At 40.1% G+C, this 509,478-nt stretch overlaps 11 protein-coding genes across 17 annotated transcripts; 4 read left to right on the plus strand and 7 right to left on the minus strand.

Moving 5' to 3' along the window:
* Positions 1-20,329: 20,329 nt before the first annotated feature.
* Positions 20,330-128,232, minus strand: LOC115798084 (calcium-activated potassium channel subunit alpha-1-like). 3 transcript variants are annotated; one of them, XM_030754782.1, is made up of 31 exons: positions 127,329-127,582; positions 108,870-109,013; positions 78,456-78,517; positions 73,704-73,797; positions 73,454-73,565; positions 68,141-68,216; positions 67,158-67,233; positions 66,861-67,031; positions 65,301-65,392; positions 60,096-60,206; positions 59,869-59,974; positions 59,681-59,763; positions 57,885-57,954; positions 57,556-57,711; positions 57,251-57,360; positions 56,777-56,845; positions 56,216-56,302; positions 55,135-55,211; positions 54,257-54,265; positions 50,490-50,522; positions 47,119-47,212; positions 40,304-40,427; positions 39,719-39,943; positions 38,482-38,674; positions 37,471-37,584; positions 37,170-37,262; positions 36,082-36,212; positions 34,725-34,919; positions 29,105-29,223; positions 28,757-28,978; positions 20,330-22,536 (listed from the first exon to the last, which is right to left on the minus strand). In XM_030754782.1, exons 1-31 carry the CDS (start codon positions 127,560-127,562, stop codon positions 22,515-22,517), a joined length of 3,504 nt encoding a protein of 1,167 aa, XP_030610642.1. In that variant the 5' UTR covers positions 127,563-127,582; the 3' UTR covers positions 20,330-22,514. The 3 variants fall into 3 exon arrangements, with proteins under 3 accessions (XP_030610642.1, XP_030610641.1, XP_030610640.1); XM_030754781.1 differs by lacking the exons at positions 37,170-37,262; positions 50,490-50,522; positions 54,257-54,265; positions 65,301-65,392 and adding an exon at positions 65,124-65,215 and having other exon boundaries at positions 127,329-128,232; XM_030754780.1 differs by lacking the exons at positions 37,170-37,262; positions 50,490-50,522; positions 54,257-54,265 and having other exon boundaries at positions 127,329-128,232.
* Positions 128,233-129,369: 1,137 nt separating this feature from the next.
* On the minus strand, positions 129,370-167,297 carry LOC115798513 (disks large homolog 5-like). Of its 3 annotated transcripts, XM_030755379.1 has the most exons (34): positions 166,558-166,855; positions 158,318-158,386; positions 157,531-157,699; positions 157,061-157,204; positions 151,508-151,691; positions 149,699-149,955; positions 149,048-149,360; positions 148,132-148,362; positions 146,720-146,904; positions 146,491-146,616; positions 146,120-146,252; positions 145,905-146,029; positions 145,489-145,664; positions 145,219-145,322; positions 144,432-144,524; positions 143,116-144,063; positions 142,904-143,027; positions 142,669-142,813; positions 141,468-141,589; positions 140,396-140,479; positions 140,134-140,293; positions 139,806-139,874; positions 138,801-138,963; positions 138,591-138,724; positions 138,213-138,377; positions 137,961-138,144; positions 137,449-137,597; positions 136,990-137,160; positions 136,566-136,762; positions 135,527-135,670; positions 133,636-133,763; positions 133,128-133,237; positions 131,058-131,167; positions 129,370-129,935 (listed from the first exon to the last, which is right to left on the minus strand). In XM_030755379.1, the coding sequence occupies exons 1-34, from the start codon at positions 166,853-166,855 to the stop codon at positions 129,832-129,834; spliced, it is 6,018 nt and encodes a 2,005-aa protein (XP_030611239.1). In that variant the 3' UTR covers positions 129,370-129,831. The 3 variants fall into 3 exon arrangements, with proteins under 3 accessions (XP_030611239.1, XP_030611241.1, XP_030611240.1); XM_030755381.1 differs by lacking the exon at positions 139,806-139,874 and having other exon boundaries at positions 166,558-167,297; XM_030755380.1 differs by lacking the exon at positions 139,806-139,874 and having other exon boundaries at positions 157,061-157,207.
* Positions 167,298-171,255: 3,958 nt separating this feature from the next.
* On the minus strand, positions 171,256-178,637 carry LOC115798033 (annexin A4-like). Its single transcript, XM_030754690.1, has 15 exons — positions 178,449-178,637; positions 176,678-177,044; positions 176,555-176,592; positions 176,249-176,392; positions 176,068-176,155; positions 175,841-175,935; positions 175,624-175,737; positions 175,368-175,458; positions 174,970-175,049; positions 174,783-174,839; positions 174,606-174,699; positions 174,403-174,498; positions 172,692-172,750; positions 172,447-172,569; positions 171,256-172,360 (listed from the first exon to the last, which is right to left on the minus strand). Exons 2-15 carry the CDS (start codon positions 177,033-177,035, stop codon positions 172,301-172,303), a joined length of 1,497 nt encoding a protein of 498 aa, XP_030610550.1. The 5' UTR covers positions 177,036-177,044; positions 178,449-178,637; the 3' UTR covers positions 171,256-172,300.
* Positions 178,638-179,629: 992 nt separating this feature from the next.
* LOC115798450 (zinc finger CCHC domain-containing protein 24-like) lies at positions 179,630-192,856 on the plus strand. The gene is made up of 4 exons (XM_030755296.1): positions 179,630-180,106; positions 181,430-181,630; positions 191,190-191,354; positions 191,816-192,856. The coding sequence occupies exons 1-4, from the start codon at positions 179,900-179,902 to the stop codon at positions 191,927-191,929; spliced, it is 687 nt and encodes a 228-aa protein (XP_030611156.1). The 5' UTR covers positions 179,630-179,899; the 3' UTR covers positions 191,930-192,856.
* Positions 192,857-194,152: 1,296 nt separating this feature from the next.
* Positions 194,153-197,160, minus strand: ppifb (peptidylprolyl isomerase Fb). The gene is made up of 6 exons (XM_030755085.1): positions 196,929-197,160; positions 196,616-196,646; positions 195,929-196,017; positions 195,750-195,846; positions 195,036-195,111; positions 194,153-194,569 (listed from the first exon to the last, which is right to left on the minus strand). Exons 1-6 carry the CDS (start codon positions 197,079-197,081, stop codon positions 194,437-194,439), a joined length of 579 nt encoding a protein of 192 aa, XP_030610945.1. The 5' UTR covers positions 197,082-197,160; the 3' UTR covers positions 194,153-194,436.
* A 6,939-nt stretch (positions 197,161-204,099) lies between these two features.
* LOC115798417 (zinc finger MIZ domain-containing protein 1-like) lies at positions 204,100-311,035 on the minus strand. 3 transcript variants are annotated; one of them, XM_030755266.1, is made up of 24 exons: positions 310,906-311,035; positions 283,302-283,400; positions 242,374-242,493; positions 237,245-237,358; positions 233,290-233,395; positions 222,666-222,701; positions 211,780-211,915; positions 211,278-211,392; positions 210,902-211,119; positions 210,562-210,763; positions 209,884-210,159; positions 209,620-209,802; positions 209,393-209,470; positions 209,116-209,284; positions 208,880-209,021; positions 208,324-208,534; positions 207,972-208,077; positions 207,718-207,878; positions 207,541-207,608; positions 207,382-207,450; positions 207,050-207,294; positions 206,757-206,920; positions 206,098-206,382; positions 204,100-205,997 (listed from the first exon to the last, which is right to left on the minus strand). In XM_030755266.1, exons 3-24 carry the CDS (start codon positions 242,440-242,442, stop codon positions 205,890-205,892), a joined length of 3,261 nt encoding a protein of 1,086 aa, XP_030611126.1. In that variant the 5' UTR covers positions 242,443-242,493; positions 283,302-283,400; positions 310,906-311,035; the 3' UTR covers positions 204,100-205,889. The 3 variants fall into 3 exon arrangements, with proteins under 3 accessions (XP_030611126.1, XP_030611128.1, XP_030611129.1); XM_030755268.1 differs by lacking the exon at positions 222,666-222,701; XM_030755269.1 differs by lacking the exons at positions 204,100-205,997; positions 206,098-206,382 and adding an exon at positions 206,439-206,658.
* A 52,027-nt stretch (positions 311,036-363,062) lies between these two features.
* On the plus strand, positions 363,063-386,353 carry polr3a (polymerase (RNA) III (DNA directed) polypeptide A). The gene is made up of 31 exons (XM_030754935.1): positions 363,063-363,236; positions 364,520-364,655; positions 365,237-365,374; positions 365,896-366,067; positions 366,162-366,316; positions 366,601-366,840; positions 367,041-367,203; positions 367,333-367,469; positions 367,554-367,657; positions 368,174-368,315; positions 370,432-370,572; positions 370,739-370,808; positions 371,085-371,212; positions 371,290-371,428; positions 371,827-371,991; positions 372,143-372,315; positions 373,331-373,442; positions 374,722-374,840; positions 375,240-375,377; positions 375,961-376,131; positions 378,175-378,288; positions 380,383-380,469; positions 380,571-380,653; positions 381,912-382,082; positions 382,504-382,597; positions 382,739-382,831; positions 383,431-383,595; positions 384,267-384,431; positions 385,282-385,413; positions 385,493-385,625; positions 385,709-386,353. Exons 1-31 carry the CDS (start codon positions 363,193-363,195, stop codon positions 385,855-385,857), a joined length of 4,173 nt encoding a protein of 1,390 aa, XP_030610795.1. The 5' UTR covers positions 363,063-363,192; the 3' UTR covers positions 385,858-386,353.
* A 6,633-nt stretch (positions 386,354-392,986) lies between these two features.
* Positions 392,987-399,181, minus strand: qrfprb (pyroglutamylated RFamide peptide receptor b). The gene is made up of 6 exons (XM_030755823.1): positions 398,791-399,181; positions 397,325-397,483; positions 395,415-395,476; positions 394,868-395,103; positions 393,472-393,569; positions 392,987-393,384 (listed from the first exon to the last, which is right to left on the minus strand). Exons 1-6 carry the CDS (start codon positions 399,155-399,157, stop codon positions 392,987-392,989), a joined length of 1,320 nt encoding a protein of 439 aa, XP_030611683.1. The 5' UTR covers positions 399,158-399,181.
* A 14,128-nt stretch (positions 399,182-413,309) lies between these two features.
* On the plus strand, positions 413,310-422,036 carry tbata (thymus, brain and testes associated). The gene is made up of 9 exons (XM_030755821.1): positions 413,310-413,419; positions 413,552-413,770; positions 417,941-418,105; positions 418,232-418,320; positions 418,794-418,943; positions 419,219-419,300; positions 421,025-421,187; positions 421,279-421,319; positions 421,911-422,036. Exons 2-9 carry the CDS (start codon positions 413,578-413,580, stop codon positions 421,997-421,999), a joined length of 972 nt encoding a protein of 323 aa, XP_030611681.1. The 5' UTR covers positions 413,310-413,419; positions 413,552-413,577; the 3' UTR covers positions 422,000-422,036.
* Positions 422,037-437,692: 15,656 nt separating this feature from the next.
* Positions 437,693-440,926, plus strand: star2 (steroidogenic acute regulatory protein 2). Its single transcript, XM_030755270.1, has 7 exons — positions 437,693-437,774; positions 437,883-437,990; positions 438,064-438,194; positions 438,315-438,473; positions 438,686-438,870; positions 440,078-440,171; positions 440,834-440,926. Exons 1-7 carry the CDS (start codon positions 437,711-437,713, stop codon positions 440,924-440,926), a joined length of 834 nt encoding a protein of 277 aa, XP_030611130.1. The 5' UTR covers positions 437,693-437,710.
* Positions 440,927-441,365: 439 nt separating this feature from the next.
* On the minus strand, positions 441,366-504,473 carry adamts14 (ADAM metallopeptidase with thrombospondin type 1 motif, 14). Its single transcript, XM_030754710.1, has 22 exons — positions 504,051-504,473; positions 503,292-503,713; positions 487,803-487,959; positions 481,097-481,293; positions 467,575-467,658; positions 464,399-464,546; positions 462,020-462,125; positions 456,548-456,691; positions 456,315-456,447; positions 455,915-456,028; positions 455,556-455,704; positions 452,836-453,008; positions 452,502-452,635; positions 451,575-451,698; positions 451,228-451,308; positions 449,573-449,736; positions 449,318-449,483; positions 446,941-447,073; positions 446,597-446,804; positions 446,238-446,367; positions 445,277-445,384; positions 441,366-445,167 (listed from the first exon to the last, which is right to left on the minus strand). The coding sequence occupies exons 1-22, from the start codon at positions 504,127-504,129 to the stop codon at positions 444,602-444,604; spliced, it is 3,720 nt and encodes a 1,239-aa protein (XP_030610570.1). The 5' UTR covers positions 504,130-504,473; the 3' UTR covers positions 441,366-444,601.
* Positions 504,474-509,478: the final 5,005 nt, after the last annotated feature.

Below are 509,478 nucleotides of genomic sequence, written 5' to 3' on the forward strand. Positions count from 1 at the left end.
TGCAATCGCAAAAAGGTTCTGGTGCAGCACCTTGTTGGTAACAGCCTCCAGCAACCACTGGCCAACCGGTTTGGGAACACGCATTTTTCCCTACTGACCAGAGGTTGCAACACATTTTATTAATAATTAAGTTTTCTGCGCAGAAAAATAGATTCATGTTTTCCAACACTGTGGTGTGTGTGGACTATATCTCAAAACATGCACATAAACCTTTAGAGTGGAATTAAAGAAAAAAAGGTATAACTTACTGGACATCTCTCCGATTCATATGAGTTACATTGAGCATAATAAATTATTCAGATTTAACTAATAAAAATCAACCTAAAAGTCATCTCTTTGAAATAATCACCATTTTTTTCCATTCCAGTACATTTCCATTAGTGCCGAGACGACAGCTATTTAAGTAGTGGGAAGTTAAATTGTGCTTTTACTACAGTAATGGACTTCAGCAGTTGTAAAAAAAAAAAAAAAGTCATATGCATGGGAATAAGTGAATACATATTACATTAACAGAGCTTTGAAGCTATGAATCCCTACAGATGAGTAAGAAAAACTAGCTAAAGTTCAAATCTGACCTGTGGGTCTGCTCACAAAACAAAGCTCGTCGATCATGAACCCAGTGATGAGATTATGACGTTGCTGGACGGAAGCTAAAAGAGAGCAGATGTACGCTATCAGCTGACTTTTTTTTTTTGTCTGTTTTTCCTTGAGTATGATTTGATTTTTCAATTACTGTTTGAAGTTTAAGTGAGCCAGCTTCAAAAATAATGCTGCACTGTTTGGAGGTAAATGGCTGCTTCCAAGGAGGCAGCACAAAGATTTAGTCATTTAGGAAGAAAAACAGGAGCAGTTGTTTATGCTCCACAATACTGAAATAACCTTGGGAGCGAAGATAAGAAGCCAAGGGGCCGCTTCTGTTGTCACTAACAAAATGTGACATTTGGGCATTGGAGCTGTTTCAAGTCAGCGTGCATAAGAAATTTGGATTTGAACAACTGGCTCTTTCCATCCCGTGCCTCGTGAACAAGCAGAAACAGGTTTGGCCTGGTGCTTATAGTAGTTGTATCCATAAATTATCATCAGAGAGCGAGCTGCTGCTATTGTACAGCTTCACCCTCTTCTCATTGAGTTTCAGATCATGTTCCCCTCTTCTCTCCCCTCATATCTCAGCTGTGACTTTGTCATGCAGCCAAGCACGTAATATGCTCTGAGCTCTGTATCATGTCCAATTATAATTAGCTTTGTCAGGCCTGAGCCCTACAACCCTCATGCAGATAATATGATAATATGTCTTCATAACCAAGTGACCTTACATGTGCAATATTTCTCTCCTTCTTAAGATTGTGTGTCAATAAAGTAATGGAGTCTGGGAGGTAGTGGCAGAGGAAGATTTAGATGATTGGGCTCTCAGGTGCACTGATGTATAACCGTTATTATTCTACCTGTCGGCGTAGTATACACAGCTGGGCGCTGCATGGCGGCGGCCAGGGAGAGAACTGGGCTTTCAAGGGAGGCCTTTGTTAATAAGCCTTTAATCCTTCGTTAAAGCCTGCCGCCAAGGGACACGTTCTCATTTTCATTCTGTACGTAGACGTTTGGAGCTGAAGAAAGAAGTTTTACTATCAAAGTGCTGCACTGTCAACGGTGGGCTTTTATAGTAAATCAAGTACCGTATTTTCCGGACTATAGAGCGCACCATACTATAAGCCGCACCTACAAATTTTTTGGAAAAAACTGGAAACGTACATATATAAGCCGCACCGGGCTATAAGCCGCTGGTATCTCCGCCGCTCTCGGTTTTCCACAATTACTCGGCACTCAGCAGAGGGGGACAGACAACCCCAAATTTGAGTTATAACAAGTCAATTCACCATTGATTCGTTCACGCCGAGCTTACGTGCAGCGGCTCTATTTCCCTCCTGTAGTGCCAGGTCGATAGCCCTCAACTTAAAAGCGGCATCATAGGAAGTTCTTTTTGTGGTTTCCATGATGAGGGAGTTTGAAAAAAATCTCTTTTGTGCCTGCTGCTAGCACTTGTTGGCGCTTTCTTCTTTGATTTCCAACTTTGACGTCCCATGATTCATATCCTGCTAAAGAGCCCCCTGGTGGTTAAAGAAAAATCCACAGAAACGCCGCACCGGGCTATAAGCCGCATGGTTCAAAACGTGGGAAAAAAGTAGCGGCTTATAGTCCGAAAAATACGGTAATCATTTAACTGAAAATGATAGAACAACATCTGTTTATGTTTTTTTTTTTTAATTCATTTATTTATTTTTGGTGCTTTTTAAAAATCTGACCAGGTTGCTTCTTTGACTTCCACTTGCCAGATATCACAAGTTTCAGCTGCTATTTAGCTATTTTAGCTATTATATTGAGTTTTTGGTCTGCTTAAGAATAGTAATAATAATAATGATAACAAGCAATTTCAAGACCTTGACACTTTTTTTTTACATTTTGATGCAGTGCAGTCAATAATGAATCATTTTGTTGCAACCATCAAGCTTTTGCTAGAACACTGACATTTCTTTGTCATGAGTAATTTGTGCAGACTGAAGGCTCGCCCATGGGCACAGATGTGTGCAGCCATGCAGACGCTTTGCATTTCGGGTAGTACCAGAGGTCAGCTGAAACACCAAACACATTGACAAATATGTAATAGCTGTAAAATTCCCATGCACTGTTGATTCTCACCCTGCCCCTCGCGTTCTGAGGTTGATAGAAAGAACTGGACAAGAGAGGCTCTTTTAAAGGACTGAATTCCTGACAGGCTGAGGTTTCACTAACACTGACGCAGTGTAATGAGGAAGCCAGAGGTGAGGCCTATCTTGGCACGTCTGTGTGAATTTCCCTGAGTGATTGATGTGTTCCAGTCAAATGAAGCATTGCGCTGAGTGATATGACACTTGTCTCGCTGCGACACACGTGTTCACGGCTAACGGTTATTGGTGTTGATGGGCCCTACTCCACTCAGCCAGCCCAGGCACAGTTATTTTGATCTCTTGTTCTTTTATTTCTGTCCCCCCTCTTCCCTGTTTTCTGTCTCCTTGCCACATCAAATCAGAGTTTAGAGATGGAGACAGAACCCTCAGGTAGTAGTTTATTAAGCATCAAGAGCTGAGATGAGATGAAAGTAATAATGGAGGCTAGACAGCCGGGTGGGCAGCAAGCATTTCAGGTAGTAAGTGACATTCTGGTTTTTCCTGGTAGAAGAAATCCATGTTAGAGCCTTTGTGGCGTCAAAATGCATCTCCATTGTCAACTTGTCAGACAGAGGTTTCTGTGCAGCAATGGGCTTTCTCTCAAGACAGCTCTTAGTGTTTGGGAAAGCTATGTTTTCAGGGTTTAGTATTTTGAACCCTAGTATGCTAAAAACAGGAAATGTGACAAATGTGATGCAACATGCAAACCGAGATGAAGTCCCTAAATTTAACATTTTTACATTACGTTTCCCAGAATTTTAAGAACAGATTTTATTTAGTAACCTATAAATTTTTAACTTGACCATTTCCAGTTGTGTCTATTTTTTGAATTATTATGTTTTAATAACTATGCAAACAGTCACTTATAGCACATTCATAAATCATTAAGCTTCTGATAATAGCGCCACTGGATTTACAAGAAACCGTCAATCGATCACGCACAGTGTTATCATCGCAGGCTAAAGACAGAAACGTCTCCAGCATCACCAGGAGGGCAAATTTGGCCGGTTGACACTCCTAGGCATGTGTGGTTGTGCTGAGTGGCATCTAAGCATAGCTGAGAGGTTTGCCAGACAAGGACTTGGGGCAAAAATAGTACATTGTTTGTGTGCAATTTATGCATCAGAAACTTACATACTTTTGAGAGTTATTTGATGACAGTGAAGTTAAGATAAACACTGGAAACATCAGAAAGTCCAGTTGCTCTTGCTTAAGTCATTGCTCAGCTGTTTTGGTGCACAGCTGGGATTCTCCATCTGCATCTTTGGTTGGCTTTTCCTGTGCTGAATGGGTGGGTGAATGGGTGAATGAGGGTTGTAGTAGAAAAGCACTTTCAGTACTCAGAGTAGAAAAGCACTAGATTAGTATTAGTTAATTTACCTTTAGCTAGCAGTGTGCCATCCCCTTTGGAATGGCAGTAACCGCTGCTGATCGCTCTGAGTCCAACAGTTAAAAATGTGTCAACAATTATCAGCAGATTGCTATAGCATTCATTGTTCCCTCCCTTGACCATTAATGCAGCACCATGAGCAGGCAGATTTTCACTTATGCATTAAAACGTCTGTAAAACTACAAGATGGGTGGGAAAATATTGTACATTCAAGTTCTGTAACTTTTACCTTTTTTTTTTAACCTTTTACTATATATTATGAACCCATACCAGGAAAACTAATGACATTCCTATGGGCCTCAGCTCTGCTTGATGAGTAGGGCTAATTACCAAATGATCATGTGTACCAGAAAAGTAACCATAATAAACATTACCTGATAAACATCAGGCCCTGTCCACACATACACCTCTATTTTGGAAAATTCAGGTCACAGCAAACTGAAAATGAAAAACTCCTTCCAGGGTGAAGATTTACAGAAACTCTCTTTCTGCATTTGTATGGTTAGGGTTATATTGCCTTCTGTTGCTTTGGTATGCTTTTAAAGATAGATATTTTTCAAAACAGTGTACATGTGGGCATGATTTTTTTTTTAAGTGGAAAATACCTGTTTTTTTTAAAAAAAACATGCCTGTGTACTCAACTCAGTATCATTATCATTAATAACATCTTTGCATGCTGAATTTAGCAAAAGAATCAAATACTAGTGACTTTTTTATCAGCTTCAAATGTGCTGTTTATTGCTAAGTAAATGTTTGCTGGCACATGTCAAACTAACATGAACACAATGGTAAACATCAGGGATGTGCTCGACTACCCGACTAGATGACTAATGGTCGCAATTGTTACTAGTCGGTACCAGACGTACTAGTTGGTTAGCCTGATTATTAAGGTTTTAATTAACCCAGTGCTGGTAAATCTTTGTCCTAAATGTTATGCAGCCATCTGCCACCAGATGGAGCTGCAGCCCTCATATCGTTATAGAAAAATACCACAACGTAACCTGAAGCCAACCTCCCAAGAAACACCCTTCCCTGCATTTCCAGCTACTTCCTCCAAGTTTGTACAAAGAAGAGAAAAAACTAGAGGGAAAAATGTGTTTGTGCCTTTAAAAAAAACACAGCCAAGAGTAGGACCCAGGAGGAAAAAAAGTGCCAGCATTTTATGTTTCTGTCCACTGCATGTAAAACACAGGGACACAACCGATAGATAATTAACACACCCAATGCACCTGCACAGGTATAAATACGACAACAATATCGGTCACTTAAAAAAAACAAAAAAAAACATCGGATGGATGTTTGTCTTGTATTGTTTTGATGCGTGTCATGAGTTGTAGAGTAACAAGCTTTGTTGATAATGCGCAGCACAATGCGCCACACTTTTAAGTCGCAATTTATTAGTTTTTCGGATGTTATTATCTCCTATTCAGTGATGCGTGAACATCGTTTGCAGTAACGCGTTGGAGTATAACGTGCAGTGTTCATAATGCGCGATGTTCGGTGCTGCACAGTTAAGCATTTAAAAGTGTGAAATCGCACTTTTAAATAATCACATTCAGCAAATAATCGCAATCTTCTATAATGAATCTTCATTATAGAAGAATGCGATTAATGGTTTCATATACCTTTGTTTAGACAGCTTTTGACATTGTCCATTAAACAGGCTTAAACTTTAATTTGATATCTGAGTGTTTCTTAGTTTTAGACTAGTTGGTTAGTCTATTTTTTTTTTTCCTTGTTTAGTCGACTAAGAAATTAGTCGCCAGGAACATCCCCAGGTAACATTATACAAAGTGTAAAAAAAAGGTCTGGCCATAAAAAGTCACTGTCCCCTTCAAGATCACCTCCTGGTGCAGTGCTAGACCACTTTCAGCACTTCTTCTGTTTTAGTTCCCTAGAATAAGTCCTGCTCTGAACACTTGAAGTGGATGATGACTAAATTTAAATTTTGCTTTTTATTGAAACAATACTGGAATCCTACTTCTAAATTCAGGCAAAACTGAGGTTATTGTACTCAGTCCTAAAAATCTTAGAAACATGGTGTCAAACCAGACACTTACATTAGATGTCATCACATTGGCTTTGGAGTCATTTGTAATCAGAATATCTCCTTTAGCTGCACATAAACAAATATGTAGGACTGCCTAAATTTGTTTGTGGAATATCACTAAAATTAGTGATATTCAGTAGGCTTAGACTGCTGGGGGCTTCCCATGATGCACTGAGCCTTATTTAATTATTAGCAGTGGTTGAAATCAGCCTCTCTCTCTCTCATAGTTTGCCTCTCCTCTCTTCTCTTTCCCCTCACCCCCCCAACTGGTTGCAACAGATGGCTGCCCCTCCCTGAGCCTGTTAAAAGGAAGTTTTCCCTTACCACTGTCGCCGAGTGCTCACTCATAGAGGGTCGTGTGCTTGTTGGGGGTTTCTTTCTAATATTGTAAGCTCTTTAACTTACAATACAAAGCCCCTTGAGGTAACTGTTGTGAACTGGCACTATATAAATAAAATTGAATTGGATGAATATAAGAATCTTTACACTGTTGCAGTGAAATGCACATTACTTTGTTAACCTTTTTGCTCTTATGTGCTATAAATACAACACTAATCATTAACAGCAAATAAGAGCCAGTGTCCTGAAGTTTCGATGGTGGTATCTTCACTCCTGTGCATTGATTGTTAGCTGAAAGCCACCTCACCTCAGGATGTCCATATGCTCAGGCCTCTTTTTTATTGTTTTTTTTTTCACATTTGGTTTTACAATTTTTAATTAAAGAAAAAAAAAAACTGACCAGCCATTTCAGCATTTTCAACATTTTTATTAGTTTAACCCTTTAGTCACAAATTGATAATATTCTTTAAATTCTTATAAACCTAACCATTCGATAGTTTTATCAGTTTTCTGATTTATTGCATAATTCTGTGTTGTGAAAATTAAACTAATCTTTCCCAACAGCTGTTATCTCAGAGTCACGACTCAAAACATTTCCGACATCAGGCGGCCTAAAGTCCAACACTTCTATGGCCAAGTGATCAGTGATCGGCTCATCTTCAGCTCATTCTGAAGTTGATGTTCTATTAATGAGAGCTGGAAAATCTGTGGACTCTCAAGTGTTTTTTTTTTGTTTAATGCCTGCAAGACGTGGCGACAGTTTCAGTGGTCACAAGATGGTCGCCATCAAATACTATCTGCTGCTGGTCCGTGACAGCTCTCATTATTGGAGGCCACCGAATAGTTACCAACTGATAAAAGCATATCACACTGTGGAGGAAATTGAATTCTGGAGGACATAAATTCTGACTGGGAGAGATCATAGTCAGAAGCTAATTTAAGGAAGATTAAATTAATTTCAATGACATCCATTCTATCTTGACGAAGTCGGTACATAACATAATGTAGCTCTGTTGCCTTGAGATAAGAGGATAGTCATTTTAGACTGGGCACAGCAGTAGCTGAGGATCAAGCCCTAATCCCATTGCTGCAACCTTTTTTGCAGAACATCATGGAGGATCATGGAGTGTCTGACAACCATTATTCAGTAAGGGGATTTTACAAGTCTTTCAGTTTGGTGTGATAATTTAATTGACTGCTGACCCAAAGCCTCAGGACACAACTTGCCGTCACACACAGCCAGCTCAGTTTTAATGTTCACAGTTCTATTTATTATTTTTCATTTAGTGTCACATCAAAAGTGAATGGCAATATGTTGTTTTTTTGAAGAAACAAGTCATGCAGTATCTTGCCAGCTGAAGCTCTAACTTTCAGTTGTATAACACAAATATCTGCTCTTTGTGCTCTAAATTTTACATATACACATGAGGGACAGAAACAGAACACAACAGGCTGGCAGGCACAAAGCCTTCAAATTTTACTACCTTGTTTTCACCTTCAGGCATGAAGGTGAAAGGCCTAAAGCCTTTGTCCAATTTTCTTTCTTTAATCTGTTTCTGAAAAGGATTTAAAGCTTTTCCGATACTATAATGCTTCCTTCTAGAGCCAATTGTCCAACTGTTTAGCATTAGAAAAAGTCATTTTGCATTCAAGTTAGTCTGTTTCCTGCTAGCATAGGCGTAGGAACCGGGGGGGATGGGGGGACATGTCCCCCCCCAATATTGGAGACAGGCGCTTAATCCTGGGATGGTCACTCATCCACTATTTATATTTTTGTGTGCTCCGGCACCTGTTTGGCCAATTATTCAATGCAGGGCTGTAAAGTACAACAGTGTGTTGCTTGTCTATTAAATGTGAGAGGTATCACTTTTATTTATTTATGTTGGTTATTATTATTTTTATTGATATTTATTTTTATTTATTAGTTTTTGTTGGCCAAACAAACAGAGTTTCAAACTGAATAGGCATATTTTAATAGCTGTTTTTTTTTTTTTTTTTTTCACTTAAGGTTGATATTAAGAAGTGAATAATTTGTTCATTACATTATCTGTGAGGGTTCTTTCCTGTCAGAACGTTGTTTAATTAAAGAACCAGTTCTATTGCCAGTCAACTCTCATAAATGCATTTTTGACCAGTATTAAATGTTTTTGACCAATAAAACGTATCAAACTTTGCACTTGTGTGCGCTACTAAATTATTTTTGTGCTACTGAAATATTTAGCTTGCTAGTACCAGTGCGGCCACCTGATAAAGTAAGCGTACAGCCCTGGAATGACATGGTCATTATGTCAATAGTAAACTCATTCCTATGCCCTTGCCTGCTAGATTCAATAATTTGGTAAAATCTTTGATTTAGCTCGTCTTTCATCTGTCATCATGAAACAATAGTGTGTGTTATCAGGAATTTATTTCCCTATTTTACAGCAAATCAACATCCAGTACAAAACTATCTGGCATTCTGATTGTGGGTCACCAATAAGCTGTACACACTTCTGCTCGGTATTCATTTTATGTATTTATAAGCTGATCAGTGTGGCCGTCCACAACAGTCCCAGTTTCTCTTGTGGCCCCTTGGGGAAATTAACTACCCACCCCTGATTTAGGGTATTCAACCTAGATGTGCTCGCTTGCAGTCCTCCAAAAACAAACAAACAAAAAAAAATGTATCGTGGTGTTAATGGGTCTACATCTGAGCTCAAAATAAAAAAGGAGAATGAGAAGCATGGACAGTAGCTGCAGGATGGTTGTCATTATTTCTAACATTTGGTTTCATGTCATCGCTTTGTGGTGTCACAACTTTGATCTTCTCTAAAGCTGCCTGAAGGACCAACATCAGCACAAACAAGAGCAGCCCACAGGTTAATTGTTCCACATATTTTTAGCAGTGCCCCCTGTTGATAGTTAACAGCAACACCATGTACACAGCTGTCTGCAAAGCCGTGCACAAGCTCTGCGAAGGACCAATGCTCAGTTGCTTAGCAACTAGTTTGCTTAGAGCAATTTTAGCATTAACTTGCAGTGGTGTTACTGCCAACATTACTGACAAATTTAAGTGCAATACTGACATTCTATTCATAGCAGCTCCATTTTAGTATGGAAGCTTGATTCTGCCACTGAACTTTTATTTATTTATTTGCCATCCATAAATGATCTTTTCAGGTTATCTCAAAATTTTGAGTTAGGTATTTCTACATTTTGACTTAACTCAAAATTTTCAGATGATAACTCGAAACTCAAAATTTTGAGATAATAACCTGAAATTATGACTTAGTTCTGCCTGGCACATTTATTTGTTTGCTTGTTTGTTTGTTTGGGCAGAAACAACCTGCCATAAGTTTGGTCACCAGTGTGCAAAAACTATATATGTAGATCTTAAGTTGCTAGTCATTAACTAAGCTTTCAACATGTGTAAATTTACATCTGCATTAAGGTAAAAACAAGATCTTTTATCCCTTTAGAAATCTTTTTTTCCCAACTTCAAACGCAGTCATTTCCACTTTTGTACTCAATCTTCTAAACATGAAATCCTGTGTACAACATTAAACACATTGTATGTTAGCATTATTTAGTTTGGCTTCATACTTCTACTGTTTGAAAAATAGCCTTTTCTCCCAAGACAGCGTCCTTGTGGTTGAGCTGTCTAAATGTCTAATGAATTACAGATGAACATTAACGCAAATTAATCTCCCAGAAGTCCCTGGGTAATATGGCAACCATTTAAAACTTTAATCAATAACCCTGAAGTTGAAAGCGTGCGGGCGCTGCACTTGTTTGGTCACAATAAACAGAATGCAGTCTGCAGCCTCCTTTAAATCATGGTGACAGGCACAGTCACGCTAAATCATTATAAGTGAAAAATAAATGTCTGCATAACTTTTATCAGCTGCGACTCCACGTTTCCTTTGGGAGGATATCTGCAAAAATAACAGCGGAAATGAATGATTTATTATCTAAACTACCACTCAAGTCCTTTCATATTGGATTGTTTGTGTTAACGGTGTACCTACTGGTGAAGTGTGCGCTGTATATACTGCAAATATTGAGCAGGGCAGAGTAACATTTAATTAAAAACAACATGTCCAAAAACATCCAAATGTCAGTTTGGATTTGAACTTGCCTTAATGTACTCTGCTGTGACATTTTAATTATATTTCAGCTAATCAAACATGCATGCCATTATGAATCATTATTTTGGAAACAGTACAAATCTTTTAAAATAAGAGCTGTATAAGATAAAGGTGGCCTGAACAGTATAATCTCTGTCATCATTCTAGCTAAGCCAACTCCACATTTTGAAGCTTCAAATGATTAGGAAAGTGTAACTGTTATTACACAGTAATACAACATTTTTGACTGCTGAAAAGCCTCCAGAAATTTCAGACTCATTTTTGCTGTGTCATCCTTTGACACGACGACGACCCCTGCAAATGTGTTCACTGCTGGCAATTATTTGCATTCTGAGACATCAGCAAGGCTTGTTTGGAGGGGGGTCTGTGATGTTTCTTCCATGAGGTCATGGATAATCTGTCCCACCTGTGCACAGGTGTATATTCTGATGCACTGATGACAAACTGTGTTCTTGGGTGCCAACATACTCTGTGTACAGTATGTGTCGTTGCCAAGTTGCTTTCATGCTGATGCCTCTTTGATTGTATGGAGACGCATGTCCCACAAATGCACTTTTCTTTTCTTACACTGACACAATAACATTTTATTACCTTCCCCTCATTTTCCACATTATGATAGATTCAGCCCTGATTCTTCCCCTCCACCTCAGAGAGATGATACGTGGATGCAAGCTCTGCGATTCCCCCATCCATCTCTTCCTCCCACTATCCCTTTCCTGCACTCCATCTTTCGGAACTGTAACCTACGGTCGCCAGCTGTGCAGCGAGCCCCAGAGTGTGTTTACGCTGAGCTGCACTTTATCACACACAGTCGCACAGCTGCCAACTTTACTCCGAACATGCTCCAGCCTCCCTGCCTCTAGCCATATTTTTTTTTTTTTTTTTGTGATGATCCCACACCGCTGCTACATACTTCTTTCTCTCCAGCTGCTGCCCTGCTGGTGGAGGTATGGTGAACTGTTAATGGCCTGTGGAGTACAAACAGTGGTGCCCACCACTGCCACTGGGCAGGCTTGCAGCACACCCTCCAGTAAAAACACCACACTAAAACAAACACCACCTTTCACAGTTGTACTGGCTGCATAGTTCCTGTCATGCAGAGTTTAACAGTGATCTTTTTGTCTTCCAAAATTTTGCAAAAGGAATGATGCATATTGTTGGTGCTTCTCTCTGCTGGCCTCTTGTTGATATTTTGATATGGCATTAAAATAAGTCCTCCATGCCTGGCCCGGTAACAGCATAAATCTGTCCTGAGAGTGCGGGGGGCTCGGTGATGAGCTGCCTCCTTTCCTGCCGACCTCTTGTCCCCAGGCGCACGGAGTTGAATACATTCCCCTCTTCTCTCTTATAGGGTCCCCAGTGTCCTTACAGCCTATCAGGACAGAGAGATCTCCACCCCCTCCCCCTCATACCATATCAGGATCCGCTGGTGCAGAGTTTTATGCAAGGCGACAGCTCCTCACACTTCAGTGTTCGGATCACCTCAAGTAGCTCAGATATCGGAAAAAATGAGCACACTTCCCACCACGGTGACCAAATGTAGATTGACTCAGGGTATCCGCAGGCCGCAGCGCCCCTATCCTCCTGTCCTGACAGAACAGGCCTGCTGGTAAGTCTCTACACAAGAGAGCGGAGTGTGGAGACACATCAGAGGGGAAAGCTGGCTGCAGACAGAAGTGTGTGTGTGGGGGGGGGAACACTTTGAAGCCATTGGAGGTGATGTCAAGTTGCTTAGACTCAAGGATGGTGTTTGAATATGCTGGCCACTAATATGGCACCAGTATCTCTGTCCTCATCTCTGTTTTCTGTCACTATGTACAATCTGGGCTCGTCTCCTCGGCTCCTGACAATGTCCTTTCACATCATGTTATTGCACACTTGGAGCTGCAGTCAGCAAGCCGCCACTCAGCTTCTTTATCTGAAAGTCAGGCCCAATTTTGCCGTTAATGCACTTGGTGCCTGCATAAAAGTGATGGGAAATTTGCTTTTTTCCCTGTCAGAAAATTACTGATGGTCCAACTAGAATATCACGTATTACTTTCCTTATTTACACCAGGATGTACGTGCGTTCTCTGTGACCTGACAAGTGGTGTTTTGCCTGCAGAGATTTTTTTCAACATGACGCTCTAACCTGCTGCTCAGGAGGTCTCTTTTTATCCAAGAACCCAGGTTTTTTTTTATTTTTCCCCAATTATCTATAATGTATACATCAGCACAAAAGAGCCATATAACGTTCCTGCCCTGAGCAAAAATGCATTCCTCTACCAATTTTTTGGGAGAAACTAAATGTATTTAATTCCCCTTGGATTTGTTGTTTTTAGTTTGTTTTTCTAATGTCAGCTCACCCAGAAATGCTGCTGGAGAGAAGCCAGAAAAAAATAAAATAAAGCATTTTATATTTCTTCTAATTGCAAAGATCATGGCTCAGCAGTGCGATACTCTGTTCAGCCAATAATCTCTTTAAAAAGTGCACAATCTGTCTGGCTAGACACTGTCCTGAGGCAGAAACATATTTTGAAGGTCAGACTCAGAAAAATGTTCATATACTGCTTTTTTTTTTTTGGGGGGTAATATTAAACAGGGCAGCTTTAGATCACTGTAATGCATTTCTTTGTGTATAGGCCAGAAAAAGAGTGTATTGCTGTTCCTTCATCTCAAAAGCAAAGCAGGGCAAAAAGAATTGATAGTTTAACAGAGCGGTTGGATATTCATTGGATGAATTTCCTACATTTTTGAATTTATTCAGTCAGTTGTTCGGAGGATAAAATCAGCCATCATTTTTTGGCCATGGAGCAGTCAGACACAGCCCTCCAGTGTCTTCAGCTGACTCTTGTGGCCCTGTCAAGTCCTCCTTCAATCTGGGAGTCTGAGCAGTCGCGTGGAGGTTGACATGATTGCCTTTAAGCAGCCCCTCTTAGCCAGTGACACACAGCTGCAGCCAGGCACCTCTTCTGACAGTAAGAGCACCATGATGGATTGCCTTGCCAAAACTGCTGATCAAAGGAGGTCAAAGTTCAGATCTGTGTCTGGCTGCACTAGGCATGAGAAATTACAAGCGATGGCTTTTCCTATCAAAATATCCAAGCATAAGGCTGAATTTTTATTTCACTAATAGCCGTCTGATGGAGCTGGAGAGGAATTATGCCATTAATTATTTGGAGTTTAACAAATATAAACAAGACAAAAAGCTTATGTGTCAAGAGCCATAGCATCATGTATCATGTGTTTAATACAAGCTTCATATGTGACACTATGTCAATATAACAGCAAATGCTGCTTGCTGTTTTTCATACACATATTACCACACATAAAATGCCATCTTTTGGATGCTGAAGCACTGTGCTGAAAAGAGCAGACACTTAAAAGTTTCTGACATGTGTCGCACTAGTATTGAGACACCGCCACTGATGTAGGTGGAGCTGACAGCATCCCAGCCATTGAAGATGGCTCTGGGACATACCAAGTTTGGTATGTGTCAGCTCTCATTGTTGTCAGGATACATTCAATGTGAAGTCGGAATATGTAAACAGCATCATTAAAGAGGGAATTATACGAAACGGTTTGACTGGCATGACAGGAAGATGTGTTTGATGTTTCCCCTTGTTCTTCTCCAATAAGTCTTCTGTCTGTGACCTTCTCTAGGATCTCTAGGATCCAGTGTGGGGATCGAGACTATTAATCTGGGTATTTTACACTTGGAGGGGTTAAAGGTCAGCTCTATGAACTCCATCCCTACCTTCGTCTTCCTCGTCACTATCTACATCTTCATCATGGTGTCCAACATCAACACTTAGAGATTAACTGGGTGAATTATTCAAAACTATTTCAACAATAGAATATATTTAAACCAGTACATAGTGGTAATTTTGAGTGAATTAACCCTTAATTTATTTGATTGATGGAGTTTAGATTACCTTATGCAATTATTTTGAAGCCCTTATCTAAATGAATGGTGATAGAGCCATAGCTTTTGCTTCAGCATAAAACTACATGTGTTGGGTCACCAGTAAAATCAGATTATTTTTTAAAGATTTTGACCCAAAATAATCTTTGAAAATAATCAATTTGCAAAATAATGATAGGTTTCATTAAGTTGCACTGATTGAGACAGAGAGTGGTACCGTGCAAGAAAATACACTGTTAAATAATTTGACACCGTTAACATATTTTACAATGTAACCACTGTAATATGTATATATATATATATATATATATATATATATATATATATATATATATATATATATATATATATATATATATATATATATATATATATATATATATATATATATATGACTTTACAAGCTTTACAGTAAAATACTGTCCGTGCCTTAGTTGCCATTATACTGTTATTCAGTGATCCCACTGTAATCGCCATACACAGCTTATCTTACTATAATAAACAAACTCTTTCTGTGTCTGTGTGTTTGTTTGTTTGTTTGACTGCAAACTCTTCCTCAACCATCAGGAGTTCAGCAACCAAACTTGGCACACAGGTACATCTCAGGCCCCTGAAGGTTATTGTCTGTATCAGATGTTGTGACATCATTATATTGTCTAGCAACCACCTAGCAAGGGGCTAAAATGACACCCCCCCACCCACCCACCCATCCCCCTTTGTAATATCACTTGCCGGCAACATGAAAAGGCCAAACAATACTGTAGCATGGACATGTACTAGTTACTATAAAATATAACTGCTATCATGTTTTTTGTTTATGTACACTTAATTCAGTTCCTTGTCTTTCTTGAACTATAATAATTCAATTTTATTTATATAGCGCCAAATCACAACACACATTTGCCTCAAGGCGCTTTATATTGTAAGGTAAAGACCCTACAATAATCTATGTAGTTTTTTTTATATTGCGGTCATCTACAATGGGGCTCATTTCTCCCTTCAGTACAGCTGCCCAGTGAATTTACAGAAATTGTAGGATGCAGCTCTTGAATTCTGATGTCTGAATGGGCATGGTTGGTACAGTAGCTCTTTCTGAAGCTTTATGATGATGCTTAAATACAGTGTATAATCAAGTCTGTTTGAAAACTAAGAAGAAGTGACCTAAGAAGGACAAGATTGCAATTTGGGACATGAATTCTTTAAGATACCTGATTCAGGAGGAAATGAAGCAGAGTAAAGTATCCCTATCTCAGGATCCTGGCTGGAGTGAGAGACTATTGTAGTTGAGGTGACTAAGGAGTCTTATTTCTAGGCCAGATTCACATTAGTGACATTTATCATTGAGAGGAAAGATGGTATAATTAGCTTGTCAGTCTACTTTAGGCTGAGCTGGCGCTCTTTGTGAAGAAGAATGGACCACGGGCCCAAGGAGCTGACAGCAAGTCGATAATGTGGCAATTAATGTTATAAATAATTCTAAAGCCAATTATATTAAAATGGACCTCGTACTCTAAAACAGCACTTTATTTCCTATCATTTCACGATGTGTTTTGTATCCAGCAGCAGGAGCAGAGTTCTTCTTCATTTCAACATATGGCCAACATACGGCAAAGCCAAAACACGAGGCACAAAAATCAGAAGGGCTTTGTAGAAGATTTATTTGTTGATTTAGTTTGCCTTTGACTTATGAATGTCCTCCTTATTGCTGAAGCATCACCCACAGTAAAAGGCAAATACAAAGTGTAAAACCAGTTTTAATCAAAATGATACTGCCTTCATGTTGCCGGCAGTATAAAATGGACTCAGCTTATAAAGAATGTGAGTAATTTAATGGCTGTAGTGGTTAAATATATCAAATGCTCCTTCTGGCCTTGGGAGGGTCAAGCCCAGTGTGATATATGGAGAAGACTGTGATGGCTGAAGGTCGTGCTTCTTCTGCATAATGCATGAATCCTGTAACTCTCTCTGACTCCAATCTTCTGAACCTGAACCTTGAGATGAAAATTTTACTAAGTAAATCAGCAAGCTTGCTGGCATTTCTATTAACCTCCAGTGTGGAACTGACAGAAACATGAATCACAGTAAATAATATCGTGCAAATTGTAAATCATGTTTACAACTTGGGCTGAGTAGTGATGTTATGGGATTTGCCATCTGTTTGCTGTTTGTTATTGCTAATTTCTTTGCACAGACGCGAAAGAGAAGGTGATTTAAGTGTGCAAAAGTATAATTTAGCACAGTAAATATGGGAAACGTTGATTGCTAATGTGGAAACAAATTAAATTTACAACAACTATTTACAACTATTTTGCAAATCGAGCAACATGCATATAAGAGTATGCGGAGATCCTGCCTATGTGTGTGTCTCATAAAGCTTGGCTAGACTGAAACATTGTAATTTAATGTACAGTGTACAGAAGATCCATTCAGCTGATTTACAAAGTATTTTCCTCTGACACACATTTCACTCAGTTATGCAGGGATTTTGTGCAAGATATCAGACTGACTAACAAAATTCATTTAATGTGTCATTTATACTTAAAATAGCCAGATGGTGTTTTCTTTTGCCTTTCATTAAAGCTGTAATATTATAGAATTATATAGGTTTTTTTTTTTTTTTTTTGCTTTTATTGAGTGATATATCCTACTTCAAAACATAAAAAAAGTAGCCAAGAGCTTTGATTTATGCATGCATGGAGTAAAACAAAAGAAAGGAAATGTTGACCTTTAGAGGAAACATAAAGGGTCAGTGTTACAACTGTGCCTCACAGGCAAATAGCCTCCCAGTGCTGTTGATCTATCTTTGCAACAGGGATGAAATTCTTATCTTTTGCTATTTGTTTTCAGTTTTTGCAAGAGAAACGTGGAAAGGCATGTTGCTTCTCTGTGTACAGGCCACATCAAAGCAGCTATATATATATATATATATATATATATATATATATATATATATATATATATATATATATATAAAGGAACAGATGAATACATGGCACCTATAATATTAAAAGCAAGGTTTATTTCATTTTTTCATTTAAATCCAATTCAGCACAGAGAATCTTTACTTTGTTTCTGGCTCTGCATGCAAGTCTGCAAGCTCCCCTGCCCGCCTTCATTTCTGTATCAAGGGGTAAACTAATGCAAAATGTATATGTCCCTTGGCACAAAAGATGGTGGTGAGGCTCAGAACAGGAAGATCTGTGTGCTAAAAGCTTGAAACATCTGTGTAAACACATGGCCTTTTTCCAACCATGTAGACAATGTTCTCATAGCCTTAAGATAGATGTCCAAGGCAATATACCGTGCCCTAGGGCCATGCTGGAATGGCTTTGAACATCTGAAAAACCTTGAGCTTCAAGCAATATCCACTTTCAATATTCCAGCTTGACAGCAAAACATAGATGAATTCAGTCTATGGCATTTATTTGACTTTCTGTTGTTCTAAGCTTTGGTTCAATTGTGCCTTTGCAGAGAGGAAATACTTTATAAAAAAAAAAACAACCCTACAAATTTTAAAAGTGTTTCAAAACCTTGATTTTTTTTTCCCTCTTTTTTTTTTTTTTTTAATTTAGGGGATTTGAGGTTTTTTAAAAGTCAGAGGTAAAGAGAACAAAAAAAAAAAAAAAAAAGAGTGAACCTTCTGCCTTTGTTGTTCTTTAATTCTGTTAATAGCCCAAGGTAAAGATTTATCTGTTCTTGTCAATTTACCTCAGTCTCAATATAAAGCACCAAGGTCACTTTTTCCTTGCCTGGCCCACAGGATTAAATTGTCATGTCCCTCTAATAGGCAGCACAGGGAATCATTAGTCCAGCTCAGCTGCCTGACTGATAGGCATTTCAGTCCAATCATGGGAGTGTGCCGCCACAGGCCAGCCAATATTGACACTGTGTCAGGACTGAGAGGGGACGCCTTAATCAGGCAGGACACTCTCAACATTGATTTGACAAGCTGCCGTAATGACCCCCTTGTTTTGGTAAAGGATCACTGTTTATCCAGGCTGGCATTGATGCACTTGGAGTGCTGCATTGTCATGGAAACTATTATCACCCGTACAGCGCCAGATTGTGTCTCCTCTGAAGTGTTGTCTTCACAGGGGACAGTGGATTTCTGTGTTGCTCTGTGTGTATGGGTATAGGCCTATACGTTCAAGGCTCAGCAAAGTTCCAGTCACAGTATTTCTTTGATGCTAATAGAAATTCATTGGCTACATTTAGAACATGCAGTATATATATCATTAGGTCTGACTTAAAAAATTGTAATTAACCAGTTTTTTGTTTTCGAACAAGACTTCTACATTTGTCAGCATCTCTTTTTTCTTTTCTTTTTTTTGAGTTTTAAGTGTTGCTCATACAAATTCTCAGTATCTAACTGATCATTCGCTTTTGTGATAGCTAATACATTTTCATGTTTTTACCTTACTAGTATGGTGGTTTACACATTCACCTTCCCGATCCCCGGTTTGCTTCCAGGAGGAGACACAGATCCCTTTGGGGTTGCGTCAGGAAGGACATCCAAACACGTGGAATTACTCACTGTGGCAACCCCTTTTTGAGTAAGGGAACAGCCGAAAGTAGTGTTTAACCTTACTTTCCCACAGTCTCAGCTGAGGACTGAGGATGACCGGGATTTTTCTGTTAGGACACCCGCTCTCTGGAACAGCCTCCCCTGAGGATGTCAGATTGGCACGCTCCCTAGCGTCCTTTAAATCTGTCTTAAAGACATGTTTTTGTAAACAGGTTTTCTCTGTGCTTCCAGTTGGAGCTACTTTTACATTGTCTCCTTGTATGTTTCATCATCTCTTCTTAGTGATTATTTTAAATTAATTATTTTAATTTTGTCTTATGCTGCTAGTTTTTCCCTCCCAATGCTATATAACTTTTAAACTTGTTTTTCAGTTATTACTGTCTATTTCATCACTGTCTTGTAACTTTGTTTTGAAAGGTGCTATAAAGAAAGTTTATCATTATTATTGTTGTTGTTATTATGTATTTCATGTCTGGATTTTTCCGATTAACGTTATACTTTTTATGCCAACAGATTAATAGGGATGGGCATGCTGTTCTTTTTTTATACTGAAAAGACACAGATACATTCATTAAATGTATCTGTGCTGTAACTCATAACCCAAAAGTAACCACATTCTGTAATGATATATTTTATCAATATTTTTAGTAAAAGATTTGGTGCTTAGGCTATACTTTGAGTAATGAAGTATCAATGCTTCTGTAATTATTCATTCATCCCAAACACATACAGTAGCTATGATTGACTATATATATATATATATATATATATATATATATATATATATATATATATATATATATATATATATATATATAGTAGTAAGACTGTTTTTAGTTTGATAGTTAGGCGTGTTTGTTTACTAAGAAGAGGTGACACTGCTGCTGGCAGGAGGATAAGAGAAATCAGCGGCCTCTCTGCGAGGTGTTAGACTGTAAATATTATTGGCATGCTGACAGTCTCCCACAGTGCTGTGGTGTGTAAAATCGTTAACAAGCAAGATGATGGGCTCTCTCTCCATCCCTCAGGTGAGGATGTGGAGTGTGTTTTTATATCAGCCATTATCCAAGGGTGTACCAGTGAGGTGTTCTGCGTCACGTGATCAGTCTGGCAATCAAAAACGGGCTGGTGTTATCAAAGCAGAACTGTGTAATGTTTTTTTCTTTTTTTTCTATCTTTTTTGTTGTTGGGGGGGGGGGCACAGGTCAAAACAAAACCAATAAGCTACCGTAGCATCCTGTTCAAATCTGAGAAATTAAAAAGACAAGACATTTTATAGAACACAATACATCTGCTTTTAATTTGTGAAAATACAAAATGAAATCATGTACAATTTATATACAAGCCTATTTGTACAAGACAAGTATTTATTATTGTGTATTATGACATAGTCAGAAATATCAACTTAGCACTGGCATTGTCAATGTGCTAAAAAGAAATGCACAAAATAATACAGACTAGACTGCAATGCTGAATGTCTCTCAACCCCACAGGTACTGTCAAACAAGAAAAACACACTAGAAAAAAATATACTTCACATTAAGCTTTACAGATTTACATATAACTGAACTGCTTTCACGCTGTGCTCTTGATGATCGATGCATTTACAAAAAAAAAAAGTTTTAAGACTTTTCAGATTGTTTACAACAGTAACAGTTTAGAAAGCTAAACTAGAAGCCTCTTTTCGCAGCAGTGGGTCTTCCTAGAGTCCTCCATTGGCTTCAGCACTGCCTGGCACATTACTGGCACTGAGGGATGGACAGCTTGGGTTTCCTCCGTGCCAGTAAAAATGTCACAACCTCTCTCATTTTACATCCAACATGAATCCTAGACTGGACTGTCATGTGTCATATATGGATTGAGAAATTCATAGAGTAATGTGTGCTTTTCTGTTCTTTTTAATATATATATATATATATATATATATACCTTTCCTTCCCCCTCATTGATCCTAAAGTAAAGTGACAACAGTGCCAGTATAGCTGTGATTCATTATTTAAATAAGACGTGATTAATAACGCCACACTCTGCATTCTGTGCTTCCAAGCAGAAACAAATGATTGCTGCTTTATTAGACGTAAATGGATATATAAGATATATAATCAGTCATTGAGGTGGTTAACCAGCAGAAAGTAATCCAAAAAAGCAAATAGCCAAAATCTTTTATGATAGAGCTGTTCTTCATGCATAAAAAACAAACAAACAAAAAAAATGTCTGATTTATGGCATTAAGATTGGTCATGGAGAACATACAAGTTACTTAATGGCCTCCAAGACAATCCTGTGTCAGGCAGTGCTTACAGCCAAAGGAGGACTTAAAAGATGCCCACTTTATGCGATATGTGGCTTTTATGCTCAACTCACCTACAGATATATCAGATATGGTCATAGCATTTGGCTTAGGTGTCTATAGTGTTGTAAGTAAATGAACAGATCTGAAATTATATTGGAAACTTTAAGATTTTTGGTTGTTTTATAATGTCGCCAACAAAACAGCTCTATCATATTTGGCTATTGAAAACAAAAAGAAAAGGGAAAAGAAACATCCTAATATCCTTGGAGAAATTTTGCAGATGCAGATACTTGTTAACACTTCTGGGGTTTTGGACAACTCGAAATAGCAACATGACAACATTTATAACAACTTAAAAAAAAAAAAAAAAGAAAAAAAAAGGCAAAAATAAGACAAACAATAATGGATTCAGATAAGGCTGGACCCAAATGCCATTTACATATGGACACTGGCCATCATAACCGTCACAAATGTTGTGAATTAGCTCCAAATGGCAAAGGAATGACTGAGAGTCAGTCACTAACAATGCCATTGTGGTGGGGTTGCAGCTGGGTGTAAAATACACATTTTAACATTCTGTACAGACTAACTCTGCAACATTGGTTAAAGTAAATGCAGAAGTAGTAGTTGTTGTTCATACACAGCTAAGAAGGCAACTTTTACAATTGTAAAACTTGATCCAGTAATCCTAATAAACACCCTTTTTAGCAGTATTAGTAGTAGTTATTTTTTTACATTGCTTTTCTTCTTGATATGACCATCATTCCCCAAAATAAAACAAAAAGTCATGGAGTCTGGCCACTGCTAAAGGTTAGCTGTGCAAACTAACAGCTGAATGACTGTGATGTTTGACTATGATTGTCTTTAATGTAGATTACATAAATTAAACTTTCTGCAGAGGTGAATGAAGAAAGCAGTGTATGTGTGTTCGCCTTATATGATGAAAAAAAAATGATGATTTGTGTTTGCAGATGATGAGATATCTCAAATCCCAGACAGACACCAACACGATGAGTCTTCTAGGAGTCCAGTGATCAGCACGGGTCCAGAACTCAGCACTCGTGCTCTGCTTCTCTGATGGGTGGAATCAAGCTGCTTGTGGATATGCAGTATATCGACTGACGTGATTGACGATGAGAGTATTCACAGGCTTGATCTGTATGGTCCTCTGGTGGGTATTCTCTTGCTCATCTGTAAACCATGTCTTTTCTGGGAAAGAGTCAAAATCATACAGAGACAAAAAAGAAGGGACATCAGACAGTTAATGCTACAAGGTAGTCAATTTTGATTGCATTATTTTATGCACTGGTTTGCTTGCGTTTTATATACGCTAATGACATTTTATTTGTATTTTTTTCAATTTTTTTGCCTAAATTATTGCTTCAGAGAGGAATTCCAACATGGAAATGAATAAGCACAAGGCAAGTTTTTAGGTAAATATCACTCAGTGTCTGTCAACATTTTTACCTCTCTCTAATATTTCAATCACACTAGTAAAATAAATAAGACAGCAACAACTTGTGACTAGGAGAAATTGGCAGTTGCCCAGTGATTGCATTGTATTTTTTTTGCTGTCAAAGATGGTGGCCAACTGATTGTCCAGCAGTTGCGCATGAAACACCCTCAAGCTCTGGGTGACCACTTTTGATCTCAATGCGATTGCACAGATTGCCTGATGGGTGGCAACCTGTCTCCAAATGATTGCAGTCTGATTCAGATCAACTGCAATCACTCTCAGACAGATTGGCAAAGGTTTGCACTTAACTGCTGTCTGATTTATAAATGCAGAAAGATTGCTAGCACACTGCAATGAGTCTTGGTCAGTCTGATGAGCACAACTCATCTGCAATGCATCTCTTCACAATAGGGGACTTGACTCAATTAGTTGCCAAACGGCTGTATTCTGGTTATTTCTATCGTCCCCATAGAAAAACAAGGTTGCAGAGCCCCCATGTCATTTTGCAGCAATTATGTCACTATTTGTGGAGGAATTTCTGTTTTAGGAAGATCTATCTAGACTCTAAATGTAAGTAGTTAATGTAAACTTTTGTTCAATGTGAATTTCTGTGTATGCCGCCAGCAACAGATTTGTGATTTTAACCAATTTATCCCATATAATCGCCTTATTATCACAAACAGATTGCATGTGATCACAACCCCATTCGACCCCATTCAGTTGTAAACTGAGAGCAGACTCATAGCAGACTGACTCTGTCTTAATGCCGTCTTGATGCACTAAAGTCACTCTGAAGACATGAACTGACTGCGAGTCATCACAGACCTCGTCCCATCTTCAAAGCAACCATTTGAAGGGAATGGGATCGCAAGTTCATTTGGTTGTATTGCAGTCTCCAACTTTTTTCCCTCAAGTGACTGTAGCATAATGCCACTATATATATATATATATATATATATATATATATATATATATATATATATATATATATATATATATATATATATATATATATATATATATATATATATGACCAATTCCAATGAAACAAACTCTCTTTTCATACTTTACTCTTTAGAAGTTCAGAATGCAGAATTTCCACCATCATGGTCATGACCTAAGGCTGTCATACTATAGTGCATTACCATATGTGCCAGTAGATGCATGATGCCAGTAACAAAACATTAAACAACAGTAAAATGCATTATGATCACAAATTCTACAGTTAAACCTACTGAGCTTCTGTGCTGCTTAGCTCACAGCCATGCTGTCTTGAAGCCGTCACTTGGAAATGCTGAACTACTTGGCTTTCATTCATGTCAGTAAGAACATGACTGTGTTCAGTGCAAGTATTTAACATCATGCATAATCATTCACTTCCATACCTTGGCCCACTCTATTTATCCTTGTTGCAGTTTGAAAAAAGAAAGTAGTACACTACATGTAAGCTAAGTGGGAAAATACTAATGTGACCATTAATAACAGAAAAGGCACAGCATGAAGACAGGAGGCGTAAAAACAGCAGATGATCTCATTGCGATTGGATTTAGAGTAGGTTAGCAGGTTGCCACAAATAAAAAATAAAAAAGATAAAGAAAAACAGCATCAATCATGTAAAAAAAAAAAAAAAACTCTTTAAGTACCATTATTATGCATCCAGCATAATAATGCATGCAATAATGTATGTCAGGCAGCCATACTTTATCCATGCCTATTGTTAAAGCAGTAAAAAATGATGTCCAAGTTTCAGATGGAATTCAAAACCTACTAAGCAGCACGGAGCTGCTCAGATGTACTTGAATCAAACTAATACACTGGCTTATTAAACGCATCTTTGTACTGAGAATGAGCAGTATTGCTAATATAGAAGGCTTGTAGTGTTCATTCAGACGCTGTGATACATGAGCATTTTTGAAATTAATGTTAATATCAATTTTACATTACTAATACTTGTAGAATGTATACCTTTGAGTGTATTATAAAATATTGATGAAGGCAAAAATTTACTGTACATTGCTGTTAAAAAGTGAAGTTCCTTCTTCTGTGACATATATTCAATAATTGGAAATGTGCCCATGTGCTCCATAAAACTGCAAGCATCTGAAGTTTCATCAGGACTCATGGGAACAGGCCTGATTAATGACATGCAGTAATTAATGCAAATACCAAAAAAAAACAAGCTTAGGTGATTCAAACACGTCTATACTTTATAACCAACCATACATTAACAAAGATATTAAATGAGATATTAAATGAAGCATATAGGCATACTTATAGACAGTATAAAAGATGGATATGGCTCCTGGGTCTGACAAGTGGAGCGAATGCAGAAGTGCCTTAAAACTGCATTCTCTATGGCCAGCTGGTTACAAATAGACTTCCTGTTGTATAGCACATGAAAAAAATAGCCAACAGCTTCCTTGGTCTGTGACCTCAGTAGACATATTCCTGGTCTAATAATTATGGCTATTATTAGACTCATAAAAAAGGAGGATTTACAGGCAACGCAGACTGAATAAAGACTTGTAATAGCCAATGAGCATGCAGTCTCCCCGGTTTCACAGTGAGATCCAGCTCTCATTCATCTTCTCTGCCTTCAGAGCTCCTAGAAATCAACAATGAAGCTGATCAGCTCAAGGCTCATTAACATCTTTTATACTGTCTATGCATTTATCACTCTTTACAGTCTTTGATTAAATCAGGCTTGTCCAAAGTGCGGCTCGCGGGACGTTTTGTCTAAAAATGTGTTATTTTTGGACCGCTGACTGAGTGGAAGTTAAACACAGATGTAATTCACTCAGATGTTATTTAATGGGTGATGTTTCGTTTATTTCAGGGATTCATTTATTCCTGAGCAAATCAGTTTGGCTGCAATTACAGTTGCGCTTCAAAACTGGATAGTTTTATTTAACTTTATCTCTTTTCCCTGTTCGAGAAATGTGCTATACTTGTTTTAACAGCTTATTTTGAATCTCGTGCCTTTTTTTTTACCGGTGCTGTGCCAAAAAGTCATTTCCAATATTACCAAAAAAAAAAATGACTGCTGTGTGAAAACATGTGTCGAATGTATCTTTCATGAATGATATCAAGTTCTTTTGAGACAGAAACAGCATTCCTGTCACAGGGCAGAAGCTGCAATCAGTTTTTGGCAAAGTCACTTTTAAAATATTTTTAATGTCACCGACATTAAGAAAGGCTTTTCTGGCCAAGAGGGCGCAGAAATTGCAACAAACATCACAGTTCTTCAAAGGTTTTTGAAGTGGCCAGAAAGGACTGGATTGATGATAACATAAGTACTATAACAGACTCATAAAGATACTCGCAAAACAGGTCATTTTTTTATTTATAAGCCCTTCATAAATCCTGCTGACTACAGTCTATTTACCAATATAAGCAAAGGTATTGCACATTACAAATATACAGAAACAGCAGAAATCACTCTTTGGCAGACGATCACTTTTTGGCACAACACCAGCAGCTGGATAAGCTTAAGTTTCCAGAGTTGCAAACATTTGCAAAGAAAATGTAAAGCCCATTTGGCTCCACATATTTGTGCGCGCAGACTTTCTCTGTTCTGAACTTAAACAAGAACCTCTTGAGATCAAGATTAAGTGATTTCCACCTAGTGATATTTTACACGTCTACCACTGATCTCAAACCAGACCTGCCCTGTGTACCTATGAGCCCTTCACATTAGTGTCAGTAGCTTACCTGTTGCCCTATTATCAGAATTGGAGTTGTACTTGAGAGTTTCTGTATGTTTAACATTGCTGCTGGAAATTCAGATAGCTTTTATACTCTGTGTTCATCTTAATAGTTATATTTGCTTGCTTCATTTGTTTCCTGCATAAAAATGTTCAAAATAATGTCATCAGGGACTGTTGGGCCTTGGGCACTTTCACATTATCAAAATGTGAAAAAAGTTTGGACACCCCTGGATTAAATGATTCACCTTTAATCTTATCTGTCACATTATGCACACTTACTGGCACTCTGTAACAAACACCTGCCCTGAATATGGTGCAGAAGTGAAGTGTTGGATGTGCTCGGCTCCAGACACTATTGCATAGTTGTATTAGGGTAAATAGCACTAAAAGTGCAGGTTAAGTATACTTTGTGGCATTATGTCAAAATGGGACACAATACCTGCTGGTAACGTGGGCACAGGGGTTACGACTGTGAAGAATTATCTGTACAATCTAAACTTTGTGCCTCTGGACTTCTGTGCATGTGGTCACTCTGTAAAAAAACAGCCGAGTGTTTAACATATTTAAACTCTGGGTTGTAGGTATTTGTGGTATTGTATCAAACACTGATGACTGATTGAAGTGGTATCGTCCAGTTGGCTGCTTGTGCCTTGAATACACAATGGGTGGAGCTGACAGCTGATCAAACACTTGAAGTGGATGTGGAGGAGGTAGTTAGACCTGGTAAACCCAAACATGAAGCGATGTTGACCCAGGAACATCTGGCTAGAATCTCCTTTGAATAATTATCCCTGCATCCAGCTGACAGTTGGATGCCATGTCCAAAGCCTCCACAGCAGAAATGCCTTCCTTTAGTTATGGCCAAAATGCCATTCATGCCAGCTACAGTGTTAACCGAGGAGTCCAAAGGTGTAGTAAGGCACCAACTGAAGGAAGCTTTTTCATGTTGGCAACTGAAAATCAAGCCTGAAAAAGTACAACACACTTTGCAGAGAAAAAAAATGCTAACTATTGCTGTCATATGGTGACAGTGTAGTTCTGTCTGCTTCATTGAACCTTGACTTTCAGCAGATAACAGGCCAATTTGCAGAAGTTTACCAGTGTAATTACTGGTAATAAAAGTGATAATCTTAATACATGAAAATGTCGCTTTACAGAGTTTAATAATTGTAGAATAAAACTGAAGTGTGACATTCACATCATGCAGGTGAATCTTTATTAACAACTGTAACATTTTATGCTTTCAAAATGTCTCGACATAATTAATAGTTCATGGCTGCAAGTAACATTTAACTAAAAGTATACCTTTTTAACGCAAATCAAAAGGCAATGAGAGGACATGATGTGCAAGATTTCATTGACATGACATGAACTTTTAAAACATGTAATTTAAAAGTGCAGTCCAGTACAATAAGGTTCACCTTTCATTTGAAATTAAACAAATGCGAGTTTCAGCAGAGCAAAACTTGGAATGCTACAAGTGGAAAGAGACTCGGTGACCGTGCTCACAGAGGTGCAGGATATTAACACAACACAAAGTAAAGATGGAGTTTGTAAAATGCTTATCATTTCTTACCCTGAGGGCAATTACTTTGCCATGCTGTATAAAGTGTTTTCTAGTGTCACATCTGTATTAATCACCTTTTCTTCCACTTTTTAAACTAAGTGAGGATCCTTCACATTAGAAGAACTGGACCAAATTAGTTGTACAAACCCTGATCTACATTTGCACTTGACTCAAAGTGTACTAATAAGGATGTTATCCATTTATTCCAAACTAAAACTTATGCAAAATTGTCTGAAAAAAAAAAACATTCACATGAAGACAAAATATTGTGTAAAGAAAATACCATTTCTCTGCTGTGCAAGAATAACAAAAAATATTCAGTTATTCTGGTAAATGTTTACTGTTGGCTTGGCTTCAAAATGTACAAGAGTGGAAAAAAAACAGCTAATGGATGGAAAGAAACTTTGGTGAAATGCTCAGTCCGGGGGGGGGGCTCCAGGTAAGGAAGAATTTTTTGGTGGTTTCGTACTCTGACCTGAAATATTAGCCAATCCTGCTAAAGAGGAAAACTAATCTGTACTAAAACCTTTTGTTAAATGCAAACTAAGACATACAAGTGGCACATACATACACATTCAGACAAACATACACACATTGACACACAGACGTGTTAAGGTCTGTCTGGGCAAACAAGACAAACACTGTTGGTAGGCACTGTTCACGGACATAGACAGTCAGAGCTTTTAGATGGGCACATACTTTTGTTTGTCTCGCGAGTCCCTGCTTTTGGCTCGGTTGGTGCGGTTGGTGGCGGGGATAGAGTGGACAGAGGAGCTCTTTTTGCTTGAAGAATGGGACGAATGAGAGGAGTGGGAGAGGCTGGTTCGAGACTGGCCGGCGTTGTGGTCAAACTGCATCAGGCAAAATATCAGGTCTGAGGGCACCAGCTCAAATGCATACGGTGGATTGGTTATGACATATCTAGAAGAACAAGAAACCAGATGCGAGGCCAGTTATAAATAAAGTGGAGACAGAAGTGGTTTGTATTAACAATATTTTTTTTTAACCTGGATTTTAATTTCAGTATCTAAATGCAAGAACACATACCGTTTGGTACACTGGCTTTGTGTGTTTAGATGTGCGTCTCGTAACCGATAGATGCCAAAACACAACATGTTATATGTTTTCAGGGCTTTACAAAACAGGTCACCATAACAACCACCATCCTGGAAGACAGCAACACAAAACCAATTAATACACAATCCAACACTAAAGTTTTCTATTATGTTAATATGTATTTTGAGTTTGTGTTACACCGCATAGTCCTTTTTCTGCCTTGCATCTTGTCTGCTTTATTTACTGGCCGTAAATGAAGGCAAAATCTGCCCTCTGACTACACTCAAATAAAATTACTAAATAGATCTCCGGCCTCAAAAGTGAGTCTTTATCTGATATAGACGGATAATAAAGCAGAGTCATGTGGAACTTAGGCAGATTACCCAACAAGCTCGGCCACACCAGCATTCAATAACATTTTTACAGTGCAAATCGACTGTAACTCATTCCATTTGAAGTGGAACAGGCACAATTTGAGGAGTCTGTCACAATGGTGCAGCAAATGTACCGAACACAATGATGAGCCATATTTGATGGCATATTAGAGAGCTATAGCCCAAAATGGAAGAGAACACTATAGCGCATTAGCTTTGTCGTGCCATCTATGGTACTGTGTGAAAGTCTTGAGACACCCCTCCTTTAATTATATTTTGCTTACAAGGAGCTAGACTTGCTTATAATTTTCTAAAGTGGTCTTGAGCAATAGTTCTCCAGGCTTTCTCAAGGTTTTACAAAGTTTTTCTTAGGACATTGGCTGCTTTAGCACTCATTACTGGTCCTTGTACCTGATCGTTTTCAAAGGAGTTTTAAAAAAAAAAACAAAAAAAAAAAAACACTGACCTATCATTCAAGCATACACAAAGGCACCAAACTCAAGGGAATAATCAGTGTTGTGTCTACACACAACAGGCAACTTATCAAAGAACTGATTTTATATAGTATTTTTATAGTATCTTGTTAATGGCAGGCCTAAAAAATGATATCCATTAGAATCTGAAAGTCATCTTCTTAAGAAATGGGAAAGAAATCAAGTAAAAACTTGACCCAGAACCTGAGAGATGCATCTGATCTTTCAGTCGATCCATGCACTGAGGGGGCAGCAATTAGTCATTATTGAAGCAGTGTAGGATCATTTTAACAGAGAACGGAACAAAATGGAGCCAACATCCAAAGAAGAGCTTTCGAATGTCCGTCAAGAAATCTGCAGCGCTATTCCTAAAGACTATTTAAAGAAATTCCAAGAAAGCGTGCCTGAGAGACTTCAGGCTACATGTATGCTGAAGAATAAAGGTGGTTGATATACAAGGGTGGGCTGAAAAGTTCATAGGCTGACCATGATGCAATGGTTGAACTTGACCAAATGTGTTTTATTTTTTGACAGTCTCCCCTGCGGTCCACGCGCTTCTTCCGTGTTGCAGCACTTGGATTCCCGTGGTATAGAAGCTCTCATCCTGACCCTCAAAAAAGTCCTCAACAGCAGAAATAACCTTATCATCGGTCCAATACTGCTTCCCAGCCAAGTGTTTTTTCAAGTTGGGGAACGGGACCCCCTTTGTCAGTTTTCCAGGCCGTTTTGACTTGATTGCCTTTTGCAGCTGATTCGGCAAGTTGGCATAGTATTCTCCATTGATAGTATGGCCTTTTTGAAGGTAGTCAATGAACACAACTCCCTTTGTACCCCAGAAGATGAAGACCATCACCTGGCTCAAAGTGGTGAACCCAACATTCATCTTGGTTGAGGAAATGTTCAAGAAAACCAGCTGGATTTGCTTCAAAAAGCGCCAAGTTCACCTGCAACATGACCGGCTTGGTGCGCTTTTGATCAGGCATCAAAATTCATGGCACCCACCGAGCAGAAACCTTTGACATGCTAAGTTCATTATGCAGAATGTTCTCAACTCATTCACAGGAGATGCCTACAGCATTAGCTATCTGATTAGCAGTTAAACGTCTGTCATCCATCACCGTGTGGCGAACACGGTCAATGTTTTCTTGGGTGGTGGCTGTGGCAAGACGTCCGGACCTTGGGTCATCTCCCTACCCCTCTTGAATTCAGCTGCCCACTTTTGCGCAGTTGATAAAGCTGGAGCATCATCCCCTAATGTAGCAACCATGGCAGCATTAATGTCCTTGGGGGCTAACCCCTTTTTCTGCAGATATTTAATAACACCACAGTGCCAAATTTGATCCACATTCACAAAATGTCTCTAGTACTACTTTTCCAAGTCCTCAATTCTGTATACAATGTGGATTTATCTGGAAAGAAAACCTGCAGTTAGCATCAGTAAAGGCTGAATTTAAGGCACGTCAATTTTAATAACTGTATGATAGCTCCTTCTTAGTCAGCCTATGAACTTTTCAGCCCACCCTTATAAGGTGGTTATATCAAATACTGACTTTCTAGCTCTCTACTTCTATGTACATTTGCACATGTTTCAATAAAGTGCTACACCTATTTTCCATGTTCCTAGCAATAAAGAAAATACTTTAGGTTTAACAGACCTTTCAAACTGCCCCAGAAGGGCTTGAAGTTAAATAGTTATGAGGCAGGAGTTGATGGTTGGTGTTAGTTTTCCATAAAGAAAATTAAAATCCAATTACAGCTCACCTACATCAGATGGGAGGAAAATCTTGCACAGCTATCTATTGATTCCTTGTTATTTCTGTCTTCTTAGATGGCCTATTTTAACCCTAACAGATAAAACAAGGGACAGCTAGCATTTTCACTATAACCTTGCTTATTACATTTTTTTATCATATTATTATGTTGCTGTGCCACTTTTGAGAATGACAGGGCCTTATGATCTTTGCTTTTCAAAAGATCTGCAACATTGGTTGTATTCTGGCCTGGCTATATTTACTGATTTAGGAAGCGCAGAACTTTGTTTTGTTTTTGATGACAAAAAGTCGTTTTTTTTGTTTGTTTGTTTTTTTATGTACCAAGACATAAAGTACCAGTCAAAAGTTTGGACACACATTCAGTGTTTTAAAGGAATCATGTAGTAAACATAAAAGTGTTAAACCAGAATATGTTTTAAATTTTAGATTCTTCAAAGTGGGCACCTTTTGCTTTGTTGACAGCTTTGAACACTCTTGGCATTCTCTCAATCAGCTTCATGAGGTAATCACCTGAAATGGTTTTCCAACAGTCTTGAAGGAGTTCCCAGAGGTGCTGAGCACTTGTTGGCTACTTTGCCTTCACTCTGTGGTCCAGTTCATCCCAAACCATCTCAGTTGGGCTTTGATCAGGTGATTGTGGAGGTCAGGTCATCTGATGCAGCACTCCATCACCCTCTTTCTTGGTTAAATTGCCCTTACATAGCCTGGAGGTGTGTTTGGGGTCATTGTCCTGTTGAAAAACAAATGATTGGGCCCACTAAGCGCAAGCCAGATGGGATTGCATGTCACTGCAGAATGCTGTGGTAGCCATGCTGGTTAAGTGTGCCTTGGATTTTGAATAAATCGCCAACAGTGTCACCAGCAAAGCACCCCCGTACCATCACACTTCCTCCTCCATACTTCACAGTGGGAACTACACATATAGGAACCATCCGTTCACCTTTTCTGCATCTTACAAAGATGGCATTTGGAACCAAAAAAATCTCAAATTTGGACTCATCACACCAAAGGACAGATTTCCTCTGGTCTAATGTCCATTCCTTGTGTTCCTTGGCCCAAGCCATTCTCTTCCTCTTGTTGTTCTTCCTCAGGCTGGTAACTCTGATGAACTTATCCTGTGCAACAGAGATAACTCTTGATCTGCCTTTCCTGTGGCGGTCCTGATGAGAGCCAGTTTCATCATAACCTTTGATGGTCTTTGCGACTGCAGGATACTTTCAAGATTCTTGAAATTTTTCAGATTAACTGACCTTCATTTCTTAAAGTACTACTGATGGACTGTGGTATTTCTTTACTTAGTTGAGTCATTCTTGCCATAATAGGGATTAGAACATTACTCAAATAGGGCTATTCACTGTATACCATCTCTACCTGTTTACAACACAACTGATGGTCTCAAACACATTAAGAGGGCAAGAAATTCAAGAAATTAACTCTTGACAAGGTACAGCTGTTAACTGAAAGACATTCCAGGTGACTACCTCTTAAAGCTGACTGAGAAAATGCCAAGATGTGCAAAGATGTCATCTAAGCAAGAGGCGCCTACTTTGAAGGATTGAAAATATAAAACATATTCTGGTTTGTTTAACACTTTTTTATTTACTAAATAATTCCATATCTCTTTCTCCATAGTTTCAATGACTTTAGCATTAATCTACAATGCAGACAATTTTTAAATAATGAAAAGCCACTGAACGAGAAGGTGTGTCCAAACTTTTGACTGGTACTGTATATCAGAGCATCCATTTGTAAGTAAATGTACTTTGTTTCATGCATTTATTACTTCTAGGGTGGACTATTGTAATTCATTATTATCAGGCTGTCCTAAAAGCTCCCTGAAAAGCCTTCAGCTGATCCAAAATGCTGCAGCTAGAGTACTGACAGGGACTAGAAAGAGAGAGCATATTTCTCCCATATTGGCTTCTCTTCATTGGCTCCCTGTTAAATCTAGAATAGAATTTAAAATTCTTCTCCTCACATACAAGGTCTTGAATAATCAGGCACCATCTTATCTCAAAGACCTCATAGTATCATATCACCCCAATAGAGCACTTCGCTCTCAGACTGCTGGCTTACTTGTGGTTCCTAGGATACTTAAGAGTAGAATGGGAGGCAGAGCCTTCAGCTTTCAGGCGCCTCTTCTGTGGAACCAGCTTCCAGCTTGGATTCGGGAGACAGACACCCTCTCTATTTTTAAGATTAGGCTTAAAACTTTCCTTTATGATAAAGCTTATAGTTAGGGCTGGATCAGGTGACCCTGAACCATCCCTTAGTTATGCTGCTATAGGCCTAGTCTGCTGGGGGGTTCACATAATGCACTGTTTCTTCTCATTCACCTTATTTACTTTGTTTATACTCCACTCTGCATTTAATCATTAATTGATATTAATCTCTGGCTCTCTTCCACAGCATGTCTTTCTCTCCCCTCAGCCCAACCGGTCGCGGCAGATGACTGCCCCTCCCTGAGCCTGGTTCTGCTGGAGGTTTCTTCCTGTTAAAAGGGAGTTTTTCCTTTCCACTGTTGCCAAGTGCTTGCTCATAGGGGGTCGTTTTGACTGTTGGGTTTTCTCTGTATTATTGTAGGGTCTTTACCCATAATACAAAGCGCCTTGAGGCGACAGTTTGTTGTGATTTGGCGCTATATAAATAAAATCGAATTGAATTGAATTGAATTGTTTCATGGGATTTTTTTTTTTAATTCTGATTTTCTTTAGATTTAAATTGGATGTTTATGGCTAGAGACTACAGTTTTTACGGTCCATAAATGATAGCTATTAAAACTATTTTCAATAAATGCCTTTAGTTGCAAAAAAATTAATTTCTTTCTCCATAATAGCATCTCAGCTATGTCTAGACACGCAATCTGTGTTACTCATCTCAGTCATATTTTACAGCCATTCCTATTACTCAGTATCCTTCAGTAACAGCAGTTTTCACAATGCAAACTGACAGAGATGTCCTTAGCCCTCAGGTGACAAGACCAATCACTTACCCCGAGGTCGGCAAAGGGCCCGTCGTACAAGGCCAGCTGTGCCACGCGACACCTGTCCCTGTTTGCCAGGGTCTGTGGTGTGCTGTAGCCGCCCCGTAATGCATTCTCCTCTGCCAGCAGCCCCTCCAGCTCCGGTGTCGCCCCGCCTGTTACCAGCGTCCGGATCAAGGTGAGGATATTATCATTGAAGTATGTCTGATGGAATGAAGTTAGAGGGGCGTGAGTCCTTAAGCAAACGCTACCAAAGTCACAACTGAACCTTCTCAACGTGCCACCCAGATTGAATGGTGCTATCTAAGCCTGTTCTGTCGCATCACATTGCCCTGCACACTGAGTGAAAAGACAGCAGACTTCAGTTACTGCAGGTTACACCTACTTCCATCAGAGCAACGAGTCTATGTTCACACTTGTCTAGGCATTTATTATTTAGCTTTATATAAGCCACAAAAAAAGGTTTGTAAACCACACATTGAACCTGAAGATTGACTTGTTTCTATAATTGTTATCTTTCTAATCGCCCCTCAGTTATTGCTTTGCTGATTTTTAACAAGGGCGAATGTCTCCCCTTTTCTTTACACTGCAGTCGCTTGTCTCCCCCTGCTTGTACAGCATGGTGACATCTCCCTTGGCTGCTGACAGCACTATTGACTCAGATGATGGATGAGGGCTGTCCATTAGGTAGCATTACCTTTGTCTACACTGGAGCACACTTGAAGGCAGCTTTGTTCTAACCTCACTCAAACTGAAAGGCAGACAAATGAAGCCATCATGCCTCATACAAGTTCCAGTCTTGTCATTCATTCTTTTAACAGAGAAGCAGAGTGTGCCTACTTTATTATTTGTTTCATATTTAGTTGTAGAGCCATAGGCCAGCCAATAGGATTTTTAAGAGCGAAACTGATACCAATATTTGGTGATATGCAAATTCGATATATCAGCCAATATTTTTCCTTCTTTGAGACACAGGACACATGAACAGATTTCCCTAACATTTGTTATGAGTCCTTACTAAGATAATATAACAGTGCTGTTTAATAATAATCTTGTTTTATTGTCACATCAAGTTGTGGATTACTCATTTACTCAGGGAAGTTGGAGAGTGCCCCCTGGTGGAGGGTGTTTCTCCTGTATCGTCTTTACATTTTAAATTTCCGTTTATCAGCCATTATAAATGCCAACACTGATATATCAGTAAATAGCTAATATCGGCCGATATATCAGCAGGGGTCTATTTAGTTGAGGTATTCTGCTACGTGTCCTGATATTAAAGCATAACATTTACTTGTCTACTGATGATTAGAAATTCCACAAAAAATATAACTTCATCATATCTATAGGCTAACCACTTTTGACTTACCGCACTCATTAAGGAATCCAGCACACTGACTGCGAATGCTGTCCCACAGGCAAAAGGCTGAGTGAGGTACAACTCTGTGTCTGGGTCGTCGTCATCATCTTGGTCCAGGAACTGAACATTTGAGTCGTTCACTATGGGGTAAGCATGTACATTTTATTAGCTATTTAAATTCTGCTTGTTTTTTGTGTCTTTTTTTTTTTTAACTGCACAATAAAACCAGCATGGCAAATACTTGATTCACGTGAATAGGAGGACACAAAAGTAAAGCGGCTGTGCACAACAGTCAGTAGCAGCAGATATGGACTGTATTAGAAATTGATGAATAGTTCCACATGTTCTCCTTAATTACTTAGTTCCAAATTTGGGCAAAATGTTTGTTTCTTTAAAGGGACTAAAATGACAAATGTGTCTGGTGTTTGTATTCAGCCTTGTGGCCAACTTGCCTCTGCCACATTCCATATCCAGGCCATTCATGCACACTCATGACACCATGCATATTGTCAAAGTTCCAGGCCTCAACTTAAAGTCCTCCTGAGGTCAATATCAGTAACACCATTATGCCATTGTTTGTCTTGTAAATCCAAGACAGAACTTCCAATTACTTGTACTTGCATGTCAAGTCAAATGAAAGTATTTCATTGCCCCAGAACCTTCTTTAAAGATGTCTCTGAGCACAAAAACACATGCAGTAGCTGGAAGAAAGTAATGATGTAAAATTTAGTTGGAGAACTGCTTCTTCTGTGAGGACAGAAATAAATGTCAGTCATATCGACAGGGCTGAGATGAAAGAAGGGCACGGGCCAGAGAATGTGATCCGACAGAAGATGCTATGAAAACAGCCACAAGGACTTCTGAGGGATCAAAGACCCTGTAATTCTTAGAAAAATAAAAGGGAGAAATTTTGCTTTGAGATAGGGAGCCAAAACAAGACAGGCAATTTCAACCAGAACCAAGGGTAAAATGTGCTCAAAGTGATGCCATGGGAATGGACTGAGCCTCTTGTGCAGCAAGAGAAATCAAAAGAAAGCTGATATGGAGGCAGCAGCAGTTACGACACTGCAGTACAGGACAGAGGCACTGCTTCTTACCCAGCTCAGTTATCATTTGTATGCTGGTCCCACTGCTTTTATCCTGACTGAATGAAATCACAGGCAGTTTTTTGCCTGGCTTTGCTAATGGTGCTAGACAAGTGTTAAGGAAAAACAGTTACTGGTACATGTCAACAAAACAAAAACATTAAAAACTCCACTTTTAGTACAGTTAATCAAGCGATGACAGCCTCTAATTGCATAATTTGTGTTTCCTCAGATTTGTTTACGACTACTTCACTGAAAAGAACATGCAACAACAGAGCTAGCGTGTCAATCAATATGTAGCAGCAAACCATACCTAGTTCTGTTATGATGGGAATATTTGCTCCAGTTGTGACAGAGGTCTGCCTCACTAATCCATGGACTGGACTGTTCTCAGGAGATGATCGATCCATTCCTGGTGGCGTGAAGCCTTAACGGACGCACGCAGAACATAAAGCACATCACTTAATACTAGTTCAAAGGTTACAATAAGGCATATCAGCAGAAATAATACATTGGGGCTATTTCATCTATTTGTAGCCATGTGAGGCATAAAGTGCAGATTTTCCATATTTTTGACAAGGGCCAATATTGGTTTATATATATATATATATATATATACAAACTCCTCATTTTGTTTCCCTTTGATTGTGTGTGCATGGAGACAGAAACATTTTACAAACATATGCAAAAACAAGCATGTGCAGGATGGAGTCATGAAATAGAAAATCAGTGAGGCAAAATTGAATCCAAATTGACTTGGCATTTCTTGCTTTCCTCAGACTGACAAGTAAGCACATTAAATCAGTGATGCTGTATGTATTATACATAGGCTATGTTGTGATATCCATCACTTACTGCTGACTAAACACCATGTGAGGTCATATATGTATTAGAGGAATAATGAAATTGGTGGATTTCTTTTTCTTCCAGTCCTCTGGTCAAAAGGTTTCTAAAAGGATTTCTCTCAGTGCCAAATAATGACGCCCACTGAAATCTGAAGCTAACTGAGTGCTTCAAGTGTCATTTAGAAAACGATAACATGCGATATTAATAAATTATACATGTTATATAAAGTAGTCCCAGATATTGAAAACTAGCAACGTGCAAGCCAGGTAAAACTGTTGTGCCAGCACTGTGCTTGTTGCCACCAATTAGGTTTGTGAAGAAACCAGTTGTTACAGTAACCTGAGGAATAGTCAGCTGGGTTTACTGTCAAACGTAGTGACACCAGGTCAGCCAAGCAGCACCCAGTGAGGAATATTCTCCGTGCCAGGGCCCTGTCCCTTCCAGGCAGTGCAGCGAACTATGATAGGGCGCTCCTTACCTTGAGAATTAGCCTGCAAGACCCCAATGCTGTCATCAAACTGCATAGATTTGATGTTGAGTGACGCCAAGATGCATTCTTTGTCCTGCAGTGAAGCATCGTCAATATTGTTCTGATTGGCTGACAGAATGACACACATGTCGCAGAGGTTGATGTTGACAGCCCTCAGATCTGCCCTACTCAATGGTGTGCCCTTTGAGAACAAGTGAAGGAGAGAATTTGTTATCACACCTATAAGATCCAGTTCTCATATAGAAACTATAGAAATATGTCAGCTTCATTCTGCAAATTACACTATACACTGCTACCATGTTCTTCCAAATGCAGCTACTACTATTAACTTAATTTGGTAAAAGCTTTTCCAATCTAGCTGTGTTTGTAGTTGATGATTAAACAAAAAGAACTCAGGGCTGTGACACTGGAAATCACCAGTCATATACTATCACAGGTTGAGACTTGAAGTGGCTTTGAAGTGGACCTGTTGTGCATTTCATTGTATTCTTTCAAATGCTCAGATGGCCAAAGTTTTGAATAATGAGGTCAGTGAATGTGCAAGTAATCCCTATGTGCCATAAGCTCAGGCTTAAGACTTTTAGTGCTCAGCTTCTTGAATTTTCTTCTACTTTTGGCTCAGTATGATGTCAGAGAGAGGGGATATCCTTAATATAGTCAATTCATGTACAGAGCTGTGGCAGTAAGCCACCTGCTGTCCTTTGCAAGTTGGAGCCAATCAGAAGAAAGCTGGCTTAAAGGGATGAGGAACAGTGCTAAAGCTTGTTTCAGACATGGTTGAATTGGCAAGCTACACCAAAGTGCAATATAAGATAAATAAGCATTCCTTATTCTGGAAGTCATGCAAAGCTTCCCTAATAGAGTCTAAGAATTAAAAAATATGCAGCCAGAAATGAGCATAATCAAATCCATACTATTCCCCTAACCTTAGCCAAATCCTTAGCAAGCATAACCATATAAATCTTAATCATTATATAATTTCCAGTAGTTGATATTCTACAGAAAATCACAAAGTGTTGATGGTTTTAAGATGTGTTAACTATGAACATTTTGCAGTGACGGCTTGCAAAATAATGTCCTCTTTATACTGATGAACTGATGATCATGTTTCTGACAAAATATGTCTGTTAATGAGCAGTGTATGCATGCCATTTTAGTAAGACAAAGTCATGACTTTGAAGTGATCGAGATAAGCATTTGAAATTAGTGATCTTTCTCTACTCACAGGCAGAATGGAGACTTTTGGGAAATTATGAAGAGTTTCCCATTCCCGCTTCAGATACTCGAGGGAGCCGACAAACACAATGTGCTTCAGCTCATGGTAGTGAAAGTTGCTTGCTCTCAGAGGCATCACAAAGTTTCTGAGACCGATCAACGCTGATTTCACATCTCCAAATATGCACACAACCACATGACCGCTCAGAACAGTCATGGCTGCCTCACTCCTTGTCTGAGAGGGAAAGAAGGGGATAAGGGATAAATACGTTCCTGGCTTGAATTTGCATAAATAGTCATTTCTAACAAATGTTAGTGCTTTCTCTTTTTTCAGTGAGCCTGCTCACCCTGTAAAATATATCATGAGGTTCAGGACTGCAATGAAAGTAATTTGAAAAATGGCATATGTATTAGTACAAGAAATGTTCTATAGTACAGGGCCCTCTTGTAGCAAATGACATGTCAAACACCTCATTACAGAGTGTTTAAGTGCCCTGTCAACCTCTGATAGTGCTTTGTGACATGACACATCTGTCACTGGGGAGAAGAGTGTCAGGGACAAATGACGTGTACCGAGTGAAGGAGCAGGACCCACCAAGATGACCTTCTCAATGTCTTTGGACGGGCACCAGTGAAACATCCCTGTGGAGTCGTATTTCTTTACGTTCTCATCCATGCTCTCAATCTGCTCATTTCCCGGGATGAGGAGTGGGTCATGTCTAATTAAACAAAAAGATGGGAGGGAGAGAGTGAAAGAATATCATCAGACTCACTTTGAAAAAAATGAACCTTTCAGAGCCACAAGTCTTTTTTTTTTTCTCATACATTTCATAAATTAACCATGAGAATATTTGGCAATCTCCAAATAAGGTGCTTGTTCTCAAAAAAAAAAAAAAAAAGTCGCTTTCTTCCCTTTTCCCCCCCTCTTTGCTTTTTCCTGTCAGAGGCCATCTGCGGAAATGCCAACAAAACTGCCATGTCATCAAGCAGAGTGACATCAGCAGCGGCAGCCAGGCGGAAGAAGATGGCAGCAACACACTGCGTTGACTGGCATGAGCACGGAGATGCAATTACGCCCCCTTACTGCATACAGCTTTTGACGTAGTGGTAAAAGCTTTAACAGACCAGACTTTAAATATTTCAGCAATTTGCCCAACCATATTTGCTTGCCAAAGTGAAGGGTATTAATGTTTAAACAGACCATCAGAACTATATCAAATAATTTCACTGGTGAACATTAACACTGACCACTAAAGTGGTCTCCCAACATGAGTACCTGCTTTTGTATCATGCTCGTTCTGGTCAGAGTGATATGATCTTTTAGGATCATACAGTTAATTAAAAAAAATATATAAAATCAGTATAGTATAAATTTCTTTCAAACAGTATGTCCATGCAAAATCATTAGTCTCACTTTTTCAGTGTTGACGCATTTTCACAACAGTGTATCATGTAAATATACTCGAAAAAATTAAAAGAACACTTTGAAAACGCATTATATCTCAATGGGGAAAAAAAAAATCATTCTGGATATCTATATTGATATGGACTAGGTAATGTCTTAGGAATGAAAGGATGCTGCATCTTTTGATGGAAATGGAAATGAAATGAAAATGATAAGCCTACATGGGGCTGAATTCAAAGACACCTTGAAAAGCAAAGTTAAAAAAAAAAAAAATTATGCTAGCCCACTTTGCAGAAATTTCACTGCAGTAACTCAAAATGATACTTGGTAGTTTTTATGGCCCCCACGTGTTTGTATGCATGCCTGACAGCATCGGCGGACGCTCCCAGTGAGGTGATGGACGGTGTCCTGAGGGATCTCCTTCCAGATCTGGACCAGGGCACCACTGAGCGTCTAGACAGTCTGAGGTGCAACCTCATCGGATGAACAGAAACATAATATCTCAGAGGTGGTCTATTGGATGTAGGCCAGGCAAGGGTGGGGCCAGTCAGTAGTATCTATTCCTTCATCCAATCAGGAACTGCCTGCAAGCTCTCACCACATGAGGCCGGGCATTGTCGTGCACTGGGAGTAACCCAGGACCCACTGCACCAGTGAAGTGTCTGACACTGGGTCCAAGGATTTCATCCTGATATCTAATGGCAGTCAGGGTGCTTGTAGAGGTCTGTGTGTCCCTCCATGGATATGCCTCCCCAGATCATCGCTGACCCACCACCAAACCAGTAATGCTGAATAATATTACAGGCAGCATAACGTTCTCCATGGCTTCTCCAGACCCTTTCACATCATTCACATGTGCTCAGGGTGAAACTGCTTTCATCTGTGAAAATCACAGGGTGTCAGTGGTGGAGCTGCCAATTCTGGTGTTCTGTGGCAAATGTCAATCGAACACCACAGTGCCGGGCAGTGAGCACACTGCCCCTCCCTGAGCCTGGTTCTGACGGAGGTATCTTCCTGTTAAAAGGGAGTTTTTCCTTCCGCTTGCTTGTAGGGGGTCGTTTTGACTGGGTTTTCTGTGTAATTATTGTAGGGTCTTTACCTTACAATATAAAGCACCTTGAGGTGACTGTTTGTTGTGATTTGGCACTGTATATATATAAAACTGAATTGAATTGAATTGAACTGAACTGAATTAAATTGAATTGAATAGAGGACGTCAGGCCCTCTGGCCAACCTCATGAAGTCTGTTTCTGATTGTCTGGTTGGAGACATGTGGCCTGCTGGAGGTCATTTTGTAGGACTCTGGCAGTGTTTATTCTCTTCCTTCTTGCACAAAAGAGCAGATACGATCCTACTGATAGGTTAAGGACCTTCTACGCCCTTTTTCAGCTCTCCTAGAGTAACTGCCTGTCGCCAGGCATTTCCTCCATGCTCCTGAGACGATGCAGCAAATCTTCTGGCAATGGCATGTATTGATGTGCCATTCTAGTGGAGTTGGACTACCTGTGCAAGCTCCAGGTATGGCCTCATGCTACCAGTAGTGACACTGACCCTAGCCAAATGCAGAACTAGTGAAAGACCAGTCAGAAAAGATGAGGATGGAAAAAATGTCAGTGACCTGGAAAACCATTCCTGTCTTAGGGGTTGCCTCATTGTTGCCTCTCTAGTCTACCTGCTGTTAATTTCATTAACACCAAAGCAGCTGAAACTGATTAACAGCCACCTCTACTACTTAACTGACCAGATCAATAGTCTAATGGTTTAATTGACTTGATGCTACACTCTCATTCAAAAGTGTTCCTTTAATTTTTGGAGTATAATAATCAAATACATGATATATAGTGTAAATTATTCTACTATCATTAATTTAGACAATGGAATTTTGTAAAATACTACAATTTTAACATTTCATCAAGCTATAATTCAAACAAAAAATACTCTGTTCTATGATGACGTTTTTAGCGCACATCTTTTATCTGAGGAAAGATCGCCCCAGCCACGTTGATAATACTGCCCAATACAATTCCCTTTGCCCTAAACTGACTTTTTCAGATTCACATCAAAGTTTAAAAATCGTATCTTTTGAAAATCCAGACAACAGTCTTCTGTCACTGTCCAAAACCTTTTCAATTGTTCTTCTCCTCGTAAGACGAGCATCTCTTTAATCCATGCAAGTATGTGCCTTAAAAGAATGGGTACCTTAAGTAACATGTTAAGTATGTATGAAAGTGTCAGCTGAAACTACCATCCCTCAGGCTCTAAGAGAATCAAGCCAAAAAAAAAAAAAAAAAGCCTTTGGGCTCATATACCCCTAGGCAAGACCTGGATGTCCTTTCAAGAATATAAGTAGCGGGAGAGGGAAACATCTTTTCTAGCTCTTTGTCGATGCAGTTTCACTTTGAAAAGTGTGTGTACAATAAATTCTCTCTGTAAAAGTATGTACATTATTAACTTTTAAAAGTACATTGCTAACAAAAATGTGAAAGAAAAAAAAGCAGAAAGCAATAATTCTCCAACAAATTGAAAGTGGGTTCCCAAAAAAACAATTAGACTAACTCACATGAAATGGTTGGCTGCTTTTCTTTGTCATATCTTCTGGACTGATGGCTGCATGAAATCAGACATTACCACAGACTTTTTTTTTTTTTTTGGTCTAATCAAAAGAAATGGAAGTGGCATCTTTGACAAACCTTAGGTCTACAGATTCAGCCAAGACAATCATAAATTATCATAAATAACTTGAATTAGAGTATTTAAATTCTGCGTGTGAACGAAATTCAAGTTCTAAAACGAGTGGAAGCATTTAGTGGTTTTACACCTTGGCTAAATATTTCATCAAAAGTCAAATGTTTCACCACTCACTCAGTGGAGCCACTGTCACTTCAGTTTGTCCTTGTGAAGATGACTGGTGAGGCAGAGCTCTGCCAGGATAGCTATCGCTCACTGTCAGCCATGACGGCCTGTCACTACCCTGCACTGCCAATTGCCTCAGCAGTGCTGTAACAGACATGACGTGTATGTCACTGCGCTCCGATGTGACCAAATGCGTTATGACATCCCGCAGTTAGATGTGTCTTATGACCCATCAAGGAGCCTGTGGAAATGGTGTTAATTTCAGAGAGGTCGTCATTGCTAAGTTCTAGACAGGTCATGTTAGTTTGCTGGAACTAGAAGCGAACTGTCTCGTGGAAACGTGATCGCTTTTTTTCCTCTCGCGCGGTTTGTTTCATCAGACAGAAGCAGAAGTGTCCGCTGAGTGACACTTCTGTGTACTTTTAAAGATTCAAACTGATCAGCGGCGTAATTCGCTGCTTTATGATGACACGTTTGACAAGACTTCACACATCATTACCTCAAAGCATAGGGCCAGGTGTTTTCTGGAGGAGCGTAATGACAGCTGAGAGAGCCATAAAGAAGGCAGACATGCACATTATGTAGATCTTCTAATTCAGCATCACTGCACTAGCTTTCTGTAACACAAGCAACCGAGAGCAGGCAAAGTCTTTGAAAACCCTCCACATCATGAAAACTGACAAAGGCCTGCTCTTCAAAACCCACAGCCAATCTGTTGATCATTATTTATTTACAAAGGCCTTGAGGCCGCAGGTCCTGTAAAAACACATTTGATATAGTATACACCCAGATGTTTTTTTCTCTGCTTGTTGCAATGAAGTATCCCTTAGGCTACCACGGCGAATCCCTCTCTAGCGTGTAGGCAGCAGACGCTGCATGAAATATCACATCCACCTGTACTGAACAGTATAAGCATGGCAAGTAGATGGATTGTTTTGGTGTGTTGATTTTTCGCTGATGGCTATAGCATTGGAAAAGCCTGGTTTTGTTACCCAAGAGCCTGGAAGTCACCTGGAGCGATTCAACTTTGAAACCACTTTGAACCAAATCAAACAAGGGCAAACGCCCACCTGGAAAAATAAATAAATAAATAACAGAGGCCAGACATCAAAGGAAACGGTAATGTATGCATACAAACAATTTTAGTTATAAAACAAAGCAATTTTCTTCAGTGAACAATACAGACATATGTGGGTTTGATTTCCAAATGTGAAGCATGTCACAGCCATATTAGCAGTGGGAACCTAAAGTCATCTGTCAGGTTTAATTAAATTCCATTTGTTCTGTTGCACTTTGTATACATCAGGCTGCAGGTCTTCCCTGCTGCCTGGCTTCCTTATAACACTGCACTTAATGACAGTGACTACTATTATTATCGTCCCTGTAATGGGTTCTTGTTGAATAACAGTGTTATCTCCAGTCAAGATCAATACACTCCGATTTAATTTCACGAGACAAGATAAAAGCAAGGTAGCATTTGAATTCGCCTTTCATTGTGATGATACATATCATCTGTGGCCTTACGTGCTGAAAAGACCTCAGAGGGATCCGACAATAGATGAATAGCCTTGGGCTATCTATCCTTTAGAGCCTCTCTGACTGCCTGGTGCTGTCATTAGTGCCAGGCCTGTTTAAGAACTGTAGTCTGTGGGTGTCACATGAAACCTTGTGGCATAGAGCTCATCTCAAAGGCTGACATACTTGCCATGAAAACAGGAGCACAGAACAATGTTCTTTAAGATGCTCTCCATAATGCATTGGTGAGTCCAACCAGTGCTGCGTTTCTTCTTTAAAGCAATATGCAGGTATTTCTACTTTTTTCATCAAAGCTACATTACTGGCTACATTTATATCAGCAAGAGGTCAAATAACCATGTGTAACATGAAAGAGAGGTCCTTCTAGTTTATGATCATCATTCTTTTGCTGAATAGGAAGCTAGTCTGGATGTTACCTGTACAACACTATACAAAAGACAAAGTTAGCAGCTATATTGGAATATTTTGCTGCAAAACAGCCTGAAGATTTCCCTCCCCTAGAGACCAAAGTACAGCTAAAAGGGGAGTAACTATAGGAGTCATCAAATGAACATGAACTGTTTCTCTGTATTTACTGGTTGTGTATACAGGCAATTGTTTTCCCACTCCTTAATCATAACCAGGCTATTCTGATTCCCATGGTGTCAGAGCTTCTTGTGTCTCACGGATGCAGACAAGGTGGCCTTTGGCATTTCAGGCCAGATTCAGGCCATCAGTGATACCAAGGTTGAAGGAGATCTGAGTGATGGGGGAGGGCGAGGTCATGGAGAGCTTCAAACATGAGGAACAGAATCTTGTATTTAGTAAAGATCTGGGAGCCACTGAAGCTGGATGAGCAGAGGTGTAATATGATTGGTGGACTTGGTGCAGGTGATGATCCTTGCAGCTGAACTTTGTGCCATTTGGAGCTGACTAAGATGTACGTTGGGGGAAACCAGAGAGAATGGCATTACAATAATCTAGCTGAAAGGTGACCAGGGCATGAACAAGAACCTTGAGAAAGAAAAAGGTGTAGTCTTGAAATGTCACATAGGTGGAAGTATGCTGAATGTGAGACATTATTGATGGGGGGTGGTAAAATAGAGAGTATTATCCCAAATGACACCAAGACTTTTAACACTGGGCGAGGTGTGAACTGAAGAAGCATCTGTGGAGGCAGCAAAAGAGTGTACTTTGGACCATGTTCTCTGAACCAATGAGGATGACTTTTAGTGCCATTTAATTTGAGGTCATTTGTCATCCAGGCAGTGATGGCCTGGAGGCAAAGCTAAAGAACCCTTTGGTGTCAAATTTAAAGGCACTGGGTTAGCATAATTTTTCAACATGCAGAGTTAATGTTGTGATAAGGCATAGTTTAGCCCAAGCCTAAACCTAACCAAGTGGAGTTTTTGTGTATAAAACTAAGCAGTCAGTGTAAACTTGTGACTTTCTGTAGTATTTGAATATATAACAACTTTATAAGTGAATAATATGCCAATATTGAGCTTAGAGTTTGTTGATTTTTTGTGCAGTTTAAAGTTTGGTTATTAAAGAAGCTATATGCATTTTTAAAATGAGGGAAAATCTTTGTAGATCATTAATATACAGAAACACAGATGTCTCTGTGTGGCACCTACCTCATTATCTTAGGTGAGGAATTTGGAGAATTCCTCATGCCTCCATTACGTTGCTTTTTTTTGGGCGATAGCGCTGACTGTTGGTCCTCTTGAACTGCAACAAAATACCAAACAAACAGTATGATGGCAGGAAATTACCAGAAGTCAAGTAAAAATCCACACAGCAGGGACAACAAAAGAATAGCACAGCACAATCTGAGGTCAGTGAATTCAAATAGATAATATACATACAGGGACAGAGTGGAAAAGAGGTTGGGTGAACAAGATGGAGTGGACAGGACAATTTAACTAGTGGGTAGCACGAAACAGTCCAGTGTTTGCATAATGCAGACAGGATACATTAGCACATCATTTGCATGGTTGTGTATGGAGATGCAAACATGCAGTAGTGCCATTATCAACCATCATGCCATTTGCTAAAGTCTAATCTGGGAGGTTTTATTTACCATAAACACTAATCCATTGAACTGGTGTAATCCACCTGTCAACAGTTTTATCATTGAGATAATGTAGTACCACAAATATCTTAAAGGCTGTTAAGATGTTGTAATCCTGTGTTAGTTAAAGTTAGATCTAGACTTGTATCACTTTTGCTCCTACTAATCACTTATGTTCTCATTTAATTTAGGTAATAACCTTTAAATATTAAGCATCTAATCCTACAAATAAGGGTGCTTTTGAGTCAGAATTGAATGCTGGATTACTGGTCTTTGTTCATCTTGGGAGTGGTGCCCTTGGCTTATACAATTAGAATAGTTCTTGTGCCAGAGTGATTTATGTACAGCTGAGGTGCCCTTTGGACATTGTCTTTATCACTTCAGCAAACTGCACTGAGCTCTTCATAGGGAACGAATTATAAGTTTTACCCCTGAGTAAAGTAATCGGGCAAATATTTTTACAAGCTAATATCACAGCTGAAGAAAACAACTCTACTCTGTGGCAGTTGCTGGTACAATAAATACAAGCAGCAAGAAAAGTGTTTTACTAATAGCGCTTTAACAGCCATCGTTCATTGGGAATAGCTTGTTACAGGTCACGGAAAAGACACTTGGGTACCTTTTTAACTGACGGTTCAAGCCGTGAACTGTTTTTTCAGCCTTTTCTGCCTTTCTTTCTTTTTTTTAAACAAAAGCGGGTCAATGGTTTTCATTAAAATGAATAAAGTCACAAAGATCTTGCTCCTCTGCCGATGAACGCATGATTTCAAACACTTCTAGCATGTCGAAGACTGACACCATAATGGAAAACGTTGAAAAACAGGGGGCTTTCCAGTTGAGAGAGATGCTCCAACACACTGGCCCTTCACATCTTGCTCGGCCTGTTCAATATTTAATGTTTCACAGCTGACAGCTGCACACACTGGGTCATTAGTAAGGAATGCTACACATGCAACCACTCCAGACTGGCAAGCACATGCTTTGGTTGTGCTGTTGTTGAGTCCAGCCTGCCAAACACGCAAAGGGTAGGAAGGATGTGGGGGGGATGTGGCCCTTACACTGTTTCTGACTGAGTGTGGTGTTACTGAAGTGACTGGGGTGGTATCTGTATTTCACCGGCAGGCTACGGGCCCGCTGAAGCCGGCTGACCTCTTCCGCCACCCCCGGTGGCCGGCCTACCTGGGTCAAGTCCTCGGAGCCCACGAAGCTCAGTCTCAGAGCGGAGAGCTCAGTGGGGGGCAGCAGGCTTCCCTTGCGGTTGTTTACCAAAGGGACTGACAAAGCAGCAACTCCACTATAGGGTCCCTTACAGACCTCACTGGCTGAGTTGTGGTTCGGTTTAGCTGACTTGTACCGATAAGCTGATGGCTGGATTAAGGGACTGTTGTTTACTGCTAAATGAAGAGGAGTCAAAGTCAGCAGCTATACAATGCAATATTCTTTGTTTGTTTTTTTGTAAAGTGTTAGTTCACTCAAAGCACAGAAAACATATTTCCCCCATTAACTCTTCGGGTATCCAACCTGATGGATTTGTAGTATTTGGAGAGGTTTTGAAGAGACAATGCAAAAGAGGGGAGTAAGATTTCATTTGTGATACTCAGAAACACTGAAAAACAAACTGACAATTGATGTGCTAATCTTTATATCATACTGAAGAATGAAAAGAGCTCACAGTACATTCTGTAGAAACAGAGCTGTTGTTGCAAATACATGTTGCTGGATTTTTTGTTATGCTGTGAGAACCACAGTGTATTCTGTGGAGGCACATTTATTGTTAAAAAAAAAAAAAAAGCTAATATATCTCAATGAGAGGAGAAAGTAGTGCTTTTGTTATGATTTCAGTGAACTAATCCTTTAATTCTCTAAGCTAAACACAAGGTAGGATTTGATTTAAACCGACATCAGTAAGACCAGCAGTGTGTATGTTAATAAAACATCTTGTGACTCTTATCATAATTAAAGGACAGTCACTGGTTTTGGGGGGTAATTCTTTCTGGCACAAGAATGCTAATGGCTGAATAATTAAAAAAAACCTCATTTTTATTTAACACCACTTAACCACTTCCTGTAACCACCGATGAAATGTTGGATTTGACACTTACTTTGATATTTATAATAAAGATGAATTAATAAATATGCTTTCAGGTGTTTTAGCCATTGTTATGCTACCAGAACGAGGAGGTGACAGTGTGAATCAGCAGCCACTAGCTGCTGTATGCAGTTTATCCCTGATGAAGGAGGGAGGAATGAATTCAATATACACTTTAATACTAGCAATATAATAGAGGTAAAGCTGGTGAAGATAAAAGAGACAGAAGAGCTGTGTTTTTCCCGAGTTCAAAAATGTCTGGGAGCTAAAACCAGAGAAGAGAGATGATTATTTCAACAGTCAGCTGTCTAGCAGATTATCCTTCCTGCTCCAGACCTCCACTATTCATCTGCCCCACGTCAAACATGCACAGCACTTCTCCAGGACAACGCAATGTGGCAGATTTGCTGCCTATCACAGATCCTGTTAAAGTGAACTGCCCACTAGTTTCACACTCCTTTAAGTGCTGGACGAATGCTGAGAATGCTTAAAATCAGCTCTTTGCATTTTAACATGTTTTAGTCAATTTTGCAAAGATGAAATGCCTTTGTATTCTATAATTAGAATGTTTTAAAGTTATTTTTGTGCAGATTTAGTTTATGCACACTCACAGTGAAGCAGTAGCGACATCTGCTGCTGAGCTTTAACTGATACCTAGCACAAAGAAGCAACTCAAACTGTTTCCTAATGCTCTGCATATGACATACAGTCATGGATGGTGATAGACTGGACAGTGAAATACAGCAGGTCAGGGACAGTTCAAATATTAATAACTGAGAATGCACAAGTGGAAGGGTTAGACACAAGTGAGTAAAGAGAGAGAGAGAATGGAAATCAAAACTTACTTGATTTGATATATCCATTATAGCTATTTTTAGCTGAGAAAAATGCAGAGACGGATGAGAGGTTACAGAGAAGAACAGGTCGTAATGAAAGCAAATTATAAGTGACAACTGTAAACAGAAAGCTGAGGGATTTCTCTTGAAGGCACTTGGAGAAAAAAAAAAATTGAGGCCGTGAAGACAATGCGGACAAAGCAATGAGAAATAAAACAGGTCAGTTAGAAATATGATTTTCAGAGATGTGGTCAGTAATCTTTGTCAGTGGCTTGCTCGCTACATTTGTAGTCATCTGCTAAATAGGCAGAGTCACTGTAAGCAGTGATTTGGCTATTTGCTAATCAAAAGAGGACTAAAGGTGTTGCTTAAAAACTGAGCTGCATTTAGATGAAAATTGTAGAAAATCTATTAAAATTTAACTTCCTGAAGTCCAAGTTGGTGTCTGAAAAGCTTATTTAGTCCTATTAAGAGTCTCAAACTCAAATATTACCACGTTTCTATGACAGAGAATTATTTATTATTATCTGTTATTTAGTATCAGTTATTAAGCTGCTCATATTTACCCTCCAGTGAAGGTTAAATGTAAGTTAAGTAGTCATTTAATGTTGCTAAATCATGAAGCAGGTTTTTATTTATTCCAAAGTGGGGAAAAAAGTCATTAAAATGTTTGTTTTTTTTCAGCCTGACATGTGCAATCAAAAACAGCACACATTCACCAATGCACAGCATAAACCCGGACTTACGACGCGTTACTATCCTATTTTTTCTTGCCTTTTTCAAAAGCTGTTTTTCCTATGCCCTCCCATGCCTGAGACGACCTGCACAGATGTACGTAACTTTCGGTGAGTCCCACACACGCTCATTAGTAACTTATTTCAACCCCTTGCTTACATTAAAGGTCATGCATTGAGCTTAAGGCAGGACAGTGACAGCAATGTTCAAACAGGGACCGTGCTGGTCCTGGCATCTGTCGCCTGCAATCGAATGGCGCGAGCAGAGTCACAGGACTAACAGGCTAGCATCTGTCCCACAACGAGAGAAAAGGAGAGGGGCGGGGGCACTCGGCTGCCTGGTGGTTAGGAACTGTCAGGCTGAGTTTCATGACAACCGGTAGCACTCCAAAAATGAAAATGCAAACATAATTTCCATGTCAGGCCACATAAGGCCTCGCTCCACGCGTCTCCCGCACCGTGTCGACAGCAACTCTGGAGCTCTGCTTGAGCGTTGCTAGCCAGGCCATGCTCAAAGCACACAACCCTGGAAAACACATTGAGGGGTAAAAATGCCCAGACATGTTCAACTATACACAGAATGGTTTTTGATCAAGAGTCGTTCACTAAAAATGTATGACAGCCTACAATGTTTTCCAGCAAACTGTATCAACGCTCTGCAACCTCAGACACATTCTTCATGCCTCCTGCGATACATCAGCACGATTTAACATGCCCTGTGGCTTTAAAAGGGAAATCACACTTGAATTAAGATTTCATATGCAGCTCAATTCGGTTAAAGTCAGTTTGTTAAAATCCAATACGATCCAGCACTGTTCATCTTGTCTTTTGTTCCTCTTACAATCCAACAATATTGCATTGTGTTCTCAATTCAGTCACAATTCAACTTAAAAGCATCCCAAAACTTCTCCAATTAATGGAGTATTGGTTTGTCTGCTGAAGGTTTGGGAGATTTTACCCCCAGTTCTTGTTCAAGTTGTCAATATTAATTTAATAAATCCAGTAGACTAACCTCAATATATACTGTAGTCGCAACAAAATCCCCCTCAGCTGCTCTCATGATCATGTGAGGGTCATTATTTAAAAAAAAAAAATGCACATACAGATACCTCAAATCCTATCCTGTTCACCCATTTCTCCAATGTACAATAGTGAAATATTTGGATTAAATTGATGTTGCTTAAGTTATCTTGGAAAGATAAAGTTACCATCTCCAGTGACATCATTATAAGATTTATGCGCTCCTATCAAAACTAATTATTTGGGGAAATGCACAGCTGTACATTGTTCATGGCCTCAGCCTTGATTTTTTGCAATATATTGGTGAGGTCACTGGAGGGAGAAATACTGCTACGCACTATTTTGCATCAGTGACTGCTGGCTGATCTAATTTTACACTACAGGTCAATTTGAATTCACGTTCTCTTGACAAAACACGAGCAAAACAGTAGACCAGCATGCTTCACCTCAAAACGTAGCAACAGACAGAGAAGAGCACCAAAATCATAAAGCTAAAACACTAAAGCAACATCTACATCCATGACAGCGACAAGGCTGCTTCAATTTGACAGCACACAGAACTAAAGACACACGGTGCATGTTACAACACTGAAGAGCACATGTCATGGCGACAACTTACAGGCACGTAAAGTGGCTGAGCAATCATTAACAGAGACAGCAGAGAGTGGGATGTCCCGTCGAGGGGAGTCCATGTTACAACGCACATTAACCGGCATGCAAGTGCAGTCCCGCTCTGAGCGACCGCAATCAAAACAACATGCCAGTTTCATTTTCTTGTAGGCAGGCGTCTTGGCTACAGTCAAAGGTTCATATGAGAGGAGAGGAAGAGCAGGTTAATGTAGAGGGTCATTCTGAAGGAACAGTGGACAAAGGAAGAACAGGGCATGGAGGACGGCTGGCTGCTGGGATGTACAAGACGAACTTTCGTTGTGCCACTGTGCATTTTTTTTTCTTAGTTATTTAGTTCAATTAAATTCTTAACCAGCCTGAGTGTTGTGAAGAACTACACCCTTTCCCCTCACTTAATCATGACCCTTTGACCTCATGTTTGCTAGGGCTCCTCTAGATTTTTGAGGCCATACTCTGTTTATAAGGAGGAATATTTTCCAAATCAAATATTAATAATACTAACACATATGTAGCTGGTTTGGGTTTAGTGTCGCTTCACTATGAACTCAATGAAATATTTTTCCATGCTTGCTAGTCAACTTCTAATAAACCAAGCATGAACATCATGATAGATTGTATTACAATCTTATAAAGGCCCAAAAATCTTAAATGTTTACTTTTTTTTTTGTTACTAATTCTAATTAAGAACAGAAAACTGGAGACAGCAGAAATCTCCCAAACAAAGGTTAAAGGTTAGCTTCTAGAAAAAAATCAATGCGTGCCTCCAGAAAAAATAAAAAAAACACTTGCAAGAATTTATAGTGCATAAAAGCACACGTAGTTTTAAGTGACCCATAGTGCACGACAAATTTGCTATTTTTCCTGAAATATTCCCTTTATCAAAAATGCTGGAAGTAATTATGCAGCCATCTCTGTGGATTACTCCATTTGAGTATTTCATTTTCATTTTATCAAACAATAAAAATGAAAAATGTTTTCCATTTTTCACCCCAGTCTGTTTCTGGCTGAGGTCGTTTTGCCAGGATGCTGCATTTGTTAAAGGACAGCAGGTCCATCTGGTGGTGATTTGGAGAATTACTAACTCAAGCAGGCACGCATGAATGCTGCAATGTTTGCATTTTAGCAAAAAAAAGGGTATTCTTGTGCTCTGGAAATTTTGTATAAAATTGTTATTGTTGCTCCTTTCTTTTGAAAGCTGTAAAAATCAGATTTAAATTAAAAAAAAGAAAGAAAGAAAAAAACAAAACAACGTGCACATGACAACAACGAGAGATCCAGGCAGCGTCGACCATTGTACATGCAACATTTAGAGTACATTCAAACAGGTCACTTTAATCAGAGGTACAGTAGCAGGCTGTGTTTTTGAAGCGGAAACAAATCCACATTACTCACAATATATCACTATTAAGTGGATTTTAAAAGAAATGTGTGCCAAGTTCCCAAGCAGCAGGAAAAGAATATATCACATGTCAAGGTTAGGTGTTAGCTTTAATACTACAAACTGTGCGGTATATCCAAGCAGAAGAACATGTAGCACGTGGTACTTTTAAGGTTTTAGAAACACATGATCCATCCAGGTACCCTTGGTGTTAACAGTCTCTCTGAATGCCTGTTAACATCACAAAGTTATCAACAGTGAACACAACCACTGTACAGGAAATATATAGCAAACATTCACACAGGCAAACAAACAAAATGCACATTTAGACTGAACCCAGAGACATCTAAGTGGTGTACTCTGTGTATTTAATATAATATGCTATAAACACTATATATGTGTGTAATAGAAGGGATATCTATCTGAGCAACCCATAAGGAATCAGTTCATCCAAATCCACAAAAAGAGGAAGATTTGAAGGATATCTGAAACCTCAGTATGAAAAACAAAAACTAGTTGCATGGTGAGAAAGCTCAAAAGCATTTTTCCATGTAATTTGAGTGAACTGACCCTTAAATGAGAGCAGGCATTCATCTCATACAGAGATCCAAACGTGTAGTTCTGCATGGGGGAAACTTGGAACGCTCCAGTTTGTTTTGGCCGCAGGAAGAAATCTGATGACCTTTTTTCATGCACAACTTACAAGGCTTCATTTCAATGAATAATTAATGCAAGAAATAAATGGTTGAGACAAATGGCTATGTAGGTCACGTAAATACACCTTCACCCTGCTAGTCTACTGCTAACTCATTCTATTTCACTTTAGTCAGAGCGAGGAAATGAATGGGCTCAATCTAACTTAGATAATGTGTTTACATGTAATCACACTTACATTTCTTGCATCCACATTTCTTTATCCTTTTGGGATCAGTTATGTCATCGTGGCAGGCCTTACAATAAAACAGCGCCCTGTGGAAGACAAACGAGAACGGCATGAGCGTTCAGTAAATTGTTTACAGACATTTTATCTTCACTATGGCTGCACAACATCTGCAGCAAGTAATTTTAATTTGTGTGCAATCAGTTTATTAGCAAAAAATTAATGAAGCATCCAATGTATTTGTCAATACTTTTGATGTGCCAACAGTTGAGCAAAGAGTGTGCAATTCAATGGAAGTTCAGTACCAATGTTAAATTAAGCTTCGATCTTTCATTAGTGCTTTGCAGTTTGTCTCGCGCTGCGCCCTCATAAATCTTCTGAGCCCCTGTGGCAGGTAACATCATCATCCAGCCTTGACCACATGCACCTTTAATCTGTCTTTGAATGTCATCCTTGTCCAAGCAAACAGCAGATACAAGCTAACAGCTAGCGTTTCTTGTCACCTCTTCAGCTTCATTGGGTACACTGGCTCAACTGCTCATTAACGCAAATATCTAATCACGTGGCAGCAACTCAATCATCTAATCAGCCAATCGCTACATGCTCACTCCAGGTATGTAGTACATAAGCACATGTTGAGCATTTTCATTGTTGAAATTACAATATAGGCTGCACTGATGCATCGCTTTAATGAAACAATTCATGTTTGTAGGCTGGACTGACTATAAAGATAAATGATACATAGCTTTTGCTAGTTTGTGGTAATTAGCAAGCACCAAAGCATGCACATGTCTATGCTAGCATCTTCCAAACAACAATCAGGCCACAACATATTAAGCATATTGTAAGCACTGGCAACATGTATGCCATACCAATAAAACAAGCATTTAAGCTATGTTAAAAAGGAACTCTCAGGGAACATTATACAGTCATACAATGAATTGTTTACCCTAAGATTATTATCTTTGCAATTTTCTTACACATAATAGCTCAAGATACAGAACCTGTATGACATGCAGCAGCCCAACAGAGCCTCTATTACAGAAAATATTTTACTTTTAGCCACAGTTTAATCTCAGGTCTTATTCATTACCTCTTTACTTCTTTGGCATCACTGGCAATAAAGAAGCCCAAGGTCCCCTCCTGCATTTTCACGTGGTTTCCAGGGTTTATCAGGGTGCTGTGAGGATTTGTAGACCAAAGATGTCAAAGCAGAAAGTTATATCAGAGAATTTGCAAGGCTTTGCACTAATCACTGCTACTGGCACACACAGCAGGGATTAGTTTTCACAACTCATTTGGCAGGATGGCCCCTGTTTATTTAATTAAGTTGATGAAAGCGGATAGCACTTCAAAGAGTATAAATGAGCATCAGTGTGTTAAAGAAACTACTAAAACAAAGCTTCTGCTGTGCTCAAAGAAACCCAACTGCCACCTTCCCCACTCATTTGTCATGATGTTATCAGAGAGCCCTGTGATGTGTGTGAGTAAACCCATTTAGACATCAATTTAGACACATTGTGTAAAGCACTTGTGTTTGCAGTCAACCGGGGAAGCTGATTCAGAGTAGCTTCATCGCTGAAAGCAAATACTGACAGCAAACACACCTGCGTATTAAAGTTTTTGCATGCATGAATGTTAATGCCTGCCTCACCTGCTTTCCCCTTGATCAGACTTGTACTCTATAGCTATCAGCAGCAGCTTTAGCTTCACATAGCAGAGCCTGTAAAAGAGAATAACAATATAATTAGGCATATTAAGTATTTTTAGTTGGAAACCTTCTTAGCTTAGAGTGCCACTTTCTGTTTATCCCCAAATAACTTACATTTAGACTTAAGTTTACACTTTTTAATATTTAAATATGGGGTAAATATGGGATTTGTCAGGCTCTAAATGCATGGAGGCCATACAGTGTCAGTAGTTTTTGTGGTTGTAGTTTTTATATTCTTAGTAAACTATAAACAAACATTAATGTCATTGTCATGTTTCCTTAAAATTAACACAGCAAAAAAGGCCTTCTCTCTATAATTGATTTAACCTGCTATCTCAAGAAAGCGGCTTAATTATTTCAAGCTTACATAATAATTATCTTAGGAGCTTTAAATGCTAATGACTACAATTTACGTACTCGCAAATTGCTGGGAAGGACAAACCCACAAAGGCACTCGACAGATACTCCGTGTACATTTCATTGGCCACTCCTTCAAGGTAATACTTCTGCCATGTGTCCTCCTCAATCTACAACAAAGAGAAAAGTTTATACAAAAATACAACATAAAGACATGCAAGTTTATCACCACCCACTCACCAGATGCTGCATACAGGTCTCATCTGGGATAACCATTATTATTTATTCAGACTTAGTTTCGTGGCCAACTTTACTTTTGAACTTAATCCAGTGAGCACAGATGGACCAGTGTTGGTTGCAGCTACCTTGATGAAGGACCTCATGGAGAAAAGGTTGGCCAGCATGGTGGAGAGGCCCTGAGCCAGGCAGCTCTGGGCGATGAACCCAAGCTTGAGCTCTGCAAGGCAAATGGCGTCATCTCCTTCCTTCCAGTTCCAGCTCGGGATGTTCAGAAGGTGGGCCTGAGGGGAAGAGGGGGAAAAAAAAGTTAGGTTAGATGGTGCAAGCTGTTACAAACTAAGACAAATGATTAAATAATGAAATCTTTTGAACTTATACTGAAACTAAGGTAACTATACAGGAGTAACAAACTAACTGATGACTCCAGCAGCCTTCATAGTTGATAAGCACAAACCTTGTTGTGGTACTGCAACATCTGAGTAATTATTCGGATCTTTGGATGGTAGTTCTTGATAGATATCACCCTGAAGGACAGACAGAAGGCAATGTAAGAACATCTGCAACACTTGCAAAAGTGCACAGATAAAAACCCCTCTGATTTACTCTTGTTCTAGAAATGAAAAAATAACCATGTGACACTATACAGTATGTCTGTAACACGATTTACGCAATTTACTTTTTAATTTATGTTCTGATATTTTAAACTGAAGGCTGAAGAATTTATGGTATCTTCTATGAAGCTGTATATGCAACATTTATCTATTGTATCTCTCAGCTCTTGATCATTTTCCCAAAAGGAATGTGAGCACCAGGAGTTTGTTCATGCTGAAAGTCCGACTGCTTGTAGTGAGAGCCAGCTCTGAATTGTTCACTTCCAGGATGAAGCAGAACTTGATCACAAACTTGGCCATTACCTTTTTTCTGTTCTCTGAATTTATAAACCGATAGCTTCTACCAAAATAAATAAATAAATAACATCCTGAAAAAACCAAGAAGGAATTCAGGAATTAAGGAGTTTGTTGAAATTAAACTTGGGTTAAGACTGGTCAAATGCATTATTAAAAGCTGGAAAGATAATGATGAACCATCATCCTTAAGAAAACCACTTATCAGTGAGGCTAACAAGGGCGTGGGGTGGGGTGGGGGTGTTATATATCAGTATCAGTGCTATGATCTGGGGTTGGTTCACTTGGTTATATCAAAATTTCCAAAAAAAACCATGAGGTCAGCTGAATACCTGAATATGTTGAATGATCAGGTTTTTCCATCAGTGGATTTTTTTTTCTCCCCTGATGGCACGGGCATATTCCAACATGACAATGTCAGTATTCATTGGACACAAATTGTGAAAGAGTGGTTCAAGGAGCACTGGACATCACTGGATTGGCCATCCCCAGAATCTAGATCTTAACCCCACTGAAAATCTTTGGGATGTGCTGGAGATGACTTTACACAGAGGTTTGACTCTTAGTGAAAATAAATGCAACTCTGGATAGAAATAAATGTTCTGACATTGCGTAACCTTATTGAATTGATTGTGTTAAATTTTTTTCAGACAGTGTATCATAATTAGCGAGTTATTAAGCAATGGGTTTTTGAGGAGACTGTGACCTTTGACTGTTTGACCGCAAAATGCAAATCCTTTCATCCTTGAGTACTAGTTGACATTTGTGCCAGATACAATCAAATTCTCTCCCTTGCTGACATATCATGTCCGGGAGAACGCATTAGAGAGATGCATGGCCAGACAGGTCGATAAGAAAATGCCTCCAGCATAATGAGTATGTATTAATTTGCAGAGCGTTTGGATTAGAATTAAGTTTTAATGATTTCTGCAGCACATTTTAAAGTTAACATTTTTTAAAAATTAAAAAAAAAAAAGTCTCAATGAATCTCCAACTTTTTATACCCGAGAATTTTAACCTTCAATAGAAAACTTCCAGTCCTGAGATTGCACTAACAAATAGTATCATTAAGAATACATTTTTTATTAACCAAATTTAATTGCCCTTTCCTGAAACAGACAGTTTCCATCTTTTTTGGACTATGTTGTAATCTCACATATTATCCACTTGATAATCCCTTAAACCCATTAAAATAAGTGCAGCTTCTATATTCAAAAGAATGACTTAATCCACCACAAAAATGTCTTTTTTTGTCTCAGCACACAGCTGAATGTGATTGGTCACAAAACAAACTGAATAAACAATAAAACCAGGAAAAAAAAAACCTGATTTGGTCATGCAGTACCTCATGATGTTGGATGCATCCTCAGCATCGGGGTCAGCGCAGTATTTGTTGGCTAAGATCAAGCAAGCATCAGCTGATTCAATCTAAAACAAGATTGCATACAGCAAACACAAAAATATACAATCAGATCAAGTAATCAGGTGGTAAACTACTGTATTACAGAGGAATAAGTATTGACTGTCAGGTACCTTGACTCTGGCCAGGTCGTGTGGGTTTAGGACAGATCCTTGGTAAAACTCTACCTGGGTGAAGTGGCGTTTGAACAAGGCTTCCAGCTCAAGATTAGGGGAAATACTGAGCGACAAAAAACAGACACTCTTAAATCAGAGAACTTTCTAATCGACTAAAGTTTTTTTTTTTCCTAGCGCAATGAAATTTGCTGTCTTTTTCAGGGACACGAAGTCTTTGTACTTACTTATGGAGAAAAACAATTTCTACATTGACATCATCCCTGTCCTTGTGTAGGAAGTCTTTTAGAAAGTTGGATACACTTTCAAGTGTTATATGACCACAGACCACGATGTGCCTAGAAAAGGAGGTGCAGAACCATAATGAAACTAAGAATTAAAGCAGAAAAACATCTTTCATCTGTTCCATCTTCATCTTTGTGCTGAAATCAAAAGGTAAATGTGAGATGAGGAGGCTGTAATGGACATTTAGGCCAGTGATTTAAAATCTGTGATAAAAACTACGTTACAGGAGGGATGAAATCCAGAGAGCACTCTGGAATCCAGTATGAGATTATAAAGGATCAGTTTACTTAGATGAAGATTATGAAATCAGCGCAGGGTCTATTTCTATCCCTGCATATCATAGACACTTTATATAAGGAACCCAGTTTAGATTTTCTTTTTTTTTATCTGTGTTCATCATAACTTTATTTATAAAATTATTCTATATAAATGATTTTGTCTTTTGTATTGCTTTGCAAGAATAGTCACAGCTGGAAATACTGCAGTGGTTCTTTGTGGTTTTAAAGTACAAAATATACATCAGAATCACTTTTATTTGTAACCCACTTGTTTTCTAACAAAGAAGCGTAACAATAGGCACTCAAAGAAAAACCTAAATGCCGACAATTCTATCCAGCTTTTAAAATTCCCATGATAAGAGTGAACATGCATTTACACTTAGATGTTGCAATGTAAAAAAAAAAAAAAAAAGCCTGCAAATACAATTTATCTACTGTGCTCGCACTAAAAATGTAAATTTCATCAACAATATTATAAAAACCTACAACACAAACAAAATTGTAATAAACACATAACGTGAAGTCTTGGAAATAGAAATAAAAGCAATGTAATGAATCTTTTCCCTCAATTTATAAACAAGAAGCATATACTTGGTTTAGGAAAACTTCCCAAACCAAGTCTGATTTTTTTTAAAACAAAATGAACATACAAGTTCCAGAAGTACCAAAAGCATGCTACCAGAATCCCCAATTTTCATGTTCAAAACTCCGAGGCGGCTAGCCGAATCTCCCTGTCTTTAGACTAGCTGTAGAAGTTATGGCTAAAATGATCTACAGTACCAGTCAATAGTTTGGACACTCTCAGTGTGACTGGTACTGTATGTGTTAAAGACATAGTTTGGCATTTTGGAGAATAAGCTTATTCACTTTCATATCAAACGAGCATTACCACCTTATAATTAGCTTGGCTTTGCTTAGCATGAAGACTGGGAGCAGGGGGAAAGGGTAATCCCGACTCTACTGTAGCTCAGGGTGAAGAAATCAGCACATCTCAAACTGCTCAAAGGAGAAAAAAAAAAAGCAACATGCTGAGCTAATTTAATTGCATCCTGGCTGTAGTTTGGGGATTTATTTTGCCCCTTCTTTTTTCAAATTTTTAAACTTGAAATAACAATAAATAATCAGCAAATGTAGAATTTGGTGAGGAAGAATAAGCTCTCAGGATCATAAATGAAGCACAGGGTATTTGGTCCAGTTTAAAGCCGACCTTACGCCCTCCTACTCTGCATTGACTGCTGGATTGTCTCTTAATTAGGGGGAGAGTAGAAACACAGCAGTGAGCCTCAGCACGCCTTCACCTTTCTCCAGTGGAAACAGGAACTTCTGATCTCCATCTGCACTGATTTATACTGCTGTCAGATGGAGTGATGTATTAGATCATATTAGCAAAAGTAGAGTGGGTGCCTCATGAAGAGCAGAACTGCCTGATCTCTCACAGAATTGCAAGGGAAAGCCAACATTAAAATAGTTGGCTCAAAGGGAAGGGGCTAAAACAGTTAACAGATGAACTGAGGGGCTGCACCAGTGACCAGCATAACATAAATAAGAATTTGAACTATGAATCATGCAAAACGTCCAAGAATTAAAAACATGGGACTAGAAATGAACATAATAGGTCCCCTTTAACTTCAGGCAAGAAAGCTAATCAGAGTATTCCCCAAACTGCCAAAGCATATCCTTTAAACTCAAGATTTTATTTTGCCTTCAGGGTGTAGGTCAGACTGAAGATTAAGGCCAAGACTGTTCAAAAAACGAAGCGTGGAAACATCACAAGTGGAGCAGGGCAATCAAAGTGTACATAGAGGCACACAAAAACTGAAAATCACCATGAAGCAAGCCGTGGCACATGATGAAATGTATGATTTCAGCATTTTCTTCAGTGCTGAAAATGCAGGTAAGCTGATTATATCATTTTCCCAGCTTTACTCATTGAGGCCTAAATGGCTGTCCTTCAGCTGAATTATTACATATATATTATTACTGTAAGTTAACATATAATTACAACACTTTAAAAAATCATAATAATTATTTCTCACTCTGTGTTGATATCCATATTGGTATTACTATGACTTTTTGTCAATCTTTCAGTTTGCTTTGGATCCGACTTGTTTTATTTTTATTTTATCAGGACAGTTTGTCTGGCATGAATTGGAGTTTGAGTGATGAAGGAGAAGATGGGTGAACAAAATAAAAATGTGAATTAATGGAAACGCTTGATTAACAAACACAAATTTGGCACACGCACACTAACAAGGTGCAGCCTAATTACATCAAAAGCAACGGGGATCTCACAATAAAATAATAAACCATGATAAAACTGTGAACTTTGGAAGGAAGGAAATTGTTCCCACTGTTTTGTTTCAAAATAACTTTTTTAAAAAATGCTTCTGTCATCTGGATTGCACATGTATTATTTAGTTTATCCTTTAATGACCTCTACTGTAACTAAATCTTTGTATTGGGGAGGGGAGTCTGCACACAGCAATACTGGAAAAACCTTCAGTCTAGTGAAACAACAATGCTAATCAAAATAAAGCTTAACTTACATAATGTTTGATAGTGAGTTATTTATTACTCTTTATTCCATAGCTATGGATACGACTAACTTCTGACCGGCTGCAGATGTCTATTAAAAATAATTGACCAAGGTGTCAAAAATTGGATGTAACCATTTTCATTAGTCTTTGACTAAGACTGTATGTTTTTATACTTTGTCCTGCCTGGAAATTTTTATTTAAATTTGATCATAGTTCATGATAATGTAATTCACACTTTTGTCTTTAAAGTCACAAATGATAACTAAGCTACGTCACCATTTGAATCAGCGGTGCGGAGTCTGCACAGCCTCCCCTCATTTTCTTTAAGTGTTTGTGTTTCACATCCAGATCAATGAAACAATTTCCAACCGGATCATCACAGTTTATAACACAGTGAGAGAATCCTACAGATGCCACAGTTAAGCATAACAACAGAGCATTGATAATAATTACACTGAAAAATATCTGCCTTTTTAAGATATTTGTGGATGTTTCTTGAGTTCCTAAAGTCGTATTTTCTTAAAATAACTGAGAAATTTTACCCAAAGTAACATCAAAAGGTCCTTCTAATATACAGTCATGGTGAAAAAGAAAGTACACCCTCGGTTCAATTTACATATCAGGGCATAATAAAAAATGGTCTCCTCCTTACCAGGTCTTAGAATCAGGTAAATGCTGAAATGAAGAGCATCATAACACAGTGACATGCCATTATTTATTTAACTAAAACTAAACCAAAATGCAGAAGTACACCCCATGATTCAGTATCTTGTAGAACCACCTTTAGCGGGAAGAACTTGAAGTAATAATTTTCTGGATGACTTTATCAGTCTTGATTCTTTTCTTTTTCAGCCATCCTGTTGTAGATTTGCTGCTGTGCTTGGGTTCGTCCTCTTGCATGACTCAATTTGGGCCAAGCTTTAGCCGTCAGACAGCTGACTCTAGAATACTTTGGTACACAGAGGAGTTCATGGTCAGCCAAAAGACTGCAAAGTGCCCAAATCATCAACCCTCCACCAGTGTTTTTGAGAGCTGGTATGAGGTGTTAGTGCTGATATGCTGGAGTGCTGTGCATTACGGCCACTCTGGTCTTGTCTTTCCAAAGGACAGAAGTCTTGTGGTTTGTTCAGATGCAACTTTGAAAACTTAAGCCATGCTGCTTTCTCGCTAAAGCCCTTCTAACAAGCCATTCTTGTTCAGTCTTTTTCTAACCGTACTGTCGTGAACTTTAACATTTAACATGTTAACTGAGGCCTGTAGAAGTAGCTCTTTGGTTTTTTGCAGAGCATTGTGCACAGTGTGACTTGGGGGTGAATTTGCTGGGACATCCACACCTGGACAGATTGTCAGTTGCCTTGAATGTTGTCCCCTTGTGAATATCTTCCTCACTGCAGAATAATAAACTTCAGTTTGTTTGCAGATGCTTTATAACCCTCTCCAAACTGATGCACAGCAGCAAGATCATTAGCGTGGTCCTTCCTCCTTGGTATTGTGCCAGCACACACCTGAATACTTCAAACCTCCGAACTGTCAAAACTTCTGCATTTATAGAGATGCTCACACTTGATGACAATCAATTAATCAAGTTAATTTGATTATCAGAGCCTGGCTGCTACTTACCCTGCTTAACCTCTTAATACCTACTGAATCCATGTCAACAATGTCATGTTTTATTGTTCATCTCAGGTTGCATTCACCTCATTTTAAGACCTGCTAAGAGCCAGATTATTTTTGTTATTATTATTATTATTTCCTTTTTACCATAACTGTAAATACTTACCAAAGACAGGTCACTTGTTTTATAAAAATATGACTTTCAGGACTCGGTAACAGACAAACATCACTTTGTGAAATGGAAACATTTTTTTCCAGTGTAAAAACCATTCATTCATCAAGCAGCAACGACAGCTTGTACACATGTAAGCAGTAGCATTAAATATACATTCATCATGGCCAAGTTCTTCAGTCACAGTGTGACTTGAGTGTTCATTGAAATCATTACATTTCAAATCAAAATTTTATGTTGTATTCTGTTTAACCATAAATCAAAAGTATATCACCTCTTTATGAGAGGGCCACTTGAGTCACACAAAACCACACCATTACAAGTCTGCTGTTTTTGTTTTTTTCTTTTTTATTTATTTGTTTGACTTACTTTCTGCCTCTGGTCGAGTTATAACTCCCTCCATATTTCTTCCGATTAAGGATGAGAGCAGCAATTTCTGGCACGTAGCGAGCAAACATGGCCTACATGCATGGAAAAGAAAAAGAAAAGGGCATGCAGAGAAGGTTCTACTGCGGCGGAGGCAGTAGAGCCTCCTTGAATACTTACTTTCTCCCATTAACCGCACTATAGGAACCACCATATTTCTTGCGGTTTCCTATTAACTCTATGATTTCAGGGACGTAGCTTGCAAACATGGCCTAAGGAGAAGATAGGAGACAGAAGAAGAGACTAAAAAAATAGACAAGCAAAGAAGAGCAGGTCCTCTATTTTAACTTTAAAGAAATCTGTGAAGACTGAAAGAGGAACGCTACTCTACGCACTGGAGTAGTTTTAATATTTATGTGTTAAGAGGAAAAGGGTGAAAAGAAAAAAAAAAGATGTGTGTAATCATTCAGATTAACTGAAGAAAGCCATGTGAATGTAAGCTGGAATTACATCACAGTTACATTCACAATAGAGAAAAAGTGTGACAAAGGAATTTAGATAAAAGGCTAATATTTGTCCATACTGAAAGAATAAAGGAGAAAAAAATGAAAGCAGATGAGCGATATGTCAAAGAAAAAGAAAAATCAAGGAAAAAAACCTTACGTGCCATGTTTTGCCCAACAAACACACATGTCGGGTTGATTTCAATAGCACAGCTCAATGGATGGCAAACAACTTAAGGCTGTACACAGCTGCCCATCTGCCTGACCTACCACAATATTTCTTATTGTTTCCTATTGCTACTGCTGGAGTGCAGGAGATGCAGAAGTGCCACTTTACAGTAGATCAAATGATGTCTGCATAAATAAAGTGAAGTATAAAATCTTGCAAAGGTGTAAATGAGAAGAACAGGTTATTCCTGTTTGGTTTTTGTCTTTACCAATATGCAAATGGCATGGAAGGAATAGACGAATTTGTACAGAAGTGTTCTTTTTACCTCAGCATTTCCCCTTTAAGCTTAGTCAGCATTAAATATATTTTACATTATGTTGTTCTGGCTCTTAATTTAGGCTATTTCAAGAGAAATTAGAAATATTTACATTTGTTGATTATAAAGTCTGCGGCTCTTACCATTTCGCTTTAATATACTTGACTCTTACTTCAGCTACTCACAGATATATGTTTTTTATCATATTAAAGTACTGTATGTCCACTCTGAATAATACTTTATAATCCGGTTAACTGTGCCCTCTAAATTGTCGGCTATTTTCTTTATCAGGTAACTCAGATCCGTGTTAAATCCCTGAAAATATATTTTCTGCCAGACTATTTTGAAGAAGAGTAGGAAAGAGGACAGCAATGTTGCTACATCCATAAAGCTGCGCTGTCATAAATCAACTCTGTCTCACTGTGTTTGTTGGAAAGAGGGAGGGAAAGCAGGAGGGTGGAGCCACCTGAAACCGTAGTATCTTTACAGTTAATAACAGATGTAAAAATTCCCAAATATTCTACGTCATATAAAACAAAACTTCAGCATTATACCCTGAATAAATGCTGCAGCACTGTGCACAACTCATACAGTACATGACATGCAACATACTGTGGTGAAGTGGTGAGGCACAAATACACTTCGGTGTAAACAACAGGTGAATGACATCTTGACTTGAATCCCAGCATTTGTGTGATGACTGGTTGCATGGAGGATTTTAAGCAGGGGTAAATAATGAGAGGGATTTTTACCAAACCACCAAGGATGAAGAAGACCATGAACAGGCGGCCCAGGGTGGTTTTTGCATATACGTCTCCATAGCCAACAGTGGACATTGTAACCATGAGCAAGTAGACACATTCCCAGTAGGAAAGTGTCTGGGAATTTTGGAAGTTTTCCCAAGGATCCCCTGAGTTTTCCACCTGGAACAAAGGTCAAAATTTATACACCAGCCACAGAAACAAACAGCTCCTTGACAAAGCTAATGAGCACCCACTTGATACACAGCACCACCAAACTTTGTCCTTAAATAGTTTCCACTAACTTACCAAATGTATGAAACCTGCTGCGGTTAGCCATGTGCTTATGAAGATTGAACACAGGTTCACCAGCTTAATCGAGTTGCTATGTTAAAAAGAGCCAGAGAACAGAGGATGAGATATTAACTATAGCTGAGAAGGACATGTGGAGCTAAGCTAGAAGTCGTAGCTCTCACAAACATTCAGTCCATGCTCTAAAACACATTACACACTCCTTATATGATAATGGTCAGGCATATTGCATGTGTATTGGCTGTTCAATATAAACAAAATTAGTATTGCAATTCAATCTGAATTATTAAAATAGGCAACATGAGAGACTTAATCTCTTAAAACTGCAACTCCAACCTGGATTTATAGCGCATTCTTTGCTTGTGTTGCAGCTAGTCATGCTATGCTAGTGACATATGGCTTTACAAAAAAATTCCACTCAGGTCCCATTTGTTTTTCAAAGATGCTTCTATCAAAAATAACCCTAATGTGCCTGTAAACAAATGCATTTTGTGAGAGACTGTTATCTTAAATATATGTGCTGTAATCAGGATTTTTTCAGTACTGCAGTGTATATGTTATTGCAGTACTGTCCCTGTTTGACTTCTATTCACTTCTTTGTGTGTTCTGTCAAGTAAGGGGATTATTCTAAAGCATGTCATTATACTGGAAGCTCTTCCTGACATGACATCTGTGCAAAATGCTTTAGTTCTAAGCAGAAGGGACACAACAGCAATCTGTTTCTTTCACGGCTGCATGATATAGCACAGTGATATGGCTCACTGTGCACAAACCAGTGCAGAGAAATAAACTGGATCTTAATGTTTGCCAAGTCAAATGAAACCTCCATACTTGTTTTGTTTCATGCAGCACAATGTAAAAAATAAATAAAATCATATTCATCCTTTTTTCCACTCAGGACCCCTTTACATGCATCATAAGGCAGGTGAAAAACAACACAAACTGTCTGCAAAAAGGAATAAAAATATCAGTGCACTTACCTCGTCTTTAGTATATTCAAAAACTGTAAAATTTCTGAGAACTGTATCAATCTTAAGGCCCTTAAAAACCTCAAACCTGTGAGAAAATAAACATAAAATATTGATTAGCAACAAGTCGGGTAGCATCAGTGACATCTGATCGTGATTTAACACCGTACCTTTCATACTTTCATCCATGTTTACGAGCTTCATTGGATTCATATTGATAAAAAGTAAAGTCCAACTAATCAAGAGGTACTAAGCACTTACTATATTAAAAGAAAACATTTTGAATATTTGGGGAAAAAAATAATAATAAAAAATACAAGCTCAGCATCCCAGATCTCTCCTCATCAACTCATACCACTCAGTTTTAATCTCAGGAGCCCCACAGTGCACCGGCATCTACCTGATACATGCTCATTCCCAATGGATAAAACTGAACGTGGACGAGATGAAAACCTGGATTAGAGTGAAGACAGGTGGACGCTGTCACGGCAAATTGAATGAGTAAACAGATGTGACGTCAAATCCTAAATTTGAGGGTATTTATTGAGGGGGGAAAAAATGGAGCCAGTGCATGTTGCCAGCGGTCCAAGGACGACAGAAAAGCAACAAAATCAGCAACACCAGCCTGAGCTCCGGCACATAATCAGTGCTTGGCTGCATTCACATATAGGTTAAATCGCAGCCGTGTCATTACATGTTTAATGCCCTTTCTGTCAATAAGCTCAGATGATCTCCTACAAAAATCACATTTGATAAAGACAAATATGTGTCTTCATCACTGCGCTGCAGTAAACAGCCTGCTAAAGGGCACCTCACATCTAAGTTTGAGATCGAAATGATTCATAGAACTTTTGGAAAGAAACAAAAAAAAAAAAGCTGCACCATTCACAGCGTTTGAGCTGCATAAACAATTAAAAGCCACCTCAGCCAAGAGACAGTAATCACGTTAAATCTGTATCCCCGCGCATTAATTGGGATGATAAATTCTCCTGCTGGAATGGATTTGTGAGAATGCCAACTGACACAAATCAAAGACATTACGGGCAATTATTCAGATAAAGAAAATAAAAATAAATAGTCTTTTTTTTTTTGAATGATGGGAACTGTGTTATGCTTTGCCAAGTGAATGTTTGCCAGATGGAGAGCGCAAATTTTGAAGCTGATCCAGCTGACCCACAGCATCCAAAGAGTTCTGGACACGCCAGCACAGAATTTTAGAAAGAGATTCCCCTCGTTCTCACATCCTGAAGGTCTTACCCCAGTAGGAGATTACATGGAAGCATGCGCCAAGGCTGTAGCAGAGGCTGTCCTGGTCCTCTTTGTCGATCACCTGTCCGTGGCCCATCCTGACCCTGTAGCCCTTCTGGAAGAGCTCCCCAGTTGATTTTTTCCGTCTTCTCGTATTAGAAACCTTCTGAGAGTGTGTGTCTTCATCAGGCCCCCTGTACACCAGCATTTTAGTAGGAATCATGTCTAAAAATTATTTTCAGTGGGTAAAAATTGTCAAGCGGCAAATCCAAAATCTGCTTCACATCCACGTCTTCACTGTTCTGGGTCTGGCCTACCAAATATTTCAGAGAAAAAAAAATCTCCTCCAGAAAAAAAAATTAAAGAAAATAGTCCTCAAAAACAGCCAGGTGCTTTCATATTTCATATTTGCACCCATCAAGCTGGCGTCAGAAACGGCTCTTTTTCGAAGAAGCATTTGGATCTGATTTACCTCAGACCTTCGCAGTATCCTCATGGCGAGCTTAAAGCAAACCCTTTTCCCATCAGGATATTAGAGTGTAAGCTCCTTTAGGAATCATCCAGGGAAAGGAAGAGGCCAGACAGCAACTCCATCAGCTGGCTTCAGACTGCAACCTACATCTCATCCCAATAACGCAGCAACTGCTGCTGACAGACCAAATTTCATTCTCTAATCTTGGAAGGGCACAGCATGTATTGTAGTCTCCCATTTAGAGCAGGAAACAGGATGTCATGTGAACAGTAAAGCTGTGTAAGGAAAAATGAAAAGCTCTGGCAATCATGTTGTGTTTTACTATGGCTTTAGTGCTTCAACAATAATCCCTAAATTCATCACAGCTGATGTAATAACTGTTATTGTAGTTACACACACAAAAAAAGTCACTGTAAAGAGAAGATAAAACAGCTGAAATCCACATTATTGGTAAGTTCATTCATTCATCCTTTAAGTGCATTTTAGAAGACTGAGCAGTTCAGTTAGAGGAGAATTCTGAAGAGACATAACTGAGAAAAGAGTAATAAATAAATAAAAATAAATCATAGCAATGCAGTTTGATGGGTAAGTAACAGAATAACAGAGCTGGAAAAAAATCATTTGGGCTTATTTTACTGCTGCAGGAGTCATTATTAGCGATTCCTGACTCTCAGACATCCGGCTACAAAGACGTGTCACAAAGAGACATGACGGAAGAGGCCAAAAGCCAAAAATACTGGACTACTGGAGGATGAGAAGAGAGAGAATGGCCAGATTGCTTTGAGCTGATATGAAGGAAGCAGTAACTAAAATATCCACTCATTACGAACAAGGTATGCAGACAAGCATCTCTGAATGAACCTTGAAGCAGATGGGCTGCAGCAGCAGAAGACCACATGAGGTGTCACTCCTGTCAGCTAAGTCGGTATTGTCCTGGTGTGGGGGATATTATCTTGGCACACTTTGGGCCAATGCAACAGACCTGAGTATTGTTCCTTTCCATTCCTTTATGACCACATGTACCCATCTTGTGATGGCTGCTTCCAGCAGCATAAAGCAGCATGCAACAGTGAGTTCACTGTTCACAGTCACCAGATCTCAATCCAAAAGAGCCGGGCAGGAGAAGACGGGAGGAAAGAGTTGCAAAATGCAGCTGCCTCAAAGACATCCTAGCTGGAATAATTGTTTTCATTTTCAGGCGATGTTTATATTTCACTTGGAGAAGGTCAGAATTTCAGCTTTTAAGACCCACAACCCGAAACTATTGTTTTCTTTTTAAGATGCTGTCGTTTCTGAGGGCATATTTCCCGCAACATCCAAAATGTGTGTCATGTTCGCACCCTGAAGCCTGTCATGCATCAGTGAGCTTGTTATTGTGAGATAATATTAGTGCAAACTGGATGTATTTGTGTCAAAATGTTCAGGCAGCAGGAGTGGCAGATTGGCAGTTCAGCTAAGCACATGGTGAACTGTGGACTTTCGAAGGGAAAAGAGAATTCGACAGCAGCTGAGCCGGACGCGACCTCATCACTTCTTTGACCTCAGTTTAGCCACATGCTAAATCCTCCATGACCAACTGCACCGAGATTACGATGTTTTTCCATTGGGGTAAAAAAGAAAAACAAAAACAAAAAAACACACACACAAGATATGCAATGCATTTTCATGCTAAGATTGGAGCAAAAAAAAAATCTTTTTTTTTTTAACTGTAGATTTAAATAGGCGACTCCATTCAAGACATCTCAGTGAGCCAGCATGGGCAGGATGGGGACCTTGAAACTAAAGCAGGTAAATGGAATCATTTATTATTAATTACCATTAGTGTTATTATTTACACCTCGGCTTTTCATTGGCAAATCATGCCCAAATGTCTTTTGTGGAAAAAGTCTTTAAAAGCCTTGACAGTAGCCTACAAACACAATATTAAAATACTACTATCCAGTACACAGAAGGTGCACGTATCCTTTAATTGTATATACATGCTTCTATCTCCTGTCCACGCACCTGATGTGTGACAGGAAGCTCTGTGTTTTGGCTTGTGTGAAACACAGTGAAATGAGTCACGCAGGGCTGAGCGAACAACAAAAGCAACAACACCTACACAGACAGTAACAGCGCAACAACAGGGCGCTACCAGCAATAACAGAATCTCAGTGGTGCTCAACACTGTTTGAGAATTTAGCAAATGCAGCCATAACTAACCAAAACTAACTATGTCTACAAGTGTTTTTGGTGTTAGAGTCTCAGAAGGCTACTGTTGCCTGTACAAGTACTGACAGGAGAAATATTGTCATATAATGTGAACTACTGGATGTAACTAATCTGCAAGTATTTGATATTGTAATATGCTAGTATGAGCTTGAGTATACTTAAACTTGCATCTAATACATCTACTGCAGGAGTTAGGGTTTTGATGACAAAGTGCCAATGCAGGGAGCCAACACAAGAAAAAAACACTGATCACATCATATCGGCATTAAAAGTAGAAAAACAGGCTTAATAAAAAGGCAAAATTAGTGCCAAACACTGTGGAGAAATCTATGAATAACACAATAACTATATGTAAATGATTTTAACACTGTAAATGACACTCTCTACTGTCAACCAAGTCAACAATGTGCATGACAAAATATCAATCCAGAAGGACATTGATCAGCCGAAACTATACTCCCATGTGTCCACCAGATGGCAGGAGCAACCAGCATTTCCCCATTCTGCTTTTCACGCCACAAGTCACAACTCCACTCTGCTCTGTGAAAATGCACGAGCATACTAATCAAGTATACTAATCACTCCTGCTCTCAATTGACTTAAGAGAGCAGGAGTGTTTCATTGCTGTAAGCGGGCCTGGTGTTGGCGACATGGCAGGTTTGTTCCTCAACTACTCAACTTAATCCCCTAATTCCTCACAGACCTCACCGAGTGATGAGCTTCAGACATTTAGCAGATTGAGTTGTATTCTCGCGCTCAAGCCCCGAACAAAGCCCGTTACCTTTTGTATTCTTTCATACACTTTTCAATCACACTCTGATTTCATTTGAGTGTTATTAAAGGTGTGGCAGAGAGCTCTGCTGGAGAGGTGAAGGGTATGTGAATGGCAACTGCAGTATAAAGTCCACAGCCCACAAGATTGGGCCAAAAACATGGAATCCAATGGCACACCTTTGTCAGCCATATAATATTTGATACTATTTTAAAACAAGCCAGCATGAGCTCAGTGAATAAAGTTAACAAAGCTTTGGAGTCATCATGCTAATCAACTGTCATGCTGTGCTGCAGCAGGAGTTTTTAAAACAATGCACTAATTTCACCGCGACACTGAGAATCTTATTTTTCATGCACATCATGCAACATGTCAATATGAAGTTAATTTCATGACAAAGTATCAAACTTATATGGCTAACAATATAGGTGAATCCATCTATAGTGCAACAAAACAAAACAAAACAAGAAAACCATGGCTGTCTCAGCTTTAGTGATGTGCAGAGATTATCTAGTATGCAAATTACAGCTGTTAAACCTGTTAAAGCCACTGGGTGGCACCGCAGGCCACTGCTAAATAAATGCTCGCTGATTCACTGTGTGGGTGAAGAGAGCTTTCTTACCAAGCCAGCTTCTGTTCAGGTACACTGATACAAACACTGGAGGAACAGTGAAGAAGTCCACCACAGAGTTCACCTCCAGCCAGAACCACAGCTTGTCATTGGCAGCAATAAACTGTGAAAACAAAGGGTTTAAAAAAAACAATCAATCAAATAAATAGGATTTGCTACTTTAAATACAAACAGAAGAGGGAAAATCATCCATTCTGAATTTTTTCTTTAACCCATATTGGTCAGTTTGAGTTTAGCTTACACGGAGGCCGAAATACAGCAAGAAGAACACGTTGAATGCCATGTCAATCTGCAACGTGAAGTCTTTGTAGAAGTACTGACAGGACTCGATAGGACTATTAGACAGAGACAAAAACAAAGGATGCTCATGTCCAGGGGCGGGTACGGACACTGGAGTGAGAAAATGCATACATTATAATGTTTCGTGAAAAATAAAACGTAAAATAAAACATAAAAGATGCATTCTTCTTTTCCTGAAAATGCATTTTTAAGATTTCCAAAAAGAAGAGAAACATAAGTGCTCAAAAAGTGCAATAGTAGGTGTTTTCCAATTGCTTTTTTTTTCTGTTGAGAAAGGGCATGCATTTATTGTCACACAAGCAATAACTTGTTGATATACCTAATTAACCCTTAAATAACTGCAAAACAATCTGTCTGAAGAATATGTTGAATGCTAAGCGCAATATTTCACATTGAAATGGTGCCCCTTTCCCATGAGTCTTGCATTTCCCATCTCAGATACAAACATTTCACATAAATATTCGGTCAAACATGATGGAAATGCAGAGCCAAAGCAGTACTTTAAGGGTTAAATGCATGCAGGGTTCATGTCTCTTTTTATGAAATCAGGCAGCCATAGCAAATGCTAGCAATGCAGTGAAATCTCACCCTTAAAAAGCTTGTATCTGGCACAAAGAATTCAAATAAAGAGAAATAACCAAGTAAATGTAAATGTAATAGGTTAGTATGATTGTGTTCCAATATACATGACCTGGAAGTTTTTTAAAAAAAGCCTTAATTATTATTGCTACTGTAGCACCTAAAATGAAAATACAGGCTTAATGCACATTTAAAATATAACAAGACTGAAAAACAGTAAGCAGTTAAGCATAAACTGATTAATAGATGATTTTAATGAGCAGCTGATAGTTTATGTTAGTTGTGTTAAAGAGAAAATCTGCAATGTACTAATCAAACAATTAGTTTATGAATTGATTAGTCAATCCAGGGTATTTTTTCCCCCATTTTATACACAAATGAACACCTTTGATTTTCAGGACCATTCATCACACAAAAAAAGCAATTTGACAATGTTTATCTGGCTTCGAGGAACTTGTGATTTTTCATCAGTTTTGATTTTATCCACAAAACGATTAATTGTTCAAACGTACTTGCTGCTGTTCCATAAGCTTTTTTTTTTTTTTTTTTACTGCAAATAGATACTGCACACAGCTTGCACGGGTTGTTTTGAATCACGTTAGCCCCAAGCAGGTATCTCTCATGAATTTAGTTTTAGTTTTCTACCTGCAGGGCCCCTACACTTAAATTCACAAGCTTCCCTAATGCACACCACTCAGCAGCTGCAGTCCTCCCCTGTGCTGTTTAATACCACTCGGATTAAAGCAAATTGCTTTTGTTATGTGAAAAAACTCTAATAGCCTCCCTGTGATAAAACACTGTCCCCGTGGAGTACATAAAGTGACATTAAAGTACCTGGAGGATTATTTTTTGAACCAATCTGATGAAGAGCAGTGAAGCTTGTTTGTTCATCAGCTCGATGGTAAAGAAACCAGTGATATGATGAAGACTCGTAGTCATCATGCTTCTTCCCAGTTCTATTTGAGGCTGCATTATCTGAATCCTCATCTCTAAACTTCAGCTATCCGTGGTAGTTTTTTTGTAAACAATGTTAAAACCAAAAATCAGAGCATACAAATTAAAATAAAACTGAATAAACCTGCAATTCGGTGCATATCATGCTCATGGAAAAGTATATAAATTTATTTATGCATTCAAAAAACCAGGAAGGCAAGGGGAAAATAAAATCCGAATTCATCTTCTCCGTGGCACCTCTAAGAATAGCCCTCACATGCTGGATGGTTCTGCCCTCATTCACTGTAATGACACATCGGCCCAGCAAATCACCATCATTGCAGGGTGACAGACCACATACAGTAGTGGAGGCAGATCTGCAGAGCTAAATAATTGAGTTCCAGCAGGCCTGGATTGGAAGAGGTCTAAGAGTGTTATGGATCACGAAACCCTCCCTGCCCACAGCAGCTCTGGTCTCTCTCTCCTTCATTCAATTCAGGCTCAAATCAATCAGGATGGACCAGCTCACATGTAGAAGGGCTTAATGCTTTCTGATGATACTGTATGTGCATATATTTGGCAAAGAAAACTCCTCAAATGAAATGGGATAAAAATCATTTTCACGCAAGTTCAGAGAATGTTTGAGACCTTCGTGGTTTCTGCCCCCTAAAAAAGACAGATAGTTTGATCAGGAATTGGAGATCATTGGAGTAAAAGGAGACGTAAAAGGAGTGCTCACTAACTGTCCACCAATCTCACGTGAAACTTGAAAAAGTGTGACACAAACCTAAAAGTTGTGTCCTACCACCGAAACCAACATGTTTCAAAAGGCACAACTTTTACTTTGAAAGTTTTTTTCTCTTTCCGGTTTGTGTTGCGTTCTTCAGTTTCAGAACCACTTAGTGAGTAGTTGGCAAGCGTTTGCAGGTAAGTCTGTGTCTTCTACACAAACTACATGTGACTTTAGCAATCTGCTAGCAACCAAAGCAATCACAAGGAGGTTTTCGGTGCAGCACCCTATACCTCTTTGTTATTCAGTTTCACCTAGTGACAGCAAGCAACCACTCGCAAACCAGTTGGGAAATACACATTTTCCCTAGCAACTGGTGGTTACCACGGGGTCACTGACTTGTCTCTTGGCATGTGTGACTGGGGCTTTAGTAGTTGATATCACAGCAACTGCAAGCAATCACTTGCAACTAGTTGGGGAATACTCAACTCAGGTGGTTGCCAACCGGTCTCTAAGTGTCTGTGAGCAGGGCCTTAAACCTGCACCAACAGAGGACAACCCATCAGTAAACACCTGACTGATGAGTTTAGAGTCTCAACTGAATACAAAATGAGGTTCATTTAGTAAATTATGGTCACAATGGAGGAAAAAGCTGGATATTATTTGACATCAGCTTCTATATACAGTCCCAGTTTGTTAGTTTTATTATGCAGTCTAGAATACCTAAGCATTCAAAATAATTAGTGAAATAAACCAATAAATTACTTAAAACTAACAAAGAAAAAAAACTGCAGTTTGTTCAGTAACTAGGGTTGAGGTTTGACAGAACCATGGGGTCTGCAGTAAGACATCACTAAACATTTATTAATTAAAACTCCATCTAAAGACCTAACGTTTGTGTGTGTTGCTCATAGTTTGAGCTCATCTCTGAATCTAAGTGGGTCTGCTATGTTGACATCTCTCTCTATGCCACTTCAAGTTAGGTCAGCCTGTCCATCATATAACAGCCTCAGCAAGGCTTGAACTAATTACAGGAAGGGCTGTATCTGTTACACTCTGCTGCTACTTGTGAGGGAGCAGCTAACTGGCTCCTCTTTGCCTTCAAGTAGTGAAAAAACAGTGTCTGAACAGAAAGTCCTGGATGAGACTGAGTGAAAACGCAGACAAAGAGCCTCATCAGGCAAAGGTGGGTGAGCAGGTGCTGCGGCATCATTCCTTTAACATTTAACAATGCCCTTTCTTATGCGTGAAGAGTTTAAAGAGAGAGGTCGAACGTCATCCTTCATCAGGTAAAAAGGTACTGGGAGCCGCTACAGGCAAGTTCTGAGAACAGGAGGCCACAGATGGCATCGGTGAGGATGTAACTCTACCTGAGCTTGTCCAGATAATGAAATGAGATCATGCTTGCAAACCACATCAGAGCAAGCCAAGCCCTCAGCTGTACGTCTTCTTATGCAATAACAAATAAGATGAACGTGTGCCTGCGGGAGCCTGATTATACGAGTTTACAGCTCATTTTCTCTTCTCTGCCTTAACATTACTCCCAGTGCAGACTCACTCAGGACTCGATAGAAGCTTTTATCCTGGTGTATTTTTGCCCTGCTTCTTAATGACACTTTGTGCCCAAACACCACAAGGCCGACGTAACAGTATACTGCCTCACGAAAAGGGCCTTCCGCTTCCTCTAGACTGATTACCGATGCTGATTGTTTTGAGCAGGAAACTTTGGACTTTCCTGCCTCTTTGAAAGTCTGATCCATTTCACTACAGAGATTAAGCAAATTTGTGAAATCTGTGAAGTCTAGCTGCTCGTCAGCAGGGAGCGCCACTAGGATCAGAGCACCTGGAAGGAGATTGGATTAAACAACAAACAAGCAAAAAACAGCAAATATGGTTCTAAGCACCATATACCTAACACAAAACTCATTATTAAGCCTACATTATATGCAGCTTACATGTATGAGGATCAGACATTAAACAGTCATTAACTTGCTCCAAAGTCTATGAGATGTCTGCATTGATGTGCGAGTGGTGCAGGTATTCCTCAGATGAATTCACAGCTGGTGGGTGAGTGGCTGTCACACATGCTGCCTTCTGCACACGCCACTCAGACAGCACCCTTGTCTAAACCACATGGAGTACTTTCAGTAGTGAGGATGAGGCTGACACAAGACAACTTCAGACAATGACCTGAAAATTTTCCACAGCTCATGTCTGAAAACAGCTTTTGAGGCCAAGGACGGCAGAACTGAAGAACAAACTTCTGATATCGGTTTCATTATTCCGTTTTCAGACATGCTCTGACTGATATTACGTTCCCATGAAGACTGTGAGGTTACATGAAGTAGATCTGATCTTAAAGTGAGGAATATCAGTTAATTACTCTTTTAAAACAGGGAATAGCAAAAAAAAAAAGAGTTACATTCAACAAGTTAAAAGCAAAATACTTACTCAGAGGAGTCTATGAAGTATATTACAAGGGCTCCGATGCTGAGTGCAAACACGAGAACCACCTAGAAAAAAAGAGGGGAAAAAAAAGATGATTTTACTTGAAGTGATGCTAGCAAATGAATCAGTATTTTTTTATTATTTAAAATGATTTGATTAACACATTATTACCATTTTACACTGATTTTTATAAAACTAGAAAAAGAAATGGATTAGGGTGAAATACCATGACATACTGCCAAACTTAAATTACACCACAAAAATAAAATAAAATAAATCCCCAAACTTATCTGGGTTTCAAAATGATGTCAAAACAAAATAAGAATTTTACCTCAGGAAAACATGCAAATTTCTGTTATTGTTTTAAAACTAACTGACAATTACAGATAAATAAATAGTGAAAATATCTCTTAATTGTTTTATTCTGCAACAGGCAACCCTGAAACGCAGCACGTACAGAGAAACAAATGCAATAACATAACAAATGTTTCACATAGCAAATGTTAGATGGCTATTAATGAGCAGACCTTGATGAATCTTGTCAGCCTGTTATTATTGTGTTATATAAACCAAAAAGAAAGAGTCACGGTGTCACAAACAGACTCTGTGTTACTGTATACCTGACAGCATAAATAAATACGCAAGAGCTTGCCTCATGTAAATTGGCAGTGGAGGTGTGGGCGAGGTGACAGAATGTGGCTTCAGCTTTCGGAGACGGAGCTGAGCCTGAAGCGTCGGTGCTGACAGTGAAGCAGCACCACAATAAAAACCAGGGTGTCACTTTTACTCTGTTCACTTTGCCTTTTTCTGCTGGGAGAAGACACTGTTGAATAAATTGAAGCCTGAAAGTGGCCAATAGACTCCCAGACAGAGAGACGGGTTGCGGGGCAATAAATATGAGGGTCAGTGATGGTGAACAACCCCAGAAATTCAGCTACCAGCTCTGACACTGTGTGAGCTTAGGTGAAACTTAATCACTACTGCCAATCCCACAGGAGATCAGACTGCGCTTTAAATATAAAAAATTAAATGGAGAATACGCGAAGTGAAAGACGGTGCAGCTATTGAAGGAGAAGCAGAGATTGAGGTGATGCTGCTCCGTTTCAGTCAAACCGTCTTCTCACCTGACAAAACTACTAACAGTGAAAAACAGAGATTAAAATTTAAGTGACTGCTATCATGATTCATTTGTCCATCCAAAAAAAAAAAAAAAAAAAGCAGCAGATTATCAGAAATGGAAGCCAGAAGATAAAATCACTAAAATGTCTAACTACAGCATACTTTTTTTTTTTTTTTTTAAAGAAAGTAGGCTAAAAAGCAGCTAAACCAGTTTATACATTTTACATTTTGCAATGCAGCTGTTGCACAACCAGTTTTCTGCCCTTTGGGGCGGTTAAGACCTAGATTGTTAATCCTTTAGACATAATGCTAATACTACAGCATCATCAATTGACATTTAGAAGTCAAAAAGTACAGGAGCTTATTAAAACCGTTGTGAAACTGTGTCCTAATTTTTCTTTTTTTAAAGTCGGCAATAATGTAGACGAGGGCTCGACCCCGAGAGACGCAAATAAGAACAGAAAGGTTTCTGCCAGACAGCGGAACAAATGTTCTACATCCCGAAATACACTACCAGGTTATCTGCGAGCCTACCTGGCTTTCATCTATTTAGAAATGACACAATGGCCATCCTGAACAAGAAACCAATGGGCATGCATAATGAATGAGCCCAGCTTAATTCATTTCCATGATGTGAAATTGTATTGTCAACCTGCAACCACCGATGGCTCTGTAATGACAAAAAGCACCCGCATGCATTTTTAATCATCCCCTTCTCTTTCAAAGCCAGGAAATCTCTTTATGCCTCTGACTGTCCCAGTTTAGAAACTGGAAACAATGTTGCTGCAACCCTAGAAATGCTAATGCCACCAGCAGACGACGATTCAGCAATGGCAGTAAATAACACACTCGGGCTGTCACAGACTGGGCAGTCATGGCTCAGTTTGTCAATGAAATGACATCAGGCAGTGGCAACGTTCATCATTCATCTCTGTCATCTGATAATGATGCATCACATCTGTATATTCAGCCTCCCTCAGCTATTTGCTGGCAGATGGCTCCACCCACAAGGGGGCACAGTGGGCTCACAATGAGGACGACCACACCTGCATGATAACCAAAAGAGCTGCCAAGATATACTCAACTCAAATCTGCATTTATTTTTTGACAACATGCTCTTACTTAATGCCAACGCAGATCACAAGTCAAGAAGAAATTTGCATTATTATTTTTTTTTCTAGAAACTTAAACAATTGTTCACTGCCAGGAAGAAAAACTCATATTCAAGTTGTAAGGCAATGAAAAGAGCGCCTGATTACTGTTTTTACTGCCGTGGGATTGTTGAGCTGAGACTTGATGTTGCACATGATCATGCACAGATATGCTGACTGAACATCTGTATTGCCCTTGGTGACCAATATCAGCCTATACTCAAATGAGATGACGTTCACTAATGTCACTGGTCGATTATTTATCCACCGACTCACATCAGTTCAAAATGGTTAAACTTTCAAAGATAGCACAGCGGTGCAGTGGTTAGCACTATCCTGGGTTCGAATGCACCGAGCAGCTGGAGCCTTTCTCTGTGAAGTTTGCATGTTCTCCCCGTGCTTCAGTGGGTTCTTTCAGGGTGCAGTATAAAGAAATGAGTGGGTTAGGTCAATTGACAATTCCAAGGTGCAAATGTGAGCGTGAATGGTTGTGTGTGTCTCTCTCTGTGTTACCCCTGCAACAGACTGATAGACCTTTCGCTCTATGACAACTGGGATGGGCTCCACCTCAGCCTGGCATACATCAAAAATAAAAAACAAATTAAAATTTTCACAGTTGACTTTAATATCACCAATGGTGTTTTCTGTGGTGTGCAGGGCTGCAGAGTGCACAAGCAGATCTCAAGCCTTCAGAAGGCAACCTGCAAACATCAAAGAACCCACTCATTCTCCTCCACTCTTCCTGAAGTGTGACTCACCGACATGTATGTAGCTGGCATTTCAAACAAAAACTCATTTATTTATTTTATTACTATTATTATTACTGTGTAGTGGCTTAGGCAGGGCCTCATTATACAATACCAATCAAAGTTTGGACACACTTGAGTGTGTTGTAGTGTAACAGTACAGATGCTGTAGGTTTCAATACCTCATCAATAGTTAATCAATGTAAAATTAGTAAAAGAAACTGTAAAAGGTAAAGAAGTATTTTTCATCTCTGAACATCTCCAACTGCAAGGAAAGTTGACTAGTCTATTAAATTCATGTAGCACTTATAAAACAGATAATCTTATATCAATATAAAGTAGGCCATGTGAAAACTTTCTGGAGAGGCCTACAGTGGGAAAGATTGACTTGAAAGTCCATGTAGAAGCTTTTTTTTTTTTTTTTTGTCTTGTGTGCTAAGGGAGCAATTAAATTTTTTCCCCATCTTTTAGTTCACTTTCATCCGTGAGGTAAATACAGTCACGTCCAGTTTATGCATCTCTAATCTAATTTAAGTGTTCATGGGAGCAGAAGTCTCTGACCTAATGTTCCTCATGGATGACTGTCCCACAACAGCTTCATCCACCACAAGGTGCTGCTTTCCAAAATAAAATGACCTGAGGACTACCCTGGTGAATTTCAGCCAGCCCATCTGTCTGACCTCAAATGCCACATTGATTCATGAGGTGCATAATTTAATGGGAAAAATACCGAAATGAACTTTGACTTACAGAATCATTGTTTGCTTGTACCCCATACCATCATATTTTGCAGAGATCAACTTAAAGAATGGGTTAACAAAATAAATGTGTGTCTACCGTGGGTACCGTGTAATCTGTGTAAACAGTGTGTATATGTGCTCATGCAGGTGCCCCAATTATCTTATAGCTAAAAGAACTGTCTGTAGAGCTTAGTTCTTAGGTCTGCTGTTTGGCAGACAGAACTCTGTTAAATTTATGCTTTTTTTTTTTTTTTTTTTACTCCACTGAAAACAGTCTTATAAAATCTATGTGTCGTGGGAAAATGCATAGTTCCAGTAGATTTAAAGCAGCTATAAATATCAGTGAGATGGGTCTTCGTCTGTGAGAGATACATTGGTCATTATGACTGTTCTCACTAACTAGGCTTTGTTTACAGGGATCCTGCACAGTTCATCCTTCGCCCAGGGTGATAACAGCAAATTAGCGTGTTTACAACAACAGCGGTAAACGTGATCGAGTGCAGCCTTGACAAACACGGACAAAGAATGGACATCTTAGACATTTAGAGGCTCCTACTGACACACTGACACTGTCTGTGGCGGGACAATCCTCTAAGACATCTGTAATTCTGTCAGACATATGAGATTCAACCTTAACTCTGTAATCTGAAGCTATAGTTGGTTTTGTCTCAAAACCCCAGATTAGAGAGATGTTATTACTGTCCACCTGATTGACAGCCCTATCATTGTGTTGTAAACTAAACCCAACTCCAAGCTATAAATGATTTCTCAGGAATGTTTATATGCACAGCAATAGTTCTGAAAGAATGACCATATCAGCAGCTATTTTCATTCCAGCCAGTAGCTGATGTGTTCTGATATCATACCTAATTTTGTGGAAAGGCACGGTTTAGGTGAACTTCTGTTTAGCCACCTTTTATTCAGGAAAAATCTTTATTATTGCTGTAAAAAAAAAATTTGAGAAACGCATTCATTCGTGCATTTGGATGAACTGGCCCTTTAAATAGTCTAGAGGTGCCACTTTGCATTAAAGAAGTGAAAATAAAGTCCCACAACCCAAATAATTTCTTAGTTGTTATCTGCCTAAATCTGCTGATTGTATTGATCACTAATACACTAATAAAAATTTTTATTAGTAGTTTATGATAAACACTGAGAATTCTGTCATGAGTAAAGATAATTGGCCCAACTTCAGCAAACACAACGACACTGTTGCTAGCCAGTTTACTGCCATGTTATTTTTTAGGGACTGACACACAGTGCATAATGTGCAACAATCTTAATCTTTAATTCCTTTGAAGGTAAAGAATTTAAATTCTAATGGTTACAGGTGCAGTTTAGCTAACTATCCATGTGTACAATACAATAAACACTACTGCAAATAGCAAGCTTCTTTTGGCCACACCCTGACTGACACTGGGTCAGCACACTAGATGGATCTGCATATCTGATTTTGCAGGTTTTTACACCAGACGCCCTTCCTTTGTGCCTCCTCCTCCTCCTACTGCAAATATTGTCTTTGAAAAGAAATAGAAAGATTCTTGACTTCAATAAACAGATCATACTTAGGCTCAGTAAGAGTAAAATTACAATTTTTAAAGAGTCTGACAGCTGTGTGGAGCTCAGGACTTCTGAACCTGTGTAGCAAACAATTAGTAACGGGGGATTCATGCTCCTGTGTTAAATCTATGCTGTAGGAACATTGTAACCACAAACCCCTCTGAAATCCTATGCCACAGCCTGCGCCCTAACATTGTGTGCACCTTCCTGGAAATGTAACTACACATTGCATTAATGCAGCTCCCAACTAAAGTGATTGGCCTGTTCAGACCAATCTTTTTGTTCCCCAGGTTTTGAATTTATCAGCGAGAGAATAGCAAACACTGCCTCAATATAAGCAACAATAATCACAGCCTCAATATAGGGACTCACAGAGGTCAGCACATTCCTGGATGGATACTGCCAAAATTATCAGAATGATGTGAGGTAATGTGCAAAGATGGGAAAAATATGTTTGCCTCCGGGAAAAAAAAAAAAAAACTGACCATAGTAAAGAGTGGGGATGGAGGAGGGAGAAAAAAGTTCTAGCATTTTATTTGTTTCTATCATGGCAGGCACCACATATAAAACACTGGGACATGACCACAGGGTAATTAAAATGTAATGCACCACGAGCACAAATGCTGGAATGGCATCAGCCACTTGCATAGGTCACATCATAGGCTCTGCGAAGATTCACCACTGATGTCTAAATCAGCCATTAACCTGTGACCACTGGCAGATCAGCTGTCTCAGTTTTACAAAGTTAGATTGTTATTTACCGTTAGGTCCTGGCCGATGCTCTGTCTCTGTTTCGTGAACAACTAAAGAGAAAAATGTATATTTCCAGTACATGTAGTCACCACTGCAATGCCATGTGCATAAATGTGCACAATTCTCACTTTGGAGATGCATATTATGGCTCCTATGAATAAAGTCTCATTAATAACATTAATGAAGCAAACCATGGACTTAGAGAATGTTTAAACCTATTCACAACAAGTATAATCTGCTCACAAAACATCACTTAACCAAAATAGCTCCTGAACAAGAACAAGTAGCCCCTACCTGTAAATTACATGTATAAAAGGATTACAAATAGGGGTTTCAAGAGAAATCTGTATTCTTGTTCAGTTTAGACCCGTATACACTGGCTATGTCTGCATGTGCCCCATGCTTGTGGTGACAGACAAAAACACAACATCCATACTAATGTGGTCTTGGATAGTGCTCCTGAAGCCCAGCACCCTCCTCAAGCATGATCTTAATATAACCTATCCAGCATGTGTTTCATAAACAGTCCACTGCCCCATCTGCCTGAAAAAGAAATTATGATGAAACTGTCTAAATTACGGGATCAATGGAAAGGTGCTCTCCTGTGTTGTGTGTCCCTCAAGCAGGAAACCTGCATTTAGACTGTAACATTTTGACAGTACCCTAATCATTAATGGCATCAGACTCTACAATCTTTCATTATTGTGCAATATTTGCATATGGCTAAACATTTCTTCTTTTTTTTCAGATTTTCTCTAAAATATTAAGAACTTGACTAGATTCAGTTTTCAATTAGAGGGAATAATGAAGAGAAAGTGAGGCCTGAGTGGGCCGCCTTCATCAGCATCAAAAAAGTCGGTCACTTCATTTACAGTAATGCACTGAGATATGCACGCATCAGATCTAATTGAAAAGCTGGGGGGAAAAAAATTGCGTTCAACGCAAAGCGTTACGAGATAACAATCAGATTTATATAATGGGCTGCAGTCACTGACGACAGCAGCAGAAGGATGATAAGCACTGCACAGACGATCCCCAGACGCGTGTGTGGGGTAAGAAATTCGCTCATCATGTGTCATTCTAGTCATGCCTCGAGCTTTGTCACTATAGTGATTCATGACTGAGGCAAAGCTCAAAGACACAGAGCTGAATGGGTTCAGTGGCCCAAGTTCAGCAGTTCTGCCAAAGGTACCCCTCCCCCCTCTGGGCTGGTTTGTGAAGGACTGATCAGTAGGAGCAGAATGACTAAAACATGTGGTTTTTGATTCATAGGTGTCATATAAATGAGAAAGGACAGTACATAAAACCTCCATGCTTGGTCTTTAGCTTAAAAATTAAATGCATTACAGTTTTGTTAGTAGCATCAACAACCATTTTTAAAATTTGTTAAATAAGATTCTAATAACCCTTCAGTGCAGTTTGTCTTCTCCCTCCCATAGAGTATGTTTTCTTCTGTCTCCCTATGCTCTCTTTTCTTCCCTTTCTCTCTCCCCTCCCCTAATAGTTCTTTGGAAATCACCTTGTGCAAAAATACTATTTTATGCCTGTCAAACTTTTTATCGTTGGCATTTTTCACAAATTCAACTACAGAAATTGAAACAAATTTATGTGTTTTTGTAGCAATGCCTAAAGATACAATTCTTTGCTGTGCATTAATGACTGACAGGTCAGTGCTAATAGTGTAAACATTTCTCTGAAAGTGGACAGGTACAAGAACTGGACTGAACTGAATGACTAGAAAAAAATAAGAAAGAGGGGATAAAGAAATTCCCCAAGAGAAATTATTATGTCATATTATTGCACTGGCAAATCCGATACATGCAAGCACACATTCTTGCTTACTATATGCTGTGAAATTGTAAATTTACTATATTGGCCTAGACTAGATTTAGCACCTTGCTGTTGTTCTGTATGCCTCTGCCCACAAATTGCAGTTTATATCCACACCTGTTCCGCCTAATAACATAAGTAGTGAAGATGCTGACAGATTAGGCGGCCACCACAAATAAATAGTCAGCACTTATATAGTGTCTTTGATTTGTCGCATGAGTTTTAGCTCCACCCATTCTAACACAGTCATACACCAACTGGAGCTGAGCTGCCATGAAAGGTGCTCATCTGCCATTTGGAGAAACTTGAGGTCCAGTGTCTTGCCTAAGAACACTTGGCATGTGGAGTGGCCAGGGATTAAACCAGTAACCCTGCAATTTGTAGACAGCACACTCCAAGATTAGTGTCACCAATTCGGTATCTGACTAAATGTGAAATATGGTCACATATGTCCCCTTTTCTTCCTGAGTTATGGTACTGAATAGGAGCAGTGCATTTGACCTTTGAGGTACAAAAACACTTGAGAATTTTAAGACTTTCAATATGTGTGAGATTTTTTTTTTTTTCATAGTTAGCATATGAATTCTTCAGTTATGGTGAGAAACATGTTTTGTGTGGTCACTGTGACCTTTACCTTTGCCAAAATCCGGACACTTCGTGTTGGATCTCCTCCAGTGTGTCAAAAAGGCAATCGGCTTGATTTTCCATTCTGGGACGTGTAGAAATTTGCAAAGAGCCAAATCTGGTAAGAGGTCAAGCTAGTAAGTGAAGATTCTGTTTAATTAGCCAAGAAATGTCTGTCTGTGCTTTCAGTGTGCTTTGAGTTGGCACGATAACAGTTCAGATGGTTCCCTATGAATAATCTCCCTCAGTTCCTCGGGACAGTAGAACCAAGTCTGCACTGACAGTCTCACGGTCTGTAGCAGCTCACAGTGCACAACCCAATGAATACTGACAAAATGACAAGCATGCTCCAGGTCTCACTCCTGAACCTGACACGTTGTCTTTGGGCTTGAAATCAGGGGACTGCAACTGAAAACTGCTTGCATCACCAGTAATCTGCCATTGAGGCTCATTGCCTTGCCAACAATGCTTTTCATGCGGAGGGCTCAGTAATTGGGCCACCAATCGCGCAATTTGTGGCCAATGCACTCTAAGATTACTATCCTCAATTCAGTACCTGACTGAATGTGAAATATGGTCACAATGTCCCCTTCTGTTCCTGAGCTATGGTGTAAACTGCTCGCATCACAAGTGATGATCCCCCACACAAAACATGGGTGGGTTTGAAAGAGAAGTTGATGTTTGCACTCGCCACGTGTTTGGGAAGTTGTAGAGCGCACTGTGCAAGGGGTCAGAACAGGACTTCCAGGAAGTGATCTAAAGCCAGCAGCTATGCTGGAAGCTGTTTGGATATGCGCGAGAAAATGACCTTGAATGCAAAACTGTCCAGATCTAAGTTAGGTAAGGCTTTTGACTATTATGAATCTGTTGTCGTTGTAGCAGTTTAACAAAAATAATGAGTTCCCCCTTAAGCACTGAACTGTTTATTGGTTACACTGTACATGCAGGCATGTTAAAGGGCAGTTCAGTATGAACAGAATAGTAATGTAAAACTTGAAATTTGACAATTGATTTTACTGGGAATCCCTGGAAACTCTTCCAGTGGGTGTCTGGAGTGGCTGAATGTAATACTCAGATTTGTACTGCATCACTCAGAAACATTTCCCAGCATGAGTACATGCTGCAGACAGTACAGTATTCAGAGCAGGGTTTCATCACTTTCTTTTGTGCCTGCGATTTTCACACTCATGAGTAAAACCAGAGGGTTTAAGGGATTTCTCTCTCATCTTGTCAATAAAAGCAGATTATGCCTTTGTCCTCTAGGCTTCCTGCGGTGCTGCATTCAGCTGCTTCCACATCAGGGATCACTACCCACATTACAGCAGATCCTGAGGGATAGACCTGCTGTTATTATTATTATAACATAATCTTTGCCAAATCCGAATGTGCCCACTACACTGAAAAGCAGCAGCAGAGCTCACAGGTTACTGAGCACAACTTTGCAACTGTATCATCAAACAATGTGTACAAAACATCTGTATACAAAGTATTTTACTTTTGGCTTGTCTGAGTTTTCCGCATTGATGAATGAATGCCTTCTGTCAATTCAGATACACTTACTGATAAGGCATAAATGCATACTAAATCAATCTTTTCATTTGACTTATTTATGGATCTAAGATGCTGAATCCAAAGGTCATCCACTGAAAGTGTGAAGGCTTATTCCCAACCTAATCCGAGCCTTTTAGAACTATAAGTTGCAGATTTTGTGGACCATTCAAATCTCATGTAACCCCATTCTGCAGCATTTCATCAACAACAAAATTAGCCACTACAACCACTCCTTCACCCAGAAGCTGTCATCAGCTTCCAGCTCCACCTACGCATTTTAGGGCATGTTTTTGAATTACCATTTCTGGTGTGACACACTTACACATGCTGGCATTGTAGAAACTCATAAGGCCTCTTACCTATACAAGAATATGGGTTGCTTGTCTGTGTAGTTGCTGACCTTGTGGTTACATATGACATATCCCCTGATTTTCACAGTCAATATAAACAACTTTACACTGCCCGAAGAATTAGAAAATTACAGGAGGCACAAGACAGAAGTTCCTGGTACAGGAATTCTTGGTAGCTCATTAGAAGTTTTCATCCCTGCCGGGAAACAAAGAACCTGAAGGCGCCGCGACGCACTGCAGCTTCAGCTAGAATTTGCAGAGGGACAAAGCCGAGGGATATTAACAGCCACTCATGGTGATGACAGCAGGAGAGACCAACTTAGCACAAGAGGGAGTGGGCCAGTGCCAGGATGGAAAATTTCAAAAGTCTTTTCAGATTCAACACCTGCTCGCTACTTGCTTTTACTATTTCTTTTGATCCGAACATACTAAACTATGTACATTTCTCTTTATCCAAAACACGTTTGATGTAACTAATGCTGCACTTTTAGAGACGTGACTCAGAGCCACAGGAAGTGTGTCCAGCAGCTGTGTCATCAACCACAACAGCTTACAGCATTGCTCTGAGTCTTATTTGGACTCATTTCTGCATCATAACCTGTTAACGCTGAACCCACAGAAACAAAACACATATTTTTAGATTTACACATGAAATTATTCACAATGTCTTTAACAAATGAGAAAAAAATTGAAACCCTTTTTATGATCACGTGTCAGTAATAGTGTGTCATATTTGCCACACACACACATATGCACACAAATAGTAATAGTGTGTATTATGATGGCATTATAATTATTAACACCATGTTAGCGAACACTCTCTGGCGTTGAAAACAGCAGGTCAAAAATAACCAGTGAACTTTCACACCAGCTGCTGTCCAAATTACAGTCTGTGGCAGCTCAATTCCCACTGATTTATGTTCTAATATAAATAATACATGCATTAAACAAAACTGCAATTGTGGGAACAGAAATAAAATAAGATCTTAAAAATGATCAGACTTTTCTTTATTTTTTTGTGTAGAAACATAAAATCAAAGGAAGTATTTTTCCCTGTGCAGGGAACGCCAGAGAGGAAAATGATTGTTCTTGTTGTTGTCGGCAATAAGCAATATACTCCAGAGAATTGAGGTTTACCTCGGGAAGAGCCTGTGGGGTTTCTACAGTCTCCAACACTTCCCGATTCACTCCACACCCTAGCATCAACACACATCAGCACGACTCTGTGCTGCTCAGTGAACTCCAAAACACAGTGTCCAAAAAATGAAACCAAAGAGAGAGGCTGGAAAATAGGTTCAAAGGTTTGTAAGGGTATTATTAGATTTAAAAAAAAAAACAGAAAAAGAAATTTTAAGCTCCTCAGCCAGGTGTAATAAGTCAAACACAGTCTGCAGTGCTGATAAAATGTGTTGGTTATTTTCTAAAAACTAAATGGACATGACCAGCAGCAGCAGGGGAAATGCGCGGTAAGCCATGAAAGCAGTGAGTCACAGAGTTCTCCTGAGGAGGCCTAAACAGCGTTGCACTTAAAATGAGTGGATAAATTGATCATTTTTTTATCCATCTCTTAGATCACCTCTACATACACTATGTGAAATTGGTGATGAATAACCATTTTCTGTTTGAATGAAAAATTCATGACACCAAATATTTTTCCGTCCTCCCACAGAAAAATCACCCAGCAGCACGAAAGGTTACAAAAGGCACTCGACGGGCACTAACTGAGTAACTTCTCAAAGCATTTTAAGTGGTTTATTGCTTTATTTCTTCTGAAAAACATCCTGCAGACAGGAAATATTTTTGATAGAGGGAATATTTACTGAGACTCCTGCAATTTATCCTCAGAGGTGGAGAATTTGTGCTAAAATGCTGTATGTTTTTTGTAGCGTTCAGGGATGAAGTTAATGCATTTGCTGCAATTTTCCTTTATGCTGTTACTTAGTGTTTCCAGTGGTTCGTCTATTGGGAAAACTTAATATTTCAATCTGCAGACACTTTTCGCACCTTTTCTGAGATTCCGTTCTTGCTGCCACAGTTGTGAGTCTGTGGTGATAAAAAAAAAAAAAAAGGTGCAACAATTTAGTCTAACAGTCTAAAATTTTTCTTTTGGAGTCACATGGTGACTTGAATTTCACATGAACGACTCAGCATCAAGATGCTGTAAATGAGCCCAGTATATAAATCTGCACCAAACAGGTTGATTTTCAGCATAATAAAAGCCTTTTTTTTCTGTGTTTTGCCTTAATTTAGCTTTTAATTTAGTATTTAAGCACAAAAGGTTTAAGCACCCATCCATTAGTTTGAAGAGTCATGATACGTTTTATTTAAAAGTGATTTATTTTCCCCACAATATGAAACAAAGCATTAAACTGATCAAAGTATCAGAATCAGAAATTAACAAAAAAAAAAAAAACAGAAGCAACTTTAAATAGTTCTTGAAGGAGAAGAGGGGCAGAAGCCATTATTATGGGCAATGAATTGTTACATTACAAATGGGAGGCGTGTCACTTTTTTGATGATTAAAATGTATACTCCACAGACTGTATTTAAAGATGGACGTAGCCACTGTGATGTCATCTATCAGTTTGCATACTGCCATTTTAAAGTTAGAATCATGGGTGTTGTCATTTTTGTGCTCGAGCAAGAAGTGATCTGTGGCTGTAGAACACAAAACTAACACATTATTTAGCTTGTGTATGTGTATGCCTGGCTTCAATTTATCATTGAGCCAGTATTAGCTATTTGCTGATCTATCTGTATTGGTATTTATAAAAATCTGTGAATGAAAATTAAGAGAGTACGGAGAAGCATGCTTCAATCATGTTTTATGCTTTGCCTACCAGAGGGCATTCTGCAACTTCCCTGCCAGCAACAAACATGTCTGGAACACCACAAACACAACAACCAGCTGATCTGAGCAGAGTTGGGCAGAGCCTGTAACAATAAATAAATGGCTACACATAACAAATGTTAGGTCAATCTGTTTATGTTTCATGTGACTGAAAAAAGCAAAAATATACCAGAATATCAGCTTTTTAGAAATTATCCGATATTGGTATCGGTCTTAAAAATCCTGGATCAGTCAAGTTCTACTACTAATGTTCCATATTCATAACTTTAGGCCTAAATACAATTAAACAAGTTATATAAAAATTCACCCCATACATTTGTTGATAAATTAGTACATTTTTGAACTCATTCTAAAAAATTTTATCTGCGGGGGACTGACTTATAACTTGTAAAGTAAGTTAAAAACAGAAACATTAAGCTACAGCTTGTATTATATTTGTAGTATTGGTGATGGTAGCAATAATACAGTAAAAAAAAAAAAAAATAGCCGTTTTAGCAGTAGCGTGTTTTCCAGTAGCGATTAAAGATCACATGTTACAAAACATAGGTCACAATATCCTTAAACCTATAGGACAGAAACTCAATTTTTTGGCTTCTAACCGTAGTCACATTGCACAGATGTTGAAATAATCATGGAGGTTAAAGCATGTAGAAACTGGATCTTCTCCTAAACCCTTGGCAGCTAGACGCAGCAGCTCAGTTTGTGTTTCATGTTGTATACATTGCCCTGTAACTACCAGTGGCATGAAACCTGATCCTCTGTTTGTTTGACACCGGTCACTCTATATAGGGAGTGCATCTGATCTATGCGCACTGAAAATGTCCTCTCTGAGCTGTGAAAACAGTGCTTCTATCCAACATTTTGCACCAAGTGATTTCAAACCTCTCGCTCTGCTATCCTGTTTGGTTGATATCTATTTGTGATTCTTTGAAGTGACAAAAATTGATCCACTCTCATTAGATGGAAACAGTATGTTCTGCCCTGTAATGAATAAGAGATTTTTGCACCATTATTCAGTTGTTAAATACCCACAATCAAAACATGCAGTGTGGAACCCCAAATCCCACAGTGGCTTAGCCATGATTTAAGCCATCCTGGAAGCAGCCCAACCACTTTCACAGTGAGGCGTAAAGAGCTTAGGATGGGAATGGATGGATGTGCCCCCCCACCCCCAGCCTCTTGCTGTCTGTCTCAGCTGAAACATTAGTTTGTTGCTTTAGAATATTTAAAATTGTGAGAAGATGACAAGGAAGGAAAAATGGCAACAAAAAAAAAAAGATGTCATCTTTGCTGTCTGTCAGTGTAAGAGAAAAAAAAACCTTGTTGCTGAGTACAAGTGATGACTCACCTCTCAGGCAGCACTTCAGAGAGGAGGGGGTTCTTACTGAGAAACTTCACCGTGTGCTAACAATGGAAATGGACATTCCTTTCATGCGTTAAAATGTAAATCGAGTTGTAGGAGCGGATCTTAAAGTGAACCTGTTGTGAGACCAGTATGCAACTCCCACATACTAATTTTCTTTAAGTGGCTGTGTTAGTAAATTAAACTGAACTTGCCAAGGAACAACCTACTTGAAATATCAATCAAGAGTTTCGTGCCTTCTTTACACCTGGCTTTCCAGAGAGAAGAAAGAGGACTGCGATTAGTCACGGAGACGCTGTGAGCTCAACAAGCAGCTGCTTAGTCATTGTGTGGCTAATGATTTTTAATGGAATCTGCCGGCCAAATTGAGAATTTCTCATCATAAAACCGCTCGCTGAATGGATTCTGGGGATTGGGGGAAGAATGTTATCATAAAAACCCTTCTCCGCTGTTTTAAATATCATGCTACTTCACTAAACTCATTATACTTGACTAATGTTTGTCCCTAATGAGAGTCTGCTGAAAATGTGGTGGCCAAACATAGACAGGTTCCAAATTAGAAACGCCTGCTCCCCACCCCCCGCCCTCGAGGAATGGTAATTATCACACCTGATACTTGCTGGTGTCCAAACCTAATGGCGTGATTGCTGCAAGAATTTGGCCCCACGATTGCAGAGAGTTAAAGATCAAGCAACTCTCAGTCTGTAAACTCTGCAGGCACAGATGGCCACAGGTCAGGATGACCTCAAATAAGCATGTCAAAGGAACACTCAGATCTGTCTGTGTGCTACACTGAAGGCAAATATTAATGACATTATTATCTAGACAGACATTCAGTGCAAATCCATGAAGACAATAATAAATCTGTATAAATATAGCTAATTTTCCAGACTCAATGTGTGAATTCATAATGCATAAGGTTCACTGCTTTTTTTTTTTTTTAAATAGGCAGTCTGACAAAACCAACTATCAGCATCCAAAGAGTTTGTTTCTGTTGTGTGAGAACACTGAAAGCTGCAGTTAACAGAAAATGGTATTTATAAAATTAATAGTGTTTTTATTATATCTAATCAGCCAATCACATGGCAGGAACTCATGCATGTATGTAGGAATGTAGACATAGTCAAGATGACCTGCTTAAGTTCAAACCGAGCTCTTTATGGTCACAGTGTACCCGTCTTCTGATGGCTGCATCCAGCAGATAACACTCCATAGCTCACAAAATTCAAATCACCTCAAACTGATACCTTTTCCGTTTGGACTTTTCTGTACTCATACGGCCTCCACAGTCACCAGATCTCAATCCAGTAGAGCATCTTTGGGATGTGGAGGAACAGGAGATTGACATCATGAATGTGCAGCCAACAACTGTGTGATGCTATCATGTCAATACGGATCAAAATCTCTGAGGAATGTTTCCAGCAGTTTGTTGCCTCAATGAATTAAGGCAAATCTAAAGGTAAAAGGGGGTCCAAGCCAGTACTAGCAAGGTTTACCTAAGAAAGTGGCCAGTTAGTATAGCCCATAATTTCTAAGAATTTCTTGAGAAAATTAAGATTTTATTGGAATGAATGATGTTAGTGCACTGACAGATTTTATTCCGGCTAATAGACAGTAATGACTTGCCAGGATGTTCTTGGTTTTGACTAGGAACCACGAATGAAACAAAATAACTCACATGGCATTGTTTCCTTCTGTAGGGCTCTGACAAAACAGGCCTGGCAGCTGCTGTCACCCGAAAATAGCGGCAGGCTTAGAGACGGGTAGAGAGCCGAGTGACGCTGCCACGTTGTTCACTCTGTTATACTGGGTGCGGTGAAAGTCACACATGATCCCACTGGCAGCAGAGTCCACAGGTGGCAAACAGCGTCCTGCCTTTGCTACAAGGCCATGGGCGTGTTGAAAGAATATCTGTTACATGCAACAACACCAACATCCTAACCTGAAGACGAGAGTCAACTGGGAATGTCAAGAAACGGGCACAAAGAGTAAATGTTGAGTCCTTTCATGCCGAGCTGAACACTGGACAATGTGTAATGATAAAGCAGCACTAACAATGAATTGTCAGTCATGTAAAGGATAAGTGCACCTGTGACTTTTGAAAGGCACTCTGAGCATTTCTGCTGGAGCAGTATCATAATTGGCACTGAGAGAAAAGAGCAAGTCCCCCACAAAAGTGTTTAGTCTTTCTCTCTCTCTCTCTCTTTCCCCTTTTTAATTCTCATCAGACAAAAAGCTTTTCCATGTAGCGGCTCAATTGCTGCTGCTCACGACCCTCTCAGAGGAGGAGGAGGTAAGTGTCTGCCTGATGAAAATGCCCTTCTGGCCCACCTATAATTTCGTTCGGTGCTGCCTTCTCCCCCTGCGGCGGCTACTAGGTGATATCAAATCTAGGCGATGGCGGTCGAGCCAGAAAATGACTCTTTTGCCCCGTCACCCAATAGGACTAACTCCGCACACTGACCCCAGAAAACCTAGACCACTCTAAATTGTGAGAACTTTTTGTCTGACAGCTGGTGATGGTAAAATTAGAAGTGACCTAACTGAAGCTAACACCTTTTGCTCACTGTTTAACCTGGAGAGGGTTAAGATTGGCCATCACAGACTTCTGCTTGCCAGCTACAACTCAGATATCTGAGAGGGGTGGATCTGACTGAGGAACCCTGGCAGGTCTAAGGCATTTCCACACTGGCTACACCTTTTAGACATGGAAATTTTTTATATACACTCTATGCCAGTGTAACCCATGTTAAAATCTGACATAAAAAAGAATAAACAGTTGATTAAAAGTCTGCAGACAGAAAATAACGTCACTGCCCCTTTAAGGAACCAGCGTTACAGACGCAGCACCTGAGTGACGCTGCAGTACACAGACCGGAGGGAGAGAGCAGAGGAGGAGTCGGAGAGAAGAGCGGTGATTAATTAACAGGAAAAAGTTAATATTATGGTGAAAAAAACATAATCTACCTGGTCGGGAACTGACAGGGATTTTATGAGAACTAAGCTACATCGGGTTTGGTGAGTTTTATGTTTATTTTCCTGCATTTTCACCGTGTCGTACTTTTTCTTTTGGCGGAGGGCTAATGCTAAAAAATGTAGCCGTTACAAAGAAATGCTCTGTCATAAACTGTTACCTGATTAATATATTGGGTTTATGAAGAAGAGTTTATTTGTATAATTTGAGGATTTAAAAGGAGTTTTATTGTGTTTGTGACCTGTTACACAGGTCAGGTTTTTTGCTTGGTTGGAAGCTCGGTCGGAGCGAGGATTGGTTTGCCGTGTGCGGCGTGCACATTCACAGACAGGATTCAAGATGGCGAGCCAGACCCAGATCTTCAATTCATCTTCTCCATCGCATTAGGGAGGGATTCTCCTGCGTGTGGTAATTCGCTGCCGGAGCGGTAGGAATATCAGGAACTAGTTCGAACTGAACTGACCAGAACTGAGAACTGATTGAATTATTATCCTTTTTGGACTGAGTCAAACTGAAGCTTTTCACTGAACTGAGTACCTGAATTTACATTTTGACTTGAACTTGAATTTAAAGTGCCATACTCTGATTTTCATATGTTTATGTGTCTGAATGTGATTTGAATAGTTGTGGTCCACTTTGATTTAATTGTGTTTGAAGGTATTTTTCTTACCTCTAAAAGAAAGGAGATTGAGTTAACTCAGGAAGAAAAATAGGAATCTTAAAATAGATGCAACCTAGGAAAAAAAGACTGGTTTAACTAACTCAAATTAGTCTTATTAAAATAAGCCAGGTAAACTAAAGAGCAAAAAGAAAGAGTGACATACTCTTTATTTTTTTTTCCTTTTCAATTATATTTGCCTCCTTATTAAGAACCTGCAGGGTAATTTTTGTTTTATGTATTGTATTTTATGTGTGTGTTTTTGCATTCAGTAAATTGCCGGCCTGTTCCACTTAAAGCAGCGGTCTCTGGTGGTGTTATTCTTGCTCCCCACTCCTTAGAGCCTAGAACTGGTCCAGTGGCGCAGTTAGCGGTGTGACACCGGTGCTACAAACGTGGCGAGCCAGCCAGGAGTGGCTTAAAGCATTTAAACTAGAAACCAGAGACCGTATAATATTGTTATCAGAAAAAAAAAAAGAAAAAAATGGATGTCGTTCAAACCAGTAGTGTAAAAATCCCTAACTCAGTCATAGTTAGCGGCATGACCGATACAGAAACTGATGACGAACTAAGTGACTTCCTGAAACAATATGGTTCCGTTCAAAGAGTAATCCCAGTTGATCTCACTGAACCAGATTCAGCCAAACAGGTTATCGTAGAGTATGTGTGTGGTACAGCTGTGCAATCTCTCTTACCTTCATTGCCATACAGGCTTAACAGTAAGACTAAGACTGACGTCACCTACCACATCAGAGCCCTAGCTAATGTTTACACACCTGTAGCTAGCAAGACAGCTACACAGACTTACCTTTCAGAGTTAAAGGACATTGCAAAACAGACTGGTAAAGACTTTGCAGCTGTCCTCAGAGAGGAGCTCTCCCTCATCAGTGAGACTGTCGATCTAGATCACTCACCTGATACCCCAGAGCAACATGCTCCTGAAAATGCTGCGCAGGTAAGCTCCCTGCCCAGTATGACCCCACAGCAGCATGTTCAACATCATTGGTCCCCACCGTCGACATCATCTAAGGAAAAGACACTGCCTGCTCTGAAACTTTCTGACGTCAATCCACCTGACATACAAAAAGTAGTTGTTGAGCACATAGTGAGAAATGAAGACTCTGCTCTGCAGGTGCACACTTCCTTGAGTCTCAGACCCTTCTCTGGGCGTGTCCCACGTCCCAACAGTGAAGTGGATTATGAGACATGGCGCTCCAATGTGGAACTTCTTCTTAAAGACACAACACAGTCTGATATTTACAAGTCACGAAAGCTTCTTGAAAGTCTCTTATCACCCGCCATTGATATTGTGAAGCACCTGACACCTGATTCTCCTCTTAGTGTGTACTTAGAGATCTTAGACTCTGCTTTCAGCACAGTCGAAGATGGAGACGACCTCTTTGCAAAGTATCTCAACACGATGCAGGATAATGGTGAGAAACCCTCAGCTTATCTACAACGGCTGCAGGTGATGCTGAGCACCACCCTCAGAAGGGGAGGTGTAACTGCAAGCGACCTTGACCGGCATCTTCTTAAGCAGTTTGTCAGGGGCTGCTGGGATAACATCTTGATAGCTGAACTCCAGCTAGAACAGAAGAAGCAGGATCCACCTACCTTTGCTGAACTTCTCCTGTTACTCCGCACAGCAGAAGATAAACGTTCTTCCAAAGCTTCACGCATGAAACAGCACTTCAATGTTTCAAAGCCAAGAGTGTCTTCTCATTATCAAGGTGTTTATGTGCAGGGTGAAGAAGACTGCAGCTCATCTCAGCCAGCTCCTGATCACAGGTCTGAAATCCAAGACTTAAAGAAGCAAATAGCTGATCTACAGTCTCAGCTCACACGTATCACACAGAAAGACAGTAGAAAAGCTAAATCAGCTACCAGACCACTAGCTCCCCCAACAGCTAACACACATTCCCCAGCTATCACTCACACATCTCAAAGGCTGCAGCCCCACAGCCGAGGTGCAAACAACAGCACAAGCAATAGACCAAGGCCCTGGTATTGCTTTAGATGTGGAGAGGATGGGCACATTAAGCCTCAGTGTGAAAGTGAGCCAAACCCATCTCTTGTGGCTGAGAAGAGGAAGCTGCTAAAAGAAAAGCAGTTAGCATGGGACAGTCAACATGGCACTTCAAAGCCTGATCCTTTAAACTAGACCCAGTTCCGGTTGTGGGACAAACGGGGACTGGAGCACAGGCAAAGTGTCCCAGAAAGGAGTTTTACAGAGCCCATGTGTACTCTCACACACAAAGACAGTCAGTGACTTTGCCAAAAGGTCTGATTGGAGCCAAGTGCACCACACAAGTGACCATAGCTGACAAAGACTGTAGTTGCTTGTTGGATTCAGGATCCCAAGTAACAACGATCCCCAACTCTTTCTATCTAGAGAACCTGTCTCACTTGCCTCTCAATTCCTTGAACGACTTGCTTGAAGTGGAAGGAGCCAACGGTCAAAGCGTCCCTTACCTTGGCTATGTTGAGGCCACCATCAGATTCCCAAAGAGCTTGCTTGGAGTCGACATCGAGGTACCTACGCTGGTCTTGGTTGTACCTGACATGCGCTCCACATTGTCATCAGTGCTTATAGGCACAAATACTTTGGATGTTCTCTATGAAAAGTGTGCAGAGATCGCACCTCAGAACTTTGAGTCTCTTCCTTATGGCTACAAAGTCGTCTTAAAGACCCTTGAAATCCGGAAAAAACAGTCTGTTGATTCCAGCCTGGGAGTGGTGAGGCTTCATAGTAGGGACCTCAAGACCATTTCAGCTGGACAGACTAAGGTCCTTCAAGGATCAGTGAGCTGCACAACATCTGGTGTTGGAAAGTGGGTGATGGTGGAGTCACCAAAATCATCGTCCCTACCTGGTGGCATCCTGGTGACAGATAGCCTGGTAAGTCTACCACCAAAGCCCTCACGCTGCATACCAGTCATACTCAGAAATGAGTCACAGCATGACATCACCCTGCCCCCAAAAGCTGTGATAGCAGAGATACACGCTGTCAAGAATGTTCAACCTGTCAAGACCCCTGACTCAGACTCTCCTACAAAATCTGACAAAAAACCAAATCTCGACTTTGACTTTACTGATTCTCCTGTACCCAACGAGTGGAAGGAGAGGATAAAAGAGAAGTTGAATTCCATGCCAGAGGTGTTTGCAATGCACGAGCTTGACTTTGGCCGTACTGACAAAATCAAACACCATATAACTCTCGGTGACGAGACACCATTCAAACACAGGCCAAGACCTATACATCCGCAGGACATAGAAGCTGTGCGTACCCATCTCCAGCAACTCCTCGATGCAGAAGTCATCCGTGAATCAGAGTCACCTTTCTCCTCGCCGATCGTAGTCGTCAGGAAAAGGAATGGCGATGTCAGACTCTGCATAGATTACAGAAAATTGAATGCACAAACAGTAAAGGATTCATATGCCTTACCTAATCTGGAAGAGTCCTTCTCAGCATTGACCGGGTCCAGGTGGTTCTCGGTGCTCGATCTCAAATCGGGCTTCTATCAAATAGAGATGGAGGAGGCAGACAAACACAAAACCGCATTCGTCTGCCCTCTAGGATTCTTCGAGTTCAACAGAATGCCTCAGGGGATAACCAACGCCCCTAGCACGTTCCAGAGACTCATGGAGCGTTGTATGGGAGAGTTGAACTTGAAGCAAGTCCTAGTTTTTCTGGATGACCTCATCGTCTTCTCCTCTACATTGGAGGAGCACGAGGAGAGGTTGATGCACGTGCTCAACCGATTGAAAGAGTTTGGCTTGAAACTGTCACCAGGGAAATGCAAGTTCTACCAAACTTCTGTAAAGTACCTCGGGCACATTGTGTCTCAAAAGGGCATTGAGACCGATCCTGACAAATTAGCAGCACTAAAAACCTGGCCAAAACCAAACAACTTGAAGGAGCTAAGAATCTTCCTGGGTTTCTGCGGTTACTACCGCCGGTTCATTAAAGACTATTCTAAGATCGTGAAGCCACTTAACGAGCTCACTGCTGGCTATCCACCACTAAGAAAGCACGCTAAAACCACAGTGAACCCTGAGAAGTATTTCAATCCAAAGGACGTCTTTGGTAACAGATGGACACCTGCTTGCCAAACAGCGTTCGACACTATAATCGAAAAGCTGACAACCGCACCCATTCTCGGGTTTGCTGACCCTAAGCTCTCCTACATTTTACATACAGATGCAAGCACGTCGGGCCTCGGTGCTGCTCTCTACCAGGAGCAACAGGGACAGAAGCGCGTCATTGCTTATGCGAGCCGAGGTCTGTCGAGGTGTGAGTCCAGGTATCCCGCTCACAAATTAGAATTTCTTGCCCTTAAGTGGGCAGTAACAGAGAAATTCCAGGATTACCTGTACGGAAACACATTCCTTGCTGTCACAGATAGCAATCCATTAACATACATTCTTACCTCAGCTAAGCTCGACGCCACGAGCTACAGATGGTTGGCCGCTCTGTCAACGTTCGATTTCCAGCTACAGTACAGAGCCGGTAAGCAGAACCAGGACGCGGACGGACTGTCCAGACGTCCTCACGGCAGAGTACCTGATGACACATCATCACAAAAAGAGTTGGAGAGAATACAACAATTCACAAAAAGACACTTGTCAGAAGCTGATTATGCACACCTGAATGAAAGCACCATCAAAGCCATCTGTGAGAAGCATTTGGTCCATGAAGTAATCAACAATCACCCTGGGGAAACATCACCCAGCACCACCTTGGTTGTGTCACTTGCCCACCACCCAAAGGCTCTCCCTCAAAGCTTTGAAGAGGAGGATCAGCTTGGTGGCTTACCTGTCATTCCACCATTAGCACCAGCTGAACTAAGAGACAAACAAAATGCTGATCCCTGCATTGGTGAAGTCATCAGGCAAGTGGAGTCAGGAGAGAAACCTCCACCCTCCTTGAGGAAAGAACTTCCTGAGCTTGGTCTCTTATTGAGGGAGTGGAACAAACTGGAGGTCTCAAATGGTGTTTTGTATCGCAGGCGACAAGAGGGTGCTCAGACTCACTACCAGCTTGTACTCCCTGAAGCCCTGAGATCCGTAGTCCTCGAGAGCCTCCACGACGACATGGGCCATATGGGCACAGAGCGCACGCTAGATCTTGTCCGGAAGCGATTCTATTGGCCCAAAATGTCAACTGAGGTGGAAAATAAAGTCAGAACCTGCAACCGTTGCATACGACGTAAGACCATGCCCGAGAAAGCGGCACCACTCATCAACATCGTGGCTACAAGACCACTTGAACTCGTGTGCATGGATTTTCTCAGTGTGGAGCCGGACTCAAGTAACACAAAAGACATTTTGGTCATTACCGACCATTTTACGAAATATGCAGTGGCAGTCCCCACCCCAAATCAGAAAGCCAGGACAGTGGCCAAGACCCTGTGGGACCACTTTTTCGTTCATTATGGCATTCCTGAAAGACTCCACAGTGACCAAGGTCCTGACTTTGAGTCTCAAACAATAAAAGAACTGTGTGAGCTCATTGGCACTCAAAAGATAAGAACCACGCCTTACCATCCGAGAGGGAATCCTGTAGAACGCTTCAACAGGACCCTGCTCAACATGTTGGGCACCCTTGAAAACCAGAAGAAGAGTCACTGGCGTGATTATGTCAGGCCGTTAGTACACGCTTATAATTGTACTAAGAACGAGACAACCGGCTTTACCCCCTACGAGTTAATGTTCGGGCGTCAGCCGAGACTGCCAGTTGACCTAGCCTTTGGCCTACCAGTCAATCATCAGCCAGGCTCTCACTCGCAATATGTCCGCAACCTGAAATCTCAACTTGAAGACAGTTACAGAGTAGCAACTGAGAATGCTAAAAAGACAGCCAATCGCAACAAAGCAAGGTTTGACAAGCATGTTGTTGACTCCACCTTGAAAGAAGGCGACAGAGTCTTGGTTCGAAATGTCCGTCTCAGAGGCAAGCACAAGTTAGCTGACAGGTGGGAGTCCGACGTGTATGTTGTCCTGAGACAGTCCGGAGACATCCCAGTGTATGTTGTGAAACCTGAGACAAGAGACGGTCCGCAAAGAACTCTTCATCGTGACCTCCTGCTGCCATGTGGTTTCCTTCCTGCGACCCCGGTCGAAAGCAAAACTAACCCACCAAAAGCAGTAAGGCGACCAAGAACTCGACAAGATTCTAAAAATGACACATCAAATGGAGCTGATGGGGATGAATCCCAGTCTGATTCTGAGGGATATCACTATCGCAGAAACCTAAGAGTGGAAACACTAGGTTTCAACCTGACTTCAGAACCTACGGAATACTTACCTGAAAGGAATGAACCAGAACCTGACTTGACTGCTGTTGAGCAAGATCCTTCAGACGTAGCCAAAGCTTTCCCTGAAGATCCTCCAGTAGAAACTTATGATTTAGGCTTACCTGATACTGAAGAGAAAGACCTACCTGATCCTGAAGAGAGAAACTCAATCGCTGAACAGGAAATTGGAAGCCTACCTGAGAAAGACCTGGATAATGTCCATCCTTCTACTCAACCTGCTCAGGAGAGCAAAGAAAACACAAGCGATCTGGGTCAAACGGACAACCAAAATGAAAGTGACTGTTCGGGAAGACCTGTCAGAGACAGAAAACCGACTAAAAGACTGACTTATCCTGAGCTAGGAAACCCGTTGGTTACAATAGTTCAGTCCTTATTTCAAACCTTGAGTGATGTGTTTACAGATTCTCTTGAAGAACCTAGCTTTCCAAAAACTCCTAGAGTTATGACAGTATAAATTCAAAATGCACAGGGACGTGCATTAGGTAAAGAGGGGAGGATGTAACCCATGTTAAAATCTGACATAAAAAAGAATAAACAGTTGATTAAAAGTCTGCAGACAGAAAATAACGTCACTGCCCCTTTAAGGAACCAGCGTTACAGACGCAGCACCTGAGTGACGCTGCAGTACACAGACCGGAGGGAGAGAGCAGAGGAGGAGTCGGAGAGAAGAGCGGTGATTAATTAACAGGAAAAAGTTAATATTATGGTGAAAAAAACATAATCTACCTGGTCGGGAACTGACAGGGATTTTATGAGAACTAAGCTACATCGGGTTTGGTGAGTTTTATGTTTATTTTCCTGCATTTTCACCGTGTCGTACTTTTTCTTTTGGCGGAGGGCTAATGCTAAAAAATGTAGCCGTTACAAAGAAATGCTCTGTCATAAACTGTTACCTGATTAATATATTGGGTTTATGAAGAAGAGTTTATTTGTATAATTTGAGGATTTAAAAGGAGTTTTATTGTGTTTGTGACCTGTTACACAGGTCAGGTTTTTTGCTTGGTTGGAAGCTCGGTCGGAGCGAGGATTGGTTTGCCGTGTGCGGCGTGCACATTCACAGACAGGATTCAAGATGGCGAGCCAGACCCAGATCTTCAATTCATCTTCTCCATCGCATTAGGGAGGGATTCTCCTGCGTGTGGTAATTCGCTGCCGGAGCGGTAGGAATATCAGGAACTAGTTCGAACTGAACTGACCAGAACTGAGAACTGATTGAATTATTATCCTTTTTGGACTGAGTCAAACTGAAGCTTTTCACTGAACTGAGTACCTGAATTTACATTTTGACTTGAACTTGAATTTAAAGTGCCATACTCTGATTTTCATATGTTTATGTGTCTGAATGTGATTTGAATAGTTGTGGTCCACTTTGATTTAATTGTGTTTGAAGGTATTTTTCTTACCTCTAAAAGAAAGGAGATTGAGTTAACTCAGGAAGAAAAATAGGAATCTTAAAATAGATGCAACCTAGGAAAAAAAGACTGGTTTAACTAACTCAAATTAGTCTTATTAAAATAAGCCAGGTAAACTAAAGAGCAAAAAGAAAGAGTGACATACTCTTTATTTTTTTTTCCTTTTCAATTATATTTGCCTCCTTATTAAGAACCTGCAGGGTAATTTTTGTTTTATGTATTGTATTTTATGTGTGTGTTTTTGCATTCAGTAAATTGCCGGCCTGTTCCACTTAAAGCAGCGGTCTCTGGTGGTGTTATTCTTGCTCCCCACTCCTTAGAGCCTAGAACTGGTCCAGTGGCGCAGTTAGCGGTGTGACACCGGTGCTACACCAGCACACTTGATTTAGCTAATACCCCATTAGTCTCCTGACGTCCTGCTCACCTCTTAGCTCACCAAGCTCCACCCTTTGTCAACAGGATACAGACGTGCTCAATAAAATGAAAAACAAGGTGGAGCTCAAACATGATTTGCAATCATGAGCTTTAAACTTTATGAGTTTGTGTGTGTTTTCTTTTTATAACCATGCAAAAGTGCAGCAGGACTCACTTGCCACATGTTGGCATTTCTTGGCAGCTCGGCTTATTGACACTGTAGCAACATATGGCGTGCCTAGCAGAGACGTGTTGATACTGTATGTAAGAACCTTTGCCAAAAAAGAAGTTAAACTAAGCAAAAACAGCTTGGTTTCTACTAGCAGTGCCACAATCAGAGAATTCATCCAAGTCTAACTTCACTGCCCATGACTCTGTTCAACCTGTGACTGGGGTTAAAGCGCAAAGACCAAAAACTTGAAAGCACCAGAGGGCAGCTCTGGGCTTCTAATAATAGAAAGCCTCTCTCTGGCAAGAATAATAGCTTTACGACATCCAAGCCCCCCTGTGGACTTCTAGAGGCTAGCACACATGGGCTAAATGTCACTCAGCGGGGTCCTATCATTTAAGAAAAATCACATTTTCCTTCAGAACACACAAACTTAAGCCTAGGTACCGCACATACTTTCCATTTGAACTTTCTTGACAACTGTATTCTCAAGGAAAATACAAACAGGAACTAGACCTATGACCTGCTGAGGTTTTTTTTGTTTTTTTCCAGAACAGGTATGACAGCTACCTGTTCAGGCCCTGAACTGTGTTTGTTCTGACGTTTACAAACAGCAACACGATGACATTTGCAGTGAACAGGGAGGGCGGTCTTGTATGATGCAAAAGTGGATGGGGTGGGGTGGGGGGATGCAATAATATGTAAACCGACAGATGGGATCTGTGTCCCCAATCTGGGGGAATCCCGTGTCTTTACATATAGCATGCTGTTGACCTGAAATTTGAAATTAAACACGAGAGCTCGCTTTTCCTGTTTTATTTGAGTGCTTAAAGATCAGAGTGTTCATCTCCTGCAGATAAAACTTTAGAGGCTAAAAGGTCATCAGGAAGTGTCCTCCCTGCTAATCAAACAGCCCTAAAGGAAAGGTTTGAGCATTTACAATCTGCTGAATTGGGGCGTCCACAGGGCAGCTTGCACCTGTCTGTCACTCAGCATTCACAGTCAGAGGTAAACATTCAGGTCGGTCTACAGTGATCACCTCCTCTCTGTGTAATGTGTTACATTTAGCTAAAAGGAGTCATGCTGCAGAAGTTGAGTTCAAGATTCCTTATTTGAAATGCCCAATTACAGGAAGTGAGGAAAAAAACATGAGCCTCAAGCTCAGTCAGTCAGAAGACCAACTGAGGCAGCAAAGCAACTAGCTTTGCAGGCTTTGTCCCATGTGTTTGTACTGTAGAGCTAACTGAACAGAAGCCTTCAACAGAAATGTATGATATATGTATTTATTTTTCTCCTTAAGCTTATCAAATGTGATTCAACAATCAATTGTCTTTGATTTGTATTTTTGCTAACTGTTTTTGTGTCCTTCTTTTTGATTTTTGTGCTTCCTTGTTTGTCTTTTATTTCTTCTTTTTGTCCCTTTGTACTGCTGAATATGGCAAAAGTAACTGAATCTACATGCAGTAGATATCAATCTGCCAAACTGAGATTCAGAAGCTTAAATTAAAATTGCAAAATGCTGCAGGCATCCTGCAGCTGAGCCTCGTTTTTTTTTTTTTTTGCATAATCCATGTCTCAATTGTCTCAATTTATTCTCTTCAACTTCAACCACATTTACACTTAATCATGTAGTCAAGTTTAATTACTAACATTAATTAGAAGAAGCACACTTGATTGTTCATTTGGATTCATATCCACCAACACTAATTGATTTTTTTTTTTTTTTTTTTTTTTTTTTTTGGAGAGGTACAAGTTTAACACTGGCTGATTCAGTCTTTGTTGGCTTCTATCACTGAAGACTGCAAGTATGAAACAGCTGGGAATAGCAGCTCAAGAAATATAGACACAGGTGCATAAAATATAGTACTTATAAAACAAACACATTTGCTTTTATTTAAACTATTGCTTGCCCTTACTCCCCAGTAAAACTCCTCTCTGAAGGCCTGGAAATAGGCTTTAATGCCCTCCCTGAAAAGGCTGAAATAGAAAACACACATCTGCCCTGTTTAGGTAAGCTGCAGTTGCCATGGTTACAGACGAGCACTTGCTAAACAGTTGTGTCAAGCCATCATTGAGACAGAGCACTTGAGCTGCACGCACACACACACACACACACACACACACACACACACACACACAAACACACAGGCAAATTGAGGGAAGCGTTGGTGTTTGAAAGTGAAAAACAAGGAAACACAGAATGGGCCGCAGAGATGATTTTAGCAATATGTTGCTGTCAATATAACCCACCACTAGTGTCTGCACTCAGTCTCCTGTAGGGACAATTTGAGTTTCATAACATTGGGAGGACGATGAACAAAATGTGCCCTTTTTTTCCCCCCAAGTTGGGAGAAAAAAATATTTGATTTTATTTCCAATCTTAATCATCAACTTACAAATACTAACATAGACTGTATATAAAAGAAGTATGAAGCCAGCGTGACATCACCTCTTGGTTTGTGAAGTCCCACTTTGATGACTGTAATGTTGGATGTTGGACATGCTCCTAATAATGCATAACTTTATGTTTTAAGGCATGTAATAGGCATGTATACAGAGTATTTTCAAGGCTGTAGTTGTGTATATTAACAGGGAGTCTATGGGAATAACTAGCCTTTGGAGCAAGACTCAAGTGGCCATTCAAGGTATTTCTTCTTCAAGGTTGCCACCTGACAGATACACACATCAACTCAAATCAACAGCTAATATTTTTATTAGAGTTTAAATGTCTAATCTAACAATAGAAGGAACATTTTCATGTAAACATGACTCATTTTAAGTGCATTTTATAACCAAAAGACTTGACATAAATTGTTCTGAAATCATTCTTAGCCTTTCAACTTGATCAGTGGCTTATTTTTTGCCTGACAAATATAAACTACGTGGATTATTAATATTCTACATCCCATTATAACAGTTGAGTGTAGCACTTGCCCGGCATTCAAGATTAACAACCTCCATACGCTGAGCCAACTAGAGATGCCGCACCACATTTAAGGGGGTAGTTGAAAGTGGGATCAAGCCCCAAGCACTGCGGCAAGCTTTGGCACAATGCTCCCACTCATATCATCTCATTTCATCACTCCGCAGTTGCAGTACTTGAAATGCTGAACACTCACAGGAAAATCATCATACAGTCTTGAGAAATAATAAGAATACGAATAATTTAACAAACATCATAACAAAAGTGTCCCTGATTAGATATCTGGCATCTTATGATGTCAGACAGGTAAGAGCTAAAAAAAAAAAAAGAGGATCTAATCTGATACAAAGCATGTGTTCACCATGTAACACTGTGAACAGACACACCAGGCACCATTGCATGACCAAATGCAATTGACAAAATGTACGTGTCCCTCCCTCCATCCTTTCTTTGGCATCTGTTTCTCTCTGCTGCCTGAGGTTATTATGGGGTGTATGACCTTAATACATGCCTTAAATCTCTCTGCTTTGTTGCCCAGGCTTTGTTTTGATGTGTAAGCCTTGCTGTCTGAGAGATAACCTACCAGGAGATGAACTTCACGATGATGCATTCATGAGTCTGACAAGCAAAAATAAATGCAAGGAATATTCAAGCATGCCCAGTTTGTGCCTGGTCGGATACAAGCTCCTCTGGCTTGTCCTATAATAACAAATATTTTTCACAAGACAAATATACTACAAGGGAGTTCAACCAAGTGAACTGCTGTCATGAGTACGTTTCGGGATGATTATGATGGGCTGTCACGCTTCATCTCACCAACATTTTAACCAGCAGCCTGCTACGTGTAAGTCTAAGTAGCTGAAGATGTCAATCAAAGACTAAACAAAGGATGAGGACTGAGAATGAGCTTACCAGGACTCTTCCTGTCAGCGTCTGTGCAGATATCATGACTCCGGCCCAATCTTTGACCGAGGTCATCCAGCCGACCTCGCTGGCTGCCGCATCATCCTTGTCTGCGCGCTTAATACCATCACCTGTGGTGATCCGATGGACCTCCTGGGGGGGAAAAAAAGGCACTATTAGTTATCAGTTGCTACATTACAATAATTATGCTGTTTTAAGATGAGACGAATCTAGCAGCATAGTCATTTTCTTGCAAATAAACATCTTTTTTTGCAACCAGAGGGGTCACCCCCTGCTGGCCTTTAGAATACTTGGAGGCTACATCCAACTTTTAAAAACAGTTTCGAGTTGCTGCTCACATTAAATGACCCTACCATTCAACTGTGTGATTAATTGGACTAACAATCTGTCCAGAAGGTCTGTACTTCAGTGTTAGTGCATTTTATTTGTACGTTAACAGCAGTTTAGGTTTGTCTGTCTGTGCGATTTCAGGCAAGCTTGGTGATGCAAGGACTCCACCATGTCATTCAAATATGGTTACTTCTATGGCAGCAGCCAAAATGTCAAAATTGAGTCTTTAACAAACCAATGGGGTGAGAACTGTGTTGGCAAAAGATAATACTAAAAATGTTGCAGAGATGTGACAGGAACTGCAGAATCTTTTATGGGTTTTCACAATATACACTGACTGTTAACAGGACAACATTAAACATTACTTTAACATTCACTGTTACCACCTACAGAACTCTCAGATTTATTAGCAGAATTTGGTCAACAAAAACTTAAATACATCATTCTTAATATAGTGGACAGGCGCGCAAGGCCTTCAAAATAAACCCATGCACATGCTTGTACACATGCATACAGTAAACATACACAGACAGCAGTAAAGAGACTCCAGGAGTGTATCCATGGCAGCCAGTGAGCTCCTGGTGTTTCTGCTTCACTGAGTGGGCTTCACTGCCTGCCTGCCTGCCTGCCTGCCTGTCTTTCTGCCTGCCTGTCCATCTGTCTGTTTGTCTGCTGGGACTGGCATGATTCACAGAGCAGGAAATCGAGACAGGATGCAGAGGTTAGCCATGCTCCCTGATGAAACACCCCACAGCCTTGAGGCCAACACAATTCAGACTCTTTACCTTGTGACATCCTACTCATCGTTTACCTTAATAGTGTGACACATCGCACTTTCTGAGGCCTGTCCCCTTCTGCTGTTCTCATCAAATACGATTTGCTGATGCCTGTCATGTACAAGGGTTTTTTTTTTTTTGTTTTTTGTTTTTTTGGAGGGGGGGGGTCACACGTTTTCTGTTAACGTGCCATTCATACATGAAAGCAGCACTGGGGTTTTTTTTTTGATGCCCATGATCTTAGCATGCTGCATTCTCCGGAAGCTGAATGGACTCTCGTGTGTGATGTGGAGCTGGCCTCAAAGAACTCCTGCTATGCGACATGTGTTGTGATTCCACTCCACCATAAATCTTTTTTAAAGATGGAGGGCAGTGCAGCACTGCTGAAATGAATGAATGTATGAATGTTGTTCACATAACATGCATCACACAGTTTGTCTGTTTGGAAGAAGCCAGGTTTGGTAAGAAGGAATGTGCAAAATCTACTTATTCTGAAGAGCAAAGGACTGACTGACCACCCAGACTTGCCCAACCCAGACCGCGCTGTCACCTTCTGAAGATGTGTACCAAAAACACAGCACATGTTTAGATTACAGTTAGTATAAAATAAAAGCACACTGTCAGCTTTTATTTTAGTCTTCACATCCAAACTGAAACAAGTGCTTAGAATAGCACCTGCTTTCTTAAGGGACCAAATGTAAGTCGGGGATTGGCTCAAAACTGCTCTGTGGACAGGTGTGGGCTATTCATTTGTCATTTCTTCAGTTTTATCAGATTAAAGGCCAGGAGTTTAATCCAAGTAAAAGGCTTCATTTGCAGGCAGTGTGAAAAAGATAAAGACATCTGAAAGTGGCGAATAAATGCTTTATTTGTTAAGGACTCACTTCAGAAGTTCAGTTCTAATGGCTCTCTAGCTGTGTGGTAGCATTCATTCTGCCTTCATTGCATAAACTTACAGCTACACACTTCTCAAATCAGCAACAGGGTACATCCATTAAAGGTCTTTTTATGCAAGTTTTTAATCGTGACCACAACGTACCTGTTCAGTGCACTGATGGAACATGTCTGTTTAGAGGATAAATTCACTGACATTTTTTAAATTGGCCACATATCCCAGTTAAAAACCAAAACTAACAATGAGCTAATTCCATTAACAAGTATACTGTGTACCTTCCTGATATCAAGCTTCACTGGTGGTCCAGAAACACAGAAAAGGAGGTACACACACACACTAAGAAATAGAGGGACAGGAATGGACCAAAAAAGGTACAAAGGCTTTGTCACTCCATCTGTACCCTAGTGGAGTACAACATTGTACCTCTAAACCTCGGAATAATCTTGTATCTTATTGTCTGTACCTTCAAAACAACATTTCTGTACCTGTAGTGACAAATATGTACCTTTATATACAGGTACAAAACTGTACCCATAAAAAGGTACAAATTATGTACCTAATAAGGTACATCTGGAGCGACAAGCCTTTGTACCTTTTTAGGTCCATTCCTGTCCCTCTATTTCTTAGTGTGCAGGAGAAGTGAGTGCCCCCACCACCGCCACCACCTCCATTATGATCACCGATGCACTGCTGCCATAAATACTCAGAGGAGCACGGATGTATATTAATCAGTGACTGGAAATAGTCCCAAACAGCCATTCTGTAAATTCAATTTGAGTAATGTTGCCTGGGGGGGGAAAAAAAATGCTGAACTGCAATTACTGAGCCCTTTTTAAAAACTTGTGCCTTATTATACTTGTTAAAGATTTACATGAAAATGTAGAAAAATGACTTATCCCGACTCATTCTTTAACAGTTTTTGGACAACAGTGGAGGTCCTCAGCACAGACGCAGGCTGTATCAGGCTTTGGGTTCGCAGGAAACACTTAGTGTCCTTGTTGCAACTTTTTAATGCAATGTGTGGCTGGCATCAAAGTAACAGAGCGTATATTTTTCTAAAAACGACCTTTCTCACATTAAATATTTAAAGTCCTGTCTCTATTATTTTTTGTAATAATCAATTATTCAGCAAATTATTAGCAAATCACTGTATTCTGTTCTAAACACCTACAAAAGAAGTGAAAACAGCCTATGTGATAGTTCCTGCTATAAGAGGTGTCATCAGGCCCACATAACTGTGAAATACTGAAGAAAAGGGAGAAATAAGTACCAGAAGCGGCCCAGAAATATATCTCATGGAAGTTAAGTCCTAAAAATGCTCAAAAGTCACATACTAATATTTCAAACTTCTGCAGTGTATTTGCTTGTGTAACATGTTTAAGTAATTTCTGCCCATCTGTAGACCACACATTTCCATCATCCCTGTCATCGTACCTAAATGCATGACTCAACAGAGAAATTCAATCATGTACACAGCCATTAGCCAGAGATAAGCAGACCACTGTCAGACCATGTTGGACTTTCTACAGCCTGTACAGAGCCCTGCAGCTAACCCGATAGCACCATGACAACATGTCCACTTCACTTAGCAGTTAATGCAGCCAACAATCTATTCTGTGAAACTCCAGTTTAAAAATGTCACGCAACAGGTATCAATTGCTTTCAGACAGACACGGTGTCTTTTCTGCTTTACTTGTGAACAGTTTATTACACAGGCGCTTGTACGGCAGCAGTTTTATGTTGTGGACTAAGCTTCCGACACTTTCCAAGGTTACATCATTTATTTAAAAAAAATCTTATCAGACTGGTCTTGAAACAGAGCCTTTAGGGGAATTTAAGTCAAATCTCGCTTCTGAATCGCCTTAAGGAGATCACGGTGAGCAGATAAGACTTTGGGTTAGAGACTGAAAGGGAAAAGAACAAGCTGTTTCGCTTGTCAGTCACAGCCTTTTGAATTAGCGTTATGGTAAACTGTTAAATAATAAAGCTATGGACCTCTAGTTTCATGGCAATAAACTGACAATGTTGTGTCTTCATGACAGTATAAACAAAATGAAGGCTTGGAAAAGCTAAAACCTCCAAGTATCCCTGGCTGCAGCCTGTGATTGAATTAGTTTGATTAGTTTAATTTACAAATCTGGGAAGCATATATCTTATTGGTTTGGGGACGATTAAAGACTGACTTTGACTGGATGCAAGCTATGAGCACCGAGTGTCACCAGAGCCCGACTTTCACTCGAGAGCTCCGAATGTCACGGTAGCTGAGGATGTATGAAAAACAATGTGTCACATTCTTGTTGCTGTCTTTTGTTATAGCTAAATTACACCTTTAGATTAAGGAGTTAAATAAGGATCACTACTTCCAGAAATAGCAGTTACATCACTTTTGAAAGGAAAAATTACTTTATTCTGCTCTACTGTTGCAGCTAAGGCAAATCTGACTAAAAGACTAGGCAGTTTACTTGTTTTTAGATACATTACGTCCGAGCCACAACACGTACTAGCAGCCTATTACTATTTAGCACCCTAGTCTGCTGGTTAGAGACAAGCATGTTTAAAAAGATGAAATATGTATATTAAATTTACACCTACACTGCCTGGCCAAAAAAAAAAAGTTGCCTTCTGGATTTAACTAAACAAAATAGGTAAGGGCCTTCCTTGGATAATTACTGCAGTGACATGTTTCAGGTGGCAACTGGTTATTTAATAATTAATTGCAGTGAGTAGCTTCTCATTTCTTAAACAACCACATTGGAAGACACACCACATTGTCATGGAAAAGGGTTGAGCTAGGATTGGCCTATATCAAGCAAAGAAAACAACTCAAGATTGCTGAAAACTACTAAAATTTGGCTAAGAACTCTCCGGTGAATTATTAAAATCTGTAAGGATAATCACTCAATCAATCTCGAGTGACTGTAATCAGAGATCACTTAAATGTTTGGTGAAATCAAATCACAAAAAACAAAACAAAAAACCCAAACAATAAATAAATGGTTAGAACTCAGGGTTTGGTTTAATTGTGGAAGTAGGAGCATTTCCACACAAACAATGTGAAGAGAACTCAGGGGATTGGGACTAAACAGTTGTGTAGCTTTAAGAAAACCATTTATTGGTGAGGCTAATCGGAGGAAATAACACTTAGACCAGAAAGGGGCATAAAATTGGACTCTGGAGCAATGAAAGAAGTTGTGTGGTCTGATGAGTCCAGATTTACCCTGGTCCAGAGAGGGCCACATCAGGGTAAGAAGATGGGCAGATAAAACAATGCACCCATCATGCCTAATGCTTACCTTTACAAGCCTGTGGGGGCACTGTTATGAACTGAGGTTGCTTCAGTTGGCCAGGTCTAGGCTCAGCAATGTTATGTGCCCAAAAATTGAAGTCAGCTGACTACCTTAATATACTAAATGGTTGGGTTTTTCCATCACTGCCTTTTTCTTCTCTAGTGGCACGGGCATATTACAAGATGATAATGCCAGGAATTACTGGGCTCAAATTGTGAAAGAGTGCTTCAGGGAGCATGAGACATCATTTTCACACATGGATTGGCCACCACAGAATCCAGACCTTAAGCCTATTGCGAATCTCTCGAATGTGCTGTTTAATACTTTATGTAAGGGTCTGACTCTGCCATCATCGATACAAGATCTTGGAAAAAAGTTAATGCAGCTCTGGACATAAATAATTGTGACACTGATATAGCAAATGCATGCTATCATCAAAGCTAAAGGCGGTCCAAAAAAATATTAAGAATGTGTGGCTTTTACTGGCCAAGCAGTGAACACAGATAAATATATACACTGATCAAGCATAACATTATGATCAGCTGCCTAATATTGTGTTGGTCCCCCTTTTGCTGCCACAACAGCCCTGACCCATTGAAGCATGTACACCACTAGACCCTGAAGGTGTGCTGTGGTATCTGGCACCAAGATGGTAGCATCAGATCCTTTAAGTCCTGTAAGTTGCAATGTTGGGTCTCCATCAGACTTGTTTGCCCAGGACATCCCACAGATGCTTGACTGGACTGAGATCTGGGGAATTTGGAGGCCAAGTCACCACCTCAAACTTGCTGTGTTCCTCAAACCATTTGTGACCCATTTTTGCTTTGTGGCAGGCCGCATTTTCCACTGAAAGAGGCCACAGTCATCAGGTAATATAATTTCGATGGAAGGGTGTACATGGTCTGCAACAATGCTTAGGTAGGTGGTTTATGTCAAAGTAACATCCACATGGATGGCAGGACCCAAGGTTTCCAAGCAGAACATTGCCCAAAGCATCACACTGCCTCTGCCAGCTTGCCTTCTTCACATAGTGCATCCTGGTGTCAGGTGCCTGAACCCAACAGCAGTGCCAACAGAGGATCTCTTTGGTAAATCCCACATTTGATGGTGACTTTTGGACCTGTTGATCTAGAGTTCTAGGCATTCCAGGATCCATGTGTGTGGAATTGAGTCATAGGCTTTCTTGTTATGAATCCAGGTGGTGCACAGGTTGGTCAGTCTGGTCTTTATCTACCAGTAGCTGGTGTTTTGCCCCAGTGGTGTTGCTGCCTATTTCTTTCTGGGCTCCACTCATGTATTGAACCATGTGCCCATTTATCTTAGCTGCTATGACGCTTGACAGGAGCTTCCATGTTGTGTTAAGGCAGGTTATGGCCAGTAGTTGGGGTCGGTCCTTTCTGGGGATCCTTAGGGATCAGGACTGTCTGACCTCCGACCATTCCACGTGTGTCTCATCCATTAGCAGCTGTTCATTTGTGCTGCCAGATTCTCATGGAGTGTAGTTAGCTTCTTTGGCCAGTTGGTGCAAATCAACAATATATTAAACATGTCATTTGACTATAACAAATGACTATGACATATGTCCGTTTATGTTTTGTTCCCCTTTCCGCTGTTTTCCTCCACAGTACATTCTCTGGAAAACTGTATATGAAAGATGGATGTAGCCACCATTGGAAAAAAAATGCTTTATATGAAAAGGGCACATTGTTATGGAAACTAATGCTCAGCCTGTAAAAATGGCTTTATAACTGAATGCATCTGGAGAAGTCTGAGAAAAAAAAAATCTCCTGATGAATCTCTGTAACTTCATCTTGATTTAACCGTAAGACTAATAATTTAAATTTTATCCATTTAAGTTTGGGAATCCTGAATTTCTAGAGCTTGGCCAACCTTAGCAACAAGGCTTGCAACAGGGCTTAATTTTGTCTATCTACTGAAACTGTTCAAACTCTCAAACTTTAAGGAAATACAATTATGTATTAATACAAAAAAAATCAAGAAAAAAACTCTAGAAAATCACAGAGAGCACTGTCCTCTACCATTATTATACTATTAAGACATGCAGTATATCAACAGATGCTTTCTCCTCTGATAAGTGTAATCAAAAGGTCAGTAAAGCATCCTAATGTTGAATGGCTGAACTGGGATAAAATAATTTGCAATTGGGTTTAGATTCGCTTGGCTTTAAAATGATGTGTTTAGTTTATTCCACAGCACTGAACTGTAAAAGCAAATATGGCACACAATATTTTTACTGTTTCAAATGCTGCCAATGCTTCTCTTTTAACCAGTCTTTGGCTTTATTTTTGTAGTTCTTAAGAACTTCAGCTAAGATGTGTCAAATATGACTTTTCCCCATATTGTTATGTTCTTCTGACAGTGAGTAGGACCTGATCCATATTCTCTGTGTTCTGTAAACAAGACAAGTGTTACAGTTTCTTACAATAAGTAAAATAGAGGTTCACATGACGTGACAGTCATATGTACAGTATACAAAGGTTATTGCAGCCAATACAGCATTTTTATACGGCATTTGCCAGAAATCCAATTCAAAGTACTTTACACGATGCATTAAAATGTTCAAAGTTATCATTAAGACAGTTCTTCCTTGACAGTCTCTATGCATAGCTCTAACTGTAACAAGCACGCAGTACTAACCTATACTCAATATTAATACTAGTGGTTCTGAACTGGGTTCTTTGCACTGGTTCCCAGTATGTCTTACCATAGATTTATTGGATTTCTATACTGGACATTGCATCAGCATAATTAAAGGTGGATTTTCAGTTCACTTGTTTGTCAGCAATCCTAGACACCATAACTTATATTTTTTAGACCTGATGTTTTTATGATGTGTTTGATTTTCTGCCCTTTGCAGGGGGAATTTTGAAAAGTGCTCAATAAATGATTATTATTATATTTATTATAATGATTCTATTTTTTAGGATTATAAAAGCATACTTTTATAAACATTACTGATTACATATATCTTCATTTCCCCCTGTAATGTTGGACCTAAAAGTATTTAGTGTTTGTTTCAATCTAAACACTTATCACCATCTGCAGGGTTTATCTTGATGTTAGCTGAGAGCAGAAATGTTCAGGATTAGTCACTAAGCTAACATTAATGATACCCTGCTGTTATCAGAAAATGGTAAAATTAACATCAGTGTTATTTCACATTACCTGTATTATATCTGTATTCAAAATATGCAGAATAGTTAGTATATACTCACTCTAGAGGATAATCCACAGGGATCTGCAACAATGGTATTCCCTCATCTGCAGCTGAGTGCTGACTGACTTTTCCCAGCATAAGAACATTCAGCATGTAGCAGCAGCTTATTTCAATTCAATTCAATTTTATTTATATAGTGCCGAATCACAACAGTCGCCTCAAGATGCTTTATATTGTAAGGTAAAGACCTTACTATAATTACAGAGGAAACACAAGAGTCAAAATGGCCCCCTATGAGCAAGCATTTGGCGACAGTGGGAAGGAAAAACTAACTTTTTACCAGAAGAAACCTCCGGCAGAACCAGGCTCAGGGATCTGCCGCAACTGTTTGGGGCTGAGCGGAGGGAGACAGGACAAAGAGAGCCAGAGATTAATAATAACTCATGATTAAATGCAAAGTGGTAGTACAGAGAAAAAGAGGTCAATGAAAAGAAACGGTGCAACATGGGAACCCCCCAGCAGCCTACGTCTATAGCAGCATAACTAAGGGATGGTTCAGGGTCACCTGATCCAGTCCTAACTATAAGCTTGATCAAAAAGGAAAGTTTTAAGCCTAATCTTAAAAATAGAGAGAGTGTCTGTCTACCTAATCCAAACCGGGAGCTGGTTCTACAGAAGAGGGGCCTGAAAGCTGAAGGCTCTGCCTCCCATTCTACTCTTCAGTATGCTAGGAACCACAAGAAGGCCAGCAGTCTGAGAGCGAAGTGCTCTATTTGAGTGATATTGTACTATGAGGTCTTTAGAATAAGACGGGGCCTGTTTTTTCAAGACCTTGTATGTGAGGAGAAACATTTTAAATTCTATTCTGGATTTAACAGGGAGCCAATGAAAAGAAGCCAATATGATAGAAATCTGCTCTCTCTTTCTAGTCCCTGTCAGTACTCTAGCTGCAGCATTTTGGATCAGCTGAAGGCTTTCAGAGAGCTTTTAGGACAGCCTGATGATATTTAATTACATTAGCCCAGCCTAGAATTAATAAATGCATGAATTAACTTTTCACCATCACTCTGAGACATGGTATTTCTAATTTTGAAAATAGTGTGGAAATTTCAAAAAAGCAGTCTTACATATTTGCTTAATATGTGCATTGAAGGACATATCCCGGTCAAAAGTGACTCCAAGATTCTTCACAATATTATTAGAGGCCAAGGTAATGCCATCCAGAGTAAGTATCTGGTTAGACACCATGTTTCTAAGGTTTGTAGGGCCGAGTACAATAACTTAAGTTTTATTTAAATTTAGAAGTAGGAAATTAGAGGTCATCCAGGCCTTTATATCTTCCTGACATTGCTGCAGTTTAACTAATTGATGTGTGTCATCTGGCTTCATGGATAAATAAAGCTGTGTATCATCTGCATAACAATGAAAATGTATGCAATGCTTTCTAATAACACTCCCTGAGGGAAGCATGTATAATGTAAATAAAATTGGTCCTTGCACAGAACCCTGTGGAACTCCATAATTAACCTTAGTGTGTGAAGAAGACTCCCCATTTATATGAACAAATTGGAGTCTATTAGATAAATATGATTCAAACCACTGCAGCACAGTAACTTTAATACCTATGGCATGCTCTAATCTCTGTAATAACATATTACGGTCAACAGTATCAAAAGCTGCACTGAGGTCTAGTAGGATGAGCACAGAGATGAGTCCACTGTCAGAGGCTGTAAGAAGATCATTTGTAACCTTCACTGATGCTGTTTCTGTGCTGTGATGAATTCTGAAACCTGACTGAAACTCTTCAAATAAACCGTTCCTCTGCAGATGATCAGTTAGCTGTTTTACAACTACTCTTTCAAAAACTTTGGAGAGAAAAGGAAGGTTGGAGATTAGCCTGTAATTAGCTAAGACAGCTGGCTCAAGTGATGGCTTTTTAAGTAATGGTTTAATTACTGCCACCTTAAAAGCCTGTGGTACATAGCCAACTAATAAAGACAGATTGATCATATTTAAGAATGAAATATGTAGGAATCGGGTCTAATAGACATGTTGATGGTTTGGAAGATGTAACTATTGAATGTAACTCAGAAAAATCAATCAGAGAGAAAGTCTAAATAAATACCAGCAGCACTGATAGAAAGATGTCTTTGAGATGGTCATGAATAATTTTTTTTCTCTAATTTTATTTGTGAAGAAATTCATGAAGTTATTACCAGTTAAAATTACAGGAATATTTGGCTCAACAGCGCTCTGACTCTTTGTCAGCCTGGCTACAGTGCTGAAAAGAAACCTGGGATTGTTCTTATTTTCTTCAATTAGCGATAAATAGTAAGACAACCTAGCTTTACGGAGGGCTTTTTTTTAATAGAGCAACAAACTCTTTTTCCAGGCTAAATGAAGATCTTCCAAATTAGTGAGATGCCATTTCCTTTCCAGCTTACAGGTTATCTGCTTTAAGCTGCGCATTTGTGAGTTACACCAGGGAGTCAGGCACTTCTGATTTGAGGCTTTTCTTTTCAGAGGAGCCACAGTATCCAGAGTCGAGGCTATTTAAACCATATGTTATCCTTTATAGGCTACTGTGTGGTGTCTGTAATTGGTAATTGGTCTATAATTTAATTGGTAAATCTGTTTTCTAGCAGAGGGGTGACAAGCTGTTCTGCTTACTTAGAAGAAGAAAGTCTGCTTCACTTGAAAAAACAAAACAATGTCCTAATTTTCCACTAGCACTTGAACACAGCGTACATTTCTGCCTGTGTGGAAAGCATTATGAAATTTGTCTCAGCACGTATTTGTGAGTCCTCAAAAGTTACACAAAAATCACACTATACATTTGTAAATCGTAGTTTACACTTCGATCATATATTCATTTGTAAGACTTTTGAGGCATATTTCTCTCCATAAGGCTGAGATGGTTTGGACATGTGCAGAGAAGGGTTAGGGGTTAGGGGATATGTTTAAGCCCGCTTAGTCCTGTTGTGGATGGGAACCCTGTACAAACAAAGTGTTTCTTTTCAAAGTGAGTTCAAGTGCAAGTGAGTACAAGTAATGGATAGTGCACACTTTTTTCTTTCCAGAACTCTTTGGAATAATGACACAGTTCATATAGAGGTTTATTTCTTTTTCACAAAGACAACGTAATGAAACATTTCATCTGATGCATTTACCTAACACTACTTTTCTGTTTTAATGAATAAAGTAGCACAGGCTGTGATGGGGAAAGTGATAGCCGTTAAGTAGGTTTAATTGGCATCACGCTGTTATTCCCTACTACTTTAATGACCAAATCTAAAAATGTAAGCTGAAAACATGTCGGCCATGACACTAAAAGCAGAGTTCAAAGATTAATGATTTGTGATTCATGACTGTCCAATTATTCTTTAAAACGGTCAAATGCCTGACTTAATCTTAAGGTCACACACAGGAAGATACCTTCAATAAGAAACTAAAGCATGGAGTTTTTGACATTTAAATCCTTCCGGCATGAAAAACACAGATTAAGCAGGCCTTATGTTTATTTTTTTATTTTTTTCTTGAGAATCGCACAGCTATCTAAACATCAGAGGGTTAAACAATCAGTCACCAGACTTCACTTTCATGAAATGAAAATAGATTAGATACATTTTTAATGGCAGCAGAAAAGCACATGCAGTCATTATAGCTACTCAGGCAGCACAGCTCCTCTTTGTCACTTTGATCAGTAATCAGAGCCTCCAAATTTAGGTTTCACTCTCTCACCTAAATCTAGTCTTCCTGACACCGAGAGTCATTGATCAAAACCGCTGGCCTATTCTCAGGATGCACCGTGATCATTTCTCAAAGTGAGAATGTTAAACTAGAATAGACTCTGACTCGGGACACGATTTCTCCAAAAAACGAATAAATTATTTAAACTTGTATTAATTTAAATCATGTTAATAATGAACTAAGTCTTCCTCAGAGGGGGGGAAAAAAACTTCCTGAAATATCTGGGTAATGAAAGATTATCTGTAGACCAGTGTTCTTCCAAACAGTGAATCACTGACTGGATGCAATTAGAACCCCAATTCCAATGATTTTCACAGCTCATAAACCCACATTTTAGTCACAACAGAACATGCAGAAAAATGTTTACACTGATAAAATGCACCATTTTAAGGAAAAAAAATGTCCCTGTGAATTTGATGGCAGCAACACATCTCAAAAAAAAATTGGGACAGTTCTTTTAACAGTATGCAAACATCCAGGAACTGAGACGACCAGTTCCTGGCTCTCTGGGAGAGGAATGACGTCCCATTCTTGTCTTAGGTAGGACTCTAGCTGCTCATCAGTAATAGCCACAGTATGCTGTGTAGCATTGTCTTGCTGAAATAAGCAAGACCTTCCCTGAAAAAGACATCATCTGGATGGGCTCCCCTAAAATGCTATATTTCAGCATTGATGGTGCCTTTCCAGATGTGCAGATGTGCTGCCAGTTCCACGGGTACTAATGCACCCCCACACTGTCAGATACACGCTTTTGAAATGAGCGCTGATAAGTCAGATACTCCCTCTCCTCTTTAGACCGGAGGATGAGGGGTCCCGGTTTTCTAAAAAGAATTTCAAATTCCGATTTGTCTGACCACAGAACAGTTTGCCTCAGTCCATTTTACACAAACTTTGGCCCAGAGAATTATGTTCACACATGGCTTCTTTGCATGATAGATCTTTAGATCAGAGGCTAAAAATGGGACTCTTGGTGCATCTGTTATTTAACAGAAAGTACAGTATTTAAAATAGATAAAGCAGCAGCAAAATGCAGCATTCAGTTCAAATCCTTAAGAAAATAGTTTTGATCAGGAGACCAACTTTCTATTTGATATACAAAAATAACACGTATGGAGTCCAAATGCTTTCTACTGTCTTGCTGACTGAAAAAAAGCAGCAGGCTACGGGACAGCTGAGATGTTTAACAACTGTGTTCATCTGAGACCTGTTGGATCCCAGATGGTGCAGTGACAGCCAAGCTCCAGCATGCTGCGTATATTATGCAATGTGAGCAAGCCAATACTTACCCAACTAATTACACGGCCAATTAAACAGACATTTTAAGGAATACATTTCCTTTAGTTAAAAACATGGGCGACAAGCTAAATTGCAGAGAACATTGTCAAAGGATTTAAGGTCTAGTTGTTAAATTATGCTGCCATTAGGCGCTTCTTCTTCATCATCTTCTTAATGCTGGTGTGTGTGTGATGTGCTCAAGACTTCTTAGCCAAGGAAAAAATGAAATGGACACTAACCAAATCAGACACTTGTATTTTTTTCATTTAATCCTGCCAAAAACAAGGATTGTAATTCAGGCGACAGAAAGCAAAGACTGGTTATTTTCAAAATAATTTATGAACTCTGATACTGACAGTGTTGTGTTGCATTATCTGGTTGACCTGCTAGCATTTTGTGTGCGCACATTCATGCCTTCAGTTATTTGCGTGTGAAAAAGACAACAGAAAATTGCCACTCGGCTGTTCCGACTTACTGCCTTATAATTACCACTGTTCGATCAGGAGCGTTCATCTTATAATTACAATATTTCAGACCGTACTTAAATGCGCCATGAGTGAGAATCTTTACCAGAGTCTGCCACTCAACACCCCCGCAACCATACCCCTCCCCACCTGACCCATCTAAGGTGAGATGTAAAACTGGCTGTGGATGACCTGCTTTAAGAAGAACTAAAAAAAAATGTTGGTTAATGGTTAATGTTATTTAACCAATAAAACATCACAAATTAAATAAAGGCTGAAAAGGTGTCCTGCTACCAAGACAGCCCACTTTCACATTAACCATTCACACATTAAACATATGAGCAGATATCTGATTTTAATAAATGCATTTAAATATAATCAAATAGTAACAGATGAAACCCATTCATTTTATTCTTTTTTTTTTTATTTGCAGATACTCCAGATTTAATGCTTAAGTGCTCACAGTGACAGCACCAGCATGCTGATGTTCAGTGTCCTTCTGTAGCCTGCTAGGATTAAGTATTAAAATCACAATGAACCCCTTAAGCCCGAGGCTGTTGTTTGGCATTTCAACCTCAGTAAACTCTAATGATTTTTGTCACTAACAGCTGCAAAACTGTATCAACAAGATGACAATATTCGGGCTTTATGAATAAGAGACAAGTGTCCATATCAACAGTCCATAGGCGGGGTATGCCTGGACAGGTGGCCAGTCTATTGCAGGGCTAACAGAGAGAGAGAGAGACTACCATTCACACTCACAAGCACACCTACGGTCAATTTAGAATCACCAGTTAACCTAATATGCATCTCTGTGGACTGTGGGAGGAAGCCGGAGTACCTGGAGAGAACCCACGCAGCCGCAGAGGGAACACGCAAAAATCCACATAGAAAGGCCCCAGCTGGCTGCTGGATTTGAAACCAGGAGCTTCTTACCTGATCAAAACTGTCAGTTTCATAGTTAATAACACCCTTAACACCATGAGTCAGTGACATTGATGTTATTGAACCCGTTCTGAAAAATCTGATGCAACAGAAATGATTCACAGCGAATTTAAGATCTTTAGCAGAAGCGTTGCACGTTGGCTTACTCGCCAGTAACCTGTATGACAAAAGGGTACAGAGACCTGATTTGATTCTGGACCATTTCCTGCATGTTGTTTTCCTTTGCCAGTGTCATACTTTCTTGTCTTAGCTCTTACTGTCAAAAAATAATTTAAAAAAATGTTGTGCTTTGAAACTTTTGAAATCTGGTATCAGCTGTGTTTTACAAATACACAGTAGGGGGACCTAAAAAAAAAAAAAAAGAAGTATCATTTAACCTAATGATGACACTTACAAAAAATGGGATCAATCATATTATTGTAACAAATGCCACAGCGGTCCTTCAGTTAAAAAACTGTAAATTTCACATTGGTGTTAAAGGAAAAGTCACGCTAAGAAGTGATTTGGAAATTTTTGTGGGACCAGGTTTCAATTTATGCAAGAACACCACAGAAGTGACATTTATTGCATCATCAGAGCAAAAATGACCAGACCTACATGCCAGAGAGATTTAGAGTCACCTAGTTTTGAAGTTTTATCATTTAAAGTTTTAGTGCTCATTTGTATGTCTAGTCTTTGCTCCAGATAAGAGTCCTCTACATTCTCTCAAATTATTAATTAAAAAAAAAAAAAAATTCAGGCTGGCCATAAGGCCTCCACAGATACGAAAGAGAAGACACATTAGCAGAGACCCTGACATGAGGTCATCATGCTCCAAAAAGTCTCCACTGAGGATGACCTCACCTAACGTAAAACGGGAAACATGAATGAAATTTCATCACAGTCCATCCAAGAGATTTTTTTTTTTTCTTCCTGGATCAAAAATAACCAGAATACTGCTGCAATAAACTTCTGAGCACTTACGGCCATCAGGAACTCTTTTTGGCCAATGATACATTACCTCTAAGGACTAGTCCACTCTTGGATATGTGGTCTCTCAAACCTCAACACGAGCTGATAAACAGTTCAACACTTTCTGTCTGAAACTTGCACACACTGAGTCTGCACCATGACAGAGGAGCTGCCACAACTTGTCATCCTCCCATTGTGAGTACAGTGCCATTTACAATGAAAACAATTTCTTCCTTGCTCCTAGACGGATAATAGCAGTCATTCATCAGAACCTCGCAAATGACGTGTTCATTGATTTCCATCAGTCTGGGAGGGCAGAGCCACAGAGATGGAGGCTCGGAGACACGAGAGCTGTCAGAGCAGAGCAAAGCTGGGCAGTGAAAGCCCCGCAGAGGGTGAAAACAAACTTTCCAAAAAAAAAAAGAAAGAAAATCAGAATAGGAGGAAACAGATTATCAACTCCCATCTATGAACAATGCACTTAACGCCCCATGTTTGGGCTGCTAATGACATGCACAGACTGGGAGGGGGTGGGGAGGTGTTCCTCCAACACAACCTGCCACATCTCACAGCCACTGCATAACAGAGAGATTTACTCGTCTAATGAAACCCTTTGCTTGCCAGTTGCTTAGCAACAAAAGTACTGATTCATATGGCACATACGGTATGCGCCTGACACTGCATTTCTGACACTTTGGAGGAAGGTTGTTTCTTGGATGAGGAAGAGAGGGTGAGAAGAAAGCAGGGCAGGAGTTACGAAATGAATGCCAGGAGAGCAAAAGGCAGAGAGGGAGAGATTGGAAGTGAAAGGATGACCCATCTCTGGCTGACTCCCACAGAGTAGCACAACAGGTTGGTGGAGCTCAGCAGCTCCACAAAAAACACCAGAAAAAAAAAAAAAAAAAGACTGCTCTGTTATATACACACATGAACAGTGTTCAGCTGTGGACCCTGAAATGAAAAACCTCAGCATGATCCATCTTTAGGAAAGTATTTGTGTTCCAATTTCCTACATCTATAAATAAAACTTAGAAAGCAGATGGATCCTTTTAAATATTGTATCTGGCTTAGCAAATGGTCAGAAACTGAATCAATCCTTCAGCTTGAGTCATTTGAAACATTTGTTAGTTGCTGTTTTTTCCTCCTGGGCGCATGTATTTTTTATGTTTTAAAGATAGGAAAGATGCACCGACTGAATCTAATTATTGGGTGCAGCCTTAATTGTAACCAGCTTCAGCCAAACCATGGAACCGATACAGACGTCTCCCTTCAAAAGGTCAGCACCACCCTGCACGCAGCCTTTAGCAATTCTCTTCCACCCTGTCTGAGAAACGAATGCACACGCATTAAGACAAACTGCCCCATCTCTTGCACTTTTAATCAGCCAAGTCCATCTTTGTCCTTAAGCATGTGTGTAATGATGGAAAAGCTCTTATTTCTGTTGAAGGTCAACACAACAGATAGATTTTTATTTTCCTAACACATGCCTGGCCTCATGCAGATGATGTCATAACAACTGCGAGGCAGAAAATCTAGTAGCAATTTCCCTTAAATGTTATGTGAATTCTCTCTGGAAATTACAGACAGGCATTCAAATACACGCATGTTTGACCCATGAAGCAGCACCTGATAGCTTCCTGCGGGTCCTCAACAGGTCAGACTATTCCTGACTTTTGGGAATACATCAAAAATCTTGTAAACTATGTTAAGGATGCCCTTTTTCTTAACACTACTAGGTAAGGAGTAAATAATTCACATGCTTCTTTAATTTTTCCAGAAAAAAAAGCCTTGACCCAATTGAAATGCCACTGAATGGATTTTTGTTTGATGCACTCAAAAAAAAAAAAAAAAAAAAGAAAAAAAATCAGATTCACCAGCACTTTTTCTCCCCGTTACTCTGGATAATCTACAAAACAAATATTGACACATTCTTCAGCAGAATGTAGCTCCTATGCAAAATATCCTGCGCTTGAGGCCTGTGGATTATCCACATTAAGCAGGACATTGCATCTGGAAACACCAGGTGGATTGTTTCCCCCACTATTTTCAGCAGCACAACTGAACTTCCACTCACTTCCAGTGTATGGCAACAGGTACTGCAAAATCTGACTGAATGAAAGTCAGACTATCTACGTAACATTCCCACAAGCCATTTTCTAATTATGTGAGAAATAAGTTCCTTAACATGTTAAATACATACGTATAATATAAAATCATTTTACAATCCTTGTGGCTTACTTGCGCCCTGGATCATCTTCATATCAGCCTAGAACAAACAGAATGTGGTGCACCAACAAGTGTCAGGTGTAGCTATAACTGCAAACCTGCCCAAAGACCAACTTCCCTCGTTAATAGCCTGCAGTCCGAGACCAAAGTGGTTTTATTATAACAGGATCGCACTGTATGTGACATTAAGCCAAGAATAGCAGTGTTTATTATTCAGTCATGCACTGTGCTGGGACCCACCATAGATTTAATTACAAGCCCATATCAAATCAAATTGGCTGAACACACTGTTGTCACCCACTGGCTGTTATACAAAACCTCTGTGCTGATTTCATGGAGGAGCGCTGCGTTATGAAATGACCTAGCGTACCTTCTTTTTGGCGTTACAGTGGCAGCATACGGTCCACAGGTATTTGAGAGTTCTCCACAGCAGGATTATGAAAAGACCCCCAAAGAAAGTGACCATGGAGGAGGCGAGGAAAGCCCACCACATCCGCTGGCCGTTGTTGTCACAGGGAACATCTGGTGAGAACGGGATGATTACATTCATCTTGGATATGTGAATGGATGGGTCCAGGTTCAGTTTCTCCCTGTTTTTCGGCATTATCGACTTCTCGTCACCTCCCAGCCCCTAAAACAAACAAACTCAACTGGGATTCAGGGCCTTTGGGGAGCTCCAGCCAGCGCCCCCTGATGCCACAACGGCTCAGGCATGTTCAGCCAACCACCTTCCGCTTCTCTTCCATCGCATCTGGCTTCACTCTAGGCGAGGATGTAAAAGTTAAGTCCACAAGAGCCACACTCGCAATAAAAAAAAATTTAAAAAACAAACTTCTTGTTGAAATTAAGATTTCCGTCGTGCGCCTCACGATGCGCGGTCGTGGCTGGAATTGCGCGTCATCCGTCAGATCTGTGCGTAAAAATCACATTTCTTGTGCAAACTCCTCAAAACTCACGGTCTCCCCCTCACAGTCCCAGATAGATAAAACATCAGCGGCGTTATTATTACACAGAAGAGGCGTGCTGTCGTCGCCCGTCGATTCACTCACTCCTCCACCTTGTTTTACAGCGCAGCCTTCAGCAGGTCCGCTACTTGAGATCAGCACCGCGCACTGTTGAATGCGCTCCTCACACTGAAGGCCTCGAATTGTCGTATGTTTTACGGATATATCGTTTTTGGGGAAAAAGACGCTTTCTTGTATGTAATTCTCGCTCTCCGGCTCCGTCTGTCACATCCATTTGTTGGAAGATGGCATCGCAGATTTACAGGTAGCGGGGGAGGAGCCATCAATAGCAGACGTCGATGCTTATCTGGATGTCTGGTTATTTATAGTGACCGCTTCATCAATTTTTTATGATTGTAACTTTATGGTTACAGCCACCGTGCTTTGGAACCCTTAATTTTGAGGAGACATGTTTTGTAGATTGAATTTTTATTACTAAACTACATTTCCATATTTAGGTGGCCAAACTGATGAAAACTAAATTATCTTCTCTTAATGGTATTCTGACATCTCTATATAAAGTTTTATCAATTTTGGCGCTTTCTGGTTGCTCTAAATGACCAGATTTACATTTTAGCAAATAACTCGTTTTCATGGAAATATGAGCATTTAAAAAAAAAAAAAAAACCTGTCCCAGCAGGAAACGCTTTACATTTTTATTGTTTTCATAACGTCTGTATGCATTGAGTTTAATTTTTTTTTAATCCCCCCTGAAAGAATTACAAAGCATCGCCTCCATATTCCAGCTCTTACAGTAAAAAAAAGGGTCTAATTTTTATAATAAGGCGTAATTATATAGGCAGTTATGGTAACGTGGTAAAGAAAAGTGATAAAAGGACATCTTGCCTTTTCCTCGCCCACAGTGAAGTGCTCCCCCTGGAGGACAAACAGTGCACTGACTGAGGTCCAACTTGCGTCCAGTTTTTCTTGAAAAATAACCAGCCTGCTATTTGTGAGCTGAGGTAATTAATTATTCAGATTAACACAACCTGCATGTGTAAAGAAAACAGACAACTTACATTCCGTTAACTGAACGTTTTTAATATTTTATAGAAATATTAACCTTCACTTGGAAAAAGCCTGACCTAAAGTGTTTTATCTGGCTTCAAGATGAAATGCTCTCAACATGATTTACTGAAAATTCAAGAAGGTACATGAACATGTTTAGTGAAGAGCAAAAAGGAAAAAAATCCCTTTAAAAAAATAAAATAAAAAATAATCACTTGACAAAGAATATTGGTAATAAAGCAGTAAAATGCACAAAATGGAAATACATGGAGAACCTAGCAAACCTGCTGCATGATATATAAGAAAAACTGCAGTGTTAATAAGTGTGGTGTATTGAATATATTTAGCTTGGCACAATATTATATATGAGCAGTAAAACAATCAAAATAAAGACTGACATAATGTGAAGGAAGCAATTTCTCCTCTATAAATAAGAACATTCTCTAGAGAGCTACATTTGTATAACAAAGGATCATAACCAACATTGTTGCCTTGATTAGATAAATTAAATGGCAGGAGGAGACATAAATATAAAGGAGGGAACACAGTGGTCCATCTTCAGCTTGGAGTTGATGCAGACTTCCTGTGGTCTGATAATTCACTGGACTAAGAGTGTGCTACTAAATATGAGGGAAAATAAAACATTCAAGTATTGAACACTAGTGTAAACAAATCTACCGGTACTGCATCATTACTGTAGTAGGAATATTGCAAAATTTTCATCAGTGCCACTATTGCTATAAGTGAAAAGGTACTGGATGTTAACCCCTGTGTCTACTGTGAACTGATGTTTTGAAAATCTTTGCTACATCCTGTCTAATGTTTCTGGGTGACATGTAATATCAGTGAGAGGAGAGATTTCTATGGTGCTCCATCTGGAATCCACAGTACTTTACTCTGTTCTCGCTCCACGATGGTCATGATCTGAGTGCAAATGTAGGAGACGCTGCCTCCCTGGACAATGCCTGCAACACATTGAGGGTGGAGAGGAATATTTACATGGTGAGTGTCAAGCATGTGGGTCAGACATGGACTCACATGGGCTAATTTTATTTTTTAGTAACTGATGAATTGTCTATAAAACCACAGAAAATTATGAAGACAGAGACAACTAATGATTATTGTGTCAAATGCATCCCATTTTCCACGTTCTACAAATGTTTTTCCCGCTAATGAGCAGTCAAAAAAAACCCCCAAAAAACAAAAAACAAAACAAAAACAAACAAACAAAAATAAACAGATGATTACTACCACATACAAGAATCCTCAATGTCAAATCATGCACTGGGCATTCAAATTAATTGGCAGTTAAATTTCTTTGCGTGCTCATTCACATCCCTGTAAAACTGCATATTCATACACCTCCCAGACCAACACAACTTTATTATGTCTGCACTGTCTGATCTGCACGATCAAAGTCCTATCAATTTACAATCACTGAGATAAAGCATCTAATAACACTAATGTTAACACCAACCAGCAGGTTTGTGGAAAAACTGTTTCAGTTGTAGACTCTGAAGATAAACTGGTACAAGGATATGATCTACTCCACTTAAAGCTGTCTGCCACTAGATACTTTTATTAAAACTGTTGATAAATATAGTCATCATCATAATTATGGCAAGCGTGTAAAAGTTGGCCAGCAAACGCTCCCTAATAGAAGGGATCAGTGGTGGTATGTGTTCATTGCGAAAGCCCTTGTGCATAAGTCACCTCCTTTTCTATAGTCATTAATCAGCCAGGCAGTTGGGTGTCAGACTGTCTGCTGCTCCAGATACCTAAATTTTAGCACCGATTACTCAAAGAACACACATACTGTGCTCCAAAAAAATCTCCTGTTTTAAGACTGTAAACTAAAATGGAATAAAAGGTCTCCGCCCCTGATTTAAAAGTTTCAGCAAATATATCAAACACACTGTAAGAGATGCCATTTTGTGTGATTACTAATGAACTTATTTTTAGGCCTGAGATGACAAAATGGTTACAAAAATAAACATTTATTTGCAAACTGACATTCAGATCACAATGGCACAAGTAATTCATGCTTTTCATTTCTGTGTCGTAGGCTTAAAGCCTACGCCACCAACCTGTGAAGAAGCGGCTGTAGTCCTGCTCTATTTTCTGTGCCGCCTCAAACTGCTCCTTGGAATGTTTCTGAGAGAGTTTATCCCGCAGGTACAAAGGGTCCTTCTGCTCTCTGAGGAAACATCAGACCTGTCAGCTTACTACAAAACCTCATTTCTCTCCCACACACACACACACACACACACACACACACACACCCCAAGTCAAGAGTTTTATTTTTAAAAATCAGATTCTTAAAATCACACTGCCTGTCAAAATGTCACTAAAACAGTTATGATTTCCATATATTTATTGCTTAAAAGCTGTAGATATGTTGATAAGCTTTCAACAGTGCTAATATTGCCTGAATGTTTTTGGTCATTTTGAAACTCGCAAATATCAAATTTGAAATTAATTTCTTTTACCTTAACATGTGAATACATTTATCCTGATTCAACTGCATATTAAATCATGCATGATCCAGGGCTTTTACTGTTAATATTACATTAAATGGAAACAGTTTTTTTTTTTTGGCATTTTTGGCCACAGCAGCTTTTATCAGTGGAGGGAGACAGGAAATGGAGGAAAGATACAGGGGAAGACACACGGGCAAACTGGCGACAGGACGGGACTCGAACCCGCGCCGCCTGCACCGCAACGTGGCATATGTATGTGGTTGCCAGCTTCACCACTAAGCCACCCAGGCGCCCTTAAATAAACAGTTTTCCTGGCACTAATAGACAGGGAAGTCTTTTTGGATAAAGTCTGTAAAAATATACAATGATTAAATACCAAGAGTAATTATTTTATTGAAATAAAATAAAATAAAATTTCTATTTGCAATATTCTCAAAAAGTGACAAACTTTTATAGTTACAGTGTAAAGGAAATTTCTGCTAGTTATGGCAAAATGTATCATTTCTGCCAACAAGTCTAACAGCTTTGTTTCAGTGAAACATCTACTTTAAACCCATCTAACCCACTCAGTACCCCTGTCTGCACAGAGCCTTGAGAAGTCATGTGATTACCAGTCTTCATCTTTTACTGAGAACCTCTGACTTAACCTAGAACAACACTCTCTCTCTCTCTCCTTTGACTCATTATGCAGTCAACATATTGCTCTGCTGATGCTTCTCAGATGATAGAAACCCATGGAAAACTTTGGGTTTCTGTCAGTTGCTGCAGCAGGCAGTGGGAGGTGTGTTTTTGTGCATGTGGAAGCTGAGGCCGGCGGGGGCAGCGTGTGCTTTTAACCACCCACGCCATGAAGCGGAGTCACAGGCCCTGTGAGCCCCTCCCTGGACAGCTGGCACTCAGCTGATGACAGCGAAGGCTTAGCAGGAATCAGTCTCAACCATGTTTGCCTGCTGCACCGTTTCATAGATTTATGGACGCGTGTGTGTACGTGTGTGCTGGAAAAAGTCTGTTCCTGCCCGACCTGAGTTTGCCCTGATTTGTGAGTGTGTGTGTGTGTGTGTGTGTGTGTGTGTACATGTGCATAAAGTACCACGCCGAAGGTTCAGCAGATTTAATCTTCCCACGGATTACAAATAAAAAGCAGAGGATCTGTGAGACATCACCATCAGTCGGCGAAAAACAGGTGGTGGAAGAGAGCACGTGTCTTCAGAGCTAATGATGCTGATCAAATTTGGGTTGATCTATTAGTTATAGATAGAGGGTGAATGTGATTATAAAAACCAACCAGCCTTATGCAGACGCCAATTTCCTGAGCAACTGTCTCAAGCCAGCTTTTTAAAAAATCTTTAAGGTATTCTAAAATAATTTGATGACCAAACATTTTTTGATTATTCATTTAAAGGCTAATCAGTTACCTGCAAAATAGGAACATTAACTGTTTAAGACATTACAGAATATAATGAGGACTTTTGCTCATGAATGCTGCTTTATTTGAAAATGCTGTGCCCTATATTTTCTCTTTCTTCCCATAAACAGCCTCCAGAGGCAAAAGCTTTGGATTAGTCTTCTCTGTCTGTTGTTGAAGGGTTGGGGGCTTGAAAAATAACTGGGTAAACAAAACTGGTACCAAAACACAAAGCATACTTAACATGTCAAAGCAGGCATGGAGTTACTCACTTTATCTGTTTGGCATTTTTGTACCGGATGAATATGACAATTGGATAGATGTGAACGCTGTGAAGACGTTCGATGGCGTGAGGGGCAATGTCAAGTAAACAGTGACAGTCCTATGAAAGAATGACAAGACAGCATGAGAAATGGGGGACGTTTCAAAGCATCTGCATGTCCTTGTCTTCACACTTTGATAAACACTGAACAAACTTTTTGATTTATTCAGCTCAGGTCATGTGTTTAAAGACTTCCAGCAGGTTATGGGGTATGTACATAAAAACATTCAAAAGGTTCCTTTGGAATATGCAGCCAATCTGTAAGTTATTTTATTAGTTTGGATGTTTTAGGCATATTGCATTATTTGGATTACAGCTGTATGCATGTGAGTTTAAGGTTTTAAAGACAGTGGTGCATAAACTTGGCAGCTGTAAATCTCTTGGTATAGAGCCATCAATATATCATCTTTCAGCCTGTAAATCAAATATAATCTAGAGTGAGGTTCCTTTAAATGTACCTTTTCTGCCATTTCTTTTATTGAGGCAACAGTTGTCACATCAAAATGGCCACTCCTCCGTTTGTAGTCAATGAACACACAATCCTTTACTCCACGCTCTATTGCCTGCTGAGAGGCCTTCATGATTTCTAAAAGTAAAACAAAAAACAACATTTTTCAGAGGAATATACAGATCAAGTTTTCTCTACTTGTCACTTCTGTTTTATCCTCTGATCTTTAGGTCTCATGTTAGGCAGCTCTCAGTGAAACCTCTCTTGTACAATATATGAACAAGACCAACATATCCTCCCACCCTTAATGAAAATCTAAAGTAAATTTAGAAGTCAGGATAACATTACAGCCCCATTTCTTAACAGAAAACCCTTCAGTGGACATATTACCTCCTGCAAAACTATCTTGCCCCAATTTGGAGGCCTTGCCCTATACTTTTATGCACATACTTTTACTCACCCCTGGGTTCTATCTATCTGTTCCACTTTGTCCCATGGGGAGCATAGGGCATCTACAGTGGGTCTCCATCTGACTCTGTTCTTAGATATGGCCTTAATCCCTCTCCAGGACAGCCCAACAGATCTCAGCTGGGCTTCTAGGTCTTGTCTGGTTTTTAGCCATAAATCATCATTGGTTATTTTCTCGAGCCATCTTATTACTAAAATTTGTCTCAGGCATCTATTTACAAATAACTGGATGACATTCAGGGAGGTGGATGTTTCTCTCCAGGTTTCAGATCCGTATAGCAGTACTTTACGTTGATATTAAATATCCTGAGTTTGGTGCTTAATCTCAGTGCCTTGCTCTTCCATATAGATCTTAATATTGCAAATGCCTGCTGCGCTTTCTGTTTCTTGGCTTTGATGTCTTCATCCTTCCTCCAGATATGCTAACTATACTGCCTAGGTAAGTAAACTGTTGGACATCTTCAATTTCTTTGTCTCTAATAATGATTGTTTTGGTTTCTGGTGTTTATATGCATAGTCTTTGTTTTGGATGGATTGATGCGGAGTCCCACTCTTTTAGTACAAGCATGTATAGTACATAATATCTTTCTATTTATATAGTCTAACAATAAGCCAGATAATGCATACTTACAAGATATTTACATCATATACTCATGTGTACAGGAATGTGGCTGTACACATGAGTATATATGTACCCATACTACATAATCTCCTGATATGGCAACCATGTACAAAACATAATGGAACCATGTTGTTTACATTTGAGCAATATTGCTGAGCAGTAGGTATGGCTTTGATATTGCTCAATGATAGTCATAGTCTGCCCCATTTCTGACCAACACATTAGACAATGTTCAGCCAATCAGAGGCTGACATCACAGGTTTGTCAATAAGGCTGCAGCCTAGAACTGGCGTTACTATACAGACTATACAGACTGGCTCTTTACTTAGAAACTTAGAATTCCCAAATTTCTACCTAGCAACGTGCCAGTTGTTCACTGACCTTGGTCAGTTACTAGATATGGGGAATCCCCACTTTCTCCATTTCAGTCAATGGTCAAGTAGGTATAGCCAATCACACAGCACAATATGCTCACATGATTAGGCTAAGCCAATCAGGCATGAGAAAGAGGCTGCATATCATTATCATATATTATCATAGCATTAGCAGCCTGAAATCCTCCATGTTGTTTACGCTACACTTCAGATAAATACAGCCAAAACTTATACTAAACATCCAAGAATATGAATATCATGTTGTGCATCTTTGAAGAGTAAAGAACTCGTACCAAATTTCACAGCTCAACTCCTTGTGGTTTTGGAGTCTATAGAAAGGTAAAACCTCACGGACAGACCAACAGTATGACAACAACATCCTCCCTTTTTAGAGGATTATTTAAAAATTTTTAAAAAAATGCAAATCAAAAGCTCACCAGGCAAACAGCGGCAGAACTTGGTAGGAGCCTCCTTCTCTAACAGGTCCTTACAGGCCTCCACTAATGGACCCATGATCAGCACTGGTCGAGGGAAAGAGCAGTCCACCTTCTGAACCCGCTGGTACATGAGGCTCACTCCATCTGTGCAGGAAATGTAGAAATGAAATTTAATCCAAAATACACAACAGGAGAGAGACAACTGCTATTATTAACCATGGTTATGAATTTCTGTATCATGGGAAAGATTTTGTCATGCTAAAGGCTAAAGAAAAATGAGGAAGCTGATGAACTTAAAATCTAACACACGGGTGGGAAAAGGAAAACTCAATTACCATTAGTTTTAGCTTAATCAACAACGAATTTTCCAAGCTAAAGAATACTGGAATAGGTTTAATTGGGAAGAGTCTTTAAAAAAAAAAATGCACTCCTTTTAATGATAAGAGTGAGGAATTTTACATGGAAACTTGGCCATATGCATACTTTCCTCATCTGCTTAAAATCAGGTTTTAAACAATTCTGAAAGGACATTAAACACTTAAAAGGGAGCGCCTGTGATTTCCAACACCAAAGGCTGCTGAAATAGTAGTACTGCTGCATATGTTAAAATATTATTACATTCTTGCACTTCCAGGAGCAGCTATGTGAAGTCTGATAAATTGACTCAAGTGAAGACTATATTATGTAAATTCAATCTTGGAGTGTAGATTTAGAAAGAAGTGAGCAGGCCTCTGCAGCGTGCTACACATCCAAACCTGACAAAATTGTCTGTGGTTGAACTGATTTGTGGGTAATTTAGGGTGCAACTCAAGAATGTGTGGAATTCAATAATCTGATTCTGCCATACTGACTGTGACCTCTTATTTCAAACTGTCCATTGTAAGTTTAAACAATGTGATGGCATTGTAATGCAAAGCCAGTCAGGGACGACTCATAAGTAAATACTTGCTTGTTACAGAATACACCTTTTTCATTACACCATTATGTTGCTTGCCTTTTGCATTTCAAATGAAGCTGACTTTAGAAGATGATTTCTCACCCTCTGTGATGGGTAAAGAATCTGTGCTAATGGCATCCAAAGCCGTCACGTCCTTTCCATCCTTGGAGCCACTGCGTTTGTGCTTTAACCTTCGGCGAAAGAATGACCTCCGAGCAGCAGCAGACAGAGTCTTGCTAGTGGCATTATCATCTTTCATATCAGTCATGCTGTGCCTTCTGTAGAATTCCTGGTCCATCCTTGTGAAGATAGCAACATGTTCATGTTCAGATTTGAATTATATAGCACCAAATCACAACAGTCACATAAAGGCATGAATTGAAACATGATCAAACTAATACTAGTACTTTAACATTTAAACCTGATGAATGCAAAATTTCTCATTCAAATGTATTAACCCGAATGAGAACAAGAGGTCTAGAAATTATGTAATTAAAAACCAAAGTAAATTATAGGTTGTACTTACATGTATTTACTTGGAATCTGTCCTTTCTCCAGTTTCTGTGCATTCTCATCAAGCTGCCAGGCCATCCAGAAGCCAAAATTACCATTTGGTAATGTGTCTTCAACATACAGGATGTCATCTTTCTTAAAGCTTAGTTCCTGTTCTACTTCTGCCACTCTGTCATAAAGTGCTCTGCCAACAGACAAACAACAAAACAATTAGGGGGGAAAAAAAGGCAATAATGGCATACTAAACAGAACTTTAAGAGCATTCAGGGCCTTTGTCTTACATGATAAATACTAAAATGTAATACTCTGAGTTATCAACCTAAAACACAAAATCACCAAAACCTGGTTTATGTCTATTTTGTCAGCCTAATATTCCCAACACCATTTCCAGTGTCAGGTCGCATATTTAATTTTAAATAAAAAAAGCATAATTTTTGCATAATCTCAGGAGTTTGATAAAAATTAATTGTACCTTATGAAAAATCCATCTCCAGGAGACTCTTTTATTGCTGCAAGGTTGTCTGCATAGTTCTGTGCTTTGACCGTGATGGTTTCGGCTGGTTTCAACATTTCCAGGTAAGCATCCTCTTTAGTTTTGGTCTTCATGCTGATGCCATTGTACTATATGACAAGAGAAAAGAAAGCAAACAAAAAAAAAGGACACAAAGCTTGTCTGTGAACAAAGAAGGATTCATTTCCAGTAAAAGCAAGTCAAAACAAGACAATGTATAGAAAAAGACAGCCAACTACATGGCAGAAGTCAGACAGAGGTGCGATGCCTATGAGTGGAAAATCACCTGACAGTATTCTAGGGTTCAGTGTGCTTTTTCTTTTTAGCCTCAGCACATCTAATACCGTACAACAGGTACACAAATCCTCAAATTATGCCCAATATTGTGTTGACGACAACTATTATATCTTATTCATTTTTATTGTACACAACAACTTTGGTGAGGTAAAGTTATTGATAAATACTAAACATACCTCCAGGATCAAGTCACCAGGCAGTAGGCCATCAGGACCCTTAGCAGGGCTGTCATCTTCCAAACCTTCCACAAAGATGCCATAAAGGTTTCCTCCACAGATCTGAACTCCCAGTTCCATGTGGATCTTCTTCAGCCTCACCAACCGAGGCTCTGGAACCCTTTGTGGATTTGAACCAGGAAACCTGGGGGGGGGGTGTAAACATTCAAAGACTATTTTTGATGGCTGCATTTAAATACAGTAAGCTACTACCTGAAGGAGATGTGTGGACTAGTGGTAGGAGTTGTTTCTTTAGATGGAGGAGTAATGGTGCCTTCATCCTGCTCACTCAGTAAATCTACAGTGGAGTGATCGTCTGGTGTCGTGGCTCCGCTGTCATGGGGTGTCAGCTGGTTGCTGATAGATTCCATCCGAGAACTGAGGACACAAGAAACAAAGTCAAAATCTTTTCTAATTCTAATTCTCCCCATTTCTTATTTCAGTGCTACAGTATGAAGCCTTTTTGGTTGCGTACTCGTGTTGTTTGATTTGCACGTAGTTTTTATTTGTGTGCCAATTCTAACATTAAAACTTAGTACAAAAGAAACAAAAAAAAAGGCACTGCTGTGTTTTTCCTCTTCTCCCTCTTACCCTGAATGAGAGTGATTCCCCAGCTGAAACATGTGAGGATTATACTGAGCTAAAATGGTGACTGTGTCACACTGCTGCCCGATCACCAGCCGTGCCTGCTGCTCATTGGCATTGCGAAGGTTGATTCCATTAAACTGAAAACAGAAGGGATTCATTAGAGACGGAAAGAAAAGATAAATCATGGATATGTAAGTCAGATGGCTGCTGTACCTCAAGGAGTTGGTCTCCGTACTCTAACCGAGCTTGATGAGCAATGCTACCTGCTGTCACTTTGGAAACAAATACGCCGCCATTCTCTCCACTCACAATGGAGATGCCGAGGGGTTCTGCTCCCTTCTGTACTGTCACATTTCGTGGCTCCCCCAAGTATGGCCTTCAGGGGAAAAAGCAAAACAAAAAACATCCATGTCTTTTGACATTTTACAGAAAGGACTGCTGCTTAGATGAAGCCTGCGACTTTAAATTATTCAGAATAAACTGCTGCCTGCAATCTGAGGTTTTATTGCACAAGTAGTGTTTGTATGCCATCATGCATGTGATGATGCTTTTTAATACAAATGTGCACTGTTCAAAATAATATGCACAAATCAACAACATTAAAAAAAAAACTACTTGAAGGTAACATAAATAACGCTTATCAAGGTCCTAGCATGTGGCTGATACCACCCACAAACATTGTTACCCACCTGCCTCATAGCAACAGCACCCCCCCCAGGGCACTGACAGCCCCCAGCAGGACAATGTTTGGGGGCCTTCAACCTCCCGATATCCCAATCTGATCAAGCATGTGCAGACTGAGTCAAACAAGCTCAATTTAAAAGGAGGCCCCAGCTTATACTTTCATGCCAGACAAACCTGGACACCCCCAGAGGTTTTATGCCTTTGCCCCTATGAGTCAAAGCTGTTTTTGCAGCACACTGTATTAAACAGGTGGTTTTAATGTTGTGGCTGATATGCCAAATGTGCATTTTCAAATCCCACTTTATTTCATGCAATCATACAAAATTTAACAGCGTTCTGAATAAATAACGAGCAGAGAAGATGACGACCTAAAGGAATACACATCCATTTAATTACTGGCATTATTAAACATTCAAAAGAATCTAGCACCACGGCTGCAAAGTGGGCCTATGTAAGAGAGTGTAGACAGAATGATAGGACTGACAGTCCTGCAGACAGCGCATATATTGTATGTGCTACTGGCACAAGACAAACCTCAAGCTTCTTAAAGAGAAGAACTTGGGCTTAATTCCAAGTGGAGGTCTAACAGAAGAAGAAACAAATCTGAGAAGCAGATTGAGAGGGGAAGAAGAAAAAAAGATAATGATCACCCAGAGAAGAGAGAAACATGTCAGGTAATAAGTATCAGCAGCAGAGAAGAAAGTGAAGATAATAAAATAATAACTGTGTTAGTGGGAGGCTCACTGCTTTGTTTACTGCTTTGCAAGCATTTAATTACAATGAACCACACAAAAAGTACAGATAAATGTTGTGTTTTACTGAATGACGACAGGATAAAGACCCAGACACGGGGCTGGCCTACCCATCCTTCCGCCTGTCACCAACTGAAGCAGGGCTGACTGATATCCTAGGCTGGGTGGAAATGGAGCTTTGTGATTGGCTGCTGGTGAAAGACGATGTCTCCAGGTTGACAGGGGACATTGGAGGTGTGGGGCTGCTACCCTCCGAATGTGACAGTGAGCCTGGAGTGACGGAGGGTTTAATTTAAAAAATAAAAAAGTATGAAAGCTTTTACAGCAGTAACATTTACAACCAGAAGAAAATGCTGATAGACTCAACAGTACCTTTGTCAGATCCAGTGGCGCGAGGATAACGAATTGGATGGATCTTAATGCGTTCTGCTCTAAACTGCAGAGTACCAGAGGTGCCTAAGAAAAAGCAGGAAATTTATTAAAAAGGGTCAGTTCACCCATACTGGGGAAAAAAAAAAGAAAATCTTATAACTCTAAGAGCATCTGACCATGTGGATATGGGAATTCCCCAGGAAATATCTGAGTGATTGTGATAAGAAGCCTGTTTGCCTGACATTATTATTCTAAATATTTACCACAAAGCAAATGTTTGATGTAGACAATCAATCACCATCCTCTCCTGAGCTGAACTGGGCAGTTTGTAATGCTTGTCGTCAATTAAGCCGCTACACGATTTTCTAAACACTTATTAAAAAAAAAAAACCAAAAAAAAAACCAAAACAACAACAGGAACCTCTTCTGTGTAACTTATTGTACCCATCTCTTTTTAACAGATATTTCATAAATAAATAAAACTCTTTATAATCCAATTTAATGAGTGTTAACTGAAGATAGTCTTTAAAAGAGTAAAAGTGATGCAACAAACATCTTCCCTCAAAACAAAAAAACAAAAAAAAAAAAACAAACCTTCAACACTTTGTTAACACTTGCTGCCTACTTTAACAATGCAGCCCAACTGCAGTCAGTTGTGTGTTATGCAATTAGCACTGAATGTAGCTTTGAGGCGCTAGCCTCACTGATAAAGATACGGCTATGTAAGTATATAAGTTATTGATATCCATGCAGTACTCCCTCTGAAAATCTGCGGAGTTCTACCTTCCACATTATATCTACTATGTAAAGTGGGGAAACCCAAAGATATTAATTTTTGTGGATCAGAGTCTGCCACAGTCCTAAACTCTAAAAATCATCTCCATTTAGAGTGAGGTCTGCATCCAGAAAAACTTTGCAAACTATGTAAATATCCAAACATCACTAGAAGTAACAGGAAAATATGCTTTTACAATTTTGTTGGACTGGTCATTTAAAGTTTTTAAACAACAGATCATTTACAGGACATTTTAAACAAGTCATGATTGGCATAAAACCAGGACACCATACATACTCAGTCTGGTGCTGGAGGGCAAGGAGTTAGTACTGTGTGGTGGTTGGCTGCAGCTTGTCTCACTCAAGTTTCCAGCACGCTTGTGGCTGAGGTCCAGACTGAGGCGACCCTGATGCTGGGGGCTAAAAGTGGAGGTGGGGGGAAAAAAAGTCCCCTGGCGGTCAATTATTCAACCCAGGGCAAGATATAATTTGTTACATGCCATCTGTCCATGAGATCTGGGGCAGGCTACACACAGTTGTTTTGCTGCTATAAATATACCATTCAGGATTCAGCAAGTCTGTGGCTACAACGAAGAAACAACAACAATGCTAGAAGTAATGACTACTTTCCAATCAATTGGCCTAAAACTGACCTGTTAATTTTATAGAAACATGTAAAAAAAATTTTAAGTAAAAATCATTACAGTCTGAAATTGCCTCTTTTGTATAACTAATGCACCACAAACCAGAGGTATGCAGAATAAAACCACATTAAAACCAGAAAACAGCAGCAAAATTGTTAATTAATCCATTTTTCTTGAAAAGAGACACAGTCTACATAAATGAGCCTTTATAACAAGATATTTTGAGATGTCACAACAGGAAAATTAGTAAACCTAAAGAGCATTTGAAGAACACATTTCTCCAATGAGGCCGATGACCTAGCTCACAATTTTTAAGGAAGCGACCTGGATCAGCACCAACATGTGGTGGCTTCTTCCTTTGTCCCTGCTCCACATTTCCACCAAGTTATATTTGGCTCGTGTTTTGCATAATCTGTCCAGCGGACAAAAACAGAACTGAAAACATGTCTACACTCAGGCTCTCTGTCTTTGGAATAATTAAATTAATGATTGGTGAATTCCATTAAGTCACTTCAGAGTCCTGGAATTGTGAGAGTGGGCTCACCAGCAAAGTGTAGTGTTTTAGTAGACTTAACTACCTGGTTCCTATTAAACGTCTGCATATAGTAGCAAGTAAAATGTTGAGTTTGAATGACACCTCCACTGCAAAGGCCACATACACAAATGGATGTTAAGAACATAAAAAAAAAAAAAAAAAAACATGTTACTTTCTTTCACATCAAAATAAAAACTTCATGTTTTGTTCTCACATATTAACTGTAAATGACAAGAACATTATATTTTAAGATTCACAACAGTCAAAGGCATGTGAACAAAGAATTAGACTCTTGGATATTGAAAAGATTGACAGAACACCTTGTGTGTGTATGAGGGTGATTGCCTGAGCTGGGTGCTGGCGGAGGGTTGTTGTTCTGGACCTCATGGCTCCAGGCTGTGTAGACTTGGTTCCTCATGACAGCCGTCACAGCAGGACAAGGGGCAAAACTTCGCTGTGCTGGGTCTGGAGATGAAAAACAGTGCAGATAAACTCATACTCGAAAACAACTCGCTATTAAAAAACAAACAAACAACTGAACACATAATGACTTACGTGCTGTGATGTTACTGTAGCTTGGGGGTGCATATTGCATGCTGTACCGGTTACTTCGCATAGGAGAGAACCGTAACAAGTCCACTGGCTCTGGGGAATGATCATCATTAGAGAAACTCTGGACCTGCAATCAAACAGCTAGTAAGCTTTGACAACTTAGTGCTGTTTTTTTCTGAATTAAACCATGCCATATTTTCTTTAAATACGGTTACCTGAATTGGAACAGGAATGTGTAATGGAGTCACATTTCGCCGTAGTGCTGGTGCTGATTTTGGCCGGTACCTCTTCTTTTCCTGTGCTTCACTCCTGTACCGATTCTCCTCGTCTTCCTTAGCAGGTTTCTTGGAGCTGCCCATGGCCTCTCCCGGAGGAGCATCAGTGTAATAGCACTGGTTCCCCACCTCTCCCTTGTCTTGAGGGCTAGTAGCTTGGGCAGGAGAGGCTGGTGGTGTGTCAGTGGTGATGGTGGAGTCTGATGCAGAGCTGTTCTGTTGCCGATGTTTGAACCTAAATGAGTCGCTCCTTGCTGGTGGGGTGGGGGGTGTCTGAGCAGATTCAGACACCGAGCTCTGTGGCAAGTGGGACAGAGACATGTAGTCCAGTTTTGGGGCCGCATCAGGTCTCCTGAAAGCATTCACGTCAAAGATAGACTTCCTCTGTTTGGGCTTTTTATAGATGGACAATTGGGTGCACTCTGAAACGGAAGCTCCCACTATGACTTTAGGCCACGTGCCTCCACTGAGCTTCACTGGGGAGCTCTGCACTTGTTCCACAGCAGCCTGTGGTGAGCTGCAGTCTGAGAGAACAGGGGTGAGGATGAAGGGGCGATGGTGGAGGTCCTGCCTCCTGTAGCAGAACTCCGGGTGGGGTTCCGAAGGACTATGTGAGGCGGAAAAGGAACGGGAGTGTGGGGACCCATTGGAAAATGGTTTGTAGTGGGAATGAGTGCTGCTGCCATTCAGGGAGCCACCTGTATCCTTGCATGCTTCCTCCCCTCTGATGCCAAAGTCACAGCTGCACATGTCAGTTTGTGTGGAGCAATTGTGCTTAGAGTTTCTGCAGTTTCTCCTGTTGTCCTCACAGGGCTGGAGTCGAGAAATCTTTTCAAAGTCTCTCAAAGTTTCATATAAACTTTGGCCAGAACAGCTTTGTGGAAGGAACTGTCCAGGAAGAAAGGTTGATGAACACTTTTTTTTTTTTTTTTAAAGCAGGCAAAATATTCTCAGTGATTCACCATTTTGTACAAAACTTTATCCAATAATTTGAAATATCATTTACAAAGTTAAAGTTATTCATCACATTTATGGTTTTAACAGACTTTTCAAAAAGGAAAATGTATCATCTATTAACCCACTGAACACTTGCATGAAATAAAACACCATACAACTAACACAGAGGCTACTAGATTACTGGGAGACTATTAAAACTAACAGCAGTGTGTGATGTTACAATTGTTATTTTAACAGGGGTAGCGGGAAGTAGAACAGTGAGGAGAATCTGTATATGTTTGGGTTATAGAGCCATTTACCTTGATGAGGGACAGGCTCAGAGAATTTCGACAGTTCCTCAACAGAGACTCACACTCAGAGAGCGACTTGTCATCAAGTGCAATCCCATTGATCTGTGTGCAACAAAATAAAGTCCCAGAAATGACAAATTTCTCACCTTGACATCATGATACCTCATCTTGAAATGTGCATGAGAATCAGAAAAATTCACCAGTTATAGTGAGAATTTAGATTGTCTGAGGTGGGTGCTTCGTAATATTGTCTTGTAATATGAAATTAATTAAGAATACATGATAGCTGAAATTCACTTAGGGTACCAAAATGGTGGCCACCTCCCCTAAAAACCTATTTCTTAATTAGGATTATACAGGCACTTTATTTTTATGGATGACAGATTTCTGTAAATGGTGCAAGCTATCATTATTTTTAGGACAAAGGCATTCAATATGCACTTTCTCAGAAATTTAGGTTGGACATCACGACAATTCACGAGTTTAAATGAGATAAGCAAATTCAGCACAGTTATTGATAGTAATGTTAGTTTAACTTTAGACACATCGTATAGGAAACGTGTGGTGAAACCTATCACAAGACTATATTGTGAAGACAAGTAGATAGTTTGTTCTTCAAAATGTAGGTTTAGGACATGGCTGCAGCATATTCGTTCATTTAAAGAAAAAAAAGAAAGAAAAAACTTGCCTGTGGTCAGTAGAGGGCACTAGAGACCAGAGTCTGTGCTTTACAGCCATCTCTTGATATTAAAGGCTCTTATCATACAAATAAAAATGTTTCAGTGGTCATACTCACAGCTAACAGTCTGTCACCAACAGCAAGACTGCAGTCTTTAGCAGCTGGGCTGCCAGCAGCCAAAGTGGCAACAAAAACTCCACTTTCCAAACCTATTCCACTGTCTGCAAGGTAAGACAAATGGGAAAATAAAAAACCTAAATTTCCATCACATGTACAGAGAATTAAACATGAATACATGTCACAATGTTTTGTACTTTAATGTCATTACTAGCTTATCAAGGCAGTGATTTTAATTGTGAAGTTTATTAATTAGAAATTGAAGCTGACCTTTGTGTCCAGCTAGGTTTATCTGAATAGGAGTGATAATCCGTCCTCCTAGTGACTTTCTTCTGCGAACCACCATATTGATCACACCATCTCCACTCAGCACAGCTTTGATCACCTGCTTCCTATCTTTATTGGTCAGGTCCACATCATTTATTTTCAGCAACCAGTCATTTACCCTGAACAGAAAGAAGATATATGATAATCAAAGAGACAGCAACTGTAATGCGTCAGCAGTATTATGTAACGCAAAGTGACAAGCATCAAAAATCTGAATTTCCAAAACCACGTGTAGTGTTGCATAATAAATGTTATAAGTAGAAATGTGAAAATTTGTTTCTATTGTCCAAAAAAAGTTTATCAGAACCAAAACTCAGGTGTCAAATGATACAATCAAAACATTGCAAAGGCACATTTACCTTAATCTTCCTTCAGCAATACTTCCTTTATCCACCTTAGTTACAAATACACCACAGTCTCCTGGTAAATAGGGATCATTTACTCCTTCAGCAACATCAAACCCAAGTGCTTTCAAATCCATGTCCTGCGAAAATGAAAAATCCTGAGGAATATCATGACTTTGATTCCATTTAGTGCAGCTCTCTAAAGATAATAACTATAAGGTAGGTCTTACTCTGTGCTTCTCAAATTCTACAACTTCTGTCTCCCACTCCATTGAGTCCGTGTCTATGGCTGAATCATGTGAACTGTGAGCCATTAGCTGACGATATCTCGCTTCCTTTTCCAGCTCGTCTTCCAACTTTTCTCTGCAGGAAACATGAAATGTGTAGCTCTTCAACAGGTACAGTCATTTTTGGAGTATTGTGAATTTTGCTTAGTTAGTAATATAATTCCTCCACTGGGTGGCACAGAAGATCCTTAAACAAGAGGAGCGCTTTCAACAAAATATAATTAGATGAATAATACTCCAGTTAAACATCTAAAATGGAACAGGAGATAGCATTTGTCTGTCAAAAAAAAAAAAGTTTTGGAGGAATAACGCACTTTAGTTCTTTGAGTTCCCGCGTAGCATCATTCTTCTGCTTTCTCATGTCATCCAGATTCCTCAGAGCATCTGCCAGATCACTCACAGCTCGGTCCCTCTCTCGTCTCAGGTTGTCACACAGTGTACTGAGAGATGCACACGCTGTCATTAGATGTCACAGAAAATATACACTACAGTGTATTTGTAATGATATGGATACGCAGGCTAAATTTTTAACCAATTCCTTACCGAATGCTCTCCCTTTCTGCTACGATCTTGTCCCTCTCCTGAAAGGCCCAGTCCCGCCGACACTTGGCTACCTCAGCTTCCTGCAAGGCCTCCTTCAGCTCCTGAGAGATGGCTTCATACTGCTTCCTCAGCATCTCAATCTCCTTGTTGGCTCGTTCCACGTTCATAGTGGCAGAATCTTGCTCCTGGAGGAGTGGATAAAATTGACAGGTGATAAATTTCACTGTAGAAGTGTATAAAGAATGTACACAGCTAGGTGCATTTAGTCTAATATGCTGTTTGACTGCATGCCACAATTTCCGTTAAATGTGTGGCATAAAGAAGAATTTTTCCCCTTTCACCCACTCTGTACAGTAACTTTGCAGCAATATCCTGACTTAAGTCATGTTTTTAAATAATCAGCTTTACATAATTTTGGCATGCATTAAGCCTTCAAAGCTCATTGATATAAATACCTTTTTCATAGCAGCCATTTTGACTCGACATGACCCAAACACACAGATGTTACAAATTAAATTAATGAAGCTTCTATTGAGAGGAAGCCTCAATGTGATTTGTGTCATCTGTGTTTACCTCTACCACATCACATCTCACAGAGTCTGCTGGCAAAACTCATCATGGGGCAGCTGGCAGTTAATCAATATGTGGTCACATGACTGAAATGGTGTTCTGATCGGTCAATCCGTTTGTTGTTACCCGCCATGAATTTTCAACTGTTTTCAACCAGTCATGTTTTAATTGAAACTATTATATACTGGAATAAGAAAGTTAAAGCAAGCACGGTGAATCATACAAAATGGTCCATTTCTGGATAACTACGTCTATTGTTTTACCAGTTCAATTCAATTTTATTTACATAGCGGCCAAAGAAGCGCTATATAAATAAAATAAAATGTTTTGCATGTGAAAACATCCTTTAAATTTTGGTCCTATGAAGTTGATCTTGGCTTCACTGAGAAAGATTTTTTTTCAAGAGCTTTCCAGTGGTTCCACTTGAGTTTAATTTTTTTTTTGTCACATACCCAATAGGTGTCCTGAGAGCATGAATTAGTTCTGCTGCTGAATTAATTCCATTAACCTCTGTTTGACTCAATCAATTTCTGATGCAGTGCAGATTTCTGGTATTCTTCAAAGTGAGGATGAGGCTTGTCACTGTAACTACTGGTAATTTCCTAATGTAGGTATCCCTGACTTTTATTGTAATTAAAATAACACTGCAAACAAAATGATGGGTGATGCACACATTTCTCAACAGAAATCAATATGTAGAAACCACCCCGCTGATAAAAAAAAAAACAAAACAAAAAACAGACATTTACTACTACTATGTGAGATGGGATGAAGGGATTACTGTCAGAGAACTAAACCAGCCCCTCCATTTGTGATGATAAATCATCTGTCTGTCTGGCTACCTGTCTGGCCTGGTAATACTCTTGCAACAGCTGGTCCCTCTGGATGATGGCCTCTGTCCTCTCCTTCCGAGCCACATCCCTTTCCTCACGCACAGTCTCAATGTCCTTGCAGGCCTGGTTCAGCTCCTTTTTAGCCTCAGCTTTGTCCTTTACCTCATGGCAGTATTTCTCCAGCAGCTCATTCTTTTCACAGATTGCTCGGTCCCTGTCCACCAGTGCTGAAGCCAGCTCCTTCATCATAAAAAAACATTAGTAGTGATAGAAATAAAGTAAATAAACACAACTTTCTCTACTTCTGTGTCAATCATTATTTTTCATTTGTTTTGATGAGAATTTTGGAAATTTTTTTAATATAATTTTAGTGCAGATTGTTGTATACTTCCTATTACATCAGCTTGTTTCTTGTATAGCTGTGACCCTAGAATTTCCTCTTTGGGGAGGAATAAATTCTTATCTCAGAACAAAGATGTGTTACCAGACAAGCGTCCTATTAGATGAAGAACTAAAGATTATAAAATATTTTGTTACTCTTAATTTGGGGAGCTCCTCAAATTCACTAGCAAGTTAAAAAAAATGTTATCTTGTAAATTTCACTTCCTGAACTGCAGGGTTTTAATAGCAGTGATAACACATGATTACTTTTTGGCCATCCTAAACCCTTGAGTGTTGCCCAAAAGAATGACTACAGCAGCTTAACTACAGAAGATGCATGAGAGATATTATGCAACTGGTCATCACAGTTTTACTTAAATTAAAAACAGTCCTGTAAATCTGAAGTAATTAATTTCTTTATAGCGCATGTATAATTCAAAATGTGCTTATCACAACAGTTATCCCTCATGTGTTTTCTAAACCTTTCCATGAAATAATTAACCTTTTTCAGTTCTTACTAACGATCCCTTATTCCAGCTTTTACCTGCCGGAAAGCCTCCAGCTCCTCATTGGCTACCCGTCTCTCTGAAGAAGTGCTCTTTAGCTTCGCCTCTGCCATTTCCAGTCCTGTCTGGAGCCTGTCTACCTCTTTGATCACCTGGTCCCTCTCGCTCATGATCAAGCGGTATTCGCTGATCACAGAGTCCCGCTCTTCCTTGTAGTTCTCGCAGTCCTTTGCTGCCTTGAGCTGCTGGGTCTTGAGCCGTGTCACTTCAGACTGCAGCCGTTCCATCTCTCGCTGCAGCTCCTTATTATGGGCTGTGGTCTTGAACAGTTCTTGCTGAGTGTTGTCAAACCTGCATCAGACAGGGAAGGAATGTAAGAGATTCAATGCCCCTCTAGAAATGTTCCCCCTTTGCAAATTAATACTAAAAAAAACACAAACATTAAAATCATAACCAATAAGACAAGAGACTGATCCAATTTGCAGTCTGAGCATCATAAAAGAAAACCAAGTGAGAGGGCATCTGCAAAGCTTCATCTGCCTTGGATTAAGCGTGTTTTAAACACTGTGCAGATCTAAATTTGGCACTATACTCAAGTGCTCAGTTTGTAGCGTAATTTGCTGCAACTGCTGCTCAGTTTCTGCGTGCAGCTTATAGTGCTGCTGTTTAGTTAATATTTAAAGCTTTACCTTCTTATTGAAGAGGAGTACTGTTGTTGATAGAGGATGGCAGCATCTCTTTGTTTCAGCAGCATATCCAGCTGCTTCTGCAGCCGGTGGTTCTCCTCCTCAGCCTCATCCAGACGACTCAAGTCCACATTATGACTGGCAGTCTTCTCGTTGTAACGTTTCCTCAGAGTCTCATAGTCACTCTTAATGGCCTCCAATTTGTCCACAGCTGTGTCATAGAGCTTGTTAAGGACATCAGAGGAGCCCTCTCTCATTGCCTGTAAATGCCGAAATTCAGCTTCTTTAATTAATCAGAGGGCAACAATGGGACTGCTTGTTTACGTAAAATTATACCAAGATAAGAGCTGACACCTAATTCAGTTTAATTAATATCTAATATTCTGGTTAGTTCCAATTGCTTCACTTCTTTTGGTCTCCTGTAATCCCGTGCTGACTGAAGGATGTTGTCATGTTTGATACAAATATAAAGTGAAGTGCCTAAATCATTTACGTAGTGCTGTATGCAATGACTTGCAGAACATTGACAGTTCTTCCACTCCCCACCTGTTTGGTGGAGATTAGACAAACTGTTAATTTATACTGTGATGAAATGTCAATTGAATTGTAGTGCGAAACAGATGATACTCCTGTGCCGTATGCTTCTGATTCAAACGCCAACTGGGGGATGCAAAACAGATGCATGCTTTGTGACATGAATTGATAAGCTCTACCACCATTAAACTGTACCATTTCTGGCTGTGGGAACTGTCCAGGAAGTGATCGAGAGATTGCAGTGAGATCAGTGATTAATGTTACCACATTTTCACCAACTAAAATCCAGTCAAGAGGGAAACTTAGCAACTATACTTAAAAGATGAATACACTCAAATGCACAATTAGTACAGATGACTTGCTATCAAGTCAGCTGAATAAATATTTGGACTTGCTCCCAGTAGGTTAATGCATCACTGATGACATGCAATGAACCCCAATGAACTTAATATGGCTTCATGTTTATAAATATTTTGTTTGTAATGATTTAGCAGAAACACAAAACAGTGTCAAACCTACAGGTAATAATCCATTACTTGTTCCAGGCTCGGTTGTTGGACCATCTCTAATAAAAATCCTCCTATGCACACGTAACTTTCCTTTTTATTTTAAATTACTATTGAACTCAATGCAAATCATGAACAAAGCACTAGAAGGGACAAACCAGGACACATTAAAAAAAAAAAATTATATTATATTATATATATATATATAATGTACTATGACACTGGCATCCAACAACTGCACAATAAATGTCTTCTCTGGACTGACATCACTTAAAACTAATTTGATTCCTAATTTGACTGAGGCTGAACAGCAGTTTATGTAATGATGAAATGAGCTTGGGGGACAATGGGGAATGTATCCTTGCTATCAAATACCCCTGTCATACATTCTCCATGGTTATATAAGGCATTGCAAACATTTAATGATCTGGTCTTGTGACTGCAGTGAGGGTAAATATGTCAGATTGAGTAACTTGAGAGACGCAGGTCAAGTCATTTTTCTAATCTAAAAGAATGTTTTGATGGATGAGGCAGAGAGAGTACAGAGCTTGTCTGACCCCATTTGTCTGAACAATGTTGTCCTTTGACATAATGGTCACAGAGACAAGAATAAATCAATTTCCATCTCAAATGTCAAGATCCAACTTACTGGCCATCCAGAGATGGAAAGGGGTTTCTACAAGTGTAGAGATGCTATACACCTGTTTATGTTTGTGTCTGTCTGCACTTTTAGAAGCATGAATGGTGACTGAATTGCCAGTTGCACAGGCACCTGCTGGTGTAGCATCTTCATATCAGCCACTTCCCTCTGGTCATCGTCATGTAGCCTCCTCAGCTCCTCGCAGGCCTGCTTCACATGGTTGTGCTCCCTGACCAGCTGGATGTTGTCCTGTCTCAGTGCCTCCAGCTCCTCTTTCAGCTGGGTGTGCTCATTCACCAGACGGCTATGCAGCGTACTGTGGAGATAGCAGAATCGGTACAATCGAACCATGGGTGCTGCCAGCCATGTTTAAAAATCAGCATTACGGCACTAAATATATAGCTATGTCTAATATGCCTCCAGGCAACATATGCTCAACTAATGATTCATAAATCAAATATATACAGCATTTGGCTTAATTTATACAACTCCCCAGAACCCTCTTAATGTCTTCAAATTGGCATACTGAGAGATAATATTTGCCATCTCAGCTAGAAACGGTACTTACAGCTGCAAGAACAAAAAAAAAAAAAAAAAAATGAAATCTTTAAAAGGTACCAAGATTTCTGCAGTGTTTACTCATTAGAAGTGGTCTGGGGCCTATTCCAAGAATCAGGTTCAACAAACTCTGAGTTTAAAAACATACCCTGAATTGACCAACTCTGAGATCGGCAACTCTGAGTTTCCCGTTCCAGAACAGCTGATCAGAGTTAGTTCAATCAGCTCTGAGTATGTTCACCCTGATTTAGCGCGTGCGTAAGAAAAGAAAGCCATCATCAATGGAGTGCTGATACCAGGATTCACCATGGCAATGGGTAAATAAAGAGCGGAGCCTCCATTTTATTCCGATGGATGGAGGATCACACGTGTCAGTGTGGAGCATGACGAGTCACTTTAATCAGCCTGACCCACTCTGACATCATTATAAACAGGATATATTTTAGAATAAAAGTTTATTCTAAAATATATCCTCTCTTTTATAATGTCTGCTCTCATCATTTACACAACTTGAATCTCCATCAGATGAAGCTGAATCTTAATTTCACATTTGATTTATAAAATCTAATTATTCAGCCTGAGGGACAAACTGCAGGAGACACAAAGTGAAGATTAAAATGTGGAGAAACAGCTCAGACTGAGTTTACTGACCGACCTGTGTGTTAGAGACTGAGACAGCAGCAGACCCCGGGGGGAGCTGACCTCAGGCCAGTTTGTTACTTAACAAAATCCTTTTATGCTGCAGTTTATGACAGTTCATGTTATGGTTATTTGCTTAAATAATTGTACAGTAAAAATGGAATCTATTGATGGAATAGCAACCTCACTTTATTTTAATTTCTGCCATTACTGGATAAAAATGAGATTGCTTCAATGTTTCCAGTTTAACCAATCTGATCTAGGATCAGCTGAAGTTGATCAAAGATCAGCTATAAGCGCTCTGACGGCCACAGCACAGATGTTTCACTGAGTTACTGTTAAAGGTCAGAGTTCAGTCATAGTTTCATATTTAGCTGAAAGCATTCTGAGCAGCTTTCCAAGTCTGCAGTGAATGTAAAGTTTCACCAGTAAAGGCAAACATGCTATGATAAATGCCTCAGCTTTATACGTTTTAAATATTTCGGTACACTTTGGGAGGATGAGGCATTTCAATTAAAGAATGCAGATCGTATCGGGAAAATTAATCTATTATGAACAGATCCAGACTGGATGAGCTGGGAAATAACTGAACCCTGAACCGGATCTGGGCCTTATCCGGTCTGAATCCGTGTATCTTGATCCATTTGGATCCTCCTGCTGCGCGGGTGGACTCAGACACGGTTTGTGGATCCATTATAGAGCCTATGATCACCGATTTTGGTGATTGTCAGTGGAAATTCATACTTTCAATTTCAGACACCGTAACTTTCATAATGACATCATTTAAGTCACTTTAAACCCATTTAGTTCAGTTTTCAAGTCTTCAAATATTTCAACCTCATCTTCACTCAAACATTCACATCATCTCTAAGAGCCGGACATTTTTCCATCCACAGTGTGTTCTGTGTCTAAAGCTTCATCCAGATCAGTGTGATGTAACAGTGATGCTATAGTAACTACAGAAAATGTTTCAGAGGAACTGACAGTCTGACAGCTGCCTCATTATAAATCCGCGACATCATCGCTGTCTCCGTCCTTACAGCCTGTTGACGAGTGAACGACTCTAAAAGCTTCATGTTACATACAAAAATAACAAACTAACATTTAACTGGGATTTCAGTGCTTGTAGAAACATAAACGTCTGCCGATGAATTCGCTCCTCTGATCGCTTTGCAGCGTCTTTATGAATGAGGAAATGAATGGGAGTGTCAGACAGGTGGTTCAGGTGCAGCAGGAGTCAGAGAGACACTCAGAGTTTGATGGATAAAACCTGACAGCGAGCAGGTTAGGGTCACAGAGTGTTACCATGGTAATTGACTCAGAGTTGCAGTTAGCGCTCTTTCTGGAACTAAAAATCCGAGTTTCCCTCATTTTAGGGTTAACAAACCCAGAGTTATTAGAAAAATCTGCTTTTTGGAATAGGCCCCTGGAGCTCATTTAAGTTGCCATAATAGACAAAACAATTTATCAAAAACACACACACAAACAGGTATATTGTGTCTTTTAGATCACACCATGTAGTCACAGTGTAGGTTAATTCTTGAATTTAGCAGCTCAAAAAAAAGTTGTGAAAATTGCACAAAATGAGCAAGAGTTTTTGATGATCTCCATACACAAACATTTCAGCTTAAAACTTCAGGGAAACCTTGATTAAACGCCCCTCTTAAGGTTGTGCCACTGCAGCTCAAGTGAGTTAAGGTCAGGACTAACGTGGGAATTCCAGTACATGATTTACTTTAGGGTGCTGTTGAGTTGCTTTAAAAGGTCATTGTCTTTCTGAATCACCCACACTCTTAGAAGCTTCAGGTTATAAACTGCTACCCTGACATTCTCCTGGAAATGTTCCCCAGTGCAGTTTCAAAGGAAACTGACTAAGTGAATGACTGCAAGGTGTCTGGGTCCTTACGTAGTGCAGCAGCCCCAAACCGAGATGCTTCTTCCACCATGCCTTAAAGCTGGAATGAAGTTTTGTTGTTTGTGTGCAGTGCCCTTTTCCTTCAGGTGAGATGCACTGTAGCTGAAAAGTTAAAAAGTTTCCCCCACATCTGTCCTACAGAACATTGTCCCAGAAGTGTTGTGAAACATCAGCACTGTCTTTTAGAAACTTGAAATTATTTTATTTTTATTATTCTTTTTTTTTTTTTAATTAATTTTTGAAAGCATTTTAGTCTCCTTCCATTTATACATCAAGTTATAGAGATTTCTATAGGTGCTTTTCCTTGGGTCCTTTGTCCACCTCTTTCAGGATTATATATTGTGCTGCTGGCGTCATCTTTCCAGGATGATCACTCCAGTTTCATCTCGGGAATCAACTCCTAGCAGAAGTTTACATATTTTTTCCAGCCTACAATGAGTGTAATTACATGATAAATACAACTGTGAGATTGTGTTTCATTTCTCCAGGCTTCACAAATCTTTTCTTTCAATTGTAAATGATTAACTGATTGCTGTAGTTTTCTGTCAATCAACTAATCATTTCAGCACTACCCAGAAATAAAACTGCACAGGGTGCATGAAGTAAAAATGACATAACTTCACATTCACACACATTGCCTTATTACCCCTGCCAAAGAGGAAAGGTTTTTGGTAGAGTTTGTGTGTCATTCTGACTATAAGCACAATATCTTGAAAAGTTCTGAAAGAATTCTGATAAACTTTGTAGGGGTGCAGAGTGGGGTCATGTTAATAAACCATTAAAATTTGGCTTACATGCACCAAAGTCTTCAATGTAACTTAATGATACATAGGTCCAAAATTGACAAAAAGATCTTATACCTTAGAAACTATGACTCTTACAAGTGATTGTAAGTGTCTGGCCTTGTAGTGTATTGTCAACATATAGAAAGTACCGTATAAAGATTTAAAATATGACACGTTGACCGCTGACCTCACTTTTACATTTGCCTCTCTTTCAAGTTGACCTCAAATTATGTTATATCTTAAAAGAAAGCACTGTCAAGAAAAAGAATGAGCTGCCTAGTCTGTTAGAAATATGCTGTAGAATATTACATAATAAAGCTCAAGTTATTCATTTCCAGTTATTTACAAATCAATACCTATTATCCATCACCTACTCCTACATAATGTTTGTAATCAAAGTAAACATCTATCATGCTACGCAATCCGATTTTTACTGCACTACAAACTTCTTAAAAAAACTTAAAAGAAAATAAAATGAATATATACAAAATACAACACTTTACCCTTAAAAATAAATACTGCCCAGAGAGTGAGCTGCCTTAGTGGAGGTTTGCGCTCTGAGTGCTTCTTGTTTTTAGATACAATCTTATATGTAGATGCCACCAACATTTTTTACTCTCTAGGATGCTTTTCATGTGTTCTGCAGAGCTAGTCCAGTATGTCCACTTACCACTTTATTTCCTACCATAAAATTTATCATGCAGATAAGCCATTTTTAGTTTTCAGTGCTGCATAATAAAATAATTAGATTATAACATTGTGAGTATTGTCTCAATGTCACACTCAAGCCTGTAAGTGGCTTTCCACTCACTGGTCTTCATGTCACTTCAAAGATGGTAATGTGTTTTTTTTATTATTAATTAATATTAACAGTAAAAAAAAAAAAAAAAAAAAAAAAAAAAAACACCCTCTTATGTAATACAGCTTTAACCCTTAATTTTATAAACATGAATCACTAAGAGGACTAATAAAAATCCTCCATAATTACTGAATGCTATTGCCAGTCTATGTGAATTATTAATCTAAGTACAATATAAGAACTGTTAGACATGAATGTGATTTCTTATTGACAGAGCATGCTGCTTAGAATGAACAGCTAAGTGCAGAGGCAGACAGGACATTGATAAAGGCTTTGCAATGTGGATGGATGTGCAAACAGGACGCAAAAGTACAGGCAAACCTCACAGATATAATCCTTCATCGGGGGCCCAGATGTTGGTTCCCTACACTTTGGAGGCTGTATGGCATCATTAAAAATCATACAAATGGACTAGCCTTCATTTCATGTCAACTCGGTAAAGCTTATTTCACCAGACACCAAATGCTCGATTCGCAGCATTATCCTCACAGCACAGATGCTGTGCCACAGACACAGGACTCTCATACTGATTACAGGGCATGCTTACGATGAACTCTTTACTAAAGGGCATTACTTATAGAGTATTTTAGTCTCTTCTCTCAACCTTTGGCCAGAAATGTATGATTTACCCTGCTATGAAAATAATAAAAAGTCTTTTTTTTTTTGCCTAAAACAATCCCAAAGATTAAATTAAATTGATGAAGGCCTACTAGGATTTTTGTAGCTTAAGTCAGCTTTTGAACTGATATAAAGGCTTCATCCCTATCACTCTTGCAAAAATAAAATCTGTTCTATGCAATCTGCTGTGAATGTGTGAGGAAGAATAGAATACTAGCTAAAAACACTGCAGGCTGAGCATGAATGCATACAGCACAAATGCACCAGCTGTTAAAAAATTTACAAAGTCTCTGAGTAGGCTTTCCACTTACTGGTAGAAGTCTGCTTTCTTCACAGCCTCCTCGCACCTCTTCAGGGTGGTGCTATGCTGGTTCTGCAGGGATTGCAGGTCTGCCATTGCCTTCATGCACTGCAGCTTCAGACGTTCATAGTCATGACCTGCTTTTGCATTTGGTCTACTTCACAGAGGGAAGCAGGGAAACAAAATTGTAATGCATCAAAACCAAGTTCTAAGATGCCACATGGGAGAATGTGAGCGCTATAAGTGAGATAAACAAGCAAACTTTGTGCTTATGGGAGAGTAAGGACAGAGAGGCATACTTAAACTATATCCTCATGTCTTGTTTTAGAGTTGAGCATAAAAACAAGCACAACCTTACATCAAACAGCTCTTGCTTTGGTAGGTTTTAAATGCTTAACAAGGCAAAACACAGGCAAGATTACTCTGCTTTTGTGCAAAGGTTTTGGAAAACAGGGATATAGGTAGAGAACAGAATGTGACCTGCAGTCATCAAAGGTGGTTCCAGGTGAAGAGAGGGCCAGACGTTTGCGGAGTTCGTCCCTTTCGCGGATCACATGTCTCAGCTGGAACAGAACTGTCTCCATTTTCTCATTCACTTGGTGGCTGTCCATGTGGGCAGGCGGAGGGGAGGAGGCTTGAGCAGGAGTACCTGTGTGAGTCAGCATGTCACTGGTGGCTTGTGCCGATCACAAAGCTCAAATCATGGGAATGGGGGGGGGGGGGTTTAGTGTACATTCATTTATTCATTTCAACCAAAGTGTATAGTTATAGCTATAGCTAGAAAGATAAATTACAAACACAGACGTTTATGATTATGTTATGGATCAAGACTTTGAACACTGTTTCATTTAATCTTTATAATCAGGCTTGCATTTTTGAAGCCAAAGTCAGTTAAATATTGTCCTTCATTATTGATCTACTGCCATGCTATATTCATTAACCCAAACAGTTTTGAATATGCCACAGAAGGAAATACTGATACAGATTTTGTTTCACTTTCAATTGCATGGACCAATCCTCTCTCCCTAAGAGAATCAAACAGATCTGTATGTGTGTGTGTGTGTGTGTGTGTGTGTGTGTGGGGGGGGGGGGGGGGGTAGTGCATTTCTAAATCCTTCTCACATCTGTGTAATCACTTGCATGTGCTTAGAGTCTAAACAGTCAAGAGCCGGTTGGTTCCTCAGAACAACTAGGTTTTTTCAAAGAAGAAAATATTTTGACATTTCTTTGCCTTAAATCTGTAGAACATTATGAGTACCACACTCACCTAAGCTGCTGAGAGAGCTGCTGCTTTCTGAGTCCGATGGCATGGTGGACAAGATGCTGTAAGTGGACCCTGCAACGTGAATAGAAACATTAAAGTCAGGTCTAAGCGTATTCGACCATGTCTGCTTTATGGTCAAATGATCATCTCCAGCATTGTACGGTACATCAAGGTACTGCAGCTTGGGTTACATTCAGGAGCCTTTACTGAAAAAAGCCAGCTGGAGGAATAATAAGGTGGGACTTTCCCCAACTTGGGATGACGGGCCTGTGGGCTGACAGAGTGTAGCTAATTACCAGTTGGGCAGGGAGCTTGAATACATACTAGCCAGGGCCCCAAAGAGGCTGCAGCCTTAGAGCTTCTCCTTTTATCTCCTCTGACAACATCACACAGTCCCCCTTGTGAAAGCCTCTCTTTTATAGCCTACAGTGATTCATAATTAACATTACAGAAAGGAAGCTTTATGTACAACACTGAACAATATGAAGGAGATGCTGTTATTTCAGAAACCAATGTAAAAGTAATTCTTCAGTAGAATCTGAAAAGGGGGGGGGGGGGGGGTTATGTGAAAAAAAAGTAAATAACTGATGCAATCTCGGGGTGTAATACCATCTGCCATAGCGTGTCTTTTTTAATACTAGTAGTAGCCAAATTCAGAAATACAGCAGAGCAACAACTAATGGTGATAAGGTGTTACTAAGTTACTGTCACTATTGGTTCATCATTTGTCCATAAAGCAAACAAAACAAGATGTACCAATATATTGGCCATGTTGACTGCCTTCAGCTTATTGCCAGATAAGATGTCATTTATGAGTGGGATGGCTAATATTTATCTGTTACCAGTACATCTGTTTTTTTTTGTTTTTTTTTTACTATCAACAGTTCAAATAACAGTGAGATGAATAACCGATAGACTTTAAAACATTTAAACTTTTTTGGTAAATCAAAAATGTATTTTTTTGTGTGCGCGCATTGGCATAAGCCAAATTGTTATTTTAAGCATTGATGTCAGCCCAAAATTGCGCAATATGTGTAGCCCTACAAACAAAAAGGGCCCATCATCATTTCCTAAATTTTGGGGTGATTTCATCAAATCTGTTTTGTCCCACCAACAGCCCAACATCCAAAAGTTCCCCAAAGGAGAAAAAAAAAAAAAACACAAATCAGTGCAAATTGGAATAAAAAAGAATTAATAAGCTTATGGTGTGTAATTGTTTCACCTGCAAAACACATCCTGATTACATAGTTTGTTCACTGGAAGAGCATGAGTCATTCCCAGTCAGTATGTCATGGATATAATTATTACATGATCTCCATTAGCATCTTAAAGTTGATGACAGTATAATTGAATACAGACTGAAAAAGCATGATGAAAGGGGTCCATATTAAAATGTAAATGTTACATAAAGATCAGCACACTCTCTCGACAGTCAAATATTAGTCTTCAGCCAGAAAATTTCAAATCCTTCACAAAACATTTTTTGATACAATGTCAGTTAAAAAAAAGTCACAAGATACTGATGAATTACAGTCAACAAAATAAAACAAGAAACTGTTTAGCATCACGTTTTCATTGACTATAAAACTTAATGTTCTGTTGGTTGAGTTGCTTCAAGCCTACTCAGTTATTTATTCTTTTCAATGAATGTAAATCTAATAAGTTCCTCTACAAAAAGGATTTCAGAAAATTGGAATTTTATTGATGCCTGAGAGGTTTAAAAGACTGTGCACTGCTTGATCAAACCGCCAGCAGTGCACATTTACTGAGATCTTACTTGGCTGTGGAGTGAGCAGCTTATAGTTCAGTTAAATCAGCAACTTCCATTCCTGATGTAAAGTCTAGTGTAGATTTGGAGCAGAAGCATGACAAACGATTCTATTTACACACATCCCATTACTCTAAATCAATCCCTGACTGGCCATGTTCCCACTAACTAAAGAAGACTATAAGTTGAGACTATGAGGAGCCCAGCTAACATGGCTTACCCCTCTTTTTCCCAGTGAAAGACAAAAAAAAAAAAAAAAAAAAAAGAGCGAGAGAGAGAGAGAAAGAGACTGATCTCTCTTTGAGCCCTCTTTGTTCTCACTCTAGCTTAAGTTTCCCATGACTCTGAGCAGAGAGTGCCTCAATAGGCAAGGTGCACAATGTCATAACTCACTTTTCTGATCTGTGGAAGTCATATGACCTGGACCTCACTGTAGTCAGACCCTGACCACTTAAGTATTTCATTTAGGTTCATCTCTTAGTTACAGTCACAGCAACTTGACGATCTGTAGACAGTTTTATGGTGTGCCAAGACCATTTCACAAGAACAAAAACACAAAGTGGGGAAACTGTTCGAAGACAGTTTCCCCACTTCTCTTAGAAGTGAGAGCAGGTGCTCCAACACAAAGTGCTGATATGATCTTAAATTAAATCTGGTACTATGCTCCACTGGCAACAAATTAAATATGCTTTTTCTTGAAAAATGGTACATTTTTCTATTCAGATCTGACATCTCTACAATAACTTAAATATCATTGTATGTGGGTGTAAAGAATCATGAAGATCATTTTTCTTCTGTAGTTAATTGAACAAGAGGAAATATTAATTGCTAAGCCACAGATTAGAGTGTTGTCCATTAAGCATTGAGTTGCTGGATGTCATAAAATACAGCTTTCAATGAGTGAAAGAATCCAAGAACCTACTGTTAAGTTTCTACAGTTATGTCAACTGCTGCAGGCTTCCCATGATGCACTGAGTGTTTCTTCTTCACTCACCTCTTTTCACCCCGTATGTGTTTATATACCACTCTGCATTTAATCAGTATTAAATGCTGGCTCTCTTCCACAGGATGTCTTTTCTCTTGTCTCCCTCCCCTCACCCCCAACCCACTGCAGTTAGGGGTGAGGGGAGGGAGAGAGCCTGGTTCTGCCGGAGGGTTTTTTCTTGTTAAAAGAGAGTTTTTCCTTCCCACTGTCGCCACGTGCGTGCTCATAGGGGATCGTCTGATTGTTGCGGTTTTCTCTTGTTGTAGGGTCTTTACCTGAATATGAAGTGCCTTGAGGTGATTGAATTAGGTTTATTTATATAGCCCAGTATCATAGCTATGCTAAAATGGTTAACAGTCTTAGTATATTATATAAACAGAACAGCAGAAAACCACTGGTTTTAGTAACAGTAACCACTACTAAAGTATCCCAGCAAGGTCACCAAGTCTCTGACTTAAAACAGCTTGGTAAATGTACAATATTTAGCATTTTACCAAATTCAATCACATCCACATAATACCAAATATATCAATGAAGTTCATATTAAGCTTTTAATCTAAATTCTCTCCATGCAAGAGGTTTTCTCATAACTGAATTGTTCACACAATTACCCACTCTATTTTCACATGTACATTAAACTTACCATATGGAAGCTGATTGGGTAAAGACCATTTCATGTGCAGATATTTGCAGTCTTACGTACAGCTCCACCATGAAAATTCAGACCTCATCTGCATGCATATAAACAGATTATTTGAACTCAACATTTCAGTTGCTCTAATAAATAAACCCTTAACTGGACAGATAACCCAATCAGTACTCAAACTCAAAAAGTTCCTGTCGGTAGCAAAGACACAACAGCAGCTTCAATCTATCCCACTTAACCCAATTTCTAGTGATGCATGTGAAATACCAAACTATGCATTTTTGATGGTACAGCAACAATGACACACCCTTGTGTGGAAGCTATTCCAATTAAAAAAGAAGTATGTTATGTGAGATGGGTGTTAGAGGACTGAAAAATATGCCTAACACAGACATCAATCTTACTTCCTTCTATAAATATATACCCTCTGATATGCAGTGAGATATCAAGTTAATGAGTCACTGATTCTGCAATAACCACCATCTGAGGCAACAGTTCAAAACCACTGGAGACAACTGGATTCTCTTCTTTCCCCTTGTTAAAATCTAGAATGAAAAAGAAATACAGATACCCAACATTTGCTAATCTATGTCTGCAAAACACCAGGTCTAATTTTGCAGTGACACAGCAAAGTGAACACAACTGCCAGGATACACACCCTTATAATGTGCAGCTATTCTGTTATTCTTCCTTAAGAAAAGAACAATCTAAACTAAAAAGGTCTCCACTGACATGCCCTAGAGCTATAGTTATATGAAACTACAAAGTATTTTTATTTAAAAAAAAAACAAAAAAAACACACACACACACACACACACACACACACTAAATAAGCCCTTGGCAATGTACACCCTGTTCAGTACTATAGGCATCGTATTTATAAATATAGGGAACTTTCTGTAGCTCAGTGATAAAGGATATATTTAGCATTTCTGTTATTAACATTTGAACAGGCAGGGTTTACTAACAAAGCTGTGACTCATTAATATGACATCAAAGGGTCATCTGGCTCACACGTTTTTTTTTTTTTTTGGTTTATTAGGTCTGGCTGCTGATGGTGCATACTTTTTAAAAACATAGGTTGCTTTCCTCTGGAAAGGCCCGTCTTTTGGTTGTGCAGTGGATGAACCTGTCTGCCCAGTAGCAAAAGACAGCTCAGCCCATTTGTGTCCCATGTGACTACCAACAGGGATTTGCACACTACTATGACTAGCCCAGAACATGTTCAGGTACAAACCTCTTTGGAAGCAAAGAGCCTATCAGTACTCTGTTTTAGACCAAGTGCACAATTGTTAAATGCAGCGCAAAAATGAAAAGGCTCAGAAAACTGAACAAAGTCTCCAGCTTCAGTTCTCTTATGAATTATGCCAAAATAATGCATAATTAACACCTGGTAGTTCACAGAGTATGACACAATAACAAACAGTGAACAAAGAAACTGGATGTTTTGGGAGGTTTTTTGTTTTGTTTTTTTAAGTGCAGCAGAGGTGAGGAGCGAGGACCATGTGACTGTGTGTGTGTGTGTGTGTGTGTGTGTGTGTGTGTGTGTGTGTGTGTGTGTGTATACACATTATGCCACTGGATATAACATATATAGAGTATGACAGATAAATTCCAGAGCCATAAATCATTACTGTTTAAGCATACAAAGAATTTAATAAGCAATTTATGATCAGCATTAAAAAAAAAAAAAAAGTTTTCTAGGTGGAGAACACTGATATTATTTCCCTCATCTTTTCTGACTGTTTTTTCACCACTTTTGCATATGGCTATGATCAGTGTCACTACTGATAGCATGAGGCGATACCTGGACCCACAGGTAGCACAGGTTGCACAGGTAGTCCAACCCCTCCAGGATGGCACTTCAATACATGCCATTACCAGAAGGCTTGCTGTGTTTCCCAGCACAGTCTCAAGAGCATGGAGGAGATTCCAGGAGACAGGCAGTTACTCTAGAAGAGCTGGACAAGGCTGCAGAAGGTCCTTAACCCATTAGCAGGACCTATATCTGCACCTTTGAGCAAGGATGAACAGGATGAGCACTGCCAGAGCCCTTTGCTCACTGCCCGGCACCATGGAGCCCAACTGGCATTTGCCATAGAATACCAGAAGGTCCACCACTGGCACCTTGTGCTTTTCACAGATGAGAGGTTCACCCTGAGCACTTGTGACAGACATGAAAGAGTCTGGAGAAGCCATAGAGAACATTATGCTGCCTGTAACATCTTTCAGCATGACCAGTTTGATGGTGGGTCAGAGATGGTTTGGGGAGGAACATCTATGGAGGGACACACAGACCGCTACAAGCTAGAGGTCCTTATGCTGGTGCAGTGGGTCCTGGGTTCCTCCTGGTGCACGACAATGCCTGACCTGCCGAGAGTATACAGCCAGTTCCTGGAGGATGAAGGAATTGATACCTCTGACTGGCCCCCACACTCGCCTGACTTAAATCCAACAGAACACTTCTGGGACATAATGTTTCTGTCCATCCGATGCTGCCAGGTTGCACCTCAGGCTGTCCAGGAGCTCAGTGATGCCCTGGTCCAGATCTGGGAGGAGATCCCCCAGGACACCATCTGTCGTCTCATTAGGAGCATGTGCCGACATTGTCAGGCATGCATACAAACACATGGGGGCCATATAATCTGCTGAGTACCATTTTGAGTTGCTGCAATGAAATTTCAGCAAAATGAACTAGCCTGCTACATAATTTTTTCACTTAGATTTTTGGGAAGTCTTTGAATCCAGCCCTTTGTAGGCTGATAATTTTTCATTCGTCAAACAACGTGGCATCCTTTGTTTCCTAACACATTACTCAGTCAATATCAGTACAGATATCAGAATTACTTTTTCCCCCATTGAAATCTGATGTGTTTTCACAGTGTTGCTATAATTTTTTTGAGCAGCGTACGTAGGAGTGGGCGCCGATTTGTGAAAGCTGCTTAACCATCTTCACTACAGTGGCCAAGATGGGCATCACCGTTCTGCCTTATCACATTTTATATGTGACTAGAGACTGGCCACACACATAGTATGCCGTATATGTTACTTTTAACAGTGGACTGACAGCTTACACTCACTACAGATGAACGTCAGCCACCATAGCTAGGATTATGCACTTGAATTGGGAGGGGTAAGAAAACAGAATTCAGTTGACTGTAATCTGCACTCTACTAACATCTAGCCGTGAGAGTTTACACACTGTACCTTTAAGACTTTATCTGTGAGGAAGAACAACATACATGTACTTATCACTTGGTTGGAAAAGGTGATTATTATAAAACCATCCAAAATATTACAAAGTAATCTGTGATTTCTGCCATTGTATCACTGAATCATGTCAAATGTTTATTCTTATTTGAAGATATATTTGGTATCCATTAGAAAAACTTAAAAGGTGAAATAATAAGGGTTTGAAGGTGGAATCGGCAACACCTTAGAACATTAAATCTGTGTGAAATCCATAACATTGCCACTTTTAAGTTCATCTCTTAACACAAACCAATGGTACATAAGTTAGTAGACCCTGAGCAGGCAATGTGTATCCGCTCACATTAAATACAAGAGCTTTCCGAGACCATATGCCTCCACCAAGGCTAAAGATTCCCTCTATCAACCAACTCATTCAGATCCAGAAGAATACCCAGATTTAGTTTTTGATATTTCTTAAGAATATCAAGACAGTGTCTCCCATTTTTTTTAAGTCTCAATTTGACATGCTTTTGTGAAGATATGGTGTGAAAGATCTGATGTTAGGTATCTTGCAATGATAAAGAATCTTTCTTTAAAAAAAAAAAAAAAAAAAAACAAACTGGTTTTATATCTGGATCAAATCCAAAAGTTAAACACTTTTGGAACATGCCCTAGCCATGATAAAGATAAGGTAAAGACAAATTCAAACAAATCCCTCCATAACTTTTAAATAAACCTGCTAATAAACAGAAAAACTAAAAGAAAAATCAAATCAGAAACACCTTGGCCAAGGTCGTACTTTTGAAATAATTTTAACCCCACAAGCACTATACTGTTGAAGTTAGTTGCAATTACTCTATAGATTTGTCTTTTTTGTGCATTTGCTTTGAACTGGACAAAAGCAATCTGAAGACATCACCTTATGGTTCTGGGAAATGGTAATGAGCATCTTTCAATATTCTGACATTTCATGGATGACTTGAGCAACTAGACCACCTTTAGCTTTGGGAGTTGTAACATTTTACAGACCAAACAGTTTTTAAATTATTCAAAAGGTAATTTACATACTGATGTTGAAATAGGTCTGAGTTGCAGTTAGTTTCATACTAAAAACACAAATCAAACTGAATATGAATTCTCAGATTCACGTTCATTGCACAGTGTGCATTAAAACGCATCTGATTCTTCTCTCATTCATTTGACTTTGACGGTGGGTTATTGATTCCCACACACAGTCACTCCCTATATTGATTGAGTCTCTTTAGGTCCATTAAATGCTTTCACAACAAGCTAGCAGGCTGTACTTTTGGTGACATGGTAAATGAAACGAGCACAGTAGTGAGAGTGTAAATAGGCATCAAGTCACATGATTGTACACTGCAGCCCTCTCTCCCTATACTTGCCCAAAGGAAAAGTCATGCCCTTCATCAAGTTGTCATATGGTCAATAGCCCTAATGTTAGTTAGCTCGTGCTCAGGAGAGGATCGAAAACAGGTTGGATCATAAGCATTACAAAAGCAATGGCCTTCCAAACACACTGTAGGCCATTTAAAATAAAGCTATAACTTCTGAAATGCTCTCTCTTTCTGAGAAATACTACATTCTTATAACAATTTAATTTGGAGGTTGCTAATATTATAATTGTGTCTCACCACTTGTATGATCCACTGGTCCGATGCCATCCAGCAGCAAAGCCTGCAGGTGAGGGTGCGTCGTCTCCAGAGCCGTGCAGAACTCTGCGAAATAGTCCCTGTCTTTACTCAATAGTATCTTCAGGAGAAGGTCCACTTTTTCCGAGTTGGAGGTGCAGTTGTGCTCCAGCTCGTAGCGCTCTGGCTGGCTGAGGGTCCCGCAGTGAGCCAAAACATCCACAACTCGGTCCGCATCTGTTAGTGACTCTACCAAGTTCTGGTAACATTTCTCCAACAACTCTTTATGCTTGGGCTCCATCTCCTCTCGCTCTGCGCTTCGCTCCTCTGCTGTTTACCTAACCAGTTCGGGACGAACCCAGCCCTTTAATCTTTCTGGTAGTCAACTTAACTTCGGACTATTGCCGTGACTCCGCGAAACTATCCCACTCGACCCAGTCGGGACGGTTTTCAACCCGAATTGAAGGATACACAAGAAGTAGCCATATTTGTTGCCCAAGGCTGTTGACTGCATGAAGATGACAAGACATTTTCCCAACCGCCGCTCTCTGTCCTTCTCGGGAAAATGACGCCTCTGCCTCTTTAAGCTCCGCTTTGCCTACGCTACAGAGACAATGTCGCCCTCAAATCAAGTTCTTTAGGCATGTTTAAAAGTGTGAAAACTCCTCAGGAGCGCTCTCAGTCAGACCATAAACTCCGCCATATCTCACCGTTCAAGCAGCTGTAACCCTGTGCCAATCATATTTCCGTGCAATGGACATTTAACGTTAACGTAGGCGGGACTTTCTTTTTTAGACGCACCTGGCTTCCCGCCGCTATAATTACGGCTGTAATTATTACCACAACTTATGTAATACTGGTTGTGGTCTTTTTGTGTGTGTGTGTGTGTGTGTGTGAGTTGGTTTTCTGAGAAGTATGGAGGAATCCTGAAGAAAAAAATATTTATTAAAATAATGAGTTTCATGATATTGGATCAGTCATGTATTTTATTTAGCTGGGGAGGAAGTAATTTTCCGTATTATGTCCAGTTTTAGGAAGTTTAATTTACAACCATCCAAAAAAGTCAGAATAATACAAATCATATAAACCCTATATTTAACTTGTGGGGGGGGGGGCATTAACAGCATATAAAATGTTAAGCCTTTTCTTTTAATATGCTCAGTTTGAATGTCTGGGGCATGTTTCCTCCTGTGTTAAAACACTCCCAAGTATGTGAAAACACTTGCTTATTTTAAAGAAAAAATCTTGCCTCATATACAGTTTGGGGCCTGACTTGTTGCACGATAGTTTCCCAATGTGCCAAATGTCCTCAGTGGTTGTAGTACCGGCGTATGAGCTGGTTTAGACTTTCACTTGCACAACGCCTGTACAATGTCGCGGAATAAGCAAGGGCTTCCCTGAACAAGACCATAACGGCAGCAAGGCAGCAAAACCTGTATGTATCATTAAGCATTAATGATGCCTACACAGATTTGCAAGTAACTCACACCCAAACACACCAAAGATGCTGGCTTTTGTTTTACCTCGCTTTTCTCTTTATCCCATCCATAGTGGTTAAAATAATTTAAAATCAGTTTTCCTCTTTGCCTCTGGTTTATATGTTTTTGGGGTTTTTTTTACCTGTAAGAAACTATTCTCACTAAGAATGATTTTCGTAAGTATTCCTGAACCAGTGAAGTGCTTTCTGTCTTTTCTTAATGCGGTGCTGTTAAAGAGCCATTCAGTGTTGGCTTTTGCCCTTTTTCTAGCTCATTATGTAATGCAGAGTGTGCCACCAGTGTGGTAAATAAATGACCTTTTATAAGCTAAAAAATTATAATATCAGGCATTTTCTGCTACAGAGAGATCTAAATAGCAGTGATTGCCGTACATTATGAAATTATTAACTGAGCCCTAGATATTTAAGCTTTTCTAACATTAGGTAAAGTATCACCTTATCCACCCAGTGACTTAATGAATTTTAATGTCTAGAAAAGAATTTCATCAGCCTTAAATATGCCCAGTGTGCAGTCCTATTAAGTGGAGAGAGAGCGAGACAGAGAGAGCAAAAATGTGACTTTTCAATTTCTTTTCTTTTTCTTTTTTCTGGTGTCTGCTGCTTCTGGCCTACAGTTTGACTTTCACTCAAATGCTGAAGTCATGCCTGCTGATGAAAGTTTAAAAGACTGGGCACTGCTCTAAAATCCCAAAGGTATCAGATGATCTATTTCTCCTAATAGTTGCAATGATCACATTATTATTTATTCTAGTGATAATGACTGGCTGACTGCAGGTTTTATTCTTAGATAAATGTATGCCAGTAGTCACATTGTATTAGATACAGTACATATCAGTTATTGTGACTTTGTTGTACCCTAATAACATTTTACCTTCTTTAACTTGTATGTCTTGGAAATAATTAATATATATGATCCTTTTAATATCCTGTCATACCAAGTCCTGCAGTAGTCCTTTCTCAAAATTCCAGCTAGTGATTTTATGCATGCAAAGTTAAACAGATTTAACACTTAAGCAGTTGTAAATGTAAATATTATTACCTTACAAATCAGACACTGCTTGACTTGCTTCTTAAAGCCCACTCTGCTCAGTAAATCCCACACATACATTCTGTGTTTTTGAATAGGCTATTATTTGATTACAAGGGAAATCCAGCAGCTCCTATTTCATGATTTGATCTCTCTCTCTCTCTCTTTTTTTTTAGGAGATTAGACCTCCAGATTGTAGTTGCCTGTTTCTCATCTGGATTGTCCCCTGACACAACTGCCCTGCTCTGCGTGCTTTATTCCGCTCCACATAATCCATCATATCTCAAAGGAAAGCAGACGTCACCAAAGATGAAATCCTTACAAAAATAAATTGTTTAGAATCAGACTGCAAAATTACATGTAAGGCCTTCTATATGTGTTGATCGCAGCAGCAGTATCAACACAGCTGAACTGGAGACGTGTGGAAATCTACATAAAGTTTATCATAATTGCTTGTACTCTGTAATATAGAGCTAGAGTGTATTGCCTTTATGAGGATTTTGACTCTTAGCAAGAGCTTAATAAAGCACATAAGGCCTGGGTTTAAAGCTCAACATGGTACATGGTGTGCCTATAGATTTCCTCACTTGAATTTGAAATAGCTTTAACAATTATGTAACAACTGCACTAATTTATTTTCCCTACAGGGAAATCCATACGCAACTCACTGAGAAAACAAGTTGCAGTGTGTAGGAATTATGTAAATTTCTAAAAACATCAAACAGATTAAAAACTGTAAACGCACGCATTTATTTATAACAGTAAATGGGAGGAATTTATAGATTTATATGCCATCTTCTGGTATCTCCTCATACACAAATAAAAGCATAAGGTTTGGACAGGTTTTGCTTTTTTACTCTGTCAAATATCAGAGGAAAAGCCTCAAGCCCCAGAGCCTGCCGCTCTGCAGGCTGGATAGTGATATCTGCTGCTACATCTCATTATGTGTTGTTCATCTAATCCTCGGGTTTGTAATTTGCTTATATGCACTTATGAAGTTTAAAGCAGGATTAGGTCCCTGGCAACCAAATGTCACTTAGCTGCACAATCCTCACTGGACGGCCGGAGAAAATCCACTGCAAATCAAAAATGTGGTCAATACTTTGTATGACAGTATTAAGAGTGATGAGGTGCAGGAAGTGTAGATTTACTGTGTATGAAACAAACCACTGTTGAGAAGGAGTGGTGGCCGTATAAAAAGGAGCTCTTTCAGAATTGCCTTTTTGTGATATTACAAGTCTTAAGAAATCTTAAATTTCATTAAAAGAAATTTCAGAAACAAGGCCCCAGGCTAAGGCCTAATTAAGGCTGCTCTTCGTAGCTATAGCACCTGCCACTCAGCCCAGTGATGTGGACAGACACTACTGACATGATACCATGACTTCACTAAGATAATATAGCTCTGCTTATGTGTGCCCAAGTTCCAGAGAGCGTGCATCATCCATTATGCCATCATGTCCGCATGTTAATAATTAAAGTACTTTATCTAGAAATCAGGATCAGGGAAGTGTTCTCTCTTAAAAGTAAAAGCAAGCCAAATGGGAGCCCTCCTCTCCCCTCCATGTGATTTCACTTTGACCTATATACTTCAGGAGACTTCAGTGCAAATAGTCTTAGCTAGAGAGAAAATACACAAATACCAACATCAAATATTTATCATTCTTTGTCTTCGGGCTGGCGGAGTCTTTTCATTTTAAGTGTATATGGAAAGTTAGAAAGTGTACAAGAAGCGAGGTTTGCAATAGTCATTTGTCTCACAAAAAACATTCCCTCTGAGGCTGCACTTCGAGGCCACTGAACACAACAGAAAGACGGCTTTAGGACACAGTATATGGACACTATTTATAGCCTTGAGAAAAGCTCTTTGCCATATCACTCAAGCTTCAAAGCACACCTGAACAGTTTTCTCTCCCCTTCTCAGATTATCCAGCAAAAGCACATGCACAAACACAACTTATGTAAGGCACATTATTCACACCTTATAACAAGAGGATGCTGCTCACGATGCTCAGGATGCTCAGGAGGAGGAGGGGGGCTAACTCGCTCGCTGGAATACAGACCAAGGTGGTACAAATGAGACTGGCTTTGACATGCAAATCGCTCATTGTGCAGCAAATCCACGGGCAGAAAATTTTCATGCAAAACACATGATCCCATTTCACAAAGAAAATCCAGATATGCCAAATGGTTTTTATTGAATGAGAATTGGTTCTTTTTTCTTTTCTTTTTTTAAAGGCATCCACTGAATTTTGATGACAATTCTGTTACATGGCAAATAGTTAGTGCAGGAAATACCCAATTCAAAGCAAAACTCTAAATGTGCAGGCAAAACAATTCTATAAAAAAGGTAAGAAACCCCATGTGACTCAAGAGCCCTCTACTGGCAGTAAAACATACAAACCAGTAAAATATTGGGAAACAGAAAATGTATAACTTACATTCTTGTAGCCATAAAAATAAGATTGTAAGATAAAAGTAAATAATCATGTATCTCCACCAGCTTACACAGCAGCTAACACAAAAGGCACAATATGATCTGTCTATAGAATTTGGCATTCAGCACTGAGTGAAAGGTAATGTAAATATTGATTGATGATAAGCTCATTTGCATAGACTTGCAAGCAATAGTTAAATTGTAGTTAAAAAAATTAGAGAAGAGATGCTTTTTTTTTTTTTTTTTTAACTGGAGCTGGAAATGATTATATGTATTTTGTGAGCGAATTTCCTATAGCTTTGTAAATAGGTGCACACAGTTGGCAATGTATTTATAAAGCACTGTACTAAATATTTTTTCATATATGGGCTTTATAAGTTAATTAAATGTATCTTAATTTCTTTTTACTTATGGTTACCCAAAATTAGCTTTCCTACAATCCTTTTTTTTTTGGTGGTGGTGTTGGGGGTGTAGCACATTCTAAATATTATATACTATATAGTCACTGCAGTATATTATATTTTAATAGGACATTTTCAGGCACACATACTTTTTGTTGGCTATGACTCCACCTTTTATATAATAAGAATAAAGGTTTCTGTTAAAATCTGATTAAATGTAATACAGTAGCAAAAATTATGTCAACTAAGAGAATATAAAATTAATATTGGTTTAAAATAAGAAAAATGGCACTAACTGCATGCATCACAAGTGACATAAGGTCGTATAACATTGTTTCAACGTGCACATATATGATGTCCTGTCGAGAGGTTTTCTTCCTTCCTTTTCAGTCGCTACCGCCACACAGCTTCAACAGCAGCTTCTGGTAATCCCCAGAGGTATCACCCTGAGAAACAGAGAACAATGCATCACACGATAAGCACACAGCGATGACGCTTTGACTGTCAAAATGGCATGAATAGTGGGACTTACTGAGATGTGAGTGTACAGTGATTTTCCGTAGGCCTTCAAATACTCCTGTCTGATATCCAACATATCTACCTCGGAGCGGGACACCATGATACGGATGAGGGTTCTGTCCTTGGTCCCTAATCCCTGTCAGCACAGTGTAATACCTTGTTTATTTCTTCTCCCTTTCCCCTCCACAAAAATCAAAGCAGTAAACAAATTATTTGACATAACTAAAAATCAATGGAATGATAGTCAGACAGACGTACCTGCATGGCCTTGTGGAGCCTTTCGGCAAAGTAGGCAGGGGTGTTCTTGATGCATTTCACTAAAAAGATAAAATACAAAACAAATAAAGGAGCAGAGAATGATGTGACTCAATATATGAATCAGGAAGATACAGCAAACTTGAAAAGACAATCTAAAGTAGACTGAATGGAACAGCATTAGATATTTCTGTACATATTTAGTTCATGTGGTGTCTGCCAATAAAATTATGCAACTGACCCAAATTGTGGCTTTGCTGGTTCTGCTTTTAAATGAACGCAGCAACTATTTTTACAAACTTACTTTTACATTCAGAATATAACATATTTCCAAAATGTATTTAATGATATTTTGGTTAGGAACCAAATTAATTATGCAATCATAACCAAACATACAACACCTCACAGTTTTTTGCCAAAGGATCACACTACAGCACAAAGATGAGCTGAAACGGCTCTAACTCTGTAGCTTTGAGTAAACCACTTACTACACGCTCACCAGGCACTTAATTAGGTTCATTTGTTCATTATTGCAAATATCTAAACAGCCAATCACATGACAGCAACTCAGTAGACATGGTCAGGATGACCTGTTGAAGTGCAAACCAAAAAGGTCCTTCAAGTGACTCTGAACATAGCATGGCTGTTGGTGCGGGCTGGTCTGAGTATTTCAGAAACTGGTGACTTACTACAATTTTTACCACTATAGAGAATGGCCCGAAAGAGAGAAAATATCCAGTCAGCAACAGTTCTCTGGGTGAAAATGCCTTGATATTGCCAGAGGTCATAGGAGAATGGCCAGACTGCTTCCAGCTGATAGGAAAGCAGTAACTGGAATAAGCACTTGTTACAACCAAGGAATACAGAAGAGCATCTCTGAAGGCACATCATGAGATGGTCTACAGCAACAGAAGACCACTCCTGTCAGCTAAGAACAGGATACTAAGGCTACAATTAGCATAGGCTCACCATAACTGGACAACAGAAGGTTAAAAAAAATGCCTGTCTGAGTCTCAATTTCAGCAGCATTCGGATGGTAGGCTCAGAATTTGGTGTAAATAACGTGAAAGCATGGATCCATCTTGCCTTATATTAATGATTCAGGCTGCTACTCGTGGTGGTGTGATGGTGTGGGGGAAGACTTTGGCAGACTTTGGGTCCCTTAGTACCAACTGAGTATTGATTTAATGCTGCAGTATGACAAGTTCAGCTGCAAAGATATCTATGAGAAAACGACCCTACATCATAACCGCAGACCCTTCTGAAACTGTGGTGTAACCTGGCGTACACCTCTCAAGAAGTGTAAATAAACATTGCATCGATGCAGCCCACACAGGTATAAGTGCTGGAAATAGTGTCGGCCACTTGTGTACTTGATCTGTGATTTTAGTAAACACTTTCTTGATGAGCTTATGGTCTCGATCAACACTTTCACCCTGATATTTGGTTTAAAATTGTCTGCAAAAATGTGTCTGCATGTGTGTTGGGTTAAATGCAGAGACTGAATTTCACTGCATGCCTATGTGATTTGTGTATGTAGCATGTTTTCAATCAGGTATTTAGGTCTTTATTGCACCTGGGCAGTATTTTTAGTCTTTCCAAGAAAACCTTACAAAACAAATTCAACCAGTTGCTTTTATAAAGCTTTTGTATGTTTTTGAAGAGTTGCTTCAGTTCGGTCTGGGTTTGGAAAAATGAGTTCAAAAGATCGTACCCACAGCCACCATGCCAGACTCAAGATTGCCAGACATTTCCCTGCAGATGCTTTTCTCAATGTCTCTCCCACACATGTGCTGGTACTCCTGAAAGACTAATAAAGAGAAGAAACACAAGCATAAAAGTCTTTGTATTAAAGCGTTTCTAGTTACGACACTGGGAAACAAAATGGAAAACTTCAATTATATTGAAATTACACACCTGCTCTGAGGTGAGGCTTGCTGCGAGCACACAGGATGGCATTAAACTGAGACTCATCAGTTCCCACTTTATTTTCTCCAGCAGCATAGAGTTTCTGAGAAAAAGAAGGAGGATCATTAGGGCTTCCATTTCCTTTATGAGAACTATTAAAACACTAAGCCACCACTAAACAAGTACCTGAGCATCCTGCTTGGCCAAAGCGATGTCAACATTCTCCCGTTCATCGCGATTTCCCTAGAGAGAATGGAAGGAAGTGATATCGTCAATAAGAAAACCATTATGTGGCACAGTACAGAAGTAAAGTCAGTACCTGACTTTATGTAAAAGCTCATTGTAAGTCCAGAGAAAAATATGCTGAAACTACCTGAGCGAGAGACACCAGAAGTCTGCGAAAGTGGCCAGAGGTGTCGTTGCTGATGGAATCCTCCAGGCTCTTCCCATACTCTGAAAGGGAGGAGGGGCTTTTTAGGAAAATATATTCATTTGCATAATATTTACATTTTGTTCAGACACCGACTTTTTACAATCCATCATCCAACTGTCGATAAAAGACAGCAGCTCTACTTAAAGCAAACCCTAACATCTACACAACCTTTTCACCTGTTCCACAGAAAGTAGTCAGCACAAAGACACATAAGTAACAGATTTATTTATCCTGATTAAGTTTTATTTGATCTGCTCTGTATACGGCGTGAGCAAATGCAAAATCTTTTTCAACAAGAATTTGAATAAAAAAGCAGAAATTCCAACATCAGAACTCACCAGCTTTGTAGATTCTGGAGATCTCCTGAATTTCTTGATTGGAGCGTGATGACAAAATCTCAATGAGACAAGCTTCATCAGTTCCCGCACCCTAAAACATTTACAGAAAAGCTTTAGAAAGTGTGATCAACGTTAATTTGGAGCCAGCCATTTCCTTTCCACTTATTTTCAAAATACATGATGAGTGATATAATGTGGTTTGGGCAACAAAACCAAAATTGAAGCATTTGCTGAGACAACAATGTGAGCTTCCAACCTTAATAGCTTCTCTGAGCTCAAATGCATCTAACTGCGCGGGGGTCTTCAACATGCAAACAACCAGATCTTCAAAGTTTCCAGTTAGCTCAGACTTCAGGTCCTTGATTAAATCCTAAGCAGAAAAACAGAACCCCTGAGTGCAAAGTCAGCCAAGATAAATCTGCAGTTATTAAAACAAAGAAACTAATGAGCATTATTATTATTTAAGAACGTACCTTCCCATAAGTAGTCTTATAAGCTGCAACCAGTGGGAATCTCTGCTTGTTTGAACGATTTCCCAAAAGTTCAATAATGGCCTTTTCATCAGTGCCTGTTCAAGATGTTATTTTGTTACAATTAATTTATGATGTATAAATTGAGAAGGAGCAAATGAACTGCTAATGGATGTGGAACAACATTACAGTTAATGGGTTTAACATACTCAAATGCAGTGTTTACTGACCAAAACCCTTCATAGCTTTTCGAAGAACTTCAACATCCCTCAGTGGATCAGCCCCTGGAAAGTCTTTAATAGAACCCCTGTATCCTCTCTAAAATGCACAGGAAATAAAGTATGTGACATATGATTAAAAAAACGCAACACAGTTACAAAGCTTTTGCAGTTTGCTACGTGTGCATCTTACAAAACCGGCAGGGCCCTGAGGGTGGGAGGGACCCCCACCCCCATATCCAGGCATTGAGGGGTTAGTGGCAGGTGCTCCTGGGTAACTTGGCATGGGTTGGCCTGGGGAAGGGGCACCTGGGTATCCCTGCTGAGGTCCTCCTGGCTGCAAATGAAAAACAGCTGGTGACAAATGCATATTAAACAAATAAGGTTCAGATAGGAGTGGCAAAGATAAGGACACATAAGCAAATGAGATTTAGCCTAAGTATATAGTATCAGTGAACTGGCATGTAAGAAGTAAAGAATGAGATAAGAATTTATATACCGCTCCATAGCCACCTGGTGCTGCACCCCAGCCTCCACCTGCAAAGAAAACATTGGCTTAATGAATGAATCTCAATTGGTTCTTCACATAATAATCTTTTACGCTTTATTCTTGCAGCCTCACCTGCTGGAGGCATGGAAGGATAGCCCCCTGCTCCAGGCTGTGCTGGGTATCCACCAGCCTGGGGAGGGAAGCCTCCAGCTGGAGCAGGGTAACCACCCCCCTGGCCTGGGTAGCCCCCTGCTGCCGGTGGGTAACCGCCAGCCTGTGGTGGATATCCACCTGCCTGTGGAGGGTAGCCTCCTCCCGCTGGAGGGTAGCCACCTGCTGCGGGTGGGTAGCCACCTGCTTGGGGTGGGTAGCCACCCGCTTGGGGTGGATAGCCACCCGCTTGGGGTGGATAGCCACCTGCCTGTGGTGGGTAGCCACCCGCCTGTGGTGGGTAGCCTCCAGACTGAGGAGGGTATCCTGGGTAGCTCATCGTCAGAACCTGGAGGTGAAATAAGGTTGCAGACTGTCATTGTGCTGCACACGTTTCCCCTTCATGTGGAACTTTTTCCAGGAGCTCAAGAATTTGTATTTTTGTCTAAAGAATGTTTACTGAATGGCCTCATTAAATCTCACACAGAGCAAAAACAAAACACTTTCCCCGAGACAATACGAAATTGTTTAAATGCGAATGCCATTGGCCCATAACCCTGTCATAAGATGATGACAACACTGGAATGTGTTCATTGGTTTTGAAATAGCACAGGTTTTCCTTCCCCATTCTCAGAACCCACAATAATAAATACTAAATAATGCAAACAAGCAAGAGATTTCAAATTATTCTAATCATTTAAGTGGTTTTTGCACTTCAATATTGGTTATGCATGTAAATTCCAGGTAAATACTAGTATCTTCCGTTAAGTACGACCACAGAGTGGCAGATAATGTAACAAATATCATGTATAATTGTATATGTGTTTTATTGTATTGTTGTAGAACTGCACACACAGCAAGGCCTAGAGGTTATGCTGTGTGGAAGCTGAAGCACTCAGTGAAACAGGAAATAAACTTACTGAAGGCTTTACCTTTACTCTATATACTGTTAACATATTTGAAATAAATTGAAGACAAAACAAAATTACTGTGACACACACACACACAAAAAAGAGGATAGGTCGAGGGTGTGTTAAAGGTGACTTCCTAGAGAAACCTCGATGACACTCCTTGTTGCTTTTCAGGTTTTTTTTCCCCCTCCGCATTCTTACAACAGTGGCACTGTTTAAACTTGTAGGACTTATAGTAAATAAAACCACTCCCGGAACATAAAGTATAAATATAAGCAGGAAAATCCCTTTGACTACAGCCATTGAACACAACTAACTGCTGTATTAGTTCAAGTGTGGTCCTGTGACAGCTGGACTTTGAAATTTGAAATGCAGTAACCCCCACCACCAAAGTCCTTCTTGGGCTCACTCGTCTGCGTCGGGGAGGTTTGAACCGCGGATAAAGAAGCCTCAAGTGAGTTCGCTCTGTGCAGGAGCAGAAACGGCCCGGCTGTTACATAATACTCCCAGTCGGAGACACTGCTTTAGCATGTAGCATCCAGTCTGAGCGACAGATAACGCATTTATATTAGTTCCCTTCATTCATTTTAAAGCATCAGCGAGCCGTTGGAACTTCCATAACGCATAAGATCCATAAGGTCCGATGCTAGTTGCTACCAAGTGACGCTCTCGTTAAACGATTGTTGCCTCAAACGAGGCTAAACGGAACAAAATAAGCTAACAGGCGCCGTAAAATTCCTGCAAGTATGTCGTTAAAGTTTGCAACGTAAAGAGTGAGATTTAAAAAGAAAAAAAGATTTTACAGTACAGAAAAAAAAAGAGAAAAGATTACGGCTACTTACTTAGCAGCTGCGATCGTCAGATCCAGGAAGAGCCAGGGACAGGGAACAAGCTGAATGTGGGTGGGTCATGGGCATTGTTTCCGTTGTACCGCACTAATAACAACTTGCTCTGCTAGTTATTAACGCTCGAGATGGAACTCATTGGTGACGCAGAGGGTGTGGTATGTCATTATCCCCACATTAAACGCGGAAGTGTTGCGGCTTTAATTGATTAATTCTCCTGTGAAAAGTTTGGAACGTGTGTAAAATGTTTTACAGTCCATCCCGTCTACATCACAGGAAAAAAACAAACGAAACAAAACAAAACACACACACACACACACGCACGCACACAGAGTAGGCCTACCTGTTTATGCAAACAGCGGGAGAGGTTTCTGTGTATGTAAATACTCCAAACTTTCACATCAGACTTTTCTGTTTTCTCATTAAAAACAATAAATGGTTTCTACAACTGTGATAACACTTCACATTAAACTCAGATTTAAGGAAAGCTATTTTTCTCTTTTTTTTTTTTTTTTGATCTTTTTACTGAGTCTGTGGGCCACGTGACCTCTTATATAATACGAATGGTCATTTAAAAAAACCCCAACATGAATCATAGTGGGTGGGACACCCTCAAAACTTTGATTTCGATCGTAACTTTTATTATTTTTTTTGGTCCCCACATTCTCCAAAGATGAACAGTCAAACACATCATAAAAGCCATGAACCAACACTATTTTAGAATTCATGGGATTTTATATGTCTTAGTAGGCCCTCTTCTTAAAATATAGTCATTTTTGCTTTCTAACTGAATTGAATTACTCAGTATTAACAGAAAACACTAGATGGCAGCAGTCTACTTCCCCACTGCGGGATATATATGCAACCTCTCGGCCAGTTTAATTTCCCCTATGTATTTAACCCATTTAACATGCATTTTATATTACGGATTGATTATATTCAATAAACATTTCAGCAGTCTCATGACTGAAAGAACTGACGCAAGAGGTTTAGATATTTAAACGAGCAAAAGCTGCAAGTAAATAAATCATATGTCATATGGGAAGTGCAGTATGTGTTTGGTGGTTTTTCTTTATATCATTTTCAATGAAAAAGCACAGAGAAAGTCCCTTTTAGATACAGATGTCAGAGGAAGTAAGCAGAATGAGATGCAAACTCATGTTGGACCTCCTATTCGCTGTGACGCAACGCAGAGTCCTTGTCGGAGCGCTGCTCCAGTCCTCCAACTGCCATTCAGGCTTTACATTTCAAACTTTCACTGTGCCCCCCACCCCCGGTGACTTCTGTCCCGTTAGTGGAGTCCTCCTTCCGGGGCTCCCCAGGTGAATACACAGGGATAACGCCCAGTCGGCCGCTCCAGGGGGATGACTGGAAGAAGCTGGGTGCTCCAGAGAAACCGGCGGTTCTGACGGTGCTGTTTTAAGAGGTGCAGCCCTCCATAAAACACTATGATGTCTGCTGTAGAGACTGGTGTGTACCAGCCCGCGCAGCTTCTCAGCTGGGTCTATATGTCTTTACAAGACACGCCGAGCAGCGCTTTCGACGGCTTCAAAGTCGAGTCGGACTCCTCTCCTCAGGACGTGAACAGCTCCAAGCGCGGCGCTGCTGATCTGAGCTCCAACTGTCTCAACAACTTCTTCCATCTGAGCAGTGAGGTAGAATGCATGTGATGCTGTCACGACGCGCTAATCATTAACACGCTGCATGGCAGTTTATTATCTCCGTATTTGGATTAAATCTTTATCCACTGATGAATCTTGCTGCATGCCCCCCCTCCCCCCCCTTCCTCCCTGAATATTATACTCCCAGATTTCACTTTTGGTTACTCTGCTGCCCATAATGTAAACCTCACCTGCATGCCTTCATTGGGTTGCGCTGTGGTGACTGGGTAGCATATGAATATGTGTTTTGTACCCTGATATAGTGCTTGAGTGTGTTCAAACTGTTCTGGTGTCAGTGTGCAGCCAGAGGGGGAATGGCAGGTTAAGAAAGACCCCTCACAAAGTTTTAAAAATGTTTGAGTCAGCTCTGGTTGGTCTCTGCTGGTTAGAGGAGTATAGCTTTAACTTAGTGTTGCTTAAAAAAAAAAAAAAAACCACTGAGCTATTGAAGAAAGGGATTAAAATGGAACTTTGTGTTGATTTTGTTTAAACATTGGCATCTAAGTCACTTAGTTTTTACTTTAAAAATCAGACAATTCCACATGACTGGCATGCGTGGTTTAACTTCACACATGCCAAATATGTAGTGGTTTGGTGTCTCTTGCACAAGATCTCTGCTCTGAAGCGCATGTGCATCTGATCACAATTCATTATTGTGTGATGCCTTCAGAGTAAACAGTGTCTGCAGGCTGTTCTTCATGTTGGCCCTGCAGTGCCATAGCACCCATCTCCTCTGGAAGCACAATGATGCTGATTATGTCGTGCCAGAAGAACCATTTGGAAGAATGCATGACAAAGGCATTCTGTTCTAACAAGGAAATGGACACTATTGGTTCGCACAGTGAGGACTGCACATCTGCAGAAATCAAATAAGGTTGGCCACTGTCAGGGCGACAAACAGGAGAATCAATCACAGTGATGGACTGACAGGCCCTTTGAAATGCTCTTTTATAGCAGAGTCACAACAATAACCTTCTTCAACCTTTTGTGTGTTCTGTGAAATGAGAAACTCTTTTGTGTAGAGCTGAAACTAACTGATTAAATGATTAATATCAAAACACCATTCTGTTTTTTGAAAAAACAAACATTTGCTACTACAAAGTGAAAATATTACTGTTTTTCTATCCTTTTTACCCCTGGAAGTTTAATATTTCTGGGTTTTGAGTGATTTTGAAGCCATTTGAGTACACTATCTTGGCCTTTTGGAAATCATGTTTGGCATTAATTATGAGTTTATGACATTTTGTCGATTACATAAACAGTTAATAATTGTGATTTCTTTTGGGTGTGGGGGGTGGGGCTGTTTTTCTCTGGCAGGCCTTGAATAATAATTTCTACAAGAGGTCCTCGCCTTATGGATCCCTCACCAATATTGTGGATGGCCTGAGCTCATTGGCGGACCATTTCTCAGACCTCTCCCTATCTCCAGAGACACGCAAGCCCAGCAAAAGGCCGCCACCTAACTACTTGTGCCACCTTTGTTTCAACAAAGGACACTACATCAAAGACTGCCCTCAGGTGAGACACTCTGTGAAGCTGCACATCAAAAAATCTGTGCAGTATGTGGATTACTTGAGCTGTCCATCAAATAAATGTGAAGTGCTGTATGAATAACATAAATTTGTAAAGTAAATGGGATGACAAATCCACATTCTTCCTCATAATTCTAGGAATTCTTTCACAAACATATTGAACTACATTTAAACTCTACATTCCAAGTTAAAGTATTGCGTTTGTATTATTCTTTTTTTTTTTTTTTTTTTTTAAGTGTGAAACATAGTCCTCAGCACATATTTGAATTAGGTGTACCACCACGGGCTGGTAATGAGCAGCAGATGCCAGATTGGATCTCGGCGCTGGCCTTAATGAAAGATGATAGGTTTCTCTGTGGAACTAGGCACGACCTCCACTCCAAACATAAAAGAAATATTACCAGTGCTTTATGTGCAGCTGTGGTTCCCCATTGATCGCGTTCTGAAGGAAATGCCTGACATTTGTTAGGTGTAATGGAAATAATTAAATGACTGATGGACAGGATGTGTCCAAGAAACCAAGAAGCAAAAACTAGAATTTAAAATAGTGGGTCAACTCTTACTGATCAAATGTATATTAAAAAAAAAAAAATTGCTTTCTTTTGCACAATCTGAAAGCAGCAACCTTCTCTTACAATACCACAGATTATAATGGTGAGTTATCAGTTTCACTCTTTTTCAGTTTTTTGTCAAGTCTCATATGTCAGAAAAGCCAAGTTAAACAGCATTTTTAAGAAAATCTATCTCCTTTGTTGGGGGAGTGAAATCTAACAATGCTAGTTTGCTCAGAACAATTTAAGTCAAAAGAAGATTGCTTTCCAATATGCAGTAATTCATATTTGGCTGTGTTCTGGGACTTTCCCACCTTTCCCATGTGCATGGAAAGTCCAATGAAGGGAGAACAACAACACACCCTCAAGCACAGAACAGAGCAGGCATCAATCAGGGAAGTGTGAAACAGCATGAAAAGGAGGATGGAGTGGAGGTGGGTTGCAAATTGGCTTGCATAGGCAGCAGCAACTGTAAACAGGCTAAAGCAATTTAAATAGCGAGCCCAATGTGATCACCTTTTATTAGCTGGTGTATCAAGATGGTACAATGGTATGTTCCCAAGAAATCAGTTAATCCACTTTCTGCCTTTCCGGGTTGTGCAGGCAGCAGTCTAAGGTGCCCTGACCTTCCTCTCCCCAGCTACCTCTTCCAGCTCTTCTGGGAAGACACCAAGGTGTTTTTATAAGATAGCAGAGAGATATAATCTCTCCAGTGTGTCCTGAGTTTGCCCCAGGGTCTTCTCCTGGTGGGACATGCCTGGAACACCTCATCTAGGAGGTGCCCAGGAGGCATTCTGCACCACCTCAACTGGCTCCTTTTTGATATGGAGGAATAGCGGCTCTACTCCGAGCCCCTCCTGAATGGCTGAGCCCAGCCACCCTTTGGAAGAAGCTCATTTCAGCCACTTGTATCTGCAGTCTCATTCTTTTGGTCACTACCCAGATCTCACCATAGGTGAGGATAGGAACATAGATTGACCAGTAAATTGTCCGCCTCACTTTCACACTCAGCTCTTTCTTCACTACAACAGACTGGGACCCTCATAGAACAGACAACATCAGACCATGTAACCATGCCAGGATTGGGGTTACTGGGGCTACACCCTGGAGCCAGGCACAGGGGAGGGGCTTAGCCTATGGGGCCTAGCCTGGCTCAGCCCAAAGGATAAACCTACCACAGGAGAGACCCACCACAGGAACAATGTGGTTTTCATCCTGGTTATGGAACACTGGATCAGCTCTTTATTCTCTCGAGGATATTGGAGTGTGTGGGAGTTTGCTCAACCAGTCTACATTGGTTTTATGGACTTAGTGCAGGCATATGACCACGCCCCTCGGGGTATCCTATTGGGGAATGCTTCGGGAGCATGGGATATGAGGCCCGTTGTTGCAGGCTATCCAGTCCTGTTTAACCGTTGCAAGAGCTTGGTCTGCCAGCAATAAGTCAGACTCATTCTCAGTGGGTGTTGGACTCCGCCAGGGGCTGCCCTTTGTCACCAGCACTGGTCATAATATTTATGGACAGAATTTATAGGCGCAGCCAAGTAGCACAGGGTGTCTCATGCAGTGGCCTCAGGATCTCGTCTCTGCTTATTGCAGACTGTTAGCCAATTTTAGCATAAAGCCCATAAATGGGGACAGCGAGTTTGGCTCTATCAAAAGGAACACAACTGCTTGTAATTATTGATTTTATGCTTCCAATTTTTTGCAAAAGTCTTAAAAATTCAGTCTTTTTTTTATGCTAATCTATAAGCTATATAGCTACAGTTGGCCTGCATTTTTCTGATGTGAAGTTCTTGGTACATCTTCTTTTTCTTTCTTTTTTTTTTTTTTTGCTTTAGAACTTGATCCACATTTCAATAATTGGCTCCTATGGTCTTGTCTCTGCCAACATATGGGAGATTAGTGCAGTGCCGCATAGAACACAGCCTGTATAGGAATGCAAGGAATGCTGACATGTGTGCAGTGAGCATATAGCACTTCAGATGTTCACGTCAGTGAACACCTGCCAGTTGTTATGAAAAGTAGGTATATCCTTTGGTTCATCATTGTCAGAAATACACCTTCACCCAAGTATATGAAAGAAGGTCCTAATCACACTCTGTAACTACTGTCACTGACACTGGGCAAAAAATATTGCCAACTCTGCCTAATATGCTGTTGGTCTTCCACAAGCTACCAAAACAGCTCTAAACCCTTTAGGCATAGACTACACAGGTGCCCTACTGTATCTGCCATCAGGACACTTGAATTATTTCCTTTAAGTCCTATAAGTTGCTTGCTGAAAAACAGTTGCTCCTTTGTGGTGGACATTCATTGCTGGTTTTGTACCTCTTCTGACTACTGTTGGTATTTACTTATCACGACTAACTCAAGCACTGATCTTTGTAAAATGCTCTCTATGGTCATAACAACTTGGCACTTGAGAATTTATCCAACATCAAGTTTAAACCGTTATTTCTGTTCTTGGCATTTCAGTGGTTAACATCCTGCTGACAGCACTGCGGAGAGTTGGGTTGCTTTCTTCATAAGACGACTGAAACGTCAAAGGAGCTGTCAGAGATATTTACGATTCTGCTTTATAGCTATACTCTTTAAATTATGCAAAATCTGGAAGCCATTTCTGCTCCTGGCTCTTTGCCACTCTCGCTGCGCTTTAGAAGGATGATGTCAGATTTTTATCATGTGTTGCTAATATTTCTGACCCAAAGCGATGATTGCGGAGCTGTCGTCGTGACAAAAGATCTCTTCAGTTGAAGTTGTGATGAACGTTCTTCTGAAGCTGTAACTAATGAACAAACTGCTTTTTGTTCTCGCTGGCTAGAATCTGAGGCATTTTTAGCCAACTGAAGATGCTTTGAATGTCTTAGGATAGCAGAAAAATAACTTGTTGTCAAACTTGCACCTCAATAGGAGTGCTAAGTTAAAAATAGCCTTTCCTTCATCCTGTATTGCCTTTTATATTTTCACGCAAACAACAAGCGCTCGTTGCAGGTTTTCCCCCGTAACAAAGGGTCACGTTTAATGACCTCATGCCAGTTAAGAAGCTTGACCTGCTTACTGTAAAGAAAGTACACAAGTGACAGAGTGCTGAGAGTAAATGGGTGCATGGTGGGAAGGGTTTCTGATAAATAAGGACAGCATTGTTTCTGCAGAGGGGCTGTGTAACCAAAGGTCAGGAAGTCAGGCTGTATTGTTCGCACAGAGCTGCTTGGCTGGAGTCATCTCTGGCTCTCTCCCTGTTTTGTCAGTGCAGAACAGTGGCTATCTGACCCTCATTAAAAAAAACAAAACAAAAAAAAACGCAGTGAGACGCTACCCAGAGATGACTGCATCCGTTTTTTGGAAACAGTGGGTAGCATAGGAAGTAGTTATAGTTTAATCATGTTTGAATGGAGGGGAAAAGTCTGCTTTGAAAATTAGCTGCAGAGATTACAAAGGGAATTTTTTGAGCTGATCTTTGGCCTTTGAAAGTTAACAGATATTTTTAGTATGCAGTATTTTTAAAATGTGCTGTGTTGCTTGTAATTAAAGGACAATTTTAACATTTAATTAAGAAACCCTATAACACTTTCACCCCATCATGTTAATTTGTTGTGTTTTCACTTCTTATTTTTATATAAAAGACGAGATACAAAGTATTAATTATGAGCATGCAAGGTGATGATAGGCAGATGTTTTTATTTTTGGACAGGCCAGCTGTTTGCTCCTGTTTAGTCTTTGTCTATTAGCCAGATGAAGCTACATATTTTGTATACAGGCATGAAAGGCATGCTAGTCAGCAGTCTGATCTTACCGATAGCAATAATCGATTTACCAAAAATCTAAGTTTAAACTTAAAACAAAATTCAACTGTATTCAGCACTTCTGAGAAACCTAATTTTATTATAAGGTTGAAAAACCACAATAAATGAATGTAATTCAATATGGGATCAATGCTACAGATTCTTTTTTCAATTAACTTTGGCTCATTATTTAGGATGATCTCAGTATTTACAAAGTTTTAAAGCTACTGAAAGCGAGATAGCGATATCAGAGCTGTTTTGGGCTGGACACTGTACCTCCATTCAGGTGGAACATTGTGTATCACAGCTGAGCTGGAGAATCTCATGTAACCCTGTCTGATTACTGTTGCTTTGGTCCTTTTGTTTTCTCTGATGATAACCGTCTTATCTACACACAATATCCTGGATGCCGCTTCCGGTTAAACATCTGCTGAAGAGGATGCGTAAGATAGAGGAAACTCTTGAATTTAGAATAGACTCCTACTGATAAAGTGTCATCTGCTCAAAGCTGATAAACATGTAGTTAAAAAAAATACTGCAGGCCATACAGCTTTCGTATGGTTGCATATTTTCATCATTTGATCATTTTAGATGATAGTTCCTTGATTTAAGTGACATATGAGAAGAGGGAAAGGGGAATGGCCTACAGTTGCCTGTTTTTCTTTTACTTGTAGATGTATTCAGTCTTTTCAGAGACATAATGCCTATAGTTCTGTGGAGTAAATTATCCGCATGAATGTCTGAGTGATAAAGGCTCTGCGTGCTTTCAGCACGGGGCCTGATTGATTAAAACCTATCAGCTGCTCGTTGGCCTCCAGATGTTTGTATCTAATCATATTCATTTTGGATTAAAGAAAAGTTAATCCCTTCAGTGTTTCAAATGTGCAACATTTGCAGAAAAGCTGCGTAGAAAGATTACAGCTTCAGGCTGTATCTGCATAAAGGAATCTTTTGACATCTTGATGTTTCCATAAGTGGAACATTTGGCCCTGATTTGCTCTGGAAAAGAGGAAGCACCATTGTGTAAGACATAAGTTAGCGTCTACTGGCCGGGAAGAGTCTGATATCTTATTTCCTAGAATCACTGCTCTGTGGTTTGAGCCTATGGTTGTGGTGAAGCTGGTAGAAAAACTTAATTAAACTTGGGATATGAAAGAAATGTTGAGTTAAGGACTTATGACACAGGAAGAGCAGCCGTGCAAGAACCAAACAGATTCATATATTGATAACGAGTAAAAGTAATTCTTCAGACAATCGTGCAGAAGTTGATGTCCCATATTTTAAGGCAGATATGGTTTACTGGTCCTAGCGCCAGGAAGCCTGCAGAAGAATGTGGCATACTTTCTTACTATATAGAATTTTCCAGTTTTTATTCTCTTGGAATACAGTTGATGTGTAAGATATTAAATCATTCTTACTTTTGTTCTTGATAGCAGCTCAGCACATCTTACATGTGCAGAGTAATCATGAAAAAGAGAGCCTTGTGAGTTGCTAAGGTTTAAAAGTCAACACATTAGAATCTTATTTGTTCGCTTTTATAATAAGCAGTTGCTCAATAAACTAGAATTCAGCCTAATCTGAAGTCTTCTAGTTAGTTTGGTCTGAAGAACTCTGCTAAAACCCAAGATATTTATTTGATAATGATATAAAACAAAATGTTTAGCACATCCTCACATTTAAGAAACTGTAACCAGATGATTTTTGGTATACTGTTGCCATCAAATGTGCCCTCTTAAAAAAATGTAGCTGTTTTAATAGTCTCTCTTTGGGGCTCATGGGAATGGAGGCATTTGTTGTTTTAAACCCTCCTGGAGAGTTGATTTCACAAGATAATGAAAACTATCTCTTAAATCAGAACAGGAGTCTTTAAAACACAGCAGACCTTTCGCTGTGGTGGTCAGGCTAGGCATGATTGTGTTGTTTTGCTTTGCTTAACAGCTGGACTTCTCCAATGATGCCGTGGGGGTCTGACACAAATTAAACCCAGCGAGGGCTAGAGAGAGAGAGAGAGAGAGAGAGTGCGTGGTGGGTTTGTTAGTGTGGAGTAATTGGCCACATGGTATCCAGTAGGCTTTGCTGTGCTGAGTTCTCCGGGATGAATGTCTCATGGGGGTATGGGAGTAGGGGAGAGAGTGAGTGAGGGATGGGAGAATGGAGATTTTCTTTGGGGGGGGTTGGAGTAGTCCATTGTTTATCCTGATGGTTTCCAGATGATGGCAGAGGGAGGCAGCCACCTCCTGGGCCTCTCTCACCAGGCTACAAGGATCTGGGCCAAGCTTATCTGCTGCAGCCTACAAATCTGGCATTACATCCCTCTATGTACTCTGGGACTGATTTAAATTAGACAACATAAGTACTGGCTGTTGAATGGAATATGTTGTAATACACATAATAAATGAATTTTATACCTATTTATCTTAAAAGAGTTTTTCATGTGTTTCAGGCTGAAATGATCATCAAACACCTTATGGGAAATTGGGGTTTAGGCCTTCTGTCTGTGCCTATTCAGTTTTATTCTCTGTATGACAAAGAAATTTGAATCAAATGTAAATTGTACTCAAAAACACCCTTTGACCAAGTTAAAAAAAATACAAGTGAAGCTCTAAGGATGGTCAGGTGATCCTTCACTTCTAGTCCAAACTGAATTAAGTTTACAGTGCAGTACCTACAGAATGCCACAAAACGATACATGTCCCTCTCATTGATTAAATGTGTTAACAAACAACCTCTCAGCTACTCCTCTTACTCCATCATCAAATGCAACACGGGTTTTTAATTCAGTATCTGCAAAACAAATAAAAATCCCAGCTGCCTCAGTTAATACCTCAATAGGTGACTCTCAAAGAGCCATTAGCTGATAGCTCAGCATATTTCGACATGGTGTGCAGAGTGTCCTTAAAAAGTTTTAAGGAAACCAGACAAGTGGAGGACAGACAAAGAAGTGTCAGGGCTAAAAACTATCTACACCAGTATCTGAAAGGCATGTCCTTAAGAAATTAAGAAAATATTTATATCCAGCAAAGACCTGACACAGAACCTGAGGGATGTATCTGGCTCTTCAGGCGATTCATCTACTGATCATTGAAGCCTCAATAGAAATGTTCTCAAGAAGCCATTCTTAAAGAAGGGAAACTGGGAGAAAAGGCTGAGGTATGCCAAATTAGAACTGGACTGAAAATCAGTTGCAAAAGGTCTTATGGAGTGAGGAATCCAAATGTGAAATTTTTGGTTCAAAACATCATCAGCATGTACAGAGGAGGTCAGGAGAGACCCACAACAGTGAGTGTCTACAGCCATCTGTAAAACATGGTGAAAGCTCTGGTTTGGGGGCTGCATTTTAGCCAGTGGCGTTGGGGATCTTGTCAAAACTGATGGAATTATGAATGCAGAAAAGTAACATCGGATTTTGATCGACCATGTAATGCCATCTGGAAAGCGTTTCACTAGAAATACCTTCATTTTTTAAGCATTACAATGATCCAAAACACACTGCTAATGCAGTAAAAGCATACCTGGATAGAAAAACATCCAATTGAACACTAAATTATTAACACAGTGTGTGTGATTATCCTAACAACGTAACAAAAGGCAGCCAACATCCAAAGAAAGGAAAGTCCTTTGAGAAGCCTGGAGAACTATTCCTGAAGCAATGACAAGGTGGCTTCATAGTGGACTGGTTAACAAATTTGCTTAGCAAGCAGAGGGTTGCTAGTTTGATTCCAGCTGGAGACACAAATCCCCCTATGGGGTTGCATCAAGAAGAGCATCCAGTGTAAAGCTGCCAAATCAAACATGTGGTGCTGTGTGACCCCACTGGAGTAGCTGAAAGTAGTGTTTACTTAAAGAAATAAGAAGAAAGTTTGTCTAAGAGTTCAGCTTGTTATATATACATATGCGCACACACACGGCTTACTGATAGATTTATACATTTATCTCCCTTCAGTCAATCTTTCCTTCTTTCCCTGAGAGTGTCCATCCACCACCAGGTCAAAAGTGTGATTTTCATTTGTTGGCTGTCGGTGTAATATATGATGAGAACAGTGGAAACTAAAGAGTGTGCAATGCCCCTTGCTGCCCTGTGAGCTCCAGACTTTAGGTGGTTTGTTTTGCTTGTTCTGAAGAGTGAAAGCTGCTTCCTCCCTCTGGAAAATGATAATCTGTCTGCTCTCCCTGTAGGCTTGAGAACGAGGGCAGCCATCAAAAGCAACCTCCCACAGTGCCCCGCGGTGGCTGAATGATGCAAACACAGGCCTCAAAATGCTTCACAGTGGATTTAGCAGTTAGAGATTTGGCCGATGGAACTTCACAACATGTTTTGTTTAACAGATCAAGTACTGGAACTGAATAAAATGATCAGTTAGAAGCTTTGAACCTGACATATGTTCCTGCTGTGAAATCAAAACAAAGCAAAGATGTGAACTTCTCTGGTTTTCTGGATTCAGTCTTAATTTTGACTTGCCCTACTTTTGATCCAAGGTGCTTCTAATTCAAACCAGTCTTGAAGAGATGATGGTTTGGTTTTTTTTTTTTGGTGATGGGTTGAGGATTTTGTCACGTTACACCAGTACAGTGATCATCTGGGTTTTATTTCCTCCCTGCTAGGATCTTTGTGTTCTGATTGGTGGGTTGCAGCCAGCTGGGAGGGATGACTGATAGCCTAAGGCATTTGTCCTGTAGAAGTAAGGCCTCTCCCATTGGTCCCCCCACAGGCCAGGGCCTCCTTTATGGTCTCCTGGGAACACAGCTGGAGGGAGGGAGTTCATTTCTAGTGGGAAAGCTGAGACTCCTTTTCTGTCCAACAAATAAATTACAACACACAATATCTTCCAACAACTTTGGAATTAACCACTGAAACTTTTCTGTTTGCTTTTATGGTACCAAGAGTCTTCTAATTTCCTACACTATCCCTCTAAAACAAGATTCGTAAGAAAGATTACTTTGTAATATAAAGTATTTCTTTAAGGATTGTTAGAGCACCAAAGTAAATGATTTGTCAAGCCACAATCATTCCATTCCTGAGACAAACCCTTTCAATAAACTCTCCCGCCCACCAACGGGGCTGCTATCGGGATGTGCTCCAATTACACCAATCTTTGAACCGACTGGCATCCAAAGAAATGTAATAGGTCAGTGAGGAGGGCTTCCTCAGTTAAAAGACAGGCGAAAGACAAGCTGTTGAGGTTTACACATGAATTTTTCTCCTTCTCAGGCTCGGCCCAAAGGTGAGGGCCTGACCCCATATCAGGGAAAAAAGAGGTGTTTTGGAGAATATAAATGTCCAAAATGCAAGAGGAAGTGGATGAGCGGGAACTCCTGGGCCAACATGGGACAAGAATGTATCAAGTGCCACATTAATGTTTACCCTCACAAGCAGGTAATGCATCAGAACACTGGGGCATCAGAACACTGGGGTAGCTCCTTGGCCTTCCAGATCAAATCTTCATATGTATTCAACCCATGTAGTCAAATCATCACAGGAAAACATGCCTTCACTCCTGTATACTTTATGGCTACATGCTGTTATAAAAATCTTTTTGTAGGTAAAGGATTGAAGCCGGGAGCTACTTTAAAGGACGAGTTCACCCAAAAATTCACTTTTTTTTTTTTTAGCCTGTCTTGCTGTGAGTTGCCCAGTTTTGGAGATATCAGCTGTAGATATATCTGTCTTGTCATGATAAGACAAAATGGCACAGCTGTCTGTTGTGCATAATGTGTTTTCATCCTTGGACTTAGGAACAATTGTTTAGTTTTTACACACCTCATTAAACACTTAATTATGTAGAAACCGTGCCTACAAGATAAGCCCGTCAGTAATTTCCTGTTTCTTTGCTGCAGAGACCTCTGGAGAAGCCGGACGGCTTGGACGTGTCCGACCAGAGTAAGGAGCATCCACAACACCTGTGTGAAAAATGCAAAGTCCTCGGCTACTACTGCCGTCGAGTGCAATAACACACTCAGCTCGCCCTGCATACTCCTCCAAAGCTTTATCAGATACACACACAGCTACTACAGCTATATATTACTTACTAAAAATACAACAATTGTACAGTAATGCATCTCATCGTTTATACTCATGAAATACCCTCTGACTCAGTGGGTTCATTAATATTTCTCAGTGGAGATGAGTACTTTGTGTTTGCTGGGTTCTTGTAAGCTACTCAGTTTTCATTATTATGTGAATATTCAGTGCAAGTCTGAACTTTGAGCCAACTGTGAATTAAGAAACTTCTGCTCTTTCTTCACTCGTGAGTGACGTCTTGGAACGGCTTTCAGATAAAGATTCTCTTTTACATGTGTGTATATTTCAGAAATAACAAATGTTTTTGTATAAAATATGCAAGTCTTTACCAAGATGGTTATGCAGTATTAATGTATATCTGCCTTGTTCTCTGTATTATTAGTACTGGTGGGTACATCACTTTTTTTAATATATGTTTTAAGCCATACTATTTTGTTGAATATTACTCTTTGTTAAGGAATATATCAGCCAACTAACATTAAGTCCTTTTGTACTATGTGCTACAATTTATGGTGAAAACAGTCATCAGGTAGTTTGTCAGTCCAAAGTTTGAAACAAATATTCAGTACTGTAGAAACATTTTATATTCTAACAGTAATCAGCAGCACCCAGTGCTAAAAGCCTCACCAAAGTGCTTATGGTCATGATGTATTATATAATATGTGACAAAAAAAAAAGTATGAATGTAACAAAGGTCATAAAGGTTTAAGTGAAGGGTTGCATGCAAGTGTTGCTTTTCAGGGTATTTTTCACTGGACTCGTTGCTAATAAATGAATATGGAACAGAAATACCCTTTACCTTCTAAAGTGCTTAAGATGTAGGAAATGCAATTTCATGTGCCTTAATTTGTATAACCCATGAGATGGATGCTTCTATCCTCAAATGTTTGCATTAAAATGTATTTAAATATCACCAGTTTCTGATTTCATCTCAAGTTACAAGCACATAATATCATAATTGGTGGGTGGTAACATTAAAGATTTTTATGTTTACATTTTTACATCCACACTATGTGAATAGCTCATGATAATACTTCTCTGTGGTCTTCCTCCCTCTCTCCCTCCTGCCTGACAGCTCCACCTCCCTTCTCTGCACATCTACAAACATCTCGGCATTGCCTCTAACTTTTTCTCCAAACTGCTCAGCTTAAACTGTCCTTCCCATACACTAGTGGTCCTCAAATCCAGGCCTCGTGTCCCAGTGTCCTGCAGGTTTTAGATGTGTCCCTGATCCAACACACCTGAATCAAATGGCTGAATTACCTCCTCAGTATGCAGTCAAGTTCTCCAGAGTCCTGCTAATGACTTCTATATTTGACTCAGGTGTGCTGAAGCAGAGACACATCTAAAACCTGCAGGACATCGGGCCACAAGGCCTGGATTTGAGAACCACTGCCATACACTGACTTCTAATCCTGTCCCTCCTTGTTAGTGCAACCGTCTCCAAACCATACATCATAGCAGGTCTCACTACCATCTTGTAAAACTTCCTTTTCACTCTTGCTGCTTTCCTTCCATAACAAATCACCACTGACACTGCACTCTTTTTCGCTGTCTGTTGCTTTGGATGGTATTTAACCTCATCTACCACTACTCCTTGCACGTTCACCTTTCTACCCGTCTCGCTTTCATTCACAGACATGCATTCTGTCCAGAGTATATCTCCACCCACTCCCTACTCTTACTAAAGATTATACTGTCTTTGAACATCAGTCCACAGAGACTCCTATCTGACATCATTTGTCAGCCTGTCCATCACCACTGTGAACAAGAAGGGGCTCAGAGCTGGTCCCCGATCCACCTCCACCTCAAACCCATGTGTCACTCCCACCGTACTTCACTCATCTTGCTGTCCTCATGTGTCCCACACAACCCTCCCTCCCTCCCTCTGCCACTTCTGATTTCCTCATACAAGACCACAGTTCCTCTCTTGGTACACTATCACATGCTTTTTGTAGATATACAAACAGGAAGTATAATGGACTGATCTTTTCCAGCCGAGGCAGGAAGAACGAGAGTTTTCCAACGTCTCCAATATAAGGCAGACACCATTGCTACAAACAGCTTTATTTCAGCCAGTTTCAGCACAAAACTTCCCTTTTAAGAATGATTTTTGTAATGGTTTGACATCTTGGTTCATAAAATAATAATAATTCACATCTTCAGGAAAGTTTATTGTTTGCAAATGAGTGCCCCTTTTGCCAAAAGAGGTTTAAGTCTATACTGAGGAATTTTCTACAACATAATAGAATCATTCATTATTGCCTATGCATCAAGTTCACATTTTTACAGCAAACACACAGCTGTGTTAGCCTCTACCTTTTTGCAGGAAATAGAGGTAGTACTCTGTTCCATGACTGAAGAAAGACTCTTTCACTCTCACTCTCTATTGAAATTACAGCAGGAGATGACTGTGACCACGTCCACATGGAGTCTACTAGAGCTCTCCACAGCCTGTGATAGTGATCGTCTTGGAGGGTCGCCCGAGCCGTGAACCGAAAGACTCCATTTTCTTGACTACGTCCAGTCCCTCCTTCACGCTGCCAAAGACAACATGCTTGCCATCCAACCTAAATAAAGAAGACGCTTATTTTAATGAAGCTGCCCTGGATGGACATGATCCACGGTGCACCCAGTTGAGTCTGAAACACATTTTATTGAGTGAAGCCACCATCTCTGCTCCGATTCTGCTATTTTAGGCTACCAATAGGTCTATACATTATATTGCTTCAACTGAGAGAATTCACTGCTTTCATTAAAATGATCATTCTCAGCAAAGGGAGGCAAAAGACAGTGAAACATTATTTTATTAATACTAAGACACTGCTGAAACACTTTAAAAAAACATTACCCACAACTAAAGCCTTTCAAAAAAATAAAAAAGGTAGATATTAACTCTTTCCCCATAAAGATGACATTTGACTACCTCCCCAGCACCCTTCATACACCTCAGTATGTATCAAAAAAATGTGGTATGATGACCATTAGAATAGTTTCTCTAGGTTAATTTCACATATGATGTTTATTGGTACGTACCATTCTGTTTTAACAGTGCAGATGAAGAACTGCGATCCATTGGTGTTGGGTCCGGCATTGGCCATAGACAAGATACCTTACAATTGAACAAATTCACATTCAGTCAGATTAAAATAAGAACACTTGAATGTAGTGTTTTCACTTGAGTCACACATCTGCACAACAGCTTATAAGACATTCAAATATCAATCTTAGAAAAGCCCCTATTTCAAATGTCAAAATGTTGCCACCTGGTGGCAGAAGACAAGCATGACAGTACTATGTTACAGTGAAGGACAGCATTGGGTAATTTCCCAGTAAATGTATAATAAGAACCATAGTACCCATGATGTTTAATTGTTAATATTTAAGTTGAGATAAATATATAATTAAGCCGGTCACGGTCTGTTTAATTTTTGCCCAGTAAAATTACAAACTGTATATCTGTAGTTTCCTACAGTTATTTTACTGTACAGACACTGTGCTGTGTATGCAGCTATGGCACATTAAATCAAAGTATAATTTGTAATGATGTATTAGGTTTGGTGCAGGCCAACCCTCTTTTTGGTACAAAAGGGAAAAAAATAATTCTGAGTTTGGACAAGAAACAAATTCATACAGTCATCAAAATTCTTGTCATACAATATACTTATATTCCCGGACAGGCTAAGAAAACATCTTATCCTTATCCTGTGTGGACTGTACTGACAATCACTGAGAAGCAGAAATTCTAACCTGGTCCAGTGTGCTTCAGTGTGAAGTTCTCATCTGGAAACATCCGTCCATAGATGGATTTTCCTCCAGTTCCATTGTGGCTAGTGAAGTCTCCACCCTGAAAACCCAAAATGTGTCACTGCAAGTGTACCACAACAGCATACTGGAAAAATAATGGTAGAGAAACAGGAAAAACTTACCTGGCACATAAACTGAGGGATCACCCTGTGGAAAATTGACCCCTTGTAACCAAAGCCATGCTCTCCTGTGCACAGTGCTCGGAAATTTTCTGCAGGAGAGACTTCGTGTAAGTTTGTTTCTGACATTTGAATCAACACAGTGTCAGATGGAACGGTGAGGCTTGATGCAGCAAAAGTATACTTCGCTTGTTCGGCTGGCTGTTCCAACATTTTCATTTACGTTTTAACAACAACAAAAACAAACAAAAAAACTACTGGACACGACATATATTTTTTAAAGCTGTCAAAAATATTATTTTGTGTCTTCAGTGCGCAGAGTAAAAATGCCACAGATTAATTGCTCAATTATCAACACAATATCTGCTGCTATTTTGATAGTCTCAGCTTTTAAAGCACAAATTCAGAGTTCCAGCATCTTAAATATGACTATTTCCTACTTTTCGTGTTTCAACATTAAAATAAAGTGAACAATAATCTTTAGTACTTTGTCTAGACAGAAATATCCCCTTAGAATGTTTTATTTTTTCTGATGCTGTGCCATTGTCAACAGTAACAGCCTTTTATTCAAATGCACATTTGCTATGTCAGTAGCAAATGGTCAACTCAGTGAAGCAATCTCTGCTTTTAAGATCAGCTGCTCGTTCCAGCTTGCCTGGTGCTTGATGGAAGATGAAGAAAACACTTTACCTGCGGTTTTTGGCACAACTTCTGCGTTCAGCTGCAAAAGAAAAATAAAAAGCCTGAAGGCGAAAAACCTCTGAGCACACTGAACTGACACACACCTAATTAAAATGCAAACACAAACTTAAAGTAAAGGCTATATATATATATATGTATATATATATATATATATATGTATATATATATATATATATATGTATATATATATATATATATGTATATATATATATATATATATATATATATATATATATATATATATATATATATATATATATATATATATATATATATATTAGACACTTCCTGACCTACTTACCTCAAAGGTAACTCTGCCGAGCGGCTCGTTGTCTGCAGCAATGTCAAAAAAAACCACCGGGTTTTTGTTCGCGGCTGCTGGGCCGCTGCTGTACAAACGCGCGGCGGTAAACGCCAGAGAACAAAGCTTTATCCTGTTCGATAACAGCAACATCTTAACACTCAACACAGGTGGACCTGCAATGACCTACAGTAGTCACGCTTACAGACGGGACATAAGGAAGTTCTCTTACACAAGCGGAAGTTATGCTGCAGTTCTCGCGAGATTACACGCGATTTGTTTTTTGTTGTTTTTTTTTGCTATGTGCTAGTCACGTCATTAACGTCATGTTGAAAAATACAAAACAAATGACTTTTATATTGACTTTAACGCCCCCCCCCCCCCCCCCCACACACACACACACAAGTATTTAATGGGCTATTACTTTAGAATATAAACTGCATTCATACAACTTATTAGTCAAAACAGCTTGAAATGAATGGGTCCCCAAATAATTTTAACAATTGAAGTGGCACGACAGTGCCTGCTGACTAGTTCTGAACGGTCTTGTTTTACTACATTATAAACTTTATCCTAGATGGCCTTTTGTCTTTTAATTAAATGTTGCGGTCTTTCTGCTGCATTCTGTGTTAACAGTGCACGCACATACTCAGTAGTTAGCCTGTATGACAGAGAAGTACAGAAAGCTGTATGGGCAGTGTTCCATGTTTTTTGCAGCAACCAAGCAGGTATACTGAAAGAAAAGTACAGTCAAATACAATTAAATGCAGTTTTAAGTTAGCTTACTGGGTTGACACACTTTGCAGGTTATTTTCAGATTTAATAAAAATGGGTGCAGGCACATGCTGTCTTGTATCATTCAAACACCTGTCTTATCAGCATCCATCTCTGAGACTTGTATATCTGCTGGCCTAAATTTGTAGTAGTTTTACACAGTCTGGCAGTTCAACCAGCAGTCTTGCCATATTGGATGGACCCGCAGACGGTTCGCATGGACACAGCTGTGCGATGTTGGCTGGTACGGCACACAGGTTGGCAGGAGAACTGGCGTTGCCTATATCCATTTTTCCATTTTATTTAGACTCTGAATGCTGCCTTCTTTAACTACACTGGGCTTCAGAATCTGCAGTGTGCCTACTCGCCTTTAATTTGTTTAACAATAAAACAAACTTTATGTACATGCTTAGCATAATTTAACTTAAAGTAACAGATGGTACTTGATAGTAATTTTTTATCAGAAATAAATAAAATGTGTGCAGTTGGGGGTTAATTGGATTAAAGATGGCTTTATTAAATTAAGTATGGTAAAAACTCAACTTGGACTGCACTTACAAGGGAGGAAAGAGAAAAATAAATAAATAAAAATGAGTACAGGCCTAATGTAGCCTGGTTAGTCCTGCAAACACAGTTTCAGATGTCCTGTATATGATATTTAGCAAATGAATCTAACATTACAGGGAGAAAAAACTTTACTCTGACTTTTAAATGAACTTGCAACCCCAGAGATCAGAGATTTATTCATTCACTGGATCCTTGGATTGGGAACCAGTGAGCTAAATTATCCACACAACATACAGGAAGAATTACTTTAATGAGTGTCTCTTTTACAAACCAATTAATGTTAATACTCTTAATAGAACAGATTAAAGTTTTATAACATACATAGATGTGTTAGTTATTATGATCAATGGGCTTTTTACATGGAAAACAATCTCCTGTCTCCAATGTGTCAGTTGTCATGTGTTTTTTAACCTCTAACGTAACCTGACATTACCAAAGAAACAAGTGTAATAAAGCTGGTCATTTTATAGCGTGGTAGATAAAAAGCTTCTCTCAGCTGCTCCCTTACTCACAAGGGGCTGCCACAGTGGCAATATTTGATTTGGCAGATTTTTTAATCACCAGATGCCCTTCCTGATGCAACCGTTCCACAGTGTGTGTCTCCTCTCGGTCTCAAACCAGGGCCTGGCTGGATACACCTCGCAAATTGACTGGGATGCGAGTGCATTCAGTTTTAATGCCCATGCAAATTTTAATTCGCACATTAGACCCGCAAGTAATCTCCCACTGGCAAAAATGACATTTTGACCCGATCTCATCACATCAAAACAGGATCTAGTTTTAGTCCATGATGCAAGCACAGAACTTAATTTTCCTCAGGACAGCACTTATTCACTGAAAATGAAATGCTAGCAATATACCTTCCCATGTGAAACGCCCTTAAAACAGCATTGAAATGCACACACACACAAAAAGAGAAGTTATCTACACTAAAATGATCTCCCCTCAGCAAAAAGAGGAAGCACTCTGGGCCATGACTGAAAACACCACTTTCACTTTGGCTCTGCTATTAAAGAAGAAATCTGCTTGAGCTCAACACAGTCTGTGATATGTGAGCTTCTTTGATGTGTGCACCCATCCTGTGAACAAAAAACACTCCATTTTCTTGGCCACGTCCATTCCCTCCTTTACTCTCCCAAAGACAACATGCTTGCCATCCAACCTAAAAGAAGAGGCTTGTGATTATTCAGTTCAAAAATACAAAGAGAGGGATTTAAAAAGTGTTTTCAGTTGAGCTGGAAAGACGTGAACTCACAGTGAACAGGCATGCCTCATTCTGATCCAGAGCTCCCAGAGGGATGGGAGCAAGAGCAGTACTGTACATAGAGTTCACTAAGTATGTTTCGGGGAGGAAACTAAAAACCTGAAATACCAGTTCTAAATGACCAAGCCACTAATTATGAGCAATGAGGGGAACTGAAGCATGATGTTCACTGTTGTGTGTCAGAGAGACATCTTGTGCCGTGGCCAAGATGGTAGATATTTTTCAAGTTTAATTAAAAATAAATGATGACGATCTGAAGGCCAAGACTTCAGACTGTGGAATACACACCAAATGAATATTTGGCTAAAGGCTGAAATCTTAAAACAGGAAAATGCCAAACAGTCTGCAAAATGTAAAGCAATGTGGTTGCAAAAAAAGGAAGACAGTGAATGTTACAGTGAAGGACTGTAAGCATTATGCCATTTAAAAAAAAAGAAGGATTTACATATACAGTATTTAACCCCCTTACAAAAAATGTGCAATAAACTCAAAACATTCCCAGTATTTAAGTGAAAATGCACAAAATACTTGATTGGTTTGATGTTTGATTTTGAGTTAGGGAAATTTCTTTCATATTGGCATGCTTTCTGGTACTTCAGTATGGAAAAAAAACACACAAATATTGCCTGTATGTGCACTCTTCTTATGGTGTTGTGTCATGCGCTATGCTGCACATTTTAAAGCTAATCATATTCTGCAATAATATAAGAAGTCTGCTGCAGTTTGCACAGCCCAGGCCTGCTGGTGGCACCCACGTTAAAACTGCATTTGGACAAAGTGACTTGCACTATAGAGCTGAAAATTTCTGAAACTCAATAAGCAGCACCACATTGCCTTCACCCTCATTTGCAGCAGATGGGGATAATCACCTGGTCCAGTGTGCTTCAGCTTGAAGTTCTCATCTGGAAAACTCCTTCCACAGATAGACTTGTCACCACCTCCGAATTTAGAAATAATATCTGAGTCCTAAAAAAAAACACAAAATGCATCACTATAATGATACTGTAACAGTGCACAGGGAAAATAATTTATAACCAAAAAACCTTCCTGCCATAAAAACTGAAGGATCACCCTAAAGAAAACGGGTTCCTTGTGACCAAAGCCACGCTCTCCTGCAGACAGGACGTTTTCTGCAGGGGAGACTTCATGTTAATTTTTCCTTTCTCACGGGTGAATAAACAGCTTTGAAGGAGCCAAAATGAATACTGAAACATGAGGCCGCCACCCACAAGGCTGATTATTCTACCCGGTCTCACGGCGGTGTGCTGTTTTCAGGGAGAGAACATTTGTGAAAACTGAGCTTGTTTTGGTTAGTAGGCCTGCCGCTCTCTCCCTCATGCTCCCTCCTTGGGTCTGCTGATTTTTGAGCCATTAATTTGCGCCGCTCTTGGCAGAATGCTGGTTATTACTGACTCCATCTTTGAAAAGAAATGATAGCGCACTGTTAGTAGATCATCCTGCGGTTGCAGCATCACAATAATTTTCCCCGCTTTATGAATGATAGCTCTTATATACTCCTGTTGGACAGTGATCCAGTGACTCATTTCTCCTCCTTGTTTAGGATTTGTGTGACTGAAATAAAATTCCCTCCATCCATCACTTATCCCAGCTGACTTGAAGTAAATGGACGAGAAGCAGATTTTCTTCCAGCAGTGTGATGTCCAGCTGTGTGTTTAACAGCATGTTGTTGAAAATTAAAAATATTTCAGTAGGTTATGGCATGAAATGGAAAACGCACGTTTAATTAACATTTACATGATCTGCTCCACTTTCTCTCTACTTTCATAAAGGATGGCCCCATGCATCCAATGCTAAAGGAGGCAATAAAGGAAGTATTTCAGCTCCTTTCCTCAGTATTTGGAGCATTTGAACAGTTCTTATTATGGCTGTCAAAATGACAAAAAAGTCATGTGACTGCTGTACTGGGTATGAGTGGCTCTAGAATATCCCCGGAGAACTGACTCATTAGAAACTTTAGGTCACTTTGAAACTGGTCTGTTGAGTTTGAGTAAAATCTTGCTGACTTTCTGCTTATCTAGCCTGTGCAGCATTGTTGTTATGCACACTCTGGATGCATAACCAGGTTATAAATCCCATACATATTTGCTGCAGTCACAAAAGTGATTCAAACTAGTTTAGGATGTACTGCACTTCAGCAGTTTTGAGTTAGCTTATATATATGATGAGCTTTTAAAATAAAACACACTGGGTTACCAACAAATTGTTGCATCTGGTGTAGCCGTTGGTTTTTATCAGTAATTTGCTTTTAAAACTCCCATGCATTTTTATTTAAATATCTCTTCAGCTTATCCTTCACTTGGTTTTATTGCATTATTGGTTTATTTGCCTCATGATTTATTGATATGTTATATAATGATATATAGGCTACCCCAAGAAGGATCGTTAGTATCTTATCGGATCCAAATAAATAAATGTAATTTAACAAATTAATTTTAAAGAATAATTTCTCCTAATTATTCATATCATGTTCCCCCAGATTTATCTTGTGACCTGCTGAGGTGCTGCATGCCTGGATTGGGAACCTAAATACTATCAGTAAGTTTCTACTCAGATATGAATTTATCAGTATTAGTAATACAATTTATTATATACAGTGTTTTTAGATTTGAAAGGCTCACCTTTACTCCTCCAAACATACCTCGTCACTGTGGCCAAATAGCTCCCCCATGTTGGGAGCTGCAAATTTCAGTAGATTGTTGATGGCTACCAACCTTAATTTAATGTAATTAATGAGTAATTATTAGTGTGGTAATTTTCCCCTTAAAGGTGAGCCGACCTTGAGCCAAATCAATGAAAATTTGAGTAAAACCCATCATTTGCACCTCGTTCTTCAGTAAACAGCGTGCGAGTCGGGCAGGTCTCTCTGTCAGACTGTGACACAGGTGCACAAAAGACAAAATCACAGTGACATACAGGTATCATCTGAATACATATTTATTAGATAAATATTAGGTTGTCACATCATCTAACTACATACAGTTCTGCAAGACTAAAAATCACAATTAGTTCCTTTATTTTCTGACCAGTTTAGAATATGAAATGATTGTACATACAATGTACAAACAGAGAGACAATGGCCACATTGCATGAATCACCTTAGATTGTATAGTTTTTCCAACTGTTCATGATATCAAAAAATTGTACAAACTATGGATTTGGTTACAATCTTCTGGACCCGTCCCTCCCACCGTGCTTCTCCCTCGCCTCCAAGCAATTTTATCTTTGTAACTTTTTTTTTTTTTTTTGTATGTTTTTTCAACTTTTTTTTTTTTAGTTTTAGCACCTCAGAATATGCAGGTGACAGACTAGAACACTTAGGCTAAATATTACATGTAAAACATTGCTGTCCCAGTTCCCCTAACAAAAGAGGTGAAAGTATAATACAGAGTGGGAACAAAATGCTGAGCGATACCCACAGACGTTAACTAACAAGTTTCATTTTCCATATTCAGCCACTTCCAGTAGAGGGGTTGCAAGCTTTTTATTATTCTGAAGAAACAATGCACATTCCCAGGGAAAATGAATACATTTCTGTTCACATGTCTTTTATATTAAATTACATATATACAGGCATCCTTGGGATGTTTGACCTGGTCTTAACGTCCTTTTCACAGGTCAAACTTGTGAACGTGCCCTTCCTCTCTCTTGCTCTTTTTTTTTTTTTTTTTTTTGTTTTTTTAAATTAATTTTTTTTTTCTTTTTTTTTTTTTTTCTCTTTGAACAACAGCCCCCAGAGAAATGGCCTTTTATTGTGATTGTGCAACTACAAATTTGGGGTGCTGCCTTTTTCACCAAATTGAAAAGAAAAAAAAAAAGAAAAAAAGAAATGATAACGACTTCCGTGGGATTGCTTAAAAGTTTCAATTCAGATTGCAAAGAAGAATGAAAACATGCCAGTGGACTGTTAAAAACACAGACTTTTGATTTCATGTTTCCTTGTGACTAAAGTATGAAACATGTTAGGGCTCTGAATAGGAAAAAATATTCCTTTCATCAAATTTAAAACAATGCTTACATAAAATCAGGATGGTTGATTCAGCACAATGCTACAATTGAAAGAAATTGGATTTCTAGCCTTACAGATTAATAAGAAAACCAGTACAAAATAATTTACCAAGAACAAAAAGGGGATAAAAATGTATATGGTCTCATGCTTTTAAAAAAAGCCACTTTTTTTTTTCTATAACAAAAATATAAACAATATCATGAATTTCTTTAAAATATGGTTGTGATATATCTTTAAAATACCACTGACAATTAGCAACAATTATGATATTCACATAGCTCACTAATTACACTGAAAGCCAGCTGACACCACATCATTTTTAAACCCATCACTGTTCAGCATCACCGACGAATGTCAACATAAATTCATGAGCAGACAACATTGATCATTTTCAATCAATACATCTTAGCGTGAACCAAAGTATTGCGTCGAACTGAGTGCGACATCTGAAAACTGAAAAGATGCTACACAATCACTTTGAGCAGATGCAAGGTGGTAGGACATGAACAGGTGGGAAAGTGACTGGGGGGGGGGGGGGGGGCAGTTGAGGTGGGGATAGTTGGGGGGGGGTGTGACTTGCAGGCAATAGCTTATGAAACGGTTGGACCGGCTACGCCTCGGCGAAAGAGGCGAGACAGCCATATGCTGGTTTGGGAGCACATGTGGTTAAGTTGGACGACTAATGAGCAAAGGACAAACATTATCAAGATGATACAAAAATATTCACAATGATATTTACAGTACAATAGCATTTCTTAAAAAATAATACATTTGCATACTGAACAGCACTCTTTTTTTTTTTTTTTTTTGTTTAAACATGAAAATGAAAACAAATGTGGCAAAAAGAAATCTGCACCAATACTGCTTGAGAAACCACTTCTTGAACAGCAGTGATGGATAAACTGTCCCTGTCTCTATCTTTAAAACCAATATTACATACACACACAAACACACACACACACGCACGCACACACACACACACACACATACAGGACCACAGAAGCACAAACATTTCCATTCTCATCCCTCTAACTTTGGTGATGTTGAGCAGTTTCCCCAAAAGGTTTATGTATAGTTTAATTGTGCAGCAACAATCGAAAGCATAACAAACATAACACAGTATGTTCAGCAAATACATGATAAATGTACTGCTGATATCAACATCATCCCTTCAATGTTAGTGTTAAATAAAATCATACTAAATATGACAGAAAATCAAACAAGCGACCGAAAGATCTGTGGAGACAGCAACTGATAAAAACCACACTATCTTTTTTTTTTTTTTCCACCACTTGGAACAGCACTAGACAAGGGCTTGGCACACATGCACTTTGCAGATTACTTAAACAGCACATCATTTAACTGGGAAGAGAGATGAGCAACACGATGGCTCATGCAGAGCTGACGGAAGGATCTGTAGCAGGAAGCGACAAAGCGGGATCGTCACAGGAACTGAAACCTCTCCGTTGTACCTTTTGTTTCCAATGAAATCCCTTCTGTGTGCAGGAGGACCATAACTATATAATATGTAGATGGACAGATATGCTACTCTTTTTTTTTTTCTTTTTTTTTTCATTTTCAGCTGTCAAAATGAAAAGGAGTGTTTAAAAAATTGCACAATTGTAGACAAAGTGGATGCCGATCAGTCCTAAAAATACTTTTTTTTTTAAAATGTTGGCAGAGGACCAAAAAATTGGATTTAAAAAACATTTTTGTCAAAGACAGACACTGATTGACTTGATCTTTTTTTTTTTTTTCCCCTTTTGGAAAAAGGCTGATTTTTTGTGTTTTTGCATTGCCAGAATCTCTTGTGCTTATAAATGATGTGTGGTGAACAAAACAGTGCGACTAACCAGACCTGTCAGGGAATTGAGCTGTGACACCAGGAAGCTGTGGCCTCTCAGATTGGAATAAGATAACAAGCACTGGCCGGATAGCACAGGTTCTTTTTTTTTTTCAGTTATTTTTCTGTTTTATACAGTGAATTCCTTTTTCTTCTGAAAAGGAAACAAAAAACAAATAAACAATGCTACAACACGTTTCTAATGAGCACACATACACGTGTGTGGCATTTAAAAAAAAAAAAAAAAAAATCAACTGAGTATAGCTGCACAGTTTAAAGTTATCACCTCTGGGTGAGAGGGCGGGGAGAACCCCTGCTATGTCTTTGAGTTGTAACCTCTTTCAGTCAATCTGCGCTGGCGAATGAAAGTTGTACAAGAGGAAGAAGACAAAGGGAGTGCATCTTTGTGTTTATCAAGTACTGAGCGACCGCCTTGGGTTCTCAGGGAAACTGCAGCAGTCAGTGATTACGTGTTTCTGAATTGCCTCAGTTGTTTTCGAAGAGTGATAGAAGGTCATCGTTGCTATTGCTGGGGAGGTCTGGGGGATCCAGGTAGGACAACAGTTCATCTGGGTTAGCGAGCTCTGGAAGGAGCTGTATGGTAGAAGGAATGATAAGAATCAGGGAATCTCCTTGCAATAATTATAACACGTGACAGATTCCATATTTGAATAATCTATTTTAGAGGACTTACGTCTAAAGACGGCTCAGGCATGTCTGACCCTGCTTGACTGTCCAAACTGCTGGATGGGTTGAAGGGCAGGTCACTGTGAGGATGGCTGTTGGGGCCAGGCTGTTGCTGCTGTTGCTGCTGCTGCTGTTGTTGTTGTTGTTGTTGAGGGGGTGGAGCTTGTCGCGAGGGCTGAGGAGGCCCGCTGTGGTGTAGCTGCTGCCCTGATTGGCTCCCAGGGTGTGGAGATGCATGTAAACTCTGCTGCAATGGACCATGCGACTGGTCATTGCCGACAGAATGAGGTATCTGTAGAGAAAGAGACGGAGGAATATATTCAGAACAGAACACTTACCTATGGTTGTTTTAATTATTGAATAATTGGTTTTGGATAAACGCTTTCTGAAAATTTAGAAGACATCATCAGCCTGTTGATTTTGTAAACAAACAAACAAGTGATAGTTTTTTTTATGCTAAGCCAGGCTCATCAGCTGCTGCCTGCAGATTGGTGTTTTCTGTACAGATACGCCAGCTTCTCGTCTCACTGGAAAACAAGGTTTATATTTTCCCATTTTTATAGACTGCCTATAAACAAAGTAAAGCAGAAAAATACATAATGCAATAAAAGGACAAAGAGACTGGAAAACAGAGTCAGTATATTAGGAATTGTTGGGAAAACTCACTGTGTCAGGCATATTGTGGGACAGTGGCTTGTCTTGTGCCATCAGGTTGTTGGGCATGTCAGGTGGGTGAGACAACTGGGGACCATGCATGAAGTCATTCATTGACGTCCCACCAGGGGTGCCGTGAGGGAAATCAAAGTTCCCGTGGCTCTGATAACTGTTGCCTAGACGCAGACAAAAATGTTTTTAAATACGCGTGTTATGTATCATTTTAAACTTTCTGTAAATTTTCTTTGCTTTGCGTATACTTTGCTACTTTAGTTTGTAATAAGAAGTATTTTTTTTTGAGCTACCTTGGCTTCCATATTCGCTGCTGTTGCCTCCTTGTCCAGAAGGTAGCGATGGGTATGGTGAGGGTCCAGGGCCAAGCTGAGCTATCATCTCCATCACATTAGGCATAATCATCTGGCTGGGACTCATTGTCTTAAACCTCTTTGCCAGTGGTCCATCTGGATCCTCCTTTATGTGGATATCTGATTTTATAGCCACTGGCCGCCAACTACACGTCGGGTCAATTGTGACCTCCTCAAACTCAGAGCTGGTGAAATCCAGATGAAATCAAATGGTTAAGTTAAACGAAAAATACACATGCATACCAAACTGTTGTTGCTGTGTTGCAGCTTACTTTTGAATGGCATTCAGGATTCCCCACATGTACTGGTCCACTTCAAGTCCTTCTAACAATGCTGTTTTACTGAGAAAAGATGAGAAATGGTGCTTAGGAATAAGTCACCCAAAAACGAGAATGCAAGTACTGCTAGGCAGCTAAACTCCATAAACTTACTTGCATACAGGACATCGCCATGTTCCCCGCTCACAGTTCAGTTGTAAATATGATTCCAAATCAAAACACTGCAAGGACAAGAAATATAAATACTCATTATCCAGTAAATAAATAAATAAAAAATTCTAACTATGTGTCACTGTTGCTGTGATGATGATGTATGCCTGAAAGTCTTACCTGAACATGTTTGCAGTCATGGCCTCTCGCTGGAAGCTGTATTCGCCGGAAGGTGATCGGACACTTGAGGGAAACCTTGATGGCTGTCTGCTCCACGCCATCCTCCCCATTTAGAGTGGTGTTGCCCGAAGACGCTGCCACGCTACTGAAGTTCCTCTTAACTTTGAGGCAGGAGAAGAAGCACAGTGAGCGAACAAGGATAGAGGAATTAAGACATTACGGTGCAAAATATGAGTACGTTCTCATGTGAATACCTTTGGTGATGCAGTGCTCTGCAGGCAGAAGCCTCTTCTTCAGTAAGCCTTGCAGCACAGAACGAACCGAGGGCCGGTGGACCAGTTGCAGTACAAACAAGTGCGACTGTGAGAGCAAACATCAGAGTGACTATCACAGACATCCTCCTAACGTGTATTTGTTTTATCCTTTCTTTACTGCTCCATCATTTGTAAAAAAAAGGAACAGAGGCATGACAGATCCCTTTTGTATTTTCTTGTAAGCTTTCAGCATTAAATATCTGATGGGAGGTGTTTTGCATTTGACTGATTTACTTGGGCGGGATTTGTGTGAACCTTTTCTTTAATTACTTCTGGAGATTTGTGCACTCACACAGCAGCAGGCAGTGACTGTGATCTGGATCGTGTTCCTTCCAGGCTGGCATACGTGTTTCAAGTGCAGGGGTTTGTGGGAGGTCTTGTTATCGCCCCGCTCAATTGTGAGGGGCGTGGCGTTGACGCTGACTTGGACAGATGCCGGCCAATTCGTGTTCATCTGTCGGTCTTCGTGGTGGTAACACTTAAACTGTAGTTCCAGGTCTGACCTGCACATACAAGCAAAGAAAAAATATAAAGTGTTATAAATGGTTATGAAGGGTTATTGTATGTGGCACGTGAATTTTTGAAGTGAAAGTCCTCCTATTAGGACTTTTACTTTTACTTGAAAGAAGAAAAAAGGGAATTGCAATACTCTTGCAATACAGTTCTGAAAATTAATTGGTTAATGATCCTTTCTTGTCAGGTGCCTGGGAATAGGGTGAGGTAATTTTTTTAATCTGATGTCCTTGGGAAATAATTAAAATTAATTAAAGAATATCTAAAACCTAAAAGATTCATATAACTGGTAAAAGGACAGGAAAAGAAAATCAGTATTACATAATGTGTATTACCTCCACATGAGTGTCTGGTGTACAGAGGGCCGTAAATGGAAGACGTGGTTGCTGACAGCCAGGTTATGTTCTAGCCTGAAGGGCTCTAGGACGACTCCATCCCGCACTGGGAACGTCAGGCGCAGTTCCTCGTTGTGGGTGGCTATTTTTCAGGGACAAGAACCAACCTTAAATCAAAGACATTTTTAAAAAAGTTTAAAAAGCTTGGATTCACTGTGCGTTTAGAAGTTACTGACCTGGAGGGGGAGGGAGAGTGGTGATATTTGGTTTAATGTCAGGAGGGAAGGGTGGCTTCACATCCTGGTTTGGCGACAGGTACGGAGGGATGTTACTTCCTGGTGTCATTGGAGGAGTAGGATTTCCTGGCACTGGGGAGTGAGGGTAGTTCCCCACTGGCCTTGGAGGCTATATAGAAGACAAACTGACTAGTAAATCAGTGATTTAAGGGACTAAACAGTACATTCAAGTATATAATTTTGTACTGAAACAAAACTGGTAGAAAAGTAGACTTACCCCATTCATATTGCCCTGGTTGTACTGATATCCACTCCCAGAGAAGTTATTTGTTTGGCCATTGAAAGGTGGCTCTTGCTGTAATTTAATAAAAAAATCTCAAATTTATATGGTTATTAGTTATAAAAAATTGCCTCTGAGACCTTGATAAAAGTGCATATACCGTTAAGTTATGATACTACTAAAATATACCATCACAATTCTACTGAACAGCTTTCATATTGCACCTTATAGTACTGGCCCATAGCACCACTGGGTGGTGGGTATTGGCCTTGCAGCTGCTGTCCTGGCATCCTTGGGCCAGGGTAGTTGGGGGATGGCAGCGGCCTGGAGGCATTTGGTGTGGGGTATTGCCCCTGCTGGTTAGGGAACTGGTTGTTTGGTCCATACTGCTGCCCACCATAGTTTGGCTGTGGAAGCATTCATGACAACATACATTCAGCTTATAGCAATGGAGCTAAATATTTAAGGTGACTGTTGAATCCACTCACCTCCCCTGGGTACGGTCTTTTCATGCCCTGCATACCCATGCCCTGAGCCCGGGGACCTGCATAGCCTTGCTGAGGCATCCTTTGGCCATGTGCCCCAAAAGGCCCCATGCCTTGGCCCCTGGGTTGGTTCATTCCCATTGGAGGCCCGCTCATGTTAGCGGCATTCATGCTTGTGCCCATGTTTCCAGGAAGGGATGGAGGGCCGCGGGGCCCTGGCTGGTTCATGAACTGGCTGTTGTATGCCTGATTTGGTCCCATCTGGAAAGAGGAACTCATCTGGAAGACAAAATGGATTCAATCAACCATCTCAGACTTGACTGTCAATATTACACAATTTCTGGTGAATCAAATCTTTTATAGATCACAAAGACAAAAAAGAAAAACTAACTAAAAATAAACAAAATGATATCATCTGAAAAACAGTTTATTTGCTTCTGTCGCACCTACAACTCGCTTGCTTCTGTGCTTCTCCATTACTACTTTGACTAATTATTTACCCGTAACACTGATTGTTCAACAATAAGCGTAAATCTACTGGTCTCAGCTTGCTATTGTTAACATTAAAAGGATAGAGCCTAAAGGCAAAGTCAATGAGCCTGAAACAGAAGCCTAAGCAGTGTGTGACATGCACAAAATGTAACAGTTTCCTTTATGCTATGAGTTTGTGCTTTAGCCTACCGGTCCATATTGGTTTATGTCCTTGTTCTGGGTTTCCTGCAGGGCAGCCACAGTTGCTGTTGCAGTGGCAGTTGCGGTGGCGGCAGCAGCAGCGACTGCAGCTGCGGCGGCAGCAGCGGCAGGCTGGGTGAAGTCTGAGGGAGGCCGGGAGTGTGGAGGGATGCCCATTCCACCAGGTCCAGCATTCGGCCCTCCAGGGTAACTATAACAATAAGCAAAAAAAATATAAGAAGCTACTTCACAACATCGTGCTAGAAGAGAGAATTATTAAAATCATTTGTACTTTAAGCAGTTTTAATCACTCCAATGACCATCAGCAATCCATCTACTGTCTACTTACTTGCCACCAAAGCCTCCTCCTCCAGGGTAGTTGGATCGACCGTACATCCCCTGCTGCATATAGCCCTGGTTGGCGTTGCCTTTGTTGGGGAACTGCTGCTGTGGACCGGGGAACTGAGGAGAGTTCATACCTGGAGTGTTACCAGACATACCCGATCCCATGGGGTTACCACCAGGGTTCATGGGATTGTTGCTGTTGGCCATTGGATTCCCCAACACCTGTTACACAGTAGATGGAGGAAAAAACACAGGTAAACTTTTTGATACTTTGAGATGACATTCAATTCAGAATACTAACTAAAAATGTGGAGCTGCTATTATTATAGATATTAAATATAAAGACTTGAAACAGCACATAGACAAATAGAGGAGCTCACCTGGCTCTGTGACGTGTTGGTCACGCCCCACACGGTGGTCACCACGGACACTGAACCGGGAGGCTGATTGGTGTTTTGCTGCCAGGGGACTGAGTCATAGGGAAAAGACCCATCTCTACAGGGAACGGAAAAACACATTTCACATAAGCAAAACAAAATAGTTTGTGAAGCAGCACAAATATTGTCTATGTGTAACACTGTAGTTCTATTAAGTATATTTGCACTGAATGACAAGAACAGACAAGTTATGTGGTTAGGCTTAAAAAATATTAAAGTTTGTTCTTCCTCCTGTAAGGCGAATGGATGAAGTACTGTTTGCCACTATTGACTGTGCTACATGCAGTTTGTCTGGCAGTTTGTCTAGCCACTGATCCATAAGGAACACCGGGCTTCACACGGAGAGGAAGGGCTTTCCCCGAGGGCCCGGTCTGTCTGTTTACACACCCAACACACACAAACACACGTCACACACAAGCCAAAAAGCACAGCAGTGAACACTGACCCGTGTGAGAGGCTGGGCTTCATGGAACTCATGGGGGGCTGCATGGGCACTTTTCCCGGAGGCTCGTTCTGCCTGTTCTTCTGGTGACGGAGGAGGAGGAGGCGTCCAAGCTCCTCACACCACGAGGACAGTAGGGCTGGAAAAACAGCAGAGTACATAAGTACTGTTGGACACCTGTGAGAAATAACACTAAAGGTAACAGCCCTCTAATGCAAACACTTAAGAAAACCGAAAAGCAGGAAGCTTCTGAGCAAAAGTTTGAAAATTGAAAATCGATGCCCTGGCTAGAAAAAAAAAAAAAAAAAAAAAAAGTGCACAAAAATAACAAGTGGTGCTGGGCAAAACAAACCCCGCCCCCGGGAGACGTTTTAGCTGATTTGAAACATATCACTTTCCAAACACTGAATCACTGAGATAACACATAGATCCTATTGTCCATGAACATAATTTTCCAAGTTTAAACACATTGAAATAAAATAACTTTAATTTTATGGTTATTTTCATTTTTTGTAAAAGCTTTATCTCTTTTAAAGAGAAAATATGTGATTTGTCATGTGGGCTATAACTGAGGAATTCAGTGATCAGACTGAGAGTCAAATGTCATATATTCATTTATCCGGATCACATCCCAATCAAATGTTATATGTCCATGGACAATAGTGATATGCTTCTTACTGTAACAAATGAGGATGATGTGTGTTTTGTTTTGGGTTTTTTTTCAGCTGAGATGTGGCCAAAAATATGCATTAAATTGACTTTCCCATTTTAAATTCAAGTAGCCTCCAAATCCAGAATATGGATGGTGTTCAGTTTGGCACTAGTTCTTGGCCCTCCACAGTTGTGTACTGAATATTAGATGAATCCGATTTGAGTGAGATATGATTTTTTTTATTTTTATTTTGCCCTATGAGGAGTCTAGGCTATTATAAATTTTGTTTTTACCTTTATATTTCATTTAAAAAATTGTTTACCTTGCCTTGTTTGGTGTTATTCTTTTCAGAACAACCTCACATGCGTGACTGTACAGTTATTTTTTCATTTTGACATACTGTATTAACACATTGGACCTAAAATCACACAAAAAACTTCCTAAAATCAAAAAAAAAAAAAATGTTTTTACTGTAAAAACCACAAACATTTGAAACTATTTTTATAACTTAAAACAAATATAAGTTGCAATTTTCAAAAAACGGATGTACAAATTTAGCAAACAACAAAGTTTTATACAACTATTTACATTAAAATGCCTCGGGCGTTTTTGTACAACTATTTGTAGAACAATCAGGTGTCAAAATAAGATGCCACACATTTTATTTGTGCCACTCCAAAAAACAGTTCCTGTCCACCACAAGACAGAGGAGCACACCACAAGGCCAAAGATAGGGTTTTTCTGGATTTCTTTTTTTTTTTTAACCTTGACCCAATTATGGCAAAAAAAAAAGGAAAAAAAAAAGAATAATGTGATACAGGGGGTCACTGGCATCTTTTGTGCAAATCTGGCATGAATCGGACCTGTAGTTTTGCTGTGATATTGTTAACAAACAAACAAACAGACAGATAGACAAATATACCCAAAACAGTACCCTATTCCCCCCTCTTGGAGAGGGGTAAAAATGCACTGCACCCTATAGCAAACTGTGGAGCCCTATTCTGTGCAACATACTTCCAAAACAAAACAGGCAAACAGTATGCAACAGTGCAACAACATTAAACACAAAGACATCCTAACATCCATGAGATGTGGGGAAAAAATGTTTGTTCAAAAGTGAAACATTTACAGGTTTTTATGATTTTATTTATTTATTTACTGAATAAAAGACTTATTCTACAATTAGGGTGGTTTATTTTCTTGGACTTGTAGCTGGTGAATAAGCATATTTCATGTACTGTGAGGAAGAACAAGAGTTTGTAGGGGAAAAACACTGAACAGCTTATATTCATACCTTGCACAGGTGCACATGGGGCCACTGATTCAAATCACCTGTGCTTATATTGGCACTAATACTCATATAACTACACATATATCATTGCATACATAGTCATGTACAGCCCACATGACACCTGAATATTTTATCTCTCCTACATTAGGAGAAAAAAGGCTGTACCTTTGTGCTAAAGGATCAACCTAAATCCAGCATGTCACTGTTTATCATGGCCACTAGGGTTCACTCTGGGCCTGCAAATGGATTCCAGTCCTTCCCTTCTCCCCACCTACCTACCACTTGGTTAGGTAGCTACCACAGAGTGCGTTTGATCGAATCATATGCTTTTCATCTGCAGTGCATGTGTTTGTACTGTGCCAACTACAAAAGACTCACTTTTCCCTTTTCTCTTCCTCTCACTTCCTCTGCCTCCTTCTAACCTCTCTCTGTGGCTGTCTGAGGAGAAAGGGAATGTGGATTCAATCAAAGAGCAGGGCAGCCACCTCCTCTTATGATTCACAGCACTTCTAGGCTGAGTAAGGAGCGGGAGGGGTGGGTGTGTGGGTGAATCACAGCACTTGGTGATTTCAGCTGCGGTTCGCGCAAAAAAAGCCACGTCAATATGACAGCAGACAGTGCACGCTGTCCTCGCAGGCAGATACACCCTGCTGCCACATGCAAGGATGGACTCCCACATATTACACACACACACAGATGCAGAACGCACAAGAGAGGAGCAACTGAGATAAAAAAAAAGAAAAAAAAGAAGACTGAATGAATCAGTGAGAGCGGAGACATCAGTCTAATGGGGCTGATAGGATGGAGGAACAAACAAAAGCGTCTGACTCCCATCACAAACATGGCAACCCAGACATCTGACCACACATGGCTGCTTGCAAACAGTACGAGCTCACCGGCACACTCAGACAAGGAAAGACACCGCACGGGCTCATAATAACATACACGCAAATAAATAGGACACAAGATGTCCTCTGAGTGTGGCGAATTTTCCGAGGACAAAACTGAGTTTCTGCGTCGACACACAAATGCACACCTTCTCCTCTCAAAGCACTGCACCCCCAAAAGGCACCTCCTATCCTTTCATTTGAACACTGAGCACACCAGCCTCACTCTGTGTAAAGATGAGGGCTGGAATACAAAAGACATGTACAGATGGTGCCAGCAGTCTCGCTGCCTCTCCCTCTCCCTCCCACTCCTTTAAAAGCAGCACGGGGCTCAGGCACAGAGGCAGCTGGGTTTTTCCTCTTTCCCACCCGCTCATGCTCCCTCTCTTTTTCTCTCCTGCTCCTCCTCTCCTGCACCCCCCCTGTTCTTGGCAAGGCAGGTGCCAGGAGACAGACTGTGCTGTTCCTCCAGAGAATTGATCTGACTTTACCACGGCTGTGCTCTAGTTGACAGAAAAGGCCGCTCAGGTGCACTTTCTACTAAAAGCATCACACTCAAAGGTGAACGCGCAGATTTCTGAGTTACTTTTAATTTGATAAAAACCGGATCCAAGTGTGGCTAACAGCTTTATGATTTTCACATCTATGCTAGAAGGTCCTGCAGTGTCTTTAACAGCACCCTTTCCCTTTCCTCAGACCCCCTTCTGATGGAGAGAGTTTTCAATTCAAGGGCCTGGCGACCAGCCAGCATGTTACAGCTCAATTAGGGCCCATTATTCTCTTCCAACAAGGGGTAACTTGCACTTCTTCTATGTTGATAAACATGTCTCCACAATTTATCCCATAGCTGTGCCACTGTGGGGCCGTCTGGGTAAGCAGGCAGCATCCTTGTTTCACGCCGAGGCCGACATCAACAGCCGCAGGACATAAACAACAACCGTGTAGAGCACAGCAGAAAGATGACAATATGTCGGCTATCTGAGAAAAACACAGGAAAAAAAAAAAAGAGAGAGAAGGAATCACATGCGCTGCCACTTAAAGAATTATTCTACCCCACCATTAGATACAGGGCTTATCGCTGCACAAAATTACCACCTCCACTAAGCACCAACCGGTTTAAAGGAGAGGCCCTGTTATTGACTCAGAGGATAAACTTCAGGTTTCAGATGACGGGAGGAGGAACAGCCAACCCATTTCTCTTCAGTCTCTCCCTCCTACTCTTCCTATACCCAAAGACGACTGAGGACAGTGCAGATGATGAACACAAAAGGATTACTGTTTCTCTTCTCTTCTCCTCCCACAGAAGGCCCTTCAATAGATTCATCTCCCTCCCTCCCCAAGAAGAGCCCAAACTGGAGATAATTGTCTCAGGTGTAGTACTTCCAAATCGCCGACCATTCTGGAGTGAATCAAACTGGCATTTTCTGCTAGAGAGCATCCTTCTGCCATGTTTACATTGGTCTCCCTGGCGGCAATGAGTCTCTACCTTCCATAAGGAGAGAAGGCTATCCTGTTTGCCTTGCAGATAGTCCCAGGGGCCCGGCTGAGTCTGAGCCATATTGATATTCTGGTGCTCAGCTGCCCAGCCTGATGGTCAACCATGGCAAAGTGTGGTAAGCGCATCTGCTGGGACTAGATGGGTGGTTCAGTGATTGGGCCAGCAGCTTCCAGCTTCACTTGCTGTCATAAAGCCCCAGGGAGACATGACAAATGACATGGACTGCTTTCCTGACAGTTGTTCAATGCTCTTTCCAATGATAGCCTAATGCTCCCCCAACCCACCATTCACGGCCCATACAGACAGGAGGCTGTGTGATAAACTGTGCTTATTAAATACTTTAATTCGGTCTCTGCTGTGCTTTCCTGAAAACAAAGGATCTTTAATAAAGAGTCAGTTAATCCAGATTAGAACAGTCATATTTTTTTCACTTAATTGCAATTTTAGATGTTGATATTTTCTGATATCTGTTTGGTTTGGAGGTTAAAAATACATATCCCGTAAAGTGTCTTGCAATTTTGTTCATTTTTATTTACCAGTTTTTAATGAAGCTGCTGGCAACAAGGCAGTTTTATAGTTACATGTTGAAAAGATTACAGTGACTACAATCAGATGCAATGTAGGCCAAGTAGCTGTGTTGTATCTAATATACAGCCCCTGAAAATGTGACTATCAGGGCTAGAGAGATCCATCCATCCATTTATTTCCACTTATCCAATTCAGGACTGCAGGGGGCTAGAGCCTATCCCAGCTGCCATAGGGCAAAGGTGGGGTACACCCTGGATTAATCTAACCTTAATCAACCTAACCCCACTGACTTAATGTCTTTGGACTATGGGAGGAAGCCGGAGTACCTGGAGAGAACCCACGCAGACACAGGGAGAACATGCAAACTCCACGCAGATGGTGGATTTGGACCCAGGACCTTGCTGCTCAATAGAGCTCACTTAGAATTGCACTGAAAGATTTTATGTAATATTATTTATTTATTTGGGGGTGGGGGCTATTTATTATGGTCTAGTTTCCTTCTGCAAAAACAAAGTGATTTAAAAAAGAAAAAAAGCATACTCTGAGTTGAGAAGCTAGTGGAACAAAAGCAAGCCAGCCTGATTCTTATCAAGGAGCAACTTCTGAGGCTAAAAAAATCAAGCCAACAAGAGTCAATTATTCAGTGAGTTAAATTCTAGCATTATTTTACTTGTATGTTAGCAGTAATTAGCTGGCGTGTGGTACCCCAATACAGTCTATGGTTGCACCTTGCTAACCAAACTAGCCAGCATTAGCTGATAACTTAGCACTCCATCTTCTCATCTCAAATTAGGAAATTGTATTGCTTTTACACTACAAGTCATTTACCCATTCACACACACACACACACACACACACACACACACACACACACACACACACACACACACACACACACACACACACACACACACACACACACACACACACACATTTATACAGCACAGCATTATTACAGTATTATTGTATGCATCAGGAGCAATTTGGAGCTTAGCATCTTGCTCACAAGATTGACATGCAGACTGGAGGATTCCCAGACTGAAGCACCAACTTTTCACTTGCTCTACTGCCCAAGCCACAGCCGCCCCATTGTAACCACCACACGTCCTACAGCCTACGTCCACGCCTCATATACGGTCTGCTGATCTATGTTGGGATCTTTTAAAAATCTAGAAATTAACTCAGCAGACATTCCTGTTTCAACAATATTCATCTAGTAAAGTCATCCCCAGTGCAAACCTTCTGCCTGCCAGACAGCCCCAACCTAACAACGGTTCACAAAGTGAGTCAAAGAATGCAAAAACAAATACTGTGATGAATAAATGCAAAAAAGAGATCTTTTTACTGTTGCAGTGGGTGCTAAATGGCAAAAAAAAAAAAAAAAAAACCCATGCAGACCTAATGTGTGCTATAGATAAACACTATTATGAACCCATTGCAAATATAACTTACTAAAGGAATAGTGTCTCTTAACAGTGCTCTGTATATTATAGCATTTTTAAGAAAGCAGAGACTGCATTTTAAAAACTTTGAGCACCACACTGAATAAGGACCCCGTGGGAGAACATATTCCTAAAAACATGAATAGCTGCCATTAAAAAGGTCACCCCTACATTTGCTGCCACTCAAGAATATTTTCCTCTACTCCTTATCCTTTTTGTTTTCTACCTCCCTCCTTTTTCTTCATTTACTGGCAGGGCACTGCAAGGGAGGCAGCAGGTAACGCAGATGCCAAGAGTTTCTATGATCCTCATCCGCACCCGTTCTCTGCCTCCCCCTCCCTCTGTTCTGTATGCAATAGACACCTGCTCCCTTGTCAACCCTGGACTCCCACCTGGCCTCGTCCCACATGGCTTGGTCACTAACTTCCCCAGAAACACACAGCACATATCCTGTCATCACATCACAGTCACATTATCGGCAGCACTTTCTCACTTATTCCCTTACTGACCATAAGAGTGAAGTCCAATTTTTGCAGTAAACCTGTCATAGAGAATCATGACCCCTAAATGGCTTGTTTGAAGACGTTTAGCCAGAAGGGCTGAAAGGAGAACAAAGACCATGAGCAAACTAACAAGAGCAGCTCTAGTGGGGTGCACTCTTTGGTTTCTGAGAGAGCTCTATTCACGTTTGATTCCGCCCATCCTCCCTCCTCTCTGTCTCTGCCCAGAAAGGATTGAATGGACACAAGCCTCCTGCAGGCCAAAGTCAATTAAAATAAGACAGACTCTAGGGAGCCCAGTATCCCTGGTTACTGAAAGCACCTAAGAGGCCATGCAAAACAACCACCTTTAGTTTAAGCCAGAGAATTCCTCACTTATATGTCACATGTAGGTTTCCCAGGACTGTAAAACCCTGGGATTTCCCTTAATATATATATATATATATATATATATATATATATATATATATATATATATATATATATATATATATATATATATATATATATATATATGTGGAAACCTACATAAATAAGTAGTTGCTATGACATTCTTTATGAAGGCCCAGTCACTGCTGAGCTTTCCTGCATAAACGACAAGCTGCATCGTAAATCATCTCCCGCTCTGCCTGACATGCACACAGTAACCACAGAGCCATGGATGCCAGCCTGGCAGCCATCAAACCTCTCTTTGTCTTCACACAGATGCCACGAATTATTCATTGATGCCAATTTGATAATGAAATGGAAGCGACATGTCCGTCATGCAGGCTTTTTTACCCAGTAAGGCGAGGGTATAACAGGTTACGGACCTGTCACCCCATGACAGCCCAGAATTGTGCTACTTCTTCATCCATGTCTGGATAATTAGGTGGAAGCTCACAGGTGTACCACCTTAAATACACGGTGCACATTCTACTCCCTTAAACTCTTGACATTAAAAGCAAATTCAAAAATGGGTGCTGTCAAACTAATTCTGTAGGTTGAGATTTAAAGTTGGGTGGCCATGTGACATATTTTAGGGTTTCCAAAAAGCTGATGAAGTGGGGATGATGTATAAAGTGGGAACATATGGGTGTCATGGCTGCTACATGGCATCAAAGTTAAGGAGCCCATTTCACTGACTGACATGCATCTTTTGTTGAAAGACAAAAAAAAATTATAATGACAGTTAGTGTTAGCCATGCAAGATCAGCTTTGTTGTGGATTGAAAGTATTAGTGCTAACAGTTAGTTATAAAACAGCATCTATGTAGGCCAGACAACTGCCTCCTGTCTGCACCTCATCTTTGTCTGCATTTTTTTTTTCTTACATTATTTCCTCTGCCACTCTCCCCCTCGCTCTCTGGGAAGTCGGTAATATTGGAGTCTTGTCAATGAGTACTTAGGCCCGTTGCCTCACGGGGAGCCAGACTTGCTGGCTAGGTTTTATGGCCCATTTCAGAGCTGCCCTGGCTTAAATACAGCCTCCTGCTGGCCACATGGCCACAATGTCGTGCCATGTCCATCCGGCGAAGTGAAGAGGGGGGACGCTTGGACTCCCGCCAAAAAGGTTTTACTGAATCCACAAGCATATGTGGCCATGTGGAGGCAGGAAGACAAGGAGGTTGCTGTTTTAACATCCTGTGTTCTTTAACTTCCCACCAATGGTGCTGTAGGAAACTAAAAAAAAGAAGTTTATAATAAAAATATCTAGCTAACCACTCTGTCATGCAAATGTATATCTATTTATATAGAAAATGCATTTATCTTCAAATAAAATCAGTGCTCCCAGATTTCAGATAAGGATTTTCAGATAGGATTATAATTTTTGGACTAAGCGAATGCCAGCTGGAATGAGATACAATATATGCCACAATCTCAAGATGATTAATGGTAAAACAGAAACCAACCTGTGCCTAAGCAGGCCAGTGTTTTAAAAGATAATCTCCCTTGGCACATGCAACAAATCTCTTCCATTTAAAACAGGGCTGCCATTCAATGTCTCTGTTAAGCACGAAGGTGGGAATCTAGAATTGCACCCCCTGCTGAGGATTAGCCAAATATCTCCCCAGCCTCAGTATTGAGTCTGTTACAATATACATTAAGCTGATTGGGAGCAAAACTCCTTCCAAACCTACATCTTTACATCCTAATGTAGGAGTTAAGATCTGGCAACACTGTATCAAAGCGCCTGAGGTCAACTTAAGTAGCTTTTTTTGAAGAACTATTCATATGGTTTTCTGTCACAGCTGACCATTTTGAAAAACCCTTCTTCTTTTTTTTTTTTTAGGATGCTCATCCAGAAATGACTACATCAACAGTGTTTTTTTTTTTCTTAACTGTACACTTCTCCAACCAGATTATCAGTTGAGCAGACCTGCAAGGAAGCTGCTTACAGGAGCCAGACTGTTTCCCCAAGCAACAGGCTGCTATTAACAAAGGCCCAGCCTTAAGCCCTTGTCTACAATGATACTAATTAGCAATGGAGCAGATGTGCCTGGACTTGTGCCCACCTCAGGGTGCTGGGCAGGACCGGGAGTGTAACGGCTGCATTCGCTGGTGGCTGATTCACCTGTGACCTTTTCACAGTAGGCCTGGGGTCAAAGCCTGTTTAGAAATACAGTAGAAGCTGACACCAGAGGAACCTGGGTCTGGTCCTGGCACCCCTCTAGGCTCATTAGAGGCATCCATATGTGCAACAGATCAGGATTTGAATAAAAAGCTTTCTCATGATAAACATTCAAGCCAAATGGAAACAATGAAACTTAACCCTGATCCAAGCCGACATTATTCTGACACTGAATGTTTCTTGGCTTGTTTTTTTTTTTTTTTTAATACATTACTATGCGAAAGCCTTGAGCCACCCCCCCCCCCCCCCCCCATTTGTTTATATTTTCATATTAAAAAAAAAAAAAAAAATCAGGAAATGGGTGCAGTGATTTATAGAAAAATGTGGCAACATACATGGAAAGACAGTATATAAGACAACAAAAAGTTTTTACAGTACTAGCGAGCTTGAAAATCATTTTTTAGTATAACCACCTTTATTCTTCAACACAGCCTGAACTAATTTCTTAAAGAAGTCTTCAGGATTAGCTCTCCAGGACATTCCAAAGCTCTTCTTTAGATGCTGGCTGTCTTTTGTTCCGTTCTCTGTCAAGATGATCCCAGTTATGCTTTTACTACATTGGCAGATGGTATTTCACGGTGGATCAAAATCAGATGGCACTTTTCTGCATCTATAATTCCATCAATTTTGACAAGATTCCCAAAACCACTGACTGAAGCCCCAAACCATGACAGAGCCTCCACCGTGTTTTACAGAGCTCCTCTGTTCATCTTGAGGACAATTTGAAGAAAATCTGGATTTATAAGACCCACTGCCACTGATTTTCAGCCCAGTTCTTGTGTAACGTGGCACACATCACTCTTTCCTCCCTGTTCCCCTTCCTTAAGAATGGCTTCTTGACAGCCACCCTTCCACTGAGACTATTTTGTTGGTGCCAAAATACTATTTTATGTCTGTTACCTTTGGCATTTTTCAACTAAATAAACAGGAACAAATTATAAGCAAAATATGAAGAAATGGCGGGTGGCTCAATACTTTTGCAAGTATTGTACAATTTACTTTTAGTGTGGATTTTTCTTTTTTAAGAACTCATCTCATTGCTTCAAATTGGATTCCTGCAACAACTGTAATTATATTTTCACCTATACTTTCATTATTTCATGTCCCTACTGTCTTTTTTCTTTTAATTTTACCATTATTTGTATTTAAACTTCAGTACGCTTGTTTCCAATCAATAAAGTTTCACTACATAAGTCTATAAACTCAGTTTACCCAACTCTTACTAACTTGTTTAGAAAAGAGGGAATGAGGATTATAATGATTTTGGGAACAGCTGATAATGGTTTGGATAAACCGCTGAGAACATAAACGTGAACTGTGGCACAGGCAAGATGGTAATACATGTGCGACATGCTTCATACTGTAAAACTCTGACAGACAACACAACACCAGCTACGACATGATGCAAAGACTGTAATGAGCATGTTCGATTGGACTGAGCCAATGGGTTTCTGTGCAGCACTTTAATACACAGCAAGTACCTGAGTCAGACTGACACCTCCTGCAGCAGTTGGTTTCTGTAGGGTTCAAATTTTACATTTTACTTGACAAGATATTCATTACATGACACACATTTGATTGCGATTTGCTCCCTTTTTCAAAAACAAACACATGGCGGTGACCGGATGGTAAAACATATCTTGTACTCCAGAGATTCCCAGAAATTCAACTATTACTGAATATAATACTGTAAGGAAAATTATGGGCATTTCTGGCTGTTACATCATGTCATTCCTGCCTGAACGAGGCATTTCCCTAATTCCTTCAGCAGATGAAGATGAAGTGCTTTCCACCTTCGCACAGCTCACAAAAAAAAAGGACCACGCATACGATTACTCTGAGGGACTAATCAAAAATTAAGATAAAATTAGCTGCTGCAGTCTGCTCTCGGTTGCTCTTGTTTGTTCTGTCAGATAAAGAATAGCACGTAGGCGGAGGCCCTCGCGTCCCTCTTTGACACGAGGAGGAGAATCCACCTACAGTTACACCTGGCAACTCAATGCAAATGTAAAACTACAACTATCTGAATTTTCAGGTTCACACCACATCAGAAAATAAGCTTTGGTTTTAGTTTGTCAAACGTCTGTGAAGCAGATTTCATGTCTTTGCCAAATTGTATTTGTGTTTTCAAACTAACCTCAGCTCAAATGAGCTACTTGGGAGTTGCTGCTAATGCTGTTCCTTCCTCATTGTAATGCTTAAACACCAGTTTTGCATCCTTCAACGGCACTATTAATATCACAAACTGTAAATACCACTAGAAAATTTGACAATCTTTTTCTCATCCTGTCTTCAGTCACAGTTTAACATCTGTTATTTGGAGGATTCAATATCAAATGTGATCAAAGTCCCATTTGAGGTTGCACAATATAAACACACTGCAGCCTGTAATTACTTACGGTTCATTTTCTTTGATTAAAGTAGAGCAAAAAAAAAAAAAAAAAGGGGGGGGGGGGGCTGCAAGTATACAAATGGCATCAGCAATCACCGTGCTCCAGCGTGCTCTTATTTTGATTTGGAACTCGAAAAGACTTGAAAGGAAAAGGTCAATGCAATTTCACAACTTGGTGCGACAAAAAAAAAAAAAAATCATGTTCAATACGGAGAACAAGAGATTTATTGAAGCCGACAAAGCAACAGTAAAGAACAGTTGGAAGTGTGGACGGCTGCACAGCTAGCCAGACTAATCTGTACACTGCAAAACCTCATTTTTGTCTTACCATGTTGGTAATTGTCCCAAAGACACTTTTTTTTTTTAGCAAAGAATTATTTGAATAATTGCCCAGATGGGGAGTTTGCTGCATTGCTAAACAGACACCATCTCAGTGGAGAGAAAGCCAACAATAAACAACCCAAACTCCCAGACTGAGATGTTCAAATGAGGTCAGTGGGAGAAAATAATTACACCTGCTGACTTTCTATCTTAAGAAAAACTGAATTTTGTAGTTTGCTCTACATATGCGACCCTGAATTTGACTGGTGACACACAGAAAATGCTATAAAATGGATCTCAAAGTTATCAGAACATCACTTAATCACCAAATACATCAAGAAACCTATGACATCAAGAAACCTTGAGTGTTTAGAACTGGATGAATGGATCAACTAGGAAAATGGGAAATCTGGATAGCTTTGAGATGTGATACCCACTCTGAGTGCTGTAAATGAAGGGACAGCTAAGATGATTTTGTATATGTTTCGCATAAACAAAACACATGCTTACTGGTGTGTCACTGCAGTAAACATTTTAAACTGAAACCTGTTGCTCCCGTTTAAAAACTCGGACCGTGACAGAGCAGTGATCTTAACCCAGTGAATTCCTTCATGTGCCTCAGCAGTGAGCTTAGCTGGCTGCACTGTGTGGCACTGAGGGGAGTGGGTGTGATAAACTGCCAAGAGTCTCGTGGAAAACGCTGCCTCAAGTAGGTCAGAGCAACTCGGAGAGATAATCAAGGCCATTTTGACCCCCTCTGTGTGAGCTGTAAGTGGGTCAAATGCAGCAGTCAGCTGTTGCAACTCTATCACGCGGAGCGCTGTGAGGCACTCGTCATACTGTCAAAGCCCATTCCTTTAGTTTAAGACATGGCAGGGTGCTCGCCTGCACCCACCAATGCAGGAGTCAGCCTTCTATCTGCCCCCCTAGGGGTGAAATAATGTGAAGTTCCTCTGAGTAGCAGCAGCAGTAGCGGCAGATCCACCTTCCCTCTTGTCACTGAGTGCACCCTCTACAAACACAACACTCTTTATCTGTTGTCTCCTCCTTTTGACAGCTCACAGCTTTGCAACCCTGTCCTCTTCACAGTGGCAAAGACTCTTCCCCAGTCCCCCTCTCCATGTCTAAAATGCCACCCACATTTCAACCAGACTAACTCCAGCAATGTCCCCGGTTATTTCTCACTCTTCACTGAACAGAAAAAAAAAACTCATGTGTCTAGAAACATTTCTGAGCACAAACCTGCAACAGCAGAACAAAGGCGATACAGGGCAGCCTAATCTTTGCACTACTGAGGAGCTATTTTAAAGCTCTTGCTCTGTGTTTCTCTCCATCCCTCCCACCTTTCTCTCTTCTCTATAACATTCTTCCTCTCTCCCCCCTCCCTCCCTCGTTCTTTCCCCCTTGTTTCCCTCGGTGTCTCAGGGCAGCAGCTTCTGTTTTCCTCTCCTCTCTCCCTGCGTGTCCAGTGACTGACTGCACAATACACATCAATTATTCATGGCTGCTCTCTCTGTTTCGCAGGCAAAACCAATCACAGATGGAGTCACTGCTAATGGGCTCCTGCTGTACTTGCCACCGGCTTCTTTGCACTCAAGCAACAAATACCCCAGAGACAATGAGAGGAAAAACAGGGATAAGCTGTTAAAAAAAAAAGGAAAAAAAAAGGCAACTTCACACAACACTAACAGCAACAAGGAGAAGAGGACACGCGTTTTGTGGTCAGGGGAGAATGCAGGTATGTATCGTGACCAAAAAAAAAAAAAAAAAAGAAAAAAATCACCAAAATTAGGAACCGGCTTCTGCAGCAGGAAAGGGTTAAAGACGGAGAGGGGGTGGGGGAAGGGGTGGGGTGGGGGTGGGGGGGTGGGAGGACAGGCATAGAGGGAGAGAGAGAACCAAATGCTTATCTCCTCACCTCGGATGTATGCAGCTGTTATTGATGTATCTTCTTTTTCTGTCTAGTGATCCATTGCTTGCTCTCCCAATACACACATCACACAGAAGCAGCCACAGCCACTTCGCCAGAAGGGAGAGAGAGAGAGAGAGAGAGAGGGAGGGGAGGGAGGGCAGGGGAGGAGAGGAGAGGAGAGGAGAGGAGAGGAGGGGGGGGGGGAAATGCAGGCAGCTCACATTTCAAACTTGCAAAGGGGGGTGGTGCCTAATGTGCTAGACAGCCTGTATCTTGGCCTGAGTCCAGAGCAACGAGTAAAAGAAGCCTCAATCAATTCATTTAAAGCAACATTTGTTACAGTGGGGAAGCACTGCGAGCCCTGTCAGAAATGGTTCAGGCAGGTACACGAATCTGTGGTTTGAGCCCTCAAACCTTGTCTTTACAATACAGTCGACTTAATCCATCAAACTACTCATTGTAATTAAGGGGCATGGAAGCGGAGGGGGGTGGAGAGGCTGGGTGTTGTGGCTTCCTGATGCGCTGAGGGTTGGTATCAGAGAGGGAGGGGCCAATTAGACCACATTTGTCTTTCAGCACACATGAGCCCGGGTGAGCTTTTGGATAAATAATTACACACTTATAAAACATGTAAACTGTGGGTAGACAAGCCACCTGAGGCAGTGCATGGCTTCTATTGTCATCTGCAAATAAAAGTACTTGCACTCACCAGACGTGAGTCAATTCGGGTGTCAAATTAATGAAACGGATCTCTTGCTAAAAACCAACAATAAGCATTTAATTAGAGACATAAGGTAAAATGTAAACCAATTTTAATATGCAAACAACCGGTTTTGTTGTACAGTAAATTACCGAGCCATATGGAGAGTAGCTGAAGATGCTACACCTCCTGCTGCCGCAGACGTAATAACTGCAACAACTACAAGGGAGGAAGGACAGACAAGCTCAGCAGCTCTTATCTCTAGTTTCTCCTGTCTGTATTTGCTCTCCTGGTATTTACTATCAGCTAAGTGCACAGTAGGTGACTTACAACCCTGCACCCCAGCTGCAAGTTAACACATCAATCATGGTTGGCTGAAAGACTTTCACGTCTAAGTGATTACAAAGTGCAAAAAAAAAAAAAAAACACAAATTGCCCAAAGTGGATACAGTGTAGATTTACTGATTCTGTGACCAGGCCTTTAAACTCACATGTTTATAAAAAATACCACAAAAAGTGGAGCCAAAGTCTATTTTCATATCCATTTCCCTTATTTTACAACCCAAAAGTTTCTCAAATGTACTGCACCGAATGTGTATTTGGGTTTGAAGATTTGAATGATGACTAGAGATGGTCATGAAATTAAATATAACAGTTTTTCTAGAATCAAAATGTATCTTCCACCTTGTTTTTACACTCCCTGGTAGAACTCTGGCTTCTTGAGAACTAAATTCTCAAGAACCTCAAATCCCTGGATATCCAGTTTCATACTGCATGCTTGTGAGACTGTCTAGAATGAATGGGGGGCCCCACAGAGCTGCAGCCCATGTGACCCTTCTTCTGCACAAAATGATCCCTATGAGTACTGCCTCCTCCAATCAGAGATATTATTAGATGATGATGGTTAAATGGTGCCAAAAAAATAAAAAATAAAAATCATGAAGAACACAAAATATATAACAGTAAAATGCAATTCTGTTGCAAATAAGAAAAGAGATTAGTGCAGCAGAAAGTCATTAATTGGGGGATTCAGCACACAGAGTGCTAAAATAAACATTTTAATTATGGTTAATGTATTTATTTTAACGCTCAGTGGTGCCGCTGTTCATTTCTAATGTGACGGCTGCACATTAAAGCTCTGAAATTTTAAACTGGACACATTTCTGGACGCACATATTTAAATATTAAAAATGGTTATGTCCCATAGGCTGATAAAGGAGATATGGAAATCTCATTAGTTTGTCATCAGATCAATGTGAAATTAATTTTACTGATTGAACAGATATTCCTGGTGATAAATAGCCTGATCAATTTTCTAATCTGTATTCTTGTAGCTGCAATTCCAGCAGTGTGAAAGAGAATTAGCAGCAGATTAAAATCAAGTACAGCGCTCAAAAACAATAAAGGAACACTTTTTAATCAGAGTTTAGCATCAAGTTATTTAAACATCTGGGATATTGATCTGGTCAGTTACGTAGCAGAGGGGGTTGTTAATCACTTTCAGCTGCTTTGGTGTTAGTAAAATTAACAACAAGTACACTAGAGAGGAAACAATGAGGCAACCCTCAAAACAGGAATGTTTTTATAGATGGAGACCACTGACATTGTTTCCATTCTCATCTTTTCTGATTGCTTTTTCACTACTTTTGCATTTGCCTAGGGTCAGTGTCACTGCTGGTAGCATGAGGTGATATCTGGACCCTACAGAGGTTGCACAGGTAGTCCAACTCCTCCAGGATGGCACATCAATACATGTCATTGCCAAAGGGTTTGCTGTGTCTCCCAGCACAGTCTCAAAAGCATAGAAGAGATTCCAGGAGACAGGCTGTTACTAAAGGAGAGCTGGACATGGCTGCAGAAGGTCCTTAACCCATCAGAAGGACTGGTATCTGCTCCTTTGTGCAAGGACGAGCAGGATGAGCACTGCCAGAGCCCTACAAAACGACCTCTAGCAGGCCACTGGTGTGAATGCCTCTGACCTGCCTGTTACAACGTTCAGCACGACTGGTGGGTCAGTGATGGCCCAGTGTCAGTGGGTCCTGGGTTCCTCCTGGTGCCTCATGTGGCGAGAGCATGAAGGCAGTTCTTAGGGGAAGATGGAGTTGTGTTGTCTCTACCTTGCTAGGGAGCAAAACAAAGCCCATTTTCCGACTGCTATTATTAGCACGAGGTTAACTTGTGGTTTGAAAATTGGTGCCATCAGAGCAGAATCCTACCATTTTAAGGGCAATATCAGATTTCTTTACAGAAAAACTAAAGAAAAAATAATTATTATTTCAATTCATATATTCATATATTATCAATACTTTATTTATAGCTAAACTTATTTTTTTTATTTAATATGTTTTGTTTTTTGCAGAAGCTCCTTTAAACAGCTATTCAGCTCCATCTAGACACAGAAAGACTCAAATCCTACAAAGAGAAAAGTTCGACTGTGAAACTCCAATGTGAAAGCAGTACTGTTGTACAGCTGTTGTACAGTTGCAAAGCTGGAGGGTGACAAAGTCCAGCTCCAAATGCATCCAGGTCTTCATCAATAAATGCCTTAGACTGCTCCTCCACCTGAAGTGGTTCGACAAAGTGCCAAATGAAGTCCTTTGGACACAAACAAAACAACAGCTGATGGACATCCAGATTTGAAGGCTAAAATGGTGATGGCTCGGGGATACTCTGTGGAAAGAGCCTTCCAGCATCACCAGACAAGTACCTGAATGGAACCCCGAAGGGAATTGCAAGCAAGGAAGACCTGGAGATGCAGTCTGACGAAGGAACTGGGGGCATCGGGACTGACCTGAGAGGTAGTCAAAAGGACGGCCACGGACCTCAAGAGGTTAAAGACAACAGTGGAGGCCCTATGCTCCACAAGGGGCGAAGCAGAATAACATAACACATAATAGACACTCAAATAAACCACAAATTCTGTCTTAAATCTATTTAATTAACCAATGCTTGTTTATTTCTTATGTTTTTATGTGGATGAATGGATGGATGGATTTTATCCAACTATCACTGAGTCAAACAAGGTCACCAACAATGTTTTTAGCCTTCTGTGTTATTCTCCATTTAGGAAAAGCCACAGCTAAACTATATGTTGAGGCGCATCGAGCGAGGAGAGACAAACAAAGGAATATTTTGGTGTGGAAAGCTCCAAGAGTAGAAATTACAGCCCTGAAGGCCAGCGTGTGTCTATTCAACTTCTGTATTATGTGTAGAACCAGAGACCTTTCCACAGCTCACTGACAAAATATCTGACCTCCTCATCTTAAGCACCACTTCACTGGAAGGCACCGCATAAGCTGCTGCATGATCAGCACTAAAAACTACAGTTTAAAGGAAATTTACACATGCACCTGAGCATACAAAGGAATTCAACTGAGACAATATCGAGAATAAAAGTCTCACCACACACTCAGACCTGTTCATCTTAACCTTAACTGACTTTGTTCTTTGACATGAATATCCTATTCAGGGGAATTTCCATTTTTGAAAAAATGCTCTCTTGAAATAAGTTGCATTCCTTGCATCAGTATTATCCTCCTCTTTTCATTTAACTCTAGACACGTTGACACTTTATCCAAACTTTTGAACTCATTTCACTTGAAAGTTTTTGCTTTTTAAGCCAAGCTTGCATTATTTTCTATAAAAGTGACTTGACCTGGCAAATTGCAAATGGACATTGTAAACAGAGCTTTCAGTTTTCTTCAGTGTTAACCACGTGGCCACATTTCCCATCTTTATCTACAATAGCAAACCCCCCCCCCCCCAGGCTCCTGCTTCTTTATGCTTGAACTGACTAGAAAACTGGGAAACCACCTTTTGATTTTAAACAATCTGAAACAAAAGCACACAAACCTATTTATTTTTCTTTTTTTAATCAAGGTGACACTATTAACATGTGTAAAAATGAGTGTAATGACAACCAAGGCTGACAAGAGCGAGAGCCCAAGCCCAACTAATTATCTGCTGAATAGCTGGTTCGCCAAACGTTTGTTACACGAGAGACTGAACGGCTTCAGGAGCTGAACAACTTCAGCTCGCCCTCCCTCTTATGAGTCGGTGCCTCCTTTCACTCTTTAGAGCTGAGGAATTCCGAGAGTTTGCTGAAGCGCGAACGATTGGGAATGTGCCACTCTGTCCCTCTTGCAGGAGAAATTGTGATTAAGCGTTTTGCCGAGTTGCTCTCGAACTGGAATGAACCGCTGATGAAACAGGCCTAACAGGGCTTGTAATGTACCCTGTGGATGGAGAAGGGGAGAGGGGAGGCCCTGATGAGTTTATCCACACTGAGCAAGCGATGTCTTTGCTTTGAAGTCCTCACAGCTCCACGTGCATCGCTTTGCCCTGCGGTAAGACAGTCCGAGTAATCACAGATTAATAGAGCAGGCTAATCCCATTGACAAAGAGGTCACTACTAGCAGACAGACGCCCCTCCCCCAGCTCTGTTCCAACATTGTGGGCCACAAAAGCAAAAGAACTACAGCTGGACAACCCCCCTGAGTACATCTATTATAGAGATCAGCTCACAAAAATCACACTGTGTGTGTTTTGTTTCCTAATTGCAGTCTGCAGGATAGATTTAAAATATCTAACAAACATTGTCTAAACTTCTTATATAGGAGCTAAATGATAAAATCAATATGACACTATAGCTAAGTTTTGCTTAGGTGTCATAAGAAAAAGGTCTTTTTCTTTGGTGTTTTGCCTTCCTAAGCTTTTTTTTTTCTAAGGAAAAAATAAAAAAAGAACAAACTAATGCCTTAAATTGTTGGAGGCATTTCATGATTAATCAATTTGTCAAAGCTACAACCTATTTCAGCTGTAAGCTCACTGTGAACATTGATTTCCTACTGCTGAAATCAGCTCAGCCTTCCCCTCAGCTCAATTTTCGAGCATGTTCAGGAGAGGAATTTAGATGACATAACAGAAATGTAATAGCTTGACCACACCGTGTGTCAGAGCCAAGACAAGTTAGGTCTGGTTAAAATGGGATGCCAAATCTGATTTACTTATTAGCACTCATCCGCTGACCTGATGTTTTCTGAGGCAGAGAGCCCGGCTCATAACCACCAAAAATCTTGCTTTTCGCCCACTTTTAACAGAGATTTTTCAGAGCAGATTACAAAATCCACGACGCGACTGAGCAGGCCAGCAGTTATAGGATGTTCTTTGAAAGCTCTCGGGGCTTGGTCTAGACAGGTTGTTTTGTAGGGGGGAAAAAAAAAAAATGTCACGTCATTTGTATGACAGTGTGGAGAATTCAGAAAAGCACCGTCGGCTTTGAGCGCAAAATGAACAACAGTCTGGTTCACACTGAGGAAAACTATTCTGCAAAAACACAGGAGACAACAGTTACTTCCACTCTTCCCATTTCCTCTCAACACAGATAAAATCTTTTCACATTTGTTCTCAGCTCTTTAAGGCTTCCCAAAGTCTCCTTTGCATACACCGACTTGTCTGTCTTTGGTCTTGGATGGCTGACCGTCCTGCTGCCTTTCTGGCCCCTGTCACGTGACTCACTCCCTTCGTCCATTGCTCAGCAACACTGATGCAGGATGTTGGGGAGCAGGTCCTCCCCTTGGGGCCCTGTGGGAGTGTCTTTTAAGAGCTATCTCTCCTGCCTGCCAGAGAGGGAATTCTCTCCACTTTAACAACCTCCTTGACTCAGAGGGCCTGGGAGCTTTGCAGGAGAATGCCTCTGCACTGGTTTCCATTGCTCTCTCTAGCTCTCTACAGGCCTCTCCAGTAGAAATATTCATACATTTACAGGTACATAATTGTCCATGAAATGTACTTTGGGACGCTGCCTAGACTCGAGAACTTGCCACTTTCCAAATGACTACTGTTGCAGGAAATTATTCAGACAGAGAATCAATTGGCAATTTTATCTAAGCTCATAAAGTAGGCCCTGAGATTTGATTTAGCATTAAGTAGAATTAGAACATTTGGCGATGCGAGTTAACTGCAGAGAGAGAAGGATTCCCCACCCGTGCTGACATAACAGTGACATCGCATGATTTGAAGCCTCTTATAACCACGTAATCAAAAAAAGGCAAACATGCGTGAAAATTCAAACAATATGTGTCTCTGACTTTCATCTCCTAGCAGACTTAAGAAGGCTCAGTGGAGCGGCCGAGCACACAGAAGCAATTGCACAACCCAGCTTTCCTCTTAACCCAAGACAGGTGGAAACCACAAATCACAAACTGTAAAATAGCACAAAAAAATATTTCCGTTATCTCTTCTGAGCTGCTGACAGCCTATGCATCTTCATTCTCATTGTGCTCCAGCATGCTTTTTGCCAACTTGATAACAACATTTAGCAGCCTGCATGTGCTCCAATAATCCATCACAGGACCGAGATGCTAGAGGTGTATGAAAACAGGAACTCATCATCACTGATACAGTAGTTCTTGTCGCATGTGACAAATGGAATATTCTGCTGTACACACTTTATCTAAAACCCCCGATTAGGAAACAAATGGCGTTGTGGTTCCCCATGTTGAAGAAGAGAGAGGTCATGCAGACATCACAGGGTAACGTTCAACTGAACTTGGACTAAAACATTTGATTACTTGAGTGTTATTTATATGAATACTGAACTGTTGGATGAATTAAATGAATGAATAAAAAAAAGCCAGTGACCATACCTTTGTGAGATTATCTAGCCTAGGAGCAATTGGTGGGTATTGAGGAAAAGCAGCAAAGAATGCAGAAATAAACTTGAACGGGCCAGCATGACCAGATGGCCTGAGACGGCGGTTGAGAAAACTCCGGTCTTACCTGCTGATTTTGGAGTGAACTTGTCCCTGTTGGCAGCGCAAACAGCCAGGAGCCGATAGCCCAGGTCCAAGTCGAAGCCCTGCTGTGCTGCTACCCGGCTAACCACCTGAAAACAACAACAGAGTCAGGAAAATGTCATACAGCTTAGTATGGCCTGAGGTTTATTTTCTCTGAAGAAACAACTGAATGACACCAAGTCTAAACCACCTACAGTGCTGTGAAGAAGTACTGGCCCACCTTCCTAATTTTTTTCCTTGCATGTTTCAGATCAGCTAACAAATTTTAATACTAGGCAAAGATAACCTGAGTAGATGCAAAATATGTTTTAAATTATGATTTCATTTATCAAAAGAAGCCATTCAGAAGTCTGCAAAGAAGAATGAGCCAAAATTCCTCCACAGCGACGTGAACGACTCGTTGCCAGCTATCGCAAACACTTGATTGCAGTTCTTGCTCCCAAGGGTGGCACAACCAGTTATTAGGTTTAAGGGTAATTATTTGTTCAAACAGGGCCAGGTAGGTTTGGATAGGTTTTTTTCCCCCCCCTTAATAAATGAAATCATCATTTAAAAACTGCATTTTGTATTTATTTGGGTTATTTTTGTCTTCATCTATCATTAAAATGTGTTTGATGATCAAACATGTAAGTGACAAACATGCAAAAAAAAAAAAGAGAGAAAGAAATCAGAAAAAAAAGGCGAATACTTTTTCACAGTACTGTAATTTATTCCTAAAAGGGCCAGCTAAACAATGAGGGCAACTACTAGAAATTTCCTCACTTGTTCCAAGCCTGCACAAACATTTTAATGTGCTTATTTTCCAAACAGAAAATGTTTACATTTTTGATTTACCATCTGCAGCACCATTTGCTTTGACAGACACATACAGAGAGAGCATCACGACATCATGCTCATGCCTCCTTTTATTCACTCCAGTGCAGCAGCTGATGGAAACAAGCTTTGTTTTCATGATAAATAGTTTTAAATCGCCATCATAATCTCCTCAGTTCTTTCTCTCCTTTTCTTAAAATTTCCACAAAATGTTACTGAGATCTAATCTTTAAAATCCTACAAACTAATGACAGACAACAAAGCTATGTATATGATTGCATCTGTAATCTGCTGAATACAGCTGTGTTGGATAGCTAAAACCACCACAGGACTGCTTTTCCCAGAATCTGACTGTTAAAGGATAACCTCACTACAAGTTTATCAGTTCCATATGAGTCAGTGGACAGCAAGATGAGGAGAAAATACTGCCTCCAGTCCAGGGATGCGTACTGAGAGGAAACATTAAGGGAAGCATCAACATGCCACAGCAGGTCATGTAAATCACCCTCACATCCCACATGTTGCTTTGATTTGCTGTCATCATTATCAGCTCACAAAGAGCCTCTCAAATCATTTAGACCTTTAGGACATACTAAGGTCTGTGTGGACCAATAAGCCCCACTAGATCCCCCTCCCTGCCTGCATGACTTTTCATAGCAGCGATCCTGCTGTCACACTCCAAACTTTCAGCACAAGCCCTGAGGTAGCGCCGCTTCTGGTACCATATCATTATCTTCTGTAAGTATAGTCTGGACGTGACACCAAAACAGATTATGTATATCTGGCCTTTATTTATGGGAATCCCCCATTAAGGAGAAGAAATATAGAGTGCACACTGCCTAATTAGAATCTAAACTTGCGAGGGACATTTAAATGGTATTTTTAGTGTAAGAAGTTACAGTTCTAATTTCAGGACTTTAATTGTACACAGCCAGTGGAGTTGTGGTGAATTGTCTACCATAAGGCAATCATCTGAGCAGGCACTGCAAGGCTTGAAAGCAGTAAACTGTTACTAAGCTGTACATTTTTCTGTGATTCCAAACTGCAAAAATATATGTTTTTGTTACATTAGCTCTTAAATATTTTGGAGATTAATGTTATTAACTACTTCAAGTAGACTGTTTTTTTTTTGTGTTTTTTTTTTTAAATCAGTTCTACTGAAAAAACTTGAAAACTTTATAAAAAAAAAGACAAAAAGACAGCAAGACCTTGAAACAAGCTTACAAATCTAATACTACATGGTACTTGAATATTATTTGTCCTCAAATCATTAAAAAATAGAATTTTATCATTATAAAATGATGGTTTAAATGATTTGCCCTTTCTTTTACAGTGTGTGTATGTATTACATTTCAAGAAAAGGCAATTCAACTGAAGCTCCAGGCATAATAAAACATAAAAAAGCCTTATTAACTCCTATATTGAGATAAATTAAAAGACTACTCTGAGTGCCCATTTCCTATTTGAATACTGTACTACCTTATAAAGTCTTTTTTAAAATATAATTTGGTTATATGGTTTAATTTCTTTAAACATTTTACTGCTTTCAGAAGACGATCCTTTGCAGTGCTGCCACGTGCGCGACATCACCAAATGCCAGTGTTTAAGTACAAACATGCAGGCAACAGGGTGAAGTGTTTACCATTAAAGCCTGAGACCAGGTAATTTCACAATCACATCAGATCCTCTGTGCTCTCTCCAAGTGTGGTTCACGCTAAGGTTTACACAACCCATAAACTAAAAGGAAAAGCTTTGAGATTTTCACGGCGGGAAACAAATTGAACTGGTGAAATGGAGGAAAAGGCACCTGCTGCTGCACATTAAAGCAGGCACACAATCACTTGAATGGGGGGATGTGTCACAGTAGTTTCACTGGGGTCCACAAGCACAAACCTCTCGAGCTTCTTCACCTGCTGCAGCCAAGCTCGCTTGACGGGGATACAACTTGCACCTAACAGGGGCGTCTCTTATGTAATACTGGAGGCAGTAAGCTAAAGCATGGTCAGGCCCAGTGTGACAGGTGACTGACACACCTATGGTCTATTCAGCGTTCTTCTGACCATTCTTTCTCGTGCTCCTTCATTAGGTAAGTCTGGAGTCAGTGCATCAGCTCTGAGCGTTGCAGAAACGGTTGCTCGTTATTGAATGTCGCTAACTTGCTGCTAGCTACAGCTAAAGTTACACTGGTTTTAAATGTGGCCAAATGTCATAGAAAAGCAAACAAAAACTGTCAAGAAAACTTTCTCAAAGCTGGTATGTTTAATATATACAGTGTTTGACAAAATATGACTAAATGAAGTGCCATTTTCTTTTTAGAAAATGTTAGTTACTTCTTATACATCTAAGCTAGTGCCACAAATAACAGATAACTGATCTAGTACAAGAGAAATTAGGCAATTATAAGTTTACCATCATCATATACACCTACATAGCTATATTTACTAACTGGTTAAGGGTTATAAGGCTAAACACGTATGACACATAAACACGCTAAAACACAACGCAGAGGTTGAAGTAGTGTATTAAAAATGGCTTGAATAGTTTGGATATTTTGTCATTTTCCACAAAGAAACAAGCTAACATTTCAGAGCTAACTTTCAGTCCTACAGAAATTTGTGTGTACTCACAGTCAAGAAATTGGCTCTTGGCAACTCGGTATAAAACTGCAGACAGCACTGCCTTCTGTGTCTGATTAAATTTAGTCAAAAATTTATAAACCCTCACCATTTTGGGCCAAACCTTTTCGTCAGAAGCCTTAATTTCAGATGTCATTGGATGGTAATTATTCAATCAATCAAAAACCCATAGGCATTTGGCTAAAGACACTGAAGACAGATTGAAAACTGATTGCTTTGTGGTTTGAGAATGTTACTGACTTTGTGTTTTATTGGGTGGATTTTATAGCACAGGTTGTAACTAAAGTCACAGAAAGGTGGCTAAATGTGTCCAGTTTCTGCAAGGTTAAATGGATTTTATATATTTTTTTTTTTGTGACCTCACTGATGATCAGTGATCTTGCAACCCTAAAAAGGTTATGGAAAGAGCCAGTACAGCAGTTGCTTGTGCCTTGTCCTTGAACCTCTGAGCATAAGATTATGGAAGGATGCTTGTGACTGGTGACTTACCGTTAGGCATCCCATCAGGCTTTGCTCAAAGGGCCGCTGGAAGGCTCTGGGGTCACCACACCAGTCCAGCAGCTCTGTTGCTGCTGTTTGGAAATTTGCTGGATTTTGTAAGTGCTGCGCAGAAGAGGAGAAAGATTGGAAATAATTTGAGTCCAGTGATATTCAAATACAGATAACAGGTAATTGCTGTGAGTAATAAGAATTCAACGAAACAATGAAAGAAATGAAGGCATGATAACAAAAACAGGATTAATTTGTGCTGTTCTCTACATTGACTTAGTCCTTATTAAAAATGTATTATTTTATTAGAATTAAGCAAATGTTTTTCCACCTGTTCTGAAAAAAAATTCTATCTAGCTTTTAATATGCAACTTTTAATTATACGCTCATGGGGTGGCTTAAGAGAGAACACCATTTTTACTACCAAATTTTCTGAAATTTTGCTTATGATGCTTTGGATTAATTATGTTAAATAGTTTAAAATATTAACGCTCTGGGCTGACAGTATGTCCCAGTTACACTCAACCACAAACTCAGGTTTCTGTAGCACCTTCTTGCAAAAAATCTCTGTGTATGGCTGCATGAATACACAAGGAAGCCCGTAATTCACCAGCCAACCCCGGGCTGTTCTGTGACTTTATCTGACAACAGGCTCCTTGACCTACAGGCACCCCTCTATGGCTTTCATTCCCCTCCCGGAGCCAGCACTAACCTGCGTTGTCTGTACTGCTGTAGAGCTGCAAAGGAAACTGAAAAAAGGACCTCTCTGACCATCAGACTCACTGTTGGTCATCTCTAAAAGCTTTCGAACCTCAATACAAATCACTTTATACATAGAAGAGCAGATGCACCACCACCACTCTGCAGTAATCTGTTGCCTTTAGAAAGATTATGCACACAAGCCTTTGTAGTGCACTTGTACAAAACAGGAACAAATGGACTCCCACTCCATGACATCAAAGGTAAATAGAGTGGTTTGTCAGCTTAAAGTGAATGGCTGCCTTCCTAATACGTCGGCGTGCTTTGATTTCACTGTCAGAGAGAGAAGAAGAAGAGGAAGTGACAGGGGTACAGTCACTGCTTTGCAGTCCTTTTTTCTTGCTTGCTCTTTAGGGGGCAGCAGAGGTTAGGATTTGATAAGGCTGCTTTCATATCAATTTAAAAAGCTGGTGTTTGACAAGGAGTGGATGAAACCAGCCTTGTTTATTTCATACTCTGTCCAAGACTGTTCCCTACTCCTCCGATATGTCTTTGTTGGGGGAGACTAGAATGAGATGTGGTGGGGTAGTAGAGCATTTAAATTCTACTGGTGGATAAATGTCTCCCGGAGAAACGCACACATCCCCAGATGCTAAATTTAGATGAGTCTGGAAGCTAGACAACACACGCAATCAGTGCACCAAGGATGGAAAGAGGGAGGAAAAGGGGAGGGAGGGAGAGTATGTAGAAGGAAGGAAAAAAAAAAAAAACATACACGCCACCACTTGGGCTTGAAGTGATTACTGTTCTTTGCACTCAGAACAATTGGTCCCACCAGTGTGGCTGTCACACGGAGAGCTTGGCACTACCACGCCACAGATGTTCCCCCTTCTCTGGCCAAAACCCACCAATCAAACCTAAACTAGTGGCCAAGAGACCCTCTCACACTCTCCTATCCCTGTCCCCTGGGTAAGAATGATCATCCAACATGTACACTCTAGTTAAAGCTTGGTTCAGTTCAATGGAAACAAAGACAGACAGCACTTGCAGAGTCCGGAGAATATAGCTTTTTCTCCAGACACTGTCCTATGTAGTCGCATCTAGAAATAACTTGATGTATGGATCTGTAGCTGAACTAACAGCACACGTGATCCGGGAAAGACTCTTTCCATTCAGAGTCGCAGTTCTTAGTTTGCTGTTGTTGTTCTACATTCACTGACACCCCAGAGCACTGAAAACACATTAATGGAGACAATTAACACTGGAAAGAACACAGCGGCAGACAGAAACAGCTGCACAAGCAGCGTAGGAGCAATGCAGAGAGGACTGTCCTCCAGTTTGTCTTGAAATATTGACGCTAAGAGTCTGAGGAAGTGCTCCTGCAGCGAGAGGACAGTTCATAGTTTCCGGCAAACTCCTATGTATCAGTGAGAGGAGAGTCTGACAGCAAACTGGCTTCCCCACCGCGAGAGGAAAATACTGTCTCTGAAATAGATACTAACATTATCAGGCGAGCCATCTTCCCCAAAGTGTTCACAACGGTGCAATTCTGAGATACAAGAGGAAAACAAAAAGTCTCAGAGAAACTATGTGTTGGGGAGGAATCAGATAACAGTTTTTATGCATCTCTTTTTAAGCGTACTTCCCTGTATGAAGGTTAAACAAGTGAACATTTATTTTTCTGTATCACTTCAAAATAAAATGCAAATATATGTATGTATATTCTAGGGTTATTTTGTACCACCATCTCAACTATTTTGCTTTTGTCTTTGTAACCATCCAAAAAGCTGGCAAATTCTCACATACGGAAGCTCCTTTCCTACATTTTTCTTAATAAATAACCAAAACAATTATTCAGCCTTGTTGAGTAAATTTCTGTCTGCCAACTTATTAATTAGTCCCTTATCTTTCTCATTGTTGTGTAAACCGAAAACAAAACAAAGTCACTCGTTTTAGAAGTCAGATTTAGTGTGTTGTGAAAACAAACAAAAAAAAAAAAAAACATGTGTTTGGTCAAATTTGTTTGAAAATCATATTATTGCAATTTTACAACAAGACAGTAATTTAAAAATTACCACAGTAATGATTTTCTGATTTAACTTTCAACCCGTGATTCAATCAGGTTGACAGATTCCAATTTCCTCCACTTTATCATCGCGCTCAGCAGTAATTTATCATTTGAGCAACAAAATCAATTTGTTCCCCTGTCCGCTGCACTGGCTGGGAGTATTCAGAGAGACATGTCACATCTCCCAGAAAACAACAACACAATGGAGGAGGCTTCATTTATATTCCTGCTCCAAGTCGGCACTGCCTCCGAGATGCCAAATTTCAGCATGTGCACACTTTCAATTAAAGCAAACAGCTGGATTGGTTTACAATATTTCCTTAATTATTTTAATAGCTTGGATATTGGACAATGGGGAGCAGGGGGAGAAGATAGTGAGTTAATTGTTCTGATCTCCCCTGATGATCATCTTTGTGTGCGGGGAGGAGAATAGACGGTTGGCTGAATGGGCTCACTGCTAGTCTAATTGGCAGGACATAAATGGTATTTATTATGCGGGCCTTCCAAACCCTGATTGTCTGCGGCACAAAGCTGCCTCTATTAGCAGGGTGCTGGCTCTTACTGGTTGGTTTGAAATGACCCAGTGCTTAACCATTTATTAGTTGGACTGAAGGCCTCCTTGTATGCCATGGATATCTCTAATTGGCATGTTTACCCATGTGCTGCTTTCCTGGGTGCTAACATTGGGATGTGTTTGTTTAAATTTTTTTGACTCGAGGGGTCAATACATTTAACCCCACAACATGTGGATTGTGTAAACTATTCTCAGGCAAACACAAGTTCCTTTTCAAGTTCTGTGAACTTCCTTTACAGACCAATCCACCAGCTATTAGTAATATGGTGCTTTAATAGAATCAATTTTCACCTCCCTTACAAGGAAAGGAGGGGATATTGAATTATTTAAAAGCCTGCTGTGAAGAAGGTAAGCAGGCTGAAGACAGAGAGTGTTTACCTCTCTCTCTCTCTACCTTATTACTTAAGAACAAAAAGCCTGTCTCTACACATAGAGAGGCTTTGCTCTGTTTGCTCCCCAAATACTCGCCCCGTCTCTCTATCTGCCTCACCTCGCCTTATTGTCGGATAGCCGGGAACTCCCCGCTCCGGGTAAAACACTTTACCACATCCACACATTTGTGTTTAAGTGCAAAGCCCCGATACATTGTCCCAAAGGCGCTTCTGACATACTTCTCGAGGAGGTGGACCTCAGCAGCACAGAGCCCAGAAACCAAAAGGACCAGCAGTTAAGAGAAGAGATCAAAGTGAGATCCCTGTAGCCTGAGGTTACACGAGTATGCCTGCCTAATTCTGCCAAAGCTTCGTCCTGCAGTAAACGGCACTGAGAGAAGAACAAAAGGACACGCTGGGAGTCAGCAGCAGTGGAGGGAGAAAGCAGGGCGATGCCCGGGGATGGGGGGGGGGCTCTGCTCTTTGACCCCAGTCAGTAACCTGAGTCACACCAGAGTCCTGATAATAGGGGCTGAACAGATTAGTCACTTAACTGTGGCCAAACAGGAAGATAGAGAGGCAGTCTCACTGTGGTTGTGAATCACCACATGTGTGTACTTGGAAAGGTGAACTGTGGTGTTTTTTTCCTACTTTTTTCCACTGGTGGCAGCAAAAATCTGATACATAAGAAATCGAAACAGCAGCCTAATACATTGTTAGTTTCCTGAATATGCTTTAGCCTGAAGGGCTGTATATATTTGAATTTACTCACAGGGTATAAAACTTTATAATCATTGTTAATAACTGGCAAATTGACAGTGGATTAATCAAAACTAAGAGCTATGTTACTGTTAACAAACCACAAAAAAACATAATCAAAAGGTTTATTGACTTATTGACTAATAATTATGTTTATGTAATTTATCTGCATGGTTATTGTAAAACAGCAGCTAATGTTTATAATATAACGCCGCAGTGTATTTATAAAGTTTTCACAGATGTTTATAATACTTGATTTTAAAAGCCTATAAACAGACTGTGAACTTGGGAGGCTGCTGTTTGTGTGCTGCTTCACCCACCGTATACTTTCATTTTCACTAGCAGTTTGTTGGATTTAGGCAATAAAAGCTACGTAGTTACCTTTAGCAAAGGGTTGGATTAAAATACATCACATTTGATCTAAGTTTTTTTATATAAAATTTGAACACAGAGTATGCACAAGCATTTCAACAAATATTTCTCACTCAAATGTATAAATGTTTGAGTAAAAGTAAGACCTTTCCCAGAATGGAACTATTTTACATCCAATACAAAGCAGAGTTTTGCCTTGTGTGTCAAAACGCAACATAATATTAATGTGTATCGCCTTGTAAATTTAAGAACAGTAAAAACCGACTGAGAACCAACACCCTCTGACCTGTTTGATACACTGCAGACGGTCATTGGTCTGCTGTATGTGTCTGTCCATCGACGGAATCGAGTTCATGTTGATTGTCCCTCTTTGGCCTCTACCTGCCAGCCATTAAACTGGAGAGTTCTGCAACAGAAACACAGACAAATGTTAAGGCTCACTTCTTCCAAGGGAAGCTGCCAGTTCCATCACCAACCAGGATATTGCTGTTATGGTACATTTGTGTGTGTGTGTGTGTGCTGGGCGCTGTGAGCTGAGCAGGGAGATATTGATTTGGCAGGTGACAAGCACCTCAGAGAGCCCAAAGGATGACATTGCTCTCAGCTCCTGTGACACCCTTAACAAGCCCTGGCGGTTGCCCCGAACGCTGCCATACACCTTTGGAAATGACACACTGGACGTAGACAGGATGTCTGACTGTGTTTAAAGCACCTTGGGGTGAAAATGAACAGAGGCAGAGGGACACACACACACACACACACACACACACACACACACACACACACACACACACACACACACACACACACTGTGTAGCACCTCAGTCTGTCAGCATTACCTCAGAAAACTGCATGAAATCCTTCCATCCTGGCCTGTGAGAACATTAACTTGGCATGTGGTTCCCTGTTTACATTACTTAGCCATTATGTAATCTTTGGTTAACAATTATCTGTACCCTGGGCCCAGACTTGCTCTACCACCCCCCTCCTTCACTCTCCAGCTACACAAGAGTTCCTCCAACAAAACCCCTTACAGCGCACTATTGATTTTGGAGTAGCAGCTTGTGGAAAACCTTCTCTCTTTTATTTTTTTTAATCTGAGAGAATCATTTTTCATGGAAGGCAAACAATGGGGCTGTGATCTGACATACTACATACTATTATCACAAGGTAAAAAGTATCACAAGCTACATTAAAGGTTATCAATTTCGCCTCAGGGGTCTGATTTAATGTTGCATTCAGTGTCAAATAAATATTACACACGGCTGTCAGCTATAACTCGTAGTGACCTGCAGCTTGAAGTAGAAGGTTTAGTGAATTAATAAGCACGTTTATGGGTGGTGAAAAGTGTTACCTCCATATTCTCCCCCGCCTCACTCCCCCCCACTTTATCTCATCCTCTCTCAATCTTTCCTTCTCGCTACTGCAGGGGCATCTCGTCCTGTGGTGCATCATCTCTCACTCAAACACTCACTCAGACCCCTCCCTCTCTACGCCATCCTTCTCCATTACCATCACACAGTGAGAAATTTCACCGTACAAAGTACCTGAGAGATGAGGGAGTGAGGGGAAAAAAAAGAGAGCGAGAGAGAGGAGGCAGCATGCTGCACCATACTGATAATGCTCACTTAGGGGTCTCTAGCTGGATTTAACGGCGGGGCCAGTAATCTACTCCACTAGACAGCTAAAGAGCTTTTATGCTACCTATTGGAGCTGCTCATGCCTGTACTTGAGAGGAGAGAAGGGCACACTAGTGCATTCCTCTCCATAAATTAGAAAGCTCATAAAGAAAAAAAAAAAAAAGATGTCTGAGTATTATTTTTTTTTTCAACTCCTCTTCTCTTTGCAAATGGAAAGTGTTTGTGGTATGTTGACATTTCTGATGTCTCGCAGGGCTCTGAGACTTATGAAAAGACTCATCAGTTGAAACATTAGTAGTGGGGGGTGGCTGAGTTTTTATTAAATTTTTAAAAATTTGTTAATTTAACAAAAAAAAAGGGCAAACTTTCAGATATTAAAAAGGTTAATCAAAAAACATTCATAATTTTATAACATACAGCCACTAATATTCCTGTCACACAGCAGAACAGCTTCCTTAGTGTTATAATACCCCCTCTCAGTCCTCTCTTTCTGCCAGCAGATACTGAGCTGATCCTTGGCAAGGGTGTCCCCGGACCATTGTGCCCATCAGCCACCAGCAGGTGTCTCCCTGGCCCTTCAAAGGTCTGGCTAGTGGTACAAAGAAGGCGGAGCAGTGTTGCTTTAAGCCTTTACAAGCTCTACAAATCCTCAGCTGCTGCTTCCTAACAGGGCCCACTCAGCCCGGCACTGCCTGTCTGACCTTGTGGTTATTGATGAGCGAGTCGACCTGCTCCCTCCGTCTCTCTCTCTCTCTTCCCTCCTGCCCTTCCCCTCGCTCTAACTCGTACTCTCTCTGTCATCCCTCTTACCTCCAACAGTGAGTTAAAACGAGGGGAAAGAAAGGTTGGGCTGCCATTCACCTCCTCTGTTTTTTAACCGGTTAAACACACATTGTAGCTATCATTCCAATCTTTCCACCCTGTAAAGCCTGTGTGCACATATTTACATGTATTTTCTTCCTAAGATAAATATAAAAAAAAAAAATTGGCATGATGGTGTTGAGGTGTAATTTAATTTTCAGATATTCACTTGTTCTAATTAAACACTAGTCCTTTGTTATATCTTTGATGACTAACAAGAGGCAATTTACAGATTAAACCCATGATGCTATGGAGATATGACAACAGTGGCAATTATGAGCCTGCCTCTATTTACAAGCTCTCCTCTATCTTACAGATGTTAGCGCTTATTATTTTCTCGGTGCTGCTACCTTTATGTGACGTTATTTGCCTTGATTCAGTTAGTAACTCCAGGAATCCTGCCTGACGCTTTTGAGCGCGTGAAGGGAAATCGGTGCAGATATGAGCCTTACTTGAGCTTAATTTACTGCAAATTGCACAGCAGGCATTACACAACAAGTTGAGAGCTGTGGATTCCTGCACAACAAAAGACTCATGGGGGGGTTGGAGTGTGGGATGGGGGGAGGGAGACCCGCTTTCCTCTCCTATTCAAGGGGGAGCTAAAATATATGTATTGAGTGGGAACTGTAATAAAACGAAACGGGTGAGGAGATGCAGGCTGGGAACAAATATGAAAGGCAGTGGAGTATGGCGGCAAGGCGATGGAGCACCACCGGAGGATTGGATGAAATTATCTCTTTATAATCAGGGGGCTTCTGCATGGCTGCCTCCTCCATTGCCCAGTGACAGATGAGGCCTACCTCTTCAGATGGGCTTTTCACAGTGCTATCAGCCCACCTCTAGGGTAAAACAATGTTTTTCTTCCCCCTGTAACACTACTTTAAAGCTTTGTCTCCACACGGCACCCTGCGGAGAAAAGGATTGTCTCCTGTCAGACAGGGTCCATGTTTGTCTCATTACGTGATCATGTTACGTAAGTGTACCTTGAAAAGGGATGCGGATTTAATTTGATGACAAAACTGTGCCGTGGCAAGGGCTGGAAGATGGTGACGCTGAACAATGTTGAATGCAGACACTAAAGCGCAACATTATCTGCAGGAAGAGGGGATTGCTTTTTGGATTGTCACAACTGCACTGTTTGGAATCTAAACATTATTTCAGACAACCAAAAGCCTAACCCTGCATCTTCAAAGAGAGTTTCTGGCTTGTTAATATAACGTAGATGAGTTGTGCATCTCTGCTCTGCAGGATAAAAACAGTTGGAGAGGGAGAAAAGTAGACAATGATTAGCTTTATCCCGCCATCACAGCAGAACAAATGGATCACGAACCCGCTCCGCTTTACACAGTCTCTCAACTGAGCTGTTGAGGTGCAGGGAAGTGGTAAACAGATTTAATTTATTCATATAAATGGCTTGTGAACCAAAACAGTCAGGCCACTCTGGGAGCGAGCACAGCCTTGTTAAAGGATATTTCCAGTTTATTACATTTCTTATTTCCGTAGTTTTGGCCATTGCTTGTGATAATATTGTGCTCGCCAAGTAATTGCTAAGATCTGGAACATAGTGACAATGCAACCACAGAGAGCAACGGGGCAAGAAATAAGATGTCAGACAAGCAGACAGGCTATCAATTTAGAAAGATTATTTGAAGGTAATAAAGTGTGCATACCTATGATATGGATAAGAATTTTTATACTTCACCGGAAAACAGCACATATAACGCAAGTACAGTCAATCAAAGCTGAACTGGGACATTAGTCACTAAAGCATGATAGATGCTGATAACACACAGGCGGGTAATAATTTAGTTTTTCCCTCCAAATATTGGAGCTCACCTGGAAGTTTGTTTAAAATCTGCACAATCACCTGACAGCCTTTTCTTTCTTCCCCTCCTGACACCCGTACCCCGCATTTGAATGGAGACATTTTCCGAAGCATATCTCCTGAGGGCACTCAAGAGTATTCAGGACATGAAAAAGGGAGAGAGTGAGTGCGGCTACAGGTGTAGAAAGACAGCAAACCGTGCTGGCTACCATCCCGACCGCACGCACGCACGCACGCACACACGCACACAGACACACAGATCTTCTCACTTCCCCTGAGTGCTGGACCGGCATCATGATACCATAACAACACCCTCAGTCACTCATAATGTGCTTTACAACAACACTACAGGCAGGGTGTTACACCTCCGCAGAGCAGTGTGAAACACTCCCCTCCTAAATACACACACACACACCGCTCTCTAATCGAAAGCTACTAAGCTAAGCACTGCTGACACTATTAAACAGAACAAGGTGGCCTCAGTGAAGAAATCAGCATCATTCTCATACCTTAATGGGGACATGTCAAGACTCAAGGTGATCACGTCCCCATGAGTCATCTGCTGTAGGTGAATTAGGCTATAAAGACTAATCTGTGCCATCATCCACTGGGGTCTGCTGTTTGCAACACTTGCTTAAGGGTGATAAAGATGAGGCAGGTAGGAGGATGGAAGGAAGAGGAGGGGGAAGCATCTCTTCACCCTCATGATTTAATGAGCTTTGATTTCGAGATATGTCTTGTTTTCTTCCGACTGTTGGCCAAGGCCGGTGTGAAAGCTCCCCTTTAATTATCTCAACATTGTAGAGCACACCGTTTTTGTTTTGGTTTTTTTTGCACTGAGGGATGGGTGTTTAGTTTAGAGAGGGCACCTCTAGGACTCCAGGTGTCTGCCTGGTAAGTGGCCAGGCAGCCAGTGAGGACAAAGCTGTGTTTGTTCGATGGAGGAAAAAGCAGAGAGGATGGAAATGTGTACGTAACAGTGCCTCTTCCATTGTTGCCTTACAGAATGTGCCATAATCCCCGGCAGGCTCCATCCAGAGCTGGCACGGAGGATAATATGAGCTGCCTCCTGCCTGTCCCACCTCCCTGCTCTACCTCCCTCCCCTCAGCCATTCTCCAGCACCTCCTCCTCCCTTCCCCCATTTCTCTGCTGCACACACATATGGACACGCAGCCACTTGAGTGCACACACACGCTCACACCTTCCCCACATGGCTCCTTAACAGGCTTGGAATGGATTTCTTTTATTTAATGTGGGTTGGTCTGCAGCTCCAGAGGCAACCGTGAGCAAGGGCGGGCTCGGAGTTGTGCCACTCACCTCTCGGCGCTGCGCGCGCACACACACACACACACACACACACACACACACAATCCAAAAGAGCCTGCTGCGTTGGTCGCTTTTCACTGATCTCTCCCCTCTTTCCCTCTGTCTTTCTCCATCTCCCATTCTCCCTCTAACTCACTCCACTCCCTCTCTCTGTCTTTCACGCAGATCCACATTCACTCTCTCCCTCCTTTTTTGCCCTCTCGCTTTTCTTTTTTTTTTTCATGACAGCTCACATAAGCAAGCCTCCTGGATTCCTGCGGGAGCCCCACGTTCAGTACACAGAGATTGTTCAGCCATCAGGCACATCTGCAGCATGATTAGAAAAGCAAAGGGAGCATGGTATTGGAGGCAGGAGGCTGGAGTGGTAGAGACACCCCCCCACCTACCCCCCTTTCATTGCCACCAGCAGAAGCAGAAGACGAAAACAGAGGGTCGGGATCATAGAGGGGCCTTAGCAATATCTCCTCTCTAACCAAGTGTAACATTTCACCAAGTCTCAGAGGCCAATCTCTGTCTACGATTAAAAAAAAAAGAGAAAACGGGACAAGGCACACGAGAGCCAGTCTCTCTTCATTGCCAAGCCCCCATCCACACTCCAGGCCACCTCTCTCCTGGAGCAGGCAAAAAAAAAAAAAGGGAGAACCTGCAAACACGAGGAGCATCATTGTTTCTCCTCCTTCTCTTGTTTGCCTTGCACGGCCTCTTCCAAAGAGCTACTCTTTAATTTCCTTCCAACCTTACACTAATAGCAAGACAAGGGGCGGGGAGGGGGTGTCAATTCCCCTGGGGTGCTAGAGGCAGCACAGATGAGCCACGACTGTGTGTGAGCCCCACCAAATGCAGAGCAGTGCAAGGCTAAATGTTAGCCAGCTATCCTTACTCTGTCTCTCTGTGCCTGCCTGTGGTGCTCTATCAGCCTCACTGCTCGCTGCCAGCTCCTTTCTCCTCTAAAATCCTCCTGGATTTCGGAGGCATGTGATGATGATGATGATGATGATGAAACCAGTGAGCCAAAGTGTAAACCTGCAGCCATTGTGAGATACGAGGTGAATTCACACACTCACAAAAGAAAGCCATCACTACCACCCTCAGCCCCTGAAACACTTTGTCTTAAAATTGCCTGTGATTGCGAGCATAGAGGAGAAGTCAAAGAGGCATTTTATTTCCAATTTCTGTGAATGATATTGTTGCCATGTAGGTGCCGACACGGCTTCAGACAACTTCTGAGTGCCCCCCTTCCTTTCTCTGTTTTTTTCCTGCCAGTCTCCTGGTTTATTATGCATTCAGCTCATGTGTCCCTCCTGTGAGTGGCTGTTCATTTTCCACATACCATGCTTAATCCGGCCAGCTAAAACTTTGAAATAGCGAGAGCCGCAGACGCAGCCGCTACCCAAGAGGAGCCATTATGAGGTCTGGGAGAGAGAGGCTGATAGCGCTGGGGGGGAGAAGGAGTGACAGGCGAGCTGCAAGATACATGGGAAGGAATTCAAAGAAGGCTGAGAGCAGAACACGAGGCGTGTGCATGTTTGTGTGTTCACTGCTTTACAAGCATATACCGTCTGAGAGTAGTTGTGATAAGTTAGAGGCAGTTGTGAATGTGTGTGTGTGTGTTTGAAGGAGCTGTTGGTGTGGGCAGGGGGATGGAGGACCTCCTTGTCTCCATTGTGCCAGTGACCTTTGGCCTTTTGTGACTCTGAATGAATGGGAGGAGAGAAACAGAGAGAATCAGAGGGAGTGAGGGATTTTAAATAGTGCATGAGCTCAACCTGCCTAGACACTGATGGACAGCAGCAACATGAGCTTTCTCTGTTTCACCAAAGGAGTCTGTGAAGACATACCATCAAACTGCCAGACCTTATAATGACCTCGCTAACATCTCCATTTGGAAATTTCATCAGAAGGAATATCTGTTTTTCTTTTTCAGCACTTTAAAGTTCCAATTACAAGTCCCAAAAAGCCATAGATGTCTTCAAATTGCTGCAAAAGTCCAAAACTTAGAGATGTGACAATAAAAAGAGAGCGTTTCATAGTTAAAGAAAAATATATTAAGCTTCTGAAAGAAGGAATACCACAACCTACCATAACCCATAAATAAAAATAGAATTAATAATCAATAAAATATAAATAATTAAGCAATAATTTACTTGACAAACCTTTTTTTTTTTTTTTTACGTTTTTAATCGAATACTGAAAACCATCTGAGATGTTACTTTCTAATCTTTTTGTGTCTAATTTTCCCAGAAATGATGATTCTCTCCTACACCCCACAGGCCGGAATTAGAACGCTCTAACTGGCATGGCTCATAAAAATATATTTTTTTCATATTTGCAGATTGTTTGATAACCTTGCTGAGCGGACTGATCCCGTGTTAACAGCTTGCTAGTATCTACAGCCATTGGTCCCTCCAGGGAGAAGCCTCTCATTCCACAAATGTGCTCAATTAAAAAGAGCAGAGTGCTTAGAGAGGGGCAGTGAGAGGCCATTCCCTGCGCCCGTTTGATCTGGATTTCCTAATTGGTCAATGACAACACATTACCAGACAGGCAGATGCTTGATGTGCAGAGAGGAGGCTTTTGACTATGGCAGTTCGACCTCTCTTCCTTTCCCTTTCGCCCCCTGCACCTTCGACGTCCTACCCACCCCCTCCGTGACCAGGCAGAGTTTGTCTGTGTCCGAGTGGTGTTTGTATATAAAGGGGAGTACGGGTCTGATGTGTAGGAGGGGGCTGATTAGAGGTTACATAGCACAGGCTGCAGTAAATCTGTGTCACAAATCTTCCTTATGGAGCCGTGGGGGGACACACACGAGCATGTGATGAATCCCATGCAACATGCAGACCTCCCCGCCTCAGCCTCTTCTGGAGCTCACGCCACACTGCTTGCACTGCACTAATTTGCCAGATATTGTGGGCCGTTATGTTTTGATTGCCTTTGTGCAAATGAATTGGGAACCTTCTCATTTCACGTGCAGCTGTGAAGAATGCCAATGTGTCAGGAAAGAAAAAAAAAGGAGATTCTCCCAGGAGAAAAAGAGTGGAGTCTCAATCAAGCACTGAAGACATTTATTCATTTATTCATCTTCCTTTCTTTACCCAGGCATCCTTGGATCATTTCACTCAGTGTATATTATTTCAGCCGCCCTATAGTGTGCGGCCCTCTTTGGGGAGTCACTACAGCATAAAACACTAAAGGCAAGCCGTATCGCGCGCGAGGAGTCTCAGTGACGCAGATCACGTTTGCACAACAGCATGGTCTCATTTTATAATCTTACTGCAAGTTAAAAATAGCATCAAATTAATATTGAATTCTACTGTAGGACAGAGGAGGCAGATTTCCAACATAACAGTCCATCTTTTAACACACTGATGTGGAAAAAGAAATAACTTTCTATGAATTTACCTCCTGTAGGGAATGTTTATGTTTCATAGCTGGGATAGGCTGGCTGGGTGGATATAGCTCATACTTGTGAAGTGGCTGCTTTTTACAACAATAATGTTTACTGATACACACGTAATTTTTAAAGTCACGTTTTATGAGAAAAAAATGCAAAAGAGGCCCTTTTCATAAATAACTCATAGTCTTATAGGACATAAAATGCGTATGAAGCATGAAAATAGCTTCTCAAATTTTTGGCTCTTCCATATTGATACCTTTATGCCTGTATCTACAGACACACACAAAGATCCAGACAGTACATATATAATCTATTTCATCCAAACCACTAACAAAAATGCAATCAGTTAACAAACATTAAAAAAATGTCAGGAACTATATAAGTACTTAAAGCTTATGCCTACATCTAAACTCTATAAATAAGGCAATGGGTCAATCTGAAAATCAGCCACTCTGCTGATTTAGCCTCTTGGGGCGAGAGCCAATTTTTTGGTGCTTCCGCTGTAGCCAGCGGATATCCAGGCTAAGAGTTCCTGTTCCGGTCATTGTTTATGAATCCAGATACATTAAAAAAAAGCTAATAAAAGGTTTAAATGGTCATCAGATGAGAGCCAGTGGTACTGACAGTGCATTTTGGCAAGTGGAATCCCTTTTTTTACTCTCTACACAGACGTGTGTTTTCTACATGATAATATCACATTTGAAAATACAGGTGCAACTGCTGATTACTTCATTTTTTTTCATTAACTGACATTTGGGAACTTTTGCAACAATGAATACAGTTTTGGTTGAAAGACTAATCAATTAATCAATATCCCAGTAGCAGTTAGCCTTACTTTTGTAGACAGCCATGTTGTTCAGGGGTATAATTTAGCAACAACTTGTCTCTAGCTGTTGGCAAACAACAAGCTCCACATCATCCATCAGAGAAGTTGAGGTAGCTTGACAGGTGAACATAAACAAAGCTGCCTGCAGTAGCATTTCTAGAAGTGTACGGGAAACACACACGCGCGCACGTAGCTAAAGACAAACATGCACAAACAGACACAGAGGGAAGGTCTGAGAGGCAGCAGCACGCTGAGGGGGAGAAAGGGAGATGCGCTGGATCAGAAAGGCTGAGGAAATGAGTGCTGCAAGAAGAGGGAAAAAAGGGAGAAATTCTTTATCCTCCTGTTTCAGCCCCTGAAAACTGCTGAACCATCAGCAATTACAGTCTGGCTGGGTCATGAATCTCTCTCTGCAGTGGTCTGCTCTCTCTCTCTGCTGGGTGATACTGCAGAGGTGTGTGGCCCCTGTCACCTGGCCAGCAACAAACACGCAGATACAAAGCTACACGAAGCCGCAGCTCTTGCGTGATGGACGACCATTAAGACTGTGCATATTGCGCTGACACTTTGCATCTCCTTTTCCATGGCTGCAAAGGTTGCCCTGTTGGCAGCGGGGGCCGACATGCAAAGCGGATGCTTTTTCGGGCACACAGGTGAGCGCGATCCACGCGTGGCAAACCGTACAGTGCAAGCAGGCGCGGGAGACAGGCGAGGGGGGCACATGCGCACACGTCAGGACACAAGTAAAAAAGTGCTGAACATATAATTAGCTGCTCCAGTAGAAATCCCAGATAGGCAGTCACTTAATTAAAATGACTAATTACGGGCAATAAAAACTTCTTTCCAAACTGCTGTCTATAATTACAAGTCACTCTTTTCTCTGTGGCAGTGTGCTTCAATATGTGTGCGTGTCAGTTTGCAGCTGAATGTGTTTGTGTGTGTGTGCGCACGTGATTGTCACATCTCAATGAGTCAGTTTCTGCTGCTCATTCAGCGTTAGGATCCTCAGCTAATGAGATTAGTCAATAATGGTTTCAAAGCAAGCAGCCTCCCCTCCCTGACACAATGGCCAGAGAGGCTGTCCTGTCAGGGACACATCGATATTCACGCGCACACAACCCCCCGCACACACATATACACAAACCCACTCACACTTAGAAACATATCTAAACAACAGGGGCCTCCTTTTTAACATACAAATTGCGTTATAATATCGAGCGGCGCCTTTTTGAGACAGTGCTACGTGCCTTGCAGACCACAGACAATTCCCTAGGATTTAAATTTAAATTGGGAGTATATCTAGTCTTGATCTACGGAAAAATGGATATTCTGGACGTCATGTCGGGCCCTCGAAAGCCCCGGATCTCTTTCATCACATTAATGAAAGCTCCGTAGAGAACACTGAGAGAAAACAGTTCTACTAGATCTACGACTGCTGAGTGTCTGAGCCCAGGAAGGACAAACAAAGTCTTGAGAGCTGAGAACTCTTCTCTTCTCGGATAAACAAAGACATGAAACAAGCTTTAAGGCCAGCCACAGCACAAACAGAGCCTTTCAAACGTGTGAACAACCTGTTCGCAAGGGTAAAATAAACCTTGCACAAACAAGACGCAGCGAGCTGCCGCCACTGCGCAGAACCCTCATACATTTACAAAAGAGAGACTTACAGAAAAAGGAGCTTGAAAGTGCGACTCAACTGCTTGCGTTTTTCATGTTGACAATCACAAATCTGTTGTTGCATCTATTCAAAGTTCCTCTGAATGGCACCAAGCAGTCAATAACCACAGGCGTAATTTAGATTCAGAGGACGGATCCTTTTTTTGTTGGCCCTTAACTTTTATAGTTCCAGTCCAATTTACTCAGTAAAATCACTTACTGTCCTGCAGTTATACAGTAATCCCATTGACAAGTGGCTGAGTTGACAAAAATGCTAATTCACTCATCTTTTTTTTTCTTTCTTTTACAATTGGCTCACACAATAAGCTTTACAAGCAGCAGAAACTGCTCTTTTGGCACATTTTATTACATCCCAACTGACACTGGCTTTTTTGGGCCCAAAATCGATATTAAAATTATGTTATCCATATGCCAGCGGTTATTACTGACCTTTGTATGCATGCATACATACATGAATTGTACATACAGTACACTAGAGTTAACTTAGCAACTTAACATAAACACACAGCTTGAATCCGCACCACCATCTGCTTAGCTGTGAAGTATGGAAGCTTCTTTTTTTTTTTTTTTTGGTGCTGAAAGTTTAAATTTTGAGGTACCTAATATGAAATTTCTACTATTTTGGCTACTAACCTGAAATTTTGACTTATGGATAGAAATGTCTTTCTTTTTCAGTGGCACAAACAAACTAGTGATGGTACTCTGCTACATGTGCTGCGACAGAGCTGAGAGGGTAAGCCCCTCTAGTGGATAAACTCTGTCATTACACATATTTAAAATGAGTTCAAATTTGTTTTGGTTTTTTTGTAAATAAAAGGTTTTCATATTGGCAACAATACTGGCTGATTACCAACAAATTTCTCTATAAACAAACATTGAGCATTAAGCAGAGTTAAAACAATAAGAAGTAAGTGTAAAAAAAAATTGTAGAGTAATTTGCTAGGCTGACACAAATGTATGTAAATATAGGAGAAAGTATATTAACTAAACCTACACCAGTGTGCGTAAGACCCTGGTTTATGTGGTACTGCTGTGTGTTAGTGTTCCTGTCAGGCAGCCTCCCTGCCTGGGGTCAGCACGGCGCTACAAAAGGTCAACCCCCTAGTAATTTGTTTCGCTGCCGCCCCATCACTAACCAAACACGGGGCATCGTATCAGGTAAACCAATTATTATCTGACATGAATTGGAGAGCACAGAGGTCCCACACGACTACTTCCTCTATTATTAGCAAAATGTCTCTTTCTTTCAGCAAAACAGGCACCTTGTCTCTGATTCCCAGCATGTCTTTGCTGCTACTTATCAGCTGCCAAGTGAATCATTTACCTGCAACGTGCAATTCTGTGTGAGATTTAAAGGTAATTTAACCTACATTCAGACGGGAAAATAAATTAAGCGGTGCCATTTCTCTCTCCCTCTCGTTTTACCTCCCTCTCGCTGTCTCCAAAGCATAAACAGCAGTCAAAACTGAGAGCTTTCTCCTGCTTAGTATTCAGCTATAATTCTCCTGGGTGGACACCCCACTGTGTAGACAATCTGCATTTTGATTGGTGTACACTGGAAGTTTCCGCAAGGCTCTTTAAAAGCCGATACATTGGAAAACAACACAGGACAGCAATTTGGAGATGCATTTCTAAGAATATTTAGTAGACTGTTTGGTGGAATAGCAAATAACTTGGTGAGATTTATCTTGTTTCATTAAGCAGAACCAGCACTGACACGAGGATATGATGTGAAACTGATCATTTGTTGCGCCGCGACTGTGTTGGCCAACATGAAAATGCCAGCGATATATTACCCTCTCAGAGAGTCATTTGTACAATCTCTCCATTAGGAGCCACTTTGTTCCTGTAGCCCCTCTGGCCTCAAACCAGGCTTCAGCCTCCGATGGCGGTAGTCATGGCAACTGCCTTCATTGTACACTTGCAAATAATGAAGACAATGTGTTTTCCATTTAGAGGAGCTTTTTTTAGTGCACAAAGATATGGAGAGTCCATCCTAACTGTTTCATTAAGGGGGCTTAATAACACGATTCCTTCTGCTGGCTAAACTGTACGAGCTGAATCGCAGATTAAATTGGCCTGGCGGGACGCGAGTCAGTGCCGATGTTCACGATTTGATGCTTGACAGCTAAACTTGGAAAAGTTGTTTTTCTTTCTAGCCTCGGTGAACACGAGTGCTGTAGGAAGAAACATCAAAGAATGGAGAAGCGCCACAGGCAAAAAAAGAAAATTTAGTATCTTGATCACACAAAGCAAAAAAAAAAAAAAACTAGAAAGGCAAGCAAATGAAAAGTAGACGAGTTGTCTCATGCAGGTATTTGATACCCTGTTGATGACAGCTGACTTTTAGCAGTTTTAGCTGTTTGGAAACTTTTTACAGGGCTCTTCAGGTTCTGCGTAATCTGGAACTTATTTTCATGTTTTAACCATCAGATCTTTTAATAATTTTATTATTAAATTCCCAGAAAACAATACTGCTGACATCTATAGTAGCTAACTGGTTCAACCCTTGTAGCTGAACTACATTAAAAAAAAAAAAAAGTCGTGATGAAATGTTTTTCATTAACATTTATTTTCTTGTATTTCCAGATACAGTAATTAGTCATTTTTAGTCTCTTTCATCGTGCTGCACCGATATTTGCAGACTTTATTACAGAAATGTTGCTGGTTTACCAGATTCTGACATCATATTTGAAGACAATGTTGCCATAGTCATCATCAACAGACAAAGTGGCCAAAACTATGGAATTTCAACCAAGTTGTAATGATCAGGAATTGTTCTTTAACTAACCACTTGCTTCACTTGTGTTACTGCTGAAAACAGTAGCAAAATTCAACAAGCCTGATTAATTTTCAGATAAAGTCAAATCCAATTTGGGTATAAAGGGAACATTTTGCACATTGCATGTGCCAATACACACACACACACACATGGAGTGGAAAGAATGGAAAGAACTTGAGGGGCAGGAATCTCCGTTCCACTGTTTATAGGGAAAACTCCCTGTAAGCTGAGGCAGCTTTCCGGGCCAAAATTAATTCAAGAGTTTTACAAATCACTAGACAGGAAACGTGGCGTTGTTCTTCACTTCCGCTCCTTCTCCTCTGCAGCCCCAGTAAACATTCCTTTTGATTTGCTGTGCTGTTTGCTCGCAAGGAAAACACACAAAGCAGATAGTTACTCTAATTCCTTGATGACAAGAGTTTATCTTCCAGAGTGGAGTACATTTCATAGAGTGCACCGTGGTGCTTCGCGCGGTGTTTGTGTTAACACAAAACCCTGTAAAGAGTATTGACAGGAGGAGCCGCCGTCAATAGAAATCCTATGATTTCTATTCTTGCTGTTGCTGAGCTTTGTGAACCTACAGTCTGGGGACTCTGTTCTCCTGCTTCCCTGACAACACAGCAAGTAACCTTTATGAAAATATATTTAAAAAAAAAAACAAAAAAACAAGGGCACCACAACACCACTTCAGAGCAGTTTTGTTGCTACAACAAACAAAGCAGTAAGCTCTGGCACTCCCGTGTGCGCGGGAGCCACAGCGCCCTATTGATATACAAGAGATAAGACACTGTTTCGACTTCTGAATCCGCCTCCGATCACACGCTCTCTGACGCACTGGCCACGCGTTATCTCTGCCACACGCGGCAGGACCAGTTATATCGAACACTTCCGGGAGATTCTTCTTTAATGAATGAGCCACTTATGCAAAATCTGTATTAACAGTATTGAGGTGCTTTGCTGATAGGCAGCACAGAGAATGAAAGCTATTCATACACTGGAAAAAGACAAGTGAAACTGGTTGAAATAGTGGTGAAATCAATTAACTAAGCCCTTAGCTGCTGACAGAACTTAAATAATAACTTCTCATACGTTTCCTGTCTTGGAGCTTATGTTTGTAGGTTTTTGCACTATTTTAAACACCTTATGGACCTAGTATTAATCTATTAACCCAAACAGATTGATTGATAATAACAGCAATCCCTAGCTGCAGCCAAATTCTCACCACGAATGCTAAAAAAAAAAAAAGAAAAAATGTAGAAAATCCACTTCAGCCCCTAGCTGCTCATTACCTGCTGATTGTAAAACAGCACAAGGAGTTTTTATGGAAAGCTTGCATGATTGGTACACTTCAGCTCAATACACCGCATGTATTTTTAATGAGACAAGCCTTTTTGATAGAGCGAGATTGCTAGCATGACTGATGATGTATTACATCTCACCTGGGTATTTGAGAAATCTTTTATGTGGGAGCCTTTATGTTTTGAAGTGATCACAAATAATGAATTAGCTTTTAGTCATTTGCGGTCCCGAGGCAAAAAAAAGGAAAAAAGATTCTTCAGAAATCATTTATGCTTGTGATGGACACCAGATTGCTGGACACTTTTAAGTGCAGCCTCTTAGCTCCCTGTGGAGATCTAAGTTAGTCATTTGTCACCTTGTGGTAGTGCTGAACAAATCCTTACGAGGCCCTACCCAGCGCAGAGGCTCAGCTAATGCTTCTTACTGGCTCTCAATGCCTCTGATGCACACACACACACACACACACATACATACACACACCTCTGCACAATAAAAGCACAAGCACTGTTCAAGCACTTTAGAGAGAATGACAGAAGGACACAATGTTGCTAAAGGTTAAAGAAAGCACAACAAATATGAAGACTGCAGGAGAATTTTGATTAACGTTAGACCTCCGCCATACTCTCAGAGGCGTACGCGTATTCCCAAACCACCACCAGAGAGGGACAGAGGCTGCACTGAACCTCTAAGAGACCACCAGGTGTGACCTATTCATTATTTACCAACAGAGGCAGGCTAGCAGCATCTGCACGCTGTGCACAACCCCTTCCTTTTTTGTAGGAGAAATGTGTTGGGATCAGATGGGAGAGGGCACCTTTTGTGGATAGACATCTTTGTTCGCACACTGCCTGACACCCTGTACCGCTCTTCGCTGCAGACAAAATGCCTCCATGATTTTCTACTCCAGCAAAGACGGCTCCACATGTCCATAACAGTGGCAGTTGAAGAAATCTACACAAACTACGATTACTAATTTCCACAAAAGCACGATCGCACCACAGAACATTTAAGTGCCTCTCCATATGGTTACTTTTTGGGAGTTTCATGGGGCGATAAATACACATCTTGTCGTATTAGCTTGAGTGGGAGGCAGCTAGCACATCCCCAATGGAGGGGAAATATGTCGTCTGGTAGCTAAACATATGTTTAATTTACATGGTATTTTTTCCTCATCTGCTGCTCACAGTGTTGAGGACTGAAAAGCACTTAAAAGCCTCCTATTTCATCTTTTAAATGTAAAAAGGTGCAACTTGCTTCCTAAATGAACTATGAAATTATATCTTTGCAAAAACCTTAATAACCAAATAATTGAAGAATCAATAACGGAATAATAGAATCGGCTCTATATGCTCATCCCGTGGTAAGAATCCAACTCTAGGGTGCTGGAAAGCAGCTGGCGTCAGTCCTCGTTCTGCTCTGCAGCCTCGGCGAGCTGGCGCAGCAGTATATGAACCTGTTCTCCACCTTTAATTTGAGCGGCGCTCCAGCTTGCAACGGATGCTCAGGGCACAACAAGCCACTACGGTTGCCAGCTGCATTCCAAAACAGTGGCGCTGGAGTCTCTTGGACCATATGATCACAAACTCAAGCAGCTAAGTGATATCAAAGACTACCACAACTTCAACATGGCCAGTGAGACAAAACAGGAAGAGCAGTGACTAAACTCTCAATATAAAAGGGAGGGGATTATACACTAGAAAATCAATTGTGGAATCAGTTGTTCTACTGCAGGGATAAAACATGGGTGGCCCATCCAAGTAAAATTTCTGTGTGGGAAAACACTGAATTCTAATCATTTTGGGTTGTCAATATGAACACAATGACAACATTTTCCTCATTGTTAATATAAAGCTTCATTCATGCAGCTTTAAAGAACAGAAAAATCTTCTTGAAAGTTGAAGGTGAAGGGAAAGCCGAGCTATGTCAGGGTGCAACAGATAAACATGTAACAGAGCTTATGAACGCCTACAGATGTGTGGATGACATCCCACACAACTTCAGAACACAGCGAGAACTCGGCAAAGGTCGCTACCTACGAGGATGGAGCGAATTCCAGCAGATGACTGAAGATATGAAATGTTGACAGATGGGAAATAAGCCTGATGTCAATAAGAAATCTGCACAGGGCGGGAGGGGGGGTGGTGGGGGGTCAGCTCATATCAGTGATTACTTAGGTATATTATGTACCACCACACTTGAGATGAAAGCCTCTAAGTGCAGCTATTTTAACAGCTTATGTGAGATAAACAGGTGTCATTCCTATGAATGATCTATCCTGTGTGTGTTCTATATTCTTTTATCTTTTGTATACACATAACACAGTGGAGATAAATGGCCCTTCCACGGACAACTTGGCACAGGTTCACACACATCAAGGGTCATTAAGGTGGCTGACAAAAGCTTTTTTTTTTTTTTTTAATGAATCTGTGTGTAAGTGTTCTGCCTCTTCTGGCTGAGAGTGTGTGTGTGTGTGTGTGTGTGTGTGTGTGTGTGTGTGTGTGTGTGTGTGTGTTTGTGTTTAGGTGATGAGTTGCAGTGTGTGAAAAAACCTGGTTTCATTTCTTCTTGTAACACCCTAATGACTTTATTGTTTCATTCTTATCCAGCCTCCAGAAGCTATTACCATATAAACACCTGTGTTATCAAAGCACTGCAAACAATTTCCTGGATAATTTAACAAAGATGCGATTGTTGATTCGGTATGAGTGTGTGTGTGTGTGTGTGGGTGTGGGTGTGGGTGTGTGTGCATATTTTGAGAAATCTATTTTCTCAGTGAGTGTGTTTGTGTGTGGACATTTTGAGATATCTATTTTCTATGTGAATGTTTGTCTGAGTGCATTTAGTAATATCCATTTCGTGGTGTGTGTGTGTGTGTTTGTGTTTGTGTTTGTGTGTGTGTGTGGGCAGAGCTTAAACCTACCGCAACCTGGCTACAGCTGGCCACTTTTCAGCTCCAATTGTGAGGGAAAATATGTCTGCGTAACCATAAATGGAGGCTGTTTTGGTGAAGAGGGGACAGAGTGAATGTTCGGCATTACCATCAGGCATCATGCAATCTGTATCAAAACCCTGGGTGAGGCAGACAAAAAGAGAACACTTGCGTAACGTAGGAGCCTGATGTTACCCTGCAGAATTGGACTTCTCTAACCCCCACCCACCCTGGTCCTCCCTCTTTCTGTCTTTGACTCTCCCTCTGTTTCCCTCCCTGCCTCCCAGTCACAGGGGCTGGATTGTTCTGCTGAGGCTTGGCAGAGGCTACGGATGGGAAAAGTGCAGGGGAGGCAGCTAACACTTCCTGCCTCCCTGAATCAGAGAGTTAACCTTCACCGAGGGCACAATGGCTTCTCGTTAGCGAAACCACCCCACATGCAGGCAGCCTGTCACCAGCCGTGTTCCTGTTCGCTGACCCCCTTTTGTGTTTCTCTGTCCTCTGTTGGACTTCATGTCCAACAGCAGCTGCACCGCAGACGTGCACAATGGAGGAGTTTTACAGTATAGCAACAGAAATAAGAGTAATAAGTAATTTTGCTTATATTTGAGGACATGAGAGTGATGCATATCTAGCAAACAAGATCCTTAATTGCACTTGAAAGTGACACTTTGGCATGAAATGAGGTTAAGGTTACAAGACTGAAAATGAAACTATCTGCCTTTCATATGTGCATATATGAATGGGTGAGCATGTCCAAACTTTTGAATGGTACTCTATTCCTCCCCAAGCCTCCCCAAGTTGCAGTTCAGACATTTAGTCCACGTCAGTCCAGATACATCTAATATACTGTATGTTGTGAAGGAATTTAAGAGGTGGGTATGAGAAATTAAGTTTCACCAATTCAGTACCCAACTACTGTCAAAAATATTGCCACAGTTATTGTGTTAGATACTGGCCAGAAAATTGTTTTTGTACAACACTGTGACTTCACAATGAGGTTGACCTTTAACCTTTTGGATATAAAAAGTCATTAGCTAACCATTTTAACCAATCAGAAATTTCATTTTTGTGGATTGTTGCAATAAATACATTAAATTCTAAGTGAATGTTTTATCCAGGTGCACCTGAGATATTGCTTTCACAAGACTGGGACAGACATAAGGTCACAATGACCTTGAAAAAAAAAAAAAAAAAAAAAAAAAAAAAAAAAAAAAAAATATATATATATATATATATATATATATATATATATATATATATATATATATATATATCCTTGAAGCGAGAGACTCAAGGCTACATTAGCTGCTACTACAAAACACAACTCAGTCTCCAAGTAAACTTTCAGCACAAAAGTTGCTTTGTGGCCAAAGTAGCCTGGATACAGGGAATTATCATTTAATTTGCCATTTGACAAATCTGATAATGCCTCGAGTGTCAAGAAATCAAGTTATTTATACAGAAAATGACTGTTTTTTAAATATAAATAACAGCAATAAAAACTTTATCTTCATAGTAACAGACAACCTTAGACAACTTAGGACAAGCAAACACTGCACTGTGCATTCCCCAGGACAGGTAACGTGACACACATCACCTCATAGTACTACCACAGCATAAACAAGCATGATATCACCCACCCACCACTGTAAAAAGATGGATTCATGCTGGTGAATGTGATTGAGATAAGGGGTGTGAAACAATGTGGGCCAAAGAGATGACAGGAAATAAAGCTGAATTTGTCCAGATGAGTCACAAAAGTCAACAGAGAAGAGTGAATGCAGTGGAGGTAAATGGTTTCTCCCTTGTTTTCTTCTCATTTTCACAGGAAAAAAAAAAAGGAGCATGAAGAAGGCTAGCCTAAGAGAAAATAAAGCATTGATTTTGCACACCGCCCTCTCTAAGGCAGAGGACTCCGATCAATAGGCTCAAGTAATACTCTGCACAAGTTTAATGCTTGAGCTGTACAGAGGCAGACAAGTGCTTTGTCTGGAAATTATTCCTTTTTTTTTATTGCGCTGCTGTTTGAAAGCAAAAGAAAAGTAACTAGATCTGTTTAAAGTAACCATACCCAGGATGTTGATGACCAAAAATCTCAAGACTGGTGAAACAGTTGGTGCAGGCAGATCACCCTGTGGTCGAGGGTTCATCTAAATCAATTGGGGGAAGTTACACGTGTTGGCCACTTTGTACGATCATTGGGAAAAGAAAGGGAGGAGGGGAAAAGAAAGGGAGGAGGGGAAAAGAAAGGGAGGGGGGGGGGGGGTTTAAAGTCATCAGGAGACAGGGTCATGTTGCAGATCAGCAGCTGACCAGAGAGATGACCTCCAGCTAAAGTTGTGACCTTTGACACTGAGCGCTACCAAAGCTGGAGATGCAAATACTGTCACTCTTCATAAATGGAGACTGAGCCAAGATAAGCATTTGCTTCTTTGAAGCAGCCACTGAAAACTAAAAGCTGAAGAGTCTGCAGGTGATCCAATGACAACATAAACGAGGATATGGATAATCTAAAAAAAAAAAAATAAAAAAAACAAAAACAAAAAAAAAAAATGTTCCTTTCATTATCTGGTGCTTTTGCTTTTAACCTGCCTCCCAAGTTAGAGCAAAATACTGCACCACCTGTAAAACGTTAAAAAGCCTTGACCCAAAGATTTGAACACTCATTAAGCTTTTCAACGTGGCGAATTCTCTGATATCCCCTCTCTCAGATGTTTCTCTCTGTGCTGACCAAATGGTATATCAAGTTCAGGAAATTAGCCAGTTCCTGTCGGGGAAAAGAAAGAAAGAACGCTGAGCACGTCCAGTATCAATGCAACACAGCTTTTACTCTGCTTCTCAGGCTATTCTTACATCCTGAGGGCAAAATCACACAGAATCAAAGCCCATCTGCACTTTTATGTTGCCTTAAGAAAACCGTTTTAGTGTGTTTTATTGAAAGTGAGACAGAAAATGAAAATATACAGCTGCATGCACGAATACGAGCTTTCATGGCGCAGTAAATTGCATGATAGTCGAGGAGCAGCCGCTAGACCTCTCAACACCTTACAAACACCTGGAGATTCCTTTGGGTTAGCTCTTTGCAAATAATATGGCCATTAGGTCATTTAATATCCTCTGGATAAATTGCTTTGGACCCTTGAGACACAACTGCTGTCCACACATCAGAAACCAATCAAAGGTCTGTCCTAGTTATGGCAAAGACTCTGCCAGGCTTGAAGCCGCAACATGTCTCCAGGGAAAAAGAGAGAGGCCAGATAATCAAAGACAATCCACCACTTCCTGTCCTTTATCAGCCCAAAGAATCTAAATGTGCTGTGATTAGGTTCTTGCTTTAACCAAATTTATTGTAAGCAAGATTAAACTTTGAATGACAGTGAAACTCGACCCACTGAGTGGTCGGACTCATAACACCCCCTGCTAACGCTATAGCGCCACCGCCACCAGTCTGGGTTTGGCATGTCACACAACTGTGACCCCAGTCACAGTCACAACCCACACACACACATGCAGTGCGGCTATAGCACTGGTTGAAACACTAACCCTGCTGTTTCCATTGCACTCTTCAAACAGACAACTGACCCCTGCAGCATGTGGTGAAAAGCGCTTTCTCGTGCGTGAATAAACAAGTGCATGGAAAGAAAAAAAAAAAAAAAGCTAATGTGAGAACATTTAAAAAAAACCCAAACCAAATCATTTTAATTAATTAAAAAAAAATTTTCTCAAAGAGAACCTGCCAACTTAACGCCCGATTCCTAGCTTGAATCTGCACAATCTCTACTTGAGCTCTGTTGACCTGCAGGCACTGAGGCAGACCCTTGCATGCTGCAGCTGAAATTAGGTTAGGAGAAGTCATTTGTCTTTGGTGGAGAGAGCGAGGGAAAAAAGAGAGGCTAAAGAGGCCAGATTGAGCAGGAAGGCTGCAAAGGGGAAGGAGTTCATGCAGACTAACATCTGTGATATTTCTTCACTTCATACTCCTTCCCACCCCCCACACCCCCACCCCCCTCTCTTTGGGTGTGCCAAATGCTAAGGTGGGGCTTATAAAAGCAGCAAAAGTGTGAGGGTCGTGGTTTTGGTAAGTGTTGTGAACAGTGCTGGCACTGATGGCCGCATGTAATCAGAGGTCAATTTTATGCAATATAACTCAAATATGTTTTATATTGCTGCTATTAAAGTCAAAGAAACTGTGTATAAATTTTATAAATCATAACCCCTAGTTCCAAGCCACTTCTTTAGCTAAACTGTGGTTTCCCACTGCTTTGTGAATAAGAATGATGGTACAGCTCACTGCTACACTATTTTGCAAATTCAAGCATTTATATGATTCATACAGTACCAGTCAGAAGGCATAAATATTCACCAAATAATTAACTGAACATGCTGTGCATTCCTTTAATGTTGAAACAAAACACAAACTTATAAAATAAAGATTTGAAAAGACGGTTTGTCAGCAGGTTGGTAGAGGAGTTAAAATTTTGCACAGGATAAATCCTGCAAAAAAAAAAACACACTCTGGAAAGGTTTAAACTGAATATTGATTATTCCTGTGAAAGAAACTATTCCTCATTTATTTTTCCGGTCTATGAATTCCAAAATATTCTGGATTATGTGCCATGAACCTTAAACTGGGCGGTGGTCTAATACGTTTGTTAAGCACTGTTATTTTAATTAATTTATTTGCTCAGATCAAACTGAATGCAGAAAGCATTCTGCTACAACCTCTTCCATAATTCCCAAAGGTTATTATTATGTAATTTATTTTTCTTCTCCGCCTCTCTGTATTGTGTTTTATGTATTCCCCTGCACTTTGACTGCAAACCTGTTCATATACTGTTACTCCTATTGTTATGTTACTGTTTATACTTGTATATTCAATAAGGTTTATGCAAAAAAAAAAATCAAAATCTGGCGTAATGACATTTTAAAGTGTCATCACAGATTGTGCAGTCATTTCCTGCTCTCTCAGTACAAGCTAATTATGAAAACTGCCCTAGAACATAACCGCTGCTACAAAGTAAGAGGTGGAGGGATATCAGTGATAATTGCTGGTGGGTAACCTGCAATTTTTTTTACACCATGCCGTTGCTGAGTTGTTTATGAATGGCTCATTAAGAATGCTAACAGGCTAACTAGCATAGTGTGCTAACAGTTCATCCCACTATGGTGGGGGAAAGCCTCACTCCACTTCATTATCTCAGCCTCCTCTCTGGGAAGAGCACAACCACAAGATGCCTCAGCTTGCTCGAACAGATACTTGCAGCCTGTTGGGCTTGTCCCACTTTGTCTTGGATACATTACATACTCGCACACAGGTATACACAAAACACAAAGCACCTCTGTGCCCTATCAAATCACTAGTTAACGGGGGTTTTTCTTCAGGTGGACGTAACAAGGAGCCAAGATTTTAATCAAGGTATACTCAAAATTTCTGTAACCTTCAAGTTAAATACAAATGTGCTGTGGGCTACTATAATAGAAACATTTATTATCTTTAAGTCTAATAGTATGTTTTCACTTCATAAATATGATTTTCAACACATTTTATAATGTGCTCATGCTTATATGTAAGCCCCGCTAAACGTTAATAAGTACTGTTAAGATGTTCACATCTGATATGTGCTAATGAGACTATATGAGTGTAACTAATAGGAACATGTTCATGGTTAGATTATTCACAAGCACTTATAAGAAGCCAGTTAACAGTAACTGTTAAAAACTTTAATAAAAGGTTTGATTTTTTTTAAAGCATTGCTGCTAATAAGTTATTGAAAATGATTGAAGTAGGCCTGATGTCGGCTACTGTCTTCAAGACTTTATCTTCAAGAAAAATCATTAAATTTATCAAGATTTAAATAAGAAGAAAGTCTCATATTATTAAGTTTATGAAGCTTGATTCTTAGACCTTCACAATTAAGTGACAATCAGACTTGTTGAAGATTAATTCTTTAGTTAATTGATTAATTAAGTAATCATTTCAGCATTGCTAATTTGGGGCTTAAGAGAATGAATGAGCCTCCCTCCTACCCTAACCCAAACTGAAGGGGGGAGAGGGGCAGCAGTCTTCAGCTTAAAAAAAAGAAAAACGCTTGGCCACCTTGTTCTTGTGTCTAGAAAACATTATTTGTCTGCTGGCTCAGATAGTGTCTCCTCTCTCTAAGATGAGACCACCCCTCCTCTTTCCCTCCCTGTGAGCTCTTGTACCCCTCCCCCCTCACAGTTTAGGACCCACCCTACAGGGGGGTTGAATTTAATAAAGGCTCCCTCAGCCACATGCTAAAAAGGTATGCAAATGTGCAGGTCCTTCTGTTTTCTGCTACCCCTACCACTACCCCTCCACCACTACACACACACACACACACACACACACACACACACACACACACACACACACACACACACACACACACACACACACAAAACCCAACTGACTGCTGTTCTCTCCAAGCCAAAGCCACATAGGGAAGGAGGAAGACTGTGTGTGTGTGTGTGTGTGTGTGTGTGTGTGTGTGTGTGTGTGTGTGTGTGTGTGTGTGTGTGTGTGTGTGTGTGAGTGAGAGAGAGAGAGTGTTTGGGTGTTTGTTTTTCAGAGGGATGGATTATTTTGTTAGGACTGCTCCTGGGTATTTGATCTGAAAAGCTATTACGATCATTGCGATTAGAATTAATTACATTATGAGCTACAGGAATTGTGAAAGAGGTACTTGATGCGCCTCCTTGTAGAGAGAGGAATCATGAACGCACACACATCCAATAATTCCTCGAGAGCGGCGAGATGAAATTAATAGTGCAACAAAATTGGCAACCTCAAGGCCACTGCTAATAAACGAAATAATAAAAATTAAACACCCTTGCATATGTGTGCTGTAAAAAAACAAAACAAACAAAAACAAACACATTATTGACTTCTCCAGCCTTCTGCAGCAGCTCCTCCTCCCACATATCAGTGATCCCTATCTAATGCAAAGGCCCCAGCCTTTGCGTGGCTACCATGATGACCCGTGTTCATGAGGAGGTGAGAGCTGATCATTTTGTTCCGATGTAGTGAGCCGTGACAGGCAGCAGTGCGGGAAGGAGGTTAGGGGGTGGGGGTGCAGAGGGGAAAAGGGAGGAGAGGAAGGCCACAGAGGGACCCACCAGAAGCAGCACAGAGTCAGGCCAGACTGAAGGGACCAGCCTTTCCTGCTGCTTCCTTCCCGTGCTCTTGGCCAGCTGAGCAATCAGGTCACCTCTCTTTCCCGTGTCGCTTCTGGTCAATTGTTCTCCTCTTTCTCTCTTTCTCTCCCTCCTCTCCTCCAAGTGCCACAGCCTGCAGCTGTTGCGGCTGATGTCATTTTTTGATAGGATTTTGTCTGTGCCTGCTTGTTGGTTGCTGCCTCTCTCTGCCTAAACAAATGCAAACACTGTGAGGGCTCATTTAAAGCGGCTCATTCTGCGAACATGAGGATCTTTCATGTGGGACACATGGAGGGGAGGAGGAGCTACTGCAACGCTGCGCTCATGCAAACATGGGATAGCATGCAAATTTAGGTTTGTTCTTTCGAGTTCTTCCTAGTATTATCATGAAAAGATGCTCGCTTGGCTATGGAACAACACGGTAACACATCATGGCACGCTGCCTGCTAGAAATTAAGAGATCTCCATTCGCACACGCAATGTTTATCCTTGATCCATAAGCACCAGTGCACTTCTGACCTCTTACAAAACCCTATGAAGTTAAATTTGCAAAACAATATCAAGGCTTAATCCTGGGTGTGTTTCTGGAAAATCCATGGCAGAAACTAATACAGCGTTTGCTTTAAGCTATGAAGAGAGACATATAGAGGGAGTTGTGATGATGCTGGCTGACAGTTAATTCCCAGCTTTGATGTACTCCAAGATGGTCATGGAAAAAAAAAAAAAAAAAAACTCCCCTGTGTGAATGTGCTGGAGACTTAGTGTCAGAGACAGATCAGATCATGTTCTGGCTTGTTCAAGGACCAAGAATATTTACATTATTGGCTCAAATGGCATTTGATGTGACTGCATCATCATGATCATCAAGGACAGAACAGGGCGTGCCAGCAGATTTGGCACATTCTCATCCCTAAAAAGAGATAAATGCAATCACCAGAGTCTTTTTTTTTTTTTTTCCCCGTGTCTTAAAAAAATGAGCAGCCACACAAGACTGAGCAGACTCTAGAATCAACAATCTGGTGAAACCGAGAAAGAGAGAAATAAAATCTGACCGCATGCGTAACAATGTGATGCATACTATTTCCTGACCTTGAAATAACTGCCACTTATGAAAAGCTGTTTTGGTATGAGAGACACCGATTATAGCCCATTTCTAGGCCAGCACATAATCAGTGTCCAAGTTCCAAATCAATGACCTACTTCCAAGCTCACACACGCATATTCACTGAACATATGCTGCGAGGCAAAACTCTCTTTTAACAGCTTAATGTGGAGAAAGACAGAAATCAAATCGAGCCGACACTGTTTTGATCTGAAATTTTAACTGCAAGTAGATTTTTAGACACCCAAATAAGGGCAGCGTGATTTCGTAACAAGCAGGCAGAGCACCGGAGGCCCTCCGCCAATCTGCTTGTGTTATTTTGACACTGGCTGGCAGCGGCGCGGCAGGGGGGGGGGCACGAGCGCCAGTGCTTTACTAGTGAGAGTAGTTCAGAGCTGACCTGGATAAAGTGGAGAAACAGTCAGCCCTCGCTTCCACAGCCTCCCGCGCTGTGAGGAAATGTGAGTGGCGGCTTGCTTGGTGAGGTCAGTGCTGAACTGAGTGCAACCCAGCATGCCAGCTCTTAATGCAGGGTGGGCTATTTACAGACCCCCCCCCCCCCCCCTCCCCGTCTCTCCTGCTCCCCACGACTCGCCTCTACAACCCCCTCGAGCAGATCCACCACCACCACCGAGCTCCGTGTACCATGCATTCATGCAGACAGATGGCGGAGACTTTTCGGAGCACCCAGCTCTAGTCTTCTATAACCAGGAAATACTTCTGAGTGGATCTTTTAAATGCGACCTTATTTGACCTGTGGGTACACGCATTCAAAATGAGGAAGAGGAGATGGAGAGGCTAAATGAGCTGTCCATACATACATACACATGCTGCTGTCATGTGGAGCAGTCCCAGACAGACTGCAGGCTGATGACAAAGATGGACAAGTTGCCATGATTTAACAACTAGAGGACACTAGGTTGCCTTAGTTTTCTGGTACAAGGCTTCCCTTTTTGATGGGTCGACTCTCCCAAATAACAAAAATACTTGTTTTTCATATAGAGAATAGGTGCACGTAAATCAGCTCTATCCTCCACCCATACAATAAAATAGATTTCAGCAGCCTGATTTAGACAAACCATGAGCAACATTATTTGCAGATTCACAGTCATACTGAGATGTTTTGCTTATATTTTTTAGGCTTTAATATAATGTATGTATTCTGGAAAATTCTGCTGATGCACATGGCTGTAAGCTGTTTTCCCCTTGGCTATTTACTTCTACTAAGTCTTCAAGTTCATTGTGGTGGACTGGAGCACAAATATAATGTTGCATCAATAAAACTGTTTATATTACAGGCAATAGCCTCAGAATATATAAAGTAAAACAAGACACTATGAAGAAAACTAGACATTATAAAGATTTTAAAAGCAGCTGGCTGCATTTTGATCATTTGAATTTTTCACACTTTGTACCCATTCAGTTTTTTTTTATTGTAGCGTGATCATATTAGTCCTATAACTACTGACAGAGAGGCCTGTAGATTAAACACAGAAATCTTTTAATGCCTTGTGCATGAATTTTAAATCCAATTTACCTTGATTAATTGTAGGCAGATAACTCAAAAGCTGGGCAAATCAAATCAAGACTATCTGCATAGCTGCTAGTAGCACGTGCGAAAAATACAGACAAGAAACAACCTGAACCCTTGACCCCTTGTGTGAGGGGGATCAGGTGGCTCCTTTATGTTCTGAGGGGCTTTTCGGCTGGCAGTGGTTTGGGTCCACTTGTTCCTTTAGAGAAAAGGGTCACTGCAAATCAATACAAAGTTGTTCTGAGCGATCACCTTTATCCTACGATGAAACTTTTCTATCCTGAGTGATTTCTTCGGGATAACAATGGCTGCATTGAGGGGTCAATGAATGGTTCACTGAGTATGGAAATGATGTGACTCATATGCTTTGGCCTGGATAGTCATGGGAGATTTGAGTGCTCTCCACTCCATCATCAAAACACCCAGCCAGGGAATATCAGTAGAGTTCCAGAGACTTGGGAGAGTAAATGCCAAGGTGCATGAAACTGTTCTGGCAAGCAACACCATGCATACATGCTATATGGGGCTTTCTTTTAATATGTCACCCATCACATATGTCATTTTTCATGTGGGTGTGACACACAGATGCCAAGTAAAACTGCACGTATGCGACTCACACTTCGGCCCACCAAGAAGAAGCCTCGGGGCTGTTAACATATTTGACGCAATCCTCTACGGTTGTCTGCGGCGTTCGAGCCGGCCGTTTCTCCCGGGAGCATTGATCCGGCATAATGACTTTTGTGGGGAAAAAAAAAAGGCTCTTTCCACAATGGACAGCCTTGTCTTGTGCCATACTCGTTATCAGGTTTAGACAACACAGGGACAGAATATGAACATGCCAGTGAGCAGAGTAATCCTTTCCCTTTTTCTTCTGAAAGGTAGATCAGGTTTTGTCACTGAATCAGGGCAAAAACCCATTATGCTGAAATGATATATAAACAAATCAATTTTTCCTGTTCATGCATGGTTTCACAAAACTATTCCTCAAGCCCGGAGGAACAGGCACAAAATTAGTTTGGCTGAGCGTGGCTGTTAATACGCCGAATTGGGGGGAACCAATCTGTGAAAGCGATGGTGAAATAAGTTTTTTCTTTTATCAATGAGGAGGCAAACAGAGTTAACTATTCAGCCAGGCCTTATCACAGCACACTAAATGAATGACTTCCTTTCTCTGCGCTTTGCCGGGCTCCATAAAGGTTAAATGGGTATATCCTGTTGACCCCCTTCCCCACTTAAACCATAAACATGACCTTCTTCGGCTCTTGCGCTGCAGCGTAGCCAACTGGTCAGCTCCCAGAGTTAAAGTTCACAATGGAAGGAAAAAGGCTAAGAGTGTGCTTTCCAGCACACATTAGACATAGAGAAAAGTGAAATGGGTAAAGCTTAAAAAGCGATTTCATAATGACAAAAAAGCAAACTGGCATATGAGTGGAAAATTCAAGACAGGAGCATTACGACCCACTGTCCTGCCCAGGGCATTGTAGTCAGACAAAGACCTCAAAGCTGTGATTCTGGTGAAAAAGCAGAACAAATGGGGATTACAATATTTGAGGAAATAGAGTCTTTCAGTTGACCTACATCCCCCACAGAGACTCCAAATTATAATCCCAGCATACATGTTCAGCTATTGAATTTTTAGATTCTTTATCAACACCATGAAATTGTGTTAGATGGCAAATAAATGGGTAAAAAAAAAAAAAAAAAAGGAGATTAGTGGCTTGAGATACTGACAGTACTTACATGCATCTAAAGGTTGAAATGAGGGCTGACAGTGCATGACTTCAGTTTGCTCATTTCTATTCTACCTTAACAGCTTTAGATGCGAACATCTGCATTTACAGGAACGCTCGTTGAAGACTGTGACGCTAAAACAAACAAAACGAAAAAAGAAGAATCCACACTCAGGAAACTAAGCTACATTAAATCATTCTTTAGCATTTAGCGGCAGCTTCTGCAGTTTTGATTAGAGTATTCACTGAACCCTGCACTTTAACACTCTAAATCAATTAGATGAACTACTGTGCGCGCGCACACGTGCGCATTTCAGCTGTTTAAATCCAATAATGATTTAATGCATGGGCATCCTCTAGCAAAGACCAGTCCAATAATCATACACGCACACAAACAACATCTATTAAGGACTTCAGTGATGATAGTGCAGTCGCTAATAAAAAAATATGCTTTTCGGCCATTTAAATGTGTAAAAAATAGATTAAAGTGGGCAAGCTGAAACTTTTAGGGGCACCGTTTTAAGGCTTTCATTTTTTTGTTGATTAATGTCAGAACATTAGAAAGGAGAAGTGCAAGATAAAGTTGCGCTTCCTTCTGTTTTTCTTGACTATTTTAAGGTTAGAGTAACCACAATTTGGAAACAGATTCAGTTATTCTACCTACAACAATCATGTTTACGGTAAACCCGAGACTTTCAGAGCCGCTCAGAAATAACCTCAAACATGTACATGAATTTATAAACTTTAATTTACTACCTTAACTCTAATATGGTCTGCCTTCTTTTTTTTTAATCTACATGCTTTATGGGAACTAACTTTACTTTGCTTCTGCCCTTTTGCTTTTCTACACAAATTATTATTATTCTGTACTCTGCATTATTGTTGACTGTTTAAATAATGTGTGTCTCTGTGTGTGAGAGAGAAAGAGAGAGGGAGATAGGGAGAGAGAGAGTACTTGTGCGTATGTATGTTTACGAAGCCTCAGGAAATACCAGGACAGACATGCTGACTCTCCAGCACTTCAGGCCCATGTGACTGGAAACACACAGGCCAGATTGTTTGCATGTTTGCTTGGGGGCCGTGATAAGAACATTGGGTTAGAGAGAAATATCAAAGCAGAACTCGACGTCTGAATCTGGCCTTCCACCAGAGAAACGGTCCGGTTTGGCTGCTTATCTCCCGTTAAACTTTTGTTTTTGAGCGATCAGCCACCCTGATAATTTGCGTGATGACTCTTGCATTCGTGTCCCCGTAGCGATCCAGTGCAGTCAGCCTTCATTGGCTCTCTGCTCTCATTACATTAGCATAATGCAACTAGAGTCGGTAACCTTGCTGCTGCTCAGCACTATTTGCAGCGCGCGCACACAAGCGCTGTGAGAGCTGCGGTGTTTGACAGTTTTTCTTTGGCTACATGTCTCTAATATACTAATACATCAGTGCATCTGTTTATATAAAGAGAAGTAAGAAGAGAGGGAAACATATTTATGAAAACTGACCCTCTAATGTAACAAAATGGCACGTGGCTTTTTTTTTGAGGTTAAAACCGCCATGAGTCGTGTAGGATTAGGATGCTACTGGAGCTAAAAATGCAGCTTCCCCTTTTTTCTAACTGACATAAAAACATTTTATAAGTCATTCAGGTCCTGCCCTGTCTTGTTAAAGGTCAGTGGAAACCCAGCAATGGATCATTAAACTCAGCTTTTTCCCTTGAACTCTATGAAACGACAGAGAAGTGAATATTTGGCGAAAAGGATCAAACCTCTTACTTTATCTCTTTATTAATGGATATCAAAATGAAACTAAATATTGCCACTTGCAGAGAATAAGAGAAGGGGTAGACATTAAGATGTGTAAGATTCATTAAATCCATTGTTCTCTTAAAGTTAGTCCCTGGCACGCAGAGAGCTTTCTGCCTGGTCTTTTGTGCATTTCCTGCTTTGATACTCTCACACCAGCATTAACATCTCACATGGATGCCATTATAATGTCATTAAATGCGGTGTCCAGCAAAAGGTGCACGCAGCCGGTTTGAATAATTAATTCCTCCTGTTTGAGCTGCAGGGACTCTGATCAGAGCTCAACCTGGTAACACACTCTGTTATGATTGGCTAAAGCAAGGTCAGTGTCTTAAGAGACCTCACTCTAATATCCAGCAGCAATTAGTGGCTGCTGTGAGGGTGTTGCACATATTATTATGTGATAGGGGAATGAGAGTGACCGCAGGTAGAGATTTAATGTTATGTTTCTGCATGCTGTCACTAGGCAAAATGAAGCACAAATCAAGTGGGACCCCAGTGGCTATTACATAAAAAACTGTTTCTAATAAGGAAGCAGGGTTACAAAGACATAATTCTATCATTATTGTGATTTTGTAACTATCCATACTATTATCTTTTTTAATATATATACATACAGACATAAAAAAAACCTTTAATTTATTTTGGTAAGAGCACTACATTACCACAGCTTGGGAAAATAAGCAGAACCTGGGATGACTTTTCCACACTGCACTGCAGTGAATAGTGGCAACATAAAATGTGTGCATGATAGAACTCTTGGAAGAATACCTAGCATCCATAGCGGCATGTGACACTCTGGAAATGAGGGTGGGCTCACTGTTGTCTCCTCTCGCAAAATTTTTCTCTTAAAAATGGCATCTTACCTGCTGCGGCGTGGTGCGCTTTGGTGCCCTATGTTTTAGGAGAAGACCGCAGAGAGTCAAGTAAGCCTCGAGTGTGAATAAAACACAATAGGGCTGTGTTGAAGTCACAGTTGCACGAGCAAAGATCAACCGCAACCTTAAAGCAAGTGGCAGGATTTGCTGGGAAACCAGTCAGGTTGAACACATCGATAGGGTGGTGTTGGTTGGGTGTTAATGTGGGAGCATGTCAGGTGAAAAGAAGCTGCTAATGGGCTGATGACCAGTTCGCATCCTCCCCAGGACAAGGGTGTGACTAAGTATCGACAGTGTTAGGGTGGCTGGGAAACTTTCCATTGCCACTGGTAGGAAAGCTAAAACCGCACGGTCACAGAGAAGACTGCTGTCTCCATCCAAACACAACAGCAACAAAGGAGTCAAACAGAAACTTCCAGTAAAATGGCCATGAGATGGACTCCACACAAGCTCGGAGTCGACTCCCTATGACTCAAGCCATTGTGAGGAGCACAGCACACAAGTCTAGTTCTCAGTGAATCAGAGCAGTCAGCTGCCATCCACCACCTCAAGGCACAAGGCAGTCTAGCACAGGACTGCAGACATGTGACCAGATGTCTCACACAACCACGGTTACTGTACTGAAACACTGACAGCGAGCTCTCAGATCGGTCCCACCAATGTACTCTAAACATGTTTGAACAGGTTTTCTCAGTTTTTGCAGTTCGGATACATACTGTGAAGATATATAGACAGAGGTAGCAGGTGTTTGTAAATCTATAGATAAGTGTGACTTTTGATTTACAGTTTGCTGTCAAGAGGACGCAGTGACATCAATACTGCAGCGGGAGTTTGTCTGAGGCCTAGCTGAGGACACCAAAATATCTCTCCACCCCCTCGCCCTCTCCACTGACAGCGATACACGGCATTACACGTGCAGCTGTCTAAATATTACTTCTCCCTTCTTCTCCTCTTCATCTTGCTCCTCTCTTGCCTTTTCTGTCCCTGTGTGAGCTTGCAGACTCTGAGCAGGATGAGTTTAGGAGGGACAAATGTTCAACTGGTGCAACTGTGAGATGTCCACATTTGGAGCACTGTTGTGTGTCCAGCTTTCGGCTATAAGCAGCCACACACCTGTGGCATTCATAATCTTTTAGCTAACCAAGATTATTCCAAAAATAATATTTTCTACAAGGCAGTACCCACATGTATCATCACTATATCACTGAATGCAATTAAGCTTTTAATGCAGTTTATATACAAAGCCACACTAACATTAATCTCATAAAAGGACAAACAGAGCCATTAAAAGTCCTCTGCTCTTTACTTCATTAGTGGCTTAGCTTGCTCTCCTTATGCAAAGAGTCCCCAGGTGCATGAATGTTTCATGGCCACCCTGCTGCCTACTTCCCTCTGTTCAGACCCCCCCCCGAGGAAGCTCAAACTCCACTGTCAATTGCACTCACTTACACTCTGCTACCATCATCATCATCAGCCATTACCAGGGGGAGAGGCGGCACACAAGACAGCAGTTTTGCCTTGATGACTCAATCATCCCCTTTAGTGGGATTAGCATCAGTATCATCATCCTCATCACAGCCTTTGATCCCCAAAATTACCAAACAAGTCTGAAACTGATGACTATCAGTCACTAGTTTTCAAAAAGATCGGACTTTGCTGTATAACACTCAATCAAACGTATTAAGTATGAAGGTACTTTAAGCTATTTCACACTTTAATGTGACAAAGTTGTGTAAATATATATATATATATATATATATATATATATATATATATATATATATATATATATATATATATATATATGAAAATATCAATTGTAGATCAATACTATAGGACAGGTGCATCAATACTTTAGGACAGGTGCCAGCATAGAACCAGTGTAGCTAAGCAGGTTTGTCTAACCACACCTCTAAAGCTTTTCATTGGAACACATAAATAACAAATTTACAGATATTGGTAGGTATATTTTTAACCTTGTAAAGAGCCGTGCTAGGCGTTTCGCACTTTTTTTCAGTTATTATGCTAAGCTCAGCCAATTGCCTTCTGGATCTCATTATAATGCATGCATGAGAGTTGTTTCTTGGATTGAGTCCATCTTCAGGCAAAAACATACCACTCCTTAAAATCTGTAATTTATTTCTTTTTCTGGACACTTCAGAGTAGTGGAAACAAAACTTGTGCCACATTTTAAGTTCATAAACTGTTCCTTTTTTTATTTACACATGCAGCCATTAAGGAGCAACAATATTACTCATTAGAGCTATGCATCTGGCAAATGCAAGATTGAAACCCATGCTCTTTTATTTAGCTGTTTTTGGTCTCCACCAGCGCCTGTGAGTTGACTCCTGAGGGTTTCCTGTAAAGACAGACCGTGTGTTTTCAGAGATTTTTAGCTGAAAACAGCTCCTTGCTGCACCTAAAATGTCAAGTGTGAGGACAAGCGAGACTAAGTGAGAGCGAACCAGACAACTAAGGTGTCAGTCACACTCACTAGTGGCCGACTGGAGATCCCCCTGGCACAATCGCTTGGATAACACATGTATTTTCTAACTGGTTACTGGAGGTTCCTGGCATTCACCAGGTGAAAGCTACTGCAAAAAGTGTGCTGCACCAAAATCCCGATGTGATTGCTTTGGTTGCTAGCAGATTGCTGCAGTTTGCCCATAGTTTGCATATAAGACACCGACTTGTCTGGCAGCGCTCACCATTTACTTTACTAATGAAACTTGAAAAAAATGTGACCAGAACCAGAAACTTTTGTCTTTAAAGTAAAAGGTGTGTCTTACCGCTGCAAACAACACATTTCGAAAGGCCCAGCTTCAACTTCGAGGTAAATTTCAAGCATGCATCACACTTTTCTACTGCTTGGCGAGCAGTTTGCCAGTGTTATGCAAACACATCGGCATCTTCCATGCAAACTACAGTTGACCGCAGCAACCTGCTAGCGACCAAAGCATTTGCAAGGTGGTTTGTGCTGCAGCATCGTATACCTCCTTGCAACCAATTTCACGCAAGTGACTGCCAGCAACCTCCAGCAACTGTTTGCCAAGTGGATACAGAATCCATACATTTCCCTAGCGACCGGTGGCTACCAGGAGGGTCACTGACCGATCAGTGCCCCCACGTGACAGGGGGCTTTAGCAGTCAATTTTTCACAGCGACTGCCATCAACCTCCAGCAACGATTGCACTGCAGCCCCTATCGCACTATCACATTGTTTTCAGATGGCCAATATTGTTATTCTAAAAGCATTAATTACACCCACTTTAAGTAACTTGATGATTTTTAACTGCAGCACATAGGAGCCAACCTCATATTTGTCATCCTGCTGTAAATACATCTTCAAAATGGGTGACCTGAATGGCAGTCAGATCAGCTGATGAGCTAATTCAAGGCCCCGCAGTGCTGCCACTACAATCATTTCATTAGCTTTACACAAACACATTACACACGGAACATTTATTCTGTGTGGAGCTATAGCTTGTCAGGTCTTGGTCATATTTTATAACAAAAAATGCACTAATTTGATGAGAGCCCAGCAACTGCTTTTACTGACAAAGAGAAATGCAATAATACAGTAGCACGAGGCTATAGAAAGGTTCATGCAGTCGCATTTTGAGGTAGACCATTCACGAGCCAGCAACACGTCAATGCCAAGTGTTCTTAAAACATATTACAGCATGTCATTAATTAATTTGTTGGCTCGTGAAGCGTAGCTTATTCAGGCTATTCATCATGAGCAGGAAATTGACAAGTTATCCGTGGATGGCATGTCAAAGGGATATCAGCTTTAATTTTGCATCAGTGGAAGCAAGCACTACTTCATTTGCTTAATATTATCTGCTTTTCTTTGTTTGAGCAGAGTTGGGCTGATAGCTTATACAAAGACATATGAGATGTAAAGGATGATTCAGCGAGGGTCACAGAGCAGCGGGGAGGTGCATCTCAAAGCCAAGTGTTGGTTAACAGATTCCTCCTCATGTACATTGACTCAGATAATTGGAGCAAGCTGTGGAGAACATCTGTCCTGAATACACAGGTACTTTGTACTGCCACAGTCAACCTGTCAATCACATATGGACAGGCAGTCACTGACATCTTACCAGTGGTTGCGACCACCTCTGAGGACTTGCGCTTTATGAGCTGAAGTGTCTACATTTGTATGTGTCTATGGGAAAGGGGAGCTGAAGCCACAGCTATTTTTAGTACAGTACACGGAGTTCTGCCTCTGTTATGCTGGTCTGTTCCTAAGACAGGCAGCTGGGTCATCAGCAGCAACAGAGAGCACCGGGATGGAGAGATCCGGCCGTACTATCTGGCCCCAGCATTCCAGCTCCTACATCAGTGGGAGACACTTACAAGATTCCTGTGCGGCCGTTGAGGGAGGCTATCTGCAAAGAAGAGATGCTTTCTTGATGGATGCCATGCTCATCCACCTCTTTTTCTCTCCAATGACTAATGGGCTAATAAGTCAGCTGTCACACCGGCATGCTATCTTACAATTTCTCCTGGGAATACAACCCCACCATGGTCTTAGCCTGGAAAATGATTTGTCCAAGATTACCAGCCTTCTTTTTAACTGAAGGAACTGTGAAGAATACAACAAGAAAATTCAAATGAGCATTCAAATTCAAAGCCCAAAAGATGAGGCAATAGAGCAATGTTAAGCACGCTGCGAGAATGAAACCTCGCTCAAGTGCCATCTCGTCGTGCCCAGTAACTCAGCCAGTACTGTACAGGAAAATAATAATCTCTGCACTCATCTGAACAATGTACCTTTGAGCAAAATCCTTGGACAACTGTTCACCATCAATAAGTGCTGTTCAAATAATTCCACAAGGTTTCTCAGTGAGATCACGTACTGTTTGTTGTAGCCACTTTTAGACAAGTTGTGTCATTATAAACCACTCAAATGAGATCCAGCATTCCCAGAACGGTTTTGGACACTCCAGTCCCATCGCTGGTAATAAGCAGAGTAAGAATTTTAGAGAACTGGGACTTTATTGAGAGAAGCTTGTGCTAAAACAGCATTTTATTAAGAGGACCTGTCTCTTAAATTCTTCGGAGAGCAAAATAGTTTTACACTAAACTGTTGGTACTGATGGCTGAGATAAGTAAAGCAAATATTCACTTTCCATGGTTGCTGCACTGGAAATATCTTGTCATGTCACATCATGTAAGTTTGCTTCTGTTATCTACAGGAATAAAATGCACTGCCAGACAGCAAAATGGCCCCATAAAGCAAGGTAGCACACAGCTTACATCACTTTTCGATTGTTTTAACAAAACAGACACTGATGGACAGTTTAAATTGTACTTTAACAGGCATTTACTCACATTTTCCACTATACTTATATGTTTTCTTTCTAATTAAACATGGTGCATGCCCCCTAAAAGATTATCATCACAAAGATTACAGATCTTCTTCCTTTCTGGGCCATTTTATCTGTTATTTATAGCCCTGCATTTACAGACAAACTCTGCAATTTCTGCTTTAACATAAGAAATACATGTATAAATCTAAACTCTGCTTCCAACTGTGTGTGAAGATCAAGTGCTGCATGTTGTCCTGCTCTGTTTAACACGACCAAAGCAGTCAACAACTTTGAGTGGGAAACTTTATTCTCTGTCACATTTTCCTTAAAGCACCTGCTTCAGGAAACACCCATGTAAGGTACACACTAAAACAGCCTCATCACACTAATCAGTTTAACAGCTACTCATTCAGACCTGTGGGTATTTGGGATGAACGATAAATCCTGATCGCTCTGTCACATGATTGGTTAATACAGTACTTCCACTTGACTTAACAGCAGCCAGGGGATTGGGCCTGAATTTGAAATGGTGGCAAAGCATTAATTTGGCCACGGTATGTTTTTTTTTAATCAAAATGCCTCTCTGTTATTATATTTGATAAAAAGGATAGGAGTTCACTCAAACAAGTGATGATTATCCTTTTATTAGGCTTGAATGTTTTCAAACCTGAAGTTAAGTGGCAGGCTCTGCTCCCTTTGTTTCCCTGAGCAGGGGGAGATGGACATGTGTGCCGAGGCAGGGGCTCTGAGGCCAGGCCCTCTATCCTTCCTGTTCAGTTACCAGAGGCCTCTCACTTATCAGTTCCAGATCTAACAAGAACAGAGAGAAAGACAGACCACTAACAGGAAGGAGATTTTTTTTTCTTTTTTGCCCTCCCCCTTTTTCCTTTAGAGAAGTTAACAGAATGTCTGCACCTTCACATTTTGCAGAGGAAAGCAATTACTCATTAGGGCTTACACTGGTGGTACAGAGAAAAAGACCAGCCTGGCAACCTTTAGATATCAACCCAGTGAAATGAGAGTGGGTGCCTAGACTGCTTTGTGGTGAAAGGCCTAGTCGATTAATCAATTAGTCAAACAGAAAGCACTTCGCCAAGAATTTTTACATTGGTTTATGTAGCAAAAAATTGCTAGGTAGAAGCACCAGCTCCTCCTCACTGAATAAGAAACTGGACTACAGACTAACCAAATAGCTGAAAAACAACAGAGATTTAGCAAATAAAGAATTACGTTATAAACACTACTAGCTACAACCTACAACATTTACTCTCAGCTCATTTATGCAGCCATCAGCCAGTATTTACACTGGCTGATAGCGGCTGTAAAACTGTTGCTATTTCTTTTGTCTGTAGCTGCACCATCATACCCACAACACCACCACAAAGGGACGGTGAGAGGGGAAAAGTTTGTCATTGAAAATGAGAGAGAATTGACTTTGAGGCGCTCGTGACATGCCCCTGCTCATGTCGCACCCCCCTTCCTTTCATTTGATATCGCCGTCGACATCGTCTGACATTTCCACAATAATCACTTTGGTTTATCCCACTCAGCTGTGTGGCAGGCAGATGCTTGTCACAGCACCGTATTTCTCAGCATTAACACTGCTTCAATCAAGATTAACTACTCTTATCTATTCAATGTGTGCGTGTGTGACTGAGCGTGTGTGTCCTGGATGCCCCCAATTCCTAATCCATAGCTGCATTGTATAATACAGTGGACAAACCAATTACATTCCCTTTCCACAACATAATTCTCCCCCTTCAGTGGAATGTACACTGAGCTGCATATTGCATAAGGATGAGCTGGTGGCTTGCTGATGAAGAGGATAGTCATGAGCGTCTGCTTGCGTGCGCGTGTTTGCATGTGTGTCTGTGTGTGCATGTGCTCGGACTGCATATGGAACATAAGCACTTTGTTATACAGAGCCTCCCAGGAGCTCCTGATGAAATCAACATGTTCTGTGAGAGCAGAGTTGATGTTGGCCACACACAAACTGCTGCCATCACATGTTTACCAAAGACCCTCGAGTACAGCGGAGGACAGCACATCTCAGTGCAAACAAAGCTGTGGTCTTTATATCACTGCAGTGACAGGGGGAGGCAGATATCAGTTTCCGGCAACAAGAGCTGTTTGATTCCAGCTGTGATATCATTTTTAAAAAAAATATTTTAGACAAAGGAGCTTATGAGCTAAATAGGGAGTTCCCTAAAAAGACTGGTGAGTTTTAGGGTTTTAAGAGCAATGGACACATGCATAATTGTGCACTGTGCTTTCAAATTGTTTAATTCTTGCACAGAAATGAGTAAGTTCACACAAGTTTTATGTTATTATTATTATTACCTGTACTGATAGGAAATAGAATACAAAAGAAAAATGCATATGGTAGCAAATCTGCAACATAGCAATGTAAGCCAGTCACAACACGTCTCTCAGATTTATGTTCTGCCTGTTGCGGTGTTTTAACATTTTTTCCAAATACAGGTGCTTTCGGCCGCTCCATTATATTCCAGGATGTGGTGCAGATTTTACACCAGATGCCCTTCCTGACTAAACCGTCCCCACTTGGGACCGGCACTAGGAAAAAACACTAAGTTGTGACCCTCTGAGACTTGGTTTGTGTCTCCACCGAGGATCTTTCGCATGTTAGGTGAGTTTGTTAACCACTACCATGGACCCACCAACACGGTTAAAAAACACATTTTTCCAAAAATATCAGATTCAATTTCATTTGCTTATAAATCAACAGGAATGCATGGACATAAATGTAGACAGTTCAACTGAGCAATTAACCTAGGTTAGTTTCCTCCATTATGGATCCTCCGATTCACTCAACACAGGCGATCTCTTTTGACTTTCACACACTTCAGTCAATTGAAATGCTAACTGTAAGCACACCTTTAGGATGTACAAGGTTAATTTAAAATTTCAAGTGACTGACAAACAAATGTAGCCTGAAAAGAAGGCTGGGAACAAATTTAATGAGTGCATTGGTGTAATGATGACATGCAGCGCTCAACTCTTTATAGAGAGCTCAACACCACACTTCCTGCTGTGGGACAGATTTTAAAATATCTGTGCTTACCCCACCATATATGCGTCAGGAAATAAATTACTCACCTGTGTTATTTCGAATCCTTGATTCTTCACCACAAAGGGCCCCCCCACCCATTCACACACCAGGAGGAGAAACACTCCAGTGTCTCGATTCTTCTGTCCCTGAGAAAAATCAAAAGGAAGAAACTACATCAATCACTGCAATAATATTTACCAATTTCCAAACACTGAATTATTACATTTGCATTATTCTCCTGAAACTCAATCCCATTCAATGATTTCGCCTCTCACAGATTCCTTTGGGCTTTGAGTGGCTTCCATCTGCGCCTTGCTTAACGCGATACACTTCTCCCCAGCGCGGATAAGCTCCTTCACGCTCTCGTGCCCACAAAGGACAAATCAAAAGAGCAGCCGACACTTCACACGACCAGCGTGGCATCATAAACATCCACCGCACGGTAAGTTCACTGCCATGGCGCATTCACAATTCACTCCCAATTGACAGATAAGCCTATTAGGAAGGCCCTTTACTATAGTTTGGCACCCAGTCTGGCAGGCAGAACTCAAGCATATACCCAGTGATTATGGGTATATGTATATGGGTGACTGGTAAAGTCCAAAAGTTATAAATCAGATAGGGAATAAAGTAACCAGAAGCTAATTCTAAACCAAAAAGATACACTTATAGGTTCCACACAGTTCATAATATAATAAATATAGCAGGGATTCACAAACTCTCAAATGTAAAGACAAATTGTGGATGTTTAAGCCTGTCATTCAGATCCAGAGAGAGGGTCAAGGAAGGGTGCAGATTGCGCCTTAAGTTCCCCTCTTTAAATGAAGGGTCACGTTAAGGGTTACGTTAATCTTTTAGGGTAGCGGGGCTGTGAGTTTTTTTTTTAGTTTGTTCAGAGAGCTTGAGGTTCAGTTTAGGTTCAAACAAAAAGCTAGATAATAAGTTTGTGTCAGTCTTAAAATGTAAAACTGTAAAATTCCAAGAAGCATAATGAGTTACAGAAGCAAAAGAACCCATCCTAGTGGTATTTGTTTTAGCTTTGTGACTCTGTGTGTGTGGAGCAAATGCTATGATGGGTCTATAGCTGTATCCTGTTATGAGTATCATTTTCATCAGGTGACGCGCAGCATACTAGTCATTTCTGTTCCCAGGCAGAACTCCTCTGGTTTTTCTTGAGCTCATGCTTTGGTTGACAGGACAAGTCTAATGCTCAAAATCTGAAAAAGTGTCTAACCACAAAGTGTATTTTAGCATTCAGCGAAGGAAGGGGGGGGGGTCGTCCCTTGTGTCTTGCACTTTTTTAATCCTTTTTTTTTTATGATTGGAAGATTTTTCAGGCAGCATTTCTCCCCTGTTGGAAGTGCCGCTCTCTGAAAAGAGAAAGTGGAGGAGCGCTGGGGGCTCAATGGGTCGGAAGAGAGGAGGAGGAGTGGGGGGAGGGGGGGTTTGACGCTGGGTGCCTCCTTTTTAAAGCCAGATTCTCCCCAGATACCTCTGTGCTATTCATCAACAGCTTTTCCAGGGCTGTGAAAAATCAATGTGCTCTGCACTGCAAACAGTTCATAATGACAGGGGATGGAGGGGGGGGGGGGGGGGGGGGGGGGGGAGCTCAACTGCAAGAGAATTGATTTGTTTAAGTACAATAACACGGCTCTGCAGCGTGGTGAGGAGGAGGCTCGAGCACCCAGACAAAGACTGACTGGCAGTATGAAACCACAAGCAGTAATTGATAAACTGCTGGCAAAGTGCAAATCTGAAATACAGAAGCCTGTTATCTAATTAAAGGAGTTTTTCTCAAAATTACCACCTGACAGAGGAAAATACACAATGTCTAAATGTGCTTTCTAAGATGGGTAAACACCAAATAAAGAGCTTAATAAGATTACTCAAAATCTGGAAAAAAAAAATGTTCTCAAGCTGTAGCTAGAAAATGAGGCGGAGTGAGCATGTAGCGTATCCAGAGGAATTCAGACATTTCTTCGCAAATTGATAAATATCCTTGAGCTCAAATTAATATCAATAACTTCAAAATGCTTGCTTTGCTTCAGACTCGTGTCTTCACACAGACTTGCAACTTAGACATCTACTCAAATAATTTGTAGTTTTAGCATGGAGTAAGTCAAGCCATTTCAAAGAACATACAGGGACAATTTGATGGTACATAAAGCCAAGACATGAGAATGTTCTAAGATGACATCAGGCTTCTCCTAGGGAGAGAAGAAAAAAAAAAAATCACCAGGTGAGGTTTTCCTCCTGATGCTGCAAAAACCAGAAGCCTGGAGTAAATTGCGTCAAGACAGGCCAGCACAATAAAACATTTCTCCCTGCCGCTTTTTAAGCTGGCCACAGAGGTGCATTTATCATTGTTATTATTCCTTCAGAGAGGGCCTCCCAGGTTTAATTGGGTCCTCATGGAGTCAAAATCCCCGCTGTTGCTGAAGCCACTGGAGCTGGACAAACTCATTCCTCCCAAGTCAGCAGCGGGTTTTACTGGCTGCATCAATGAACAGTCATTCAGTGCAAAATGGCCATGAAACCCGCTGGCAAGCCAGAAGGGCGGTGGGCTCTCGACGCCACCCGCTAAGCCTCGACAATGGCATGAGAGGGACACCTGGGGAGGAGCCCTCACCTGGCTCTGCTCTCAGCGCTGTGGGGAAAGCTCTTGAGAGCCATAGGGCGTCCGTCTATCCAGCCAGCTCTCCAGGGCCATTATTCCCAGTGAGAAGCATTTGCATTTTAACTGGTAAATACAGTCGGATTTAAATGCATATGGATATGAAGCATGTGAACAAATGGAGAAGGAAGAGGATTAAAAAGATTTTTAGGTCTCAGTAAAAACAATTAGTGAAAATGATGAGCAGCTCAGAAACATAAACACGCAGGGTTGCTCTGCATTGAAAGTGATGAATATGCTGAGTGTAATTAGTTATGCCATAGGTGAGCCTTCTTTAAAATCCACAATATATCGAGAAAACGCTTTCCTTTTTTAATCACATTCCTTTTGACAAATATGTAAAGTGACTGGAAGAATAAAATGCTTAAAAAGTCGAGAAAACAGAGAGAAATAAGTGGAAAGCAGCAGTTTTAATCAACTCTATCTTCAGTGAATACCAGCTCTGAAACTCCTGGACTCCCGTTCACCTCCCTCACTTCCACTTGGTATTACCTTGGCACACGATTCACCATGCCTGCTTCAGACAGCTTCCTGTTGTTGATATCCTCAAGACATGCAAAATCAATCAAGATATGCATCTCTGCTTTCCACAAGACTTCCAAGAAAGACACTTAACGTCAAAGGAGAAATGCCGGAAAGGCAAACGTAGGTATGACAGCCTGGTTGTTTGTAATGATTTACCATTTACCAGTGAAGCAGATAAAAACTGCAAAAAAAAAAGCTAAATGAAAAAATTTAAAAAACAGAAGCGCAGGAAACACAGTCGCAATCATGTTACACCAAGACGGGTTTGTTTACATATACACTAATATTGTAATTAGAGGCAAATTAATTGAGGGTTCTGCCAGCTGTCATGTAACTGTGTAATTGTGTTATTTTTTTAGTGGAATTATGGTTAAAGGTCAATATCATTAATCTGTTAAATTACATTTTTCATATAAACCACAGTAGGGCAACAATTCAAGATTAATTCAATTATAAATTAATGGGTTTACATTACGATTTTTATAAATATATTCAACAGTAAATTTCAGTGTAAATACAATCATTCGTTTAATGTTCAAACAGCAGTTTTACTTATTTTACTTAAACTGTAACTTAAAAATTAGAAGTTCCTTCAATTCTCAATTGCCTCCAACAGTTTGTAGTGATTTGCCACACAACTCCGAGGATTTAACATTCATTCTCGCTCCTTTGCGTTTGCCACAGTGCCTCTCACTGCTCCCCTGTAGTGCCAACAGAAAACAGCACCAGCAGACATTGGCATGAAATGGAAAGTCCACTCATTGCTAACATCAACAAATGACCATCTCAAAGCAGAAACCCATCCATCTACTTACGCTTATCCAATTCAGGGTTGCAAGGGGGCCTGGAACCTATCCCAGTTGCCACAGGGCTAACAGGGTTAACACAGAGAGACAGACAACCATTCGCACCTATGGCCAGTTTAGAATCACAAATTAACATAATCCCACTAACTACATGTTTTTGGACTATAGGAAAGAAGCCGAAGTGCCCAGAGGGAACCCACACAGACAGGGGAAAACATGCAAACTTCACACAGAAAGGTCCCGGCCAGATAGTGGATTTAAACCCAGGACCTTCTTGCTGTGAGGCAACATTGCTAACCACCACAACACCGTGCTGCCCTAACAGCACCTGGTATTCCCAGGTGGTGTCCCATCCAAGTACTAATCGATTGGGTGTGCACAGTGTGGTCTGGCCGATCATGATCATGATTATGATTATGATTAACAGAAACCCCACAAAACTTAAAACAAAAACAGATTCTACTTAAGAATCTGGCTAGTGTCAGCTAACCGCTACCTGCCTAAACTAAAACGATACCTTGAGTAGATGACGCAATTCATCCAAACACGCTAGGAAATTAGCTTCCAACAATGCAGGACAGCCTGGTGGATCTCTCGTCGCTACGATAATTAAAGCTTTTCTGGATGTTACAGCAAAACTTGTAAGTTAGTAATATACAACTAATTTGAGAAAGTACATTTTTAATCCAGTATAAGTTAGGTAATACTGTATAAACAACATAAAGACCCTTTTCAAGAATGAATTTAATCTGTCAGGTTAGCCTACAGGTTAGATTGTATATACAGTACACAGTGTAGCTTACTGCCTAATAGAGGATTAATTGGACACTTTCCCCACACACATAATGCTGCCCTTAGAGAACACCCATATGGAGCGAGCGCACAAAGAGTCACATATTTTTTTTTAGGCGGTAAAGCCATCAACATGAAGCGCATTGCTGCACTGAATGAATGCTGTAGAGATGATTACAGGTTTAGAGATAATGGTTTTTACCATGATACATTTGCAGGGCATGAGACGCCCGCTCAGTGAGCTCCCCGATCTTCACTCTCTGCTGATTAACACAAATGCTGGTGCCTAGTTAACCACCACTGCTGCAATTACGTGGCGCACGCACCCACATCCACAACACACACTCTTGTGCAAAAAGGTGCAGTTGTATACATACTGTGTGCTACCAGATCAGCATCACAGCAACTACCAATTATGTGTCTTATTTATGCAAATTCAGGTAATTTACTTCCTGCTGCGCATAACTTCCCAATGTGTTTGCCCTCTAGCATCGTTTGTATTGCCAGATCACCTAAACAAGTGAAGTGAACACAAAAAGGCCGATCTTCCAAATGAGAATAATTTAAAGGTTAATTTAGAGGTTTATTATAAGGGTTTGTAATGTCTGTCGCTTAAGAACCTTGATTCAGTCAATTAAATGTCTGCTGAGATCTTAGTCACTAAAACAAAACGCTTCCATAGTGTCAGCAGTGATCTTTCACTTTACAGAAAAACTGTGAACAAGTGGATTGCATTTTCAGTTACGGCCACACAAAAATGGCACATGGCTGCAAATTAGACAATGGTATGTGTTTGATGAAACTTGATCTTCACTCACGCTGGAATAAGTTATTTCATTCAATGCATCAGAAGTGGTGGCTGAAATCAAGAAAAGACCCATGTATGAAAGTAGAGTGTCACCTTAACTGACTGTGTTTTTCTATTTTCAAAGAGTGAGATGATGCTCATGAGTTCTGCATGAATTGATGGCTTCAATACTGTTTTCCCCTCCTACTCCTCTCTCTATACTATATCTTGTTTCAAAAGCGAGAGCAGCCCAAGAGGGTGCTTGTGTTTTTCGTCTTTTGTTTCCAGTCTTTCTGTATCAGAGCGAGAAGGTGGTAGCAACTCCCACAAGGGAGATAGAGCTGGAGTTGTAGACTGCTGGCAGAGCGCTAAAGCAAAGAAATGCTGCACCGTCTGACCAGCGACATAAAAACGACACCCCCCCCACTACCGGCGCCCGCCACCACCCCTCCGCCTCCCCCCCACTCTGTCCTGCTTCATCTGCAAAGCAAACTGCGTGCCCTGCAGCCATAGAGTCCTCTTTGGTCACCTGGCTGTTCTTACTGTTTCTGCAGCCTGTGAGGGGTTTACTAAAGGTGAAAGATTTCATAATGTGATGAAGACAAGCAAGGGAGAGAAAAAGAGGCAGATCCTTTAGCCAGTAGGCAATTAAAGGTGGATGTAATGAGCCCTTATATGTCATAAGAAAGAACCTGTATTTCCATTTTTAGCCTCATTCTTCATCTCATTCCCTTATCTCTTCTTCCTCCATCTCATAATAAGGAAAAAAGAAAAAGCAATGTGTGAGGGGGGGGGGGGGGTGTAGCGGCCATATACACAGAGGAATCCAGGGAGGAAAAAGAGAGCACATTACTATTGGGGGAGAAAAAATGATTAAAGCCAAAGATGAACACAATCTGAGGAAAAGGGAAGGAATTTCCAGAGCCAATAAGCAAAGCATCACAGGGAGACCTGCCTTCATGTTATTCAACCATGACCGTGCTGGCCAAAGCACATTTTCTACATGTGGCTTTTTGCACTACCTTATGTATGTTTCATGCATAGCCAAATCATTATAAGGGCTTGAATATTGACTTTTTTTAAGGCATTGCTACCTTCTAATTATTGGAAACATTGCAAATTTGATAGAGAACTGCACATGTGGGATTCGTTAAGACTGTGATTGTTGCAGTTAACCAGGTCTAACAGTGTTATGATGACTCAGTTGCAGAGGCCTCTCGTGGCAAAACAGGCTAAGGGAAAGAGAAGGGAAAAAAAGCAACATCAATAATGAAGTGAAGGAGACGGGAGGAAGAAAACAAAGCCGTTCATAACAAATGAGAAAACAGGCAGAGCGTCTCATTGCAAGAACGCTAACGACAATCAATTAGCAATTCCTCATGATCTTGGGTGCGTCGGAGTATAAGGTGTCTTAATGAGTCCCATTTCCATTAGCTGCTCGACTCGAGAGGCATAAGGAGGAGGCTGCTTCCACCAGCTCCTCCATCTCAATGCCTAATGACTGCGAGAGTGGATTACTCTATCAATTCCTCGCTTCTCTTTGTTTATCCCCAGCGTAAATAATGGTCAACCATTACAATGCATTAAGCGGGCCACTCTACGCAGAGCGAATGAGAGGGAGAAAGAGGAGCACAAGTGCTCCAGCAGCATCCTTCAGTGATCTCCAGGAAATCGGCTAATACCAGGCATGCCATGTGGCTGCAGGGTGGGGGTGGGGGTTGTGGGGGGTGCAGCATCTGATGCTTGTTGAAAACGTGGCTGTTTTTTGTTTTTTTTTTCAGTACGAGGTATGTTTAAAGAGAAGGAAGATTAGAGCACAGAGTGAACCATCTTACCTTGAAAGATCAGCTCAATAAAACCAAAACCCACACAGAAAACAACTTAATAGGTTATCTGTGCAAGCTGCTCATAACAACCTATAATTACATTTTTATTACTGATCAATCCCCAAAGCCCTTGTGGCTATTATGGTTATTACAGAGACAAAAAAGTCTCCATAGGTGGGACCCTGGGGTGTGTCGGGAGTCTTGTGATGTTAACAGAAATGTGCAACATATTTAGTTTCTGTTTTTGCATTCTTTTAAAAAGGTCACTTGTACGGCTCTTTTTGGATGTTTCATGCATACTACAAATGTAATTTGCAGTTTTCATGTCATTTGCTTTGAAGAATTGGCTTTGATTCAAAGGGAAATACCAGAGACTTACACAGTCAACGCACCACAGAGGACTGGTCGAGTAATATGATCCAAATAATATCTCTTTCCTTGTTGCAGTGCCTTTACCCTGGATTGTATCAATCAATATTTCACCCAAGGCCCCATCACTCCATTTCTATTTTGCTCTCTCTCTCTCTAGTTTCCCCTCATGTCACGGCACTGGACAGGATAAAAATTAAATGCATCAGCAGAAAAACACACAAGTGGAAATGATCGCGCTGCTCAGGCCACTCGGGTCATGAATTCAGCTAACTGTGCTTATCACAGGCTCCCGCTATTAGTCTTAATAGCTGCAGTGACAACCCGCCTTGAGAGGAGATGGGTTCTGCTTCTCGAGGCTCACCGCAGACAGGTGATCCTCATCTGTGATCTCTTCGTGTCTCAAAGCAAAAGGAAATGTCTGGCAGATTATTGTAGCAAAACATCAGAACCAGGCAGTCTATTATATACACCAGAGCCATATGTTTTTCTTACACTCAGCATTAATCAAGGACAAATTAAGTATTCAATTAGCTGATGATTTAAAGACCTCAAATAATTATATAAGGAAGCCCAATGAACGTTCTTTATATGCTACACATATGCTGTATTCTTGTATGCCGTACACATTAGCGTGCAAAAGCCTGTGTAAAAATAAAATTAAATTAAAAAAAACATCTTTTAGGTAATTGTTTTGGTTAGCATTTTGCTGTGCTCTTCCAACAACAACACAGCCGTTAGCTTTATTAATGCTCATCACAGGCTGCTGTCTGAGCATTCAACTGGAAAAGTTTCATAATATTTCTTTGTAGAAAATTGATAACCAGTCACTTTCACTTCTCAACCCTGCAGCTTAAATAACTTCTCATTCATCACTACTGAACAAATACAGCTTGTATTACATTGCACTTTTCTTCCGGTGGAGAATCGACTACAGCTCTGCAGTATTTAAGGCAAACACAATCATTTATTTCTCCCTATGTGCGAAAGCTCCTAGACTACGGTGTAAAAAGAAAATGTTGCCGGGGCCAAGATATGTTAGCGGCATAAAGCCTTACAGAGAAAAATGATTTTTTTTTCCCTCTCAAATAAAGGTTACTTGCTGCAGCCCTTCAAGGAACCGTGCTGTGCCGCCACACAGCCCGGTGGATGGAGCGGCAAAGTAAAAGTGTTAAGCTAGGTACCTTACAAAGTAAAACCACATGAAAGCAGCTCATAGAATAGCATAAGAAGTAAGCCTGCATCAACACCCCTGCAGAACAGAAAAACCATTGAACGCACCAAAGTCATGGGTGCCCTTTAACGTGAAGCCAGACACTGGCGGCTTCGAAAACAAATGTCAGGGCGTCTTTTCAGGCAGAATGCTTTCCCACGAGCCACAGCTATCCTCCACTTCTTGACAAACGACCAAGCTTGTGACTGGGACCATGTCAACAAGTTGCTCTGTTTGGACAGGGGGGGAGAGTGGTGGTGGTGGTGGGGTGTTACTTTGATCCACTTTGAGGCGTGTCTTCCTTTACTGTCGAGAGCTGGTTTAGGTTTGGACTGGGAGAGAGGACGCTCTCGTGCCTCCACTCGTGGGCAAACCTCAGGCTAATGGTTTTGTCACTGCGGCACTTCAAGCCCAAATTAAATAAGAGTGCACAATTTAAGGATGCTCTATAACCTATAAACCACAAAGAGAGGTGGCAGAAGCTGTCAAGAACGGTTATCATCACTCAGCTGTGGCAGTCTATTTAACAAATATGAGGTGCAGAAATGTGGGGCAGAATAGGCTGCATAGCTGCAGATTTGAGTGTAGAACAATGGAAGTATGTGCTGATTTCTGGCCCGAACAATGGCAGGATGACATGAAGCCTGACAAAGACACACAGAGCAGCAGGATCTACAGTGCAGACAGGAGAAGCAGTTTCACAGAGTAACATCACTGCCAAAAAACATCTCATCTTCCTTTTTCCGCTTCCAACATCTTTTATGTGTTCTGGCACCTCTGGCACTCGTAAGTCAAAAGTGAGCAGTCAAACTTTAAGCACCACTGTGAGCACAACCTTGTCTATTGAAATGAGCCAGTCACTGCTTAAAAATTGGGCTTGAGCTAAAAAAAAAAAATAAAAAATCTTCACTGGAAAGTGTCAACACTTTCTATCCAAACGCAGTGCGTATTTTTATCCAACTTTATAGAAACATTTCACAAGAAAACGGGGGGAAAAAAATAGACATTTCCATCCAAGACTTTGATGCAAGTATCAGCCTTTGGATGCTTTAAATTTAAAGCACCCAAAGACTTTCCAATAGGATGAAATGATTGCAGAACAGAAGAGTGAAAGTTTATGATAAAGGTATAAAAGCATGTGTCACACCTCAAAGCCATGTGGAAATCATAGGAAATAAGTCATTTATCTTTTTTAACTTCAGGAACAGCACAGTCTAGTTATAGGTCCGCTCATATCTGTTGCAATTTTACATCTGCCCAGTGTACAGAAGGCCCAAGATGTACACAGGCTTAATCCTCTGAGCCTGTTTCCCCTGCATTTAGTTGTTTTCTACATTTATACAAAAACAACAGTTAAGAAAAACATATGATACATATGAGTAATTTTATGAGGTTGGACCTGAACTCTAAGCTTTTTTAAGCATACAGATGCAAAAAAATAATAAAATTATGAAGCAAATACAAAAATATACAAAAAAAACAGTCGTTCTAAATGTAGGAAGTAATGAAATCTCTTGTCTCCCATATGCCTGTGAAGGCACTCAAAGTGCCCTTCATTATTAATGTCCTCAGAGCAGCATTTGAAGCGGCTTTGCTTCTCTTATCAATCATTCATCTGCTTTCCATTGAGCACACTCTGATTCTCCAGTGTCAAATCAGACTTAAAGTGGCTGAAGGACCCCCAATCTCAGGTTTTACTTTAATTAAACGAGGCCATGAACCTTCCAACACTTGCAAACAAATGGGCTCTTAAGCTTAGTTTATTACATTAAGAATCTATCTGTGGTGACTCATATCTGCACAGCCATATGGTTTTGGTCAAAACTGAAAAATTGAGATGCAATCAAAAAAAAAAAAAATCATGTCAAAGCTACTTCTTGAAGAGATTAAAAAAACGAAAAAAAACAAAAGAAACAAAAACAAAATGTGTGTATTCAGCCAAGGCTGTTTCCTTCTCACTTTCCCACCTCACGCTCTGTCTGAACAAGATCCCATTTCTCTGTACTGCAGGCGTTTGGTTAACAGCAAACATAATCAAACTTTGCGGTCTGCCCTTCTGTGAAGTTGAATCGAAAGCATATCGTGTGGAGTTCTTCAGTGGCAATCTCCAATTACCTTTTGCGTACAAGCGTTCACCGCTCTGGAACTTTTCCATTTCATTATTGCACTCAACCTGCCCCCATCGAAAGCCAACCGGCAGCGGCGGCAGTGGCAGCAGCACAGCGGACCGTGTCATCCATGCACAGCAGGGGGATCCTTCCAAGCTGCAGAGAATTCTTCGTTTTGTCTGGGGGAAAAGATTCATGTCTATACAAACCACAGGTGCAAGTGATTAAAAAAAACACACACACACACACACACCACAGTGAAATGGGGCAGGGTAACATTCAGCTCCCCCTCGGCTTTGTTTGTCACAGTTATTCAGTAGGTCAGCTTTCCCATACTTTCATTAAGAGGTAAAACAGTAGAGGCTAAAAAAAAAAAAAAAAAGAAAATGTCTTTTTCTGTTGCCCACAGGAAATGTTTCAGCTCACCACCGCATGCTCAGAAAACCTCTGATGAAATTGTTCGCCAGCCCTTACAATGGATTTGGGAAACACGAATGAGGGATTATTTGATGCAACTTCCACTCAAGAGGCCAATTCAGCCGCACCAATCAATACTAATCAACAGGGAGATGACAGGAGATGAGATTCCCTCTGCTGCAGCCAAATGCTCAGAACGTAAAGCGTGCAGGCTCCTCTCTTTCACATAAGTGAGTACATCTACTCACATACTGCACTTGAGTAAAATCTAAGAGCATTTATTCTTTCCTTGAGTATTTCTGCAGGAAATATTATTCTTTAAACTCAAGTCATACCTAATAATTATTACTTTTAATATTTTTTAAGCTCATTATACAGACACACACACATATATATATATATCATTAAACAGCTGATACACTATAATTGGTTAAGTTTACCCTGTCAAAATCAGATCTAACTTAAATGCTATTACTTTAAAATAAGTCCCCAACAAGAATTATAACCCTTATAACAAGTTATAGTCCTCTATAACTTACTGTAAAGTACCCATTTAGCTAACAAACACACTCAGTTACACTCCACCACTGCTCAAAGCTCATTGGAACACCATGCAAATTAGTACGCAGATCATGTTTACAATATTGAGCTACAGCCTGTAGAGGGGGCCTTTCATCTTAAGAAACAACAAAGAGCATGAGCTTTTCATGTTTACCAGGAAGCATATATTTAATGAGACAACCTTTGCAATCTCTGCTGCCATGCTAAGAGTCTGACCCTGCACCGCAGCTTTGTAGTGCTGCACAACAACAGTCACGGCAGTCTAGACAAGGCCAAGCGTCAACCAGGGCCTCTCAAAAGCTCTTGTAATGCACAAGGAATTTGGTGCGATTTCCCCAGAGCAGAGAGGAAATGCATGAGTGCGAGTAAAGAGGGGGCGAGATCCCCGCAGAGGTCAGAGCGCGTCCCTGGAGGTGTCAGGGAGAGTAAATGGGCATGACTGCAGTACACAGGGTTATACTCGCTCTCCTCCCTCCCTCCTCCTTCCTCGTCATCTTCGCGGGGTGCCTACTCTGACTCGTCCCCAACTACCTCAAAGCGAAAAAGAGGCACAGCTCTGCTTGCACGCCACACAAATTGGAACAGGAAATGGTTGTCAGCTTCAGGCAAAAATCACCACCTTATTTTCAAACAAAGAAGAAAAAAAAATACGTGATGTTCGACGAGGATCTCTGGGAAGACACGGAGATGGAAGGAGCTGCGTGTCGAAAGATGAAGCTTGTCTGATGACTGCAGAGACGGCTGCTGGTTGTCTGCACGGCTGGCTGAAGGCTGACACCAGTATAAAGGCCCATGAATATTCAGTGACCAAGTAAATGAGGCAGATAGCACTTGACATGTTTAACATCCACCTTTGGCACCTTCTCTCTGCAAAGCCAACAAGGTGAAGCAGCAGAACAAATATGTTGGTTGTTTGTAGGTGGCAACAATCCCCGCTGATGAATTGGATGCTTTTGAACAAAGAGAATGAGTTTCAGTGGGCGAGCTACTATAAGCTGGACTTAGAAAAACAATCTGGTTTCCTCAGTGGGATTTGAGTTGCTAAACTGCTGCTTTTTGGGGACTGGCATTAAAACAAAAAATTGCAGCATTATACCTTCCAATATGCTGACATTTCCATTCTTAGAAAAGCATGTTTTCCCCAACTATAATCCCTGCTGGTATCAAAATGTTTGCTCTCTAAATATTTACCAACCCAGAGTCACATCTAAAGCCGAACACAGGCACCTTGAGACTTCCCTTTTTTTTTTTTCCCCCAAGTGTTGTGTCCCAAAGGAAATGCAGTGAAAGCACTACAGACTATCTTGCAAGTGAGTAAACTATCTAAGCGCACCATGCATTCCTCCAACAACTCAAACAGCTCCGAGAAAGAAAGAAAAAAAAAAAAAAAAAATCTGCCACCAACAAACTGCGCTTCTTGAAATTGTACCTGTGCGAGAGATGAGTGAGAATTCATTTGGTTCCACACATGCAGTTTTTATACCAAAAAAAGGGGACACGGTAGTGAATATATTTCTGCAATCGGTAAAGTAATGTAAATATTGACACTCACCAGGACTATCTGGTAAACCTGACCTGTGCGAGCCATTTAACATCTGCTCAGTAATATTCCAGGGTTAAGTAAATAGTTGGCTAAAAATTTGTGCAATGGATAGTCTCTCCAAACTTGGGAGTGGTGGTGATGGTGGCTTTGAAAAGTTAAAAGCATAGACAATAGCAACTTCAAACTTTTCAGAGCCACATTTTAAGCCTACAGATTGGACAGTAAATCCGTGCTTGTATTCGCCGATTGGCATCAGATGCTTGATTCGAGCATCACAATCACTGGTTCATTCACAGCTGTGTGACCAACGCACCCAATCAATTATGCAGCTCTGTAGCAACACTTCTCACGCGGCCTTAAGCTGAGTTTTTCAAATTGTTTACTTTGTTTGGACAACAATATTAAAATCTTGAAATATCAATGAACAAAACTGCGTCTGATCAATGGAGTATTTCATCACCTCATCATTTAACCTCAGATTCTTTCCCAGTTACTCTGCCGAGGTACCAGCTCAGCTTCTTGCATGTGTGGTAAACTCTAATATTGCTGATCTAAGATTTAACATCATGTGAACATTTATGCCAGATTAGTTCTCAGCAGATTTCTCGCCTGGATTCTTTGGCTTCCGCAAAGAAGAGTGAAGCCTTTCCAGCCAAATCCAGTTACACAATAATTTGTAATAAATGGTAAATGGACTGGCACTTATAATAGTGCTTTTCTACTCAATTTGAGCACTCAAAGCACTTGCTTACTACAAAGCCTTATTCAAGTGCTTTTTTTCCCCTGTGCCTAAGCACTTGTAACCTAACATTCACACACTCCAATAGATGCACTGGGGACAACTTGGGGTTTAGTATCTTGCCCAAGGATACATTAACATGCAGGCTGGAGGAGGCAGGCATCAAACCACGCACCTCCCAACTGGTAGAGGACCTCCTCTGACTCCTGAGCCACAGCCATTTCTCATGCAAACATGCCAAATATGATACCTTTTCAGCTTCTCTAATGTGAAGAGATGCTGCTTGTGTTCTGGACAGTGGTGCAAGCAAACAAAAAGTTATCTGACCTCATCACCTTTGGCTCTGGGAAAGGCTCCATCATTAGCTACGCTGATGATGTGGCATGATTGCTATAACCAGTTGGTTATTTATTCTCGCTGTATTATTTGGTAAGATTTGTGGTGCAGTATCCTGTTATCAGTATTGGATAGCAGGCTCTGCATACATGGTGCTTGACTAATACATAAACATGTATGCATACAAACATATGCATGAAAAACAGAGGGGTCATGCATTAACTAAGAGGTCAGTGCCACTGGATAAAACAAAGTAGCACATAGACACACACACATATACACACAAACACATACTCTAACCACCTCTTACCCCCCTCCTACCCCACTGCTTAGTGCACCCTGCCGCCTGATAAGCTGGTTTGCCAAGCTTGCCAGTGCCACTGATGGCTCCGTTTGCACAAGCACTCCATTGTTGCTGTGCAGAGTGGACAACTGCACTTTGGACCTTTCAGAGGGGAAAGCCTTTTATTGTGTTTCCCTTTAGGGCATCCACTGTGTTTTATCTGCAACCTGCCAGCCACACACTTTAAACACCGCATTAAGGATATTCAAGGAGAGAAAACATAAACAGGAGCTGCTGCGTATCCTGTGCTCCCGCTGTTAAGTACAGTACAGTCAGTTTTCCTGGGTGCTGATTTTTTCCGGAGCTTTAAAAGACTCATAAAAGGCAGCTGAATTATCTGTGTTGCTGGAACCTGATCCACTGTCGGCTGACCTTTTTTTCCCCCACAAAGCAATATTAAACATAATAGTTGGGCTGAGTTAAGTGATTGCAATTTATGAGTCCATTTAACTTGATTCAATATTGGATGACAAATGATTACCTCTGTGAAGTAAAGCTTACATACACAAAAATAACCCCAGCCACACACAAACGCAGAGCTTTATCAAACTTAACAATCAGCTCAGTGTCTGTCGGCTGCAAGTCTGGCTCGGCGGAGGGCTGAACAGAATTTTAAAAATGCATGACAAGACTAGAAGTAGAGGAAGAAGGAGAGGTTGCATATTAAATACACACAGATACCCTCATCATTTTTTTTTTTTCTTTTGGCTCAAACTCCATTAAGCTAAAACTGATATGTATTGAATAGATGTTGCCTCAGAATCTGGTCAACTGGCCAAATGGATTAAGTGTATCAAATTCATTTTCCTGAGTGCATTGAGGAAGTGTCAAAATGAAACATTTTCAATTTAGCCCCTTCAGGTCCAAGATTTCTTCATCCTGCTGTAGAACAAGCTGCTTACCTTGCAAAAAACAGGCTGCAACACGTTGCTAAATGTGGCCCGGGCTTTAAATTAGCCCGACACAATCCACATATTTGATTCACTATTGCAGCCAGAAAAGAGTTACATGACTTTCAGGCATCCAACTCAGACTATAAAGAAACAATGTAGCCTACTTTGCACACTCCTCACTGCTCTCTTTCCAGCCACATCCTCTTGGATTTTATGACTCTGGTTAAAATGCAACCATTAAATATTCATGTGTGAGGGCTTTCACCCATGAAGCAGCCCCCCCCCCCCCCCCCCCCCCCCCCTCTCCCCCTCTCTCTCTCTCTCTCTGTGAGCTTTAGAGAAAGTGAGAAACTTTTTGATTTTAACTGACAGGAGCTAAATATTAAAAAAGAAGCTTTGGGAGTTCAGCAAAGTGTAGACTACTCCTCTCCAATATCCTCCTCGGCTGATATGAGCCTTGCCTTCTTGGCTTTCATCCTCATTGTTCTTAAAATTTCACACTGTCGTGAAACTTGTCGAGTAAATTAACATGACAATACAAACTGTGGAGATTAATGAAAATAAATATGCGGTAGCTGAATGACATTATGAAAATTGATGGCTGACAGTCATTCCAAAGAGAATGGATTTCTTTTTTTTTTCGGTCATCAGCAGACGTCACATCGCATGCATCATAAATTGTATCTTTGAAAAATATTGCTCATTAATTTTTCACTTTTTGTCTTGGCTGTTTATGATGCAAAACATCTCAAACTATCGGCAGCAAAAGTAATGACACAAATAATTCATAGTTTCCCCTCTTAGAAGTCCTGGCAAGCTAAAATCCATAATATTTAGCAAATTAAGAGAGTATAAAAAAATTAGGTATGAAATTATGTCTTCAGGTATAGACAGCAGCATAAATAAAGCTGAAATGTGATTTTGCTGCAGAGAACATTAGGGAAATTTCTGAGGCTTTATTTGGGTAGATGTTATTCGCATACAAATCGAGGGATGCACCATTCAGGGCTTCTCCAAACAAGTGATTTTCTAGACAAATGAAGCAACTGCTCCGACATGTGAGGCTTGCATCCAGTCTTTGTGCTCAGGAGTGGCAGAACGCATGTATGACAACTCGCTGCTGTAAGTTGATTTAACTGCTGAAAATTCATGAGGGAAGAGTAAAATGAAACCTAACAATACTATTGTTGTCTGAGAGCAGCTGAAGTGCAAGCAGCATGAAAAGTGTATTCATTCTGAACTAATCTTTTTAGTGATTTGGGAGTAACAATTCGTACCACTTACTAATGAGCAAGGAGCCAAGCTAATCACGAGGATATTTATGAATATCATCGTGTCAGCTAAGTCTTGCCACAGGCAAAGTGTGCAGTCCATCACTATCATAGTCTGGACACCGAGTGTATGTGAAACATGCAAAACCAATTACTCTTTAATCAGTCTCTCCTGCTTTGGCACTGAGCAGATGATTGAGATGAATCAAAAGGATTTTTTTTCCTTTCTCTTGCACTATTTTGAAAGAAGCCCCTTCCCAGAGAAAGAGTCAAACCTTCCATAGGTGCCCATCGCCGTCTTTGATCCCTGACAATTGAGAAAACAAAAACTGGAGGATAGCTTGTGAAACGTGAAGCCTTTCAAAGGTATTCTTCCACTTTTGGAAGGCTGCCTGCCCTTTTGAAAGGGATTTTCTTCAAAGCAAACATCGGTGACATTACCCATTCTGCACCCAATTAAAATTTATTGAACACATCTAGAAAAGACTGTACAGCCAATATCAGGCTACAACTAGCTTGTCACAAACAAACAAATACAGCGATCACAAGGACAAAAAAAAAAAAAAAAAAAAAAAGTCCTTCCCCAGCCTTTTGAGTTCATAACCAGCATTTAATCCACTGTAATGATTTACAATATGACAAGTCGGGCAAAATTTACTGTGACAGATTGAATGGGACCCAACATAAATATAATTACAGCTCACATGATCTTCTCCACCTCCCTCCTCCGAAGGAAGTGCACACAAAGGCAATGCAGGATACGCAGCCCGCAGTAATTTGCTTTTTCAATTTGCTCCTTGACATCAGCTGGTGTTAGAAAAATAAAATCAAGAACAGCAAAGCCACAAAGTACTGAGAATTTATCAGTGCTTGTGAACTCTGTGCTGCAGCAAAGCCATATTGTGGTGTTTGACCTCGAGCAAAACCTCTGAGTAAAAGTAAAAGTGGCGACTCTTACACAGGCACCTACTAATGAGTAGGAATCAGTGTGTTTATTCAGAGCTGCGTGATCATTGGATATACGCTTCTTCTGGTGTTATACCAATGCTGATGTTTAAAACAATATTTTTGTGCGCTGGTTTAGTTTTTGTGGAACTGTTTTAAAGTCATTTAGCCGGCACAAAACTGATGCGGCGCATGAGATCTGCACAAATGCTAAAGAAATAAAAGCAATTTTAAAGGGATGCGAAAACAACTGGGATGCAGATTTTTTTTTAAAAAAGTCATAAATAGCAGTTTACAAAGTAGTGTAGCAGCCAGTCTTGTTTCCAAAGAAAGGAGTCGTAAATGGGTAATTCTCTGAAAGAAACCCGCTGTGACCCCCACCCACCCATCCTGAGGACAGCCCAGATTTGGTTTCGCATTCCTGCCGCACAGATAACGCAGACACACACAAGACGGAGAGATGACACAGAGCTGGAATGAGACACAGACACTTTTGTTGAGACATTTCTGACCTCGCACTATTTCATCTCACTGGCGATGTTTACACTATGAGTCAAGCACAAGGATATCTTCTCTCTTGTTCTTTATCCAAGATGTGAAGGATCAACCACTCCCTGGCTCCCCTTGACACCCCCCCCCCCCCCCCCTTCCCCTCCATCACCCTCCATGCTAATGTCATACACATTAGCGAAACCAGCCGCACACTGTGCATTTCCACAGTGACACGAAGGATGCTGGGCCCTCGGGTGGGCCATCTCTCTATCTCTCTCTCTCTCGCTCCCTCCCTCCACATGCCAGGCGCATCACGGGCATAGCCTCGCACCACAGCGTCTGTGACTCAAACATGCCCTCGTTTTAGAGCAGATGGTCAAAAATAGCGTCCACTGTCAACATTTTTGTAAGCCGTGGGACCCATTGGGCCACACACCGTTTGCCAAGAAGAAGTGCAATATACGTGTGTGTGTGTGTGTGTGTGTGTGTGTGTGTGTGTGTGTGTGTGTGTGTGTGTGTGCATAAAAAAATAATCTGGTCAGTTACAGCTTTTCTCTGTTTGATACTGACAAAGTGAGAACACCCTGTTGCTGCAAAAGAGCTTATGCAATCTGCACCTATAAATAGGAGTGTGAAGTGTGTCTGCATATGTGTCGCACCGCATGTTTACATCCAGGAACACTGCCCAATTAATTAGCATTCATCAGCAGCAGTGGTGGCTGTTATGATATCCGTGATTACTATTAGTGCGAAATAATCTATTGTCTGTGGTCGCTGCTCATTCCTGAAAGCCAAAGGATTAAGGAACATAAGGAAACGGGGAGGACATGATTACAAAACAGTTATTTAAAGTCACCACTGGGGCAGCAGGGCCTTATTTATGAGCACCTACATGTCATACATAAATGCGCATAAGCTGTTGGAATGTGACACAGACACACATTAATGGATTTTGTTAACCTGGCTCAGATTTCACTCAGTTTATTCTAAGGCTATATGTATATGTTTTCTGGGCATGATATGTATCATTATATTCAGAATAATTTAATGGACATTTTACCAGCATCACAGGTCCCACGAGTCAAAATATTGCACTCAAACCCAAATCTTGGATTTTCCCCTATTTGTATTCCACACAAATCAAACATCTGCACATAAAATGTGAGATTGTCAGAATTGCAGAACCATATTGATAAAATGTTCTGTGCCTTGGTGCTGCAGATTAAAGTAACAGTAATGTAAACTGGCAAAGAAATGTCTTTCCTTTTATCCATTTGTGATGCATATGTGCGACATCATACTCTGGGTGATGGAAACCACATGTATCATCATGGAAATGCCAAAGTAGCTGTGGGCTACACCTGACCCTGGTGTTTTGGTAAATATTTGCTTACTTTGGAGCAAATCGGCACCATGGAAATGCCAGACCGCTTTAGCTTTTCCCAGTGTCTGTTTACAGTACGGACAGCATTTGTCTGCCTGATGTTAACACCGAAGAACGGTTTGAAATTTGACGATTGTGAGATGGGAAGTTACAGCGCTTTAATCCCAATCAACTGAAAACTGTGTAGAAATAAGGCAAACTCAGAGCAGAAGGTGCATCATTTCTGAACCTAAAAATATCACTCGGATGTTAAGGGTTAAAGCAGTCCACCCTGTCCAGCGCCGAGACCGCTCTCATGATCCTCTTTCACTGCCCACAGCTGTCACGTCAGTGTATCAGCTCTGGTCTGTGATGCATGCCTTGCACCTGGGTAACCGACCGCACACATACACCGTGTTAGCATGAGTGTACAGTGTAAGCTGACACACCGGCTGTGGGTGTGGTGTCACGGCTGTCCACACTTTATCATCAGCAAAGACTTTGTTTGAGCGTGCGGGTGTGTGTGTGTGTGTGTGTGTGTGTGGTGGTGGTGGTGGTGGGGGGGGGGGGGGGGGGGGGGGGGGGGGGGGGTGAACGGGCCACAAAAGAGACAAAAATCATTATGGATTAAAAACGCAGTGAGAGAATTGCAGCTCCGGTAAACAGATGCTTAAAGGATTATTCAATTAAACAGTTGATCAGCAGCTGTAAAGAACTTCTCTAGTGCGATGACTTTTTCTGTTTTCTATAATTGAAAACTGAATGCGTTTTGGTTTTGGACTGACGGTCGCACAAAACAAGCAATCTGAAGATGTCACCTTGAACCTTGGTGGCTTGTGAAAGCCATTTTTACTATTTGTGCCAAATTTAAAGACTCAAAAATTAAATTATGAAGACAAATAAATTGATAAATGAATGAATAAACTGGCTTTTGAGTCTTTGGTGAGATGTGTTTACAAACAGGGGAAAAATGACTTAAATGAGAGCAAAGAGAAGATAAACATTTTTAGAACTGATTAATTTTCTTGCCTAAAACTGCAAAAATGTGGAAAAATACAAAAAAAAAAAAAAAAGAAAGAAAGCCTGGCTGCTCGGTGCACATCTGGCTGTTAACTCCAGTGATCTGCTCATGGCTTAGATTTTATAAAGGCTGTTGACGGTTCTGCTCTGCTAGTCTGTGTTCAAAATATGTTACTGGGCTGCGTTTGATGTGTGTTTGGGAATCATGACAGCTGACTGATGGCTTTGAGTGGACGTGTACTTTTGTTTCCTTGTCGTGCTCATAAATTTGTGATCTCCTGTGGCTGATCTGCGATAATGCTGCCAAAATCTTCAGTGATAGAAGTCAAGTTCTGCCTGTTAATCTGAAATGAGAGTTTTGTGCTAATGTCCCAGAGCTGGCATGTATCCAGTATCTTGTATATTTTGAAGCAGGAGCAGGATTTTCATACATGCTAATTTTACAAAGATAACCAACACAGTGAGTACGCCAGTGCTCGTAACCTGTGCAGCAGGGACAAGTCTCGCAAACATTTCTGCATCTATTCTCGTCTCACCGCTTTAAAGTAAGCGGAAAAGCATGCATTTTAACCCACCGATCAAAATATATTAATGCAGATTTCAGATTTAAGACAGGGTGTTGCTGGGTTGTTGTCTCATGCCAGCATTAATCAGGTTTAATCAAGTCACACACACAAGCAGTCCTGATGATGACAATTTATAGGGCATTAAACTGTCACAAATGCTTAAAGACCCCATGAGAATGAAAAGCCATGAAGCCCTTGCTACTTTGGGTCATCTGCACGCTTTGCCACTGTGACTATGCAAAGGAGAACAGGTGAAATGCAAAACAACACTTAAGCAGAACGCGTCTTTTGTGTCAACACACGGCAACAGATGAATGAGAGATGGGGCAATATGTCAGGGATTTTATCTACTTGTGTTTTACATCTCGATAGCAAACTTGAAAGGATCTGACATTTGTGTTTGGAAAGGGAGGAGGACGGGGGGGGGGGGGGGGGGGGGGTGCTTGGGAAAGAGATTACCCTCAGACCTTTTCTTTGAGAACGGGAGAGAATGGGGGAAGGACGTTCTCTGTGTATTAGTAAATCCCAGTTAATTTTCCCTGTCAGAGAACAATAAGATATGGACCCCTGTGGGCTCTGTTGAATGTAATTCCACCACTTGCTCAGAATCACCTTCATTACTCATCAGAGATGTAGATCTCTCTCTCTCTCCTAAAAAAAAAAAAAAAATCCTCTGGAGCACACACTAGACACTGTGATGCTTCAGCAGAGTCCCCTCGGGAGTCTTCCCAGTGCCCATTTCTTGATAGTGAGATTACACCTCTTGAGACATTTTCAGATTTTGAGAGCTAGTTTCTCGGGCTGCGCTCAAATTTAAGAGGGGGAATATGCCTGCTGTGCAACATGCTGCAAGATGTGACGGGTTCCTGTGTTGGACCCTTTTTTTTTTAATTTATAGAAGCTGAGACTTTGTAGAAACCAGATGTTATCCACAATACAGCGCCTCTCATTTACACTTAACACTGCAGTGATGCACGATGTCACCATCAGCATCTACAGCATGTCCCATTCAACATGCATGAGCCTGCGACTGCTGGGGAACCCAGAAAGCTCCAATTACATCCAATGTGGGTTAACAGTCCCAGATTGTGCATATATATTTTTTTTTTATTTGATTTGATTTTTTTTTTCCAAATCAATTAATAAAGTAACCTTTTCAGCAGCTGGAGAATGAAAACAAAATGCATTTCAATTCCACATTTACCTTCCATATCTACCTACAAGCACAAACAACTTAACAAAACTTCAACATAATTTATATTTTTAATGATGCCATGCCTTCTATCAAGCTAAACTCACTGTCTTTAAACCTATTAATCAGAAGATGTGTGTTTTCTGTTCTGGCAAACTTCCCCTCCAGCATGGCTGCAGCTGTAAGAGGAGGCAAGCCTATTGTTCAGACTAACAAGGGCCACAGAGGTCACATGCATTTTCACAAGAGCTTTGCCAGAGGGGTTGGGGAAGCAAGCAGCACACTGGCCTGTTTGGTATGGATCTACACTAAAGCTTTTTCTATAAAGTCACATCATTCCGAGTCTATTATAAAAGGGGATAGATTAGATTAGGTGAGATTATGTGGAGAAGCTCCCTTAAAAAGAGCAAAAATAACACACTCAGTACTTAGCAGGCGAGTCAACAGTGGGATTAAGCCCAAAAGAGCACGCTGAAATCCAATGCTAATATGCACAATGGTCATCCTTGCACTGGCTCAGCATTTAAGCGGTCTCAAATGTGGCGACCTCATATTTCTCAAGCAATGTTAATAGTTGCAGCAGCAACACCAAATCAGACCCCGTGCTGTGTTATCACTTTCTGCCACAACACTGAAATTTTGCAAATCTCAAAAAAAAAAAAAAAAAAAATCCAAAGAGCTATTTATTTTTGCCTCTCCTGCATCAAACTGTCATCTCCATCTTCCCTCCTGTCAAGCCATTTCTCCCTCTCTAACTCAGTGTGAGTACAGTTTGTACAATAACAACTCCTATCACCAATGCAACCGAAAATATGCACAAAGTGGTTGCACACGCTAACATGATTAAATGATGTGTGGTCTGGCGTCACTCCCAGCACCTCTCCCATCCCTCGTTCTGCTCTGTATCTCCCTCCTGCACAAAAGCAAGCGCACGCGAGCACACACACACACACAGACACACACACACACACACACACACACACACACACACACACTAAGATTCCCTTTCCCTGAGCTGTGTTTTGAAAATAGAAGCTTCATATTAACAGTCAACAGTCAAGCTGACAGGTACAGTCAGAGCATTCTATCCACCATAAAGCCCCTCAGTGGATATCTGCACGGTACACATGTTACTGCAGCTCCATGTCACAGAGGTGGAGCGTCACAAATCATCACACACACATGAGGAATGCAGGATAACACATGGTAGAAGAATACGGTCGGTGGTATGATGCAGACCAAATAGTTATTTTGTTATTCAGTGAGCTTCATTCAGATCCCTTTCTGAAACAGAAGCAGAGTGTAAAAATACTACGGGTAAAACTAGCTGCAACATAAGGTGTGAAAAGTAAAATTACTGACATAAGCAGCTTCCAGTGGTGTAGCTGGCTCAGGTGGAGGTCATTTTAAAGCATCATCTTTAATGCCCTGTGATTATTTATTCCCAACCTGAGAGTCAGGACCCTTTTTGTGAGATTCCAGATGAATCAATTTCTTACACAGTTATCTTTGTTTATTTTGACTGAATCCGCCCGCTAAAAGGGAGTTCTTCCTTCCCACTCTCACCAAGTGATTGCTCACAGCAGATCGATGAGGTTCTCGCTCTAATATTGTTGGGTCTGTACCTGATAACAAAAAGTGTCTATAAATGGCTGTTGGTGTGAACATACTACATACAAAAAGCTGAACTGTATTTAAATGAAAATCACTCTCTGCTGAAAAACAGGGAACCTGTGACAAAGGGTTTTCATTTTAAGGCGGACACACTCACGACCTCTTTTACTCCAGGAAGTCTTAAAAACTGGTTGCAAAAAAAAAAATATTTACAGCACAAATTTTACCTGATTAAACTGATTAATAGGGTGCAGGACTTCTTGGTTCTTTCACTTAGTCATAATAAGCCAAAAAGATTGAAAAGGGTTTAATTTGTAAAATGTGTTGCTCTTTAATCATTTTTTCACGTGAAATGTATATCTGCAAAGGATCCGAAATTGCCCGAGTAATGCACTTAGTTACCTTCCAGCATGAGTTACAATCTCAATGTCACAGCAGCCCTGTACAAGGTTGTAATTACTCACAACTAACATAACAGGATTATTAAGAGCTGTATGACACAAAGGTAAACCTCATGATTAAACTGCTATATCTACCCAGTGACATACTTTCTACCCCTGCGCTCTCCTTACCCTTTGAAAATAGCCATACCAGCAGGGTGATTCATCCCAAGAGTTTATTCTCTTGAGCAAAGACAACACAAAAAAGACCTTGAGCGAAACCTACACAAACCTCCCACAGGCTCTGACCGCGGAGGAAGAGCAGTTGGTTGCTTACTCGCTCACCTTTTTCCTGTTAAGAGTGCTTCAGAGAGCTCGCAGTACACAGGAGCAGCTTGCCGCAAGTGGAATTCCCAAGCCGAATCAATAACATTATGACATTATACACAATCTAACAGCCCTATTTACCAGCTATTTAAGTACATATTGTTGGTAAAAAGAGGCTTAGGCTGCAAACCTTTGGGACTGGGTTTTGCTTTACTGCTGTAATACATATCAAAATGGTCATATTGTTTTGTGGGGGAAAGAAAAACATATCCGTAAACTTTTTGGGTGTAATATTGTGTCGTGCTCAACTTTGGATTCTTTCAGACAAAAGAAGGATCTGATTCACAAGATTGAAGTAAGGTGAGTGCAGCTAGTTGAGACGCACCAGCTCTCGGCCTCCTCACAGGCTGACCAGCGGTGCTGCCGGAGGTAATGAGACCTCTTGTATGTCCTTTCTGATCTGAAAGTTGAATAATTTCCCATGTGGCACAGTCATTTCCAGCTTCCGCCTTTGCTCTCATCCCGTCCGGTGGGTGGGACAGCAGGCGCAAAAACCTCCACCCTGCGCTGACATGTTGCCATTGTCAGCCCACATGTGCCACACGCAAACCTCAGCCTGCCTGCAGTCCCGACAAAAAGGAAAAGATTTGCTGTAGCGTGTAGAAGATACTTTATGTAAGATTTGATTTTAAAATAAAGTTTTATTTTCTCTGTTTATGTTGAGATTTTGCTCTCTAATCTGTGTCCAAAGGAGCTTGTCCTTCTCACAGTTTTATTTTGCTGTATGCTGATGGTTTCCACTGGTCAGCAGGAAACTGAGAGTTAATAAATGGTCTACTTCAGCAGCCAGACACACGTGCTGGGTTGCAGATCTCTGTTTCAATGTGTCTTTTGTTTGACGGCTGGTGTTTCAACATCCTCAACTTGAATAGAAGAAGGTCAGCCTGGTGGGGTCTGTGGTTATTCAGGACCCCAACCTGGGGCCCCAGAGAGATGGGGTGATGGGGAAGGAGGGGACAGGACTGAGAACCTCCTCCTATGTCTGACAAACGCCAAAATCTTTCCAACTACTAAAAGTTTTAATTTTCAATACAGCGGGGGGGGGGGTTTGTTTTTTTTTTTCTCAATCACCATTTATGTGCCATGAAGTGCTTGTGATGCATGGAGCTGATGCATGCACCACATGCAGGGCAAAAAGCAATCACAAGACCGGGTGCGTGAGGATGTCAGCCTCCTACTATGACATCATCCCCAATCTTTCATTTAGCCGTGATCTCAAAGTTCAGAAAGAGTAAAGTGGAGAAGCTCAACAAGACCCCGTGAATTACACGGCAAAAGTGTAAACAAGCGAGCGAGGCTGCTCAATAGCTGCAGCAGAAGTTTTTCATGACCCCCTAAGTGGCTTGGTGCAAAACACTCTGCCTTGCAGGACAAGCTTGGAGGACAAACTTGGTTGCTTCAGCAGCTAAAAGCAGATACAAGCAGAATGAACTTTTGTGTTGTGTTTTTTTAATATCAGCTAAATCAACATAACGCAAAAACAAGAAGACCTTTCCTGGGCATCTCAATAAAACAAGATGATAAACATGTGCACGGATGTTTGTTGGATTGCTTGACTCTCCCAAACTTGCATTTTGTAACAGAAATTAAAATCATACATGACAGAAACTCTCTCTCTCTCTCTCTCTCTCTCTCTCACTGACAATGGTAAGGAAGTAGAACAGGGAGCAGAGTCAAGCTTACTTTTTTTTCCACTTGGCCATGCTTTTTGCTTCCTGGACAGATGTACAGCAAGTGAAAGGCAACCTAGTTCTCTATGAGAGGCCCACTCAACCCCAACTGGTTCCATATATTCAGACAGCAGGAATTTTGGGAATCAACTTGTTAAACATCTATGAAGCAGTAATGACCTACAGCAGCAAGATAGCTGCAGGCTGTGACAAAAATGCTTGTTTTTCATTTAATAGTTTACATCTGCCGTTGTTACCGAAGTTCAGAAATAATTCTTTGATGTGACATTCATTGACAAAATCCGAGCAGTGCAGTGACCGTTATTGCCATGTCCAGTTATTCTACAGCTTGCGTGTAACACCTCAGTCCCACAGCAGCGTGAAACGCACACTACACAGACCATGTGCTTTGTGCACATCAAGAAGCTAAAGGTAAAGGCAAACCCCACATCAAGACCTTACGCACACACGCGCACCCAGACACGGTTCATTCTGCGAGCGAAATCCGTACAGCCTGCTACAGTGTAGCCTCCAAGCCCCAGCGCGTTGGAGATCAACGCGGCATCTGTTACTAACGAAATGCACAACCTGCTTATTAACAGCCCGCCGGTTCAGTCCCGACGCCACGAAGCGGCGTGATAGTAAATAAAAAGCTGCGGTTTATCATTACAGGCTCCGACGTGCCGCTCAGTGCCAGTTCAAGTGGTCACTCTATTGTTGGGAAACAATCTGAGCCAAAGTGGAAACAAAACCTTTCCGAGACAAGAGGCTCGCAGCGCGACACCGGGAACAAGCAACGTTAAGTTTGCAGCTACTCACCGGGCTATTAAGCGCAGAAAGTCCTCGGTAATTTTCGGCTCTTGTTTTTTAAATATCTTTCCCCTTCACGGCCACTGAGAATGGGCTCAGCGTCAGCGGGTGAGTAACTGAATAGAGTCGGAGAGAGCGCAGTAAGTTGAAGTGTCAAATTACATTGGCTATTCTATTACCAAAGGGACCCATGCTCGGTGGCTGCTGACAAAATGTGTCGCGGATTATACGCGGAGAAGCCATCAGGAGAGAGCCGGGAGCGGAGCCGGACTGTCGCTCAGCACAGCGGCCATATGGTATCTGGATCTGCTGGAGCGACCCCGCTCTGAGAGTGGTTCCAACCGGGTCTACCGCATTGTGTAGTTATGATCCGGATTTGGGGATCTTAAAATGGAATGTAGATTTTCAAGAAATAATTGGGCTATTAAAATGTGCTGGGTCTTTTATTTTGTATCTCGATATTGATTTAATTAATATATAATGCTATTTATGACAATTTCTAAGGAAATACTAGTTATAATGGCCTCTAATAAATTGGGATTAAACAGGGAAATACTAAAAATACTATAGCAACTACCTCTAGACTACCAATGCCAATAATAATAATAATAATAATAATAATAAAAACAATGGCAGTGAAAAAATATAACTAAGCAATGACAATAATACCTGTAATTCCAATATAGAGCCTATGTATCATAACCTGGCAGTTTATCATCTGCATTAATGTAAACTAAGCATATAAACATCAATAATACATCTCATGGTAATTTAATAATCTAATAAACAGCAGCAAGCACGTGCACGGTCTCTGACGAGCACATTTACGCACACGCGCGCTGTCACGCCGCGATCCTTCCCGGTGCTGACGCCACCTTCCGTGTTTTGCAGGTCGCCGCTCTCTGATGGAAAGCTCTGAATAACAAAGACATGTTTGAGAGCAGCAGCGGCATCAGCAGCAGCAGCAGGCTGGGCTGAGAGCTGACGTCAAGAAGCCATGACTGTGCCATGCAGCATCCAGACTCCCGGCCACCACACACACAAACAAATCAACACACACACACACACACACACACACACAGGCGCACCGACCTGCTGCTGCTCACTGTGGCCTGTTTGGAAGGAGCCGTGTCAAAAGTTAGAAATACAGCACCCTGCTCACTGCGAGTGACTCTTCACCTCTGATCGTGGCCACACACGAGTTTCCTTAAGCTCACACACGTATTATAATTACAAGTCATCACACAACAGGCTACATTTCATCTGTCTGGACTGTCTGTCTGCGCCAGCTGTCTAAGTTAGAGGGAGGGATGGGCGGTAACAATAGGCACCATGTGTCCTGCTAAAAGGTGACAGGAAGCATTGATTTCAGTCTGTCCCAAGCTTGTAAGCCAACTGTGAATTAGCCAGGGATGAATGCATCCCTTTAAGGGGAGATTTGAGACAGCTGATCAACAACAGTTACTTCAGAAAACAGGATCAAAGTTTTGATCGCAGGATACCAAAGCCCCATCAATTTTACTGGGATGTTAATTGCAATAAAGCCCTCTAGTGTTCAATAGGTGATTGTTGCAAGGCGCACTAAACAGCAAAAATCTTTAGCATAAAAAAAAGCAACGTTATTAAATGATTGTGGGTAACAACTGTTTGGCGAGCAGACAAAAGCAGAGTAAATCACCAGCAGTGTGGTTTGATTAAAGCCAGCCCAGCCAGCTAATGATTTTTAAGCTACTTTAGTGCTCAGCTGTTATATTCTCTTACACTTGTTGGCTTCTAATCATTACACCTATACTTTTGAATATCCAAAATATGATTTGAGCATGTGGGAACATTTCTAATAGTTTAGATCATTATTTCCAGATAACTTTGAGTGCCGTTTGGAGCCCCCAGTGAATTCCTAAATTGCCACCTTTTAGAGAGCTTGAAATAGCTAATTCACCAATTTGTCAGTTAAGCGAGTCACACTCAGATGAAAGAATTGCAAGTATGCAGTGAATTTATTGCATGATTAAAAATATGAGCCACCAAAATCAGCAGAGCCTTGCTCCATCAAAATTTGGAGTGTGATCCTCATTTCACCCCAGATTTATGACTTAATCATTGACAATTCTCAGTAGTTTTGCAGATTAATATTTGGCTATCACATATTAAATCTTTACTCTAGTAAATCACTGGGTTGTTTTAAAAGGAATCGACTCCACAGACCTGTGATCACAATGTTGTAACACCTCCCGAGAGATGGTGTGATGAACACCAGTGCAAGGCAGACACGCTGATCCAATTAGAGGGGAATTTTCCTTATCACAACTGCTTCAAGGGGATCTAGTCAAGCACAGTCTGCCTGTGAAATGCTTTAAAAATCGTATGCAAAGTGATGCTCAACGGCGCAGCATCATCTGGCTTGTGTAACATCAGATTTATTCGATATGCTTTACTGGCAGGGGCGTGCTGGTCCAGCAGTTAACACTGTCACACCACAGTGAGATGCACACAGGTTTGATTGCTGGCTTTTTTCTGAATGGACTTTCTGTATTCTACCATGTTGACTCTGGTTTCATTCTCTTGTCAGCAGTGGCAGATTAGGGACCATAAAGCTTGAACTCTCAGGGAGGCACTGAGGACAGCAGAGGTGGCGATCACGTATAATTTACATATGCACGACTCAATATTTTTATATCAACCATGAAAAAACATCAATAATATGTCAGAGGTGGTTTGTGGTAATGAATCTATAGAGAATCACTGTCTAATTCTTTCTTGTTTCAGAATCCTTATCTTTGTCTAACATTGAGATTTGTTTGTTTTTGCATGATGAATTTTGAACATGTTTTCAAAGAAGTGCGATGTTGTCAGTGAAATATATATATTTATAATTAAATGATTCAAAATATTTTGAATACATGAATTCACAGAGCCGCACAATGTTCGTGCTGAACGTGTTTGCAAACTGTCACAATTCCAGTGAAATAACCGGTTAATGTTAGGGAAAATATTGTCGTCTTGGTAAATAATGTCAACAGTGATGACAACAGACGGGCTGTCTCACATTTTTAATATGAACCGCAGTGTTTTTCCAGTGTTTTCACCGTCATCAGTCAAAAGCTGATCACACACTGGGTTTTGCATGCAAACAAATGTTTTTGGGGACAAAGGAATTAATATGATTTTGCTCATTTGAGTGTCAATTGAAATTTTTATTCTTTTATTTTATTAGAGAGATGATTTGTCCAAAAAAAAAAAAAAAAGGCTAGAGGTATTCTGCTATATGGCTTCCTTAAAGATAGCTAAGTGGCTGATAGGAGAATGCAAAGATCCTGCCATATTATAAGTTAAAATTGAGTAAGCTTTAAAGGCCCAAATATTTTTGAATTTCCTCACTGATATTTTCTTCTATAAACCTTTGCGGGAAGCTATACATGTGGCTGAATTTTTCAAATGGAGTACAAAACACATTGCTGACGTTGGACTCCAGCACATCCTGCTGCTCCTTACATAAAAACAGCACAATGTGATCTTTGAAAGCGTGGGCAGGGAGATGTCTGTGTTCTCATTTACAGTCCCCACCTGGTTTATGAATGAACAACCGCCAGGCTCCAGAGACCAGCCCACATCCTCCGCAACCAACCAACCACTGGCTGTCTTCCAGTCAAAATGCGCTCTCAGTGCACTCTTTACTCCACTGTGGACCAAGAGCTCATGCTGCTAAGCGGTATGTCCGAAAATATGGAGAGAAAGGATAGCCTTGGAGTCATGCAAACCCCAGTGTTTGGCAATTGTTTGCGCATATTTCATGTCATTGTCTTTAGATCAGCTTAAAAATGACTGCTGTGGATGACAGATTCTCTACTTTGATATTTCTAAGCTCTTTTCATAGGCATCCTTCTTCAGACAAATGTGTTACTGGGGTTCTGTGTGTAACCTGGTGTCAGCACTGCAGACTGTTAAACTGTGAAGTCTGCTCAACAAATAGGAATGCAAAGGATGGTAGGAAACAGCGGGGCAATTAGGAGGGAGAGGACATGGCTCTGCAAACAGAGGAGACGATTGCACTCGATTTGACAAAAAGGCATGAGGGAAATCTGTTAAACCCCACTGATTCTCATTACAAGAGGAGAGGCAGACAGGAAGAGAAGAGACATACCTAGACAGGTTGTGGTGAAGCCTCCTGACAATTTCCTCCCCTCATTTTTCCCTTAGACTTTTTTTGAGCAGCACCAGCAGAAAACTGGCTGCTGGCACCCCATGCTGCTCTGCTTTGGGGGAGCGGAGAGCCAATCAATGTGTGCTCACAAAGGGGGAAGAGCATTCAGAAAGCCAACTGTTCCCCCAGGCCATGGGCAATGAAGAACTGGGATAGACAGAGGCAGACAGTGCAGGCAAGGGGGTTGACAACATGTTTCCTTTGCTGCTATACTGAGAGGAATAACGATCACTGCAACAGTGACATGCGGCAAATATAATACTGTTAGACAGACGACAGTTCGCTGCACAGATGCAGAAATATTATAAAGCATCACAATAATACAGCAGCAATGAATGATTTTATAATTTGTCATTTTACAGACTTTTTTCGTCTGTTTAATAACAAATGAAGCAAATTCACATATTTTAGATGAACAAAAAAAAAAACAAAAACTGTTTTTCATTCAGTTAATAGGACAGATAGATTGGCGGTCCCAAACCCCAAATATATAAACCCAAATATATTTAGTTTAAAAAAATAATAAGTGCCAGAATGGGTGCTGTTTTTGGCCAAATACATTTTTCTGCCAAGTGACTAACTCACTCTCCTCACGTATACCAAACACTCTGGCAGCCTATTTAACCATTTCCCACCTCTCTCTCTGACATTCCGGTGCAGCTGCTCATGCTGCCTTGCTTTGCTGCCTGCTGTTACGACCCCTCCACCACCCGAGCACCCACCTGTAAGCTTGGGGGTATTTACTCATTACGCCTCAGGTGCCGTTTACACGAGACCGTTTTCATTTTGAAACGGTGTCGTTTTGATGCGTTTCGGCCTTGCGTTTACACGACAACGGTGTCGTTTTGATGCGTTTCGCCCTTCTGTTTACACGACAACAGAGTGAAAACGATGTGTTTCAGAAACGGGGTCCAGAGTGGAGCGTTTCAGAAACGCACCGGCTTGCGTTTTCGTGTAAACACTTGAAACCGGGGTGATTTGAAAACGCTCGACTCGCACATGCGCACTATGGTTGCGACGGCCAGTTTTTCGCGCACGCGCAAACTGATAAACAGCACTCGCGGATTCACGAGTGCTTCTTATGCTTTTCCTGTGTTTTTACCGTTTTGTAATTCAGCGTTGTGTGCAGCAGCGATCCAACCTCATCATCTGTCCACACAAAACCTCTCACATTGGCCGTTTTGTAAGTAATGAACAATTTGCCGCACTACCTACTGTGTCACTCCACGCATGCGCGTCTTGCGTAAACAAACTGCAAAGAGAAAACCAACGCCAACTTGTGGCCTGGCATGGGAACTACATCGTTTTCATCGTTTCACATGTCCTCGTGTAAACGCGGATCGTTTCTGAAACGCCATCGTGTAAACGAAAGGCTGAAACGCATCAAAACGACACCGTTTCCAGTGAAAACGGCTTCGTGTAAACGGCACCTCAGTTTCTGGAGAGTCACTGGGAGTAATTAGCTCAGAGCCTAATAATATATACTAAACTAAAATATAGTTTCTATTTGCTGCTGCTGTTTAAGTAAATCTCATCAAACTTTAAGACACCTTAAATTTATCAAACGAAACGGTCCACACCACGACTGAACTGAAGACTTGTTTGGCACTTCTGTTTATCCAGTATGAATGTTTATGATAAATAACTAATACATAATTATTCATGGACCTTTACCTTGCTGCTTTTTTCCTCCCTCTGTTTTTTCTTTTGAGCGCAGTGTGATTTTTGTGATCTGCTTGCAAACACTAACAGTGTGCGTGACGGTGACCCCAGCTCTGACAGTGAAAACAATCAAACAAGCAGCAAGCTGTCAGTCTGTTAACACATTGATCAAAAATTTTCACTTTCTCTCAGATGATTACTATTGATATATCACGCACGCAAAACTATACATTTATCCAGCTGTCTTGTGTGACATTTCACGGGCTCTTAAGGGCCCTCTGCTGGTGTGTGGGGGGGCCCCAAGCAAGCGGCTTAGTCTGCCTCGAGGAGGCTCCGGCAGCAGATAACTGAAACAATCTTTCAAAAGTAGATATAAGCCCCAAAATATGCACGTTTGTTCCTCTGGTACTTGAATTTTCAAAATTTTCCAATTTGACTATCATTTCCATCTCAGAAAACAGCTATTTTACTACATCATTTCAACCACTGGATACATTTCAGAGCTTTTATTTATTTAGTTGACTATAAGTGAGTTAAACGCATAATTTAAAAGCTTCCTTTTTTAAGTAAAACAAAGTAACTGCAATGACATGTATGTTACATGTTGTTCTAATGGTCTAATGAGAATTGTTGCTGCACACTGCTGTCCAGGTCAAGGGATTACATTTCTAACCCTGTGAAAACACTATGACGCATGCAGCTATGTTTGGACATTTAACATGAATCTGGTGCCAGTTTATGACTGCGTGACTCAGTTCATTTTATGCATTCGATGCATGAAGACTCCTTTACCCTTGGCTCTGCTCTCTCACGCTGGCACGCTCTGTCATTTTTTTTAACCACTTATTTTTTTTTAACAGGTTAACACAGAGAGACAGATAACCATTTGCCGTCACTCCAACAGCCACTTTAGACCAGTTAACCTGACAAGCATGTCTTTGGAGAGGCTAAAAACTAGAACCTTCTTGCTGCGAGGCAACTGATGCACCACTGTGGTGTGCAGCTACTGTTATATTGGCTAAATTATTTAAATAAACTACACTATCAAGTTCTTAAGGTTAGTTAGTGTTCTCTGTGTTCTACCCACTCCTGCTTTAGTCCTTTTTTTTTCCTGTAATGTTGAGTTATCTGCTGCACTAAAACTTTTTATAAAGGCTCACAAAATGCTACTGCTTGTTAATAAAGGGCTCAGAAGAGACAAACAAACAAACAAACAAGCATAAACCAATCACAAATATCTTTGATTATGTGTATCGTTCTGTTTTTCATTCATGTTTTTATGCCACAGTGCCATGCAGCTGATCCATACTGTATGTGTGGGCTATAGATGTTTTGTCATGCAGTAGGAATTATGTATAATTTGCGTCAAACAATCCCTGCGTGGCAGACTGAGCTCACAGCGGGTGTTCCATTTAATAAAATCACTTAGTATAACAGCTCCCACCTTGACATCTCTGTGTTCCTCTCAGAGGAAACAGTTTAGGTGTATTTCAGTGCTATGAAGACTTTTTTTGTTTTCCTTTTATGTATTACCTGACAGGAGGTTAACTAGCTATTTCCAGCCCCATTATTCTTCTATAACTCCAGGGCAGAGTGAAAAGTCAATTATAGTCAAAGCACACTGTGTTTGTTGGAATCCCATGCTTGTGACATACCCCGCTGAATCATTTTCTGCTAAGTGCAGGCGTTTAATTATTAGCAAGACATTATAAGGCTTAATGAGATACCACATCAAATTGCACTGTAGTTTTATACACACTCATTTAAAAAAAAAAACCCAAAAAAACTACATCTCACCACGATGGCAGTTTCACAACAATATCAGAGCCAGTCTGTCCAGCCCTGTGACATTTAAGTAAGATGCTCTCCTTATCATAGCGGATGGGTTTCAGCTCCTCGACTGGGAAATGTCACATGTTTTTTAAGGTCAGGTTGAATCTCTGCAGTTATTTTTCATCAAAAGAGCTTAGCGATTCTCTCTTATGATAATGTGCTTCAACATTATCGACATACCTGCACTGACATGGTGCCGATCTGCAGCATAATTCAAAAGTTAAAACACAACCCCTGGATACGCTTACACTGATATGGATTTGCCAAGCTGTGACAGATTAAGTGTCGTGCAGTTTCTTGGTGTGCCTACCTTATTCTCGACCTGTTTGTATCCACCGCCAGTTAGTGATTTCTCATTTTTCATAGTCTCGCACCGAACCGCTGTATGTGAACTTGTGAACTCGTGATAGGTCTTGCTTGTAAGTGACAAAGCAATATTTGTAGCAGAGCTTTTCCATTAGAGAAAAAGCACTGAAAATTCAACATATTGTGCTTCTTTATTGCATCACAGTGCCCCGAGAAGCTATGGTTCTGCTTCTTCCTCCATAACGGAGATCCCTCCAGTGTTATTGAGTGCACAAAGAAGCCCTTGCCGTTTTTCAGGGAACTGACACCAAAAGCTTCCCTTTTCCTCTGATGTTTTAGAGCTCAAAAACATTTTCTGCAAACTACTGCTGCTGGATTTTTGTGACAGTGTTTGGCCAGTTTAACTACAGGAAAAAAAAAATGTACAGGCAAAAAAAAAAAAGGAAGATTTGAAATGGAAAGTACAACAACTGTGTGTTTAATAAAGGGGATGTGCTGATTGCCAACATGTGTGGAGTAGCTGGAGAGAGGATACAGAGACAGGTAAGGGTAACAACAACAACTATGACAAAGTTTTTTTATTTAGTTTTTTTTAGCTGACCTAAAAAAGTCCAACAAAACAGAAATCCAAAACAGCAAATATGAGAAGCAGGACAAGAGCATGTGGTGACACACCCACACAGAGGTGTGTGTGTGTGTGTGTGTGTGTGAGAGACCACACTGGTAATTAGGCACAGGCGGAACACAAAGACAGGAGAAATAATATAAAATAATAGCATAAAAGTCACCACTTTCCTGTTTTTTTTAGGAAAGGGTGCTACAGACAGGAAACTTTTGGTAAAAGAAGAGATGCAAGCTTCTGCTCAAATGTGTACATGCTGTCATCTTTCTTTCTTTGAGTCACTGCAAATGTACACACCAAATTATCAGGTTAACAATTCAGTGGGGTGCAGATGTTCAGCTACTGGGACAAGCCAGTACTTAACAGTTTATGCACAAAGTGTGCATGCGTCACAGTTTTCAGATGGAGTGCAGATGGACAGAGGTGGCCACTCCAGCATTTTTTTTAGCTGGAGTGGTCCTGTTTCTCAGCAAACTCTCAGAACATCCATCTGCTATTTGAAGGTGTCGCACTTCTTTCCTTTCCTGTTCTAGTGGGCACAGCAGCAGAATTGCAGCTCTGGAGTTTGTTGGCCCAGAAAAACCTTTTGTGTGCCTTTATGAAAGCAGTCAAGGGATTTATTCATTCATCAGTGCTAATGTCCATCCATTCATCCATTTTCTTCTGCTTATCCAATTCGGGGTCACGGGAGGGCTGGAGCCCAGCTGCCATAGGGCGAGAGGCAGGGTACACCCTTGACAGGTAGCCAGTCTGTGGCATGGCTAACACAGAGAGACAGACAACCATTCACACTCACATTCACACCTATGGGCAATTTAGACTCACCATTTAACCTAACCCCACTAACTCCATGTCTTTGGACTGTGGGAGGAAGTTGGAGTACCCAGAGAGAACCCATGTAGACACGGGGAGAACATACAAACTCCACACAGAAAGGTCAAATGGTGGATTCAAACCCAGAACCTTCTTGTTGTGAGACAACAGTGTTGTTAACAGTGTGCTAATTTATTGATTTTTCTTTTTTCTTGAAAGCTGTGCAATATATGAACAGCTTTGTAACAGTCATAATCAGTAGCCACATCTTTATTTGTAGTACAGTTGTTGTCAATACCTTTGATTGCTAATTAATTTTGAATCAATTCTGTGGTAAACCTGTAATCTAGCAGTGTTTATCCTGGCTCAAAAGGATGGCTGTTCATCCGGATGATTAGTTTGTGTTACTTAACCTAACATGCATTTATGCATTCTTTTTCTATGCACCTTTTTGCTGATACTTGTGGCCATTTGATAAATTAATTTTATGCTCAAAAAAACCCCAATTAAAAAACATATTGCAATCCTGGTGACGCTCCTTTCAAGGAAGGCCAACAACTCTTTGTATGCAGGAAAAAAATCTGTAAACAATTTAAAAAATGTTCCCATCATTGCACCTCTTGCTTTGGGACAGGCTCGATCCATTATTGTGGCTGATGATGGGCCAATTTACAGATATTGTGAAGAACCCCTTCTGTCTCCAAAGGTAGCTGGATGAAGTCTGATAATTGTACCAACTGATTATGAAGACTATATTTTGAAACTGTAATATAGGTAAACCCTTAACATTAATTTGCCAATGCACTTAAAATGTCATGCATAGTATACATTTCTACAAAGAAAATAAGTACACATTCTGTTTGTTTCTTTGATCCTTATTAAAGGCAGGAATCTGAATCAAAGTACACTTAAATGTACTCTGATTGGTACACTGTGTCACAGGAAATCCCCAAGAGCTCAAACAAAATGCCAAAAAATCTGACCTGATTGGAATAACCCTGATCCTATTTATTCCAAAAAGGTATCTGCTTAAACTTTATCCTACATACCCAATAGAAATATAACACAATCTTATGGCCTTCCCAAGTAAGGCTTTATTTATTTATAATTCCTAAAATGAATCAGTCATTGCCTTATTACACAATATGAGGTTAATAATTCAAAAGGTGCAACAGCTTGTTAAGCCCCATGGAGGGCAGCAGTAGTACCTGTTTGTAGTTGCACACATGCAGACACACACTTGTACAAACAAGCCCATGACACCATCTACTTCTGCTGCTTTACAGGTTCTCTTAGCCACCCGTCTGTTTGGAAGAGGTTGCTGGGCAACAGACTTCGTAAACGTGGCACCTGACATGCTGAAAGAGAGAGCAACCAGCCATTCTCTTATCATGCTGAAAAATGAAACTCTTCTACATGCCTACATAGAACAGTTAAAAAATGTTTGCATAAATAGTGGAATTTTTCAGAGTCATCACCATACTTAATGTTAAGTGTCTCATAATAAATGTGTATCAGGGAAACATCTGAATCATCATAAATTAATTATATGTGCAAAGCAAGTAAAAAAAACAGTGCTGCAAAAAATACCCATGATCATAACAATACAGGTTTCATTCAAACACGTGGCTGTTAAGTGGCTACATATATACACTACCAGTAAAAAGTCTGGACACACCTTCTTATTAAATGTTTTTATGCTTTTCCTACATTGTAAATTAATACTGAAGTCATCCAGACTATGAAGAAACACACAAGGAATCATATGGTAAACATTAAGGTTTAATATTTTTCCCGAAAATGACATGAATCAAATCCCGGGAAATGACGAGCCATTTCCCGGGAATCCCGGGAAAAAGTTTATTTATTTTTTTATTTTAATTAGGCCTTCTGTAGCCTGTGTCGGCCTTAACCTATTGTGATATTGTAGAGGTAGCTTTCCAGCTATGTCCTGTTATGCCCAGTAGGGGGTAACGTCGGCTTGATTAACGCAATAAAACCTACATCTGGACATTCGAGTGCTCGAGCTATGCGGTGTTGTATCGTTCCTCAACACTCCCTTAACAAATATAATTCGAATATTCCTGCATTGTACATGGAATTATACCAAGCTATTTTACAACTGCTGGTGCAAAACAATACGGTTCATCTCCACAGCATTGATAAAGGCTCAGCCACGCTGTCGTGGCGACATCTGTTGCGCTATATCTCCACCAGTGGAACGCTGTAATAGTCATTGAAAAGTTAACTACCGTACTACACTATAATATGGCATAACACAGGGCCTTGAGTAATGCACTACGACTTGGTCATTGCCATTCTGGCAACAGCAAATTTATAACACCGTGTCTGAGGGTTAAAGTAGGTTCGCTGTGAATCGTCTTTTGAAAAACTGGCCGATCCTTATAGCCTAAAAAATATACATTTTACTCAACTCCATTTTAAAAGCGAAATATGTTAAAGTATCTATTTCATGATAATTTCTTCACACATTAGGCCCGTATCCTAATTCATGATTGTTAGTAAGCGGCTGCAAACGAGGAAAAGAAACACTCGAAGTTAAACAGATATTTTTTTATTGTTCAGGGCAGGCATATTTTATAGGCTATAATGCAATATAACAATATATAATATAAAATTATATAATACAAAATACCTTAGGGTAAACACATTGCCCACGATTTCAACAAATTAAAGAGGAAAAAAGTACAACTGTGTAATACCTCTATTAAAACGCTTGAGATGAAGGCTGAAGCCTTAAACGGAGGCTGAACGTGCCTGAAATGAAGAGTAATGCTTTTCGCATTAAACGAACCCTTCTCTCAATATTTCCTTAAATTTAACTTTCTGAAGCTTTCTTTTCTTTCTGAAAGTCAAATCGACGCGCGCGACTTTTTTCCCGGTTTCCCGTCTAACGTTTCCCGGGAAACGGGAAATGGTTCTGATCGCATTTCCAGGGAATCCCGGATCCCGGGATTAAAACCTAGTAAACATAAAACTGTTAAACAAACCAAAATATGTTTTAGATTTTGAATTCTTCAGGGTAGACACCTTTAGCTTTGATTAAAGCTTTGTACAATGTTGGTATTATCCCAATCAGCTTCATGAGGTAATCACCTGAAATGCTTTTCCAACAGTCTTGAAGGAGTTCCCAGAGGTGCTGAGCACTAGTTGGCTGCTTTGCCCTCACTCTGCGGTCCAGCTCATCCCAAATCATCTCATTTGAGTTTTGATTAGGTGATTGTGGAGGCCAGGTCATCTGACGCAGCACTCCATCACCCTCTTTCTTGGTTAAATAGCCCTTACATAGTCTGGAGGTGTGTTTGGGGTCATTGTCCTGTTGAAAAACAAATGATGGTCCCACTAGATGGGATTGCATGTCACTGCAGAATGCTGTGGTAGCCATGCTGGTTAAGTGTGCCTTGGATTTTGAATAAATTGCCAACAGAGTCACCAGCAAAGCACCCCCTGTACCATCACACTTCCTCCTTCATACTTCATGCTGGGAACTATACATATAGGAACACTCTGCTCATCTTTTCTGCATCTTACAAAGACATGGTGTTTGGAAACAAAAATCTCAAATTTGGACTCATCAGACCAAAGGACAAATTTCCACTAGTATAATGGCCATTCCTCGTGTTCCTTGGCCCAAGCCATTCTCTTCCTTTTGTTGTTCTTCCTTAGAAGTGGCTTCTTTGCAGCAATTCAACCATAAAGTCCAGATTCACGCAGTCTTCTCTGAACAGTTGATGTTGAGATGTGTGTGCTACTTGAACTGTGTAAAGCATTTAGGTGGGCTCTTATCTGGGGTGCTGTTAACTTGTGGTTTCTGAGGCTGGTAACTGATGAACTTATCCTGTGGAATAGAGGTAACTCTTGGTCTCCCTTTCCTGGGGCGGTCCTGATGAGAGCCGGTTTCATCATAATGTTTGATAGTCTTTGTGACTGCACTTGAGGATACTTTCAAAGTTCTTGAAATTTTTCAGATTGACTGACCTTCATTTCTTAAAGTAATGATGGACTGTTGTTTTCTTTACTTAGTTGAGTATTTCTTGCCATAATAGCGATTAGAACATTACTCAAATAGGGCTATTCACTGTATGCCAACTCTACCTCTTCACAACAAAACTGATGGTCTCAAACAGATTAAGAGGGCAAGAAATGCAAGAAATTAACTCTTGACAAGTTACAGCTGTTAACTGAAAGCCATTCCAGGTGACTACCTCATAAATCTGACTGAGAAAATGCCAAGATGTGCAAAGATGTCATCTAAGCAAGAGGTGCCTACTTTGAAAGCTCGAAAACATAAAACACATTCTGGTTTGTTTAACACTTTTTTGTTTACTAAATAATTCCATATGTATTTCTTCAAACTTTGGATGACTTTAGTATTGATCTAGAGACAATTTTTAAATAATGAAAAAACCACTGAATGAGAAGGTGCGTTGAAACTTTTGACTGGTATTGTGTATATAAAGTCCCCACGCTGCTGGCGGTCTTTGTCCTCCAAGCTTGGGTCCTCTACCACTGGCCTGGGAGCTTGAGGATCCTGTGCACTACCTTAGCTGTTCTTGGACTGCGCTCTTCTGGACAGAGATGTTGAATGTTGTTCCTGGAATCTGCTGGAGCTGCTCTCCCAGTTTGGGGGGTCACTGCCCTGAGTATTCTAGTTAGGATGGGGAACGCTTACCTTTGCCTTCCACATCTTCTCTAGCTCTTCTCTTAGCCACTGGTATTTCTCGAGCTTCTTGTGTTCTTCCTGATGTTGCTATCTTTCACTATGGCTTTCTTTCTCTGCTTGTCCACCACTTCTATGTCTGGTTGGTTAGTCATCACCAGTTTGTCCGTCTGTATTTGGAAATGCCAAAGGATCTTAGCTCGGTCATTCTCAACCAACCTTGGGGGTGTATCACATTTTGTTGATTGCCCGGATCTTGTTCTTCCCATTCAGCTGACTCCTCAGGACTTGCCTTACTCTCTGGAGGTATTTAACAATTGCAGCTTTCCTGGTGGCTTCTTCATGGTTCCCATTTATTTATGGCATACAGCTTGATGTCATGTAGAAGAGGTGGCTAATGTTTGCTCCATTCCCTAGTTGGTATCCGTAGCCAGTCTTGTTAATGATCTGACTGAGGGGGTTCAGGCTTATACAGAACAGCAGTGGGGACAAAACATCTCCTTGGCAAATCCCACACTTTTTGGTGACTTTATGGTGACCTCTAGTGTTATTCTCCAAATCCCCACTGAGTTCCTGATGATGGCGCTCAGGGTCATGTTGATCTTATGCAGTGCTAGGCATTCCAGGATGCATGTGTGATGCATTGAGTCATAGGCCTTCTTGTAATCAATCTGGGAGGTGTATAGGTTGGTCAGTCAGGTCTTACACTGCGCTATCTATGGAGTGCAGTTTGCTTCTTTAGCCATTAAGTGCAGATCATGTCAGGCTCTGGTACTCTTCATATTTGAGACTCTTTCTTGGATGTCTGCCACTGTGATGGTTAGTGGATCCTGTTCAGGGAGGTTGCTGTGGTTTGCTCTTAGATTTACTAGCCACTGTGTATTGTTGTTGTGTGTTGCATCCTTCTCCCATATGCTCTTCCAGTATTGCTCTGTCTCGAGCTTTGGTGGTGGGGGATGTAGGTAGGTGTTCTCATATTGTTCCCCTGCCACTGAGAATACACCTTGGGATGGTTCAGTGGAGAACATCTGGTTTCTCCTGGCTTCCATGTCTCTTCAAGTGGTTAGCCAAGGCTGTGAGTATGAAGTATGGGGAGCTTGTAGTACTGCTTAGGCACCCCTCTCTAGCTAATGTCCCCTCTGTGCTGCCTTGATTTTGGCCTCCTGGGTACTGCTGGTAAGAACCCAAGCAGACACGAGGAGAATGTGCAAAATCTACACAGGCACGTGCACGAGCAGCTTTATTATCATGTAAAAAGTGCAGAAAGAGCAGGAAAATGCATACAGAATGTGAGCTACTCTGTAAATATTACACTGTCAGGACCAATGCAGCTGTGTAGCGACTGTAAAAATACAAATTATGACTGCTGTGTTTTTAAGTTGCGTATTAGTGTCTTATTACAGTGTACTGTGCCATTCTGAACTAATAATGGCAAAAGAGTTCTGCAGCATGGTGGTAAAAGATATTGTGTTGTATAACAGGGTGTAGTGTTTAGTTATGACTTCACAGTGGCAACGAGGGAAATGAATATCCAAATAATTCAGTACTAGCTATGCAATATATAGGACAGAGTTATAATAGATGAGAGAGGTGATGTCTAAGTCCTTGTTTGTGTTCTTGTGAGAGTTCAAATGGAGTTTAGGAGTCCTATAGTAGCAGATAGTTTATAACTCTGCACACAGCAGCACAGGCTGGTGCCATTAATGTTGGATACTGAGGTGCTTGATACTTAACTTGATCCTGAACACCACTAAGACAAAGGAGATGGTAGTAGACTTTAGGAGGACAACACATGTCATTCAACCTCTGTTCATCGAGGGGGATGAAGTGGAGCTGGTTTCAGATTTTAGGTTCCTGGGAGTACATCTGCAGGATGATTTGACCTGGAGTATCAATACGACCAGCATTGTCAGGAAGGCCCAACAGAGACTGCATTTCCTGAGGGTTCTTAGGAGCAACCATCTGACCCAGAATCTGCTGGTGTCCTTCTACCGTTGCTGTGTAGAGAGCATCCTGACCTACTGTCTGTGCGTGTGGTTCAACAGCTGCACAGCAGCAGACAGGAAAACACTCCAGCGAATCATCAACACGGCTCAAAAGATCATAGGCTGTCCCCTGCCCTCCCTCCAGGAACTGTTCAATGCCCGCTGCCAGAGGAGGGCACAGAACATCCTCCAGGACCCCTCACACCCTGGACACTCCTTGTTTCAGCTACTGCCATCAGGCAGACGTTTCAGGACAATGAAGGCCAGAACAAACAGACTGAGGAACAGCTTTTATGCCAGGGCTATCATTGAACTGAACTCTGTGTGGTTTGGACAGTGATGTGGGGTGGTAGTGCTGACTGTGTGCGTGCGTTGGTGTGTGTATTGGGGCTAGATTCATCTTAATTTACTATTGTGCACTGTATTTTAGTAATAATTTTTATCACTCATATTTTTATTATTTTATTATTTATTGTCTGAGGCACCTAGAAAGGAATGCATTTTAAATTTCGTTGTGCAACTTCTGTGTACAATGACAATAAAGATTCTGATTCTGCTTCTGATGCTTTCAACTGGAAAATGCTCAAAGTTCTGGCTTTTACATGTTCCGTGCCAGGTTATTATGAGACAAATTAGGCTTATAGTTTGTGAAATTTCAAGAGGAACTATTTGAGGTCAAAATTTAACACTTTTTGTGTACTTTAATATCTCTTATAAAGTGCAGCACAGTAATATAAGAAATATTAAAGTCAATAAAAAGTGTTACATTTTTACCTTTGACCTTAAATACCTGGCATATTTCTTATATCATTGCGTTACATTTTGAGACAGGCTGACACATGAGTTCAGGCAGGAGTCTCTGTGGACTATGAAATCCGCTGCCGACACTGTGATCTCTAGTGAGAGTAAGGAGCAGGTGGAAGAGAGCCTGGTGCATGAGTTTAAATACCTGGGGTCAACCATCCTAAGCAACAGACAGTGTATAAGAGAGGTGACGAAGAGTGTATGGTCAGGTGGAGTGGGTGGAGATGAGTGTCAGGGGTGATTTGTGACAGGATAGCGGCAAGAGTAAAAGGGAAGATTTACAAGATGGTAGTAAGACCTGCTATGATGTATGCTTTTGCTTTTTTGTTGGTGGCACCTATAAAAAAGACAGGAAGCTGGACTGGAGATGGCAGACCTCAAGATGCTAAGATTTTCACTGGGAGTAATAAGGAGAGACAGCTCAGACTGAGTGGTTTGGAGACAAAGTTAGATAAGCAAGGCTAAAATGGTTAAGACAGAGGAGGGATAGTGGATATATAGGATAAAGGATGTTGAATATGGAGCTGCCAGGCAGGAGGAAAACTCTTTTCCTCCTGCCTGGTACTGGCCACAGAAAAGTTTCATGGCTGGCTGTAGTGAAGGAGGACCTACAGAGGGTTGTTGTGACAGAGAAAGGTACAAGGAATACGGTGAGATACAAGCAAATGATCCACCCTGAAAGAAGAAGAAAGTATCCCTGAGGTATACTATGTGTTGAATAATAGGTAGCATACTGTATTTTAGGATGCTTACAGGCTAAGTTAAGATGGTATATGCGGTAAACATTACAGGCTACTTGTTCAATGTCAGCATGTTGACATTAAGATTCAGCACAAAGGGCTACTGTGCTGTCTCTGTGGTGACCCTGTGATGGACTGGCGGACTATCCAGGGTCAGATTACCCTGGTTGGATAAGTAAGAAGATGCAGAATCCCTTGCAGATGCTGATGTAAACCATAAAGTCTTAAAACCAACATTGTATATGTACCCTTTGGGCTGCCAAAATGAGTCTTAATGAATAGCGGACAAGGCATCAGTTGAAGATCTTTCTCAGGTTTTTTAACTGTGTCGACATATGTATAAAAAAGATATAAATGTGCTGGAAGACTCATCATCAGCAAAATAAGCAGTAAGTGGCATAGCTCAGCATTCACACCTTGGAGCTGCAGTATACACAACACACACTTGTGAAGAACAAGGTCTATCTACCAACAGCAACATGTTATTAGCTCCCTGATAGCATGTGCAAGCTGAAGGGTTATGGTATCTTTTATCTTTACACTTGTAACACTGCAAAGAGCAACGCATGAAATAACATCTGTCTGTGTATCATTCTGATACACAGACATGTTAGCAACCTTCCACAGCTCACACTTCAGAATTGGTTTCGGATTTGTACACGTTTGGCAGAATTACTGCAACTTACCACTGTGCAATGTCGAGTAGTTTAACGGTGTCTAAGGTGAGCGGGTACACTCCAGCTGCCGGTGTACAGCGAAGGGCTAGGTCGAGATTGAAGCGGGGAGAAATTAGCATATTTATAGATCCACACATACTAAAGGTTGCAAAGATGTAGACTTAATTCTGAGCCATCTCAAGGTATGTAGGGATTATTTTAATGAAAAAAAAAAGCCAGCAACTTGAATGTTTAATTTTGATGAACATATTTTATATTTTAGAGGTTTAATCAATGCCAGGAGAAAAACTTTGACCAAAATTTGTGGTTATAAATGAAACTATATAATTAATGCATGCAGGTAGAAGGAAGAAGATAACTGGAAGGGCCTGACTTGGTGGTAAGTTCTGATATCCAAGCTGCCACACAGACACACACACATGTCAGACACTTGTATACAGCTAACAACTGATTACCAAGTGGCTGAATTAACAGTGGTCATTTTCAAGTAATATAAGGGGTCCGCATTTCTATTTTTTTAATTTCTTTTTTGACAAAGTTCAATAAAGATTCTATTCTCTTACATTTATGCCCATAAATCATTAGCTCTCGACCACTTGTACAGTTAACTTTTTGTTAAACTGATTTTTGTGTTACTATGGATAGTTCAAGGGAAGGGTTTTCATCGATCTGTTTCCTACAAAGGACAGAGTTCAGAAACAAGATGGATTTCATATATCTATTATCTGATGTGACTTCTCCTCTTTAAGAGGATATAGATTTTCTGCCACTGATTCAAGCAGTTAGGATGGGCCACTGATCTTCTGCTTCTAAAGGTTGCAACCAGTGGATTTTCTCTGCTCCGTAGGTTAAAAGGTTGCACTGCACTGTATAAACTTGATGCTGACATTTCTCTTTGTTGTAGTCCTGAAATCCTGTTTTCCACCACTAAAACATTGTGCTAATGATCAGCTCCTTTGGAGTTGAGAGAATATAGCAACAAAATAGAATTTCCCCTCTGTATTTTCAGTGTTGGCCTGATTAAATTGGATGTGCTGCCCATCCCACTTTCACAACGTATTCTGCAGCCACAATGTGAAGAGCACGCAGTTTTAGAACCATTAGTGTGCTGGACTGTCCGCAAATCATCTCCTTAGCTCTTCCATCAGGCTCCCCGCATTTGGCTGGCACTGATAAGACCCCGCCAGAATGACCAGGGGGGTCACAATTTCACCACTGAAGTCAACGGCAGAGATAGACTACTGTGTCCATCAAAGTGTAACTTCAGGCTGTCTCCGCAGTGTTGTCATTTCCCAGGCAGTGGGATGCTTTGAATTAATCTGAAAAACGGGGAGAGCGAGATAGCTCAGGCAGTTGTGAGGGCTGACACTCCTCTTGGCCTCTATTTCTAACGCATTGTCAAAACATTCATGGAGGTTGAATGCGTTTACAGAATTTCATATCTCAGTAAAGTGGCTGTAGTGATTATTTCATTTTGACAGAGATTACACACAAAGGAACTTGTCAGAAATATCTTAATTCAGAATGAAAATAACATGCAGTTGTGAGTACTCCAGGTGTATATGAATTTAAATAGCCTGCATGCCTGTGAGTCTTCATACTCGACAGTGTTACCAGGTTTTGTATTTTTTAAACTGTTAGGCAAGATAATTAAGCTTTTTGCCTCAATTTTTATAACACGTTTTCTGTTGAGAGCATCAGTTAAATGATAGAACTATTCATTTATAAGTTTATTTGATTAGCTCTGTGTCACTTTAGGGTCTGATCAAGACTCAGTTCAAATTGTTTATTAAACTCACTTGCATGCTGTAATATCAAGAGTGACTCTTTTATGCATTTAAGTCTATGCAATTCCAATTTGTCCCACAATATACAGCCTGTTGGTTTGTCTTCCTCAGGTTTTAAGGGAAACACTACAGGAGAATAGGGTGAAAATTTGGAGCTACAGGATCGCTGTGAGACTTCCACCAGTTTCCAGGAATGATTTCATGAATAAAATGTTAAAACCTTCAGAATATGGGCAAGAATAAATCTGGAAAGCAACCTTTACACATGTACTGCAAATTCCATACATTTTTTTTATTGGAAAACACAACTTACTGGTAGGAAAATGAATAGGAAAATTGTTAGGTATCCCCATGCAACTTCCCCAGGTGATTACTTACTTTAGGACAATTACTATCTACTAAACAGTTTTCTTAAAATGTATGGATAAATATGCAAATGAGGCAATACCTCATTAACCAAACATCACTTTATAATTAAATCCGGAGATGTGTGTTTTGAATGTGTGTATTTTTCATTCCAGTAGTCAAAAAGAAGACACATTAAAATAGAAGACCCAAAATAGCCCAAAATCACAAAATTGATTCGTGCCTGTAGCGCCAAACCTAAAAAGAGCATGTTTATGACACAGCAAATTCTATAATTTTCTGTTTCAACACTTGACAGTTTTCTGTATTTTCCCTCAAAATGTTATCATAAATATTTTGCAGCAATTTTCCAACTCTGATGATTAGTTCAGAATTTAAAACTGCAAGCAGTCCTTTAAGTTAGTTGATGCAGCAACACAAAAACACAAACCAAATTATTTATGCCATGAACATAACTTCAAAGAACATATAGTTACATCACTATAGCATCTGACATGAAAGGATTGCAAGGATTTTGCAGAAGTTGCACCAGCCGTAAAACTGCGTTAGACTGCTGCGTGTGTGTGTGTGTGTGTGTGTGTGTGTGTGTGTGTGTGTGTGTGTGTGTGTGTGTGTGCATTGTCACGGAGTTAAGCTTCTGTGTATAGAATTGATTTGTAAATACATTTTTGACAATACCTTTCAAACTCAGTGAAATAAATCCCATTCATTGCAAGAAGCTGCCAGTACACCCATTTGTTTGTCCATGACTAAACAAATGGAAGCTGAAACACTGTCTTAGTATGCATGGTGTATGTGTGCAACAATGACACAGGTATTACTATGATGAGGGAGGCTCAGAATTCAAGTTTTCCTTTTCTTTTTGATTGTTTCTCATTGAGAAAGAGGCATGATCTGTTTGTGTGAGTCATGCAAGTCTAAAGCATAAAGTAAGGAGAGACGATGGTCATCTTCTTCCAAGGCAGTAGCCCCCAAAGTCCCTCAAAGCTAAGAAAGAAAAAATCTTGATATTATGCAATCTGCATTTTTAGACAATAATGCTTATAATAATAAAATAAATAATAATAATAGGATTATAGAATATAAATTTTGTGATATATTTTATTAAGGTGCAGCATCTGCAGAAAACAAACGAAGAAACGACAAGTCCAACACAAAAGAAATCTCCAGGTGACACTAAGGAACATTATTCTTTAAAAGCACAAAAAGAGCAACCACATAATAAAAAAGAGGGAGTATGGTAATTTTTCAGATAAGGAAGGAATGAAAAGTGACAGAAATAGGCGCGTGAAAAAACAAAACAAAACAACAGCAACAACAAAAACAAAAAAGACAAATAGAGGAAGAAATTAATTCAGTGGCTTCTGTCTCAGATCTCTTACCGGTGGCCAGTCACACTGTGACTGACGGTTTGTGAGAGACACTGAAATGTTTGAACAAACAGCCTTCCAATCTGACATCTGAAAAGCATACCGGTGCTATGAACATGACAATCAAATGTACATTTGGCTTTGTTGTATTGTGGCGAGGGGAGACGTCTCAGAGATAGCTTAAAATCAAAGGAAGTCTTTTTTTTTTTTTTTTAATTATTATTTTAACAAACTGATCTTTTAATTTCAAACGTGCTTCCACACTGTGTGCATGCTGTGCCTCATGCATCTGATTCTGTCTTATTTGTTTTGACGTTTATATTTGCTCTAGAAAACTCATCTTATATAGCACATATAAACAGGTATATGTAGTGCAGAAGCAAAACTTAATGAAAAAGAGGAAAGACAAAGTGTTAATAGCACAACTATTATGATGAAGTGTCTAAATAATAGCAGTGAACAGCAGAAACCAGTCATGCTTGAGGTCCAGCAGGACACTTGACACGACACAAGGACATCCTGAGGACGCTGCAACAGCTAAAGCACGTGCGCGCGCACACACATACACACACAGTCGTAGCTCACCTTAAGACTCTGGAAAAGCTAAACCATCCTCATTTCAGCATTATGCCTGTGCCAACTGTCAGAGGTGTCGCTTGTTGTTCCATAATGATGATCAAGTGCTTCAATCCACGAAGCTTTTGTCTTTTTTTCCCCCCTTTGCTGGGATCCCTGTTTGCCAAATGATAAAAGGCTTTTTATGATCCTACTTTTCTCTTCCAATTTGTATTGTTTGACATATGTTGTCCTCTATATTTCCCTGACCCCTCCTTGAACTCAACACATTCGTTTAATGCGGTGGATAAATGGCGGGGAGCAGGTCTCTGCTCTGGGACCTCTTGGCACTCGCCTCGGTGCTGAAGGAACACTTATCCCCACTCACCCACGTCAAATTCATTTTCTGGCATTGACGCGAGGCAGCACCATGGTCAGATCATTTTGAGTCAAGGTAAACTGCCAATAGTACACGCCATGAAACAAGATGAAACATGAAATATGCTGGCACACAATGAGTGGTGTGTGTCTCCCTCGCAATCTTCCCCCTAACTTCCTCTCACTTTCTCTCACTCTGAGTCACTTGAGCTTAAGTGGCACCATAATCCCCGAAAGGCAATTACCATGACAACAGCAGTCAAAATTTGAACCGCAGTAATTAGTGTGTTTAAAAAATGGAGGAAATGATGTGAGGTTTTTTTTGTTTTTTGTTTTTTTTTTAATAACGATTGTTATGTCACTCATCAGCATCTGAGGTGAAACACTGGGGATGAACCTGCAGGTAGAAATGAGGAAGTGAAAAATATCCGAGCTCCAGTAGTACACAAAGAGAAAAGCAGAAGTCTAGGTCAGTGTATTAAGATCTCCATTAATCACTGTGATACAGTGGAACCAATGACTTGAGCAGCCCTTCTCTGTGGAAGTGATGTCATGCCCATGTCTGCAGTTAAAAAATGACGGTGGAAAAGGGACTGCTTTGAGTCTCAGCAGGGCTACAAAAAAATCATAAAACATCATCTGATGAAGAGACTCTTTCTTCAAGTATGTAAACAGTGGCTATGGCCCTTGATTCCTTAGTGGGGAGAGAAAGTGGGAGGGCTATTTGTTTTCTTTTTTTCTCATTCTTGTTGAAATTCCCAGCGTGAAGCATCCTGAATCTCATTGCCCTGGATAGCAGCTTGTTGGAGGTGCGTGCAGGCTCACCTCCAGCTTTGCTCAGCCGCTGTAATAGATGTGTTTGTTGCTAAGTGGCGGTTGTAATGGGATGCTTGTTTGCCTTGCTCGGTGCACTTTCATCCTTCACTGTAGTGCTAATGCCACGCAGCAATTTGTCTCTCGGCTGCACAGCTTTCCGTTAGGCAAAGGAAACAAAGACTCTGGGAGTCGTGTGACATCTCACACTCTGCATTCTCATCTGAATGTATGTTGTACATGTGGGTTGAGTATTTGTACTAATTTGCCACCAGTGGGCGGCAGGTGAAAAGGCCAGACCTGTTTTTGCCTAGCCCTATCATTCCTGGTGCCTTTGTGCAGAAAAGGTGCAGGCTGTTCGGATTGAAAAAGGTTCCACGTGGGCTGCAGTCCAATACTGAGCTGCCGTATACACTGCAGTGATCCATAAATAGAGAAGCGTGAGACATGGGTAGAGGTGTATAGAAGGGTAAAGATAGCGCCAGGTCTCATCACACACAGACTGTCACTGGCTTCAGTGAATCATCCAATCATGGATACCACAATCTTCACCACTAGTCTCCAATGAAAAGTCCTTGCCAGTTTCTCACAAACACTCTGGCAGGTATTTTAATTCAGGGGCCTTTCAATGCTGTGTACATTTATGTCAATGCATGATTTATATATCAGAGTATCTTGGCCTCTGCAGAGGATCACCTGAGGTCAGCCTGTGGTGCTTTAAAATATTCAGTGTCTCTCAAAGCAGAAATAGGTTTCTTTAATTTTTGGTCCAGTGAATCGAAATCCTCTTTTCTGCCTCATCTTGAAGGTTTTTTTTTCCTTCTATAGTTTCTATTGTCAGATTCTGCTGCCATGCAGAGTGTGGAAGGGCTAAGTGACATTTAATTTAATTAGACGTAATCATTAGACGTTGCATTCTTGCGAGTCGCAGCCATGACCCGGATTTGTAAATGTGTGTAAAGAAATCTGGAACATCATGGAATCTGCAACCTTGTTTGCTGAGGAAATGTGCTGTTAGTTTCTCGCGTAATAAATGTACTAACCTCTAGGGACACGTGTTTAGCGTATTTGCACATGATTATTATCGTGCTAAATAAATAAAACTGCCTGTGCAGCATTAAGGAAGCAGAATGATGACTGAAATGTTTGTTTGGCTCAGATTTCCAATGTAAACACTAATTCAGTATGTTTCTGTAAAGGTTTTACTTCACTCTGCATGTAAATGAAAATGTTGCCTTCCCTCCTTTTGTCATCTATTTCCTATTACCATTTCATTTTAGTTGCTTTTGTAACTTGCAGCTGAATCGCTTCATCACCTTCCCCGCACTTCTGTATTTTCTATTTTACATGTGGCGGCTGGAATCGTGGGCAGTGACAAGACTTAAGTGATTTCCCTGCTGTGTTTTGATAAGTGGGCAGTGTGAGTCCTCACAGTGGACTCTGAGGAGGCTCTGATTTCATATCAAAATGGGACCCAGCTGTCAGAGACAAATTCCAGACTTTTTGTCACCGAAAGTATTTTTCCCTTGGTTGCACAGTAAGTCACACCAATGATTCCTGAATGTAAAAGTTGTCCACTTCTGAAAACTAACTTTCAAAGTGTACCACTTTTTTTGGTCTATACAAAAACTGTAAAAGTGACTTTTGCTGTTTTGCTGCTTGTTGTAAGGATTTGACACATGGGTTTTACATTTATTTATTTACCCACCAGGTAACCGACTCGTGGTTTGCTGCACAGGAAACAAAAAGCTTTACATTTCAGAGCAGAATCGCAGCAACATACAGAAGAAAAGAGGAAATTTCCACTCTATTTTGGAGTCATCTTAAAGCTGCATTAATAGATTTTTCCAACTAGGGTCAGGGGTGCCATAACATTCCTGTAGGCCCTAGGTCCATGGACCCCCACAACCCTCTAAAAATGTTCTGTTCATGGTCATGTGAGTGAAGATTTTTACTGTACTCGCATGCACCATAATATTGCACATCTTTGCTGTACAGATCATGCAATGTCACAAAGCCATGTCTGAGTTTATGAGATGTACCTGAATGCACCTTGTAGTCTCTTGTTTTCTTACTGCATGATCAGAGTTTTACAAAGGACAGTATGGCCTACTGTGAATGCAGGATCAAAACCAAAAAACCCCAAAAGAGTGATGAAGAGGGTGTTTATGTGCAGCAGGAGGTCACAGTGCAGGTGCAGACATGTGTTTAGAAGTATATCAGAGAGAGAAAGAAAGATAGAAGCTCCAAAAATAAAAATTAATTTGTTGTGGTTAAAGTTTTTATATGCTGTATTGATAAGAAACTAAGCATTTTGTATGACAGTTAAAAAAATAAAAGCCCCGTGGATGGCCGGGCTTAAACCCAGGCAATCCAGTGCATTGAAGAAACACTGACTAGTGCCAAAGGACAATGAGTTAATCAGTTCATAGCCTGTAATTTAGATAGCACCTATTTACACACCATGTAGACATAGAGAAACTTTACATTTTCAGCCATATTATCAGCTCTGGTTTGGTCTCCACCAACTTCTGAGAAAAACATCTGGTTCTTGAGCTGGATATTCCACTGTTTTTATTAGCTAGCCATTACCTTTGTTTGCCTGGGTAGCTACCACACTGTATAAATGTAACAATATATCAATGCTGCAATGTGCTGAAGTGAAATTACACAGCAGGCCTCCCTGCCCGTTCACTCTACAGGGTGCTTCCAGTCCATTTGCATACAGCAGACTGAATATCTGAGGTTCACTTGGTGCCACATGCAAATGGGAACTTATCTCCAAATGGTACCAAGGTGAGGCAAGGTCACAGCCTGCTGTGGTAACTAATTTTGGCAGCAGTGTGGTGTAGTTGTATCTCACCAAAGTTCAGATGTGTTGTCCCTAAGGGTTCACATGTGTGATCAGATAGTCTGAGCTGTAGCAGCAATAATATGCCACAACTGACCATCACAAGAGGCAAAAAACAAAAAAAATAGACAAGCGCATTCAGTGGGCTCAGTATAAGTGGTTGCTGGTCCTCTGCACAGAATGGCAGAAAGTAAAAAAAAAAAAAAAAGTCAAAGTACAGCGTGACTTGGTGGTTTGTATGACAATATTACAAAGCATTTCTAAAGAGCTAGTTGATTTTATCTCTAAAGTTTTGCATTCATCATCAAGAAACAAGTATGGGATAAACTCCTGGATGTGTGCTCAAGGCCATGAGTCAGGATCCAGCAAAGGAAAGCGTAATCTACCAGCACTGACACTGAGCACTGACCCACAACCAAGGTCTGATGGGATACAATTTCAATCGACAGCCTCAGTCATTGGTAGGTACAGACCTGAAGCGCTCCAGGTCATATTTCTCTGGCCTTCATTAATTGGTATTTTGACTACAGTCCTCTCTCTTGTGGTAGACCACCCGTCCACCCACATGAAGTCCTTGAAGTGTGACATTGCAATTACACTCACTGTGACACATGGGAGAAAATCCCACTCTGCTAATAGAGATCTGGCTGGCCTCTTCTCCCCTCTGCACTGAAAGGAAAAAGGAATTTTCAATAACATGGCCATTTATAGCTGCTGCCACATGGCAGAGTAAAGCACAGGGCAGAAGAACTACTTTTCACTATTGATGGTTGTATAATGCTAATGGTTTGGCAATCAATACAGCATTACAGTGCCTCTGGTAAATAAAATTACGATCTGGACACATCATACAAATGACCATATGAATTATGCGTTAAAGCTGTACATAATGGCTTGGCTATATATTTAGCATAAATATCAGTGGAATGGAAAGAAAGCTACAGATCATCGTGTAATAGGACCACACTAGTGAGTTCTCCAACAATACCCATCATCCAACTTTGCTTTTTTGTAAACTAGAGCATATTGGCATCTTGTCAGTGTGTTGACAAAATCTGTTCACAGACACAGACTTGTAATCACATTTACATTTAACTTTAAAATTTGTGGGTATAATGCTTATTAATCAATGTAAAATAAGTATAGATGCCAGAGTTACCGCTAAAGGCTAAACTGAATCTCAGTAGCTCTCAAGATCCAAAGTATTTAGACCCACCTCTGTGGCAGCTCTGCTACACCTGGTGTCTTCCATCCATCCATCCATCCATCCATCCATTTTCTTCAGTTTATCTGGGGCTGGATTGCGGGGGCAGCAGCCTAAGCAGAGAAGCCCAGACCTCCTTCTCCCCAGCAACCTCATCAGCTCATCCGACGGGATCCCAAGACTTTCCTAAGCCAGCCGAGAGATATAATCTCTTCAGTGTGTCCTGGGTCTGCCCCAGGGCCTCCTTCCAGTGGGACATGCGCAGAACACCTCACCCAAGAGGCGCCCAGGAGGCATCCCAGTCAGATGCCCAAACCACCTCAGTGGCTCTACTTTGAGCCCCTCCTGAATGGCTGCACTCCTGACTCTATCTCTAATGGAGGGGCCAGCCACCCTTTGGAGGAAGCTCATTTCTGCCGTTTGTATTCGCGACCCCATTCTTTCGGTCACTACCCAAAGCTCATGCCCATAGGTGAGGGTAGGGACGTAGACTGACGGGTAAATCGACAGCCTTACTTTCCCACTCAGCTCCCTCTTTACCACAGCAGACCAGTGCAGCATGTGCATCACTGCAGACACAGCCCCAATCCGTCTGTCAGTCTCCTGCTCCCTTCTCCCGCCACTCATGGTGTCTTCAGAATAGATTTTAGCTATGATGACAGACAGACAAATAATGTGAACACAGTAACAGCTATGTTATAAAGCTGGTAAATATTTCTGCAGCTGACAAAGATACTTCATTTGAGGAGATACCAAAAAACGTGGGACAGGACAAAAAGTGTATAGTGTATATGGGCCAGATCATACTGATTTTGAAAAAAATAAAAAAAATTAAGGTGGTGTATTAGCAAAACGGCCAGTACATTCGATCAAGTGAGTGATTTCTCAGAGATGCTAATCTGAATGTGCTGGTGGAACCTGCACCCATTCAGCTTTCCTGTTTTATTATTATTAAACATGACTGTAGCTTTCAGGTTAGAAAAATGAAGCAAATGTGGAAGTGTCTTGAACCTGCATTCTATCTGAAAGCCACCAGATGGCATCAGCTGTGGTTGCAAAAAGACTTTAAGAAAACACCTTTGTATTTTCTAGTGTTTCTTAGTGTTTCTTAGTTAGTGTTCAGTCCCTCATTTCAGGTCATACTGAAGCAAATATTAATCTTGGTTTGAAAATCTTGGTCATACTATATTTCAAAATGGAGGATCATCTCAGGTACGAAACCGCACCTGCAGCCACAAAATGGCATAAATTTCCAAGAAGGATGCAAACAGTAGAAGCTTTGTGAAACAGAATGCTGTTTGAGACACAAAGAGAAAGATCACTTTGACTTTGGTAGGTTTTTAAAGGATATCTATTTTTAGATTTCACTGGATAAGCACTGCTGCCTTGCTTGCCCTGATGGAATGCCACTACATCAGTTCAGTGTAGCAGTTGCCACTAATGCAAGCGCACTGCCATGTGTTGTAATACTACATTTTTCTGTAACGCAGTAACCTAATTCATCACTGTACTAAATTCAGTAATGTGAATTCAGTGATACTAGTGATACAGTACACCGACTTCAGTTTCTGTGCATGGAGGAGGAAAATGGTGCAGCGGTCTAGCACTTTTGAGTAGTGGTGATGTAGACATTACTTTTATTTTTAATAGAAGGTTACTTTTATTATTGCAAGACAAGGATGTGATGGTAGAATACAAACTGTGTCCAGGACAGAAACAGCTCTACTGCTGCTAGCACAACACTGGCTCTTTGCAAACAGGTGGTCATGCTAACACAAAGCTAGCAAAGAACCCAGAGAAATGTTGAAACTGAGTGTATGTCGACCCCAGCCAAGCAGCCATTGCCTGCTCTTCACCAGGTAACAAAGGCAGTGGTAGCTTTGTAGCGTTGTAGCCATCATTTCTACCTGCCATGATGCCACAGTAGAATCACTTTGAAGAGCTTTTAGGGCTGGTTTTCAAATTTGCGCTAATACCTGAACACTAAAAGAAAGATACTGTTTGCATTCTCATTGGAAATTTGTGTGACTGGAGGCAAAGGTTTATATTATTAGCTGGTAATTATATCATATGCAACTCAGGTCATGTTACAGAGTAATGTGTAATACATTACAAGTAATCAGGTTAATTTGTTCCAATTGTACAATTTTACTTTAGATTGATTTACGAAAAATGTTGATGCTCCCCACTGCAACTGATTTCAGTTGGTTTGCATCTGGCATCAATGTGGAAAATTTGTACTTTGTTTGGGCTTTAAAACAAATACTAATCGAAATATTAGGTGCTATGTAAACATAGCTATAGTGTCACTGGTTGATATTAAGCCTCTTTCAAACCAATAGCATTACTCATTATTTGGCAATGTGTCTCATTTGCATCGGCTAGGAGCCTTTGTGATTGCCTGTAATGAAAACACACTTCTTTGGTGATAAATAAAATGAATGCACAGCGGCTTAATGTAAATGCTGCTGCCATTATTCAACATGATGGCAAATATATGCAGTAGGACTAGCAGAAGTACAGTGTATAGTAATTGTATATATGGTATGTCATGTGGGAAGACTAAAAAATAGCCTTAATTTTTGCACTTCATAAACCTGCTCATGCAACCACAGAAACAATATTCCATTAAATTGTCATAATAAGTAGTTTTGCACATACAGTTTTTTTTTTTTAATTTGAAATACTGAAAAGCAATTGTGCCTTTGATGTCTACACAATGTCCACATATAGAAAGACAGCGTGTATGTATGAGATAAGTCTCTATAAAATAGGATTTTGGCTTGGAGGCAGAACTTGAATTGCATGACTAATATTTAATGATCTAAAAGATTCTCTCTTATGTAACTTGGAATTATCAATTATTTTCTAATTAACAAGATTACCGCAGTTCCCAAGCATGAAGGAGGTCTTGCATATGATATGTGATGTGCAAAATGTATAGGACGAGCTACTGCCATCAAAGTCTCTGATTGCAAAATGTGTCGAGCACCAAGATAACCATTCTAACACAGATTCACATTATTTTAAATTTTTGATGTGCGTGACTCATGGCCTACATGTTTAGGCTCTTCTTAAAAGCAGCTTTTATCCAACATGAGTTTGTATTGATTTTTTTGCTTTTAATGAATAATTTGACAGAGCCCGCATTCGCTTCCAGTTCTTATGATTAGGATAAATATCACTGCAGCAGGCACAAAAGTCTGAACTTGTCATTCAAGGCTAAACACATTATGTGGAATCAAATTAAGAGCTGACCCAACTCTACAAAGTGGCTGGGATGGAAGGACAGCTCATCATCAATAACGGAAAAACACCTCAGTGACAATAGAACTGATGTGAAGTGCTTTGAGGCAAAGCAGCTAACAGAACCAGGGCTCTGTTTTTAGCTGCCCTCCTCTTCCCATTTCCCCCCCGCATGGATTAAATGTAAGAACATTACCATCTTGTCATTTATCTCCAATATCTGATATTTTCATCTAAGGCTATTTTTTTATTTCAATTTATTCACAAGCTCCGTTTCCTTCAGAGCTTACATTTTGGTTCTGTGGATCTATTTTTCCTTGCCAAACAAATTTTTATTTTTTTTTTTTGCCATATTTCATCATTATTTGAAATATCTGGTATTTCCCTCAAATTAAAATGTGGATAAAACAGGTGGTGTAAAACAACTTACACATGCACTGAATACCCATTCTTGGATACATGTATCACTGTAGGGTCTTTACCCACAATAAAAAGTGCCTTGAGGTGACTGTTTGTTGTGATTTGGCGCTATATAAATAAAATTGAATTGAAATTTAATTGAATGTGCAAGATATTTCTTTGTGTTGGATGTCTTACTTTTAGATTTTTGCAAAGAGACTTTTACATATCTATCTGTGCTTTATTTTATACACTTGTAAGGATGTTACTGCTACTATCAGAGTGCAAATCCACATTTGTATAGGTTTCTTTTTTTTTGTATGCTTTACTTTTCACAACAAGACATTAGTGGACCTTTGCACCTCATCACACATGGACAACCTCTCAATGCACTCTCATCTCACACAATTTTCCCTTCCTTTTGTCTCAAAGGAGTCACTCCCTCCTGCATCTTGTTTTTTTTTTGTTTTTTTTTTTTTGAAGAGGGAAGTGGGACCCCATTTCTCTCCACCTTCTTATCCTTAAATCCAAGCTGGTTTCCATGAGAAACTGGGAGGAATGTGTTTCATTAACATTCTTTGTGGAATGCATATGCACTTCTTGTTCATCAAATCTAAAGCAGCCCACTGCCTCTCTAATCAAACGCAGCCCGTGACGCCTTTTAAGTGGGGCTCAAGTGTCTCCTAAGAAGCAGCATGTCCATATGAATGTCACAAATGACCACATGTTAAAGGGTGTTGATCCACAGCCAGTTTCATGTGATCCCCTCTCTAGAAAGAAATGATACAAATCATTTTGGCAAGATTATGACACAGAAACAATGTGCCTCACTATTAGCTATTTAAAGGTTGATTTCCTGACTGTGTCTCAAAAATCAAACCTCTGTTGCTTTTTTTTTTTTGTTATATTTCTTAGGTCTGTTTTCCCTCTCTCTGTCATAGCTTATTCCCTCTTCGATGTTTTAACCCTGCTCGTTGGCATACCAGAGCCGTGGAGGCCATTTCAGGTTTAGAAAAGTGAAGGAGCCCAGAGGTCATAAGGACTTCTACACTGAAGAAACACATGGGGTAACATGGCGAAGGTGATAACAAACGTATGTTTAAAACACAGAACTGGGAATCATACAGCTGTCGATCAAATGCTCGGCAATGACAGAAGAATGAGGGTGTACAGTAGATTTTTTCTTTATATTCAAGTGGCTAATGGGAAATGTTTGCAGCATGAACAGCATGATGTTTTGTTAGAATGCTGTTTTTAATCTGGTATATCACTTCAGAGCATTTCTTTGACTTTTTCACGTAAGGATTATCATTTAAATGGGCAATGCCTTCAAATTACAAAAAAATGTTCTGCTTTTATTTTTTTATCTGACCACAAAATACTGTTCTTTTGGTTTGATTGTTAATTTGATTTAATTTTCAGTGGCCAAAACACTGACAAATTACATTAGAGAGACCTTAAAGCATTGTGCCATCAGAAACAGTATTGGTTACTCTGGATAATCTACAGAACTCACTATGAGCAGTTTGTATATGGGCCTGAGAGATGCGACCAAAAACATAAACTCCCCGCTTATCAGTGGGTGAAGTAATGAATGTTTTCCAAAGTTGTCCTTTATGACATAGTGCAGAGCAGTAAAATAGTGGCAAGAGCTTCAGAAAAACTCTGGTTAATGATGCAGAAAAACTGCATGGTTAAGGTAGCTGCCTGAATAGTTTGTGCAGGAGGCAGATGACATTATGCCCACTTGCTAGTGGTATATCAATTTTATTAACTTAATACAACATCACAGGGACTGGGAAATGCCTGGTTTAAAACTATTTTTGAGTCATCACATATGCCTTCATCCAGTAATGCTGACAGAAGTTCTGACTGCAGCGAAAATGGCTTACCTATTGGTGAAACGATAAAATAGAAGTACCACAATGCTGAAAATATTGAATAAAGCAAATCAAATCCACTTTTATCTCAGTTTATTTGGGTTGGCAACAGATAGCTGACAGATGGATCTCAAACACACAAAACCTATCCTATCCACATGGCTGGATACCACCAGAGGCAAGTTAAAAGAAAAAAAGAAGCTTTTTTAAACCCATTTGAGCCGTGTCACCTTTCCAACAACCACATCACATCCTTTACCTCTTTTTAACAAGCCAAGCTTCAAACATGTACTCAGTCAGTATTTGTGGAGAAGCTGTGACTCAACTAGCCACTGACACAGTCACTAAGAGGCACTTGGTTGCAGGAAACACAAAGCAGATCAAAACAAGCACTTTTTGATCTGTGTGGTCTCTTTGTGGAGCGGCGGACATGGTGAGGTAGCAGGGAGCGAGGGGGAGGCTGCCATGTTTCACCTCCTCCAAAATCCGACAGAAAGTCATTGATTTCCACATTTCATACCCAACCCCCCAAAACACACCCTTCAGAGTCAGACGGCTGGCGTGGTGAACATGCACACCATCTCACATAAAAACATGCTCCTCAAACCCGGAGCCCTACCCCCCACCTTGGCCCAGCGACCACCCCCCCCTCTTCTCCTATCTCTCCCTGGCTGTCTCTCTCTCGCCCCCCGTCTCATTTATGTCTTTGCAGAGCAGCTGCTGCCCAGAGAACTGAGGGAGCAGCATTCACATCTGAGCACATTAGTCACCAGATGTCACCTTTTGCTGCCAGCCCATCGAACATCCAGGCAGACAATGCCCCATGCATTCTGAACATCTGACTTACGATGTCTCCTACAAAGGGGGCTGGGTGGTGCTCTGGACTCCAACAGCCATGGCTGGTGAAGCTCAAAGCCACGTCGACAGTGACACCTACAGCCTGTCCACACACACTTGAAGTAGAAAGCTGCTCTTGAGGGATTACTATTAAACGCCACCTTGAGATACCCAAGCTGATAGGGGATGAGATCCCTCTGCAGAATGGATGAAGGCAGGTGGATTTTACACCAAAAACAGCAACTACCAGGTAGTTTATTCAGAAATGTGCCCAGAATTTTGAGTGTTTACCTGTTTTCCTGTATCCTAAATATGTCTGAGCTGCTCAGAGATCTGAGTCATGTGCAGAGATGCTTTCTGACAACCCTGATGTTTCTTTTGACACTTGCAACAGATCTGGTGCTGTCACCTTAAGGGTATCAAATCTGTGTTCAGGCTGAAAGACAGCAGCTTGGCGTGCTCTGCACTACAGACATAAGGAGACAGTTTGCATGTATTTGCCAAGTAGAAGGTCTCACTCAGAGAAGTAAACAGTGGTAAGAGCACACAGAATAGCAAAAAAAAACCCAACAAAAAAAACCCAGAGGCATAAAATGTATGAATTGCAGAATTTCATTAACTAGCACATACTTTTTTAAGCCTCAGGTTGAAGTGAAAGTTTTCTGTTTCAAAATATGCGCCTCTTTCAATCCGGTTCACTCACACTTTTAAATAACTCACAGCATCTAAGCTGATGACACTTCTGTGACCTCAGTGATGCTTAATATCATAGCCATACAATTCTGATTCATAACAGCTTTGTAATTTTGATAATTATTACAATCAGCAACACAGGCGTAACAACTCTGTGATAGGCCCTGGGGCAGAAATTTTTTGTACCGCCACCCCACATTGTACTGGTGCAAACACAGCATCTCACATTCTCTCTCTCTCTCTCTCTCTCTCTCTCTCTCGCTCGCTCTCACACACACACACACACACACACACACACACACACACTGTAAGTGCCCACTTGAGTCCACAACAAATTTCCCTAAGGGGACAATAAAGTATATCATATTTAATCGTATCATAAGTGCTTTTGATCAGTACCATGGACAGCAACAGAAGTCAGCGGTCGGGTCAGTGGAGACATTTATTTAAACTTATGCTATCAACTCACACCATCTTCTCCAAAACAGATTTAGCTTTGCTAAAGTAATATAGAGACAACTGCAATGTCTTTAAACATGCAACAAAAGAGAGAAGCCCATTAACCACAGGTCCTCACAATCTGACTGCACGGGGTGGCCATGCCAAACTGGTGTACTCATTTATAAAATTCCTCATTTGACAATAGTTTCCAGAGGACCAGCTTCTAGATATCTCACACAAATATTACAGTATGAGTCATTTTTTTCAACATATACATGGTGAAAGTGTTTCAATCCTTTATCCTCGGGAAGTACAAGTAATATATTTCCCAGCATGCCCCTCCACCATCAAAACTTTTCAGAAAAGGTGCCTATTTTAGTCAGTGGAGTGAAGAAAGATTGAGTAAATATTTGCCCGTAAGAATTGGTTCATAAGGAAAATGTATACTGCATAAAAATAAGTTAGGTTCATTAAGGTTCCCTTTAATAGTCATGTTGACTGGATCCCTCCTACCGTCCAATCTTCTGGGCCCCCAGGATGTTTCCCCAGGTGCCCCATTGGACGTTACACCTTTGAGCAGCAATAATAACAGTAACATTATAAGTCCAAAGGTTGAGGAATTTGCAGATTTGAAGCAGGTCTGTCCTGCCATAATTACATCTAGCATACATTTTTTTTAACACATCTAATTATAATCTAGTCTAATCTAGTTATCACCCCAACATTACTGAAGAAAACAGACCAATTGAGGTTGGTTTTCTACTTCTATTATTATTATTGTTATTTATTTATTTTATTTTTAGCTTTGCTTCATGTTCATGTTCTGCAGGGCATGCAAGCTACGGGGATATATATCCCTAAATTCATAGCTTCAGTCAAACAAAACAACAATTTAAGTCCAACAATTTAAGTTACTTCGACTGTTTATCCTTGTTATATCTTATCAGTGGTATGATCCTCCATCCTCCGCCTGTCTCTGCCGCTCTCCATATATTAAACGAGGGGTGGCACTTTCCCCTCACAGCGCTATCTGGTACGTTGAGTCACCTCCAGACACATTAGCATATTTATCATCAGCTTCACAGACTTCAAAGTCAATGCTTGCTTCTCACAGAGATGAGGAAGCGCCACCAGGAAGCCAGCACAGATTGCAAAGCACTAGGTGTTCCCCAGGGATCAAATATCCATTTAGGTAAGAGGAGGGGGGGAGGCTATAAGCAGAATTCAATTCATTTATTTGCAGTGGTGATGATGTCTTTAGCAGTGACTTTAAATATTTGCTCAGTGCTAACTGCAGCCTTCACCACCATTCTCTGATGTTAACACATTGCTAATGCTGGAGGGAGCACTTAGGATTTTTTTTTAGGGTTTTAGATTTGTTAATATGCTACACAACATAACATACATCAACAAAATAAACAGGGTGTAAGCCCATACATATCACAAGATGCAAATTAACACTCTCGACATGCACTCTTTTGCTTCTATTTCTTCATAAATCCTTTAATCTGTATCTGTGCTGCCAGGAAACTGGATAAACAGTACAGTAAATCTTCTGTAAACAACATCAGTCTTACCTGTGCTTTGTCTGCCCCTGGAAGCAGGGTGGGTCAGGCTGCATTTGTCCTCTCTGAGTGCACATTTGATAGACAGCTTGTCTCAGTGTGTGGCCAGTAAAACAACTACTCAGGTTAAAGAGAGGTCAGTGAGCAATAGGTTTCCCACTGCACTGCAGCGTATTGCTGTACATGGCAAGGTTCAAGTTAGAGGACAATGTGTATATTGACCAAAGGGTAACAATACGCTCATGTTCAATAAACAGGTCAGTATTTACAAGGTTCAATACACCCACAATACTTTAAGCAAATTTCAAATGAAAAATAGTACAAAAATGTATTATTTATCATTCATTCTCAATTAAAATGTGCTTAAATCATGTATATTTATCTATATGTGCCTTATGTCTTATTTAGTTCTACAAATTAAGGTGTCAACAATTTTTCTTGCAGGCACACAGTTGTTGATAATCTTCTTTTTAGTTTTGGATTAGTTTTTATTAGTTTCAGTGCTGGTTTTAGTCTTTGTAATTATCATTGTATAGAGGGCATATGCCAGAGACAAGACTCGGGTTTTGTACACATCCAAAGTCTCAATAAATGTGTCCATCAAAGCTTTTCCAGGCAAGATGTGATTGCAAATTTGACCAAATTAACAAATAATAAAAACTAAAACTCTTTTTTCTGTGTGAAGAATGGCTACAATCATTTCAGGCAGAGAAAGGCTTTAGTACAGTAAAGTTTTGTTTTGTTTTGTTTTTATTCAAATCTTTAATTTACAAATATCAACATTGGAGGTCTGTGGAGCACCAGTGACCTATACCAGCAGCAAAAGCACTAATTGGGTAATTGGCAGCCTTTCATACCCTGCTGCTGCTGATGAGCCACACTTTGCTCATAACATGCCAGGGGTGTCTCCATACTTCCCAACAAGGCAATTTAGGCATATAACTATTTATTCATCAGATTTTATAATTAAAACCACCCCAAAACATCTATAAACCCAACATTTGCATTAAAACCTCAGAACCCTACAAATTCCAATAACATCCAAAAACCCAGTGCAACTCCCCTACCCAACTTCATCATTGGTCTATCCCAGTGATGAAGTGTTACCAGAACACTAGTGGTGGTAAACTTGGTTCATAAAATCAGCGCTCATATTCACAGTAATGGCACAAATACATTTACCCACACTTTTCCTGACTAGCTGCTAATCAATTACATTTGTGGCTAACACTGTTTCTTTTTCTAACAGCGTCTATCCACCATGCACTGAGCAGCTGCTCAAGTGCCTGGAAGACAGATTACCACAAATCATTAAAATGCTTAATAAATAATCGAGCAATATTTAAGAGTTCTCTTGCAAGTATGTGTTCATCTGCAAACGTTTTTTCCTAAAGTGCAAATGTGCAGAGAAAAGCGTGCGCTATCAGCTTAAAGAAAATGCAAATTACTCTGAACAAGTAAAAAAGTGTTTCTTCCTTGCTCTTCATTTTTATTTTATTTTTGTTGATTTTCCAAGTTCACTTAATAGCATCTAGCTTTAGTTTTTAGTTTAGTTTTAGTTATCTATATTAACCTCGGTTGGAACCATATGGATTGGAACTCCATGAAGTTTTCTTCCCATGAATATTATCTCAACTTCTGTAACTTAGCATTATGTAAGCTTCAGTTTTTAATATTGCAAACACTGAAGGTAGACATCAACAGGTTCCGTACCAGGATTTCTGCAGGTTAGTTGAATTCACATTTTCCATGTTTGTGGAAAATATTTCTGTGAGGCCTGTTAAAAGTGAAGAATACAAGGTTTTCCATCCATCCATCAGCTGCCTATCCTTCAGAGGGTCATAGGGTGCTAGACCGTACCCTAGACAGGTTAACACTCTATTGCAGGGCCAACAGAGAGAGCCAGACAACCTCACATTCACGACTACTGCCAACTGAGAATCACCGATTAACCTTCCAAAAATGCCTTCCAAAAAATGTCTCCCACAGTGGGCTGTGGGAGGAAGCTGGAGTACCAGGAGAAAACCCACACAAGCACAGGGAGATGAGCTTAGCAGCAGGTTTGAGCCCTGAACCTTCTTGCTGAAAGGCAAAAGTGCAGCAGGGTGCAACTACCAAAAAAAATCAATCTTGATAAATAATAAACAACTAGTCTACACTGTAAGGCCAAACAGTTGGTGCCATAAAGGCTCAGTATGACAGGAATTATGGCACAACTGGCAAATTTGCAACCAGAAGGTTCTTAGAGGTTTAGCAGTACTTCTACAAATACTTCTACAAATTTATTGTTGCACTTTCGTGCTTCCCTTTAACCATATTGCCATAAAGACAAAAAGGTTTTGCCTCAAACTGATTTTTGATGATGTGAATGTGCAAGAGCAAACAGTAAAAGTGCTGATTTCAGCTGCATTACAGCACACATGTGGTTAAGCTTTATTTTTCATGTTTTGCCCTTTAAAATAAGCTTGTTTTTTTTTCCACTTGTGAGACATGTCACCTGAATAAACTGCGTACATGTTTTCTTTATTGTTCAACATGAGCAATATTGTGACTAATAGCTTGCTTCTTGTTAGTCACTAGTTACAGATATATTTTCTTTGGCACTTTTCTGGTCAAGTACACTTTAGCTTTGACTTTCCCTTCATCTATGCAGAATAATAATAGATATTTTTGTCTATGTATCGCGGGCAGCTCTGGGCTTACTTTTGCTGTGATCCATTTTAATGTGCTTCCCACAAACCACCGCAGTGTGAATTGCAACCTCACATGTTCTCTCGCGATTTTTAAACATACATGCTCTGTTAATAATGTGCTTTGAATCATTAATATGCCACATTGTAGGCGCCCATTGTAATTGGAAAATTAGTTACAGCACAGTGTCTAACTGCTTCCTACATCACTAATGCCAGCCCTCTCTCTGTGTCATCTAAACCCAATGCTAATGAAGCCTGGGCACACAACATGCAGAAGGTTGAATATCAATTTAATCAGTCCCTCCCTGCAGGGGCTTTCAGAGAGAAATGACAGCCAAAGTGCATTAGTAATTCAACTGCTGTCACTTCTCATAGCTGCTTACCTTGCAAACAAACTGCTCTAATGGCACCTGCCTGCTGGGCAATTTCAGCACTGTAGAGGCAACAGAACATGAAATGGACTGGAGACCACTGACCTAAATACAAAAAAGGGATGGCTCTAAACAAGGAGTAGCGCTCTTACTGTCAAAGTGGAAAACATCTGGGCAGTGATAGCAGTTTATTGAGATTCTGTCTCTACATTCCTAGCACACCTTTAATGGAAATGTAAGGACAGTGCTGTTGTATCAATATATAATCCTTTTGAGAAAAAAAAAGAGCATCTTGATTTTAAATTCCTGCCAATTATTTAGTCATCAAAAACATCTTTCCCTCACATTTCTGATTAACATCTGTAGATAAAGGGCACAAAACAATGCTTAAATACACAAATGAATAGATAAAAGAAAGAGTTCATTACTTCCACTCATACAATTGAATTGCTTTGACATAATCCCCTCTTATTCCTCAAGGGGATGGGGGAGGGAGAAAGCACAACAGGAGATGGGATAGGGTGTGTGCATGTGTGTGTGTGTGTGTGTGTGTGTGTGTATGTTGGGGGTGGTATGGCTCATTTCAGTGTCAGCCTCTGTACGTCAGAAAGGAGGGGAGGGGTGCAATTTCTCACTGCTCACAGTGTAGCAGTCCATGTTTTCATTCATGTGTCATCATAACACACTGATGCTGCTCAGTGTGTCAGCTATAAGACCCGGTTTGGACATGATGACTGGTGAACTAGTGCCACCTGTTGTTAGCAGGCACAAGTGTTACATTTTGTACTTTTTGATATTGAAATGAATCTATTTCTGTAAACTTTCTCTCCTGGTCTGCAGTGTAAGCCCTCTCTTTCAGCCAACTGCATGCTCAATATGGTGCAGCCAGATGCCTCTTAGCAGCCAAGCCCCTTCACATCAATATGTCAGGTCAATAGTGTTGGTGGTATTGAATGTGTCAAGGAAAAGAACTTCACTCAGAGAGGTGGAGTGGTGGTGGCAGAGAGGATTCAGGTCTTCTTCGGCCAAACATATCCCTTCCAAGAAAGAGGAAAAGAAAAAAAAAGAGAAGGTCAAGCACAGCTGGGCAGGAGTGAGAAAGCAAGAGTATAGATGAGTCAAGTGGTAGGATCAGAAATATGGTGTCACCTCACTGCAGAAAGAAGTATACACAGTTAAAAAAAAAATGCTAGTTATGAAAGGATCTTTGATGCCTCAAATTTCAAACTCAAAAGTGCATCCATGGTGTGACTCTCCACTGCATGGCGTTGTACACAATGCACCACTGATCTCCAATTCCTGCTGTCTCACAGCAGCAGACAAACCTCTGCACAGTCACTGATGTAGACATGATATTATATGATGTTCTCTGGTCTCTTACATAGCAGCAATACAGCTGAGAGTTCTCTCACAGGCATTACGTAAACCTGTAATGAGGAGCTGCCTGGCATGATTAGTATTGTCTTTGACACCTATTAAATCCTGATTGGATGACACGGAACAAGACTAAACATTTCCCATCCAGTCTTAACGACTGCTCATTTAATCATGGCAGATACGGAGTACCGCGGCCTTATTCATGAATATTTAAGATGGCGCATGCAGTCAATGAGACGACCTGATTGTCTGTTTAACCAAGGCTGCCTGCTATTTTAGTAGACTATCTCTTGTCTTTAACTACTACCGCACTCCAGCAAGAATCCCCTTGAACACAATTGATCCATAGTCATCTATCTCATAGCTGAGGGCTGGGTAATCACAGCCAGAGAATCAAATCTCCCACACTACTCGTCCACCAGGGACAAGAGTTTGTAAAGAATCAGCCCTGCTCTCTGCTGTAATTGGTTTTTTGGCATGCAGATTTGAGAGTTGTGTTATTGTTGTTTTTTACACTGTTGGGATTAGGGAAAATTATTTAATGAATCTTGACAAGGGTATGTGTTATCAAGCTTCTGATTAATCAAGGCAAAAAAAAAAAAAAAATGTGCAGGCTTGATTCTATTGATAGCATTAGAAGCATGTGCCAATGCAGAAATATAGCTATGCTATAACTTTTTAAAGGCTAGTTTACCCAGTTATATAACATGGATAAATAATATCTTCTCGAATTAGATAAAACCAGAGATGTTAATGCCAACTATTATCATGAAGATTCTTTTCTTTTTTTTTTAGGAGAAGCTGGTTTCACTGAAAACTAATAAAAGCTAAGGGCTACAAAGAAAATGTGTCCTATTACTGTTTCTGGACATTTAGAAAACAAGATTAAACTGTAGATTAGGTCTGTGTGCATTAATAAACACATATGGATACACACATACACTTTCACACAACTCTGATCTCTCAGATTGTGCAGTATGCAAATGTTTTGCCATCAACTCGGCCCAGCGGAGAATGACAGTAGCATTTGATGCAGCGCAGCTTTTTAGTGGCGTCCCCGCAGAAAGCTATTTTCACAGGATGTTATGTATGCATTTTTCAGACAGATTGCTGCAGGAGACAGGAGCTCAGGGGGAGAGCAAACACGACTGGAATGAAACACAAACCATATTCTGCTGAATGAAGCCAACCACAGGGCAAGCTATAAAGAAAGCTGCAGTCACCTCATTGCCACATTTTTTATTTTTACGGCACAAAAATCATGATTTTAATAAAGCTTTAAATCAAGATTTAGGAAAAGAAAATTTGAAAACCAAAATGTTTTATTCTCATAAGCGTAGCTTGTTTAGGTGTATCATGACTACCTGTTCACGCAAATGAACATCCAGTATTTGCTCATTTATCGCACACAAAGCTGCTTTCAGCTGTTTCCTTATTCACAGGGGGTCGCCACAGCAGGTAGCTCTGCACGTTTGATTTGGCATATTTAAAAAAAAAAAAAAAAAAAAAAAGCTAGATGGCTTTCCTGATGCAACCACAAAGGGATCTAATATGTCTCCTCCCAGGATGGACCCAGGGATCTTTAACTTGTTAGGTGAATGTGTAAACTACTACACTATGGAGCCACTTCATTTATTGCACACAATTATTCAAGCAATTATACAATAAACTGTGAACCACTTTGCATCTTTGACTCCTTAATCAGCTACTGTACCTTATTTGCATAATATAAATGTGAAACCATTACAGTGAGTGTCATGCAGTCCCATATTGAATTATACAGTAAGACACCATTACCGATCATTATTTTCACAGTGTTCCTTTTTTTTTTTAGTACTTCAAGGTTTGCAGATCAAACCCTGCAGTGTGAGCTAAATATCAAAATATATAATAAATGCTGGACTCTAAATAAATGACTTTGCTGATATTATACTCTTATCATGAGCTCCTTGCTGCTAATCTACTGACTTTCATAGTCATTGTCTCTTTTTCCAATAACCATTTGAGTTTTAGCAAAACATTCATATCAATCAGTGCAGCTTATTTATCATTAACCTATGATGCTAAAATAAACAACCAACAGTAAATGAACACAATTACACAAATGGTAAATTAGCCTACATCAGGTTTGTTCTTGAACCATAACAGTCATATAGAAATAACATGGTAAACTTATAGATGTCTGTTTACACTCACTGTCCAATTTGTTAGGTACATCTTTTCAGATGCTCATTAATGCAGATATCTAATCAGCCAATCACAGCAACTGAGTGCATTTAGGCATGCAGACATAGTCAAGGTGATCTGTTGAAGTTCGAACTGGCCGTCAAAATGTAGCAGAAAGGTGATTTTAAGTGAATCTGAGTGTGGCATGATTTTTGGTGTCAGGCTGGTCTGATTATTCCAGAAACTGCCGATCTGCTGCGACTTTCCCACACAATCATCTCTGGGGTTTACAGAGAATGGTCCAAAAAGAGAAAATATCCAGTGAGTGGAAGTTCATTGGATGAAAATACCTTGAGAATGGCCAGACAGCTTCACAACTGAGGGGAAGGCAGCAGTGACTCAAATAACCACTCGCTTCAACCAAAGTATGCTGAGGGGCATCTCTGAACGTGCGACATGTTGAACCTTGAAGCAAATGGGCTACAACACAAGAAGACCGCACCTGGTGCCAGGAAACTGAGACTACAATTCACAGGGCCAAACCAAAATTGGGCAAGAGAAGACTGGAAAAATCATCCCCTTAGAATTATAAGGTTTTATCTGCATTCGGACAAGTTTTGAGATATTAAATAATAGAACCTTATAATACCAAGTTAAAGCTTGATTTTGCAGATAGAACCTTTTTGTTTTGTGAATAAAATGGCCAAAGTTGTATATAATTAAAAAAAAATCTCTTACATATTGTTGATTAGCGGTCAATGAATAAGAATATGACAATAAGTCAATTTTGTTAAAAATGTCAGTACCTCCTGTGGCACAATGTTTTCATCTTTTATCTTGTGCTACCATGAAAATGAGGGCCTATATATGTCCCAGACATACTGGGGCCAGTATGTGAAGAGCGTCATTCTTTAGCTGTGACTTCAACAACCTTCATCATAACTGTGACCTAAACAAACTGTCTGAACTCACAGATATACGCTGCTGTTCTTCTATACTCCTGCTCTTACATTATGTTGCCACTTCTGTGCAGTGGATCAAAGGAACACAGCCAGTGAGTGCCAGTAAAGAAAAGTGTCTTTTTCCTTGCCTTTCTGCTCTGCTCTCCTTCCCTGGAGATGCCCAAACCCAACCCTGCCATCTGCTGGCTCCATCCAGGTGTACAAAAACTCATACTGGCAGATGACCCAAAGCACCTGGTGTTATGAAGATGAGATGTCAGACGTTCCCATCTCCCAGCAGTTTTTTTGTAATAGTTTGATAGTCATTAGAAAGAAATATGGCCCTTCTATACAGAACAGCAATAGCTTTTAAGGAATCTCGGCAAGTATAGATCATTCACAGAGGAAAGAGAGTGCACGGTGGGAAAAACAGAGTGTGCATTCAGGAGAAAGAGAGCGTGAGAGAGAAGTGTATGGAGGGTCGTTGGAAGAGGTTTCAATGCTTCAGAGAGGTGCCTCATTTTCCAGTACCATCTGTTCCTGGTTCTGCGAGCTGGAAGGCTTGTTTGTGTCAAACACCTCCCACATGCTCCGAGGAGCCAGACACCAACAGCAAGGACTCCATCACCTGTTTCAAACAACTGCACAATGTGACCGGCTGCATTCGTTAACTACTAATCACACCATGTTTGATGATGTTGTTAACCCACTCCTTGAGAGGTTCCCTGCCTCAGGCTTTTTTACAAAAGTTACAGCCAGCCCTGAGCAACTGCTAATCTGGGCTTTGGACAATGAAAGGTTTGATGGAGGGAGAGAGGAGGAGGACCAGATCTGTGCTGGAGGCTGGTGTCAGCCCTACTTCCCTCAAGGAGGACAGAAAGATAGACGGAAGACAGAGGCACATGAACAAGGCCATGCTCCTCCATTTCAATCAGCTGCTGCTGTCTCACATGGCAGCAGAGCATCCAGAGGGGAGGCGCCGTCATGAATCCTAATTGCTCCCTTTTTGCCACCGTGCAGGGTGTTTCTATGCAAATCTGTCTGGAGAGGTATCTAGTTTATGCAAGACCAACTGTATGAACTGAAATGTGAGCAGGAATCTCACTCAGACAAAAGCCTTGGCGGGGAGATGCTGCTATTATAATTCATTTGGATAAATTATTCATTTTGCACATGGCCCTCCTGAGTGCAGGACACAGCGCAGTTTCACACATGCAGATGTTTTGACATGTATGTATTCCACTACATCGACGGGCACTGGCCTCAAGTTAAGATATATGGGTTTAATAAGAGTGACGAAGATGCAAAATAATGAGATGCCTGGGAGCGGAGTGCAGACATGTCCACCGAGAGGCAGAGAGAAAATAACATTATTCTTCAGCGTGTGGACTTGTGGCATTAAGAGCCAATTCTGCTACATTTTTACCTTTTATTAATACCCAGTGATGCATATTTGCAACTTTTATGTACACACACACATCCACTGGCATATGCATTGCTAGGTAATTCTGCAAGTTGAAGAGTGAGGGCACTGCTCTGAGATGTCACAGTAATTTTGGTGAAGTTAAATTAACTGCTGTGTTAACATCACTGACTGTGAATACCTGTGACAGCAAACTATTGTATCCCACGACACCACTGCGCGTGTGTGTGTATGTCTGTTCTCACTTGGATCAGCAATGGCTCATCTGATCTACTTCAGACTTGGCGCATGCATTGATGGGAACATCAGTAATTGCAATGTCAAGTGTAAAGTCATTATAGTGAGTGATGGTCTCATTTTGGGAGGGGGGGGGGGCTTTGTGACCTCACAATGTTACATTCCTCTGTGCACTCACAGAGAATGCCACAAAAAATGTGGCCAACACTGGCTTGAAATTGAAAATGAATGATAAACGTATTTTGTGTTTAATTTTAATCACTGTGTATTTGTATCATATTCTTTGATGCTTCAACAATCCAGTGTGCACTCAGGGTTGAATATTCAGAACAATTTTAAACTATTATGCAGCCTGGATCTCTAAGTGCTAGATAAACAATGTGACAGCTGATGGCTTGACTAATGTGTGATGACAACTGATGCAGAATGTCAGATTATTAGTCACGTTAACCTGCTTGTTATCACACCATTTACAGGTGTAGGACAAATGCAGGAGGTTATATTCCACTGCTCTGGCTTGAAGGGAAACATTTTAGCAGCAGTTTTGCCAAATCAGCATAGGGAATAAGACATGATTCTTGGCTTTTGCTTAATCTTGAGTTACTTGTGGTCCAGGTGGTTCTAAAGTAATGTTATATTATTTGATTTAGTGTTTTAGGAATGAGTTTTTAGCATCAACATCAGCCAAGCCCATAAACTGCATGATTGCAACATGCAGGTAACCTACACATATCTGCTAATTATTGATAATAGACCAATAAAATACTAAAGTTTCGCTCATCAAAACTAAAGCACAACTTTTGTGGATGGATTGTATGCACACAGAAAGCCATTTTATTTGACAGATAATTCCATAAAAGAAAAAAGCTCCTAAAGTACCAACACTACAAACACTGTGATTAGTTTACCATAATGATTGTAGTATATGTATATATGTCTGTATGTAACCAATTTCCTCCTTAACAGTTGGGCCAATCTCAGCGAAACTTTGCACCAACATCATCACACATACAGCAATTATTAACAGCTACAGTACCAGTCAAAAGTTTGGACACACCTTCTCATTCAGTGCTTTTTCATTATTTAAAAATTCTCTGCATTGTAGATCAATACTAAAGTTATCAAAACTGTGAAGAAATACACATGGAATTATTTATAAAATCAAAAAAGTGTTAAACAAGTGTTATTAGATTCACCACTAAATGTAGAATAAAGAATCTGAGAATGCGCCACAGGCGCAGTATTAAATAAAAAATATATTCTATTTTGTAAATCGTGGTCATAATATGTTTCAAAAAGAAGGCACATCAGTGGTATGGCCATTGGCTAATGACTTGTGAGTGACAGTTTGTTAGCCAATGAGCAAGTCAGATTGTGTGTGTTAATTACCTTGCGGTCACGTGCTGGTGTTTTATATTTATATTTATATCCAGCTGGGACTTTTTTGGTCCTCGCTCAGGGATTTATTCAGTTTAAGCTCCAGCCTCAAGTGGTCACTGGAGGAACTGCACTTATTGGCACTTAAGACCATGGCTTTGGTTTTCAGTGCTTTGTCGGGGGATTGAGGCATGATGACTGAATGTTTTTGAACTGATCCTATGGTTTTTGTGGTATTTCTGGACCACCCTGCAATTAGATTATCATTAAATTATCAACTCACCCAAGCATACAGGTCTTGTATACTGTAATAACCTACACTGACTGTCAGTATTGTTTAATGCAAACATGTAAAGGTTTGTCCAGCTATGCAGGTAGAGTGAATCAAACTGTGTGTTGATTCATACTGACTTACAGATCAAGCATTACTGTCTTTCAGATCTAATGATATGCAGCTCTGTGTGCATTGTGCTGATCAATGGGAGTTGTGAGAAGAATACAATGAAGCCTATCACCATCCCCACCCTTGGTGCATACACAGACATATGCAGAAATGCACTCTGACACCTGGCTCTTATTAGAAACCCGTCAGTCACAAATGACCATAATCTATACTCTTCTCCCAATGGCCCTCCTGGGAAACTCACTCCCCTCTTTCATTTTTCACATCATCCTCTTTCACTTTATTTCCAGTAATTCAAAGCCACTAAATCCAAATATGAGTAGACACGGAGCCCTGCTGTTTTGACAAGTTAAATGACTACAGGCAATGATGTGCTTCCCAGCCAGTCTGTAAGCAGCACACGTCGCCAGTCGCCGCCTTGCTGTGAGTTTAACAGAAATATGCTTGTGTGTGCTGGCTGTGCATGTTCTTTCAACATGCACGCTGCTCCTTATTCCTGCGGCCGCGCGGGCCTCTGCAGCATCTTTTTGAGGTGAAATTGAAATGGATTGGGTAGCTCAATATTTTATTGACATCAACTTCACAGAATGTTGCTACAGTGACACCGAGGATAATTATTTCACCACAGATTTCTTCCTCCCTGCATTTCTCTCCCTCTCTCTTTCAGCCTTCCTCCAAGCCCTTCCATTCCTGTAGAGAATTAGTTCTGCATAAATTACCCAGTGGAATATTGAATCAGTCTCCAGCCACCAAAGGCGAGTCTGTGTGGCTGATTACCGAGCAGTACACACAACACGCATGCAGACACACACGCAAGAAAGAGGAAGAGGGGCCTCTGAGTGAAGAGATGACACCATTGCCGAAAAACATGGTAAGGAGGAGGAGAGGGAGTACAAGGGATAGGGTGGAGGGAGGGGCCCTAGCCAATCTGGATATGAAGAGTGAAAGCTGTATTAGCCACCCTAGCTACACACTATCTCCTCATTACTTAGTCATTAGCAGGGGCATGGTTTTAAAGGAGGGAGGGATCAATCAGTTGTCATGGGTCAATGTTTTGGAGCCTGATTATGAACCTTGGGTGGCTCTGTAAATTAAGCACAGTAATTACTCATGTTAATTACACAAAGTTGGTGGCTACATTGATGTATACAAATAGGTTTTGAATAATATAAATGGCACGTGTTGAACTCAAGAGCTAGCATTATGTGGGCTGTCAAACTGGTCAGATGATAGAAGCATAGGGGAGGATGTAATTATTTATTTATACAGATAATAGTTATGCTTATGTCAGTAATCAAATAATAATGCCTTGTATCACCTTGTATCACTTTCTGAAATGTAAGGATTAGCCACATCTGTTTATTGTAACTGATCTAAAATACAGTATATTCACAATATTGAATAGTTTTTTTGTCCTTGGTTTCTGTATCTTTCCTTTTTTCTCTTCTCTTTTCTCTCACCTCTGAACCAGCTGCAGCAGATGGCTGCTCGCGCCTGAGCCTGGTTCTGCTGGAGGTCTCTTCCTGTTCAAAGGGAGTTCTTCCGTCCCACCGTCACCAAGTGCTGGCTCAAAGGGGATCGTCTAGTCATTGCTCTCTTTAATATTGCATGAGGTTTACCCTATATTACAAAATGCCACAAGGGAACTTTTGCTGTGAGTACTGAATACCAGTAATGTCAAGACATTATTACAGACTTTTCACCATTTTTAGTCTTAATAAAATAAATAATCTTCTAAGTATTGCCTTGACTTTACTATAAATCAGACCTGCAGATTTGGTGGAAATTGGCAAAGTGCATTATCTGGTCATCACATACCCTAGATCTTTAGTATATACAAAAGGAATCTCTACATAATTCATTCACAAGCTTTTCTCTGAATCTAAATCTATCACAATTTAGCGCAGTGACAGGAAACAATCCCTGGATCCACTTTCCAGAGAGATGGTTTCCCTGAGCAGATCTCAGATCTGAGTAGTCTGAGACATTCAACTCCTCCATGGGGAGTTCTGCGTTGGTGTGGTTGTGTTTCTGCTCATGATTGGACGATTAACCAACCATACTCTATTTCATGCACAGTTTTATACACATAGATGCTCAAGGGGCACTTTAAAGAGAGATTACTGAGTTGCTCCTCAAGCTGAAAGGCATTGTTAGCAGCAGTCCTCAAGTGTTTATCTGGATCATTTCTCATGCTCTTTACATACAACCCCAATTCCAATGAAGATGGGACGTTGTGTAAAACATAAGTAAAAACAGAAAACTATGATTTGCAAATCCTTTTCAATACACTACAAAGACAAGATATTTAATGTTCAAATGGATAAAATTTGTTGGGTTTTTTTTGCAAATTTTCCCTCATTTTGAATTTGAGGCCTGCAACATGTTCCAAAAGAGTTGGGACTGGGGCATGTTTACCACTGTGTTACATCACCTTTCCTTTTAACAACACTCAATAAGCGTTTGGGAACTGAGGGCACTAATTGTGTAATCTTTGTAGGTGGAATTCTTTCCCATTCTTGCTTGATGTACAACTTCAGTTGCTCAACGCTCCGGGGTCTGCGCTGGCATATTTTGCACTTAATGTGCCACACATTTTCAATGGGAGACAGGTCTAGACTGCAGGCAGACCAGTCTAGTACCCACACTCTTTTTCTACGAAGCCACGCTGTTGTAACACGTGCAGAATGTGGCTTGGCATTTGTCTTGCTGAAATAAACAGGGACATCCCTGAAAAAGACATTGCTTGGATGGCAGAATATGTCGCTCCAAAACCTGTATGTATTAATGGTGCCTTCACAGATGTGCAAGTTACTCATGCCATGGCCACTAGCCCACCCCCATACCACCAGAGATGCTGGCTTTTGAGCTGATAACAATCCGGACAGTCCTTTTCCTCTTTGGCCCTGAGGACACGCCGTCCATGATTTCCAAAAACAATTTGGAAATGTGGACTCGTCAGACCACAGCACACTTTTTCCACTTTGCATCAGGCCGTCTCAGATGAGCTTAGGCCCAGAGAAGCCAGTGACATTAAATATCTTGTCTTTGTAGTGTATTCAATTGAATTTAGGTTGACAAGATTTGCAAATCATAGTATTCTGTTTTTATTTATGTTTTACACAATGTTCCAACTTCACTGGAATTGGGGTTGTATATTTATATATCAAATGCATTCTTGAGTCATATTCCTAGATGTCCCCTCAGAGGCCAAATTCTTTGGGGAGCTGTTGTCACCAAAGGCAAACTGGAAAAGGGCAGACCTTGTTAAACACCATATCAGCGGTTCAATTAGAGACCTCCTTAGATTCAGGTGTCAGCAGAATTAGAAAATGGAAATCAGATTCAGTCAAGCAATTTTCGCTGTCAGTGGTTATAAGCTGACAGAACAATTAATCAACACAAGCATGTTGTGGAGGAAATTTTCATCATGAAGTCATCAGTTGCCATCAGTGCCTCAATGCCAACGCATCAAAGCTCACAGATACAACTGCAAGTTTGTTTAGTCTGAGCCACCTCCCTCACCCTGTTTCCAGCGGCTGGAAATGCATCTGGTGCCATCTAGAGGCTGAACTTCCAAACATACTGCATGTAATATAAGAGCACAGAGTGATGCATTTTCACTTAGGAGATATTCATATTTTGGAAAGATTCTCATGCAAACCCATCACTTTTGACATTCTGGAGCAACCTACCTGCTATATCCATATCATATATAACCCCATGTTGTTATATTTAAGAATATTTAAGAGTACATGAATTCCCTGAACAGTCCTGAGTCCATTAATGGCAGTTTTATTTCCCTCTCATCAAATGCCCAAATGCCTTAGTTCTAATCTAAGCAAAGTTGATAAAAAAAAATAATTTTTCAGTATTGTCTGAGTGTTTTTTAAAATTAAATTTAATAAATTTTTGAAGATGAGCTCAATTCATACCAACCAAACCCCACTGGAAATAGTACTCATTTTAGCCGCTAGGTGTCATCTTACAGTTCATACTGGTTGTGCCACTGACCTCTCTTTCCTACTGTTGTTGGGTGCATGCTTGCGATGCGTTCATGTGCTTTTATATACTCTAAATCTCTAAAAAAAAAAAAAAAAAAAAGAAAGAAAAGGTGATTAAAACAAGGTTTGTTGGACTTAATTCAGGAAAATCTCGAGTTTTAAATTGAAATTACAACGAAAAACACAATATGATAAAATTAGTTTTTGTTAATTAAAATAAACTCTGCATACATAGTTTTAATCGCCGATTTTGTTTAAGATATGTTATTTTTATGTTTACATATTTTAGCAATCAAAGGTATACACTGATATTTAAGACATTTAAGAGTCAAAGGAGCTTTCCTTCACATTTCTTATAGGGTTTGAAAATCTGTCACCATTTTAAGGACTAAAAGGATCAGAGTATGGAAATAATTAGATTTCAAATAGACCTTGAAGGCAGCACTGCACTGTGGCTCACATGCATGCTGCTGGCCGCTAGCATTTCCACAACATGACATCATGCTGGCTTTCTGTGTAGTTTAGCATGCCGCAATAAGGATAACATAACAGTTTGCTTTCGTGTGATGTTATTAATTTAGTAGAATTAGCCAAGATGGTGAAGGAGCAGTTCAGAGAGACAGATGTGGCCAAAAAAATGTGAGTATAACCAAGGGAGGAATCCTGCTAGCTTTGCTAGCTCGCCAGTTAGCCACACAAATTGTTTAGGTTGTTAATGTAAAAAGAGTACGGAATTGCCAGATAATATATTTGTACTCGTGTTGCCTAACTTTGGCAGTGAGCTGAAATTCTTGGTGAACGCATTTAAGAAGTGTGACGGCTGAGCAAATATGGTTTTTGGAATCTGCATATTGGCAATTAAAGATTTCACTCTGCTACTGTCACCCTGTGAGCATGCGTCAGCTAGTAGTTCAATAAGTACAAGATTTTTAGAATAAATGTATCTGCTAAGCTCTGCCATATGCTGGAAAAAAGAGGGCGGTGAGAAGTTTACATACAGTCATCATGGGTGTCAGTGTCAATAATTTTTGATCATTTATTTGTGCTGTTCTTTTTTTTCCACTCATTGGATTGTACTCAGAATAACGGGAAAGCAAAGGGAACTCAGTGAAGATCTGAGAAGGAGAATGGCAGATTTACACAAGTTAGGAAAGTCTCTTGCAGCTATTTCTACTGCAGATTCCAAAAACATCAGTTCTTGGAATTGTACATAAGTACAAGTTATTCAGATGTGTCACCACTTTGCCAAGGCCTGGAAGAAGACCCCAAACTGTCACCCTCAGATGGTGTGAAATTGGTTAGGCTGTTCAGGAACAACGAAGGTTCAAGCCTGCCATGAACTGGAAACTGCAGGAACACCAGTGTTACTGTCCACAGTGAAGCGAGTTTTGGACTGAGTGGGTGCCAACCAAGAAAGAAGCCCCCGCTCATGAACCTTCAAGCTCGACTGAAATTTGCAGCTGCCCAGCAGGCAAACTCAGAACTTCTGGATGGCCTTCCCAAAGCGCTGACCTCAACCTCATGGAAAATTTGTGTAAAGTGCTTAAAAGCTGGGTCTGTGACAGGAAAGCACCCATGGACTCTACCAATTCTGGAAGGAAGAGTGGTCAAATATCCAGCCAGAATTATGTCAGAAGCTTGTTGATTACTACCAAAAGTGTCCAGTGGAGGTGTACTATGCTAGGGGACATTGAACCAAATATTAGTGTGTGTGTGTGTGTGTGTGTGTGTGTGGGGGGGGGGGGGGGGGGGGTGTATTTGTACATTTGAGTGTGTATGGAAACTTTTGACCACAACTGTACCTACTGTGCCACAAGTGTATGGTTTGGTCAAGCAGTCCTGCTGATATGTTGCCTCTTGTTATCAACTGGAGATACTAACCCCAAGATTTTCTTTGCTTTTCGCTTTGTACTTGTTTACAGAAGCCACATCTGCTTTGGCATGAAATCTGCTGAGCAGATGCGTCAGCAGGCTCACATCCAGGTGGTCAGTAAAAACCTGTACAGCCAGGACACCAAACACACTCCACTGCCCTATGGTGTGTTGGACCACCGTATGGTATGGCATGGAAGATTTTTTACTTGTGTTTGCAATCACACTTGGCACATACAGTACAGGGCATGTCCATAAAAATGTCAAACGTGATTGGAGAGAGAAAAGTGAAACGTGTCACTACATTGCTAAGTTACCTCTTATGTGAAAGTTGATTTAAAATATATATTTAGACTTGATCCATTTATAGGGTACTCATTAAAATACTTGGAAAGTCCACATTTAAAACCTGAAAGTGTTATTGTGGGATGTTTCAAAACTTAAAACTTTTGTGACTTTTTTAAAATTCATTTTATGATGCAACTCAATTTACTTTGTATCATTCCTCAACTGATAAAACTTCATTTAAATATTGAAGGTTACTCAGTGTATTCAGGTCTCACTGTCCCACAGCCTAATTATTTGTTGAGTATTCTTGATGATAACTAGCCACAGAGTGATCAGATTTTCTAATCTTTGTTCCCTTCATAATGCTGTAATTCAAGCTCTGCAAAAAAAGGACTAATTTCATGCATTTTCTGCATCACCAAATGAATTATGTTGTAATATGTATATTAATTAGTCAGCCTTATTTATTTGATCTGCAGGGCACCAGTGAGAAAGACAGACCGTGTTTGACATGTGGGAAGAATCTGGCAGATTGTTTAGGACATTATGGCTATCTGGATCTTGAGCTGCCTTGCTTTCATGTTGGCTATTTCAAAGCCACCATAGGAATCTTACAGGTAAATTCAGTCTTTTCACTTGTGTTGCTTACCTTTTGTTAAGCGTATGTGGTGTGTATTGACTAAATATCTAACAAATTTACATACTGTTGCAAGAGTGCACTTTTAAGGAAGGCACGGTACATTTGAAAACGATAATTTGGCGAGATTTTAACGGACACAGGGATCATCATCAGGATCCTGTTGCACATCATGTAATGATTAAAGAAGGTCCCTCCATTTCCTTTAGGTGTCACTAGAGTGTCAAAATAAAACTGGTGTAATATTTGTGAATTTGAGAATTTGTGTGTGCTTCAGTTAAATCTTTCCTAAAAAGTAAATGTTTGTATAAATCAGTAAAATAAACTAACCTGCAGTATTTTTCCTGCTTTGTATGCTGTAAATTTATCAAGTTATAGATTGCTGTATTCCTAAATGTTAAAGCTGTATCCATATGTAATACCTTTTCATAATTTAAGATTTTGTGAGGAGATGGTAATTGAGTTCCCTCATTCTGATGGAGTGTTGCGCTGTGTATCCAGATGATTTGTAAGACATGTTCAAGGATAATGCTGACAAAAGAGGAGAAGCTGCAGTTCATGGATTACTTGAAACGGCCTAACCTGGCCTATCTCCAGAAACGGGGGCTGAAGAAGAAGATCTCGGATAAATGCCGCAAAAGGACAGTCTGCCTCAATTGTTCCGCTTTCAACGGTGAGAAGAGATGTTTCCATTTCAACGCTCACTTTTAAAAGCCACCATCATTTGATTGAAAAAGCCAAGCAGTGTGTGTCTTTTTACTCTTCAGGGCCCGTCAAAAAGTGTGGCCTACTGAAGATCATCCATGAGAAGTATAAAACAACCAAGAAAGTGGTGGATGCTTTTGTGTCAGATTTCTTGCAGTCCTTTGATACCGCCATCGAACACAACAAACTGGTAGAGCCACTGCTGACCAGAGCACAGGTGAGCTTTTTTTTTTTTTACTGCTGCTTTAAATGTAGTCATATAGCAATAGATGGGTCTGATTTTTAAAAGGCACCGAAAAGTAGGGCTAATTTGGAATTATCTATTAAAAAACAATTATTTTAGAAGTAGGGGATATGTGGAGTAAAGTCATATGTGGAGTAAAGTCGTAGTTGTATTCTTTGAACTCGGGCATACAAATAAATATTATTGTAGATTTATACCTAGGTAGAAGCTTACAGCAGTCCTGTATCTTGCCTTGATTTTCCCAATTCCTTTTCCAGGAAAACCTGAACCCTCTGGTGGCGCTGAACCTGTTTAAGAGGATTCCTCAAGACGATATCCCTCTGCTGCTGATGAACCCTGAGGCAGGGAAACCTGCAGACCTCATCATCACTCGCCTCCTTGTGCCTCCCCTTTGTATCCGACCATCTGTGGTCAGCGACCTGAAGTCAGGCACCAATGAAGACGACCTTACAATGAAGCTAACAGAGATAATCTTCCTTAATGATGTCATCAAAAAGGTATCTTTCATCTGTACAGGGTAACAGCAGGGGCATTTAAAATCTGGGTGGGTGAGAGAACTATCTTCAAACCTCATTTAGTACATTAGTATTGTAAGTTGCAATGGTCAGTCAGCATAAAAAAAGTCTGTCGGCAGTACAGTTAAATAATGTCCTGTTTTCATGGAGATATCCCACTCTAACAAATTCTTATCATCCAGCATCGGATGACTGGAGCAAAAACCCAGATGATCATGGAGGATTGGGACTTCCTCCAGCTGCAGTGTGCCCTTTATATTAACAGTGAACTTTCTGGAATCCCTCTCAATATGGCTCCTAAAAAATGGACTAGAGGCTTTGTGCAGAGACTCAAGGGAAAGCAAGGTATAGTGTGTAATAGAATCTAGGCTAATTTAGTAACATTTAATCTTTTTTTGGCACTTGTTCACACATCACATTGACAAATGAGAAGTTTGGATACCCCGATGACTAATTTTATCTATGGTGACTCAGGGCGATTCAGAGGAAACCTCTCTGGGAAAAGAGTGGACTTCTCTGGCAGAACTGTAATTTCTCCAGACCCAAACCTGAGGATCGATGAGGTGGCTGTGCCTGTGCATGTGGCCAAAATCCTGACATACCCAGAGAGGGTAAGACTTGCTCCACGACTAGCAAAAATGACACTAAACAGCCGTTTTGATGTCAGTACTTAAGTTAATTTGGCTTATCTTAAGGTAAACAAAGCCAATCTGGAGTTAATGAGGAAACTGGTCCGCAATGGTCCTGATGTTCATCCTGGAGCCAACTTCATACAGAACAGACACACTCAGATGAAAAGGTGAGGCTTATATCTTTCTATTTATTTATTAAAGCGAACTTTGTCGTATACGCTCTGTTTTTAAAAAATCTAAATATTTTTTATTGGTCTGTACAGCTGAGGTTCGTTATGTTTTAATCTAATGATATTGCTCATTGGGCACACATGGAATTGAAATGGTCTAAAACTAACCATTTCCATTTATTTAAACACTCAACACAGTTAAAAAGAAATAATCTAATTTAATATGATTAAAATATGATTAAAATTTAATATATTGTGAGAAAGAACAGATGCTGGATTTAAAGTTTTGGCTTATAAACTGCTCAACAAGATTCAAGGTCTGTATCTTCCAAATCCTCTTATCATATCCTTTAACGACCTGAGGCATAAATTGAATCTGAATTTAAAAAAAGCTTTAATTTGATAACTGCAGCTGAGACGTTTTCCTCTATTTTTTGGTTTGATTTGATATATTTATTCTTGGTGGGGGAAAAAAAAAAAAAGAAGTGCTTACCTGCTGTTCTTGTTTGTCAGGTTTTTAAAATATGGAAATCGTGAAAAGATTGCCCAGGAACTGAGGTTTGGCGATGTGGTGGAAAGGCACCTAATAGATGGAGACGTCGTCCTCTTTAATCGACAGCCCTCTCTGCACAAACTGAGCATCATGGCTCACATTGTAAGTTAGGTTTTGACCTAAATATTTGGTAAACACCTATTCTAACCATAGTTTGTCTGTCCATATAGAGATTTAATGTGTCACTCTTTTATTGAAAATGATAACTAAAGCACGACAAAAGTGTTTGTCGCAGGCTTCTTTTTCATTTGGTGTGCAAACAAACTTCTTAACATTCCTCTTTGTTTTGAGCATGATTCTTTAACTGCATAAGACCTAAGTTTACTTGTCATTATTACTTACTCCTTTGCTTAAACTCAGTGCTGGGTTCAAAAGTTGATGCTTCATGTCTGTGCTTTGTGATCCACGCACACCTAGAAGTTTTTATAGGTGGTGGAAAACAGGCGAACTCAAAAGAATCTGTTTGTGCTTCGATGTTCCCTTTATAACTGAACAAAAATAATTAGATGATTTATGACCAATATCAGTGACAGATTGGAACAAAACAAATGATCACATACAGTACCAGGCAAGTTAGGACACACCTTCTCATTCAATGTTTTTTTTTTTTTTTTCTACTTTGTAGATCCATACTGAAGTCATCCAGACTATGAAGGAACACATAAGGACTCATGTAGTAAACCTAAGTGTTAAACAGACCAGAATATGTTTTATGTTTTCGAGCTTTCAAAGTAGGCACTTCTTGCTTAGATGATATCTTTGCACATCTTGGCATTTTCTCAGTCAGATTTATGAGTCACCTGGAATGTCTTTCAGTTAACAGCTGTACCCTGTCAAGAGTTAATTTCTTGAATTTCTTGCCCTCTTAATCTGTTTGAGACCATCAGTTGTGAAGAGGCAGAGATGGTATACAGTGAATAGCCCTATTTGAGTAATGTTCTAATCCATATTATGGCAAGAACGGCTCAACTAAGTAAAGCAATACAGGAGTCCATCAGTACTTTAAGAAATGAAGGTCAGTCAATCTGAAAAATTTCAAGAACTTTGAAAGTATCTTCAAGTGCAGTCACAAAGACTATCAAACATTATGATGAAACCGGCTCTCATCAGGACCGCCACAGGAAAGGAAGACCAAGAGTTACCTCTATTCCACAGGATAAGTTCATCAGTTACCAGCCTCAGAAACCGCAAGTTAACAGCACCCCAGATAAGAGCCCACCTAAATGCTTTACACAGTTCAAGTAGCACACACATCTCAACATCAACTGTTCAGACTGCATGAATCTGGACTTTATGGTTGAATTGCTGCAAAGAAGCCACAGGAAGAACAACAAAAGGAAGAGAATGGCTTGGGCCAAGGAACCCAAATTTGAGATTTTTGGTTCCAAACACCGTGTCTTTGTAAGATGCAGAAAAGATGAGTGAGTGGTTTTTACATGTGTAGTTCCCACCATGAAGTATGAAGGAGGAAGTGTGATGGGGGTGCTTTGCTGGTGATACTGTTGGCCATTTATTCAAAATCCAAGGCACACTTAACCAGCATGGCTACCACAGCATTCTGCAGTGACATGCAATCCCATCTAGTGGGACCATCACTTGTTTTTAAACAGGACAATGACCCCAAACCCACCGCCAGACTATGTAAGGGCTATTTAACCAAGAAAGAGGGTGATGGAGTGCTGCGTCAGATGACCTGGCCTCCACAATCACCTGATCAAAACCCAATTGAGATGCTTTGGGATGAGCTGGACCGCAGAGTGAAGGCAAAGCAGCCGACAGGTGCTCAGCACCTCTGGGAACTCCTTCAAGACCATTTCAGGTGATTACCTCATGAAGCTGATTCAGAGAATGAAGAAGTGAAGAGTGTTCAAAGCAAAAGGTGTCTACTCTGAAGAATCTTAAACATATTCTGGTTTGTTTAACACTTTAAAGTTTACTACATGATTCCTTGTGTGCTTCTTCATAGTCTGGATGACTTCAGTATTAATTTACAAAGTAAGGAAAAAATAAAAACATTGAAAAAGAAGGTGTGTCCAAACTTTTACTGGTACTATATATTATCTGAGCTTTCTTCTGTTGCAGTAAATCAAACAAAATGAGTCATTGTTCCAGAGTTTAATTGTTGTTAATGTAACATTTAGTTATTTTTATCTTGCCTAATGAAAAGTATACGTTTAGTTACATCTTTTCATATGACACTTCTCAAACTCGCACACAGGCCAGGGTCAAACCTCACAGGACATTTCGCTTTAATGAGTGTGTATGCACCCCATACAACGCCGACTTTGATGGGGATGAAATGAATCTCCATCTACCTCAGACTGAAGAAGCTAAAGCTGAGGCCCTTGTCCTCATGGGGGTATGTATCATTATACTACATGGTGTTTATACAGTGCACACATGGTGTTTATACAGCACACAGTGGCCAGTGAGTGTAACCAGTATAGTTCCTGTAGAGAAAGCTCTCTGCAGGAATGGTATTTTTAGGAAATTGCAGGTTGACAACTTATTATCTTTTCCTCCAGACCAAAGCTAATCTTGTCACTCCAAGAAATGGCGAACCTCTGATTGCTGCTATTCAGGACTTTCTGACAGGTCAGTGCAGTGATGTGTGGCTACCCAGTCATAGATGTTTCTGTATGATATAAGGAGCTCCGGTACTTGGAGTTGCACTCAAAGCATCATATACTCATATATAGATGTTTAATGTGTAGAAATTTTATTCCATTAAAAAAAGCATTGGAAAAATCTGGGTGTATTTACATTAAATGAAAATGTTTACAATGTCTACCCATTGTGGGTACACTTTAGTAATATTTGAAGGGCACCTGTATTTAATTTCCTCTAACTTAATATATTTGTACTGCCTAGGCGCTTACCTCTTGACGCTGAAGGACACCTTCTTTGACAGATCAAAAGCCTGCCAAATAGTAGCATCCATCCTTGTGGGTAAAGATGAAAGAGTCAGGATCTCTCTCCCTCGCCCGGCCATAATGAAGGTATTCCACACTGCTGAGTGGGTTACATAACTCCATATTTGTGACCCGGCACTAATATTCTACTCTGTATCCATCAGCCCATCGCCCTGTGGACAGGGAAGCAGATCTTCAGCCTAATCCTGAAGCCAAGTAAGGAATGTCCAGTCAGAGCCAACCTGCGGACCAAGGGCAAACAGTACTGTGGCAAGGGAGAGGATCTTTGTCACAATGATTCCTGTGAGTTTCTCAAGTAATGATGTCCTCCTAACAAAAAAAAACCTGTAAAATGTTTTGTTGTACTACATCTCACATAATGACAAACATGTCTTTACAGCGACAAAGTTTCAGGAAGAGGCTTTAAAGTTTGATTGTGATCAAAATGAAATGTTTTTGATGGATTACAGTAGACAAAAGCTTCCATGAACATAGTATATTTTTAGTGCCATTTATTTGTCAGCAAGTATCTTGATAAATTTAATAAAACCTGTTAGAGCAGTAAAGCATAGACAAAAAGCTGAATATCCTCTCAGAAAGGCATCAGGTGTCTCGAGGCGCTGTTTTATTCACCTTATTGGTGTTTCTATTCTGGACCTAATAGGATCGCTGTTTGTCCCTTTCTTGTGTCATATCCCCAGTTGTGGTGATTCACAACAGTGAGCTGATGTGTGGTAGCATGGACAAGGGCACCTTGGGATCTGGCTCCAAGAATAACATTTTCTACATCCTGCTGAGGGACTGGGGACAGCTGGAGGCTGCCAACGCCATGTCTCGCTTGGCAAGGCTTGCTCCTGTGTATCTCTGTAGGTGGTCTACAAGACATGAAAAACTTATTTTTAGGTCTCATATGCCAAGATGTCTTCTAGTAGCTTAGTGCATATTGGAACATTTAAAATGATAAACATTTATACAGGCTGGTTAACCTAAAGTAATGCAGTTTTTTTTCCCTTTCAGCCAACAGGGGGTTCTCTATTGGAATTGGTGATGTTACACCAGGGCAGGGTCTGCTGAAGGCTAAACAGGACCTATTGGATGATGGCTACCAGAAGTGCGACGAATACATTGAAGCTTTGCAGACGGGCAAGTTGCAGCAGCAGCCAGGCTGCACAGCAGAAGAAACCCTGGAGGTGGGCATGAAACATCTGGATCCTTGCTGAAACGTCTCATCACCACATCAAATTAAATCTTTTTCATTTAAATGTTATATGTGCAAACGATACCTTCCCACCACTTACTGAACGTCATACCAGCGATGAGCCATTCAGTTCAGTTCAATTCAAGTTGCCTCAAGGCACTTTGTTCTGCAAGGTAAAGATCCTGCAGTATTCATGAGAAAACAATCAGATGACCCCCAGTGAGCTAGGACTTTGCAACAGTGGCAAGGAAGATTGCCCTTTCAGCTGGAAGAAACCTCCTCCAGCCTGGTTTTGTCAGAGGTTTTGTTTGCAACAAAGTTAAGTTAACAGATTGACCATCTCCTAAGTGTGGCGGTTCCATCATTTTCTCCCAGGGTTGTATGACTTTGTGAAAAAAAATGAGCATCAGTTATGCAGTTTAAATTTTAAACCCTCAAAAATTTATATTGGCATTGCCAGTAGGTTCAAAACTTTTGTTTTGATTTCTGAACAAACGGACTTTTCCATATTTCTTTTTTTCCAACATTTCCCGTCTGTCCTCACTGTCTATCCAATCAAAGCCACAAATGCTCCAAAATTGGTCAAGCTCTGAAATTGACTTGACGGTAGGCTGCACACTGGCTACATCTGACTTTTTTTTTCTTTTTTTTTATACACAAAATAAGGTCTACACTGACAGCCAGCCATCATATCGCAAAGATTTCCAATGATGATCAATCCAATCATTGGGGCTTTCACAGCCAGTGAAAGAGCAATAGGTTTGATTGTGCCGGGGTAGTTGTTGGAGAGTACAGCACTAAATCATCCAGCAGTTTCTGTGGAAAAAAACAATATTGTTGATAGTTAGTAATTATAGGCTCAGAAAGTTTCTTATTGAAGATATTAAAGAAAAGATAATGTGAAGTGAATGCTTCCCAGTGTTTTATATTTTGTATAGGAGAAGAAAAAAGTGTACATGTTGGTGTGTCAGCTTTCAAGGTAATTTTTTGTGTGTGTTTGTCTAAAGGCTCTCATCCTGAAAGAGCTGTCTGTCATCAGAGACCGAGCCGGCAGTGCCTGTCTAAGGGAGCTGGACAAAAGCAACAGCCCTCTGATTATGGCTCTTTGTGGGTCCAAAGGTAAGCTAATGGGAAAACAAACACAACTAATCATAATCATAAAATCTTAATGTAAATGATCAATGAAGGTGTTAACCTGTCTGCATGCAGCAGAGGGAAAAGAGCTCTGAGACACAGAGTGGCTTCTTCTTGTTCATACAGTATTTACATGCAAGGATGTTTTTTCAGCCCTTTGTAATGATAAATCAAATGGCTTTACAGATTTAAAAAAAAAGATAACTGTGAGACAGGAACCAAAATAGCCTGATTATGTAATCAGATAATACCATGACCATCACATTTTATCAGGCTTATTAGCACTAAGAGCCTTACACACTTAGGGACTCAGAGGACACAGAAAGCAATTGTAGAAGTTATCCAGTTATGTGCATATTAAGATAAAAAATGTGGACTCATCACTGCCAGGACAAGAAAACATCCTAACTGAAAGGAAATAAATAGGAGATAAAATGTCCTCCATTCATACGCACTCTGAGCCTGATGGTTACTGTCAGGCTCAGAGACTAAGCTCAATAATTCTGGAAAATGTTGGCAGTGTCTATCGGCTAAAGCATTGTAGTGGGGAAAGCTGGGCAGACACTTGCAGTTTTATTAAACATGTGCGATGTGTTAACGGACACTGCAATTTAAATTTCAGATTTAATTGCCTCACTGCGCAGCCAGACTCTCCAACTGTTCTCGCTTCACAGATCAGCTAACAAACCACAAAGTGGAGCTCTCACTGAGCATAAATCCCAGATCCAAGGACACTTGTCCTTTTCTGGTTCTAGTTAAGTTTTTTTCCCCCCTCACTAGATGGCTGTTTAAAGCAAAGTCCAAGATATTAGGTGGTGCAGAGACAAGCATGGAAATAATGAGACGCTCTGCAATCAAGTAAAATATTGTAAATGTATGCTTTGAGCGTGTAGTTGGAAAAAAAAAACAATTCAGTATTCAGAAGCTTCCAAGTCTAAATAAAAGTATTCAGGACAGCCCTAATCTTTAAAGTTTGATTATTTTAATTGCATTAACTTATATTATGTAGATAAATAAGGTGAATGTATAATGGATGTAGTTCTTGTTTTGCATAACAAACAGTCCAAAACTCAGTTGTCTTGGTAGCCTGATAATAAAGAGTGTTTCTAGTCTTCAAGAATGATCAAGCTGTTGGCAGCTCTTCTGCTCAGATGTTAAGTGCTAAATTGGCTACTTTGTTTTGTTTCTTCTATTTTCATTTTTCTTCCTTTTTTATTTGTGTAGTGTGTTTAATCTCTTCATCTGACTCCTCTGTATAATGCAGGATCCTTCATTAATATATCTCAGATGATCGCCTGTGTGGGCCAGCAGGCCATAAGCGGCTCTCGAGTACCTGATGGTTTTGAGAATCGCTCCCTGCCTCACTTTGAAAAACACTCAAAAGTAAGATCTTATTTATTTTACTTGTGTTGCTGTATATTTTCTAAAGCACCACATATATTGTAGGCTGAATTTGTTTGTTGGGATATATTAGTTAGTTAATTGTTGGTGCTTTGTGCTTGTAACTGGTAATGACAGGCTTCTTCTCTTTGTATTTAATTATCATCAACTTTGGTGTTTGCTTATAGGCCCGACTGTCTCATCCAAGTCTCTGACGGGTTTTATTTGTTAATACCGCTTCTTTATGCTAACCATGCATCTAGTGCTCAAAAAGCATTAATGAATTCTAGTCTCATCATGATTAATCTCTTTGTTTCTTTTTTTCTGGGATATTGACACTGAAATTGGGTTTGTGGAGCACTCAAAAGCTTGCTTAATAGCTCGATGATGCTTTCTCTACAGCTGCCTGCTGCTAAAGGCTTTGTGGCCGACAGCTTCTATTCTGGTTTGACGCCCACAGAGTTCTTCTTCCACACCATGGCTGGTCGAGAGGGTCTGGTGGACACTGCGGTGAAAACTGCAGAGACTGGGTATATGCAGGTAATGCCTTTTCTGCCTTTTTCTATCACACAGTTCCCTTCTGACAACTACTGCTGGCATCGAATGGCTGAATAAAACCACATGCAGTATTTTTTAAGTTTTTAAAAAAAAAACAAAAAAAAAAAACGTTCTTTAGTTTGTCTCCACTAGACTATAGTGTGCATTGTTGGGTGTACTATTTTGAAGGTATAAAATGTTTTTTTGTTTTGTTTTTTGTGTGTGTAACACAAGCTGATACTGCCTGTTTTACTTTGTTTTATATATTAATCCATTGGAACATGTGGAAAAAAAAAATTAAACGGTTATCACACATTCTCTGACCTCCTTAAAGCCCTAATCATATTAAATCAAAAATGACAAATTAAAATGACTATAATTAATTGATTAGCTGATCTGTCCGACTTTGAATATTAACTACTGTGAAGTCTGAAATCTGGAACAGTTTTATTCGAGTTAGTCAGGGTTGATTAATCAGTTACCGGGACTGTGTCTACGCTTACAGGACAGTGCAGTGTTGATGCAATGTGTCCGCTGCATGTGTCACTATAAGAGTGTTTTGTGTTTTTTCTCTTTATTTGGATAGAGGCGTCTGGTGAAGTCCCTGGAGGATTTGTGCTCACAGTATGACCTCACAGTACGCAGCTCCACAGGAGACATCATCCAGTTCATTTACGGTGGTGATGGCCTGGACCCCGCTGCAATGGAAGGCAAGGATGAGCCGCTGGAGTTTAAGAGAGTCCTGGACAACATTCGGGTGAGTCGAATCAGAACTTGACTGCTTGATGGCTGATGTTTCTGGTCTTAATAAGTTTTAGCTGGAAAATGCAAGTTAATATTTAACTTGCATTTTTGTATTGTTTAGTCTTCTATGCCCATATCTCATCTTTCACAAAGAGTGAATATCTATAAATATAGTTTGTCTTTGAAGAGAGCTCCCTGTGTCCATTAAAAAATTAGTTTATTTCAATGAATAATAAAATGAAAGGACTGAAAAGTAATTTACCCTGAATAAACAAGGATGGAAAATCTAATTTATCCTTGTTTATCTTGTTTATCAGTCTTCCTTGCTGGTGGTTAAGCTAAAAGGTTTAGTGCAGAATAAAAAAGGAAGGGCTGTCCTAGCTCTAGATGGCACCTGATATTTTAAGATTAAGATTAAGATTAAGATAGTGTTTATTTGTCACATGCACAGTTATACACAGTACAATGCACAGTGAAATGTATTTTGTACCTGCAACCATATATACACACACATATAAATAAGAAGAATAAAAATAAAAAAAGTAATTCACACTATACACTATACTCTATATACTATACACTATACACACTTTTATAAATATGTGTTAATGATTTCATGCATTTATATAAACAGTGATATAATTTATTTATTGTTACCTTGTATTGTTTACAAAAGCATTGCTTTTAGTGTTCTCTGGTTTCATTTCAGTCTGAAGTGTCCAACAGCTCAGACTTAATGCACACCAGGTACCTTCACTCAGCCCAAACCCATAAAGACCAAAACTCTGCTCAGAGAGACCTGATTGGCACTGATTTCACAGCTGAGCACAGTTGTATAAGTTAAAAATAGTTTTCAAAGCTATCATAAACAAAACTTTACCTGGTATAAAATGAGTAGCCTTTTCTTCTGTTCCTGGACTTGACACATTTACTGATCCTCCTTGGTAAGAACATTGCTAAAATACATTCAGATTTTCTCTTATTCATGCTTGCTGATTGAAAAAGTGCGTGACGAATATACTTATGATTTTAGCTTGAAAGTTAATTTGCTGTCTCGCTGACGAATGTCAGATGGAACTGTTTTAGAATCAGCTTTGGATATTTGTTGCATCCAGCTAAATAAAGATTGATTCCTTGACCTTTTGAACCATCAAATACAATTGATCTTATCTTTGCTACAGCTGTCAACATTACCATCACTTTATTGTAGCAATGAGCATGATTTTTGAATATTCAGTCTTTAAGTTCTGTGATTCTGTGATCTTCTGTGATTAACATGTTTACAACAACAAATCTTACCCATCTAGAGTTTAAGGGGATGGCCCCTTTGTTTTACAGGTGTGCTGATACAGAGAGCTGCCACCAGTAACTGCCTGCTAGGCCTCTCCTTAGCTAATGTAAATCCCTGATCTAGCTAGCTTTAGCTATAAAGTTGGGACTCCACCCTCTAAACTTGGTAACTTTGGGGTTCAAGAACCCAACATGGTGGCAGCCAAAGTGTAAATTCTGTGACTTCAAAATGGGTCCACAAACCAGTGTGTGATGGTACAGTGGCTACATCCCTCTTTTATATACAGTCTGTTGTATAGACAAAAATAACAAGGGTTAGCTGTGTCTCCAAAACAAATGTGCTTTCACTGAAAAAGCCACGTTTTATGGTTTGCAGTACTGGCTCTGTTCAGCAGTGCTGAAGCTGTTTAAATGTTTATTTAAATGTTGGTGCTTTTGAAAAAGAAATGACAGTTTTTGTGTTTTTTTTTTTTTTTTGTTTTTTTTGGTTTGTTTGTTTCTTTTCTTTTCTACCTCCCACTGCAGGAAGTCTGTTTTAGAGCAGGCAGCTCTTTAGTAAAGAAACTCTTGTGAAAAACAAATAGCTCTTTATTAATAACTAATAAAGAATAGATGTTTGATTTATATGTTCAAAGCATTGGCTGCACTGGGGCAAAATGTATATAGTAAATTTTCATGTTCACTTTGAAGTATTTTCCACTGCTATTAATATCAGCTATCGTGAGCCTTTAACTACTGAGCTTCTGATCCTCTCTGTTCCTCCCAGGCGGTCTACACGTGTCCAGATGAGCCTGCACTCAGTCAGAATGAGCTGGTTCTCACTGCAGACGCTATCATGAAAAGAGCTGACTTCTTATGCTGCAGAGACAGCTTCTTGGAGGTAAACCTATCACAGTATTTGGCTGACAAAGTTGTATAGATTTTGTTAATTAAGAAAATAACTTATTAGAAGTCCCATAATACATGATTTTTTTTTTTTTTGTACATTTTGGTAGTTATAGTGCTGAATGAAAGCTTATTGTGGCATTACAGAATTCATTTTGAGTGATAGAAACTGATTTACAAATAAGGCATAATGGTTTTTAGATGTTTACCTAATGAGCAGAAAATAATTCCCCAAACAGAAAACCTCAAAGAGAAAATGCATAAATGTAATTTTTTTTTTTTTTTTTTTTTTTTTAAGAGGGGACACTAGGGGTGAGTGATATAGCATCAAAATTATGTCACAGTACTTCAAGAAAATGTATAATAATGATATTTCTGATGATATAGAAAAAAATAACATTCCACTGATGCTTGCAGGAAGCAGCATTTATAATTTATAAGTCCAAGTAAATGAAGGTCATTTTCCATCCTCCTTTTCCAATGAGTTCCTGTCACTGATGATGGACTGCCTAATTCAAAGTGTGAATCTATTGAAACAAGGTGCCAGCACCAGCATCATTATAGTGCAATAATAGTGACACAGCATAAGTCAAATGTAAGCACAGATGTATGTAGCTGGTGTTTTTCCTGGGAATTTCAAGCAAAAGTAAACCATGACTTTAGTTTAACTGTAACTAAAGTAACTTAACCCTGTGACTCGTCAGGATGTGCATAATACATGTGCATAAACCAATAAAATTGAACAATATTTTCTGCCTTTTTTCTTGGTTTGCAAGAACCAGTTGCTTAAAACCCTGCTTTTTCACCGTGTAACTGGAGCTTCCATCCATTGTTCCCTCTTCCTGCCATATGACGTTCAACTAGCGATGGTTCCTATGACACATGATGGAGTCCTTTGTTTACATTTGGGTCACACTTTACTAGCTGCTAGTATCTCCTCCGTGTAGTCTCGCTGTACTCAACAGTGTGTTTTTCATCAAGCGATGAAACAAATTGGTTTCCACCTTTAGTGGGAACAGTTGAGTTGCATATGTTGCATATGTCACCTGCCTGTAGTGAGCTAAGTCTTGCGACTTGATTAAAAATTCAAAATAAGCAACAGCAGCAACAAATTGTGTTTTTCAGTTAGGGTATGAGAGGTGAAGATTATGATTTTCAGTAAGTTATAACCCAGATCAGGTCTGTGGTTCAAAAGAAAGACTGAATGCTTGTCCTTCTGAGTCTGTGCTTTGAGGAAGATAGTTGGTATGACTCAGGTGAGTTTAAGCAGTTCGAGCATAATGGATCGATTTTTGTCTATAATAAAGTTTGTTGATAAAACATCGGTTTATTTTCTAGGCCATATAAACAGTTGCATCTGTTCTGGTTAATTGTGCAAATAGAAATGTATTTATACTCCTGTGGTTATGGTGCACTGCTACCACATACTAATTAACACAAAACAGTGGATTCAGAGTTTTATCCTTGAGCTCACTGGGTCTTCAGTAGCTCTTGACAGTATCATTGTAACATGTTAAAAAAAGAAATACAAATGAATATTGAAGGTAATTAGCCTTCCTTTTATTAAAATGGTTGTCATGGATATAGTTGTTTTTTTTTTTTTTTTTTTTTTAAATGCAGCGATTTGCTGTAATTGTCTAAATTCAAAGTCAGTTGCATGCGGTTAATTGTCTGAAAGTAATACACGTGAATCTTTCCGTTTTTGTGAAGGAATTAACTGACACAGGCACAGAGAAGTACCTGGAGGTAGAGTCATGCTGTGAATGCTGAGTGGTGTGTCACAGATAATTGGAGCAGATAAATTGAGTAACCTTGCTGATGCTGCTCAGTAATAAAACAACCCTGATATTGTTGTTAGACTAATGCTCCAACGCCTGCTCATTTTAAAGTATTGCTAATGGTTTTTTTTTTGTTTTGTTTTGTTTTGTTTTTTAATAAATAAATAAAAATAAACTTGTCAATGGTTTTACTGGGAGCTTGGAGTCTCCATGCCTAAACTGCTTGTGTTTCTAACAGTTGCATGGCATTCAGATTTGTTGTTGAAAATGAAAGTTTGGAAGTGAAATGAATTCTCGTCTGTCAACTCTAGGAGATAAAGACATTCATCAAGAGTATTTCAGAGAGGATCAAGAAGACCAGAGACAAGTACGGCATCAATGACAATGGCACTAGTGAGGTAAGTGCCACGTGGCGTAGATGTTGTGTTGAATGCAGCAACAAACTTAAGCCTCACTGCATTTGAATCTTAATTGTTAATCTTTCTACCTTGTATTGCAGCCAAAGGTTCTCTATCAGCTGGATCGTGTAACCCCCACCCAGCTAGAGAAGTTTCTTGAAACCTGTAGAGACAAGTACATGAGGTACGAGACTCACATCCAAGTATTTCTCTGAGGCTCATTATCTTTGTTTCTCAACAAAGGAACAACGCCATCCTTCCATCATGTAATCACACAACCAGACCGCACAGCTTTCTGCTCAATGATGCCGATCATTGGTGTTTAATTGTAAAGAATGTCCCTTTACTACATGCGTAGTTCAAAATAGAAGACAATTGAGCAATCAGTTTGTCAGTTCTGATTATGCTGCAAAGTTCCTCAAAGTAGGTAAAGCTGGAGAGGAATGAGCTCATGCAACATATCTGCTGACATTATTGGAAAAGTAGTAGATAAGCACGTTCACTGAAGTTTGCTGAAAGGTTAATATGATTACAGTCCCTTCAGTAGATTCCAGGAATATTCAGTCAAAAGTAGTCACTAACCATGATGGTTACGTTAGCAATAAAGCTAAGAGGGCACCAAAGTCAGTTGGCTTTATGCCAGGGGTGTCAAACTCACAGAACGGGCTAAAATTAGAAACACAGTCTAAGTCACGGGCCAAACAGGATTAACCTTTTTTGCACAGTCTAAAACTGAAAATATTTGAATCAGCAATATGAATTTGAATGGCCAGAATACACCAACTTTTTCCTTAACACAATGAATGAAATATAAAATTATCTTTTGCTTGAAAAATAACATAATGGAAATTGAGAATATTTCAAGCTGATAAAAATTTGCAATTTTTTTTAGATAAAAATTTTCATTTGGCCATTTTTAGGGGTCAGGCTAGCTTAAATATCACTGTAAAAAGTGCTGACTGATGCTTTTATCCACTGATCAAGGTGTCATTTGCAACGTGGGAAAAACGGGTTAGTGCACAGGTCTTAACCTGAGCAGCAGCTGTGGGATTTGTGGTATAAGTGGTGAGAGTGCCATTTAGTGGCAGGCTTTTAATAATAGCCATATGATATTATCTCGTGGGCTGAATAGAATTATATTGCGGGACAGATTTGACTTTGTGTTTGACACATGTGCTTTATGCCTTCAGGCCATCAGAAATAATGCAGTTTTATGGAAGTCTAGCCAATACTGTGGTGGAATGAGTGACTGGCGAGCATTGTTTGAAGTTTAAAATAAAAAATTTAAAAAAGACCGACTTCTTTATTTCCCAAATGATCATTCATCTTTTATGAGAGCTGTTAAAACGGCAGTTTTAGTGTAACTACCTAATTTCACTCATCAGTTTGATGAATACTAACTCAGTTCTGAGACTCTGTGTAATAATTTGTTTTCCTGATAGAGCTCAGATGGAGCCGGGATCAGCAGTTGGGGCGCTTTGTGCCCAGAGCATTGGAGAGCCCGGTACTCAAATGACATTGAAAACCTTTCACTTTGCCGGTGTTGCATCAATGAATATCACTCTAGGAGTGCCTCGCATCAAAGAAATCATCAATGCCTCCAAGAACATCAGGTATGATATTCACTTACAGAGACATTTCATTATATTCCCTCTGTCATTAGAGCTGGGGATGAAAAGATGAATGTGTCTCCCTCTTCAAAGCTGGCTGTCGTCTTTCTCTTGATGTCTTTGAAAAATCACTGAAAATTATTTCTGTAAGATGGATCAAGAACTATTCTATGACCACTCCTTCCTCAGTTGAATGGAAGCACTTCCTGCGTTTGACATTTACTGTCTGACATCAGTGTTGCAGCAATAAAGCTCCCTATTCTACTTTCATTGAGAGAATAAATTTGATCATTTGTCTGAATCCACGGCTTAGAACAGAATTAGAGCAGTTAGCAGAATGAACTCTGCCGGCCCGTGGTGTTTTGTGTCACAGTAATGACTACATTCTAATTTGTTTTGAATAATCTTTTGAAAATCCATTCAGCACCCCTATCATCACAGCTCATTTGGATGTGGAAGATGATGCTGACTTTGCCAGGCTGGTGAAGGGGCGAATTGAGAAGACTCTCCTAGGAGAGGTATTTCAACCTGATATTTTTTTTCCCCTGTTTTTATTAATAAAATCAAAGCTTTTCGATAAAAGGAATGACTGAGGGATGTCAAAAATACAAGCTGTACAGAGCTGTAATGAAGCCAGGTTCTCATTTTGTCTTCTGTAGATCTCTGAGTACATAGAAGAGGTTTTCCTTCCAGATGACTGTTTCATCTTGGTAAAGCTGTCACTGGAGAGAATAAGGCTGCTGCGACTGGAGGTACCACAGCTATATTATTTTTAATACGATTTTGTGTGAACATCTCGGACACTTACACCCCTTTCAACACCTCTAGATTAACTTTAAATTGGTACATCAGGGATCTTATTCTGTACTTTTGTACTAATTCTCATTTTACATGAGCTTGATAATATTGTGCTTGTATAAGAAAGTGATGAGGCCTGGGAACTTGGGGATACTGTTAAAACTGACTGTTCAGTGCCACTTAGACTTCATTGCAGTATCATTTCTAGCTGAGGGAGGACAATTTAGTTTGAGAAGGAAATAACATTCATTTTTATACCTTAAAGGTTGCTGGGGTCTTGGTTAAGGATAAGGAAAAATCAGAATTTAGATTTATATATTCTCCATCTTTGCTTTGTGTATGTGTGGTTACCGATAAGCCTTTATAGCTTAAACAACTGGAACACTGAAGTGTTTGTTCCTCTACCTACTACAATATGATAATTCTGTATTTCTGCCGAGCAGCAGATTGCTGTGACACCTGATTGTCTGTAGGTTGAAGATAAGTGATATTTGTGCTGCGTGGAAAAGAAAACATTGCAAACTTTGCTTTTGATTTCTCTCGTGTCGCTCAGGTAAATGCGGAAACGGTGCGTTACTCCATCTGCATGTCTAAACTGCGAGTCAAACCAGGAGACATCGCTGTACACGGCGAGGCGGTGGTGTGCGTGTCTCCGCGAGAGAACAGCAAAAGCTCCATGTACTATGTGCTGCAGTCACTAAAAGAGGACCTTCCAAAGGTGAGAGTGTGTGAGTGTGTGAGACCTAACCTCTGGCAAATCTGTGCTTAGAAAATACAACTTTCTTTTACTCCATTGTGCTTTCTCCAACTCCTGAGAATACTGTGTGGGTGTGGGGAAGCTGAATGCTTCACTGTTTTCACCCAGCTAGTTGTTAACTAACGAACCTGTGTTGATAAATTTGGACTGTACAGTATTTTTTTGTAACGACAGCCTGAAAGGATTTTGATGAGAGCAGAGAGGGTGAGCTAGAGTAGCTCAGATATTCTTAGCCACAAATCCAAAATGTCTAAAAGTTGAAAGGAAGCGTGAAGAGAGGTCCGTCTGTATTATATGCTGATTTTAAATCCTTGTAAGGCAAATTTGTTCCTGTGTGATACTGAGCTACATAAATTACACTTAAGTGCCTTTTCATGGGCAAAGTGAATAATAGTTTAATTGGTCTGTTCAGTAAACTGTGAATATCACATTGCTGTGAAACTAGAGTGGTTAAAAATATTGTGTGTTCATTTTCAACACTGTATATTTATACTTGTATGAATATACAAGTATCTCCAGTAGATCTCCTAAACTGCATAATGTTTAAATGAAGGAACACCGGTGCACTCCGGGGAGGATAACAGTATTAATCGTATTAATTATTTGCACTGTTCTCAATTCTCATTTGGAAGGTGGTGGTTCAAGGAATACCCGAGGTTGCCCGAGCTGTCATTCACATTGACGAGCAGAGCGGCAAGAACAAGTACAAACTCCTGGTGGAGGGCGACAACCTGAGAGCTGTGATGGCAACACATGGAGTGAATGGAAGTAGGACCACTTCAAACAATACGTATGAGGTATAAGTTTGAGGTGGTCGGTGGGAGTGGGAAGGGTAATGGCAGCTGTTCTGTGGTTTGAATGAGATGGCTGCATATTTGTTCCAGTTCAGCTTCTGTCACACCACTGCAGGTGGTGTACTACAGATGACCTGCTCTGCATCAAGTTTTCATGACACCTGAGCCAGTGAATAAAATGTGTTAATTCACTGTAAGCGAGATGCAGCACATAGCCTGTTAACTAAAGCTAGTGGGACAGTATTTCAGCTCAAATGGGCTCTTATTGCTTTATGTCCATGCTTTTGTCTAACAAGAGAAAGATTGGTCCATGACACAAATGCTGTGTCGGTGACTTCATTGACAGGGAAACAAAAGGCCTCAAAGAGAGCTGGAGGCGGCAGGAAGTTGTTGCTGCAGTTACACTGAATATTCAGCCGTGTCTTTGAAGGCTGGCAGTTTATTATACAGCAATCACTCAAACTGGGCTCCAGGTTTTCTAATACAGCCACCCCCGTGTGTTTTAAAAATAAATAATTTCCGTGGGTCAAAGCTGGTGGCTCAAAAAGCAGCCAGAGGGTTGCCGTTTCAAGCCCCTGTCCTTGGGCAAGACACTTAAACCACATTGCCTAACGGCAGCACCGGTCTCTGGCTGCATGACCGCAGATGCTCATCTCTGGATGAGTGATCTGGAACGATCATTTCATTCTGTACCTTGTGCGCACAATGACAATGAGTTGAATCTGACATCTAAACAAAACCAAACAAAAAAAACCTAACTGTGCAGAAATCTCAAATTTATCAGCTGAGAACAGTTAAATTGGCTGTGGGGACCTTGCATTTTTATTTACAAGGTTTTCTGTGTCCTGACTAGGTTGAGAAGACCTTGGGTATCGAAGCTGCTAGATCCACGATCATAAATGAGATTCAGTACACCATGGTGAACCACGGAATGAGCATTGACCGGCGTCACGTCATGCTTCTTGCAGATCTCATGTCCTATAAGGTAAGAATCCCTGATCTACATACATTATATGCATTGTGTCTCCTTGCAGGGTAACTAGTCTTGTCTTCTGTCCATAAAGGGAGAGATCCTGGGAATCACCAGGTTTGGTTTAGCTAAAATGAAGGAGAGTGTCCTCATGCTCGCTTCCTTTGAGAAGACAGCCGATCATCTTTTTGATGCTGCCTATTTTGGACAGAAGGACTCAGTTTGTGGTAAACTGCTGCTTCATCTACAGAATAAAATCAGTCCTTGTGGCTTGGCCATCCTGTTAACATTCCCTGCATTCCTGTTTCAGGTGTGTCCGAGTGTATCATCATGGGGATTCCAATGAATATTGGAACAGGACTGTTTAAACTGCTGCATAAGGCTGACAGAGATCCCTCTCCAGTCAAAAGGCCTCTCGTCTTTGAGAATCCAGACTTCCATATATCTTTGGTCACATAGCTTTAAAGGGGAAAACAGCAGGGATGTCTCAAGTTTTTTTTTTGTTTTGTTAGATCTTCAACAAATACACAAGTGCCTGTAAATGTGTCATAATTTTCTGTTTGGGGATTTAAAAGAAAATGGGATTGTCAGTTTTTGTGGGACAAAATACTTCATTTCATTTTGCAAAGCTAGTAGCACTTGAGGTAGAATTACTTATTTAAGGATAACGGCAAGACTTTAAATGCATTAAAGTCATAATCTTGCGTTCCTGCTCTCTAACGGCACAGATTACAGTGTGGAAGAACACTGTTATAAACAGGTGTGTTGCAGACTTGAGAAAGATTACCTCTTAGTTATGAAGCACAATGGATTTCTACTTTTGAATAATGTATGAACTGCTTGCATCTCAGCATTGCAGCTTCACTCACTGCAAAGCTCATGTTTTGCTGTTTGATATTTTTTTTTATTGGTATTTGTTTTTGTGCAACAGTCAACGCTGCTGAAGTTCAGTTTATTCATGATTTTACATCTTGTAAGAAACCTGTTCTTATAATTGTATATACTGTAATAAATAAATTACCCAATAAAGAAAAAGTTGTTGAATGTAAAAATATTTTAATTAAGAACACATTCACGTTACTTTCTAAAGTTCGATCAAACTCACTGCCGCACACACGCCACCAACTACACAAAAACCATCACTTCATCCAAATCAGTGTTGTCTCTTGAGTAGGCCCAATTCATAGCAGTGTCTTCAGAGTCAAAGTCTTTTTGATAAGTATTTCCTCACTGTATCCAACACATAATCTAATTGGGTTACGTCATCCAGTGCGAGCATAATACATGGCAAGAGGTTTGAAGTGCAACTAACAGGAAACTGATTCAGGAGAATAACTAAATGATTTCAAACTTTGGTGCTTGAATTAACATTTTAATCAACTGCAATCATCTGTCACAGTTGCATTGCAGCACACAGGTTAATGGATGAATTCACTTGAGCCACACTGATGGCTGAGGTAGTTTGGCTGATCCACAATTTCTTTCATTTGAATGTCACTTTAAGTAGCTGCAGATGAGCGCTTGTATGACTGTACAGCCTCAGGATGTGCTCGTGGTTAAAAAGGCTTTTAAATGTCATCCTTGCATTTAAAAATTATGATGTGAGCGCATGACATCGGCTGCATTTGCTGTAACTGTCTAATGCTCTCTGAGTAATCAGTAAGAGGTTGTCTGTACTTTTCCGCATCTAATTAAATTTGTTGTCCTGGTTTTTGCTCTGAACTCATGTTAATGTGAGGTCTAACATTAAATATAGAAATGATCACCTCCCTCAAAGTTGTGCACTGGTGAGTACTTGTATTTGTGTTCAGGAAATAAAAGGCTGTTGGAGTGCAATAATGGAAGATAATATGGCCAAAATGCTTCTCAGTGCCCAGCTGCTGAATACACTCAAAAAGTCTACACAGAACTGCATAGGATAACTGTGTTATGGTATCAAGAGAGAATTTGGCTTGTTTTTTTTTTAAACTTGTCTGTGAAAGTTCTTTAAATCTGAACACAGACAAACTTTGTGTTTTTCTGGTCTGTAGCAGTGTATGCCAATCACATTCTCTGATACCTGAGAAGCCCCGCTACGAACTTCAAAAGATCCCTGGTGCTTGCAAACAATATCTTTACTGTTCTATCTTCCATAACAACTAAACCCCCTCCTCCCCCTGCTGTGGCTTTGGGTTAACACTAGAATCCTTTATCACTTCCACAAATCGAATATATTTAAGAACTAACAATAACAGAATTTACTGTCCACGTGGCGTAAATATTTGCTATTCAAAAGACTGATTTTAGGGGTCATTCTTAAATCTCCCCATATAACTTAGCACATACGCGATTCATGTTTGCAGGTGTTTGATTGCTGCAAAGCATCTGTTTCCTAAGCATTACAGATGCTAAAGCAGTATTGTTCAATGAGATATCAGGTTGAGCTGAATTCTGATGAATGTTATTAGTAACATCTTTCAGTGCATGTGTGTGTTTAGCACCTTAAGCACGTAACTGTTTGGCAGAGCAATCAAAATGTTTTTCCCCTCTCCACCCCAGCATTGTGGTACTTGAGCATCCCTTCATGAGCAGCAATCAAGCCCACTTAATTTCTTTTAATATGCATTTCAGTGACAATTATAATTGGTGTAATATGCCCATATTAAATGTTTAAGCTTTTATCAGTGGCTTAAATGCTTAATACTCTTTTGCTAACATTTGATTGATCCAGTTTTAATATCCCCACAGATGAATAAAACAAACAAAAAAACAGTGAAACATTATGGTAAGATTTAAACAACTCCTGTCTGTTTTAGATATTCACAGTAAGACCAGTCTGAGTATTTTTTCTTTAATTACTTTTTTGCGCATTGAGATACAAAGTAGAAAGTGATTCCTTTTTTAAAGTTGAGCAGAAGGCAAAAAGAAAGCATTCAACCTTATGAGATGTAGCCTGCCCTGCCAAACCCAGGTAAACGCAAACAGCCCATATTAAAAGCTCCTGTCTGAATTGACATTGAGCTTTTCATCCAATATAAAACTTAATATACTGCCAGGAAAATGAATGATTTTGCAGCTAAATCCATGTGCAGGCAGTTATATCAAGACACGAGTCCACTGGCATTCTAGTGGAGAGGTCTGTAGTGATAGAAAAGAAGGTAATTTACAGTACTGCCCAAAGGTCTTATGGCACCCCTCATTTTTTGATATTTTGCTAGGAAAATGGGAAGTAGGGTCACTGATTTATTGAAAGATACAGTTTATAAGGCAAAAACAGAGTTTGTACAGTTCTAATGAGCTTTAAAGTCAATATTTGATATGACCACCTGGCTGTTGACACTCACTCTTCTCTCCTGACCTTCTCTGTACATACTGACTGCGATTTGAGCCAGAAGATTAAAATTTTCAATTCTTGTGTAGTTTGGCATCCCTCAGCCTTTTCTTTCCTCTGTTTCCCTTCCATTGAGGCCATTTCTGATGAGGCTTCAGTGAACAGTAAATGGATTAACTGAAAGTCCAGATGCATCTCTCAGGTTCAGTGTCAGGGCTTTTCTATATGTTTTTCCCTATTTCATAAGGACATGACTTTCAGATGCTGTTCAGCTACTGTAGATAGTTTTAAGTTCTGCCTCCTCTTCTTTTGTCCTCCACTTGTCCGGTTCCTCAAGATTTTCATGGACACATTGCACGTGCTTTCTTTGGAAATCACCTTGTTAGTGCAAAATCCTTTTTTATGCCTGTCAAACTGTGTTATCTTTGGCATTTTCCATGGATTCAGCTAAAGAAACAAAGTGCCTAAAATGGGATTTTTGCTAAGTTGTTTTTATGTGTAGAAATAACACTGGTTCATCCCCCGAGTTAGGTGTTTTTTTTTTTTGCTTGAATGATTCATAGATCAGTGTTAAGTGGTTCAGCAAACAATAAGCATTTCTCTGAAAATGTTGTACATGAACTGGACTGAAAATTAGTGGAAAAAGGAGCTAAAAAAAGGTTTAAAAGACATTCAGAATGCCTTGAGAAATGTTGCTCAAGACAACTTTAATAGACTTCTGTGGCTCATTGGAAAATATGAAGTGAGGGGTAGCTCAAAACTTTTGCACAGTACTGTATCAACAGTGAGTTTTGCTGTCAAAAGGAATTCCGCCTCTAAACAATAACCAGACACCTGGAATTTACAGAAAGAATTCTTTATTACACAAGGAATAATTCATGGAACAAGCAGTAGTCTGTCTGGCCTCCTCGTGCACATTGATGACTCACACAAGAGGTTTCAAAGTTTGTTTGTGTGAACACATGTAGCTCACAATGTGAAAGAGGTGCACATCTGCTCTCACAAAGAGAGTGGCTGTGGCTGCAAGAGACTACACTGACTGGATGCTCTTTGACAGCCCGTGTCTGTCCTCCTTTTGTCCCTTTCTAGTGACTTGCCAGTCAAACTTAATGACTCTCTTAAATGAACGATGTATTGAATTTCAGTGCAATCTTTAAACTCTGCACAGATGTGAAAGGTAAAGCCAATCTGTTGTTGCCAACAGAGTAGAATTAATTCAATTCAGTTTTATTTATATAGCGCTAAATCACAACAGTCGCCTCAATTCTGGATTTAACAGGGAGCCAATGAAGTGAAGCCAATATGGGAGAAATATGCTCTCTCTTTCTAGTCCTCTTCAGTACTCTAGTATTTTGGATCAGCTGAAGGCTTTTCAGGGAGTTTTTTAGGACAGCCTGATAATAACAAATAGCAATAGTCCGCCTAGAAGTAATAAATGCATGAATTAGCTTTTCAGCATCACTCTGAAACAGGATGTTTCTAATTTTAGAAATATTGCGCAAATGCAAAAAAGCAGTCCTGCAATATTTGTTTAATATGTAGGATATATCCTGGTCAAAAATGACTCCAAGATTCCTCACAGTGTTACTGGAGGCCAAGGTAATGTAGCAAGGGTAGCCAAGTATCTGTTTCTAAGGTTTGTAGGGCCAAGTACAATCACTTCAGTTTTATCTGAATTTATAAGCAGGAAATTAGAGGTCATCCAGGCCTTTATGTCTTTAAGACATTCCTGCAGTTTAACTAAAGGCCTTTCGGATGATGTGAAATGTCTTCAAGAAACTTCAAAAAAGTCCAGTTGCCTTTTTTTCAAGTTCCAGAGACTGGAACTGAGAACCCATGTTGATGGTTTGGAGGAAATAACTATTGAAGTTAACTCAGAAAGATCAGAGAGAGAGAGTCTAAACAAATACCAGCAGTGCTGAAAGCAGCTGAACATAAAGATATGGTTTTGAGACATTTTTTTCTCTAATGGTTAAAATTTTATTTGTGAAGAAAGTCATGAAGTTATTACTAGTTAAAGTGAAAGGAGTGCTCGGCTCAGCAGAGCACTGATTCTTTGTCAGCTTGGCTTCAGTGCTGAAAAGAAACCTGGGGTTGTTCTTATGTTTCTTCAATCAGTGATGAATAGTAAGATGTCCTAGCTTTACGGAGGGCTTTGTCATTGTGTGGTATCGTGTCAGGAAGTGACAAAGTGTCAGCGCCAGAGCCCTTCAGTATCCATGGACAGGATTTTATTTATTTATTTCTTTTTTACATCCACAGCTGTTGCTTATGTGAATTATAATTCCTCTGCATGAGCTAAGTGTTCACAGAGAAGTTACCATAGCTTTTTATCTTAAAGCAAGAATCAGAAATAAAGTGGAAATACTAAAAAAAAAATGTCACTCAGAACATCACCTGGTGCTTTATAAATTTATAAATCAGGAGGTATCAGGACACAGAGACGGTGTAACGGTTAAAGGAAGAGAAAAAATCACGGAACACATCGAAAAAATTCAAGCGCCTCAAGCATCTTTAGGTCCCAGCTGTTTAAACTAAACATAACTTTCATCACAAACAAAGCACTGTTTATCTACAGTTGATATTCAAAGCAATCACAATAATCAAAGTCAGAAAATATTGAAAAACAGGTTAAAGAGTGTTTTTTTTCTGTACACAGGACAAAGTGTTATCTATATTCTATAAACATTACAGAGAACACAAAAGGCACATACACAGGTTTGCCCATGAAAGCTGTTTTAAGCATTGTGTATTGCGTACATCCTCTCACAATGGTTGCATTTGTTAAATAATAGTAACAAGCAGTTTTTCATCCATTGTGTCGTCAACAGTGAGATGAGAACGCTGGTTGTTCGGTACTACTGAGGCAGAGAGATGCTCTTTAGTTACTGTAGTAAACTTTATTGCAAACATTAGCATGATTCATAAAAAAAATACAAATGCATGGCAAAAGCAGCATATTGATAATATTTTACCACAATTTCGCAACAGCAGGGAGCTTCTCGCTGCACTGAAGGGAGGGAGGCTACTGTGCAGACCCTCTGTATATACGCATATCTTGTGTGCAGAGATTCATTAAAACATGTGCACGGATTATTTAAAACTTTGGAAACTAAATACTTAAAATGTGCAAATCACATGTAGGCCAAATATTGCCTAGAATTTCTTTTTCCTTTGGGGCCATTGGTGGGCAGACAGAAAGGGTAACACTGAATGAACACTCACTTAAACTTTAAGACTACAAACATCAAAATTGCAAAAATATTACACAGAGCCAGTATGTAAACACTTGTCTGTGTTTTTACGAGAAGTCCAAGGCCACATCTGGCCTTCAGACTCCCTTCCTTCCAAAAGTTTAGGCTGCTTCACTCACTTGTTTGTTTATCCCTCTACAGTGAGTAATAAAAAAGGCTGTGAGTCTTCCTGTCATGATTACACATCAGTTTGTGGTTATCACATTCATTATTCAACACTGAGTATGCGTACTTAAAACTCTTCGGACAGTCAACAGAACAGCAACAATCACTGATCACTGTGACGACACCTTCAATGACTACGACCTTCACACTGGCTGTATTTGATGTCTAATAAACGTGCCTGCTCAGTTTATATTTTAAGTTATGTGAAACGATAAAAATTTGTAAATGAAAGATGAGTGCAAAGCACTGTTTACTCTTCTGACATTAAGATGATTTTATCGTCAGAATGGAAAAAGGTAAATCTCCCGTTTTAAAGGTTTGCAACTGAATTAACCTCAACCAAAGTGCTCCTGCGGACTCAAATGCAAAGTTAATGCACATTTAGCTGTGCAATAACAGATTGTGCAATCCTGCTGAAAGCATAGCACTGCAAAGTCCTCCGCATCTTAATTTACAAACTGTTCCTGCTGTGCCTTAATACAATTTGAGGTCATTTGGGATGATATTGAACACACTGATGCATAAGTATGCACTCACTAAGAACTGCTGAATGTCCTCCAGATTTCAGAGACAAGCAAGGGCTTGACCACCATTCCTGCCTACTCTCAGTATTTATTGTAAAAGTGTCTCTTTGTGATAGTCATTCATAATCTTCTTGCTGCACTCCTGACCAGCATAAAAATACATTCTAACTCCTTCCGCTGCAGACATGTTACCAAGCTGCTGGAGTCTTTTAGCCACATCAGGGAAATACATTTGATGTCCTTGCAGGTGCTGGCCTCAAGTGAAAGTAATTGACAGCAAGCGTGACAATTCGAGGTAACCAGTTAAAACACCTGAGTTGTGGGTCAAGTCCTTCTCATTTTACTTGAGTGGAGCTGTTTGCAGGGAGCTCTGTTTGAATGGTGGAGTTTTTTTCTCCTATTATTTCCAGGGAGCTCTCTCCATGCGATGATGTCGATGGGCCTTTCTCTGCTGAGTGCGGCTCCAGGCTGTTGCCTCCGTCTGGCTCTAGGAAGGCTTCTCTGCTTTGGGGTTTGATGAACTGTACGCTCAGTCTAGGCGCCACCACGGCACCGCTCTCCTGGTTAGGCTTTCGGATGCAGTGGGAGAGGGTGGAAACGCAACTCTTCTTGAAGTTCTCGTTCATGAAGGCATATACGATGGGATTGTTGAAGCTGTTGAAGAACCCGATGGCCTGAACAACGGCAATGATCATGTTGAGCGTGACTCCGTCATATTTCTTCTCCAGGTCATCTGGATAATTACACAGAAATAGGACTGAGGCTTTTAATAAATGGACATATGCACTTAGGCAAGTTTAATGCATCTGGCAGTACTTACAGTATTCAAACAGCATGTGCACTGTGTGGAATGGTGCCCAGCAAATGGTGAATAACAGAACAATGGTGATCATCATTTTAACAGCTCTTTTCTTTTTCCTGTAGAAGGTAAAAATTAAAATCATTGTACAAAAAAAGTGTAAACTGCACAGGCCTTACTACTACATTAATGATAACATTAATGATGTCACTCTTCTTGCACTGGAATGTGCCAGAGAGCAGCAGCAGTGAGTCAGCATGGAAGTGAGTCTGTGTGAATTTCTTGAAACGATTTTAAAGTGTTCACAGAGCGACCTACATACTTCCCTTCCCTGTTCTCAGATGTAAATGTTCTGATGTGCTCTTTCTTTCTATACAGTCACATGAAGGAGAATGTTTTGCACGAATCTCTATGCAGTCCTGGATAAAACTAAGTGCACCCCACGATTCAGTAACTTGCAGAACCATCTTTAGCGGGAGTGACTCAAATCAGCTGTTTTTTTGCATAACTTTATCAGTCTCTCGCATTGTTGTGAAGAAATTTTTGGCCCACTGTTCTTCACAGCATTGCTTCAGTTCATTGAGGTTTGCAGGCATTTGTTTATGCACAGCTCTCTTAAGGTCCTGCCACCGCATTTCAATCGAGTTAAGGTCTGGACTTTGACTGAGCCATTGCAACACCTTGAGTATTTCTTTCTCAGCCATTTTGTTGTAGATTTGGTGCTGTGCTGCTGTGCTTGGGCAAGATTTAGCTGTCAAACAGATGGCCTCACATTTGACTCTAGAATACTTTGATATACAGAGGAGTTCATGGTTGACTCAGTGACTGCAAAGTACCCAGGTTCTGTAGCTGCAAAACAAGCCCAAATCAGCCCTTCATCAATGTGCTCAACAATGCATTGTAGCCATGCATTGTAGCCAAACATCTCCACTTTGGACTCCTCCGTCCAGACGTTTTGTGCTTTGTTCAGATGTAACCTTCTGCAGATGTAATCTAACCTGACTTCTTTTAGACAAAAGAGATTTTCTCCTTTGGCAGGAGAAAATCTCTTTTGTCTACCCTTCCAAACAACCCATACTTACTCAGTCTTTTTCTAATTATACTGTCATGAACACTTAACATGCTTTAATTTAACATGGCTGTAGAGTCTGAGATGTAGCTCTCGGGTCTGTTGCAGTCTTTTCTCTACTTTTGTTAGTGTAAAATTAACAACCCAACCAACTAATCTTATTTGTTAATAAATATGCTTTTTGAACAGTCATAATGCAAAAACAATGACCCCCTCATTGTCTTTCCACTCTCAAATATTGCCAGTTCTATTAATTGGAAAAAAAAAATGCCAAACTTAAAAGAAATGTAACCTACAAGATAACATGGTGATTAAACATCCCAGAGTCAAGTTAGCTGCCTAACCTACCTTGATATCTTACTGATCTCCCTGTGGTTCATGGTGTTGAGGACTGAGGTGTCGCCTACCCTCTTGCGGATCCACAGTTCAATGCCAATGCGTGTGTAGAGGAACAGCATGGCTGCCAAAGGCAGCAGGAAAAGAGCCACCATGATGAAGGTGGTGTACACCTGCCTGTGAGTCACCGAGCTCCAACTCTCCTGACAGCAAACGTGGTAGTGATCATACAAGAAGTCGTACTTCACCTGAGATATGGAGGCAGAAAAGCTGTTAGCTGTGCAAGAATGATCAAGACAGATGAATTCTGATACACTTAATTTGCCCCATTTTCTGATAGGTTTGGTGTGCCAAATAATACGCATCTTTTCACAAAGTTTATGGCTCTGCTGTGAATGCATTTAGAGACTGATTCAGACAGTGAAAGGTTAACAAGATGAATGCAACCTGTCTTTCCAAACCTCATCCATTGTGTTCAGAGGGGTTACTACTAGGAATCTGAACCTTCTGTAGGCTAAATAAGGCAATCTTGTTATGGGTGGCTGTGAAGGGCACTTACTTTTAGCTGTTGCACAAAAAGCATTGGTGATCCCACTATCACTGAGGCAAGCCACACAAACCCTGCAGGAAAAAGCAGGTATGTAAAACAATCAAATAGAAACCTGTAACTGTTGTTGCCAAGCCATTTCAAGGAGAGCAACATTTGTGCGACAAACAGTAATCAAAGCAGGAGACGGTTAAATACCATCAATCCATCATCACATTTTTCCTTTATTCTTTATTCCAACAATGCAAACCCATAACCCCAGACTCTGCATGTATAACTTATTAACTTGTTTAAACATAATTTTATTTTTAAATTAATTATTTCTAATGTTTTATGACAGCAAACCTTAAAAAAAAAAAAAAAAAAAGAGTGAACGCATTCTACAGTGGAGCTTTTTGTAATTTTAACTCTGTACACTTCCACAGTGGATTTAAAATAAACAATAGAGATGAAAAGAATTTATCTTTAATTGAGCGGGAACACCACTGGCTGTTTAGAAATTACAGACATTTTTACATACATATAGTCCTCCATTTTCAGATGTTCAAAAGTAAACAGACAAACTTAAGATAATTTTAAATATAAGGATTATTTTTAAAACTGAATTCAAAGACACAACAAATATCAAAGTGAAAAAATGTTGCAGCAGTCCATTTTGCCAAAATTTCATTGCAGCAACTCACATTGATATTCAGGCCCCCACATGCCTGACAACATTGGAGCATGCTCCTAATGAGATGACATATGGCGTCCTGGGGGATCTCCTCCTAGATCTGCACCAGGGCATTACTGAGCTCCATGACAGTCTGAGGTGCAACCTGGTGGCGTTGGGTGGATCGAAACATAATGTCCCAGAGGTGTTCTTTTAGATTTAGGTCAGGTGAGCAAAGAACCCAGTAAGTGGTATCAATTCCTTCATCCTCCAGCAACTGCCTGCATGCTGTTGTCACATGAGGCCAGGCATTGATGTGCACCAGGAGGAACCCAGGACACACTGCACCAGCGCAAGGTCTAACAATGGGTCCTGATACCTAATGGCAGTCAGGGTGCCGTTGCCTATCCTGTAGAGGTTTGTACTTCCCTCCATGGATATGCCTCCCCAGACCATCACTGACCCACCATCAAACCAGTGATACTGAATGTTGTGGCAGGCAGCATAACACTCTCCACAGTTTCTTCAATCCCTTTCATGTCTGTCACATGCGCTCAGGGTGAACCTGTTCTCATCTGTGAAAAGCACAGGGTGCCAGTGGTGGACCTGCCAATTCTGGTATTCTATGGCAAATGCCAATCTGGCTCCACGGGGCCGCGCAGTGAGCACAGGACCCACTGGAGGATGTCAGGCCCTCAGGCCACCCTTATGAAGTCTGTTTCTAATTCTTTGGTCAGAGGCATTCAAACCAGTGGCCTGCTGGAGGTCATTCTGTAGGGTTCAGGCAGTGCTTGCCCTGTTCCTCCTTGCACAAAGGAGCAGATACTGGTCCTGCTGATGGATTAAGGACCATCATCCTCTAGTGCACCTGTTGTTGATTTCATTAACACCAACGCAGCTGAAACGGATTAATAACCCCTTTTTGCTACTTTGATTAAAACATGTTCCTTTATTTATTTATGTTTGAGCAGTGTACTTTTGAATGCCATAGTTTAATTGCCTAAGGCGTCAACAAACCGCTCACTCAAGTATGTACAGGTGGTGTACTGAGACATTTGTATGGTTATTTCCTCTGATTTTTTTGTACTCTTAGCAGCTTAAACTGGCTGAAGGTGATGAGTAACCACGGTTTATAAAAACGGTGCAGAAGAACTGATGGGCAAACAAAATACATTTCTTTCCATAAATCAGCATTGTTTTACATTTTCTCACACAAGATAAGATGCACATTGAAAAGCACAACCTGCCTCTCTTATAAACAGTCAAATACCTAGCATCTTGTATGCTCTTCTGGATGAGTACTGCCTCCTCATTTTCAGTGGGAAGACAATGCCCTGGTATCTCTCTATGGCAATGCAGGTCATGGTGAGGATGCCTGTCACTATGGCTGTAGTCTGTACAAATGGAACTGTCTTGCAAACCAGAACCCCTACATGTAAAAAAAGACAACAACGACAGAGAGATGGAACAATGAGGGGGAAAAAGCTCACTGCACATAATTTACTGGTAATGAAGCATGGAGAAGAAAGTCACATTTGAACACATCAGGACCACATTTCATTAGGGGGGACATGCTCCAAGCTGGCTATGTTCTTGCATTGATTTGCTAAATGTTACCCTTTTGCAATATTTCAGCAGGTCACAGTGTTCAGAACTGTTAAATCTAACCAGACTGCACTTAGTAGCCACATTCTCATTTTTAACATCGAGTCAGACAGGTGATGATTCATCTCTCCAGTGCTTTTTAGACGTTGTGGATGAAATGCTGCATATTGTCAAGTGTTAACACAGTTACAGACAAGCTTTAAGATACTACAAGATAGTGAAATAACGCTATCATCCTGTCTGGTGACAGCTCTTGAAATTACAGCCACAGTAACTGGAATCTTATTTTTCCAGCTTTAATCGCAGGAGCATCCATTGCCTTCAATAAAGTTTGACATGGGCATGAGCTTTCTTTATCAATGACATCAATTGGCACCGAAGAGGACATATCAAGAAAATAGCCTGTAAATTTAGAATATTAAATTGTGATAACATGTGAGTGTGTTATTTATATTTCCACATCTGCGGCCACTTAAATTCTTCACTGCTTGGTTTGGAGGGCTAAATTTGATCAACTGGCACTTGGCAGTTCACTTGCCTCCTGCTGTGCCTCTCTTCAGGTCTCTGACTCATAACCATCTGGGTTTTTTTTTTTTTTTCTTTTTAAGCCTTTAAGAGATGGGAGGTCTCTATCTGTCATTTAAAGGCAGTAGCTTCTGCTGGGGCTCTAAGATTCTCTAGAAAAGTTCATTCCTCCCGGCTTCTCTCTCTCTCTCTCTCTCTCTCTCTCTCTCTGTGTGTGTGTGTGTGTGTGTGTGTGTGTGTCTGATGACCGACATAATTTGCACACTTGTTTTTGGGGGGCGATAACTGCTGTTGTACTAGATTTCATTCATTAATCAGCTGCTGTTGCATTCTTGATGTTGTGCTCCGTAGGTGATTCTGAGTACGGGGCATCTTTCTGAACGTAGAGCACGTGCCACTATTATTCAGTTAAAGTGATGCATTTTCCAGTGAATGCGGTTACAGCATCGGAAACAAATATTAAGTTTTAGATTCTAGTTTAGATCAGTCTAAGGAGGGAATGTATCACATCGCAGCAGCAGTCACCTTTACAAAAGAAAAAAAAAATCTTTAAATCGTATTGACATGATAATAAAGTTGTTGGCCTAATATGAGTTTATAACTCACCACCGAACCACTCAGAGGAGATGTTCTGCAGCAAAGTAAAAGGTATGCAGAAGAACGTGATGAGCAGGTCACTGACCGCCAGAGAGCAAATGAAAATATCTGTCGCCGTTTGTATCGTCCGTTTCTTCACAATTATGTAGATGACCAAACTATTTCCAGCCAGAGCCAGGACGAAAATGATCACATACATGATCACGAAGGTGGTCTTGGCGCTGTACGGTAATTCGGGGATGTAGACGAGCGGCTGGATATTGTAGGTGTTGATAAACTCCTGGCGGCTCAGGTTGTAGTACTGGAGCATCTCCTGTAGCACTTCAGGAGTTATTTTAGTGGAGCCCTGCCCCGAATCTGTCGAAGCTGCGGCCATCCCGATCAGTGTTCTCAACCTTCAGAGGAACTTGGACAAGTTAAAAAAAAAAAAAACAACTCAGCGGGGGCTCAGAGCTGAAAGCATCCTTTTAACCTGCAGGTGCGCATCTGGGTGTTCTGGGGTGTCGCTGCCTCTTTCACCCATCAGAACCGGCTGCTGTCGCTGCTGCAGCAGATGTGTGCTCCGCGTGTGCTCCCGCGCGTGTGAAGTGAGCTGGCCAGAGGACCGAGTGACAGACCAGTGAAGGAAGTTGTAATATAGGCTTTATGGATGCCTTTATAGATCCTGTTATACAGGAAACAGAAAAACACATAATGTAGAATAATAATAGTCTTTACAATTACCCTGGATATTAATTCTCTCGTATAAATCTATTTTTAATGCAACTATTTTTGGCAAATTCTTAAAGCAAACTAAAACACGTTTGCAAAAAAAAAAAAAGTGTGTAAAATATAGATAAAAAGAAATACAATTAATTGCAAATGTAATTCACTTAAACTGTATATTTATTTGAAAATACTTCAAAGGCAACACATTAAACGTGAACAGAGAGAAACTGTACTTCTCTTTGGCTCAACATATGCTCATTTAAAATTTGATGTCAGAAATGACTTTCAAAAAATGTAACACTGTCTTGCATCACCTCTCCCGATACTATCGATACTATTTGCTGCTTCTTGAGTCTTTCAGGTTAGTTGGCCACAACTCAAAGACCAAGGAGCTCAGAATAACCTTACTCACTGTAAGACTGCAGAGAATATGGGGATTTTATTATTTATGGTACATAAAATCATCAAAAAAATTAAGTCAGGAAAAATCTCTGGAAGCAAGGTACAAAGGAAAAAAAAAGAATACTGAATAGCAGTTATCAACAGGCCTTTACACAGCGCTGCATTGGAGACAGATATAGTTCTGGAGTGGAAACCACAGCATCGGCTCAGGAGCACTTCTGAAAGCACTATCTATGAACACAATTTACCACTGCAGTTAACAGCTCTGCTCAAGATTGACTGAGGGGAAGTGATAAGCTGGTCTGCGGTCTAATGGATCAAAATTAGGAAATTGTGTTTTGGAAATCATGCTTCCTCCAGGCTAAAAAGGGAGAGGGACTGTCAGTATGCACTTCCTGAGCAAGGGTGTGGGGGATGCATCAGTGCACATGGCATGGGTAACTTACACACTTAACTCTCTGACTGTCCCATTAATACTGAAAAATAGATACAGGCTCTGGAGAAACATGTGCTACTATCCAGGTAACATATTTTTCAAGGAAGGCCAAGTCTATTTCAGGAAGACACTAACAAACCACCTTTGGCACATAAAACAACACTCCGGCACACAGATCACAATGCTGTCTGCGGACATCATAGGCAGGCGTCTCTGTGGACTGTTCACAGACAACACTGTGATCTGTAGTGAGAGTAGGGAACAGGTGGAAGAGAGACAGCAGAGGTGGAGATATGTGGAGAAAAGAAGAATGAAAGTCAGTAGAAGCAAAACAGAATATATGTGTGAATAAGAATGAGGCTGGGTGAAGATGCAAGGGGTAGAGGTAGTGAAGGCAGACGAGTTTAAGTACCTGAGGTTAACCATCTAAATCAATGGACATTGCACAGGAGAGGTGAAGAGGAGAGTGCAGGCAGCGTGGAACAGTTGGAGATGAGTGTCTGGGGTGTTGTGTAATAGAAGCATAACAGCAAGAGTGAAAGGGAAGGTTTACAAGATGGAAGAGAGACCTGATTGATGGTTTGGAGATGGTGGCACTAACACAATGACAAGAGGGAGAGCTGGAGGTGGCAAAGTCGAAGACACTAAGATTTTCATTGGGAGTGACCAGGAGGGACAGGATTAGAAATGAGTATACCAGAGGGACAGCTCAGGTCAAGCGGTTTGGAGACAAAGTTAAAAAGACAAAACTGTGGTCGTATGAGCGTGTGCAGAGGAGGGATAGTGGATTAAGTGTGCAAAGGATGCTGAAAGGATGTTGAATAAAGGAGGAAGACAACAGAGAAGATTCATGGATGTTGTGAAGGAGGACACGCGAAGGGCTGGTGTGACAGAGGAGGATGCAAGGGTGAGACTGAGGCAGATCATCTGCTGTGGTGGTTCGTAAAGGGAACAGCCGAAAGAAGAAGAAGAAGAGGATCCGTATAAAACAAGACTGGATACTAAGATCCCATACCTGACAGGCATGTCAGCCACTTAAAATATTTGCCTCATTATAAAATGAAAGAGGAACAAGGCATCTTGCTCCAAGCTGTGAATGAGTCACACATCAAGAAAAAAACAGAAAAACATTTTTGCCATCAAAATTACAACAATTTGTCTCCCCACTTATTCAATGTGAATGTTCTTGAAATAAGAGACGGCATAATACAACGGTAAACACATACTGCAACTGCAACAAATATTGCAACGTTTCTGCTGTGTTTCTGGTATCAAATTCAAAATGAACATATATGGAAATAATAATTTTGATATGCTGTGTTTGTGCCATTTTCAATTCAATATGGGTTTGAATGATTTGCAGCTGATTCAGTGTTATTGATTTTTGAAATGGTGAGGTAAATGTTGCCAGGAGGACTGTATTTTGTCTGAAGTCAAAAGAAAAAGAAAAACTGCAGTGTGATTTGAGATGTGTAATTTGCTTCAGTACTAAAATGACCAAATCAATTTTATTATTAAAGCCTGACTTTTTAATGGGATATGAAAAGATATTTAAAGGGTTAGGGTTAGGGTTAGACACACACACACACACACACACACACACACACACACACACACACACACACACACACACACACACACACACACACACACACACACACACACACACACAGTGGTGCAACGATAAAGGTTGACGCAAAAGTCTTAGGTGCATACATGCATACACATTAAATAGGCCAGTTCACCTCTGTTGAATATATGAATACAGATTCAGAGGAAAGCAGGAGCTCTCATTCTCGTCACAGTGCACAACAGATGTAGCAAGACCAGTGTAAGAGTGCGAAATATGCCTTATTAGCTAGAAGGGAAGGGGTAGATTATAATTTTTTGATGCCAGTAAGCTTTGTGGGGTTAAGGCTAACCTGGTGCTATACATTTATCAAAGTTACAAGAGTGTAGTTTTTTAAAATAACAATCACATAGATGGGTGTCACTGACAGTTTACATAAAAAATACCTTTTATTGTGCTCCTTCTTTAATTTGTAAAGAAATAGCCTTGAGACCAAGTATCCAATGCATACAAATATGATAAAGTATTTGTGTTTTATTGCAGAGGTGGAAAATACCTCCTGCTGTACAGTCATTTCCTTGCACACCACGTATAACATCTAGAATATCTTTTATACAACCTTGAACAAAAAGTTTAAACATATATATATATATATATGACATGGGTGAAGTTTAGAGTAAGGGCAAAGTAAAACACTAGCAAGTAAAACATGAGGTGGTGGTGATGAAACAGGTAGAGAACACTAAGCGACCAGGTTGAGGTGAATATGGGAAGGAGGCAGTTCACAGGAATGAGGGACTGAAATGCAGTGACAGAACAACAGAGAGATTTTAAGTACAAAAAACAGAGACTGGAACGCACAAGGCAGGCAAGAAAACTAGTCAGCCAGAGTGATGATGACAGAATTGAGTTAAATAACGTGGGAAAGCAAAACCGATGAAAAGTCCGACATCCAGAAATGCAGGCAGGTGAGTAAATGCAAATCTTCCTCAGTGAACTGTTGCAAAAAGCTTCATATCATTATTAAACCTCAGCTGTCTGGTCACATATTGCTCATGATTCTCTCCCTGGTTTGCCTCCCTCTCACACTAACAAATCATTCTTGTCATTGCTGACTTTTCCAAAGATGCCCAGGCTACATGCCAAGTAGAATGGCAGAATTTTGAGGCTGCCCTCTGGTGATTAGCTGTGACCATCCATTCCAACCTTCCATGGGCCAATATGCTCACAACTCACTATACAGTTCAGCCTCTTGTGTCTTCTTTTTTGGCTCCCAAACCCTTCTGTCTCCTGTTGAGGAGCAGGGGATTGCAGACCCCTCTGTCCAAGTCTACAGCTACTGTTTTCATGCATTATGGAGGAATGCTCATTTACTTTGCTTGGATAAACTGTCGGACTGCTGTTTGTCCAAGGTCTTAATCCCTAGTTAAAAACCAAATTGCAACATTTGGTAATGTACTTTTGATTCTAGTATATGATCAGTCACACTTTAAGTTGGTACCATCGTGATCATTTTCATCAATAATTAAGCTAAATCACCTAATGCTCTACCTGCTTCACAATTTTGGATCTCATAGCATTATACTGAACTAAAGGTAATGACTGAGTCACCTGATCTATACGCCTGGACTTTTTCCAACATGCACCACCCAGCATTAAACTGAGTCAAAAGAGATAATGGAAAGAGGAAATTCATCTAATACCTCAGGCAACTCTATTTTCAACAAGGACCCATGAAGGTTATCCTCAGTTATTCAGCCCATCTTTTCATTTAAAAACTCCTTATTCTGAAGTGCAAGTTAACATCTTCTATCTTCAGAATGGCATTAAATGATTATTTTACACTTTCAGAGGACTCTTTAGTGCAGTTTTTAGATAATCAATCAATCAATCAATCAAAAGTTGCGCGGCTTGGGTATGCTTTTATTGATGCTAACTGGAAATGTTCAGCTCAGTCCTGGGCCTACTACCTCTATGCAATGTTTATCCACTCTCACTGACTTTAAAAGTAGAACAGGACTTGGGTTTATGCATTTAAATGTCAGAGGTCATGTTTCTAAAATTGATACGTTCCAGGTATGGGCAAATACAACAAATGCAGACATAATGGTATTATCTGATACCAAGCCTGGATTGATAGGAAACACCTGTAAAGGCGGGGTTACTGTCATCACCCTGGATGCCCTTTCTTTTTCCTTGCATTCCCTTTGTCTTCTGCCTTGTGTGTTCTGTTGTTTCTGTGTTTGTGTTGCAGGTGTGTGCCTTCATCCACCTCCCTCACAGGTCTGCTCCAATCATTGTGTACATGTATCTCGTCAGCTTATCTTCCTGCAGTATACTGCATTAAACCCAGCACTTTATTTTCAGATAGATCAGTCTTTGTACTTTTTGTTCTGAAAAAATTGTGATGCTGTGTGAAATGTAAAAGAGAGAGAGAGAGAGAGAGAAAAAAAACACAATGATTTGCAAATCTCACAAACCTATGTCATGGTCCTGGACCGGGGGCCCAGTGTTTTTGAATTCCTTTTTGTGTAGCTCTGTTTTGTTGTATTTTTCAGGTTGTGTTCTTAGTGTTTCTTATATATTTAGTATTTTCAGTTTGTTGTTTTGGTGTTCTGTTTAGTTCCCTTCCCGCTGTTTCTTTGTGTAATGTTTCCCTTTGTCAAGTTTTCTGTTAGGTCTGCGTCTGTTCTGTTTAGTCACTTCCTGTTTTATTTTGGCAGTCTTGTGTTCCCTGTGTTTTGTGTTGATTTTTACTTCCTGTGTCATTAATCTCACTCATTTCACCTGTTGTTCCCAGATGTTTCCACTCACCCCTCGTTCCCTCTGTGTATTTAAAGTCTCAGTGTTGTTTTGTTCTTCGTTTGGGTCCTCATCATCTTTCATCTTGGTTTCTTTGTGTAACTGGCTCTGGTCCAGCCTTTTTGAGTTAAAGCATTTTCAATAAAATCTCCATCCCGATTCAGCTCTCGTCCTGCATTTGAGGTCCTCCCTGCCTTGCCTGCAGCAGCTGTGACAACCTATCTATTATTTATGTTTTGAATTTGATGGCAACAAAACATCTAAAAAAAAAAAAAAAAAAAAAAAAGCTGGGTATGTGGAACTAAAAGAAAAAGCTGGAGGAATATTTGCAACTCATTAGGTCAGTAAGGTGGTTTGGTATAAAAAGAGCAAACATTTTGTAAAAGGGTTCATTTTCTCAATTTAAATGTTATTTTAATTTTATTTACATTTATGTATTTAGTTCAATTCCGTGTTTTTTTTTTTTTTTCTGCACAAATTCAACTCTTGCGGTTAGATCCACCTCTGTCCCGCACTTCTGCTCACTTTCTGCTCCATTCGCCTGACTGCATTCACTCTTTCTGCTAAGTTACTCTGCCTCTGCTATCTGCCCTCTCTCTGCTCGCCTACAACCTCTGCTCAACTTCCTCTGATTGCCCCTCAGCTTAAATGATTCACTTCAAAGACAAATGCGTCCTTCAGCCTTCTATTTGAGCACACTCAGTAAAACTCCATGGAAATCTAATTCTGTGTTCTTCCATTTTAGCTTCAGAAATTCTTTTTGAACATAACTTGCATCATCAGCAAACACAAGATCAGTTCAGTTTGACTTTTTTTGGTGCTGAATAGGAAATGGAGACATTTAAATGAAATGAAATGAAAGAGGATCTTTGAAACATGAAGAACCTGCAACTAAAATGAATCCAACACAGTCAGTTGCCAAATAGTTTGTACACCCATCTGTGGAGTGAATATTGGCAACACACTGATATAATGCTAAATAAATAAACAAATAGTTATAAACAAATTATAAATGTCAAAAGTGTTATGCAGGTAGGCTTTAATGCAGCACTTCTGTCCACACTGTCCAGTATGAAAGTGCGGATGGATTTTATTGATGGATGGATGCAATTTTCTTTTTGGAGGCCTTTGTGGTTTCCAGACAATGTGTTCTAATCATGTCAGTGACTTTTTCTCTGGCGCTGCCACGATCTGCTGACGTGGTTCTTATTGAATTAGCTTTAGATGAACTGAAATTAAATTTAGAAATTACATTTCAGAGGAACCTCCTTATTCTTTTCATCTACCACCATTATTGGTTTCTCTGGTAAGCTTAATGTCAGTCAGTCAGTCAGTACTCTTTGTTATGTTTGCAGAATGAGTGACACATACAGACTTCATATTATCAACACCTTCTGAAACTGATTTTACTTAAAAGCTTTACTGTAACTAGGGTAAGCACCAGCTGCTAGTTTCCTGTTCTCTCTCGTCTTGTCAAAAAGAAGTAGATTAAATCTATTTCTTAATTATCATCAAACTTTTTTTTTTTTTGCATTACACTTTCGAAGGAACATTAGGTTCAGGTGGTGCTAAGGGATCCAAAATGTGCAGAGTAAATATCTTCCACAGCATTACACCACCAGCAGCAACCTGAACCACTGATAGAAGGCAGGATGGATTCATGCATTCATGTTGTTTACACCAAATTCTGAGCCTGGCATCTGAATATTGCAGCAGAAAACAAAACTCAGATCAGACCAGGGAATATTTTTCCAATCTTCCATTATCCAACTTTGATCAGCATGTGCGAATTGTACCCTCATTATCATGGTTTAGGTTTAGGTTTAAGTTTTGATGTGATGTGCATTCAGAGATGCTCTTCTGCAGACTTTGGTTATGATGAGGGACTGACTATCCTTCTCTGACCTCTGCCATCAACAGAGTTACTGTCTGAGGTACTGTTGCCTTCCTATGAGGTCACAATCTGGCCATTCTCCTCTGCCATCAGCAAGATTTTTTCACCCAGAGAACTGCTGCTCAATGAATATTTTCTCTTTTTTCGAACCATTCGAACCCTAGAGATTGCCATGCAGGAAAATTGAAGTAGATCAGCAGTTTCTGAATCATTTGGCTGATACCAACAACCATGCCATATTCAAAGTCACTTAAATTATTTTTGCAACATCTCTGTCACAATGGGAACCTCAGCACATCCATTGTTGACAGTATTTCTCATTCACGCCATGCTTCTTTATTTAACACAACACTGTTTACTACTTTGTACAGTGTTGCGCGGTCAGCTCCAGTCTATTGCTGCAGCTTCCCTGCTGCCAGCTCTAGTCTCATTCTGCCACTTGCTTTGGTCCCAGCGTGCTACTGTGTGAAATAGGAGAGGCATAATTAGTTGATGGCTGGCAGGTGTGCCAGTCTGACTTTGCCCCTGAACCCAGTGCATCACCATTCCCCTGGAGCCGAACCACAGACCACACCCTGCAACCACAACTTTCTTTCCCATTCTGCTCAGTTTGAACTTCAGCAGGTCATCTTGACCATGTCTACATGCCTGAATGCACTGAGGTACTGCCATGTGATTGGCTAGCATGATACTTGCGTTAACTAGCAATTAAACAGGTGTACCTAACAGGGAAACATCCAAAAACAATGCAGCACTTCACTGGGCACAGCAACCTATATTGTTCAGCTGGAGGCATAGGAAACAAGTTTATTTTAGAGATTTTTTTTTTTTTTTTTGATGCGCAATATGTTGTCAACAAGCAGTACAAAAAATAGACATTCTGATTTTTCAGGTATGACAGGACAAATGTACATGAGTTACAAGTGTGTGAAAAGAACAAAGAAAGGGCTACAAAAACGATCACACAGGAGATCAAAGAGAAAATACAGCCAATATAATCTGTCTTCACATTTTCAACAAAAATGATAAGGTTCATACTATGCCTTATATGTAATGTTTTTCCTCCACCAGAGCATCCATATGTTCATATCACCAGGAAATGACTACACCCGCTGTTGGTTAAGAGGTCAGTGTAAAAACACACAGACAGAGATGGACAACAAGACAAATTTCTACCAAGGTGAAATGAATCAGCAAAGCAGAAAAGACATAACATTTCACTGGCACTTCAGCAACCTTTCACTTTATAAAAAAGGAAGAAATATTTAGTGTTAAGTCCAGACAGTCTCAGACCTTTAAGAGGAAATGATAAAAGGCAGACTTATATTTAAGTTATCTTTCAAGAAATGCACAACTTTTGTATTCAAACCACACAGGGATAAAACAAACAATGATACATTTCTAATCTTTAGAAAACATGCCACCTCCCTTATGCACCACTGGCTGGATTTTTAACTGGCCTGCTAATTATTTATATAAAAATGACTATGAACTCTCCTGACTCTTGTACAAACCAGATTCTGATTTTGACAGCTAAATATGAAGTCTCAGAAAAAATATTACATGCTTTGCAAATCAGTCAAAAAAAAAAAAAATCTAGTATATTACCCAGATAAGTCTCTTTAGAAAAAAAACTTTACTTTTTGCACTTTGAAAAAGATCTGTTTCTTCTGCAGTCCTTTTCACTGATAACTTTACTTGTTAGTCTTGTTATTGGAAAACTGCAGACAGGAACTGCTGTATCTGTGGCATATGTCATCATCTATTTTCTAATGAGCTTAATAATCACCTTGTCACTAGGAACTTATTTAATGATTCTGCAAGAACTCATGTTAATATATATATATATATATATCTATATCTATATATCTATATCTATATATATATATATATATATATATATATATATATATATATATATATATATATATATATATATATATATATATATATATATATATATATATTTCTCCCAGGAGCAATGCCGCTGGCATTGCAATATCAGCCTGTCAGTCAATACCTTTTTCCAGACCGATTGCAATAAAGTTTCAACAGACTTTCATAGTTCCTGAATGATAAATCCTAATTGCTTGTGCAATCCAGTGTCTTTCATCTAATGCTATAATGAGGTTCTCATTAGTGATTTTAGGTGAAATGTCTTGAGCTTAGAGCGCCATTAAATTTGATACTACCACGTACTGCATATCCTCCCTCTGTCAAAATAACTGCTTAACATCAGCCTTCTTGTACTTTCAGTATGCTTATACAGCATGCAGCTTTGGATTCATGCTACAGAGTTTAACATAGGTTCATGAGTTCCATATATCTATTTACCTGTCAATGGAAATATGATTTCTGATTTGAATATCATTTGGAATAGAATTCTAGTATCACATTCTAGTATCTAGTATCACATCTACATTACATTCCTTAATGTCAACTTCTGATGCACATCCTTGCACAACTATTTTGAGGACAGACTTATATTGAAAAAAGCTGTCAACAAGCACTGTAGGCCTGCAACAATGAATGTCTTTACCTCCAGAGAGGGTTTTATCCTTTTGATTAACCTGCATCCACCCACCACAGCAGATGAAGCCATAAAACTGCATTTCTGTCACAGAAAGCAAACACAAAACCTATAAATTAAACAGCAGTGATGTGTTGCATTGTGCTGGCTGATTTATTGCAGCATTGGACATATAGTTTCAGAAAATATTCACAGTTAGGGTTGAGTATTAGTTTGGCTTATAGATATCCTTACAATGTTATCTTGACACCAAGATAATAATGCATTTTTAAATTAAGGTCCTTCTTTTCTAAAAGTGGAAAATGAGGTTGAGTGGAAAAAAGGGACAATATTAATAGCTTTTATTGCTGGTAACTCACAGGACACAAACGAAGCATACACAGAGCAGGGCAGGAGTTAAACAGACAGAAAACCTGGAAACATGGGGAACACAGAGCAGAAGTACACACAGCATAGAGGGAAGATTCTACAAAGGAAGACGCAGACAATGAATACACATTGGGTAATGAGGGACTTCACAAAGGACATTACAGAGCTCACATCAAATGGACAACACTAAAGGACAAAACACAAACATGAGGCTAAGACAGAATAGACATGAAAGGGAACTCACTAACCTAACACCATTTAAAGAAGAACTAAAAACTAAGTGCATAGATAACAAACCTCAAAAGCACTAGGAGATAATACCAAATTCAAAGGACTAAATTCGTTTCCTGTGGGTGTTGGACTCCGTCAGGGCTGCCCTTTGTCACAGATTCTGTTCATAATTTTTATGGACAGAATTTCTAGGCGTAGCCAGGTGGCAGAAGGCTTCTTCCTCGGTGGCCTCAGAGTCTCATCTCTGCTTTTTGCGGATGATGCAGTTCTGTTGGCTTCATCAGGGGGTGGCCTCCAGCTCGCAGTGGAACGGTTCGCAGCCGAGTGTGAAGCGGCCGATATGAGAATCAGCACCTCTAAGTCTGAGGCCATGGTCCTCAGCCAGAAAAAGGTGGAGTGCTCTCTCCGGCTGAGGAACGAGTTCTTACCCCATGTGGAGGAGTTCAAGTATCTCGGGGTCTTGTTCACGAGTGATGGGAGAAGGGAGCGGGAGATCGACAGACGGATCGGGGCTGCCTCTGCAGTGATGCGGACGCTGCACCGGTCTGTCGTGGTGAAGAGAGAGCTTAGTGTAAAAGCGAAGCTCTCGATTTACTGGTCGATCTACGTTCCTACCCTCACCTATGGCCACGAGCTTTGGGTAGTGACCGAAAGAATAAGATCGCGAATACAAGCAGCAGAAATGAGTTTCCTTCAAAGGGTGGCTGGCCTCTCCCTTAGAGATAAGGTGAGGAGTGCGGCCATCCGGGAGGGGCTCAGAGTAGAGCCGCTGCTCCTCCACATCGAAAGGAGCCAGTTGAGGTGGCTCGGGCATCTGATTAGGATGCCTCCTGGCCGCCTCTTAGGTGAGGTGTTCCGGGCATGTCCCACCGGGAAGAGGCCCCGTGGTAGACCCAGGACACGCTGGAGGGATTATATCTCTCGGCTGGCCTGGGAACGCCTTGGGGTCCCTCCGGATGAGCTGGAGGAGGTGGCTGGGGAGAGGGAAGCCTGGGCTTCTTTGCTTAGGCTCCTGCCCCCGCAACCTGGCCCCAGATAAGCAGAAGAGAATGGATGGATGGATGAATAAATCATTTCTCCAACCCAAATTCAAAACACCAGTCTCCTCTCTGAGTCTAGGGACCCAGCTTCATCTCACTATGAAGGCGAGGAGTGGTCAATATTCATGCAACTTGCTGGGCTGACCACATGTTGATGGGTTAGCTGAGCATGAGGCGGTACTGTTCAAGAGCCTCAGCCTGACCTAGTCACTCAACAGGATGATGATGATGTGCTGGACATCAACCAGGACATCCATGATTTGTTGGAGGATGAGCAGGAGAGCCTGTCATCAGCCCAGTGTGAACCTGCTGCTGCACCGGCTGGTCAAGACAACATGTCTCTTTTTTTCTCTATTTTGCCGTGCAGCACAGAAGCTGCAGGTTTATTGGCCCACTGTTCCACCAGCTCAGACACCATCATGGTTTGCAGTTTTTTTGTTTTTTTTTTCCTTCCCATGGAATCCACGACTGTCAAATAACAGCTGCCCATGTTCCCAGATTTTGGGAGCCCAGCTTCCAGGCCAAGTTCCATGCCAGTCAGCTTGGAGCAAAGGTCTATCTTCGGGACCCCAGGAAGAGCCGACACCCAGGAGAAAAAAGCTTCAGTTCTCCTAGATATGGGATTGAGTGGAGAAGGGCCCAGCAGCAGAGAGATGCTGTTTTCTGTCTGAGGGAATCACCTAAGTTCTGTTCAGGTTGTCAGTCCCAGAAGGTGCTGCACTTTCCTAACACAGTCTTCCAAGCACATGATAATGAGCCATTATCATCCTGGTACTGTGGTGGTCTTTTGGGATGATTGTTGGATACTTCTGAGAGGTGGGGAGAGAAGCATTTTTCAGCCTTGAAAATCTGAAACTGTCTGACTAAATGTGCCAGTGGATTCCTAAGGCTCGTTCCAGTGATGAATCACTAAAGGTGAGCTTGAGAGCCTTTACTTCCATGGCACGCTCAGATGCATGAGCAGCGACGGTAAGTGCTAAGGAACATTTTGTGCAGCAATTTCTTGCCGACAAAGAACAGCAGACAGGTAAGCTTGGCGTAACTGCCTTCTGTCACTGTCTGATTTGGGAATCTTCCTTTGTTTTTTCAAATTTCTAATTAGTAGCTGCCTTCACTCCTGAGGTTGAAGTCAAAGCCCGGGAAAAAGAATTCCGCCTAGGCTTCACCTCCAAGTGGACAGTAGCATGCGTAGTCCCAGATTGGTTGTCGAGGGCTAGCCCCCCCCAAATTTATTTTATTTTATATAAAATAAATTGTTGTTTACATCAGTGTTTGACTGTATTATTTTAACAAGAATATCTCTGTCTCACTCCCCACCCTGCCAATTAGGCCCAGGCATGGTTGTTGTTGAGTTGTGAAATATTAACAAGAAGGTATCTCTGCTGCTTGCCAGTAGTGAGTTATGCTGTTCTTAATAGTATAAAATAATTTATTAGGCACATGTATTTATTTAATTTTGTTTTCAAGGCCTCTTTGCTTTATCTTGGACACAGCCAGAAAATCTCCAATATGCACAGCACAGCTTTGCATATGAGTATGGTGATTCTCTGGTTATGCTTTTGGCATCGGTTTACCTTGGGAAATTTGGACTCCTGTAATTTTGGTTTGGACGCATGAAAATAGGCTTGAGAAGAGACTTGAGTCCACTGAGTAAAAAATGGATTTAATGAGGGGGAAAAATCCTTAGCACTAGCACTGCAACTGTAGGTGGGAAAAGTAGATCTGCAAGCTGAAGGAGGTTTGATGCAGTCATGCTCTCAGCAGACTACAAATTTCTTGCAGGCTGATAATTACTTATGACTCTACAAGCTATTCAGTGCTATTAGACCAAACTGGCTGAGAATGGGTTTTATTTAAGAAAAGAAATCATGCAGAAATGAAACATTTCAGGGGGAACTGATTGCTGGCAAGTCTCCTGTCTTTCTAACATTGGCAATAAGCAGCACTCATGTCGTATTTCTCTAGATGTTGCAAGCTGAGCCAATTAATCTTATTGGTTGCAACAGACTTTCCTGAAGGGGAGAGGTGTGCAGTAGACCTGTTCATATAGAAATAATGTGTAATTTAACTTGAAGAGATGCAAGTGGTTTGTCTTTCATGACCATTTTTTTATGTAAATAGAGCACAAAATAACAAGCTGCTATTGTTCTATTTGTAAAACTAAGAGAATGGGGCTTCAGGCTCGCTGACAGATAAAGCTTAATAGATTTACTGATGCTAGTACAGCTCTATCAGGTCATGTGACCCTCGCCTTGCAGTTCTGTCAAAATTTGCCAGTGTTGTGGAGGCTGCAGGCATTGCAATCTGGATCCGCTGCAACAATTGTTCTAGTTAAAGTAAAACCCCATTTAAACAACCATCAAAGACAGGACAGTAAATTGAATTTGGTGTTAGAACACAAGGTACATGTTTTCTGCTTTGCATATGAAATTGGTGTCTGAATGAAGAGGCTGAGTGTGGCAGTGCTCAGACACGTTTGTTTAGCTCAGGTTTCTTGGCAACAAAAACAACACAGAGCATTGCATACCAAAGCCTGTGAGCTGGTGCCTGTTTTTTGGAGGGAGAGTGCTTCTTTAAAGTAATTTCTGGCTAAATTTGTAATTATTTTTATGATAGATTTATTCCAGACAGTACACAGCATTTTGGGGGTTTTGAGGTAAAAGAAACTTTGGGCTGTCTGTCTCTTATGTTCATAACTTTACTATCAAAATAGTTTAGAATATTGGGGTTTCTGTCATTTTAGCTCAAATAAGGACTTTGTTTAGCACCTTTTCTTTTATTCATTCAGACTGAGTAAAAGCTTAAGGCTCAGACATGTCGAGAGCACACAGCCCAGACTCGAGGGAGGTGACAGCGGAAAGGAAATTCACTCAGATGAATCTGTTGCCGTTCACCGCTGAATTTACCACAACACTGCCAAAAAGCAGTCCACGTTTTGGTGCCTTGAGTCACCATTCATTCTTCTCGCGGCACAACCCTCATCCACACAGGATGAGGCATATTCAAGGTAAGCAGGCCTGTAGACAAGCAGAGGAAATTCATTAATTTCATTGATTCTTTTTACACAAACCTTACCTTATGTGTCTTGATATGTGTTGTGATATCTACTCACTATGGATGTCAAAAATCTTTAACTTTTAATTATTTATGTTGGGCATCCTTTTAAAAGGCATTGATCTAAATCGCTCTCACTATTCAAATAAAGTTAAAAATAAGAAAGTTGGGATGTGGTATAAAATATGGATTAAAAATAGAATGCACTGACTTGCGAACCATAATTGCATACATTTTACACAAATTTGAAGACACACGTTTTATATATTCATTTAACATGAATCTCATTAGTTTTTAGGTGCTGTAAATAAGGAGCTTTCTTAAGAAATAAAAACAAGCAGTTGTTCTAGTTCTTGGTTCTTTAAATTGTTTCTAAGTTATTTTTCTATAATCCACAAAATCTGTTTGTTTGCCCACAAACCCCTCCTGTGTGATCAAAATTGGCACACAAATACATCTCAGGCTCCTGAAGGTTTTTATTGATATCAGATATTATAACGTCATTATGTTGCTGAGCAACAGCCCGCCGACAGACTAAAATGAAGCTTTCATAGCATTTATGCACCTATGACACCTTATCATATTATCAATTAGCATCATGTTTCTAATTTTATTACAATTGCCAAGGTTCCTACTGGTGTACTCAAAATGCAGGGTGGAACTGTCAAATGAGAATATGAAGGTACTTTAGCAAAACTTGGATTGACTAAATATCTTTAAATCAGCCTCTTGGCAGTTCTTCAGCGGGAATCAAACACAGGTAAGTGACTTCAAAAATTGCCAAACAGCTTTCTCTCTCTTTTTCCTCTCATTTTCTCTCCTGAGAGCAGCACTCCAATGCTCTATGCCAGTAAATAACTTTGGCAGGAGGGGGGGGTATGGGTCAGACAGGTGTGCAGGTAAATAGCTATGGTGGGTGGTGGAGAGTGGGTCAGGCTGGTTTTTGAGTAAGTGTTGCAGCAGGCTTCCAACAGGCTGGATCGAACACAAGCGTGCCTGTCCAAGGTTTCCAGAAGCCACACCCACCGCTGGTGGGTGCACACAGACGCCAGCGAGCAGAAGGTGGGAGTATGTGCGTAGATTCAATCAAATAAAATCTTGCACACCAAGTTTTCATTATACATTTAATGGGGTTGGGCGGTGTCTGGCTGAGTCTAGTACACTTATTTTCAAGACAATTAATCATACATAGATGTGAATACATTTTGCTGTACATAAACACACAATAACTCCCATACTCCAATCTGTTTGCTTATATAAGCAATATATATACCAGCCTTATTGTGGTAGAAGCTGTTGAATAATTAATGTGATTAAGTACATAACTTTGTGAACAGTAAAAAAAAAATGCAACAAACAGGGCTGTGGCATGGGCATATATTAGGATGCACAATAGATGGGATTTTACTGGACATTTCTTGAATATATATGGCTCTATTTTAATGTATTTTTATCAAATTTATTTCAATTTAGAGGCCACGGTCAGTAAGCTATACTGATAATTGGACATTTTTATATAATTTATCAGTGATATTTAGCTCATTGCTTTACACTATTTATGCAAATAAGAATTAAACAAGTTGTTGAACAAATCATGGCAAATATGTTAATTTAATTGAATCAAATTAAGTTTGTCCAAAACCCTAGAAGTTTTTCTTTTTCATCTTTCACTAGAATTCAGCTGAAGGAAAGAGTGTCAAAGTCCATGTAGGTAGGGGTCTGTGCTGGAATAATTGCTCAAAGGGATTTTCACCCAGAAGAGTGGAATTTGTATTCGCTAACAAAAGTCGGTGTTGGCTTATTATTTTCTTCTCTTTTTTTTTCTCTTTTATTTCAGTTTGTTAGGCTTAGAAAAAAAAAGAACCCCAGTTTGAGTTATATAAGATAATTTTCACAATGTTAACCAAGTGTTAGAAAGTACTGAAGGGTGTAGTGTAGTGATACTTACTGTGATAGAATTGCTTTATTTTTATATGGCCCATATAATGAAATTACAGGTGCATCTCCCATTATGCAGCAATATAAGTATAAAAGTATCTAGAAATAGAATAGAATACGATAAATAAAACATAAATAAAAGTCTTTGTACACATCTGTCTAAGTTAACAGTAGCAGCAGTTTGATAGGTATTGCACAGAGTACTGGACAGAGTTATAAACATGATTATTGCACAGGGTTGTAACCACTGAGGTGATGTTGCACACGATGGAGACACTGACAGAGTAAATGTCCAGATCAGTGGTTGGTTAATGTTCTAATGGCCCAAACTGTTTCTTAGCCTGGATGTACAGGCTTTCATTGACCTGTATCGTTTGACAGAACGCAACTGTTCAAACATGTGGTGTACTGGGTGGGAGGTATCATTAAGAATGGCTGTGGACCTTCTTGGGCATGTGGAGCCATTGATTTCCCCCACGAAGGGCAGAGGGCAGCCAACAATTTTCTGGGCTGTGTTTATGATCCTCTGGAGAGCATTTCTGTCTGTCTGCAGCCGAGCTCCCAGTGTACCAGGCAATTCAATGATTCAATTGGAAGCTGAACTAAAGTATATGAACAGCAGTCTGACATTGGTCCCAGGTTGTTCCAGGTGGCTCAGCCTCGTCTGGAAGGCAAGGGTGACGGGGTCCTCTGTGAAGCTTTTTGTCCTGTAGGCAACTGATGGGGATCAAATGCTGTGGGGATTCAGTCTTTGTGGTGTGAGCACTTCACCGCCAGCAATGGGCCTGAAGTTGTTCAGACTGGTGTTTGTGGGTGTTTTGGGGATGGGGATGATGGTGGCTGATTTGAGGAAGGCAGGGATGGCGACTCGGATCAGGGACAGATTGAATAATCTGGTAAAGATATTTGTAAGTTGGTACACTCATGGCACCAGTACCTTTCCAGGTATTCCGGACCAGCAGCTGTCCTTGGGTTAACTAACCTGAGTTCACGCCTCACCTGGTGCTGGTGAAGGATAAGTGAGGTGCTGCTGTAAGCTGGGGAAGGGTTGATAGCCTACCGGTCTCAAATCTTGCAAAAAAAAGAAAAGTCTGTTCAGTTCCTCAGCCAGTGAAGCATCGGAGTAGTAGTTGAGCTGGTGCTACCCCTGTGCAATTTGGCTCATTCCCTGCCATACACCACTTGAATTGTTGTCCTGAGATGGGCCTCAATTTTCTTTTTGTATGACTCCGTGGCTGCTTCGATGCAGGCTTGACCTGACAATACTGTATCATGGTTTATCTCCGGCTCTGAAGGCGGCGTTGCGTACTTTAATCAGGAGCTGCACTTTACTGTTCACCGAGGGCTTCTGATTAGGGAAGACTTGGATTTGTTCTTGTACAGCGACATGATCAGCACACAGTGACATTTTCAGCACTAAAGCTGTTCTTTAGCACAGCTTTAACATAGCTTTTAAAGGCAAATGATAACAGCAACATGCTAACATGTTCACACTCACAATGTAACCAATTAGTTTAGGATTTTAACATCCCAGTGATCACAAGTTAGAATAAATAAAAATATATATATAAATTATAAATAACTATAAATACCATAAAAATAAAAACATCTGTACCAAATTTCATCTTGACTTGCTAGAAAGTTAGCTATAGTACAACATGTGTATTTAAAACATAGTATCGTCAAAACCGTCAAAAGTTTTAATGTGATATTATTTCCTCAATTAATATTGTCCCTTTGTCATTATCAAATGTTTTTTTTGTTTGTTTCTTTTCAACCTTAGAGTGCAGACTTTCTTTGCCACATTAATTTAGAGGGTATTAACAAATTTGCCTGGGACACTGAATAACAATAATCTGTGTGCTAATTAATCCTGACTGTAGGTGACTACCTACAGCTAATTAAAGTTTTCAGTGCTGATAAAGCCATTAACAAGGTCTTCATTCTGGAAGCATTCTGTCCTGAGATGAGTTATAATTCACAACTTATTGTATATGAAATATTTCATGAGCAGCTGAAAGGGATACATTTATTGCATTATTGGTAGTAAAGAAGGTTACATTCCTGAGATTCCCATGAATTTGTCATGTTTATTCTCAGCAGTGATTCTGCTGGCTTCGTCTTTGTGCCTCTAAAGCACTTTTCTGTGAGCGTGGTGAAAACCGAGCATTTTTCTTTCCCACAGGATTCACAGGTAGACCAATTTGCATGGTAAGAGATGATTGGTTTGTCACATCATCATTATTTCCTCATCCACTTCTCAAGAGCCGCATAAACAGGAGAGCAGCAGAGCCAGCTTTTCCACTTGCTCAAAATCTTCATGATGTCACCGGAGCCAAAACTAAATCAGGCAGGTGTACTAACATACATGGCACCATAATTTTCTCATTACTTTTCTAATGCTCTGCCTTTAATAAAGAAGCCAATGTTAATTAAGTGGGGAATTAATCTTTTAGCTTTTTTTTTTTTTTCACAGCACTATTGTCAGAAGCCTGGAGAGATGAACTCAAAGAACTCGCATCAAAAGTCACTCTATCTTTCCAAGCACAAAAGGATAAAAGAGAGGTATTGTTTCATATGATTCAATGTGATTTTTGTTGCACAGTATAGCTTCAGGTTTCTCATTATTTTGACATATTTACCATTTCAAGGGGCAAAGCAACATTTTTTGAGTATTTATTATAGTTAACAACAAAGTCAACCAACTGGTTTTCAAAGGTAAATTTGTGAGGGGTGATTGCATATAATATATATTTTTTGTTTGTTTTGGTTTTTTTTTATCATGTTTATTGGCAAAGACTTCACTTTCTGTTCACTGCTGATTTGCCTCATTAAGCTATGAGAGAGGAAATATTAAATGTCATGTCTTCTAACTATTAGCACACACGTTAGCATGCTGATGCTATCATTTAGTTCAGAGTCTCATAGGCTTGCTTGCATGGCTGTGGTCTTGTTTTTTCTTTAATTTTGCATAGTTCCTCAGTTTTTTTCTAACTCAAGGAGATCTTATACTGGAAAAATGTATCCATGTGCTGCAGGATCAGCCAGAGGAAAAGGTTGTCCAACGAAAGACTCAATATTCAGCTCAAACTGGGAGAATCATTCCTCCATCCTCCAAGTCTTTCCAGCGTAAATCCCAATACCAGCGCATGAGCCATCCCCAACCCTTCCATGATCAAGAACTCATGGTGAAATATTCATTAACTGATCTTGAGCCCTTCTGTGCTGTGTAATTTGGGCTTGCTTAGGGCTGTAATATTTTCTTCCAGGGAATGTGATTTAAAAGGCAAGGTCCAAATCACAGAGGGTACAGCTTTTGGCCATAGTTACACTTAGTTTGATATTTGAAAAATATCCTCAGTAAAAACACAGTTACCAAGCTTCTTGAGGAATTCACCAATAAGCTCAAAAATATATGTGATCTCTGGGCTACTGTTGTGACAGTCTATCACCTTCTTGTCAGGTTTTGGAGGTACTTTGTCAGATCCTGCAGACGGACTCCCTCTCCACAGTCCAGCAGTGGCTTCTTCTTTCAGGCCAAAGAGGTAAAATGCCTCATTACACATGCACAGTGAGGATAAGTATACTGCTGTCTTCCAGTTATACTGTAAGTATGTGCTCTCCAGACTATTTTCTAGTGCATGCACTTTTCAAAGTCTGACACTGTATCCCCCTTCTATTTGCACACAGTGTATGTGTTACATCAAGCTTTACCTGGATTTTTTTTAGATGACTACATTTTTAGACACACACACCCTCACTGGTCACTTCATTAAACACACGTATCCAACTGCTTGTTAATGCAAATATCTAAACAGCCGATCACAATGCAACAACCCAATTGCATTTTGGCATGTTCACAAGGTCAAGATGACCTGCTGAAGTTCAAACGCAACATCAGAATGGGGATTTAATTGACTTTGAATGTGTCTGAGTATTTCAGAAACAGCTGATGTCATGCACAACCATCTCTTGGGTTTACAGAGAACGGTCTAAAAATGAGAAAATAGCCAGTATGAGGCAGTTCTCTGGATGAAAAAATCTTGTTGATGGCGGAAGTCACGGGAGAATAGCTAGACTGCTTCAAGCTCATAGGAAGACAACAGTAACTCAAACAGCGATTGGTTACAACCAAGATACAGTATGCAGTAAGAGCATCTCTGAATGCAAAACACATTGCCAATCCTGTCTCTAGTCACTCTAGTCTGATGAGTGTCAATTTCGTGTGTGACATTCAGATTTTAGGGTCAAAATTTGGCATAAACAACAACAAAAAAGCATGAAGGATTAAAGCATGAAGCCATCCTGTTTTGTATCAACAGTTCGGGTTGATCTAAAGGTGTGGGGGATATTTTCCTGGCACACTTTGAGCCCCTTAGTACCAACTGAGCACTGTTCAAACACCACAGCCTATACCTTGTTGGGTGAAAGGCAAAATGGGATCCAACCCTATATTAGCAAGGTGTACCTAGTAAAGTGGCACCTGTTACCTTATGCTAGATGTGTGTTGCTTATTTTACTTATTACATTTATATTATATAAATATGCAATGTGCATATGCATATTATAAATATTTCAATTTTTTACTGTTGTCCATCCATCCATCCATCCATCCATCCATCCATCCATCCATTCACTTCCGCTTATCCTGTTCAGGGTCGGGGGGGGAGGGGGGGGGGGGGGGGGGGGGGGGGGTTGCTTGAGCCTATACCAGCTGACATAGGGCAAGAGGCAGGGTACACCCTGTACAGGTCGCCAGCCTGTTGCAGAGCCAACACGGAGAGACAGACAACATCAACACCCACGCTCCCATTCACATCCATGGGCAGTTTAGAGTTTCCAATTAACCTAACCCCAGCAAGTGCATGTCTTTGGACTGTGGGAGGAAAGCGGAGTACCTGGAGAAAACCCACACAGACACGGGGAGAACATGCAAACTCCACACAGAGAGAGAGAGGGAGGGGCCTGGGCCAAGGTGGACTCAAACCCAGGCCTTCCAGATGTATACTAACTGTGAGGCAGCAGTGCTAACCACCGTGCTGCCTTAAAAAAAATTTGTGAAATAACAAATTTTTATTTTATGGCAATTTTCACAAAATTAGGCTTTTGCATTATGGACTTTGTTTCTGCCTTGACATAGGGGATTTAGTATTTTTGAGTATCTTCAGTATTAAAAGGGTCCTTCTTAAGTTTCTTATCACTTCTATCAGTTTATATTGTTATCTTAACTTTTGAAAGCAAATACTTTTTTTTGTCTGTTGACCTGCAGAAAAAGATCTGGTGATGGGGATGATTAGACAAGCTCTGGATGGTGTCGACCTCTCAGTACATAACCAGCAGAACTTCCAGCAGCTCCAGGCTTTTCATCCAGGAGCACCTCCATCAGTATACGCTTCATCATTTGAGCAGCCGTGGAGAAAAACACGCAGGAGGTTGGGGCAATCTGTCAAATTCTGCTCTCTTTTTTTTTGGCCCAGGAATGTTTCAAGTTAATGTTTCATTACTGTTTATTCACTTCCACAGTTCACACCAATTGACTCAAACTCTCAGTGATGACAAACCAGGTAATTCAATTATGTATTACTATTTATGTTCAATATGTGTTTTTGTTTAGTATTGGAACATAAATATACTCCAGAAGACAAGAAAAACTAAATTGTGCATTTTTAAAAAAATATAAATATTGGCTTTACTTTTTACTAAACCACAATAAGACTCAACATTTATGTGCCCCTAAATTAAATGACAGCTCTCCTCAGAGCTTCTTTTGCTGACATCAATTTTCAGGAGGACATCCCAAGAGTCCTTAAACCCTCATCCAGCACTTCTTATAGCTGCATTTAAAATGTCCTATTTAAAGCAGATACTCGTGAGAAAACAAACGATGTACTATATGGATAAAATGTTACTGTGAAAAGGCATTTACAGAAATCAGTAATCGATTTTAAAAGGGATTCAATTGTTCATATTAATGTTGAGCAGCTCAAATAAGAGCAAATTTCAGATCCATCAGTCAGAACCAAAATAAATTCAGAAAACCAGCTGTGTAATATAATGACTTTCTATTATAATTTTTTTTTCTGAATAGAATATGTAGATCTGTAGTATGTGGAAAATGACTCTCAGTATGAATCTGACTTGAGTGTTCTTTGCAGAGCGGATTGGTGACGCAGAAGTCCTTGCAGTCCATACAGGGACACACAGTCCTCTGGTTTCTTCACTTCAGAAGGGGGAGAGTGCATAGTTAGTTCATTTTACCAAGATGATGACTAAATTTCAGTGTCTTTATTATGAGAAATGTCTCCCAATTGATAGCCAGCTTATCTTTAATATAACTGCTTTTCCATTTGTAAATCAATAGCATTATATACTATAGATGTGATTGTGTTATGTAATAATTGGGGGTGCTGTTACATCATTGCTTATAAGCTGTGGGAGGAATCATGGTTAGAAATTGATTGATGCAACATTCTATCATTTTTTCCCCCCTCCATGTTAAGATAATAACCTATTATATAATAATCTATTGACTTTGTTTCCAGATTCTGAAGCTTCAGTCTGTTTTTCTAATGTTTACTTCTCAAATAAAAGCAACTGAAAAATAAGATGACATGTAAAGAGTGAAAATGTCTGGTTACTTTTGGTAGGGTGGTAAGCCTTTCAGGCTTCCATAGCTCCACCTGAATGGAAATGTAGCAGAAATCACTTTCTTCCTTTTGGGGGAAAAAAATAGTCAAAGAACGTGCTTAACTTATGATTTTATGTATGTTCTACTTCTCTCCATCCTCCTTTTTTATTGTAGATGAATGCTTCAAAACCACTGGTCCCATATAAAATCAGAGTATATCACACTGCAGATCAGGTTTAGCCAAATATCAAAATTAGGCTGACTTCACTGTCAAACCAGGTTAATACAAATAACTGACCTGAGAAACAATTTTTGAGATGACAGTTTACTTTAAAAAGATGTAGTGTGAAGCACAATCCGGTGCAGAAAAGTGAAGCCTGTGAGAAAAATAATGGAAATTGTTTCTTCTCCACATACGTACTGCAGTTTAAACACACACACTACAAGCAACAATGCATTAATATGTAAGGATCCTTTTACTGTTGTAGAGTTACACAGGGGTTGAAGTAATATACTACAACTACTCCTGTTACTGTAAGTCATTATTTGGGGGATTCTACTATTATTAATATTCAACGAAGCCTGCAACTTTAGCTGTAAATATGCATTATTCTACTTAGTCTACTACATTTCTTTCCAATCATCCTCTGCTGTGGAGGCCAATACATTGAATTAATATCCAAAAGTGTTTTTTATCCTGAACCAACCTGGATTTTACTCTAAAATTTGATTTTTCTTTTCACTGAAGTGTTTTCACATCACACTTGCTTTCCTCCCAGTTTCCTCTTGTAAAACTACCAGGAGACAGCTTTGAAGACGCTCTGCTTACTTCTTTGCTTACTTCCACACCAACCTTATTTGATCTTCAGCACTGCAGCTCAGCACCGCTGCTTTCTCTCTCTTTTGTCTCTTCCACACACAACATCCTCAAGCATACTGCCCCCTAAGGCATAATTGATGATGTGTGTTGTTTGCCTGCATTTTGTCATGTTTACAACCTTTTTGAAACTAACTATATAATCTCGCGTAATGTTTTCGGAAGCCATTTGCTGCGAACAAAGTACTCCCTGTTGCCTTAATTTTTGTTTTCATCTGTTATAAACCTGTCTGTAATATCACTGTAAAATTACATAAAAATAAGCAAAGTTAAGGAAAGAAGAAAAAAAGGCAGCCACCTGCAAAGCCTTTCTGAGTTTACTCAGCCAAGAGATGAAGCATTCTATCAACTTAGGTTTCATATTGCATCCAAGAGTTTGTAAAGTTAATGTGATTTAACCTTTAATTTAATCCTCAAATTTCCTACTGGAGCAGCTAATCAGTGAAATTGTATTGAATGGGAGATTAACTCAAGACCTACTGTATAAAAGGCAATGATATCAATAACACACTATCTGGCCAGTATGGACCAACAGATCAGAGATGCCTGCACAGACCACTTCATTGGTTACACTTTGCTAGTATTGAATTGAACCTCCTTTGCCTTCAGAACTGCCCGAAATCTTTGTGACTGCAAGGTGCTGGAAGCATTCCCACTGAGATTTTGGTCCGTACTGACATGATAGAATCATACAGTTGCTGCAGATTTGTCAGCTGCACATCCATAATGTAATGATCCCTGTTCCACCACATGCCAAAGGTGCTCTTTTGGATTGAGATCTGGTGACTGTTGAGGCCATTTTGGTACACTTTGGGTACATGTTCAAGAAACCAGTTTGAGATAGTGCAGCAGAAATTGAGACTCATCAACTCAGGCAATGTTTTTCCAGTCTTGAGTTGTCCAGTTTTGCTGAGCCGATGTGAATTGTAGCCTCAGTTTCCTCTTCGTAGCTGACAGGAGTGGCACCCAGTGTGGTCAGAGATGCTCTTCTGCACACCTTGGTTGTAACAAGTGGTTAGTTGAATTATTATTGCCTTCCATCAGTTCGAAGGTTGTCTTGACCATGTCTCCATCCCTAAATGCATTGAGTTGCTGTGACAGCTGCACTTATATGTTGCCTGGTATGTTCAGCATGTTCACCTGAACTGATATAACCTCATTTCCTTCCTGTGGGCATTACAGTAAGCAATGCCTTTTCCGTGATGTTAACTTTAACAATTTTTTTAGACAGTGAGTGTTATTATGCAGGATCCATTTACGCTTTTTTATTGCCAAAAAGAGAACACAATAAATCTACACTGAAGCTTACATTAAGGTATTTGCGACCCATGTAAGATCAGAGAAATTGATTATGTGCAATGGTTAAACTATGTAGCCTGATGAGAATTCTCATCACTGCTCAAAATTGTTTGCACAGTTTGTCAAACTGAGTATTACATCAGTGCTCCAGAGGACAGTTACTTTCTGCCCCAACTGAAACAGTGGTAGAAAAATCTGCTACATTTTGTTTGTTGTTTGTTTTTTTTTTTACAAATATGAGCAGAATTTCATAGCAAATTAAGTTGAGACATTTGAGATACTTCACTCAGAGCAAGCTATCACTGTTAAAGCCTTCAGGATAAATAATCTGGAATTTGGAGTGTCTCTGTAAGAGGTTTTGCCCATCCAGTGTTATACACATTGAGACATTTCACAGAGTAAGTCAAAAAGCTGCCCATCTGAAAGAAGTGCAGTCAGAGAAGTCGGGTCAATCGGTGAGTATCTGTTCTAAATTTCACAGTAATCCATCCCATAGCTATTGAGATATAGTTCAGTCTAAACACTAAAAGACCAAAATACCATCCTTGGAGCCAAGTCACCAGCTGAATGTTTAGCCACATTAATCTGTAACCACACAGGATTGACAGCAGCAGGTTGGAGATTACGCCCAAGTTAAAGTTAATTTTCATGTAATAGTGAAGATATTTGCGTTCTCTATTTGACAGGAAAAAAAAGCCTAATCCTGCACAGTAACACACACACACACACTAAAAAACTATTAAAGTTAGTATCAGGGAAAAGCAAAATTACATTTACATATGCCACTTCATGAAAACTGCTAAAGTTAAGTAGAAATCTGATAGTTTTAAATAGAAACTCACAGGAAGGAAAGGAGGTTATATCAGTTCAGATGAATGTGCTAAATACACCAGGTAACATATGTGCAGCTGTCATAGCAACACCTCAGTGAGTGTTACAGTGAGTGTGAATCTATGGCAAATTTGCCATAGATGATGATATCACAAAATTAACTGGTTTGGGCAAAACTTGATCACCAACAGCATTTTCTCTCAAGGGAGAGTAAAATAAAAAATTCATAAACACATAAAACACAAGCAGCAGAAATTTAGTGGGACTACAAAAATGCATCAACAAGGTAAAGGAAGAAATGCCACACAAGTTCAAACAGAAACATGAATTAAAACTCCTTCTATGGAATCAATTTAGAGAATAAATAATAGCCACAATTCAGGGTAGTTTAGCATCTGAAACCAATAGACCTCTAATGCCTGCTAAAATGTTATTATGCCTAAAACGTGATTAGTGCTACTGCTGAGTCTTTTAGCTTATTTTTTCTTAGAACTTTGCAGTTGTGTAAGTTGTGGTTCAAACGAGCCATGATGTTGATGTTTTGAAAGTATTAAGTACTCATGGGTCAAACCACATTGTATCCTCAGCTACTTGTGGGTTCCTTAAGTACACAGAACAGACAGAGGCCAGCTCAGGCGGTCAGTGACCTTTTATTCTCCTTTTCGCTCACATGCTGTGTGGGCTTGAAACCATTTGCCCTGCTGAAGCTTGACCTTCACACTAAAACTCTACCATGATAACTCAGGGAAATTCTTCGTACAATGGACCTCAGTCCTCAGTGAATGCCACCTGGTCATCTGATCCCACCATATTACTGTATGAAAAGAGACGCTAATCAGCAGACACGCTGCAGGTGCAACAATCAACCCACCTGACACTGTTCCCTGAGCACAAATCACAGGAATGTGGTCAAATTGCATGGTTGATGAGGCATTGCTGGACTGTGACATGGGGTTTGCAGCCAAGAAAATGAATTGGGTTGTGACTCAGAAAAAAAAATTAATTGCAAGCCATTTTTTGCACACTTCCAGTACAATAAAATGACTTTAGTTTGTGTGGCAAAGTGCAAAATAGTAGAGTGGTCTACAGCTTTTCAGGAGTGACAATATGAAAATCAGAACCATTTTGATTACATAACTTAAACACAAACTGCACCCAGGCCAATAACACATCAGAGCTTTCCAAGCACCTGCAAAGATACAATAACATGCAAACACAAAGCTGGTAACCCCTGTAAAAACCATGGACCCAAAATGATGTTAAAGCTGTGTCAATGCCGACTCCAGGCAGGCAGCCAAAGCTTGATTTCCAGCCGGTAACAAAGAGAGTGATGTTGTCAGATCCAACAAAATGTTCAAAACAGACTCATCAACGAGAAACAAAAACAAAGCTGCTTGTTTGGCAAATCAAGTGCTTATATGTGATTTAACACTTTTAACATTTTCATCAGAACCAATAAAATACTCCTCCTCTGCAAACAGCATGTCTCTGAATACTCAATTTGCTCCACCGCCCACTGGGATCACTTAAAATCGCTATGCAAAACATCTTCAAAGCAGCAAGTGAGTCAAGATGGAGAGATATGAAATATTTAGAGTTTTTTTTTTTTTTAACACCTGTAAACACAAACATCAATGTCAGAATCAGCAGGAGTTTGAAAAATGTCAAAGTTAATCACCTTCCACTATTTCTTTTCATTGTATAATTAGAGCTTGAGGTTCCTACAGTACTAACTGAGGTTAAATTACATGCCCAGATTAATTACAGCTACAGAGAAATGTCAGTGAACCAAACTGCTCAGCCTGCCCCCTACACACACATCACTGTATAATTACCCATACAACTCAGAGAACAGAGAGTTATTTAAAGATGAAAAATAAATGTTTTTATATGGGTAACTCATAAATCTAATATGGGCTAAAATCACATTCTTTTCAGAAAACCACCCAAAAAAAGGAAATATTTAAAATTAATTATTGGTGTTTGCACTATAATTGTTTTATGATAAATCTGAATATTTAATTTTTTGATAATCAAAAGACATCAATTTAACCCCTTCACTCACAACACAAGAATTTTGGTGGAAAAAAATTATTCTTCTTCCCACATAATCTTTTTTTTTGGTAGGGGATGTCAGTAAATATTGGACCAACTCAAATTATTTTAACCAAAAAAGGATTAAAAAACCAAAAAAAAAAAAAAACAATGAAAGTTTTCTTTAGTTCTCATACAAAGTTATCCATATAAAAATATTTGTTGTACACTTTATAGAAATAAATAACCGGAGAGAAAATACCACCGACATCAGGCCTCCAAATGTGTTTTCCCTCTCTTGTAATTTGTAAATTACTTATAATTATTTAACAAATATGCTGAATGTTCCGCATCTCTCAGGATCTAAAGTGAATCTTTAATGGAAAAATGTAAATTCAATTAGCAAATTGTTTATGAAATCGTAAAGCTTAAAAAGATGTTTCTCTGTCTCGGTGTGTGTGTGTGTGTGTGCGTGTGTGTGTGTGTGTGTGTGTGTGTGTGTGTGGGAGACTTATTACCTTTACTTAATATGGGAATGAGTTAACAAAAGATGAGGTGTTGACGAAGCTGCTAATGGACTGTACATTAAAATACGATGAAAAATGAAATGTCTGGCTCTGAGTAGTCTTTCCACACATTTAATTATGGTTGTATATAAATATGATAAAGAGTACGTTCACAGATAAAACCTCTGTTTGAAGTGTTTGCTGCTGTTAGCATGTCTTGTTGAAAAGTTAATCAACCAAACAACAGATGTGAAAAGACAGAGAAACACCAAAGAGACTGATGAATAGAATTAAAAAAATTACTTCAAAGATGTAGAAAATGGGTCAAATTTACAGATTTAATTACTGTAGCTGGAAGAAACACTCTCATGTAATGTAAAGCAAGACAGTATATGTGTATACAGTTAGGTCCATAAATTTTTGGACAAAGCCATTTTTTTCTCTACACCACCGCAGTAGATTTTACATCCGATATTCATGATGTGATTGGAGTGCAAGCTTTCAGGTTAGGGCTTTAACAACACTATTGTATCAGAAGGTTTTTTTTTATTGCCATATGGGTGAACAGGTTCACAGCATTAGGAAATTGCTGCGGTACTTCGTGCTTACAGAAAAAACAAATAAGTATAAAAACTATAAGACAATATACAAGTATACAAATTGCAAATATACAGAGATATTAGTACTATAACTATAACACAATATTACAAAATTACAAAATATACAGTGCAGAGTAATATGTACATCAGTGCAGTCAGACAGGTGCATAGACATAGGGTCATCAGCGTTTGTGGAGGGTGGTGGTAACAGTCTTAGGGTTATTGTTCATGAGTCCAACAGCAGAAGGGAAGAAACTGTTCTTATGGCGGGAGGTTCTGGTCCGTATGGACCGTAGCCTCCTGCCTGAGGGGAGAGGGTCAAAAAGTCTGTGCCCAGGGTGAGAGTGGTCGGCTGTGATCCGACCTGCACGCCTCAGTGTCCTGGAGGTGTACAGGTCCTGGCGAGATGGGAGGTTACTGCCAATCACCTTCTCTGCAGAGTGCACAACGCGCTGTAGTCTCTGTTTGTCCCTAGTGGTGGCTCCAGCGTACCACACAGTGATGGAGGAGGTAAGGATGGACTCAATGATGGCAGTATAGAACTGCACCATGGTCCTTGCTGGCAAGTAGAATTTCTTCAACTGCCGCAGGAAGTACATCCTCTGCTGGGCCTTTATGATGACAGAGGTGATAGTGGGCTCCCACTTGAGGTCCTGTGTGATGGTAGTTCCCAGGAAGCGAAATGAGTCCACTGTGGTGATGGGGGTGTCAGTCAGGATGATGGAGGGTAGAGGGGCTGTGTGCTTCCTAAAGTCCACTATAATCTCCACTGTCTTCTGGGCATTCAGTACCAGGTTATTGTGGCTGCATCAGGACACCAGACGTTTGACCTCCATCCTGTAGGCCAACTCGTCCCCGTCTGAGATGAGTCCGATGAGAGTCGTGTCATCTGCAAACTTAATAAGCTTGACAGACTGGTGGTCAGAGGTGCAGCAGTTGGTGTACAGGGAGAAGAGCAGAGGAGAGAGGACACAGCCCCGAGGAGTGCCAGTGCTGATGGTCCGGGAGTCCGAGACATTCTTCCCCAGCCTCACGTGCTGCTTCCTGTTCGTCAGGAAGTCAATGATCCACCTGCAGATGGGATCTGGCACGTTCATCTGGGACAGCTTGTCTTGGAGGAGATCAGGGATGATGGTGTTGAAGGCAGAGCTGAAGTCCACAAACAGGATCCTGGCGTAGGTTCCCTGGGAGTCCAGATGCTGTAGGATGAAGTGCAGAGTCAGGTTGATGGCGTAGGCAAACTGCAGGGGGTCCAGAAGGGGGGCTGTGAGGGACTTGAGGTGGGACAGCACCATATTAACTATTTAGGAATCATAGCCAGCTTTACTGCGACCGGTTGGGGATTGGGCTTTATTATTCCATGACCAATCACGCAGGTAAAACATCTAGCATTGATTTCAAGGATTGAATGTGAATTTGGTAGCTGTTCACTGGAACTCTCAACATCAGGTCAGAAGTGATGTAAGTGTAAGGTAAGGAGGCCATAATTAGGCTGAACAAAACAAAACAAAATAAACCTGACAGAGAGATGGCAGAAACTCTAGGAGTGACCAAAGCAGCAATCTTAAAAAGAAGGAATGCACCGCCAACCAAAAGCAGCTAACAGCTACAAAAACAGCAGTGCTTACCAACAGAAAGGTTCAGGATACCATCATCAACTCACCTGTGTATCACTGTCACCTGACAGAAGTGAGCTTTACTGACTCATCAACTCATATTGGATTCCTTTCACAAAGTTTTACAGCCTCCTCCAGAGTAAACAGACGTGGACACATATTGACAACTGAGGTAAACAGTAGACTGACAGCCTACACTCACTGCTGATGAACGGTGGTCAGAGTTGTTTGTCCTACAGCAGCCACTGTAGCTAGGATTATGCACTTGAATTGGGTGGGGCAAGAAAACACAACTCAGCTGACTGCAATCTGCAATCTACTGACATCGAGTGGTGATATTTTACACACTGTAACTTTAAGTAAAGCACTATCACAACAACTTAGGGACACTGTTAAAGAGGTAGGTGTATCATTCTCAAGGTCTACAATCAAGACTTGACTTCATGAATGGAAATACAGATGGTTTACACCATGAAACATCTCATGATTTGAAACGCACACTGTAGCATCTGTCTAACATGGCCGAGGCAATGTTATGGTAGGTGCAGGTATACATGGAACTACGTCACTAGGGTTTGTAGACGATGTGACTGCTGATAGAAGTAGCAGGATAAACTCTGAGGCGTTCAGGGCTATACACTCTGCTCATATTCAGCCAAATTCAGCAAAACTGATTGGACAATACTTCACAGTGCAAATGGATGAAGAGATTTGCCTTTCTGTAGATGTATCCCTACTGAAACCCAGCAGTGATAACCACGCAGAACAGCAGCTTCAAATTGGTTAACAACAGTTTTACTGAGATCAAAAAAGGGAATACATGAATGTAAGAAGATGATCAGAAAAGTAAACTTCATTGTTCATTTGGTGCATTAAAATGAGCAATTTAGCTGGGAAAATGGAACAAAGGTGTATGGGCATACAAGCACAGGTATAATTTCCAAACTGTGGGTTTTATTGTACCCAAAAAAGGACAAAAATTATATAAACAAATACAAACTCATGAAAATAAGCTATTTTAAGAACTAAGTGGGCCCATAAAATAGGTCAACTAAACAAAACTTTACACAAATGCTATGCTTAACAAAATAACATAACTCAACCAACTGACCTGCCCAAATGAGAGACAGCTCAGCCTATATAGTAACTGAGTAAACCATTTTAAATGCCACAGGGGAAGCCAGAGAGATAATAACTATATTTAAAACGCAAAAAAAGAACCCATTCCCCCCATGTGGTCACAACAGATGGTTAAGTCTATTTGGTCCTCTGCACTTAAACCAGCTCCACCTTCAGCCTCCTGTTTTTCCTCAAACCAGGAAGAACTGCAGCAGCAGACAGGTAACTCACGAAAGCAGAAAAAATAAACAGTTACTGCAAACCAATGTAAATCAAACTGTCTAAATTAAACCTTGATTATTCGTTATTATTCAATTCAATATGTATAAAGAGTTCAAAAGAAAAGGGAAAAAACTTTTGGCCTGAAGAATGAAAGGACTGGATGGCAAGTAATAGGTCTTATGTGCACTCTGGCCATTTATGTGTTTATAGTATCACAGAAAATATGTCTGCTAAACCATAAAGAAAACTGAACTAATAAAGCTGTGACAAGTGAGTTTTGACCACCACTTCATAAACAAAATGTATCTGAATGAAAGTGTTAACAGGGTTAACGCTGTCATCAAGAACTGCCTTCATTGCAATTTGTGTGCTATGCCAGAAAACCATAAACTGTGTTTCATTCAGATGCATTTTGTCCATGAAGTGGTGATCAAAGGTTTTCAGAGGCCATCCTAGCAATTTACAAACACATGCCTTATGCCTCTTCCCTGGTGGTGTTACTGCAGTTTGACGCTGCTGGCCTGGTCAACAGGAGAAGTTCAGCATTTACGTCATGAATCCTTCTCACAAGGACACCTGTTGGCTCTGGGTGATAAGAGGCAGCTGTTTCCTAGTTCTCTATCAGTAACACTTCTACAAGGCAGCATTGAGAAGAGAGGGCGGAATGGGGCCCTCTGCCAAATATTTTACAGATATGAAAGTAATTACCTCACAGACACACAAACACACAGAATCCACAGAGACCTCACTAGTGCAACTCATATCATAAGATGATACAGATGGAGCACCTCGAATGAGATTATGAAGCCACATCCCAAAAAGACAATTCAGAAGAGAGAATCAAAATCCCTTAAAACGAAGGCAGTTTTGAGACTCGGTGAATGACTAGAATTATTTATATCCTGGGAAACGAACAAAACAAATTTGCTTTTCTTTCTAATTTCCTACATCATTGGGGGTCAAAGAAACATCTCACAATTTCGAATTTTTCCAGTTTATTTTTAAATAAATCTTTTCAGCATGACAACAGGACGATGTTCATACAAAACAAGGAGCTGAACTAGGAGCTAATAATTTAGCTAATTATTCTTTATCTCTTCACCTCGTTACATATTCCATATGCACAGGGTAACTCTTTGAGACACCCCGACAGGAGATGGTGCAGCCCAATATTATTCTGCAAAATACAAGACGGGCACCAAAAAGACCCTGCGAAGATGCATAGGGAAAGCCAAAATAGTGCTTTGATTGGTCCACAAGATGCTACAGTCGATCAACCATAGAGACAATGCCCAGTTGGCTACCACTGACATGCACCCAGCACCTGGTCTCCAAAGGAGGGACTGGCTGACACATTAAGATGGTAGAATCTGGAACATGTGGACTCACATAACCATGTTGCAACGGCCCTCAACAAGGCCCATGAAGTGGCCACACCTTGAGCTGAGTGGCACCTTACTCAGGATGGGAGGAGAGTTCCCAAAAATGCATACCTTTGGTGAATGGCCTCTACAACCCAATGGGACAGCCTGGGCTTTGACTGTCTGGGTCTGCCTAAGACCCCAGAGTTAAAGCAAACTGGGGACAGGAGGAGTTGGATAGAGCCTTTGGTAGAACTGCAGGGTTAGGCCTAAGGATGCTTCGGATCCTTCTGGCAAAAACCTGCAGCAAATACTGTGAAACCTCCTGGCAAATGTTATGAAGAAGAAGAAAGAAGAAGGAGCTATCAGAAAAACTTTAAAGGCATTTAAAATTAGCATCATTGAAGAGGATCAAGCGGGGATGCTGAAGAGTGCCAGAGACTATGGAGGATCCATGGGGAAACCAAGGGTCCAGACATGTGAACTATAAGCCTGTGGGCATCTTTAAGAAACTGGGAGATCAGAGATGATTCATCCCGATAGAGTGCTGAGCGACCATCATGAACTGCCTGAATTGCTGCCACCATACAACACAGGGTAACTGCAGATTTGCCCTCCTCCAGCTATCCTGGCTGTGGCTTCAGAGGGGCCGATCTGGTCGACTGCACACCATGAGGCAAACAGTCCCCAGCCAGTGCGTAGCCAGCCCTAGTGGATGGTGGAAGTCTTGTACTTTTGTACTATCTTGTACAGAATCATCTCTGCCTCAGTCCCGTTGCCTACAAGGATACAAGTACATAAAGATGGTCCTGATGTCCATTACAATTGACATTTATTCAAAGATGATTATTTCAAAACATAGGTGATTTAACTCTGCTTAAAACCGAAAATACTCTTCCTGAAACCCTTACAAACAAAATCATATATGACAGCCATGATTAAAACAACAAAAAAGTAACAATATTTGACTTCTCCTATTTTCATAAAATGTGCTTCCTCCAATGATGGCTACTTTGGATTGAGAACAAAATAAAGTTCCCAACATGCCAGCCTGTCATATGACATATCCCTAGAAAGCCCAAGATGTTCTCTTTAGAGTATAACAGGAATTAATTGAGTTTCTTGAAAAAAATTAAAAGTTGTGCATGAAAATATAATGTCAACTACAGAGGACAAAAGTCAGTGGGTGGGTCTCAGGAGGATGAGCGCCAACATATATCACAACAGTCACCTCAAGGCACTTTATACTTTAAGGTAAAGACCCTACAATAATTACAGAGAAAACCCCAACAATCAAAATGACCCCTTATGAGCAAGCACTTGGCCACAGTGGGAAGGAATACCAGCAATACCAGGAAGGGCAATCATCTTCCACAGCTGGTCGGGGCTGAGGGGAGAGGAACAGGACAAATGATGTGCTGTGGAAGAGAACCAGAGATTAATGATAACTAATGATTAAATGCAGAGTGGTGTATGGTGTCATGAGAAGCCCCCAGCAGCCTAGGCCTATTGCAGTGTAACTAAGGAAGTGTACAGGGTCACCTGATCCAGCCCTAACTATAACCTTTATTAAGCTTTATTATTAGATTCAGATTCAGAAACTTTATTCATCCCCGAAGGGCAATTGGGTATTAAGTGGCCTTAAAGTGGCCTTAAAGCTGAAGGTTCTGCCTCCCATTTTACTTTTAAATACCCTAGGAACCACAGGTAAGTCTGCATTCTGAGAGTGAAGTGCTCTATTGGGGTGATATGGTACTATGAGGTCTTTAAGATAAGATGGGACAAATTTTTAAATTTAACAGGCAGTCAATGAAGAGAAGCCAAAATGGGAGAAATATAAGATATTTCTAATTTTCGAAATATTGCACAAATGCAAAAAAGCAGTCCTGCTTATTTAATATGCACATTGGACATATCCTGCTCAAAAATGATTCCAAGATTCCTGAGTGTTACTGGAGGCCAAGGTAATACCATCCAGAGTATCTGGTTAGACACCAGTTTTTGTTTTTTGTTGTTAGGGCAAAGTACAATAACCTCAGTTTTCTCTGAATTTAGAACCAGGAAATTAGAGGTCATCCAGGCCTTTGTCTTTAAGACATTCCTGCAGTTTAACTAACTGGTGTGTCATCTGGCTTCATGGCTAGATAAAGCTGGGTATAATCTGCATGAAAATGTATGCAGTGCTTTTTAATAATACTGCTTCTGTCATACTACAGAATTTGAATATCTCGGTCTAATATTTCTACCACCAACATGTTTCACAAATTCCAAAAAATTTTTTTTGGTCCCATTTATCTGCAAAATATTAGTGGGTGAGTTTTCTGGCTTGTCCAATTGATCTTTAAGAAACTGCATGTTTAATGGAATAGAACCCAGTCAGAATAGAAACCTATTTTGTCCCTATGCATGACCCATAACACACACATGTGGTGACTAAAAATAATCAAGCAGTGCAGATAACACATTATATAAATAGAAACAAGTAGACATTCTTTCAAGAGATTAAATTCTGTTGTGTATACCAAAAAATGGACAAAGCTATGGTAGCAAGTCATTCCTGTGTAATAACCATCATCTTGCACACTAATGGGGAACTAGCCTTTATTTTTAAAGAGAATAAGAGCTTGTGGAGCGACCGCTCCTTTTCTCTTTGACCACCTTCTTATTCCTTTTTTTTTTTTTTTTTTACTGAGTAGAAAAATTCAAGTGGTGCAGCCTGCATGGCACGTATGATCTCACTCTTCAGTCTTTATGACATCTAATTATAATTCATCCTACTTTACAGTGCAGAAATTTCACAGGGCTAGATTATTTCAGCTACATTATCTCATATAAAATCTATAATTAGAATTAAGAAGATTTTGTGCGACATAAAAATAATCATTAATATTAACCTGGATTAGTGTATTATAGATCATTTTATTCATTTCTCCTCCACAATCTATGAATTTGCCTTATTAGAACATTATTAAAACAGACAAATATATGCAGGTAAATACACATCTTTTTCCATTATCCACTGCTATTTTATCAGTGCAACAGTTGTCCTTACAACGCAGCTGTAATCTTTGGCTTTCAAGGTCACATTTCACGGCTCCAACCAAATGAACTGAAATATCTTCAGATGCTCTCTGCTCCCTTGAGACCCTCGAGTATCCGGCAACAGTATGACTTGCCAATTAGAATAAAGGGCTTGGAATAAGCATCACCTTTTGTTTTCCCACTGCCAATGGCTTTTTAAGATGCCCCAAAGGTGTCCTATAAAAATAGAATTAATTTAAAAAAGAGAAAAAGAAACCATTTTGTATACACAATTGCGTTCATGCTGTCAGACTGATAGCTGGGGCTCTTCATTTAGAATATCATCACCTTTGTGCCATTAGATTTGCATTTCCACACACTCATTGTGGATTCCTTGGATATGGTTTTTATATGATGTTGGAAAAACGTATTAGATTGAACTTTCTTGTTATTGGACACACAACAAAACCAGTTTATAGTTAATTCAGGTTTCAGCTGTTAGTGCACTATTTTCCATGATAGCAGTCTTTTTCTCCATTAAAATGGATGATACTGTTATTATCCACTGTATAACAACTCAGATTTTAGTGCAAGGGGCCTTTGCTTGATATAGAAAAAAAGCAGTTAAGGTGAATGAATGTTGCTTTGAAATCTCAAGTTGCAGAGCTCTCACAGTTGAATAAATCTAGCTCTTCACTTTGTTTGCCTCCTACAACAGTGCGCTTTGCTGCTCAGTAGATTTTCTAAAGTTACCACAGTTGCACCTTTTCGTCTGCCTGGGTAAAACAACCGTAGACAACAAAACTGTCGTCTTCTTCCTGCTTAGGTTGCACAGTTGAGCCTTGATTTTAGAGGATGATCTTGCATTTGGTAGTAGGCAGTATTGAAGAACTGGTTTAGGGAGAAACCCTACAGTTGATGGTGTGATTATTTAATAGCCATAGGTCAGCGACACACCACTGGTCATTAGTTGTGAGCTGCTCAAATTGCAAAGGGTGTAATGATAAGATAAGATATCTTTATTTTGATTGCACAACACAATGAAATTTTGTTGGAGCAATCCTCCAGGTGACGACATAATAAATGCAAAATAGAAATATATTGGTATATTGAACTACAGTTATTGTTAGCCAAAAGATTCAACATAATCTATTTTAATAAAAGAACAGCCCAGTAAAGGTACTTTTGTTCACTTACAGGTGAAAGGATGCCTGACCATTTTACTAAAGATAGACCCGATTATAAGTGTTTACTTCATTAGCATTTTGGGGAATATAGGTTTCTCATCTTTCCCCCATAATTTCAGATTATTTCAAAATGTGTAACACACATGAAATATTAAGACAATAGAAAAAGAACAATTTGAAGTTGAGATGGTGCCTTTCTAATTAAAATATTGTCTGCTTTAAGCCCAGAACACTAATGTCAGGTGATTTTCACCCATGTGAAAATGATAGTGATGTCGTTACAAAATTCACATTAGTGTTCAAAAGTCAAGCTTTTATCAACCTATTTTCTCTAAATAGGACTGCTTTGATTCGAGCTGCTGCAGTATGTAAGAATCTCTAGCCTGGTCATATTTAAGATTTTAAAATGTTATTCAGAATGCACAGTGATGCACTTAATAACTGGCTTGTCCTGTGTTTTCATGGAGAATTTCCTGTGTTGCATGCAAACCCTTGTTTTAGTTAACAGAGGTCTCAAATGTGGCCTTCAGGACAGAATTCAGAACAAGTCCTATCTTCTTCTCTGACCCTTATCTCACTGAAATGTCCTTCACAAACCATATAAAGATCAGAGACACATTCTCTTACTTTGCTGTCACTGCCAAAGACAGACATCATGCTGCCTGCTGTTGTAAAGCTCTGCTGTGGAATTTCCTACCCACATATAAGGAATATAGCAGGTAAACTCTCAACACCTTACAGAAGGAATTTTCTCTTTTTTTTCCTTTTTATGCATTTCGAGTAATATCCCTAAGCTGTTTTATTTTTTATTTTTTCCAATCATGCAGGACTTCAACGCACAGCTGTTGCAGTGATAGGTCAAGAAATCACACACCTGCAGCAATGGGGGACAATCCAACACCACATGAGACAGCAAGCTGGTTTAACTTGCAATGGTAACATGTAACCCTGTTATTTTCATTAAATGTTTCAGTGTGCTGAAATATTACTAACAGGAGTCTTTTGCAGAGGCTTCACCAAAAGATATAAAACCTGTGGCGGCAAAAGATCAGCTGTACGTACAACATGGCCAAGAAGCTATGAGGAAGGCTCTCAGTATCTTGGAGGAGAAAGAAGGATGGAAGTTTGAGGTTGCTGAGGTAACAACTGATTGATAAAAATGCCATTAAAGCCCTTTCAAAATTCATGTGTCACCACACTCCAGAGCAAGCACGACCTAAGTGAACCCTGGGTTGCAAACTTGTGTTTCTCCTCTTTAGCGTAATGGTGATGTGATCTGTAGCAAAGTGATGCCAGGGGGTGGGAGAGTGTTTAGGCTGGAGGCAGTGTTGGATGCCAGTGTGGATGAGCTCTATAACCTCCTGTTTGTCAGAGTTGAAGAAATGCACCAGTGGAACCCAAGCATCCAGCAAATCAAGGTGAGCTGCTCACCTGAATCTTTAAATTCTAAAGATGCCAGAGGTTAGAGCTTAAAGTAGTTCAACCTGATGTCTACACATTTGTCTTGATAGCCTGCCTATGGATGTCATACTGCATGTTTGCATTAAGAAATGTATTTTCCTATTGCTAAAAGTCTGTACATCGCATAAGTTTTCCAAACTACAAGCAAATACTGTTTCATGTGTTACAGGTGCTAAAACGTATTGGACCACAAACAATTGTCACGCACGAGATTTCATCTGGGACAGCAGGAAATGTGGTTGGACAGAGGGATTTCCTGAGTGTCAGACACAGCTGCAAACAAATGTCCAGCATTTATCTTGGAGGAGCAGCAGTCCAGCTGGAGTCATTCCCACCGCAGGCAGGCTTCACAAGGTATGGTATCATCTGCAGACAAGGCAGCTCTGAACAGGGAAAATCCACATTTACTGTCATGTCTAAAATTACGCTCAACAGCTTCATTGAGCATAATATACAGAGTCTGAGTTAATCGTCGTCATCCAGGAAGGAAGATAAAATAATACAAATGGAGGAAAGAAAATGCCTTGGCTGACATTTTCATTTGTCCTGACAATCTCAGCTCAGAATGAGGGGTGGGAGACAAGACAAGGACAGGACTCGGTGGTCCCAACCTGAATACTAATATGGGCATGCTTACATGATGATTAATAAAGTGATAATTAGCAAGTCTAACATGCTATTGTAACATATTCCACACAAAGAATAGCTTGGGTTACCCGGGAAGGTGATTACAACTGACATGATTATGTATTAAGCACTGAACAGATTTAAATTGATTCAAATGGTGCTAATTATAAAATTTAGGAGTCACCAGTAGGTCCACTAGGTAAATTGCATTTGGAGGAGAGCATGGCTGCATGTAGCAATTTTCATACCAGTTGGTGAGATTTTGTAATATAGACTGAAATGATCAACGGAGTTCAAACTTGGTGGAAAGATTGAGCAAAATTTTAGTTTAATATATGAAGTCTGTCTGTCTGTTTGTTCCTTTCTCCAACAACTCCTCCTACGTGATCAGGAATTGAACAACCAAACGTGGTACACAGATGCATCTTAGGCCTCTGAAGGTGGATGTCTATATTAGATTCCTAGCAACCACCTACCAACAGGCTAAAAATACCTGTTTTAGCATTTATGCACCTATAACAGAAATACTAATTCCATGGCCAACAGCACATAAAGTGTCCCTTTAGAATTATAAGGTTTAATTGAACGTTTTTGACGAAACTGACTTATTGTCATTTTCTTATTCGTTGATCGCTAATCAACAATATGTGAGATTTTTTTCAATTATATACAACTTTGGCCATTTTATTAACAAAACAAAAAGTTTCTATCCGCAAAATCAAGCTTTAACTTGGTATTATAAGATTCTATTATTTAACCTTATAGAACCTTATAATTCTAAGGGGACGAAAGGCCAAAAAACACTGTAGCACAGGAATAAACTTGTACTGATAAAGAAAGATGGGCAAGGCTGAAAGAAATGCATAGATGTACAAGAATATAATCCATATTAGATCTTATTTGACTTCTTAAGTAATTGTTTGCATGTGTACAGAGCTGAGGATGGACCAACCTGCTTTGTCATACAGGCTCTGGACGAGGATTCAACAAAAAGTCGATTCACGTGGCTTCTTAATATGGACGTAAAGGTAAAATGTGCATATTTTTATATTGTGAATTCTTGTTCTAATATATGCAGCACAGAAATATATGCACTGATTTTTTTTGTTTTGTTTTATGAATGAATTTTGCACATGCAAAATGATGCAAGGGTTCTATTACACATTACAGTTATACAAACTGAGCCTGTTATGTCATAAACTTTCATAAACTCAAAACATAGAATTCCTCCATTTCAGTGCAAGTAAACTTAACTCATGAGAACATATTAGCCTTGGAGAGACATTGTAGAATTATTACTGTATTTGTCAGGTTCTCCTTTTTAAATGCTGTCAGTAAACATAGTGCACTGTTTTCATACTGACACAGAGCCTCAAAATCAGTCTGTTTTTTGTCAACTACATCTCACAGCTGATAGTCAGGTCTTTTCTCATAGATATGGTTAAACTAAAAACTGCATGAAAAGACCATGAGATGTGGTTCAAAGCTTGGGAAAATAAGTGAACCTTCTGGTAATATTTTGTGGCATTATTTTCTTTAATCCGTTTTCTTCAAAAGCAAACAATATCTGCATATGAATACTGCATAATTACTGTACAGCAGCAGACCAGCTAGTTCAACCTCTTTTTCTTATTGACTGACAGTCAACAAATGCCATTCAGTGGTCTAATAAATATGACTTTGTTCTCAGGGCTGGCTGCCAAAATCCATTGTCAATCAGGCTTTGCCTCGGGCACAGCTGGATTTCACCAGACACCTCCGCAGACGTCTCAGCTTGAGCTGATTCAGTCTGTGTGACACCCACACCGCTGCACCACCTTGTCATTGCTCAGAGGAAGATGAGGGGCATGTGAAGGGCTGGTTACTCAGCACAATGTTACAGCTTTAAGGAAGAAATGCTGCACGGAGGAGATGCTCGTCTTGAAAGATTTACACAGCAGAGCCGGCGAGACCAGTGCCAGATTGTCAGAAAGAGACTTCTAATAGGAATTATTGTCAAACTGTGCCACTCAAACCTCATTAAAAAAATATAAATAAATAACATTTTTAAAAAAACTCATTAAGATATGATTAAGATTGTCTCTTGATACAGCAAACCCTGTATATGACTGGAATGTAAGAAATTCCTTGAATGTGTTTGATTTATTTCTATGATTCAAAACAGACAGAACTCATCTGTGAACTGGAGGTTTGTGACTGAAACACACTCGGTCATAAATGTCAGTCACTCAGTGGACTAAAAAAGATCAAAGTTAAATATAGCAACAGTCGATGGAGATTAGCAGAGGAAAGACAAAAAAAGCAAAATCTTTCAAATGTGTTTTACTTTGTTCACCATACCACTTAAAAATTCAATAAATATTAACATTAAAGCTTTCATTTAGGTACGTATATACAAGAATTATACAATAAAAATAGTGACGTTATGAACCGCAATGCAGGACCGGTGTAACAGTACGACCAACCACAGTGTGTAGACAGTATCGCCTGTATTTTGCAATTGCAACGCAACTTTTCATGTCAACTTGAAATTTACACTATGTACATTATCTGAAAGACGTCAGTTACAAAAAAATATAATGCGTTATAATTCAGAAAAGCATTTTAAAGCATTAACTGACTGATGTCCACAAAAACAGAGGGAAAACTACAGTGGGGGTTGGCCTGCAAAACAGTCATGATTTTTTTTTCTTATCAGTGAGGATAATCAGCGGTAAGTTGGACACCAAAAAAAGAGCAACAGGGATGGAGAAGCCACTAAGCTTCCTGCTAAGAGTGACGGCGTGAGGTTTGGAGGGTGCCTCTAGGATAACTGTAGTCTTCACAAGTGCTTGATTGTGATCAGTACGGTAATAAGATCAATACCATTGTCTTATTTGTATATTTAATAAGAAGCCATTTCAATTTCAAATAAAAAAGCAGGCAAAAAAAAAATAGAAATGTAAAAACATCTGATAATCTGGCAGTTATTTAATAGTTTGGCGTCATGACGCCCTGAACTCAGTTTCTATTTTTACATACTTGTTTTTTTTAATCATTTTTGGTTTATTTGGTTTCAAATCAAGTCAAGTATTTTAATTCCAGTTCGCTCTGTACCTGAATTATCTTAAAACAGTACAGTTTTAACCAGACTGGTTAAGCAAGGATTAGCAGCTCATAAGCAACCTGAGCAAATGGCTAATTAACACATCTTATATATGTGTACTTATCAAGCTATTTCTCTACTGTCATTACTCAACCTATATTGATACATAGGATGCCATTCATGCCTACAGAAAATGGTCTTCGTAAATTAAAAAAAAAAAAAAAAGGTTCAATAGCTGATAGTTGTATGCATTGCAAAGTTTGGGTAATATACTGTTCGCTAGTAGCTTAGCCATAACAATGAAGCAATTTCTGTGCCATGGCTTTCACATAATGCTCCTGATGTTTGTCTGCAGGGACATTATAAGCAAAAGACATGGCACTTGAAGAATCTTTAATAGAAATCACTAGCAAAACTCCCCAAATGCAGCCAGACCCAGGCCTGCACTCAAAGGCTCAATGAACAGACAAACTCGGAAACATGAGTCAGTCTTGTTGTTGTACTGATACATGGGTATAGTAGTGGTCTGGGAGAGTTTCCGCTTATGTGGTAGCAGGAAAATATAATCGCTACCACAGTAAATAAATGGGTACACTATTCTACACGGCCAAAAGTACCAGGCCACCTACACATTACACCTAGAGGAGCTGCTACGAGCCTAGGTCATGAAGCTCCTAGCCTGTGGTTTGTTTGCAATCATATCATTGGATCTGTGACCGCATGTCTTGGACACTCAGGTGAAGGGAGGAGCTGAGCTGACAACTGATCATCACCTTGTGGTGAATTGGCTTACACGGTGTGGGATTATCCTGCAAGCACGGACATTTAGTTTAGGGTCCACTGGGAACATCTGGCAGAGGCCCCAGTGCATCTTCAATCCCCAGCTCTGGCAGAAGTTTGACAGCATTCCAAGCGAGGCTGGGAACACCGCATCTCCATTGCTGATGTAGCTATACAGAGCTGTGGCCACAAGGTGGTTGGTGCCTGTTGTGGCAGTGATCCCTGAATCACAAGATAGACACTGGAGGTGAAGGAAGCTGTCAAGCTGAAAAAGGAGTCATATCAGGGTTGGTTAGCTTGTGGGACTCCAGATGAGCTGGAGGAGGTGGCCAGGGAGAGGGAGGTTTGTGCTTCTCTGCTTAGATTGCTGCCCCTGCAACCTGGACTTGGAAGAGTGGTAGAAAATGAATAGATGGATACTGTACCTCTAATTGGAATTAGCATGGAATTTGGTAGGCCAGAGTAAAGTTTGCACAGATTACATATACTTAGCAGGAAATCTATTTTGGGGTTGTTTTTCTTTATTTTTGTTTGTATGATTTGACTTGCTGTTTAATGCATGCAGTTTTATGTGCATTTGATGATCATAAATAAAGTTATATCTCCTCCCCCATTCATTTATATGAGAGCTTAAAAATAACCACTTGAATAACTGCTTCTATTAGGACTTTGGTCTCTGTCAGCTCGTTCTTCACTCTCTGTCTGTGTTCACATTAACGCACTGAATTGCTTCATTCAATGTTATACAAGGTCCCTATGCCTCTTTATAAGGTAATGATGGTGGTGTAGGTGGTTATCACAACATGTGGATGTCTGTCACTAAACAGCTGATATTTTGATAGCAAATTCTGTCTCTGAATTTTTACACTCTTAGAAATTTAGCTATCAATATTCTGGTGTGGCTTCTTTATCACCATCGGAAAATAAAAAACACTAGGTTAATGCTGCCTATAGGGGCCCGCGACACTCGCAAAAGAGATTGCTTGTTGTTGTTGATTACTTCTTTTGCTGGGGCTTTTTTAATTTCAGAACCACAGCTGTTATGTAATTCTGTCAGTTAGGATAATAAGAATTTTTTTGTCTTCAAAATGCAGTTCTATAATAAAAATATAAGGTCTATAATTATTCTAGCAGCACACTCCAGACCCCATAGCTGGCACATGCACCATAATCTATGACCTCCTTATGTTCACGAGTTTAATAGTAGTTCTAATGCACTTGGAAAAAAAAAACAGGTTTACACAACTGTACACAGATAAAAACATGAATGTAGCAATGCAGTCATCACATTTTGAACAAGTCTTGTAGTCGTTTTAGTTTACAGCACCTTTGTTTGAACTTTTTTTTTTTTTCTCTTCCGTTTCATATTTGAAGCGCAGATGGCCGAGCGACGCCGCACGCAGATCGCTCCGGAGTTTTGATGAGGTAACCATCACTGGGCTGGTCTAAGTTCACTGACATGGACAGAAAAATAATAATAAAAAAAAAAAGAAATATCTGCAGCAAAACTTTGAGTAAATCACATACTGCAAAGGGTGTGCTGATGTTTGAGACCATTTCACTTAACAGCACATTCACAACATTGCTCACTGTTTATTTCTGAGCTGACAGGTTTCTGTGACTGGAGTCCCTCTCTGATCCTAAAGTGTCCCTTCTTGATCTGGCAGCAGCTGGGCCTAAAGTGCTGTTTGGGCTGTGCTCTTTAGAGGCACCTCCACTTGAGTCTCTTGTAGGCTGTGGTGGCCCCGGAGGTAGAACAGGCCCAGCATCTGAATCTCTCTTCCCAGCAGTGAGGAAACAGTCGCTGGTGGGATGCTGGGGCAGAGCAGCATTTGTCTGCGGTGACGCTTGAGCAGTGGCAGCTGTAGTTGGCGTCGGAGCAGCGAGAGGAACCCGTCGAGTGATGGCTTTAGTGGTTTTTGGCGGGGTTTGTGTTGTGGAGATGTGAAATGTCTTGGGAGAGGCAGGATAAGAAAGAGCTGAGGTGTCAGGTTCAGCTAAGGCTACTGGAGTATTGTGAAAGTCAGGAACATGGGTAGTGAGGCTTTCTTTCTTGTCACAAGACTCACAGCAAAGCTTATAATATCCGGGGATGGAACAATACCGAGCAAGAACCTCCATTTGACAGAAAATCGATTTATCCCCCAGACACGGCTCATCTAGTAATAACAGGAGAGAGGACATCTCTAAGAGCAGCACTGAAAAGAGCAATCGTACTTCTACTCTGTTTACATTGAATTGATTGATTTCTGAAAAAAAAAAACTTACTTGAGGAGATTTTCTGGACAGGGTTTTCCGGAACCCTTTGATAGACAGCTTCATCTTTTATTGTAGAGTTTTCCATTGTTTGTGCATTGAAAGAAGACCCTGGCTGTCCTGAAGTGTGTAACAGCAAAAAACAAAACAAAACAAAGTTGCCTTAAACAGATTTAAAAAAGAAAAAAAAGCTTGTGGGAACTTGTTTCTTCTGCATTAAAACAGAACTTTGTTGTGGTTTGTGGCATTCACAGAACACAGAGCACAAACTGGACTTTTTTTTTGTGTGTGTGTGTGTGTTTTTTAAAAAGCACACCACTTTCCACTTACTACCAGTGCAAGGAAAGAGAGAAGAACTGAAAGAACTGCTGGCGCTCAGGTCTTTGGAGAGGAAGAAAAATGAGAAAAGCTGCAGAAGGGCATCAGATTATGAATATGTACGGTTGTAAATAAGTTTCTTTGTTTGCATAGTATATTGAGAACCAAGAGTATTTTGGTGTGATTCAACACAGAAACACAATATGTAATCAGTCATAAATTCTTGTACACTTGGCATCCTGAGGATAAGAAAAAGGTTTTAGCATACATGGCTCTCAAGGGTCTCATGGGGCAACATTTTTTACTGTGAAACTGTTAAATCTGCAAATTTTCACTATGTTTTTTGGATCATCTCTGCTTACGTTCATGAGGCAATTCTTGTGTAACCATATGTATATTTTTCCACTACACTAAGTAGAGTATCTGTACTTGGCTTTTCCTAAATCCACTGCCAGGATTATGATGATGATATGTGCATGATAATTCATTTACCAGGCACAAATCAGTCTGGCAGAAGCAGTTTCCTTCTAATGTTGTATGTAAGACTGGCAGTAAACCAGACAAATCTCTTCCCTATTAGTTTGTACAGTACCAGTCAAAAGTTTGGACACACTCCAAACTTTTGACTGGTACTGTTCATGCATGTGGCTCTCACCTGGACATGGTCCTAATTTGCAAATAAGGACTGTTTCCGGTTTCTCGCCTTCACATTCCCCAATGGTGTTGTCACTGGCTTTGCATACCACCTGCCTCTGCTGAATGCCTTCGCCACAGGTCACTGAGCACTGCGACACATCCAACACAGACACACACACACATACAATTATGTACTGTTTTGTTTTCATCAGCTTTCATCAATAACACTGACCACTCTGTTGAAGACTTGTGATAGTCATTGCTACATCAGCTACTTCATTAACACAACCCCCAATCAAGTTTTCTTTTTAAATATAATTTGTGACACTGAATTGGATAAGCGGAAGAGGATGGACGGATAATAATATCTTGTCTCACCTGAGACCACGCCCCTGTCCTCCACTGGGCGGGACATGCAGTATGGTTGCAGGTTCTCCTCATCTCTGGACGATCTTCAGTGCAGTGTTTACTGTGGACCACTCTGTTGGTGCCGTTGTGGAGTGCCTGCATACACTGCACCATCCTGGTCTGGTAGCCGAGCTTCCCGCAGGTCTTACTGCAGGGACTCCACTCTTCCACCACCCATCTGGCAAGAGAGCACAGCATTTGAAAAGATAGCCCTGTCATTCCATAATTAAATAACTTTTCTACATTAGTTATTAGTAGTTGTTATATTCCCACCAAAAGTTATGTCAGAGTGGACATACAGTTCTGTCACTTACATGGGTTGGCTGCACTCCTGGGTGTTGCAGCGTTTACGTATGGGTTTGGGCTTCTTGCTGGTTTCACAAAAGTTACGATGCACCAAACGGCTGTCACTTTTCCTCCTGCATCCATATTTTGTGTACTGTATGCCTGATGGATATAAAAATTACATAACGATTGTGTCAGCAAGACTATAGATCAAATACAGTATGACTTGCATGACTAAGAATTTTATACATGCTCCCAAATTTTCAGAGGCTCAAAAGTAATGGGATAAACTAACATTCAAATGTAAGGATTGATTTTAATACTTGGATGAAATTCCTTTGCAGTCAAGGCCTGAAGTCTAGAACCCATGGACATCACCAAATGTTATTTCCTCTCTTGCTTCCCCCTGCCTTTTTTTTTTTTTTAACCACAGCCTTCAGCAACCTTTAGTTGCTGCTTGTTTGTGGGTCCTTGGTGCATTGTGAAGCACCATCCAATCAATTTTGTAGTATTGATTTCTGAGCAGAGTTCAGCCCTGCACACTTCAGAATTCATCCCACTACTTCTTTCAGCAGTCACATTTTCAATAAACACTAGTGAACTGGTTTCATCAGCATGCTCACTCCACAGCATTGCCTCCACCATGTTAGAAAGATAATGTGGTGTGCTTCAGATCATGAGCTGTTCCTTTCCCTCTCCATACTTTTCTCTTCCCATCATTCTGGTACAAGTTCATTTTGATTTCATGTGTCAGACGAATTCTGTTCAAAATCTGATCTGACCTTCTTGTTCTTGAGTGTAGCTAGTGCTTTGCTCCTTGTTGTAAACCCTCTCCATACCTATTCATAAAGGCATTTCTTGATTGTAGACTTTCATTGATATGCCTACCTTCTTAAGAGTGTTCTTGGTTAGATATTGTGAAGGTGTTTTTCTCATCCTACGAGGGAATTCTGCGATCATGCTGTTTTCTGCCTTTCTGTCTTTCAGGCATTTTGGTGTTGCTGAGCTGGCCAGTGCATTCATTTTTGTATAGACCAGACTGTAGATTTGGCCACTCCTAAAGTTTTTGCTATCTCTTTCTCAGCCTAACGATGTTGTCCTTCACTTGTATTGACATCTCTGTGAGCATCATATTGAGAGTTCCAGTGAACAGCTACCAATGTTCAACAAGTTAAGCATTTGGAATCAACTCCAGATCTTTTATCTGCTCATTTGCATTGGATTAACAGAGAAACAACACTCATCTGGCCACAACAATGCTTGTGAGTCAATTATCCAATTACTTTAGAGCCTCTGAAAATGGGGAACTGTGTATAAAACTGGCTGTAACCCCACACAGAAATACTTTCGCTAAACCCCTTGAATTAAAATTCAAGATTTGTACTTCAATCAGCTGACACAGGGAGAGAGGCAGGGGTCCCCCCCACCCCCCATGTCCCTGAACAGGGTAAGCGGAAGAGAATGGATGGTTGGATGGATGGATGGATTTGCACTTTAATCACATCTTGACTAAATGATCTAAAATCTCCTGGATGTACAGAAGCAAAATTACAAATATGGAGTGGGTTCCAAAAGTCTGAGACTGCGCATAAAATCTGTGAATGCTGGAAATAGTCAGAAAATTTGAAGAAAAGTTCAAAAATTCTTTTATGTAACCATCTCAACTCCTCTCAATTCTCTATGGCTCCATGGAGAGATGTATCTTTCCATAGAGATGTGCATTTTATCAGCACATCAAAGGCTTAAGACAACCCTCTTTCAGCACTGTTAGAAATATATAAGTTCCACAAGTTTCCAGATTTAAAACCTGCTATTAAGGGCTGTTTTGATGGGAGAAAAACATGACATTAGAACTAAGTAAAAGTTTCAGAAGGCAAAGTCTCAATCTAAGTGAGGTGGGGCTTTCACAGTCAAAACAAGGCTTCATGTAAGAAACAAAATCAGTTTTATCCAAAGCAAGGGTCAGGCAGACCAAAAGATATCACAGCATGAGAAAAATCAATGCATCACGCTTTGTTCTCTAAGAAAGAAATGCAGCTAAAGAGATGAAGACTTCAATGAACATGTCAAAAAAGGGCTCAAAGTGATCTCAAAGGGCGAGAAGCAGACTCTGAACCACTCCTCTGCAGGGACAACAGGCCTTGTGTTCCATCATAAACCCTTTTCTTTCTCATGCAAGAAAAGGGTTTATGATTGTTGCATAATTACAGTATACAGTAATCTGTTAAAATGATGAATTGTTTATTTCGAGCATTCATGCTTCCACCACAGACTAACAGCAAAGGGAGAAAAAAGTTCACACACTATATTTATCGTTACTTTTGACTGAGCCTACGCAAAGTTAAGGCTTTAACTGCTTGTTTCTCTCGCTTTTTTTTTTTTTTTTAATAATATAGATTCACTGACCTCCCCCACAGGGTTTGGAGCACTGAGACCAGCTTTTCAGTGCCCACTCATACGTGTCCAGTTCAGCAAGAAGAACATTGTTGTTGGTAATAAGTGGTAGCAGGTCCTCATGTATGATGTACTTGTATGTTAAGCTTACTTTGGCATCTTCTTCCTGAGAAATGATCTGCAACAAAGTGATCAAACATTATTAAAAAAAAAAAAAAGACTTGGAAGGATAAAATAAGGCTCAGAAAATGTAATTGATATACTCACCAGAACTACAATGCCTTCATGCAGAGGGCCGGCGGTTTTCAATGTTTCCTTCTCACCCTCGATAGAATACTCCCACTGTAAACCATTTTCAATGAAGGTCTTCGATTTAGCATCTTCACTTTTTTCATTCAGTATGAAGTTTCCAGTTACTTGATTCTTCACAGCTGTCAATAATGAAGAAACATGTATTTTATGGATAAGCAGAGGGAAGGAATGCGCATATCTTTCAGTTTTATACAAATACAAATTCAAAGTTGGGGATCAACCCTTCCCAACCACAGAGAGTTCCCTCTAAGCAGGGAATGTGTCAGCATGCCATTGCGGCTTGCTGACAGTAGTTCCTCCAAGTTGTGTGCTGTTTCTTATTACCATTAGCTATTAAAAGCCAGAGGAGAAAAGAGGGGCAAAAAAAAAAAAGAAGATGGCTGGCCTGACTGAAAAACATGGTGATCCTAACTCATCCTCATCAGTCAGGCGAAAACTCTTTGTAAGCTAGAACATTTCGCTCTGTCATACCTAGAGGCATTTCAGCGCTCTCATATCACTTTTCACACACAGCTTCACACTGCAAATTGCATGCAACCTCAAATTGAAAATCATTAGCTTGGAAGTAAGACATCGAGAAAACATCTGTTGTTTTCACACCATCAGAGTTGCACCTATGATGTGACTTGTCAGCTATGATACCTGCACTTTATATTTCACTGTAAGAAATCATTTAGACCTATGCTTATGTGGAAAAGAGGTGACAATTACTTTTCTCTTTCTCTGGACCCTTTCAAAAAGGCGTGTTAATCTGCACACATGCAAAAAGCAATCATGCTAATTAATTTTCTGCTTTACTGTGAAAGATTTTAGAACTTTACTGTACCGTATTTCAGTGCATGAAAAGTTGAACGAGAATACTCCTCCTCCTCTTGGCCTATGTTAATTATGTAGAACCTAATGTCCTGGCATTCTATTTAATCTCATAAAGGACTATTTAGCTGAAAATTTCTCATTTTAAACATCAAATAGGCTTTTTAAACTCCAAAGTTAACTTTACAAAGTTTAAAGCTTGCACATTCAAAAAAGGAGAGTCAAGGTCTTTCATCTCAGTCAGTGTTCAAAATATGTTTTTTTTAAAAAAGAAAACTTTTAAAAGAAACTTCTCAAACTCCTCCTGAGGCATACTTCACTAAACATAGTTCCTAAAAATGGCTAAACATGCAATTTCATGCAGAAGGCTGTATGAGAGGGTAAAACAGAAGCAGAATATTTACAGTAGTGCAAAACAACACTAAAACCAACTGCCTGATTATGCTTTCATTACTCTTGTGCCATCTTGTGCATCTCTGACCTATAAGTGCACCAACACATGAACTATGGGGGTGTCCTGTTGTGGCTTTTTTGTGTGTGTGTTTTGAGTATATGGATTAGCAGTGCAAAAATTGATTCTCCTGAATCCATGAATCTTCTCTGTGGTCTCCCTGCTTGACAGCTCCATATATCCACATCCCTCCTCTGCACATGTTTAAACCATCTCAGCCTTGCTCCTCTAACTTTGTCTCCAAATGGCTCAACCTGAGCTGTCCCTCTGATGCACTCGTTTCCAATCCTATCTCTCCCAGTCACTCCCAGTAAAACTCTTCTTCAAAAATGTAAAACACACTCACCAATTATATGAGGGGAGGTCTCGTTCTCTTCAATGACTATGTGGCGGGCTCCTATTGGGATGTCAAACATTTTCAGCATTCCTAACAAGGCAAAAAGACAGAGCCTAGTTCAGCCTGGTGCCTCAAACAACATGTATTTTTTAGGGGGCTCTAAAGCAGCCTATTATTTCTAAATCAAGATCAGAAGGAAGGGCCTTTGATTGATGATGAAGGGTGGTACACAGGTAGGATGTTACTAAAGCACAGACGACTGGGCTGAAAATGTGTTTCCAGTCATTTAAATTTGTTCTAAGTTAAGGGTCTAACATCCATTTCAGCACTGGCCAGCCCATGTAGTTGATATTTACCATTCTTTTTGGGAGTCTTGGTGAGTGTCAGCTTCACAGTGCGGCAGTGAGAGTTGTCTCCTTCACACACTCCACATTTATCCTCTTGTTTGTAAGAGCCAACTTCCTTGTCACAGCCTACATGCTGTAAGGAGGAAAAGTCAATCAAATCAAGGCAACACTGTGACACAGACACAAAGCTGGGAAGACCGGATGGTGGCTTTTAAAACATGATGTATATTGGAAACATGTCAAGACATAACAAGAGGATAGTCAAAACACTGATCGCCTTCTCCGCGGTGCTGCAACATTATGCCAAAGGTGAATATGGAGATGAAATAAAAACCTTGTGTGTTAAGGGGAAAATGTGGAGTATTTTATTCAAAATCATTTACACGTCAGTCAGTAAATATCTATATGGTTTCTTCAATGTTGGCATCATCAAAATAGAAAATACTAAAGGTCACAGCAGTATGAGGAAATGATATTCCCAAATTTGGCACACAATATTCTTTGGGGTAATCTGATATATGTTGATCTCTGCAATATGCATAGATATTAGTGCATTAATAAGAGATTGCACTTTTTATTGGATTTACTCTGTGCTTATTGCTTTTAATTACTTATTTTCATTTCTGTTTTTTAAACTGATAGTGAATCAATTATTTGATGGGTGGGTTGAATATTAAAGGGCAAAAATCCTTTCAAAAGGTTGTGAATGTCAAACCCTAAGAAAAAAATTACTTCCACTTAAAATGTGCACTGCTTATTGCTTATTGCTTATTGCATCGTGGATGATTGATTTTCACAGTGCAAAATTATGTAAAGTCTGAAGTCATAAATGAGGCCATCGATTTTTTTTTTTCTCGTGGTAAAAGCCACAAGACATGCCTGATTATCTTATTGTCTTAAAACTGTCAAAGCTCGTGTTGGTGAGCAAATACGTACCAGACACTCTCCTCGAGCGCAAACACTGAAAGGGTCTAAGTAGCTGCATCGTGTCCCATCATGCATCACCTGGTTCATGAATACCACCTCCCCCGTTTCCTTCGACTGACAGCTCAGCTCACATTTACGGGCCTCTGAAAGCACATAAAATCACACTCATACACGCCCTGATTATCAAATCTGATAAAGACATCTGCAGGTTCTAGAGGACTGATAACGCCTCCATGATTCTTAATGTTCCTGTCAGCGGTTACTAATGTAAATACCATCTGTCCTCTTGCTGCTGTGCACAAAACTTTCAAGCTCACCAATGAAGCGGCGAGTCAGCTCTTACCATCTGGGTGCTCAAACGGCAGCCAGGTGTGCTTGATGTTTTTGTGGTATTTGTTGCTTCTCTGGATGCACTGCTGAGCACGGAAGTCCTCGTAAGGGCCAGCGCACTCCTCTGTGTTGCACATCTGATAGTCAAATGTAGAACCAGGGCAATCTCTACCACCGTAGGCGGGCCTGACCAATGAAAACACACGTTGCTCTTAAGAAACATTCCTTCACAATGTTCCCAAAGATTCAAAGGTAATCCTTATGGCTGTAATTAAACAAGACTAAAATTACTTGTAAGTGTATTATAATGAATCCTAATCCTGTGTTTAAAGCAGCAGCATATGCACTGCATGTTAAACAGTAAGTGTTCCAGGCACAAACATTTAGGAACACTGCTGAGTTTATACTTAGCAACATGCTTTGTAGTTGATACCACATCTTGCAAACACAGCTAAGTCTTTCAAATACTGATTGAAGAGTTTTCACCAAGAATTTTGTTGTCCTGAACAAACAGCATACTAAAAATCTCTCCACAGACTTTCCTGCAGAGACCAGGGGAATGAGGCCATTTCAAAGGCATCAGCTTGAATTTCTAAAACTAACTTCGAGAACTAACTTTCTCGAAGGCCTGCAGGACATTTTCCAGTTTCCAGCGCAATTGGCTGTCACACATCAGCGAGGTTCACTTACAAACCCTCAGCCAGGCCCACAAGGCTAACTTATTTTTTTATTTGAGCTAAACATAAAAAATAATAGTGCACTGACTTTTGATTAAAGACACATTGTCACATTTTAAGGAGATGTTATTACACAGTTTCTCTTCAAAAAAGAATGTTTTGTTAGCATACAAGTGTAACCATTAACAGCGTAATGCAATCTGTACACACTACAAAGAAAATATCACATATGGAGACACGATATACTGGTTTTTACTCTAAATATGATATCATGCAGAGTTACTTAATTGCCTTAGTTTAGAGTATAAAATGTATTAAGAACACCTAACTAAACAACATAACTAAACTTAAGGAAATTTGTGTTTGGTCAATTATATCTTTATTGTAAAAATACTTCTCGGCACTAAATCTTATACGTTGGAAAGCCTGTTTATTTCCCTTCAAATAGTGCCACATTTATAAGGAAAATGCAGTTGTGGATTGAGCAGCACAGCTGGGTATGTGGGTTGCGTCCATGAAAAACCTGACAAATCTTCTCTGCCAGTGCCAAACAGCTTATTCTGCTATTGACTCTTGGTATCGTTTATTGGTTTGGATGATTGAAGTCTTAAGAAGCAAGACATATTGGCAATTTACCAGTTTATTCATTTAACAAACAGGGGCCTCAGAAGCATGTGGAAGAACCATACACAGCCACAACAGCCTGACACCTCCTCTTCAAAAAGTTTGTCGCAAGTCAGCTAATGTGGTTGTGTTTGTCACTCTGGCACAAACAGCTTGCCCAAGCTGATCACACAAGTGTTCAATGGGGTTGAGGTCAGGCCTCCTGGCAACCCTACGAGACTGCAGATTGGCAATCCAATCTGTTCTGGGTAGAGAGCCGTCTGCCATATAATCCTGCAAACCTTGACTAAAAATCTGTAGAAGACTGCCTATGGTTCCTAAGGGGGGTGAAATGGCCTTCTTGTGGTTTCATCTTCTTGGGATGCCCACTTCACAGCCTGCCTCTGACATTACCAATTATTTGGAACTTGACCTTCAATTTAGAGATGGTACTGTGCCCTATGACATTTGGCTGATCAATCCAGATCAACCAAACATGGCATGCTTGGACCAGACACCAACTGACCACTGTAACAGGGTCCATGCTCACAGGTGTGAGGGGTGGGATGTCCGAAGCTGAAAACAAGAGTCAATAGCAGAATAAGCTGTTTGGCATTGGCAGAAAGATCTGGCAAGTTCTTCATGGGCACAACCCACACACTCTACTCCTCTGCTCAACCCACAAATGCATTTTCTTTACAAATATGGCACCATTTAAGGGGAAATAAACAGGCTTTCCAATGATATGAGATTTATTGCCAATAAGCATTGTTACAACAAAGAAATAATAGCCTAAACACAAATTTCATTACTTCTGTGCAAAGTTTATATGCAAGTATAAGACAACATTACCAGAAATCTCACACTGAAGCATCATATTGTAAATAACATTAATATTAACACAAATTCCTTTGCTAGAAAGCAAAATAAAATTGTCTGCTGTGCCAAGAGACATAATCAATACCACATACAGAATGAAGTACATATTCTTGTGCTTTAGTCCCATTTGAATAAAACATCCAATAGGTAGGACATGAAAGCATGATTTAAGCTGTGGATGCCTTGTGTTTGAGAACTTGATACTGCATTAGCATTCAGTGTGCTTCATTTCTCAGTTTCTCAGGTTGTTTCTGAATAAAAATAAAAAATAGTAATAGCCAAAATGCACAAGCTGATGCTTCAAAACCTAACAATGGGTAGGATCAGAGTGGCCGTGCTGATTTTTTATATAGTCTATGAAAGAAAGCAATTCTAAGTCAAGCTAAACAAAGCCAGGACTGGAACATAAAATGTCCCTGAAACGCTTCATCATTATCATCATTGTTGTCATCTTTTCACTTTGTGTGATAATATACTATTTTCTCACTAATTATAAAGCCATTTTATTTTCAGTTTTTCCCTTTTTCTAATTTTTGCTACATAGAATATGCTTTCCTATTGCTACAGCACTCACGGAGGGTTGTTGCACTGTCTGCTGCGGGAGCGAACGCCACCTCCACATGTTCTGGAGCAAGAGCCAAACTTTGACCAGGAGCCCCAACTTCCATCATGTCCCTGAGGCTCCTGGCTGGATCGCCAGATGCAGTGACCCTTGAAGCACCACTGAAAATGAGTGTCCATTATGAATGAGAAACAGGAAAAGAAAGAAGAAAGGAAAAGGTCAAAACATCCAGACTAATGTCATTCGACTGCTCTGAAACTATTTCTCAAAAAGCCCGCTTCTGCTTCCTATTTTTAGTGAATTCCACTTAGCAATAATTGTCAGGGAAAAAAATAAAATAAAATTACAGATGATTCAGAGACATTTCCTACCTTTCCCGGTGCACACTCTGTTCCATCCACTGGAGGACCTTTTTTAGTTTTACAAAAGTACTGGTTGTCAGGGTGGCTGCACCACAGCTGCTTGCAAGGGTCGTAGGTTCGAAACTGAACGAGCAATTAAAGAGCAATTCTGAGTACAAATTATTTTTGGATGGGATTATTTTTGGAAACACAGATAAGTAAACAAAGTCATGTCAGTCAGCCTTTTTTTTTTCCTCCTGAAAACCAGACCTTACTGCTCAGCACTGTGATTATACTGTTTGGTAAACAGGGGTTGAATATTCTAAATATTTTTCATTATGTCTTTATTTTTTCCTTATTTGCACTTTGTATTAAATTCTTGTTGCTGGAATGAATAAATCATTATATTTGGGCTCAAAAAGTTACTTACAGCGGTGCACATTTTATAACCAACACCAAAATCAAAGCGGCACTGCTCATCCATTGAATAATTTATTCCAGGTAGCTCAGGAAGCTTAGGCCACTTATGTTCAAATGGATCATCCAGCAAGCAGTCATAGGAGCTGAGTAAGACATGAGAATAATATGGACATAAGAAAAAAGAAGAAAATGTAGGAGTTGTAATAAATTGCTTTACACAATAGCTGCAAAGAGTAAACATACTGGATGTATCTATTGAGCTCCTGCTTGCTGCAACGTGACCAGTGATAGCGGTGGAAAGCTGCTTGGACAAGTGGTGCCATGATACTGCCCATGCTGGTCTCATCAGCACAACGATTCCCCTGGCCATCATGCTCCATACCTAACCTAAGGGGAAAGGTACGTTGTAGTGTAAGTACAGTAACTGGCAAAGTCACAGGGAGAAAAAAAAAAAATATATATATATATATATATATATATATATATATTTTTTTTTTTTTTTTTTTTTTTTTCTCTGCACAACAACTGCAACAGAATTGTGTAGGCAGAGTTGTGTACTGCACCCCTGCACTTTCTGAACAGTGATCAAAATTTGAAAACTTTGAGTTATCAAAAGTTTGAAATTCTTTTTCACAATCACAAGCTTGTTTGCTTCTATTTAAGTCACAGCAGGGTCCCCAGCAATACACGTGTGGCACTTGAAGCGGCTTCGATAACAGCTGTCAGAATAGAGGAAGAACAAACACATAAAACATTATAAAACATTAGTGCCACAAATGTAACCATTAAAACATGGAACTACACCTAATTCTGTGCTTTTAAGTACTTTACATACATCTATTTAAACACCTTTATCTCTCTAGGGGCGCAAAGATCAATATCTTAAGAATCAAGTTTTATCTTGAATATCAGTCAATCCCTGGGCCTGTGCAATTAATGCATTTCTCCTGCTGTTTTGTACATACATTGATGCAGAGATCCCTCTCCTTGGTGCATGGAATTTACATGAGAACAATTTTAATGGAAAACGAATTGGCCGTGGTATTAATATTAGTGATCCTGACTGTGGCATTACCTGTTATTTATTAAAATTTTCTGTATTTAGATGCCTTTAAGAACAACCAGATACACAGAGGTAAACATCACCCTGATTTTAACAAAAGCCAAGATCATCACAGGTTAAAAGAAACATCAGGCATTAGGAGAAAAAATGCTTCCTTACTGAAAGGTAAAGAAGACTCACATCTCTATATGCCTTTTAACCCTCACGTGCTGTTCGGGTCACTTTTGACCCATTTTGACATTTGATGATAAAAAATACCCCAATGTCCTCAGTTTGATGACTTTTCCTAAAGTGACCAAAATACACAAAAATGAAAGTATTTTAACTTTTTATAAAATTATACAGGTGCTACAAATGTTTGCACATTGAAGCTACTGCGGGTCAAATCTATTCAGATGGATTTTAGATCCACCAGTGTGTGTGTCAAATCAAGAAAAAAAAATAGGTTTTAGGGACTCTTGAAACTGTGAAGTTGTATACGGCATGTCTGGTGCATGACAGACTTCATGGGGGATCTTGACACTGTCATAAGAACTGTCTGTATTCCCACCACAATTGCCCAGGTTCCCACAGAGACAGGCACCTGCTGGTCTTTGAATGGTCATGGGGGAATCTTGAAACTGAGAAATATTTAAAGAGCATGTGACTGATCATATATGGTGCACATAAATAAAAAAAACATAAGTAATACAGATTTTAGAGGCTGCCTTGACAAATAATCTAAAAATAAATAAATTAGACTCCATTTATTCTGAGCTGAGATTAAAACAGGACGTGATATTCTGTGTTTGTAGATGTTTTGCTACAAAAACAAGTGCTATAAAACCTAAAAAATATACTCTCCCTGCTCTCTGAAATTTTGATGAAGGAATAATCTATTTATTAATGTCTATCTATGCTATCTATACTAAAAAGAGCTGCAGTTCAAAATCTGGTATAAACACTTATTATGAGGGAATTCTTGGCCCATACTGTGAAGGCTTAAAATATGAACAGCATGTGAAATGACACAACTGTTAAAAATGTCACTTTGCTCTTTGATTGTACCAGAATCACTAACCAGTAATCTCCTAGAGGCTCCGCTGCCTGGAAACTATAAATCAACAATTTTGTTTGTACACATTTATTATTGTATTATATATATAGCAATATTATATATCATAAATATGAATCTACCATACAATCTATCATAAATAATTACCTAAATCTTGTCTTTAACATTCTGCAACTCAGATAAAAATTTCTTAAAATCTTGAAATATTCATTTGAATATATTAAAGTGATATTAAATCTCTAAATTGAAGCCAATATCATGCTGGCAAAGCCCGGTGGACACTGTATTTGAATGTCAACAAAATAAATGCCTTCTTTTCTCAGCATGAGGTATTTAGACACTGAACATGCAGCATCACAGCAGGATGTGCACATGTATTTTAAGATATGTGAGTAAAAAAGTAGGAATGGTTTTCAGCTGTTAATAAAGAATACATCGACTGTTTAACTGAAATGCTGCTTTTAAGGTGTTTAATAATATCCATTAATGTGTCATGTCTAATCCCAAGAGGATATGAATTGTCAAAGTTCAATCTAAACAGCAAATCAAGCCTATTGGACAGATACAGTAGTATAGTTATCTCTAGTTTAGATAAGAACTCTTTAGGTAACAAATCAACAATAGGGCTACTAATATTTTTGTTATTGACAGTTTGTTCATTGATCTTGTAACAGTTTTGCTTTCGTGTTTGTAGCGTAATAACTTGAATATATTCAGCCATCCAACTTCTATTGGCTCTATCATAGAATCTGGAAAAGCTAAAGTGCATCCCTGTGTGCACCGAGCAGTGGAGAGGCTGCCAATCTATCATAGAGTGCAAACTCATATTCACACCTATTGAAAATGTGTAACTCTCGTGTGTTTGGATTGAGGAGGCCACCAATAATCCACACCACCATGACAACACAGCCAGGACCCAGATGATTAGATCTGATTTTATCCCATGATGAGGTGTGAGGTGTTCAAACTGCAGAAAAATTATGATTCTCTAATGTAAAAAGTCTATTTTGTGATTTAAAAATGAACTAAGGTCTAACCAAACAAGTCAAAAGAAAAGGGTCTGTGTATGGGTATGGTATGTGTGACGAATCCATGCCTCATAGGAAAAAAATAATCAAATTTAGGTAAAAAGCTGCCCAGATCTGGCTGCTTTTTGCAGCAAAATAACAAAAAAAAAATCTAATCAATCGGGTTTCACTTTCAACAGGTGTTATTTTGCAAAACAACAGTAATTGCGCCTGCAATTAACCAGTGCAATTAAAGACTCTGCAGGGTGCAATGACACTAATCCAACTATCTAGGACAACGTCTGTTGCAGACTTAGAATAGTTCTGCATTGAGAGGCTAATGATTTGTCTCACACCTGACACCTTAAACAGACTCTCAAACACTATTAGCCAGACTTGAGAAAGTCCTGAATATACACTGCTAAAAAAAATTAAAGGAACACTTTTTAATCAGAGTATAGCATCAAGTCAATTAGACTTCTGGGACAGTGATCTGGTCAGTTAAGTAGCAGAAGGGGTCGTTAATCAGTTCCAGCTCCTTTGGTGTTAAAAAACATAAGCAACAGGTAGACTAGCAGGGCAACAATGAGACAACCCCCAAAACAGGAATGGTTTTACAGGTGGCCACTGACATTTTTTATCCTCCTCATCTGTTTTTTCATTAGTTTTGCATTTCCCAGGTTCAGTGTCACTACTGCTAGCATGAGGCAATACCCGGACCCTGCAGAGGTTGAACAGGCAGTCCAACTCCTCCAGGATGGCACAGCTATACGTGCCATTGCCTGAAGGTTTGCTGAGTCTCCCAGCACATTCTTAAGAGCATGGAGGAGATTTCAGAAGGTAGTTATTCTCATGTGGTGAGAATATGTAGGCAGGTCCTGGAGGATGAAGGAATTGATGCAATTGACTGGCCCCCTCGCTCGTCTGACCTATATCCAACAGAACACCTCTGGGACATTATGTTTCTGTCTATCTAACACCACCAGGTTGCACGTAAAACTGTTGAGGAGCTCAGTGATATGCTGGTCTAGATTTGGGAGGAGAGCCCAGATCTGGGCCATGCATCGTCTCATTAGGAGCATGCTCCAATGTTGTCAGGCATGCATCCAACCACGTGCAGGCCATACAAACTACTGAATACCATTTTGAGTTGCTGCAATGAAATTACTGCAAAATGAACTAGCCTGCTGCATCAATTTTTCAATTTGAATTTAGCCCTCTGTAGGCTCTGTAAGGTTGTGGCATCCTTTTGTTCCTAACACATTACTCAGTCCATTTCAGTATAGATACCCATGATGTTTTTCCTCATTGAGATCTGATCTGTTTTCAAAGTGTTGCTTGAATTTTTTTGGGCATTGTATATAAATATTTCACGTAGTGAGGAGCATGTATTTCTCAAGCAATGTGACAATCTTGCTCGCAGGTATCTTCTAAATGTTACAGGAGTCACTGTATTTCAGTAATACCCTTGAGTCACATATCTTAATCTGTGCTGGTGCTCTTTCTACAATAACACTGATTCTGAAAGCTCTACAAGGCTCATATCTTTATCATATTAACCTATTTTGATATTTTTGTAAATACTCAACAGACAGCAAGAAAAGTGATGGCAACAAAAATAGCGTGCTTCTTTTTTTAGGAATCAAGTTTGTTTCATTCATCAGTACTCAGTTTTAATGTGTTTTCTAATGGACACTTTTTAAAAGGAAAAGACAACTTTCACCCTGAGATTTGTTGCCAGGTGTTGTCGCATGCACAGTCGTTGCATATCCTGTTGGTTGATGAGAATGAATCAGCTGAGAAAAGGGTTTCAGGAGATTTAAGAGCACTTTGGTAGAGATGTGTCTCAGTCAGTCAGTATATATTATTAAGAAGATTTTGACGACCCGTGCTTTCATTATTTTATGTCATGTGACGGCCTCATCAGATTTCTCATCAGATTTCAATGATTTTGCCAAGCAGGAGGTGGAATTTCAAAGATGTTACAATACTTCATATATATATGGTATTGTGCAAAAGTCTTGATTCATTGTGGACACTGGCCTGATCATTTTCAGAGGAATGTTTCTTTTCTTTTCTTTTTTTTTAATTTCCTAAGCCACTTAACCTATGAATCATTTAACCTTAAAAAAGACATCTTGTATCTTTAGGCGCTTTGTTACGAGTAGCCTTTCGCAAAAAACACATCACTTGTTCCTGTTTCTTTAGCTGAATCTATGAAAAATGCCAAAGATAACACAGTGTGACAGGCAGTCAGTAGTAGTATTTTTGCACCAACAAATTGATTCCCAAAGCGCTATTAGCTGAAAACTTGGCATATTTCAGCATGGTGTGCAAAAGAAGTGGCAGGTCTATAAAAAACTGCATCAGCAGCAGAAGAACAGTTTCTGAAATTCATGTCCTTAAGAAATAGGAAAAAATCCAGCAGGTTTTATACAAATACTACTCTCATATCTATATGTAAAATGCAGTTGGAGACCAGGTGAAATGTTTTTTCTTTACAACAAAAGATCATTGTTAAAGTTAAGAGTTGACATTGTAAGATCTTGTGAGTGACCGTGCTAGGCATTCAACATGATGCCGTTACTCACACATGGCCAGTCTCATGAGCAACGACAAAGGCTGAGGAGAAGCCATCCTCGTGGTTCAGAGTGCAGCTCCTCAGTGGGTGGCACATCCCTGTCACTGGAGCATACCCTGAGCAACACAAAAGACCACACAGCCCTGATAATCAAGAATGAAAGTGGTGACATTCTCATGAAGTGCAATGATGTGGAAAATTATTTCTAAATATGGAGTAATTGCATCCGTTGTGAACGTTTTAGTCTCTTCCTGGTGAGCAGCTGTCTGTCAGACTGGCTCTTGACTGCATATGACTTAAAAAGAAAACAATGGTGATTGCTTTGCCTCTTTCAATGAAAACCTCACATATCTATATGTATACATTGTGACTGATCTGACTAAGCAAGCTGTATTCATGCAGTAGACCTTTCATTCATTTAAAGTGAATGGAGGAGAGGTAAAAACACTTCTAACAAATCCCTGAATAGCTGTAGTATCTGTACAACGTGGCTGTGATATCTTTGGTATATGCTCAGCAATACTCAGTGCTTTACATTAAAACATCTTAAAAGCACCTTGTTTAATATTAATGAAGCAAATGCTACAGAGAGTCTTATAGACTCAAGAAGGTGTGAAGAAGCCTGAAGCTCCTGTGCATATCAAACATTTCCTCAGTCCACATAAAGAAAATCCCGAAGCAGTTTCAGAAGCCTGCCATCGTTATTACTCAGCAGACACCCGACCAGTACCACAACATTTCACACAGTTCACCAGGACAACAAACTTTTAAGCAAAGCACAAACATTAAACATAACTCGATCAAGAGGTGTGCAGCAATTCAGCTTAGTGCCAATCAGCTTGGTTCAGAAGCACGCTCATTCTGGCCTTCTTTTTGCAGCAGCTTTCAGATAATTTTCCATGCTTTCTGACCATCAGAAGACCTTATTTTGGCATGCAGGTAAAAAGCAGAAAATGCAGCAGGCAGATGATGAAGGCATGTGTACATGTCAGGTTATTTGAATGTCTGCGGTAGGTTATTTCGCAGCAGAATGAGCTTTTGCTACAGTATGATGATGCTTTTATGAACAGAATGATCAAACGCTCCATTCATAAATGAAAACAAAATGGGCGTTTTAATTCTGCAAGAGAAGTAGCAAAACATGAAAGAAGCTTTGGAGCATGACCCTTTATCTGAAAGGCCGATAAAAGGAATTCAGGAGAATGCAGATTACATTCCCTTGAAAAGCCATTTGGAGCTGTATGCATGAAGCAAAAAGGTGCAGCAACTGCTACAGCAAAAAAAAAAAAAAAAAAATAGGTGCTTCTCTGTAGCTGATATGAAGAATAAGGAGAGAGGTGGTCTCTGTCACCTGGTTGATAAACTCAAACATTGAACATCTTGGGAACATATTGGTAAATCTTTCAGATCAAAAGTACTTTCAAAGGATTTGATTTGTAAAATGCGACAAACTCAATATCACCTAATGACACCATGTAAAACAACTTTTAGCATCTCCATTTGCTCCATTAACTCACTCTATTTACCCAACAGCCCCATTACCTGTTTGGACATAAAATCTACCATCTCACCGCTAAACTTTGACAAGAATGTGTGAGGTCTGCTCGTGACCCAGAGACACACCACACGGTCCAGCCCAACCTAGCGCAAGGTGCCATAGAAACTGAGTTTGTTATGAACACAACACAACTGCAGCTATGGCAACACCCAGAGGTGTGACAAGCAAAATAGGTAGCCTCAGGCTCTCCTCAAAACATGACACGTGCTCTATAAAAGTTAAAAACATACACAGGTCAATGTAAGATACTGAGTGTGAGTACAGAGGATGTTTGTTCATTCAGGACCCAGTGTTTTGTGCAGGTCTGTCTGTTCACTTCAAATTTTGCTTTGAAGGACTGAAAAGAAGAAAGGTATGGTGAAAATTAGGAGAACAACATGTATAGCATAAATCTCCTGCAAAATTACTGCATACATGTACAGTAAGATTTGGATTGCGAATAAGCTACTGAAAGTAAAGAAAAGTTCTAAGTGAGCTTTCCAACACTGAGTATAAAGAAGAGGAACAGTTTACATAACTGGCAAACTGACAAATATTTCTGTTTTTTCTCTACATGCCAAAAACCTTCTTCAATATCTAAATTTTTCATTTTTCCAGGGTGGCATCAATGTCAAGTCAGCAAGGTTTTGGAAGCAACTTAGCGATTATTTTCCCATGAGGTCGCCGTTTGCAGAATTGGTTCAAGAACTCACAAGCTGCAGCTCCCACTTTTAAATATCCATCGACCTTACCTGGGCAAGACTTGAAGCCAACCCCTTTGAGAATGGAAGCAGATATCAGCACTCAGTCTGCACAGGCCTCGATCGAGAAAAAATACAGTACCTTGCATACCTGCGGGACCAAAATCTTGCCTTGTGAGGAAGATGGCGTGATCGTGGTACTCGGCGTGGTCAGGGTCGCGGCGCTGCTGCGTGTTGGCCCATCGGCACACCTGCTCCAGGCTGCGAGATGGGTTGCCACGCTCGATCAGGCTTACAGACTGCAGAATGAAGAGGACCAGGAACAAAACTTCATTTTTCTTTTCAGAGTCTGATATAGGATAACCCTGCCGGGCCCCTAAACAAGGCTCCATTCTTTTTCAGATGAAAGAAGACTCATCACCCTTAAACCTTTACTTCAGTGGATGTACTCTCATTTGCAAAATGCCTACACAGAACAACAAAACATCCACATTCATCAACTTCATCTGAGCCTCTTCTCCTGCTCAAGTACTCATGACTGTGTCTGCAGAACGAGACGGAGAATAAAAGGTGCTGCAACAGGAGTCAGCGGAGCAGCTGTTTGTTAGAAAAACCTAATGGCAACTTTTAGGATTACAGGTATTAGTTTTACTTTTTTCAAATAAAATTGGATGGAACAGTTAATAGGTTTGCAACTGAAGGGAGAAGTGTAAATAAGCTGCTCACTAGACATACCATAAATATAACAATTCAAATAGAAATATAGCATCAAGTAGCATATCGCAGAATTAATCTTCACAACAAGGTGAAGGTGTTGAAATAACACTGTACAGGAGACAGAAATAAGACTGCAGAGTAGAGAAACAACACAATCACATGCTGATGATGTACTGGAAAAGAATGTGTGTTTTGGTCTGATGTTTTGTGTCTACAGGACCCAGATGAGGCCGTTAACAGGCGACAGTGAAGGGCACAGAAGAAGGAACTGATAAGCATGCTACATGCTTGCATATTTCAATAACTGTGTAACTGTGTCAAGTCTGTGTATAAAAGTTGAAGTAAGATAGAGAGCGGTGTCAGACTTGTGTGAAGCAGCACTGACTGCATCAGGCAGCTCCGACAATTCTGAACCAGATTAATCTGTAAGCTGTTTGAAATGGCTTTATTAAATTTAATAATTGGACTCCTTATTCCGTTGTTTGTCATTCCTGTTCAATGAAACGAACACGCAGAAACCTAAAGGCTTAAGCAGCAACAGCACACACACACACTTATTATTTAAATTTCTTCACAACTCATAAAGTTCATGTGGCAAAATCATGGCATTATGGCATTAGGGGTCACTGACTGGTTAAATAATTTTGAAAATGTTGTGAATCACATTCTGTGGCTTTTCTGGCTGCCAGATATGACCGAGCTGAAACTATTGAACCAACGGCTTTCTTCAATATTATCATGAGGACAGCAAATTCAATGAGGCTGTTTTGACACCTCAAGCTGGCCCAACACGTTTCCAAAACACTGTTTTTTGGACACTTCTTAAAATTGGAAATGTTTCCTGTTTAAAAAATATGCAAAAAAAAAAAAAAAGTACACACACACACACACACACACACACACAGCGTTTGAGGGCAGAAGAAATGAAGGCACCCAGAAGGAAGTGGCAAAACATTTATCTTTGTTTTGGGGTGGGTGCTGCAAGCAGGGCTGGCGACGCACAGAGCATGTTGGAGCTCATCTAACTAGTGCTGGGTAAACAGCATCTCCCTGCTTTGGCAAACAAACAGAGGCCAAATAAAAATGCCCAGTCTCCAAGCAACATCAGTGGGACGTGTAGATAAGATGACACTTGTGGACAGATACATATGCGTGTAAAGCAAATGACTCAGTAGTGTCTACCCCCACATTTACAGTTTATATGTCATACCTCATTATAATGCATTCGGCTGATAACAAGTAAATATAACAAAGCTGACATTAAGTGGCAAGAGGTGAACAGAAACACAAATCCATACTGATATAGAATTCTGTAAACTGAAAACACAGGAGCTGGTCTGTTTCTAGTTCTTATGTTAGATGGTATTTATAACCAGCATGATCTCATTCATTATACTAAAGAAAGCCAGATGTGGCTGAGCTATTGTAGAGTATTTATGTATTATGTACCATTTTTGCATATTATATATTTATTAAATATATATGCTGTGTACTGGCATTTAACAGGTTGTCTGGGCTTTAATATGTTTTAGCATCAACTTTAAGGTTTAATTTGACTTGGTTTTGAAACCAAGTCAAATTAAACACTAATATTAGAATTTGACCAATTTCTTATTCTTATACTGTACTTAAAATTCAGCATCTGAGAAATAGCCCTCTTTTCATCTGAGCCTGAACCCAGTTTATGATCTTAAAATGATATTGTTTCTCTCTGTTTTTCTCATCGTGCATCTTTATTGCCTAAAAAAATCAGATGTTGAGGTAACGGCTTCATAACTAAATGTGACCTGTTTATAAATGAGCCTGTGTATTAGAAAATTGTCTCAGTGATCAAATTCAAATCTCAACTTTTGTCTCCTGCTTCTCTTGCGACTCTCCTGTCGAATACTAGAAAGACTCTTTGCCTTTGACTGATTCACTCTCCTGCTCCTTATTTATCCTGAAGGAAATTTAAGGAGAAAGAATTCAAGAACCACTAAATAAAGATTAAAAAAAAGGCTGTTGTGAGAAGCAAAACTTTCCTCTTGTGACCACATGAAGTATAATCAAATCACACTCTGCTAAAGGCCCCACAGCAAGGCTTGTGCACTGTAAATGGACCACCTGACTCAGCAATAAGTTAACTGTTGGACATTTTGGTAAAAAAAAAAAAAAATCCCCTTATTGCTTAGTTAGAAAGATAATACCACTCTCAAATCTGTACAAAGGCATAACACTTAAGCCTTCAGTGGATTAACCTCTCTAAGCACCCACACCTCTAACTCCCACTTTTGTTTAGGGTGGAGTGCTGCTGAATACTGTTTCAGGCCACATACTGTAAAGCCTTCATTCAGTAGAAATTACATCTTTTTTCGCTGAAAAGTGTAAAAGGGTTTGCTGGCGTTCTGCCATTTTCTCACGAGTCACAGTGGACAGTTCAGCGCTTTTTGTTTTTACTCCAAATAAAGTTGAACACAATTGAAAATGTCACTTCCTGCAGGCGGTATCACAAAGGCTCAAATCACAGGTGTCTTCACAGACAGCGCAGACAGTGAGAAAATGCACTAAATATCTTCACCTCCAAAGTTCATTTGAAATCCGTTTTCACATTAACAAAATAAGAGACCTCACCTGCCGGTACCCCACCATTATCATACGAACAAGGACAATGTTGATGTTCGTCCCCAAAGATTCATCGTGGTAGATTTCATCAACCTGAAAGGAAATTAACAGCATATGTCAGTGATCTGATTGAAAAAAGGTACAGAGTGCTTATGACGAAAGTGGCTTGTGATATTAAGTTGAACACCCAAAGGCCAATATAATACAATCACTTAAATGGCAGCTTTTAAGACAGAACTTTAAAGAAGCACAGACTGCTGGCACAGAGTGTAGTAAGAAAATTACACAGCTTCGACTAAAGTCCAAAAAGCTGAAATTAGGGTGGGCAGGACCTTCAACTGACCATTACAGTACAGAGCAATATCTTCAATATCTTTTGGTTTGCTCTCTAGCTTCAGAAGTTTCCAAGAAGACCTTAATTGCCATGCATTACTAAACACTTAATTACGGCTGCTCTAATTATGCAAATCAGAGTCCTCAAATGTCAAAAAAAGAAGTGAAGCTCATTTCTCTTGAGTGACATTATTTAAATGTACAGTGGGGGGAAATAATATTTGATCTTCTGCTGAATTTTTAAGTTTGTTCACTTCCAGAGAAATTAATAGTCTCTAAGACAGAATATCAACCAAAGATACAAAAAAAAAATTGTTACATAAAAGTTATATATTTATTTGCATGTCAGAATGAATTTGATCCCCAACCAAAAAATTACTTTGGTGGAGAAACCCTTGTTGCACACTACAGCGGTAAGATGTTTCTTATAGTTGGTCACCAGGTTTGCACACATCACAGGAGAGATTTTGGCCCACTCCTCTTTACGGAAATTCTCTAAATCCTTCAGGTTTCTTGGCTGCCATTTGGTAACACAAAGCTTCAGTTCCCTCCACAGATTTCCTATAGGATTGAAGTCTGAGGACTTTACAGTACATGGCCCTGTCCATTGGCCCCTCAAGTGAAGTCTTCCTGTACCCTCAGCAGAAAAACAGCCCCAAAGAATAATGCTTCTACCTCTGTGCTTGATTGTGGGGATGGTATTCTTTCGGTAATATTCAGCATTTCGTTTCCTCCAAACATGGTGGGTCAAGTTGATGCCAAAGAGCTCAATTTTGGTTTCATTTGAACACAGTACTTTTTCCCAGTGACTTAGAGGTTCAATCGTGTTCTTGGTGACTGTGGTCCCAACTGCTTTCAGATCATTAACAAGCTCATCCCATGTATTTTGGGCTGATCCACCACCTTTCTCATGATCATCCTCACCCCATGAGGCAAGATATTGCATGGAGCTCCAGACTGAGGGCGATTAATGGTCATTTTATAGTTCTTAAATTTCCAAATAATCACACCAGCAGTTGTCACCAAGCTTCTTGCTGATGGTCTTGTAGCCCATTCCAGAATTGTGCATGTCTACAGTCTTACCCCTGACACCCTTTGACAGCTCTTTGGTCTTACCCATGGTGGTGGAGAGGTTGCAATGGAAGAAACAGATTCTGTGGATAGACGTGCTTTATAAACATAATGAGTTGAGATCAGGAGTATCTGAATACTAGTTGACTGATTTTAATCCAATCTGCGGGAGCTAGAATTCTGACTGGCTTGTAGGGGATCAAATACTTATTTCACTCAATGACATGTAAATCAATTTATGTAATATGTTTGTTTTCTGGATTTTTGGTTGATATTTTATCTCTCTCGATTAAAATGAAAGTACCATAAAAACATAGAGACTTACAAAGTAGGCAGGGAATAAAATTATTATTTTCCCAGTTGTATACTATGTCCTCCTGTTTACACTGCTGACAACTTTGTGATGCTTTACTCTGAGGGTGCTTAAAGCCAGGTAAACAATATGACTTTGATAAATATTTCACAAATGCTGATACTGCTTTCCATTCTGTTAAGGAAACATTTGTAATCATTTGTGCTGTTAGGAAATAATATTTTTTACTGATTAAACTTTATTAAAGTTTTCAAAGTCTAGTTGACATCATCCTGCTTCATGTAAAAGAAGCAAACATCCATTTTAAACCACTGAACTGCATTAAACTTGATCAAACTGATTCTCTCATTGTCTGATTTATGTCCCATTTATGTTTGCTGTGAACCTTCTGGTGGCGTTCTGACTTAATTTTTTTCTTGCCTCTCAACACACTCTCTGCTGAATCCCCTGTAAATTATATTTATAGTATTCCCTCAATGTGTCTTTAGGGATTCACTGAGGTATCTATTAGCTTAGCTTTTAGCCAAGTTACAAACAGCATGGCTTCTTCATCTGTCCCTCTCCGCACTTTCCTGTTCAGTGTGTCAAATGTTTAGTTAGTTCTCATCCTCCTCTCAGCAGACGAAATAGTAGGAACCCTGAAACTGCTGGCTAATGATAGGCGTAGATTTTGTAAAAAAATAAATAAATTCACGTTGACAGTAATGACACCAAGTTATGTCAAGCAGAGGGCCTTAAAGTTAATGTTGAATCGGTGTGTAACTTTGCAAAAACAATGTCAGAGTCTGTAGTTTCCTCTGGTCTCCTCTCCAAACGAACCAGAAGTGACATGTTTAGCCGCATGTTCTCCTTAAATTACAGTCTGTCTGAGTGGTGTCCAAAAAACGATGTGGGCTTTATAGATAATTGGGAAAGTTTCTGGGAAAAAACTGGTCTTGTGAGGAGAGACAGCATCCATCCCACTTTAGATGGAGCAGCTTTCATTTCTAGAACTCTGGCCAAATTTATTAAACCCCTCAAAATGTGACTATCCAGGGTTGATACTGGGAAGCTGAATCGCAGTCTTACGCACCTCTCTGCAGCTTCTCTCCTCCTGTAATCCCTAAAAAACCCCATCCTCAATGAGACTGTGTCTGCTCCCAGACTACCCCAAAAAAAAACAAACCAAAAATCAGTAAAAAATGATTTAAGTATAAAAATTCACAAAGAAAGAAAAAAGAGTAAAACAACCAAATGTGGATTGTATTGTAGGGTCTTTACCCACAATACAAAGCGCCTTGAGGCGACAGTTTGTTGTGATTTGGCGCTATATAAATAAAATTGAATTGAATTGAATTGGATTGCTATACATTAGATCTCTCTCTCTTCTAAGTCCCTGTTTGTACACTATATTACCAAAAGTATCTGCTCATCTGCCTTCCCAGTCTTAATCCATATGGTTTAATATGATGTATTTTTGCCTGATTTAGTGCTAAGTTCAGATAAAATAATTATAGTGGGTGATTTTGACATCCATGTAGATGCTGAAAATGACAGCCTCAGCATTGCATTTAATCTATTATTAGATTCAATTGGCTTCTCTCAAAATGTAAATGAGCCCACCCACCACTTTAATGACACTCTAGATCTTGTTCTGACATATAGCATGGAAACTGAACATTTAACAGTGTTGTCTAATCATTTCTTAATAAACTTTAAATTTACAATATAGGATTACACAGCAGGGGGGGAATACATTTAATTACAGTATTAGTCTTTCTGGAAGTGGTGGAACTAAGTTTAAGGATACAATTTCTCCACTCTTATCTTCAGTGCCACATGCCACTACAGTGCACTACCTAAACTAAACTCCCACAGAGGTAGATTATCACATCTGGATACTGTGGGGTCTCTGAAAAATAAAATCTCAGTCATCAGAAGTGCTTGACTCCCTGGTATAACTCACAAACATGCACCTTAAAGCTGATAACCCTTAATCTCTATTAATGGGCTATACCACACCCTCCCTTAGTTACAGTGCAATAGGCCTAGGCTGCTGGGTGCTGTCGGTGATGCACTGTTTCTTCTTCACTCACCTCTTTTTACTCTCTATATGTTTATATGCCACCCTGCCTTTTATCATTAGTTACTGTTAATCTTCGGCTCTCTTCCATAGTGTGTCTTTTGTCACATCCACCTCCTCTCATCCCCAACCAGTTGTGGCTGATGACTGTCCCTCCCCAAGCCTGGTTATTCCCGAGGTTTCTTCCTGTTAAAAGGGAGTTTTTCCTTTCCACTGTTGCCAAGTGCTTGCTCATAAGGGGTCATCTGACTTTTGGTGTTTTCGCTGCATTAATGTGGGGTCTTTACCTTACAATATAAAGTGCCTTGAGGTGCCTGTTGTTGTGATTTGGTGCTGTACAAATAAAGATAAATAATTAGTAAATTATGTCTGAGGTGCAGGGCCTGGCAGTGAGTCCTCAAACCATTTTTAATCTCTTACGACAAACTTGGACTCATGATGAAATATGTTATTTAGACTGGCAACTATTTAGTGAAACTAGTGCTGTTATGCAATGGCAAAGAAGCCTGACCCAGAAATATGTGAACTGCTATTTGGCTTTATAAGAATGCTGTGGTATGTAGATGCATAACCCAGGACCAAGCTAGGATTCCATTCAAAACCCAAGCCCAATTTCCACTCGAGTGTGTTTTATTTTCATCAAATGGTCGCTACATGTCAGCACTCATTCTGAGCCTCATAAAGTCAATCATCTCCTTCACTTTGTGGTTATTAAATGAAGTTCAGAGGAAAACAGGGAGTGGATATTTATTTTTCCATACATTGTTCATTTAAGTTTTGGATTGCAATAAAAAATAAGCACTTTGGCTTCATATTACTCCATGTGACTTCAGGGAAAATTGCTCTAGAACTGGAAATTTAAAGCATGTGGTTGACACTGGCTGGGACAGACTTATATTAAATTTGGTATTTTATGTTACAAGCTTGCAAAATAGCTTTGCCTCCCTCACCTAAGTTTTTACTGAGAACGAGCACTCTCATCCTCACAGCTAAGCTGCTCCTATAACCAAAGTCACAAAAAGTATGTTTATTTTCTCAGTGCAAAATAAGTGAATATCATAGCAGGGGAATTCAGTAATCACCACTGATATGAGTTACAATATTCTAAAGTGCTACCTGATGAAATGGTATTTCAGCATATATTTTGGCCTTGAACTACAATCTTCTCGAAGTATGACTAGTCTCTCTGCTTTAAAAGGTAGATCTGAAGTTCATTGTAATACCGAAGCAAACCTAGTATTGAAAGTACTCAAATTGAATGTTTCTTCTAAAGGCACAATATGCAGCTTATTTTTTATTTTTATTCTGTTTTTGCGATTGTTAAAACAAGCTTGACTGAAAAGATAAAAAGCAACTCCATGTGTCCCCACATTACTTTTTTGAACTTCTGTTTCATTCATGTGTCTCCAACCATCCTGCCACTGCTCTTTGATTGGTTTCCAGAGCAATTATCAGTTTACATCCTGTCTGTGTTGTTGAGTCTCTCTTTGTTTACTCTATGACAGGTCTACACCCAGTCTAGTTTTATTAATCAACAAGACATGGTTACAAAGCAAATGTTCAGAAACACTCTGAGAGAACAATATCTGACGAATTCTCCTTTGTTTTCCTGTCAACAGTGCTTTAACTATCTTACTGCTAGCCACTAATAATAATCTTATGAGTGCAGTATGTGGTTGTCACACCACTGTAACTTTGCTGAGTCTAAGTATAGCCGTGATGATGCATTTATACTTGAGAGACTAGGCAGCATGTGGGCATAAATGAGATGATTTCCTTTTTTTGTTATTTGTATAAATGGTTTAGTTAAAGTGTCTACTGGAAATTCAAAGTTTAACATGATTTCCAATCGTCTGAAAAACTAGGCCAATGATATCATGCTAGAAGTCTTAACAATATACGGCTTCCTTTTAATAAAGACAAAATGCCTTAAAAAAATTTTTTTTTTCCTCAATCAAACAATTTACTTTTGGTTTATGTGGCCTAACTTTAATCAGCATATGAAAAGAATTGCTTATTTTTAACAAGTGTAAACTGGCAGCCTGTAAATTAGGGATGTCAAACATAAGGCTCAGGGGCCAGACTCAGGCCGGCAAAGACTCCAATCCGACCAACTGGAAGAAATTGGAAAATGTGAACTGTTTCCTACGGATAAATAACTCTACCATGGCCATTCATACTACACTAAAATCATCAACTAATAAATAAACAAATTACAGAACTTTATAATGGGTCCACAGAAAAACAAACAAGAAAAAAAAATTATCTGTTTTATTATTACGAGACAACTGGGGCAATGAGCTACCAGAACTTTTTTAATTTTACACATTTATTCCATATAATTTATGCCCAAAGAGTCATGCTGACAGCTTTCCTTCATTTAATAAAGCAGCATTTCTTTATCATGTAGAAAAACTGAGACATACTGTTTGGACTTCTTTTCTTGATATCTCAGGGATTAAATGTGTAGTTAAACTTATTTACACTGACAAAAAGGGGTGTTTCACTGGTCCAACCCTTGGAGTGGCTGTGGCTCAGGTGTTAGAGCAGGTCATCTACTAATCGGAAGGTTGGTGATTTGATTCCTGGCTGCTCCACTCTGAGTGCCAAAGTATCCTTGGGTAAGACACTGAACTCAATGTGAATGTTAGATAGAAAGCTCTTCAAAGTAGAAAACAGTGCTTGTGTAAATGGGTAAATGCAAACATGCTATTTAAAGCACCTTGAGTGCTCAGCTACAGTGGAAAAAAACTACTCCACTTTAAGATCAAAGTGGGCTGTATGTGGCCCACAAATTAGTTTGACATCCCTGAGCAACTAACAAACCCACCAATCAGATTCACAAAAGCTAAAGAGCCTGAAATTTGCCTCAATATAAAATAGTTTGTGGGTTTACTTTAAGTTAAAAGCTGAAAGTATTTCTTGGCTTAGTCTGAACCCTGTTTACATTCCATATTTCACTCCTGCATCCTGCATCCACCCACCAGATGTCCTCAGACTTCCATTCTCTTTGGAGTCACTTGCGTGCCACACCCACCTCACCTGTCCCCAATTCCTAATCCTCTCCCCAGTAATATACAGCTCTGCTGTAGTTGAACAGTCTAACTAAATTAGCTCCTATCCTTTTCCTAACCACTATTTCTTGACCTCAGTAGAAAATGCAATGCAGTAAAAGAAAGATAGAGAAGAGAGTCTGCAAATAATCCAACAGCACTTACACTAGGCTCCTTCATAATATGACAGCACATGACATTGAGGTGGATCTGCTGCATTGAAACTTCAGTGTCACAAAGATAGACAAGATAGTTTGCCCAGCATCTTTTCATTGGGTTTTTTAACAAAAGACCCAATATAAAAGAGAACCTTCGTGAAAAATACCACATCATTACCAAGGCTATAATTTTAAATAAATAGAAATATAGCTTGTGCAATGATATGAAATGCTTGTCACATTGTCATTGGTTTGTCATCCTGTCCACTCATATCAACGGTGTATTTTTCGGTTTTATTCAGGCCTTCTGTCACTAAATCTAATTAATAATCATTCTCAAGGCTGGCAATATAGCAATGAACATAACCTGAGGTGGCAAAAATACACACATTTCTCACTGAAGTAGAAGTACAGATACTTGTGTTAAAAAATCTCTGGTCACTGTCTTTATTCATGTAAAAGTGAAAAGGTACTGACTTTGAAATGTAAATTATTTAATTAATGTAAATTAAAAAGTAGCTCTTTCTACCAGCAATTTTTTTTGCCAAGCTAACTCAGCCTCATATCATATTAATATAATATAATGCAAGGGAATACAAACTTTATTTGAACTTAAGTTTAAATTCTGATGTATGTGCTTGAATGTCTGTTATGTAGAACATAAGCAGCGAAAAACAAAGGAAATTACAACAAACAAGCTCTATTTGTGTTGCCTACATTGTAAATGGGTGACTCCACACCTAAACAGGAAAATGAGAATAGTTGGTGGTTAAAGCAGGTGTGGGAACTCTACAATCAGTTGTGGTGGTTTAGCATGGAGAAAAGAATCACTTACATAGACACAAGTCACCTTAATTTCTTTTGTGAGTCCAAGTAGCTTTTGTGGACAGTCTGTGATCAGCTGATCTACTGCTGTGGATTTAGCCAACTGAATTCAACAAGATATAAGCAGATGTTGCACGAGTTATCGTGACTAATTTCTAACCCCTAGACAGTATAAAGCTGGTATAAAGGTAGAATTTGTTGAGTAAATCTAATCAGCATCATCATGCTTGATGTAATCTATCATTGCCCATGAACACCACAGCCACTCTGCACCAATCCAACAACAGTGCATTACAGTAAACTTCAAGACAGTGCTTCAAACTAACCAGTGCTTTAGCTAGCAGACACATTTTCTGCACAGAAACAGTTTGTGTGTTTGACAATATTTGTTGAGTTGTTAGAAACGTTGCATTTGAAATGACCTGCTGGTTAAAAAAAAAAAATGTTATTCCCTTTGTGCTCACTCCTCTTCTGTAGTGCTAGTTACATGCTGAAGTACCTCAGCCACAGCTTATTAACACCTGTACTAAAAAATACAGCCCACATTAACCCCTGAGTATAGTGCTTTGAATGATGCATCTCTTTGTGGGCAATAAGCACTGGTGATGGATCCAACAATAGGATTGTCTTTTATGTGTTATTGTTCCTTCCATCAAATCGATGTTTGATGGCACTTATTAATAATAACTGCCCTCAAATGTCCAAACCCAAAGTAATGAGCCTGTTTTGAAAATGTGAGTAGAAAGCAGAGATATTTGTGTTAAAATATAGGGAGTAAAAGTAAAAAATTGCCAGAAAAATAGATACTCAAGTGAATGACAGATATCTGAAAATTCTACTCAAGTACAATAACAAAGTATTTCTACTTTGTTATAGCCTGTCTCTAGACATAACTAATGCAAACTGTATTATGGTAACCCTTTTGACTGGTACTGTATACAGAGAGAGATTTACAATTTTATTTTCTAGATATGAAGTTGTTGCTGCCTGGTTCATCTGTGTATTTAGGCTTCCAAAGGTTGGTAGGTTCAAAATCTATCAGCAAGTTATGGCATGATTACTGTGTCACAGTGAATTATGAGTGGCATTATCTTGTTTCCCTTTATTATCAGTGTATCCTAAAGGAGGTAATAAAGGAAGCATTGAAACACCTTTCCTCTGTATTTTGAGAATTTTACACTTATCCAGTTCAAGATCATGGGGGTTACTGGAGCTATCTCAGCTTACACAGGGCGAGAGGCACAGGGTTAACGCATAGAGACAAACAAACACTCCTGCTCAAATTCACACCTACAGCCTATTAATCTAACATGCATGTCTTTGGATTATGGGAGAAAAAAAGCTCACATAGCCACAGGGAGAATGTGCTAACTTCACATTCACTTTGTTTTTGGATGCTTTTCTTTAAATATGCCTGAAATTTTTTCAGTATAGTAGCTAAAAAACATTGAAACCATAGTTTTAAAGATCTGGTAGAAATAAAGGCTGATAATAAATTTTGATGCATTAAATTATTCATAGTTATTAATTATTAATAATTTGCTGGTCACAAAAAAAAAACTGATGATGCTTTTATTGGTCTTATATGTTTTCTTTGTGGGTATACATCAGTGGTAGAGCATTTGACTGCATGTCAAGAGGTCTCTGGTTTAATTCCAAATTCTCCCCTTGGAAGCTCCACACCGGAATGTTAAATAAAAGCACTTGTATAATTGGCTGATTGAGACTTGTAGTAAAAAGGTGCTTTGAATTCTTAGAGTAGAGAAGTGCTATATAACTGCCATTTACCATTTTGCTGATAACTCCTCAGCCTGTTCCTGCCTCCTAATGGCATACCGCACCAATCTAGAAAAGGTCATTGATGATTGGTCTCACTGGACACTGAAACTTAAAAGAGCCCTGAAGTGAAGTCCAATAATTGAAATGATGCAACAGCAGATCCGCTGTCATGAAAATAATCCCCAAAACAGAACAGTACATAAGTATAAACAGCTGCAAGGACCAGTCACCCATATGGCCAACATGATACAAAAGAAACATAGAAAGCAATTAGATGGCACAGACTTGGTAAAAGCTTTCATTGTCAAAGCATCAGATTTTTTTCTTAATTTCATTTCACAAAGTCTCTCTTTTTTTTTTAATTTAAAGAGAGATTATTTTTGTGTGGTTGTGTGTGCGTGTATGTGTATGCGTAAATTTAACTTTAGAGTATCTTTATTACTATGTACATTTATGTTCATCATGATCTCCACACTAGAAGCATAGCGTGTTGTCTTGTGTCTGCTCATAAAAGGCAGAACTTTCCACTTTCCAGATACTGCAAACAGAACTACGGAGTCCAACTTCTTTGCTAAAAAAAGCCAACAATTGGGTGTCAGTACGCTTTGACCAGGTAAAAATTATGACCATGCTGAACAAAAGCTATGTCACCAAAGAAAGGCTATCCCAGCTGAAGTCCAAATTTGTTCAGGGACACAGGGTTGCACCCAAGAATTTAAGCAAATATCCCATTCACAGAAGCACGTTCAGGTCAATGCATGCTGTAAAGAATGACCCCAAATTCTCTTGGATTCTTTACAATAGAGGTTCTTGGACTGGTCTATGCTGACCTGCACGCTGTACTATATATATGTTTATAGTAGGTCATAATGAGGACTAATTAATATACTGGCATAAAGTGATGACATTTGTGAACACTAAAGTTGCTATTCTTTTTTTTTTTCTCAGATCTGTGCAAAAACTTCTACCACAGGATAATTACAAAGCCATGAGGAGCACACAGCAGACTGAAACGGGACTCTTGTGGCTAAAAATGAGAGTAGCAGCTGCTGGTTAAATGCACTAGGTGTCTCTGGCTTGTGTACAGCATCACATCAACATTTACAAAACCTGGTCCATGGTTAAACAACACGGCCATTGTGTAGCAGGCACCTCGGCAGTCAACCTTGGCTTTGTGCAGACAGGATGTTCAGTAATCAATCCCTCAGGGAGAGTTTCTCCAGGTGGTACTACACGTTTTGCAGCCATGGACCAGGGATTCAGAGGGATTTTAGTGAGCACTTTCAGACACAGCAAGCCTGTGGCTTACCAGTGGAACCAAAGAGTTTTGACCCTCGTTTGTTTAAATGGCACTTTTCTTTCACCAAGTTGCTCGTTTCTCTCATCAATGGTAAGTGGAGTATATGGATACTACATTTAAAACTTGATTTGATTTCACATTAAATCTCAGTCAAATTTAGCTTTAAGGTCTTCCTCAATTTCACTGCTCCTGCCTGTGATATGAAATACTCTTAAGTGCTAATCAGAGAGCACTAGACACCAAGGACCGATAGTTACAGAGAGTACATTTACAGCCACTTCACAGTATAATCAGCCAAAGTCATTAAAAGTCAAATAGTTCTCTCTAAAGAAGACGTTTGGGAATGGAATGTGAATATAATATCCTAATTAAATAAACACATCATTCCATGTAAGCAGAGCTTGGCAGTGTGAGTGGACTTCTGGCATTGGTTTCCATGACTGCCCTGAACAGCTCCCAGTCAACTTTCTAATTGGTCTAGCGCAGCTAATCAGACCACCATGCAGGGTCCGAATGGTAACTGTTACAGAGTGAAACCAGCACCCTGTGAAAATCTGACTTGGGGGATTTGGGCTCAATAAGTAGATTATGGTGGTAGGAGCTGGTGGAACCCATAATGAATGAGCTGAGAGTTTCTTTTCCCTTTCTCTTATTGGTAATCCATCAAGTGCGACAGAGTGGGGGTCATGGGGAAAAGTGTGGCGAATTCTGATATCAAAGGAGGACAACGAGGAAAAAGTATCTCCACAACTTATATATACACACACACTATTTTTGCATTGATAAAAATTCAGTTTAATAATCATTTTTGAACAAAAATGCCATATTGTTTATTTTAAGGTTCTTAGTTGTTATGATTGTTGATACTGTCTGCAGACTGATTTTTTTTTTTAAACCTTTATTTTACCAGGCAAAATGTTAAATGAGACCTAGCTGACAACGTTATCATTACAGATTAATTACAAATGACCCAACACATAGACGCTCTGTTCCCCAGCACAGGCCAAGAAGTCGAGCCTAATCTCAATCCTGGTACATCAGCACAGAACATCTGTTGCTGCTGCCCCTGCAAGCTGCTTTGCAACCCATCTCCACTCCAGTTCCTCTTTTTTATGCTATGGCTGATTCAATCAGTGTCTTTGTCTGTCATCATTCTTGCCTTCTCTGTTCTCTATGGGGCTCTTGATGCTACGCTCTCCATGTTAACCTTGCCAAACGTGCACGTGATTCCCAAACATCTGAACCACCAAATATCAATGACTGCAGACCAGGGTTATTATAGTTAACGAAAACGAACGAAATAACGAAAACTGAAATTGAAAAAACATTGTCGTTAACTGAAATAAATAAAAACTATAATTAAAAGGAAAAAACGATAACTAATTAAAACTGAATTGCGAGTTTACAAAACTAACTAAAACTAACTGAAATTATCGATAAGCTGACTTTCATTTACTTGTTTTTTTTTTTTTTTAAGCCTTGTGGATTGATATGAAATCATTTTTTCCGCTCTCCGAGTTTAAGCTGGGAGCGCCACAGGACAACTGTGTGTGTGAGTGCGCATGTGCGTGCGCTCACCGCGCTGGTCCGCAAAGTAATAGCTGCGGTCTGCCGAGAAAGCGGCAGAGTCCCGTATGGAGGTTCTTTGAGTACAAACACCTGCACACGACCACAAGGTAATTAACACTCACAATCCAGCTACACAAGCATAAATGTGGACATGAGGTCGGCAAGTTCCGTAGGCTATGTACAGAGGCCGCAAAGACCCTGCAGGTTTAATTAGCAGCATCTAACCAAGCTAGCTCCAAAACAGAAGCAGCTTCAGGTGGTGAGAACATCAGGATGCAGCTGGATTTGAGCTTTGACTCCTTCAAAGAGTTTGTTTTTGTCACCACATGTAGCTGTTGTTAATCTACTGCACTGATGCTGAACTTTATTGTGGAGTTTATTGTAGAATTTATTGAGTTTGGGAGTTCATGTTTTTCTTTGTTTCTCCCTGTTGATGTTCATGTGTGTCCTTAATATTACACACATTTAGCATGTCTTGTGAACAGTTGGTTGTTGAATATATTTCTTTAAACTGTATCTTTTGTCAAGTTTTCATTACACAATAGTCACTTTTGTGCCTTGAATCTTGCACCTGATTAGGTATGAAAATACTAAAACTAATACTGAAACTAACTGAAACTAACTAAAACTAAGCATGAAACCAAAAATAAAAACTAATAAAAACGAGCAAAACCACTCTGAAAACTAATTAAAACTAACTGAATTAAAGAAAAAAAAGTAAAAACTAACTAAAACTAAACTATAATGTAAAATCCAAAACTATTATAACCCTGCTGCAGACTGAAATAATGATCTGACACATTTTTGACTATACTGGTATTAATCTACTGTATTTCAAATTTTTATAACTTGTTTACTAAGTTTTTGTAACTTTTGTTTTATTGCAATTTCATGTCTTCGCTTTGAAGTGTGAAACTAAGCTCAACTTTTCACAATTTATGGAATTCTTAGACCAAATAATATGCATATTAGTCAACACTGCAACTCTAAAAATGCTTCATGTTGAGACTGAAAGCAAGCAATAGTTGAAAAGAATCTCATAGGCTAGTTGTGTAAGAAGAGACTTACGATGTTCATGAGCGTCAGAACATAATTCTGGACATGTTCTTTGCCGTGGAAGCGGACCACCGAGTCATCAACAGCCAGCAGCACCTCGATGTTGTAGTCATCTTTCTTCGCATGCCTCCTCTTACGCTCAGACTCAGAAAGTTTATGTTCAACAAGATCCAGAGCTGCAGGGAGGGCTGCAATTCCAATGTCTGCCACTGCAAAATATGACCAGGATGTCAATGAAAGCCAATGAACAGACAATGTGACATAAAACAAATGTCTGTCTTTGGGTCAAAGGATAAGCAGCAGGAGTCCTTTGGGCTTGTTGAAATGGCTAAGGGCGCTATATTTTCTAAACCACATCACATTCCCTTAAAGTCATAAACTGTTGCTTCTCAAGAAAAAATAAACAAAGGAGACTTCTCATTTCCCCACATGCAGCTTATGTGCTTATATAAACTCTTTTTGAATGAATATCAGCTAAATTACACCAAAAAAAAAACCTTTAGCAGTTTTCTGTATGTGTGATATATACAGTGGGTACTAAAAGTATTCAGACCCCTTTAAATTTTTTACTCTTTGTTTCATTGTAGCCATTTGCTAAAATCAAAAAAGTTCATTTTATTTCTCATTAATGTACACTCAGCACCCCATCATGACAGAAAAAAAACAGAAACGTAGAAATGTTTGCAAATTTATTAAAAAAGAAAAACTGAAATATCACATGGTCATAAGTATTCAGACCCTTTGCTGTGACACTCATATTTAACTCACATGCTGTCCATTTCTTCTGATCCTCCTTGAGATGGTTCTTCTCCTTTATTGGAGTCCAGCTGTGTTTAATTAAACTGATTGGACTTGATTAGGAAAGGCACACACACCTGTCTATATAAGACCTCACAGCTCACAGTGCATGTCAGAGCAAACGAGAATCATGAGGTCGAAGGAACTGCCCAAGGAGCTCAGAGACAGAATTGTGGCAAGTCAAACTGAGCAATCGTGGGAGAAGAGCCTTGGTGAGAGAGGTAAAGAAGAACCCAAAGATCACTGTGGCTGAGCTCCAGAGATGCAGTAGGGAGATGGGAGAAAGTTCTACAAAGTCAACTATCACTGCAGCCCTTCACCAGTCAGGGCTTTATGGTAGAGTGGCCCGACGGAAGCCTCTCCTCAGTGCAAGACATATGAAAGCCCGCATAGAGTTTGCCAAAAAACACATGAAGGACTCCCAGACTATGAGAAATAAGATTCTCTGGTCTGATGGGATGAAGATTGAACTTGTTGGCATTAATTCTAAGCGGTATGTGTGGAGAAAACGAGGCACTGCTCATCACCTGCCCACTACAATCCCAACAGTGAAACGTGGTGGTGGCAGCATCATGCTATGGGGGTGCAGGGAGAGGGCGACTGGTTGCAATTGAAGGAAAGATGAATGTGGCCAAGTACAGAGATATCCTGGAAGAAAACCTCTTCCAGAGTGCTCAGGACCTCAGACTGGGCCGATGGTTCACCTTCCATCAAGACAATGACCCTAAGCACACAGCTAAAATAACAAAGGAGTGGCTTCAGAACAACTCTGTGACCATTCTTGACTGGTCCAGCCAAAGCCCTGACCTAAAACCAATTAAGCATCTCTGGAGAGATCTGAAAATGACTGTCCACCAACGTTCACCATCTAACCTGACGGAACTGGAGAAGATCTGCAAGGAAGAATGGCAGAGGATCCCCAAATCCAGGTGTGAAAAACTTGTTGCATCATTCCCAAGAAGACTCATGGCTGTACTAGTTCAAAAGGGTGCTTCTACTCAATACTGAGCAAAGGGTCTGAATACTTATGACCATGTGATATTTCATTTTTTCTTTTTTAATAAATTTGTGAAAAATTTCTACATTTCTGTTTTTTTCTGTCGAGATGTGCTGCTGAGTGTACATTAATGAGAAATAAAATGAACTTTTTTGATTTCAGCAAATGGCCGCAATGAAACGAAGAGTGAAAAATTTAAAGAGGTCTGAATACTTTCCGTACCCACTGTATGTACAGCATATCTTTCAGTGGCTGAGTTTGTTAGAAATGTAATGCTAATTGGTAACCATAAATTATGTGAACATGGATTTTATAGACTAAAGCCATGGCATAATGTGTAAGATGCAACAGGTGTTTCGACAGAAACTATGACGTCAAATGAAAAACACAGTGACCCACACATCTGAAACAAACACTTGATAAACTTGAAACTGAAATGCTGCCATTTGAGACACCAGACAGGTAATGAACACCGAGAAAACCCTCAGGGGGAACATACACTATATTGCCAAAAGTATTCATTCATTTACCTTAACACGCAAATGGGATTAAAATGATGTTGGCCCACCCTTTGCAGCTATAACACCTTTCTTCCAGAAGCACATTTGTGAGGTCAGACACTGACGTTGGACAAGAAGGCCTGGCTTGCAGTCACCGTTCTAATTCATCCCAAAGGTGTTCTATTGGGTTGAGGTCAGGACTCTGTGTAGGCCAGTCAAGTTCTTCCACACAGATGTACTCATCCATGTTTTTTTTTTTAATGACCTCCCTTTGTGCACAGGTGAGCGGTCATGTTGGAACAGAAAGGGGCGATCCTCAAACTGTTCCTACAAAGTTGCGAGCATGAAATTATCCAAAATGACTTGGTATGCTGAAGCTCCTTACGCTGCTTTCACTGGAACTTAAGGGGCCAACCCCAACTCCTGAAATGCAACCCCACACCATAATCCCCCCTCCACCAAACTTTACACTTGGCACAGTGCAGTTAGACAAGTACCGTTCTAACAGTAACCACCAAGGCCAGACTTGTCCAACAGATGAAGCTCTCTATGCACTGTCCTTGAGCTAATCTGCAGTCCACATAAAGTTTAGAGGTCTGTAGTGATTGACTCTGCAGAAAGTTGGCAACTTCTGCGCACTATGTGCCTCAGCAGCTGCTCTCTGTGATTTTACGAGGCCTAACACTTCGTGGCTGAGATGACATTGTTCCCAATTGCTGATTGGCACACCTGAACCCAAAGATGTGCATGGTTGAGTGAATACTTATTATTGGCAATATAGTGTATCACACCAAAAGTTACATGATAACAGAAACTGCTTAGTCTTTTTTAATAAGATTATGGATCTGTGTGAAAACAAATATTAATAGATAATAATCAGATTTTTATATGCATGAATTTTTTTCATCAGCAGATCTTATGTAAGCAGCAACCCTGCCTCATTATTTTGTCAGACTTCACTGAAAAATATCACAAGCTTCAAAAGTAATTTATATCAATGCAAATGATCAAACACACAAACCAAGACAGAATCTTTTTGATAGAAGAAATACCATCCATTGAAACATCTCACCACATTAAAGCATAACAAATTCCTAGCATGTTCTTCAAAAATATGAATTTAAATCTTTTGTAAGAGTCCACATTTTGTAATTTCACATTTAAAACAGTAAAGATTCGAGCCTGCCAGATACAAATATAAACATTACAACTAAGTTGCACACAGGAAAAGAAGTTTTTAAAGAAGAAAAACACATAAAATAAAAGGATCAATGCACTGCTCTAGAAGCCCTATTTTAACAGATGTCTCTAGGCAAATCTCCAAGAGAAACAATTTATTCTAAATTTAAAAATAAATAATAGAATGCATCACACATGACATCTCTTTTACAGCACCGTGGCTGAGGAGCCTAAATTAAGATAATTGCATTCAACAATTTAAAAAAAGACAGCATTTAATCTGCCAAAATATTTTTTTCATTTTTTTGTTCACTTTAACTTATCATTATGAGGAGCTGATTGCTCAGTGTAACACCTAATCTATAGAATAATCTGTTTTGATTCCCATAAGCCAGACTCTCACTAGGTCAGGGATCCTCAAATCCAGGCCTCAAGGTCCAGTGTCCTGCAGGTTTTAGATGTGTCCCTGATCCAACACACCTGAATCAAATGGCTGAACTACCTCCTCAGTAAGCAGTCAAGTTCTCCAGAGTCCTGCTAATGACTTCTATATTTGACTCAGGTGTGTTGAAGCAGAGACACATCTAAAACCTGCAGGACACTGGACCTCGAGGCCTGGAGGTGAAGATCCTTGCACTAGGCAATTCCTTTTGTTTCCGGGTAGGAAATCTACCAGAAATGAGACTCGTTTTGTGCAGCTACAACAGGAAAATCATTGCACTTTTTCTCCCATGAGCACTATTGATATATTTCCCCAAGAAGCCAAAATAATGAGCACTGTAACGACTGGAGCTTCTGTGAAAACTGTACCTGGGCAAGACAAAAAGAGACGACTCTGTTATCTAAAGAGACAGCGGCGAGAAGACAGGAAAGCCGGGAGGGAGAACAGAGGGAAGACACAGTATACGGCCTCTGGGCCTGTGCAATAGCCTTACACCATGTGATTCACCTGCTCAACCTGATGAGCCATACTGGCACCCCATGTTACTTTGTTTATGAATTTTATTTTTGGACTTCTGGATTTCTCATCCAGCAATAATGGTAAGGTTTCTGTTTCCAGAGTCTTCCTTCACATGTCCTCAATCCACAATCATTTTCTGACGCTGGGATTTTAAACAAAACTTGCTTACATAGCCTAACACATCGAGGTGTTGTTATCTGGTTTGGTTGTCATGTAGTGCTACTTAAAGTAGTAAACAAATTAACTGTATTTCTATTAAGTACAGTACAGACTATCGAATGAATATAGTCACCAAATGACAGTGACATAGAATAAAATATTATTTTGGTTTAAGGACATTTTGACTGTGACCATGAGATTATCAGTGATATTATGAAAAGTTTACACAAAGTTAAGTTGAAGATTCATCTCAATGATGCCACATACAGGAAGCTGCTTCTTTCCTCTGGGAATCAGCAGGTGATTACTGGAGGTATTTTGTACAGGTACATAAACAGCATGAGCCTCTGCAAGATAGCATTAAAAAACGGTAAAAGATGACAACAGTATTAAAGGACATTCCCCTTGTGGATGCAGATCCAACTACAGATAGATGTGCTACTTTATAGGAGAACGTAGCCCACTTAGATAAAACCTGCAATGCAGTTCACAACAGCATTTGAAAAGCAGGGTTGTGGCTGTGAATGAGTGATTTGACTACAATTCTTACAAAGAATATATGATCTAGGGAGCAACAGATTAAAAGTAAATCACCGAGGCTTACAGCTACAGAAAATTTGCAAGGTTAGTAAGAGCCTCCCACCAGATGCTCAAGCTATTTTTGCAGGAAGAAAGGAATAGAGAAGGAATTCATGATGGAACTGAATCATTTGACTGCAAAGGAAAGGTCACTCCTCAATCTGGCTCTCCTAAATTCCCCAGTCCCCAGTAATATCACTGAACCCTGATTTCCTCATTTTACCAGCTGGTGTAGTGAGCTGAACTGCCTCTGCTTATAGGTCTGTAGAGGTGCAGGGTTAAGTAAACACATCACAGAAAATATAAGGCTACTTCATTCAAATGATTTTTTGTCAATGTTACATTAACATTACATTATGCTGTAATAAGGGCTAGAGTTCAGTGTTTTTCAAATGAATAATTCAAATATTTTGAGTACCTCAAAAAAGTTTGTCAGTACTTAGAGATGCTGTCAAATGTCTGGTCAGATCCAAAATATTGGGTACTTAAAAGCTAATTAAAAACTTTTTTCATACTTATGCCAACTGAAACTTTGTAAGATGGCTTTTTATGTTTAGAAAAGTCAAATGACATCAGAGGATTGGCATGTCTTCACAAAGTTACATTTTGTTCCTTTTTACAGTGCAATGTACACACAAACAAACACAATACTGTCACCTTTTAAAGTTGTCATAGCTCTATCTAAAACATCTTGCAACATTGGAACATTAGAGGGTGTTATTGCTATATATATATATATATATATATATATATATATATATATATATATATATATATATATATATATATATATATATATATATATATATATATATATTAAAAAAGTGCAACCTGTCTCTTTACAATAGGAAACTGGTTGCCAACTGGTTGTTTTCTGGTTGTATTCCTGTATAAAAGCAAGGTTGCTGAGTACCTATATCATTTTGCAGCAACTAAATTTCTGTTTAATATGGATTTCTGTGCAACAGACAGCAACAGTTTTCATGATTTATTGCAGTTAATCACCATATTATCACAGAGTGCATGTAATTGCCAACTTGACACCATTCGCTTGCATCTTGATGCAGCAAAGTTGTGTTGAGGACAGCAAGTGACTCCAAGTGCTCGCAGACTTGGCTCTCGTCTTCAAAGCAGCCATTTCAAAAGCAACCAGATCACATGCTGCAGTCTGAAGCCAACATCTCCTTGGTGTGACTGTAGCATTAATGTTTGCGAGACTGCTTTGTTTGTATCTTTCTGGCTGTTATCACCCTTTGTTCTGAGTGGCACTGCTTTATGCAAACTGATTAAAACTCCACCAAGTAATGTAATAAATAGGTCAGTGTTGTTTTTATTATTTTGTTAATTATGAAGTAAGTACTGTCATTATTCGCTGTTATTCTGTTTGTTATATGCTTCTGTGACTAATGCGTTGACCTTCAAGACATAATCTTAGTTCTTCACTTACTCATATGTCTTTACTCGCCCAGCGCACACAGTCACTACACTGAAACCTACATATAACGTTTTGTTTCCACTTACGTCACACTCCCTCTCCTCGCCTACCTTCATTGTGGAGGTCTTCCCTCTGCTGGCCTGTCTCCCGCTTGATGGCTGATCTGCGGTAGACCACGTGGACACGCCCCTTCACTTCCACATCCTGCTGGCCCTTCTCAAGGGGTTCAATGAAAAACTCTCCATTATCAGTCCGGATCAGGCCTGCCTGGAAAAAGAGAGCTCAAAATGAGTGTACCACTCCTCCTTGAAAGTACGATTTCTCCACTGGAGCCAGTAATTATGGTGTCCCTGATCAATTGGAAGATTTAGCAAAGGGCTGACCATGTGGAATGACGCAGGTAGACATAATTTGGGGCCCTCCAAGATTCACTGAATGTCACTGTGATTTCACCCTGAATTAAATGATGAGTAGTTATATTGCAGTTGTGCGTTATGGTTCCATTTACCTTAAGTTTTAAAGAGTTCATAAAAATCCTTTCAGCTGGATAGTCTTACAAGCATTCATGACAATCCGGGATGCTCACAGAATTCGAAGCCTCTACTGAAGCTTACAGTTTGCTTTGTGATATACCGACTTTCTCTCAACCTGGATTTTTCAGTGTGCTCTGCTTGAATTAGAAACTTCCCAGTGTCAGCTACCCCCAGAGAGCAGCTCTGACCTTGCTGCTTATATCCAAAGGTAAGTATACACCAAGAAGATTACTGGAACAGTAAGTTTCAAGTGGATATGGAAATATTGACCTATCATTCTCTTTAATCAACACTCAACATTTATTTTAGCAGCACTGAATTATGGGTTTGGAAAAACAGTCATGTTTGCCTCTTCCAAAGTGGATTTCTCCTTTAAGCAATGCGGAATGTCAGTGAAAAAAAAGATCTCTGATTCAGTGGGAAAGCAAACCTGATATTTTAAGTTTATTTGTATAACTACAATAAGTCTTTTGCTATACAGTGTTTGAAACATATAATAAACTTAACAGATTTTTTTTTCTAACAGCATAATAATATCTGGTTTGACACTTTAAATGTGACTCTGAGAAGGGAATAAAAGACCTTATTTAGACAACAAAGAGGTTCAGTCTTCTGTTCTGGACCTCTTTGTTGTATACTTAATGCAACTCAGAATACATTCAGTGCATAACTCCAGTCAAGTCATGATATAAGCAGGAAAATAAAAATCAAAGTGAGTTTTAACCACATGTTTGTGTTTCCATCCTGGTTACCTCGTTTAAGGTTGCATTTATTGAGAACATAAGTTGGTTGATTACAATAAATTCCCATCTATTAGGTTTTAAAGTTTTCTTAGGTAATGTTTCTGTAATTTGTTTATAATGACAGTCAAGTTTCAATAGTGTATGCTGTCACTCCACAAATAGAGATGAGAAAAGAGGCTCTTTCTAAATAAAATTTTAATGAAACTGCAATAACAATTTTTTGGACGAAGAATAACCAACAGGACAAAGAAAACAGTGGAAAGCAAAAAGGAAAAAAACACTCAGGAATGAATGTAAATGCTAAAAACTACGCTCAGAGCACAACTCCAAGGATTAACGTGGAAATCATGACATAGTATTCATTTATGACTACCTACATATGCTATTTCACTCTTTACAAACTCCTGGGTATATATCTGTCTCTTTAGCTCCAAAATAGTCAGCTACAGTCAAAGCTCAAACGCACATTCTGTGTGAGCGGGTAACGCTCAGTTTAGCACAGTTTAAATAGACCTGCCTGCTGGAGCTGAATGAATCCAAGCAGTAAAAGGGCTGAAAATGAGTGGAAAATGGTAATAAACGTTGTATAGATGCAGTTGTGTGAAAAAGAAAGTTTTCACAGGACACTATGCAATCATGTGAAAAACTAAGTACAACTCCATGAAAGAACCACCTTTAACAGCAATAACTTGAAGTAATGACTTTATCAGTCTCTCACATCGTCGTGGAGGAACTTGGGCCCATTTGTGTTTACGACATTGCTTCGGTTTATTGAGGTTTGCAGGCATTTGTTTATCCACAGTTGTCTGAGGTCTGGACCATGACTGGGCCATTCCAATGACTTGAGTCTTTTCTTTTTCAGCCATTCTGTTGTAGATTTGTTGGTGTGCTTGGGAGCATTGCTGCCAGACAGATGGACTCACATTTGCCTCTAGAATACTCTGGCATACAGAGGAGTTTATGGTCGACTCAGTGACTGCAAGGTGCCCAGGCCCTGCGGCGACAAAACAAGTTAAAAATCACCACTCTATCACCGTGTTGACAGCTGGTAGGAGGTAACATGATGCTGTGCACTATAGCCAAACATCTCCACTTTGGTCTCATCTGTACAAAGGACATAGTTCGAGAAGTCTTGTGCTTTGTTCAGATGCAACTTTGCAAACCTAAGCTGTGCTGCCATGCCCTTATTAGACAGAAGAGGCTTACTCCTGGCAACCCTTTCAAATAAGCCATACTTGTTCAGTCTTTTTCTAATTGTACTATCATGAGCTTTAACATATAACATGTTAACTGAGGCCTGTAGAGTCTGAGGTGTTGCTCTTGGGGGTTTGTTTTGTAATTTCTCTAAGCATTCCACAGGCTGACCTCAGGGTGAATTTGCTATGATGTCCACTCCTGAAAAGATTGTGGCATTGTGTTAACACACAACTGAATGCTCCACACCAGCAAACTGCCAAAACCTCTGCTCTTACAGAGGCGGTCTCATTTCCTGATGATCAATTAATCAACTACATTTGATTAGCAACACCTGATTGCTACTTATCCTCCTAACTCCTATGGAAGCAGTAAAGGCATAATTAATTTTTCAAAGAACTGCATCGGGTCCTGTGAACACTTTTTCACATAACTGTAAAATAAACTGCAGTCAAGTGTGACGCATGTAAGAGTGCTCACTACAAATGTGGCCTCTTTTATACCTAGCATTAACATGTTTTCTCGCATCCTGTTATTCGACATCGAAACAGAGAAGTTCATCAGTACAGGGGGTAATCAACCTGTTTTCATATAATCAAAGTTATTCATAAGTAGCCAGAAAAGTTCATGTTAATTGCTAATCAAAGCTTTTTGTGATTGGTTGTTGCTACAGCGGAGTAACACTGGGCACTGTCAAGCAAGCAAAATGTAAAATGTGGCCCAGACTACCTCTGAGTGTGTTCTAAGCAATCACAAAACATTGTCAATAGAGCACGCAATCTCAACACACAACTGATGTAATTGTACAATACATGTCACAAGCTTTGCATTGAACTGAGGCAGTGTATTTGACTGAGTCAGACACGAATGGGACTGAAAAAAGCAACTGAAATGCCTCCTATGTTGACTTGCTACAAAAACTTCACCCATAAAGGTTGAATTTAGCTCTATTTTGTCTGTGTTGTTTCACATTCACACCCACTAGTGATTTAGAGTTACTAATCTGATCTAATCTAATTCCTCTGAACTGTGAGAAGATCTTCAAAAGACTGGCAGGAGGAAACTCTGGAGACACAAATGTCCATAAAATATGCAAGTGGTGGGTTTAAATTTACAGAAAACATTGTTTGCTTGCGTTTCTAGTCACACTTTACTGGAAACTCTTTCCAGTAAAGGCATATCCACAGAAAAACAAAACAGATAATAAGAAGAAGCAATAATCCAGTGTCAGAGAAAGTCAATGCCGTATCTTACAAAACAATTAAGAAGTTGAGACTTTGCTTCTGTCTAGTGTCTTATTTTTATTAAGCCTGTACTGTGTGTATATGCTGTATTTTTCATAATTCTGCCTTTGACTAAGAGAACAAAGGTACCCAGGCTATCATTATCCTCCTGAAGCAGGCACACCAACAAGACTTTGGCAAGAATGTGTGTATTTACAGCCGCAAAAAGAAATCTAAATACAGAGCAGTAAATAGAGCAAAAAAAAAAAGGGAGAGGAAGAAAAAAATCCTCAGCGCACCATCACTTGGGACGTACGATACAAAAGCCATGAACTTGAGGGTGGACATGTGACAGTTAATGCAAAGAGGAGTGAAAGAATCTGTCCAGCCCCTGACCAGGAAATGCCAAGTAAGACATGCTCCAGTGCTTCCTCTGTGGTCTCTTATTTCAACAGTGGGTAAAAAGTGAAGTCGGTCTGTTCAGGGAGAGAGAAGCAGCATCTGGACAGGCCTACAGAGACACCAAATGTAAACATTTGCAAATCTACAGTTAAGGCTGATTTAGGCAATAACATAAGTTATATAACTGAATCTATGACCTACCTACAGTTATTGTATAAAGATCAGTGTTTCAGCTGTGATGTAGCTCAAAACAAAAAACAGAACATGAATCCTTCAGTATAATTTGCTTGTTCCAGTTGCTTACATTTAAATATTTGCTGCTAATATTTCTTCTTCTTATTAAATTCTGAATTATAAAACTGAAATTTCTCACAACTCGAATGAAGACGCACACATTGCAGTGACATTAATAGACGAAACACAAAAACAGCTTATCTATGTCGGTGGAGGTTAAGTGATAAAGTGGTCTACACAGCCTCATCCACATGAATTATTGAGCGTTGACCTCAGCGTGTGGTTTAGCTTGCTTCGCCTAAGTTATGAAAAACACTCTGAAGTTGAGGCCTCCGGCCGTGTCGCTGCGACCACCTCAGCTCACCAGAGTATTAAATTCCACACATAAGCTAGAGCAAATTTGAAGATGGATATTTACTGTACGTAATTTCTGACAGATTTTTTTGGCCAGTTACCTGCTCAGTGTAGCATACACACCAATGCAGGGAAGAAACAGGGTGAGGACTGGTGAAATCTCTCCGCTGCTGGAAGGCGGTCTTACTTAACAGCAAATACAGGATTCTGTGGCTAATTTGCTTGGTTTCAAAATTGTGACTGGGCACAGTAAAGTAAAATTCAATACACAACCACAAACAAACTCCCCCCCAAAATTTGATTTAAATTAAACAAGTTTGTATGCATTGCCTGTGTATCATCCTGTGTACCATCTGCATCTCTACTACAAAGAGAACGGTGCCCTAGTATCTTAATTCTGACTAATATAATATATCAAGCCTATATAAGTAGAGTCCAGGAGTACATTTTTGAAGCTCAAAATAAGCATAATGGCCCCCTTTGAAAATACAAATGCAACTGTTTTCTCATCATAAAAGTGTCCAAGTATCTCTACAGCCATCAGCAGTATTATCAGATGCTGTAATAATTTCTGACTGCGTTCAGCAACAAGGAGTCAAAATGAAAAATCTGGTTCTGCTCCAGATATAAGAAACTCTCATTCAAAATCCTGCAGACTACACTAACAACTAAATGCACAGCAACAGTGTGTCCTGTAACTCATACGCTTTTCTGTCTAAATGACTTACAGCATTGTTTTGCTAAATTATCTAATTATCCTTATATTTAATATTAAATAATGAATGAATATTGATTCCAACCATTTAAAGAGAGACAAGCAAAAACAAGATCCTGGGCACTGAGTGAGACATATCCCTCACAATCCTCAGGTCTTAGAGGAATTACAGGCTGTTTTTCAGTCAGCGCATTATATATGAATAGCAATATGTAAACTGCACACAAAGGCAGTGTCGCAACATGCCTCTGGCATCATTCACGGTGATCTTTTTACATCATCCACTTAGATAATCTGATGGAGACAGCTCGTGTAATGCAGGAAAAGAAAACACAATCTAAAAATGGAACAAGTGCCAAGGGCTGCGGACGCTTGAGCTGCAACGTGCAAGGAAATCAAAATCCAGCTATCATTCCAGTAGCTTAACCTGTAATTAGAGATTGTTTATATAATTTTGGTTTTTAAATCTTAACCCCCAGCCTCTGAGGCCAAGCTATGTCCTTTTTTTATCATGAGGTCACACAGTTCACTTTAATGAGCGCGCCAAACAAGATGCATAACCTCAGCTTTGTTGATGAGAAGAAGAGATGGGACTTCGGACTCAATATTCATAGCATATTGGCAGCGACAGCCATGTCTGTGACGCTGGATAAAAGCTTTTGTGGCAAAAACCGGGAAGATCAGTAAGCCAGCGACTAAATCGTGGCTCAGTAGTGCTGGACTCAGCAGAGTCGAGGGTTTGAATTAATCGTATAAGACAGGTTGCGGGAGCTGGGGATTACTACTTGATTCCTTTTTACCAGCTCTCACATCTCCCTGTGCTGGGCCACAAAGGGCACGCATACCATGTGATCAAGAAGCTAACTATGAAGAAAATTGGGGTTATAATCACCGACACTCTGCATGCTCTACATTTAAATGCATGCATAATAATGTAGGCGTTAAATAGAAAACTTAACTGAGGCAAAATAGGCTGATATTAACAACAAATAGATTTGAATCCCCTTAAGAAATGCATGCATCTATTAATATACTTCTTTATTTAGTGTTTTTAATATTATTAATGGTGGTTGTAGGAGAAGTAAGTAGTAATAGCACCCTTCTACAAGAAGAAGAAGAAGAAACTAATAGAAGTAGGAGAATAAACTTTGTAGAAAGAACAGCTGTAGTGCATGAGCACCTGTTATGCAGACATAACGCAGCTGCTACAAATAAGGATTAGAGTGAGTGGAAATAAATCACATTATTGGCTGAGATGTTGGGCATCCATTGATGGAGTTCTTAATTTAGTGACTTTACCTCAGTGCCAGCAAAGTACTGGAACGCCAGAGGATCCTGGAATACTGGAGTGGGAAAAGCTCAGTACAGAGTCCCTGCAAAGATTCATGAATAGAACAATTTATGCAAGCATTTTCCATCTTCAGTGGATGGAAAATGCCCCAACCCCAACCCCACCACCACCAGTACCACCACCAGTACCACCACCACCACCCCACCAGACATACTTACAGACACACACACACACACAAAAGTAAGCCAATTCACCTCAGACTGTTGCTGGGTGGCTCTCCCTGTTTTTAACTGATGGATCCAGAAATAGCACTGTTACCATCACACATGTAATGCAAGCAGCCGATCATCTGTGCTAAATCCCAACACACGGGCAGCACCCAGTATCATCATAGCCATCACTCATCACTCCAGAACAATAGCTCTTGCTCTTCTGGAGCACATGGCTGTTGCCATCTAGCAAAGCTCATATTCAGAGTATGTGACACTGCAGATTCTTACATGTCAGTCAAATGCAAAGTATTGTTAAATGAAACTAAAAGTGTGGATCCGTTTCTAAAACACAAAGTTATTTTGAACTTTCTTTGCAAGTTCAGCTAAAAATTTTGTGACTAAAAGACCAAATATATACCAGATTAATATGCAGCTTTGCTCTACACATTGTAATGAGATTCAAATGCCATAAATCCTGCACATTTCAGCACAAGGTAGGAGACCAGGCAGTGTAATCTGTTTGTAGGAGTCATGTCCCTGGGAGCTGCTGCGCTGCAGAGGAGAAACTAGAGAGGCTTATCACTGAAATGCAGTTGCACTAAAGAGAATGAAATCACTAAAAAAAACTGCAAGGCAAGAATTATGATGAGCACTCGTGTTCTTCACCTTTTAGCACTTTGTTCATGTCATGGGAATTCAAAAAAAAAAAAACACTCTTATCTTAATTATCTACTTTTCCATAATTCAGGCTACACCTGCACTACAACAATCCCCATCCAGCTGATTATGTAGCACAGTGGGTGGGAGCCACTGCAGGTGGGCTTTGGTCGAGTAAGGGTGAAATATGTAGTGAAATCACAAAACGTTAGTAGGTGAGCCTTATACGCTTATTTTTTCTGACTGATAATATCCAACATCAATAAGAAAACACGGATTCTGTGTCATCATCTGAGTTTGTGCTCGTCCAGAATAAAACACAACCCCAGAGTTTTCAAACTCAGGAGTGTTTTCAAAAACTGCATTTAGTTTTTGAAAACAATACTGTGGACACTAGGTGTAAGCACAGATAAAGTTACAAATGTATAAGCAAAAATGTAATAGTGTATACAATGCCTCAGAATGAATTGGGTCTCCTTTGAAGTCCATCAAAAAGCTTTTGAACATTGAGTGCTGGTGGTACATTGAGACTCAGAGTGCAGCTTAAAGATTTGGCCCGCATTTAGCAATCTAAGTATATGACTCGCATTTCTATGCTTTTCAAACTCAGGCCTTTCATCAGACATGATCTTCTTTGGGTCTTTCCACATAAAGCAGACACTTCAGACTAAATAATTTGCCTCCAAGCTGTTTGTGCAACTTCAAAAATGCTGCTTGAACATACCTGCATGTGCAGACAAGTCCATGTTTATGTTGGTTTTGATGCAAGGAAACACATGTATAATATTGGTAACTGTCTGACAGCAGCCTTTTTAAAGGGTAAGTTCACCTAAATGACAAACAAAATATATTTTCCCACATCTACAGTATCAGTCAAAAGTTTGGAGACACCTTCTCATTCAGTGGTTTTTCATTATTTAAAAATTCTCTGCATTGTAGATTAATACTAAAGTCATCCAAACGATGAAGAAATACATATGGAATTATTTAGTAAACAAAAAAGTGTTAAACAAACCAGAATATTTTTTATATTTTATATTCCTTCAAAGTAGGCGCCTCTTGCTTAGATGACATCTTTACACATCTTGGCTTTTTCTCAGTCAGATTTATGAGGTAGTCATAGCCCTAATTTTCTAATCCATATTATGGCAAGAACCACTAAGCTAAGTAAAGAAATACAGCAGTCCATCATTACTTTAAGAAATGAAGGTCAGTCAATCTGAAAAATTTCAAGAACTTTGAAAGTATCCTCAAGTGCAGTCGCAAAGACCATCAAACGTTATGATGAAACTGACTCTCATCAGGACCGCCACAGGAAAGGAAGACCAAGAGTTACCTCTGTTGCACAGGATAAGTTCATCAGTTACCAGCCTCAGAAACCGCAAGTTAAAAGCACCCCAGATAGGAGCCCACCTAAATGCTTCACAGAGTTCAAGTAGTACACACATCTCAACTGGACATTATGGTTAAATTGCTGCAAAGAACAACAAGACGAAGAGAATGGCTTGGGCCAAGGAACACAATGAATGGACATTAGACCAGTGGAAATCTGTCCTTTGGTCTGATGAGTACAAATTTGAGATTTTTGGTTCCAAACGCCATGTCTTTGCAAGACACAGGAAAAGTGAGTGAATGGTTCCTATATGTGTAGTTCCCACAGTGAAGTATGGAGGAGGAAATGTGATAGTATGGGGGTGCTTTGCTGGTGACTCTGTTGGCGATTTATTCAAAATCCAAGGCACACTTAACCAGCCTGGCGACCACAGCATTCTGCAGCAACATGCAATCCCATCTGGTTTGTGCTTAGTGGGAACAATCATTTGTTTTTCAGCAGTACAATGACCCCAAACCCACCTCCAGGGCAATTTAACCAAGAAAGAGGGTGATGGAGTGCTGTGTCAGATGACCTGGCCTCTACAATCATCTGATCAAAACCCAATTGAGATGGTTTGGGATGAATTGGACCACAGAGTGAAGGCAAAGCAGCCAACAAGTGCTCAGCACCTCTGGGAACTCATCACCATTTCAGGTGATTACCTCATGAAGCTGATTGAGAGAATGCCAAGAGTGTTCAAAGCTCTAATCAAAACAAAAGGTGCCCACTATGAACAATCTAAAATCTAAAACATATTTTGGTTTTATAACACTTTTAAGTTTACTACATGTTTCCTTGTGTGTTCCTTCATAGTCTGGATGACTTCAGTATTAATTTACAATATAGGGGGAAAAAAATAAAAACACTGAATGAGAAGGTGTGTACAGACTTTTGTCTGGTACTGTATATCACACTGCTTCTCTTGTGATTTATGTTCTGAAGGACAATACTGTAACAAACCAAAATTCTTGTCTGCTTTCATTATTTTCTATGATTTATTTCTTTGAATACTGAATGCCCACAGCATCCTTTCAGTATCTCATTGAACAGTGTGAAACATAACATTAGACTGGAATCTTACAAAAAGGCAGGGTGTAGTGCAAAGTTATATAGGTGTTTAACACAACACAATAAATGTGTGTTTTGAGTAATTTGAGTAATTTCATAACACTACTGGGTTAAGCTATCAGTCTGGCTAAGGCCTCAGTCACACAGGCCTAGAGTCTGGTCAGCGACTCACTGACAACCTCCAGTTGCCAGTCGTGAAAAATGTGTATTCGCTGAGCTGTTGGTGAATGGTTGCTGGCTGTTTCCAGGTTTCTTTCAAACATAAAAAAATAAAGTGATTTCCCTATCATTTGTTATGAGTCATTATTTATGAATCCTTACTAAAATATGACAATGCAGTTCAAAAATAATCATTTTACTGTCACAAGTCAGTCACGGATTACTCATTAACAATATCCTCTGCCCCAGCTGGTTGTTGTGTTTGTAGCCCAAACTTGTATAGACAACAGGAGTTGCAGAGTTCCCCCTGGTGGATAAACTTTGCAACATGAACACACAGCATGGTTGAAGGGTGTTTCAAGCACCTCTTCTTTTCTACTCTTTAAATTTTAATTCATCAACCATTATAAATGCCAATACCCATTTATCAATAAATAGCTAATCGCGCTATAGTGTGCAGCAGTCACCCATAGTTTGCATGGAAAATGCTGACTTGCCTGCAAACACTCGCCATTTACTCTCCGGCCTATAGTGAAATAATAGGCCCCCTAAATACAAGTAAAAAGCGAAAAAGTACAACGCAAACTGGAAACAGAGAACATTCACTATCACAGTTGCTGTGGTAAAGCACAACTTTTACTCTGAGAGATTGCAGACAAGTTGGTATTTTCCATGAAAACTGTTGGTGACTACAGCGACCTGCTAGCAACCAAATCTCAAGAAGATCTTTGGTACCCCTTTCTGACCAGTTTCACCTTACCTGCTATTACTGGCAGCAACCTCCAGCAACTACTCCCCAACCAGTCGCAGAATATACGTTTATATAGCAACCAGTGCTTACCAGGGGGCTCTAGGGGCTCTAGCCCTACATGAATTGGGTTTTAGTTATTGATTTTAGATTTTACAGCAACTACCAGCAACCTCCAGGAAGCACTCAGGGAATGCACGTTTTCCCCTTGCGTTCACTTGGTTGCTAGACGGTCAAACAGGTCTCTGGGCCTGTGCAACTGAGGCCTAATACTACTAGAATAAAATATAGCAAAACAAGTTAAATGAAAATTGGTTGGTAGTACCTCTCTTTGTACTACATACCCACCTTTGAGGATCACAAATGCATCACATTCCACGCAGAGCTTTTTTTTGTCATAATAAATAGACCATCCAAGTACTTGTAGTGCACGCCAGTTGCACTTGGTGCATTTATAAAATTTAAGATTTGAGACAAAGCAATAGTGACAAATTACCTGTGTACCTTGAAAACCAAGCTAGCCGATTAGCCCTAGCTGACAATTTAGTGAGTTCCTAATCAGATCCAGTGCTCTCTTCTCCCCAGCTCCAGGTTCTTATCCAAACACAATCATTTCTGTTTTGCAAAAGTCAAGATGAACACAGCCAAAATGCCAGACTTGAGGCTTCAAAATTAACTGCATAAACCATGCGTAATGCAGGAGCTATGTTTATTAAATAACTAGAAAAACATAAGAAGTAAAAGAGAATACATGCAAGAATGGTGGTGAAAAACTTTACAGCTCATCACTTCCAACATTTGTTTCTTTGGACCTTGTTTAAAACTTTAAAAAAAAAAAACACCACGATTGCCATCTCCTGTGCTTGGGCTTATAACTAATGTCTATGTTTCTAGGTGAATAGGGCAGTGTTCTGCATAGGGCCAGTGTGTCACTCATAGCCACTGAAGGTTACACAGTTGCCTTTCAGAAAATTATGTGTGATTAGAGAACACAGCGTGTCATTGTCCACACACCACTCACTGTTATTACGTTAGAAAAGAAGAGAGAATTGTTTCTGTCTACTTGTTTTCTTAGTTTCAGGATATTTTGTGTGTTAATACTAATAAAGACTATGAAAATGGGAAGATGCAGTAATGATGACAACCAATTAAACACATTAGGACCCCTCTATTGTTTCTTTGAATTGTGCAAGACAAAAAGCTCTGCAGTCTTAGCAAACGCATCTAGAAGCAAAGAGATGAAATGCCCTTAAGAGTCAAAACAGGGTTAATTGCTGTCACCTGCAGACTTGAATCAGTATATTAAGTTTTATTGATTAATCTCTCTTTTTGTCTTTGCTATTGTAATTAATCCATTATCATTTAAAAGGAGGATTGCTCCTCAATGATCTTTCAAGTCAAGGTTGGATGAACTAAATAATCAATGTTTCACAATGTGTGTTCATTTAGAAAATTAATCATAAATTAAAGATTACACACATCTGTCTCATTTGAAGGGTGACTTCACTCTCCTTCCACACATGCTATTTTTGTTCACTCAAGAAAGTGACACTAAACCATATTTTTATTCTGTTAATGAACTAAGTGACTACAGTAATGAGTAATGTGAGGATTATTACCTGACTGCTCTAAGAGGCATTAATACACTTTGAAAATACACTATATTGCCAAAAGTATTCGCTACTCTGCTTTCACATGCATATGAACTTGAGTGATACACTATTCTTAATCCACAGGGTTTAATATGATGTCGGCCCACCCTTTGCAGCTATAACACCTTCAACTTATCTGGGAAGGCTTTCCACAAGGTTTAGGAGTGTTGATGGGAATTTTTGACCATTCTTCCAGAAGCGCATTTGTGAGGTCAGACATTGACGTTGGACAAGAAGGCCTGGCTTGCAGTCTCCACTCTAATTCATCCCAAAGGTATTCTATTGGGTTGAGGTCAGGACTCTGTGCAGGCCAGTCAAGTTCTTCCACACCAAACTCTCTAATCCATGTCTCGGACCTTGCTTTGTGCACTGGTGTGCAGTCATATTGGAACAGGAAGGGGTCATCCCCAAACTGTTCCCACAAAGTTCGGTGCATGAAATTATCCAAAATATCTCATTCTATCTTAACGCTGAAGCATTAAGAGTTCCTTTCACTAGAACTAAGAAGCCGAGCCAAACTCCTGAAAAACAACCCCACACCATAATCCTGCTCTACCAAACTTTGGCAAACTTTGGCTCACACTTGGCACAGTGCAGTCAGAGAAGTACCATTCTCCTGGCCTTCACCAAGGCCAGACTTGTCCATCAGATTGCCAGACGGAGAAGCGTGGATTCATTACTCCAGAGAGCACATCTCAACTGCTCTATAGTCCAATAGCGGTGTGTTTTACACCACTGCATCCGACGCTTAACATTGCGTTTTGTGACGTAAGGCTTGGATGCAGTTGCTCAGCCATGGAAACCCATTCCATGAAGTTCTCTATGCACTGTTATTGAGCTAATCTGAAGGCCACATGAAGTTTGGAGGTCTGTAGCAACTGACTGTATTAAATTCACTTTCACTGAGGAATTCACTGAGCTCCTGGGAGTGACCAATTCTTTCACAAATGCTTCTAGAAGCAGTCTACATGCCTAGGTGCTTCATTTTATACACCTCTGGCCATGGAAGTGATTGGAGCACCTGAATTCAATGATTTGCATGGATGAGTGAATACTTTTGGCAAAATAGTGTATATTGATATTGGGCAACACATTACTGGAATTGGTGTGCACATGACTGACATGAAGGAGCCATTTTTAATATTTATGGCTACTTTCAGTAAGTGTAATTCTTATAATAAGTATATGAGCTGAAGTTTGCATAGTTTAACATATCTGTGTAATGAAAATCATAAATACAAGATAAACAAGCATAAACATGGCATCCACCCATTCCTTTTCTACTGCTTATTTGGGGCCAGGTTGCAGGAGTAGTAGCCTAAGAAGAGAAGCCCAGACCTCCCTCTTCTCAGCCACCTCCTCCAGCTCATCCAGGGGAACACCAAGGCATTCCCGGGCCAAGTGAGAGATTTAACCTCTCCAGCATGTCCTGGCTCTATCTCGGGCCCTTATTAAGTCAAAGAATTAAACAAAACAAGAGATTTTTCTGGTTCATGTAACTTATTTACAATACATCCTAAATGAAGCGAGCTGCTATGAAAGTACGTTGCGGAAGTTAAATCGTATACATTAACTTGCAAAAGTATATTTGCATACTATGTGCTGGAATAATTCCTAGCATAGCTAACATAACTGCTACTATCTGACTTAATCAGCTTTTTTGCAATTTCAGCACCACACACTGGCCCGCTACAGCAATCTTAAATGGTCAAAACTTGGTTTAAAAATACAGCCTCCACAAGGTGGAGTCATGCCCAGAAAGGGCCTAACGATGATACCTGAGAATTTCTAAATAGCAGAGAGTTCCATTTTCAGAATTTTCTATTTTTTACAGAGGGGTGCTTCCGGGATAGTGCCGAATACATGGCACTTTATTGATGGAAAAAAATGCTCTTTTAATTGGGTAAAATAAAATTTGGTCATTTTTATTCAGACAATTAGTATAGATTCTGTAGTGTAGTGGTTTACACATTTGCCTAATAAACAAAAGATTGCTGGTTCAATCCTGAAAAGAGACACAACTCCCTTTGGGACTGTGTCAGGAAGGTTATCCAGTGTGAAATCAAACGTGCAGGAATAAATAATTATAATTAGTTCCATTTGCTACTACTTATCATGAATCATCTCAACTCTCTAAGTTAATTACAGTCATTTGATAGCTTATGATAGCTTTAATAGGGCCCTGTGATGGACTTGTGACCTGTCCAGGGCGTACCAGTGACAGCTGGGATAAGCTGCAGTCCCCCCTGTGAACCTGCACTGGATAAAGGGTTGAGAAAATGGATAGATGATGGATGAATGGCTTTAATAGGAAGTAAACAAGCTATCTGTTCATCAGCTCTCTCTCTCAAATCAAATCAGTCTTTCTAGCATTGTAAACTAGCTTCCTATACACCCACTCACAGCAAGTCCAACTGTGCCATGTCACTGTCTTAAGCCCATCCTTTCAAATACAATGTTAACACATATTATCTACCAGGCACTGTCAAATGCTGGGCCAATGTCTTCTACATGTACATAGACCTCATGCTATATTATCTGTGCACAGAAAGAAAAGTGAACAGACCCGTCTTTTATCAATTTTGAGCACTTGCTCAAGTTTGGAGATGTTTGTTTGATCACTGTCCAAACTAGTCTGGCTTAGCCTGACATAATGAGTTTGTGACCAATAAAAAAGCTGTATCCATGCAGTCAAACTAGGACAAGCATAGGCTAGTAGGTGGGATGGTTTAGTAAATATATACAAATGGGCAGCACAGAAATGATGTTGAGGGTAATGTTTGGTAAATAAATGAGGACTCTGATATTCCTTTAATACAGTGCAATCATGTCATTAAATATCCATACCGGCATGATGATGTTGTTTAACATCAAAAGATTTAAAGTATCACTTTGTATGTCACATGATGCTATTATGTGCAAGCATTAAGTGCCCTGGAGAACCCTCTAAATGTGAGTAAATATGTGTCAAATCATATTCTGGTTGACACTGTGCCAAAGAAATTATATTTGTGTTTGTGCTGCAGTAGTGACACTTACCAGTCCATCACAATTGCTGATAGCCACAGAAGCCTCTGGCATGTCAGTCACATCTCCAGTGAAAACACAGTCCCCTTGGATGTGTTCCTTGGCCTTTTCCTTAAAGTCCTCTTGCCATTCTACAAAAGCCCCTGGGGCCACCAGCCTCCTGTTGGCCCTCAGGCGGAGGTGCAGTTCTTTCCCAAACACAGTAACATTAAAAAATAAGTGCTGAGCCGAGGCTGAGGTGACTGAGGGCATCTCAGGGGCACCGCGGGCCACCCTTCTTCTGCTGCCAAAGACTGAGACAGCATCAGGAGAAGGAGCAGCAGCACCTTTACTTCCAATTCCAGCAGAGACCACATGAGAAATGTACCGGCCACGGGAGTCTGTGCTGAATGGCACGATAAGACCATATTCACTTAACTTTCCAGAGAGATTTTCTGATGAGACAGATAGTGTCAAGTGAGAATGACAGTCAGTCACCTATGAACATGTGCATAAGTGAGTAAAGAACTAAATAAAAACAAATAATCATCTGTAAGGCACAAAGAATGATCTTAGCATTAATGCTGTCTTTATGAAACAGCTATATATAGCTGACAGTGGAAATACAGCAACACCCTGTATTGATTGGCCAGTAAAGCTGTCAAGCCTTATTATGTTGGCATATCAATAGATACAAGCCCCCATTTTCCAATTTTTAAACTTTACAATGATCTCTCTGCACCGTACAAACGTGTAAAAAAAAAAAAAAAAAGGAAACAAATGATAACTCACCATGGGTTTTTGCAGCGAAAATATGCTCCAGAAATATTTGACTCAGTGAAAAGCACATCAATAAATACATACAATCCATAGCGAGGGCTGTAATGTGAGAGCTGCCAAGTTTTACTTTCTGCTGCAAACTTAGAGCAGAGTTCTTCCTCCTGGAAAAGCAAAAATGCTGGAGAAAAGTCCTCAGAGCTGAGCTCCAGCGAAGCAGCCGGGCATTTCTGAGCGTTTCCCTCTAGACGCCAAACTGACGGATACTCACTCACAAGTTGTTTTCAGTCTTTTGGCCTGCACTGAACTGCATAGACCAAGACTGCCCTATCCATTCAGGGAGCAAAGGGGGGGACATCTGGGGTCCTGATGACGACAACTCCCCGGTAAAAACCGGGACGGTTTGAAGAGGTTGTCCACTCCCCCCCCCCCCCCTTCTTCTTCTTCTTCTTCTCCTCTTTCTTCGTTAGGTAACTTTTAAAACGCAAGGAGACCAAGTTAACACACGCCTACGCTGAGGGGGAAAAAACTCAGAAGGGTTCAGATAATGTGTGCAGAGACAGAGTGTCCCGGTGGTGAAACATCTGCCGTCCAGTCGTGCACCATTACGCACCAGTGGCTCGGCTGCGTAACTCACAACTGCTCAACTTGAAGCCACAACCAGCCAATAGCGGGAGCGCCATCTCTCCCCTAGACAACCACAAATTTAGCCGTGCAACTTTAAAAGCTCTAAAAGTTCTCACTTTTTTTTCTCTCTCTCTCACAAATAAAGAAAAATGAAGGCAGGAAAGGTTTGCAGGATAAGTTCACAGTTTTCACAGTTTTGACGGCTGCGATCGATCTTTATGTCTATTTCATGCAAAAAATAAATAAATAAATAAAACGCAAAACTCTCAAGATTTAGAATCTGTACTAGGGCAAATACAGTGAATGTCTTCAAAATGTAGTAACATAAAAAAACACACACACACATACACATCGCACATTCTAATTTGTTTTTCATTTCACTGAAATTAAGTTCTCTATCTCCGTTTTTTCATATTTATCTGCCGACACAGATCCATTAAATACACAAAGTAGATGTTAAAGTAAAGTGCCGGTGTGCCTTTTAAAAACTCAGGCCTATCATTGGCTACAGGGATAATATGTGATTTGATGTGACTACACATTTTCCATGTTCTAGTATCAACCAAGTACACATTGCATGATCCGATTTAATGACCTCAAGTGCTTTGCATCTAAAGTTTAATAATCATGGCTAACCCTGCAGATGTCACTGTGAGCATGTGTTCCATTTTGGAGAAAAGGAACAAATCCAAAGCCATCATTAGAGGCTTAGGATGTGTGAAAACTGTACAGTAGATTTCATCAGTGGAATGACAGCCAGTTGAAATGCTGGATCTGCTCAGGCAACCAGGATTTTTTTGGCCACGGCTCAGCTCGCTGGAGTCCAGACTTAGTCAGACATGACAACTGGGCTGAGACTGAACCAACAACTCTGGAATCCTTCTCAAAGGAAGAGGGGGGGGGGGGGGCTGAAAGAAGTTTGACTTTCAGGTACTTCTTGAGAAAAAAGGGTGCCTAGATGGGATAAGAATACACTGTCTGTACTCTCATTCTGTGGCTAATTAGCTTATGACTCCCAGGATGGTCAATGCAGAGCAGGTGTGGGTTTAGAGCAGTCATTCCCCCTGGGCAGCAATGAGAGGATTTTTGGCTGGTGATCCAGAGTTGTGCATTAATAAGCAATGGAAACTAACCACAGCATTAAGAGATGGAAACCATTAACTGCCTTGTGAGAAGTTTTATGCAGTTTTTCCATCCATACTGTTTGGAGGTTTTGTTTTGTTTTTTCATGTGTTTCCAAAAGCCAGAATGACATTCCACAATATAGCATAGTATTCAATTAGAAGTCTTGTTTTTTCCCCTTCTGAAATGAATAGCTACACTTACAGTCTGTGGTTAAGTCCACACACCAGAACAATTTTCTACTACAGAACACTCTGTCCTTTACAACAGGAGTGTAAGATCAAAACTTTAATATACTCTTGTCTCTGAGCATTGTAACAGTAAACCATAGTTACTTTTGTGAGAGCCAGTCCTCCTCAAAAATATGATTAACTGACAGCTTTCCCTCTCATATTTCACACAGATGGGCCTCTAATCTTAAAATACTTCAAATCTGGGGCATATAATTTCTTGACAGTGCCTGGTTTAATTTTTGCAGGTGGAGCTGCAAAGAATTAAAATTCTTCTCCCACTTTAAGAAAATGTGTTTTCAGCGGAGGGGAAAAGTTACAGTATAGAGTGTGGAATTGTGGATGCCTCAGTGTGTGCTGTAATGTGGTCTAGCCATGCCAGCGTGCTGAGAAAATATGTGACTTTTCATCTCTGGGATGCAGGGAGATGCAAAGCAGCTGCTAGTCTGCCCGGCAGCTTGTGGGAAGAGGAGTGTCTGAAGTGTATGGATGGAGTGGAGCTGAGTCTGGAAGGCTAAAAATGAGGACATGAGCTTTGCTTGACCTTCTATAAGAAAATGTGATTAATCTTGGAGTCCTGTGCAGCACCAACAGTGCTATATTGACCCTGTTTGCTTCTTTATATCTCAAAAACTATTGTTTTTAATTTAATGTTGTCAAAAACTGAAGCAAAACTTAAACATGATGTTCATTTACTCATTTGTTATGATACCATTTATGGTCAAATAGACGATAAAGCAGGGTATGCTTGTTGTGACTGACCATTCTCTACTGTATGAGTGTGCAATGTTCTTGATTTCTCAGTCACTTTCTCAGTTACTGTTCATTTACAGTACATTGGGTGAACTTTCCTTTGAACCTTTAAATATTGTTTAAAACTCCATCCAGCTGTCACAGGGCAAGAGGCATCCTCTGCCTTTCTGACAGCAACAGTACTGTGATAGATCGACACCAAGAGTTGGTTTCATAAAGACATTTGTGACTATAGAAAGACTGAAGGAATTTCTAGTTTATTAAAGTGAATTCACTGTAGTGAAGATGATGGACTATGAGCTGTCAGGAGCTCAGCTGCAATTCACTTTAAGTTACTTCCCAATTAAAAATATATTAAAGGATTACGAAACCTTTGATGCAGAGCTGGTAAAGGCTAGTTTTGTGAGTTATGCTACCAGCATGCTGCGCATACCACTAAACTAAAGATAGCTTGAACGAATAGCTGCTAAATCTTGTGCTATGTGGACTTCTATTTGTTCACCTGAAGTGTCTTCATAGTTTTAACTTACTGACTTAACAACTTAAGCTTATTTGACTGATGTTGCACAGCTGAGCTTAAAACAGTGTACAAAAATACAATGACATATTAAATGATTAATGATTTCTGTCTGTATTTTAGACAGTGTTGTGGTTTTGTGTTCCTTGACATCACAAAAATAAAACTAGATATACAGACAGACAGACAGACAGACAGACAGATAGATAGATAGATAGATAGATAGATAGATAGATAGATAGATAGATAGATAGATAGATAGATAGATAGATAGATAGATAGATAGATAGATAGATAGATAGATAGATAGATAGATAGATAGATAGATAGATAGATAGATAGATAGATAGATAGATAGATAGATAGATAGATAGATAGATAGATAGAGGGATTGACATGGTTTATAACAATACTCGGGTGGGTAATGATATTCAATTACAAAGTGTGCCGAGAAAATATCCCCCACACCATTACACCACTAGCAGTAGCTTCAACCATTGGTACAAGATTGGTACAAGGCAGGATGGATCCATGCATTCATGTTGTTTACACCAAATTCTGACCATACCATCCAAATGTCACAGCAGAGATGGAGGCTCATTTAACCGTCTCTTCCAATTTTGGTGACCCTCTGCAAATTGTAGCCTCAGTTTCCTGTTCTTAGCTGACAGTGGCGTGGCACCTGGTTTTGTCTTCTGCTGGTGTCGCCCATCTGCTTCAAGGTTCAGCATGTTGTGCATTCAGATATGCTCTTCTGCATATCTCAGTTAGAGGTATTCTTGCCTTCCTGTCAGCTCAAAGCAGTCTGGCCATTCTCCTCTGGCATCAACAAAGCATTTTCACCCATAGAACTGATGCTCATTGGATATTTTCTCCTTTTTGGCCCATTCTTTTTGGGAAAATCCCAATTGATCTGCAATTTCTGAAATACTCAGACCAGCACCAACAACCATGCCATGTTCAAAGTCACTTAAATCACCTTGACCGTTACTAATATGAGTGTTTCCAGTGGCTCCACTACATTACTTCTTTTTTTGTGCAGTCCACTTATGCTCATTCAGCAATATAACAAACTACCCATACTTTGAACCAGTGCCTCTAAATAAGAAAACCTTAGTCATGGGGATGTATTCCAAAAGATCAAATGTAGACACGAGTATTTAAAAGCTCTCTATCAAGCCAATCAGTATTTTTTAGCTTGCCAGCTGACACTTTACACTACCTGGATCAGTAGGGTGTGTAATAACCTAACAGGGATAGTGTATTATTGCTCATGGTAAATGAAGGCTCAGACACGTATTTGCCCAAGCAGATTTAAGAGCAACCCTTCAAAGGTCTTAACAATCTTATTAATATTGATCAAATCCCTGAGAAGGCTGAGACTTGAGTTTCTGAGGTGTTTGTAAGGCTGCCTTTATACACACAAGAACAATCAAAGAGGATGGCCATGCACCCATGCACCCTTTACACCCGCACGATGCCTCCTATCCTGAGTAGCTCTCTTATCTGCAGGGGGAAGCTTTTCACATGAAGTTCATTACATCCCCTCTTGCTGCTCACCTCTGAATGCCACTCTTTGTCTGCTGTAATTTCTGGATCCTTCAGAACCAGTAGCTTGAGTTTCCCATTGGGGAGTATCTCAATGAGTTTGGAAAGAATTTCAAAGGCGAGGGGCCGCTATATCATCCAAGCATGGTCCTCATGTCCTGGGCTTATCACGACCTGGAGTCAAGTTGGCCACATGCTGCAACTGAATAGACCTTCTCCATATCTGCCAGTTTTTCTCTGTTGGTAAAGAGAAACGGTGTACAATAAATGTTATGGTGAATTTATCTGTGTCTCAGGCCCTGCCAACCCCCTCACAAGAAGGGATGAATTAGCTCATAAAGTCACAGACTCTAAAGGAAGCCTTTCAATCTGGCTCACTTTGTTTCCATTTACAATAATCCAGGATAGGCTGTGGTGTGATAAAGTCCTAACAACTTCCGTAGTCCCAAAGATAAGCCTGCTATGCACTTACAAGATGGGAAGTGATCTGGGATATCAGCCTTTCAAAGCAGGCCAGCGAAGCCAAGTGAGCTTCACTGATGTGCCGACCGGTGGCTTTTAATCCTCACACAGGCCTCCATTGTTGAGAGAGTGACCATATTTTTTTAATTAAGACCTTACCTGTCCACATCAAAACGCAACTCAG

Source organism: Archocentrus centrarchus, chromosome 19 (genome assembly GCF_007364275.1).
Source record: "Archocentrus centrarchus isolate MPI-CPG fArcCen1 chromosome 19, fArcCen1, whole genome shotgun sequence".
NCBI classification, from domain to species: Eukaryota; Metazoa; Chordata; class Actinopteri; order Cichliformes; family Cichlidae; genus Archocentrus; species Archocentrus centrarchus.

What these genes read in the sequence shown, in the direction of transcription:
- LOC115798084 (XM_030754782.1), bottom strand. Translation starts at nt 127,562, where the DNA reads ATGCCGAAAAACAGGGAGAAACTGAACCTGGACCCATCCATTCACATA. An exon ending in GATGCATCCAACATCATGAG is followed by an intron (nt 57,955 to 59,680) that starts GTACTGCATGAC and finishes TCTGTCCTTCAG; the next exon opens with GGTGATATCTATCAAGAACT. An exon ending in CTTGCAGGCTAATTCTCAAG is followed by an intron (nt 37,585 to 38,481) that starts GTAAGGAGCGCC and finishes GCGTCCGTTAAG; the next exon opens with GCTTCACGCCACCAGGAATG.
- LOC115798513 (XM_030755379.1), bottom strand. Translation starts at nt 166,855, where the DNA reads ATGGAGCCCAAGCATAAAGAGTTGTTGGAGAAATGTTACCAGAACTTG. An exon ending in ACCAGTGGATCATACAAGTG is followed by an intron (nt 158,387 to 166,557) that starts GTGAGACACAAT and finishes TTCACGTTGCAG; the next exon opens with GGTCCACTTACAGCATCTTG. An exon ending in TAGAATTTGAGAAGCACAGA is followed by an intron (nt 146,030 to 146,119) that starts GTAAGACCTACC and finishes TCATTTTCGCAG; the next exon opens with GACATGGATTTGAAAGCACT.
- LOC115798033 (XM_030754690.1), bottom strand. Translation starts at nt 177,035, where the DNA reads ATGAGCTACCCAGGATACCCTCCTCAGTCTGGAGGCTACCCACCACAG. An exon ending in TTCTGGTGTCTCTCGCTCAG is followed by an intron (nt 174,840 to 174,969) that starts GTAGTTTCAGCA and finishes CATTCTCTCTAG; the next exon opens with GGAAATCGCGATGAACGGGA. An exon ending in CACTGTACACTCACATCTCA is followed by an intron (nt 172,361 to 172,446) that starts GTAAGTCCCACT and finishes TCTGTTTCTCAG; the next exon opens with GGTGATACCTCTGGGGATTA.
- LOC115798450 (XM_030755296.1), top strand. Translation starts at nt 179,900, where the DNA reads ATGATGTCTGCTGTAGAGACTGGTGTGTACCAGCCCGCGCAGCTTCTC. An exon ending in ACATCAAAGACTGCCCTCAG is followed by an intron (nt 181,631 to 191,189) that starts GTGAGACACTCT and finishes TCTCCTTCTCAG; the next exon opens with GCTCGGCCCAAAGGTGAGGG. An exon ending in ATGTTTACCCTCACAAGCAG is followed by an intron (nt 191,355 to 191,815) that starts GTAATGCATCAG and finishes TCTTTGCTGCAG; the next exon opens with AGACCTCTGGAGAAGCCGGA.
- ppifb (XM_030755085.1), bottom strand. Translation starts at nt 197,081, where the DNA reads ATGTTGCTGTTATCGAACAGGATAAAGCTTTGTTCTCTGGCGTTTACC. An exon ending in TCGGCAGAGTTACCTTTGAG is followed by an intron (nt 196,647 to 196,928) that starts GTAAGTAGGTCA and finishes TTTCTTTTGCAG; the next exon opens with CTGAACGCAGAAGTTGTGCC. An exon ending in TGCACTGTTAAAACAGAATG is followed by an intron (nt 194,570 to 195,035) that starts GTACGTACCAAT and finishes TTCTTTATTTAG; the next exon opens with GTTGGATGGCAAGCATGTTG.
- LOC115798417 (XM_030755266.1), bottom strand. Translation starts at nt 242,442, where the DNA reads ATGAACTCGATTCCGTCGATGGACAGACACATACAGCAGACCAATGAC. An exon ending in GTCTGCAGTGTATCAAACAG is followed by an intron (nt 237,359 to 242,373) that starts GTCAGAGGGTGT and finishes TCTTCTGCGCAG; the next exon opens with CACTTACAAAATCCAGCAAA. An exon ending in GCCTGATGGGATGCCTAACG is followed by an intron (nt 233,396 to 237,244) that starts GTAAGTCACCAG and finishes TGTTGTTTTCAG; the next exon opens with GTGGTTAGCCGGGTAGCAGC.
- polr3a (XM_030754935.1), top strand. Translation starts at nt 363,193, where the DNA reads ATGGTGAAGGAGCAGTTCAGAGAGACAGATGTGGCCAAAAAAAT. An exon ending in TCTTTGTCACAATGATTCCT is followed by an intron (nt 371,429 to 371,826) that starts GTGAGTTTCTCA and finishes TCATATCCCCAG; the next exon opens with TTGTGGTGATTCACAACAGT. An exon ending in ATGACAATGGCACTAGTGAG is followed by an intron (nt 380,470 to 380,570) that starts GTAAGTGCCACG and finishes CTTGTATTGCAG; the next exon opens with CCAAAGGTTCTCTATCAGCT.
- qrfprb (XM_030755823.1), bottom strand. Translation starts at nt 399,157, where the DNA reads ATGGCCGCAGCTTCGACAGATTCGGGGCAGGGCTCCACTAAAATAACT. An exon ending in AAGAGCATACAAGATGCTAG is followed by an intron (nt 395,477 to 397,324) that starts GTATTTGACTGT and finishes TTTTTCCTGCAG; the next exon opens with GGTTTGTGTGGCTTGCCTCA. An exon ending in TTTTTGTGCAACAGCTAAAA is followed by an intron (nt 395,104 to 395,414) that starts GTAAGTGCCCTT and finishes TCCATATCTCAG; the next exon opens with GTGAAGTACGACTTCTTGTA.
- tbata (XM_030755821.1), top strand. Translation starts at nt 413,578, where the DNA reads ATGTCGAGAGCACACAGCCCAGACTCGAGGGAGGTGACAGCGGAAAGG. An exon ending in CAGGATGAGGCATATTCAAG is followed by an intron (nt 413,771 to 417,940) that starts GTAAGCAGGCCT and finishes TCTTTCCCACAG; the next exon opens with GATTCACAGGTAGACCAATT. An exon ending in TCTTCTTTCAGGCCAAAGAG is followed by an intron (nt 419,301 to 421,024) that starts GTAAAATGCCTC and finishes GTTGACCTGCAG; the next exon opens with AAAAAGATCTGGTGATGGGG.
- star2 (XM_030755270.1), top strand. Translation starts at nt 437,711, where the DNA reads ATGCTGCCTGCTGTTGTAAAGCTCTGCTGTGGAATTTCCTACCCACAT. An exon ending in AGCTGGTTTAACTTGCAATG is followed by an intron (nt 437,991 to 438,063) that starts GTAACATGTAAC and finishes AGTCTTTTGCAG; the next exon opens with AGGCTTCACCAAAAGATATA. An exon ending in GGAAGTTTGAGGTTGCTGAG is followed by an intron (nt 438,195 to 438,314) that starts GTAACAACTGAT and finishes TCTCCTCTTTAG; the next exon opens with CGTAATGGTGATGTGATCTG.
- adamts14 (XM_030754710.1), bottom strand. Translation starts at nt 504,129, where the DNA reads ATGGATTGTATGTATTTATTGATGTGCTTTTCACTGAGTCAAATATTT. An exon ending in GCGCTCGAGGAGAGTGTCTG is followed by an intron (nt 451,699 to 452,501) that starts GTACGTATTTGC and finishes TCCTCCTTACAG; the next exon opens with CATGTAGGCTGTGACAAGGA. An exon ending in GACCTCCCCTCATATAATTG is followed by an intron (nt 449,737 to 451,227) that starts GTGAGTGTGTTT and finishes CATTATTGACAG; the next exon opens with CTGTGAAGAATCAAGTAACT.